General features: G+C 38.1%; 1 protein-coding gene across 1 annotated transcript; it reads left to right on the forward strand.

Moving 5' to 3' along the window:
- Positions 1 to 136517: 136517 nt before the first annotated feature.
- On the forward strand, positions 136518 to 410337 carry CHRM3 (cholinergic receptor muscarinic 3). The gene is given in 6 exon segments (XM_082756224.1): positions 136518 to 136748; positions 216201 to 216285; positions 220376 to 220485; positions 284932 to 284986; positions 284989 to 285038; positions 408459 to 410337. Coding segments are annotated over 4 exon segments (1956 nt in total). The 5' UTR covers positions 136518 to 136748; positions 216201 to 216285; positions 220376 to 220456; the 3' UTR covers positions 410281 to 410337.
- Positions 410338 to 456740: the final 46403 nt, after the last annotated feature.

The following is a 456740-nucleotide window of genomic DNA, read 5'->3' on the forward strand; positions in this document are numbered from 1 at the left end:
GTCCTAGGGGGTCATTTACTCCAAATGGTGAAAATTGCTGACCTGCGGCTCCTGTAGCAATAAATTTCCAACTGGGAGGGGGTTCTGGACCCAGCTCCAGTTCCCAGAACAACTCACACATTTCAAATTAGGCAGTATAAGAGGCCTTGAAGCTAAACTCTTATCTAGCAAGCAGTGTACGCTTGTTTCAAGTTGCATTCAATGCCAGACAAGTGCTGCTTTCAGCTTCCAAATTACACTGCTCATTTTGTCTTCTCATCTTTCTTCTAGCCAGTTGGAAAAGCAAATTTTAAAAGCAGGCTGCTTAGAAATAAATAACTGTTTGGAAAACTTTCTCTGATTTTTTTTTTATTTTATTTTATTTTATTTTTCTGCTTTGGGAGACTTGGTTAAAGATAAGAAATGCATTAAGAATTCATGCTAGGGATATGTGAATCTGACTCTGCGGCAGCCAGAGAATTTGGATCTGAATTGATGTTCACCTTCAGCAAATCTCTACAGAGGTTCTGCTACCTTCTCTTGACTTTTTGTTTTCCTTGTTAAAAGCTTGTTGTTGTTGTTGTTTCTTTTTTTTTTTTTTTTAGTCATCTTCTTTCCTGAAATAATACTTATACAGCTGTTCTGAAGTAATATAGGTAGCAAAGCATGAATCATAGAATCATAGAATGGATTGGTTTGCAAGGGACCTTAAAGATCACCTAATTCCAACCCACCTGCCATGGACAGGAATGAAAAAGTGTTGAAAGGTAGGGAAAAAAATCTAATAAATCTATTTTACCCAGTAACTCTTTGATATGACATCTCCATACAGCGTCTATATTTCCCAACACTTTCTAAAATATTTTGGAGCAAATGACTTTTGAGAAAAATACTAAAAGACTCTGACAAGCTAAACTTGGAAAAGGGATGGAAGGGGGATATATTCTTTATTTCTTCTACTACTTCATGAGTGGTTATAGAGAAAGTGAAATGAGACATTTCTTAGAGGTGCACTCATAAAATCTAAGAGGCAGCAGACACAAACTGCAGCAGACAAAATTCCAACTAGATGAAAGAAAAAAAATTCTCAGTAATGGTCAAACTGGTCCCCAAAAGCTTGCCTTTTTTTCATTCTTGTTGTTGTTGTTGTTGTTGTTGTTGTTGTTGTTGTTGTTCTTCTTCTTCTTCTTCTTCTTCTTCTTCTCCTATATTTATTTATTATTCAAATAATTATAAAAAAAAATAATAATATTTTTTATTTTTATTTCCCACATTGGAGATATTAAAAAATCAGCTAGTAAAGGGCAAGTAAACCCATCTAACTTTTCATGTGGTCCTGTTTTGGGCAGGGGATTGGATCAAATGAACTGCAGAGATCATGTCCAACCTATATTACTCTTTTTTTTCAACAATTTAGCAGTAGAATCTGTGCCTGAAGTATTATTAGAACCAAGAGAATATATTTTATATTTTATTATTTTATATTTTATAAAATATATATTTCATATTTTATTATTTTATTTTATTTATATTTTATATTATATTATCTTCATGTTCCCTTTACATAATTTCTATTTGTGTTTGTTTGTTTTTTGTTTTTAACCTTCTTTTTATTCTCTACCTCTGATATATGTGGTACAACAGTATTGGACAGAACATCTTTCTTCACCTGTCAAAATGATTTGTATGGTTGCTTAAAACTCTTCCTTTCTCCACATTAGAATCATGGATTCTTGGACTCTCTGCCCAGCCTGTGCAGCACGAAGGAAACCTCATCCAACAGCTCAGGTTCTCTTGTAGAGAACGAAAGCTCAAACCCATGATGAGGGGAAGGATGACAGAGGTGTCTTCTCAGGGGAAAGGTGGATGCTAAAGTACAAATTCTGTAATTAAAAATATCATAAGACACTGATGTCTCTTAATAAAAAACTGACCATTGAGGTAGCCTCCCTTAAGAGAGTTTGCTGCTCCCTTATGAGATTATCCTATTTGTGTGACTTATATCTTCATCATCAAATAAACTGGCATTATTATAACTATTTTGAGGTGCAAAGAGTCCTGAAATTATTAATTGGAACTATAAGTTTTATGTTAGCTCATTTTTGCCAAAGCTTTTTTGTCCAGGCTTTTAACTTGTTTCTTACTTACATACATTTTAGGATCTTAAAATACTTATCTAACATAAAATATACATATATTTATAATATCTAATATAAAAAGAAATGTCTCATGTTTTTGTCTTTATGGAAAGAACTTTCTGTAATCATTATACAATTCGTTCAAGCAAATTTCTATTTTACACAGCCTAGTTTGTGTTTATATTTTACTAATTAATTTTCTAAACTGCTGAACAACAGTACCTCATTTGGAAGACAATGTCAACTCACAGGGTTGCAGTGATGCTTTATACAGTAGACTGGAGGAGTATATGAAGTTGCATGTGAAAGTAGGAGTAACCTTGAAACTTTTAAAGCAAAAAATGAGCAGGAGAAAAAGGTCAAGATTTGTTAGAATCATGGAATTATAGAATGGTTTGAGTTGGAAGGGACCTTCCAACTCAAGGGACCTAGGTTGGACCCAATTCCAACCCCTTGCCATGGGCAAGGACACCTCCCACCAGACCAGGTTGCCCAAAGCCCCATCCAACCCGGCCTTGAACACTTCCAGGGATGGGGCATCCATAGCTTATATGGGCCACCTGTTCCAGTGCCTCACCACCCTCTTAGTGAAGGATTTCTTACAAAAGTCTAATCTAAACCTTCCCTTTTTCAGTTTAAAGCCATTGTTCCTTGTCCTATCACTACACTCTCTGATAGAGTCCCTCCTCATCTTTCCTGTAGGCCCCCTTTAAGTACTGGAAGTATGCTATAAGGTCTCCCTGGAGCTTTCTTTTCTTTAAACTGAACAACCCCTACTCTTTCATTTGTGGAAGTATAAGTGCTTCCTTTTAGAAAACAAGACAGTTTTGTTGTTAACAAGGCCATACAGAAAATTCACTTCATCTAACTTTAAGAAACCATTTTAAAAACACTAAATTTATTAGATTTAAGTTCCCAGGCTGATGTAGATTTTTGTTACAACAGCAAACCTCTGAAGTTACAACAGCTTGAGATCTGGTGTTTACATTTTTATTCTGTGTTTTACCACATAAATAGAAATGGATATGACAAGGGCTCTCTTCACAGGACTTTACAGGTAGGGTCACCAATAATAGGAACTCACTGAAATTGTTTGCTATGTTCATTCCCCACCCTCACCCCCCCCCCCCCCCCCAAAAAAAAAAAAAAAAAAAAAAAAAAAAGCCATAATACAGTCCCAAAGATGGCAGAATATGTGCTATCCATGACGCTTGAAGACTACTGAGACAGCTATGTACTGTCCTGACCACCTACTCCTCCTCCCAGGGGGGTCTCCTCTCTCCAGCAGGTACAAAAGCAGTTTGAATGTCCTATAGGAGAGGATCAATCCTAACACTTAGTTTGCGTTCCAAATGTTTGCAAGTAGGTCATGTAATGTAAGAAAGGGACCAAATAATGGTATGTATGTAACTCTGGGCCCAGGAAAGCAGCTGTTCTGACTAAACTTGTTGTTAAAACAATACTGTTGTGGGACTTGAGATCAGCCTAAGAAAACAGATAAAGTGTTAGAAAGTGCTGGAGCTAGAGACACTCGATGATTAGGAGGTCAGGCAGCTGCTGGCTCTGTAAATTACCAACTCAAGGATTCTGTATAAAAACCTTGTCAAGATAAATCTAACAAACAAACAAACAAAAAGGTAAAAAAGGTTAAAAAAAAATGCCAAAAGGGAATCAAATGAGGGTAATTCAACAAGACCAAGTCTCAGCCTGCTCAGGGCTGCAGGGGAGGCTCATCCATTCTGACTGACAGCTACTTGCAGAAGTCTTTTGTAAGGCCTGAGGAACATATTAGTGCTTAGTATGGCACTGTGTCGGTCCTGGCCACCTGTTGTTTGTGTTACCCAATAACTTCTGCACTCTCTTTGTGCTTGCAAAGTATCTTTACATATGGTAACGGGTGCCTGAACCAAGGTGACTCAAGGGAGAGTAGTGCTATTGGTTTAAAGATGCCTGTTGACTTTACTTCAGTGTTTGCGCTTCACTATAAATATTTTAATTATTGATAAAAGCATGATAAGGAGGGAATGGAAAGGGACAATTAATGGGAAGGGACAAAGAAATGGAGAGGAAGGTAGAAAAGCAGAGCAGAAATATTTCCTCTGAACTTCTCTTGAGGCACAGGTCAGTGATATAATTTTGTACTCAAGCCAGAGAGGACATCCACGCCTGAGCAGAAGGTTGCTGAGTCTTCAGTGGTGCTCTATAGACAGTCCTGCACCCCTACTAATCTGGGCTGCAATTCAGCCCCTTCCTCATGGGGGGTGCGCTGGCTCCTTCAAACTCAGTCTCTTCTGATATGCTTGTCAGGGTTGTGAATGAAGGAAGAAAAACAGGAAAACAGAAGGGTGTGAAGTATGAAGTATCTTTTGTTTCCTAGAAATGTGTCACAGATGAAACATTTAATTATACACTGACATAAATCCCCCATGCAATGAATGTGAGTGCATTTTCTTTTATGCTGAAGAAAATTCTGTGTGCAATATGTCACAAAACAAATCATTCAGTGTCTTCTACTAAAGCCTCCATGGAGCATGGAAAATCTCAGATACCTCTCATTAACTTTTCTGCATGTGTGCCTCTCATTATGAAGTGCTATAATTGATCATTTTTATTTACAAATTAATTTATGACATAGGAAGATTTGATTGAGGAAATGTACAAAGGGAATGTTTTGGTTTGACCTTATAACTTGTTCCAGCTCTTTGGCTGATGTCCATCAGGATCATTAAAATCAATTAAGGAGTTAAGTACAGGACATCCATTGTTCTGTCAGAGAATCAATAGACTCTTTCAAATCTCCTGTAAATTTAGGGATAGCAGCAGACAGTTTAAAGAATTACTCTTTTGTAGAATCATAGGTTCTAATATTGCATACAATGACTTTGCTGAGTTTATTTGCCTCTTTAAAGGCAAACACATATGCTTTTGGGAATTGCAAATTTAGCACGGTCTCTAAGAGAGACATTCCATACACACTCCATGTCCAGTATCATGAATAAGCTGTGTGAAACCTGAGGTATAGCTGATTTCCTTGCTCCAGTCAGTTTCATTGAAACTGCTAAATATTCAGTCCACTAATATTTGGTCATTTGTAGCTATATGTAGGGAAAAAAAAGGGGGGGGGGGGGGGGGGGGAGTTATTTGTATCCAGGCAACAAGGAGTTTTCAGGAGTTGGACTTGATCCTTATGGGTCCCTTCCAACTTGGGATATTCTATGATTCTATAACAAAGATATGGCCCATATCATACCTACATGGCTGAGTCAGACAGTGGCAGCCATTGCAGCACCCAAAGCAGGAACTTTGGGGAAGGACAGACTAAGACAATCCTTAGGGCCCAGAAACAACACTGTTGCAATAATAATTTAGAGTCAGAGGTAGGTTTAACCCTTTTGGTGAAATAGTTATTTTACATGAAATAATGATCCATTCAAACACTGTAAACTCAAAACTCAGAGTATGGGCAAAGTTTGTTCATATTTGTATACTACCTCACAAATGGGACTAATAGTGCCTATGGTCATCAGCAGTAATGCTTGGTAAGTATTAAATGATTCTTTTGCTTTTTATAATCTAACCATTATGGCTGAGCTGTGGAGGATCTAGTGCTGAAAATAATCAGTTTCAACCACAGTGAAATATTACAGACCAGATAGTCATGCTGGAAACAAAGGATGACTAGAGAATAATACCTCACAGCTTATTTAAGACCAAATTTATGAAGCAGAAAAGAATGTGGAAAGGAAATTCCTCGAATTCAGTGTCTACAGTTGTGTTCAAATCTAATCTAGGGTCAAGTAGGAAGCATACTTTATATACAGGAAGAAACAAGTATAGTTGAAACTGAAAAAGTTTTAGTCCACATTTAACTCTTGCAGAAGAGTTAGAAATGTCCTACACACACATCTTAGTTGCTAGTCCTTTCCTTTGGGTTGCTTTCCCTATTTCAGTTGTGGGTGGGTGTTATGGTGAGCCATCAACACCTGGAGTCTTTCACTAAGACACACTGTGTTCATATTGATGTGGGGTTGCACCTTACTTGGATTCCATCTTATAAGTTTGCTAAAATATTTCTATACCTTGGTCTTTCTTCATTGGTCTGAAGCTCCATGTCACATCCGTATCAATTATATGGGGTGTTCTTTATATATGTTAGATGCAATTTGTCATGATGTTTAGCTCAACATTAATATGTTTACCTGCAGTGAGAAATAATTACTCATTTTTTCTACTGAAAAGCCAAAATAAATGTGTTTCCATTTCCAGATACAGGTATTTCATGTGACCTGAAATATACTGTCAAAGAAGGTATCTACATTAAAATAACAAGTAAAATATCAGTAATGTAATTTCACTTGTATAAACTAACTTCTAGCTTACTTAAGAGTAAGACTAAACATAAGCATAATGCATTTCATAGTCCATAATGCCATACATATTTATGTATTATGTTATCATTTAATATATAAGGGTAATTGGAAAGCACTTTATTTATTAATTTGGGAAGCGCTAAATTTCTATAATTCTTACCCTTCTTTTCCACTCAAGTTCTTAAGCCCAACCAGGCTGCAGTTATCCCTGTCTGAGCAGCAGCACCCCCACCACTCCCAGCATGCAGAAGCAGGGACAGAGACACTTCGTCCCTTGTGCTGTGCCTCCAGGCCTGACTGCTGGCATGCCCTGTGATAACTTTCCCATCCTTTCCTGATGAGTAGCTTTAATCCTCTTCTTAAATAAGAATGGACCAGGTACATATCTGAAAATAGCATGGGACTGTCAAAATGAGAGGTAGGAGTTGAACACACTGGCACTGCTTGGCTTGTCCTAAAAGATAGCTGCGAAGATTCAAAATCCTGACAGCTGAAAATCCATTAAGAAGATCTTCAACGTCAGCCTTTCTTTACACTATTAACTTGATGCAAGCCCCCAACATCAAGACAAGTAGGGTGACCCTGAAACACAGCTGACTATTGGCCATGCTATCAGGTTTCACTACTGCTGCCTTCTGTCTTAGCAGAGGTATTCCTAATTATGAGTCAAGTATGTCCTGCCTCAGAAGGTAATAATCTGTATCAGTAAAGAAATAAAAAACCTAAACTTAAACTGTTGTCCTGTGCCTTTCTCCCCTAGCTCAGCACCCTACTTGAGGGCTCAGAACCCTACTTTGGGTGACATATGGGCAACTCCTAAATCCATGAAATAGAAGGGAATCAGAAAAAGGAAAAACAGCACTTGCCAAAAGGCTTAAATACTTCAGAGTCATCAGGAACTACAGGGCTCCTCATACAGCCATTCCTTGAAACACTTGAAACCAGAAAGGGCAGGATATGAGAAAACTTTCCTGGGGAGCAGAGGAGCTTTGGCAAGAAAATGCTCTCTTAGTACTCATGAATTAAGAACATTTATGTGTTGTGTGAAATGCAGCACTGCAGAAAAATAAAACGCTGCATGTGTTCCTTTTTGTCTGTGGAACAATTATTAAAAAGGAAGTTTTGCAGTTTGTAATAAACTGCCTGATGTTTTTTCAACTCTAATATTTTGATATTTTAAATTGTTCCATATTTTCTTCATGAAACCCATGGAAAAAACTTTTTCAAGTAGAAGCCCATGTTGAGAGAAGAAACACCACACATATCTGTTCTATTAATACATTTCTAACAGAACAAAAAGGAAGCTCTTGAACGACAATGACAAGCCCAGGATCCTGGTTTCTTATATTGCAGTTGCCACACCTGAACTACTTATTCTGAAATTTTCACTGGATAACAGTTTGCTGTTTATACCTGGAAGATACAAACTTTTGTAGATGTAAGTGGCCATTGTTTTCAGTGTTACAGAATGGGTATTCTGCTTCCTCGTTATATTCTAAGCTTTAATTTCTTCCAGAACGATCTCTTTTCTTTCTAAATTAGACATATAACATATTACGTTACTATTACAGATCATAAATTTTACTCTTAATTTTATTTTTCAAACAGTTTGCTCTATGTAAATATTGGGTTTTCCTAATTCTACATATATCTTAACACTATCTTAACGGCCGTTTATTGTTTTAATTAACCATCTGCTGGAACAAACATATTCAATTTTATTTTATATTACTTAGATAATCTGGGAAAAAAAAATCTATCAGGCATTATTATTATTAAGAATTGAACAATATAAATTTAATGTGGTATACATATCTGTCTGTATATTACATGTATTGCAGTTAAAAGGGATAGTATGCAAATTACTTATTTTTCAATTAATATAGCTACATTCATAAGAAAATAATTAAACATACCAGAAATGAAGTAGAAGAGGTCTCCACATTTAACTCCAGTTCCTCTGCTTTTTTTTTTTCCTGAAAAAAATTCTATATAGTTACATAGAAAGAATGGTTCAAATTTCATTTTTTTCTCTTTTATATGCAACTGCCTCCTAAATGAAATCTGGAGATCTGTATATTACAGACTCTCAGCCTGTTTGTTAAGAAAAGGTCCATTGCATATTTAATTCTGTATAAGAAGAAAACCTGCCTTTCAAATGATCTTGAACTGGAACTTTGAATGCAAATTAGCTTCCCACACAAACTGAAAAGAAACAAGCAAACAAAAAGAAACAGCTGTAATTGCTCATTAGCTCAAAGTCAAAAGGATTAAATAATTTTCATTGTTTTTACCCAAAGCCAATATCAACAAAAGATTTGTTGATTTTTATAATCATTTCAAACAAGGCACTCCTTCCTTACCCTGTTTGCCTGATAATGTTCAGTTAAAGCAACAGGCTTTGTTGCTGCATGGAGCAAAGCAGAAGTGCAGCAGGCTTTATGAATAGAAGCAACTCTCTTGGACTTTGTCAATGTGTTTGTATTTGCAGTTTCTTATGCATGGGAACAGTTAATTTACATTTTTGCCATCTCCAGTTTTCTTATTCTACTTTTACATTACTACAGGCTCTGAGTGCAGACAAACCTAGTATATAGCTCAGGCAGTGCAAATGGATGTTTGTTTTTTTTTTGCATTATACTGTCATCAGTATGATTTATCACAACCACTCCCGAAATAAGACATTAAATTTACTGTATTGTCCCTCAAGGACCAAGTTTTAGACCTTATAGTAGAGAGCAGAGTAGCTGAAAGCTGTAAGCATTCCCACAGTCACCAGATTGATTTTTATATCCGTGTGGTGCTCAGCGATGGATTCATAAAATTAGGTTGAAAGGAAGGTTTTCATGAGAACATTTTACAAGCTCTGGTACACAGTGATATGTCCTCCTTTGTAAAACATGAAAATGCCAAATGCCAAGTACTTGCCACCCCAACTACTGGTACCCTGCTGATCCAGTAACACAGGAGCTCTGTTAACTCTTCCTTTCCTTGCCACAACTGCTAATCAACTCAGAGTCAGAATATTACTGTATTACGCTAATGAGGCCAAACAAGGCCAACTACACAAGGAAAGGCTTCTTTTAAATATTTCTGGGTTACCTTTACTTTCTCACGGAAAGCATTGACTTTATCCTCATGTGTAACCAGGTATCTGTCATCTGCCTCGTGAAACTGCAGTCTGCTGAGATATTCCTGCCTGCTAGTGGGAGAAGTAAGTGACTGAGTCAGAAAGAGGCAGCCACCTACATCTACACGTAACAGAGAATTATTTTTATCTGAAGAAAACAACATGAGATTATCCAAGAAACAAAGTGATGGTTCTCGGCCTTTTAACACATGGAGACATGACAGTTCCCTGTGACTCACTTGCAATTTTTTTTTGCTTTGTGTGTTCATTTCATCATACAGGAGTTACATTTACGCTCCCCTCTCCCTCCTCCCCCCTCCTCCCCTTCCAGGAGGTATACAATAAAACTGTGAACTAGAAGAGATGTTTATGCACAAAGCACAACACTACAGAAGCAAGCAGATGAAACACAAAAACACTCAGAAAAATCTACAGTTCTATTCTCTGCTCTTCTTTTGTGTTATCTGTGCCCTTAGCTGAATGCTTTTTCCAGCTGAGAAGTCAAATGATTTACTCTGCTCTGCTTAGATTTTTTATGATACTTTCCATCTAACTACAACCCCAGACCAATGGTCCTACAAGTTAAGTATGTTTTGGAGTTGGATACATCTGACCCAGTGAACCTGCAAACCAAGCCAAACCTCAGAATGTAGTGTATGTTACAGGAATGCAAAAATGCCTTTTTGCTGTGGGTGGGTTTTTCTGACACAATTGGGTTGCTTTGAGTAATGATAGCACCTTATGAATTTAATAAAGAGTAAACTAAAATTTCTTACCATTTTCATTTTAATAAATAAATGTTCTAAGGACAGTAAAATTAAAATGTGAGCAAGTAAATTTGTGAATATTCATGTTTTAGAGATTTGCACTTTAATTTTTGGTTATAAAAAGATTTTATATGCTTTTATATACCTCTTCAGAAGTGTTTTATATATAGACTGGAAAATGTCAAAAGTTACAGAAGAACAAAAGAGATGGATGTGCTGTAGGTTTTGGCAAAGAGGAACCAGTTTAGGAACAGGTATTTGTGGCCACAAAAAAAAACTTATAATAAAACTTATAATATAAAACTTGATAATCATAAACTTAGATTCAAAAAAGAAGAAAAATAAATAAAGATAGGAAAGATAAAGACATTGAGCATGAAGTACAATGGTACAAATTAATGAAAAGTGATTTCAGAAAATCAGTAGTTCAGGAAACTCATCTTACAGAGGCATTCATGTAATGCTAGCCCATCCCTATGTTTTCCAGTTTGACATACAAGAAGAACAAACTTTCTGCAGCACTTTATACAAGAGCTTTTAACTCACCGAGTCTATTAGCAACCTTTTAGACGTCAGTGCTGCACAAAGGCAAACACAATGGATTCCTTTCAGTATTGATAAAGATGCATCCTCCTGAAAAGCAGCAGAAGTACTCTATCACCTAACTACAAGTACCAAGGCATGAAGCACAGAGCAAGAAAATTTGGGCTGAAGATCCAATCAGGCAGGAAAAGACTAATCCTGCTCTTAGATAACAGGCCACATTGTTTTGGTTACATCACCTGAACTCAGCATCTCAGTTGCACGTGCCATCTGAGGCAAGGTGTCACCTCTAGTCAGCCCCAAGGATGTTGTTTCTTTGCCATCACTCTTGTGTTAGATACCTTCATTTCTGGGTCAGCTTCAACAGGAGGGCATCTGATGCTCCATAGAAAAGCTCCTTTAGGCATGTTTCTGCCATGATGTTAGGGAGTCTAAGCGGAAAACTAGAGAAATGGATGTTCAGAGATCACCAAGAGCAAATAAGAAAAGTGGTAAAATGGGTTTATCTGGTTCTGAGTTGTTTGAAGGGGATATGCAGTCCCTGGAAAACATGTAATGGTGAAGAATTTAAATAATGCAGAAAAATAGCAAACCAACAATTGAAAGGAACTCAGCAAGGAGCCTTTTTTAGGTGTTAAGCCTAAAAAATATCCAGCTTAATGTGTTTTATGCATATGCTCTGTGTGATGTTTCAGGCAATAGCCTGAAAGAGAAAAGTTCATCACACAGTTGGAAGACAAGAGAATACAGCATTACAAACAGCCCAGATATCCAACATTATGACTGGAGATATGTATAGGTGGATTCAAGATATTTCAAGATTAATTCTATTTATGTGAAAGCTGTCCTGTATTCCTCAACACATAAATAGCAGGCTAATTTCCAAAAATACAGTCAGAATTCTAGAAAGCAGGAATTTCAGAGGAAATTCTTTAAAGTAAGGTCTTTTTAGGTGTTAACCATCTAAATTTGGCCATTCGTCCATAGCAGTCGACACAATAATTTTATCTGCCTTATGAAGTCCTGATTTCTCCCACTACATAGCTGGACAGCCTGCGCTAATTTCAATATTTTTATTAACCAGAAAACTTCTGCTTAAAAAAATAAATAGGCATACATTCTCATGAAAGACTGTATATTTTATAATAGAAATGCCTTTCTGACTCATGTTTGAACTGAATAAGGGAAAGCTTTTCTCTTCCCCATGAGACTGTGTATTAAATCTTGTGTATTACAATATTTGCACTGAATGGTAAGTCAAAATAGAGACCTTTAAACATTTTTTACACATTTTTCAAATTATTTGTTTGTGTTTTTTTTTTTTTTTGTACTTCTGCCTTCTTCCAAATCTGTATAATATATGAAAATAATCGTTTTGATACTCTCTAGTTTATTTTGTAATTTCTCATTCACTGTCTTTCATACATCTGGATGCAAAATATTCTTTAATGTGTGTCTTTAACTTGTTTCAGAACATCTTATTTCCCTAAACAATTATGGTGATTAAAATAATATCTAACACTAATGGGGATAAATAATTTTAAAGATAGAATAAAATGAGAGATGACAGAATGGATTCTCCCCTAAGATCTTTTATATCTTGACTTATTAATAATATTGTATAGCTTAACTTATTAATAATATTTGATTTCAAAACTACACATCATGATGAATTAAAAAGAAAGCCAGACACTGCACACATATAACTGCACTGCTAGTCTGAAAAACAAACATAGAAACACATGAAACAGAAATCAGAATCCCGTAAACATTCAAGTCTGTGGTGCTACATACAAAGGAAATATTTACCCTTCAAATGAAACATAAGCAAATTAGTTCCATAGAATGATGCTCAAAAATTCCTCTGCACCTCTACACCTTCAGCCTAACTAGTGGAGGTACTGTATTCTTATTGTATAACTCTATAACTGTTCTTAAGAATACCCTCTAATAGCAGACTGCTCTGAACTATATTTCCCCAACCAAGTGAGAGGACACAAAAATTCATTTTGAAATATTTTCATATCTAAATATTGAGATAATACCCATTTCTCATGGGGCCAAGCTGTTCCTTGTTCAAAACCACTTCTAAAAAAGGTTAATAAATCCAGTAAATGTCATAAATGTCTTGTTGATGTTCTTTGTTTTCATATTTCAAAAGTTTGCGGCATCCAGTTAAGAAATATAAACAGTACCATGTGGCAGTGGAAGCATTCATGTCCTACACCTCACAGATTTTAAATTCTCTATATCACCAATGTGTTTGGACTATTCATTAATACACCCATAAACTGCAAAGTGGTTCTCACACATGGTTTGAGCCTTAAAGGCTTCCTACTCAGCACAGCCTAGTATTACATGTGCAGGCATGGGATTTGCTTACCCAAAGTGGACTGAGGCAAATACTTGCACTCTTTGCCAAATTCAGGTCTTTGTTAGTGTTAATAAATTCATGAGTATGTTAGCTCAGATGAAGGCTGTGTAACTACAAAAGTGGGCAATTGCACGAACACAAGAATGATGAAATTCCTAGATAATGCTCACAGAGTGCTGCCAAAAAAATGTCTTCAAGAAGAATGAAGGAATTAATCAAGATTGCTCTATTAACAACCTACATGTATTCCACTTCCAGTGCTCGGATATTCCTCTTTGGGACTTTCTGTCCCCAAGCTCATCATGCAGCACTCACAAAGAACAACAAAAATGCACTTGCTTCTAGATTTAGCAATTTATGACTTACATAAAGACACACTGATAGATGGATGTCTGGACTCAGTAAATGAACTGGACACCACTTTATAGGAAGTGGCAGCTGGTCTTAAATAGCTGCTTTGAAAAAGATTGCTGTGCCTTTGTTAGCAAGCAGCTCATACATTATTGTAGACAGGAACCATGCTTACATTAACATATTAGGTAAGACACAGTTCTACCAGTAGTTGCCATATTTGTGTTTGCTTATGTTATAATAAATCACTATTTAGATCAGGATAAAAATGAACACCAAAACATCTTTATGAGTCTATCTATTTGAAATTGGCAGGCAACCCTCAAGTAGTTCTACAGTATCTCTACGGAAGGGAACCAGTGATCTGGAAACTCATGAAGAACCTCACATTGGTGTTTTCACAGGGATACTAGCTGAGACAAAACAAGGGACAACTGCTTCTTTGAAAAACAAATATATGGATCATGCAGAGGCAATAATATTTGCAAGTCAGAATTGGGAATAAAATTGAATTTACTTGTCCCTGTTCTATTTTACTCCTGTGCCCTGACAGAGAAGCAACAGAAAATTTCTATCATAGAATCATATAGCTGTAGAATGGTTGGAAGGTCCCTATAGCTTGGAAGGGACCCTAATGACCATCTAATTCCCCACCTCCCCCACCCCCATGATCAGGGACCACTTCCACCAGACCATGTTGCCCAAAGCCCCATCCAGCCTTGAACACTTCCAGGGATGGAGCTTCTCTGGGCAGTCTGTTCCAGTGCCTCATTACACTCATAGTGAAGAATTTCTTCCTTATATCTGATCTAAATCTACGCTTTTTTAGTTTAAAACCATTACCCCTTGTCCTACCACTACCCTGGCAAAAAGTCCCTCCCCAGCTTTCCTAAGACCCCCTTTATATACTAGAAAGATGCTATAAGGGCTCCCTGGAGACTTCTCTTCTCACACAGCCATAACTTTGGAAGAAAAAATTGGAGGAGAGCTGTGAAGAGGCAGCTCTGCCCAGAGTTAATTTACAGACCTTCAATGAGAGACAGAGATAAAATTTGATTACAATGTATAGACAGATCATTAGCATGTTCAGCCAACTTTTATTTTCCTAAATGAATACTAACTTTTAACACTGTAGAAAAAAAAAAATAATAATAATAATAAAGATTTCACTCTGATTTTAAATTTTACTCAAATTTCCCTGAGAATTTTCAGCAATTGCTCATTTTTACCTGTGAACATTTGATACATGATTATATAATGAATACTTTGGAATATATAGACAGCTGACAAGAAACAGCTGTTCTAAAAATATTCCCTGTCTTTCTCCCTGTCCAAGGAACATTTACATACTGTCTGTAAATATTTACAGATAAATATGTAAAACAAAACAAAAACAAATGAAAGCCTGTCACAACAAATTAGGAATGTCATGTCATTTGGACTGAATGTTTCTGCCATGCTATATGCATTCGACACATCAGCACTAGGTGTAAAATAAAAAATCTCACATTTCAATATAGCCTTTTATTTCAAAGTTCCTCAGTTCACACAAATAGACTCCAAGTCATGTTCCTCTTCTGTGACACCCAACAGGCCCTTACAACTATATGAGTATCTCAAACTTTTGTATGTATTTCTAAAGGTTTCTACACAGGAAGAATGTGGAGAATGAAGGCTAATTTGAATGAATTTTAAATCAAACCTAGGGAAAGAATACAAAATATTATACCTACTTTTGTTTGTTTGTTTGTTTGTTTGTTTTTGTTTTTGTTTTAAACCAGAAGTGAGAGCTATGTCACTTTTGGTGAAATCAGACTGCTCAATGCAGATCTCTTGAGCACGGTTTTAGTATTACATACATCTAGCTATATTATAAGGACTAGGCTAAACTGTCTAAACTAAAGGCTAAACTATCTAACTAAGGCTAAACTATCACAGCTACTTCATATACATCCAAGCCCATCCTCAGACACAGGCATAATAGAACCTTCAAATTAAGAAATTTTAAAAATATAAGAAATAATGTATTCTGTGTATTACTTAGGACAGATTTCAGTGAATGTGTCTTTCCCATCCAGGTGTAAATATCCTCACTTAAGTCACATATCAGCAGGCTCTTCTTAGAAGGAAAAAAAATGAGATGGGTGTAAGCTAAGGATTCATATGAAATAGTAAGTACAAGATCAACATAACTGAGCAGATCTGAGTCAAGAACCAGTCTGGAGCTGAAGGGCATGGTGGCTAAAATCAAAATTATCGTTGACCTCTCTTACAGTGGTGAATAGCAAATAACTGAAGAAGACTTATAGGAACAATTTTTATGCATCACTGCAGTAACAATACGAAGCATTTCTTGAAATTTCCTTTTACTTTTCAGATTGTTGTTTTACCTCAGGTAGCATGAGACTCAATGATTGCTCTCAAAGAGTTTGTTGAAAATAAGCAAAAATGTCATGATAATTTCTGCTTGACAATTTTATAAAGCCACCTTGAGTTCATGAAAATTACAACTTCCATAGCCTGCTGACTCTACATTTTAGGCAGATTCTAGCATTTGTATATATTCCCAAATGATCTCTGACAGGTTGTCATCATTTCCTGAAATGTCTGTTAGCATTATGGTAAATTACACATTTTAATTATAATTTGCTCCTGCCTGCTCTCAAATTTGTTATTAGTGTTTCAGGTAAGATTGTTATCTTGTTTTTGAAAAGGTAAAAATATTTTTTGTAGTTGATTTTAAAGTCATTCTTGCTTGATATCTAAATGGCATATCCACTGATGAGTTCTAAGGACGACATAAAGAATGACATTTCTTAAATAAGATCCATATATGCATCATCAGTTAATCAAATACTTCAATACTAAAAATATTTCTTTCAATATTAATTTTAAGAATGCCAGAAACTGACCGCATAAAAAAAGCAGAAAGGTTCTTTATTAAGCTAAAACAGGAACTCTCAGTTATGAATTGTAATATGATTGCCAAGGATTTCCTACAGAAGTAGGAGCTATTCTCTGTTGGGAGGACCTGAAACAGTTTCCCTGAAGACAAATTAATCTCTTACTAAAGGCTGGTTACATTGCTGACACATACCAAAAACTGACCTGGATTACTTTCCTCAGTACTTCGTCTTGTATTTCTAACTCTTCTTACATTTATTGTCAGTAACTGTAGTGCATACAATGATGCTTTGACATACACACAGTGCTGCAAACAGAACTGTAATCAGAAATAAGGTTCCTGTGTGGAAGAACAGCTGGTGCAGATGGTGACCCTGTGGATGGCACTGCAAACAGATCATCCATCTGGGAGCAGAGCTGGATAAATGTAGCATAATGGGAATTCTGAATATTTTTTGTGAAACCTGATGGATTTCACACCAGTGTCATCTAAGGTCCCCCTACTCCTTTGTTCACTGAACATCATAAGCGGAAGATTTTTTCATTATTCATGCAAAAGAACTACAGTTACAATAGTTCGGGTGTAATCCAAAGGAAATAAAAGAGCCTTGATCTACAAACAAATACAGAAATATTTGTTGATCACATAGTATGTTATGAATACAAAATGGTCATTGCAATCAGTAACAGACAATTTACTTGTCTAAGTTGATGGCGTCAGTAGTTCCCTAAATAATTATGAATAGTGCATACACAAGTGTATTTGTGGTTTGAGAAAAGATTATTCATACACAGATATAATAATTATATCTAGTAATTGGATGAAAGTCCAAATTCAGTTCATCCTTAGGTTGGCTATCCCTGGCTTTGGAGCGTGTGATCTGTGAAGACCACAACTCCTATGTAGACCTCATAGCCATAACCTGTTAGTCAACTGCACAAAAATGCCCAGAGAGGACAGACCTTCAAATAACTTTATTCTCTCTGTTTGCCGGTTACGAGATATCATTAGGCCAACTCACCTTCCAAAATTCAGCAAGGAAATGTCATATATCTTCATTAACAGTTGATATCTTTTCCTTTGAAAATTATAAACATACAGTGGAAAAGAAAGCCAGTAGGTGGAAAAGTGTTAAAGGAGGGTTGCTACTGGGGCATCATCAAAGTAGAAGGCTGTGTTCTTTGGTGTGTTTATTGTCAAGACTTTCATTCATTATGTTGGACATACAACAATCATATTTATTTGTATATTATTTAAAACAGGAGCAATGTGGAGGACATGACAAATGCAACGTCTTAGACACCATTTTCCTAACGTGTCTATACGCTTCAGCTTTGTTCATACCTGGTTATTATTACTTATTATATAATTATATAATAATAATTATATAATATATAATTATATTTATTAATAATACATAATTATATTATATTAATAATAATTATATATTATATATATAATATAAATATAAATATAAATATATTATATATAAATTATATAAATATATAAATATATTATATAATATATTTATATTATAATATATTATAATATAAATATATACTTATATATATTTATATATAATTTATATATAAATATATATTTATATGATTGTATTATAATATGTTATAATATATTATATAAATATATATAAATATATTATATATATAAATAACATAAATAATATATATTAATAATAATAATAATTATATAATATATAATTATATAATAATAATAATATTATTATTAATTAGCAACACCTTGATGGAAAGGATTTCAATTCAAAATATATTTAGACTACTTTTAATCAGATTTTATTTTGATAGAAATAAATGTAAATTATTACATTTTAGACTAAGGAACTGACTGACTGCAAGCTCTGCAAGTGACTATGCAGATCATAGTGGTTCATAAACTAAGCGTGTATCAAGTGAGGCATGATCTGAAAACAAAACCAAAGCATCTCACTGGAATGTGTAAGTAAGATATGAAATAATCTTCTGGCTTTATTCAATTGTACTTCAAGGGCTATTTTTAACCCCTCCCCTTTTAAAAATTTTTCTGAGCAGCCAGGATTGTATCAAAAGGAAGGCACAAAATGTGGTTAGAAGTTTAGAAAAAAAAAAAAAAAACCTTCAAAGAAGGAAATGCAGCATATCAAACAAAACTCTAGCTATTCTAACAACTAAATCTAACCAATTAAAATCTAATTAAAACTATTTCAACATGTAAAAAAAAAAAAAAAAAAAAAAAGTACCAAGAGGAAGGAAATGAACTCTTTCTGACCAGTCATAAGCAAAGAATTTATAGGCTTGAATTACACCAAGCTGAGGGTGGTCTGGGAAAAACATTCCCAGAAAAACATAGTATTGGTGCTGAAGTCCTAGAATGGAAAGGGAATGCTGTAGAATCTCCTCCTGAGTGAGAAGTTTATAATAACAAATAAATTAAACAAGAATCTGGCAGAAATGATTGGGGCACCATCTGAAAAATAGAATAGATTGGTTCTAACTCAACCTTGTTTCTGTGTTCTTACACTCCTTCTGCTGCAGAAACAAATAAGCCTATTTATTTTATTAATTTAAAAGAAAATAAAATTAAAAAACAACATGATGTTTTCCAAAACACATGGAAACATGTATATTTATGATAATGGAGAAACATGATGCCAATAATGTTCTTCAGTACTATTTCTAGGTATATTGACTTTAAGGCAGAACCTGTTTTGACTCATCCTGATGACTGACAGAGTGGAAGTAATTTAAACCTGGTGGAAGCAATTTTACTTTATTGACGTCAGTAGATCCAGATATGTACCTTGGATCTAAAATGGGTACTGAGAACATGAGTGACTTGACTTTCTTAATTAGAAAAAAAAAAAAATATATTATTATTCATTATCAATTCCATTGGGACAAGCCCACCCATTCATTGTTCTAAGGGTTAACCCACCCATCCATTCTCTTTTCTGATTTCATTTGTTCTATTTTAACATCCTTATCTTCTGTATTTCCTTCTTGGATTTATAATATTTATTTTAAACTATAAAAGCTAATAAGATATGCCAGAAAGTTAAAATTCAAAACTAGAGATTACAGGTGATTATAATGTTATCTGAGTTGTTATCTAATAGTTAGCAGAGTACCTAGCAGAGTAATCATTAGTTAGCAGTTACTCCTAAAAGCTTCCGTGACTGAAATTATTAAGCCAATAGTAAAAAAAATCAGTAGGTTTAAAATGAAAACATTAACCATTTTTACAGTAAGAAATGAATTAATATTGATATTTTAATAAGATACAGAATAAAAGTTATTTTTCCATTCTGGAATAACTTTTCTTCATTACCTAGAAATAATTTGTTATTTATGTACTTAAGTATTTTTAAATGTAGTAAATACAAAATAAATAAAAACCCTGACATTGTTGATAACTGGGTCATTGCATATTAAAATAATAAAACACTTATTCACTGGATTTCAGTTGCATCAGTGTATTCCGTCTACTGTGGCTTGAAAACTAAGTTGCAACTGAGGTACGCTGACCAAACTGGCTGTATTGTGTTGCTGCACTTATAGTGTGCCATGCCTCTGGTGAGTAAACTATTTTTTTGATATAAGCAAACACATTTTATTCTGTACTTGTAAAGGGCTAACATCATGCATATGGTCAGATTTGATGGCTTATCTAGCAAGTGATATCATGATTGCTTGCAGCTATTCCTTTTATCCTAAGATAAATATTAGGTATATTAGTTTTTACATCACAGGCTGGAGTTGTAGACAATGATAGATTTATGACTAACAGAATTTGATACACACCCACTGAATTGAAAAAAGGGATTTTACTAGTGTAGAACAACAACCAACAAATGCTGAGGTGTGACTGAGGTGGAACTTGTTGCAAAGACAGATCTGAACTTCTTTGTGACACTGTTATTACAGGGGTTGCAACCACTAAAGTCTGACCACAATGCTGCAGAGCCCAACAGACTTCTATTCTCTATGCCTTGGTCAGAGAGCTTGGTCTGCTTCCTCTGGTGACAGTAGTTTGCTATTTTGGACAATAATAAACAATACCAGCATCTTTTAAAGGAAGCATCAGCATGATATCAATAAAGACGACTGTCACTTGAAAACAGATTTTAAAAGAATCCCTATATGTAATGGTGGATGACATCAAGTTTTAAACTTATGTTTGCAAATCTAGCTTTTCTGAAGTCTAAGGTTTCTGTCCTCTGAATCAGCATAAGTAATATTTAGTGCATCACATTTCTTCTTGTTTTCTATATCTCTCATAGTACCTGAGGAACCGTTTACTCTAAATACAGGGAAATGTCATGAACAATGTCCTTTAAGACCAATTAGGAAAATTTGAGATTTCCTAATGGCAAACACTATCCTTTTGTTACTGATGATTAGAGAGTCTAAATATGATCACATGTTGTTATAAAGTGTCATGGTATAGTTATTGAAATTAACATACCAGGTGTGCAAATAAACTCTTAAAGCAATGCCACTAAAATCCATCCATGCCGCATCAGTTTGTCTTGCTCACTTTTTCATTCAAGTGCTATGGTGACACCTCGCACAATGGTGAAGGTTTTAAATAGGAGAGAGATTATTTCACAAAGAATTCCTACTGCTGCTGAGGACTATAAGGCTATTTATTTATTTATTTTATGAAGCATCAGATTAGCAGAGCAGGCTGAGTTTGAAAATGGATGTGTGAATTTTGCGCCCAGATCATAGAATCATAGAATCATAGAATATTCCGGGTTGGAAGGGACCCATAAGGATCATCAAGTCCAACTCCTGGCACCACAACGGTTTGCCCAAAAGTTTAGAAGACCATGTGATTAAGTGTACAGTCCAATAGCTTTTTAAATTCAGACAGGCTTGGTGCAGTGACTACGACCCTGGGGAGCCTGTTCCAGTGTGCCATTTCAGAATTTTTTTTGGAGGAAGCATCTGAAGTGTGTGTGAGAAATTAAATGCTTTCTACCAAACACTCAGGGTTTCTGACACACACTTATGCCACAGGAACTGTAATTTGGAAGGTATGCTCCAATTCATATCTAGTTACCTAGAAAGAAAATAATAAGAAAATAAGAATAATAAGAAAAAGAGACAGAAAGACAGAAAGTCATCTAACTATTTCCAACAGCAAATATTGAGAGAAATTTACTCTGAAGAGAACAACAGCTTTCTAACTGCAAAATTCACTGGGATGTGAAAGAATTAAATTAAAGCCCCTGGTTTGAATTATTAAGTTAGATTTTTCTTATTTCACTATTCTAACTGAAACCTTAGCCTCCTGTTTTGCACAGGAGCTGAGCTTTTGTCAAAAATAATATAGATCTATATAGTCTAATGAAATGCTGTTTTATTTGAACACCCGTAGAAATACAAAGGCTAAAGCTTAACTTTTCTTCTCAAAACTTGTATAACGTTTAAGACCAGAATACAGAGATGTCCTTACCCTTGACTGGCTTGATTGGATATAGAGGTTACTGAGAAGCTTTTAGTTTAATGAATGTTTGTCCACCTTTTCGTTCAAAATTTCTGAGGCTTCTCTTTCAGATTCCATCCCTTGAAAAAGCATTTTCTAATCAGTGCCAGCCTGTCCCACTTTGCTAAAGCTGTTGATTTTCCTGATTCTGTTACAGCAACTTCTGGAACTTTGATGAAGTTTAACTTCTTCCATTTTCTATTTTCTGTCCTAGTAGTGGAATAACTTTTATCTTTTGCTGTCCTGAAATTTTACTGTTCAATCATCTTTGTGCACAGGAAAATTCCAAATGACAAGTATGACTATGCCATCATAGGTTTTTCAATTTTAACAATCGTATTAATTGTGGGACAACTTATTTCATTACATTTACTGTTGGATGGGAATTCCCTGCTCTTTCTGTGTTCTGCACAGCTGTCCATCAAAGCTGCCAACAGATCATGCTAAAAGAGAAAAAGCGTAAGGAAGAGGACTTATTCTCCATTGACAGCAAATCCATTAAGAAACTGGAAAAGCTTCTAGACTGCTTAATAAATACCGAAGTCATGTTCTGGCCCTAAGTACAAAGAAATTGTAGCAGGCTTCCTGAAATGCATTTATTCACTTCAGATTGCCCTAGCTCAAAAAAGGAGATCACAGTCTGTCTTGAAATCTTTGCAATCTGGTCCTGATTGTTTTATTACACAGAAGCTAAAGGGTATGTGAGACATTCATAAGGAATTCTGTTCAGTCTTCTTCAGCAATGATATGCACTACTTCTATTCATCTCATGGAAGCACATTTAGAACATCCTGTAACAGAAGAGAATATGTACAGCAGTAAAAATATAAAAATATGAAGCTAGTAAGTGATTGTCCTCTCAGTGGCACTGACTCACCAAGTTGTCATTTCTCAGAAGTGTCCATATCCTATCTCAAAAATGATGGAGGGTCTTGAGAGCCAGGACCTTGTTGCACATTACAACTAAGTCACTTCATACCTTGCTAAAATGCTATTCTGTATGTGTGAGTAGCATATTGCCACCCCTTTCAACGAGTTCATCAAAATGAGTTTATTTGTGTTCCTTCTGTATGAGAGAACTTGATAGTGGGGCCAGGTATTTCTTTGCACACATTCTTTGTAAATAAAAAGGATTACGTCAAAGTCTGATTTCTCTGAATGCAGCAGGAATCAAACAAGAAAGGAAAGTGTTTACTCCCTCCTATTCCAGTATTCTATAATACATACTATTGAAAGACTTTGTCTGAGACTCCTTTCAGGTCACCTTATAATTTCTTTTTTTGACTATCCTCTGCTTTTTGCTGCTTTTTTTGGTTGTTTCTCTCAGACATAAATACGCTGCTGTAATCCAATCAATATCTCATCCCAACTCTGTTAACAGAACCTCAGGATCTCATTATGGTATGTCTTAAGTCTTGCTACATACTATCATACATAATCCAATTATATTGTTTTGTATTCCACAGAAAATATAAATTCCTAATTTCACTAAGTTAGTAGCTGCCAAACCCAGTTTTCATGAGGTTTTCTCATACATTATGTGTGAGTTTTTTTAATGGAGTCAGCGTAAACCTCCTCCCCTAAAAGATACTTAAGACTCTATCTGCCTTTAACATTTAATGAAGAACAGAAGAACAGAATATTGGCTGATTACAAATTACAAATTACAAAAAATTACAAATTACTACACACTTCTCTTTCAAGAAAGTGCTCTGTAACACATCCCATCAGTGATAGCTCAACTTGCTGGTTGACTGAAATTATCTACTTTATCTCCTTGAAAGATTGGCTGTCCATTCACAGCAGAAGGCAGTGAGAGAGATCCCAGCCACACTGAAAGTCTGTTCATTTCTGCTGAAATAAATGAAGAAGTCTGAATATCTGAAAGCCAGAACAGGAGTAAGGTTTTTGTATTTCCCTGACTGGGTGAATGATATTCACCTCCAGAAGTGCTACACATGGTAGGGTTTTCCCTATTGATAACCAAAGTTGTATAAAGAGTGACACAACTACCTCTTCCTGAAACATCTCAGGAACTTATAACTTGAAAAGGACTAAGTTGAGTAAAAAATAGAAACAAAAAATCCATTCACATTCAATGCCAGCAAAACTCAAATCTTAACTAATACGGAAATATATTGACCTTCAAAGAACATATTGCATGACACACTGAGAAAAGATCAGATAAATATGTGATGAATGTTATACTGACATTTAGACTTAAACTCCATTTAAGCAATTACTTAGAAGTGCTGCTTCTAAATAGGTAATTTATATGTGTCAAATGTATCTGCCTGTCTCTGGCTTAGTATAATCAAAAGTATGATTTTTCAAGCCAGAAGAGAAATAACCGCACAACACATGTGGTAAGAGAATATGAGGACGAGTGGAATTGGAAAATATAGCTTTTATACCTGTTTCTTCTTCATTTTGATTTGGGTTTAGGAAAAGCTAATATTTATTTTCAGATTATTTCCTCGGGAGACTTGAACAAATAAAGACCATATTCTTTTTCTGTGCCTTTCACATGTGCCAAATTAACATCAAAATTAACAGAAATAGTTTATAACAGCAAATAACTTTACCCCAAATAATTTGTTCAAAATCATCTTATGAGTAGTTCACAACGTAGCTTACTCCATAGCAGCAAATTTGCAGTAAGTCAGTAAGTCTTACCCTGCAAATAAGATGACTCCCACAAAAGTAATTCTCTCTTTTTAAAACAATGACCTTTTTCAGACTGTTCCTCATCTTGCTGGCAAGAGATGTGTAAATTCCAGCTCATTAACTCTTCCATTGTCCATGTGGATAATTCTGGAATGAATTTATTCTTTCTGTCAAGGGTATAACTTCTATTGTGCCACTCCAGACATAGCACAGTATCCGCCAAACTGGGGATTTGTTCCAATTTTGTGAGAATCCTGCCACTCCCCCTCTAACAGCACCTTTTTAAAACCATAGTTTTAAAAAGTAGTGCTTATGAAAAGATTATGCATTAGTGGCGTTTCCAAGACATGTATGTGGTGGTATTAATAAATCAGGACCAAAGCTTTAATAATGCTTTTTTCATTCCCAGTTATTGAAGTCTCTTCAATTAAATTGAAGTCTCTTCAATTTAAATTTACATTTAAATCTTGCAAAAACTGTTGTTTAAAAAATGAAGTGAGGTAATTCATACTTGAATTCTGTATGAAATAAGTACCCTAAAAACCCATGATGGGAATTGGTATTTCATGTACTTAAGATACATACGCTATGTTAAGCACTGAATGCAGGTTGGTAGCTTGGTGTTAGTCTCATATGGAAGACTGCCAGTGAGACTGAAACTAGCTTTTTGACACATCAAGAATTGCAGTAATCCTCTTAATGAATAATTATTTCTGCAGAATTGTTTACATACAGAAGTTTTAACCAAATCTAGTGCTGGCCTAGTGCAGTTAAGTAGAACAACATTCATCTTAACTTGCTGTTAAAGTGCATATAAATCCTAATTTACCTTTGCTGTGTAACCTAATGCGATCTATTAAGGAAATAGTTCTTTTAATAACAAGACTCCAGGAAACAGAGAGCCCAATCACACATAAAGAGACAATAAGATTACTATTAATACACTTTTAACCTCTTAATAGCTCCCTCTGATTAGCACACAGAGCTGAAGGGTCAGTGTGGGTCCTAAGCACGTACCTCTGAGCAGCTCTAGGGCAGGCAGATCGGAGACACCAAGCACTACAGAGCTCACCTGAGCAGAGGTGTTTGACTTTGCTATAGGGACAGCTGTAGACAGGTTGCATGGTTCAATCCATTTTCGGTAACACAGTAGCTCCCATAATTCAACACTTCTGCCTGAAATACCATCCCCTAAGACGACTTCTTTTGCCTTTATCTACACCTGATGTAAAATGAATACATTTCTTCCATGCCCATCCCCCACATCTTTATTAAATATCTCAATTTTTCTGAGAATATTGACATTCATAAACATTATTTTTCTAATTAGTAGAAACATTTTTGTAGAGAAAAACATGCTATTCCAATGTTTATTCCAATATTTTTCTGTGGTCCAAAACATTAAAAACATCTATTAGTGTAATCAGGTAGGTGCTAAGCAAATATAGATATATAATGTGATGAGGCTATTTTTGAAGTTCTTATTTGGTCTTTTAGTTGAAAAGAGACATTGTACGTAGCTAAGCAAATAATTCCCTCCTAAACTCTGATCTTAAGTTGTTCAGTCCTAAAGAGCTGTAAGAGATTGAAAGTTTACAAACAAAATATTGATTTGCTTTACTAGGCAGGTTTACAATGTGCTGCTGGCAAACACAAAACTGTTCAAAGTTTAAATGATGGATCAATATAGGAAAATATTGATAATTTGTAGTGTTGAGACCTCTGGCATGTGTAAATCTCAGGAAGAAACTTCCTGTTAAGACTGACATCATCTTTCTCTTCTGGTCTCGAGTTGAAGTGCCAAACAAGTAATTTCTCTAAGGTCTCCTTCAAAAAGTCTCAGTGACAGTTGAACGTGAAAGCTGCGTGCATTTATTCCCAGCTGTCAGAATGTTTGGTCCAATTTTCATTCTAGAAATGTCCATGGGTAGCAGGAAGCTGTTGTTTTTCAGATGACTTTTTAGATTCAGATGAAGTACAAGTCAGCTTTCACAGTGCTTCAGTCTTCCTTTTTATTTTGTTTCTTCTATCAAGTAACCTGCTTAAACCACTGGTAGCTCACAGGAAACCCTGAAGTTTGTTTCAGAACAGAAAACAATTTTTTAATCTCTCTCTGATTTATTATCTGTCTGGCTGCTGGCTGCTGAATAACCAGGAAACACACAGTTTACAATCTCACTAACAAAATACAAACAAAAACATATTTGCCATCTAAGAGAAGCATATACAGTTTTTATTTTTTATTTTTTTTTTATTTTTTTTCATTTATTTTTGATGTACCTGCACAACTTGGGTCTTTGAATTTCCTTCCAGGAAAAGGATGCATTTATCAAATGTACTCAGGGACGTCGTGCAGTCACAGACTGAATACTGGAAGGATTGCACTTTGTTCTGGCTTATTGTGTGTTCCTCCAACATTTTGCTGAAGGCTTTTGCATTTAGCTAGCTCTGGTTCTACAAGCTACATTTGACTGGTGGTTTCGTCAGTGTGTCTTTTAGGCAATAAAGCTCAAGAAACATTATAGGTTGCAGTTAAATTGAAAAGTAGGACTTAACAGTCAGTTTCTGGCTTCCTGCTATTATAATGACTATCAAGAGGACTGCAGATTTTGAAGTTGCTTATTCAAAATATAGCCACCTTTGTAGCTGCATCCTGGGTAGCTGTGCAGGACATGGGGAGCATTTAAGACCATTTCACAGGACTCTCCATGGATTACCTGTGTTGCCAGATGAGGCAATCTGAATAAAGCCTTAGAAGACCTTAAGGAAGCCTGCCATTAGCTAAAATACATTTTTAGGAAGAAGTTTGGGGGAAGGTAACCTTTTTTTAAAAGGATGGACTTGAGCCATTAGTATTGCACCACAGCCTCCAGGAACAGTGCCAGCAAACTCCTGCAACTGATCTTTTCAAGGTGTCATACAGACTCTGGGAGCCTCAGGTTTATGACAAACACGGACTGCCTCTGTATCCACAACAAATGGCAAAAGCCAATCATGTGCTGTTTGCATGACCAAAATGGATAGATAAGACCAAAAGCACATACAAAAACAACAAAGTAATATTAAGCTTGGGTTAAAAATTAAATAGCTATATATACGTGTTAAAAACATGTGAACAAACATATATATTATATGATAAAATCTCTAGGTAAGCAGAAAAAGCCTAGACTAAAAAAAAAAAAAAAAATTAAATTTGTCTTACAACAAATTTAACAACTTGCTTCTGTATCACAGTAACAGGTCTCGTTACAACTTTCTCCTGGGGTATTATCAAATCAAGTGAAGAGTATATTAAAAAAATTTTGCAGAAGTATTCATGTTGTAGTGGTCCCATACTCTTCATGTAAGAGAAATGCATAAATATGGTTACCATTACCCAACACCATAAAAATAGCAAATTGCTACAAAATTGTTTCCAGTGATTGTCTACACATTTTGCAAAATGTATTTATTAAACACTAGAACTAAATTGCATTTTGCTCAGTGATACTGCACAAGCAGTAAGCATTTAAGCGAACTGAATATGTAGATTAAATAACCCATTCAGTTTTTCTTCTCAAATATTGGCAGGCAGAGCTCTGAAACAGTGGATTTAGACTTCCTTTCCCCTTCAGTGGACTATTAAAAAAAAAAAAAAAAAGCAAGCAAACAAACAAAACAAAGTTTTTAATACCAGAGTATTTGTAGTCCTACGGCATTTCATTCATCAGGCTTGAACATCTATCACACCAGGGAGAATTGATGCTGCTGCTACAGGCTGAGAGTTGTCTGGGTTTTATATATATATATATATTTTACATTTTATGTCTGGAATTGCTGAATTCTCCAATCTGAACGTTTTGTTCAGGAACATACCAGTTTAACTTTGACTCTGCCATGAAATTGCTGACCAATATGGAAGCAATGGATATCAGAATAAAAGTAGGTAGGTGGTTGTTTGGAGACTTGGAATGTGACAAGCTGAGATGTGAATACAGGCTGCAGGTAACTAGACACCTGAAAAGGTTTTTCCTTTGTTCCAAGTGAGTATCCTACCTGATATGCATTTTGTTAGCTGAGGCTGTTTCTGTGTCTAAAAAGGTTCCATGGAAAACTTTAGTTTTATCTCTACATGCAATTTTTGAAGTCTTGAACTTCTGAAAACTTTTGAAGATGCTGAAAATGACAGATGCTCATACTGTTGTCCCGCTCCCGTGCAAAGAACCAAAGTCTGTTTTTTTTACAAAACTGAGCAAAAAAACCTCTGTATCTTTGGAGGTACTCCACAACTTCTAAAAAGTAGTTGCCATTTCATGGCTATTAAAAAAAAAAAAAAAAAAAAAAGGAAGAAAAGGAAGTTCTTTTTTCTTTCATTCTTTCAAGCTTGGATGAGTAACCCTTGTACTCGTCTCTTTACCATCTGTAGCCTTTCAGGAACCCTTTGTTTATTTCCAGAATGTCCTTTTTTGAAGGATATATTTTCTTTCTTATGTATTCACTGCATACTAAATGTTTGCCATTTAAAGACGCATTTTTTCTTAACAGAGAATACAATCTCAATATATATGGTAATATTGAATAATAAATGTAAAGCTTAAGGATGATAAAATGGTTATAAAAACACTGAAAAGTTTACTTTCTTGTATTTAACTGAAAGGTGCTTTGGAACATTTTGGTTCACTTGTTCTCTTAGTAAAGCTGATGTCATTTCACTTAAGGGAGGAAGACAAATCCTGTTTTCTCCACTTTCAGCTTGGCTTCTCTGGTTTGGGTTAATGTGTTTTGGTTATAGGAGAATATGACGACTGTGCTTGGATGTATTTTCCAATTTATTAAGATGATATACTGAATGTTAGTGTAGTCTTCATTCTTAGTCTATAGACCAGACATAGCAAACAGAAATATGCACATTTTCTGAACTGTGGTTTCTGGCTCAGCTAAACTTCATATGGTCATGATTATCTGGTGTGCTATATAAGCAAGATACCATCAGACAAACCATACCAGAGTAATATAGATAATATAGATTATATACTATATAGCATGGCAAGGACAGAAAGAATACCTCTAGGTGGCATAACCCGATGACTTTTCCTGACATGCAAAGCCAATGTATGTAATCAGAGACATTACCATGCAAAGGAAATTCACAGGATAACACAGAAAAAGTGTAATAAAGTAGTATAGTAGTAAAGTGTAGTAAAGTAGTAAAAAACTCTATATACACCACAGTATGTTAAGTTCATTCCATATCACTAAAAATATTATTTAGTAGGGTGATTATTCATGTTTTCGTTAATGGCTTTTTGCTGAAGCTGGAAGACAGCAATTGGGAACAGATACTATGGTCTATATCAATTAGAAAGCTGTCTGTACAAACTGTGAATTCTCTCCCATCCCAGGAATTCATTGTGATGCACCATCAAGGTCTGTAGTTTCTTCCAAGGAAAACAGCCAGGAATTAGATGGATCCTCTGTGCTCAAGTTCTGTGCAGAAAGCAGAATTTCCATGCGCACACTTATAAGATTCCTCATTATATAGTTACTTTCCTGGCCTTCTTTTAAGGTGTTCTATAGTTTTCCCATGCCCCATGTTGGTCTCAAGCCATGGTTTTATTAATATGGTGCTAAGCCAATGTTAACATTCTTTACCACTCCAGCAGGTTTTATTAGATTGGGCCAACCTTAGTTACACAGCTTCCGATTCAAATCCAGCTCACATCTGGGTGGTTTAGAAAGAGGATAAAGTCCCTTCCTAGCTCCCCTCCTGCAAAATTTCATGCAAAATTTCACTGTAGCTTCCATTGAAACACCAGGTAACAATATTTTACTGGCTCTAATGTTACATTTTTTGACTGAAATCAGATAATTGCAATTTGAAAGCAGAAAATTTTCACAATTACTATCATTTTAAGTAAGAGATCAAAACCCTATTTTAGGAATTTTTGAGGCAGAACTAGCTGACTGTTCACAAAAGAGAACTTCCTGCTCAGCATTTCTTTAAGTTGATAATATATAAAAACATCTTCCTTTTTCATAAATAAACAAACAAATAAATAAATAAATAAAGGGAGACAATTCTTGCCTATTTTTCACTCTTTTCTTTTAAATGAGCAAGTTTATATTGTAATTGTAGTGTTTTGTTTTGTTCTATTTATGAATCTATTCTATTGAATTTAACTGAAATATTGAAGATTGTGACATATAGGGGATTACTGATATGAAAATAAAATATCAGCATTAAGAAATAAAATGGACAACAGGTGTTCATCATATAAGAAACAATCTATAAAGCCAATACAGATGGTAAAAAAAATGTTTATGCTTCTGCACACACATCATACTAAAGTCTGACAGTGAGAAACTGGAGATTATCACATAATACCAGTTGTATTAACTATATGCAGTGTCCTGTGAGCCTGTGCAACTGAAAGGAAAATTGCAACTCTTCTGTAGAGCAAGGCTCCTCAGGTATGGTTTACAGTTTAGCTGAGGTTTGTGAAACCATTATATGAAAACTCAGAGGTGACACTTCTGTTATGGCCATCCTGGACAGAACTGGCTCACTGTCAAGTCTCTAGTCTTCAACCCTGTATTTCCCACTGTGTTGAGACACAGATAAACATGTGGCTGTGCCAGGGACAAAGGCTGTGAAACACTGCTTCTGCAAATGCAAAACTACAACCTGCCCCTGGCAACAACACAGATGTGGGCCAGAACAACTAGAGCCTATTATGCAGCTACCAACATCAGGAGCTTCACGGAACAGCACAGTAAATGGGAAAAGCCCTCCACCTTGGGTTCTCATTACTGTTAAAAATAAATAAATAGATAGATAGATAGATAGATAGATAGATAAATAGATAAATAAAATATGATGACATTATATACAGCAGAACTATTTCCTTTAGATTGTTAAAATGTTTCTTCACTTTATAAAGGCAGAATATTTTACTTTCCTAAACACAACAGATGTTGACAGTAGAAAGGAGGGCTGTGTCATTACACACTCCTCACTGCTACACTCCAGGTTCACAATAGCTCACAGAGAAGCAAATCCTCTCCCTTCTCTGATGGTTAGTGTGTATGCACAGGTAAAAGTTCTGGAGCTCAGAGGGGAGCTCACCACGGGGAGAGACAGCATGCAGTGAAATTGTCAGCATAAGGGAAAACTGGGAGAATCCTCAGGGGAGCTGGGGTAGGGGGAGTGCCTGCTAGCAAGGTACAGTCATAACTGTGCCCCCACAGGATGGAGACCAGGGAATCAAGCAGGTTGACCAACCAAGCAGGGGTGTTGTGGTGTTTACACAACTTTGGAAACTAAAGAAAGAGCTTGAGGGAAGGGTCTGCTGTGCAAGAACACAGTGAGAAACTGCAAGGGATTTTTTTTTTTTTTTATCAGTCACCTCCTTTAACAGCCTCCCTGACAGGGGAGGGGTTTCTCTTCCTTCCAGTTTGTTATTCAGTTCAGTTCAAAACTGTCCTTAAAGACAGGGAACCTCTTAGCATGCTCATCTTAAATGAAATTCTTCTGCCAGTTCAGGATGCTGTCACAAATTGTTGCGCCTTCAATTTTTATTCCAAAAAATACTTTCCTCAACTGAATTCCAGAACTTTTTTGAAGCTATGGAGCCAGTTTCTCAGCATAACAGTTTGGAGCCAGTTACTCAGCATAAACTCCCATTGTCTTTACACACAAGTAAACACTTCGAGTAGTCAAGGTCAGCCTCCTCAGAGCTGGCCCGGCAGCACAGCCTGCAGTGCCTGCCCATGAGTTACGGAGGGAGCTCAGGCCCTTGCTTTGCCAGGGGTGGCCCAGGACAGTGGTGCGACCAGGCCGCACCTGCCAGCTCTCAGGAGAGGCTGACAGGGAGTGGGCGTTCTAGGGCAACGGCGACTGTGCCCATGGCCTCTGCCTAGAAACAGCCTCCAGGAGGGTGACAACACCTCGTTGCCCACCACAAGCAGGGAGGGGCAAACAGTGCATGTACACCACCCACAGCCTGCTGCAGTGGTGGGTGTGGGAGCTCGTGTGGCGTGAAACAAGAATTCTGCCCCTCCGCCCTTTCTAGTCCATCCTACCTACTGAGACCACCTGTGACCACAGTTTTTACCATGATCTCCACCAGGCAGACAGCTTGCCCCAGAAAAACTGTGGTGGTCCAAAGGGAGGGCCTTTCCCGGACTGTGGCTGTACAGGTGTACGTGGCTTCAGGGAGTGCCAGAGCCCGCTGCTGCCGGGGAATGGGGACAGGTATTCCACCTGTGTGAGGTGTGAGCAGGTGGAAGGTCTGGTCAGCACGGCAACAGAGCTGAAAGAGCAGGTTGAGAGACTGAGGGCCATCAGGGATTGTGAGGGGGAGATCAGCGGGTGGAGTAGCTCCCCGGCGTGCCAGAGGGAAAGGTGCCAGGGATATACCCCACAGTTGGTGGTGGACCCCCTACCCTGTCCCTGTAGGGCAGAGGAGGGGGACCTAAGGGATGGGGAGGGTTGGGAGAGGGTCCCTGCTCAGCATTGTGGGTGAACCCCTCCTCTGCTTCCCTTGCATCCCAAGGTCCCACTAAGCATTAGGTATGTAGCATTGGACATTGAAGAGGAGTAAGTGTGGAGGCATGGGAAGGTTCCCCACAGAAGTCACCAAGGAAGAGGCAGCTGACTCCACACATTCAGACTGCCTCTGCCAGGAAAGAAAGAAGGGTGGTTGTGATAGGCGACTCCCTTCTCAGAGGAACAGCGGGCCCCATTTGCAGACCAGACCCAAGCCATAGGGAAGTGTGCTGCCTCCCTGTGGCCCGGGTCAGGGATATAACTAAAAAACTCCAGGAGCTGTTTCACCCCATGTATTATTACCCGTTACTCATAGTTCAAGCGGGAAGTGATAAAATCTCTCAGAGAAGCCTGAAGAAGAGAGATCTCTCTATGAAGAGAGATTTCAGGCGGTTAGGAAATAGTTCAAGGAGTGGGAGCACAAGTTGTATTTTGTTCTATTCCTTCTGGGGAGGTGAATGACACGGAACAGGCTAGGAAAACACAGGTAATGAATAACTGGCTGAGGCTGGTGTTGAGACAGGAGCTTCGGGTTCTTTGACCATGGGGCATTTTACTCAAGCCCTGGTCTGTTGTTGATGGATGGAACTCACCTCTCTCAAAGGGGGGAAACAAATCCTAGTGCAGGAGCTAGCAGGACTTGTGGAGAGAGTTTTAAACTAGCTATCATCATAGGTATATGATGAAGGGAAGGGGATGAAATGGGGCTCACCAGAGAAGTGCCTAGGGGAACAAAGCAGAAGCTGGGGGTGAGGCAGATGCCTCATCTGAAGTGCATCTACACCAATGCACGCAGCATGGGCAACAAACAGGAGGAGCTAGAAACGATTGTGAGACAGGCTAACTACATCCCCCTGTACTCTGCTCTGGTGAGGCTGCACCTCAAGTACTGTGTTCAGTTTTGGGCCCCTCACTACAAGAAGGACATCAAGGCCCTGGAGCGTATCCAGAGAAGGGCAACAAAACTGGTGAGGGGTCTGGAACACAAGTCTTATGAGGAGTGGCTGAAGGAACTGGAGTTGTTTAGTCTGGAGAATAGGAGGTTCAGGGGAGACCTCATTGCACTCGACAACTTCCTGAAGGGAGGTTGTGATGAGGAGGGGGTTGGCCTCTTCTCTCAAATAACTAATGATAGGACTCAAGGAAATGGCCACAAGGTGCATCTAGAGAGATTTAGATTAGATATCAGGAAAACTTTTTCTCTCAAAGAGTGGTCAGGTGTTGAAATGGCCTGCCCAGGGGGGTGGTGGAGTCACCATCCCTAGCGGTGTTCAAGTGCCTGGACAAGGTGCTACGAGATATGATTTAGTAGCTTAATGGGTAGTATTGGTGATAGGAGGATGGCTGGACTAGATGATCTTGTAGGTCCTTTCCAACCTCATGTTTCTATGATTCTATGACAAGGTGTTGGCAGCAGGTAGGGAGAGGGCACTGCAGGGGTGGTCTCTGTGAGAAAAGGCAAGGGGTTATCCCAAGCCCTGAGATGGTTCCGACAGACCTACTACAGGTTTCTTGAAGATTTCATGGGATAGTGACTAAACCACTTCCCTGGGTGCCCTGTTCCAGTGCTGCACAACCCTTTCAGTAAATAAATTTCTCTTAATATGTAACCTAAACCTCCCCTGGTGCAACTTGAGGCCTTTTCCCTTGTCACCTGGTGCTTGGGAAAAGAGTCCAACCCCACCTTTCTTTCCAACCTCCTTTAAGTTAATTGTAAAGTACTATAAAGTCTCCCCTGAGCTTTATTTTACTCAAGCTAAAAAAAAAAACAGATCCCTCAGCTGTTCCTCACAAGACTTGTGCTCTGGAACATAAAATGGTTTGGGTTGGAAGGGACTTTAAAGATCACCTGGTTCCAACCCCCTGCCACTTCCCACCAGACCAGGTAGCTCAAAAACTCATCCAACTTAGTCTTGAACATTTCCAGGGATCCACAGTTTCTCTGGGCAGACATATTTGAGAAAGTCTGGAAAAACACTACACAGAAACAGTGAGAGAGAGGACTGGGAAAAAATGTGAGAAACGCAACCCTGCAGACAACGTCAGTGAAGAATGATGCGAAGGAGGTGCTTGAGAGGAGATTCCCTGCACTTGTGGAGAAGACCTGGTGAAGGAGGTTGCCCCCCTGCAGCCCGTGGAAAACCCATGCGAGAGCAGGTTGTCTGGTGCGAGCTTCAGCCTGTGAGGGACCCATGATGTCCATTCCTGAAGGACTGCCCCTCACATTATATTCCCACACTGGAGTAGATCTTGAAGAGCTGTTGTCTGTGGGAAGCCCATGTTGGATTACTTTGTGAAGGACAGCATCCCATGGAAGGGACCCTGTGCTGGAGCAGAGGAATAGAATGACTGTGAAGAGTGGCAGAGACAGTTGTGAATTAGCCTGACCACAACGTCCATTCCCCCTTCCCCTGTGCTGCTCACATGGGAAGGAGGTTAGAAGAGCCAGTAATGAAGCAGTAAATTTGAGCCTGGGAAGATGAGGGGGGGTGTGGGAGAAATTGTTTTAATTTCTTTGTTTCTTGCCATTCTACTCTATTTTTAACAGGTAATTTATTGGTATGTCATCTCCTTGTCTTTATTGTAGCCCACAAGCTTTCCCATCTTATTTTCTCCCCCTCTCCTGTTGAGGAGTGGGAGCGAGAGCATCTGGGTATGAATGTGGCAGCCAGCCAAGGTCATACCACAGCAGGTACAAACAACACCTATATTTAACTGATGAAATAGCCTATTAATATGAGAAACTGATGAAGGCCACCCCTGCTACTTAAAAAAAATAAAAAAATAAATCCAAAAATAATTCCCCAGTTTTGAAATATAACTTTGCCAAATTCAGCCATCAAAAACTCGTAAATCCACCATGGTGACTAACTGCTTTCTTTGGCTCTTAATTTTTCAGCCTTTGAGAATCACTCAAATTCTGGATGAAATGTATTCCTCTTTTAAATTAAATATCTGACTCATTTTATTTCCTTGGGGACTAAGCTGAAGTGATAAAAGCTTCAACAAAAGTCGCATGAGCAATACTATTATTATTTTTGCAGCCATGATGCTAGATTCAAGCAAGTTTTCTTAAATATTATTCTCTATAGCAAATTGCTTATTATGGTTAAAAAAAAAAAAAAATCTATTTCTTTGGTCTCAGTATTTGTGTTGCATAAAGATGGAGCAAAACTGAGCTATGTAATATCTGCTCAGAAAATACTATGAAATTCCTTTATGTGTGTTACTAAGGAAGAAGGGAAATTCCACAATCCCATAGCATAAAAATAAATCTTCCATTGGTTGTATACCCAGCTAAGACTAATCATAGAATCATAGAATCATCAGGGTTGGAAAAGACCTCCATGGTCATCTGGTCTAACCATCACCCTACTACCAATGTCACCCACTAAACCATGTCCCTACGCACCAGATCCAACCTCTCCTTGAACACCCCCAAGGATGCTGACTCCACCACCTCCCTGGGCAACCCATCCCAGTGCCTGACTGCTCTTCCTGAGAAGAAATGTCTCCTAATTTCCAAACTAAACCTCCCTTGGAACAACTTGAGGCCATTCCCTCTAGTCCTATCACTAATTATACATATAAATAAATATTTCTGTATACATAAAAGGTTTCAGAATTATTTTTTGTTGTTTATTTTTTCTAACCATGTTCACTACTATGTGGTCTAATGGTTGTAATAAAGTTTAATATCCCACTCAGAACAGAATTAAAGTCCCGCATACTTGTATCCATCTTTCCCATACCTAATGTATTTTCTCATGAGCTACAACGTATACTACAATTTAATGTACTTCATAACTGCATCTACTTAAAAACTGCTTCTGTTGCTTCTGCTTTCCCTGCATGTGCTGTAGAAATTTATATAACTTACCCTAAGGCAGTTAAATATGTATATAGAAGTTAGCCGTGTTGGATTTAGATCACAGTCTTGAAGGTGACTTTAAGTGAAGGAAGAGCTTTGATGGTTCTTTGAAAGCCCAGTTCCTAAGAGTTTTATCATGAAATCTGATCAACATGAGGGTTCCCCTAGTGACTGCAATAAACACCTCTCCATAGACAGTGATTTAAATATTTCCACTCATTAATTTGTTGTTTCTGTTTTAAAGTGTTATTACTTTTCACCCGTCATCTTTTTTTTTTCTCTCTCACATTTTAAGTTCTAATTTTCTAAACTCTAGTTACTTATTAAAGTTTAGTGAATGTTCTAGAGTTAATCATTTCTTGCCCATGATTTCTAGAATCCCCATCTCCTAAATCTGGTTTTGTTCTAAGTCATTTATTTTATCCTTCAGGTACTTAAATTGGTTTGACTTGATTTATTAATTCCTTGACATGTCATGTCTGTTAAATTATCCTTTCCAAATGTATCTGAATGTATTATTATGTTCAACATGTATTCACTTAACATGTATCCACTCAACAAATATCTTAGTGTAGTAATCAGATTTTTTTTTTTGGTGTATAATTTCTGCAGCATGTTTTTAGATTTTGTCTTTAATAATGGTGTTTTATTTGTGTTTGTTTTTTTTTTTTTTTTTTTTTTTTCCAGATAAATTGAAACTTGTGTTACATTAAAAGATTATGTTAAATTAACAAGAGCAGAATTCTCTTTTCTTCAGTCTCATTGAAGTTAAATTCATCCACTTGCAGAGTCTTTGGTTAACTCAAAAGGAAGACATTTTAAACATTCAACAGCTCTAGCTAAGAAACCCCTCAGAATACAGATCATCAGAAAAATTAGCCAAGTTCTGGTCACTTTAGTTTAGTCCAATGCCTCCTAAAGTAATGAAAAATTCCCATTGACCTCAAAAGATCAGGTTCTCTTTGCATGCAGGCTGATGTTATAGCTAATTTACATGTAGAATGGGATGTTGGGGCCAAATCTGACACTGACTGATGCAACTTAATTCTATCTAGTTCTTGAAGACCTACTTACATCCTTACTAACAGATGAACAAGGGCAACATTTTGTGTAGGAGCAGTCTATTTTGATGTGTAAACTCCAACACCCATCAGAGCAGGCAAGGGACATCAAACTAACTTAATTGTGCTGTTTATACCACAGTGAGGTGATGTGTAAAAAGGTATGTAAGTAACATAAGTTAAGTAAGTGTGGGAATGAGCTTAAGCCTAATTAGTATATAGAGATTATTATAAAGATACATATGCATGAATGCCCACAACGGCAACCTGGCATCTTTGTCTTCAAAGTGCTTATTTAGTAGTAGGAAAATGACAGGTGATTTTTCCATCATTAGCAAAGGAATCACGGTGTATTTTTATATATTCAATGGAAATCTAGCAGAAGGGAATGCTAAATATTGAAATTTTTATTCCAAAGACTGAAGTCATTCATCAGTGGGGGAAGACAGTTATATGCAGAGGTGAAGAATCTCCTCTTGGCTAAGTCTTTGGAGGAACCTTTCAGTTTTTAAATCAGTAACCAATCCATCTTGATACTTGAAAACCTTTCAGGTCTGAGTGTTCCCTACAGTGTACAAGATGTAATTGAAACTCTGTTTGTCTGAGATCAAACCTGAGGGAAATTGCCTGAAGTTGAGGGCAGTAGTCAGTTCAATTTAAAATAACCTTCTGAAGACAGCATGGGCTTTGTTTCTTTGCTTGTTTATTTTTTGACCTGGCATCTTCCTACCAATTTTGGGGTAGAATTCTTTAATTAAACGTGGGTGTTATTTTGAATAGACAGATTTGTTTTATGAAGAAACAGAATTTCTAGGAAAGATCTACTGTGATCAGAGTAGAAGGAAGCAGCACATTTGTTTTGTGTCCGTCATATTTTTTCCTTACCAATAAACTAGTGGGGTTTCAAAGCCAGACACTGCAGCTTGAGGAAAGAAATGTCAGCCACATTTTGCATCACAAATGCATGGCAAGTAATTGCAACTGCCTTTCAAAAAAGCCTAACAGGACATCTGCCTATATGTGAAGAGTAGGCGTATATCTAACAGCACGCAGATATACTGCTTGCAACTTTTCAGGACACTCTATGTAACTTTCATGTGTTGCAGAAAGTTAAGAAAAGCATGAAATGATAGTAGGAACAATTCTCTAACATTTACACTACCCAGCACAGGACAAAGGACTCTACAGGCTGGAAATCAGTTGATTCAAGTTGATGCTTATCCAGTAGCAGGAAAAACAATGCCCTTAATGTTTTTTTTTCCTCATGTTTGGGTCACCACAATTCTATCCTAGCTACATTTACTGGCAAACTTACTAAACAAACAAGGCTGTCCAAACTCTCCATCTCATATGGCTGGAAGTGGAAGTTTGATTACACACACCCTTGTTATGGACTGATCATTATCTCTTTGTATATGATTTGTGGGGTGCTATTTTTGTGAGACAAAAAGGGCCAACAGAACTGCATGCAAGTACGGTTTGTAGGTTTTCTGTCCTCTGCCAACTAATTGTTAGCAATCTATCTAGTGGAGAATATATTGCTTCGTTTTAATTGTTGGGAAAACAACGTTTAAGCAATGCGCACCTTTCTATGGAGAAAAGCAAAAGAGCCAGAAGCAGACAACAAAATAGTTCTTCCACTTCTTTTAGCCACTCACAAGAATTATAGATGAAACCATACACAAAAATGCATTGGGGTCAAAATTGCCAAAGCTGAGATGCAGCAATACTGATTAATATGCCTGCAGTACCCATGCATCTGCTTCTAAGTAGACCACCAAAATGACAGAGAAATCTGAAGAGACCAAGTTAGGCAGAGCTAATGCATTCCAGTTTGGTCACTTATGTCACATAAATGATAATACTTGAACAGAATTTCTCTTTGGAGCAAATAATGAAAATACAGGATATGGAGGGGTGCCTTTCTTGCTCTATAGAACAGCTCTTCAAGTGAATTATTCCACATACTTTACCATAAAGCATATTTTTAAATGAGGATATTAATTTCAGTGATTTTTTTTTTTTTTTTACTCTGTGAAAACTTGCCATCATGAAACTACAGATAAGATTGAAGTTAATACTGGAAAAGAATTTGAAAACAGAATTGCTGACTGTGATTATGAGTCTGACAAAGAACCATGAAGAACAGCAGCTGCCACAGAGGTCAAAAGTTTCTCAAAAAATTATTTAAGCACTTGAAAAAATTTGTTGGTGCCTTCAGCAAGATTTTAAAATTATATTTTGTATAATTTGTCTGCCTCAGATTTTAGAAGACTTTCACGGTCATTGTAAGTATAGCGTTGATTATTTTTTATACCATAATACTGCACCTTATCCTAATCTGTTTAGTTTCCCAATATATAGTTTCTAGGAGAAAGCTATGGGAAAGCTATCCAGTGAAAGCTATGGGAGACCTCCACATATTTCTTGACGTATATAACTAGGTCAGAAGGAACATATAATCTGAGTAATAGCCTATAGATGGGATTCAAAGCCACTCTAAGGTATTAGAGTAGAACAGTCACAACTGTTCTGCCAAAGCAGCTATATTGTGCCCATATTTAGGGAGAAAATCAAACAGAGCCAAGAACTAGTCACTTACATTTTGCATCTGACAAAACCATTTCATGACAATATGGCCAAAAAGACCATGGCTTTGGGAAAAACTCCTGTTTGAACTCATTCCAGAAAAACAATGTGAGGACCATTTCCCAAGCAGATAATGGCTTAGGGGCATTTCAAACATGGACAAAAATCCACTCTGGAGTGGGAGTACAGCTGAGATTTATATTTGTTTGCCTTTGGGACATGAGCAGATGATTAAGAAACCATGGCAGTATCTCTGTAACCATTGCCATAAATTGGACCAGGAAGGGGAGGCTGAGCATCCTCCCATTTTAGGATCCTGTCTGAGCTGGGTGACATCCCAGCTATGGTCCCCAGACTTCTGTGAACCCAGCAGGCTTTGAGTGTGTTTGGCCAAGATAGACTGTCACCCCAGGGATTTGCTTCTCTCTGATACAGCTTGTTCCCTCAAGCTCCATCATCAAGCTTGTTCCCTCAAGCTCCGTCCATTGCTCCCTCCTCTAGGATGTTTACCAATGGTAAAAAAAAAAAAAAAACAGGAAGATAATTTTATAGATTAGACATCCCAACTTTTATATACTCACGCAGCTGAACTGTTGTTCTCTCCTGAAAAGACCATGATATAACTTTGATTAGAAATAGCAATTTTAATGTTAAAATGACAAGCTTTGCCCTAAATGCGAACCTGAAAAAGAAGGCATATGAATAAATAAATAAATAAATAAGGCACTATGAAAGTAAGATGTGAAAGGTATACTTTATTCTACAAATATAGAATAGAAAATATTTAAAAGACAGTTCAATCATAAAGTATATTCAAAAAAAATCAGTGACGTTTTTCACAAAATAGCAATATTGGCTAATGCATGCACTTTCTCTTTTATGTCATAAACTTGTAGAAAACAGAGGGGAAAATATTAAACTTCACACTGAATTATTCTGCTCAACCATGAACTTTTAACTATTTCTGTATAATTTCAGAAGATGTTAAACAATGTAATTCAAACATTGCTGTGTGTAAATAACCAAAAATTCCCTGACTTTGCATAGTTTATGCAAATGGACTTGATGACACTAAACCCTTGGCTGCCACTAGCAAACTGCACAGCCTCTGTCTGTAATTGGTGCAGAGAGACATTGGTGGCAATAGGTACAATAGAATTACTGAAAATTGTTCTATAATAATTACAAAATAATGGTGATCCAAATGGTTTTAAGGTATTAATATGACTGCCTTTTTGCAACAAAAAGAAAGCAGACACAAAAGGAAAATGTTCACATGTTGGTATATTTTGTATGGTTTCTGTAAAATACCTTTCTAGCCCATCTGCCTGATGGCTGAATAATTTGCCAAGTTGCCTACATCATTTGAAGTGGGAGGGGATGAGGTGTTCAGGAACCTGAACTGGAAAAATCTTCAGCATCTTCCTGGTGTGGATGCTTGGGACATCACCCAAAAGCAGCAGCCCAAAGAGCTGGTGGAGCCTGCAGCATGGCCACTCAGGAGAAGACTGTGCCATATCAGAAAGTGATGACTTTGTTTTTTTCCAAATAAAGTCCCTTAATAAATTCCCTTTCCACGGAAAATGTAAATGTTGTTAGTCCTCCTTCCCACTGAAAATAAAGGCTTCAAAATATTGGAATCCACCTAGGATGGCAAGTCCAAGCTTTACAAAGCAGGTTCTTTTGTAAGGTGTTTTTGTTTGTTTGTTTGTTTGTTTGTTTTAAATCTCAGCTTTGTTTTGGATTTCTTTTTATACTGTGTAATACAAGCACACAAGCTGGACTGTTTCTTGGGAAGCTTGGCAGAGTGGTTCTGCATAATAATTTCATTATTTATCAGCTGAATTTTCAAAGCATTGGGTACTATTAGCTTGACATAGAAGAAACATTCATAACAAGTAAAATATATTTTAAGTGTCTGAGTGTATTCTAAAATATTAACTAGGAAAAAAAATGATGTTGGTTGTTTTGCTTTGTTTTGTTTTGTTTTTAAGTTTATAAGTTTATTTTCTATTTAACAGCTTGTTGTCCGAAGTTTACATTTGCTCATAGTGTTTGATTACACAAAAAGTTAGACTCTTCAGACATCAAGAACAGTACATGTGATGAGACTAGCACGCCTTGTGCACATTCTTTTCCCAAAATGGGTAGCTGTCATCTTAGCACCAGTTAGATCTCTGTCTGACACACAACGGTGTTGGGAAACAAAAAGTAAATACATTTTTGGTTTGCAACTTGCTCTGGCTGCCTCACTGCTCCTATTAATGAAAACAGACATAGTGATGCTGCAGTCACACAGGGGAGTTAGCCCTGCTTGGGCTTTAGCCCTCAACACTAGCCATGGTCTCTTTCCCTTACACAAATATTTCCATCACTACAAAATCTTTGCTGCAAATCAAGAGTGCAGAAACAAAAATGTAAAAGGTTGTTCCATCAGCAAACACCATATCTAGTGCTATGACATTTAAATCTTCATCAAAGCTGCCACGGGCCAAACTGACCTTTTGTTAACAACAGCTTGTCCTTAGTGTTGTTCAAATAAAAATTTGCTTTAACAATTTACTCTTCAAGTGTAAAACACTTCATGTTTGCTTCTTAAAAATTACTTTCTCATTACATTTCAAAGTTATTACTGATAACAAAACCTACAAACCTCAAAGTAAACAAAAGGCAAAGAGAAAGAAAAAAGCATTTCTGAAAAGGCAAATAGCTGTAAGAATTGTTAAAGACTTTTTTGTTGTTGTTTTTGAGTAAGAAGTATTAAATTTGCTTTGCATTCGTAGGCCAATAAAGCATAACACCAAAGGATTTTAAAGGTAATTTTAAAGCAGGTAACTGTGATATGCTGCATTAAAAGTTTTATGTGCTGCTGGATTTTCCACAGCCCACGGCGGCCATTTTAAGCAGGCAAGAAATCTTTGAACCTCAACATCATGGCTTTCGAGAAAAAGTAAAAATCAGCTATTTTTCCTTTAAATATTGATGTATGACTATATCCTCAGTCCCAAGGTCTTCTCATCAGCAGAATCCCATTCCAGACATCTGTTGGGCTTCTCCTTCTCCTTTTCTGCTGCTGCTGCTGAGGATTCTCTCAGAGAGCCACAGAGGTGCCCTCACTTATCCCTGCTTTCTGTTGCATGGGGGCTACACAAGGCACATGTCCCCAGGGGTCACGGGGGACATGGGGGAGGGTACCCACAGCCTCTTCTTCATCATCTCATGTAGGAACTTACTCCTCTCTATCCTTTTTTCCTTTACTTAGGTTACAGTTAGATGTCCTGCACTGAGATTGCATATGTGTCAAGTGGATAAGCAGGCATTTGAGTCCAACATGAAACAGCATGTTGGTGACAAGTTTATACTACAGCTATGTGCTTTGTAAATTCTCTATTCTGTCTTTTTATTTTATTTTATTTTATTTTATTTTATTTTATTTTATTTATATTTTATTTTTTAATTTTGCCTTCAAGGCCACTTGAGCACTCAGAGTTTTGTATCAGTCCCCTTCAAGCTGATTAGATTTTCCTCTTTCATTTTCATTCCTGCAGTTTAACCCATTTTTCTTCACTAATAAAATCACTCTGGCAGCCTCATCATGTACTTCCATTTCATTTGTGACAATCCCAGCTGCTGTTTGTTTGTTTGTTCTTAATTCCATTATTAGGTTTAAATAATTCCTTTCAAGGAGTCCATTGTTCCCTTTAAATGCCCTTTGGTCACTCATGACCTTGGTTTGCATTTTGATACTCTCCTTCCCTCTTTCTCCAAGTTCAGAAGCTAAATTCTCTTTCTTTCCCATTCTTTTGACACAGTCATCTGAGGACCCGTTAGTACACTCTGGATTTCTTTTGGCCAGTCCCTCGTGTGGCTCTTTCAAAATTTCCTTCATAAAAGCCAACTCCTTATCCTTTTCTCATAATTGCCTTCCTAGTTCTCCCTGTAATGTTGCTACACTTCCTTTTGACTTAGAGTTTCACTTGAACACATGGCCCAGCTGCTAAAACAATAGCCTGCAACTGATTGTTGTACTTTAAACCAATAAAGCAGGTAATAGTTGCCAGCACTAGATAAACAGCACATTGAAGTTCATGTTTTGCACAGAACACACTGGATTATTATTATTATTATTTATTCCCACACTTCTTCATAACTGAATCACTGATTTCAAACTTTCTGGTGCATGGTATGCATAGTGGTGTCCTGGGGCACAGTTGCACATACGGTGCAGAGGGGAAGATGCAAGGAAGGAGTCTAGCAAAAAATTTAGGTTATGTTTAGGTTAGCTTTGATATTGTTTGCTCTTTGAGTAGGAGCATGCATCTGATGCTTCCACGCTGAATGGGCAAAGCTGGTTGTTTCAGAGCAGGTATGGAGGCAGCCAGGATGGGGGCATGTCGTGGTTCCGCTCGAGTGGGCAGCCGAGCTCCACCACAGCCGCTCTCTCACTCCCCCTCCTCAAAGAGGAATGGGGAGAAAACGTGTGAAAAGGGCTCAGAGGTTGAGATAAGGATGGGAAGGTCACGCAGTAATTATTGTAATGGGCAAAACAGACTCGGCATAAGGAGATAGTAAGATTTATTGTTTATTACTAACAAGCTAGAGAAGTGAGAAACAAAGGAAAGAAATCAAAAGCACCTTCCCCCCCATCCACCCTCTTCCACCTCCTCCCCCCAAGCGGCACAGGGGAATGGGGGAATGGGGGTTATGGTCAGTCTACAGCGCTTCTCTGCCACTCCTTCTCAGTCACTCATCCCCTGTGCTGTGGAGTCCCACCCACAGGATGCAGTCCTTGATGAACTGATCCGGCGTGGGCTTCCCACAGGCAGCAGCTCTTCAAGAACTGCTCCAGATATGGGTCCATACCATGGGGTCCATCCCTCAGGAGAAAACTGCTCCAACCTGACTCCCCCACAGGCAGCAGCTCCTGCCATGTCACCTGCTCCTGCGTGGGCTCCTCTCCACGGGCTACAGGTTTGGCCCAGAATCTACTCCAGCAGGGGTCTTCCACAGGCCACAGCCTCCGTCGGTGCAGGGCCACGTGCTCCACTGTGGTCTCCTCCACGGGCTGCAGCGTGGAACCCTGCTCCACCGTGGTACTCCATGGACTGCAGGGGGACATCCTGCTTCACCATGGTCCTCACCACAGGCCGCAGGGGACTTCTGCTCCAGCACCTGGAGCACCTCTCCCCCTCCTTCTTCACTTCTTCACTCCTCTCACTCTCTCAGCTGCTGTGTGGCGCAGCATTTTTTTCCCTGTCTTAAATATGCTCTCACAGAGGTGCAAAACTACATCGCTTATTGGCTTGGCTCTGGTCAGCAGCGGGGCCCTCACCAAACATGGGGCAGCTTCTAGATCCTTCTCACAGAAACCACCCCTATGGCCCCCTGCTACCAAAACCTTGCCACATAAACCCACTACGGCCATATGTACAGCCAGGAGGCATCCCATTCCATACACCGTGCTGAGCGCAAGCCAGGAGGGAAACGCCTCAGTTCTTCCCTTCAAGAGAGAGGTTTATTTTAACCAACACAAGCAGTGAGGGAGGCATGCCACGGTCTTTCTCTCACCAGGGCTGGGCAGGAGCCAGAGTCCATCAGCCAAGGTCCCCAACATGCCCAGTGCCACCTCAGCAGTGCCACAGAAGTACCGCAGCCACCCAAGTGGCTAACTGGGCTGGGCCTATCTGTGTTGAAGGGCCTGGCTTCCACATCAGCTGCCAAAATACTGTTTACAGCTGTTTCTGAGGGTCCCTGTCCTTAAGTATCCACACTCTCAAGAATGTAGTTCTAACAGAATTAAAATCCTTTGGAACATAGCAGACATTTGGAGCCCTAGATGTACACGTATGTCAAAGTGAGGACAAACTCTTCGTTATCCTGGACAGCCAAAAAGACAGGCTTGAGGGGAGAGGATTGTGGGTGTTCTCTCACCTTTCTCTCTCTCTTTCTTTCTTTCTTTCTTTCTTTCTTTCTTTCTTTCTTTCTTTCTTTCTTTCTTTCTTTCTTTCTTTCTCTCTTTCTTTCTTTCTTTCTTTCTTTCTTTCTTTCTTTCTTTCTTTCTTTCTTTCTTTCTTTCTTTCTTTCTTTTTTCTTTCTTTTTCTTTCTTTCTTTCTTTCTTTCTTTCTTTCTTTCTTTCTTCCTTTCTTCCTTTCTTCCTTTCTTCCTTTCTTCCTTTCTTTTTCTTTTCTTTGAGATTTTGGACTTTTCTTTGTGCTTTTCTTTTCTTTTTTCTTTTTTTTTTTTTTTTTTAAATCTCTATCTCTGAAAAATATTTTCACTCAGAAAAGTACAGCCAATAACACTGACAACAATACACACATAGAAAAATGAAAATAACCAAAGTAAAAAATAATAATAATAATAGTAAAAAAAAAAAAAAACCTCTAACCACAAGTATTGAAAATAACCTTAAGCAAGAAAGAAAAAAGATAGTTGAAGATAAGAAAAATATGAAAACTTGTGTCAACACAGTACTTACTACAAATCAGAGATGTCTCTAATACAGTCAGAATAAACCCCTATGGTATTGCAGCAATAAGCCAGTTACTTCTTATATAAATCAAATTATTTGTTAACAACCCCTTGGGGTTTTTCCAAACCAAGTTTGAAAAGAAAAACTCATTTTCAAAAGTAGAAGATATCCAGGATGTGTGTTAACCTCAGGGCTCCTGGCTAGTATTTCAAATTCAGCTGTGTTCATTTTAACGTAATAAAGACACCAATATGGCAAGAGATTGATAATCATGTTGTGGTGCAACATCCAGCGATTTCTTTGAAGTGTGAGCACACATACCTCCACTCAACACCCAGATCTGTGACAGCTGTCAACAAGCCTCCTCTCTTATTCAAGCATACAGAAAAATAAAGGGGATTAAAAAAAAAGTGTAAACACCAGTAATTGTTGCAATCCATTTTTTCACTGCCTTTTAAAGCCTGGGGGCAGTCCTGATGACAAAGCAGGCAGAGTGCAGGCTGGAGTGGCTGCAGCGGGCATGGGGCCTGGCAGGCCTCACCCCCTCTGGAGAAGCCATATTAAACAATGGCAAACAAGAGAAGAAATGAGAAGAAAATGAGAAGAAAATGAGAAGACAATGAGAAGAAAAACAAGTGTAAGAAAATGAAAGAGAAAGAAGAAAGATGGCTGTCATGCACTGGGGGCTCATGCTCTTGCCATCAGCCCAATGCAGTGCAAGAGTTCTGTTTAGCCATGTGCTCAGAAGAGGACTGCTGCCGCCCCTGCCAGTGCTGCTGTGTCCCCTTTGTCCTTTGGCCCAGCCAAACAGAGATGCAGTACCGTCTCAGCAACATGTGCTTAAACAGTGGAGGATTCTCCTTTTAATTATCTCATGCCCTTCCAGCTAGTGTGAAAGACTCACCATGGCTTTTCAGGATTGTCTGATACCACGAGTAACAAATTGCTCATGGTAAACAAAACCAAAAGCTGACATTTTGTGGAAAGAACATGGTTTAAGGAACTTGGAGTTTAGAAAAATAGCAAATATTGCAAGTTTAATGAAAACTCTGTGAATTTTTTTAGGACTGTGTGATGGATGGAGTAGTTAGGTAGTTATCCAAAGATTTTACACACTTGTAATAGAGCATGTTATTGGCTGCTGTCCAAGAACAGCCATCAGTGCTGGCCAGAAGATGGAGGAGGTGGTGGATGAAGCGACTTTTCTCTAGATGTGACAGGAGTTGCTCTCACTGAAAATCATAGTTGCTGTGGGGATAGGGCACATGTGTTGTTTTGTTGTGTGACATAGCTTTCAGTGGATGATAAGCTCTGTCCATCTCCATCCTGTTGGAAGGATCTTTATGAAACCACCTTATAAGCTCTGATATACAGCTTACAGTTCTCACATGATGTTTTTCATATGCCGGTCCACAAGCACTTAAGAGGGCTAGCTTTACAGTTCCTGGGAATCAGCTGAAAGCATTTTTCTTCAGTCCAAAAGGATCAAAATGAAAGCACACAGTGCAAGGATATTTGGCTGCTCTAGTCATTCTCCTTTATTCTGCCCAGGCATTTGCACCAGACTCCTCGCTGTTCTCCACTGTGTTTCTCACTGTGTGCGATATAATTTTTCCATAAAAATTAAAAATGAAAGTATTGAGTAACTTTGATCTATGAAAACACTTTTGTAAAACAGCGTAAACCTTTTGTTTGAAATCTTTTTGACATAGTGTTGGCTGGTGGCAGTAGCCCTTTTTTCTATAAACAGAAAGGGCTTGTTCCAGCAAGCCACGAACAGACCTTGAACATAAGTCCCTCAAAATTTTCTTGATTCTTTGGCACATTGCCTCCTGCCAGCCTCCTCAATTTGCTTTTCACAGGGTGGCCAGGAGCTGAACCCTGCACCTTGTGACTGCAGGTAAGGCTCCACATGGACAGGTGTGGAAAGTCTTACCTACCTGTGCTTCTTGCATAGGAGTGAATGGGAGCAGGGTAGCACAGAGTCAGGTCAGTCTCATCCAATATGAGACTTCAAGGGAGAATTTCTGTTCACAGACCTAGGCTTTTGCTTGCAATAGTGTCACAACAGTGGTGAGAAATTGTCTTTTTAATTCAGTGTCTAAGGTCACAGTCCATAGAGAGTCCACTGAGAGAGTTTTCTTATTTTCTTTAAATGAATATAAATGTCAGTGAGAGAGAACTGACAACGATTTCTTTAAGGTCATATTCATACATGTAAGCAAAAACAGGCTCCCAGAGAAAAAAAAAAAATATATATATATATATATATATATATTTATATATATATATGTACACACACATATAATATCATACCTAATAATATATAATATAATAGTATAATAATATAAATATATAATAATGTGATATATTATATTATATATATGTAATATATAGGATACATATATATAATTGCATACTTTTTTCTTTTTCTTTTTCTTTTCACCAAGGATCAGTCTTTTGAAAATTGAAAATGGCACTTTTTTGCACACTTATACCCACATACTAGCATTATTACATTTAGTTAAAAAAGTAAAAAATAAGAATAAATAACCTACATATTTCAGAAGCAAAATTCTGACAATATTAAAATTGATTCTGCATTGATTTCCTAATTGAGGAAATAAGTCTAATGTATAGGTAACAAAAGGAGCTAACAGACCATGAGTACAGTTACTTGGAAAAGTGGTGGGTTAGGGAACCTGAAATTCTTGGTGGACATTTGCACAACACATTGACAGTTTCTGTTGCAATAACCTTTAGAAAGTCCCCTGCCCACATACATTTCAAAAACAGCTGATTTCTCTAGTTAGCTTCCTTACTGTTCTCAATGCACTTTCCCATCCTGAGAGAGCCCTCAAGGGAGAGATTTTGTGAGAAGATACATGTCCCTCAGTCTTTTCCAAAGCCCACCCACCTGGCAAGCCTAAGGGTTTTGATTCTTCTTCTGACCCCAACACACATGTCCTCAGCATTGTGTTTTATAGATACCCTCCCACTAGATACATGAAGAATTTTTATTTTTTTTTAATGCAATTTATGGTGTAATTATCAGAAGTGACTCTTTTACGAAATACTTGGCTTGGAAGTACCACAAAGTGAACAATGAGTCTTCAGATGCCTGGAATGTAGTAAAGAAGGAACACAGCTTTTTGGAATGAAAAACATATAGTAAAATGTTCTCCATAGCAGAAAAAAAAATGTGTTTTTTTTTTTTTCAGCACCTATGGCAATACAGTTAACAATAGTATTTGAAGCCATACCTGGAGACACAGGTTTTTTTTTACCTCTGAAAGAAAACCTATCATAAATAAATAAACATAAAATAATTATCCCAAAATACAGTAATATATTTTGTTTTTCTTCCAAGCCAAAATTGTTTTTTTACAGTTGATTTTGCCCTGTTTCAAAACTGTGCAGTTAATTCCTAGCAAACTGCTATCTAAGGCAATCAAATTGAGGAGATAATATGTATATAAACTATCTTTCTGAAAAGATTGTCTGTGTTTTCAGCTGTAATTAAACGGAATGAACAGGGTGTGTTTCTCCAATATGGTGACAATTTAATTTTTTTTTTCTGTTAAATGTTTTGATTAATTTTATTCTGCTGAGAAATCTATTGTGTTGTTTCTAAAACATGCTATACATTTTCATTACTGCTGTTCTAGAGGAGTTTATAATATTGCAGAAAATGTTATTTCCTTGAAATACAGATGTATTTATTTTTTTTCAGAGGAACCTAGGCCCTGAATGTTTCCATGCCTGACACTTGAGCACAGGAGCCTAGTACAAAGCCAGACTCCTCAGGCTTCCTACAGACTCCTTGGAGTAGGAGCTTCAAAATCAGCTTGCTTAACCATACGCTGAGCTTGAAGCCAAAGAGCTGAGCTGTCCATTTTCTGAATTCAGTCTCAGGTGACGCAATGCTCACATATTTGAGTTCCTGGAAGCACATCCTATGAACCACCTTCGCAGCTTGGCTTTTGCTAAGTTATGTAGCAGAAAGGTCAGTATAGGTGAGAAGCCCTGAACTTCAACCAGGCCAGTGAAGTATCCACAGAGAGCTAGCTCAGCACAGTCACTGGGTGTTCAACCACAGCTGGATGTCTCCGCCTTCGGTCCTTGTCTAGAGAAGGAAGATAGGTATTTTAGTCCTTTATCTTGAAAATCACTGTGTAGTAAAAGACAATAATGATTTAGGTCAGCCTGGGAAAACAGGGAATGCAAGAGATAATTAAGAACTTTTAAATTGTATCTTCTTCCTATTCCTGAAATAAATATAGTTGAACAAAGTTATTTCCTTCCTAAAAAGAGAGTTTTCTTCTATATCTGTATTGTAATTGATTATGCCTATAATCTAATTCTTACATTTGAGTTTCTTATATTTTAGAGATACTTTCATTGGTGTTTGTTCTCTTATTCTGCTAAATAAGAGAAGTAGAAGCTAGTATCAGGCTGTTAAGAAGCACTCATGGTCTGAAGCTAACTTTTTGCAGGGCAGAATGGATTCCTGGATTTGTTCTTGTGCTCTGTGATCCTAAAACAGAAATGTCATTTTTGTTTGTAAGATGTCTGAAGTGTTGTTGAAGCCTACCAAATTATTGTTTCCAGAGCAGGCACCTGCGGCTTTGTTTTCCATGCCTTGAGGCCTGGCATAAAGTAGGCTCCAAAGCTTTGTCAGAAGTATTGCAGGACCCTAGGAAACCAAACCTAGAGTTCAGCCTTGGGAACACTGGCATTTGGTATCCATCCTTGGGGGGAACTACCTTAAGACTGTCCTTGGAGAGAGCAAACTGATGTGACCTCACAGGAGAAATGGGGAATAAGCTAACATGGAGTTTGGACAAGCAGGGGTCCAATGCAAAAGGTCTCCCCAGCCATCTTTTATTTTGCAGCACAAACACACTGGAGTAATTTGAATGAATAGTTTCATTATAATTATCCATGACAGCCATGAAGTAGACAGCTATGACTGCATTCAGGAGTTTTAGTCGCACTGAGACTTGATACATACAGTAAAAATTTCTCCTCTTGCAAATTCCAAGTACAACACCTATATACATTTTACATCCCAGTCACATTTCATTCTGACATGAATGCAAGCACGATATACCTTGTATTACAAAGGTAAGTTTTTAGCTCAATAATTAACATAAATTCTAGAGTCAATCTGTATCTTAGGATGGAGAAGTTCTGAGGCTTCTGATAAGAATCTATCTGACAATGGGAAGTATAGAATGAGCTCTTCACCTGACCCTCTCTGCTCCTCATCAACGATGCTAAAAGTTGATGAGTCTTTTTTTTTTAAAGACTGTTGAGCTTCTTGCTTTTGAAGTCAGAGCTATGACTCCTCACCAGAAGCACAGCTCCTGAGAGTTAACTGAGGTATCTCAAGGAATACCTCTGCTGCAGAATGTTACATGTCACGACGTTAACAGTGGCTAATGGTTTTGCTATTACTTATTTTATTTTGGGATGACAATGATAGATCTTTGTTTTAAATATAGATGTACTCATTCCAGTTAGCTTGTATGTAATGTCTAAACTGCTTGGAAGTATCTCTTTAAACACATATGTAAGGACAAAAGACTCCTGCATAGTGAAGCAGAAAAGTTTATTAAGTGAGAGGAAACAAAAGGCAAAGAAAATATATTTAATGTTATAGAAATGCAAAAGGACTCTGATACTGCAGAAGACCAATATTTTTTCGCTACTGCTCTATAAATCTCTTAATTATCTCTTAAAAGAGGAATGTGATTCTGGATTTTGGATGATGGCACATTCATTCACACATTCACATTTGGTCCTTGGTAGTTGAATCTCAGTCAAAACTCACACCCATATTGCCATCCACAGGTGTCTTTCCAGTCTTTGTCTTTCCCTGAGGTTCAAGGGTGACATTCAGCAGAAAAGGAGTGGGGGGGAAGTCTGGTGCTTTGGAGACCTTACCCTCACCATCCTCTCTGCCCACCTTCCTGCCTTATTTAAATCACCCTGGCTCTGGGTAGTTTCTAAGCCTCTGTCATGGATTGCTTTGTATGGAGTGCTGTCATTTAATCTTGAGGAAAACATTGGTGACTGGGTGCAGAGCAGGTATTCTCAATAACACATGTCGGGCCTCAGCCTGCTTTCTGCTGTTACACAGTTAATTTATATAGGATATGGAGGAAAAGAGTATTTTACAAAACACATTTTTATTGAAATCTCAAGGATGAAGAATTGCCATCAGTATGAACAGATGCAGAGTAATTGGGTACTAAATGTACAACATAATGACTTCCGCTAAAAATGTGGCTTTGAAGGATACTTGCAGATATCTTCTTCTTATATAGAAAATGGTTTGCAGATTATGAATAAATAAAACAGAGAGAATTGAACCTTTAAAAAAAAAGTTCACTAGCATAAAATGTCTTTGAGAACAGGGAGTAACTATATGAATAAAGACCATGATTTAAGATACTTTCTTTTAAGGATTTGTTAAATTATACACCAAATGCATGTTAAATAAATATATATATAATGCTTAAAGTTAGGGCCATGCTACCATAGGCCCTGCAAGAAGACAGATGAAGGACATTAGACAGAAAATATTTGTGAGATGGTGGAAACCACTGGGGTTGCTTTTCTTTGAGCACACATCAGTCAGCCAACATGCTGACATGACAGCAAGGAGAGTTGTGGGGAGACCCCAGCCTATCTCCCTGCTCTCATGTCTGGTCAGGCACAGGCCAGCTATGGCCCATAAGCTGCAGAGCTGAGATAGGGTGCTGCTGAGCATGGGGTTTGCTCACCCAGGCAGCTGCCCTTCACAACAGAACTGGCTCAAGTTCAAGTAATTTAAAGTACAGAAAAGTTCATGTCTGTCATCTGACATCTGTGCAGAAATGCCTGTGGTGCCCTTCTCTGACTGGTTAGTAAAATCCTTTGACTGCCTTTTTCAGTAGATGTAAATCCACTCCTGTTTCTTTGTATTTTGGAAATGTTGAAAGAAAAAATTGTGGCATGTCCCTCAGAATGTGTTTTTCTGCAGGTTGCAATTATGCACATTGTTTGGGGTCTTTAGATTTTCAGAGATGGAACATCTAACTATAAGGCAAGTCTCCACTATATAACCAGAAAACAGATCATTTAGTGGCATATATTCTTTAGTTGATCCTACTAGTACCAGAATGGCATATATTCTTTAGTTGATCCTACTACTAGCTGCAAGCTTCACCTAGAAGTAACAACAACAATAACAAAAGGCTATATAAAAATGAAAATTCAATTAATGTAAATTCAACACAGACTTTTTTTTTTTTCCAAAATGATTCATATTTTATTATTTTTTTTGGTTAACAGAATGAATAAATTACTATCACCATTTAAACTGGAATATCACTGCTAATATTTTCATTGCACATAGTGAGATTTTATGTTTAAAAGTTAATATGACATTTACAGTTGTGTTGAAGGAAAAATCCAAATGACCTTTGTTATAGTGCTATACCATGAAGGCCAAAACTGTCCAGTAAAGCTGCTTAGGATTTTATTAAATTATTTATTAATCCAAAACTTCTCCTGGAAAATGTCCAGTTTGGAATTATAAAATAAAAGTAATGAACAAGGCGTGTAGAAAATAGACAAGGAGTAGGCAGTCATGGCAGTCATCAGGACAAAATAAATTCTGGTTCATGTTCTTCCTGTATTCCAAAGCCCAGTTATCAATAAAGTTGTAATAATAATTTCTTAAAAAAAAAAATGAATAGTAATAAGAAAAAAGAATTTCAAATACTGTCATTGTGTAAGATGGGGAAATTATCTGCTCTTCAGCCTCAGTAGCTACAACCACCTGAAGCACAGATAGTGTAGTCACATAACACACATGTAGATGTGCACACATTTCTTTTTGCTGAATAAATGCAAACATCATGCAGAACAAACCCCGATCGATTAGAGCTTTGTTAATTTTAACTTTATTTCTTTCTAGAGCTGCTTTTCCACAGCAACCAATAACACTGTAGCATATATGGTAGCATATATTCATTTCAAATGCATAACTCCAGATAGAAACATACAGCAACAGCTAAGCAAATTATGTTAGCACAATAGTGACAGAGTGGTTAATGCCACTTTATACACCGTGTCCTTAGAAGATTATATGCAAGAAAAGATGACTTTCATTATTTGTAGCTTCCAAAGGAGTCACAAGATAAATACACAGCTATATCCAAAGTGTTGAATACTTCATTTAGGGTCACATCCCTCTCTAGAAATCAGAAACCTACTATTTACCTAAATGCAATAGCAAATATGCAACAAAAATGTGTCTGATGATTAGATAAAATGATTATCAGCATGGGCACAACTTGTATGATTATATGACTTCAAAAAAAAAAAAAAAAAATCTAATGGAAATATGCATTTCCAAAGTCTGCACTCATTTGAAAAATAGCACCCTTACCTGTGAGAAGCAGACTTTGCTATAGCAACTCAGATTTATTTTTTTTTTTTTTTTCCCAGCTTAGATCAGTCCTCAGGATAAATTACTCTAAGCTGTCTGCAGACACCACTGATCACTACTGGGGTACATCTCTGACCACTTCCAACACAGCATAAAAGGGCAAGAACAAAGTGCATGTGTGCTTCAGGGAGCATTGCTCAGAAGAGCCACTTGAGATGTAAATAATTTGGGCAAGAGATATTCCAGAGAACTCATCCTCTCAAGTTGTTAGTGCCAAGAAGCTATGTCCTTAAAAATTCAAAGCTGCTGTTCATTTGCTTCAGCTCAATCATATCAAGGGGCAAGGTAGATGACACAATGTGTCTCAGAAGCTCAGCAAGACAAAAGAAATTTAAAAAGCCTAACACCCTTTTGGTGGCATCATGCAGGATAGAGTATCCCATCACCTGCTGCTGTTGACAAATGAACTGAAGACAGTGCCTGTATTCTATAAGTGCTATGAAAGCATGGATGTTTCACAGAAACAAAAAATATAGAAAATACAGTTGGCAAGAGTGGAAGTGAAACATTATCCCATCTACATGTTGCAGGGAAGTGTAAACTATACCTAAACTATTGCTGGTGGAGAAATATCTATCAAATCAAAGACAAATAGACTGCCCTTCAATGAAGGTCCCACAGACTTAGTGGCCAGCCTGTTTCATGCCCAGTTCAGGGCATACCTACCAGCAGCTGGGGTAGGAAGCTGTTGGCTTTGTCTGTGCCCAGAGACAGGGAGAGGAAGAGAGTTGTTCTGCAAGTCTTTTCTTCTTGGGGCTGAAGGACAAGCAAGGAGAGAAGGACAGAAACAGCTCCTGCTGTGCAGGCAGTGTCCCCTGCCTTTTGTGTCCCCCTCTGGTATCCTTCATCCCAACCTTTTCTCTTCCTACGGTATCAGGACAAGATTCTGACTCTGTTTTTGGCATTGCTCTCTTGGGCAGCACAAAAGGGGGCATTTGCCAAAGCAGTAAGGGAGAGAATGGAGGACAAGGATGATCACCTCACTTCCAAGGGTGAAAATCATCTACAGCAACTCCTACAGCACTGTAGAACACCCCTGGGTTCCTCCGCCATCAGGTTGCCCCCCAAAATTACCACATAATTATTTTCCCCTTGCAGCCTTCAAGTGAAATCCTTCCTACAGCTGCCCAACTCTCACAAATGTTTGTCTGTCTCACTACAGTGATACCTAGTCCTCACCCAGCAAGGTCTTTTGCCTGACTGTGTCACATATTTGTATCAGCACTCCACACTGATTGCATTTATTTCCCTCTCAGACTTGTACAAAAAGCCCATTAACAAAGACATTTGTCTGCACTTCCATAACACCTTACCTAATGAAGACAATCTTTTCTCTTAATAAAGTGCAAATGACACAGCCATTAATAGTGAAGACTCTACAGCACCACTATTTGTTTTCAGAATGAGTTAAAACTTACTTTTACATTTTCAATGTTTACTCCTCTATCCACTCAAACTTGTGTTTGAGCTTTGGCTGCTCACAGAAAGCAGATCAAATAATCATCTATTTGGACAATAATGGGTAACCTCTCCATAGTTACAGCCCAAATCAGTCTGTCACATTTTACACTTCTATAATTTTGATTCTACAAAATGAGTTTAACATAGAATTTTAATCCAATATTACCTCCATATTCAGAGAGAAGCAATTAAACTGTCTTTAATCTAAATTTAAATAGCACAAAGGAAAAGGCAGTAAAAACCAGTTCAACATTTGCATTTTCCAGTAACATTTCTTTGTCTACCTTGAGCTTCTTAAAAATTCATGCTCAACGTATACTTGGCAGCTGTTTTATAATTATAAAGCTATTAAGCTTTTGTAGGCAAAAGTAAAACTGTTTTTTTCCTATTAACTAATCACATTTTTTTTTCAGGGAAATAGTCTTCTAGAAAACAGTGATGTGAAGACAGAAAGTCTTGAGCAGGAGTATGTTGATTTTAATATACTATCTTACAAAAATCAGTCACATCTCCCCGGTTAATTAAGTCTGTCCTTTGGTAGCAAGTCCACCTCTCTGTCTGGATAACTCACGTTCTTTCTCCCATGGCTTCCTTTATAGATGCTATACAGTAAAGTGCCAGGAAATCAGGCAACTAAAAATGCTCATGGCCTCATCAATTCTGTTTTTAAATGTTGAGAGAAACTTCTGTATCATTATTTCTCAATGACATTTCTGAATCTAGCAGAAAATATTTATGTTTGCAAGATAATTTTTAGAAATTTGGAGAAATTCTTATGAATATAAGCATATATATATATATATGCATATATATAGTCTAATATCATTGTAGCTTGGACTTGTAATGCATTTCCCCAAGCATCAGGTAGGTACTGTCAATATTGGATGTCTATTACAAATACAAGAATGCCAAAACTGAGAACATATTTCCAGCTCTTCATTACAAAAGAGATACTCATACCTGAACTCATAATTACACTGTTATGTTAGAAAGCGCAAAAAATTCATTAACATAGTGATAAAGTAACTTATTACCTAACAATGAACAAATCAGTGGGTATGTTTTCCTCAACATCAACACAAACAAGCCATACTTTCTATTCTCAAAATCCATTTTAAAGACATATAAAGATTTTTCTTAGGTCATTTTACAAATCTAAACAACATGGATATATTCCAGGTGGGTTTTAGACATTATGAGGAAAAAAAGGGGGGTGGGGGGTGAAGGGGCTTAACAAAAAGAACAAAGCAGCTGTATTGGATGCACAGAACAAACAAAAACCCTTCTACACCCATTCAGTCACACATACCCATACACAAATGTATTAGAAGCACCCGAATTTTCTGTCATGAGGAGTTTCTACCTTCTTTTAAAGCTGTAATGAGAATTCTTATTTTAAACTTATGTTTGATATCTGATATCAAGCTGGCTAAAGGCTTCTCCAGCTTTTAGGCTCCAAGCAAAACCCTGGTGAAGACAGAGTCAGCACAACTGCATATCTAAAATGACTTAGAGATCTTATTAGCAATAACTTGAGTGATTCTTGAATACCTGAAGAGCAGTAATAGCTATATTTTTTCACTGATATCTAAGCCCAAAGTATGATATGCAGGGAGAGAAAAGGGACTAAGACGGGAATTTGGTGATGCTCCAGTGGGAATATTTTTATTGGTAAGGAGAGTGAGAAACTAACAAATAGCAAGTGAAAACAGGAGACCTCGTAAGAAAAGATTATTGTCTCTTTCTTCAGTAGGTACAGTACTTTTTCCATCTTTCCCTGTCCACTGAACAGGGGAATGATCCCACTTATTAAGGATTATGGTCCAAGCTGTCTCCACACACAAATTCTTTCCACATGTTCCTGAAATAAAAAGGTACTTCCTTTCCCTTGCTTAGCATCACTAAAAAAAAAAAAAAAAAAAAAAAAAGGAGCTGTTTCAAAAAAAGAAAGTGTTTCATTATAGAGGTCCATTGTTCCTCTATCCTAATTATATATTTTCCATTGCTTCTCAGTGGCTTTGTCTGGAGGGTGTGAAAATAACCTGGGTAGTATAGAATGAAAACTGAAATAGAAAATAAGCTATGTGCCCAATTTTAGCACACTGCTCATTTAGTGTCAGACTGAGGGCATTCTTGAGGACCTAAGCTATCAGTAAAGCCTCCCCGTTACTGACATTATGTTTTTTTATGCCCCATTACTACAGCACCAGACCTCCCAGAGATGGACAGGATTTGCAGTCCTAAATTTTTACACCTCTCCAGTTCCCTTTTTGTCACAGGCACCTTGTGTTGTTGAGGTGCTTCATGACACAAGAAGGACACATTCAAAGGGAACAACTATCTTGGATTTTGCAGGGGAACAGTCCTCTGCCTGCTTTACTGTGTGCGAGTGTGGGAGTCGTTTTTGCAGTTAAAGGCATGTCTCATTGAGATGATGATCCACCATAGGCTGGAAGAAAGAAGACTCTTTGGACAGTGTTTCAATACAGAATAGACAGGTAATTTCTCCCCAAAGGAGCTGTGAGTCAGATGGGACTCACAGGGTTGCACAAAGTAAGCCCGTTGCTCAGGAGACTCCTGTTCTAGCAGAGAGTGAACAGCTTTGTACCACCAGCTGTCTTTCTATTTCTTACCGGTTTTCCTACTGCACATTCTTTCTCCAGGCATCTCCTAACAGAGTAGCAAGCAGGTGCACTTCTGCGACCCACATATGCTCACCTACATGTAAGTGCCTCCTGGTATTCCCCTAAATAGCTATTTTTACTCAGGCCTATGAGGACAGGAGTTCAAATCAGAAAGACAAAACAGTACAGAGAATAAAGATGTGTACTTCCAAATGGAAGGAGTAGGAATGGTGGGTTTATCATCATCATCATCATAGAATCATAGAATGGCTTAGGTTCAAGGGACTTTAAATATCATCTAGTTCCAACCCACCTGCCATAAGCAGGGATGCCACCCACTAGATCAGGTTGGCCAAGGCCCCATCCGGCCTGGCCATGAACATCTCCAGGGAGGGGGCATCCACAGCTTCTCTGGGCAACCTGTTCCAGTGCCTCACCACCCTTACAGTGAAGAATTTCCTCCTAATGTCTGGTCTAAATCTATCCTCTTTTAGTTTAAGGTCATTCCCCCTTGTACTATCATTATCTACCCGAGTAACAAGTTCTTCTCTATCTTTTTTATAAGACCCCTTTCAGTATTGAAAGCCCGCAATGAGGTCTTCCCAGAACCTTCTCTTTAGGCTGAACATCCCCAGCTCTTTCAGCCTTTCTTCATAGGAGAGGTCCTCCAGCCCTTTGATCATCTTTGTAGCTTTCCTCTGGGACTTACTCTAACAGGTCCATGACTTTCCTGTACTGGGGACCCCAAACTGACTCCTGACAGTCCTGAGCTGACTCCTTCAAAACAGATGAGAAATATTTGGGGATGTAGTTCAATCCTTTCAGATCTTCATGGAGAAAAGCATCCAGAAGTTACAAAGAGATGCCCCCAGGTTCAAGTGAAAAAACTCAGCAACTGTGACAAGGAAAAAGCAAGTGCCTAAGGAAAAATAGCCATGGGATGGATAAGGTTATGTCATGTTCTGTCATGTTCATTAGGAAGAGTCTTACTCAGTGAAGGTTGTGAGGGTTATAGGAAATTCCGGTTAGGTGAGTAAATTCAAGATTGTGAGAAGAAGCTTTCTTCAATAATGTTGCAGAAAACTCCTTTTCCTTAGTTAGGAGAAGACAAAACTCAGGAGAACTTACAGATTCCTTTCCTTGGGGAATAATAAGAGAGGAAAAACAGTTCTGCAGGAAAATATTTGTCACTTGTATATCAGTATTGTTCTTATTACAGATTATATAAATAATTTATTATGTTAAAAACTATTTAAACTAAGTGACAATCTTTGTAATTTATTATGAAAACTATGTGTGTAACCATAGATGCACTGACAGTTTGACTCTCATAGAATAATCAAAGCCTGAATTAATAAACAATGGTGAGAGATATTGTTGACTGACATGTCTTCCATTTTAGAGTATAGGGTTAGCCAATATGGCCATAAATAAAAAAGAAATCATTTTCGATATACATATCAGTTCTGTTTTGTTAGCAGATTGTCTAGTTTTGTTTGCAGATCGGCATGAGTTCCTGATGACAGCTGACTCACACATACTGTAAACCAAGAAATATCAAGTAAAATGATGTTTGACAGCAAAGTAACTAAAACATATAACCACTTAAATATTGACACAACTTTTGTCATATGAGCAGCAGCATATATTTATGGGTCTTTTTCTTTTAATGATGAATCTAGAATGCTTAATATCTAGTTGGTGCACAAGATTCTGTCTACTGTAGAAATATCTCTAACATTTTGGATGTCAAAAATGGTGTGGAGGTGACACAGACATTTTTTGACAAACTTGTTGAAAGAAAAGTAGAACAGTCCCTTGCTGTGTGCACAGCAGTGATATTTCTGGGCTTCTTCAAGCTCTGCTAGAGGTTATAGACAGAAGGTGGGCATTTGCTGGAGACTGAAGAGAGCTGTAGGTGCTCTAGAGGTGTGGCATCCCACAATGGCAAACAAGGTGCCAGGTCATTCACTAGAGATATAAACTGTCTGATTTCTATTCTGACCAAAGCAGCCCAGTATCACAAAGTTGTTAAGGTTTTCTTTTGCTTGCCCATCACTTCTGCTGAGTACCCTGTGATGTACCAGGTTTTCAAAAGCCTGATTGCATAATGGTCACAGCAGCAGCCAAGTTAGTGGGAGTTGAGGGGGGGAATGCAGAAGATTGTACCAGCCACCAAAACAGTGGGATTCTCTAACAGCTGATTCAGTATCACTTCAAAAATGGAACAGATATGCAGAAAGAATAAAGTATAACAAACCTAGTGCTTCATAATTCAATAGGACCTGTTATTTAGATGCAGCTAATGTATCCAAAGCATTGTGGAGAATAAAGACTAGTGGAATCTGTATTCTCATTTATTATGGATAAGGTGTCATTTTTAAAAGGAAAAATGCTCTTAAATATCTATAATAGCTTTCTTCTTTCAGAGATTGTATTTATTATTAAATCTTGCTATTTTACTGGCATTATTACATAGAAATTAATAAAGAGAGTTTTATACAGAGTTTTGTAATTTGGTACAACACTTCGGTTTTCTGAACTAATTATTTTCAGTTCATAAACAGTGAAAGAGGACATAGAGAGATGAAGAGCCAAGCCTTTTAATATGCCTAAGGAATTATTTATCACTTTTATTTCTCACTTGGAACTGTTATAGGCAAATTATTTCAACTAATCTTTTTTTTTTTTTTTTTTTTTTAATGGGAATTAGATTCAGTGGCATGGAAAATTAGTTAAATTATTATTTATTTTAGTTTTACCAGATTATTAATTTTAGCATTTTAATATTTATTTCTGACATTCCAAAAGAGATTTTTTGTCTTACCAAACACAATCTCTTGTTCTGAAGTTTCTTTCAATTTTAATGTAAAGAACTTCAATAAAAATAATGCCCAAATGACAATTAATATTTGTAATTTGTCAAAAAGTTGACTTTTCTGTTTGTTTTTGAGTCTATTAGAGATGAAATGTCATCAGCTAAACAATCAGTCAACCAACTAAAGAAAACAATTAGTTTCACATGCTTAATTTGGAACTGTTGCAGGGAAGACATTTGGTATGTAGCTCAGTGGTATAGTAAAAAATAAATGGTAGTAAGTATAACAAAGTTTAGTCTCTTCTCACATGCTTCAGACATGATTGATTATTCTTCTCTTTTCTGTTACACCACTGCCATGTTCCTCTGTTACAGCAATTATATGGCATAATACACCATTGTAATTGTACTTCAGTTGAGCATCACAAACTTCTCTTCCAAATTTACTTTTTTTTTTCTTTTTCTTTTTTTTAAGTAAAATGTCATTGTGCCTGTATAAGTCTGCAATCACAACAGACAAAATGATGTCAGATTAAGTTAGTCTTGAATCTAGGAAAGTTGTCTAGAAAGACAGAGACTTTGAAGAAATCTGTTGTTCAGAGCCAGGACTAATGTTGTTTCATTTCCTAAAGGGATTCAGTATTAACTATTCTGATGAAATGGATCTTAAAAATCACAACTTTATTAACGATGGTTCAAAGCGCTTTACTGGATGTGAAGGTCAACCAGGAAAACTTACAGTAAAAAAATGTATTCAACAATTTTCCTAAGTGCTTAAGATTCTAGGCTACTGCATATTTAAGTAAAAAATAATAATAAAAAATAATAATAACAAAAATTCAAGTACACTGTTGACTTTCAGAACCCTAAAATAAAAGTGGGCTTTCTATGCTCTGGTCATTTTTGCTGTTCTTAGTCTGTGTAAGGGCTTTATATAGAAGGATTTTGTTTAAGTTTAAAAATATCAGGCCTTTCTAAAATATTTGTGGGGATATCAAGCTTTTCTGGTTGTCATTAATATTGCCCACAGCAGATTTTCTCACATTTAACAGCTATACAGTGCTTCTGGCCTGTTACAAGAAGCCAACTATACACGTCCTTGAGGAAGATCACTGGTGTGTCTCAAATATGTGCTATTATTCATCTTACTTCCTGTTTATGCTCAGAGATGGAAGATGGCAGTGTCCTGTTGACCAGGCAGTACTGCTCTGCCTGGACTGTGAGCAAGTAGGCCACCAGCTGCTGCATGCTGTAGAAGCTTGTGCTTCTACAACTGTGCAGGCTCCTCAGCCTCCATCATCCATACATAACGCAGCCAAGAACGGAAACAGGACCTGGAATAGATTAGAAATCATAACTCCTAATGCATTGTTAAGTTTCCCAGTGTTAAGTTCCTTGGTAAATGCTGCTTTTTAAGAGAGTGCATATGGTGTATATTGTGTGAAATTAAATGAAAGGCGAGGTTTTAGTCATCACTTCTGATATTGTTTCTTGTCCTGTCCGCAAAGGATACTGAACTTTGTTGCAAGTGCTTTCTGCTTTGGTGGAAAACTAACGCAGGTTCATCTTCACATGGCTGGGGAAGATATGATAAGAGATGTAAACAGTAACATTGCTTCCTCTTTCTCTTGCCTATAATGTCAACATGTTGTGTGAGGGAGGGAACTGGGAGGAAATTGAAGTTTTCCCATGAAAGGTTATAAATCTAGTTCTGTTACTCATTAATAAGTCCCAGAGAGCTCCTCATTCTCAGTAAATCTGCTGCTTTAAAAAAGTGTATGGTAGAGAGTTGAGAAGGTAATGGGGGTCAAAGCAATCACAGGTGTGACCAGTGCATTTTCTCCCTTACCTCACTAAAGTACCTGATATCCTCATTGAAAAAGTAGAAAAATTCTGACGGAATGAAATCAGGGTTTATCTTTCTTTGCCCACTTGGTTTGCACCTATTACCAAATTGGTAGCAAAACCAGAAGTATTTTCCATTTAGGACATTTCCTTAGAGGAAGACAAAAAAAAAAAAAAAAAAAAAAAAAAAAAGGAAAAAAATAAAACACTTCTTGTCGAGATGTTTGTTGATGAAGCTTGTCACTTCATTGCTGTATCAGCTACTAGATTTGTGAGAGCTGATGCTTGGCCCATGGTCCTTTTTGTGGAAGCTGCTGAAAGAAATCATGATAAAGACAAAGCAGTTTTATACAGATTCACACAACTCAGCCAAAAATAAACTTTTGGGACATAAGTAGCTATTTAAATAAGCTCTATAACATCTACAATTGTAAAGACACAGTATGTCCTGTCACTGGGAATTACAGCCTTGGTGGCTGTGAGAGATCTATGTGGAATAACTAAAATGGAAAAGGATGAACTTGCCTGGGATGTAGATGAAGAAACTACAGTTTTGCTTTTTACCATGTGAATCTAACAGAGGTATTACTGATAAGACTTTGGGGAAAAAAAATTAAAAAATCCCAAACATCTAATTTCAGCCAATGGGTACAGGCTGGACCAACTAAAATTTCTAGCTCAAACAAACATGGCCTGCTCTTGAACACAGCCTAGTTAATTAGTTTTCAGGTCAGTACTTTTCTGCAATAGCAATGGCAAGAACTCTTCTGTATCACACCTTGCTTTTGTGCCTGGAACTAGGCAGCAAGGGAGGCAGAATTAGAGGGAAACCCTGTATCCTGTATATCTGATGATAGCTGCAAGGCAGTGGATGATGGGGAGTGTGAAACAGCACACTATAACATGTGTGCTCCCTGTCTCAGGCAGCAAATGCTATGTGGCAAGTAGGAAGAGGTGAGGCAAATTCACCTAATGTCTTTTCTGGAAAGCAGCAAACTCTGTGCTTTGTTTTAATCAGGGGCCTAATGCTGTGTCACCCAACTACAATTTGAGCACCAAAACCACACATTTTGGATGAACAGAGAGAGACATACAGAAAAGACTAGGCAGTCTAATACTGTGCAGGATCTTGCAACATGGAAACCTGGGGCCTCCCACCCTCCACCGGCTGTGCTGGGACAAGTGAAGTTGGTCTGCAGGAGCCAAATGAGCAGGCTGCCTTGAGGCAACCTTTTTCTTATTTCCTTTTCTTTTGCCCTTGCTCCAAATATTTTGTATTTACCTGATTGTTAAGCCAACCAATGCAGCTGTAGCTGCAGTAGGTCTGTCTGCCTCTTCAGGAGAAAGAATCACATCTGTTTTATTTAAATTAAGGCAATTTAATTGTTTAGTACATGAGCAGGACATACAGGTGTTAAAAAGGAAGTGGACATCTTCAAAGTATGGTTTCTCTCATGTTTGCTTTTCCCCTGCAGTGCAAACATAGCCTTTGATTTCTGCTCTGGCTCAGTTCTGATCATATCTGTTTCATCTGCTCTTTCCCATTCACCACCCTGACTTTTCTTTGTATCCACCATCAGTCTGCAGATGGAAACCTGAAGTATTGTTTCAGTGTTGATTTACAGTTTTAATCTTTGCTTCTGCTTCTTCATTCCTCGACTTTCAGATTTTATGCTTTTTTTTTTTTTTTTTTTTTTTTTTTTTTTTGTGGTTTCTAATTCATCTTAATTTTTCTTCTTCTCTAGTGACCCTTATACTTCTTGGCTTTTATATCCCAACCATTTGTTAGCGATCTTTTTCCTGCTTTTTAGGCTCTTTTCTTAGATCTCTCATCTATTTTAGGGTAGGAGAGGGGGAAGGGGGAAGTAATGAAGGCTGAAGAGAGGAAGATTTATACGTCTCTTTTTTTTTTTTTTTGGCCTCGTTTCACATACAGGTTAATTCTGTGCTGATTTAAGCTGGGTTACAACAGCACATCCACATTTAAAATGCCATTACAAGTTACGAGTCACATTTTTTAGACTGTACATATCATGCATTTAGTGACCTCAAGTACATTCTTTAATAGAAGTATTTTCTAAACATTTCCAATATCTAGGTCAAGTCTGATGAAATTCATAATCAGCTTGGAAGTATTTTATCTATGCTGAATAATCAAAAGCACAATAACATAAGCCATGTATATGTGAGTGTACTGCTTTCAGACTGGATCATTTTCTTCATAGTGACTAATATGGTGCCATGTTTTGGATTTAAGATGAGAAAAATGCTGATAACATGTTGATGTTTTAGTTGTTGCTGAGCAGTGCCTGCACTAAGTCAAGGACTTTTCAGCTTCTCATGCTGCCCGGCCAGCGAGGAGTCTGGGGGTGGACAGGAAGGTGGGAGGAGACAGAACCAGGACAACTTGGCCCAGACTTGCCAAGGGGATGTCCCATATCATATGTCATCATGTTGAGCAACTAAAGCAGGTGAGTTGGTGTGGTGGTTTTACCCTTCTGAGCAGCTGAACTTTACCACAGCCACTCTCTCACTCAAAAGGAGTTGAGGAGAAGAAATTACGAAGGAAAGAAAAAGGCTCACAGGTTGAGAGAAGGATAATTTCATTAAAAGGAAAAACAAAGAAAAAAAAAAAAAAAAAAGCCCGCATGGAATAAAAGAGGGGGGAGAAAATTATTCTCAACTTCCAATCAAGGAGTAATGTTCTGCCACAGCCTAGGAAGCAGAGCCTCAATACGCGTAGTGATTGTTTGGGAGGATGAATGTCTTCATAACGAGAGTCCCCCCTCTCCTTCCACCTTGCCCACCAGTGTGACACTATACTGTACGGAATATCCCTTTGGTCGATTTAGGTCAGTTGCCCTGTTGATGACCCCTCCACACTTCTTGCACACCCCCAGCCTGCTGCCTCAGAGGAGGTTTGGAGACAGTCTGGATGCTGTGCCAGCACTGTTCAACAAAAGACAAAACTTTGGTATGATATCAGGTCTGTTCTAGCTACAAATGCAGAGCACAGCACTATATGGGTTGCTGTCAGGAAGGTTAACTCCATCCCAGCCAGACCCAGTACAGTTGGCTGGGGAGGGAGGCAGTTGCCTCTCAGGAACTAGCTGGGGATTCATCAGTGGGTGGTGAGCAATTGCACTGTGCATCACTTGCTTAGTATATTTCTTTTCTGTTGCTGCTGCTATGATTATTATTTTCCCTTCCTTTTGTGTCCTATTAGACTGTCTCTATCTTAACCCACAAGTTTTACCTTTTTCTGATTCTTTCCCCCACTCTGGGGGGAGTGAGCAAGGGCTATATGGTGCTGAGCAGCTGCCTGCAGGGTGGAACCACAACAGTGAGTTCAGTGAACAATAGTTTACAATCACAACAGTGAACAATAATCTATTGCTCAGGCCCTGGAGATCCTCATAAGATGGTAATATCAAGTTTGTTCAACTGTGGTTGAGTTGTGCACAGGTATGTAATCTATTTTGTTTTCTAGGACTCTGTGCCACTCTTCCTCTTTTCTTTGGGTAGAATTCATTCTAGGCAATTTGATCAACAGCCTGCGTTGGACTTCTTTTCTCAAGACTTTTTACTGTGTCGTCTGGGTATTGCAAGTTGAGCAGACATCTTATGGTTTAGTATCAGGAAATGCACAGGGAAAATTTTTGAGCAGTTCGTCAATAAACTCCATGGCTCCACTCATTTTTAGTAGAAAACCATGAGGAAACCCTGGCAAAGGTCACTGGAGCAAGTCTGTAAGTTTTAAGTTTTCAAGTCTAAACATAAATGTTAAAAATATTATTTTTATACGTTCTTAACATAGTCTTCTAATTCTGTTTATGTTTCATTTTTTTTAAACCACTTCATCTTCAGCTCCTCCTCTTGCTGACGTCACTGATAAAGATGAGATGTGTTTTTTTACATCTCTTTGTTGAGCTTTACACAAGAATTGAAAAAATGGGATAGAAATCTCGTCCTTTTTAGCTTGTTGAGGGCTAAGATTTTTATTCAGATTGATTTTCAGTTATAATGGATCTACAAGTCAATAATGAAGCCGATAAAATATGGTTTCAACAGAGCAGGATATTAAGAAGTCTGTGTTAGACAGAGAACAATTTGGATCCAAGCATCAGAATGCTCTTTCAAAAACAGAAAGTTGATGTGAGATTCAATATGTTCAAATGATCCAAAGCTTTTGCAGTTTTTACTTTTACTCTTTTAATTACAGTAAAATTCAATAGCAGTGACCAGGTATTTTATCAGCTTGTTTTTCTCATTTAGAAACAAACTTATGAACTCAGCTGTACGTTGTCATTATTTTTTATTCATTTTTATATAAGAAAAAAGCTTTAAACTTTGGCTTTAAAAGTTGCGTGTTCTTTAAAGAAAAATAAAGAAATAAAAATAACAAGTCTTCTAAGCCTTATAAGCAAAAACTCTGCAAAATTTCACTCCAGTAAAATGCAAAACACAATAAATGTCTACAAGGCATCTGATTAAATTAGAAAATCAATGCTGGGTTCTGAACAGGCTTCTGGATCATGCAGGGATGAGCTTGCTCTAGAGTTACACATTTCAAATACCTCTGGCAGATGTGAAGCACTTGACCTCGGGTTCCTGTGAGCAGAATCTCCATGCTGCATGTGCCAGCCTGGCAGGCAGGTGGCCCTTCCCACCCCCTTCCATGTCTACGCTGGACACCAGCGATCCTCATATATAATAGCAATGATATTAATAATAACTCTGATCATTTGCCTTAAAATGTAAACATCCATTTTCTCTCACTACTGTTTATAATATATGACCATGCTTTAACTTGATTTACAGACCTTTGACTAGATTTTCTTATTTCCGTGGAAATGCAGACTCTTTCTGTCTTTGTCAGTATATAAACACATAGTATATTCATCAGCCAACCATGCAATTTTCAGAAAAAAAATCTCATAAACTTTGTCTGCAACAGTACAGATCTCTTCCATATACTGCAGTAAAAAAGCCATTGTGCCTGTCTGGATAAGCAAGTCAAATAAAGGACTGAAAGGAACATTAAAAAATAGTCACTTATTAGACTCCATGTTAATGATCCCATGCTATTTGCATGGGATCATTATATTTTTTTCTCTTGTAGCTCAGTTTTCCTAGGTCTTTTTGGCAAAGCCTGATATATCTTTCATTCTAAAGCTTTCTTTTAGAGAGTATTATTTAAATTTGTGGTTACCAAAGAAAAAAATCACAGGTATATGTGCGTGTTTTAAGATTTATCTTAAATTGTCAAACATTGTAAATTAATTTTCCTAGGTTGTGATGCTACTAATTAAAATTTCACCTGCATTAATATCTGAATGTACATGGGAAACCCATTGAGGTGAGGATTAATATATTTTCATTATTATTATTTCAAACTATATTTATATTTTATATATCATATATATTATATATAATATAATATAATAATAATTTATATTATTTTTATATATTTTGTATATATTTATATATTATGTTTTATATTTTATTATTTGTAACTATTATTATTATTTGAAACATTCTGGCTACTCTGAATATAGAATTAACAAAAGGAAAAGAAGAAAATGCTGGTCATTCTTTAAGCGATGCCTCCTAGAAGCACAAGATCAGGCAATTCCTAAATATCGCAAGTCAGGCAGGTGGGGCAGGAGGCCGGCGTGGCTGACCAGGAACATTCTAATGGAGATTAGGCGGAAACAGAGAGTGTTTCGCTACTGGAAGGAGGGCCAGGTGTCATGGAAAGAATACAGGGATGCTGTTCGTGTTTGTAGGGAGAAAATTCGTGTGGCCAAAGCACACCTAGAGTTGAAGCTGGCTGTGTCTGTGAGAGAAAATAAGAAGGGTTTTTTTAGATATGTGAATGGAAAAAGGAGAACTAAAGAATACATAGGGCCGCTCCTTGATAGGGAAGGTCTCCTCACAGACAATGACATAGGCAAAGCAGAGACGCTTAACGCCTTCTTTGCCTCTGTCTTCAATGCCGATGATGGGCTTCGGGACCCAGAGTGCCCTGAGCTGGAGGACCGGGACGGTGGGGATGACAAACTCCCAACCGACCCTGAACGTGTGTGGGATTTGCTACTCCACCTGGATCCCTACAAGTCCATGGGTCCGGATGGGATTCATCCCCGGGTGCTGAAAGAGCTGGCGGACGTCATCGCGGAACCTCTCTCAATTATTTTTCAATGATCCTGGGAATTTGGAGAGGTCCCGGTAGACTGGAAGCTGGCAAATGTTGTGCCAATTTTCAAGAAGGGTCAGAAAGAAGACCCTAGCAATTGCAGGCCTGTCGGTCTCATGTCAGTGCCTGGTAAAATCATGGAGAAGATGGTTCTCGAACTTATTGAGGTGCACCTGGGGGACAAAGCAGTCATTGGTCCCAGCCAGCATGGGTTTGTGAAGGGTAGGTCCTGCCTAACTAACCTGATTTCCTTTTATGATAAGATCACCCGTATGGTGGACCAAGGGAAACCAGCTGATGTGATTTTTTGGACTTCAGCAAGGCTTTTGACACGGTTTCCCATAGGATCCTACTGGACAAAATGTCCACCATACAGCTAAATAAAAACATCATACGATGGGTGAGCAATTGGCTAATGGGCAGGGCCCAAAGGGTTATGGTAAATGGGGCTGTGTCAGGCTGGTGGGCGGTCACCAGTGGGGTCCCTCAAGGCTCCATTTCAGGGCCGGTACTTTTCAATATTTTTATAAACGATCTGGATGTAGGAATAGAAGGTATTTTGAGCAAGTTTGCTGATGACACCAAACTTGGAGGAGTTGTGGACTCAAATGAGGGTGTAAAGGCCTTGCAGAGGGATCTGGATAGGTTGGAGAGCTGGGCGATCACCAACCACATGAAGTTCAATAAGAGCAAGTGCCGGGTCCTGCACCTGGGACGGGGAAACCCTGGCTGCACGTACAGACTGGGAGATGAGATGCTGGAGGGCAGCCTAGAAGAGAGGGATCTGGGGGTCGTGGTAGACAGCAAGTTGACTATGAGCCAGCAGTGTGCCCTGGCAGCCAGGAGGGCCAACCGTGTCCTGGGGTGCATCAAGCACGGCATTGCTAGTAGGTCAAGGGAGGTGATTGTCCCGCTCTACTCTGCGCTGGTGCGGCCTCACCTCGAGTACTGTGTGCAGTTCTGGGCACCACAGTATAAAAATGGCATGAAACTGTTGGAGAGTGTCCAGAGGAGGGCTACGAAGATGGTGAAAGGCCTGGAGGGGAAGACATATGAAGAACGGCTGAGGTCACTGGGCCTGTTCAGCCTGGAGAAGAGGAGGCTGAGGGGAGACCTCATCACAGTCTACAACTTCCTCGTAAGGGGGTGTCGAGAGGCAGGAGACCTTTTCTCCATTAACACCAGTGACAGGACCTGCGGGAACGGGGTTAAGCTGAGGCAGGGGAAATTTAGGCTTGACGTCAGGAGGGGGTTCTTCACAGAGAGGGTGGTTGCACACTGGAACAGGCTCCCCAGGGAAGTGGTCACTGCACCGAGCCTGTCTGAATTTAAGAAGAGATTGGACTGTGCACTTAGTCACATGGTCTGAACTTTTGGGTAGACCTGTGCGGTGTCAAGAGTTGGACTTGATGATCCTTAAGGGTCCCTTCCAACTCAGGATATTCTATGATTCTATGATTCTATGATTCTATGAAAAAATAGCAAAACCAATAAAGCAATACAAAGCAAAGTGAAGAAACAAACAAAAATCAACCACAAACCAAAACATTATTGAGGGTGGAATGCTTACCATTTTCCCAGAGATGTAGGCTGCTCAGCATTTCCCAGCAGAAGACCAACAGCAAAGAAACAAGTGCACAGGAATCTCCTGCAGGTGTATCAACCACCACAGAGCCCTTGTGCATAGACCACAATGTTCTTTATCAAATTAAACAATGTTACCTGTACAGTTCTGATGGGAAAACTGAGTCATAAAAAGTTGGGTGACAAAAATTAGTGTCTTATCCAGAGTCATCCAAAACCTATGGGCTAGGCCGAGAAGACATTCAACACAGGTGCTTCATTGGATATGTGCCTACAAGTCTTGTTAATTGTTCAAGTAAATGAGCCTATCTTTATGTTCCAATGGGAAGTGATCTTAATGCACTTCCTGCAGAATTATGCTAATGCCACAGCAGAAAGCTACAAATGCACCTTGTGAGATGAATTGGCAATGGATAGTCTGCAGGGTTTTCTAGGTAAAATAATTCTTGAAATACTGGATAGTGAAGAAAGTGATTAATTCCTAGACATTATCCATATTTGCCATGTAAGTTTTCCTGTGGAAAGACTTAGTTTCACATACTTCATTTGTCTCTGGAAATAAATAAATAAATAGATAAATTAACAAATGTTATCTTTCCTTTTTCTGTATTATTTTTATATTTCCTTCTTCCTCTTCCAATGTTTTCTACTACATGCTGTAGTGCTGAAGGGGCATTCTTTACTTTTTTATTTTCTTATTTTTCAATTAATTCTTCAACTGTGCAAATGCTGCAAAATGCCACAGAGAATATAAGGGTGGAAGAGAAAAGCATTTTTTTTCCCATCGTTTGTTTTATTTGGCCTATGTAGATAAAAGTCACTTATGCGTAATACACTTTGTATAGCTATTTCTTCCACCCACATTCCATACACTAATGCATGTGCAGGGGGTTATATAAGGGTTTTAAACAACATTTATAGGGAATTCGTATTTCATGTCTCAAGCTGTGACAACATGTGATTTTTAAAACTAGATATTTTGCATTCAGTCCTGGCATCTAAATTAGAGACGAGTATACTACACATGTATTACATTCATAGATACAAGAAAGTCCAAACTCTCTAGTTGTGTTGAAGTTCAAGTTTAGACCATCAAAATTGAACAAATCTGATGTGATAGTTCTCATTATTGTAAAATATTTGGGAGGGGAGGTTCTGCCGCTTTTTCTTCTTTGTCTAGTAGTAAATTAATTTCATGGTCTGCTGTGTAACTAGACTCTGTGGACTACTATAAAGCATGTAAAAGATTAAATTGTTGATGTCATACAGATATCTACAGAGAAAGAATTTTTTGCGAAAACAACTGTTGCTTTCCAATACCATGAAGATAAATTTATTCCACAAGGTGTAATAATCCTGAAGTTCCACCTAATTTTTTAACTTTCTTGAAAGAAAAGAATATCTCTCACTTGTCTTGCTGGGGAACCCTCAGATCTACAAATGGGATGCGGTAAGCGTAAACTTTTTTTTTTTTTTCTGCAGAATTTTGAGCCTTTTTACTTCAAAATATTTCATGGAAAAAAATATATATATAATATTAAAAAAAAATGCAGTTCTCCTGTTTGTTTTTTTTTTTTTTTTTACTGCATGCTTCTGACAGGAGCTGCAATAACATCCAGGGCAAACCTTATCCTTTTCTGTATTTCTTATTGTGTAAAAATAGAGACTTTGAAAACCCCTGTCTCCGCCTAAATAAAAATGCATTTGAATATGCCTTTATGTTTTATTCAGAACTACCCCAGCTCAAAAGACCACTGGAAAATGCAGGTATCTTGCCAAAAAACTTTCATTCAGCTGAAAACTGGTGGCTTTTTTATTCAGTTCTGCCTAGGATTCTTTTTTAGCCAGGTCAGGATCAGGTTCTTTTTAGGAAGTCCAAGCTGGGAGGAGGTGATCATTGTCAATAGTTTCTATTTAACAGGATGGCCTCAGCTAATGTGCATCCTTCATGTTGCCCTTCCAAGTCCAGAAGAACACATGCTGTTATTAGCAACGTTTGAAACATAATAGAGGTGTGTGAAAACAGAAATGGCCTTAAGTCACAGCAGGGAGGTTTAGGTTGGACATTTTAGGTTGGAAAAATTTCTTCACTGAAAAGGTTGTGCCACATTGGAACAGGCTGCCCAGAGAAGTAGTTGAGTCACCATCCCTGGAGGTCTTCAAAAAATGTGTAGATATATAGCTTAGTGAAATGACTTAATGGTAGGCTTGGCAGTACTAGGTTAAAGGTTGGACTAGGTAATCCTGGAGAAAAGGAGGCTCAGAGGTGATCTTATTGCTCTTTACAGATACCTTAAAGGAGGCTGTAGTGAGGTGGGGGTTGGTCTATTCTCCCACATGCCTGGGGACAGGACTAGGGGGAATGGGCTTAAGTTGAGCCAGGGGAGTTTTAGGTTGGATGTTAGGAAGAACTTCTTTACCAAAAGGGTTGTTAGACATTGGAACAGGCTGCCCAGGGAAGTGGTGGAGTCACCATCCCTGGAAGTCTTTAAAAGACGTTTAGATGTAGAGCTTAGGGATATGGTTTAGTGGGGACTGTTAGTGTTAGGTCAGAGGTTGGACTCAATGATCTTGAGGTCTCTTCCAACCTAGAAATTCTGTGATTCTGTGATTCTGTCTTTTCCAACCTAAATTATTCTATGATTCTATGAATCTATGACATGAAATGAAATGTATCCTAGTTAACTAAACAATAGTAACTGAGAAACCAATTTCAGTAACCAAAATAAATGCTTGCTGGGAAAAAAAAAAAAAAAAATATATATATATATATGTATATATATATTTATTTATATTTATATTTATATTTATATTTATATTTATATTTATATTTATATTTATATTTATATTTATATTTATATTTATATTTATATTTATATTATATATATATATAATTGTTTGCTGGCATGTATTTTTGGTGTTTGCTAAGAAGGTAGGGAACTTTCTGTCTCATTAACTTTGTGCGTAAGAAGATCGTGAATACAATTGCATGAGCTCTGAGTGAACTGGAATGCAAGTTCTCAGTCATATAGATTTCTATCTGAAGTATGAGTCAAAAGATAAAGTTCAGTCTTATTTAATAGAACTCCCTTACCTTTATATACTACTGGTGAAAATGTGGGATTTCTAGCCTGTCTATATTGCAGTGCAAGCTTTCTGAAACTTGAGAGACAGGAGTCTTTCTTCCTAGTTGGGCCTAAGTTGCATCTAGTTGTATTTGGCAGAATAAAAGCCTTGAATAGACAGCAGCTCTAAGGATCCATCTCACATGATCTTTGAATTGAAAAATCAAAAATAAATTATCTAACAATGTACAATAACAGGAAATCTGGATCAATAGCAGATGAACTGGATCCCACCAACTACTATTTCTTATTGTGTTAACTACCAGCATTAGCAGAGGAATTAAGAAACTATTAAAAAAAAAAAAAAGGCTGATGGGTGAAAAACAAACAAGCAAACATTTTTTTTTATGCTTAACAAGAAGAAAGAAGGATAAAATTACCTATTTACGTATATGTATAGAGAGCAATGTTGGCCTTTAGGGTGGGAACAATCCTAAACTGTTTTATAATGTTTAATATCTGATGAACTAAGAGCTAAAAACATCTGGATAGTTGTAGAAAGATTTTATAAATTTTAACTCTTGTAGAGCTGTGGTGTCATTTGATTATATAACTTATGCTGAATTCATAAGTAATTATTGAAATTCTGTATTGCACATATAATGAAATCAATAGTCACACCTGGATACTGCTTAATTACACCACAATATATAGGTTTTAACATCTATGTGCTTTTTATTTCATATTTTTATTTTATTGATTGATTGATTAAATTTCTACTGAGCTCTGGATGAAGCACAGTGAAACTCCAGTACATTGTGTTACATTGTGTTACAGTGTTATATTGGGCATCTTTTCATTGAACCTGTCATGGCTTTTGCAGAGACTACGTTTGATGAAGCAAATATGAGAGAAAACATTTTCTACAGTTAAGCCATTTTAAATTTTATTCACTATCATCATCTCCATAAAAATAAATGAATAAATAATAGATACATAAATAAAATCACCTTTTATGTCTTTGTTATTCCAAAGTAGTAGTTAGCAGTTTAAATCCAACTGCAGCTGTAGAGCTAACTTATCTTTAAATATCATGTATGATTTTTGGTTTTCTCCTTGAATGTACAGTGAATTTACTTCTACTCCATGGCGTAATTGAGCACCATGCACTCTGTTGTTTGTGGATCTTTATACACCATCATAAAAAATTACATTCTTTATTATTACTTTATGACAATGCCACAGTATTTCCTTTAAGAGGAGTATTTGTTTCAGTGGCTTTTTGAAAAGTTCCTCTATTCCTGTCAGGGCTCTGAACTTTTTTTTTGCACAAGAATTGACTGCCTCACAACTGTGTGATGAAATTTTCCCTACAACTAAGGCACCAAATAGCTGAATTTTCTAGATACCTAATGATACTTGTGATGGGAGCATATTTTAATTAACACAATATTTACTGCATGTCTAATAATACAAATGATTTAAACTCTGGGCATGTTCTGAATATATATATATTAAACTACGAATTTGAAAACGTGAAGAAAAGCCCTATGATAGAGTAAATCTAACCAGTGCAATCTGAACGTGTTCCCTTCTCTATACAGATCTCACTTATTTATCAAGAAAAGCTAAGTGCATAGTGATGCTAAATATTATCAGATACAAGCTCTGGTAAAATGCAGATTGATTCTGTAGGTGGCAGAAAGCTTTTCATTTAAAAATACAGAGCCAACAAAAAGAAAATTTTCTGCAAGTATGCATGCATTTATGTGTGTCTACATATATATCAGCATTAGTATAATCAGTTTTTAATCAGATAGATTTCCTGAATTCAGAATGCGGTATCTTCCTCATTTGATACAATGTTTTTTTCCACGTCCTCAGAATGAGCATTTGGGCAAAGAACAAAGATTGTGCGATAAACATCATCTTGCGGAGCCTGCTGCCAGCAGTGGTAGTCCTCTCTCCACTTACTGAAAGCTGCCTTTCTCTCTGTCAGGTAAACATTTAACTTTTCACCTACCTCCAGTGTTTTCTGCACAGAAGCTGGTTTTTTTGTTTGTTTGTTTGTTTGTTTTGTTTTGTTTTTAAATTTTTATTTTTATTCCACTGTGAAATACGAGGAATTCAAATGGTGTTGTGCTCATAGCAATGAATCAACAACATTTTCCATCAAATTTAATAAGACTTTCAACTGGCAGGTTCTCCTTTTCTTGGACATAAATAAACAAGGATAAAAAAAAAAATTAAAAAAGAGAGAGACGTTTCAAAATGTACATATTTCAAATTATCAGGTATAAAAATCTACATTCAAATCACAACACTGACTTCAGAATTATGTACTTTTGTTTGTTTGTTTGTTTTGATATTGACTTTATGGAATTGATTCTCTGAAAACATACAGATAGATATATGATAGATATGAGAAAAAATGTTATAAAGCAAAGACTTACAAACAAATTCTTCCAGCAACTGGGGCTTCACAGGAATCATCAGGTGTTGCTTTTTTTTTTTTTTTTTTTTTTTGGTGAAATTATTAGACTTCATCAATTTCATGGATTCTAAGTGACAGAATTTTGAGAACAAACATAAAAATCTTACTTACAGGTTTATTTTGAACACTCATTACTTATGTGTTCACTTAAGGATTTATTGAATACTTTCTGGAACTGAATGAGACAAACTAAAACTATAATATATATATAAACTGAAACAATATGGAGATTAAAAATTATTTACAACTTTCACAAATAAAACAGTCAAGTTTTACACAGATCAGACTTTTAAGAGTAAGATCACCACATTAACTGAGTGACAGGAAGTGTGTCACAGAGTACCTATAAACAATCACCTAAGGTAAAAAACTTTCAGTTGGCAGCAGAGTCATCTCTACAAAAGGTAGGAAAAAACATACAGAAAAAACAGGAGTACTTTAGAGATCCTAAGAAACACAAAGAGTCTCCTAAGAAGATAAAACTCTTGATGTTGGCTTCTTGAAATATTTTTGATGCAAATAAACAATATATGGTAATATTTAATAAAGTACACACCCTTATTAACCATTAATATTTTGGCTAAGCAACAATGAGAACTAAACTAAAGCTATATAATTTACCCTTATAAAAGAGAAGGAAGGAGGAAATACATCTACCTGGGACCAGGTACTGCGCTGCCTCATGTTAATGAAATTGATGTAGATTCCACCGGTATGTAGAACAAAAGAATGAATGTCTGCCTGGTATGAATTTTTATTTTTCCTCAATTCCACTGCTGAACTGAAAAATTAGTTTTCAGGGTTTTGGCCAGCAATATTGTTTTATATTAGCAATAGACATTCTTACTAAAAAGTTAGCCTCACTCTAATAAAATAGCCTGATAACAAGAGCTGATTTGAACACCTTTCTACATCTGTCTGTTAGGCAGTTAAAGGTAATTGCATACTAAGTCCAGAGCCTATAGGAGTTGCACACTATCTTGCTGATATGTTATCCACACCATTCCCTCCAGCTCCTGATGATAAATGATTTCTAAATATATTTATTGAGTGTATTTCTTATTTCAGAATCCAAGCCTAAATTAAATCTCAGGAGGTGAATCTACAACATAATTTGGCACTGGATTTACCTTTTCAGTTCCACATGCCTTTCCAGAAGGTGCGATTTAGTAAAAAACAATTACTGAGCTTGAGCCAGGGGTAGCACATGAAGGTTCTGTGTTCTGTGGTAGACAATCAGAAGAGCTAAGCTAATGGCACCTCTTGGACTTAAAGTCTGTGAAACTATATTTCTGAAAAATGTGTTATGTTTTGAATACACCTGTTGATATTGGGGTGAATCCAGAGTTTTGATAATAATAATCATCATTATAGAATCATAGAAAAATTAAGGTTGGAAAAGACCTTCAAGATCATCTGGTCCAACCATCATCCTGGGGGTGGACATATCAATGTCACCCACTGAACCATGTCCCTACACACCAGGTCCAACCTTTCCTTGAACACCCTCTGGGATAGTGACTTGACCACTTCCCTGGGCAACCCGTTCCAATACTTGACCACTCTTTCTGAGAAGAAATGTCTCCTAATTGTTTTAATCAATGAAGAATAGTGCTCTTTGTTCAATTCTTTTTTTTAATTGTTGAAGAGTAGGGCATGACGTTTCCATTTTTCCACTCACCAGGAACATCGCTGAAATGCCAGGACTTTTCAACTATGATGGAGAGGCTTGGCAACTACATCAGTCAGTTTCCTCAGGACCCTGGGATTCATGTCATCAGGTCCCATAGTCCTGTACCTGTTCAGATTCATCAGGTGGTCTCGAACCTGCTCTTCACTTACACTGGGTGGGACTTCTTCCTCACATCACATCTAATCTAAATCTCCTCTCCATTTGTTCAAAGCCATTATTCCTTGTTCCATCGCTACACTCCCTGATAGAATCCCTCTCCAGGTTTCTTTTAGGCCACTTTTATGGATCAGGTTAGGTAATAATAATAATAATATAAACTTTAGAAGGTATTTAGAACAACTTTGGTTTGTACATATATGCAATCCTGCCTCATAAATAAAAATTCTAAAGAGACCTCTTGGCTGGCAAATAACCCCACTTTGTAAGTGAGTTGCTTGGTACATTTGTTTAAATTAAACATGCTCCAAAGTAGCACAGTGGAGCATGGCAAGGCTTGGAAAGAAAGGTAAATGCAGTAATGTTTACATTGCCAGGGCTCCAATTTATTCCTAAATTCAGCAGAGCATTCCATGCAAAAACAAAACTTTGGATGTTGCTAAACATGTAAATAACAGAAAATAATAATCTCTTCCCCTACTGCTTTATAGAAAGTGGTTTGCTACAATGCATATGCATTTTGCAAAGTCATACCCAAAATAACCTTGAGGATCATGGATGTAGGGGCCAGGGAAGAAGTGGGAACCTCTTCTACTTCATGCCTGAAAAATAATTGACACACTATCATGAGAAGTGATTTTCAACAACTATGGCCTGCAAGAATTATAGCCTTAGCAGGCATATGTGTTCTCCAACTGAAACTTTCCACAGTTCTTCACAGTGGCTGAGTAATATTGAAATGTAGACTCAGGGATAAAAGGGAAGCCTCATGTTTTCCTCTGGAGTGACAAAATTATTTCTGTCATGTAGCAGTTCGGGGAGAAGGCTTTCATATTTCTTCTCTTTCCTAAACTAGGATATCCAATGGTCAGGAACTGATGTCTTCCAAGGTTTCAGTTGTTCAAGTGAAAACAAAATCTATTAGTGGACCTGCTTTGTAAAGGAGTATTTTATTGTCTGTTCTGTAGTTGTTCTCAATAAACTACTTTGTATGAACTCAAACTGCTTCAGCTTGATCATCTGTGTAGAAAATTTGTCAAAGATTCTCTACCAGGTGTGAAGAACAGTTATTATTTTGATCTAATGTAGGTAACTATCCAGAACGCATTTATCTATGTAAAGTTAATAAGGGATTTTTGGAACTGATAAATTTCAGTAGAAAAAGAAAAATCACTGTAGAAAATTATGAAAGAATAAGCTCTCTAGCTAAAGCCTGATAAGAACATAATGCAAGAAGACATTCAACTTGTATGTCATAGGAACCAGGTTCATATTATATGTATATTATTTTCATAGTAAATAAACACAAATTTGTAGCCTTTGTTCAGGAAAACCCATCAGCCCCAATCTCTCTGTTAGAATACAGCTTCCCTGTTAAAACAGCAATCAAGAATGTAATAACTATGTAGTCGGAAACATATTAGTAATCACAGTTCAAAATGTAATTTCATATCTTTCCACCTTGCTGTCCCACTTCTCTAGCTCTGAGCAGAGTTAGAATGAAAGGGAGGCAGGAGGGAATTAACTCTGATCAGCTGCTATTGTGCTGTTTTAATGACAAGTTCACTTTCCTTGTTCCTCTGGGAAACAGAGCAAGACAGCAGAGGATCGAGCAAAATAAAGTGATAGTGGAAATGGAAAATAAGTTAGAATAAAATAGATCATGGAAAACAGCAAAAATAGACCAAATGAGTGGAAAGTGGAAGCCTAGAGTAGGAGGGAAAATTGAAAAGTGGACCAGGTAAAACTTAGTGCCTCCTGAGAAAGTTAACAGCAAATTTAAAGGTGCAATAATTTGGAGGGGAAAAGTAATCACTAAAAAGGAGAAGTTTCTCAGAGAACAAAAACAAAAAATGAAGCAGCATCTGAGAATATGTAGAAGAAATGTTCAGCAAACAAGTTGGAGGAGAGAATGCAGAAGAAATATAACAACAGAGTAAGAATGAACAAAATGTAAAACAGAAGGTACCAAAGACCTGGAGATGGGAAACAACGTAATATCAAGAAGCAAATGAGAGTACAGGCAATGAAGAAGAAATTTAATAGATAAATAAATAAATAAATAAATAAATAAGTGAAAGATATAAATACATATAGTGAAAAATGACAACAAAAGATGACGACTATGTGCCATGCAAGTATGGCTTAAGTTTGTCCTAAGAAGAGGTAGTAGTTTTCCCACTGCTGATCTTGAATTTGTTGTATAAAAATGTTAACATATTATACTAGGATAAGCATGTTTAATAGTGAAAAAACTGTGTATCCATAATGAAAATGGACTCAATGTCAAAATAGTCTAAGGAGAGAGGCTCAGAGGCTCTGTTTCCTGTGCCTCATGTAAAAATGTGACCTATGGCTTGATTCTATCATTCTAATTCATGCTGAGTAGTACCATGACCTGCAAGTGATTTGAGTGAAATCAATAGGACTGCTTACTGAGCAAGGACTCGATGGCTGCTTCGCCCAGGGTCAATAACAGAACTCCCATTGCATACAGTGAAAAAAGATCAGGCAGTAAGATAATAGCTGTTGTGAGAAGGAATGGCAGAATCAGAAGCTATGCATAATAGATAAATACACTGGAAAGATTGCATAATAGGTACATGAACTGGAACAGCAACATACTATGTTATATACTAAAATATAATATGAACAACTCTTAGGAACATTTCCCATTTCCACCACTGGAATATGAAAATTAAGATGAAAAACACTACAAAACAAGAAGCTTCCATCATTTGCAAAACCTGGATCACCAAAAGTTTATACAGGAGGGGCTTTTTTCACCAAATCAGTAAAATATGTTTTATAGATATTTGTAATGTAAGCAATAGCCCATTAACAAACTTTTTATGATTTTGTCACTTCTGAAGTTTGGGTAAATTCTTGTTTTATACAGATAAAAAAAAGAAATTATCTCTGACTTATCACCCTTTAAAATAAAAGTCCAGAATTTTTCTCAGGAATGGTTTCACTACCCTAGACTAAGTGAGAATTTTCATTTGATTCACCTGTAGCTTTTTCTCCACTTGACTCAATAAGTTGAATATCAAGAGCAGAGAGGGGTTTTATTTTATATATATACATATAAAAATATATATATATATAAAATAATATAATATATATTATATATGTATATATATGTATATATATATATTATATGTATATATTATATATATATATTATATATGTATAATATATATATATATTATATATGTATATATAATATATATATATATATTTGATAACTGCATCTCTTTTTCAATTTGTTGTGTTTAGACATCAGTCTCTTAATATTTCAGAGATTTATTTCAGAGCTCACAAACTCACTAAAGGCTTCAAGTTTTGATAGCAAATTATCAAATTACATTAACACCCAAAATATGTATTTGTTAAAGCTAACTTTCAATGGACATGTCAGGGGAGGGAGATGGGAGGGAGGAAATGCAAGTCATTCGATAACCAAAACAAATAGATACATACAGGTGAAACCAGACAGTTGAAATTGTATAACTAAGCCATTGAAGGAGGCTGTAAAAAGTAGATAAAGACATGTGTAGGCTTAGAAAATCTAGTCGTTTTCTCACTGTTCAAAAGAATTTTATTTCAATATCCACAATATTAAATACTGAAACTTATGCTTTTAGTTAGCATGACTATAAAATTATACAAAAGGGAAAAATTCAGAACAATAAAGTGAGAGGAGGGTAATGAGAACCAGTATCAAGAAGATAAATTTTATTATCACATTACCCATTCCTTTTACAAAATGCCTCAATGTTATTAGAAATCCATTCAAGCCCATTTTTTGCTAACAGCCAAAAAATATAATGCTAGGATCTTATTTCCAGACAGATCTTTGCTAAATGTTTCCCCTATATCTATGAATAATTTTATTATACACTTGTTTTGTTTGCAGTGAGCCAACACACTATGGAGATGTATCCACAAGTGAAAATAACTGCATGTATCTTCATATATGACTACAGTCATGCAGAAAATAGCAATCAGTCACAATAAATCTAATAAAAGAAATAATACCAGAAACAAATGCAGTGCTATGAATTTTGTCACACTGTCTGGGTTTGTGATTCAGTAGGATTTAACAAATTAAATAAGCTGGGGCCTAGTATAATAAAGTTGCATGCTTACAGACAGATACATTTACCAGATCCATCATACAGGCATCTCAGGAGCCAGGTCTCAATTCCAGTCGTGCCATCCCAAAGCCATCAAAATCAGGGAGTTATCTAGCTGCCTACAGCTGGTGCTACAGTCTTGTCTTCTCTGTAATCCAACTACTGTCAAAAAATAATAATACTGATTAACAAATAAAATAAAATGCTTCAGACAAGTCTTTATTTCTGAATAAACATTATTGCTTTTTAAAAAGAGATGTACTTGAAGGTGACAGTGTTCACAGCTTATCAGAACAGAACTGCTGTTGCACTGGCTGCAAGAGAGGACAGTTGCACTGGTGATGTCCCCACTTGCCAGGGTACCAGATCACCAAAGTGCTACTACTGCAGTCCCTAGGGTTTAGCCCCAACACCCCTTTCAGTATCTACCTGGGAAATTGCATTTGGTCTCCCTAAATGGTACAGCAGTAATTAGATAATTCATTCTCAAGGACAACCATCATCTGGGCTGAATATTAGATGCAGTATCCCAGTGCAGAATAGATGCATGAACTACCACAATTGTATTGTGCATGAAACCAAAAGAGATAGTCTTTCATTTGCTCACAAAACTCATTGTACATTTATCTATTGTCCACTTTCATCTGTCTTGAAACTCTTCCAACATCCAGCAATCAAGAAAGCATATAGCTCTTATCTTCTCTCTTACACTCAACTCTTCCTGAAAAGAGAGGCCATGCTTGATTTTCTCCTCTGTAAGAAAATATATTAACTTAAATGGGAACAAGCATCTTGAGCAGATGCTTAGTCACTATCTTTTCAAATTTAGAATTTCCAGTGATATATCCTCTATAAAACCATCTGTTTTTGTAGCTCTGTGTTATTTTACATGTGAAAATTTACGCATGAGCTGCATTAATTCTGTAGACTGTTTCTGCATTATAAGTAAAATATTCATGTTGGGATTACAGGAGAAAAGAAATCCCAGTATTTGTCAACACCTCTCCCCCAAGGTCCTTGAAGATATTTAAATATCTAACTCCTGTTAAAAACACACTAAATCTCATGCAAAGCCTAGAAAAGCTACAAGGCAAATATGAAGGTCAAAAAATTAGAGTTTATTTAAGACAGTCATTTTAGGTTGATACATTTGCAGGGTGTTGGCTTAGTGCCCACAGTGGGATGCCACAAAGGACAGAGTACACTGAAGTAGGTTTCTAATAAACTAACTCTCCAAATCCATATGCAGCTCTTCATGTCTCATTCCAGAGCAATGGATTCCAGATATAAAAGGCAAATCTGGTGCTAGTTGTAAACAGGGCCATTACTAATGCAATATCTATATACCTATCAAAGTATTTTCTATTAAATATGCTTTAGCTTAGGAGAAGTTATTCTGAAAAAAAAAAATATATATATATATATCACAGATAAAGATAAACTTCATGAACTAACTTTATAAATCACACCTAAACCTTCACACTGTATTCTATAATTCAAAGCAAAATGTTCAGATCACAATGTTTGTAGCATTATTTGTTTAGCTTCACTGAAGCATTATGCTGCCAGATAGCTGACATACTTCACTTCTAAATATTTAACTTTTAGGACTAAGATGTTTCCAATATTGATATAAATTTATGATTTGACTCCCTGATTTTAATACAGAAGTTGTAGATCTTATTTAGATACTGTAATAAGATGAACTCAGTTTCTCTCCTTGCACAATGCTTTCAGACATTCTATTATATAATTTCACATTTGAAAAGCATTTAAAAAAAAAAAAAAAAAAAAGGAAAGGAAAAAAAAAAAGGAAAAAAAAAAAGAAAAAAGAAGAAAGAAAGAAAAAAAGAAAAAAAAGACAAAAAAAGACACACACACACACACACACAACAGCCCTGAAGAACTTGTCTTTAAATATTTCATAATTCGGTAAACAAAAATAATCCAATCAGGGATACAAGCTAAGTGGCAAAGCAGAATTCTTCATAGCTCATTAAAAAAATCTTCCTGTCTTCTTGGAACAATTTCACATCCCTTTAATAGAAAGTCTGGATATATCTGCAGCTTTTCTAACCAGAGGTGACCTTTGCTATTTCAGTCCCCTTAAGAATGGAAATGCATTCATATGTTCCTCTGCATCCCTATAATTTGCTGTGCTCACAAATTAGAAACTTCTGAATGAAATTGTGAAAGGGGAGACACACAGTCTATGTCTAGATGGGAACCTAATAACAAAAACTTGGGTGTATTCCAAGAACAGAACAAGAAAATGAAAATTCACCTTCCAGGCAAATAGTTTGAGTTTTTACAGTTTTGGTGCAGTATCCTCACATCATCAGGGGCATGCAGGTTCTGCATGTGCCTTTTCAAAAAGATAAACCAGTGGTTGCTCCACACCAATTCTGGAGGAAAATGGTTTACTGCAACAGTACAGCAAGTATAGGCAGTGACACGATGAGGTCTTGACCAGTCAGCATCATTGCTGTGTGGGATCAGGGTGCCACACAGTGATACCCTAAAATCCATTTTCCCTGTAGGAATTACTCTGTCTCTTCTCATTTCCCAAGACCTTTTGCAATGGAAGAGGTGCAGCTGACAAGACTTTCAACAAGCCCCTTTGAGAGGGACATCAGGGGGCATGAAGGGAAGGGGAGTTTAGGGAGGCCAGGGCACAGAGCCGTACCAGTGTCCCCAGGAACATATATAATGACTACAGGGAGTTTTAAGTACAGGTAAGATGGCACAGCAGAGAAAGTCCTGTTCAGTGCCAATTCAAGCCCACCCTATCAGGTTTACCAATGTCTAACAAATTCTGCTCTGATCACAGGTGCTAGAAGAGCTTGAATGGAAGGAAGGGGCAAATTTAATTTCTTCACAAGACCAGGCTTGATACTGGCTAGAAAGTGGTAACTTCTTTATCCTTTAAAAAATAACAATATGTATTGCTTCTTTATTTTGTTTCTGATGGTGCTGTCCAATATTAAAAATATGTTACTTATAGGATGAAAAGAATGAAAAATGTCTAACTTTAAAAGAAAATATTTACAATAAATATAAAAAAAAAATAAGATGCCAACAATTAAGAACATTCTTTTTGTTTAAATGTTAAGTGATTTGCCATTAAAATTTAATATCCAATGGCAACAAATTCTTACTTTGGAATAAGATAATATATTCTTCTAAAGAGATAGCTTTTGAACTGAAAACTAACTCATATTCAATTTCCTAAATAGCTTTAGTAGTCAAAAACTGATTTTATTAGAATGGGGAACCATTGCCTGTGTGTACTGCCTGTACAAGTGTCAGATTGCATATGAATTCCAGAGTATTAGGTGGGTATTAGGCCTTTCCTCCCCTCCCACATAGCAACTGGGACACTCTTACTCTCACATTTTGTGTTGTCAGTTCAGGAACTTCATTTAGATGGGATGCTCCTCTTTCATACACAGGTTTTGCCTTTCTTGGTAAGAACAGGGAAAATGTCTGAATGGGGTTCCTGTTTACGTTTTCTTTGTCAGCAATGTGAAGCCTTCAGTAGAAGAAATGGTGGCAAATGAACAGGTGTAATTTTAGACCAGTTTCAGTGGGGCATGCCTGTTACAAGAAGTACATAAGTAGTTCAGATTGCAAGCTTGTTCACTACTCAATGGACAGAATGATCCTTTCATGTGATTTAACCCCAAGTGAAATAACTTGAGTTCTGACTGGAGAAAGATTGTAATACTTCCTAAGGTGCTTGATATTCTAATTATAAATGCAATATGTCTTCACCTCTTATAATTAAAAGAATTTCAAATGATCAAAAGTCAAAAAATGTTATGTTCATTCAAAAATAAAATCAAATTAAATAAAATAAAATCAACAAGATCTACAGAGGAAAAAGTCACCAGTGAAAGACAGTTTTATGATGTCTATAAAGATCTGATTTCATATTTTACCTATTAGCTCAACAAGGAGAAGTGCAAGGCTCTGCACCTGGGAAGGAACAGTTCAAGACATCAGTATAGGCTGGGGGCCACACAGCTGCAAAGCAGCTCTGCAGAAAAGGACCTCAGGGTCCTGGTGGACACCACTCTGACCATGAGCCAGCAACATGCCCTTGCTGCAAAGAAGGCCAGTGGTATCCTGGGCTGCATTAGGAGCAGCGTTTTCAGCAGGCTAAGGGAGAGGATCCTTCCTCTCTAGTCTGTATTGGTGATTCCACACCTTACAGTCTGTGTCCAGTCCTGGGCTTCCCAGTACAAGAGAGACACGGACATTCTGGAGAGAGTCCAGCAAAGGGCCACTAAGAAGATTTGGGACTGGAACATCTTTCCTGTGTGGAAAGGCTGAGAGAGCTGGGATTGTTCAGCCTGGAGAAGAGGAGGCTCAAGAGGAATGTTTCTAATGTATATAAATACCTGAAGTGAGGTTGCAAAGAATATGAAACCAGGCTCTTTCAGCAGTGCACAGTGACAGGATGAGACATTGGGCACAAACTGGAACACAGAAGGCTGTCTGAACATCAGGAAGCACTTCTTTACTCTGAGGGTGATGGAGCACTGGCACAGGTTGCCCAGGGATGCTGTGGTGCCTCTCTCCTTAAGATCTTCAAAAGCTTCCTGGACATAGTCCTGGGCAGCCTGCTGGAGTAGGGGTTGGACCACATGATCTTCAGAGGTCCTTTCCAACTTTAACCATTCTGTGATCTAAGTTGTTAGATGTCCTGAAACTTAATAATACCTTAATACCTAAAAGAGGGGGGAGTTTCTTATAAGTAGAAGAACCACTTTGCTTTGTAACATCACTTGGAAAATCAAGTCTCTTTCTAAATATTTTTAGGATAGGAGCTGGAAAGTAGGAACTAAAATGCTGGAAAATTGAGTTTTTAACTTCTGTATCTAAAAGTATCAGAGCAGTGCTTAACTAGTTTTAAATGTAAAGGATTGTCTTACAGTCATTTTGCATGTTAATGGTAGCCATTTAACACTTGATAATTTTGTTACATGACTTACTATATTAAAATATATATAAATATATAATAATAACATATAATAACATAACTGATCATGTTGAAATTTTCATTGAACTTTTCTTCCTTTCCTTTATGCACCTAAATTGCTGTACCTTAGGTTAATGAGGAGATCTTTTTAAAGGTCGTAGTAACATTGTGGATTTTTTCATTCTTGATCCAATCTTTAAGCCAACAAGGACAGCAAAAAATTTTATAAGATCATTAGCAAGTGGAGAAACAAAAAATAACTGCACTTTCATTTAATTGGCATTCAGTTCTTTCTAGATTAAAAAGTCTATCTTGGAGCCTGAATGTATTACTTACACGTATTTCGTGATTTTATGCTGCTGATTCTAAGAACAAAATAATGATTGCTGTCACTTCCCACAGTGTCTGTGTATGCACTCTGCATCATACATGTGTCCCAGGTGGAAGACAGCATAGTAATAAAAATAAATTTGGTTAAAAACAAAGCTTTCCTCTCCTTTCAACCTTCAATCTAATGTAAGGTCACAGATAACAGTATTTGACAAAGACCTCTCCTTTGTGATCCATCTGCAAACACACAGATTTTTGAAGAATCTTTTAAGATGCAGTTAAATTTTATAAATTTTTAAACCCTAATGTAATTTGAAACAGAGGCCCTGCATTTTCTAACTGAAAATCAAAGACACTGATGGAGGAGGGCAGAAGGAGAGCATGCAGAGTGGAAAGAAAGGAGTGAGTTTTTCAATAAAACAATGTTATTGTCTGAATTCTTCTGTGACTCATTTGTTTGGAGACAAAACAATAAAGGAGGATAGTGGGATGCTGAGATGCTAATCAGGAAGAAAGACTGCTCTCCCCCACAAGCCTGAGTGTCACTGCAGTTCCCATCTCTGAAATTCAGTCCTCAAAACATACATTCATTTGGGTAATATAAAAGAAGTCTTAAATTACAGTCTTTACCATGATAATTGTCTTTTTTTTTTCCTTCTTCTTAAGTTTTACACCTTGACACTCTTCTTCTTTCTGTGTACCTGTCAGTGTCTTAGTTCTCTGTGTAACATGGGGAGCAGCATTATCCCCGAACAAGGCAGAATTCAAATGGTCCCAGTTGTCTCAGTCTTTTGTTCATGCCTCTTATTCTCTAACATCATAATATCTCTTTAATCACTGCTGTGCTATGATGGGTGTAACACAGGACTGATCTTTTATCTGTTCTCTTGGAAGTGATGAAGTGATGAGGTAACCAGCATCACATATTCTATATAATGCCTAAAAATGTCCATCTCTTCCTATCCTATCTGAAGTGATTTGGGGACCAGTATCTCTTCTAATGTTTCTTTATTCGTTATTTTTTCCTGTAGTTTTAAGTATTCTGCTCCTAAAACTGCACTGGATTTTGCTTAATTTACCTTTCAATTGTTATTTTATATCACAGAATTTTTTTTCATTATGTGCTTTTACTTACACAGATTCGGGGAACTTAAATAATGAACACACAATGTAGTCAGTTAATGATTGTAACCAGAGCGGCTTGAGTGCTGACTGACGTAAAATAATATGCAGTAAAAGATCAAAGGAAAATAAACATGCAGAACGGATTGAGAAAAAAATTGTTTGTATTTGCACACAAATATTTCCTTATACCAGCTGCCTGCCTGACAAACTTTTGTGCCTGTATATGAGAAAATCAATCTGAGTAGGTGTCAGAAATCCCACAACAGTTTCAAGGGAAAACAGGAAAGTGGTTGTGTCTCTCTGAGGATACCTGCTTGGTGCAAGTCTAGAGGTATTTTCTGCTGAATAGATCTCAGTTAAAATGACTTCAGTAGCCTTGCTCTATCTGAAACTAATGTTTACAGGCCCTGAGCAGCATTAGCTGGTGTGAGACCTTCCTTCCTATGTAGCAGGAGACCCTGTCCAGGAGCTAGGGACTTGACCAGCAGTAAGAATGGGATCTCTCAGCTGAAGTTAGCAATGAAGCTATATGCAGGAGAAATCACTATCCCATTTGAAAATTATCCCATTGAAACCCATATGATTTTTCAGGCTTGGCTTTGACAGATCACAGTTGCCATTTGAAGGAGTAAAACAGTGGGGCAGGAGGAATGTTGCTATTATAACTGCAAAGGACTCCACTTCCTTCATAGCTATATCTTTCCAGTGTGACCAAATGTGCACCATGAGATTCTGCACCTGAGAGTGATGCTACAGCTATATGGTGCATTGCACCAGCAGCTGCAGGAGCCAGGTCTCCTGGTGTTGGCTGAAATAGCATCTCACATTTGTAGTCTGATATTTTTGGCACATCAGAAAATGTTAAGTATTGGGAAGTATTGGGATCTCTCAGGTCAAAAATCACAAACAAAATCTAAAGATGCAATAATATCTATTTCAGCATCCCTAGGATATTTTTTCAGAAGTGTTTTTAACATGTATTAGGAAATCAACCCAGTGGGAGAAGATGCTTCCTGAAGGTGCAGAAAGACACTGAACAGCATTAATTTTCGCACTGTTAATGCAAAGCTTCTTCATTGCTCACATTACAATCTAGCAGCTAACCTAGTGACTGTATAGCAGGAAGCAGGCTGGAAACAATCAATTAACATTGATTCTTATGCAGCATAAGCCTGGCAAAGAATACAATTTGTTTTTTCTGTATTTATATTTGTTTATTACAGAACAAACACTTAATCAAGGCTGTAATAACAATATATTTCAATTATTTATTTTATCTGGCAAAGAAAAAAACATTGAAAAAAATAACAAGTTCTCAAACAGTTCTGGGCATCTGACATTTCACATATAGTCAGTTGAGAGAAAATTTTCATATGAAAGTAGGTTAAAACAGCTACAAATCTGGACTTTGCTACTAAAAATTATGCAGTAAGTAATGTTACTATGTTGTCATGTTTCCTGTCAAAATTTTTCTATCAACATTTTTTAACAAAAGTCTTTGACAAAGTGAAATATTTTATGGATTACTTCATAGAAAAATGCGAACATGCCATTAAGAGAGTAAAACTGAATGCATTGGGAAAAAAAAAAAAAAAAAAAAAAAAAAAAGGATTTTTTCCAGCTTTCATTTCACTACAAATAAACAACAGGGAAAAGAAAAAGCCTTTCTTTCTGGGCTGGAAGAATTACACTTTCATTACCCTTCTTTCAATTGGGCAAGTAATCTGCCCAAATGTGATCTGGAAATCCCATTTCCAAATGTGTCATAAAAAAATACATTTGTTTTGAAAAGCTGCAGATAACTATTCCTAATTATTTGAAGTTTATATTCAGTAGCAATACAAAATCTTTCTTCCTGTTTCTTCTAACAGAATAGTCACAGCACATAGAAATCCCACCTGCTTTCTCTGAAAATGTCCAGGCAACTTCGGTTCTATCATATTGTAGAAATATTTACATTTCCAGCAAGTAAACTTTTCATTTTGTTTTCCTGTCAATAGGAAGGCAGTAGTTGTAAGTCAGAAGTACAGTCAGTGTTGAAGAAGCTGTCACAAACAAGCTAATGCATAAAGAACGAGAGCTTTGGTGTTTCTAATAAAACAGTTGTCTGACTAATAACTACATATGCTATCCATAGCACTAATTACCCCCTCTTTCAGAAGTAAAATTAAAATGTATCCATGTAATAAATGACTGCAGATGCAGCCTCAGGTGTGAAATTTTAGAACCTCTGTACTTCGTTTAAGACATAATCATGATTTTTAGTTCTGTTTGTCAAAGTTCTGTGCATTTATGTGCAGTTAAGTAGTTTAGCATATAAGTACATGCATAATGATGCTGAGATTATTAGTCCCTTTTTCCTTTGTCCCTGCTTCAAGTTTGCTTGATGAGAGTAACTAAAATGTATTTCAACCCAAATGTTATTTTAATTTTCAGAAGTTGCTAAACTTCTAGAATAAAATGCATTTATCTCTTCAAAAGGAGCAGCACTGCACCAGCAGTGCTCCTAGGATAACACTACATCTGAGAGGGTCATTTATCTTTCAGTGTCATAGTTTGCAGGTTTGATATTTCTTCTGTGCAACTACAGCATAGCTTTCCCATCTGGTCTGCAAAGCACAAGTATGGAAGATGTCTCTTTTATGAGCTCTTACTGTGGTTACTGAATTACAATTCCAGTGGAATATCTGTTTTTGCTACGCAAAACTTGGACTGCAAAGTTTGCTTCCCTTTAGTTTTGTTTTTCTGTCTCCTTCCTTGCATGGCCCAGTATTTTGGCAGCCCTGCAGAGCCAGTCAGGGCCCAGCCTTGCCCTCCTTGCACTGGGCATAGCCACTCAGTCAAGCTTGCTGCCCCTCTCCTCTGCATCTGTACCCAGCCTCCCTGTTCACAGTCTGATTTTGGCACCTACTCTGGCTTTAAATGCTGCAAAGCTGAGACAAGATAAGCAGCGTTCATGCTTCACAAGGAAAATAAACCTGGATACTGTACAGTGTAATGGGTTTTTACAGTTTCATAGCTGTTGAGGTCCATACACAAAATTAATATTGATCTGAATGTAAAGTACATTGAATATTGGCAAAAGTCCCTGAAGAATCAATGGAATTTCAGTTTTAAACACCAAAGCGTTATACAATCTTCTTTTCAAGACAATATCTGACTAAAAAATTCCTAAGATTAAACATTTTCATTAAAAAAAAAAAAAAAAAAAAAAGGTGAGGAAATCTCTCTTCTGACCAGCTTGAATTTGAACATTAAAGTTGTGAGCAGAGCCAACCTATTTCAATATAATTATCCTACGTGTGATATTTGCTATTGATTTCTAATTAAATTGGAATTACTTTAAAACATGAGTCAGAGTGTTCACTGAAGGTTTCTAATAGTAATGCCTGACAGTAGGCTTTCCTTATTTTTCCTGGCTCTGAATGCCTGTATCAGCTGCTTTAAACTTTATGAAATGTAAAATTTATTGAACAGATAGGTGGAAGCACCAAACAGGCAATTTTTGCACCTCAAGAGCTCCAGAATTTTTTTTTAGTTAAATAGTAACTGAGTTATTCTGAAAAAAAAAAAAAAAAAAAAAAAAAAGGAATAATATTTTGTATGCTGAGTATTCAAAATGGGCTATGGATTCTTCTAAGAATCTTGTTTTTCTGTTCTCTAGAAATTTAACTTGCTCAAATCAAGACCCAAAGAAACACACCAGCCCTTCCTTGGAGAGTGTTCTGGGCTATGTCTTCATTCCTGTTGTCTCTATGTCTTGATTCCTGTTGTCTGTGTTTTCTTTTTTTTTTTTAAGCTTTGCTTGACAAATAAAAGAGTAGGATGTTATGACAAAGGAAAGCTACCTGTCAAAAATTAATCCACAAGCTGAACAAGCTGAAGATCTCTTGGAATTATATGTAACAGCAAGACTGGTATAATAATATCACAGTGTTGTCTGTCAAAATACATTTTTTTTTCTTTTTTTAAGATAAGAATGTATTGGTCAAATGTTTGCGGGCCATTTTTTTTAAATGTTGAGATGTGAAGTTGATAAAGAGCCATTTCCAGCACTTAACTTCAGTAATACAGCCAGCCTGGTGTCCAATTTTGCCATAAAAAGTGGTCACTGAAATAGACGCATTAAAATACTGATGCAAATTAATATTCACTGGGATATGCTCCATGTTTTCTGACAGTTCTGCACCTTCCTGCTGCTTGCTGGGCTGGCTCAGGCAGCTGGGCTGACAGCACTGGGGTCCAGCCACCCTCCAGCAGGCTTTGCCCCACCTGACATAATGAAGAGGCTGAATTGAAACAGCATCCTTTGAGACACTGAGAGGTGATGAGTTCTGTAGGTAAAATTCAAAATATTGTACGGCAAGGGTTTTTATACAGTGATTTATCTAGTGGCTTCAAGAGTGGACCTGATAATCTCACTGAGCCCAGCTCATCCGCAAAGATGTTGTAAAATGTCTGAATTTTTGCTTTTATCTATAAGTTAAGTCTTAGGATATTAGTGATGGGATAGACTTATTTTTTCATACGATGTTTTGAAGATAAAACACTGAAAAATGTAGTAAATAGGGCATTCATTTTTCAAATACTTAGCCTGCTTATAGACAAATTGGAAGATGAAATACTAAGATTTTTCTTTTAAGTGAAACATTATGCTACTTGTATGTTTCAATGCTAGAAAAGAGAATAAATCTGATGGGAATAAGTCTTCCTTTGACTACTGTTTTCTAAGCTGTTGAAAGTTAGGTTTTTATTTTCAAGTGTCTACTTCTGGTCAGTTGTGGGTCTTAACCACAAACACTTTATAAATTTATGAGTTATGCCTGTAAAATGACTGTGCAAATGGATTTTGTGTAAAATATTCTTTTCATTGGTGACAGATTGCCAAAGGTAATTTTACACTTTCAATTAATTATCTGTTTCTTTAGCAACTGAGTGGCTGTAGTTCATAGCCTGCAATAAACATTTATTGTTTCCTACATCTATTTGACATTTTATTCAATTTTTCCAATGAAAAAAGTTAATGGATATCAAATGAAAAAGCAGCTAATATAAGAGGCAAATATCAGTATTATATGTATCTACGCATTCACGTTGTGCATATCCAAACCAAGGACAGATCTCAACGTTGTTCAAATTGTTATGCAACAGATTTTCTAGAATTTGACACCCACAGGGTCACACCTGCTGGTGCTACAAGTACAGAGCAGGGCACTGAGGGCTGTCTGCCATGACAGGGACATCGACTGCTGTCACATGAGCCACAGCCAGAGCCTCTGCTCACCCTCCCTTCCTATTCCTGCTATACACATACAGCTGTTCACACTAAAACCTACAGGGTTTGTTTTCTGGGTTGGTTTATAACAACCGTGCAAGGGTTTGTTTATAACAGTCGTGCATGGATTTAGGAAACCTGAATATTACATTATGACATTTTGGAAACTGAACATTCGTTATGCTATGCTTTTCTTGAGGATCTGTTGTATTAAAGTAAGAGGCAGAGAAAGAGTTTTCTTCTATTAGTGACATCTCTCACTTTCTGTAGATGGACACTCACTGTGCAGCATGTGTGTCGATGGAAGATCTTGCTCTACTGTTCCTTCATGGGCAGGAAATACAACTTCTATGCTGTGTGATTTCATCATCATGTGCCACCCTGCAATAAACTGATGCTTTTATTGGGTTATTTATGAGAAGAGACATGCCCTTCCTCCAAGGAACAGAGATAGCAGAAAGATCCAACATACTTATTTCACAGCCCTTAGGGATTCACAGCAGCTAGCTGGATTCATGGGTTTTAGTGCCATCTCTAATTAAAATTAAAAAAGTTAAACCACAGACTTTCATATCCCCTGACATGAATCAATCTAATTCTGTTATGTGATTTTCTAACAGTTTTGAGAAATACTTTAATTTGTACCTTTCCTGTTACTTCTACATACTTATATGAACAAGTCTAAAGTGACTTAGTATTGTGATCTGGGTAAGAATTTTTTTTTCCATGCAGTTTCAGGAATCAGACTGAAAAACACCTACAGAATCAGGCTTTTAAAACTTAAAGGAACAGAAAAAAAACACTTGCTGTGCTCTCGTGTCCAATTCCCCTACTATTACAAGCAGTCATAGCCATATTGTGACTTATTTTCCAGTCCCTCCTATCTCCAGCAGCTGAAAATATGGTCTTGCTTGGGTCTGCTAAATGTAGGATAAGGAAAGGGAGAAAAAACATCATGAAGGAGTTATAGTGTTTAATATCTTTTGTGTTCACTTTAATTACATCAGTTTGAAGCCCAACTCCAGAATGACATTTCCCTGCCATATTCCAACACATTACAAGACATAAGACTTTAGAAAGTCTTCAGAAAAGGTCGTTGGGTTTAGCTTCTGTAGCACATAGTTCTGTCTCATTTGAAAGTATTCTTTCAGTGTTACATTAACTGAATTACAGGAAAATAAGCGGATGGAAAAAAAAATAGTAAATATTTTTTAAATGCATTAGGCTGATTTTCCCTCTGGTGTAAATCCATGAGACATAGGCCGGAGACAGAAAAAAATGTAGCTACTATTTAGAGATCTTGGAAGGACAGCAGGGTCTTTAAGGCAAACAGAGACCCAGAATGTTATGACAAAGAATCAGGACAGTGTCTGGAGAGACCTGGATGTACTTGGAGCTGAAAGCAAAGAGGATTTTTTTTATTTTTTTATTTTTGACACAGAATCATTGAAAAGAAATTTATTGTACTTTTCCTTTTGTGTGGCTTAAAATTCCTGCAAACTTAAACCAGTAACAAGTACTCTTCATTAGTCACTGCATTCATTAAGGACCAACTGTCAAGTGAAAGTGTAGCAGCTCTGGGCGTGTAGCTGAGCTGGGCTCCAGACGGCTGTTGTGTGAGCTGTGATGAAGAGCCTTTACCAAGACTGAAATAAGAGTGTTGTTTTTGTTATACATGTCAGATTGTCCCCGCCTGAGTTATTTCTAGTGAATGTTATAATCCCTTAGTTTAACCCTCAGCTTAAGTCAAAATATATAAATCAGTGAAGGAAAATTTTGTGTCTGTGTTTGAATCTGAATTCCTTCCTAGCCTACTTAACTGCTTGGTAGAGATTTTTTTTCTTATTTACTTTTATATTTGATATAAAGAAGTAAGGGATGTGATATGGACTTGACCTTGAAATCCTCATAGTTTGGAGGGTTGGGGAGGAGATGTCCAGCACTTTCAGTATTTTCCTTTGCTCCAGCCTCTGTAGCACTGTTGGTGAAAGCAGTGGAAAATCTGACTTTACTAGGAAAGGAGAAATATCAATATTTCAACTTATTTATTTATATAATTACTACCTTGAAATAAATCAAAAGGTAGTTCCAAAAAGCTTCATATTTCTTACTGACAACTGATCAGATACTTGCAGTGAAAGCCATTAGCAAATCCCATGAGCAGTACTCACTATTTGTGTGGTATATTTACAGTTCTTTATAAAACCAGTGGTGGAAGGGTAAATATTTTGTTTTAAGGAGCAATCTGAAAGACCGTTCTTCATTAAATGTAGAGTTACATGAGTTGCTTATAAACGGAAGACAAGTTGGAAAGCAAGTTATCTCTCCAGGGAGAAAGTAACTACTCATATTTTGATTATTATTTTTTTTCCTAAAATATGAACAGGAAAACATCGGCGCCTCAGATGCACCAACTTACGGTTACCATATTAATTGTTTATTGAGTTCATCACAGCCTGGATTTTACAGAGGCATGAACAAGCCTCACACAATGCTTGCACCATAAAATACTGCTAGAGGCTCTGCCAATGATGATCCAAATTCTATCTCAGCTACAGTTAAAATGTTCCCAGTGTCAGAATAAGTGGAATACACAGACAGTGGGAAATGTGTACCACCAAAGTTAAATGCACTTCCTTAACAAGCTGAACTCTACATATCCCCCATCAGCAGAAGATAAATGCAGTGTTATCTGTGTAGAAAAGTGTACTTCTAGATGCTTTTCTTCCTTTTACAGAGTAACCCTTTGGCTTACTCTGAAGAGACAGTGAGTGACATCTTTCATCTAGGAGTGACATCATGAAAAACAGAATGGGTTGGGGTGTCCAAAGTCACATGTAGGGATAATGTGAAGCCAGCTTCTAAATCCTCTTGAAGAGAGATTTAAAGGACATAGCCCCTTTTGGACCACTTAGAGGGGAGAATATTTAGTAAGTAAGAAACAACCTGGAAAAAAAAGCACAAAGAGATGTATAAAGGAAAGAATAAGAGCGTGAAGGATAGTGTCACTGCCATGGCAATATTTATTTTTCAACTTTGTACGGGAATGCAAAGTTTGATTCCTACATGGAGCAATGCATGAAATATTAATGAAGAAAACAGCATCACTACCACCCAGCTCACAGTCTTTGGGCTTGCAAACACAAGAAAAAGAAAATGAAGCATGAGGTATTTGGAATGCTGTGTATGCTCTGGCTTTAAATTAATATAGCAAGGGCGCAGAAGCAGCACACACTCCCTGATGCCAGTTGTCTCCTTGAGAGAGCCCTGCTCCAGGTGGGACACAGGGACAGATCCCCACCATCTGCATCGAGAAGGGATATCTGCATAGGTAGTGAGGAACCACTACCTGTCTGGGCACTGTCTGTCACCCAGGACAAAGCAGAACTGGCTGCAAGCACTGACTGACTTTAGGATACCACTGACGTGAGCCTAGATCAACAGATAAAATCTTGATCTGGATACACCGAACTGGCTGAGTGCTGGATTGAAATTTCTCAGAGTACTTTTCCAGAGTGAGTGTTATATATATGTGGATCATTGGAGGACAATAAAGGAGAGGGACTTCTGCAAATAATTCCTCATGTTCCTCATCATTTGAAAATGCTAAGTTTATAATGAAGAACAAACCAGATCTGATCTACTCGGCTTTGCTTGGGATGTGCCCTGTTGTCTTGCTGCAGGTTTCTGGGGAAGGACCTTCTGAAACCCACCTTGAGGCCTCAAAGACTTTGTTTAGCTGATGTTAGCAAATGACTGTCGGGTTATACTACAGAAGTGTCACCCATTTTTTCCCATTCACCACACATTATTAAGTGTTTTGGTAAAACAGTAGAATTTTTTGGAAGAATGTTATTGGCAACTACTACTTTTTCCAGTTCCTTTCTCTGACAAGGGGTGGGGCCATCCCCAAAGGACTTTCTCTTTGGTGGAAATTGAAGCACAAAGTGATGTTTTCAGCATGGAAGCCTCCTCCTCCCCCTTTCATGTACTGCACCCCACCACAGTGCCCCCTGCCTCTCCTCACTCTCCTTAAGACCTGTGGCAGCCACAAGCCTTACAAGCACAGCAGCTCTGCTCCTCTGCAGTGAAGAGGGGGCACTGTAACTACATGGAGACAAGGCAGGAACAGGGACCTCCTTGCGTCCCAACCTGTTAGTCAACCCTGGAGAAAGCAGTGGGAGTAGTGGTGAAAAACATCAGGGCTGGGAAGGGCTAGGTGGGCCAAAAGAGGATGGGACAGAGCACATGCTATGATACCACCATAATATGGTCACAGTAGTATCCTTGTGCATACATTTTGGTACTGCTAGAAATTACATACATTTCACTTGATGGCAGTACTACAGTATCCCTGTGTTACCCAGTACTATTTTGATTGTAGGAGCTCACACTTAAAAATGCAACAAACACTTGTATGATTTCCAAAATTATAGCATTGCCATTCTGCCTTACAGCTTGTGTCTCTTTTGGTATTAAACACTTATGTTACATTAGTTAGGGATCTGTAGTTGCTTTTGGAGTAGGGCCTTGGCTTTAGCAAGACCATGACTGAATTAACATGACAAATTTGTTGCTTTCTCAGTTTATTTTGCTGGAGGGAGGAAACTACAAAATTATTAAGTGCAGAAAGCAAGGCAGTATTTTTGAAAATAACCACACAAGCATCCAAACCTAGATATAAAGTCCTACCTCAATAAATTAAAAATGAGGTCTACCTACTTGCTAACAGCTTAATCAAGAGTCATATTTAAACTCAAACTTATGCTGACTTCTGAAGATGACTTTATTCAGTTCATATGAACAGGCAAATGATGACAGATTTTTTTAATGATATTTTTTTTTTTTTAAAGAGTTTATAAATACTATGATGGCAAAGTAAGTCAAGAGCAAGAACGCATTCTGGTGATGCTGGAAGACTATGTGGTTGCATGTGGACTTAGGCTCAAATGTGTTCATTTACATGAAAGAAAAATTGATACAAAAATGTTGGTATTCATCTCTGTGTACAGACTGAAGAGTCAAAAAGAAAATCTTTGATCACTTTTGACATTTCAATACATTTACTATCTGTGTTTTGAGATCTGTGTCTGATTCAGTGAAGCAATGTTCACAATGTGATGCAAGAAGAAAATAAAGTGCCTCTTTACTAGTCGGATTAATCCACAGGGATGTCTGATTTAACAGTGAAATTACTGAAGAGGAAAAAGGAGAGAGAGGAAAAAGGAGGAGAGAAAACAAAAAATGTTTTATTTATGAATAAAAGTTAAATAACATAAATATATACAAACTTTATTAATTACTATTTTCACATTTATAATTTTGTTCCTCAAAGGAAGCTATGAAATACTTGGATCACAAGCTTTTCCTGACTCCTGTCCTTTGTTCAGATGCAGTTTAGCTGGAAGAAAGGAACAAGTATGAACTTTTTCTTATAAAAGGCTACAGATCTTAAGAGGAAAGAAAGCAGGAAATGTTTACAACTGGTTTTATTTGACTTTGGGATGTTTGAGAGGTGGGCCCATGTGAACCTCATGAGATTCAACAAGTTTAGGGTCCTGCGCCTGCACCAGGGCAATCCCAAGCACAAATGGGATGTAGAATGGATTGAGAACAGACTTGAGGAGAAGGCCCTGAGCATGTTGACAACTTCAGCACTGAGGCTGAAGCTACAAGCTGGAGGCCTACAGGAAAGCTGGGGAGGGACTCTGTTAGGGAGTTTCATGACAGGACAATAGATAATGGCTTTAAGATAAAAGAGGGTGGATTTAGATTAGATATAAGGAAGATAAGGGCGGTGAGGCACTGGAACAGGCTGCACAGAGAAAATGTGGATGTCCTGGAAGTTTTTCAAAGCCAGGTTGGATGGGACATTGCACAACATGATTTGGTGGGAGGTGTCCCTGCCCATAGCATGGGGGAGGACCTAAATAATTTTTAACGTCCCTTCCAATGCTAAGCATTCTATGATTCTATATTTTCAAACGAATTTAAAAGAAAATAGGTAGAAAACATTTTAATGAAAATATTTCTGAATTTCTGATACTGTGTTCTACAGATGAATCAGTCTTTAGATTTGTTAGCTGAGTTTATTCATGTTGTAGCTTAACTAAATGTGTTTGCTTTAGTTGCTTAGTTTTTCTTTCCTGCTCATGGTGAGACCAGTTGGCCCTTTATATTATTTGCCCCTCTCTACATTTGCTTTAGAACATATCTTTATAGGGTATCTCATCTTATTCATTTTCTTTCTAAATGAAACAATATTTCAATTTCCTTCCATATAGCAGCCATTCTGTAATTCTAATAACACATTTTTTCTGTTTGTGAACCTCTTTTATTGCTGTCATATCCTTTTCTGAGACAGAATGATAAGAAGCGAGCCAAATATTCCAAAGAGCCAATAATTGATCCTTGTAACAACATTATAATATTTTTGGTGCTGTTTTCTAGCTCATTCCTTCCAGCAATGTTTTGGTCTCAACAATTATTGGAGCAGAAGACATGAAGGGCTCAAATTTCCCTTCCATTGTACAACAGCTTGAAAATTTTCAGTAACTCAATTCACTGACAGATGCATTCCCTTCCTCCAAGCATTCTGACCTGTTTCAAGGTGCTCATAACTTCCTCTAGTTACATTTGCAGCTCAAGTATCCATGCTGAAGTATCCCATGCCACATCACAAGCATATTTCCTCTTTCCCAACAGCACCCACAAAGTCAGTTTCTTCTCACAACTTTCCTAGAATAATTACAAACTAAAAGTAAGAACAAAAAGAAATAGTGAGGTCTCAGGTTTACTTTCCATTATATCTCTTTGAGGGGCTGCAAATGAGTCAAATTAACTTCTTTCTATTGACATCTTTCTGTTGGTCATCAGGAAGAAATTAAAATGTTCTAAAAGATGTGAAACATTATTTGTGCAAAATAAAAGATTATTTGAAAATAGTTTCGAAAGCAATGGTCCAAACACATGCTCCTTCTGCTTGAGTTGGAAACCGGTACCCAGAGGCTGACAGTAGCTACGCCAAGGGAATACTTATCTGTCTGTCTTCTGCACACCTTCCCACCTCCCACTGACAGGTTTCCTCAGCATCTAAGTCTTCTCATGGGATGTCAGTGCTTATATACCATGATGGTCCTCCTCTCTCTTCTTCTCCTTACACTGTTCTTCACTTTTCCCTTTCAGTATCCCTCAGCTTCTTTTTCCCACCTTGCTCTTCCCATCACAGGTTCACTGCCCTCTCCTGCAACAAGATACACCACCTCCTACCCCCATTTCTCCCCCTGGGGACTACTGAGAACAGTTACACCCTCACCCTGTCCCCTCCATCACTCCTTCTGATTCTGGTCCAGAACTGTGTCCCCATCTTGAAATAAGTTAATTTGCAGATGTCCCCTTTAGTCTTCTATAGCAATTTTATTTCTACAATCTCTTTACCCTCTTGTTCCCTCACATCTTTCTACTTCTGAAAGTGAACAACACACAATTTGAAATGCTTTTCAAAAAAAAAAAAAAAAAAGCATTTTGAATTGCCTTTTGCAAATCATTGTATCCACTGCCTTTTCAAAAGTCTTGTGTATAACACCATTCTTCCTTCAGGTATGATTATTATAATTCTCTTAAAAAACAATCAGGATAAATGTATGATGCTTCATGCTTTCAGCTTTAGTATTTTCTCCTTCTACATGGGGGTCTTTTTCTTGCTGTTTTCTTTACAGAGTGGAGTTATTAGATACATAAATATATATTAAATACGCTTGTTATAAAATGTTGCCTACATCTCCTCACATGCTGGTGCACCTCTCAATTAAATGACTCATACAGATCAAGGATTCAAAGGCACTTTATATGCAGATATATTCTATGCTTATCCTGCAGACCACCCACTGCTAGCAAATACAATTATCATTTTATAATTGGAGGAGAGCTGGAGGGATACAGAAGCATGCGTTCATATGTGTGCAGGTGTGTGAGTGTGTATGTCTCACTTGCTATATATACTTGGAGGGATGCATGGATGTATGGATGGGTGGATGGAAAAATGCACATGTGCATATTTACTTGGGGTGGAAAAAAAAGGATATAAAGTGAAGTAAAATATTCTGGGCAATATGACTGCAGCACATTCAAAATGTAGCATACTGGCACCAAGTGTACTGCAGATGAATGTTAAGGTCTGCATTAAATGCAGTGCTAACAGTATTCCAAGCCTCTTGCCCAGGCTGGCGCTGGCAGAGCATCTGCAGCACAGCAGTCAAGGAAGGGCATGGGTGAGGCTGTGCATTGGCCAAGCAGTCTTTTCTCCTCATCCACAAGCACAACTTTCTGTCACTGCATATCTTTTACTCAATTAGGATAATCATGTTTAGGTGATGGAATAATTGCAGAAGATTAAATAATGAGATTGTATTCTATGGTTTTGTTTTTTTTCTTGGCTTTATATGAAAGGCAATGTAAAAGCAGCAAAACCTGGAAATAATTTTGAAAGAAGATGTTTTACTGTGATGTGATTTGTAGGAGGCTATGATATAGTCACAGTGACTGTTTGTGGTGTTAACAAGTGTTTACTCCCATACAGAGAAAGACAGGAATTTTTCATCAAATCACATTTTGAACTTCTCATGCTGGAATCATTTGAATTCTCAAAATTGATTTTCGTAAAAAATAAATAGATAAATAAATGTTTGCCATATTTTTCTCTCCTTTCTGAAAAGTCATAATAATAATGTATTCTATTAGTCAAAATAGTCATTTTAATTTTGGTATCTTATTTTTTATATTTCTCATTATATTATTTCTCATCATTTATAAGAGCACAATTTTGATATCTTACTGAAAAATAAGATATGTTCCAATGAGATAGCACTTCACTCATATAAATAATAAAATGAACATAGGATATCTCAACAACATTAACATGCAGTGTTGTTATGGTAGTGACTGCCATTTATGACAGCGAAAAACAATGAAATAAAACATGTAACTCTGAAGCTTGGAAACAATTTTGAATTCTTTCAAACAATTTAAAATCCAAATGTCAAGTTTCTGTATAAAAGAATGTTTTTGCAGTGCCAGAGGGAAAAGATATTTGAAGAGAGTGGAAATAAAAACTGCATTGATTAATTTCACTATTTATTTTACATATATTTTTTAGACAGACATTGCACAATGAAGACCGATGCATTGCATACAGTAGGTAATTATGGTTCCCATGAGAGCAGCAGAATGCCCAGGATACTTTTCCAGGCCTTATGGCAGAGCTATCACAGTGAAAACGGATGGATTGCAGGGAGCTGTGAAAACAGAAAGCAGTTTTGACAATCCAGACCTCTCAACAAGTGCCTGGGCAGAGCATAGGGGTAACCCCGGGCTCTGTCCTTCAGCAGGGAAAGCACAGGGATGATGCAAATTCCTGCACAACCGGCATAGCACCAGGGGCTGAGAAGGGCACTGAAGCGATGAGACTCACTGTGAATGTGCGAGATATGACAGCTCTGACAGTGTAAAACCCAGGGTGTGTATATGTGAGGATGTGCATGCATATCTCTGCCCTTTTCTACAGCAGACTTTCTCAGTGACCTTTCAAAAACTATTATTAAACCAGAGGAATTTCAGTCAACTGCTTGGTACTCTTGACAAACAAGCTTCTTGCGTAGCTGCTAACATGTGTACATCAGGATGTTGCATTTAGACAGCAATATTTTTAATGCACCTGTCTTCTTCAGCAATCTCATTTGATGATTCCAGTGGAAGCAGACAGCCCCTTCCATAGTCCCATGTGGTTTCTAGAGACAGATATTTGGTAAAAAAATGTCTTTTGAATTTATTCTCCTATGAGCTTTGGGCAATGAGATGTGTGAGTTTTTAGTTCATGCAGTTCGGATATATATATATATATATATACACATGTACATATATCTTTTTCTTTTTTTCCAATAACCATTTTTTTTTTTTAAGTTAGAGGTCTGCTCTGCACTAACACAGTGCTGAGGCTGGGAAGGGACACTGTGAACTGCATGTGCCCACAGCATCACTCACAGCCTGTGCTTTTGTTCCCTTCTCATGGGCCTTTCCATTTTTACCCAGTTGCCCATTTGAATCAAGCTACAAAATAGCCCCATGCACATCGTGTGCTACCAAAAGATCCCCCTAATAAAGAGTTGCTAATAGAGTTAATGCAATGGAGTTTATATGATGGGATTTTGTGGTCAGTTTTCATTAACAGAATTTTCAGCTACTTGAAAGTACTATGCAGAGATCATGACCATGGTTTTGTAACAACAGATCACATTATTTTCAAGAAGATTAAAACGGAAGTGCATGTGGTTTTATATTCCTGAAAGCTACCGACTTAATTCCATGAGTCACAATAACTGTTCTTGTATTACAGCAACCAAGACTGAGATTTTGGACAGATGAGGTTAAAAGAAACTTTCCAAAGTACTTAGGACAGTTTATATTTAAATATTTAGAGGGGGAAAAAAGTTTTTGCAAACACCCTGTTAACTTGGAAGTTCTGCCAACCTCCAATCATGTCATTGTCTTTTTCCTTTTCTAAGTAAAGATGGAACACCTTTCACTCATCTGAGTTATTTATGTCAGCGCCTAGAGAAGCTGAGACACAGCAGTTCCAGTGAAATCTTGTGTGTAGTGTCAAAGCTACTGCCTGCAGCTGCTCATCAACCATAGCATTCATTTCACATCTTACGCATTGTGTGACTGGAAAAGGAAAATATTTTCCCTCTGTCTCCCCCAGTTTATAGTGCCAGTGCATCACTGTATCACTCAGAGTTATGACACAGACTCCTCTCCAAGCAAAGGTAATGAAGTGAGATCACCCACACCATAATTTTCATGAGTTTAAATCTGTATGTCTTAGTAATAAGCTGAGCATGCCGGCTATTTGCCAGTAACTACTTCACATGTTATAAGGGTCTTGCCAGCAGGGTAGTCAAAACATAAATGAGTGTCTTGGACTCAGAGAGGCATCCTACAGATGGGTAATCAATAAAATGACTGTTTATATGTTCATGTTTTTATGAACAGCATAGGTGGCAATGGCAAAAGATTCTCCTCACTATGCTGAATTGGTGTGTTTCAGCCTAAGACTGCATGGATCACCCACAGGGGTGAAAGGAGAGATCATTTTTCGTGCTTGCCTTGCACATCCTGTGTGTCAGCACAGTTCTTAACTAACATCAGACACTAGAGACAGTTTATTTGGATTGGCATTCCCTCTGATCACCTGCCTCCATCTTTTTAAGCTTTGTCCCATCACACTGAGACAAAACATTGAAAAGTCTAAAAAGTATTTGTTGATGTAGAAAAAGATCTTGACGATGACATATTTAGGAAAATTTATTAATGTTGAAATTTCCAAGCAAAGAACTGATGTTCTCCATTAACACTGATTATTTCTCCATTTCCTCTTCCTTTTGGGAAGTCTGTGCCTTTAAACTTGCTGAAACAAAGCAGAACTGTCACATGTGATGCCTTTTGAAGAGTTTTCGTGCACTCCTGACTAGCTTCACCTAGAATTAAATTGGATACTGCAAGCCAAAGAAGTTACAGCTTATACTTAATGCCTCCTGGACTATCTAGCTCTGTTCAAGAGCTTACTTTACATGCAGTTATTACAACATGGTGGGGAGGAAACATCTCCCCTTCCTACACAACAGCCCACACCATGAGTCTTCCAACAAATTTTATGAATTTCTTCCCTACACACAGAGCCACCTTTCACTTCAGCAAGAGCTACAGAGAGCTTCCCCCAAAACAGTCTGTGGCACAAAAAAGTGGACAGTTGCTGCTTGCTTTGGTGCAAGAAAAGATCATCCAGACTGAGAGTGGGCAGTAAAGCTCATATGGAATGATAACTATGCAGCTCCTTCCCCTTCTTCATTTTTTCTGTCTTAGTTGATCTTCGCTGAGTTGCAGCCCTGAAGCCACATTGTTCACTCCCATCAGCCTTATTTTATGCACTTTTCTCTCTTTCATACCCCTCTTGTCCTAATCAAGATTTCAATGAAGAAATAAGTTAGTTTAAATAGACTTTGTTTTATATCTTTCTCCTTTCTGGCTGTCGTTTTTTGCCACACTCACTAGGTATGGGCAACACTCTACTGGAAAAACAAAAACAAAAGCAACAAACAAACACCAACAAAGAAATTTTTTTTTTTTTTTCACTGATTAACCCTTTTTATTTTCTTTAAAAGGATGTAAGAAACTTGCAATTGCTCTGATTTCTCTAGACTACCTGGTCAATCAATGTTTACACATTGTCATCTTCCAGCTTTCCTACTTCTCTGAGAACAACTTCCAGCACACGCCTGGTTGTACCAATTGACTTCCTAGCACTACCCTAGTCAGACTCATTTGTTACACAGTTCTGTGTTTGACTATACTTTCCTTTGAATTTTCAAATTTAATCCTTCAGTTAACTTTTAGATCAACTGAAGTGTTAGAAAAATTCTCTTTAATTAAAGCATTTGTCCTGCATTCTTTGTAGATAGTAAGTGAAAATAATAATTCAAGTCCACTAATAGAATTCAGATAATGATGGCTATGATTTTCCTAAGTGCTTCTTAAACCAGCCACATTTTAAACTAAAAACACAAAACAAATCTTTTTTTTTTTTTTTTTTTTTTTTTTGTTTGTTAAGCAATCTTGAACAGTCCCTAAGATGAAGTGCACTTTTCATTTTGGATGTATAGTTTCTTCCAAAGCATTAGTGCTTTTGGCTGGCTAACCACTGTATTCCTCCTACCAAATTATTAATTACACAATCTATCAAAGCAAGCCGTCAGATAAATGGCTTGCCCTTCTTGTTGTCTAAAATCATCTTCCCACTCACATGGAAGGATGAATGTCATGGCATGCCCTCCTTCACCCTGAACCTGAAAGAATTCAGGGTTTGTTATCCGTGGGCAAAGACTGGGTGGGAGGAATGAGCTTTTGGGGCAGGTGAGAAGAGCCCTGCAGTCCTGGGCTGACTCTGAAGCTGTTACATGAAAGGCTAATGCAAGCTACAGTGTTGTTATCCACAATCTAAATATCCGAAACCTAAATATTCTGATATGGGGAAAGCCTATAAGGAGTCCCAGAGGGAGGCATGCTTGTTCTTATTTTGTTCTGTGTTGTCATGATAAACGTTTCTCTAATATTTCCATCTCATTTGACCCCACGGAAGTGGTGGAATAAGCCTTTTTATTAATTAAGTTATTAACAATTTAATAAATAAATAAACAACTAGATAAATAAATAAATAAATAAATCTCTTGCTATAATTCAGCAGTAAGAAAGTCATCTTTCTTCTAAAACAAAGGAACCTAGTATCTGGCAATTCATATTTCATACTTCTTGCTTGAGCAGTACAACCTTGGCCCCCAAGATTCTGTAGAACACCTTCCAGTCTCCACCACTAATAACAGCCTTCCAGAATTATTTCTGTGTTAAATTCTTCTGTTATTTGTTGAAAATCATGAAAATCTTACACAACTCAAAGGTAAATTTAAAGTTTTGCCTGCCCCCTTATCTAGAGCTGCCAGCTACCCAATTTAATGAGCTTGCATAGAGGAAATATTAAGTAATTACTAAAATTATCATTATATATATAGTATTGTATATATTATTTTTATAAAATAATTATGTTAATATTATAGTAATTATTAATTTTATTTACTATTCTTATTTTCAGTATTCTCCTTAGAGAACAGTATTTTCTTTGTTGTCTCCAAAAGAACGTCAGAAGATTTCATAATTCCATGATTTCTGCAAAAATTCAGCTTTTAAATGTTCCCTCTGGCATAAAGAATAAGTAATGAGTTTACTCCCACTATACAGCTTCTTTATTAAGAGTGTGTTTTGGAAATTGGAAAATACAGCCTGTCTTGCTTTAAGTTCTCTGATCCCACATCAGTCTGGAGTTTTAACTTTGATCTATAAATACTATATTTATATGGTATTATATATACTATATAAAACACTATAAAAATAAAATATTATAAATATACTATATAATATACTTATAATACTAATTAAATATACTATAAAATACTATAATATACTATAAAATACTACAAAAAACACATCTGAATGAGTGAAGAATTTTCCAACGTTCTTCTCTTCTTACACTGGAATGAACCGAGAGTAATTCTTTTACTCCCAGGCTTCACCGCTGTGTCCTGATGTGCCTGAAGCTTAGCCCCTGTAGGGGTGACCACCTCCAGCTATCCGATATATTATATTTCTAATATAATAATATATTTCCAATATAATAATATATTATCCAATATATTATATTTCATCTAATGAATCTGGCCCCTATGTCCTGGCAATAAGACTGGTATAACTGGGTGCCTCATTACTTGCCAGCTCCTCTCCATCAAAGGGATTTGGAATAGGAAAGAACTATTGATGGAAGTGTCTAAGCTAGCCATGTCTCCTTGGCAGGCACCTGGATGCTAACTTCTAGCATTGAGAAACAGTGCTCTGGATTTTTATGTTCCTTTTGCCTTGATTCCCTTCTGGCACATGAGCTGTATCAATATAGCATTGTCACTTCAAATTTGAGAAGTGAGAAAATGAAGCACTTGTTGTCTCTTCAAAAGCTGAAATGAGATGTGATAATGTATTTCTATGTATCAGCTGACAATTTTCCCCTACCTCGATGAAAATTGTGACCAAGTAAGAAATACTCTCTGTAGCTGGCAGATGAAAACTTATCCCAAAATGTTAAAATATAGGCAGATAGGTGTTCACTGTGATCATGCGTTTCTGGATGGAGAGCTCCCAATGTCATTTGTCATTAAAGTAAATATATAAATAAATAAGTAAATAAATAATGATTGGGGGGCAGGAAGAACATAAAATATGTTAAAATAAATATTAACAGACTATTCAAGGTTTTCATTATGTAACACCTGCTGCCCAGCAAAATTTTGCAAAAGCTTGTTTGTTTGTTTGTTTTGTTTGATTGTTTGTTTTTAATTAGTACAGTTAGATGGATTGCAATGAGCCAACACAGGCAGCTTGTCTGTCACTTGTATACCTTTGCTCTTGGTTAGCCCTGCACTAGGACCACTTTTTTTGTGTGGTGATGATATTGAAGAGAAAAGAGTCAGCAGAATTTAGGATCCCAAGCTTTGAAAAGCTCTCTAAAGCTATCTGTGATTACTACATCCTCCAGAGAAGTAGTATGTCTTATACAGGGCAGTGAGTATAATGTCTGCTACCAGACTCATGAAGTGTAGGTGTGATGACTTTTGCTATACATCTATAGATAAGCAGTACTCAAGGTTACACAGCTTTTTCTCAGCTACTTTAAGAGGGTAGGGTTGGTTTTCAGATGGGAAATTTATAGTCCATATGATATCTGCTTTCTCTCTTTGGAGAGAGCATGTATGCACACTGACTCTGAAAAAAAAAAAAAAAAAAAACTCACATAATGATTTTGTCAGGGTAATTTGATCCATTGCAACATGAAAACTCTAATTTCAGTTTAGACTCTATTATTTTGACAGATGTGCTGCATATCTAGTGCAAAAATAATAACTACATTATAGTACCTGCCAGATCAAAATAATGGAAGTGATGGATTCTGAATTTGAAGCTGTTATAACTTTAATTAAAGTTAGGAACTCTGATTCTCTGTCTGGACAAACTACTAAATTCACTGTTGCTCACTATTAAAAGATAAGGACATTGTCATATACATTTATTGCTTTCAAATATGTTGGTGGCAATCAGATGTTGTCTTTAAATATGTAAGATGTTTTAAAGTTGTGCTAATTTAAATAATAATAAGAAGAAGAACTACTCACTGTAACTCATTTTTAATATATTCTTGTTATTGCTGGAAGAACTAGTTGTCTTCTTCAGTCAAATATTGACCATAAGAGTACTTGTAATTATAATTACCTAATACTCTTTCTCCAAAATGAATATTAGGAAAAAAAAAATGCAAATCCTAATCCTATTACACAGTTGGTCTAATTTCATGGACTCATCCATAGCCCTTTTTGTTCCTTCTTTGTCACCATGGGAAGATATTGGATAAGGTCTAGTAATAGTATTTTATGTTATTCCTGTGCTATGTCTTTTGATTCAGATGCAGTTCCTACTGCATCTGATACATAGCCCATAAAATGAGTGCTGGAATGGTGTTGAGGGACACCATTAGCTGTGTCCCTCAACACCATTGTGTCCCTCAACACCACAAGACCACCAGTCTGTGGCCACAGACTTCTGGCAACTAATGACAGCTTGCAGGTCAGAGGGAGATGTTACAATTGTCTCAGTTCTCCATAATATCCCACAGTTCCTGGAAAACTCCAGACAGTTAATCGTAAAACAAAAGTGGACAGAAAGCCAGTCAACAACTATTTTTTCACCCAATCCTCATTTGGTACAATGTAAATATTTTATGGATTTCAATTTCTACAAAAGTTATAAAGGAAACAAGCAGTTCTCTGACCTAGCGGGCAGATAAAGATCTAAGAGATCTTTAGACCTACTCACCAAGTGCCTGTTTCCTGAGAGGCTGAGGTCCTGTGTTCAGGGACTGGGGTCTGAGATGTCAGGGTTTCACAGCAAACCCTGAAACACAAGGCACAAGGAACCTCTCCAAAACCCCAGTGAAACCACCTTTTCAGAGTTCCTGTTTTTTTTAGAAGCAGATCCTATTCCTCTGTTGCAAAGTAGTTTTAATTTCCCTCCTTCATGAGTTTTTGAGATCTGTTCTTGTGCTTACTTCTGTGTGCTTGTTTGTGAAAGGTATTGGCCAACTGGGAAAAATTAAAAGATGGAGTGAAACAAGAGAAAAATTTCTAAATGTATATGTCCTGGTTAACAGATGTCTAAGGAGAGTGGGATGGCAAAGGCATGATGATCTATAAATAAGTGAAGGATGAAGTTAAAAGAGAGCGTTGGGCTAACAAAAGACATCTTTCTTGAAATATCATGATTTTATCGTAAAAGTAAAAATATGTGTTTTAGACTATTAAAAAAATAAAAGTTTAAAAAGAATGGTCTATTTGAAGACCATCTCCTTCTCTTTCTCTTTCTCTCTTTCTCTTTCTCTTTCTCTTTCTCTTTCTCTTTCTCTTTCTCTTTCTCTTTCTCTTTCTCTTTCTCTTTCTCTTTCTCTTTCTCTTTCTCTCTCTCTCTCTCTTTCTCTCTCTCTCTCTCTCTCTCTTGTCTATCTCATCTTTGATAATTCCAGAATGTACCAAAAGGAATCGGCCATCCTTTTCTATGGATGATGTAATTACCTGATTAAAAAACATCTGAAAATATTACAGCTAATACCTAGTGAAGCTGCCTTTAAATGAAAAAATTGTCCAGAAAATGAAGTTTATCAAGATTTGAACTAATTTTGAAAGTTCATGATCAGTCATTCTGCCACTCTTGATAATAAGATTTCTGTTGATCTCAAAAGAAAAAAAAATATATAAAAAATAAAAATAAAAAAGGTACATTTAAGAGAGGATTTTTTTTCAGAGTTGATTGGGTAATGTCTGATTAAACTGCGAGGCAAATCCAAAGAAATTCCTTTTCCATGATAGAATTTAATAAGGATGTTGATTTACCTATTTTAGGTGAAGAAAAAGTCCAAAAGCAACACCATGGATTTACTATGTATTATACAGACCACGCTCTTCAAATGTTAAATTCAATACACAATACTAATCCTAAGAGGAACAGTAACAGCCTATTTTGTTAAGGGAAGATAATCAGATATGCTGCAGATCTACCACATCCTTTTATTTGCTTTTTTTTCTTTTTTTTTTTTTTCTGTTTTGCATTTAAATACTTCCAATGCCATACAACTGACCATCATTTTTTATAACCTTATGTCTGCTCAAAATTTGTCTAAAAACTCAGTTGCCAATTCTGTGGAGTTACACATTACTAATGATATCACTTGCATAAAGTTGAAGGTAAGAGCTAAGAAAAAGACCTATGTAGCACAACTTGCAAGTAAAATTCAGATAGATGTGATCAAAATTGCAATCCGAACTAATTTGATATTAATTTAAAAAATGTCTGAATCTTATCTACATCTTGCACATGAAGAAATTAGCTAAGTATCCAACTTCAGTCCCTAGCATCTTGCACTAATGTTTTGTGTTCTGCCATTAAAAAAAAAGAAAAAAAAACAAACAGTAATTGCTCTTCCTCCAACAAACCTATTCCAGGTTGCTGCTGCAGGTTTGGAGTCATTGCCCCATCCCTCACGACTGCAGCCCTTGGAGCAGGAGTCCTGTCTGTGGGTGCCTACTGGCATCAGTGCCTCCATGAATCCCTGAGGCTAAGGGGTTCAATGTTCTTTATGGACAACTCCGGGTATTGCCTCACTTACCTGGGGAGAGAATTTTGGCATCCGAGTTTAGCATCACACTGGAAGTGAATGACCTGCTTCGGGAATCAGGTATCTGTACACTGGGCACTACAGCATCCAGCAAATAGAGAAATATATATATGCATGTATATGTATATACACAAGGAATATCTCCTATGAAACAGTGTTTTATTGAACGAGTTATACCTCAAGGATTCAGAAATACACAGGCAGTACTGTCTTAAAAGAAAATTCATTTTCATGATGTTTCTTGCTGACTTACTGGGTATCACTGACTCCTGTCTGCTGGTGGCAGTGCTTAATTGGCTGCTTCTGCCTCTTGTGCCTGACTTCTTTCTCACATACACACATACACTGCAAATCCTGCGCAGTAGCTTTTTGTAGATAGTTTCAATTACTTATTCTTTCAGTCCAGAGCAGGTTAAATTCCTGTATTCACTTATTCACTTACCCATATTTTAGCAGGCTCTTGTATTAAAAACAACAAGAATAAAACAAACAAACAAACAAAAAAGTCACAGAAATTTAAGCACCAAAATTACATTCTTTTACATTCTTGAAATAAACCAGCACAATACACCCAATTTTGCAAAAAATAAATAAAATGAAAACAACTCACCATATGGGATTCTGTCAAGCTCTGTGCCTGTGGGTGTAGGCTAATGATCACAATCCACCTCTTTGTAGATGAATGTTTTATTTTATTTTATTATTACTTTTTTAAATATATAAGGGCAAAATAACAACAACTAAAATAACAACAACAATAATAATAAAAAGGAATATCTCAGTATTTCTCATACTTGATGTTTTCTATGCAACTGATATATATGAACCCAGATTAATATATTCAAGAGTGTGTACAACCTCCTCTTGTCCACCCACATATACAAGGGCAATTATAGCCTAAATGACAAGATGAGTATCTAGGATTATCTTCTGCCAGTATTAGTGTTTTTTATTGCAGAAGGCCATTTAGTCTGCATAACAGGGACAAGAGAAGATCCCTGATAATTTTATACATTCCATTTAAGCTGCACTGTATCTTTTAGACAGACTATGTTTTGGTTAGAATGGTTTAAAGAATGGAGAATTCTGTATTTTCCTAGGTAAATGTTTTGGTACCATGTTTTTTATTCTTGTTACTAAATTGCATATAATTTCTACTCTGAATTTGTCTAAATTCAATTTCCAGGCATTGGATTTCATTATCCTTATTTTACTAAATTAAAGAAGTCATTATAGGAAGTCTTCTCTCCACAGAGGTATTTCGAAGGCCATGATCACATCACATGTTAGACTAATTAACTACCCTGAGTCTCTTAATTCTCTCTAGACCTCAAATCAAGTTTGTAGCTCTTTCCCAAACTTTTCTAATCTTTCAGCATCCTTTTCCAAAGTGCGAATAGATTCAGACACATCTGCCCACTGGAGTCTCCCCATTACAGCATATGACTGTTGTGTCCCTGTCCTTCCTTGGAAATCCTGAGCTCAAACATCCAAGGTCTGTCCATGTTCACCTTTTTTAATTACAACGCTGCAGTGGAAATTTACATGTTTGGCTCCTAGATGCCTGACTTTGTATTTAGATATGTGAAAAGACATTTCCCTCTGATAAACCTGTATAATTGCTTTGTCCTCAGCAACGTATAGCATTTTACTATTTGTTTTTTTGTGTGCGTGTAATTTAATATTGTGTAATTTAAAACTGATAAAGACTTTGTATGTTCTATAGATCATCTTTAGGGTTACTGAAAACCACCAGCCTGAGGAGATCAATAAATACATTTGCATGAAAGGATTATACTATTTTTTCTGTTATCCAGTTTTAATACATATACTAATCACTCTTTGCTTTGTAAAAGAAAGTATCTTATAGGACACATCAAAGGTTTTGAACATGTTCAACCTTGATAAAATATGCTCTTACTAAACAAACTTCCAGGTTTGATTGAGAACAGAATCCAATTTGTTTCACAGGAGTAAGTTCTGCACCCAAACCACTTGGATTTGCAAGAGCTCTTCTCCCACCCATTGGATACCCTGGATGAGCAGCCCTATAGTCGGCTGAATATGAGCCAGCAGTGTGCTCAGGTGGCCAAGAAGGCCAACGGCATCCTGGCTTGTATCAGAAACAGCGTGACCAGCAGGGCTAGGGAGGTGATCGTCCCCCTGTACTCAGCTCTGGTGAGGCCGCACCTCGAGTACTGTGTTCAGTTTTGGGCCCCTCGCTACAAGAAGGACATGGAGGTGCTTGAGCGGGTGCAGAGAAGGGCGACAAAGCTGGTGAGGGGCCTGGAGAACAAGTCCTACGAGGAGTGACTAAGGGAGCTGGGCTTGTTCAGCCTGGAGAAGAGGAGACTCAGGGGCAACCTTATCGCTCTCTATAGGTACCTCAAGGGAGGCTGTAGCGAGGTGGGGGTTGGTCTGTTCTCCCACATACCTAACTTCTTTACTGAAAGGGTTGTGAGGCATTGGAACAGGCTGCCCAGGGAAGTGGTGGAGTCACCATCCCTGGAAGTCTTCAAAAGACGTTTAGATGTAGAGCTTAGGGATATGGTTTAGTGGGGACTGCTAGCGTTAGGTCAGAGGTTGGACTCGATGATCTTGAGGTCTCTTCCAACCTAGAAATTCTATGTAGTGCATGCACAGCTGAGCCTGCCCCCTGCACCACGCAGGCAGGGCTGAGTCTTGACTAGCCATCTTTATTGACATACATCTATTGCTTTCCTGCAAGTCTTGCAGTGTTTATTTCACTGCTCTCATTCAACCTCCTGTATCTTCAAAATGAGGTAGCCTGCAAAAAGTATTTGGAAGCCTAACTTCTGCACAAACAACAAATGTGAAGCACAAAACGGACCCCACTTTATGTCATTTTTGACGTACTTTTCCAGTCCTAAGCACATTAAATTTCACTCCAAAACTATAACATAAGTAACAACAAAAAGCCATAATTTTAAATTGATTTAGTCTGAAAGTGCCCCTGTAAACTTATTTGCTCTTTGCTTAGGAGAACAAGTGCCCAGAATTGGTCCGTGAAACATCATTTACCTAGCAGGAGAGGGTTTTGGTTCAGTACGGTGTAGAAAAGATGAGAGCAAGAATATCAGAGTCTGGACTGCACCACAGCCGCTGCATCAGGTCTTGCTCTAGGGTCTCATAACAGAAGCTGGAGATGGAGATCAGGAAACCAGCACAAGGCCAGCCTGATATCAGTATTCATCTGGGTGCTGCTGATCAGGAGGTTCAGGATGAAGGTTATTTTCTCCTTGTAAACGCAACACTAATTTTATCTGCAGTTCTCAGAGTGAACATGGTAGTGGAATGCACAACGGCATTTCCACCCTCACTTTTTGGAACACAGCTGCACTTTAAGAGCATGGAAAAGGGTACCTTGACTACTAATTTCAGGATTCAACAGTTACCTCAAGTATAAAGACAATGCATTTGAAAAATACACGTGACAGATTTCCTGTAGATTAATGAATATAATCATGAAGAACAAATTAAATGAAAGAGACTTCCAGAGAGAGTAAATTCACTTAACAATCTGGAGAAAGGGTAATTTATATCTAAATATAGCTCTGTTGAGGATGAGCATCCATGAACCCATAGCTTTTTCTTGTATCTAGGACAGAGTTTTCTACCTTTCTAATTTCTTTGAGTTTTTGCTTTTCCTTCTCAAAATAGCAAACTGATAAAAATATTACAACTGGAGTTTTTAAAACTGAAATAGGATGACTTTCCTCCCTCACTATAGCAACCTCATTCACTACCGTCTCAGAAATTACAGTGAACAGGTTTCTGTGGGCAAATGTACAGTTTCCTTATACAACGCAATAAACACTAAATTTGACCCTGGTCTCAGTTAATTAATATTGTATATACTAAGGAAGTAGCTGAATGTTCTGTCAGGGCAAACATTATTTCATTTTATTATTTCATATCAAGAGTGCGTAACTGGAGAAACAATGGGCTCAGATATTAATATGTAAGCACATGTAGCCCAAACTTCAGAAGTGATCTTTCTAGTAGGGAAATGGTATTGCTTGTTGGCTCCTGACAAATTGGAGAACAGGTTGAAAGCTCCCTGTTGCAAAATGTTTTTTTCAAAAAAGAAAAAGATTTTTTTCTTTTCAGGTAGAACAGAAATGGTCTTAATATCATTTGAAAATTTTCCAGGCTAGAGACATAGTCTCCTGTCCTAAGTCTTATTCGAAATGTAAGTCATCATTTCCTTTGACCTTAATGAAAGCAGTGTGGCTAAATCCAGGGTAATCATTTTTACGAGACAGAGCTACATCTTTCCAGCATACTTGCATAATAATCAGCTGAAACAAATTTTCAGTAATGTCAGGGTAGCAGAGCTGCAGAACATACCAAAGTCATGGTCTGTACACTCATTTGCCACGTTTATCTAGATAACTAGCTTTTATTCAAGATGTCAGAAACAGAGAAGTCACACTTAAGTTTTAGAAAGCAGTTATTCTGGGAGCTGTTACTCTAAGTACTCTTTGACTAATAATATATCAATGTAATATGATAACTATGGACTTAATTCTGCAACAGTTACCGGGGAAGTGCTTCTTATTTACTCAGCTGTGAAAATAAATTCAGATATTCCCTTAATAATTGTCAGAAATATATGGCTACGCTAATAGTGTGTATTGAGGATGAGTTACAACAAATAAGTTTATTTGGGAATATTTCCAGCAACATATAGAATTTCAGATTTCATAAAATATTTTCTTTGAACAAAATGCACTACTTTTATGAAGCTATCCCCAATCTTGTGCATAATATTTTTATGCACAAAAGAACTATTAATATTTTTAATAGTTCTTTTAGAAAGCCGATAGATCTAATCAAAGCTTGCATAATTTCTATTTATCATTTAAGAATGTTAGCAAGACTCCACTAAAGAAAAACACCTCTTGCATATAGTATACCTTAGCTCATTACTGAAAAATGTGGGCTGGTTCTGCTACACAATTATTAAGAATATTAGTGGTAGCTACAAAGTTATTTGCATCCATAAATGAATATCAAAGCTCTTTAGATTTATATTTATTAAAATTTCATGTTTTTATAGCAATAGTAACAATGCAATTACTACAGCAATTGATTTATGAAATTTTATTCCTACTAAAACCATAGCCAGTAACTACAGACTAGATTGATGAGTCACAATGGAAAACCAAAATGAAGAGAGTTAAGAAGCAAGGTACAGGACTATTCAACTTCTGGTGGCAGGTGCTGGGGGTTCTTCCTCACACAATCTTTAAACCACAACAGAACCTTACAGGTGTCCAAGTTATAACTAAAAATGCCTCTTCTAAATGATAATGCATCTGAGTGTACTAAGAACTACAGTGCAAAAGACATTTATTTATTTATTTATAAAGGAAAAAAAAATATTGCAGTGAGGTTGGAGTACTGAAATTCACAAAGCCCAGGACATAACCTCTTTGGTACAGCATTCTGGGACATCACTTATGCTAATATAAGTGCCACCATCAAAAGCACTGCATTTGAAAGTCATTGTGCAATAACTACATGACAAACTAATATTTATCCCTATAATCATGCCCATTGTGAATTCCAGTGAGTTCACAAAAAAATCACACAATGCCTCTGCTCATTAAAATGTAAAATTGGCATCATACCTGTTGATATGTTTCTGACAGGTATATTCAAGACACATTTACATATACTTGGAAAGACGATCCTTCTAAATCCCAAACCCAGATAGCCGGCCCACAGCCTGAAAGCCTGTCTAGGTGATGTGCGTGTCTACACTGGACTTGTATCACTCTCCACCTCAGCTGTGACTTTGCCTGTTGCTTTTGTTTGCTTGCTTTTCCTTGCTTCTCCTTAGTATTTTTTTTTTTTCTTTTTAGCAGGCAGATGTGACTCCTGCATTGTTACTAAGGAAAGCTACAACTTATTAAATTGTGTTTTTTTTCACAGGATTTGAAATATTTATTCAGAAGAAGAAGAATAGAAGTGATTTTTTCGTGTTATTTCTATGCTCTACAAAAGGTAAGGAAAGCATTGCCTTTGTGAGTGTGTCAGTTGAAAGGTATCTGCTGGAATCCAGGTATAAATTTCCTAGCTCCTGGGTTTCAGAAAGCACAGTTAGACTGGGACCACCTCCCTATAGCCTTTATCACCTGTGGAGCTGGTAGAAGGCAGTCACAGCACTGGTATACGTTAACTTCATATGTGGTCTGCATATAATGTATATAATGCATGTGTATACATGAGTGCCTGTGCATGTGCACCTGTGTGGAGAATAGCTCCACACCTCATGTAACTGTAGTGCGCTCGCCAGCAAAATCTGCGCAACAAGCATTATCTGCTCGGCCATGCCTGGCTGTGCAACAGACGCTCTGTCTGAGCACAGGCACTCTCTGAGCGTGAATTAGGTTACCCTCTGTATGAAAAGCAATTTATCGATCTAGTCCCTGATAGATTTCCTTTTCACTCAATTTTTACCTACTCTTAGCAAGCCATAGGGCTGCAAAGGGAAAAATTCAATATCTGCTGTTCCTATTGGAAACTGTATATCTGGAAGACCCAGAGCATTGTGTTTTAAAAGCATCTGAACTTGCAAGAGGGATCCTATTTTGCACCAGGAAGAAATAAAAGAATTAAAACCAAGAAAAATCTGCAGCTTGCTTCTTTTTGGATGTCAGGAGACCTAGATTTAAATCCTTAATTTCTCAGAGCCAAATCAGAGAGATGAATTTAAGCATGTCCTGAGTCTTCACTGTAAACCATTTATCCATTACTTCTTATAAAAAGGATTTGCTTGTCACTGCATAAAACAGACACACACACACACACAAAAAAAAAAAAAAAAAACTTAAATCTCAGTTACATTGCCATCTGTAGTTGTTTGAGATATATACTGCTAATGGGATGTCTTCTAAAGAAGAAATTTTCTTCACTTGAACAATGCTCCAATTTGTTAACAAACCTGTTTATGAAGTTATTGTTACACCAGGAAGATTTCAGCTTTTCTGTTTGCTTTTAAAATGAAGCTAATTCACTTTTGAAAGCTTTTGTGTCATCCTAGTGAGGCGTGCTGGCTGATGTTTGGGATGAGAGTCCCACTTTTTCTGTGCATGACTTCCTTTTTCCTCCTCTCACTCATGCCCAGGTGCAGATTATATCAATTTAGTCTTTTTTTTTTTCTCTATTCTCCCTTGATTTATATTCTAACATAACCATGTCAGACAAGCTGTTGCAAATCCTATCTTTGCCTAACATTTGTGGCATGCTACACTTAGGCTTTGGTTTTGCCATAGGATCTGACAGCATGCATGTGCCTCTGCAGGGAAGGGCTCTGACCCGGTGGTGCCAGGGTCAAGCTGTTTGCCCTGCCTGTTGCATTACCTGTGAGTAACCACCTGGCCTCCCCCTGTTCAACTTTCTTTGCTTTCATGCCAGCAAAACAAACATTAACAACTTTTTTTCCCTCTTCTTTATTGCCTTATTGTCTTATTGTATTATTGCTGCCTTAGTGATATCAGGTGAGTGATATTGGCAGCATTATATCCATGAATGCCAAAATACTAACTGCTTGCTGCCACAGGACACTATAGTGTTCACATTCCTAGGACTCATTGCTTTCACATCAAATATGAGGAGCTCTGCTATGTTTAATGCAACTTAATAATTAAAAAAATAAAAAAGACTAGCATTAATGATAAATGGCTGCAAGCATACATTAAGCCCTGTATAAACATACGGAGAGAGATGCAGGATTTTGTGACTTCAAATACTCAGATGCACTCAACTTCATATTTACAATGAATTACATTCTTCCACAATAGTAGTAATACAAGGAAGTTTATTTTGTCATGCTCAGATTTCAGAAAATAATGTCTTCAAGTAAAACTTCCCCATCCTCAGTAGAACAAGCAAGCCTTTGTATGTTCCAGTACTGACACAGAATGCAGATTGTGAAGAGCATCTTAAACATGGAAAGAAATAAATGATTGTATGATTTTAATATTTTAATATGATTTAATACAGGATACAGCAAAACATACAAGGCAGCATTTCTTCAGCAAAGTCTGAAAGGCCAGGGAAGAAACTTACTATGAAAATTACACCATAGCCTTTGTCAAATAGTGGAGATAAATTATCTGAGTTAACAGAAGGGAGCAGACTGTGTTTGATGGTTACAGAACGGGAGTTGAAGTTAAAGAACAGCACCAAGACAGAAGGAAAGAATTCAGAGTACTGGGGGTCAAGAACATGTATTTAAAGAGACAGACTATAGGTGGGAGCTTTATTCCCATTTCTGCCTTTTACTTGCAACATGACCTTGAGTTAGTCTCTTGATTTCTCTGATTTCTCTGGTTTGGCAAAATGTCCATTACCATTGCCCATTTCCCTTGCACAAAATGCCCATTAAACAAAAGAAGATTCCACTGATTTTTTTTTTCCCATTGGAAACAAAGGAACACTGAACCACCAAGCATTTTAAGTAAAGAAATACTGAAAATTTAAAAAAAATAATAAAATAAAATTCCATATTGAATTCTTTATTTACATTTCCCATCAAGTATGAAATATTTTCAAGGTCTGCAAGCACCTTCTGCAAAAACATTTGTCAAAACACCATTTTGCCATCAAAAACAAATTTTACTAAAAAAAGTGTAGAAAAAACTTGGCCATCCAGCAACATTATAACATGCCTGTCCACCAACATAACATGATACAAGAGTTGTGGGTGCACAACCGGGTGCTGTGGAGGGTGATTGCGAAGTGGCAAGTGAGACCATGCCCTCCCCAGCAAAGGCTGCAGTCCCACAGGAGCCAGACAAGGCCAGCAGGCCCTGGGCTGGCAGCCAGGGCCACCACCAGTCTGTGGAACCAGCAGGACCAGGGTGAGGCTGGTGAGGCAAGTGAGCTGGCCTGGATTCACCAGGTGCTCAGGTGGGCACAAGGATAGCTACAGAGCTGCTTGGGCAGGGAGTCAGGGAAAGGTTTGAGCTTAAGTGATAGTGCTGAGCAAGGCTTCTCATGGCTCCTTCTCATGCAGCTCTTACTAGGAGATACCCAGAACTTGAGATGAAGTCCTTTACCATACAGGCCATAAAACTGGCTAAGATATCATAGTCATAGGACGAGCAAGGAGGGGACACTGAAGGCTGATGCATAGAGTTGGCTTTGTTCAACACATGGCTTAGGGAATCTCCAAAGATTCATCCTGAAATGCCTTTCTTACTTCTTCATTTCCTGATGAAGGCAAAGAAATGTTTCTAACTTCTCATTTTCTTTGCAGGCTTGTTTCCCTTTCAAAGTTGAGTCCTTGCTTTATTTTATTTCCAACTTCCATGTGGACTTCTCAGAAGCTGAAAAGAAAAGAAAATAAGCATGAGTTAGTTTAATTTTATGTGGGACTTTTATTATGATGTGGGGCTTTTTTATCCCATCCTTCCTGAGGACAGCTGTAGTTCTCAAACAGCTGGTCCACAGGTTTGACTTTGATTGAGCCAAAATTGCAGTTGCTTTAATAATTTCTCAGTTTAACTGAGTCTTAAGTTGGTTCTTGAGAAAGCTAAGACAGATAAGGTATCCTCCCAGTTCTCACTCTGCTCTTACACCCTTGGTACATAAATAAAACATGGACAGTAGTTTATAACACCTCTAAAGTAATTTCTCTTGCTATCTCATTATGCTAGCTATTGCTTCTACTGGATCCAGCCTAGATAAACTGTTACTCCATGGACACAGCTACACCTTTCCCTTGTAGAGAAAATCCCAGATGACAGCAAACTTGTTTCCTGACCACCTTGTCATGTGCAGTCATGGTCTGGTAAGTGGACAGGAATTGCTGCTCTTCGGATTTAATATTTTGCGCTTGCTTTGGGAAGATATAAACAGAAGAAAATACAAAGCAGAGAAGAAAGATTAAATCATTCAAAGATAAATCTTTAATAGCTGTATGTAAACTCTGTAAATTAACTCATCTAGAGCAATTATACTTACTAGAAATAGCACGTTTTTTTTCTGATAGCTTCTTAAATATTTTTTGTTTGTTTGTTTGTAATCAAATGTTTCCTTTAATTACTGGATTACAAACTTTTAAAGCAATTATTGAAAGGGCACCATGCCAATCAAGCATCTGTGACACCACCAATTATCCCTGCCAAAGATACGTTTTGGTATGTCTTTTACCAAGGCTCCTACTTTAAATATCCTACATGACAAAAAGACCATGAGCTCCTTATTCTGTGATATGCAATCAAAATGGATCTTCCTTCCTTTATCTATCTTCTTTCCCTTCTAGAGATCGATAGTCCCTCAGTTAAATTTTTTCTGCACCATCTTGACTTTTTCAGAACTAGCCATTTCTCTGCACATAGATTAAGTCTTGGCATCATTCAGATAAAAATTTATATTATTATTATTATAGTTATTATATATATAGTATTTATCTTTTAAGTTATCAGTTAGATAATTAAAAAAATAGACCTTTTAGAAGAAGGTATTATTTAAAAGAGAAAAGAATGACTTCTGTATATATGCAATTGGACACCCTAATTATTTTATATGATTTGAAAACATAAGAAGTTTTCAGCATGATGAGTCTAGCCTTCAGATGGATGATACTGGGTTTTCAATAGCAACTCTCCATAATGCATGTTAACCTGTTACCAAAACAGAACATTTTAATGCAACTCTCAATGTCTTCTTTATGAGTTGTAAACTGATGTCCACAGAAAGAGTTTGGAGGTTTTTCTTGTATCCTATTTTTGCAGATTGTCAAGTAATGGCTGTCCAAGGATGTTAAATGCTACCATGATATCTCTGAATTTTCTTGGCTGCTTGCTAACCAACAAGCATGCTCCAGCACTGCTTCTCTAGGCCATGTCCAGCATCAGTGGGACCGAGCAACAACATGTGAATACCCAGCCACACCAGTTCTTGTGCTTGTAACAATGCGTTAGTATGTTTCAAAGACATGAAAAACTGTATTTTTTTTTTTTCAAAACCGAACCCAGGCCTGCCTTTCTTCCTTTCTTCCTTTTTTTCTGATATCTGTCATTCTACCTATCTATCCATTTTGGTACATTACAAAGTTTTTAATTTGAAGGCAAGCACTAAAAACAAACATTTTGAGCTTTTATTTCTGTTCTGAGTGTACAGCTTACTCCTAAAATTCAGTCCATCAATACCAATACTTTTTCATTTCACTGAGAGTCTCTAAAGTAGTGTTACTGAAAAATATGTAAAGTACTACTTTATCATGCAGTCTTTGTCCCTCATTAGACATATACGGACTCATTTTAAAACAATTAACAAGGGCAATATGGCTTTTGCTGGGTCCTGGGATACAAGCCAGGAGCAAAATACGAGAATATTTTCCCAATAAATTAGGAGAAATCTCTTCTTTTATAGTATAGTGTGTAGTGTTGAATGTGAGCTGGACATACGATTTGAAATGACTGTATGACTTAAAAATATAGTAAGTAAACAACATCATAATGGGGAAAGACATGATATAGGCAATTTACAAAATGTGCGAGCATGCAAATCACAGGTAAGAAAGCAAATATGTGTAAAATGTTTTTACATGTAAAGCTGGAATTTTCCTTCAAATAACATAAAATTGTGATCAACATGTAAAGAAAAACAAACAAACTAACAACACCTTACAGAGGTTACATTTCATCGTTTGGGGGGTATGTCTAGATGGGAAACCTCTGTGTGAACATCGTTTCAAGGTGAGTGAAAAATCATATAGGAATAAATGTGTTGTTGCTTCTAACATAAAATTAAACTTTTGAGAGTAAAAACAAAAAAACAAAAACCCCACCCTGTAACACCCTGTTTTTAATGTATATATAAGGATAAGATCCTTAAACTACCTTTGTGGCTTCTATTCTGGTTCATCTCTTACTTCTGAAACCTTTCATGTTTATTGTTTCCCTACCACATAATTTCCTATACCCATAAGTAAAATGAAGTCAAACACATTGCCTATAGTGGTTTCTCACATTTGCTAAGCTTTTACTTATTTTGTTTTCTCTCTGAAGGATATTTTATACTATTTTTTGTACAACTATATGCCATTTAGCATCTATAGGCTGACTAAATGAATTAACATTAAATGATAGGGCAGTAGCAGCTGTACAGCAGGAACAAATGCTGAAAGTGCAGCCTGCTCTCAGTGCCTGCTCAGGGAGCTCTTGATATAAAAAGGCTGGCCTTCATAGGCTCATCCTTTTGTAGCTGTTTTCTTTATGTTTTCTATGGTATTTGCACCTTGATCTCCATCAGGCTTACAGTTTTTCAGACATACTTCCATAGCCCTATGGAACTGCACAGCGTGCAGCGTGTGACAGTAACCTATTGACTCCTATTGATTTGGGTGTGTAACTTGCACTCACAGAACCTCTTTGGATGTGCTGTGAAGTCAGAGGTTTTCCAGTCATTTTTCACTCAAGTGAATGCACAATAGTCTTGCTGTGCCAAAAGATAAGACTATATCACACTAAGTGGTAATGTTTGTATTTATACTTAGAGCCATAATACTGCAGTGGCACAGCTAACAGCTGCAAGGTAGGCAGTTCTGGAAAAAAAAATGTTTCTACAAACTGTAAAATTTCATTACTTCTGCTGCTACAAGATCCTGGCTTTGCTTTCCTTAGGGCTTCATCTAATGCATCTGAAAGGGTAAATGTTTTCCCTTTTATAAAAATTTTGAACACAACACATAAGAAAGTTAACCAGAGCAGTTAATCTAACAACCTGTTTTGTCATTTTATATTAGCATCCCATATCTAGCAGTCACTGTCTAACAACATGTGATTTTGTAGTAGTTCATTTCCTACTCTTTAACTGACCCTGATCTCTATAAGACACATGCATGCTTATCAGCATAAATATGTACATTTTAGGCCTTGGCTTCACACAACGACAAGATCAAATATTTACACAATATACACAATAAAATCCTCCATTTATTAGTGTGATTCATGTTTAATACCAGTATGTAACAGATTCATGTCAGTGTCAGCATAGCCATATACTTGAACTTTTCATATGCTCAGAAATTAAAAAAAAAAAAAGAAGGGGGGGGGGGGGGGGCAAAATCTGTATGTCTCAACTCTCTACTCTTGTAGGTGCTTTACCTTGACAATAATTGTTTCTAGAAGAGTCATGCGAACAATTTTGAGAGGCAGTGACCATGAGCAAAATCAAATTGTACAAGATGTTAGGATCAGTCATAATCATAACATGAAGAGTAAACTAAAAGATAAAAATTAAGAGAAAAGACTGGCTTAATTTGTTTTTATAATATAAGCTTTGCCACACCCTTTACTTGAATCTCTTCTGATTTAGTGAAAAAAAAATAAATATATGTGAGTTTCTCAAACAATTATCCTAACTAATTAAAATATAATGTCATCCGCTGGAATGCCTCAGAAGAATATACTGTTTTATGGGCATGACTTCTGCATATGGATATTAATATGAACATAGGAAATGTATGAAAAATCTACTACTCTGAAGCAGATAATTAGCTTCATATTGAAAACTGTTTAAAAAAACTCTTGATCTGTGAACCTTTTTATTGTATAATTCCCATAAAATTAATTATACTGTGAATTCAGAAGAGTGGGACTTCAGCACTTATAAGCTGTTCATGCTGCAATTTTTATTCAAGTCTCTCAAAATAGATCACAAATATTAATTTATTACAACCCAGGAACCCAAGGAGAAAAAAAAAAAAAAAAAAAAAAAAAAAAGGTCAACAGAACCAATGCTTCTCCTGGCAGCCCCAGCACAGAAGTGAGCATTTTGCAGGGGCACTGGGAAACAGCTTCAGCCATGCAGACTGAATATATAGATTTTTTCCGATTGAATGTGAGGGTCCTAGGGAAGCAGCCAAATACTTTTCCTACATTGCTGAACTACAATGATTTTGATGTAGAGATGCACCTGAGTACACCTACAGGGACTTCTGTGAGAATTTAAGACTTATGATGATGCAGGCCAACCATTATTGCCTTAATGTTTAAATTTTTTCAAATCTCAGCAGGACTGTACTTTTTGCTTTCTAGTCTGCAGCATGATGTGCTCTATTGAGTGGTACAGCATAGAAATACACTTTTTCCTGTATTGAGTGAATTGGAAAATCATGTGTTTTTAATTAGCTGTAAAAGGACACTAGGACAGCTGGTGTTACAAAGCATATGAAAAGTCTTGCCTGGCTTTGCCTTTGCACTTGCAGAACCAAACAGTTAAGTGCCTGCTTTTCTGCAGTGAGTGATGAATGAGAATTGTGTGGCTTGGGGAAGACGTGGGGTTTTAAACACAGGCTCTTCCCATTTCACTTCGGTGCTGCTGGGTGGCTGCTAATTTACTCCTGCTCTATTGCCTGTTTCTGGATCATTACTGAAACTGTGTTAGTCATAGGCTCCCCAAGATGTTTTACAACATTTCTTGAATCACAAACAGCTGGTGTGCTGTGACAGCATACCATACAGTTCCAGTCCTCCTCAGTCTGTCTTCTGTGTTCCTGGGCAGGACAGGGCAAGCCCAGTAGCCTGCAGGGAGAGAAGAAGGCAGCCCCCCCTAGAGTGGGATGTCTGCCTGCTGCTCGCCTGCAAACTGGGGACTGGGTTGCAAGCTGAGATGGGCAGGAAATCAATGTTAATGGCAAATGAATGTTTTCTGAGTTTTGCCACAGTTTGGCCTCAGCCTTTGGAAGTATATACGAACAACTTTTCCCCTTCCCAACTCATGGGCACGTGGGCTAAAACTGGTTTGAATTTTTCCTATTTTCAGTTTCCCATCCTCACTGTGACTCTCAGATTCTCATCTGTTCAAAACTGGTAGCATTCACAGAAGCTTCTCAGACTTGGACTCCCTTCAGTATCCAACACCAGCACTCACCATTGTCATGGCATGGAAATGGAAGGTGTATACAAGTGCTAAACAGCCAGTATTATTCATTGTTCTTAAAATTATATAGCCTTGAAGATCTGTGCACATCAAGCTTTAGACTCTGGACATGAGTTTCATTTTCATTATACTGAAATAGTTTCATGTACTGTGTTCTGGGTGCTTACATGAAGGGTTTCCATATTTTGGTAACTAATCTGATATTACTACAGAACACTGCAGAAGTGTGGAAATCCAGACTAATATTGCAGCCACCTATCCATATGCTATGCACTGGTACATCTTCAAAATGATTCCTCTAAAGCCTTTTATCCTCCTCCCAATTTCTAAGTCACTACACTTTCAGAACAATTTACTATTTTTTTCTAGTAAAAAGAATGGAAAAATGAATTATTTAATATAGCAAAGATTAGCAAACACATACTCTTTGACAAGTTCCAGGTCAATCATTCAGATATATTACCTGCATCTTAAAGGTGAAGTTTCTCAGGAGTTGGATGAATTGGCAAAGTGCTGAGTTGTCTCTGTTGCAATGTTGCAATCACCTTTTCCAGCTCATTTGATACTCCACTGCAGAATTTCCTCAGTGTGTTCTCTGTAAAAGAACTGGACTCAATCAATTTCCATTAGTGAGAAAGCTATCTCTCAAAAAAGCCATTTTAACTCAACATAGCAGAAACACAATTTAATTTATTTAAATCTTTAAAAAATGAAATTCATGTTGGCTCAAGAAGAACAAGTAACTGAGGCATGGAGTTGTTAAGGATAGGTGGATAGGTATTTTCTCTACTTATACTATTAAAAAAAAATTACTTCTGGTCCACCAAAACTTCTAAACTTCATCCTTTCAAGGTGTTTTCCAAAACAACATCAAATAAGGTCTATATGTGCTGGCTTTTCCCCAGATAGTATACAGGCAACACCATAGGTGGCTGTCCACATAGATTTCACAGCAGCACATACAAATTCACCTACAGAGATGCAGTGGGTAGATCTTGGCCAGCCAACTGATGCTTACCCAGCTGCTCTCTCACTCCCCGTCCTCAACAAGACAGGGAAAAATGAAATGAAAAGCTCATGAGATAAGGATGGGGAGATCATTCACCAACTGCCATCATGTGAAAAATAGGCTCAACTTGGGAAAATATAATTTAATGTATTGACAAATAAAATAATTATTTTTATTACTTTTTATAACTAAATTAAAAGATGAGCCTCAAGAACTGAACCTTGCCAACCTAGGTAATCTGAAAGATTTTTGTGAGTTTAAAGTATTTGGTCTTAAATGTAAGAAATTTATGCTGAGCAACATAATCTGCCTCTGATTTCTGCCAAGTACTCTCACAACTTGGACATTACTGTGTCACCATTTACATCTGATTGATAGCCCTTCAGTAATTCAAAGCCAAAGATTAATGATCAAGTTCCCCAGTCTTGGTCACCTGATTCTGAAGGAAGGACTGTGATTTGAATTGTGGAGATTAAAAAAGGAAAATATTTTTCTTGTCTTGCAATGGCTGAAAGGTCATTCTTGAGCACAAGTGGTTTAAATAATTTATCGTGAGCTACTGAGTCATAACAGAGTTACTGATCTGTCTTTAACTACAGTGACATTCTATTTTTTCAACTCTGTATTTTTTTATTCTGCAGAAGGATTAAATAGCTCTCATTCTGTATTAACCAGAAATGTTTAAGTACATTGTAACTGTGTAATAATGCATCAGACCTGTACCTTTTATAGTCTGACTAACAGAGAAGTGCCTTGATGGGACTACTTGCTAAAAAGAAGTGTTCTGCTTGGGAACGCCATGCCTCTATCAGCTTTGAGTGTATTATTTATTTTCTAAGTAGCCTGTGCATACTCACTTTGCAACAGTAGATTATTTGAGATTCCGATGCTGATCTACTTTTTGAACTTCTGTGTTGGTACTGAGAGTCTTCATACCTCGTTAAACTTGTCTTCTTTATTTTGCATGCATCATTGTTTTGTGCAGTCCAGGGGGTTTGATGTATATATATGCCTCATTATGTATTTTAGTAACTCTGAAAAGTTGCCTAGATGTTGAAATAATTCTCATAGCTGCTAGAATTTTGAAGGTTTCGTTATGTCTTCAATAAAAATATCAACTATCAAAATCTTTTTCCCCCTACTAATATTACCACTTTCCTAATTTAAAATACTTATATGTCCTGAAAACGTTCTGGATCATATTCCTTGAGAGAATATGAAAAAATGACCCCTTCAGATGTGCATCTACCACAGTGTTTTTCAGTTTCTGACTGTTTTGAATGCAAAACTTTCCTTCATGATAACTGCAAATGCTTCTAGTTGCTGTGCAAAGCAGCTAGAACATCTTTCCTCTTCCCTCTGCTTTCTCTGCTTGCTTTTTTTTTTTTTTTTTTTTTTTTCCCTTTGTTTCTTGACCATGAACAACAATTATGGACAGGAGTTAAGGCCACTGCTGGGATATTGGTCTCATCATGAAGAAAAGGTCATCTCGGCAGAATTTCTGTAGTTCAAGAAAAAAGTCATATAAAACAGTCATATAAAAAGCAAGTGGGGAAAAATAAAACCACATCAGAATGGAAAGGAAACATAGGATCCTGCCATGTGGTGGTTGAGCTCCATGCAGAGCCAGCCCCCACAGTGGTCCTGTGTGGACAGAGCCCATTCCCAGCTGAGGCCACCAACCCTTGTGGGTCCCTCTGAGCAGTCTGGGGGCCCGTGGGCTGCCACGTTTCCACCCTTCCAGCTCTGAAGCTCCATTGCCCCCTCAGGCCTCTGGAGTCTCTTCCCTCGCAGTTTCCCCTTTTCTGTCCCAGTGTGCCCTGCCCAGACACCCTCCCCAGGACACCCTTAGGAGCCTGCTCCCTCATCAGGGCACGAGACAGAAGTTAAAGACAAACAAAAAAGGTGAAAGAAAACAAGCAATCACAATATTGAGAAGAAACAATGGGAAAACTGGTTTTAAAATGGAAGAGCTGCTGCTGCAAAGACTGTAGACTCAATTTGTACTTCTGCTGGGCATTAACAGGCAACAGAGGAGAATGGCTGTGTATTTATGTCTTTGTTGTATTATGTTGGGAAAGACATCTTCACTTCTGTGTGCCTCATTGTTAGATCTGTCATTATTATTACATCCATTTCAAAATTTGGGAATAATGATATTGAGCTTACAAAGGTGTTGAAAGGATTAATTAACTGAAATCAAAACATTACAAAAATCAGATTATTATGTTGTCAAATAATAAGCCTGGAACTAGAATTTCAGTTATGACTAGGCCAGTTTTATGCAGACAAGCCTCCACCTAAACACACTTTTCTACTTGCCCATGTTTTTCTCATATACAAACTGTCAGATGTTATAGTCAATGTTGCTTGAAATGATCTATCACTTTGGAAAATTGTGAACCACTGGCATCCTCATTTGACATTCTCTGAAACCTCAGAAATGTGAATGAAAGTGTATTTTCTAGATGCATTAAACATTAGAAAACTCTACATATTGTGTCTTGTTTCGTTTCACGTGTGCTTAGTGGTTGGCCTTAGTGATGGCCATGGTCATCAGCCAATAACGCAATTTTGGTTTTGCTCACACTATGAGAATCACATGGATTTATGGAGGGGTGTATGGTTTGCACTGATTTATACTGTGGAAAATCAGATAAAATGCAGCACTGGTAGATTGTGCCAGACTGACGATCCCTTTTTTTGGAGAAGATAAATACTTTTCTTGACAAGGATAACTCTGAAGATTTGATCTCTTTGGAGTTCAGTAAAGCTTTTGGCATGATGACACACAGGGAATTGTTCACTAAGCTGAAGAGGATGAGGATTAGTAAAATAATGTCAATACAGTAAGGCATGGGCCAAATGGGGGACAATGAAGTGTGTTGTGCTGACAAACCGTGGGGCTAGATGCATGCTGCTGGTGAAATTCCTCAGAGAGCAGCAGCTGTTCACCCTTGGCCAAAGGGAGGGAAGTGCCAGCTAGGGCTGTCGGTGAGGTGTTGTTCAGAGGCACTGCCGCTGCTGACTGACAAGTGTCTGGTGATCACTTGAAAAAAAATAATAAATAAAGGAGTAACCATAAGGTTATAGTAGGACATAAAGTGGGAAATACAGTAAGGGAAAGTGGTATAATGCCTGCAGGAGCTAAATACAGGAATTTCTGCCATGAGATGGGGGTTATCACCTGGAAACAGACAAAGCAAAAGAAATCCTTGCTGGTACAATTTGGCCAGAGGGTAACTGTTAGCCAGCAATGTGAAAACAGGAAACAAAACAAACCAAAACATCAGCTTACTGTCTAGGGCACTCCCACCTCTTCTGAGCTTTTTCTAACTGGTCATATTTAGTACTTCATCTAACAGAGGTATGTAATTTCACACATACTGAAGGAGGCTCAATTCAAAATAGAGAGGATACACAAAAGGCAGCTTGGATAAATGGAAAAGCGGAGGAACAATGTTAGAAAGCAAAGCTAGGAGAGGACAAGTTTAGCTTTGCAAAAGGAAAAGTACAGAGGGGGCTTTATAAAGATCTTAAGATATCCAAGACTGGCGAGCTAGCTGAAGTCAAGGCCAGTATCGTCACGAAAGACAAATGGGTATAAAGTATTCAGAAATAAATTGAGGCTTAAAATTAGAAGTTCCTAACTATTATAGCAATGAGGTTCTGGTGTCCCTGTGGAGCAAAAGGGAAGCAGGAAAAATTAAAAGACCATGTTAATCATCTGTACTTCTGAATGAAACTAAGCAACCTGATCCAATGTGATGAATGACACTATGGATGAGGAAGTGGTGCTGCCCAAGAAGGTCCTTCAAGGATACCTTCAAGGAGTGCTTAACTAAGATAACTGAGCTGATTTCCTGCTGAGCTTGTTTGGGTCTTAGCTGCAAGTAGACAGCCACAAAGCACCCTGAGGCTGACTGCACAGACTCCATGGACAGCAGTGGTGTGAACATGGGCAAGAAAAGTTCAGGAGAACAAGGAAGCAGAATTGGCATCAGCAAAGACCAGGCTGCAAATTCAGTGGTTCTCATTATGTAACGAGAAGAGCATGTTGAGCATCAGCTTATCTGGCTGTCCACTGTACTTCTCTATCTTCCTTGCAGCACTGCTCTCTTCGAGGGCTGGCATGGTCATGGTGGCTGGGTCTTGATCCCCCAAGGGAGTCCCATATGGCAGTTAAGTCCTACGCTGGCCAGCAAGTGGAGAAATAAACCGAGTAATTAAGAGATGGGCAACTTCTGGTGCAAGATTTGCTTCTTATTCCCATAGACACCTCAAGAAAAACAATTCAGTAATATTTTCAAGGTTAAAGAATATTCTTCTAATTAATCTTGACATCTGTGACTTTTTAAGAATATGTTTTGAAGACCCATATTACGCCAGGAGCTGTACTATGAAGGCTTGAATCTCTGGTCTCTACTCAACCAAAGATCTTGTTAAAGTCAATGTATTATTACTACTATTTGCAAAAGGTACTGTTTACCACTGTGAAAGCAAAATTTATTCCCCTACTTTAGGCTTTCCTAAACAGTTCCTTGACTCTCTTGACACTTACTTCTTTATATAAGACATTATCCAATGAGTGTTTTCTAGGATCATTGATTTTAGTGTGTACATGCTTGCTTTAAAGGCTCATTTTGCATGACTCAAGGTTAAATATATTTATGGTACAGAATTGTACTAGGCAGCTGGGTCTTGATTTATAAAGTATTGATAGGTGTTTAAAAACACAGCAAATTCAAAGACAAGCTGATCTCAGCTTGTGTTAAATCTTAAAAAACAAAACAAACAAACAAACAAACAAACAAAAAAACCAGTTTTCTAAAATATGTTCTGCATTATATACATAAATGATTTTTTTTCCACAGCCTCAGAAATTAATGAGGTTATGGTAGATACAAAGCTGTGTACTTTTTGACCCTGATGTAATCATACTGTGATTTACCGTTTGGGATCCACCCTCCTTCCCTTCCCCCTCCCTCCCTCCCCCCGTATGGTCTATGTGTTATTATCCACCTCAGCCTGAGATCATCTGAGCTGTATTTTGTGCAGTCCCCACTGGGAAGCCCTTAAACAAATGCAATAGCTAATACAAGAGACAAAGGGGAAAAGATGATCAAATTATCCAAGAATATTTTCAGCTACATCTTCAATGGCATAAAAAGAAACACGCTATTTCTAATACAATCTTGAAAACCCTGGGAGCATCCTGTGAGCTCACAGCAGGGCACTGGATGCAGAAGCCCCAAGGCCAGCCCTGAGGAGTGGCCCGAGATGGCTCCATCACTGGGCTCTCGACTGCTTCAAACCCCCGCCCAACGTTACAGGGCATGGTGTGATTTCTGACACTGCTTTTAAATGCAGGGTAAAAGGAAAAAGCACAGGAGGACAATAAAGTAAATATATGCAGAGTTTGAGAGCAGAGGGATCTTTTCACCCCCCAAAATGCCTTTGGAATATGAAAATTGAGTACCCCAGACTTTACACACCCTTTTGCAGGTGCTGATGACCAGTCTGTCACTGTGTGTCTGGCAGCAGGTGTCGTATGGTAGTCCTGGTGTCAGGGCACTGGTGTAGTTGCTGGCACAAGGCCTGGCAGCTGGTGCCTGACCGGCATGCACTGAGGGAAAACCCGGCCTGCTGGCCCAGCCACGTTGTTGTTGCTGCAGGGGAGAGGACCTCTGGCAAGCAGCTAATGCTTGGTCACTGACCATGCGTGGTGCCAGACAGACCCCAAGGCTATGAAATCTCTCTCTGAAGGTAGTGGGTACTTGAAATAACATTTAGGATGAAGTTAACGGGGAATCAGAGCCCTGCAAAGCATCCATCGCTGTGGTACTGGTATTTTCCAGGACACGTTTGTGGATGTATGCCTTACCTGTAGCCGAGAAAGACAGTATGGACGGATAAGACAGGACACAGCAGCTCCTTTGTCACAGCAACTCAATGGTGAGCAACACGGACTGCACAAAACAGCCAACCCTCAACTTTGTGTTGAACGATTGTAATTTAGATTTATTAATATTTATGACAGAAGAAACACAGAAGTGTAGGACAGGGGTTTGGTGTAACACTTCAGCACATGCCTTTAGAAGATGTGTTTAAACGGGGCAGACTTCCTATGTTTCTCTGGTTCAAGATGTTGTAATTGCACATGAGCAGATACTAATACTTCGCCTGTCCTACTGTATGTTGTAGCACGCCCTGACAGGCTGGAAGGGGAGAACGTTTTAAGCAGATCTCTTGGCAGGTACCTAGGAATGAGCCAACTCCATGTCAGCGCATGCTGGAGCTGTATGTGACCGGGCTGATGCCCCACACGAGGCACAGTCCACACACGACGGAGGGTTCCCCCCTTTCCACCCGCCCACCCAGGCGTTGCGAGCTTAGCGCCACAGGGTGCGGTCACAGCAGGGGCGCGGGGACCCCGCCGCACCCCGCTCCCCACCGGCCGCCCCCCGGAGCAGCGCCGCCAGCGGAGCCGGGCCGCGCTCTGGGCCCCGGGGCACCGGGCCGGGCGGGGCGGGGCGGGGCCCCGTGATGTCAGCGGCGGGCGGACCAATGAGCGGCGCGGCGCGGCGCGGCGGGCGGCGGAGCCAGGGCGCCCCTCGTGCGGCGGCTGCATGGGGAGGGCGGCGGCGGCGGCGGCGGGGCGAGGGGTCCCGGCGCGCCCCCGCCCACCCGGGGGCCGGGACTGAGCGAGGCGGCGCCGCGCCCCGGCACAGGTGCGGTCGCGCGGTGCTTTGCGGAGCGGAGCGGAGCGCCCTCCTCCCGGCGGGGGATGTGCCGGCCGCCGGGGGCGCGCCGCCCGTGGGAAGCGCGCTGCTAACGCCACCTGGGCGCCGCCGGAGCGCCCGGAGCGGAGAGGAGAGGGCTCGCCGGGAGCGAGGCAGGTAGGGCGCGGAGCGACGGTACCGGAGCCTCGGAGGGGCTGGGGCTGGGTTCCGCTTCGGGTTCGCGTTTGGGCTCTCTCCGTCCTGCGCGGGGGTGTCCAGGGGAAAAGTTGCGGGACCGCCGCCTGCCGCCCCGGGGCTCGGTGCTGCGTTTGGAGCAGCCCCTCACTCCGCTCCTTCGTTCTCTCCTCGCACTGCTTGGGCACAGCCGCGCCCCGGGAGCGGCGAGGCGAGGTGGCGGCCGCCCCTCCGTGCCCGTCCGTGGGGCCGCCGGGCGGGCAGCGCTCCCTTCTGCTCCCGGCTGCCGCTGCCTGCCTGCCCCGGGCCGCCCGCCCCGACGTGCCGCCGGCTGCCCGCAGCGCCTGTCCACCCGGGGCGGCCCTAGGGTGCGCGGCTCCCCCGGCCGGGGCCGCCCCCGCTGCCCGCCGCCATCTCGGCGCGGCGGCCGCTCCGCGCAAGGTCCGCGAACGAGTCTCCCCCCCCCCGGGGGGTCTCGGGGGGCAACCGGGAGCAGGGAGCGGGGCCCCAGCCTCTGCTTAACGCCGCCGAGGGTCCGTGCGGGAAAGCCCCGACGTGCCCGGTCGTGCGGGGCCGCGGGTTGTCTCTCCTGGGTTTTGCTGCCCAGCCGGGGGCTTCCCATGACCGGGGGTTACTTCGGGGAAAAAGGCGAATCCCAGCAAATATCTGTGCTGCCCATATATAGAAATAGTCGCGGGCAGGAGGACGGTAACTCGAATATTGCTGACACACGTCGAGAAACTTTAAAAAAAGGCATACAAAAGCCAGGAGGATTCCTGAGGATGTTTCTGCCGGAGCAATGCATATTCCTGTGTTTACACCCTATGTTAACTGAAACGTTTATACTTTTTTTTTTTTTTTTTTTTAGATATTATGCGTCCATACCTCAAAGTCAGTCTATTGATTTTCCTTCGTCTGCTTTGGTGTGTTTAATCTGACAGTGTTTGGTTTGCTTGCTGGTGTTGGACCAGGTCTGTGGGAGATAATGCTGCCTTTTGCAGAAGGGAAGCCTGGTTTGGTGGCTTTCAGCATGGAGGCAAGCTGGTCACTTGTGAGATAGCAGTTCTCCATGGCGTGGAACAAGTATTGCGGGGTTTTCTGGTGTGTGCTCTGAAAAGTTTTCATGGTTCTCTTTTTCTTTATTTTTTTTTATTCTTTCTTTTCTTTTTAGTCCTTCTGTTTTGACCAGAAGCTTTTACCTGTGTAGCATTGCCCTGTAGAGACATATGAAGACTACACAGTTTCTAGTTCTGAATCTCAAAGTAGTTCAAAGTAATGTGTTTTTAGTTTGGTACTGTGTACCAGTTAACACGGTAACTTCAGCTGTAGGAAAGAAGAATTGGTTGACTTGAGCTGAAACACTGAAAGCCATTCTCTTGGACTATTTCGGATGTTGCCATTTTGCTGGATCTTAGTAGCAAGGCAATGAAATACTCCAGGGATAATCTAGTATGAAATTAATCTGACTTACTGCCAGCTCTATCAAAACAGGTTGCAAGTTTTCTTCCTTCCTTCTACCTGCTGTGTGTGCTGCCACCAAACCCAGAAATTCAGTTTTGCCTTTTTTCACATCTCATTCAGAAGAAACAGAACCATATTTATTACAGAAGTTGTTGTGAGTTGCACAGTCATGCCATTTTAAAGTAGATGAATGGCATTTTCTGGAGCAGCTGATTACGTACTTCATATCACGTATCTGTATACTCCCAAGTGCAATTTATTTTTATTTCTTTTACTAAAGGAAATTTAAAGTTCATCTTACCATTGGTAATATGTTAATAAATTGTTGGATGCAGGCTATATTCTAGAGCAGTTGTCTCAGAAGTAGATTTCCCTGGTGAAAGCCAACTGTGACCATATGAAAGATCTCAAACACAGTGCTCAACGGTGTATTAAGTTTCACTCCTAAATATTAGTTTTAAGGATTCAGATGTCTTGGTTAATTTGTAAGCTAGTTTAAAAAAAATGTCACACATGCCTCTTTTCATTGTAAAGCTATAGTTTCTGCTTTAAAACCCTTCCTGTCTCGCATTAGTATTTGGATTTCAGACTTGGGACTATAAATGTTTTCAGGAACAAATCTTGAAATATGAAAGAAAAATCTTCTGATGACTAAGGTGGAAATTTCTCCTAAATATTCCAAAATTATAGTTGTTACATTCATACCTTCCTTCTTCCATCAGTCTTGATTTTAGCAGACAGAAAGCTTCCATGCCTACTTCTTGTGTTAGCAATTACTGTGCTTACGCAATGCTGTGTGACTGGAAAAGGAAGGGGAAGGAGTGCAAAAGGTGCTTGACACTAGAAGAAAGTTTAAAGTGATCTGGACAATGCTAATTAATTTTGTCCTTTATGAAATAATGGCTGGTTTGTCATTAAGAAGAGGTTGTACTCTGAGCTGATGTGGTGCTCTGAGGATGAGACAAAGTATCTGCGAGGTATTTAAAGGCAATGAGAGCTCTGCTCAATGCGTGCAACTGCATGGTTGCTGTGCTTAGTGTGTAATATGATAGAACAGTTTACTAATATTATTAGTATCCCTTGCTATAGTGACAGTTCCCCCTTTAATAAAGACGTATAATTAGGATTTAAAATAAGGAGCAGTATGGAGCACTATGTGGGGGAGGATATGCAGTAGCACCACTATTGGTATCTTCATCTATTTTTAAGTACCTTAACTTGTGATTGTGTAACAAGTATTTAAATGGTCTGTAAGCCTAGAATGAAAAGAGCGAGCTTGTTAACACCACAAGTAGTTCGTTTGGTAAGTTTGTTCAGCAGTATTGCTGCATCCTCTAGGACTTGGTTTGTTTTTTTTCTTCGGGAGAGCTGCCTAGGTGCGTGGCCGCTGTACCAGGTGGATCTCAGTCGCTCAGAGGTGCTGGGTAGCCGTGCATCACCTCCACACAAACTTGATGACTCTTGGACCATACGGCATATCATGCTGTAGAGTACACAGTGGACTATGGTCTTCGGGGTGCAAGATAGAATAAAGGAGTTTGTTTCTTATTTGTATAAGCCCTGCATGCCATATTTAGGTTGGGAGCTCATGCTCCAGGACTTCTCTGCCATCCTCTTGTTTTAAAAGAGAAGTGCATGCTGTGACACTTTCTGCTCCTTGTGCCTTGGTTGATGCCACTGCAACGCAACCTGCATGCAAGCCTGGCCAGGAGCATCACTGAGGTCAGGGGAAAAACTGTTCTCCTGAATACAAATTGTTGAAATTACCGTGTGTAAAATCAGAGAGGATGGAAGATTAATCCCCTCACCTCTTCTGAGTATGTAGTTTCATAGTGGAGGCATCAATTAGTGCAAAGGAAGGTAGGCTTAAGTGAATTTCTTCATTAAATGTTTGCAAACTGAAGGCAAGGTCTTCTCTGTGGTTGCAAGGTTTTTCAGGGAAGAAAAAGAAAGCAATTTATATTAGAAATGATAAATATTCAATTATTGAAATGAGAGCTAGAGGCAATCTGATACTTATGTAAATTAATCTTGACGGTGAGAGGTATAGAGAAATGTAGTTCTGCTGTCAAACATTATGGATCATGGGAAAATACAGCCAATTGTGTGTCATTACCTTTTCTCCTTTTTTCTGTGTTTTCATTCTAAAGCTGGCATAAACAGAAACTTAACTGTTCAGTTTAGAAAACTTTCATGCACACAAACACAGGGTTTTCCTCGCTTACCCAAGTGCAGTGTGCCAGGGCAGCCACTAAGCTGCAGAGCAGCGGGCAGCCCAAGCATCTGATGGCTCGCCTGGCTCCTGGCATGAGCCTCCTGCCTGCATTGATCGCCAAGAGGTTGGGGCTGTTTAGCTAGTTTATAGCAAGTTCCCATCAGCACAGTGACTGCAATTCAGTATTGTCCACTTAATTTTAGTAATTGACAGGATTACACTTGATAGGCAGTGTTTCAGATTATATTTCATTTATTTTTCTGAATGAGGAGCTGGTGTGGTGACATGTGAGAATAATCTCCTGGTGTGTGTGGTTGATAATCTGACCACCTACGTTCCCAGTATACCTCCATTGGAAAAAATGAATCTTCAGTTGCAAAAGTTTACAATACGAAGAGGTCAGAGGTTTCCCTTTTTCTCCATCCTCTATGAGTTTATAAATAAATGAGGAGTGGTGATGAGTATATATGTACTTAAATATATAAAAAGTTGGTTGGAACTTCTGTGACAACATTCTGGCGTGCCTCACTTTTGGTAAAGAAAATGACTTAATGCCTCTGGTCAGTTACAGCATGTAATGTTGCTTGTCTGTTTCTCAAGCTGTGCTCATGTACACACCATTCTGCCCCTTGCTCCCTTACTTGCAAGCACTGGTGTACTGGAGCCTGGGACTGAGGGCTCTGCGTGGGTCTTAGAGCTCCATGTGAGGTTTAAAGTTATCTCTTTCCTGGACAAATCTGCAGTCTTCACAACACATGTGAAGCAGTGTTCATAACACACTGCAGCCTCCATATTCCTGTTGTACTTCTAAGCTTGAGAAGTCCCCTCCGGCATCCAGGATTTCTGGTTTCCGAGAAATCTTCTAGACATCACTGCATGAAGGTCTGAGTTATCATCTGTAGGAAATAATCCTGACAGTATTGAAGGCAAAAATGCTATATATTATCTACAAGGATTTATAAAATAGCTCCAAGGAGCGATCTGCTGCTAGCCTATGACTCCATCATTCCATTATGAAATAATTGCTGAAGTCAATAAATTTACTTATGTGGGTTTCTAGGAGCAGAAAATACATTATTAAGGCAGTCAAGTCACTCTCAGGAAATCTTAATAAATATGTAGTGAAGAAGCACTTCACTTCTTTAAGCCTTGCATTATAAACAGCTATGCAGAGCCACTCTACTCTTTATAGGTTTGAAATAACAAGTTAAGCCTAAAAACAATAACAAATCTCCCTAAAACCTTAAATACCTCCTAGGAGGTACTGGGCTGCAACAAAAACAAATAATTTGGTGAGATAATAGCAGTCTTAATATAGAATATTAATTGCGACTTTTGGTTTCAAACAACCTGGAAAACATTTATCAGCTTCATGACTATTACTCAGGAATGAGAGAGTGTGCAGGCCGTTATCTTGAAGCAGCACACTTGCATTGACTAAAAACACAAAAGAAAGACCTTGGTAAAACACGGTAAGAACAATGTCATGCACATCCCTGTGTTGCAGTGGATTTCACAGAATCACAGAATTGTCTAGGTTGGAAGAGACCTCAAGATCATCGAGTCCAACCTCTGACCTAACACTAACAAGTCCACCACTAAACCATATTGCTAAGTTTAACATCTAAACGTCTTTTAAAGACCTCCAGGGATGGTGACTCCACCACTTCCCTGGGCAGCCTATTCCAATGCCTCACAACCCTTTCGGTAAAGAAGTTCTTCCTAATATCCAACCTAAAACACCCTTGGCGCAACTCTAGCCCGTTCCCCCTCATCTTGTCACCAGGCACGTGGGAGAATAGAACCAACCCCCACCTCTCTACAGCCTCTTTTAATGTACTTATAAAGAGCGATAAGGTCACCACTGAGCCTCCTCTTCTCCAGGCTGAATAAGCCCAGCTCCCTCAGCTGCTCCTCATAGGACTTGTTCTCCAGACCCCTCACAAGCTTTGTCGCCCTTCTCTAGACTCGCTTGAGCACCTCCATGTCCTTCTTGTAGCGAGGGGCCCAAAACTGAACACAGTACTTGAGGTGCGGCCTCACCAGAGCCGAGTACAGGGGGACGATCACCTCCCTAGCCCTGCTGGCCACACTGCTTCTTATAGAAGCCAGGATGCCGTTGGCCTTCTTGGCCACCTGAGCACACTGCTGGCTCATATTCAGCCGACTATCAACCAATACTCCCAGGTCCTTCTCCGCCAGGCAGCTTTCCAACCACTCATCTCCCAGTCTGTAGCTCTGCTTGGGGTTATTGCACCCCAGGTGCAGGACCCAGCACTTGGCCTTGTTGAACTTCATACAGTTGACCTCAGCCCATCGATCCAGCCTATCCTATTTTCATTTCCTGAAATGCAGCAGAAGCTGGGTCCACCCTCATTTATTCAGACAGCAACATCCATGCTGCATGTATTAAGTATGAATATAGGATTTGGTGACACACAAAGCTTGGTTTTATAGCTGTGCACTTGGTAGTAGTCATAGTAGTCACCTGCTCAAATTCTTACTGTTTGTTTTTTGACCAGAAGCTTTTTAGCCCTCTTCCACATTTCTCTAGTAAAAATTGGTAATACTAATTGTGATTTTTTATAATTAATTTTTGGATCAACACAAAGTATTGCTATAGAAACAAATCCTTTTGAACTTCACTGCAGACAATAGTAGAATTACTCAATCTCAATATATAACAAGCACAATAATAAGAACTATTTAAAAGGATAAAGAACTTGCTTTCAAAAAGGAGTAATGCAGACACTTAAAGCTGTCACAGAAGAATGGAATTTGAAGATTTTCAGAATTATCTTTTTATTAAGCATCCCCAATTGCTGTACAAAGGTACATTCTTGCTTCTAACAAAATAATAATTACAACACCCGGTCTCCTCAGAGGTGGATTACATCACTCCATGGAATAATCTGCAGATCTCTGTCATTATGATGATGTTTCACTATATGGTGCTGCATCTTCTCTCAAGGATGGCTCTTCTTCAGTCTTGACAGTGGGTATTTGGGAAAACCATAGTACTAGCAGGACATCAAGCAACCCAAATTTTTAGTTGGAATTCTATGGTGCTTTATCTCTAACTTTTTTTTTTTTTTTCTTTTTCTTTTTTTTACCAGCTGAAGCATCTATCTTGCTTCCTTCAAAATGAAGGAGATGTTTATTTGCATTTTACGTTGTGGTCTCTCTTGATGACAGATGAGAAGTTGTGTGTATCCAAACACAAGTCAGGAGGCTGAGGGGTGTGTAAGTGCCAAACACCTGTGGAACAGTGAGGAAGAAAATGGAGCAATCTTGGAGTTTCTTGTGAGTCCACGATTGGCATTATGGTTTGTGACAGATTTTGAGTTAATAAAAGCTTATATGTTTGTTAAAAGTATACCTTTTTAAAGAGTATACCTTTTTACAAAGCTTACGTTGTGAGTAACAAGCAGTAGATGGCACAATGATAAAAATGTAACTGCGTGCAAGACCACAGGTCCGCAGCTTTCTCTCATCAGAACATCTCTTTTTGGAGAGCCTTCCAGGACTTTAGCGTAATGTCAGTCACCATTTTCAAGCAGTATGTCATATCTCTAGATTCTTCCTCTGATTAACATTGAGTTCTGGTTTTGCTACCTGAGAAATCTTTGAGAAAATTCTGTAACAGAAGCTAAAGAAGCATTACAAAAGGTGATAGTGAAGCAATGCTAAGACTGTTTTACTCCCAGAATTCTTGGGAGGGAAAGATCCCCAGAATGTTTATGTATGTAAATATATTTCTAAAATGCCTGTTGCAGAAAATGTCTTCTAATAAAATGAGAGGAAAGTCACTTTGTTAAAATGTCTCTTAAGGAGCACTGAAGGCATGAAGAATTTGAGACGTTCTTTGGGGCTGGAGCCACGAAAGTAATTTCAGAGAGTTTTAAATCTAGTAAGGAGGCTTTGTGGAGTATAGCTATGTTTATTTCAGGTTCCTCTAATTGTATCATTTTTTCTAATGATTTTTTTTTTTTTAATTTATCCCATATTTTTTGGGGAAAGAGATGAAGAAGTTCACTCCTAAGGGTAAGGACACTGATCTTCTCTGGAAGACAGAAAATCCAGAATCTGGGTGTTTAAAGTTAATGAAGAAAGACTTCAGAACAAACATTACTGAAAGGGGGGAAAAAAAAGGTCTATGAAGTAGAAAATTGAATGGGCTAACCTCCAAATGTGTAAGAGAAGCTTATAGGAATGTAACTCAAGGGGTAAAGGGTTGAGTCGTAGAAAACAGTGGCTAAAAATAATCCTGTTCAGTGCAAAGGGAACTAATATAAATAGAAAAGCAATAAGAATAATTTGTAGCTCCTTTTCTGGAAAATGTAGTTCAGTAGCTAATGGCTAGTAATGACATGGTGGGCATTAGGTATTGCTTGTCCTTTTCCTTGGTCTTAGTGTGATAAGTGTGTATAAGGACACTTAAAGACCCACAGTGTGATAAGGGAGTATATCAACAGAACTGACAGCATTTGACATTGCACTTGATGGACCATCATAGGTGTATGCCATGCTCAGATTTTTCTTTTTCAGTCATACACGCCATTTTCACTGGAAAACCGTAGTGCCTAGTAAGACTTCTAAATAAAAATAGAAGTGAGTGTTACTCTTCCTCCCCTTCCATGTCTCCATCCAAAACATGCAGTTGTTTTGTGAAAGCGAGTACATGGAAGATGCAGATACTTGAGAAGATGAACTGTACTTTTCAGAAGAAGCAGACGGTGTTTATACTGTTCACTTCTGAGTCAGTAATTTTTATTCTCACTCAACTCAATGAAAGCTGTGTTTGTTTGCTAAAGGGAATGCTAAAGAGGCAAAAATGTGCAAGCAAGATTGAAAAAGAGGCTTATAAAAATAGCAGCAGGTTTGTTCATCCATGAAAAGTGGTAAATAAAAAAAAAAAAAAGCAGTGTATTTAATAAATAGAAACCTTTCAATCAGTCTTTAAAGGCTGTCCAGATCATGATCACTTTCTGCGACAGCCTGTCTAGAAATTTCTGGTTTTCTACTGCAACTGTTAGCTTGAGTGCTTCCAGCTTGAGCTAGCCTCTCACGGATTGAAGAGCCAACAGCAAATATTTTCCTAAGTACATTTGGTTCTTCTTCTGGACCTACAATACAACTTAAACCAAGTTACAAATTCATATGAATTTGGACAAAAGCTGCTATGATTCTCTTTGTTTGAAGACTGTGTCCAAGCACTTTGAGAACTGATGATTTTTTTCAAGGTCTTAAACTCATGTGCAGAAATCAAAGAGATGAGATGCTAATTTTGTAAGTAAAACTTTAATGAAAGTATTTATTCAAATCTAATTTTCATTACTATGATTCTGAAGATTAAATTTTATACAAGCTATATTTCTTGTGAATGCAACCTAAGTTAATCCATTGTTAAAAACACACTCTTAGCTGGGAAGAAAATAGTTTTAAAGGTATTTACTTTTCTAGTTTGGGTAAGAAAAATGCCATTTGTCATATTCATTTCTGCATTGTGTGATTTATTGCCGTCCATGAATGAACTACTGAAGCTGAACAGATAGCATGATTCTTACTAGTGTTTGCTCCTCTGCCTCCTTTTCAAATAACAATGTTAAGTTATAAAACAAAAATTGTGATTCTAGAAAGACTTTCTCATTAGGAATGCTAAGCAAGTAAGGATTTTTATTTATAGATATGTAGCAAACACTATCCTGAATTAAGATGGAAAAAAAACCAACTGTTTAGGACTCAAAGCCGCTCGTTTCAGAAGGCGTTGTGTCCAATGTCCAGAAGTGTGATTCAGTACACAGGTACTTGTATGCAAAACTTTTGTGAGGAATTACATGCTGAAGCTTTTCAGGGCACTTGTGAGGAAATCTGCTGCTGATGTAAGCTGCCAAGAGCAGCTCTTGAATTATGGTAAAATCCAACTTTTATATGCCTGAAGCAGAAGAATGAGGGTTGTGCTACTCTAGACAACAAGAGCTGAGAGATCCATGAAGGTCCAGGGCATACCTGTAGGTACTGAGGCCTTAAAAAAAAAAAAAAAAAAATAAAAATAAAAATAAAAAGCAACACATCTCAACTGAACTTCATGTAAAAGAAAATAATAAGTAAAAAGCATGTCATCTATTTTCTTTCTCAAAGTGTTAGCATATATGCACAATTCTATCTTGTCATATTTGTAAGCTTAAGAAGGTGGATGTGCAAAGATAAATATGATCAGATATATTTTTTTCAGTAAGAAAATTGTAAATTTTGTGAAAAATTTGTAATGTACTGACTGCTTTTTAATGTAGCTAAATGGCCAGCTACTAGAAATTAGGCAGCATTAGCATGCAGAGGTTTTATCCTTGTTAGATTAATTTGAAGCTTTCCATGGTACAGTGAGTCATCTGAGAGGCCTGTATCTTTATCTGTGTCAGAACTCATCAACTCATTTCACTTGATACGTTGTTTTGGTCAGTTTTTGTTTGCTTCTAGGAATAATACACTCATTTTACAACAGCCATATAGTTTTGCTCCTGCTTCTCTTAAATTGTGTAGTAGTTACTATTTTTATGGCTGTTATGGAACACAAAGGTTACTTTAGAAAAAAAAAATCAGCCATATTTTTATGAGATGGTACTGTTTTCTTGTTATGGTTTATGTAATGGGATGGGTAAGAATTTATTTGTATTGCATATTTATTTGTAATGACAAGAACAGTTGAATGCTCCAAGCACTTGTGTTGTAGCCTCTTGCGGTTGTGCCATTCCTTCTTCATTCTGTGTTGTGGCTGAAATTGGGTGTTGCAGTGTTGTAAGGGCAAGGTTTCTGAATCTTAGCATTGGACAGACTGAAAAACTAAATTTCAAGGTTGTTCCTTTCAGTTACTCGGAGCCTTCTATTGAATGTGTTTGAAATTCATAGCTTTTTTTCAGTTATTTTCCTTTTTTTTTAAATGAAAATACCTTTGGATAGCCTTTCACTGTGTTTTTCCATTTGGTAATGCTGCTGCTCCAAATGTCAATGTTTAAAAATGAACAAATAAACAACAAAAAAACTAACATAAGGCTTTGTGGATATAGTAGAAACTGGGTTGAACCTGCAATACTTAACTGGTATCTGCAGTATGGGGAATGCAGGGTAGTTACCATACGTTTTTTGACAGAAGTGCTGAAAAGAAACACTTCTGTAAGAAATCAGATATCTAGTAGTAAAGGTGGTAAACTATGTGTGGGCCTGAATTTCTAAACTAGAAATTGAGGGTGCTCCCCATCCCTGATGCCAACTGTCCTAGGCTGTTAAGAATTAAGAGCAGTGACTATACGCAGAAAAGCTGCTCTCCGCGTGCTTTGCTAGCTCATTCAGGCTACACCCAAAAGGTAAAACAGTAAAAAGGAGTGTTCATACGTTTGACGGTTGTAGGTATATGCCATCTGTCTGTGTTGCAATCTTTCTGTTTGTTTCTTTGTTTTTATAAACATTCATGGGAATATCCTGAAAGGTGTTGGGTGAAACCTAGCACCACTGAGTTAAAGGAGGTTTCTTTGCTTTGGATTTAGACAAATAGAAGGTTCAGTTCATCCTGGATTTCACTTTACTTCCTTTTTCAAGCTTGGACAACAAAAAAGTGTATTTTTTTCTGCACAGTTCTACTTCTATGTTTTCTTCATAACTTCTTTTTTTCCTGGAGCTTTCCAGTAGGAGTGCATCAAAAATTCTTCCCTCTTTTTTTCCCCCTACTGAAACTATTACACTCTCCTAGTTAAAATGGAACAGAAATATGAATTCTAGAAACATGTGGCCAGGCAGCCTCCGTTTGGCAAGTGAGATGTGGAGAGTGTACGTGTACAAAACATACTTCAAGGCATGTCCTAATCAACTTAAGTAAAATAAATTGAAATAAATATCCCCAACTATTTGCAGCAGTTAAATTATATTAATTTAAATCAGATTAAAGCTATAACTTGTGTTGCTATTTTCATGTCAAGATAAGCTTAAGCAATATTCTTCCTCTGATCCTAGTTCAGAGTAACAAGCAAGCCAGAATGCTTAATTTGAGGATTGTTATTACCTTTTTGAATTTCTAGTCTTTGTTTCTTCTCCTGGTTGGCTTTAATAATTCTTCCAGATACTCTTGTTTGTCCGTATTTACAAGTTTGCATTTGGGACAATGACCCATACATACATACGTGTATGTGTGTGTATATATATGTAAATACATACACACACCACTTTTCATTGTGAGAATCATGGAACTGGAACAAGTATTTTAGGCAGCTAATTAAACACAAAAGCATAAGAATAGAGGTAGAGCCTGAGGTAGAATTTTTTTTTTTTGGTGTATTTGAGAGAGAGAGTGTTAGTAGAATGTAAGTTTAAAAACACGTGAATCAATGGGGAAACTCAAGTGAAATGGCACACAGGGAACAGAGCTGGAGTTCTCCATTTTGTATTGTGCATGTAAAATTAAGAAAGTCATCTACTGAATCGGCCTGCAAGAATGAAAGGTCCTTGTTATAATATTGCTATGGCAAGAGTAGTATTAATTATGGATTGGTTTCTTGGCAGTGTTTTGGCATTTTCTCTTTTCAGCAAAAGTCTGACTTGGAGAATACTGACTGAAAGCCGAGTAATATCAGATGCTCATTTTTCTCCTCTGTATGGCTTCTATCAGTTAACAGTCTTCAGCAGCTTAATCTCGGTGTTTCTGTGAAGTTAATAGATTGCTGCGTTATACTGCAAGGGTAGTATCTTTTCAATCTGGGTTTAAGTGAAATGCTAGATCTAGTTGAGATATTAACATGGATGTTGCAGAGATACCATATAAATATGTGAGTAACTGTCTGTTACGTAGTTCAGGGTGCTATAAACTGGATAAATGACTGTATGTTAAAACTTGTCACAGTCAGCTACATGTGCCAAAACAGACATTGAGTACTTTTTAACCGGTTAAAAAGTTAACTAAAATTTTGGATTTGGGTGAAGAAAAAGATGTTAGAATGTGAAGATTTTTCAGGAGTTCATAATGTCAGAGGAAGATGCAAAGCTGGATATGCACAATCAGTTTGACTGAAAAGCTAGTTTTCCTTTTGTATGCAAGTGCAGATAACTGTGTGCAAACAGCTGTAGAACATGGCAATATTTATGTTGAAGAGCTTAATATAAAGAAATGTGGATACGGATTAGCCAAATTCCATTAGCTGTCCTTACTTATGTCAGTTTCTATTGCTTCTAGGGTCATCCTCAGTTTTGCACAGAGCATCCAGTACATGTGTTCATGTGTTTGCGTTCTCAGAATTTAAGGTAGCTGTAGCCTTTATGGCATCTTGGGGATGGGTGGGGACTACGTAGACAGGCTGTACTAACTGCATCTATTTTCTTTAACATACTGTTGGTGCTCTATACTAATGTGTACTTTCTATGTTGTTACTTCTCTTTCCGAGAGAAAAGTTACCACAAGTGTATGCTGAGTGTTGCCATTTTGATGCTGGAGAATAAAGAGCTTATTCAGGTTATTCCCTTGTATTATAAACAATTTCCCATTGCACAAGTATGAGTTGAGAATGTCCGTGCTTCGATTACCAAACCTGTAGTTTCTTCATACTGTTGTAATAATAGTGAGCCTTAAATGCACAAAACTTCTGATGCTACAGAGCAGCCATATTGCGTAATGAGTTCAGCACAGAAACCTGAGAGAACTGACTGGTCTGAGGATTTTGTTTACTTTTCTTACAAAGCCTGTAAAAATTAATTAGTCAACTAGCTACAGCCGAAGGAACTTGACCAATTGCTCAGGCATGACCAGTGGATCCTGGCAGTTCACAACAGCTGTATTTCTACTTCAGGAAATTTAACTCTTTAGCATATGCAGCAAATGGATGCCATACACTCTGATTTTCATTACGTTACTGATTTTCCCCTTTTAATTTACTGAGATTTCCTCTTTGCCGTTCTTCTTATTACTCTCCAGTTAAAATTCAGAGATGGCAGAAGAGGACAGTTACCCAACCACGGAGACAGGCTGGCCGCCCAAAGAGAGTTTGAAGTTCAATAATTCTAGTCATGGGGGAAGGTTGTTTTAGTCAGTCGTAGATTTGAAGCCACAATGCTTTAAAGCTTCAGCATTGCTGTTGTGCCTTGATAATCTGGATAGATGTTTTCAGTTTCCATGAGAAAGTAGGAGTTGTCTGATATTGAGGCAGCGGGAGCCTGAAGGCAATGGCAGAACTGAGATGAGGCGCAACTGTTGAAATAGTTCACTAGCATTTATTCCCATCCTAAACACATCTAAGCAGTCACACAGGCACCTCTCAATGAGGGATAAATATAAAAATCTGGTTCCTAGCAGTCTCTATATATAATCTTAACGTGATTCCATAATGGTGGGACACAGCTATATCCAAATATGCTTACAAGCTTGTAAACTGATGGTTTTCTAATGAGCCGTTTACACAAAGGGTTTCATTTTTGCCCTCTGAAAAAGTGCTCTGCTAATCTTATTGAATAAATTTATTTTTTTCACTCTCTAAAGAATCAGCTTTATTCTGTGACAGTCAGATGCCTCCTCAGAATTAGGGGGGTTGATATTGGAAGATTATTGATTTTCTTTATATAAAGACATGGTATTTAGACCACACAGCAGATCAGAAGTGAAATGTTTTCTCCTTTACAATGCAGGGATACTGCCTTAGTGGGGAATTTTCTGGCTTCCGTTGATTACAGTGACAGGGCAGTTTTGATGTAGGTAGATTGCCAGTGCTCTCCTGCCCGATAGCTATTGCCGTAATCAGGGTGGAAAGAATTCCTCCATATGCTCACATAAATTGAGTCTTTTTTTTTTTTCTCCTCCACTTAATAGCCTGCCCTTTGCAGAAGGGATTCCTGCGCTGGGCCTCAGTTGCAGACCACTTCTCCACCAGAAGTGCAGCGTTCTGGCAAGCCAGCAGAAAGAGTGAGAATGTGGACAGGAATTGCCAGACCATCACAGTCCATTAATTTTACCTTAATTATACTTTGGCCCATGATTAATACAGGTCATTGCTGCCTGGTCACGTTGTAGATCATGCTGAATATTGTACAATGACAAGTACAACTCCTCTGAGTCGTTTTGACTCCTTGGCTTAAACAATCATTGTTTAAACAGGGTAAGGAAACTGTTTATTTAAAAATGTTTCCAAGAAGTCCTAATCCCCTTTTGGGGTAAATGGAAGTGTTTCTGCTGCGAGATTCCTTTTAACAGTAAAAAGCAGGCAGGTTGAGTACTGAAAAAGAGACAGAAAAGGTAGTTGAAGTGCTGTTTCGTTCCAATTTCTCAGTGAGTCAGGGGACAAAATTTCTTGGCAAAAGGTCATGTTTGCAGGTCAAGAGATGAGCTGATCAGGTTTAAACTGTGTGCATGAGAGGTGTTCTCGGGAGATGATGCTGGATCAGGAGTGCTTAGCAGTCCTGCTCAGTGCCTGCATATTTGCAAAACTATTATCTCTGCTGTAGGAGCATTGCTGAGTAAGAGAAGGGAAATCATTAGCTTAGGATAGATTATTCATTCACCATACAGGCTGTGTGCCTTGTTCTAAGGAGTTTTGAATGTTGTGTTTGTTTCCCTGAAGACTGCTCCAAACACCTTGCTACAGTGCTCACAAGTTGTAGGTATACCTTGTGTGACTAGCTGGCATCCACCTGAGCAAGGGCTTGCCATCACATCCCTTTTGTCCTGAGCAAGCATCCCTCTTTCTGTACTGTTAGAGAAAGAAAACATCTGAATTGCTGCGTTTCATACCACACAGTATAGCTTCGATGGGAAGGTTGGGTGCCCGTGTCTCGTGGACTGGGAAGGGCTGTTTGTGAACTGGCTGTCCTGTAGCCATGACCCCGATGTCACCATGCTGACCACTGAGCAGCTGTCCTGCTTTGCCTCCCAGTGTTTTCAGGGAGCTGCTGTGCCTGGAGGTGTGTGACCATAAATCACAGCAGTCCTGGAGAAGCTGGACTGTCTGTGCTGCAAGGGAAAGGGCACAGCTGTGACTGACAGTCACTGTGTGCCTGTTTCTGTTCATCACTCAGAGCCTTTCAAAAAAAGCCCCTCAAGGGAAAGCACAACAGTTTGAGACTTCAGTGTATTCTTGGGAAGTCAGAAATGTATGCCATAGGTTCTGTTTCTCCCCTCACCTTGGAGGGTACTGTTCAGCCTGAGTGATAGTTGTAAGCACTGAGCATGGGCTTTTCTTTCAAACCTAAGTCTCTGTTTTCATGCCTTTTCCTGGTAAGTTGAGTATAACAGATTTGTTTGACAGAAGATTCAGTCTGGTCTGTGTCTTGCCAGGAAAAAAAAAAAGCAAACAACACATGAACAATAGTGTTTCAGGTTGAACAACAAAAAATCTGTTGGCTTCACAGTTTTATTTAAAAGACAAAAGATTAATACTTCATAGTTTCTTGCCTGTTTATACAAGAAACAATGCAAGAGGACTAAAAGTAGAGTCACTTCAAGACATAAAGCAAGTTAAATTCTTTGACAAAATCACAGCAAAGAAAACCCAAGCATTTAAAAACAAAACCATTTGCATGTAGTCTTTAGTAAACATTATTTTCTTGGGAGCTGTTTGTTTACTGGCACCTTCTTTCCAGAGTAACGAATAAGGCAATAAATGTGTTTGTATGCAAGTACGTTTCTGCCACCCCTACTTCTCACTCCAGGATTGCAAGAGTCTGGCAGGAACTTCCATAGATGGTGACTGATTTTCTTCAGTTTTAAATATATGTGCATAGATATGGTGTGTCTTCAGAAGCTCAAAATTCCTCACTTGTCTTCATGTACTGTTACGTGAGAGGGTTTTTTTTTTGCTCTTAGGACCTGATGATAGCTTTCCTGCAAAGATGAGCAAGTGGATGTAGGAGGGAGAGAGCTCTTCTCACTGTGAGTCCTACATATTACACGTAAAATGATGGAATGAGTCAAAGCTAGGTTGTCTGGGCATATAAGCATATGTACAGGTTAATGCAGGAACAGAAGCTGCATTTCTTAGATCATTTTCTTAATCTTTTAATATAAGGCTTCCATCAGCCTTTGCAAGAACATGAAAATAATGTTGGTTTATTTGTCAACAGTTCCTTTCTAATGATAACGAGAATGAACTCTTCCAGCTATGTGTATTCTTTACATAAGTACCTGAATAATTTGACCATAAAGCTGCTCCACTCTCTCATGTACATATATTCTTCATCGCTTCATATCTCGGGAAGTTTTGTTCTTGTGTAGAAGTAAACATGAATGTTCTGTCTTTGCTATTTTAAGCAAGAAGTGGAAACTTTCATAGGTGAAACAGTTGAAATGTAAACTGAAACAGATTTCAAGTTGAAGTTCAATTTTTGGGTTATAAACTGCTTTTGTAAGACTTTACTGTATCTTCATTGCTTCTTTTAGACACAAATATGATTGTAAAACACTGTTAGCATTTCTCTGATGTAACAGGATGGGATGAGTGCTGGTCTGAGGAGACTGAGGAGCTGGAAACTCTTGCTTTTTCATTCGCAGTCTCTGCTGGCTTCTGTGGTGGCAACCAAGTAATGAGAAAAGCATTTTACTAAAAATTGTGACTCCCTATTGTTTTTTCCACCCCTCATCTTTCCTTCACCTGCTGGTTTGTACATCTAGAGTGTAGAAAAACTGTGATCTCACTCAAATCTCTGTTTAGGTGGTCTTATAAACGAAAGGATATATTTATATCATATTTTCAAAATTTTAGAGGATGTTGGCTTCTTACCATCTATCACTATATAAATTTTAAGTACTGGTATGCCTCTTATCGACTCCTATTTTTGATTTGCCTTTGATTGAGGATAAAGTACCAGCAATCGCATGTCAAGTTTAGTATGCTGCTCTGCCATCAAGATAACAGCCTGCTAGAGATATTAATCATTAGTAGGAGAGCTGTAAAACAATCATACGAAGCTCATAATAATCCCAGCTTGTGACTTTGGATACTGAATACCCTTTCGTGGGATGCCAGTATAGATCTGTGAGGAAATAAGTTGAACATCCTTTTGGTAATCAGGTGCTTAACTCAGGTGAATGAAACTGGAATTGGTTCAAATGTGCCCAGTCCTTTCCCAGCAGCATGCTAGAGAAAAATATCCGTTTAATTCTTCTACAAGAACAAATAGTAGTTAATGAACTCACCTCTCTAGAAACAGAGTTCCATTATTTTTTTTGTTGGTATGAAATTTTTCCTTAAACATAATTTCAAATGTTCTGTGGCTTCATCCTTTTCTCTTTAATTCTCTTGTTTCTTCAAGTTCTGTTTTCACTTCGCAAATGGTAACTAATTAAAAGCTGTACAAAGTGAGCTAAAGGCTTATTAACTTATTTTTTTTTTTTTTAAACAGCAGAATTATTCTGTTGCCTTGCATACCTGGTTTGAATATTTATTTTGATTTATTATTATTATAAACCATTTTGAGTGGGAGCAAGTATGAGGTACTATGTAATCTGATGAATATACTTACTGTACATAATTTCTCAACTAATACTGACGAACATTATATTTTAGTAATCATTAGTAATCTGTATTTTATTTAGCAATCTATTCTTTTAGTAATCAAGCTCTGATACCTGAGAAATCGTTGATACTGGTCTCATTGTAGTGAGGTTTTACTGTGAAACATGACAAAGTTTTACATTTTCATGCATTATTGTAGTTTCTACGCTGGGATAAATTAGACTACAAGCACATTTATGCTGTGTGTTTGCACTGGGGAGAGGAAATGGTGGCATGTAGGAGGAATACTGTTGCTGTAAGCAGACAGGGTATGGCTGAAGCACAAAGATCTCTTCTGCAGGTGAATCTTTAAAGACTACCAGGATCACTTCACTCACTTCTGAAGGCACACAAGTGTAAATTCTTACATTTCCTATGCCATGTGACAGATTATGGTAGGAAATGATGGATATATTGACTTGAACTGCAGGAATGTCTAGAACAAAAATTCTGCTGCTTGCTCAAGGTTAAGGCTCATCCCTAAGAACAACATCAGATATTTGGTTACAAATTAATGCAGAATTGTTCTTAAAAGCCTATGGCAAAGCTTCTACCTGTGTAGTGGTTCCCACCAGCAAGTTTGTGGGGTTTCCATACCGTAGTGATTCCTGTGGCTGACATGGAGATTCCCATGGAGACCCTATTGCCTGTACACTGCTCAAGATAAGAACCAAAGGTAAATCATGTTTTCATGTTGCACAAAGCTTATGTTTTTGAGATCCTGTGAAATTGTTGCACCTTTCTGGATGATGTGAAGTATGTTGCTTATTTTTACTGTACAGTGTTTTGCATAGTTGTGCACCATCAATATATGGATTTATTAAATGCTCTGGGTTGCTATAAGAACCTGTTGTAAACCACTCAAGCTCTCATATCTTAAAAAAAAAATCTTAAACAGTTCGCAGGTGAGATATGAAGTCAGGGAGGTATTTCCATTCGATTTCTGTATGCCATTCTTTTTTTCCTGAGCTTTCCTCCGCTTTCCACTGAGATTGTGGCCAACGTCCAGAGCTACCTCCAAAGGTGCTTGTATCTGAAGATAGTAAATAAGCTTTTCTAGTCTATCTGAAATTGTTGAAATTCAGTGAATTTGAAAGTATCACTTTAAAATGGCTTGTGATTTATGAATGACCTTTTAAAAATATAGTTAGGATCTTTTTCATTTATTGGATGAAAAGGAGATATTTGTGGTTTTTGCTTGTTTAGTGCTTCCAGTAGTATTTAGGGTAACTTAAGTCCAGTCAACTTTCTCAGTCTCAAGTACTTTGGATAAATGAAACATTTTCCTGAAATTTGTGGAGAAATGGGAATGCTTCCTCAAAAAGAATTGAAATGAGCAAGGTCAGTTTAGTTGAGATTGACATTTTAATATCTGCCTGAATAATTGTGGTACGTGAGGAGAGTTGCTGCTCTGCCTTCTTTACTGGTTTTTATCTCTCTAGTGTATGCCAGTTGTTAGTTGTATGCTAGTTGTTCTGAACAACCTGGCTTGTTCAGAAATTAAAGCTTACCCAAAGTAAAACATATCTCTACCTTTTTCCAAAACCTGGCTATTTACCAAAAGTGAAGATTGTTTTTTTTTTTTTTTGTTTGTTTGTTTTGTTTTTTTTAAACCTTGCCTAAGTGATGGAGCCTGAAAATGTACCTGACACTAACATTTCTACCACACTAAAGGGAAAAGTGAAACAGCCTGGAGAGGGCTGGATACCCCTAAGTGCTAAGTGGCTTGAGAAGAGAGGGATTTAGATGTGCGGTCTGCAGTGACCAAGTACAGGCTGGAGGGGAAGTAAAAGCATGAGGCAGCTTTGTGCTTGTTGGCCATCCTGCATCACTGGAAGGAGAGTATTTCTCCTCTTGCCTCCTCTCAGGCTTCTCCAGCTGCAGGTGGCCCAGCACCCCTGAGGTATCTGGCTGCCCTGGGGTGGGCACCGAAAGACGGCTGAGATGGGCACTGGGCAGCAGGCCCAAGCTGTGCAGCAGGGCTGGGTCCTGAAGGATGGGCACACGAGGAGAAGCAGTGCAAGGAGTGTGGGGACCATATGGCCACTTGAGGAGGGAAGATGCAAAATCCGTCCTTTTTAACAGCCTGATGTGCTCAGAGTTGCTCCTCTCCTGGGAGTATGTTACCTGTACTGCCTGGGAGGCAGCAGAAGCGGCATGACTTCTGCAGTCCATCGGCCCTCGTTGCCAAAGGAGGGAGCAGCACCTCCTCTGTGCCACCAGAGCAGGTGGTGCGCTATTTCTAGTGACTCCTGTTGTCGAGTGCGTAAGCAGTCCCGGAAGCAAGGAGTGGAAGTTGGGAATGTGCTCATCACTTCATTACACTAATTACATTATCAATAAAGTATATCCTAAGCAGATTAAGAACAGGCTGCCTTCTCAAAAGGAGTTGTTCAAAATAAAGCCTGTCCATCTATTCAGAGCTGAAAATCATTTTTGTTAACGGTCTAGAAATAAAGATGAAATCATTGACAATTATGCTGTCTACGCATTTTATCAAACTGGTAAATAAGCGATTCAAAGGACTTGTATAGCTGAAGCAGTCAGTTTCTGAAATCAAGGATGGCAAACCCTGGATGTGGAGCTGGGGACCACAACCTGAAACATGGACTTTGAAAGGGCTAGTGACTTAGCCCAAGTCCCCTAGGTGGTGCTGTAGAAGAAAATGCTAGTGTTATTCCCATAGTTCAATGTATACAAAAAGCTGTTTTTAGGTTGACTCAAGTACTTCAAGTATTTCTGATCACAGACCACTTGTTTTATGATTTATTCTCATGACATAGGATTGAGTCCATGTTATTGAACAATTACCACTATTACCACAAAAGGGTAAAAATATACCCTCTTTTGGAAGACTTAGCTTCAGTTTATGTCTACATCTTATTTTGCTTTTTTTTTGCATCTGACAGTGCTAAAAATCCAAATCCTCCTGAGTGTTTTTTTTTTTTTTTTCCAGAAAACAGATAACTTTGCATCTTTGTCTCTTCATGGTCTAAGTATTGAAATATTTCTAAAAGGTGATATTACTGATAGCAAGTATATTTTTAAGCCTATGAGTACTGCTCAGTGGAAGGAATTCCTCAGAGTATTTCTTCTAAAGTAATATGTAAGTGAAGCTAATGGAATTGGTTGTTGTGTATATTTGTTTAGTAATGAAGCTCTAATTTCACTCATTTGAACAAAAATCTGGAAAGTGCTGTTTACATTGGGGAAACTTAAAATTAATAAAATACATCTTCCTAAATCTGTGTGCCCCTTTCCCTATGCTTTAACAAATTCTGTAGTTAGAATATCTCTCCATAAAATCTGTTTCCTCATTAAATCGTAAAATACAGGAAGACCTTTTCAGGAGTCTAAACACTTACTGCAACAGTTCAAAGAAGAAATGAAGACGGTATGTTGGCTGCCGTGTGCTACTTGTTTTGGAGAACTGTATGGGAATTGTTCTTGCACAATGAACTAATAATTGGATGATGCTTAGTTTAAAGTTTTCTTCTTGCTTGGGCGTTACGATACAAATTAGTCATAGTTACTTAGGATTCAAAATGTGTGGGGCTTAAATAATCTGCATTCACTTAAGATGCATTCAAGAAAGATCCCCTGTGCTTTCAGACAACAAAAATATTTTTAAAATTTAATGAGATTTAACTTAAAAAGCTGTTTTTTTTTTTTTCGTGTGCTTCCAATGGTACTCTAGTAGTATACTACTTGTCTAAAGAATTTTTCAGTAGTGTTAGTTAATAGTGTTGTGTTGCTTTTCAATTTCAGTTAAACTTCCCAAATCAAAACACTTCTGCCCTTTCTCCTCATCCTACCAACCTTAAATAGGAGCAGCAGAGCAGAGGTCTCCCTGTCTAGATCTGCATCCAGACGTGATGCATCTTCCAAGTACATGTGCTGCTGGGGACTACTTCTCATTCAACAGTGCACAGCAGAGAATGGTCACTGCCTTACCATTTGTCTGATAGAGGAGATAAAGTTCTTAAAGAAGGGAACCAATGAAGGCAAACTGGGAAGGCTTCCATTCAGTATCTGTGAGTAGATGGGTGACCTCTGGAAAGCTGGAAAAAAAAACAACACATCAAAATGCCATGTTCTCAGTCAACTTTGTCTCCAGTATATCATTAAGTACTTTAACATAGTAAATCATGTTGTTATACGTTACTATACATAAAATACATTAAGTAATTTAACATCAATCAAAAATGATTTCTGGTAACATCAATTCAATAGCTGTTGTGAATGTTAGCACAATAAAAATCCTATTTTGTTAAAAGAAAAGTTTGAGGCAGTTCTCTTTGAAGACTAATCACACAGCTCTGTTGTTAGTACTCTTTTTATTCTTCCACCCTGTGGAAGTCTCGGGAGAAACACAAAAGTATGGCTTATGTGCCTGTATGCACCCTACAATTTGTTTTATGACTGCTATTAATTTCTGCTTTTTTTTTTTTTTTTGAAGTCCAGGAAAACAGTACTTGCAATATGCAGTAAAATTCACAGCAGACTTTCACAGGATTTAAAAATCTGTTAGTTTTTTTTTTCTTTTCTACTTGGCATACATTGCATTTCCTTATATCAGTACACATTCATGGACAAAGTTTATTTTTGCATTATTTTCTGTTTAACAGTTCAGTCTCTTCCTGCTGATTGTTGCCTTGGGTTTTATATGCCTTTTCTGACTGTCTGCACTGTGAACTCAAAGTTCTTGCATGGTGAAATGTTGAGAAGATTCTTGCAATACCATGGATTTGGATGGTGTTAAGGTAGAACATCAAAACCTTGAAACTTTCTCTCAAGCGCTACAGTGCTCCACAGTTTTCACTTGAGTTCTGTGAAAGTGTTTTGAGCTGCATGATGGTCCAGGTTCCCAAACATTTTCTTCTCCCATGAACTTCTTAAAACCCAGCTGATCTGTACTTGACTATCTTTGGAAGCTTAAATATTTGTGGCTTCAAAGTCCTTAGCAGTTGCAGCAGCATCACTGACCTATCAAGAAATATCCCCTGCTATTTTATTATGTATCTGCAGTAGGCCATCTCTGCGCTCGCTTTCACACTTATTCTGTTGTCAGGTCAAGAAAAGGAGAAAATTATTTTTGGCCTGGTTGGCATGTAAAGTGTCACTTACCTACTGTTATATATGTTAATTAAAAAAAAAAAAAAAAGAAAAAAAGGATAAATGGGTGATTCACTCCTTCCCATAAGAGCTTCTAGCTAACAGGCTGGGAGCCAGGAGACTGGGCGCGCTCGTCTCTCTTCTGCAAACTGGGGTTGGTCGCTCTGGGCAGTTCACAGTCCCTGCTGACCCAAGCATCTGGTCTCATTTTTAATGTTGATATAATTAGCATTTTGTATATATTCAGCTGATGCTATACTCAGTCATTGTAATGAATGTTTGAAACAGAGTTCAGATCTCAGCCATTTATCATACTTGGACCTCAAAACTTTTGGCACAAATGTGCCAAATACATGTTCAGTGGTATCTGTTAACTTCTGACTGCCCTAGTAGGCCATGGTTTTGCTTCAGAGACAAGTAAGTAACTCAGGAACCACAATATTGGACCTGTGACGATAAAAGCTCTGTGATGATAAAAGCAATGTTATGATAAGTGGCACAGAAAACACATGGGCAGAAATGAGGTCTTAAAATAAGTAAATAAATAATCCTATATTAGCTGTGAATTTCTTCAGGAGTTCGTGGTGCAGCTGTGTTGCCTGTTCCTCTTGCAGCTTTTCCATAGGGGACAGAGAGAGATGTAAAAGGTTGTGTGTTCAGATCCTCCTGATCCACCATGTGAAAGGCATGGGCATTTATTATGAAAATAGTAATAGCGTACGTAGTGTCTATGCATTATGCATTTTTTTATTAGGCCTTTGTGAGCATGGTTCCCTTCTCATTATGCTATTTGCTATATTAAACATCTCATAGTAATAGAAGGCTGCTGGATGTTTTAAGAAAAAAAAAAAGATTGAAGCTTTAGTTTCACTACTTGATCAGTTAGTGCTTTCTGGCATATGTGAAAGCATGAAGGGAAGTAGAATTACTGAAAGGGAAGACCTGCTGGAAGGGCCCTGTATATATACTTTGTATGTTGTTGTGTCAATGTTCTTTGCTAGCATATGATTAAGGAAAACAAATCAGATATCAGTTTAGTATTGAAATATGAGTAATATAGCACTCAAAACTAAATATTTGTACTATTAGCTTTGTATGAAAGCTCAAAGCTTCTTAATTTTATTTGCAGATTTGTGACTGATGAAAACTAGGATTGCAAAACACGTGGATACGTCTGTGTAGCGATGCCTGAATATGATGGTGTCTGACAACCACAGTCTGAAAAAGGAAAGCCCTGTTTTCATTTAGGAAAAAAATAAGTGTAGATGGAAAACTCTAGACTTCTGACAACCATAACGGATTTCTGACATGATGGGATTATCTAACTTTCAATCCAAAACATGCATAGTCTCTAACCCAAAAAAACAAGCAGAAGCAAGGGAAGGGAAAAAGGCTTCGGAAGAATCTCCAAAATGCAAACAGTTTGCTTGAAAGGAGCAGTGTGAAGCATGGGGCAGAGAGGCATGCGCACTGGCATAAGCAGTATTTTCTCTTTGGACAGAGATACTGGATTTGCAGAATGGTTTTGCTTCTTACAAAACTTAGCAGAAAGAACATAACGTACCTAAAAAAAGAAACAGTATACATATCCTGCAAAATGAAGTGATTTGTTTAATAAACTACTACATCCCCTAGTTGGAATAATTTCCTTGAACATGATGGAACATGGGTGTTGCTTATGTGTTTGACAATGAAACTTGAAGTGTTAGGTAACCAAAGGTGAAGCAGTTGGAGGAAAAATCTAATTGTATGTGAGCATAAGTAGAAGTTAAATGGTGTACCAAAATCTTTTCCATCACATCTGATTCCATATTCAGGGATGTTTTATATAAAAATTAATAAACTAAACCAAAAACAACCAAGGGTATTGCAGATTCTAATAAGTATCACAGAGAAAAATAGAATATAAGCCATGACTGAAGATCACGTTCTTTAAGCCCTCATAGCTAAAAGTGATGAGATGTAGCGGTAAAAAAAAAAAAAAAAAAAGAGGACCTTTCAAAAGCCAGCAGTCAGACTTTAAGAAGATGCTGGGGGGATTTAAAGGGCAGACAAGCAGAAGAAGTAGTAAATATCTTCAGCTTCACTGAAGAGGTAAATGTGGATGGCGTTCTGATCAGATGCCCGTAAGGTCGCTTTTATGAGGTCTTTCCAGAACTGGTCCCTGCTGTGCTGCTACAGTGGGGCTGTCTGGAGTCTGGGTCCTCCCCAGCTTCAGAAGGACCTTTTCCTTCTCTTCCAAGGTCAGTCTTACCATTGGTCTGTGCACTAGTTTGCCAGCTGCATTGCAGGTGCATCCCAGGGGTCCATCGTGCTGTTGCTCTCTGTCACCACTTTACTAAACTGAGACTTCTGTATATAAAGCACCAAGCTAGGAATACTGCTGTGGAGTCATAAGTGATGTGTGCATGAATTATTCAGTAAACGTTGATGTACAGGTCCATTGGTGTGAAGCACAGAAGCACCAGTTATTTCAGATTGAGATTTTTTTTCATTCTTCCTGGAGAGCTGGAGGCTTTTCCATATTGGCAGACTTTCACAGGTTTGCATTTATGTTATCTGGGAAAAGGGCAAGGGTCAAACGGCAAGTTCCTTTATGCTGGTAGAGGCAAATATGTCACATATTGGCTATGTCGGAAATGTGCTTGAAGTCAGTGGCAGAGTCAACAGAAGAGTAAGGTATTGATTTCTTTGCTGCTGTTTTACTGAAGCTACACTGTAGCTTATATAGAGTGCGAGGCAGGAAAGATTCACTTTTTTCTGTGAAAGCAATAGTCAGGTCTCATAATGATTGTAGCAGGCAAACAGCACAGGAACAATTAAATAAAATGTTTTGACTTATATTCATGTATAGTAACTATTAGGGTATCTGGGGAGGTTTCTGGCTTTTGTGTGTGTGTGTATGTATGTCTTGCTTTTCAGAGGATCACAAAATCAAATAGTTGCTTGAGAAAAAGAACCTTGATTGTGTGTTTCCGTGTATCTGGTAATCCTTAGCATAGAAACCTGATGTTCAGCTATTGGTGATTGGTAGAGGAATCCAAGCTGCTTTTCTGGGAATAGGGTAGCAAGATCTGTTCGGATGTTTTTTGGGGAAAAAAAAAAAAGTCTTGCAGGTTAGAAAACTGCCCTAAAAGTAACATCTTAGTATTGATTTAAAAATAGCTTGAAGGATATGGCTTAATTACTGGTGGTGATTACATCTCTCTAAAACCTTCTAGCCAATAATAATTCATGACTAGAGTGGGGAACATTTTCTTGTTGGTCTTCAGATCTAGTTGAGCAGATGCAAAGTATCAATGTTGATTAAACAAATAATTTGCTGTTCATAAACCAGGTTTTTCTATACTTCCTTTGCAGGACCCAAATGTTTGGTCTGAGTACTGTGGCTTAATGAGTTACCATAGTTCAGCTGAGCTGTATTTTTCCTTGAATTTGCAAGGAGCAGAAGATGTGAACCTGGTTATGACTGAGTTATGCGATATGCAGCACCCAAGGAAGCCCTAGGAAGGCAAATTTATGTTGGAGGTCCTTAGGAATTACTGGCCTAAGTTATCGCAAATAATATTTTTTCAACTTTGTTACAGGGAGTGTTTCTGCCCTGGAGAGAATGTTGATTCCCTGTGTCACTGATCTTGTTTAATTTAAAAATAAAGCTTTGTCTGCTTCATTTAAAAAGTTTGGACAGCCTATGTCTTCAGGAAATTTGTGTTAAGTTTAAATTTTTACATCTTTTATTTTTTGTATGGCTTAACATGTGCCTTGTTATGTAAAGTAATCTGTAAACTGTATGCAGACAAATGCACACCGGAGTTTTCATAGGTGTAATTCAAATGCTTTTTAATTAATATATTCAGTAAAATGGATTGACAAATCTTAGTCATTTATAGCTTGCAAGCAGTGGTTTGTGGCTGGAAATAGGTGGGTAGTTTTAAGTGTTGTCTTACAAGTGACAATTGAAGCTGTTTGCAACTTCAAATCTTGTAGCTAAAAGAAAAAAAAAATTAAACTGAAACCTTTCCATTGAAGGCAGCAGTTATTGAGAGTAAGACTTGGGTAATCAGGAATAGGTTGTCACTTGATTGAATTCCAGAGTGCTTACATATGGGAGAACGGGAGACCCTGGTACCCATCCTTGCCTGAGGGACCCTAAGGCAGTGCCTAGCGAGTGAGATACTGCCCAAGGGGCAGGTGATAATGTATGAAACTTACTTTTTTGTTTTTAAATTATATACAAGTGCTCATAGGGTAGTAAGGGGGCTTGGTTTGGTATACAGTTTGAAGATCTGTGTGGCGTTAAGACCTGAGACTGTTCCTGCTTTGACATTGCTGAACAACTCAGGCATGTACAGAGTCAGAGTTCAGGTATTTTTCAGGCATTTTGTGAAATCTAAAGCCCATAGGAAAGCCTATAGGTGCTCAGAGGCTAGGTAGGTCATTTGAAGGCTGCACTTTTCTGCCTACATATCTGAATTTCATCCAGTCCATGCATTGATCTGGGCCTAATGACCTCATAGGATCGACTGAAAAGATCTACCCTAAACCATGGGAGAAACAGATGTGTTTTAAGTGCCTTGTTTAAATTGGGTATCCCCTGCAGAAGAGGTCTGATGTAAAGCAGTATATCAAGATGCTTTTATAAGTGTGCTTTGGGGTGAGACACTTGTGCTTTAATTCAGTAAAAAAATAAATCATGATGGGTTGCAGAATTCTGAGGTAATGGCTGTGTATAACTTGTTAAGGACTTCTCAGGCCTGGACTGTCTCTCCTCCTTGCCCCCAGTTCAACTTTGTAACTGTAGATAAAGTTAACCAAGGAAAAGAAATCAAGAGAATTTACTATAGCAGTTTTATTCTTCCAAGGGTTTGTCTCTTCAGCAAATATGTATGAAAACGAGTGCAACAGAGACAAAAATAAAAAAAAGCCACAGTATTTAGTCTGAATTCAGGTTACATAACACTTGTAGAACAAATGGAAAACAGAAAAAACGCTAATCCTTTAAACTGGGCAATAGGGCTTAATTCAGCATAAAGTTTTTTTGGATTAATTAATGCCTTACATTTAATGAATTGTTTCTTAAATATAAACAAATTAGAGTTATTTTAAAACCTATTAAAAATAGCTTCAACTGAATATACGGGTACAGACAACTCACAAGAGTCATATCAAGGCAGCAGCATGTAATTGAAAATTACTTTGTTTTTAACACTGAAACTGGATATTAAGTTTTGCATATTCAGATTATAAAAAAAACTTACTCAAAAGTCGGTTTGAAGGACAATAAAATATTTGAGCTTTAAAATAAAGTTTTTAACTATTTCCAAAGTTCCAGAAAAAAATGCCATTTTATGGCATAAAAATTTAAAAATGCTTTTTAATCCAATTGCAAATGAACCCTCACATACACTTCAAAATAAAAAAGTTTAAAATGCCAGCACAGTGAATGTGATTTTTGTGAAGCATTCTGACTTCAAAAAAGCAGCATTCTCTGGTGGATAATTGTTCAGTTGTGTTTTTTTCCAACTAACTCTAGTATAAGGTATATTTATGCACTTTTTATCTGTGCACATTTTATTTTGTATGGCACATTTCCATTTCATCTTGGGAGCTTTATAAAGATTAAGCTTTATGGAGCCCTTTTTTGCAGATATTATCCCCATTACACAGGAAGGTAAGCAAATACAGAGGAAGGTTAATTGAATTGCCCTGCTGCAGCATGTGAGTATTGGAGCTGGAACTACAATTTGGGAATGATCGTTCCCAAGTCAGTACTTTAATCTAATATAGCACAGGAGTCTTTCCTCTAGAATTGCAACCATAGAAAAAAAGAAAGGTAGAAAACACAAACTTAATAAGATCTTAAAATTAAGCTCTAAGGTATTGCTTTTCAACCAGTTAAGACTGTGTTTTCATCTTTATATGTTATTTCCAATAACAGCCTTCGTGCCACAGCATGTAAGATGAATGGGACCAACTGTGACCAGTAGGATCCCGCTGTTCATTTTGGGGACCAGGCTTTTCCTTTGATCATACATCTTGTTTATGCTTTCATATGTGTTTGAGTAAGTAGTAAGGTACGTGTATTTTTAAGGGCCTTTAGAAACTCAGCCTCCTGTTGAGGACCTCCTTAAAACAGTTTGTGTGACTAACAAAGGAGATTGTCTTGTAGTGACGACTTTTTGGTATTGGCTGTTTAAGCAAAATATTTACTGTCACTATCAAGATAAAAGTAAATCCCTGGCACTCTGAAAAGTCATACCAGTGTTCTGACTCCTGTGAGCGGTTGATTTTTACCAAAGCACTTTAGTTATTTGTTATAACTCTAAGTGCTGTTCTGCATTCTTGTTTCACTTTAAATCAATATTGAAAGCTGAAATCTGGCTGTGAAATACATCACATAACTTCTGATTTCCGGTGTGGTTTTGGACGAATTATTTAGTTAAAACCTCTACTTTCTTTTAAGTTGAGTTTCTGTGAATTGCCAGGTTTGGCAATTCTATTGGACTTGTAACAGAGGGAGAGGTACATAATGCTGGCACAGGGCCCGCTTTATGCCGAATCCCTGAAATACAAGGTGGTGTAAAGAGAGAATGGGAGTATGGCAGGGAGGGGGCTCTGGCTCTCCCTTAGAAGGGATGCTTGTGCCTGCAGTGCAGCAGGACCAGCCGCAGGTACTGTGTTCCCTGTTGCAGAGCTTGCTTAAGGGCAGCCTTAGGGCTTGCAGGGAGAGAGGAGAAAAGCTTCATAATGGTGGAGAAAGGATTTGAGATCTGCTTTCTGCCAGTGTGCTTGGAGCTGTGCAGCCCTCTTCCTGCTGAGGGGAAGGAAGGCTATCGATGATGCCTTGCATCCTGTTAATGCACAGTGTTTCGACTGTGCATTATCCTGAACGTTTAGCACAAATGTGTTTATGGAAAATTTAAGACTTTTATGTGGCAGTAGAGGGGCAACAATCTCTTTCCCTTCAGGAGGGTGTTTTAACAAGCTTTATTTTATTTATTTATTTATTTATTTATTTTTTGTGAAAGCAAATGTCCAACTCCTTTACTCCTTTTCTGGGACTGTTTTTAGGTTAGCCTAGATTGGTTTTAAACTGCATGTCAAAAAATGATTTACCACAGCATCTGTAAATTGTTCCGGGGACTTTGGCAAATGCCTGATAGTATCTCTCCCTGTCCAGATATTGGATCCTATTCCAAAAATAGTTTTTTGGCAAATGAATAAAAACAATTGGCAGATAAACATGCAAAGAAAAAGGAGAAATCAAGATTATTATTATTTTTGAGAAGTGTCATTTTAATAGATTTCTTATCATAGAGTGTTTTGGGTTGAAAAAGATCTTAAAAATCATCTAATTCCAACCCTCCTGCCATGGGCAGGGACACCTTCCACTAGACCAGATTGCTCAAAGCCCACCCTAGCCTTAAACATTTCCAGGGACGGAGCATCCAATATTCTTCTTTTGAAAGATGTTGCCACAGCTCCTGTTTCAGATAAACTTGTCTACTTGTAGATACAGTTTAAATGCAAAATCTGTGCCTCTTTTTTCTTGATAGAACTTTAAAAATTGTAACAAAGCTCACATATTTTGTTCCTTTTCTTAAAAAAAAAAAAAAAAAAAGTCTGAATGCAGATTATTGTATGGGTAAGGATAAAGTAGATAAGTAGGCTCTTGTCTGTGAGTGGAAGATGTTAAGGGTTCTTTGCCCTGCCTCCTAGAGGGGAAAAAAAAAAAAAAGGAAAACATCCTCCTATACAGCCATGGTGACTGTATGTACTATGGAGTAAGGGAATGTGCTTTGCCATTGCCATGCTGCAAGTTCAATACCTAATTTCCCCTTTGGTATTTGGTAAGGTGTTATATATCTGTAATTCCCCTCTAGTCCCAATGTCTCTTGGAAATTTGACGTATATGTGTGAGGATCTCTAATGCCTGCACCCAGAGCAGTTCACCCACAACAGGGAAACTGGACTCTAAGGTGTTTTTTCTAGTTTTGCATGCCTCTGTGGAAACTGCGCAACACTAGTTGAACGTTCGTTGTTAAGCATATGGAAAAAGAAACAAAAGTGTATTGGGATACTATAAAACACTGTGGGAAGTGTTAACTTTTAAAAGCTTATTGCAACTCCACAGATAATTCCTGACATGGTGTTCAACTGTGTTTTGAAGGCTATGGAAGAGCTTGACTCTCATAGGACCACAGCTGTAAGTCCCTGCTGTTGATTTTTGATACTGATAAATTTTTCATCTCTGTAAAAAGCCACCTTATTTTTTGGACTCAGCTAAACTCTGATTTTTAAGAAACTTTAAAGGATGGTTGTAAGTTTCTGGCTCTTCCCTGATCTCCTGCAATATTACTATGTTCCATAATACTAGTTATTACTATGATCCATGCTGAAGGAGGTGGGCAAGCAACCTGCTTGTTCCTTATAAACCATTTCTGAAGGAAAGGCAAGCACCGGTGTTGGATGTCATGAATACATAAGACTGAAGCCATATCACAGGATCTGCTGTATGTTTATGTCTCCAGAGCAGCTGGTGAACTTTTCTGGTTCAAAGTTTCAGAGAATTTAGAGACTTACATAGTTCTTTGTAACATCAAGGGAGTTAGCCAGGGGAGTTTTAGGTTAGATGTTAGGAAGAACTTCTTTACTGAAAGGGTTGTGAGGCACTGGAACAGGCTGCCCAGGGAAGTGGTGGAGTCACCATCCCTGGAAGTCTTCAAAAGACGTTTAGATGTAGAGCTTAGTTTAGTGGGGACTGCTAGCGTTAGGTCAGAGGTTGGACTCAATGATCTTGAGGTCTCTTCCAACCTAGAAATTCTGCGATTCTGTGATTCTGTGATCAAGCTCAATAGCACCTAGCCAGTTTTCACAAAATCCAAGGCCCACATTCACAACAGGTAATTTTTTTTTTTTTTTTTTTGCCTCTGCTTTCCCTTTGCAGTGACTCCAGTGACTGGTGTAGCTGACTTCAGAGGGTCATAGAGAGCCATATTGAAAAACACAGGGACCATTTGGGTCATGGGAAGGTGCCCCAGAAAAACAAACCTATCTGCACTGTACACACCATGAAGAGAAACAGGATTGTTGTTAACATTCATCTTTTGGTCAGCATTTCCCTTACATAATCAAAATTAGGAGAAGTGTATGTTTCCTGTTTATGAGAAAGAGACCTCTACCAACTTGCTATATTTGTCTGATCTTTGACCACAGTTTTGCAACTCTCCCTGAAGAAATATACCAGAAAACTTGAGACCTTGAAAACCCCCAAACCTGTTTGAATTAAAGCATGAGCCATAAAAAACAGACTGTGGGCAATAGCTAGGCATGCATAATTTGCATATTTTCTCTGCTCCAAAGGAGTTATCTACTATTTAGAAAACTGTCATATTTTGAGAGTTAAGTTGCAAAGTAGTTTAGAAACTGTTTTGGCCTGTTGCCCCCCCCCATGGTAGCTGGGTGGTGTGCCTGTGGGCATGGAGCCAGGCCTAGCCTGGGCCAGGTTCAGGCAGCAGGCTCAGCATGGGCACTGCTCTGACTCCACTCCTTCATGACACCCACATGCTTTGCCCTTCAGCAGGTGGCCCGGGTCTGGCCCATCCCTGTGAGCTCAATGTTGAGTTCTGGCTGCACCAGACAGCATTTCAGAAAGCAATTTTAGTCCTCCCCATTATTGTCTACAGGTCATCATAGGCCCTGCTGCACTCCCCAGGTGCTGGAGCAGAACCCATGGGCAATGGAGTGACCCTGACCAAGCTCTGCAGCTCTTCTGCTTAAGAGCTGAAGCCTGATATGTATCAGTGATAAATGCTGAGAAGAGTCTTGTGGATTTGAATGGAAAACACCTGGATATCTCTCCTCTCCATGTTATAATCCCTTTGGCTGTGTGCTTTTTCTTTCTTTCACCTTTTTTTTCTCCTCTATTTTTTTTTTTTTTTTGCTTTTCTTTTGCATACTAGTAGCAAAACAACTTATTTTAGTGTTTATATGTGTGTGTGTGTGTATATATATATTTTATATATATATAATATAAAAATGACTGGTTGCAGATCCCATGCAGGCACATGGGCCAGCAGGGAGCCCTTTGGAGGATCCAGGCACTGCTGGCTTAGGGCTGGCAAGCATGCCATGTACAGTGTGGAGACAAAGCCTGGTGAAGAGGGCGGCCATGACCCAGCCATCCTCAAACCTTGAAGCCCCCTTAGCGTTGGGAGGTGTCTCCTCTGGGTAGGGTCTGGAGGTGAGTAAGGGTTGGGTCATGGCCACCACAGGAGGGAGGTCATGTAAGGGAGGCGAGGCGTGCTACAGCCATCCCTGCTCATGTTCAGCATCAGGAGCAAGCATTTGTGCATCCTCAGGCCTTGTTTTCTGAAGCCATTTTCCTTTTCCTCTGCCTCATTGATTTAATAGGGTGTTTATGTAGATTTGCGATAAAGTATTTCATTTTCAGGGAGGAAAATTTAGAGAACCTAAGCACAAATACCTGCTGATTCTGCAGGTTGTCAGGGTGCTAGGAGGCTGGTCACTATTGTTGACACTGTGCACTGGCTATTATACTAGTTACTCAAATGTTCTGAGTTCTTATAGATAGTCTGCTGTTGTGAAGGTAATCTTCTCTTGCTATTTTTACCTGAGAATTTAACTAGTTTTGCCATCTACCTTTCTTCTGAAGTATCACAAATTGCAGGCTAGTAGGCTTCCTGTGTGGCTCCTCTTGTTGTTCTAATGGTATGGATGAGGATGAGGACCTGAAACACAAAATGATAAATGTCCACATTTTTAGCATTGAAATGCAAAACTATCTTGGTGCTTCTACATGGACTTTAAATAAAGTTTTATTTATTTTACCTGCTATTGAGTTCTGTATATGCCTGCAAATGCAACATGAAATTTTCAGGGACAGAAGATTACCAGGATCATGCTGAACTTTAGAATACCTGACAACTCTGAGCATTACTGTTTTCTACTTTTTGTATGTAAGTATAAATATAGGTTTCACAACCTGTAGAGGTGATAAAGTTTCACTGAACTTTGACATATGTTTTTAATACTAAGAAGCAAATATTTTTTGGATTACTGATTTTTTTAATTAATTAAATTGAACAATTACTATAAATAAACTAGATTATTATTTTTAATAACAGAACTAATTCTAATTTTAGTAATTAAAACTGGAAAGTGAAGAGTAAGGAGATAACCAGTATGTTTGAAAAAGATCAGCGTTTCTACTTTGTATTGGATTTTAACACAAGGGTTCTGTTTATTATAAGTTTGTTACCATAGAAGTATAAACTGAAAGGTAACAATGATGAGTTAGTGTAATATGTTATATTAAATAAACTTGTCCTGTTAGCGCTGCATGCAAGGCTTTGTTTACATTACAGTAAGCTGTTTTCTGCTGCATTTACAATTCTGCTATACAAATAAATTAAGGGATCTCATGACAGTATGATTTACTTTTTCTCTGCAAACTGACAGACAATAACATTTTTAAGCATATTTGCTTGGAAGTGGTTACATCAAAGTTTCTGTTAGGGCACCATCAAACCTACTATCTAAGAAAGAAAGTAGATGAAGTCTTATCTTCTTTTTCCTATGCTAAAAGGATGGGCAAATATTAAATACTGTATTTAGAATTCAGTGCTATTGCAAACAATACTGCATAACCTGTTTAAAATATATTCCTATCCTACAGTAACAGATGAACATCCATGAAATTAAATAAAAGGAGCTAATACAATCATACACGAAGCTTTGGCTGTCTGATCTTCTACATTGTACAAATGTACTCTTTCATAAATCGGTGAGTTTATGCTTCAGCTTTGGTCAAGCTGAACAGGTAAAACTGGGTGGATGATTTGGCCTGTAATAGTGTTGCTATTGGTAGTGATAGATAATCTGCGAGGGAAAAGCTGAGTCTGAATGTCTAGTTCCAGAAAAAATTGCAGGGCTGAAATTGGGGGTGGGGACAGGGAAGAAATCTTTCTGTTTAGATGAATGTGAAAAGGTTGTCTGTACTCCAGATACAAAGGCTATAGAACATCAGTCCAGTCTGTTTTCATGTAGTATTTTCCTTAAGCGGTATACTTCAAACATGATACAGGTATAATGCTTTCCGTGAATATGTTCCTTTTTCTTTAAAAAACAAACAAACAAAAAAACCACACAACCAGAAGATGAAACCTGCAAGTGTAGTTTCAGTTCATATAATGATAGAGCTGGAAGAATTTGAAATGCCTTGATTTAAGTATTTGAAGGTAAGTGCTTCCTCTTTCTTCCTTTTGTTTCACTAAAAGCTGTTTGACAAAACACAGGATAGCCTTTAAAAGAAAAAAAGGCAAAACAAAACAAAAACTGTTTGTTCAACCTGATGCAGTTCCTGTGGGTTAGGGACTGTCACAGTAGGTCCTCTGATGTGGCAAGAGGGGTGCTTCTGCTGCACACAACTGACTCCCTTTCAGGGCAGGGCAAAGTCTCCCCTCATTGTGCTATCAGGTGTTCGAAGTCATGAAATTCAACACAAGCTGAAGTTACAAACTTTCTAAAGAAAACATTTGCAGGATTTCTAGCTGTTTCTCTGGTAAATAATAGTAAGTTGCAAGTAATACATCACTTTTTGTCTGCATAAGCTCCCTCACTTAGAGAAGATGGTATGCACAGAGTTTCTTCTACATCATTAAGCATTCATACTTTTTTTTTTCAGTATACGTAGGAGCACAACAGAAATACCAGCTCTGTTCTGCTCAGTGGGTTGTGCTGTGGCACAGGTTACTTTCATGCTTAGCAGTTTCTGTCCTTCTCCACTGGACGTGTTTCTTGGTCACAAGCTTTTATTTTGGATATCTGTAGTGCAATGCCATCAGTTTCAAGGTCCTGTGTGCCATTGGCTTCCTTCTCAAAGCATTTCTACTGTTTCAAGTTTTGTTTAATGTTTGTAGAAGGTATCTAAGTGGGTGCCTCAAATGCCCATGGAAAATAAGTATCATTATCTGGGAAAATCTTGAGATATTACTCAGTCTTGAAGGACAAGGTTGGAGGCCAGACACTACCCTCATGCCGTCTAGCAGATCACTGTGAAAATGTTGTTCTTTATCTGCTTAAATTTTTCCTTCTCCAATTTTTCGTATTTTTTCCTGTTATCTTCCTGGGGTGGTGGGGTACGGCTGGAGAATAAATTCTGTTTTGTAAACTATTTTTTTGAATGGGAAGCTGTGATTCTAAAGACTTATCCCACTTAATACTTAAATACTGACAGTGTGGTGGCTTTTTTCTCCCCATAATAAGCCTCCTATAGTGTGCCAATAGAACAAAAACTTGCAAAGAACACTGGTAAATAAAAATAAGGAAATCTCACAGGAAAAGATATAAATTACTGATCTGATTTAAAAATTTCTAACCTAGCAGATCTGCTTTGTCTGAAAGCATGTTAGAAGATTGTTTTGATTACTGTAGCAATGTTATAGCAGTGTGAAGTGTTTTTCAAGAGAAAAACTTTCTAGTTTATATAAAGGCTCCTATTTAATTAAAAAGGGAATATTTAGCTGTGGTAATACGTTTTCTCATTTGCTGTGTCGCTTTAATGGTAATTGTTAATATTATGCTGAAGATTTTTTGCATGAAACAAATAATGTAAAATTCCTTGGATTAAGTATCAGATAAACAAGCCCTACCCCAAAAACAACAATAAAAATTAAGGCGGTCAACCAGCAACAGAAAAAATAAGCAATGATGTGAAAGTGAGAAATAAGCTACTTTTCTGCTTTCTGAGCTGGGCGCAGCGATGACTTATCTGGTAAATTGCAAGTTACCCAAGTGGTGTTGCTGCTGGTTTGAAGTTTCATTAGAAAATACTATTATTTTTTCATTTCTGATTAAGGTGAGCTGAAATGATTTGTGTATTGTCTGAAGCAGCTCTGTAGGTTGTAATTCAAACACAAATCATTACTATCTGTTGCCTCTTCATAGTTTTTCTGGTAGCAGAAATCCTAACTGAAAACAAAACCTGAAATCTTATTGCTATTTGGCAAGAAGGTGATAATGTTAATGAACCATGTGGGAAGGCCTTCTGTGTTTATCAGGTAGTGCTTACAAAAAGCTCTGAATTTGACAAACACTGTTATGACACAAATGTAATGTGCATTAAATCACAATGTACTCAAATAGACCATGATAAGACAGTTACAGTGCCTTAAAAGCATCGGTGAGGAGGATTTTGGAGTAGAAAACTTATAAAGAGTGATGTAGACAAGTTGGCTTTCTGGTTATAAGTGTGTCTTTCACAGTGTCTATGGACACTTTCAGGGCTGCAGGCAGGCCTGGCCATCCCCCAAAAACCTTGGGAAGTGTCTTGCTTCCCTTAGGATATCTCAGGAAACACCAGGTACTTGAAATGGCTTTTAGATGGCCCATATTGATGGTCCTTTAGATGACCTTATTTAGTGGGCAACTAAACCTTGGAGTGGGCATCTCAAAGTAGGCTTTGCCTTAGCAGCTGGAAGTTTTTCATTACAGTGCAAAGCAAAAATATCTTCCTTTTTTCTTCTCCTTCAAGACCATTGCACAAGGACAAATTTGTTGTTAGTGTTTCTGAATGAATACGTCTGTGTATATATATATATATATGTATATTATATATATGTTATATATATATATATATAACATATATATGTTTTTTCCTTTTTTTTCCCCCGCCATATTATGAAATGAACGTGGATTACGGTTTGTCATCAGTGTGGAAACACTGGGAAACTCTGACTTAGGGCATCTGTCTAATTCAGAATTCCCCTTCCTTTCCTTTGATATCTGTACTTTCATTTGACATGAGTTTTGAAAAGGTTCTTCCTCTGTTTAGTTTAGCTTGTGATTTTTTCCTTTTAAAAGAATGAAAAGGGGGAAAAATCATTATTTCATCTCAGTTTATTATCACTATTAAACAATAAGTACTTGGAAAAAAAAAAAACACCTCGTATTGGGATGACTTTAGAATATTTTTCTTTACCCAAATTGGGCATATTTCTGTGTGGGTTTCTTTTGCAATCAGAGTAAAATCAGTAAATTCTTCCATCGTCACGCTTATTCTTGTTGCTCTAACTTATCTGCAGTAGTTATACAGTTGCATCCTCAGTCGTGACCAGCTTCAGCCATCCTAGCCTGGGCAGGATCAATATAGATAAGGCCTCCCATTTTTATACTTCATGATGTTTCTGTGTGGCTTAAAATTATACTGCCTGTTCTGTAGTGTTGCATACCATTCATTTCCAATTCATTTCCTCCAGGGCTCTTATTACTGTTGCTTTTCAGCTTCTCCCTGTATACTAAATTATGAGGACCCCCAGGTAAGAGAGGCCTGGTAGTGCTAGAAAACAAAAGATCGGGGAAGCAGTAGGCAGTCCTACCCAGGGACCAAGAAAGGATTGTCTCTCTGGGGAGCTGTTAAAATCTCTAAGACACACTTGCATGGAGAGCAATTTTTTTCTTTTGCTGAAGTTTCTTTCACATAAAAATATATTAATTGAAATATTTTTATTAAAAGTAGTCTATTTCTGTAACATTACCTTTAAGGATTGCAAAAAATCTGCACGTGTAAGTATTCCATTTAACTGATTAACTCTTTATTTCTTTCCTGGAAGAATGCCAAAAACAAATACTAGGAAATCAGATGATTCTGTTGTTGTTTTTGGTAAATATTAGTTAATGGAGTTTTCCAGTCCAAGCAGTACACATAAAAAATGCCATTAGATCCGTGTAACATACTGACATAGTAAATGTATTCTAAGTGTCCGGACAACTACCTATAAAAGATTTATGGAGTCTGTAGATAATGTTAATTTGAAGTGAGATGATAAGGAATTTGCCAGGCCTTCATTTCACTATATGGAGAAAAAATGTGTGGTTGTGTGGGTTTTGGTAGGTTGGTTGCTTGTAATTTTTTGGAAGGGCTTGGGGGGTTTATTATTATTTTAAAGCTTTTCAGAAAGTATACACATTTATTTGAAATATTCTAAGATACAAAGAGATTTAGGTAATTTTCCAAAGGATTGCTCACTATCTTCATTCTTCTAACTTTTCAGATCTTTTGCTAATGTAATTCTTGTGATTTTATCAATACTAAATTAAAAGGTAGGATGGGTAATCTGTGTAAAGTAATACAGCTGTATATATCAGAATAATCAGAATTACAGAATGGTTTGGGTTGGAAGGGACCTTTATGGATCACCTGGTTTCAACCTCCCTGCCATAGGCAGGGTTTCCTTCCACCAGAGACCAGGTTGCCCAAAGCCCCATCCAGCCTGGCCTTGAGCACCCCCAGGGATGGGGCACCCACAGCTTCTCTGGGCAACCTGTTCCAGTGCCTCACCACCCTCTGAGTGAAGAATTTCCTCCTAATATATAATCTAAATCTCCCCCCTTTTAGTTTAAAAGCATTCCTCCTTGTCCTGTCCTTATCTGATCGAGCAAAAAGTCGCTTTCCATCTTTTTTTTTTTTTTTCTCACAATGTCTGTAAAAGTATCCAAGGCAATGCATACCCAGAGATGATTTCAGTTTAATAATGTGCTTTTTTCCTGTGTTTATCCTTTGATTCAATGTTGCACCCAGTGGCAGGATGCTCTGTTGAGTTCTTTCTGCTCCTTTTCAGTTAACATTTTAGTTCCAGTTGGAAAATGTCCCTGCATGTGTGTTTATTTCTACAGAGCACTAGAAGCCCAGGATGTTCCTCTCTTGTGCAAAGAGCAGAAGTGAAAGATATAAGGTCTCAGGAAAAAGTGCATGATCTGAAGTGATTATTAGGTGGGGAGAAAGCAAAAATAACAGAAGATATGTTGGTTGAAAAAATTCCTCAATGGATACTGCAGAGGTTTTCAAACTTTATAATTGCTCCTGTGGTAGCAGCTCAGCCATGACAGCTTCTGTGCACATTTGCTGCAGGGGGAGAAGGTGAGGGCAGCATTCTTGCCCTCCTGCTTGATGCTGGTGTCAGGGAAAGTCATTTTGTGAACTGTGTTTGGAGCACACAAAGATACCGGAGGAACAAATTTCCTCTTTGGCTTAAGCAGCCTTTTAGACGCTGTCATCGATCCCTGGCTGGACTGGTGATAAACTCTTGTTTCTCTTAACCCTGGCTTTGTTTGAATTATGCAGTGTATAAAAATACAGCTTGTTTGAAAAATAACAGTGAGCGTTAAAAGTGAACATGCATCCAAGAAACTTTTTAGAGGACTTGTTCCCCAAAGGATAATTTTTACCTATCACTGTGTGTCTGGCCTTACAAGAAACTGTCTTCTTATCACCCAGAAGCTTTGTATATTGCCACTTTCAACATCAGGCTAGACAGTTCACTTTTTTTTTTTTTTACTTGTTTTTAAAAGTCACCTTTCCCATTTCCTTCAACTGATCATGCACAACAATTCAGGAAGGTGCAGTGTGTGGGTGCGATCATCCACAAAGCACAAGGGGAATACATGTAACTGTGGGCAGCTGCACTGCTGGCGTCCTGGTCCCGCTGCCCTGGAGGCTGCTGCCCTGCTGTATTGCCTCATACTTTGTGTTATATCAGACTGAGGCATTTATCATAACACTTCTGATCTGACACAGCAATGTAAACTCCTATTATTTTCTTTATATTCTGTTTTCTTGACATTTCCTAGAAAGTGAATGTAAGATTGCATGGAAGAAAGAAAATCCGGTCCTCTTTAATATCTTCATCGATGATCTGGACGAGGGCATCGAGTGCACCCTCAGTAAGTTTGCAGATGACACCAAGTTAGGTGCGTGTGTCGATCTGCTTGAGGGTAGGAAAGCTCTGCAGGAGGATCTGGATAGGCTGCACCGATGGGCTGAGGTCAACTGCATGAAGTTCAACAAGGCCAAGTGCTGGGTCCTGCACCTGGGGCGCAATAACCCCAAGCAGAGCTACAGGCTGGGAGAGGAATGGTTGGAGAGCTGCCAGGCAGAGAAGGACCTGGGAGTGATGGTGGATAGTCGGCTGAATATGAGCCAGCAGTGTGCTCAGGTGGCCAAGAAGGCCAACGGCATCCTGGCTTGTATCAGAAACAGCGTGACCAGCAGGGCTAGGGAGGTGATCGTCCCCCTGTACTCAGCTCTGGTGAGGCCGCACCTCGAGTACTGTGTCCAGTTTTGGGCCCCTTGCTACAAGAAGGACATGGAGGTGCTTGAGCGGGTGCAGAGAAGGGTGATGAAGCTGGTGAGGGGTCTGGAGAACAAGTCCTACGAGGAGCGGCTGAGGGAGCTGGGCTTGTTCAGCCTGGAGAAGAGGAGGCTCAGGGGCGACCTTATCGCTCTCTATGGGTACCTCAAGGGAGGCTGTAGTGAGGTGGGGGTTGGCCTGTTCTCCCACGTGCCTGGTGACAGGACGAGGGGGAATGGGCTTAAGTTGAGCCAGGGGAGTTTTAGGTTAGATGTTAGGAAGAACTTCTTCACTGAAAGGGTTGTGAGGCACTGGAACAGGCTGCCCAGGGAAGTGGAGTCACCATCCCTGGAAGTCTTCAAAAGACGTTTAGATGTAGAGCTTAGGGAAATGGTTTAGTGGGGACTGTTAGCGTTAGGTCAGAGGTTGGACTCGATGATCTTGAGGTCTCTTCCAACCTAGAAAATCCTGTGTGTGATTCTGTGTGTGAAAGCTCTTCTGGTCCCATGACACATGTAAACAGGTAGCAGATGATAGGCTTTGAGATATGGGTGCAAGTCTAATCTTGCAACAAGAACAGCACCAATCAGCCTTCATCCAATGTTTCAGGCAGGACTGGAAAGCATTGCAGGGAAAAGTGCATTTCAGAGGCACGCGGGCTAGCGTGCAGTAGGGCAGTGCTCAGGAAGAAGTGTCTTCTGTTCATCCTTTTTGTTAAGTTCACTGATGCTTCTATGTAATGAATAACTAAATATGAAAGCTATGTAGTTCGTGTGTGTTTGCTTTTTTAATAAAGCAAAACCATCCAGTTTAGGGGAAGTCAAATTTCAAAATTATTGCTGAAAAAGTGATGTGAAATGACATTCACCTGAGCAGAATATTAAGGGAATTTTGTTGTATAGATAACATATGTTATAAAGGTAGGGAAACAAGTGTCTGGGTACTGCTTTTGATGATGCACTCAGCTGTTAGCCCAGCGATGAGGTTGGTCACGCTGGATTTAGACTCAGATTCCAGATCCTTTTCTGGCTGAGGACACTTGAATGCACAACTCTCTGCTCTGAAGAAAGCACTCTGTTAACCAGACTAGAAATAACTTGGAAATAAGGTCTGTTGTCCTGCTCTGTATACAAAATTAAACATTCTGTGGAGCAGGGACTGGAACCAGATGTCTTATTTCCCAAGGGACTAATCTAGCCACCAGGCTGGGGAGTTGCATGTTCTTATTACTCCTCCCTTCCTCCATTTACATACGGTTTATACACGGGAGACAGTTCCAATTGGCCTGAAGCATTAGAAATTATCACACTGGCATATAATTTTCCACAGGGTATAACTGGACAGTGCCTAATTCAAATGCAAGAAGGAATGATTAGTTAGATGTTTTGGTAGGTCAGGCACCAAAACCTGCATGGTTCATGGTGCAGACACTGTTATTTTTATTTGCTCTGTCTGAGGAATGTTTGTGCCCTCGGGGTTGCCTCAAGGAGCCAAAAGACATCCAGTTCCAGTCTGAACTTTCCCAAAAAAAAAAAAAAAAAAAAAAAAAAGGATGGTCTCCCCCCTGGGCTGCATTAGGAGGCATTGCCAGCAGGTGAAGGGAGGTGATTCTTCCTCTTTGCTTGGTACTGTGCTTCCTAGTACGAGAGAGACATGGATGTACTGGAGCACATATTTCATTTCAGTTTTCACCTAATGACTCTGGTCCTAGAGCACTGCTGAAGTAAGGAGCAGCATGTGCGGGAGTGGTCCTCTCCCAGCACACAATCACTAGGAGATTGAAAATGGTGAAATAAAATTGGGTTTGAAAATGGAAGCCTCTAATGACACTTTATCCTCAATCTACTTGTCTCCCTAGCGCTGGGTGTCATTAGAGCTGCAATTATAAACAGGGTTTCAACAGAGGACAATGTGAATTGGTTTTCATCAATGTAGTCAAGGAAAGAAGGTTTTAATAGGCTGTCTTCAAAAATTTAAGTGTGAATTTGGAGGTATTCATGATCTAAAAAGATCTTACTAAAATTCTGAGCCTGCTTGTCACAGTGTCATGTTGGAAACCCAACTCTGCTTTGGAGGGGCTTTGGTACGTTCAGGTCTCTCTGTTCTGGACTTCTGTGACTAACTTAAAATGTAGCTGGTATTGTTGGAAAGGTCTTTGATTTTGCATGGAAAATTGTACTATATGTGATATATCCACACATTAGCAGAAGTGGCTTGATCCCTCCAGCACTGCAGATGTTGGATCTGTGTTCCTCACCAGGTGGGCTGGTGTGGTGGGCACACTGCAGCTCTGCAAGGTTTGGAGGCTGCTCTATGGCTCATGCCGCTTGTCCCATACATGGTCACCTCAGTTGTGCCGCAGAATGTCTTGCAGGGTTGTGATGGACTGTGATAAGGCCCGGCTGGAGGCTAAGAGCAGGTGTTCTTACAGAGCTGGTTCAGCCTCCACCAGTCCCCTGCCCTGGATCACTGCCTGCCCCCGGGCACCTGAGTTTGAGCAGCCACGGAGCTGGGCTGCTGCCCAGGGGAAAGGCTCCACAGCCTGCCCATGGAAGGAAAGCACTGGGCTTTGTATGGCACAGGGAGTCAAGTAAAGAAATCTTGTATTTCTGAGCACAGTTGGAAAGCTGTGTGTAAATATTAACTCCGTGTGATCAACAACCATATTTTGAAAATATGTCACTTTAGTCATTTGTACAAAATTGGAAATGTCATGCTGTGCAGTCTTTGGTTTTCTGGTACTCTAAAAATGTTCCAGTGCTTTCCTGTGTAACTGCGCACTTATTTTTGCATTTCATGATCATAGTTTCCATTCTTATAGCAAAGATTTCTGATCTTCATGAAATGCAGAACAAGAACAGAGCAAAGTAGGGGTGGGGTCCCAGAACTTCCAAGTTCCTTGTTTTAATGCATGTGGAAATGCACAGAGTTTATCAAACTGAATCTGCTGCAATTATTAGGCAAAATAGCAAATGTGAACTTAATGTCAGACCTTGCATATTCTAAAGTCAGTCATAAAGACATAGGAATTTGCAAAGCTGAGCAACCTTGTCATACAGGCTGCATAAGAAAGTATAGGGGGTGGTTGGTTATTAGTTTATTGTGGTAAACAGTGCTTGCAATTTTGACTCAGTCTGTTAGCTAATTGATTGGTAAATGAGAGCACATAGTGAATATCAGAGTGACTAGTTGTCACCTTAATTTTTTTTATCACATTTAATACTAATTTGTGAAAAGTTCAAATACACTACATGCCAAAGAACCAAGAGGTACTGGAAGGGAAGCTGCAGAGTAGGATCAGTGGAGGAAAATAATACAAAACAACAACCTGATGTCTGTAGTATAACTGCGTAATCTTTGTGCTTACAGTTTTTCTTTTTACCTCCTTTCAATTAATTGTTTTTTTCCTCCTTTCTGCTCCTTTGTTTATCTTGACTGAAGTAAAGCAAACGTGTCATTTCAGTAGTCATCAACAAGCAGGCTGGGACAACATCTTTGCTGCTTATTTTCTTAGTGAAATGAAAGCTGCTTAGTACTTTCATTTCAGTCCTTTGTGGTGTGATGTGTTTTTTTTTTTTTTTTAAATTCATTAATGATCAACCTAATGAAAAGGTTTTTTTTAAAGATTAACTGAGAAAGTGAAAGACTAAGTATTACATTATTGCATTACATAAAGTTCAGGAATGGTTGAAAGACATGCAAGCATATTTTGGAAAGAAAGGAAGCCCAGGTTCCAAGCTAACAAAAGTGTCTATTTTCTTCAGTGAATTTTGGGCTACTACTTAGATACAGAAGCTAGGTACCAAGAGATTCCTAAGCCTTTAAATATCAGAGTAAGCAACTTCAATTTCCAACAAAGATTTTTTTGTCAATCTTTAAAACTTCTATTAAACAAACAATAAAAAGGAGACATACAAGGGTTGGAATATATTAGATAAATTAGTTTGTCTCAATACACATCGTAATTTTACTTTGTAGTACTAGAAAATGGTGGGCAACAGCAGTACAAGCAGCATAAGTCAAGAGCTTCTCTATCCCTATGTGGTCTGTCCCTTTCAAGTTACAATAGATTGAACAAAATAAGTAAAACAGCAAAATCTGAATTACTGAAGTTCCTCTCTGTAGATTAAGGGAATTGAAAGTGATAGCCCTGTTTGACATCAATTTGATGAGTCAATGTTTTTGTTTCCAGCTAATTTCATTTCAGTGGTTGGAAATAGTTTACAATAATTCCATGTTTTTCTTGAGATTTTTTTCCTCTTTTGTTTATTTTCTTGCCTCTATGCTCTTGTAAGCTGTTTAAATATTTCCACTGAAAGAATTTGTGACTAACCATCCAGTTTCTTCACTTATTTTTAATTGATAACTTTCAACTTAGCTGTAAAGTTCAGATGCAAAAATGAAAACTTGTTTCAGGTATGACTAAATCAAGATAGTTTTTAGAATATATTCAAAGAAGGAACTATCTTGCAGTTCAATATAATGTTTGATGGCTTCTTGAGATTCATTTCAACTTCCTTGAAGTGCATTTTCCACAAGAGAATGTAGCTTAATATTTTAGTTAATTTTCGATGACAACTTTGAATGTATTTTTCAATTATGTTTAATAAATGGAAATGGAACATCTTTTTATCAGGACCATCAATGTATATTTATTACTTTAATCAAAAAAGTCAAGTGATTTAGAAGTTTCTAATGTCTTTTTGTCTTAAATTCTTTCAACATGGAGCAACATTAACACGTTACAAAAATATTAATAATGATTTATTCTGTAACCTTGTAAATAGTTGGAATGTCATTGCAAAGCTAATTTCCTTTCTAAAAAACTTATTTTCTGGGTAAGCTGCTTTTAGCATGTTTCTTCGGTGATTTTAATCTTCCCTTAGCCAACTGGTAATACGTTAATTCTCCTTGAAACTGTTCACACATGTTTTATTGTCCCTGAGGAGAAAAATCTATGCTAGAAATATCTATTGTTAGTAAATCTTGGTTTTGATGTATCCTGAAAAATACAGAAAATTAATGTCTGCAACTAGTTGGCCCTCCCAAGGGAGCGATTCTTGGACTTGCTTAACAAGCTTGCTTTCCAGCTGTTCCTTCTCAAACCTCTGCTGCTGTTTATCTCTCAGCAGGGCTGCTTGGACCGCTGGAAGGTGATGCTGGAAGTGATCATTGCACTGGTTAGGTTCACTGCTCATCTGAAAACAGGGAAGCCAGGCAGTAAGAAACTTAAATCTCCTTATTTTCTGCAGCAGGGGGCTTGTGGAGCTGCCTGTGGTACAGAGGCCACCCTGAGCCCCCTTAAATGTTTTGCTTCCTTTTCCCCTCCTGAAGTCCCTTTCAGTCTCTCCTTTGGCATTGTCTCTGAGCATCCAGATAATTTTTTAAGTGAGTAATTCTATTGGCTTTGGTAGGATTACTTGAATATGTAAAGCTAGACATACCCGAGTAGTTTATTGAATCAGGGACCAATTTTTTCATAATCTTCTCTTTATTTTTAATCTGAATGAGTGGGTCAGTCTCAGGAACCAGATGTCTTACTCTGAGCTCTGTACTTTGTCAGTTGTGATCAGCACATACTTTTTTCTTTTTTGTTACCAACATGTATTTGATGTTTTTTCCTCCAGTCCTCAGAAAAATAATGAGATTCTTACTGTGTTAACAGCTTTTTTTTTAAAAGGTGTAATAAAACAGCCAAATGAACGGTAGTTGTTTATTAGCTGTGTGGTTTTGGGAAGCAGCAAAATAATCTTCAAATTTCCTTTGAGTGAAAGACAGCTGATTCTGAAGCTCTTCATTCTACATGCATCTTGCATAGTGAGGTTATATTACAATAAGAAGGCAAGATGTTTTCCTTGACTTTTCAATGTTGTGCATTGAACTGAGGCGCACTGAGGGCACGCTGTGTTGTGCCCTGAACTCAGGGCATTACTGGGAAATGGCGCTGAGCTGGGTTAATTGTTGTTTAAAGTATTTAAGAAACTCTTGTAAGCTTAGAGAGTAGAAGGTTCTTAGTGTGCAAGTTTGCTTGGTCTACAAGATCTCTAAATTGTAGTTACAAGGAAGAGTCCTCTAAATTATGTTATTTGCAGTTATACGCACATTTTACTTCCTTTCATACTTCAGAAATTTTTAGAAGCTTTAGTATTAGCTTGTTAGCATTCTGAGGAAGTATAAATGCATCCTGAAATAAGCAAATGTTTTCATTCATCTAGCATTACACTTAGCCTGTCCAGTGTTAATAATCAGAATTTAACCAATATTTTAAAATTCGTCTTAATATTTGCAGTTTTTGGTATCGGAAAAGGTTGGTTAGGAACTCTTAAGAATGAAGTAATTGACTAATGCTTACAACACGTGGTTCCAGTAGCACTGCTGTAGGAAGTTTCATAGCCACAATATTTATTTAGAAAATGAAATGCTTCTTTTTTTTTTCTTCAAGAGACAACAAAAACTTATTAATCTTAAGTGGTAGAATAGCCGGTGGTCCAATTCTAGTCTTTAATATGTTTCTAACAACATTACTAGGATTTGTGATCTCCAAATAGGACTTGAGCTGCAACATGGATTTGAGGTACAGAGGCCATGGCAAAAATTTAAAGATCAATACATTTGAAAAGAACTACTACCACATTTCAATTTTATAACACGTTACTTTTTTTTTTTCTTATCTTCAGTTGTTAAAACTGATAAAGACCTGGGTTTTATGTCTTAACTTGACAGAGCGAGTTTGAAAAGAAAGAACAAAGAAATGGAAATTTCTGCACACCAGCTAGGACCAGTTGGAGGGTATCAGATGAACAATATTATTGAACTCAAGTTTGTAAGCAATTCAGTAACAGTTGTGATGATTTTTATATTGTTTGTTTCTTAATCAAGATACTGTGTTGTAGCATGTCTCAATAAAACCAAGATTACTCTAGTGATATACTTAACCAAATGTATAGTCTGGCAAAAGTCCCAAAATCTCATATTGAGGAAAAATTAATTACATAAATTGCCATGACCACTTCTGTTTCATTTGGCAATGTTTGTCTATCATTGTCTGGCAGATTCATAACACCTGTAAGTTTTTGTTTACCCATTAACCTTGTTAAAATATTTGTACTGTCGCTTGCTTTCACCCTCCTGGAAATTTTGTTGAATTAGCAGGAAATCTGCATGGTAGAATATTTCTTGGCCAGACCTTGTATAATCTTTGAGAACTAGCAGCCTGAATTTGATGTAAAGTACGTGTAGCTGCTGTTTAACATTCTTTCTATATATGAGCGTACTAAAACCCATATATTAAGTAAATATCACTTTGCTTTAAACTACATATTGGAAACGTCTGCCACTTACCTATTACCACTTGATAAAATACTACTATTTCATTAAAAAAAAGTTTTTCTTTCATGTTTTAAGGAGTGCTAGGTCACATGTCAGTGAAGGACTGCTGCTTCAGGAAGACGTAGAAACCTGTCATTGGGAAAACTACTTCAATTCTAAATAATTTTTATTAAATTCAGTCCTTTCTAGTAGAAATAGTTTTATTCTTAGAATTGGACTTAAAAATGATTACATCCTCAAAAATATCCGCAAGGTGTATCCTCTTTCACTTCTGCATGAAGGAACTGAGATATTAACTTCACTTTCTAAATTTAATGTAATAATAACTCTGAATAGAAGATTTCAAAAAGTTTCAGGAGCAATATATAATGGACAGTTTTATCCGTGTCTTTTGTTGTCTCAAGCACGCCGGCTTATCTTTCTCTTTTTCCTTAGCTAAGTAAGTTTCCTTCTTAATTCTGTGGATGACTGAAAAATCTATTTTTCATGCAACTTTCTTACATTGATTCCTGCATGAGGCTTCTGATAAAAACAGCCAGATTTTTATCTGTATAACTAGATATCTACATTCCTTTTTAAAAGTATGTTATTCTAAGAGGTAGGCCAACTGCTCAACATAATTTTCCATTTGCTGTTTTTGCAAAGCACCTCTGGGTGTTTCTTGAGCTTCTCTCTGTCCTGCTCTTTTCTGTCATCTCTGTACCCCGTTCAGGGGTTTCGATGGCCCTAATGATATCGATGCATCTTTCCATGTATATCTTCATTTTCATTTGTCAGGTTTGAATGTTGCTCTTTGCTATATCAGTAATCCTTTCTTCATGCTTTCCCTGTAATTTAGTATGTATTTCTCCTAGACTCCTCTTTTCTTTGTCTGTTTTAAGGCACTGTGGGCAATCAATAAATTACATTAAATGTCTTTTACAAAACTCTACCCATTTTGAGTGCCTGCCATTAGTTTACAAACTACTCTAAGATAGCATTGCCTATGTATAAACAATTCTTATTTGTATTTGCAATTCTAATAACCTTATTGTCCTTTTAGTTACCATTTGGGAGTTTTGCTGACATTGTAAATTCATACACTGAATCCCCTGTCCTTAAAATCTGCATTCAGCTCCTTTGTGAGACAGATGTGAAATAGTATTGGCAATCTTACTCCATTTTTTTCCTTGATTTTCTGTGCCATAATAAAGCATAATGCAGGGTAATTGTCCCTTCCTGCTTCAGTTGGTTTGAATGTCAGGGATTCTGCAGGTCAAGGCTGAAGTACTTAAAAGCTTGCTCAGCGCATTGCTGAGCATTAGCACGTTTGAATTGTCTTAATGTATTCTTAAGATCATTGAAAGTAAAAATGAAACATTAGGCTAAACTCTTTTTGTAAGGAGAAAGACTAGCACAAACATGGGATGATTTGTGCTGGCTTATAAATACCGAGAAGCACAACAAACACTCCTTTTCTTGACCTTTCCCTGGTTTCCACTACGTATTCATCTTTTTGGCTGGGTCCTTAAACTATAACGTTAAACTTTTATAACTCTTTTTGGACATTATATGGCTGGTTAGTTATTGCATTGTTTTATGCTTGCTTATATTATTCAGGATTTATATAGTATGTATACAATACAGATGCTCTTAAAACATGAAATATAATGCTTAACACATTAATCTACTAAATCTGCTTTGCAATGCAGTAGTCTTGTTTGAATGCCATCGTCTTGGGTAGCTATAAAATGGTTAGTCTGCACTGGTAATTCATTTATCTTTACAGCTTTATTATGCACTTGTATATAATGAACCAGCTAAGCGTGGTTTGTGTTATATGAACTCATAAAGCAAAACAGATCTACCTTTTGTTTGTGGGTGAGTAATCCTGATGCTTTCTCTTTGTTAAACTGTACTTACAATATTATTCTCTAATGGTGTAAAGTATAATTATAGATTTCAGGAAATATTTAAGCCATTTGCAATTGTTAATGATGCAGAAATTGAAGTCCTGGCAGTGTTTATATGACAGAGACAAATATCTGCCAATTTGCAGAGGAAGAAAACAAAAAGCCAAGAGGGTAGATGACATTTCTGAGAGGTCACTACTGTAAGAGTAGATGACTCCCACTCCCAAATATGCTGGTGAGCAGAGTGCTATAAGGGAGAAAAATCTATAAACAGCCTGATAGTGAGAAGTACACCAGTTGTTTTCCCAGTTAAAATACATGGAGAGGAAATGACACCTGTGCAGAGGACAGAGACTTTTAAAAGTTTTTTTGAAAGCTCCTCTGTTTTATCTCAGGCAGCAGCATCTAATGAAGGAGGTTCCTTCTTGCATGTATGTTCTCTTCAGCTTCCGTGTCCTGCTCTTTTTCACTTCATCCTACCTGGTTTACCCATCTCACTGATCGAGGCAACAGTTCTCTGCTTCTCATGCTGTTCCCCCTTCCTCCCCCCCCCCCCCCCCCCCCCCCAAGCTTTTAAAATATAAATTTGGGATTTGTGGAGAGGGGAGGCTTTTTTTTTTTTTCCCTCTAGTAAATTCCAGAGACTGCCTGTGCATTTCAGAAGTTTCAATACCTGAAAAGTAAATGGCTGCTTTATTTTCTTTTGTGATTTAAATTATCAAAGATTTTTGTTACTGTTAATCCTAAAGTATACTTCTGTTACTCCAAATAGGTATATTTGTATCACTGAATAGAAATGAAACAGTTTTCTCCACACTGAAGTCTACTCAATGATGAATATCTTCTCTGACAAGGTTCAGGTGTCATCGAATGATCTCAGTGGTTGACTGTAGGTGATTATGAGTGTTATGGTCATTATTAAAGTCTTACTCAAAATGGGCAGCGTTGAATGGCTTTCTGGTCATAAAGTTTATATTCTTGATATTTTCTGTTATCACTAAATGAGATATTTGAAAGCGTCCATGCCATGACTGGCAACCTTAGCCTTTTGTTATCAAGGTTCTCAATGGTTTATTTCCTCACTGATTTTGCTTTTAATCAAAAAGAAAAATATTCATTGTAGTGAGAAGTCAAGTTGGCAGCTATGAATGTTGTTTTAACTTACTGTTTTTAAGAACAAGTTAGGGGGGACCTGTGAATAAGTAACCCTTTTCCTTTATTTATAATAAAAGGAGTTTTACAGTCACAGAAGCATGGGGCATATTTTATGATAGACCTTATTAGAAAACAGCTGACAGACACAGTCCATATTTTAAATGTGTGTTGATTTCTCTGATGTTAAGCAAAGAAGCGAAGCCTGCTGTGTGCTATACAGTCAACCCCTCTCCTCTCCCCACCTGCAGCCGAGCCTGTGTCTCCTTAAGACAACCACTGATATTTCAGAAGGGCGTTTATAAAGCTAATGTGAATAACTGTCTTTTGGTTACAAAAAAAGCAACAGAAAAGGAAGGATGTGTTAAGAAAATTGCCGCAGATGAAGTAATTGTCGTCTTTTTATAAAATAATTCTGTAACTTGGGCTCGGTTCCTTCCTCTGCTTGAAAGGTATTTCCTCCCTGGGACAGCGCAGTGACTGCTGGGCTACAGGGAATTTAGGTGTTTTTAATGGCTGATTGCAGTTGGCAGTCCTCTCCATTTCAGTGGATCCCGCTGTTCCCATTATTTCTTTGCAAAGGGGAGGAAATAAAAAGATTTTCTGAGGGTAGGCAGGCAGGGGGAGCCTGCCCAGAGGCATTGGGGCAAGTGTCTCTCATGTCTCAGGATGGTGAGGAGAGCCAGGATGCTGGCAGGGAGAGTTATTAAATATATTTTATTTTCTTTTCCCCAGTCAAAGGGCTTATTGCTTCTAATTCCAGCCTGGTCTGGGTACCAGTGGGGCTGGCACTGTGCCCCTGCGTCTACCATCAGCTGGGTTTGGTGGTGTTAGGAAACCCCACTCAGTTAGAGGCCCAAGTTGGAAGAAGGAAGAATTTTTGATAGCCTTGTGCGTGGAGCAAGGTGGGGCTGCCTCACACTCCAGTGAGACAGGATAGGTGTCAGCGCAGGGGCTAAATCCTTTTTTTTTTTTTTTTTTTTTTTTTTTTTTTGAGAACCAAAGAGTCCGTCTCTACTTATATGCTGTAAGCCACATAGACTAATTCATCTTGTATTCAGAGTTGAGGGAAATCATCCCTTGTTGGGCAGATACTACTACTACTAATAACTATTATTATTAGGGTAGCATTTTAAATAAATGATTACACACTATGAGTTCAAACCTGCAGTTTGAGCGTTGTGGTGGCAACATCAGTGTGGCAGATGATGCCTAGAAACAAAGCACCAAGTGACTAAAGGCAAATTGTCAGAAACTTAAAAAAAAAATCTCAGGGGGAGGAAAAAAGAAAAGGAAGCATACTATTTAGACTACAATAATAAAAATTTGGACTGCAGCGTGTGGATACATTCCTTCAGACAGCTGGAGCGGACACAATTTTTTTTTGTTCCTAAAGAGGTACCACAGCCAAAAATGAGAATGGTCTCTTATTTTCTCCAGGAAAATAGAAAAACATTTTTTTTTTCTTGGTCATATTATTATTATCATTATTAGCTATCAAAACTATATTTTAACATAGAAACAAAGCCACAGAGCATACAATTTCTATGCACAGTGCCAGGAATGACTGCATCATCGTTAAGAATTACCACCAGTAGGAGGTGCGTGTGATAATCCAGTGTGGATTTACATGTGTGAATCTGTGCCATTCTGTAAGCATCCCTGCTATGTGAAGCCAGGCATAGATATGACAATGCATCTGTCCATTTGTGGGTGATACTGTGCTGCGTAGAAAATATGAAAATGAAGTTGAGTCAGAAGTATTATGGTATTAGTAGAAACTGTCTGTGAGCTTAAGTCTGAATGTAGACACATTAATCATGTACAGTTTGTTACTCTGTGCACATCATATATGAAGAGACTGGGCTTAAAGTCTTTCACCTGCATTGTCTGAAATAATGTAACGTCTTTATCAAGGGACTTGTTCCAGAAAATAGTAATTCTTAAATGTGCTTCTGGAGCTGGTTGCTCCAGAATGGGAGCTGGTTGCTCGTTGTCGTTCTCTGGAAGCACAAAAGGAGCAGGAAGCTGAACATGGTGCTTATTGAGGTGTTGATATACATTTTCCCTCAAAATTTAAAAAATTTAGCTATAGAACACTGAGGTGTTCTTGACTTTTGAGATAGAGTGTCAGTCAAATATAAAAATAACAATTGTTTTTTTTCACCCACAACAATAAACAAATTCAATACTAAGTATTAAAAAATACTTCAGCTCTCAATTAGATTCTTAGCAGCTACTGTAAACATCCTCTTTGACTTCCACATTTTTTTCTTCTCTCATGTGTGAAGTTTCCTTTTTTAGGAAGCCTGATGATGGCTACCCAAGCATCATTCATATGTTTATCCCTCTGAACTTTTTCTACAGTGTTGTGTCTAAAAACGTGTTGAATACAGGCTTGGTTTTGTTTAAAAGAAAAAAAAATGTTCTGGAGGAATCACAGGTGATCTAGAATCCTTCGTTTGAGGGATGTAACAGCACACAGGGAATCTGGTGTCAGGTGGTACCCACGTTTGTATCTGGCTCTACTCTTCTGGACATCCTTAGCAGTGACCTGAGGCTGGTATGTTCCTTGGGCCTGGCACTTCTGCTTTACCAACAACCAGAATCTCCTTGGCAATTGGAATTTTATTCACGAAATGGATGTATGTGTGAGGAGAGATGTGGAGCGGCACATGGTATGCTCTGTAAAACATGTGATGCTCAGTCTTACTATGTATGGCTTCATTTCCAAAGGGTTTATCTTTCAAATATGTTTTAACAGTATTTTTTCCTGAGTCAATTATATTTATTTCCAAACTTGAATAAATAATCCATTTTTTTTCAAATGGTAGTCAACTATGCTTAGGTTTTGCTGTCTTTCTTGTACGATTTACCTTTATTTTCACTTTTCTTTACATGTCAAAAAATGTCTCTGGGTGAGATGGTTTTCAAAGTCAGTTTTGTGCTCTGGCTTCAAATTCTTGCTTAAGGCTCTCTGCTTTTGGTTTAGCATGTTGCCCCTGTTTTGAACAAGCAAGGGCTTGTCATTGCAGTTTGCTATTGCACCCATGTCAGTTGTGAAGTTGTGGACTGTCAGAAAGAAAACTTGTGAGAAGTGACACTATTTGCAGAGGGAGGAGTTGGGTGAGCCCTGTCCCACCCCCACTTCGAGGGGCCGCATTCTGCTGCCCTGTTGGTGCCTGTGATAGGCTGGCTGTTGGGGACAGCCTGAGGTCAGCTGCCCTGTGTTGTACTGTGGAGAGGTGGACAGGAGCTTGTGGCCTGGCAGCATTTTCTTCCTTGGTAGTTTCTTTCCAGAGATCAAAGCTTTCTATGCCAGCACCTGCAGAATTTAGTTGCTGGCCCTCTCCTGTGGAGCACAAACATGCAAACGTGAATCCTGAACTAGCACTTCTGCCTCTGCCTATAAGTAGTCTTCTGTGTTTCTAAGTTAAACTTAATAATTTTTTTTTGCTCATCTCTGTATGTCAGTTCACAACGCTGCATGCTTCTGCACGGTAAAGCAGGGACCATCCCTGCCACTGTTATTGCATTCAGAGGATTTCATTTGTATGTGATGCCTGATGAATTTAATGTCCTAGAGAACTTTCTTTTCAAATATGATTTGAAAACACATTTCTTCTTTGCCTTTCATCTTAATACATCATCTTAATACATCTTCCTTGCTTTGATTAATTATTTAACTATAATTTTATTATTTAACACCTGAGATCATGCTAGACTACAATTTATGAGAAGCCAAGCATATAGACTTGCACACTATTTAAAGCTGGCTATAAATTTTCTAAAAGCAGACAAACAGAGAATGTCATTTGAGAGTGGAAATTGGTTGAGCCTAAACATTTTGTTTGAAATACTTGGGCTGAGAGAACAGAGGATTTTGGTGAGAACCCAGCAGCATCAGGAGCTGTGGCTTTCTTCAGACAGACAAAAGCAAAATTTGAGGGGAAAAAGAAAAAATACAAAAAAAGAAAAATACATACATACATACATCTATCTATAGGTATAGATACATACATCTATCTATAGATATAGATGGATATTTATGGTATAATTTTGTTATTGAATAGTCCATAATGGAGAGAGAAAGAAATCACCATTGCTAGCACACTGCTCCAGGCTTCTCAGAAATACCGTAAGACCAGTGAGAAATCCAATCACAGTTCTGATTCCACAGAACTGTGTCTTTCACAGGAGATAGCTCAGAGGGCTGGAAAAGTCTAATTTTGTGTATGCAAAGCAACTTGCACATGAAACAGAAGCGCCGAGCAAATGCTGTTAAATAAAGATTAGTAGTTGGCATTGAGCCCATACTCCTCAAAGCGCTATTTGTCTGATCCCTTTGGGACTGATGGCGAGTACCATCCTCAGGCTGTGGCAAAATATTTGTTTAGTCCTTTGATACTCAAGCCACAGCAAGGTCTCTAGTAGGAGTTAGAGCTGAATTTTATTTTTAGGGGGTTCTGTACATTGGTATGTGTTCATTCAGTGGGTCTCTTTCTTCTGGATAGTGCCAGCAAATAAGTGTTTTTATATTTATCAGGGATATCATTTGCTTTTATTTGTCCCCTAAGCATCAAGAGTAAAGAAAAAGAAAAAAAAATAATTGGAAATACCTGCTTAGAATATATTTGTAGGAAGAAAGAGCTGACTTCTTCAATGGCAAGCAATAACAACACCACTACTAGTGGTCCTCATCCCTGAGAGAGAAGTCTTGTGCAGCACTCCTGGTACATCTGTATGCACAGTGTTCTGCTATGAGAAAATAATTGAGTTAACCGTGAATAAGCAGTGTAGCCCTGTCAGATTTGTGCTCTGCTCAGGTTAAATGCCTCTTCTCAGCAGTGCTAATTAGAGTGTTGCACTAATATTAACTAAACTGTCTTCTTCACATTACTGACCTGACACTTTTGATTCAATTTCAGTGAGCTTGGGCCTTGGGCCTGCACAGTTCAGGATAATTTCCAGTTCCATTCTGTGAAAAATAATTCAAGATTAGTAAATACATTCAAAATTATGTTCTGTGTTTTTTTTAAATATAATTAGAAAGTAATTGCATTAACGATTGTATGCCCAAATACATCTGTGGATTTTTGACATTTGCAATAGCATTGTGTGCCTGAAAGTAAAACAAGGAACCAAACAACCCACCGATTAGTAGCTCTAACTTTCCTAGTTTGTGTATGTGCGTTTGCTATCTACTTCAAATCCTGCATCAAAAGGCATCTTTCTGATTTTCTTAACATCAGTCTGAAAGGCAGCTAAGGGGCTGTCAGTCAAATGAGATTTCCTCATCTGAAGGTGGAGAGTTATGATTACCAAGGGAAATTCAATTAAATCTTACAGGCAAAGTGTGAATATATATTTGGCTGGATAAAGCTACTGAACTTTTTATGGTGTTATATGGGATTTAAAATATATTTTATATGCAAATATATATTAATAATATAATAATGCTTTTATACAATATATTTATAGAAGGAATTTTCATTGTATTAATTCTGGATTTGTAATCTAGAACCTGAGCCAAGAGACCAAAGGATAAGCTATCATCCCCAAGAAGATCCACAACCCTGAGAACATAACTTACATTTTATGTGAATTTGAGTCGCCTTCCTTAGAAAAGTAGATTAAAAAAGATGAGGTTGTTGTTGTATTTTGAAGTTCTGGGTTCATTGCAATGTGTTAGTAACTTCCTATGGCTGTAAATATTTCTGTATGTATGCAAAGTCCAAAGAATCTTTCAAAATTCTTTTTAATAATTTTGCTTTAATCAGATTTGCCTTCTAGCCATAATTTCAGATAAGGAACCAATGTTCCCTCACAACATTTACATTTCATTTTAGCACTGAACATGTGGAAAAGTCACTAGACAGTTCCAGCTGGCAGGATTTGATGTCATGGTGCAGCTGAAGAAGAGCTCTTATCTACCTGGTAATCTGCTGTTCAGGTGCTAGAAAAGTTTTCTACTCCACGAAGCCCTGTGCAGATGCCTACACACTGTGTGATGGTGCCATACGGTGGCATTTACACGTGGCAGTGAGCAGCATATCACCTAGCTGGACTTTGACAGAAGCAGCATAAGCTGGCTGATAGTTATTCAGCAATATGTTGGCTTGCGCCATCGCTTTCAGGTGCCCCAGTAGCTTTTAAGTGCTGTCAGGCTGTGGGGCCTGAGACGGCTGTCTCTCCCTGCTTTCCACATGCAAAAATTCCTTCTCTCTTTGTGGATGAAGCTGCTCAGGGACAGTTTCTCCAGAGGAACAGAGGAAATCTCCTGATCCTTCATGTTATGGCATTGTGGTGGGTGAAGGAAACCCTCCAATTGTGAAGCAAAGTGTTACTTACGTAAACTGGGGATATTAGGAAAAGATGTTTCAAGTCTTTCCAATGTACTGAGGAGTGAGCAAGAGTTGTGTATTCTAGGTTGACAGCAACTAGAAGAAAAAAAAAAAAGAGAAAAATAAAATAATCTTCCTAAAAGTAGTTATATTAAACTATATATGTTTGATATTCACACTCTCTCATACCAAAGAATCTTTCATCCTAAAGATTGTCTTAGCACAGGAGTTATCAATGTTTCTCTAAGTATGGAGTTACCCAATAATACTACTTCGTATTTATCGTCTGGGAAAGTATACAGTGAAGACCCTAATGGCTTAAGCCAGGCCCTGAAAAAGACTGCAGATCGTAAGTCTGTCTTTTCAAATGCTGTATTAAGGGCATGTTAATTTATAGCACATAGCACTATCTAAAGGTTCTGCTCATAAATGCAAGTCTTTATTATGGCTTCAGTAGCTTCATCATTTTAGACACCAGCTTTTGCCTTTCTTTGATGGAGCCAGATAACTTGAATTACACCATTAGCAGGAGATGTTTTTATGCCAAAACCTCCTGCCAATCAACGTCTCATTTATCAACCTTCTACTACTTTACTGCTGTTCTGCGTGCCATTTCTGTATGCATTTCTGCTGAGTCCCTTTAGCTTTCTACTTTCATAATGGCTTACCACTTAATTAAACTAGCTGGCTGAGTATAAACAGGACCATTAATGATGGATAGCATCTTTATGTAAAGTAAAAATATCTTTACCATAACTCATTAAAGCAGATACTTAAGTTCATGTTAAGTGTAGGGGGAATTTAGGTGGGAAGGGCTTTGGAAACTGGGCTGGTTTACAGGATGGAAAGAAATTTTTGTTTCTCTTTAAATAAGAGCTGTTCTCCTAAAGATTACCATTTTGGGCAGTTCATGGAATTTTTAAAATGAAGCTCTTCTGGAAAGGGAGAGGAAAATTCTTAAAATATTTCTTTTATTGAAGATGCATATTTATATTAAAAGGTCCAAGGCCACCAAAATACCCATCTTAATCAGGACAAAGTGTTTGAAATCAGGGTTAGTATTGCCCAGTGGATGTACCTCAGCAAGTTTCATCTTCCAAAGGTCAGTTCAAGTTAAATTTAGCTTTAGTATTGTCTTTGTTATGTGGAGCTTTCCTTGATCGGTAGTACAATGAGGGCTGGAGCGGTGCGAGAATGCCACTTTGAAATAAAATTCCCTTGGGTACTTGTGAGATGGAAGATTGTTTTTTGCTGTAAACAGTTGACTTAAAAATTATGGTGACACTTATTTCATCTAGCCTTAGGTCGTTACTGATCTGACTTAATTTTAAAACTGAATTTAGTAGATAATACAATAATTTGTAGTTGATCTCTAAAGGTTTCCAATAACAAAAAGAGTTTTCTTTTTATATATATGGCAATGGACATTTATTAAAGGGAAAACTGGCAGAGAACAGTTCTCTTGTGGAATGTTCTTCAGTTACTGAGGTATGGTGGATAGCAGGGTCTGTCCCTGTTATGTGCCCACCCAAGGGAGAAGTCAATTCCCAAGGATCATCAGATGGTAGTGGAATCATTCTAATAAAAAGGAGAAAATATTACTTGCAATGTTTCTATCAATTAGCTCAAAGCAGTACTTTCTTATTCCTACGTAACTACTTCTAAGAGGCTCTTGTGTGTTTAAAATAACATTTATTTTCAAAAGAATGTTAAGTATTAGACTTTGTTAACTCATGGTGTATTTTCCATATCCTTGCTATTGTAAACTACTGTGGTAATACTGCTTAGTGTTTAGTCTTTGTTTGGCTTAATATAACTACTTTGAAAAGCTGGATAATTGAGTCCTTTCTTCCAAATTGTAGTTCAACAAAGATGGATCATAAATCTTAACATGTTCTGAAACAATAGAAGGACTGTAATTGTTCATGTTCTGCGAATAATGTTTTCTGTGAATCATGTATTGACTCAAACCCATTCCCTATGCAATTTAAACCATTAAGTTTCTAGAAGACCTGTACACTGAAAGATGTCAGTCCTTCAGTTATTAGAGGAGACACAAGGTCATTGAATCACAAATATGAAAATTGTAAAGATATACAGAAGAGTGCTTTGCTCTGATGAATAAACTGTCAAGATGAGCACTAATTGTGGTGTTATCAGTTTCATGAAACAGCAATTAGAGCAGGTTGTCAAAGCTAAGAGGACACAAAGTTAGGAAAAAAGCAAGTTCAAAGGATGAGGCAAACTCATCCACACTTGACTTTGATGTTTGATACCTTTCCCCATGGGAGTGCTCAAAACCTTGGGACTGCCTTGCTTGAGCCTCACTCCTTGTCAGCTCTTTTTTTTTTTTTTTTTTTTTTTTTCCCCCCTCAAGGAACATTTTGGCTCTGCAAGATGAGATGGCTTACAATTATTGCTTATTTTTTAAACTTAGTCAGTAACTAGCATTGCTGAGAATCAAGACATCTCTAAGGACCCACGCTATCTTAAAAAATTTTGCTACTTAGTTGGATTGATAAATAGCATCTTCTAGATGCTACTCTTCATTGACAGTAAGTAGATTCCGTGTTTGTAATTCTAAACTGATAAAATCTAGTAACATGTGAAAAGCTAAAAACTGACCCAAACCAGGTTTTGTATTAGTTCCTATTGTTTTCGGTTTGAATAAAATAAAAATTGAATTGTGAAAGACTCTTGGATATCATTTCTGACATTAACTTATCTACTTTTAGTCTCATGCTGTGTGCTGCTCCACGGAAGCAGTCACGTGGCAGGATTTGTGGCATGACATCTTCAGTTTTAGTTCTCAGTTTTCTCAGAGAAATTTCTGTCTTCTCAGAAGGCAATGAACACAGAGCCAGGCATCTAGCTCCTCTTTAAATATAACTAAAAGAAAAAGATGAAGCTAATTTGATTTTATGTAAATCAGTTTCTTTAAAGAACAAAAGAACATTATTATTTCTTACATGGCTTTAGCATTTGTCTTTTAATGAAAAAATCATTTTGTTATGCTTCAGTATGTCAGTCCTTTTTATCCATCAGAGGCTGTGTATACATGAGTGTTTATTTCTGATCAGTGATGTGGTTTAATGCAAATTCCCTACTGGTCCCTACTTAGTGCCTGCCTAGTGCTTGGTGGTTCAGTACCTGGTTTTGTCAAGCATGAGCTGGCTTCTTCTCAATGGGAAATAAACCGGAATGAAACCCCTTTTTAGAAGTGCACCCATGCAGTTTATCCTGCTCTCTTTCCTACATTAAGGTACTTACATGATTTGGATTATACAATTAAGGCTTGAAATCTTAAATTTGGTTTATCATAATTTTCAAAGTAGGTAAAACAGAAAACACAATGAATTTTGCTTCATAGTTTTCTTTTTCAGCTTTGATAATTTGTTCTTAAATTCATATTTAATTGCTTTTCTCCTGTTAGAGAATCTTATCTCTTAATTCTTACTACATTGTCCTAGCTTTGAGGTTTTTCCTCTACATGGAAAGCAGCTCTAAAGTGAATAAAGCTTTTTTTTTCCTTTTAAATTCACAATGGTATAGGCAAGTATTTATAAATAAAAATTACACATATAATAAATATTTTTTTATATTCTCTTTAGGAAAGTTAAAATTTATTTCTGCCTATGTATATTGAAAATTGGAAAAATGGAATTTGTTTTAAAATTATACTGGTTCCCACGACATACATGTTTAGCTTTTTTTGTGTTTGATTAGCATATGTAATTAGCATGTGTTTGATTAGCATATGTAACTTGAAAATTAATTGGTAGGCTGATTATACAAGTAAAAGCATAACATGGTCATAAATAAGTCCTTAAGAAGATAGAGCAAGCATCTTTCTTCCTGTTTAATTTATGAAAGTAATTGAAATATGCTGCAGTATTATCCTCAGCACATATTATATCTAATGGACAATTAATTTAAGCTTATTTAAGAAAGTGCAGGGAAGGAGCAGAAGGGATGGGCCACCGTTATGAGAGGATGTGAATGTCAAGTGTGGTGGATCAGAAATGAATCAGCAACTTGCTGTTTCAAGGCGGGAGTGTGATGTGATGTACCGCTTTCAGATGCCTGGAGCTGGCACATGTTAACAACATTGTCAAGGTCTCTTCCTAGTGCTGGTTGAAAACCAAAGAGAGATTGCTTTTAGGAAAGCACTTTCAGAATTGTGGTTTTCTTCCAGTGAAGGAAGAAATGATGTCTTGACAAAGACAAGATGGATGCACTTTTTCCTTCCTCCTCCTCCTCTCCTCTACTGGTGCAGTGCCATGCAACATGCTGTCTTGGCTCCTCAGCTTCACTCAAGCCCTGCCTTGGGCTCTGTGCAGCAGGGCGCTCCATTCCCTTGTTTGTCAACAGATCTTCTGGATCTTTTGGGAACGTTCATCATCCAGATGTGATTATGGGGACAGTTTCCAGTGAAGAAGTCTAAAAATTTCCTATTAGCCTTAGCATATTCAGTCTCAATATGCTCCTGTCCAGGTCAGCGTTGCAAATCTGGTTTAGGATGTTGGTGTGTTCATTTGTGGCTTATGTGAGTTAAGGATTTGAGTCTTCAAGTTCCTAACTCTCAAATACCCACATCAGGAACAGTCAATGTCTGTATAAACGTGTTGGGAATTACTAGGTCATGCACTTTTTCTCTTGAATATTGCCTCTTTCTATCCTCTTTTCTGTTCCTTCTGCACTTTGGCTTGGAGGAAGCAGCTGAAAACCTTCCAAAATTATCTGGTCAGTAAAGTGCGTTTTGTGATGATGTTCACATGTAACACAATCAATGAAAAGTAAATTAAAACTAGGGTTTCCAAATAGATTACAACAGTATGCTTGATGGGTGATAATATAAAAATTTACAAGTGGTTTTGGGAGAAGATGGGGAATGTCCGTACTGATCTCCAAGAAAGGATGCCCCAGGTAAGGGTCACTGTGCTGTCAGAGCACCCATATGTTTCAGTGAGTACGTGTGTGCTTCTCTCTGCCCTGCAAGTACTTCAATGCTGGCTTTGCTCATCTTGCTCACGTGTAAGATTGATGTATCCCCCGAGTTGTAGGATCAGCTACATTGGAAAAGATCATCAAGCCCAACCATCAACCTGACCTGCCAAGTCCCATCACTAACCCATGTCCCTTAGTACTGCATCCTTACATCTCTCAGATACCTCCACTGCTTCCCTGGGCAGCCCAGTCGGGTGCTTGGCCACCCTATCTGTGAAGACATTCTTCCTGATGTCCAGCCTAAACCTCCCCCGGAGCAACTTATGACTGTTTCCTTGCATCCTTTCACTTGTCACCTGAATTTCCAATGGAATGCTCTGTTTGTTTCCGTCTGCAACTCGTTGGCTTTGTTTTTCCATCATAGGCTCAGTGCATCCATGTGTTCTGCTAAAGGAGTTTGGTGATGTGGCCTCCCTTCTCTGTGCCACAAGGCTCCATAGGGCTGTTGCCAGAGCAGTCCCTACTGAAGCTTCTTCTCTGCCTTCTTCTGCTCCCCCCAACACACTTCTCCTCAAGTTTTGCAGATTTTCAAAGAAGGCCAGCCGTGGGCCTATGTTAGTAAGGCAGACATAGCCTTTACGCTGTAGGTCCTGGGAGAAGTTTCTGCCTTGTGGATCCACACATTACCCTGGCAGCACCCCCTTGCTTCTTGTACCTCCTCCTCTTCTCCATGAATGCTCAGCCCAAAGCCAAGGACAAAACACCTCAGTGGTCCCTTGCCAGGGCAGCAAGGTCCAGAAAGGCCAAGTGGGACACCAGGGCTGTCTAGCAGCTCACAGGGCTCCTGGGCAGACATGGGCAAGGTCCAGGGGAAGGCAAAGGCAAACACACTCCTCCTTGGTGGTTTTTTTTGTTTTGTGTTTTGTGTTTTTTTTTTTTTTTTTTTATTGTTCTGGGTTCCTTGCCTTAGCTAGTAACAGCTACAGTATGAGTTACTTGAATAATCCTTAGGGGCTGCATGCTTCTGCGCAGTGTGTTGTCAGAATGCCTTCTGTTCAGTTTTGTGGTTGCCTGTGCCTCAGTAACGTGCTGCAACAAGAAAATGCAGGCAGGGAAGAATTGAAAAGGATATTTTGGTGCAGTCCAGGGGGCTGGCAGCACAGTGAGAAAAAGCTCCCTCCATCCCTGCCTCTGCCACCGCTTGGTAAGGGGACTTCAAGGAAGTTGCTTGGTATCCATCATCCCCTGACCAAGATTCACTCCTGAAGGTTTTCAGGAAGCCCAGTGTAATTTATACGTTTTCTATGAAGGAAAACCCTGCTTTCTGACTTCATCCTGTGACTTCCAGGGAAGAAATCATTCCTGTTGTATGAGATATTGACAGTGGCTCCTTATTAAATGGTTACAGGTTCAAAGAATAAGTTTTGGTGACTGTTCTGTAGCTGGATTTATTGCCTGTCAGTAGAATAACTAGAAAACTTATGATAAATTTAGGTTCTTTTCCTATTACTAATATTCTCGTATTGCAGCATGGAAGCACATCTACTGACATAAATCTATGCAGAAAGAATTATAATGTCTTACAAATAACAGAAAATGAGGGAAAACGATAGGGACAAAAGAAGAAAAGCTTTCTACAATGCAAGATGATTCAAAATAGATATAAAATGCAGCACTAAACTGTAAGAATAGAGAAAACTCTATCTATTATCCTATGTTAGTAAGACTGAATCCTCTGTCTTTTGTATTACCAATAATGGTACATCAAATGTTATTGATGGCTGTAGATGTTTTTGAGAATGGATGAAAACTGATTCACTGAGTTTAACTGTATAGTAAATAAAAATGCTAGGCAGGTAGTGCATCAAGAAATATGGTACCTGGGATTTTTAGCAATTGAGAAACACTCTTAGGTTTTTATTTTCCTCTTATCAAGAGAACCATTTTAAATAATTATTTTAAAAAATAATAATTCCTTATGGGCACATCTGGCATAATTCCAGAGGGGAGTGTATGCATCTTGGAACACCTCTCTGCCCTTGCTGGCAGAGATTCAGACTCACTGTATAAACTTGTTCCCAAATTCAAATAAGTTTTGATTGCAAAATAAATATTTTTGCCTCTCAGTTTTGTTCTGTGAATTCTTAACCGGGACTTCAGCTCCTCTGGCATTGATGTCCGTGACTATGTACCTGGAGGCACCGTAAGCTCTTGCACTGGAATGGAACAAAGTTTTATTTCTTGGCTTTCTGTCCCTAGAGCTGCCTCCTCCTTGTGGCTGTGTGACAAAGGCATGGAAAGGTAAAGGTGATTGCTTAAGTGAAGGTTTCCTGTAGCTCTAGCAGAGATGTGCATTGCTGAGATGAAGGAGCTGTGTCTTTTCACTACCTTCTGGTGCACACCCTTTTTGGTTCATTTTCTTTAGTTCTTTCTGCTGCCCCAAACCTGGTTTATTCTAGCTGGACATCAAAGTAATAAAGGAGGAATGAGTCATCTATGCTTCTGATGAGATAAAGACATCTTAACACCAAGTTTTATTTTAATTGCCTTTTATGGTGCACAAGGGAATTCTAAATAGCTAAATGAGCTTTCTGTAGACATCTGTGATTAGTAAAACTGTCAGTTCCCAGAAAATGATAAACCATAGAAAAATAGTTTTTTGACAATTGAAAAAATAAAATTATATAAATGATTTTTTTTTCATGTTGACTATATGCCAAAGCATTGTAAACACATGATCAGAACTGGTCAAGATGCTTACATCAGGAAGCAGTAAAAAATCTCAAAAAAAAAAAAAAAAAAAAAAAAAAAAAGGAAAAAAAGTATTTGAAATTTCCACCTTTAATTAAGAAGCCAAAATATCTGTTAAAAAATATAAACCCTTTTAAATGGTAGATTTGATGAATTTGAATTCAGGTGCAACTTGATTAATCCATTTTATTCCTATACCTATATAGCCTGTATATACCTATATAGCCTGTCTTCTTCAGAGATAAAGTGGAAAAAAAAGTTCAGGGACTTTGTCAAGCCCTTGCAGGAATGGTACATAGGAGAAAGGAATGGATCATCTTCCTAGTGAAAGTCAGTCAGGTACCATCATCCCAACCATATCTGCTGACATTGCTGTTTTTAAAATAGTGTCAAATCTCTTCCTGACACTATTCTGGGATAATCAGGTGACTCCAAGGGCATAACATGTCCTGATTTAATTTAGGTGGCTCTAGCCAAGCAATGAACTGAAAAATAGGCAAGCTACCTGTGTGACGTTAGCAGATTTAAGACAAAATTGTACAGCAGCAGCTTCCCACCTGGCACAGTTCCTGAGGAAAATTTTGTCATTTAATTTATTTAATTGCTCTCAGGGAAAAGTCATTTGTATGTCCTTTAAAATACTTTCTCACATGGTGGCGAAAGTGGCTTTGTATGTCAGTACCTGGTAGGCTCTTTTCACGTCTCGAAGTTTAAAGGACTTTCTGGATGTCTTCGATTCTTTGCCTTCAGGAAATGGAAATGCCCTGGGCAACATTTTTTCTTGCTGTTGATATATGGGTATGCGTGGGAGGTGTCTGTCCAGCCAGAACTGCATAAAGCCCCTTATGATATGCATTGTCCTTTAAATACTTCTGTCTGGGATCCCAGAGCAGTTGTAATAATTGAAGAAGACAAGACATTTTTTCAGTGCTTGCTACAGAACTGCACTTCAGAGAGTATTTATCTTGTAGGGAAGAAAGATTGTAAAAGCTCTGCGGTGGAGATGATGGGCATTGCTCTTTCAAGTCTATGAAAGATGAGCAATGTTTAAGCTGAAAACATGTCTGCAAATCAGTCTATCTTAAGAGGGCATTATTCTTCCTGACTTGAGTTGCATTGTATTTTTTTTCTCTGTCCCCTTGCCTTTCCTTTACCCTCTTCCATCCTCAATACCAATGTGCAGCTGCTGCGTTCTTACCACTTCTGCCTTTCCTCCATCTGTGTGCCCTTCGGAGCCAGCGTTTCAGAGAAGAGAAATACACAAACCATTTATTCATTCATTCAGCGCTTTCCTGCCTCTTCCTTGTTTGCAGAGCGAGCAGGAAGCTATTTGTGACTGGTGACTCACCATCAGATTTTACGAGGGGACTGTGCTGAGCACCACTGATTCACACACTTGCGGCTTTGTCAGAGGTCAGTGCCTTGGCAGCACTCCCCTGCAAATACTGGGCTGCCGCTCTCGAGAGCGTTAAGTCATTTCTGCCTTCCATGGTAGCGTGTCTTGCATGGAGCAGCTGCCAGAGGGGGCTGAGGTGACAAATCCTGCCTCTTTATGGGATGGAGCTCTTACCTGGCACCCAGTTGCCATACTGCCTGCAGCCCCCTTCCTGTCGTCATCACCCTGAAGCCTGCACCCAGTTTCACTTTCCTTCATGCAGACTTTCATTTCCTTCATGCTTCCCGCTTGCTTGTATTTCTCTAATGCTTTCTTCTACATGGTTTTGGGCACGTGCGCGTGATGAAACTGTGGTAAGCTGTGTATTCAGTAGTGTATAGGGAGGTCTGAGAGGCAGTCCTGAGAGCAGTAACACAGCTGTCTAATGTTGCTTTCTTCACCCATGTTGATGACATAGTATTTAATTTCTTGCAAATGAGCCACTATGCAGGTTGTGTGCAAGATCTTGAAATTGATGGCTTACCGGTGATGAAAAACAAAGTCGATCCAAGCTTGAAAGTATTTTCTTTGTGTTGTAGTCATTTTTAGATGGGGATGGGGGGAGTCATTTATTTCTGAAATGTATTGAAAACCTTGGAATATTAAGATAGAAAAGCTGAAGGAAGCTTCCCAGACACCAGTACATGTTTCTGCCACGTGGCATGGCCAGTTGCTTCTGCTCCTGGATTCCCCCATCCCTACTCCAGTGGGACGTCTGCTCAGAGCCCTTCAGGAAATGCAGGGCTCCTGTGGTGGACCTCCTTCCCACCCTGCTGTGCAGGTGCTGACTGTCTGTTCAGCCAAGCTCCACCACAGCCAGGTGTGCTTCTGGGTGCCTGCTTTGTCCTGCTGCTGGAGTCTCCCAGGTGGGATGTGTTGAGGGGCACTCCTCAGGTTGCCCACCCCACCCCTTGGTCTGTCCTCTTCCAGTGTCCAATATCCAGCCAATAACATCTCTGTGCATGGGGGAATACCAAACCGGTTGATGACGCTTCTTCCTTCTTCATGACAACAGAGTTGCCTTTATCAATGACATCATTTCTTACTTGTAGGGCAATAGAAACAGAATGTGCTTTATAAGTTCTGGTAGGTAACTCTTGTGCTCATGCAGAAAATTCAAACATTGCTAAAATACTGCTATTACCTTTAGCGGTTTTACAGATTAGTGAGTAAAGCAACATTCTTAATGTAAGAATGTTCAGTTAGACGTGAAATTAAAAAAACATTTTGTTCCATAAGCAGAGAAAATAACAGAACTTTATTTCCTATGTGTTTTTATTTCTGTTCTAAGCCATCTACATCTTCCTATCCCAAACATATCAACTGCTTCTTCTGCCCTTCTGCCTCTGGTCACATCCCTTATCACAGTCTCATGGGAAAATCATCAGTTCTGATACCTCTCCCTATTCCTTCCCAGGGTTTTTCTGATGTTCACTGTTCAATTTTTCTCCTCCTTGGACAGCCAGGATTTGGAGGGGACCTAAGCTGCAGGTGTGCTTGGTGCCAGCAGCTGGAGAGGCTGCAAGGCAAAATGGAGTGGAGTTTCCACTAGAATTTCTCTGAAACTTGTAGAAACCTCACATCTTCGAGACTTTCAGCTGCGTTACAGTTTGGAGTGTTTTCATTTGAAAACTGGGATGGGGGAACCACCTGTGAAGAGGATATTTCTTTGTTTTATATTACTGTGACTTCATTGTAGCTGATGTTACAAAAATTGGTTAACCATGTGTTAAACTTGCTTATTTGAGTGAAAACATTTCATTGGAGAGCAGCTGAGGTTCAAAGTTTGCTGATGACTTTAGCTTATTTGGGATAGAGAGGAAAATTATAAAGAATTGCAGAGGGATTTTAGGAGATGGAGGTAATGCAGTACACAGACACCATGTGAAGCTCAGCAATTTTGTCAAGTGGCTGGAGGCTAAGGAGATGGTGCGTGCCTGGAGATCATTTGTGTTATTGCCTGGGCATTTGCTTTTGGCCACTGCTGGAGATAAGCCTAAGCTCACTGGCCCCTTTCCGAGACAGTGCAGTACTCCTGTGCTCCTACAAGTTTCCGAAAATGTCTTCAGAAATGCAAGAAAAACTGTTTCAAGCATGATAAAGAACTAAGTAAGATTAAAAATAATAATAATAATAATAATAATCCAAAACCATGTAAATTGTACTTGGGGAAAAATGACTATAATATGGAGAACTTAGATATAGTTCACTAAAAATATATTATTTGAAATAAAATGTGTAAGGCAAAATTTTGTAATAGAAAGCCTTCAGGTATCTCACTTTAGTAGCCAATGCTCTGGTTTCTAAACGAAAATGCCGAACTATTTGTGAGAATCAAATATGTTCAGGCCGTTGGGCAGGAAAATCTTTAGTTTGGCTGGATGTTCAAAGCAGACTTAAGCACAGAGTTCTCCAAGATAAGATTAAAATCATACATTTATGATTACTGCCCTAAACTTTTGGAGAAAAAAAATCTATTACAAAACTGGTTTGTTTTACTTGGAAAGAGGCAGTCATTGATGTTTGTTGACTTACCGTGGTCACCATTTCAAGTACACAGTTGCCTGTCACCAGGGAGTCTGAGAAATTGCTTGTTCTCTCTACTTGGAGGGAAAAGTCTTCTTGTTTCAGATATTACCTTGCAAGAATGGCCACATATTGCTGCAATTACAGATGTAGATAGTATTAATCTTTCTTTTCTTGGGTTGTATTGAAACTAAATTCCACTCAGTTAATCAACATTTTTCCCCCTAATTGTCTTACCTGTAGGCAGTTTCAGAGGTAATCCCTAGGGTTCTTGATAATGTTTTAGCGTGTACCTCTCCATTGGCTTTGTTCAGGATTGTTGCATGCCTCATCGTTTTCATCAATTCCTGGGCAGTTTGCTTCAAAACCCAATGTTTCTTGACATGGGAGTGTGCAGTCTTTGGCTTCCGTATCTCTCTGTGTATAATTGATATGTTGTTTGATGAAGTTTTTGATGAAAATAAGATATTTACCATCTCAAAATCTTTTTATTCTAAAGAATCCTTGGTGGTTTTTGTTTTGTTTTAATAGTTACAGCCAATTTTTCCCTTCTGAGGCAGCAGTCATCTTACACAGATTCATCTTATTCTATTTACCTCTCAAGGGGTTGGATTTGGGGTTTAAGGTGCCTTCCCCCAAACTATTCTACGATTGTATGATCCACCTGATTTTGAACTACAGGTTTTAAAACTAAAAAAAACTGTCTTGAGATGGTCCTGATCATTACCCACAAAAAGTATTAAACCTACCCTTCAATTTATTTTAGTGTGAGGTAATCTGTTTTTTATCAGTCTCTAGTTTTGTCACATTTAATGTTTAAGCCAGTGGGATGTGGTAAAGAAAAGAGAAGAGCTGAACTCAGTGTTGTAATTTTCTTATAACTAGGCATAGCACATTTTGTTTGAAAGCCTGATAAGCTGAATATGATTTTTCTATAATCTTAAATGTCTGAAATTTACTTCTGTTTTACTGGACTTGACTTTTAATGCTATAGTACTAGTTATTTTACAGGTGCCTGTACAAGGATTTCATATATATCCTTCTAATTATTCAAAGTGGGGAATAGTTAAATTTGATGCCTTTCTTCTATACAGTGATCTTATTTTTGCATTGCTTATGTACTGTCTGAAATGCATTAGTATTTGAAATCTTGATTTCCTGCAGCTTAGGTAATTATACTTTTTTTGATGCAAATAGAGAAAGAAATGGGCACAATGTACAAAGACCCTCTGTGAAGGATTTATTGGAAGATAACAATCTTCCTATTATGAAAAAAGAACAGTGGTAGTGAGATACTAATGAAAATAAAACACATGTATTTGTAGATGTATTTTTTTAATAGATGTTCTGCTTTTTCTTAGAGACTGAAAAAGCAAAACACAAATCTAAAAACAAACAACAGTAAAAAAAAAAAAAAACAAAAACCTCTTTCTCCTCCATCTTCTCTTAGAGCTTACTCTTCTGGAAACAAGCGCACAAACCTGCTTTGCATGTGTTCAAACCCTTACTAGTTTTTCAAAATCCTCTAATACTTAATACTGTTACAAGAATATGGTTAAGCATCTTCTATGTGGAAAGATAGAAGCTGTCTGTTGAGAAAAAAATATATTTTTTTCAAACAGGATGAAAAAAACAGGAATTTGGAGTTCATGCAAAGCTGTAAGTTCACAGGATGCACAGTAAAAGCTCTGTCGATACCTTGTGCTCTGGATGGTGCCTGTATGGAATATAAATCACTTTTTCAATGTAATCTGCTTTTATTGCTGCTATGATTTAAAATAGAATGTATTTGTTAAATGGAAATGAAATAAAAGATTTTCTAGTATTCCACCAGTGTGAAACAACCATAGCTGCTTTTTTTTCCCCCCCTCACCCTTCTGGTATCTATTGCATTGCAGGATCACAGTTTTGTACTTGTAGGATTTGTTAGGAACACAATTATCCTGCTATGTTGTATAAAGCACAGTTATAAAGTTACATAGCTTCGTGGGTAGCATGAGATAACAATCACGAATAATAAAGATAGAGGGATAAAGCTGTGACAGCACAAGAGTATTGTGTTTTAATCAAAGCATCTTTTGTTGCTGATGTTTTATTGAATTATTCTAATTGTTTTACTATGGGCTTTTGAAATAGATATGATGTAGAAAAAGAACAGTAACCCATCCTTTAAACCTTCAACAGCCTTGAAATCCTCCTCCTCTATGAGGACTTGATAGGTAAGGGACAACAGGCACTGGATGCTTGTGCCATTTTCTTTCACCAGTTGCCTGTTTCAGAAGGATGGTGTTAATGAACGCTGGTGATGCTCAGCGGTGTTCACCAGTCAAACACAGTGTTAGGACAGTTTGCTCTGCAAAATTCCTGACCACCGTCTGTGTGTAGGTAGGGAGGTGCTGGCACAGAAGTGAGGCTGCCTGCAGTGCCAGGCACCTGGGCCTTTTCTGGCAGAACCGCTTGTGGTGCTGTGCTGCTGCTGGAGTATTCTGCATTGTTTATCCTGTAAATGTTGTGGTCCTCATTCCATTTTTTTTTTAATTGTGTAATGCTTATTTTTCCTTCTTACTTGAGTAAGAAAACTTAAAATCACTTTTGTGTGCTTCTGACATGAGACTTTGAGTGAAAACAGACTGTGGTCACTTACTTCAAACCCAAATACAATTCCGAGCAATATTTCAACATTTTTGAAATGTTTCTGTCGGAAAACAGACTGAATTGCGTGTAACAGCCTGGATCTAGGCTTCTTCCAAGACTGCTTGTGCTTTCACAGAGGCTCAGTTGAGATTTTCTCCTGAATTTTGCTCATCCTTTCCTGACCAGATGGCAGAGCCTAGGCTAGAAAGCATAGGAATTGCTCAGCCACACGCCTGCTGTACGGAAGCCCTGAAGGATCACGGGAGCATCTCAGTGGGCCTTGCCTGGAGGTCAGGGCCAGCTCAGCCTCCAGGGACCAGCACAGTAGGGGTGCAGGAGAAACCCTGAAGGCTCCTGTGTTGGGTCTGTCTGAGCTGGAGTCACCTTTTCCCTGCAGCAGCCCACACAGTGCTGTACTCTGCACTCGTAGCTGGAACAGCACTGATATCACTCCATTGTTGTGTCTATTGCTGCGTAGTGCTGGCACAGCATCAGGACTCCTTCCAAGCCCCCAAGAGCCAGCAGGTTGGGGGTGGGCAAGTGATGGGGAGGGGACATTGCCAGGGCAGCTGACCTAAACCAACCAAAGGGATATTCCATAACACCTGATGTCACACTCAGCAATAAAAGGGGAGGCTCTCGTGGGGGAGGGGGCTGTTCCTCCTGAACAACCACTACGCGTTTGAGGCCCTGCTTCCCAGGACGTGGCCAAACACCGCTCGCTGATGGGAAGTAGAGAATAATTTTTTCTCTCTCTGTGCTTCCGCGCGGACTGATTGCTTCTTTTGTCTCTGTTTTTTCCTCCCCCTTCCCTTTCCTTTTAATTAAACCTTTCTTATCTCAAACCTCGAGTTCTCTGTGTTGTATTTTCTCCCCCTTCCTCTTTGAGGAGAGGGGGAGTGAGAGAGCGGTTGTGGTGGAGCTTGGCTGCCCACCTGAGTAAAACCACCACAGCTCCCCCAGGGCTTTGCTGGGGAGATGAAGCCCCTTCTGCAGCATGGTGAGCTGCAGGCAGGCAGGGAGGCTGAATGCTAGCCTTGTGCCCAGGAGAACCACCATTTCTGGGCAGTTTGCAGGCCCAGCCAACCTCAGCTGGACATACAGCTCTGTACACATGCCGTGGTGAGTTTCATGCAGAGCCTCCAATACTGGTGTCAGTCCTCAGGGCCTTGGGGCTCTGCTTTGAGCCTCCTGGGCTGCCCTCGGCTTCATGAACTGCCTCTGCCCTCTTTTGCTGGCTGCCTCTGCATTTATTTAAAAACTATGGCAACAACAGCTGCAAATTAAGAAAATAAAAGCCTCCCACCCTCTTTTTCTTCCTGCCATCCTCTGGATGCTGCAGCTGTCTCCCCTCACACCCCCGTTTCCCATCTCTCTGTGTGGGGTGTCAAACAGGCCTCTCCTTGCAGTGAGGTGACCCCATCAGGAGCACGGTGTACAATGGGAGGAAAAATGGCCTTGCTTTCTCTTGCTTTCAGTTGAAGTGTACAGTGCCAAAAAAAAAGCCTAGAAAAGCACGTGAAGGGGAAAAAAAAAAAAGTTATGTCCATTTTACATCCTGTTGACACTTTTCTGAAAGAAAATGGGAGAAACAGTTCTGTAAATAAGCTAACGCATCCTATCTTATCTATACTGAAAACATGTTTTTAAGTTCTGTACTTTAGCTTTTACTGGGCATTTTATGGAGCAACTGAATGAGGAGTATCCTGATGTCAACCTACGCTGCCACATTTTGAGTCCACAGGATCCTGGGTATTCCCCGAAGTACAAATTTGCCATAGCCATAACATTGTTTCTGAGACTTTGCAAGCAGAAAGCCCATTGACATAGAGACCCGTAGCCCAAATATTTGAACTGGAAAATCAGCCACTGAGAAGAGAGGTTGAGAAGTTGTTTCATTTTAACTGTACAAATATTGCTCTCTCTGGAGCACAAGCATTTGTACCTGTTTCATCTATGAAAAAGGTATTGGGATGAGGAATTTCAAAGGAAGGTATTCCTCTAAAGTCTGTCAAGTACTAAAAACTATGGGTACTCTTTCATTTGTATTTCTAATTCTATTCTAGTATGGTTATTCAGACATCTACCTAAAGTTTATGGTTTGATTATTCCTCCATACATAGCACTTTTGTCCTTGTTTTTTGGAAGCATTTTTAATATTAATAGGTTACTCCTTAGGTCATAGCTTTTATAGTTTTAGCATAAGCCTTTAATCTCACTTTAATGATTTTTGGTTGTAACTTATTCTCATAATTATTACTAATAAATCTACCACATAGCAAAGTACAGTACGTCCTGTAGTATCAGAATTCTTTATCTTATTTGTTTATATCTAATTAGCAGAAAAAATACTGCCCATCTCTTCTTATTTCTAGCAAAAGGACCTTCCTAGACACTGTAATAGCTTTGTGTCTTCCTAGACACGCAGAGGAAGAGTGATGTAGAAGAGGAGCAGTCACATTTGGCTACCAACATCTTGGTCAGGGAAACTGCGTCACTTGTGAGGGAAAGCATTGCTGTTTTTTTTGCTGTCATTGCCTGGGGTTAAGTTACAATAAGGATTATACTAAAACAGAATAGGTTTCAAAAATTGGGTTTTATCACCCCCTATAAAATCAGTAATATAATTTGACTCTCTGGGGTTTGTACAATGTGTACTTATGCCTTAATAACAGAAGACATCTGCTGAACTAATTTGCTCAGCAATTTAGAGAGTTGCGTAGACTGTGAACTGATGGATATTCAGTTAGCTCAGAGCCATTTGAATTTCCTACATTTTATGCATTCTAGCAAAATTACTTGTTCCTTGGCTATTTTGCTATCCTGTATTTTCACAGAGAAATAAATGTGTTAAAACTTACTAACTCTTCTTTGTTCCCATCTCTTGTGACTTCCCTTCTACTTTCAGGAGGCTACTTCCAATGCATTTCTGTTAGTGGTAAGAAGAAAATTTGCTGGCTGTGCCTCTGCCATCTCCACTGTCCTTTGGTCCCTCAGTGAAAATGCTCTGGCAAATGAGCCCATTGGTTCCTTTCCCTAAGAGGCAGAGTCAGTCCTCATCTTAGTTCCTGTATTCTCCACTTTGAGTTTCTGGCCTTCCCTTGTCCCAAGCCTGCAGCTCCGAACAGGTGGCCCCTTAACTGAGAGAGCATTGCTAGCAAGCTTAAGGCAAAAACAACACTTACAGTGTTGGGTAACTCATCCTTGCCAAGTACAAGGTAGGGGAGGTGCAGTACCGCCGCTTTTCAACTTCCTCCCAGCTGGGTTATAAAACATCATTATTTTTTCTCCAGTGCTCTCTGCTGCACCCTTTTAGAAGTGCATGTATGTTTCTGGCTTTAACCTCTAACTGTAAAGTCCCAGAGGGTTTTTGACTGATGCCTGACTGTGCTGTTGTAAGCACGCTGATGCTGGCTGTGTTTCAGCTGGTAGCATGATTTAATAAAAAAGCAGCACCGACTCTGAGTTGAGGGCTCAGTACTGATTTATGGCTAGGCTGCAGAGCAGGACACGAAGTTTTGGGAACATATTTGACTTCCCCATGTGTCTCTGATAGAAAATTACCAGGGAAGTTTCTTACCAGTAATTCTCAAATCTCCATATCTGCAAAATCTTAATGACTTGGCAATAACGGGCTTCTCTGCTCACTGAAGAGTTTTCTTCAGTTTAGAATGTACAGATATGAAGTTCCTTTCCATTCTGAAGTGCTTCTATTTTTTTTTTTAATTTTTCTTACTGTATTTTTGAGGGAGATTCAGCATTTCATACTTGCATCCATCAGTAGAAAACACTGTACAAGATCCGAGGCACCAGACCTTCAGAGCAACTGTGTGCATCATGATGAGGGAAATCATAATGAACATTAGGCAAATGTTACATCAGTAGTTGCCAGGTGAAAACCACTGATGCAACTAGCATGAAGGCCATGAGTGCAACACTTCTATTGATAAGGTTGACACTAACATCAGTGTGTGCACTGCAAATTGGTTAGATATTGTCTGCTTAAATTACCTTTAAATTACTTTATCTTGTAATCTGAAGGCTCTATAGTTGCTCGTTTCCTTCCCCCACCTCTTAAAATTCTGTCTTTGCTCCCAAGAAACCAGGGCCGTTTTCATTAGTTTGTAATCCCAGCTAGGTGTGTGCAGTGGTGTCCAGTGTGCTCTGTACCAGCGGGGAGGAGGAATGACCCTTCTGAGGAAGGTAAAACCAGATGCTGAGCCACCCCCTCACTGTGGAGTTCCAGCCCACATGGCTGCTGTTAGCAAATGTTGAGGACAAGGAGGTGCCACAAAGCTGTTCCAACCTTATTTCTCCCAGGCAGGTTTTATTACGACACACTGTAGGTGATATTTCAAGCTTTATTTTTTTTTCCACAAGTGATGACATGGCTGTCATATTTAGAGGTTTATTGTTAATTATCACCAATTCATTAAGGGATTAGTAACTGTTCTGCGGGCACATGCTGAGCACAACCACATTGCTGCTCTCTCCACATGAGCTGACCAGAGGAGCCGTGTTCTCCTCTCAGACTTCATCTGTGGTCAGTGCTGGGTAAGACTTCATTCCTGGATAAGGAGTCCCTTCAGTCTTGTTTCTTAATGAGCTGTTATTGCTGGCCAATAGAATATCTGTTCAAACCATCAGTTCTGACTTCGCTCCTTACTCTCTTGCTTCAAAGCATTCCTACCTCACACAGACAAAAGGTGAGGAAACAACAGTATGGAAAATATTGGGTTTGGTTTTAACTATGGTGTAGCACTACAGGCTGCACAGGAGCTTCTGTAGTTCCCCCAAATATTACTTGGTTCACAGAAGACGAAGATACAACTGCTTGATTTGCAAAGCAGTGTCAGGGCTGTTCACAGAATTTCAATGTGCTGAGAAGTGGAGTCCTTGGCAGGTGGCATCTCCTTTATCTCCTTTCTGCTGCTGAGGTATTAAAAATATTCAGGGGGGTGGTGCCAAAATAACCATTTTCTGCCAGGTGGAAAATAAATCTAAAACTGCTCCTTTAGCATAAAAAAATGAAATAGGTAGTTGACAGGGGCAGAATACAGCTGTTCTTGACCTCCATCAGCAAGAGCTTAGTTAGAGGCTGAATACTGCTGTGAAAGTCAGTCTTGCAGCATCTGTAGGTCACAGAGAGGATGTGCATGGCAGCACTGGAGAACGAATGTCACATTTTCATTACATATTTGCTCAGAACAGAGCTCTTTCGCAGGAAATACATTAGCCCTATTTCTTTGCCTGATGTCCTGCTAATGGAAGAGAGCGAGTGACAAGGGAAGTTCATGGGTTGATTTAGGAGGAAAGACTTTTTAAAATCACACAGCTTTTTAAAATGCTACTCATTATAATAAAAGCACAGCTTTTTAAAATGCTACTCATGATAGTAAAAGCATAGTTTATTCCCATGCATGTGCATGTAAGAGATGATATTCAGCATCTGCTGATATGAACTGACATGTTGACTCTGCTGTTCTGTGCCCTTGCAGCAGCTTAACAGGTATTTTTCCCACAAACAGCTTAAAAGCCACACAGGCAAATCCCAGCATAGCATTGTGAGGCTTCACGCAGGTGTGAAGCAAATAACCTAAATGAGATGCAAGCTATGGTTTGAATGGGAAGTTAAGAACAAAATGTCCATCCAAATACTGTAATAAATGCTCCGCAGAAATAGATACCGCTAGTGCCTCTGCTGTACAATCCTGCCTATATTTCAAACCACATTGATTCTGTTCACTGGTAATTCATTCTTATTTAGAAATAAATTAAAATGTTTTATAATGTTATATATGTCATGGTATTGAAGCATTGAGGCAGATAGACTTAAATTCATTGCAGTCACTGAATGAGGATGTGGTAAGGTAGGTGATCACTGTGGAAAAAAAGCAATAAAGGATGTAAGGGAAATGTTAACTTCTGCTTCGCGGTCTCATTTTCTCTGCTACAAACATTGCTTACTGTCCAGAGATCCCAGGTGTGTGGGCCTTCCTTCCTGAGATTGAATCGAAAATCTATTGTTTGAAAAGTTATTATCAACCAAATCTTTGAAAACTGAGATTTTTTGAACAATGCATGCTGCCAGATGCACTTTTAATTAACTGTGCTCCTAGTTACAGCTTAATTACATTTTTGGACATTTATTCTTTTTGGAAAATAGCTTTTTAATGGAAAATCATATTCCTTGGCCTCTGAGGAGCAGATTTGTTGTTGGAAGAGTGAGCTGGATTGGTTACACTTTGAAAATAGGTCAGTGGCTAATAGAGTTTGTATAAGGACTAAAAAGCACTTTATCAGCGCTCATTAGGCATTGTGGTTATAAGGTCTCACTGTTAAAACAAACTTGAGGGTTTCAAGCAATAACAGGCTACTCCACGGATCTAAACCATTGCATATTCATAACATAAAACAAAGTTTGATTAAAACAACAGTTACGAGAGTTGCCAGGGGCCAAAATGTGCAGTCATCTGGATATGATCCAGTTTTGTTCATTATAAGGGGACAAATCCAGTTTCTCTTCCTGCTGTGCACAATTAATATATTGTTAGTCTTCAGCGTCTTATAGTAATCAATTGGCATTTAACATGCCATCAATGCAGATCGTGGCATAACAAAACGCAATGAGAGATTTTCACGCAGATAAGGACAATCATATACATAGCAATCAGTTTGAATATCGTCAGTGATTTAAAATGAGCTATGTGTTGAGTGTTTATCATAAAAGCTTCTTAGCAGTCATACACATTTACACAGTGTGTTCTGCTTAGCACAGCATGGAGCTGACAAGGCTGTTGGGTTTTTGTGCTTTCTTTTTGTTAACACTCTACCAGGCAACAACCACGGTTCAATTTAGAAAAGAAAGAAAGGGCATCAACTAGTATGCTTCGACGTAGAGTTACATTTACATAAAATGATCTCCTCTGTGATGCATTCTGATGAGTGAAAATTGATGTATGTTACAGGCAAGTGTGTATTTTGGAGGGATGCATGCTGAGCTCATGAAGCTGCCACAGCACAACAGGCTGCACGGGTGAACTGCTCTTGGAGGTGAGCAGCAAGGGAGCAGGTATGCATGGCCTGGGTGGAAAGAGCAGGAGGGCCTCTGAATGTTATCAGTGTCAGCTGAGCATTTGCAATTAGCTCTTCAAGATTAGTCTTGCAGAGGTTGTGAAATATGCACACTAAACCCGTGGCTTCAGTGCAGGTTGCTTGCTAGAAAAAGGCTTACCCTTAGTGAAATGGCGGCACAGATTTTGATAGAGAAACCTTGCAAACTACTTCTGTCAATAATGATTGTGTCATTCGAAGCAACTTTTCTAATTAATGAAATCAATTGCTAATTCATGTTGCATCTGGATGCTTACATGGCTGCATAAGACAGTGAAGAAATTACCCTTTTCTAGAAGTGTTTTTTCAGAGGCAGCAGCAAGGCATAGGCATGCTGTAAAAGTGGCTCCAAGTGAAACCAAGCTTCAAATCTTTGACCCCAGACTTGGAGACTATCTTTTTGCATTTCTCTGCCCTTAAAACTGGAGCATGCTGCCTGTCCTGTTGGAGGGGCTGGTACCAGCCCCTACTCCAGCCATGGGGCTGACTGCATGGTGCCAGTGTGCAGGGAGTGTGCTCTTCCCCCGTGGCTGTGTGCACCCAGAGCTGCAACCAGGTGCTGTGTGGCTATTGGGAAGATGCAAGTAGACCCTCGCTGTGCTATCTATGTGCTGGCTGGCAGCAGGCCATGACTGGCTACAGCGACCAGATTTGTAATTGCTGGCATTTTGGACGTTTGGGGGTTTAGTTCCCTTTTTTTCTTAAAAACAAAAAAAAACAACAACAAAACACCTGCGTAAAATATTATTATTGTTGTAAAACTAAGTAAGTTACTGCAGTGAAGTAGTCTCAGAGTTTAGTAACTTTAATGTTTAGTAGCATCTTTAGAAAGCTTCTGTACTGAGAATACTACCTTATTTGTTCATGCGCATCCAAATAATGGTGCTCATCCTTGTAAGGATGAGTATCCTTTCTTTCATATTCTTATGGTATATGAAATCATGAAAGTCCTTTTACGCTATTTAATTTTATGACAGTCAGAATAACAGAGGAATGCCGAAACTTCCATCATTTCAGTTTTGTAAATGTCTTCTTGAAGGATAAAGGCAGTCAGCAGACTGTATAAACACCATTTTTAGCTTTAAGTTGGTCACTAAAGCATCCATAAGAGCAGCTTGTTCATCTAGCCCTGCAAATCTTCCCACCTGCATGACAAAGGCCTCAATAATATGATTAAATGATGCTTAGGGGCCTCTGTTAAAATGTTTTAGTGACTTTGCACTTCATAGCAGTGAGTTAGCTCTGTCATATTTGAGATGCAGGGACTGATCACATGAACATTACTACCGCATCGAAGTACAGCCATGCGCTTACGACAAGTCACAATGGTGTAATTATTAAAGAAGGTGCAATTATTCAGGAAGATAATGGGACTGTCGTTGTCTGGCTGGACCCTGTTCGTTTTGCAGTCTGCTTTCTGTGTCCTACAGCTCCTCACATTGTGAAAACGTGAAGTTTGTGAAAACGGGGGGGGAAGATGCTGCTCTAGTGGAGAGCAGAGCAAAAAAGACTTTTGGAGTTGTTGCATGAATGCTTTATCGTTTAAAGGAAAGAAAAGAGAAAGAGGACAGATGTCTCCTTGCAGTGCTTTTTAAAAAAAAAAAAAAAAAAATTATTTTTGTTGTTGTTTGTTTTGGTACTTTAATCACCTGATGTCTAATCCTGTCCAAGAAGGTTGCATTTAAGGGGAACATCTGATTACCCCATTGCTCACCTCTTTGTATTGGCAAGGCCAGGCTGGTGCCCTTTCACAAGTTCAGAGTTGGAAACGGTGAAAAGGAAGACCCCGACTGACTGTGTCAAATGTTCCACGTTTTATTTGAATTTAATTGCCTTTACTTAGCTGTAAAACTTAGAGCTTTCTTCTGTGTAGTACGTTGGCATGTTATAACAAAGCTGTGAACTTGCAACACTGTGTTAAAATACCCTTGTACACATAGAAATGCTGTCTTTGGAGGTGCAATATTTCTCAAAACAAGGGCATGAGCGTGTTTGGGTAGACACAGAGCCAGGCTAAGCCTTTCCTCTATGCCTGCCTGCCCACACACTACCTGTTCCTCACACCAGCGCTGCTGGTTTTGTAGCCAGTGAGGCTACAAAATGGGTGGGGAGGCAGGTCTTGCTCAGGGAATAAAACATTCCCCAATTCCCAGTCCCTTGTGCTGAAAAGACAGCGGGCACACAAGAAGCATGAGCTCTGTAAGTAGCCTGGTGAAGGGTCTGCTTAAAGTTGTAGAGAGTCTGTAGAAAGCCCGGCCGTGGTTGAAGATACGGAGTTTTATCCTTTGAAAGAGCCTTAGAAAATGAATGCAGGAAAGTATTTATTTAGAAGAATATGCACATCAACAATGATTGGATGGGACTGTAATGTCTTCCTAAGCGTTCTTGTTTTGATTTTCACAGAAGTCTCCATGGTGATAAAATATTCTCATGTTAATGTCAATTACAAATTTATTTCCATTTTAAAATAAATCTGGGTAAGAAGACTTGGTTGTAGTAAATCTGTGTGGTGACATTTTCTACCCATTCAATTTTCAAAATTTTCTGTATGGCTTGGAAGAGCCTGTAATTCCAAGTTTCTAAACAGGTTTCAAGAGAAGAAAAGCAGCCCAGAAGGGTGAAGTGTTTGGAGGGGTCATGCAGCTGCCCTCCAGCTATTAACAGAGTTTAGTTGTAGGGGGCAAAAGGAAGATGTAGTTGATGCAGACGAAAACAATCTGTGGAAAATAGTCAGAAAATTACACTCATTTTACTTAAGCTTTTCCCTTTAAAGGTGAAAAGAAAATCAATTTGATAGTTTTAAAGATCTGCACAGTTCCATGGAAAACATAAAACCCCACTTGAAAGAGTTTTTGAAATCTCATTCTGTATCTGATTAAAAGTGTATTTTGGACCCCCTGTTTTCAAAATGTTCTGTGAAAGACCAACCACAGTGTTCTGATCACACACTCACTTTAGCCTTGACTTTATTTTAACCTCAGTTTTGAAATAAAATACAATTGAAATAAAAAGCCTCTTTGGAGAGAAAATCCTGAAATCTGAAAATAATTAAATGGGATGCTTCAAAACGTGAAACCTTTCATGTGTTTTTGACTGTGAGTGAAAAAAATCCCAAATTTGTCAAATTTCTGGGTCACTGTTTCTGCTGCACCTCCTTCAGTGCAGCATGGAAGAAGGGTTCTTTAAAGGTATTTTTCAAGCCACTCTACTAAGGATTTTTTTTTGGAAAAGTGGGATTATGTCGGCATCACATGTTATTCATTGAACCCCATCAGCTATATCTCAGCTGTACAGCTACTTGGCTTAGAGCCCACCTCTCCAGCTTTACAGCACATCAGCTGGACTGAAAAATACAGCTCCAGATCAGATCCTCCAATGAGCTTCACATTGCTCTGGCATTCATGTGTAGTGAAACAGAATTGGGATGAATACAATGTTGCTGTTGATAGAATATGAGTGCTCCTTGCTTGGTGTGTGCTCCTTACCCAAGTTCAGCAGCGTGCTGAATGTTAGGCGAAGTGTGGGCATCATCAGTCTCCTGTCAGCACGTGTGCCAGCCCCAGTCAGGCAACTAAGCCGCTGCTCTGCTCTTCCCTACACTTAGTTAATTTGTGTGTGTGCAGTTTGTGCTTTGGCGCAGTTCGGCAATGCAAATTCCTGCTTAAAAACACAAAAAGGAAAATAAAGTAGTTAGCTCTCGCAACCATTGATTTGAGTAAAAATGCATAAAACCATTATCATAAAACAACAATGAATAAATAATCTGAATCTTGAAAAGTCTGAAAGCTGAAAAACCTTCAAAAGTACTGTGGATGAAATATCTGAGCAAAAAATGTTGCAATGATGTCAAGAGAAGCTACTAAGCTACTGCTGGATCATGATGGTGTGCAGCAGACTTTTTCTGTCTTTAAAAGTATGTTTTAAAAAGCAGTGAAATGGATAATTTTGTTTTAAATAAGGAACACTGTTTTCACTATTTCATTGTTATGATTTTGTGGTGGTTTTTTTTTTTTTTTTTTTTTTTTTTTAGATCTTGGTTGTTATGGCAAAATCTTTCAGCAGTGCGTGGTATGATGGGCTACAGGTTGGATGATCTACAGTCATCTGAAACATGATAAATACTTCTCTTCCTTGTCCATGGTGAGTTTTGTTCCAGTATTACATACACCTATTAAATACTTGACATTTACTTCAGAAAAGCTGCACTGGGTGGTACTCACATTGCTTTCACATGGACTAGCCTAGCATTGTTTATTTACAGTATGCATAGAAAGCAGAGCGTTAACTGTTTGAGGATATTTTAAAAAGCTGAACTTTAAAAAAAGAGCCGTACAAAAATGTTTCACTTTTTAGATGATTTTGGAGCTGTGCAAACATCCTTATACGCACCTTGAAATGCTCTCTCTCCCTTCAGCTTGAAAGCGTCTTTATCTCAATGTGTAGTATTTTAGGTCAAATTAGATTCAAGCTGAATTGAATGCTCTTTTTTGCTATCAGGCATATCACAATGTATTCTATGTATTAAAAATAAACGAACAAACAAACAAAAAAAACACAACACAACACCACCAAAAACCTTCTCTGTAGCTATGTTACAAATACAGTTCAAAACACAAAAAATAAGTTGGAGAACATATTTTCTCCAGGAGTTTTCAGTTTTATTTTTGAACTGTCTGTATTTTGTGCTTACAATTACTCTGCTTGTAGTATTTATGAGCAATGTTAAGTATTGTATAAACAACAATATTAAAAGCAAGGCTCCTCATAGTATAACTGAACTATCCCTTCTGATTTACACAGTGTCCAGACATGCAATAATGAGATCCAAGGCACTAGTTGTTCATTTGGCTAAACACAAGTTCAACATTGACAAACCAAATTTGGATATCAAAATGTTCCACTGACTGCTCTTTAATACACCAGAAATAGCAGCCCAGTCTCCTGCCCAAGTATCAGGTTAAGCATTTGAGGTTAAAGTTCTATCTGTCTCCCTCTTCTCCCTTTTGAGGGTTTTGACTAGGCTCTTACTGCAAAGTTTGTTTGAGATTGGTACTGAATTTTCAGGAATAGCTGAATAACTTTTCTTAAAATCTGTAAAAGTTTCTTACCCTAAGTCTGTGGCTAGGGTTGAAGTTAAAAGAAAAGATCTGACACTGCCTGCATGAAATGTATCCCTCCTTTTCTACTCCTGTTCTAGATTTCAGAGTCCTTAAAAGTATGCAGAAGTAGGGAGAAAAGCAGAGATGCAAGCTGTGAGAACAGAAGAGGGAAATTAATGGCATTAGTCAAAGCCATTCTTATGATATGCTTAAGTACTGTAATGAAGTGACACAGAGGCAATACAGTTTCCAGAGATGTGTTTACACTTGATAATGGAAAGACATGTTTAAATATCCTGTATAAATGGATAGGGATATTTGCCAACGAAACTGGTTACTGTTATTTTTGGTGGAAGTAAGTTATTTACACAGTGAAATGGCCAGATACATAGCACGCCTTTTTCATCCTTTGGAAGGCATCTTCCGCCTGCCTCTCTTACAGTTTCAGCTGGCTTTGCATTTCAAATGACATGTCTCCCAGGTACTAACCATACCACTCTGACACCGGAGAACCAGATAAATAGAAAGGAAAACATCACCTCACTTGTTCCTACCGGCAAATTATTGGGGGGGGGAGGAAAAGCGGATACTGTTTGATGGGTTATCTAGCACCTGTTGATTCTGAGAAGCAGTTCCCCGGGTATTCATCAAGTTCTGCATTGTTCCCTAACCAGGCTTTTTATTTGTCGAATTAGCTGATTTGCTTCAAAGACTTGACCTTTTCGTTTCTCCTTTTACTTATCAGCAATGTGCCATGCATTTCTGAGTCTGTTTTTGCATCCTGAATGTGCACTGATTCATGATGAAATAAGGGCTTTGTGATAGGTCTGCTGGAAGGACTAAGTTCTTTAAACAGAGAAAAGGATGTCTGTCCTGTATGTGCAAACAGGATTTGGTCTCCTTTTCCAGAGGTCTGCCACACCACATTATATTGCAGCTGCTCTCTGTGTCCACCAACATGAGAACAGAATACAGTCTACAGTGTTTCCTTCATGACCAAACAACCAAAAAAAAATAAAATAGCGATGCAGTCTTAAGTTCCTGCTTACATTCTTGCTTAAGAAATGTCATTTTACGATTTTTAAAAAAAAGGGGGGGGGACACAAACAAAAAATCCCTGCTGCTTGCTTTGGCAGTCTGTTCATCAAGATCACTTCTCTTTGCAGTCATACCCTTCAAGCAAAGAGAGGATGTGTGCGAAGGGTGTCTTGGTCTCCCTCTCACTGTCACGCCCACTAAAGTAGGTTCTCAAAAGCCCAGAAACTTAGCCCAGAGATTCCCTCTAACCAGGTTAAATCTAAGGTAAGCATCAGAAAGTAAACTGAACATCGCCACACGTGACATGAATCCTAGAGGATTTTGTACCACTACTAACTAGAGTAGCTTGAGGAATGTTATTCTGAGATTAAGTAGTCCTTATTTGTTGAATTCAAACCCTACAGGAGAAGAAGGAATATTCAAATTAATAGACATTTAATAGACATTTAGAATCTGTAAAATAACAAAGATAATAATAGTAGTTCCAGTTTGCTCCAGAATCTCATACTCCAGTAGCTAGATCAGGTAAACCTACTGCAGAAAAATACATTAAGCTGATGAAGTCAGGCTTTTAGAGGAGGTGGTGAGATAACAAAAAGTTACTTGAAAATGAAATGGAAAGACTTATAAGTACTGGACATACAAAATTATGCATCAGCATCTAGTTATTGACTGTCCACTGTAACTTCATTTTGCATTAGATGAGCTGATAACAATTTTGGCTTTTTTTTTTTTTTTTGTGGCTGAAAAGTACAATTAGCTCTTCTGAGATTAAAAACTAACAAAAAAAATCAAACAATCTCAACTGCCTCCTGTATATTGAGAAGTTTCACATGGTATTTTAATATTTAAAGGTTTTTTTTAATACTGAATATGTGAAGTCAGCACAGGAGGACAAAAAAGCTGTGAAGAACAGATGTCAGGTGCTGTTTAGGAGACATTTATGATAATTAAAAAGAGAATATATAAAACATTAAAGGTCAGGACATCTACAAACAAGATAAGTAGATCAGACCATATGTTAAGTTGTAAGAATTACCAGGGAATTTTAAGTACATAGTCTCACCAACTTACTTGGAAGGCGCTCTGAAAATAAGCATAGGAAACTCAATAAAAAAAACTGTGTTAGATACCCCGAAGTCCAAAGACCTATCAGCTGTATTTTGGAGTGTTAAATAACATAGACAACAACTTGTAGGGACATCAGCAACTGCTCAGTGGTGTTACAGTTCTATTACCAGACTTAAAAACTACCTCCCCAAAAACAAACAAAACAAAACAAACAAAAAAAAGAAACAAAACAAACAAACAAACAAACAACAACAACAACAACAAAATACAAAATACCAAATACTAAACTGGCAACAACAAAACATGGAAAAGGCCTAGCCCTGGATCTTGATTTCAGATGCAGTTCTCAGCTCAAAACAATTTATGGCAAGAAGCATATTAAAACCTCCTATACCAACACTAAGTAATTGAAAGCTTGGGTTTTGGATATTTCTGCTTCTGAACTCTAGTTTCAGCATCTCTGTGCTGATAGCTCTTTGCAGTTCAAAGTGTTGTAACTGAAGTAACGTGTTCCGTTTCAACTGCAAATCATTAATAGTAAGTATTAAAAACAATCATTTTTTGTTATTTCCATTGCTTTCTTCTTGTGGAAATGCAGTGTTCTGTAGACTGATTTTGGTTGGGGCATTACTCCATCAGTGCTCACAAAGATGTATTCACTGAATCTGGATCTGTCCTCTCTGCCAGACCAAACTTCTAGCTGGGCTTTATGAATGCTTCATGGGCTTCGTTTGGATGCCAGAATAAATGACTTAACTGGTACATGGAAGGAATCAAAATGAAGCATGCATTGTTTATTGTAGTAATTACAATCTTACTGAGATACAACCTGAACTGAGATGCCTGCAGCTAATAAACAGAAACAAATGAATAATTGTTAGCATTGACTTGAAAATTTCTGGTTCTGGTGAATATGAACTAGGTTTTTAATGTTGTGCCAATACGTTCAAATAAAGTTAGGATTCCCCTTTATCCTTTTCCTTTCATTTTCCCACACTCTTGTGTACTTCATTACCAAGCTGATACTGTGATCCAGAAGGACTGCCCTATAAAGAGTCTTCTGCCAAAGCAGCTTCAAAAACCACAGAGAAACTAACCTCAAAGTTAGTTATTGGTTAAGGCAGTTCAGTAACCTGGCGATCTGCTGTCTACTAAGGGTTTTCTATTGGTAAGGAATCTCAACTAATGATTCTCTGTCAGTGTGTCCTGACTGATACGCTAGCCAGTGGAGCAGTGCATCATCTTATTTCCTCTTAAATAGGGTCCCAGTCTTAGGAATATGATAAGATTTGGCTTTAAATTTAATGTTGCAACAAATTGCTATATCTGCGTGGAAATAGTGAAATATATTCAATTTCTCTAGGTTTGCATCTGTGTTTAGTTCTCTTCTGAATTAATGCTAGGTAAGTAGCTCCATGCGATTTTTGCATTAAAAAAAAAGAAAAAAAAGTAAATGAGTGAAGCTGCTTGGAAAGAGAAGAGGCAGCATGGTAATGCTACTGTTGTGTTTAAATTCTATAATGTTTAACTGCACCAGGCTCTTAAAGTGCTTATTTTAAAGTTCCAGCAAACTTGCATGAAAACATATCCAGTGAATTAATAAATATTTTTTAGCCTTTCTACCGTGCTATAAAGGATATTTTAAGAGAGAGAAAATGGCTGCCATTGCATTATTATTCTACAAAAGACCAAGGTCTTGCCAATTTTATTGGGGTAAAAAAGGCATATGTAAAAACTAGCAAAATGATTGTTTTTGTCCTTAGAATGATATTCTAGATTTTCCCCTTAAACAGTGATATAAGAATATTCTACATGTACTGCACAGCTGTTTTTTAATTTTATATATATTTTTATTTATTTTTCTGCTTTGAAGGTAAAGTTTCCAGTGGAAAACCAAGACACAGTACAGAACTATCCAGCCCCCATTATCAGTTTTCTAGGGAAGGATCCTGGAAAGCTGGAAGTGTTTTAGATGGCGTATGACCTAGGAGAGCAGTATCCATGGGGAACTGCCTTTGGTGCCTTAGCATGGGTTCCTCCCATCCAAGTTAAACCATGCCAAGCTGCAGTGAAGTAGTGCAACAAACTCAGATCTTTTGGAAGGGAGAGATGGCTTTACTTTAATCTCAGATCAAGTTGACTTTACCCATTTGTGTCCTCACACTAGCACGCTCACAATGCTAGAAGGTGTGTCCACATGATCTGACTAGCATCACTTTTGTGTAGGCTTGGATTTTTCTTGATTAGTGCTGACAAACGAGTTTTGGGGAAGGTCTTTTATATGACAGGACCCAGTGGTCACTATATTTTAATCATTTGCCTCAGACTTACTTACTTCAACCTCTGAATTTAAGGCTTCTGTGCTTGTGTTGCCATTTCTCAGGACAGCTGGGCTGGCAGGAGGGGGCACTTGGTGTCACCAAGTGTGGCATCTCCCTTACTGCATGCTTACACTTCTGGCCCACAGCAGCCTGTTCTAGAGCATAACTAATTTCATCTTTGGGAGTTTATGGGGTATTCAATATTTTGGGGTAGTATACCTAGGGCATATACCTTGGGACAGTTTTGGATACCTAGCTTGAGAATAAGTGCTAAGTGTTTACCATGAAAATTTAGAACCTTTAAGTTTCCCAGGATTAAGTACTCAAATATGTATATAGAAAATGGAATTATGTTTCTTCTTAACAGAACCTGGGAATCTGCATAGTCTGGTGGGCATTTTCATTGCACTGGAGTCAGACAGTGCTTCCTGCATCCCTGAGAAGCCCAAGATTGGTAACTTCCAGAGGTCCTCACAGAAAGGTTTCAATAAGGACTTCTAGGGAGGGAAGACAAACAAACAAAGGCCAAAGAAGGTTTACTGCTTAGAGCAATGATCTTTTTTTTTTTTTTTTTTTGTTCTTTTGTAGTTAGAAGGCAAAGTTCCTTTCTGCTTATTGTTTGGAGGTTTATATTACATAAATATGTGTGTTGGAACTAGAATTTTATATGAGCATAATTCTGAAATAAACAAGTTAACATTGAGATGTTTAAAAGCTGTGTGGCCTCAACTTTGGGAGAAGAAAGTTGTCCTTTGGATAAATAAGAGAGATAAATAAATAAATTAAAAAGCCTGACAGCAAAAATATATTTCAGGCCATCTAAATAATTGGAATACTCATGAGTAATTAGAGACAGCAGTTGGCTGTCAGGCCCATGGGCAGTCTCCGCCCACCCCAGGTGTGAACATCACCCACCTAGGTGGCTCTGCCCTTTCTATAGGCAGATTCCCATCTCCTCCGCTCCCATCCCCTCTTCCACTTGGCTTTTTCTATGCTACAGACCCCCTCCCTGGTCACTTCTTGAGGAATGTCATCAGGTTTCTGTTGGCTCCAACCTCGGGTGAGTAAGTCTGGCTGGAGGCTCTTCTGCCAGCCACAGCAGCACTCCAGCGCTCCCCTGACTTGGTGCAAATAGGCAGCAGACACTGGCACCGAGCAGGTCACTGATGGAGCTGCTGAGCAACACAAGCCACCCTAATTTACCTCTGTAAAGAGATATGGGTTTGTTTTTCACTTTCACTCTATTTCTATTATTATTTGTAACATATTGATGTTACCCTGTACCCAACATACTGTGTTACCCAACAGCAGGGAACTATTATAAGGTCCTGTGCCAGAATTAAACATATAATCATTTTGAGACTCAACCAAAAAGTAGCTTTGCAAAGCACAATTTAGAAAAAAAAAATCAGGTAAGAATCACAACAAAAAAAAAATCAGGTAAGAATAATTGCAGCTGTGTGACTTCCCACTGATCAAATGCATATATTTCCTATATCTCCTCTCACTTTAATTATGCTCTTTTAGCTGGCATTAGCAATAGTAGAAATAGGGAAAAGAGAAAACACTGGTTGAAAAGACACAGCTTTTGAAAAGCAATTTACATATTTCAGCTAAGAGAAACAAAATCTAAGGCTTTGAAAGGACTAATGAAGTGCTTGAGAAGGGGAGGAATGAGTTTCATAAGTTTAATTCATGCTGTTGTGGCAGGCATCCACAGTTCAATTCTGCATTAATTGCTTTTAGATGAGCTCTGCATTAAATCTGAATAAATTTATTTAGAGATTTATATGATTTTTTTTTTAAACTGTTGTCAATAAGAGCATGTAGATATTGTCAACCTATTACCTTAAACAGAAATATCTCATTGAGATCAGAACTGCTGCTAGAAAACTAGATCAGTACAGATTTTTAAAAGTAAAACAGTCATACTTTCTGATAGAATAACTACTGTTCATAGGTAATTTTCCCTTTTACAGACTCCCTGGTTACACTGAAATGTTACTGGATACCCTTCTTTGTCAGAAAATTAACGTAGTAGAAGTAAAGCAGCATAAAATCTTCAAAACCTTAAGGACCTTGTCTTTTGTGGATTTGCTTTTGATAAAAGCAACTTAATCTTTAATATTCTTTTCTGTTAAAGTTTAACTTCTGATTTTCATAAAACTATGTAACACTTCTCTTTATCAGCTTTCCTCTCATTTTATTTCCCTTTATATTATACTGTTTTCTACAGCTTTATGTAATCATGTCTTACGAATGCATTTTCTGTGCATTAAGTGCATTTTAGGGTGGTTTGCAGCAGCTCATTTGGGCTAAATTTTTTGTGGGTAAGCCATTCTTTTGGAGAATTTTATTTTTTGTTCTAAATTATTTGCTGAAATGCTGCTGTGAATAGAATTGATAAAAGTAGTTCTTTGTCATGATGACATATTAAGGAAATAATAATTTAGATACATCAGGATACTGGTTTTGAATAATGGGCACCACTGGCTTAGTGAGACATGATATTTATTCTAAGCATTGTTATATGCTATTAATGTTAATTTGCTGGATGTCATTAACTGATGTCTTTTTTGGGGAATACACATATATAGATGTGCACTCATAAACAAAAGAAAATAAATTATCCAGAAACACTTCAAAAAAGGAGTGGTTCAGGGGAAAAGAAATGATCATCCTCTTTGTGAGAGATGAGCAAACCTGGAAAGTAATTTCTCTCCTTTAAAATAAAACCTGCACCATTTTTTAAATGGCATGCTTTATCTGTGTTCTGAATCCATTACTGTGCATCTCTGATTACGCAGATCTTGACGTATTCAAGATCTTGAAGTATTCAAGAGTTGTATTCATCTGGTGTCTCTCAATTGTCAATAGAGAGAGGCAGGCGACTCCAAGAGGCAGTTCTTCTCTTATATCTGTCTTAGATACTTATCTTAGAAGAGGATATATTATCCTCTGGAGCTGACTGTGTATGCAATATTGTTATTTCCTATTTTAAAAACAGGCCAAGATAAGCATGAAGAGCTCCATGCTTCCTATAGTTCTCTTTATTTTGTTGGAGCTATGGCAATTGCGGCTCTTGAGCTACTGCGCTTGTTCAAATGGCTCTGCATTTTAAGTGCACAAAGGCTCTCTGTGAACGGTAGAATCTTTCTGGCTGGGAGATACAATACTTTAACCACTGTTATTATGTGGCACAATAAAAATGAAAGTCTTCAATTATACCAGCACTTAAACCAAATCAGTGTTGTTCTTCAGATCTTTTGTTTGCCTGATGGTTTGACATTCATAGCAATAACAGGCTTGCAGTGCTGTATTCTACCTGCTTCCCTTCCATATATAAACATAACGTTAAATTTATTAAAAATAGGAGGTTGCAAAAAATAGTGTCTGGAGAAGCAAGACTTTTAGAACCATCTCCTGCTTTTTCTATTTGTTACAGGAAAAATGCAATGTGTATCAATAATATTCATTTAATTAGCTTGTACAATATAATTTCTCTATTTTTTTCTGGTTTGCACAAACTTGCACTGCTCATCGTCTTTCATGTTAACTATGCTAGCTGAACTCCTAAAAACAAACAAACAAACAAACAAAAAAAAAAACACCTTTGCCTCTGTTAGGCATCTTTTGCACAGCCAACTTAAACAGGAACAACTGTAAAAATAAAATGGTGCTTCAGTGTAGTGCCACATTAGTCTTGTCTATGTTTATTCGTTGTGGTAGCTTTTTAGCTTTTTTCCAAATATTTGTTAATTCTAGTATCTTCACTCTCCCTCTGGTGAGAGCAATACTAATTTTAATGTGTTCATTCATCTAGTTTTCCATGGATTAGACATTCTTCATTTCCTCTCCTACGTAAAATGAATGTAGTGGTGCTCTGTTAAGTAGTCAGTGTTTCACGACAGCGGTGTGGATGTTTTAGTGGTATAGAAATTATTTCCCATTGGAGAATATATAGCTTTTTTCAGGACCTACGGTCTGAGTTTCATCGCCAGCCAAGTGAAGTTAATGGGTTGACTCTGCATTATGCAGGACCTTCTTGTATAGTGCTAATTAATCAGTGCCATGCATTAAAGCTGAAACCTTTTGGATGAGAAGTAACAGCAAGACTTCAACCATTTGTACTAATAAAAGAGAAAGTGCCATTTGGGGTTACCCTGACCAGATTTCAGCTTGTATTACATCCTGCATAATAACCTTCTTACTACATTTCAGTGCCATAGTCTGCTGGTCTTTAATTCTTTCTCTAAGCTATATTGTGGTTTGGCACAGCTGAGCCCCTCCTGTGTTGCCTCCTTCAGGTGGCTTCACTTCAAAAGCCTGGAAAAGATCATTCCACGTAGAAACAGGTAGCACTGCAGTAACATAGGAGAGGTGTTTAAAGTTTGGTCTGCTTTTGCTGCCCGAAAGATTGTTGATATTTTGGCTTTGCTACATGAGTGGTAGGAGAGAACATTTTCCGTTTAAGAAAAGCATGAAATTGCCAAGTTTGACAGTCTATAAAACAGCTATCAAAGAGCAGTTGAAGACTTTCAAAAGAAGATTTGTGGGTGTGATTATGCTCGGGGGAGAGGGAAAAGAAATGAGGGATCTGCTGCAAAGAGGCAAATCCTGTGAGGACTGAGGCATCAGACAAGCTTTCCAACAAGAGCCTGGAGCATTATTGTGTGCAGCAGGTGATGCCAATGAGTCTGAAAAGCTCAGATTAAATGAATGCAGGTGTTGGTGTTAGAAAATCATGTCTCAAAAGAATAGTGCTAGTTACCGTCAAGGGATTGTTCTTGCCAAAAGAAGTTTGGAGGTAGTTTAAATTGCAGCGCAACTTGACTTTGTGTTAGCTCCAAGCAAGGTCATAAAAATAGTCATGCATATGATTTAGTTCTGCACGTGAGTCAGCTCTGGAGCAGGAATACTCTTAGATTTCTTTTGTTTGGAAAATTTACATGCTTGAGACATTTCAAGCCCAGGCTCACCATTTTGTTAAAGTTCTAGTACAAATTTTTGAAACCAGGAGGAGAAAATATTCAAAATAGATTTATAACAATCAGTTTCATGACAATCTTGTCGTTTTTCTGTAATGGGCACAATAAGGAAGAACAGCTCTTGAAAATAAAACAATAGATATAAACATGCAGTGTAGGTTGAGGGCACTATAAAATCTTTTTTTTTTTTTCAGTATTTTTCCAGTACATTAACATTTTGTGTAAGTTAGAAGGATTATTCTTAAAAAAAAAAAAAAAAAAAAAAAAAAAGTGTTCTTGCAGTATTTAGGAATTTTAGTCCATTGCATTTGGGTGTAATCAAGTTGGTGCACAAAAAGGACAAACAGAGAAGCTTTTACAATTTTTAAAAGGATATGGCCTTAGAAGGGAGGGGGATTTCATTTCTGTGTTTAGAAGGGGCCGTGGTAAAGCCACATGGAGTGGCATCATTTGGTGGTCCCAGCCTTTGGTGGGCTTGCTTAGAGAAAGGTGAAGCTTCTGACTCTGATGCTACCCAGTGGAGGGCTGCATGCATCTGCTGCTGTTACATACATCTATAGTCATGAGCCATTTATAAGATACAGGCTAATTCAGCTGTACCTGGAGACTTGTGGTTATTTCAGAGGACAAATAGTCCTGTCATATTATCATCACTTTGCTGAGCAGTATGAGACTGCTAACATTTACTCTCTTTGGTTAATTCAAAGAAAGCTATAAACTTTGCTTGTGAACTGTTTTGCACAGCTGCTTTTAAAACACATTTCTGTGAGCCATATCAATGTTGACAGAACTTCTGATTATGTTTGACTTTTATTTTTGCTCTCAGTATTTTATGTACTTGAATTAATGATTATAAGGTGTCCTATTACTGATAAGATCCTAACTATATGAAGGACAGAAGTAAAGCTCTTTCACTTTTCTCCTGCTTCTCCTCTCGCTTTCCTTAGATATGTCATGTAGGAGAAGAAAGCCAAAGCAAGGCACAAGTATCCATGTGCAAAAAAAAGTCATAATCTGTTTATGCTGGTGCTGAGAATGCTTTATCTTGTTTTAAGTATGTTGATACAGTGCATTCAAAAATCTTCCTGTGCTCAGTCTGTAATTATTATTGCAATAATCTAATTCAAGCATGATGGACTATATAGTTAGAGTATTTTTGTCAAAAATTAATCCTTAAGGTTTTGGTTTCCTGTTGGTGAGAGGTGAAAAATCAATCTAGAAATGTTTTAATGGCTGCGGGACTGGCCACCCCACCCAGGAGCACACGGAGCCACCAGGCTTGAGAAAGAGCCATTCTTCACTGAAGCTGCTCCCCTTTCTCTCCCCACCCATCTCTGAAGCCCAAACAGTGCAGATGTTGCTGACTTCCAGATGTATTTTCCCACTTCCACCAGTTTTTTCTAGCTAGGAGATTGCAGGATGTTTTTGAAAACAGCATTTTTTGCAAGTTTCCCAAAATCTTTAATGTTTTCTAGTATCCCAAAATTAAGATTAAATTCTGTTAATCTTTTTTTTTTTTTCCCCATAGTAATTAAATCCATAGGTCTTTTCCAAGAAATTCATTTAAAATTTATGTTGTTTTTCCCAAAGGGAGTTTTCTGCTATGCTAAATAAATAAAAATAAATAAACTAAATAAAAATAAATAAAGCTCTTTGATCACCTTTCCTCCCCCTTTAATATGGGCAGTGTTTCCAGCGTAACCTGTGTTCTGTGCCTATAGCTGGTACAGTGTGGGTCTTCATGTGCCACCCAGTCTATCAGGGGAATTGTGCTAAGTATAAGAATTGAGAGCCTCAAATTTCCTTGACTGTGGCTGATTCATGCTCCCAAATCAGTGAGCATCTGTTGGCTGTATCCTACTGCATTTCTGCAGAGGCGGTGCTGCCCTTGACCATGCTGAGAGGAGGGTGCTTGCTCTGCCCTGGTGCAAACTTGTTAGGAAAAGCCTGTCATTGCTTTGGAGGGCCTGGGGTTGGAGGGAAATGGGAGGTACAGGCTTTGGGAAAGGAAAAGATAATAAACAAGGCTGGCCATCTTGAGACAGTAACTGTATTGTCAAAGCGAACACTGAGGTTTCAGAGAGAAATCTCTTGGCAGTGTCATAAATTATAACTTTTGTATTTGCTGCTGTGCAGATGTGAAATTGTGCAGTTAAGAAAATTATGCACAGGTTAGAGAAACAGACTTTTCCAGTAGGGTGCTTCACTTAGATGATACCTGCAGAAAGTTTGTCAGAGCTCTTTTGCACTCTTAAAGTACTCCAAATCCACGGGATCTGGGGAGAGCACGTATCTCATAGTGTACCGTAACGAGTGATAAACTAGCATTATGTCTGTGTTTTCGGTGTAGTTGTGGGCCTTGTTGTCTACTTATGGAGTATATGGTTAAGTTAAAATTCATAATCTGGCAAAAGAATAGGTTTAAAGTGAGATGCTGGGCAAAAAACAGCAAGAGAGTTTAGGAGACAGCTTATGTGCTCTTGCACATATTTAAGGCAAAAAGAAAATTGAGCTGAAATCAGGAATAATGGAGGGGTATGGGTAGATGCGCATTGTGAAAAGGGTGAAAAATATAAGTAGTTTGAAATGAAATATCCTTTGTGTGGAAGTCAGAAAGTTTCTACTGTCCAAGGCTTTTTGCTGCTTGCTTCTTAGGATGGGAGTGCTCCCACCCTGAAATCTCTCCCTCAGAAAGCAGCTCAAGCGTCTTCTGTCACTGTAGCGGTTTCTTTATGAGGGAAAGGGCAACGTGAAAATAATTTACTAGCAGCGCTTGGGAACTGTAGCCATCTATTCCCTGACTGAATGCAGATGACAGTAAGTGGCATGTTAGGGTACAAGTTGAATTAGCAGCATTAATTAGCTGTCTGAGCTCTGTTTATTGTTTTTCCTTCTGTGAATCTTTTCCAGACACATTTTGTGGGTCACACATGAAATATTATTAAAGCAACTGCCTACTGTGTGTGTGTGTGTTTTTATTTATCTCCATTCTATAATTCTTCGAATCCAGTACGATCTGGGAAAATTACCCTTTTCAGAAGGGTAAGGAGGACAGTTATTAACCTTAGTGGGTTGTTTTGGACTGACTTTGTGAGGTAAAAGTGAGTTTGAAAATGAAGTGTTCTTGCACTGCTTGTGGAAGGGAAGCAGTGGGTAGGGGGAGGTACAGTGAAACATGCCTATCCTGAAAGGAAGGGTGTCGGTTTCACCATGCATTGCCTGTGATGCATTATCTTTCCCATGTCCTTCCGTGCTTTTTTTTTTTTTCTTCTAAGTTGTCTGGATAAGCTGTCTGATAATGCACCTGCCTAAAAAGCATCCCAGGCTGCAGCGGCAGCTTCAACCGTGTTACACAGCAGGGGCAGTGGGATGGGGCATGGTGCCTCGAAAGCATGGTTTGTAGCACAGTTTTCCATGGGGGAGTGCCTGGGCTATGTCTCCCAGGCTCTGGCAGGGGTAGTGCAAAGGGGATGTTGTTCGGACTTGGTGCTGCTTTGGTGCCACTCCTGTCCCACGGTTTGCCAACAAATACTTCCCATGTCTCTTGCTCCTCAGCTCATGGAGAGCCCTCACCCACTTCAAGAATTATTGAAGGAGTGCTTGTGCAGTAAGTTCTGATTGAACTTGGGTTTCCTATTTGTATTTCATAATTTGGGGAAATGATGATTCAACTGACCTTCAAAGGAGGTTGACACTGGACTGCAATAAGAATATAATTTTTTTTTATTATTATTATTTTCTTCAAATTGACCTGTACAGCCATCTCTTCAATACTTTGTTACTTCTGTAGGAGGGCATGAATCAGCTGTGATGACTTGGTGAAGTTTGTGCATTATCTGTACCTATGCTTTTATGTGGGCATTTTCAGTCACTATAGCGCTTGTTCTTGCTGGTGAAAGAGCCTGTAGGATGTGGTTTTCCCCCCATTTACTGATGGACTTACTTACATATTCAGAAGTGCTTATTGCTTTGTTTGCTGTCACCAGTTGCTTTTCAATCTTGTTTGGCTTTAATTGTGTCACAAAATTTAATTTGTTGGATTTTTGCTGGCCTTCACTATCCTTGAAAGAAAACAATGAAGACCAGCCATCATTAAACCGAAGAATAATTTTCATGCAGGACCAAATGCTATAAACTATGTATTAAATGTAGGCCCAGAGTTGGAAGGAGGCTCTTAGTGATGAGGGCAGTTGGATTCTGCAGCACCTTTGAAATAGAAATGGGGAATTTGATAAATATATTAATAGATCATGTGGCCCTTTGATACTGAGCAGCTGGGTATCTAAAGCTCACCTTGCAAGCTCCATACGTATGAAAGCAGCGGCTCACAGAAGCAGGTGGTAGCTTGGAGAAGGGTGATTGCTTCAGTAATTTATGGAGTGATAAGACGTAGTGGCACAGCAATATAACAGGACAGATTCATTATCAGTTAGGTCTTACCAGTTCTAAAGAACAGCCTTGCTTACTTGTGTGGGATCCCTCTTAAACAAGCAAATGCAGAACTTCCTAGCAGCAGCTGGTTTATGGAGCAAGTGCTAGCATCTGGAGAAGCAGAGCAGAGAGTTTGGTACTTTGATCTGAATCTTTTGCTACAAGCGGTCAGTGCTCAGCAATCTGTTAACTGTGTGATAACTGATAAAAATAACCAGCAAAAAAAGGTGTTATAAAGAACATTACTGCAGCACTGTGAAAGGATTGAAATCATCCTTCTGACAGCGTGCATCACAACTGCTGAAGTGTCCGGGAGTGCTTCAGCACCTGAAAGAGACGTTAAAAGAGTCTCTTGTGTACAATGAACAAATCTAGGTGTTAGAAAGTAGCAATTCTACCGTCCCTTTTCTTACAGCTTTCAAGCAGTCTTGCATCTGACTAAAATCCTCCATGGTTTTGACAGGTCCCCCCCTCCTGCTCATGCCTTCCTGTTCTAGTGGAGGTAGCTCCCCTTCTCCTCAGCTAATCCTGCACTTCATCATGAAGCTGCAAGCACTGCCTGGTGAAGTTGTTCTCATTATTTCTTGACTGTGCCCTGTGTTTTAAGTCCTTTCTCATCTCTTCCTCCCATTTATTTTCTTAGACTCTGGAACATTTACGACTCCTTAACCTGAAGTTGCTGGTCTCCCACTGAAGGTTTGTCAGCTTTCTGAATGCTAGCCACTCCTGCAGCCGTGGCAAAAGATAATTCCTCAGTAGCTTGTGTCTGCCAGTTGAACCACGGAGGCAGTTCGTTAGTTCACTCATTAGCTTTTCTCTCAAAATTAGAAGGCGCAGACATGACTCCCTTTGCTTCATCTTGTTATTTTTGATATCTGGAGGCTGTGACTGTGGCTTGGCCTCCAGTGAGGCCACTTAGCAGCCACTCGCCCTCCCCATCATCCCTGCCCTGTCTCCTCTCAGCTGCAGTGCTTCCAGCCCCCCTGTGAAGCCCCATGAGGTCTGTGTGACCGACGGCACATGGCCCTTTCCTTAAGGAAGCTGAGCCCTGAACCACATTTCTCAAGAACCGTTTGCCACCAGACCTCATAAAATAAATGTGGATTTGGCTGGTGGAAAAAGGGAGATTTTGTGTGTGCTAGCATTCATTGAAACAAATGAAAGCTTTTCTAATTAGACTTTCTAAATTTTTAATTATTTTTTCATGTTTTATTACTTTTTTTTTTTAAATACTAATTCATTTTTTATGATGGTGTTAAAGAAGCTGTGGCTTTCAGCTACAGTGGTGAAAGCATTACAGATTCATGCACTGCAAAATTGAGAATGGTATGTTTTTGGAAGTCTGTTAGCTTACAGCTCCTATTGCCTGAAGTTTTAAAACACCATTGATACAATGCTTTGCTAAGATATGCTAGCACTGCTTCACAGAGCAGTGACATTTTGTGTTATAAAATATTTCTTGAAGCAAGGGGGTTACTTATTATCTTGTCCCTGTAGGCTGATAACCAGCGCAGAGGTTGTCACTTGAGGTGTAGATTACTGTATGTAACAAAAAAAAATTGAATTGTTTCAGATGCATTTGAGCAACAGATGTATTTATGATCTTGAAATTAAAAGCAGATTTGTTTTCAAATAAAAATGGTACATCATGGTACATTCTCATTTCAGGATATCTGATCATATCAGTAGGATGCAACACTAGTTTATTTTTTTCGTATCTGAAAAGTAAATTAATATTTATGCACACAAGTAAAAGTGGTCTTGATATTTTTTTAATCCTATCCTGGAAGCACAGAGTCTATAAAAATATTCTCTACTCAGCAAATGCAACTTTTTTTTTTGTCTGCAGCTTGACACAATGTAATTTTAGTGCTGAGATGTTAATAGCATTTTCAGGGGAATAATTCATACAGTTCTATTGCTTATGTCAGTGTCAAAAAGAAAAGAAATTTGCCAGACCTGAGGAACTGTTAAAAGGCAGAGTGAGCTTGTACAACACGTGGAAGGGCACACATCCTCCATGGTGCAGAAGGCTGTCCACTGGACAGCTAAAGGCATCCTTCAGATTTCAGCTTCTGCCTTTCTTTCTGGTTTTGGAGGCAATGGATGATATTCCTGAACTTTCCATTTTCTCATGCTTAATCCACTTAGTAGCATACCTGAGCCATGAGCAGGCTGTGAGAGCTCTCTGACCCTATTAATGTGCTGTAGAACAAGTTGTCTACTAGGATCTATTTACCTGATCCAGTGAAATGATTGTATTAATATTTTAAATTGCACTTTGCACTTGTTTTTAATGTAGCTTCATGTTTTCAGGGCATAATCTGGCTCTTCCCACACTGTGACTCTCCGAATTTCAGCAGAACTGCTGGCATGTTTCAAATGAGCCGTGTGCTAAGTGCTCTGGTGGACGGGGGCCAGAGCACTCCCCACAGCACAGGGCTGTGCCCTGCCTGCTGCTGCATGAACGTATAGCCACATATAGCCACCTATAGCCTGGGATAAGCTGGGATTCATGCCATAGGAAGCCCAATGGTGCTGCGAGGGTTCAGAAGGCACATTACCCTGCAGGGAGTGGCTCAGGCTCACAGCAAATACAAGCGTGAAGGAAGCAGCACCCACAGCCTCCTGCTTTTGAAGCTGTCATCAAACAAGAGAGGTGCCTTGCTGCAGCTAGGGAAGGGCTCAGCTGATTAATTGGCTCATTGCTGAGCTCAAGCGGGCTCCTGCTCGCCTCTCCTCAGACACTGTTGCAGATGGCATTAACTCAGCCTCCTTTCCCACTATAAGGGCTGGGAATGCCTTTACTTGGACATTGGATAAATGGATAAAAGAAATTATCTATGCATAGGCTCTGTTACCATTGTTACTGTTTGAGAGGAAGCAGCAGGAGGCAGGCAGGAGATCTCTGTTTTGTCTCTGAATCCCATTAGACCACAGAGATGCTCCAGAGCCCTTATCAATAAAGCACTATGTGTGTCTTCTCTGTGGGTAGAAGGGACATGGAGTATCACATAGTTCAGGCAAGTATTTTGGCAAGTATTTGTTTGTAGCTAAGTCTTTAACCTGATTTTATGCACATTCTAATTTTGTCACTTTTTTTTTTTTTGGTGGATTTATTTGATAATCGATTTTTTAAATGAGTTTCATTTGAACAAACTTTTAGGTTGTTTTTATTTTTTGTTGTATAAGACAATGTTTTTCATTTTTGTTGTATAAGACAAGACAAGGAAGGTAAAAGGTGTGGTGTTAATTAGTGTAACACTAAACTTACTTTATTAACTACTGAATTCAAGGTGACTGATTCTGTTCCTGGGAGGCATCTCTTGGCTTGGTGACAGAAGATGAAATTGCGGATGTGGGACAAAAATAAAAGAGCGTAAGGAACACTGGCAAAGCTTAGAAATAGAAAAGCCTAATTATATTAAAAAAAAAAAAAAAAAAAAAGCTGGAAGTGGGGCAGACATGGGGTTGGGAGTTGCAGCATGCAACATGGTAGAGGACCACAATAGTTGGAAGGAAGAAATGATGGGAGGAGAAGTTGAGCTTGGGTATGTGAATCGTACAGTAGCTTAGCTGGAAAAAAGGCAGCAAATTAAACTTGCATAAAATCTAGTATTGTGCAATCGGCACATGCTTGCTTTATTTCATGTAAAGGCAGCATGGTATAGTACATAGAAACTGGTGTTACTGGAAGTTTTCTGCAGGATGGAGTAAGAACAGATTTTATACAAATATTAAAAAAAAAAAAAAAAAGTTACAGATCTTAGCTAGTAAGATTCCTGCTTTTTAAGGTTAATTTTAGTACTCTAACTGTGCAGCATGACCCATATCTTCACAAACCAAAATCTTTGGGTGCATAAACATACTCAAGTATCTGGGTCCATATGCTTAATTTGCTTGAGCAGAAGCAGCTTACTTTAGAAAAGTAGAGGTTAGTACATACATTGTGTCTGTATGCATGCTGAAGCCACAGCTGAACACTGAGTTGAGGGGGGGTACCACACCCCACCTCACCCCAAATTGAAATAAATTGTGAAATCATACAGTCTCAACTGCAGTGATGGAGGGATACAAATAATATTGAAAATATTCTAGCAATGCAATGTGGTTGCAATAGTTTCTTGTTTAAGACTCACATCTCAATTTTGTTTCTGTGCAGAGGGCTTGTTTTCCCCCTTTTGCAGTTCCCCTTTACTCCTCAAACTCCTTGTCATACAGTCAGACATTTTGGTGTCGTGAGCTTAGCTGGGATGCTGGAGCTGGTGGATTGTCCTGCTGGGCAATACTGCTTCATGCAAGCTGGTGTGAAGTGACTCAACTCTGCTCATTCCCTACCTATTGCAATTGTTCGTTTAAAAGCAAGTTTAATTACATGTTTCTAGTCAAAACATATGCTGACATCTGCTAAGTGCAAAGTGCTTAGGGCGAGTGAAAATAAACAGCATACAGTTGTTCTCTTCAGATATTCTAGGTAGTGAAATAACAGCAGTTAAGCCATTTTAACGCTTTTTTGTGTCTTCTGCAAAATTTTGTATTTGCCAATCATACCTATTTCTTCACTGTAATACTAAAGCCCATTACTTGCCTTTTTCTCCCTTTGTTCTTTTTTTTTTTTTTTAGCAGAGATCAAACCTCTTTCTCTCCACAACTCTTTATTTTCTATGTTTCACTGAATTCAAGGAAAAAATGCCAGGAACATGAAGTCTGGTGATCCATTGAAGAAACCTTTCTTATTTTACAGCTCCTGTAAAAATAGAAGATGAAGAAAAATGGTCCAAAACCTAACACAGGACAAAGGTCCAAAAAAGTATTTATTGGACATATGCTTCTTGATGGGTATATGTGACTTCTGTGCTTGCCAGAATCTACAGGTTAGAAGGTAACAGAGAAACATTCCTGCATCTAAGGAGATCTTTCTGTATGCTATTCAGAAAATATTTAAATAGTCCTTAAACAAGAAAAAGTTATACTTAACACTCAGAGTTGGCTTAGAAGTATATAGAGAACAAGAGCTAATGCTGAGACCCTTGAACTTTTCAAGAAGAAAAAGAAGCAAAGGCAAGAAGGATCTCTGGAGGTTTCTGGTTCAATCTCTTCTCAACCAATGCTAACTTCATAGCTTGGCTGGGTTGTGCCCCATGGCCAGGTCGCTCATGTTTTGAAGACCTCCAAGGGCATGGCTTCTTCCGCCTCTGCGGGTTGTGGCATTGCCTCTGCTCAGCCTCCCAGTCCCAGCTGGAGCTGCTGGCTTTGCACCCCTGGCAGACAGGACATGTGCTTTGTGCTGGTCGAGAGCTCCATGAAGCCTGCAAGGTGGAGATGACAGAGCTTTCTAGCAGAGCTACAAGGACCTTGGAGAGAAGAGAACAAAGATGATCCTTTAAGATTTGAAAAACAAATCAGTAGTTGGAATAAGCATGTTTCTTCAATTTCTGATAGCAAGTATTGTTGCTTTGATTAAAATCTATAAAGAGTACACTGCTGCCGTGCTAGAAAGCAAGGCTAGTGTTTTTCAAAGCAGAAACTATGAAGTTTCATCTTCTTTAATTACGGTGCAAATGAAGGGCATGCTAAACAGTAAAATCTTTGCAGACTACCCTAGGTTGTGCTAAATAGTGTCTTTCAAGTTTGCAATAAAATATGATGACACAGAGTATAGCTGTCTTTGTTGGTATCATGTCTCTGCTAAATGGCCTCGCAGTGCTGATGGTCAAAATTGCTGTGTGTCACAAGGGAGTGTAATTCACTGTAGTGCTAAAATACATTTGTTTTCAGGAGAAAATGTTTTTTTTTTTTTTTTTTTTTTTTTATTAAAGTCCATACTTAAAAATCTTGCTGAAACACTGAAACATCAGATAATTCAGAATAGAGCACTACAGTAGTATTTTTACATAATGTAAGGAAATAGGCTTTTCCATCTTGTATTGATGTTTATGATTTGAAAAGTTAATATTACCATTAACGGATATGTTGTTTAGAAAGAGTAAGCTGATGTTTGTGGTATAAGTAATCCTACAAAAGACTGATTAGGAGGATTGTCAATTGCCTTCTTTTTATGGAGTGCAATGACAGGCTTTGGATGTGTTTTCCACTGAGCTCCCTCAGAAGGAGCTCAGCAACCACAGAATAACAATGTCAGAAAGCAGTTTGCCTTTCCACTCGATTAGCTTCTGTAGCTTTTGTCTCTTTCCTGAATTTGCTTTTAAACCCTGCTAAATCCTTCCATTGCTCTGTGCATGCCTCAGCCCCTCTGTCGGATCAGAGGGGATGACACTTATGAAACGTCTTGCTGAATCACTGGTGTCACCTCTGGCTGTGGGATAGCAATGTGCTGAGCGAGGGCAGGACAGGCTGGTCTGTTGGCATGTGGGGGCTGGCCCAGGGGCCAGGGGACATCTTGTCCTGGTGGCCGCCACGCAAAGCCTCTAGTCACATGTGGCCACCTAAAGGCATGCTCATAGCCAGGGTCCCCCTCTGCCTGACCTGGAAAGGTAGCTCAAAGGCTGCTTATGCCTCTGGGTGCTGGAGGAAGGATGTTTATTTCACTCATCCTAGTTGATTGCATCATGAACCCTTTCCTTCCTTTGGCAGATTTAGGTGCCTATTCTGAAATGGTAGGACCAAGGTGTTCCTTTGATAGCCATCCATCCAGGAGCATTAGTAGAATGCAGTTGTAGTAGCCTGACTTTGTAATTAAAGTTACAGAAATTTGTAAGGGGCGGGGGGGGGGGTGTCTCTGTTGCTCTCTATCTTGAGCAGATTGAGCAGGAGTCTGTGTGTGTCCAGCAACGGCTGTAAGCATGCTTCTTTGTCCATATGGTGGTTCCAGGTGATCTACTTGTTTCCAGAAGGAGAAGGCATGCAGGTATATGACAGAACAGAGAAGAGATAAATCTTGTTTAAGATTTGAAGTGATAACAAAGGTATGATTATGAGGAAATACCTTAATGAGGATTGCGAGTCTGACTAAATGCAAATCTCTAACACAGATGTTTCTAACACCAGTGAGAGTCAAACATCTAGAATTAAACTATTGTGTCTGTTGCTAACCAACTTAGCTATAATAGTTCACAAAGTGCCGTTAGCCCAGTTTGTCACTTTCTGCTGCAAAACAGTAAGTGTTGGTGGTGGGTTGAATGCTTATAAGGCCTTCTAATGGCATGCTATCTTTAATAAGAAACGTGCAGTCTGCATCTGGGATCAGGATAATAAATTGCCTGTGACTAAGCAGAATGGAAACTTTCAGACTTGCTTAAGATCAAAGAATTCAAAGCTTCCAACTCTGCATGATAGTCACCTTCGTTGATTACAGACGTATGTACACATTCACGTTACCTAGAGCTGAGTTCATACATCACACTTAAATGAGGTGCTGAGCAGGAACCTGGGTATCCAGCACAAAAATGTCCTAATTTCCTTGGTGAAGGATAACTCAGAAGAGGAGAGCTGGCGTGGCCGTCACCTGGAAGGAGGCATGGCAGGACTCCAGCCTCGCGGCTCAACTTCCTGTTTGTGTTGAGCAATGCAGAAAGTGGCGGCTCTGGTCTCTTACAACTGGGAGAGATGTAGCAGAGGGGCTACACAGGAGACACTTGAGACCTGTTAAGTAATTACAGCAGGACTCCTGCCCTCCCTTCTGGGAAAGGGGAAGTGTCTGCATGCTTACGTGTAAGTGAAGAGGAATGGAAGGAATATTCAGCTGAGTGAGACTCCTACAGATGAAAAGACCCTGTCCATACGTACTTATTTGCATATTTAACAACCCCTTGTAAAAATTTGTTCTCAAAATAAAAGTCCAAAGAACTTAATAGCCAATTTCTACTACAGTGTAAGGGCAACTGCGAGGGAAAAGCAAAATCACTGACCCAAGACAGTGAGGAAACCTGGAAACAAACCCTGGTTTAAATTCTGGCCTTCTCCCCTGAGAAGCACCTGCTTCCCTGCTCCAAGGCTCCTGGGTATTGTTTGGCTCCGGAGCAGCCCTACCCAGCTTCTGGGTGTGATGTGCTGACAGTGTCCAGAAGCGGGCAAGAGAGACAAACAAGGCCAGGCTCAGGGGGAAGCCTGGGGCCAGCTCTTTAAATCCCCATAGCAGAAAACAGTAGCTCCATGGCTGTCACACCTCCCAGAAGTTGGGCTGATGGGAACAAATGGTGTTCTCTCTCATCCTTTTCTCATTCCTCACCTCTGCTGCAGTCCTATTCATCAGTCAGAGGTAGCCTTGAAACCATGCACTTAAAAATCAAAAGCAAAATTTGTCTTTTAACTCCTGTTCAGTCTCCCTGCTCCAGCTTCCTTTTTTTTTTTTTCTATGTGAAAAAAAGAAAGTAAATATTCTTTCCATGCTGCTTTTTCCTTTGCTTTTTGTGTTTGAGTGTGTGTGTTACTTTCGTTCACGCCTCGCCCTGATCTTCTGCAGGCTCCCTCTGGAATCCCAGAGATGAAGAAGCGTGTGCCAGGCAGCCAGGCGCCATCTCTCTCCTTTCAGAAACAACTTCCTTTGCACAGGGGCAGTGGCTTTTCTTCTGCAGCTGGAGCATTGACTAACACCCTTTCCTTCTCGAGGCCCAGCACTTCCCTGTCATTGAGGCCAGTGACTGATTTCTGGTGTCCTTTCTATCAATCCAGGCACCTTGCTTGTGGTGCAGTGCCGCCTGGGCACTTCTCTGCAGGCAGTGACATCCAGGCTGGCTTTCAGGTGGATGCCATCCCTGTCTTTCCTTTTCTTCTCCTGATATGTACAGAGCTGTGCCAAAGAGCATGGATATTTTTATTATAAGTGTAGGAGCACATATCAGTAGAAGAGAACTAGAATAGTCTTCATGACCATTTATTCACACAGGCAGGAACATAGTTCCTGGATTTTTCTTGAAATGATGTCTGAATTAGACAGTTTTTCAAATCAAAATTTAATTTTGTTTTCCCTTTAAAGCACTAGCTATGGTATTATCATTGAGTTTTTTTTTTTTTTTTTTTTGTTACATTGTAGGCAGTTAAGCACTCTTGACTTTGTTTCCCATCATACCATATTTTAGTGGGGTTTATTCAGTTCTTACTAATCACATACATGGTTTGATTTGCCAGTGTAACAAGCTTTGAAAGTAGTATTCAAAAAATAATTAGTAAGATTTTCCCTTACAATTGTTCATCTTGTCCCTGTTGATAAATGTTATATAATGCAGCGTCTGCAGTGACAGGGGACACCAGTCAGTGACTCAGGAGGTACTTTCTGATTCTACAAAGTTAATGACTGAAACTCAATAATATTTTCTCTGTTGTGCTGATAATATGTTCCAAGAGTCTTTGAAGGAAAAGAAATGCGTGATGACTTGTCATGTGGCAAAGCTAATCTCAGCAGTACCTAAGCATGCTGGCCTTTCCTCTGAAATTGGTCCCCATCCTCCTAGGCGTGACTGTCATGACAAATAATTCACCAATTTGTTCTCTGTAGGCAACAACAACGAATTACAGCATTGAACTGTTCAAAGTATTAAAACTCCGAGTCCTGAAACGAGTACACGGATGAGTCAATAAAATGCTGGATCATATTAATAATTTATTGTAAGGATAATTATACAGGAAATAAATGGGACAGAGAAGGCCATCAACTGCTAGCGTCATTTCTGAACATTGTGAAATTGTATTGTATGTCTGTCTGATTGTGGCACTTAATGCTGTTTAAGAAACATTGGCCTGTAACTCTGCAAAACACCTTAGAGAACTATTAGCACAGCCCATAAAATAGTGAGAGACTGGTTACTTTCTAAAGGTTTGAACATCAGGGAGAAATAGTGAAGCCTTAAAATTTTTAGTTGGGCTGAACAGTATATTTCTAATTAAAAAAAATATAAAAATAAAACATTCAGTATTAACAGTCAGCCTTATCAATATCCTGCATACTTTTTCTCATGTCTGGGTATGACTTTCAGAGGATCAGAACAGTGAGCATAGAATAAATTCTCTTCTGGAAAGTGGGACAGACTTTATCCTTCTTCCACAGGTCCAGGTTTCTTTCTGGCATCTTTCTGCAGACTGAAAAACAATGAATAAAAGGTGTTATGGTACTTGTAACATATCTGTTTGCATTCTAAGTGATTATAAGAATCATTCATAGATTGAAACCAGGAGGGAACATTGGAATCATATGGATTCTCAGGCTGAAGCAATATCCTCATTTCAGCTGAAGCAGAGGTACTTTCCCCACTGCCACCCCCTACTGGAAAACATTTAAAACAATATAAAATAGGTAGGTGGTAAAACTATATGACTTTCAATGAAGTATCTTATCGGCCAATTCATTTGAAGACAAAACACCTTGCACATTATATCTATGCTAAATGGTATCACCGAGCCTACAGCGGCTCCAGTGGGTTGGTTTTTGTTGGTTTCGGTAAACGTAAACCAACATCTCCTTAATCTTTATATTGAGCCAAACAGCTTGGTCTGACTGTGGAGTGTGAGATGGGATGGCTGACGGTCTAGTTAACTACTTAATTTTAGATACTTGCTCTCTTTGGATTGGCTTTAGAATATTTTGAGAATATTTTTTTAGAGAAATTAGTCAAAGTACTAAAATTAAGCTTATGTTGCAAATCACTCTCTCTTATGTCAGTCTGAAAAAACAGATGGGTTAGGATCACTCACTTCCCTCTTTCATTACATTTCTTGTTTCCCTGTTCTTCATGTCGTATTTGCAATCAGTCACTGGAGGCAATGTGCCCTCATCCCTTCCAGCCTCACTCAAGCCCCGACACTGAACTCATGTTTTTTGTTGCATGGAACTGAACTTGTTACAACGACAGGAGGTAGCGGGCTCTCCAGGGACCTTTCTTGTACCAGATCTCACTGGAGACCTAGTAATGAATTAGTGGGGCAGCTTTCTGTTCTGCAGGCAGAGGAGAGCAAGGATGCGTGACCGATCACCTTTGTCTGCCCCCACCTACCCTTGTTCTCTGTAGGCTTGCTTGCCTTATCCTGCAGGGCAGGGTTTGTACCTAGATTTCCTCTCTTCTGGGACGAAGGTTTTGCATCTTACTCATAGTTTCCCTTATACGATAGGAGAAATTCTGTTAAGTTCCTTGGGCTTCTCTTTTGAAAATTAATGCTTATGGAGTGTTGTTAAATATACGGGGTAGTTTAAATCAAAGCTTTGTTACTTGATTGCATGTCACCCCTAGCCTTTTAATAGGTAGTTTAAACCATTTTCATTTCTTAGTTTTCTTTTATGTGAAGAAAGTTTGTGTCTCCCTGAAGAGATTAGGGAGTTAGGGTTATTGCCTCAAACTTTTAATTTTGGCTTAAAGGAGAACTTCATCCAAAGCAGAGATATGTTAATGCAATAAGCAGACTTTTGACATACGAGGCACAGTAGATGTTTAAAATGCAATTAAGATTGTTTACCGTTGTAAAGAGAAGCTGTGTGCAGCCATAGAAGTATGTGTGTATGGGGGGGAATCCTTTGCATTTTTTATAATATACCTAGACCCGAGCTCTTTACGTGCATTTTATAAGAAATAATTGAATTACCACCATGTAGAGCACTAAAAGCGTCCCCTCAGACATTCAATAAAGCATGCTCTTTGAAGAAAGAGAATCAAAGCAGCTGGTTTGAAGCCTAGTGGCCTCTGTACTCATGGAAATACGCGCTGACCTGTGCTTTAGGGCGTGGGTGGCATGGCCACCTCCAGCAGGTCAGCATGGCCAGGGGGGAATCCTTCTCCTCTCAAAACTTCCAAAACCCAAACTTTTCTCTTGGATGGGCTTTTCCTCTCTGCCAGCGCTCATGGTGGAGAGCTTTGTTTGTGTGTGCACGGTGCGACCCCAGTCACAGCTGGGGCCTTCTTACCGAAAAAAGGCTCCTTTAGCCCTTGAAATGAGGTATTTTCAAAGAAGCACTCACTCTGAGGAGACTTTATGGGGGCTGCTTTGTGCCTGCGGGCAAAGCCAGCAGCAGCTCACTGAAATGCGAGCAAGGGCTGCTGGGGGAGCAGCTGCTGGGCCACGCATGATGGGGAGCCTCAGGCTTCAGGGGCTGGGGCCATTTTGTGAAGCAGCCTGTCACCACTGGCCCCACCACTCGCGGATGTCGTGTCGGCATAGCCCCTGATTGCTCCCAGGAGGAGGATGCACTCAGTCCCCAGGAGACGAGGCACATTTATGATTTTTTTTGTGTTTTTTTTTTTTTTTTTTTTTTTTTTCTCTCTCATGGAAGCTGAAAAGTGTGTGTGAAGCATTTCCTATAAAATGCTGCTGGATGGAAACCTAAGCACATCACACGGGACAAGCTTTGAAGAGATGAGAGCTTTCCTAATGTGCTCGGTAGTCAGGGTTAGTTTGAGGGAGTGACAGTGCCCTTTGATGTCCTGGGTTCCAAATATTTAAAGACAGCATGCCGGAAGAGGAACAGCAGGCAGGTAATGTGCTCCTTCCTCTTGAAACCATGAGCTGTGAAAAGAAAATCTCAAAACTGTAGGATTTACGAAAGGGAAACATTCATGCCTCAGGAGAGATATTATCAGTCCTGAGAAGCTGAAAATCAGGTAATTCTGTAGTTTAACTTGTGTTTTGATATGTGTATCATTTTATCTTTTGTGCTAATTCACTTGAGCACATGTGGGTTTTGGGTTGCTGGGAAGGTTTTAATTAGAAATGTGCTGAACAGATTAGCAGTAGTTGGAAATATTTGACAACTATGCTTTTGCAGTGGTTTCTGAAGGAGGCGAGGTGTTTACTGTAGCAGCCTGTCTCCATCTTCCCTTCCCTTTACAACCGGTGTGTTGATGTTGAAAGGCTTGTGGCAGGTGACATTTCAGCTCAGGTTGTGTGTACTTCACCACAGCATGCTGCAGTCCTTAGGAAAGGTTTCAGTAGATAATTTTGTAGTGGACAATTGAAAATGGCTTGTGTTGGACACAGGTGGTAATTTCATCTCAGGTCCTCCTGGTCCTCACTGTACTGCCTGGAAAGGGCAGGAGCCTTACGGTTACTGCCTTGATACCAAAACTGTGGTTATTTTCAAATGATCTATTTCCTTAATGATATCATAGCTCGGTTTGATCACTTTAGCTGATCGGAGGAAGAACTCCAGCTAAAGCACGGTATGATGGGTGAAGTGATGGATACTTCTTTCCTCTCCTTTCTTTAAAAAGCCCTCTTTTGTTTCATGCTATGACTGGTAATCCTTTCTCGCTTCAGGAAAGGTGATCTGCTATTTTTATTTTATTTTTTTTTTCTTTCTCTGTAAGAGGGTGAGGAAAGGGCTTAAAATATTTCAGAAGTGCCAACAGATTTTCCAGGTCTCTGAGTCTGGCAATGCAGAAATACACATTCCTGGTTAAATGTTCTTTTGAACAGTGGGAGCATAAGGCATACAAGGCACAGAGGTCCCATTAAACTACCAAAATGAGTTTTACTAGGGCTTTGGTAGTGTTTGTGCTACCCTTATTGGAAAGAAGGCAGTTTCATCTTAGATCACTCACCAGTAGCTCCAAGAAAGCAATATAGGGTGACAGTGGATATTAAAAATAATCTCCTTCTCTTCTCTGTTTAAGAGAGTCTTATTTCAGTGGAGTTGTACAAGCATAATTCTGGGGTAGTGAAGTGGAGAATCTGTCCCAAGAGCTTTGGTTGTTCTGGAAAAATCTCTTTTTATTCATGTTATTACCAAAAAAAAAAACACAAAAAAACAAACAAAAACAAAGGTAGAATACTACCTTAGCATCAACACAGTGAAAGTGCTAGCCAGAGGTTGTACTGGCTCACTTCAGGGCTTCTGTCTAGCACACCACATTTCTGTTTGTCATGCGAAAGACCAAATCTCCGTATGCAGAGGCAGTGTGTTGGTGTACGGAGGGTTTCCTTGCAGCCTGCCCCACTGTTTCCTGCTCTGAGAGGCCATGTGGATCTGTGGTGGTGCAGGAGGTGGAGGGCTCCCCCCTGCCTGCTCAGCATCTTGGGGGGCAGTCCAGAGGGAGGCAGGCACAAAAGGATGCAGCACACCTTGCTGGGTGCTAGCTGTGATCGTCGGGCTGCAGGCTATGCTGAGGTGCCTTCCTCTTGGATTGACTTGTAATTTCATTTGGGGAGCATCTGAGCAAGGACCCTGCTCTGATCCAGCGCCGCCTTCATTCATTGTAATGGTGCCCATGAGATGTAGCTGAGTCACCAGGTCAGGTTATTTTTTCTAACATGCATCTGTGTTTTATTTGATTATAAAGTCCAGATCCTCCTGCTTTCTGTTACAGGCTTTTTATCTTACTCTGGTTGTGTCAAAAACAATTTGTAATTCTGTGATGTAGACGTGAAATTAGTTTTAATATGTTATGTGTTTCCAAGGGTGACTGACATTTAATATTTTGTTCCTAGGGTCTCATTAGTACTGTGTGCCTATAATCTATTGTATGGGTGTAATGCCAGAGGGCAAGTGAGCTATTGAACAGCATCCATCTGTCCACTTAGGAAATGGAAAGAGGGAAAAACAGAATGGACAAGGGAAAAAATAGATTCATAAATGTCAGCATTTCTGTATTTGTAGTTTAGAAGAGCCAAATACAATACTGTAGGTGTTCTGTGAGCTTCAATGATCTGGGCCCTCTGTGACCCGTAAGGTGCTATTTACCAGTAACTCATACACACCAAGCAATGGGAAAATCATGGTAAAACTTGGAGAGGCAGAATTCCTTTTCAAAAATGAGAGCAATGTCTACACTGTGACAGTAGTTTCTTTGTGCCTCAGCCTCGGTATTCGGGGTAGGGTGCTATAATCTAGTAGCAAACCCCTCCCTTATCCATGCTTTAGTCAAAACGTGTAGCTGCATGCCACTTATGGACATCAGTTGACTTTATTTTTGCTGTCCTGTGATTGACAGCTTGTAAGGACCTGTGTAGTGTTGTATACTCAGTGTCAACTGAAGTTATAGAAGAAAGGTTGTTTTTTCTTTAGGTTTTACTGTGGCCACTGAAATACCTGTACACTCTGTGTCTAGACTTTAATAAGCTTGGTGGAAGGGTGGTAAGAAAAAAAAACAAACCCAAGTCAAGGCAAAAGGACAGCACACAGGAGAAGAAACAAGAGGTAGAAGTGTTCAGGAGAAAAAGGAACACAGTGGGTTTAATGGTGCAGTGTGGCACAAAGGGACATTAGCTGGAAGTAGCATAACTATATACATAATTTTATACATAATACATGTAATATCTACACATTATTTCACTGATGTATTTTGAAAAGATTTGCTTTTCAATGTGGTGACTTGAGATTGTTAGGAGATTTTTCCATAGAAGGCAAGTTGTTTTGCATTAGTCATATCTTTATTAAAAATATATCATATTTGGTCATCTTTTTTCTGTTTCAAAATAAGATATTCTGTTTCAAAAATATCCTCTTTACTAAATATAAGGATTCAGTGGATTAGAAACAATGTTTCATTCTCTCGACATGAATATTCAAAATATTTCTAGATTGTCCCTTTTTATTAATTGTGGTTTCTGATAATTTAGTCTGAGCATAGATGTGTGTATACATGTGTTTGTGTGTGTGTGTGAAATATTGGCGATTATCTAGGTGCAAAAAACATCCTTTATGGATTAAGTCATACAAGTATACTGTCTTGAATTACACACCAGTGGTTGTTTTTGTAGTATATTCACATGAGTTGTAATGTTGCTTTGGTTTACGTGAAAAGTTCATCTGAAGTTCTGTGATGAAACACGCAGTTAACCCCAATTACAGTAATTGCATGGCATTTCTGGTAGAAATACTGTTATGTGATCTTGGCTACTTTAGCACTTCACTGAAAGGATAAATTGGCTAAATTACAAATCTAAAAGAAGCATCTCAGAAGTAGAATGATACGGTGCTACATGTAAGACATGCCACTACTGATTATTGTTAGAATCCTGAGGCTTCTATGTGTTTTTTTGTTGTTGTTGTTGTTTTTGTTTTGTTTTGTTTTGCTTTTCACACAGTCTTATATCCCATTAACTTACTGAGATAGGAGGATGGATAGAGGAAATAGGAGTGAGATTGAGAATTTCAGAACACAAAAAGTCATATTCATCTGTTACATGTCTTCTAAAACTTCTGTCAAGCTAACCTGAAACAATATATTTATGTAGGATATTTTAAGTATCTACAGTATCTTCATTAGTCGTTAGAATTTTTTACAAGAAATGCTGGCTGACAGAGAAGTGTTTCATTTTCAGCTTTGTTTCCTAAATGTCAAAAGAGATTTTTTTTTAATATAGGGAAAACATGGAAAACTGTGTTACCAGAAAAAAAAAAAACAAAAACACTTCAGTCTTCGCTTTTTAGCCAAGGGATAACGAGAAGTTGTCTGTAAAACTAGTGTAAATACTGAAGGAAAAAAAAAGAACAAAGCAATGAAGTGATTCTGAGTTACTAGAAACCTCTGAAAAAAGAAGGTAAAGAGAGTGATGGCATTGTAAAGCAAAGTATTTCAAGCATTTTTGTAGGGAAGAATCCTTGAGATGGAGATTCTTGGAGATTTCAGGATATTCACTCTTACACTGTGACATACGTCATGTCAACTGACTTTGTGCATTTGATTTTCTTTGTTTTAAACAAACAAAAGTGTTTTTGTTTGTTTGTTTGTTTGTTTTCCCTTCTACCCTTTCATTAGATTCCTTTATAAAATCCATTTAGCTCTGAGTGTTGTTCTTCATCCCACTCTGGGTAGGGTTAAGGTGTCTGTTGTGGTTATGCAAGACTGGGATAAGGGAAGAAGGAAGCAGACTGCACTGTCAGATTGCAGAGTTGCTTATGCCAGGGGAAGGACACGCAGGCTATTACCATCTAGAACAACTGCGCTTATCTAGACTTTCTACCATGCTTTTGAAGTTGGGTCTGGTACTTATAGTATCTGTCATCGGTGAGCCTGTGAATTTCAACAGTCCACATGACCTGCTATAATACATTTTCTCATCTAGAGGAATGTTGTTCAGCACTGCAGAGGGTACATATGTTTTCCTTATATTCAGTCTTACTGTGAGTTCTTGCTCTTATTATGTACAGTTGTGTCCTCTTTATAGAAAACTTTTCGGGTGATTTTTGTTCTTTTATCACACTGTGAATTCACATAGAGCTTGTACTTAAAGAGACTGTAAAATTATATTAAAACTCATATCTAGATAGCTATACATTTAGATATTCTAATGAAAATATATTTGGTTAAACAGTAAATGATTAGTAATATTATATGGAATATTTAGCCTCGGCATCTTTTATATTTTTATAGTAATTAACCAGCAGTAGTGAAACAGTATTTGTATCCATATAAATATTAAATTGATTTTTTTTTGACAATTTTTGGGAAGCAGTAGAAACTGCAAGAATTTGCCATAAATACACGTATCTTCCTATTAACTTTCTACAATATGCTTTTAATTTCTAATATATTTGTATTATATGTATATATTGTATACATACATATAGTATATATGTATATTATATGTATATATTATAGTATGAAGTGTTTTTGTATTAGGAGATTATTACAAAGAGAGAGAATGAACAACTAAAAGCATGTATCCTGTTAGTCTGGAACAAGTCAGTAGTACTCTGTTATGTGCCTTCCAAAAAATAGTAAAAAAAAAAAAAAAAAAAAAAAAAAAAGACTGATGCTTTTCTTCCTTTTCTCATCTTAAAGAATAGGCTAGACTTTTTGACTAATCTGCTAATTATTTGTTATATCCCACCTGGCTCCTCTCTTTCCTCATATAAGAAAATTGTATCAAGCTAGAAAACTTAGTATTGTATTAGAATTATCTTTCTATATGAGAAGTAGCATCACTGTTTATCATGACCCAGGTAACTGTCAAGCTGGCGTGGTTGTGTACAGGGGTTGGCTGTCCATGTACTTAATACCTCCCATTTGTGTTGATGCCATAAGAAAATAGCAAACAAAACAACAACAACAACAACAACAACAAAAAGTTGCAATTCTTGATATTCAGGAGTTAAAAAATTCCTTTCCTAATTTATGGGCAGTAAAGTTGTTTTATCAGAAAGTTTATTTCTGAAGACAAGAAATGTCGATGTTGGCATCAGCATGTTTTCCTTATGGATTTTAGACTCGGTGAGAATGGGAGTTATAAATTATTCTCCCTTCTCAGACCCTTTTGAAAAAGACCTGTGAAAGGACAAGAGGCTGAGAAGGAGGGGTCTGTCTCCAAAGCTTGTTTCCCATGCAGAGTAACTAAATGTGTCGGACAGGCCATCAGTTACAAGACAGTGAGCTTCAGCTTTTATGCTTATGACCCCCTTCTGCGCCTGAGCTGATTTTAATAGTTTGGTCACTTATCTCTAGACTTCCTGGCCTGCAGCAAGGCTGCTTGCAGCATTTTAGCCTATCACACCAATTACATCACTGGAGAATTCAGCTAAGCTTGTCAAGCTTGTCTGCCTGATTGAAGCAGAAGACAAGGACGGGAAAGAGGAAAACGTGAACAGGAAAAAGAAAAAAAAAAAAAAAAAGTGATAACAATCTGAAATCTGTATCTGGCATATTCAACCTGCTTGCCCCTACTCACCGTGTTTAGCAGTGACACCCTGACAGGGTACCAGGTTGTTCTTATTGTTGCCTTCTTTTGGACTGCAGAGACGAAGTCTTTGCTATTGTGAGTTCTGGGAATGTTGCCTCTTCAAAAACTGTATGGCTGCTGGTTTGATATCATCATCTTCAAGAGAAAAATCAAGCAGCACTATACTTGAATCAAAATTAATTTGTAGGGATGAAACACTTAAGTCTGTCTTTTTGTTGTTATTGTTTTTTTTTCCTTCTCCAATAATTTTAGGCCATCAGTATTCTGGCTTCTAAATTCAGTGTTTAGCAACCAATGTCACCATGGCAAAGTGAACGCATACTAAAATTCTCCCTATTTTTAAAAATCTGTCTGGGATAAGAGGCTTTAACAAAGCATAGACAAGGTACGTCAGTTTTTCTCATGCGCTTACCAAAGGTCAAAGAATGCACGCTATTTGGTCAAAGAATGTACACTAAAGCAAAGGCATAACTTCAGTCTTTTAGCTTAGAATATTTTTTCTATTTTTTTTCTTCATGTTTTGGAAATAAAGACTTTGAACTCACATGTGCTATGTTGCCAAAAATGAAACCCATGTTTCAGTTGAACTGTCATCAGTTGAAGTGGATATCAATAGTCTCATTGTTCTTCAAGTAGCTTTTACTGGGTGAGTTTCTACAAATATAAATGATATTCTTATATTCACATAACAGCAAGCATTTTGACTTTGTAATTCAACAGGGTCAAGAGCAAATACTAAATGTCTCAAACTATATTACCATACGTGTCTAATGTGGCTGTATCTACAGACATCTTGTTTACATTTTCCTTAACACAAGAATAATCCTAGGAGGATGGTGGTTGACGGAAATCAACTGTGCCCTTTCTGGGACTGTTGGAACTGTTTCTTTTGAAGAAAATCTCCTGATTTGCGGTTTTATTTATGTTGCTAAGCCATCCAGGAACATGCAAAGTAGATACCTATGGTGAAACTAAACTGGAAGGGAAATGCAGCATAGAAGCCAAAACTATAAGAAAAGGACTTTAGAGACTCTGTGTATTTCTTGCACTTTAATTCACTGTAACCTCTATCTCAAAATGCTTCCCTTTTGACTTTGAATCTCTCCTCAGAGCAGTGAAATGAAAAACACTTGTTATGGGTCTGCAGTCTTTAATTTCAGCCTTGAAGATAGCCCAGAATGTTTTCAGTATTTCTAGTTGATGATCAACAAGTGAAATATTGAGATGAAATAAAATAAAAGCACATGCACAAAACAAAACAAACAAACAAACAAAAACCTTTGTTATCAATCTAGGTTTATTTACCTAGTCTTATTTAATGTGCTCTACTTGCTAAAAAAAAAAAAATGTTTTGTGCTAATGCAACAGAGAGGAGAATGAGTTTTTCTTTGTCTCCAGTTCTTCTACTCTTAGTTGAATGACTTTCAAAATTGATTTTGATATGCAAAACAAAAGGGCTCTTATGTTACTGTTTTTGACTGATGGATTCATTTCATTTTAGTATTAAGAATGTCCCATTATGAAGCCTTTTGTTTCAGAAATATTCTACAGCTAATTTTGAAAATCCTTATGATTCCCAATCTTTATTTCTGGGGCTTCATAGCAGTGTTGTCTGGAAACTAACAACAAAAAAAGACATTTTGAAATTTTAAATACTCTCTTTCTTTTTTTCTTTTACCCTTTGTCTTTGGTTTGAAATTTTGGATTTATTCCATCTGAAAACCAATTATGGAAACAATTGTTTCAAGCTTCATTGTAAAAGAAAGAAATAAATTAAAAAAAAAAAAAAAAAAGTAATCAGTCTTGAAACAGCTATATCTATTTGGAGACAAAACCTCTTATCTAAGTTTTTGATATACGTGGGATTAAAGACTATAAAACCTCTCATCAGCATTTTGATATATATAGGATTAGAAATATAGGTTGCCATGCTCTGTGGCCTGTTTATCAGCATTTGTTGAAGATGCATTGCTGGGATGCAACTCCATACTCTGGGCTGATTTTCAGGCTGCAAATTTAAAATGCAAAAAAGTAAATCCTACAGTATTTAAATATATTAAATGTAAATTGTAAGATTTGACAATGCAGGAGAAATTCAGCAAATCATTTCTATGATTGCATTTAAATCAGAAAAAATGCTATGTAGTTGGAAGGGAAATTTAAGATAATGGAAGGATCTATGTTGAAACTATGATATCTTTATTTTCTCTCTTATATGTAGCATACTAAAGAGTATGAGATCACTTGGTGCTTTTTACTTGTCTAAGTCTAGGTTAGGATTGCGTGTATCTCACCACTGAGGACTGACTGGAGCATGTGTCCATGTAAAATGCTGTCTCGGGGCTCCTTGTTTCCCTTGTAGACCAAGGGCAACATTCTTTATCCTGTATATTTATAGAATAACTGTAAGCAGGGGCAGGCAGAATGAATGTGCTTCTGCTCATCAGTTCTGACCTTTCTTGAATTTTAAGGTTGCTGAAATTTCACCAAAAAAACCTTTTTAGGAACTAATTAGATTTCCGAAGGTGACACTGAGATACGATTATGCTAAATGATTGTGTTACCAAATCCTCCTCAATTTACGTTGAAAACCTTTTAATATTTTTGTTTGTGTCTCTGTAGTCAGTGCAGGAAGGTTCTGTAGTGTTGTATCAATAGCTGTGCATTCAGGGGGCTTCCTTGGATTTCAGGCTGGCATGACATTAGCCAGAGCCAGTTTTAGTCTTGAAAAGGACCCAGGCAGGATTCCAAACTCTTCCTTTTGAACTCTTGAAATCATGTAAACTCACTCACTCCATGGAGTTGATAAGAATTTCTATGCTTTCTGACTTCTGAAAGAAGATTTAGTTGTATTCAGGAGTATTAACATGTCATATGGAGGGGTGAGGTGTCAGTATACAATGCATACTGCAGAGCGTTTTGTGTTAACTCATCCTAGTCAGCAGTGGGTGTGACAGTGAAGTGTTAGTAATGTAAATGATATAAAAAGTAAACTGTATTGACTCATGACATTCTTATTTGGCACTGGCGTGGCAGCAGACATGGGGCTGGTTGCACATCTTGGGGCTCCCCATCCGCGAACTGTTCCCCAGCCCCTCTGCACTCCCTTGGCTACCACAGGGGCTGATGCTGGCTCTGCTAGGGGTTGGACTGAGCATGAAACATGGGCTAGCCAACTGGTGTCAGAGCATGCTTTCTGGCACACAGTAGTAAACTAAAGCAAGTAAAAATAGAAGAGAAGAAGGGACAAAGTACATGTAAGTCATGCTGTAAGGGCAGATCTGCTGTTGTTCTCAAGTACTCTATTTCAGAAAAGCAATGCTGATATTAAAGATGACAAGTGGTGACATCTGATTTACACCTAACTTTTGTGTTAGATTTACAGCCTGTGTGTATATATCAAATGAAATATAAAATATATGACTTCTCTGCTCAAGTTCATCTAAAGTTCAGGAAGATAGAAAGAGCTGTCATTTCAAAGGGATGCTTCTTCAGACCAGGAGTATGCCCAGAGCACAGTGCAACCCTCTGTCAGAAGGATAATTCCACATCTATTTTCTGTGTTTCTGAAGTAGTTTCAGATATCCAGTTTACTTTTACAACTGTTCTCCAAACTTACAGCTCTTCTTGTCTGGTCTATTTCTCCTTTTGCATAACCAAAACAGAGCCCTGGGGGGACAGAGAGGGACTGGTGACAACTCAGGGTAATTGAAGTTTTGGGAACTTCCTCGAGGAGTCTGGGGAAGGACATCAACAACAGAGCAGTGTCAAGGTGGGAAGTGACATTTTTGAGTCTTGCTTGCTCTTAGAGCTTGACGTTTTTCTCATTTCTAACAAAATGGAAAATAAGTTCTGGGGAGCACTGTGGATGTCAGTGATATGGGATAATTCTCCTTGGCTGAGTTTTCTTTCAGCAGAGATTTCTGTTGGGGAATTCTTCAGTTCCTGGCGTGTTCTCTCATCCATAGGAATTTGCACATTGTCAGAGACATGTAACCTTGCAGCACAGTTACCCATGAAGAAATATTAGAGCGGCATTAAGAGCTTGAAATTTAACTACATGGGAAGGCAGAGATAACTGTGAAAAATAGAGTTAGTAATATCTTTACATATACAGGAATGTCTTAATGAGGTGTTTTCAAACTCAGCTTTCAGGTTTTCTTAGATATGAGAATTCCTTTGTCAGACAGTCTTTAAGGAGTTATTCGTTGTCACCTCTTGGTCAGAGCACACTATACCCACGTCCTTCTGTCAGCTACTTAGACCTTTGCAAATAGAAACTGGAAACTATGTGATATGCTTTCTTTTTTGTTTTGTTTTCTTACCTTTGAGAGAATTTGTCTCCCATTATCCAGTCTGTTGGCACAGCCAGTATATATAACCATTCCACTGAAGTTTTTTTTTTTTTTTAAGGAAAAGGAGTTCAGTTACTTCCTATCCCCCAAATTTTTATCTAAATGATATAAAAATGCAACTTACATTTTAGTAACATAGCTGAATTGAAAGATTTTTGCTAAGCATAGCTGACACATAAATGTTTAATGGACTACATTTTACCTGGTTCATCAGAAATGTGTGTCCTGCTCCAACAAAAGGCTCGCGGAAGTAGTGTCCTTCTCCAACAAAATGCTACCAAGATGCAGTCATATGACTAAATATTATTCTCTATTTACTCTACTGTAATTAGTCCTGAGTCCTTTAATTTCTTGTTTTGAAACTACATTTTGGTGTGCAGACTTGCCAAGGCAGAAGTTGCCACTGATTTAGAATGCCCAGGTTTCATTTATTTGAAATGCAATGTAATTGTTAATAATGGCTTTTTGCATTTGAGGAACTTAGCAGATTGTTTTTAGTGATCCATTCTAATTTACTGAATTTGCAATTTAATATGCCTCATTTGGCAATACCCAAAATAAGCCAATAAAATTAATTGAAACCTTGTTAGAGCTTCACGTATGCTCTTTAAAATGCACAGGAAATGAGAAAAAAAAATAGTTTTCTCATTATAAAAAATTACTATGATCTGGTATCCTTCTTACATCATTATAAAGTTCACCATTATTTGTGAATTATGTCCATAACATATTTCGCAGTTTTAGCAAAGAAGGGCTCAGATACTCATTGAAATGCAACAATAATTAGTGAAGCATTAAATGTTATTTAGGTTTTTAGATAACATATACTTCAGCTGAAGAAGGGGAACTTACTAAACAAGTTGCAATATTTCATAACTTTTACACGTTATGAAAACAATGCATTTTAAATGCATTCTATTCCTCAGGTAACGCATGCTATTCACTATGCTCTTCTGATACTGCATTATTAAGTACTTGTATGTAGTACAACTTGATAGATTCAAATGACTTTAGCAACTGTGCTGCTAAGGAAAATATTACATAAACAATAGGGCTTATGTTTTTAAAAGCTTAATCCAAAGGCATATATGAGATTTGTTGGAACACTGAGGGGACATACTTAAGTACTTTCCATCCATACTTATGCACAAGAGCAGCCAAGAGCCAGTTCAGCTCTTAGACCAAGCCTCTGATGTGCTCTGATTTATTCTGTCTGATGTAACAGTTCCACTATTTTCAAGCCCAAAGACTAAAATATGAACCAGAAATTTCATAACCAGCCATTAATAGAAATCTTGGGAGATTTCTGCTAAAGGAAGAAGAAAAAAAGGTCTATATTATAACTGCTATAGGAGCTTTGTTATATTTCATTCTTTTTAAAATGATGAAGTGGTCACAAAGAAAATGGCCATGGAATTTCAGGTGATATAAAAATTTTAATGTATTTTTTGATGTGATTCCCATCATTTCTGTAATATTTTTCCATTTGCAAATGATGCATGCAGTCCAATCTCATGGCGGTAAAACCTTTTAACACAACAATCTATCATAAGTCTTGGCATGCATAGTAACGTGTAGAATAATTCTGTTAGGTTAGTTTTAAATAGAGTAGGTGGTTTTGTCCCCTCTGGGCTGTCAGACTTATTATCTATTTGAATGAAACTCAAAGAAAAGCCTTTATAAGTCTTCCCAAAAACTTTTTTTTTTTTTTTTTTTTTTTTAATTGTGCATATATAAATGCCATTCAATGTTTGAATTGGCTGTGAGAAATCAACAGGGCAAGACTGGCATTCAGCATCCACTAAAGGTTTCTCAAGTGCTCAACCCAATACAAGAAAAAAAAAACAGATTCACTAAATTTTCAGAATTAATATTCATTATAGTCTTCAGATACTAACATATTAAATTTCTAAATTACATTGTATCAAAGGCAGTGCTTCACACTTTAGCCCAAAAAATCATTTTGCATTATGGCAGAGGAGTAAAGTTAGGCTGGTGTGATTAAAAGAGGCTTCTTCCTTCTGGTTTGAAATGAATTGTTGGATTTCATTTGATTCATCCAGAAATCATTGTATATGGATTATTTTTGCATTATAAAACTTGCCCATCATGCTTCTCAGAATTCTTTTGGTCAAGCCCACATATGTCAGGTGTTGGGAATCCCATTAAGTTATGTATGTATATTTCAGCTAACACGTAAATCTTTTCCAACTGATGTTTCTTTTAACTCAACCTGGGATTTAGGATTTTTAATTGGATTATTTTCTGCATTGAATCGTAGACAGTAATTAGGCAATTGCTAGTTCCTTACCAGCTAACAATTCCCATCTTCCACTGATATCAACATCAGTTGAACAACATGATCAACAATGTGATCGACATCAGCTGTTAACAGTAGTTAATAACTGTACCAGTAAGTAACTTTACAATAAACAGGATAGTTCTGAGCAAGGAGGTACTGCACTGTTTCCCAATCCTGCGGTCTCCATTTCTGCAGACGGATGGTGAGCTTTAAGAACTCTGAATAATTCATTTGTCTCCAGTAACGATGTGTGAAGGCGAGGATACTCCGCGGTTTCAGCAGCAGCAGTGAAATCTTCAAAGCAGTATTAATCTTAGGTTTCACAATACCCATATCCAGCTATGCTGAAGTCTGGTATTCTCTGCCTTCCTATCCTGTCACAAGTTTCTGTTACCACAAGAACTGTTTGTGCAGCTGTGCTGTGAAGCAGATTGGGAAATTGATTCACCTTTTTTTTTTTTTTTTTTTTTTTTTTTCTTGAGAGATACATGGAAAAAGAAAGAAAAGAAAACTGCCATCTTTTGAAACAGCTGCAGCCCCGGGGTCCAGGCCATAGCAGGATCCTGTCATGTGGGTAGTTCAGAATTATTGTAGAGTCATGAAGGTTGAGATCATCTGGTCCAACTGTCCCCCTTTCCCAATATCACCCACTAAACCATGTCCCTAAGCACCACGTTCAACCTTTCCTTAAACAACCCAAATGTTCAGAGAGGGAGCAGATAATAATGTCTTCACCTGTTGTTACTGCTGGTATTTTATGTCATAAACTGGAGTTCAGATTTTTCCGTATGCATCTGGAGAGATTGCTTGCTGGTTTTTGCCATTTGACAAAAACAAAAGAGTTAAGGCACCACTCTGAAGTATTTTGCAGCTGGCTCTAAAATAGTATATGTGAAGTTACAGTGCAGTTAAATGCTGCAAGTATGTTACTCCTCACCTGAATCTGTAACTATAACCTTGGGAGTAACTCTTCTGTTGCCATTTGATAGTAAGGCTGCTGTTAACTCAATCCAACCTAAAACTGGCTTCAGATTTGGAGTAGTAGAAGTGGAAATGAATTATGTCCTTTGAAACTTTGTAGTGCTCATAAAAATGTTAATATCTTAGGTACCAGTAATGATCAGTTTTGTTGTTGTTGTTTTGTTTGTTTTTTATAAACAGAAAAGATTTTTAAAATCAAATGCAAATTCTTCAGTTCTTAAATAGGGACATTCTATCTTCACCATCTCAAGCAGTAGTTCCACTGGTCATTAATAATTGATCTGTGCCCTACAGGATCACCCAGAAACAGATATGATATGCATTAAGATTAAGCAAATCATGGTTTGTTTTTGTAGAATAATCATCCCTTGTGATAGAGAGTTTCTACCACCTTTATCTGTCTGTACATCACAGTACACAGGAACAATACAGCAGACATGTAGGAGCGAGGATAAACATACAGAAGTGCCAGCATGCAGTTAAACACATTAGCCTAAGACATTCTAGTCCAGAAACAAGTATTCCACAATTTGTGGAAGCGGTTGCTTAGCAAAAGTCAACACCAAACAAGTAGCTCTGAGGGAGACGTGCAAGAGTTCTGTATGAAATGTGAAAGCAAGAAAATTAGTTAATGGCCGTTGCAGTGGAGTAAAGTCTGGGTGCTAAGTCAAGCTGTGTCAGCGTGACATATTTCTCAGGTTCATTTCAACACTTGGACTGATCTATCCGGTGTTTGCCTATTGATCCCACTTTGAAAAGCAAGTAGCAGTCATGTTTGTTTTATTTTCCCTGCAAACTTAAATTGAATATGTTTTTCTGTGGACAAAATGCAGGAGCTGTTGCTTGTAGTCATGTTTTCCATTCTGCAGAATTGGAATAAGAGACCAAATGCTGCTCTCCACCAGAATCTGTAACAAAGCAAGCCTTTTACTTTTTGCAGAATCTGGGAAAAGGCAAGGTTGTATTTTCCTAACATACTCTTTGACATGCGTGCAGGGATTTAACGCAAGCTAATCAGGCATAAGAAAAGTAAATTTTTTTCCCCTAAAATGTTCATAATTGCAACTCTTAAAAGGACACCCTTTTTTGAACCCCACACTGGAATACATTAAACTGGAATACATTACATACATTAAACTGCTGTGAAAGCAGTTCATCTGGAGACTTTAAAAAATAAATGCTTTGTCCAAAGTTGAACAAAAGTATTTAAAATAGATTGAAAAGTTGATGCTAGGAATTAAAAATCAATCATTTTCATCAAAATCAGTCATAGCGATATGCAACTGATATTGTCAAGTGATCAATAACACCATATCAATTTTCAGTCAAAATCAGTCATATCACTGGTAACTTCTGGTTAAGTGCTTGAATCTGATTTAAATGCAAAAAATTATCTGATATCAGAAGTGTACTTGTTGATCTCTGAATTTTTTACTTATACTTCACAGGAGTTTTAAGTATCTTACTCATTTTGAAATTTCAGAGTTCGGGTTTTCATTTTCTTCCAAAACTATAATTGGCAGATATATATATGAACAATGTGGATTTTTGCACAGGTTTTGACCTTTGTGTTTACACTAGATATAGTTGGGTTTGTTCGTTTTGCGCTTTTTTTTTTTTTTTTCTGCAGATTTATTTGCAGGGAATAGGAAAAAATGCACAAGAGTGCTGATGAGAGTACTGACACTAATCTCGATCAGATGCTGAGAGGTGTTTAGGGACACTGTTGGAAAATTTATCCTGGCTTAACTCTGTTGATGAGTTTTATTTTACAGTAATTAAAACGCAGAACAGATTGCATTTAAGCTACCTGAAGTAATCATCGTCTAACAAGACCTCTTTATGCTGATCAGAGCACGTATATCTTAAGTAAAATATGGTAAAAAATGGATGTAGGTTGTCAGTTACTCTCTAGCCTTTCGTCTGCTTGATAGTTGCCAAAACCCAGCCATTTGATTAATGGTGTAAAGCTCCTCACTGTAATTTGCATATCTCTGTGGAAGTAGTGCTAAAGTTGCACAAACCACAAACAATTATGGTTTTAATCTTCTGTTTACAGGGAAAAAAATCTGTATCTTGACTGTTAATAGTGTTGCCATGTTCCTCCCCACCCCCCCCAAAAAAAAAAAAAAAGTAATAGGTAGAAAACTGAGCAGCTTTAATGTATTATTGCAGTTTTGTGTATGGCCTGGTGCCTTAACTAGCCTGTGGCTGTTAGCAGTTACTAAAGGTTTTGCCTTCTCTGTAAGAGCTGTTCCTGTCAGAAGGCATGCTCTTCAGGAAGGAATGCAAGAAAAAAAAAGACACTTCCCTTTGTTTATCTTCTATTCTCCTACCTCTTTAGTAGTGTCAGGCTTCTAACTATCTTACCTTCTCTGAATGTGTTCTTTTTGTGAGCTCATTAAATCGCATTAGCTTAAATTTCCCAGAATTGCCCAACTCAGAATAATTCAGAATAATGAAGTAGGCTGCACAAAATCATGAAACTGGATTTGAAAATGAGAAAACTGAAAGTGGGTTGTCATGTTTTCTTTTTGTGTGTTGGATTGGTGTTTGTCTACAGCTGTGAGGCTTAGATTTATTTTGCTTTAATGTTTGTGGATACAAAAAGAAATACTTTCTTAAGGGCATAACTGCATAAATCTGTAGCTAAAATAAGAGGAGAAATGTCAGAAGACTCTTAAATGTTGTCAGGTAGATGGTTGGTTGGTTCAGAGCTTTCTACTGTTTTCTGATTCTTCAACACAGTTTTTCAGACTCATCTGATTTTTATAATTTCCTTTGGAAAGAAATCTACCCAGGCATTTTAATGATACCTTATAATCCTTTCTGGTCATTGGGGTGTTTTGCACTTGCTGAACAGCCTTTCCTTGCCAAGATTTAGTAATTCCTAGTAATTCCATTTTTCTGTGAATTAAACAAAACAAAACAAACTTACAAAGTGAAGTATCTTGTTAACATTTATCATTTTATCATCCAAGGAAGCAGAGATATTCCCTTCAACCCTGATTATAACCTATTATCTTTATAATTAATTTTCCAATTAAGACTGGAAAACAAAACAAAACAAAACAAAACAAAAAACAAAAACAAACACAAAAAAAAAAAAAAAAAAAAAAAAACAAGAACTTAAACTTGTGGATTTTCTTTGTTTTCTTTCATTTTATTTTTTTTTTTCCCAACAGGCATATGAAAGCTAATAGCTTATATAGCTTTCTATTGAAGTGTTATAAAATATTTTTCAGTGGCAATAAAGAAAAGAAACAGGGAATGTCAAAGTAGTATGTAGGGAAGGATATAAAAATGGAGAGGGAGATAGTTTGTTGTTGGTGGTGGTTTTTTTTAGAGACTGAAGGACTCTAGAAGGACCCAGGGAAAGGAAAGGAAGGGAAGGGAAGATGGAGAGAAAGGAGAGAAGGAAAGAAGGAATAAAAGAGAAAAAAATAGATGGAGAATCTGCAAGCTAGAGGAGGAAAAAGGCAGAAGATACAAAGAGAATGAGAGGGGGAATATGAGAGAGGAAAAAAATAGCCCAAGAAAAAACAAGTTGAAAGATTGAATTGTGGTGAGAGAAATGGAATGGAAAGTAAGGCAAAGGGGGAAAGAAGAATGAAAGAAAACAGACTTCCTAATTTCATTTATATTATATATTATAAGCTACTTTCTTTCCTTTGCAAATATAGCATGAAATTTGATATAGTGGAGTTCAAACTGCTTTCTTCTTGAAGCATTCTTTGAATATTATATCTTACTCAATTATGGGAGGGGAAAGGGAGGATTGTTGCAAATAGGTCTCCCCATGAGGATCCACATCACAAATCCAGAAATCAGCTGAGACTCACTTGCTCAGGTTTTGCTGTAAAACAGAAAGAAGACAGAGCTTTACAAAGTTGCAGAGAGAAAATGTTGGATCTGATATCAAAACAGATTTTGTAACAATGGCTCAAGCAAATTCATAGAACAAGGTGTGTGTGGGGGGGTTTTGTTTGTGCTGGGTACTTTTGAGAGTAGCAGCCGTGTTTTGTCATCTGTGACTTCCACATTCATTCTGACTCACGTGCTGTGTTGACTCTTGTACAACAATTAGAGAACAATTTTTCCCTCCAATACCTCTTAAAATATTTCTTTAGCTGCAGGACCACTTCAATTGCCTCATTAAAAAACATTGCCTTTTTCCATTTCCTTCCCTTGTTTTATGATTTCTTGTCCTGCTAAAGAAAAACAAACAATAACCCTCAAAATTGCATTTAAAAATCTGTCATAAAGGAAAGTGGTCTACGTTTCAGACTGCTATAACTCATTAGCCTGACCAGTCAAAGTATCCTTTCAGTTTATCTTGCAAAAGCTGGAATAAGATTTGATAAATATATAGAGGCAGTCTTTAAGCTGCAAGAGTTTAATGACTATCTCAGGGATGCTTGGATCAGGAAAGATTCCAACGCAGTCATCACCCTTGGTAGGAAAATGCTTTGTAAAGAATCACGTAGGCTACTTTTTACTAGATTAAGTGTAAAGTTGTAAAACTGCTTTGGATCCAAAAACTTTATTGTTTGAAGGCAAAACTTTCACAGGGAAAGTTGTCTGACTGTTATAGAAATGATGAGTACAATATTGATGGGAGTGCTGGTTCAAAGGTCAGAGCATGGGTCAGAGCATGACTGTCTCTTCTTTTGAGTCCAGGTATATCTCTAATGAGACCAATTACCAAAGGCAAGGTGTGCTCAGGCTGCTTTCCTTTCTGCCCGAAAGGAGTTTCTCCATTCATCTCCTCAAGTTTTTGAGGTAACAACACTCCTTCTGCCTGTATCTACTGGAGCTAATACACATTGGGTGAGGGATAAAAGTATCTAAGAGGATACTTCTCTAGTGATGCTCCTAGGATAGCAAATGCACTGTGTTTAGCTTATCTTCCCTTCCTGATGGTATTCAGAGCAATTACAGAGTAACAATTAAAGCATTATGGAGATTACAGCTAGAACAGTGTTAAGATACACACTTTCTGTTGAAACAGTGACAGAAACTACCGAACAATCTCTTATCGATGTTTAATTTGGTTTAATTTGTCCAGATTAGAAATTTGGAAAGGAAAAACACAAAACAAAAAATTCCATACAGGATTTGCTCATTACTTTATGGGCTATTTTCTTACTCTAACCTTTTGGTTTTTATAATAGATACTCCTCTCAGGAACATGAGCAAATGAAGTTCTTGTATAGTTAATGAATTTAAAGTAATTTTATGCTAACCTGGTCATTTCGGATCTATGAGCTGTAGAGAAGTAGCTCCCTAGAAACAGATATTTTTATTAGGTTTCATTAAATCTTAGGAAAGTTCAAGGAAAAAAAAAAAGTTGGGGGCAGTGTAGTTAAAGAGGTGTCTCTTAAAATATCCATACCTTTATGGGTATTATTTCTTATAGCTGAATAATAAACCTTCTTGAGTTTTCAAAATATTTTGTTGGTCTGTCAGTTTGACTATCCATTTAAGTTTATTACCTGCTTGTAAAACATGTAGGAGATTTTCTGAACAGTCCATATGTGTATCTGCAGGCACAAGTGAAAGAAAACAAAAATCTTGTGGCAACAAGCAAGTTACGTTAAAGTTACTGTAAAACTATTTAATTAAGGGAAAGATTAAATAATACAAATAAATAAACCTCTGCTTTCCTTGCTAAAATGTTTAGGTTTTGTTAGCAAGCATTACTACTGTCCATCATTAGTTACCTGTTAATATTTATTTCTTACTTCAAATGGTCTTGTAAATCATTTGATTGGGATACAGCTCTGCAGGGACTGCCATCTATTCTGTCACATCAGAGAGCTCCTGCACTCTTTTTGCTTCTTGGATGACAATCACAGGACGAAAATGGCAAGTTCCTGCAAGATATTTTCTAACATCTGGTTCTTTACGAGTTCCTCGAGCAGTTGGGCTAAAATGCAGGGAGAACTTTAGAGCTACTCGCATAATGAGGTTGCTTCCTGCTGTCTTAAATGCAGTGTTCAAGTGTCCCTCGGGTGTGATTTGCACATTGCATCTTGCTACTGAGTCCAAAGCTGTAGGCACCCTGAAGAGAATGTTTTCCTATCCGTACAAGCAAAGCACATTATTTTGTCAGAGTTTCAGCTTCAGGTAAATGTGATGCTTAATATTTAGGATTGCAAAAAGTGTACCAGCCTAGGATGTTAACAATGCTAACAGGAAACTCAAAAATATATTTTTTGATTTATTTTTTTTTGTTTTTTGCCAAATACCTGACTTCTGGTTTTTGTCAATGATTGTCTTAGTTAAGATTATTGTGATAACTATTTGCTGGAAAACAAACAATCAAAAGATAAAGCTTGATGAATTTTTTGTATCACATTAAAATCCATTGAAAAAAATATGAGGATGACCATAAAAACACATCCCACTTGAACAAGTACTTCTTAACATACTTCCTCCCCCCCCGCAAGTTTTCTGCATATGTCAATACCTGATTATAGCTAAAACTCTTAAAATATATATATATATATATCAATTTGAATAAGCATGCAAAACTGGAATATTTTTGATGGGGTTCTACATAAAGAAATAACCTGGAATGATAAGACTACATCTGGCTAGACTCTTATCAGTTCCTTCAGCAATAAAACAAACTTCAAGTAATCTTTAAAATGTTAGATTTAACAGTACGTTGATTTAAACAAAAACAATGCCTTCTTGTAAAGAGGAACCGTTGTTTCTTATTGATGTGAGAATGACAAAATAAGAGAAGTTACAAGTAATGAATTAGGAGAAACTAGATCGTGTTCTGTCTTTTTCTTTCCCCCTGCTGAAATGTTAGTATTTGAAGATACGCCAACCTGAGGTAAGAATTTGGTGTTTTCTCATTTCTGTGCTAGTAAAATGACTTCCATATAGTAGCAAATAAGGTTTTTCATTAGAAAAATTCTTATAAGATTTCAGTTAGAATTGTTTCTCATCAGGTGGAAAGACAATTCTCCGGCATCATTTGAGGTATAAGCAATTCGTAATCAGAGTCTCAGGTCTGTAATTTTGCTATATTACCACAGCTCTTTTGTAATTGTGGAATTACAAAATCTCAAGTAATTGTGAAATTACTTAACAGTGACCAGAAGGCTGAGTCCTTTTTTACTTTTTTCTTCATAATTTCCAAGGTTAGGATGGAGAGCAGGTGGCACATTTCTGTTCTTTTGCGGACCTTAAAGAAACTGATCTTTACAATTGTTGTCCTTTGCCCAGGAACAGGCATGATTAATTTTAGTTTTTAAACCATTTTTATTTGTTTTTTTTTTTTTGTTTGAGCAATGAAATGATTTCAGAAACATCAGTATTCCTAGCATTCCCCTCTGACTTCATTTGAAAACTTGGACAAATTATTGTATTACTTCTTTGTGCCTGTTTTCAGTCTGCAAAAAAGATAATATTATGGGTCTTGCTCCTATCTGTATTATATTACTTTAGTGAGTACTTTAGGAGTATTTTTTTTTAAACACCATCTTTTTCTATAGTTCTTTTGCCGTATAACTGATAAGTATGTTGTAGAGTTTAAATTTCCTTTTTTTTTTTTTTCTTTTTACTTGATCAGTATCTATATTTTACTCTTAATATTATATATTTTCTAAAAGGTTTTTTGGATCTTTTTATCTTTTGACTTAAATTCTTACAGATACAGAATTCCAAAGTAGCTGATCTTCTGATCCTGAGGTAGGAAAATTAAAGTTAGTAGATACAATTAATCTGGACTCAGTTCCTTGCCAGGAGAAAAATGTAATTTCCTTTGGTGAATGAGCTACAGCCTAACATATCCTTCTGATATGACTTAGGAGCACAGTGTTCTGGAATGTGCCACCCCAGGGCATGCATTTAGCAGTCTTCCCATGTTATAGGATTTTCTTCAAGTAGGTTGGAGAATGTATAATTCTCATTTTTGGGGAAAAAAAAAAAAAAAAAAAAGTGTGTGACTGGATATTTAGCTTTAAGGCTTTATAGTGGGTGGAACACCTGCGGTTCCTCTGTTACCCTGGGACTAATCCTGACTCACTGGCCAGGGGAACAGCTGAACAGCTGTGCTGTACTTAATGGGCTTGTACTGCAGCTTGTGGGGTGCTTGGTGACGGAGCTGTATTTCCATAAAGCCTCCAAACTCCTTCCAGTAGTATAATTCAAACTCAGGATCACCCTAAACTCTTTGCTGCTGGCAATATTTTTTTGTTCGTTTGTTTGCTTCCCCTAAAAGTTTTAGCATTTGTACTCCATCTTAGATGCTACGCGTAACTTAACTGCAAAATTACACCATATTTTAAGAAACAAGAATCTTCAATCTTCGTCTTGAGTGAGCTACATTCAAAAATGAAGGAAAGCAACTTTTTTCCATGTACCTCTTCCCTCTGAGGTGAGCTTTGGGTTGAGTAGTTGAGTTGGAGCAGCTTTAGTTAATAACTGGGATTTCTGGCAGGTGAGGATACAAGCAATAACCTATCACTCTAGAGCAAAAGAGTACGTTGATGAAGAGCTGTTTTTTCTGGTAACCTCACAGTAAAGTTAAAGGCTTTTTAAGTTAAAGGCTTTTGGGGTTGGTCTGTTCTCCCACGTGCCTGGTGACAGGACGAGGGGGAATGGGCTTAAGTTGCGCCAGGGGAGTTTTAGGTTGGATATTAGGAAGAACTTCTTTACTGAAAGGGTTGTTAGACATTGGAACAGGCTGCCCAGGGAAGTGGTGGAGTCACCATCCCTGGAAGTCTTTAAAAGACGTTTAGATGTAGAGCTTAGGGATATGGTTTAGTGGGGACTGTTAGTGTTAGGTCAGAGGTTGGACTCGATGATCTTGAGATTTCTTTCAACCTAGAAATTCTGTGATTCTGTGATTCTGTGATTAATGATCTCAGTGTAGAATTTACCAAATCTGACCTATCATTTAGTAAGTAGATACAGTTGCACCTTTACAAGGACTAGGAACAAACTGTGAAAGATTTATTCAGAATGGGAGCTTCCATTCACCTGCCAGAGTGTACCTTGGTACTTGCTTCTTCATTAGAGTATAGAATCCTCAAGTATAAAATCTAAAAGAAAAGGTCTTGTCTAAAATAAACCACCACAGATTCATTGCAGATTGATTTATTGGAGAGAGCACTGTGAGTTTACCAAGTCATTTGAATGCTATACAATTGTGAAAAGGTAGGCTTATTTTAATTAAAAGCAATTTTGAAAGACACATTGGTATAAAATTCTGTTCTCTGTAGCAGAGCAAATCTCTTTGTTAACACCACTTTGAAATGCATCTCAATTAAATTTGCAAGAGCCACTCTCTCTACCTGAAATAACATGATTCCACCTGGACAAAGGCTTATCCTCCTGGGAGTTTGCATCCCTAGACCCTTATTCTGCCCATAGTGTACTACACCCATTGTGTATCCCCTTACTCTACTTTCTTTTCTTTTAAAAACACAGTGGGATTCTTTTAAATAGATGACATTATCTCATCTAATGCATCTATAATATTTTTTGAGGCATCAACACTGAATTTTTGTAATTTCACACCACTTTTTGGATTTACAGACTTATTAAAATGTTCCCAGTTGTTCCTTTTGTTCACTGGGCTGAGAAAGCTGTTTTTATATTCTGTAACCATACATGTATGGGCTTGGAAATTTCACTTGCTGGAAGATACATAGTAGGGAAGAAAGTTTGCTGATCGAATTTAACTGCTGAAAGGTTAGGAAGACTGAAAGCTTTCAGAATCACTATCTATTAAAATATAACGAGCCTCTTGTTTGAAATGATATTCCCATTAAATCAGCTTCATTATAAATATACTAAAAGGAATATAAGAAATCAGAAACAGCTTTATTAGTGCTTTGCCAGCTGTCTTCCAGAATAGGACCAATATTGGGCAATTAGGAATACTTGCTTCTTTATCTTTTTTTTTTTCACTTCATGGGGGTTGAATTTGAATTTTTTTTCATTGACTTAATATATATCAAGATTATGACTTGATTATTAAACCATAAAAAAGCACATACAATTTATTTTTTTTTTAATAGATGAATAACTATATGAAAAAGATAACAATCCGAGTTGAAGCAGCTTGTCTTTTGTCTGTAAGCAGCATTTTTACTTGGCTGGCAGCACTCTTTAAAAAACAGAAAGGCAAGAATTATTGCCTTAGTGCCTGTGGGAGCTGAACTGTGCTGTACCAAGATTTACAGAGGAGGAAAAGATGTCTGCAGGGCCTCTAAGACCCCTGTGTTTATAGACAGGTGGCATGGATGGTGCTGAATGGGTGGTATTATAGCTTTGTGTTCTTACAATAGGATGGTCAATGCAAGCAATGCAAGGACAGACACTTTCCTATGGATGAGATCAAGGGATGATTACTTTTGGAACAAGGAAGGAATTTGGAGCAGATGTGCAGAGCTACACTTTCCTAACCACACTGCTTCAGGGTTCAGTTTGACAGCATACTGTCCTTAGTAGTTTTGCTGGCAAAGCCAAAGTTTACTTATGAATCATGAAACTAACTATTTCCCCAATTAGCATATGTTTATAAAGATTGGGAGGGGTATTATAGAAAACCATAAAATTCCTATATGTGACATCAAAATTGTTTTGCCATTGCACATCCGTAATGCTTAGATTTTCTTTCAGAAATATCAAGCTAAAAATAGTGAGACACATCAGGTAGAAATACAGAAATTATGGAGTTAGCTGTGCTGCTCTGGCAGGCTTTATGTAAGCATTAGAAGTTGAGTTTAGCAGTCAACAGGTTTCAGACCATTTTCAGATGACTGTGAAGAGGGTGGCATTTTCTGGCTTGGAAATTCTTCAGATCTTGACCATAACACTGCTCAATGGAAGGAAAAGGCAGGATTTTATTCTGTCTCTTGACATAGTTTTGGGTGCAATCCAGCTTGCCTAAAGTTTATCTGTCAAGATGTTGAATGTTTAATCTAAGTTAGCTGTTGGGCTTTTTCCTGTGGTTATGGAGGCTGCTGGAAGGGCTGATTCACCTAAGACTAAAATAAATAGTTGTTATGTAGTAGCAGTAACTTTGTAAAGGGCATTTCTGAGGTCTCAGGGAAATTGAGCCATAGGGAAAATGCTGAAGGAAAAGATGTACTTGTTTTTAAGAACTGATGTAGTTATCCTTTGTGTAGCACTGGAGGGGTGTCATTCTTCCTGAAGTGAGTTCACTCATAAGTTACCCTTATTGGCCCATTTTCTGCCAGAAGAGAAAACAAAACAAAATAAACAAAATAATAATAATAAAATAAAAAGAAAAACACGAGAAGTTCTGTTGGGTATTCTGCACTGACATTTCATTATACTAATGCAAGACTTATTTGGGCTCAGCTTTTGGGGTTTTAACTCCAGCTTTGACATTATGTTTTGTATTGCATTTAGAAAATAGCTGCACTTCATGTCTCATTTTCTGTAATGTCAGCAAGATACATAATTTCTGTAATATCACTTGTAATAAATCAGGACTCGCTCATCTTGTGAACTTGTGAAGATGATCACAGAATTTTTCTATGTTAAGTCTTTATTAAGTAATTTAAATCTTATCCCAGTGACAACCCTTGGTTGGGCTGCTTGTATGCTAATATTGTGTTGCCTTCCACAGGCAGCAACCATCACAAGGCAGTGCTGCTAAAGATCTTAATTGTCTCAATACATCTTGGTGTGCTTTAAGGCTGCTAAATTAATTATGCAATTTAATACTGTTATTAAGTCTGGAATTGCATTGCTTCAGCAGAAACATAAAGCTAATGTGATTGTGTGCCATAGGGATGGAAGCACCTGTGTTTTTAAAGGCTTGTTCTCCAATACTGCAATTTTTTAGTAAATGTCTAGTTCAGAAGGTTGACAAAACATTTTGCTCATGTGCTTCTGGGGGCCACTGAAGATGTTACATGTAACTTACAGTGAAAAGTCGAAAGGCACAATTACAAGATGTCTTCGGAAGAGAATATAAGAAACGAAAGCCATTGCCAATAGGTTGAGCACCTATAGAAGCAAAAAATACGTTAATAAATCATAGTTGTAGGTAATGTATTATATCCCACATTCCAGGGAAAGGCATTAATAAACAAAATTAAAACCAATAATCCTTGCCAATCTGTCCTGGAGATTTTGCTTCTTAACTTTAAATTTGGCTATCGGCTTAAAGACATTTTTTATTCTTTTTGTACAAAGCTTAAAAGCTAGGTACTTGAAAATTATAGTATTGCTGCCAGCATTGTTCACATCACTTTGAGATTGGCCTAATATGGCTAAGCTTTCATCAAAGAGGAAGATGGGCTCTCAGGATACTTTCACCTCTGCCTATAAAGGGAAAGAGAGCAGTTGTGAATCCTCTCCCACTTTCTGAGGAATCCTATTTTTCTTGAATACTTAAAAATCTAAATCACCTCCACTTACACCATCTACCAAACAAAACAAACAAACAAAAACAAACAAATCATTTCCTTTGCTTCCCAAAGCATCACTGTGAAAAGTGCACGCACAGGAGAAACAGAATCATTATGCTTTAAGGCACATCACTTTTACTGTGAGTGTTGCATATGAATGTATAGAAAAAATATTACCAATCTTTGATTTGAATTGAAATCAAGAAAGAAATGCATATACCCAAAAAGTATCATTATCCAAGCTAGAAAATGCTGATGGGGTTACTATCAGTTCTCAAAGGAAATGTGTACTTTTACATTTTGTCTGGATGACAGCATTTCCATTACTATAATGACATGTAAAATCATGGAATAGTGAAGCAGTACTGCAACACAGGACTGATTGTAGCAAATCAACCAGAAGTGCCTGTTCTTATGATATTGCTGGTAGAGGTCAAAGCCTACATCCAGTGCACGTGGCTTCTGGTCCTACCCTATTAGGTTCTCTTCCATAGTTATTGTGTGTATAGATCTCATCGGAGCTTAATCTCATATATCAGCAACTGAATTTGTGTACTTCTGGAGTTACTTACAGTATTTTACAGTATTATTTCAACTGAGTAAACGTATATCACAACAAATTTTACTTCCCTCAGCAGTAATCAGTTACTCGCTTTTTCACAGAATCACAGAATTGTCTAGGTTGGAAGAGACCTCAAGATCATCGAGTCCAACCTCTGACCTAACACTAAAAAGTCCTCCACTAAACCATATCGCTAAGTGTAACATCTAAACGTCTTTTAAAGACCTCCAGGGATGGTGACTCCACCACTTCCCTGGGCAGCCTGTTCCAATGTCTAACAACCCTTTCGGTAAAGAAGTTCTTCCTAATATCCAACCTAAAACTCCCCTGGCGCAACTTAAGCCCATTCCCCCTCGTCCTGTCACCAGGCACATGGGAGAATATACCAACCCCCACCTCTCTACAGCCTCCATTAATGTACTTATAAAGAGCAATAAGGTCGCCCCTGAGCCTCTTCTTCTCCAGGCTGAACAAACCCAGCCGCTCCTCATAAGACTTATTCTCTACACCCCTCACCAGCTTTGTTGCCCTTCTCTGAACTCTTTTGAGCACCTCAATGTCCTTCTCGTAGTGAGGGGCCCAAAACTGAACACAGTACTCGAGGTGCTTCCTCACCAGAGCCGAGTACAGGGGGACAATCACTTCCCTAGCACTGCTGGCCACAGTGCTTCTTATACAAGCCAGGATGCCGTTGGCCTTCTTGGCCACCTGAGTACACTGCTGGCTCATATTCAGCCAACTATCCACCAATACTCCCAGGTCCTTCTCCGCCAGGCAGCTTTCCAACCACTCATCTCCCAGTCTGTAGCTCTGCTTGGGGTTATTGCGCCCCAGGTGCAGGACCCGGCACTTGGCCTTGTTGAACTTCATGCAGTTGACCTCAGCCCATTGGTGCAGCCTATCCAGATCCTCCTGCAGAGCCTTCCTACCCTTGAGCAGATCGACACACACACCTACCTTGGTGTCATCTGCAAACTTACTGAGGGTGCACTCGATCCCCTCATCCAGATCATTGATAAAGATATTAAAGAGGACCGGCCCCAGTATCAAACCCTGAGGAACACCACTAGTGACCGGCCTCCAACTGTATTTGACTCCATTCATCACAACTCTTTGGGCCCAGCTATCCAGCTAGTTTCTAACCCAACGAAGCATACGCCAGTCCAAGCCAAGAGCAGCCAGTTTCTTGCGGAGAATGCTGTGGGAAACGGTGTCAAAAGCCTTGTTGAAGTCAAGGTAGACCACATCCACAGCCTTTCCCTCATCCACCAAGCGCATCACTTTGTCATAGAAGGAGATCAGGTTCATCAAGCAGGACCTTCCTTTCATAAACCCATGCTGACTGGGCCTGATCACCTGCTTGCCCTGTAAGTGCCGCTTCATGACACTCAAGATAATCTACTCCATGAGTTTCCCTGGCACGGAGGTCAAACTGACAGGCCTATAGTTTCCCCACTATAGGTCTATAGTTTTTGCATCATTCAGAACTAACAAAGAAATCCCATGCAAAACCAAACCTGTATTACCTGAGCAAAAGAATTAAAACACGATAGGAAGACCATTGGCTTATTTCCCTTAGTCTGTCTGTCTAGTCTTAGCATAGTATTGGCATTGGGATGACATAGTATACTTCGTAATTTTGCGAATGTGGTTTGTTGATTAAATTGTGAGTTTGATGATGAAACATAGCACCACACAAGGGTTTGAAATTAGTGTTGTTGTCATTGTAAAATGTCAGTATATCTTATAAAATGTCAGTATATCATTTTATATGTTATAAAATGTCAGTATATCTTAAGTCAGTGTATTCAATATATAGAACCCCATTCAGCTGGTACATTATACAGGGCTGGTATGTGTGTACAGCTATGTTTTCTTTCTGACTGGCTTAATTTAAATTTTGATTTATTTTTTTTTTTTACTCTTGGTTTTCCAAAAATGAAGAAAGAATCCTAACTTATCAGTTTAAATAAATATAATTCTTACTGACAATACTATTTTCAGATTGTCAGAGATGAACGCTGCTACTTTTTTACCAGTAAAAGCAAAGCAAGGCAGTGTTCTTCCTGGAGAGCAAACTATGAGTAGATGATACGTGCCCCCTAGAGGTCCACAGATATCAAAACATTCCTTGTTTTACCTCCACCATCACACTTGCATACATGGTGAAGCCTAGACATCTCTAGTGCAAAAGGATATTGTCAGCAGAGAGTTCATATTTTTGTTTCTGTATCTACCACACAGTATGCTGTCCTTGAGCCTGACAGCCATGTCATGTCCGTATTCTGCTACAGTTTTTTTTTTTTCAAGCGTGTCTCATTCATTTGCCTGTGCATTTCAGAAGCAGAGCAAGCTGTTAACTTACTTAATTTACACACCTGCATTAACTCTAATTGTTACTTATGTTGGCTGCATTATCCACTAGTGATTTTGCAGCTGTCATTTTCTGAAAGGCACTTTGTAAAATATAGTGGAGATAGGTAGGTATTATTATTATTATTATTGTTAATTTTGTAAGATGACTGGTTATTTTAAATGGCAGTTCTTAATTTAACTCTGGGGGGACAGTATTTATTTTTAGGAAGTTTTGGTAATCAATAACTCTTTACATTTTTCTTCCTACATACCATTTCTTTCTTTTTGTCTTCCTCCTCCCCTCTTCTTCCTTCATTTATGTATACATTCAAACATATTTCAAGATGTTAATAGGGGAAATAAATTGCTGAGCTGTTTTTTCCAAAAATGATTTTCTGGATGCTAATTGAATCCCAAATTAAACATAGAACTTTAGCTTCAGTTGCACAGAAAGCCACGCTACAAGTGATTTGCAACAGAGAGGCTGGCAGGTTTTCAGACAGCTGTAAAGGTGTGTTATAGTACTAAGGCACACTGATGATCTGCCCCAGCCAGGGCCAGGAGCGTATCCTTGCAATGAGTGCTTCTCTCTGTTTGTGCTCATCAGCCCAGCTGTCTGCGTAGTTTTTCACAGTAACACAGAAAGATCAGTAGTAGCAGTAAGCTGCATTTTTAGCCATGAGAAATTTCAGTTAAAAGTCAAAATCAGCAGCTTCATCTATGCTGTTGTTCATTATGTTAGATGTTGCTGTAATCTGTAGCAGGTATGTAGCTGTCTGTGTTCTGTCCTAGTGCTTATGTACAGGTAGGCATTACACAGAGAGCTGTCGGTCTCCATGTAGTGCGCCAAGACCCTAAACCAGCAACCTGTACCTTTAGATGCTGGCATCAAAGAGCTGCAGCTGTCAAATCAAACAAAGAGCTTTTCTTGGATATCAGGAGCATAACGATAAACCTTGTTTGTGTTAAACACCAATTAATTGTGTGTTTTATACCAAATGGAGCCATAGCACGTGGGAGCAAATTTTGAGCCTCAGCCACCCAAAGAGCAACCATCCTGGGCTGCAGCTAGTGGGGGCTCTGTCCAGTCCACAGCAGCTCCTCACTGCCAACCTGTCCTCCTCATACTCCAGCACGGGCTCTCCATAGGACATGGTTCATCAAGAAATGTCCACCTGCTCTGGACAGTACTGCCGTCCAGGGTTTTGCCCTTTCTTAATTACATTTCCTCAGGGGCACCGCCATCTTGTCTCACAGAGGTCCTGCAGCCCCCTGCCAGCACCCTGACACCGACATCAGGTGCAGAAGTAAATTCAAGATACATTAGCTGCTTTTTTAGCCCCCCAGATGGATTTAGTGAATCTGAAAGAGGTTTAATTCGAGCAGATGCACTTACAGCTGGTGTGTCTATGGCTCTTCAGTGTGGAAGGAGTTGGACATTTAATGTTTCACAATCTATTTTTTTGTTTGTTTTATGTGTTTGAATATAAAGGCTGCATTGCAGCCAGCGTCTGGGTTCACTTAGAGGATTATTTAAGGTTTACATACACATACCATTAACTGTCTTTTGATGTTTAAGAGTGAATTTTGATAGGTAAGCATGGGAAGTGATTACACCTCTTGCCAACAGCTAATCTCTTTTCTGTGCTTATAAACAGTTTCTTTAACCCAATCACTTCTCATCAGAAGTTTCATTATATATATGTATACATTATATATATACATGTATACGTGTAGTGGGGCCTAATCTGAATCAAAATAGCAGGATAGATGAGAATATTTATAGACTAATGCGTGGATGAAAGGGACTTATAAAATAGTTCTCATGGGCATCAATTTATGATTGCATAAAGTGAGCGCTGAGGTTGGGACTCACCAAACCAGATTTAGATGTGCTGTGTAATGGGTGGAGGATGTTAGGTACTCCCAGAGCTTACTTCATCTCATTCTAAGGCCAACAACTAACATACAGAAGCTCTGTTGAAGGGTCCTTTGATGGGCCAGTTTTCTTGCATTAACTGCACAGAGGTTGTTCAGCTCAGAGGTGGATGCCTGTAACTGTAAAGGTAAGTGGAACCACATCCTAAAGTATTAATGCTCCTGTGTACAAACTGCTGTTTCCTGGTTTGACCTGTTTAGCCGTGATTATCTGGTAGTGCATATGAAATTATTCATTAAATTTAAGAAAAGTTTGTTTTTTAAAAAAATCTTTGTTTTCTTAAAAAAAAAAAACAAAAACAAAGGTGCTAGAAGTCAGTCATCAGTAAGCACCCAAAGGAATCAAAGTCTAAGAGTTTCTAAACACTTCTCAGATTTTAAAAAGCTTTCACAATTATGTCAGCTACATAGAAAATTCAAGTAACAAAGAACAGTTAAACTGAAGTACTTTCCTTAGTAGTATTGTTTCCTGCTGTTGTTTTTTTTTGTGTGTGTGTATTTTTTTTTGGTTTTTTTTTTTTTTTTTGTTTTTCCCTAACTGCTTGTTCAGCTATTTATTTTCAGACACTGTAGTGCACTTGCTAGATGTTTGTATGTGAAGTAAAATGGATTGAACGCTTTCAGGCTGAGCAGATCTAACAATAACTGCAAAATAGCTATTCAAATTTGCCAATAAAATGCTGAACTCACTATTCTGCAGTAAAATGAATGTGATATCTCTAGACAATCCTTTTTGAGCTATGAGGCTACCAAATTAAAATTATACCTGAAATGTCTGGATTTTGTTTAACTTCTAAAAACCTCGAAATGAAACAAAACTTTTTGACGTAATTATTCAGCAACAGAAACACATTTGACTGAGTCAGTGCTATGAATTAACATCTTTTCAGTGAGAAAGTTGTCTACATTTGGGAAAGTGGTCTAAATTTGGTACACTAATCATCAGTTTTTTCTCTCAGTTAAACTAGATTAAAGGAGCATAAAATTATTGTTTTCAGTCATCCTCAAAAAATAAAAAGTTGAGCAAGTTGAATGGACTGTTGTGTGACATTAAATTCTCCTCTTATTTTGACCTTATGGGATTTTTGCCACAACCTCAGAAATACAGAAGTTGGTTTGGTTAAGTGGGCTGACTTAGATGAAATGTGTACAATATAGGAAGAGCTTATCTTCATAATTAGTGTTTAGAACAGATACAAGACGTTAATTTGTCTTTCAAGTCAAAGTTGGTAGAAAGAGTCCATGACACCTTCTTCCCACCAATTTATCAGATATTGTAGAGCTGCACTTCCTTCATGTAACCTTTCAAAGCAATTCAACATGACATATAGTATTAACATTTATTGGGCTAGGGCTAGACAGAGATGGTCCTTTTATTTTGAAATTCAAACAAGAAGACCATTGGTAGTCACTGAGATCCCTGAACATATCAAGTGATTCATCATTTTATAGATCAATTGCAAACATGGAGACAAAATTAATAATCTTGTACATCTTTTAAAGTCCATTTTGGCAGGTCTAGTCTCCAAAATTCAAGCAATGAGTTCAGATCAAAGACATTGTCAAAATTTTTGAACAAATTATGAACATTTCTGAAAATTTCTCTCTAGCATATTGTCAGATATATGTAAACAGTTTTATTTCACTTTTGATCTCTGAAGTTATGTTTTCTTTTTTTTAATGCAGTTTAATGACTTTCCCATATTATCTTCTGAATTTATGACCCATGTTTACTATATTGAGAGTGGGGGTCATTATTGTGTTGTCTAATTAGAAAGCTGTGTGTTTCTGTAGTACCTCAAGTTTCACAAATCCTTACAGATTTCAGGCATGTACTGTCTGGGAGTCAAGTAGGTAGCTTGCACTTGAAAACAGGTTTTATTTGTTAAGTAGACAGTGCAAGAAAATTATCTTTTTGTAAATGGATTTTTTTTTCCTGAAGGTAAAAGAGAAATTCTAAAAATGTGGAAAAAAAAAAATTTATATGTTCCCAACAGGAAATTCTGTCCTGAACTAGGTGTAGCATCTTTTTCTCCCATATCAGTACAGAGGTATTTTTCAAGCTTATAAACATTGCAGTTGCAATCTCTCACCATACAGCTTTAATCTTGTCCAGACTGATTCTAACCTATTTCTAATTAGATCCAGTGGAAGAAGTGCCAGGCAGAGATACCTCTTTCAGTTTGAAGACTTTTCTATACCTTCAGCTCAAGACTCTAGAAGATTTTCTGCCTTTTAAAGTCCACTGAAAACAAAAGCTGCAGGGTAGCTGTTGTATTATGCCTTTTGCTGATTTTGTAAAGTCATCAGTATTATATCCATAAAACTACTGAAGTGCCTTGTACCTGTTTAGATATACCCATAGACAGCTGTAGGCATTTTTGAGTATGATAAATGTGATGTGTAGCAGTGTTTTTTTCTTAATAGATTATTTAGGCAATAAAATGCAAATATGTAACTAATCTCTCAGAGTTTTGAGACCTTCATTTCTTTTCCTCACAGCAAGACTAAAATTGCCCAAAGTTCAGTAAATAAAATAATAAATAAATAAATAAAGACCCAGGAGATCTCCTTTATTTGTTGATAAACTCATGTGAAATTCATACCTTATTATGTACAGGTTTTACCAGTCTGTGAAATTTGTTTCTGGCAGTGAGAAACCTGCTTCGTGATACTCTTCTATATAAACATAGGAATTCAATTTCACACTGCAGAGTCAATGTATGTCAACTCATTTTATCAAGTAAACAAAGCAGAAATTACTGTATCCATAGTTCTACTTCCCACAGTAGTTCTTTACTTAAAAGTCTTACTGACACTTGTCTCTAGTGAGATTTGATCAAAATTAAATTAAAAACAAAAGACCTCACACAGGTGCGCTTTGTGTTTTAGATCAGGTTTCTCATGAATATGGGAAATGAATCCTAAAAGTCATAAAATGCAATCTTCAGTTCTGGAGCTGGAATACAGAAGGCTGCCTGTCCAGATAGCAACATCTTTTAAGGCATTATAATCACAGATGTATTAGTAATAGCAGAAAGCTCAAATGCTTCTCCATAATGTGCACCCATGCTTGCACCCTAACTCAGGTTCATCAGCCATGCTGCCTCTCAAATCATGTCTAAGGACTGGTCTGGCAGTTTATGGCAGAAATCAAGGACCAAAGCCTAGAAGCATCCCTCAAATTGAATTTTCTAGCACATTGTTGTCAGAGTGGCTACTGTTGGCTTTGATAGGTCCAGGATTCATGCTGAAAACTGGGTTTGGATTTATGGGGGGTTGTTTTTATTTTCTTTTGGACAAGTCTTCCAGAAAGGTTAACAGAGGACCAATGAACTGTACCAGCATAGAAGAATGGTTCAAACAAAAAGTGGCATCACTCACTTCCAGATGTAAAATACAGATCAGCCATCTTCCCTGATTTTATCTTGAGTGTTTTGAACCAAGGTAGAAAGATGTGTGGGAATAAATCTTTTACATGGTTGCTTCAAATGAACTTTGATGTTCTTCAAAAGCTGAATGGTCAACTAGTCTTGATCGTTTTTCATAGTGAGTAGAGTTGTTACTTATATTGCTGGATTTGCAAACAGTACAAGCTTTTTTGAGGAATCTTAGTCTACTGTAAATTGGGGCAGTGAACTCCAAAGCCCTTTTTCGCTATCTGCATGGTTAGAGGAGTAAAACTGGATTCTGGGTAGCAATAGCAAAAAATTAAAATGTAGTCAAAAATGACTGGGAAGAAATTTCTTTATTCAGAATAACTTCAGAAGTTAATTTAATAATGAAATAGTTTATTGCTAATTAAAAACATAATAATTTAATGAGAAGGAAATTATTAAGCATTATTAAAATTTGAGTTATAATTGTTAGAAACCATCATTCCTCAGCTAACCTAGGAGGCTTCCATTTTAAATTGTTTTTCAGTCTTAAAAGTGATCTAAAAGTGACTTAAAACTGGCTTTGGTCATAAAGCAGGTTGTTTTATTTTGTTTTGGTTTTGCAGTCATAGTGTGAATAAAAAATATTTCTCATCCTTTATATTTCATCTATATAAATTGGTTGATTTTTTTTTTTTCTTTAAGTGTTGAATTCCTATTGTTGATTCTTGGGTAAGGGCATGTAAGAGTTTCACTGGGGACCTTCAGACCTTGGTAACAAGCAAATGCTATGGAAGCTGTAGTTTTAACTGATGAGAAGCTTGCTGTGACATGGAGACACTGCTGGATCACTGGAGTGGACTGAAACCAGAACTTGTGTTCTTAAAGGCGTGGAATTACCCTTCCTGGGCTAAAATGTCAAGTCCTTCTACCAAACCCCTGGCAAAATCATTATGGTGCTTATCCATAACTTTGCAGAGGCAAAGCCCTTTCCAGGAAGGAGGTAGTTAAAGGAAGAGTGTGAGCTCCCCGGCTTCTCCTTGCCTGTGTCTGCGTGTTTTGCTTTCTTTGCTCGGTGACCTTAGGTACAGACGTGTTTCCTTGTGCTGCACTTCCTTTGCCTGGTCTGCTGGGAGTAGTGGCACAAACAGAGCATTTGAGTAGCCACTTGAAGATAAACTCCTGGTTGTTTCAGGAGGCGGATCTGGAATTACCTTCCATCAGCCAAATGTTGACCTGGACGAAGAGGGTATCAAAGCATGCTCTTGCAGAGGGGTTTGCCATGCTGATGTGTCCAGGCTCCTTCCAGTTAAGGATTCCATGGCACCGTTTGTAAGACAGTTAATGCATATTCCTTCTTTCCTGGCTGCATTTCATTGGGTCTGCTTCTTTTCCATTCGTTGCTGCAAATACAGCATCTGTTGTTTTCATGTGGCATAAGGGCGTGTGCAGATTCGATTCCCTCCTGATGCATTTCACTGCTGGCCTGTGTGGAGTTAGCAGAGGGAACGGCTCTCCTCCAGAGAGTGTTGTACTAGAGGAGGGAGATACCTTTGTAGCTAGTGGTATATCAGAGCTGTGGTAAAGGGCTGTTTTGGTGTGCAACAGTGTACGTGGGTAGCCAGTTGCTGTCTCCTTCCCTTCTGAAGATGAATTGGAGTGTCATCCCAGCCTTGTTTGCTTATAGCCTGTCTCGTTCTTGCTCTTTTTGGTTCTGTTGTTGTTATTTACCGAAAAACTAAGCATCCAGTAGAGCCAGTGCACTCTCTCTGGTCTGCTGCCTCCTTTTTGTAACACCTGGGAGTGAAACCTCTTGGCACGCTGATAAAGGCTGAAACACTGAGAGAGCACATGGAGCATCTGTTGATTCAGAATCACTCTTCTGTGTTTAAGTTATTCAAAGGGGCTTAGAAGCCTCAGGCTGCAATGGCATGTAATAAATGGGATAATAACGGCACATGGTTCCACTTGGCATTAATTAGAACTAATGAAATGGAACATAGTAGTCAGTGGCTAATCCTCCTACACTTCTGACTCCAGGAATTTACAACCTTTGCAGAGGAAAATGTGTTGCATAGGTTTTAATTATTGTTGTTCTTGCTTCCTCTATGTGTCAACTTTTAAGAGCAGCAGTATGTTAAATGAAGCTGAAACTATAATATATTGGATGTATTAGGGGGTTCTTTTTCTTCCTTTTTCTTTTTTTTTTTTTTTTTTTTTTTTCCATTTTTATTTTTTTGGAGTGAAAATTAGTATTCCAAACCAGCTTTTTAAATTGCTTAGTTCAAAAGACAGCATTTGGGGAAGAAAAAGGAGAGTTGAGTTCTGATTTCTACCCTTGCATTGAGCTGCTCCCAGGGTCTGAGCGGGCTCAGCAGTCCCTATCCCTGTGCATCCAGAGGTGCCAGCTTCCAAGAACAAGCCAGATAGGCTCCCTTGCTGACTCAGCTGCAGACTTTGTATTATCTTAAGCAAATGGTTTTCCACAATTTGGTCACTGGGTTTGAAAAATCATTTGAAATCATTGAGACTGTACGTAGCCCCTGGGGGTAGGTGGGAGCAACCCAAATGCTTCTCAGTGCCATCGTATTACCAGTGTTCCAGATCTGTGCAGTACATGGAGACTTGAGTTGTTCTTACAATTTTCAGCTTAGGGTTTTGTTGTTGTTGTTGTTGTTCCTTTTTAAGAAAAAAAAGGCTTGTTTTCTCTTGATCCAGAGGTTACTTTGGGCTTACATGTCTGTGTCTCTGCAATCTGTTCTAATAGTTTCTCCTCTCTCTTTTGTTGTGTTCACAGCCTACATGCTGACATACTACCAGTTTTGTTTCCAAAAGAGGAGTTCACAGAGCTACACAGTGCCTGATCCAAGCAGCTGCGTTGATGTTCTTTACTGGACCATGTAGGTAAAATTCAAAAATATATTTATTCACAGTATGCCTTTCCAAGTATTGAGTATATCAGGAAACAGTTGATTTTTGGTAACAGTGCTCACTTTGGTAAGTCAGGTTCTTTTGGAATTTATTGACTACAAAATCATTGAATAAGGCCCTCCAACTTTGTGATGTGTTTTATTCTGAACAGACATGCAGCTGTAGACCATCATACGGAAGTGTTTAGGCTACTTGCCACATCTACTTTCAGATGCTGTGAACACTAGGAACACTTTGATGCCTGTCATTCTGTAGGTATACCTGAGCTAACTTAACAGTAGGAATAGTAACATTAGTGGCTGCAGTGGTTCAAATTTTGGCTTAGGCACAAAACCCAGCAGAAAAATTGAATAAATTCTCCAGAAGTTGGCAAACCTTGAGCTTCTTGTTATTACAACTGCATAATTAGCAGAATAAGAACTGGACTGAGCAGGTTTACATGAATGAAACTCTGTGCCTGTTTTAAGTGTACAACAGTATCATGGTTTGGGTAAGTGAAAGAAAGATAATTTCAGGTTATTCCTGCTATCTTGAGCTTCTGCACAAACCATCATGTCTTCTGTGATTTTCAGACAAAACAGAAAATGTAGCCCATATTTCACCTCCAGGATAATTACCTGCAGAATAATTCAGTCTTGCTGTAGTAAAGATGATAATCCAACAAGGAAAATGCAATTTCCAGAAAACTCTGTTTTCCCTTCCGGTTTTAGTATGGTAGTTGAGTTTATTTTCAGCAAGTCATTTCTCCCTGTGAAAGGAAATCTAGGCAAAGAACTAAATTGTTCCAGATAAATTGCTAGCATTCATTATCACTTGTCTGCTTTCTCCCTTGTATGTTACACTGTTTTATGACTCAGTTGTAGTGGCATTTAAAATGATTTACATGAATTGAGGATTGGTATGCTACAGCATTAGCATTGTATTTGGTGTTTCTTTCACATTTCTTACATGGTTTTGTAAAACTTCCACCCCGATTTGTATTTCTGATTTTGTGGAAATGAACCATAAACATGGGTAAGTAGCAGTGCCTTAGATGATCTGTATTTACACATATAGCCACACTCCTTACACAGAAGACTGCTCTCCTCACATACTTGCTTTAGGGACTGTGGCACTGACAGTTTATTGTGATTGTTTCTGGAGTGTGTTGGGACTTCAGTCACTCAGTTCTATCTGTATTGAGAAATCTTCTAACCAAGACATCTTAGAAAAGGATTTGCATAGCATGCTAGCTGGATCTTTATAGCAACAAGTTGTTCAGATGACTCCTGAAGCAAGGCTTATCCTGCTTTCATATTGTGAAATTAGGACATAACATCTTGCATGCTGTTACACAGCTCGCCATATTCGGTTACAGTTGTTTTTACCTTTCATGTTGTGTTGGCCATATTCCAGCTTTACTTAGAAGTTTTTTCATGTGTTATGTATATGGTAAAGATTTTCAGGTTTTTTTTTTTTTCAGGTTCTGTGAATAAAATACTGAAAACACATACATTTCATGTATGAGATTCATGTTCCTTGGTGTGAGTATCCAAAATCTTCCTCAGCTTGTAACTAAGGGGCAGGGAAGCAATCCCAGAACACATTCGTTATGCTGGATACTGAGTCTGAGGAGAATGTTTTCTCTGTAGGTTTCAGAAGCACAACTATCATCTAACAGGAATTTTTAAATTGATTCTGAAATTCAGAATATCCCAAAGGAACTAGAATTCAACTGTGTTCAGTTTCAGCCTAAAAAGAAAGTAACAAAGAAAATGCTTGGATTCATATAATTCATTTCTACAAAATTTGTTACAGGCCACATCTCTCTCCTTTTGTAAGGTTGTTTTTATGACTTAGACTGTAATATGATGGTGTGGAAACACTGAGCATAAAGTAATGAGTTAAAACACCAAACCATATACTCCAGTCTAGAAAAAAAATATTAGTATAGGTTTCAGAAAGCCAGAAATGACTGTCTTTTTGTTGTTGTTGTTGTTTATTTGTTTTTCTGATACTAAATTAACAATAACAAAGCCACTCGTATAAATATAAGTGATGGATTGTGTTCTGTTTACACTGTTGTGCTACCTCTTAAGGGATTATATGTATGAAGAAATAATACAATAATGTGCTTTACCACCCACAAAGGGGCATTGCATTAAACAGAATTTGTCAGCTCATCTGAACACATTACATTAGTTAAGAGGAGCAGCATCATTTTGCTTAGCAAAGGTACATTAGCTCTGCTGTTTGAGCTGTCAGAATCAAAAAATCTTTCCTGAACGCAATGGTAGTGGTCACTATGACAAGCATTTGTCATTTAACACAAGTGCTCCAGTAGCTTTTAGCAAAGTATAGATGTCTGCAAAGTTTGTAGTAAAGATCAGCTTTCTAATATGAAGTGCAAAGCCCAAGACACTTGAGGTAACTTTCGAGTCTGTTCTAGATAATGGCTGATCTAAAAGGAGATAGACGAAATGTCTTTTCTTAGAAAGTTTGTACAGCAACATATCCATGTTGGTTATTTTTTAAAATAGTGTTAAAATTCATTCATATTTATTTTGCTTGTTTTGCATTAATAAACATGATACAAATTCTTTCTGCACATTTAAATATCTTCTTTAAACTCTATTAAATCAACAAAATCTACTCCTTTGAAGGGAGTTTGTGCATTAATGCAGTCAAACTCTAGAGCATCAATGTTTGGCATGGAAATACTTGCTGTTCTTCATTATCCCATGAAACATCATTCAAACTCTAAACCCAAACCTAATGAGAACTTGTATTTTTATTTAATTATTCATTTAGTTTTAGAATTAGTAGTAGGTTAGAGGAAAAGATCAGGCTTGACAAAAAAAGAATAACCAATTCAAACCGTATGTAGTTTGTGAATACAGTTGTCATGAGTTCATAACATAAGCTGCCAGATCTTACATTGCTTACTTAATTTGTTCCTGTTTAAACAACCCCCCTTTGAAGTGATTTGGCTTGACATTATTTCAGGGAAGCATCACAGTTTAGACCATTGTATATTTATGGCTAGTGTGTTAGTTAATGATTCGTCCATGAGGTGTTAGGTGCTATTATGGTTTAAAAAAGTGATTAATGGCTGAAATCAATTTTATACAGGTAAAAATAGGCTTTTTTTCACAGCTATTTTTTTTTACAGCTTTTTGGCTGTAGTTATTTAACTGAGTCCAAGCAGTGGCTATTGATGGTGAGGGGAGCACATAGATTGGGGTTCAGTTTGTGCATTCATATTCACTTACTTACTCATAAATGAAATACTTGAATTACTTGTAGTAAAAAAGGTAACACAAATCATTTGTAACATGAATCTTGAGAGAAAGTGTATACTTTATCCTAGAAAGCAATTTGTTACTTAAATGAAGGATGGAAACATTTACGTATTTAAATTTCAGTATATAAAATATAATTGTTTTCAGATATAATTCCCGCTAGAGTATAGTGTAAACAATTATTTCATTACATGCATTAAAAATGGAAGTGGACTGGTTATGTCTGAATTCCATTGCTTCTAAAACCCCTAACTTTCGCCAGTGAAGATCTTTCTTTTTTTTTTTTTTTTTTTTTTTTTTTTTTGAGGGGAGACTATTAGTTTTTGGAATTGCAGAATTCTATTTCTTCTGGCATTGAAAAAAAACCTTGGGTTTTCTTGTCACGTACTTCACCAGACTGATCATGTTTAACTTGCGAGGAGTGACTAGTTTGCAGCTGTAGGTGGTATGTGAGATACAGACCTCAGGAAGAGCATGATTTCCATAACCACTTCAAAGGAAATACATTATAAATAAAATACATTTCTCTGGGGGCTTACAGAGCCATTCTGTTTATAATTTAAATTACATTAAGCTAAGTAAAATAGTACAGTAAAACCCTCAAGGGAATTAAGTTTGAACATTACATTACTTCCATTAATTGGAAGTATTTTACTCTCTCTCTAATAGTTTATTTTTCATTGAATATATATATAATTAAAAGTGTTGTCATTATAACAGTACTCATTCTTTCCTATTCTGTGTTCTAAGCACTTCTGTTCAGTTTATTCCAGTAGTTTTGTTTGCCTACGATTCTTCATTTCTCACTGCTTTATTTCTGGTGACAATCCCTCCAAGCATCAGTGTACAACAGAAGATGACCGTTGCCATTTGGCTGATGTTCTGCTTAAGCAAACTCATACTGAAACTGAGACTCCTGACCAGCCTGAAGTTCTGCATTATGTCTGGGGAGCGTAAGGCTTTCTTTTGTTAGAGTATTTTAGAGTCTGCTCTTCCAAACCGCACAGCTTGCTTCTTCCAGGTTATTTGCAGAGGTAACTGTTACGTGGGGGCTGTAGGATGTGAGAATCCACTCGTCTCCCTGCTTTATAAATTTTACTTTTTACTTATAAAACTCAGAGAAAGAGAGAAGATTCTGTACAAAAGGACGTACGTGCATATGTGTGTGTGTGCATTTTGCATATCTGTAGATATAATGTCATACATATTTGTGTATGCGTCTGTGTGCAGAAATCGTATGATTTGGTATACATACAGTTTCCTTTCTTTTCTTGCTAGAAATTTATGCCTACTCAGTTTCATATGGAATCCTAATATCATATTCTACTTTAAACCATTTGAAGATAATATGACTTCCAGAAGAGGGTGACAGGATTTGCACTAGGAAAATTTTGGAATACCTTAGAGAGATACCTAATTCTTAGAGTGATTTATTCTTCTTTCCTTTTTCACCCTATAGCAAGAGACCATCCAGCTTGAACTAAATCAGGTTATCATTCTGAACAGCAAGGAAGGCAGTAAATCTGTAGTGCCAGGCTCCTCTAATATTTGCAGCTTTTCAATATGGTTATCTGTAGAAATGATCTAAGCACATATAAGCTTACAGAAGCTGAAGCAGCTTGTATAAGCGGGGCAGTCCCATATGGGATACTTACTCCCATTTTAGAGTCAGCTTTAAAACAGCTGCTAACTTCAAATTAATTCTCATGTAAAGTTTAAAGCAATCTCTTTGCTTCGTATCAATTAATCTCAAGTGATTCTTTTTTTTTTCCCTCATGGGAAAATAAATCTTTATAGCTAAATAGTAACAATATTGAAAAATAAAAAAGAAAGAAGCCGTGCACAAATTTTCCCCTAATTTACGAAATGTTTGCATTTTAAAGACCACAATCAGAGGGCAATAGTATTTAAGGTAATGCTGGATTTAATAAACACTTTATTTACTTGAGAGTTTCATGTTAAACTAAGCAAACCTTGGAGGGGGAGAAGGTGGTACAATATATAAAAGCTTAAACGTGTTTTCTATTGACTCAGAACCATAAAGTGTTATGAAACATATAAGAAGACTTACTTGCAAAAATCTAAAGAAATTACTACTTCAGGCAATTGATTTGGAAAGGAAAATCATTTAGTTCCAAAATGTCCAAAAGTTCTAGTGCACTTTTTTTCTCTCTTCTGTGCATAAGATAACAACTTGCCTGGTCTGTTTTTCTTGTTACACTGTTCCTAACAATCATCTTGCCACTAATTTGTACCTTTCATGTTGTCTCTCTTGATTCTATAGTGCTGTCTTGATATCTGTTTTTATTTTATTTTCACCACCGTGGTGAGTAAAAGAAATATTACAATACTAAAATCAGGTGTATTTCAAGATACGTTAAATTACTTAAACATAGGAAAATGTTTTTAGCACACAGAAGTAAATGTTTTACAGCAGCACACTGTATTACAGTAACTATAATAAAACATACTGCATTGATACAGATGTAAGCCATCTCTTTCTTGTTTTCTTATTTAGCCTATGCATTTTCTGGGGAATTTATTGTGACTGATGTGTTGGTGGCTGCTATCAAAATACAAATAATAAAAGATATAATAGTGGAGGTCTTGGTTCAGCTGCAGTAGGTAAGCGATGTTGCTTTGAATCCGAGAATGTAGGAAGAAAGGAAATGGTCTAAACACAGAAGCTGCATTTGTACTTTTTTTTTCTGGGATTTTTCTGCCTTTTTCATTTTAGACTTCAGATGAATAAGCGATTAAAAACACAGCTTTATCTTCAGTTCTTGGGCACAGTGTATCACTTGTGCATGAAAGCTGGAGGGTTTGCAGTCAGCTCTAGCAAGATGGTCACTGCTGATTTGCCCGGTGCTGGGCGAATTACAAAGGTTATGCTTTCATGACAGTGCATGACTTCTGAGAAATGCCTGCATTTTATTGCGATGCTATTGCAGAGACGATTCTACCAAGTAAATTGCCAAGGGCTGATGCCTTAAGGTACAGCGACTCTTCGAACCCCACAGCCTCAAAGTCGGCCCTGGTATTGACATAGATGTAACTTAATGCAGCAGTTTGTGTGTGAGGAAAAAAGGAATCCTTGGTGCTCAAAGCATTTTAAAATCTCTGCTTCTTTGGTGAGGATTTGAAGTGTCTTTGTCTGAAGCTTGTTGTTTCAGGACAGATTCAGCAGGTTTGCAGAATATGTGGATACCCTGTATGAGTTAGGGTCACCTTCATTGCAGTCTGGAATTAAAGTGTTGGGGAGTTCTTAAAGCTTATTGTGGGCATTAATAGAGAAGAAGAAATTAATAGTGTGCCTGCAGGTTTTTCTATGCAAGATACTTCATCCTTTATGAGTATTGCTATTTTATACTATTAACAGAGGGACTGCACTGACAGACTGAGGAATGGAGCTGTAAAATAAATGATTCTCTATGATTCTTCAATTTCAAACTTCTCTCAAATTAATTAAAGGATTAATTTAATTAGTTAAAAGGATTGCTGTCGTTGCTTTGATTATCTTAAAGTGAAATGAAAAGTATTTTGAACAGCAACACGACAGCAGTTTATAGATCTCTGGTTGGAAAGTAAACCAGAGATGAAAAAAACTCATCAATAAATTTGTAGATATTACTGATCAAAAACCTGAAGAAATAGCCCAGAAAACAAACAAACAAACAAACAAACAAACCCACCATCTTTTATGGAATCTTTGTGATTAATGAGTTGTTCATGGCCAATTTGTTTAAAAGCAAATTTTGTTGTTGATTTAAAAATCACACACACGGAAAAAAATATATATATAAATAATAATAATAAAAAAAAACACACAGCAAGTTGAGGTTAACAAACTGTTGCTTGAACAAGCTTTAGCTTAAGCAGCATTTTGCTTTGCTATGCCAAAGATCGGTGCTGGCCCCTGATATGTTCAGAAGCTCAGACGTGTGGAGAGAGCATGGCATTTTTTGGCGTCGGCTCGTTGGGGCAGGTTGATGGGGGTGAGGAGGCAGCATTAACAGCAGTCTGGGGTCAGCTCATTTCCCCAGGATCCGGTGTGACTGTGGTTTTGAACAGCTGGAGGCTCCATTGGTCTGAAAAGCACATACTGGGCTGCTCATCAGCTGGCATTTCCCTGCTTGGCTGACTTGCAGCAGAAGGCTTGAGAGGCAATGTTTTGACATGTAGTTTGTTAGTGACATTATATTATGTGGATACTTTGTCTGTCTTCAGAAGTTCTGAGTCTTCAGGATATGTATCTCTGAATATTTTTTAAAATATTTCTTCCCTTCTGAAACTTTAGTGGATATTGCATGGTTAATAAAAATAAGTTTAGTTAAAGCAAGTGTCATCATGAACTTGAACACATGAAATTGTAGTCTGTGAAAACAGCATGCAAAAAGGAAAACCAAGATGCTGTGTAAACATATCTAAATAAATGTTAGTGAAATAGAAATCTGTAAAATTATGCTGAAAAAAATGACTTTTCAGGTATCTTTTGAAGCGTGGGTATTATGTGTTTTATGCCAAGGTATTACCTTCTCTAAATGATTATTATTGTCCATTATCTTTATGCATCTGTCTTTTTGGGACTATTTGGATTATATGCCTAAAACCCAGCTGACATTAAGAAAGATTTAAACTATTGACAAATCCTTTTTCTTATTATTATTCTTATTATCTAGGGGAAACTCAGAAACCTCAGGACTACCAATCTATACAACCCCTTTTCTTTCTAGCCTTAAAATTTTATATTTTGAGGTTCTGTTAGCAATTTTGTGGCTATCTGTAATGGCTGAAGACAACTGGGACAGTTCTTCCTGAAGACAATTTGGAACAAACTGTCCCAAATGTCTACAAAGAGTATAAAGGGTTATATCATCAGATGACATTGTATGCTTAAAGTAGATCCACAGTCCACACACATGCCACCCTGACTATTTGTCATATGTATCAGCAGTTTGAGCTCTACAAATTCAAGCTCAAACTCAGTAGTTACATTGTTATTAGTTTGCTCAGAACATTTTCCAGTACAGGTAAAGATTTGTTGGAAAGGGTCAATAATTAGTGGGGTATTTGCTTAGGTTTCTTCCTCTTTTTTAAAAAAAATAGTGTTAAATTGTAATAGTTCCAATGAGGCTTTTTAGCTATGGCAATTTAAAGAAAAGAGCAAAGCTTGAAAAACTGTCTGTATTTGTCTGGGCTCTGATTTCTGGTGATGCTGCCTGTGGAGTAGTACAATACTTACAGCAGTGTCTGTCATTTATGCTAAAGTTGAAAATCGAGGGAATAAAGCTTCAAAACCTTCAAGACAAAGAAGGTGGAGAGCTGCCTTGAAAAAGAGAAATATCCTCAGGGGAAAAAAATAAAGTTGCTAGGACTTATTTTTAAGAAAATAAATGAAAAAGAGAAAAGATATTATATTTAACAACACTTAAAGAAGATAGGACTTCATCTTTTAAAAGTCCTGTGGAGGACTATATGTTATTAAAGAAGATAGGACTTCATCTTTTAAAAGTCCTGTGGAGGACTATATGTTAAGCTACAGAGAATTTAATCTGCCTCTGAAAGATGAAAGGATGAGGTGAGCCTACCAGAATTCAAGCCTGTGCTTCCAAGGGAGTCTAGGTTTTTCTACCTTAGTGATTACATCTCAAAGCTATTTTCTGTGGCTATAAATCCCTCTACATTATTGCTTTAAAGAATTGTGTACAAACTGACTGTATCTCTGTGGGGTAGTGAGGAGTATCCATTATTTCAGCACGGGAACCAAGAGGATTGTAAGTCAGGTATTGAAGAAAAATACAAACAATTTCTGGTTGGCTCCTTTAAGACCAGTCCTTTTTCATTCAGGATACTTGCAGCAGAAATACTCACACAGCTTTGAATTTTTAGTTCAGTTTTGAGTGTAAAGATCCCAAAATTTAGGATTATTTATTTCCAAAGTATTTGATTTAGAAAGTTCCCCACAAGTTAAGACAAAAGCACCCTTTTCCTTGTCAGTAATATTTATGTATGTATGTATTTATTTGTTTCTACATTTTCCCTCATGACTACAAGTTTAAAATGAACGGAATTCTATTGTTCCACTTTTGTGGGGCTTACTAAGCAATGGTAATAGCAATTCAGAAGAACAGGTGACTGCCCTTTGTTTCCTGTTAACTCACTGGACAGAAAGACTGCAGTGTGTATTCAGACTTTTGTATAAGTTTTCTTGAAAACAATAGTGTATCCTATTTATATAAATTAAGACTTTTTTTTTAATTTGTGGTGAAATGTAATAACACACTTTCATTATAGTCAGTCTAAACATTGTCATCATAAACTGACTTTTAAAGTTAACCATGATTAGATACTTCACACATTTTTGCATCAAAAATTGTTCTTGAAAATTGATGCTTCATTTTTTTAACTGACTCAGAGGTTTTCACACTAACATAATATAAATAACTTAACCAGATAGTGACATGATGAATCTAGGAATGAATTGTTCCTGTGAGCTATCTAGATAAATCTATTTTCAGAAGAGTATCAGAAATTTTCCCACATAAAAGCAGATAGCATCATAATGTTTTGGCTTCAGTACTGCTCCTTTTTCATCTCTTTTCAGTGCTCTGGCTAATAGTTAACTATACATGTAGATTTTCATCCATTCAGTCATCGTGTGATTGTTGTCATGGATGGAAAGAACGTGCCAAATAATAGCCAGATGTTTACTTTTCATTAATTAAATATAAATGTTTATATAAGAAAATAAAGGAGGGTACAAGTTGATTAATATCTTGTTTTTATAAGACAGATATAATAGCAGTGTCTTCATGAAGCAGATTTGGGGGAGTGAAATTGGGTGCTGGGTTTCTGGAGATGTCTAAGGCAGATTAAACTTTCAACATGATGTTTTAGATAATTTTTAAAATAGAATGATGTTTCTGAGAGTTTCCTCTCCCAGAATAGCAAACTTAGAAGATGTCGGTAATGGCTGCGCACTAAGTAAGTGAGGAAGGGGCCAGGGAGGGGAATGATGTGATTTACTGGGTGCTCCCAAGGGCACCTGTGTACAGCAGCACTGCCCTAGGAGAGGATGGGGGAGATGCTACATCCTTCTCTTTGGAGGATGCAGAAAAAGTTATTTTTCTGAGTCGAAGCAGGGACAGTTTGACGAGCTTTGTGCCAGTGGAAGGAGCATGAACCTGAGATTTTTCTGCCCCATTTACAGGCAACTGAGTAGCAGCAGCAGTTATTGCCCTGGGAAAAGCTGTTCCTTCATTTCTCACCTTTGTGAAGATGTATGAAAACCAGGATGTTCTGGATAGTCCTCCTCATCTATTTTTCATCAGAAACAAACAAACACAATCAGTCCTTTTATTTGGGCCAACACATCCCTTAGAAAACCACGGACATCTGGCTGACAGAGACTGAATGGGTTTATACGTGTGTTTCAAAAAATGCAACAGACTGAATGAAGCAGAACATCTGTATGACACTGTTAATCTCAGAATAATACAGGTGACATTTATCTGCAACTTCTGATAATAATGGATAGGAAGCATGGATAAACTGTGGGAGATTGCTAGCTCAGATTAGATCTCAGCAGGCAAGGACATGAGAGCAGAGCTCTCTGAAGGCAAGCACGGCTCTGTCGTCTGTGGGTGCCGGTATCAGGGCATCTTGTTGCTGTGCTTGGCCCTCCACAGAGGTACCTAACAAGTGAACTGGAGCAGATATGATCTAAGTTTCAGTATGATTTTAAAGTAGTTCAACTAGTTGCCATAGATGAGTATTTCAAGGAAGAAATGCTACAAAATCAACATGATGGAAATGTGATCTGTGCAAAGCATGACTCCTTACAACAGACTATTAAGTTAGCAGTGCAAGCTGGGAGGTAGTAAAAGGGGTAATGTTGCTGAAGCAAAAAAATTGCATAACATGAAATTACAGCTGTTTAATACCGATATCATTTCATTGTTCCATTTTACTAGCTGTAAAGTAAATTCTAGTTTAGTGAAAAAAAAATATCTTTAGAAACAAAATCTTTAGTTGTAATGCTATGCTCAGAGTCCTTCCTGATCTCTACAGTAAGGATCAATCATTCTAAATGCATAGTGCTTTTTAGTAAACTATTTCCTGCTATGAGTGCTGAAACAGGAAAACAGTAGAGCATATGGTGAAACTCTTAATCAGGGTTTATTTAGGGACTTTTCTAAATTTGTATCATAATACACACTCTTATCTAGTAATCAATAGTGTTTGCAAACACAAAGCACTTCTTGTTTTATGGTGGCAATGTTGATTGCTTGCCAGATGCCATTCTTAATAACTTTTAACTCTGTCCTTCCCATAGAGATATTGCAACATCTTTTGGATATTAGTTGATTGCTTATCACATATACAAAGAAACATTTCCAATATTGTTCTGTTTCCATACTTCTAAAGAAGGATAAGAAATTCTGTGGCAAGGTTGTGCTTGCTCTTTGTTTCTGTGGGAATCCATTTCTCAGTTTCTAGCTAATTTCTAGGAAGTCTTACTCTACTTCCCATGTAATCAGTATCCACAAAAAAATTTCTATTGTGCCAAAGAAGTAAAGTCGTATGTTTGTAAAAAGACCAAGTCCCTAGAGGACAACTTGAAATACCACTCCCAGATGGGTCAGCCTGAACAATACATTGCCAAAATATAATCATGTTTAGGGAACTGCCCATTAAGTGATACTTCCATTAGTTCTTACGACATTTTTCTTGTTAAGCTGAAAATATCATGCAGTGTTCTTTTCTATTCCCTATTGCATGCCATGTAATGCTGAAGTCCCCACTTTTGTTCTGCATGAAATTTCCTCTGTAAATTGCTTTCCTTCAAAAAACAATGCTTCTGTCTGTCCATTCCTAGACAACTCAGGGGAATTTTTCAGATTGGAGGTAGTCAAAGAGCTTTAGGAAACTAATGAGCAAACATTAACTCTCACAGGGCTCATCTACTGCTCATGAACTTGCAGGAGGAGATACTGTGAATGAAGGACAAAATTGGTTGCTTTTTTGCATTGAGAGGCATCAGAAACCTCCACCCTACTCAAGATTTCTTAGATAGCAAAGCAAAATCTCTGACATATTACAAATGCTGCTGTAATCTTACTGCCATTCATGTACCCAACTATCAGGTTAAAATCTATTGGAGAAAGACTTCCTTTGAAAAGGTGGAGAAGAAATAAAATATTTGTCAAAGCAAAGAATTACGCAAGGGATATTTTAAATTTGTCAGTTTTATCTCCTGTTGCTGATTCTGTTGGAGCGAAGTCACCTGTTAAGTAAACAAAATGCTAACTCTGGTTTCCAATTCCCTAGAATGAAATAATATCCTAAAAAAGGATCTTCAAAAAAGTTGTATCAACATGATATCATAAAGATTCTTCTGAATCTTCAAAACATACTTGTTCAGTCTTCAGGCCAAAAGACTCTGTTGCTAGCTGTTAGTCTTCAAATTTTGGGGATTCAGATAGTCAAATAAAGCTTCTTCCACCTGTCATCTTTCATGCTTTATCACCTGTAGTTGAGGGTCTTTGAACTTGCTGTCAGTCCATTACTTTCTATTCATTGCTGCCTTATGATATCTCCAATTATACTTTTTTTTTTTTCCTACAAGTGCTACCAAAGAAAAACTTACTATAATGTATTTCAGAGATAGCTGAGGCTGCATAACTTTAAATACTAGGAATATTTTATGAAAGTTCAGAATCTTATTCAGCCTCAGCATGTATACAGAGGATATAAGGAGGAAATTAAATGATTTTAGTTAAATTTAGGCAGTGTAGTTAAGAATAAAGTTGGTGAGTGCATGGCACTATTGTCTGTATGTGAAAATAGGAACAACCTGGTTTCAATTAAATTTGCTTTGAGGAGGGAAGCCCAGGTACTGAAAGCACCAACAGGAGTAATGAAAGGTCAGTCAGTCTCAGAAAAAAAAGCAGTTGCTTTTTTCTCACTCACAGTGGGTGTAGGAGACAGTCTTTGGTTTATATCAGTCAAGAAGGTTTGATTTCATACCTCTGTATTCTCCATTAAAAGCTCCAGACTTTGTATTAGTAGATAGTTTTGTAAAGATAAGTCTGTGTATCCTATTTGTATTTTTGAAAATTATATTCTCTCTTCTGTCCTAGAGAAAAAAAGAAAAATATAGCAGCCATGAACTCTCAAATGTGTTGGGATGTGCAAGGAGGTTTTCCAGTAAGATCTACCTGGGTATGCGCTTGAGTTATTAAAGGTGGTCTCAGTACAGCAAATAACATTTCACTTCCTTTTCCCATGTTTCAGATTGAAAGAGTGAACACAGTGACATCTTCATATAAATGCTCAGAAAGCTCCAGAGAATGTAAAGTCACTTCTTTACCACATTTGTCGTATTGCTCTATTTCTGGTTAAGAAATGTGTTGCTAGATCTGTACAATGATTACATTGCATCCCATGTTATCTTTTGAGACAATCACTATAATTACCAGTCTACTCTACCCCTAGTCAAAAGTAATTTTGCAGACCCTTTGCAAGGGTTTGATATGGTATATTCCTGTTGCACCATTTGTGTATGAGCCATTCTCAGACTTCCCTTACAGACCAAGGATGTTGCACTTGCATAATGTAGCAAACCCTTCTAATCTGCCAAAAGTTTAGGATCAAGCTCTTCGGCTTCCCCAGAAATTTTCAGAGATGGGCTTAAGGTAAGCCTGTACTCTTATGCCTGTTCAAAACACCTCTCTGCCTGTTACACAAAGGAAAATCATTGGCTGCATTTCAAAGTTAAAACATATCTTAGCATTTCATTGGTTTGCTATTCCTGTTTCTACTTTTCTTATTCATCATTTTAATGTAGATATGCTAGATGGATTAATGTCTGCGCACTACAAATGAACACACTATCAAAAGGTATGTTTTTGTCTGGCTTGACGGACACTAGACTTTACTTCTGTGGACTTCTGTGAGGAATCTTATTGTCATGCTGCAACCCATGTTCTTGTTTTTATTTGCTCTGTTTTTCCATTCTGGAAGCTACAGAAATGACGGGGAAATACAGTAAATATGATCCATGCCATCTTATTCCCAAGTCAATGCCCTTTTTAAATTATTCTTTAGTGTAATATACAGTAACCTATTCTAACTTGAATATTCTTTGTGAGAAAAGGGAAAAAAAATGCAAATAATAGATGGGTTTAAAAAATAAAAGGGTGATTGGGAGAAAAATTTGCTTTTTTGTTTGTTTGTTTGTTTTTGTTTTCATTTATAGAGATAGCTGTATTTTTAAATGTCATTTTCATAATGTCCCTATCCCTGGGACTGTGAAGATTTTTTCCTCTGACTCTTTTTTCTGAGCAGAGCTATTTGAAAGCTGTTGTCAGGTTGTGTCATTGTGTGCTTGCAGAGAGATTTTAGGAGCAAGAGGACAGGTCCCAAAAGAAAACATCTATCTTCAACTAGAGCTAAGGCAAGTCACACCAGTGATTAGATTAGCTTGTTTACAGGTTAATTTCCTCCATAATTTTCAGTTGTTTTAGTTGAACATTTAAATTATAATGTTCATTGTTATAATTTAAATGACTTTCTGATCCATTATGATTATTTTTTTTCCTAAAAAAATATATTATGCCAACACCTAGACAAAGAAGCTGAGCCAACAAATGATCTGAAGGCAGACTGACTTCAGAGGAGTAGGGACAAAAGTGGGTAACTCTTCGTTTTCTTCTGGCTTACCTTAAGCATGGTTTGAAAGATTCAAAGGTCAGATACTCCAGGCAGCACCACCTCTTCTAGACTTTGCAGAAATTAAGAAGACTCAATCATAAATTATATATTTGATCCAGGTTTTATTCCAGATCAAACCAGAACCCCAGACTTTAACACCCCCAGAGAGATTTAGATTCCTCATCATACATGGTCTCTGCTATATCTTCCCAACTGCTTTTTTGCCCTCTTATCAATGTGTGAATGGCTGTGGTGAATGGAGTTAAATCCAGATGGAGGCCAGTCACTAGTGTTGTTCCCCAGGGCTCACTACTGCGGCCAGTTCTCTTCAGTATCTTTATCAAATGATTTGAATGAGCGGATTGAGGGCACCCTCAGTAAGTTTGCAGATGACAACAAGTTGGGCAGGAGTTGGGTAGGAAGGCTCTGCAGAGGGATCTGGATAGGCTGGACCAATTGTGCCAAGGCCAACTTTATGAAGTTCAAAACGGCCAAGTGCTGGGCCTTGCACTTGAGGCACAACAACCCCATACAGTGCTACAGGCTGTGGGGAGCGTGGCTGGAAAGCTGCCCAGCAGAAGGAGACCTGGGGGTATTAGTCAACAGCCAGCTGAATACAAGCCAGCAGTGTGCTCAAGTGGCCAAGAAGGCCAACAACATCTTGACTTGTATCAGGAATAGGGTGGCCAGCAGCACCAGGGAAGCGATTGTCCCCCTGTACTCGGCTCTGGTGAGGCCGCAGCTCAAGTACTGTGTTCAGTTTTGGACCCCTCACCACAAGAAGGACATCAAGGCCCTGGAGCATGTCCAAAGAAGGGCAACAAAGCTGGTGAAGGCTCTATAGAACATGCTGCTTATGAGGAGTGGCTGAGGGAAATGAGATTGTTTAGTCTAGAGAAAAGGAAGCTCAGGGGAGACCTTATCACGCTGTGCAATTACCTCAAAGGAGGTTGTTGCATTGTGGGGATCAGTCTCTGCTCCCAAGCAACAAGCAATAGGACAAGAGGAAACAGCCTCAAATTGCTCCAGGGAAGGTTTAGGATATTAGGAAAAAATTCTTCACAGAAAGGATGGTAGAGCATTGGAACAGGCTGCCCAGGGAAGTGATTGAGTCACCATCCCTGGAGGTATTAGAAAGACATGTAGATGTGGTGCTTAGGGACAGGGTTTAGTGGTAGCCTTGGCAGTGCTAGGTTAATGGTTGGACTTGACAATCTTAGAGGTCTTTTCCAACCTAAATGATTCAGTGATTCTGTGTACATTTCCATTTTCTCTTGGCCCTCAGCAGCATGACTAGCTTGGGTTCTCATTACTGTCTCTTGCTTCCTCAGGAATTAGCTACTTTAATACATGTGAGGGTCTGTACTGAAATATGTGAAGTGGGAAAAACTGTAGTAGGAAACAGGTCTCTGTGTGGCGCAGCAAGTGGGACAGTTAGGATAAATGTATGAGTCTAAATATGTCCATGATTTTAAATGGCAGTGACCTATGTTATCAGAAAAAAAAATCTACTTCTCTGTTATATCCATTAGATGTCCTGGATTATTCCTTTGTTTTGCTGCCAGTCATTATGTAATGTTATTTGTCCTTCTACTTATCAGCGTAAGGTTAATATGTACCATATGTCTGTATTCCACTGCTTTTTTAAAAAAAAATTTTTACTAATGAATGGCATTTCTAAATTTGCTGTTATAACCAGAAATGGGATAGAATGGAAAGAAATAACTGTAAATGAGACAGTATAACTACCTGTAGGTAGGAGGAGTAATTTATCATATATGGCAGTGGTTACAAAAAAGACTTTGTACACTGTAAGAGACATACAAGATTTGTTATAAAAAATGTTTGAGGTTATATTTGTCGCCACATTGATTTACTACTCTCAGTGGAAACTCACATAGTTCTCTCTCTTCTAGTTGCCACATCAAGTTCTAAGAGGACACTGCATTTTAAAAGTATAGACGTATCTGTCTTTGGTGGAGCTTAAACAGATTTGCAGTGTTTGCATTACTTTTCCTAATTTATTCTACTTAGCGCTTTTATGCCATTCACAGTTCTATTTCATGACAGAAATGGATCCTCAGGAGCATCTTGGATGGATTTTTTTTTTTTTAATAATTTGCATCTTTGATAGAACAAAACATTGAAAAATAAACCATAAACTAGGTAGGAATTTGTTCACCATGGAAGCAGCTGTCTACAATTTGCTGCTTTAGTTAACAAGAGATTTCACCTTAATCTGATGCATTAGCCACTGATTATGGCTGTAACCATTTTAGTAGTATAGCCACAACTCTGTAGTGGTAGTATTTTGTTGTTCATATGCTGTATGTTTTGAAAACTCTTTTCAGGCATTTGCCAAATTCCAGAACACAGCTCAGTTTCCAAGGTTTCTCAGCAGGATTTCAGATCAAAGTATAATTGCTTTGGCTATGTCCATTGTGAGATTTTGGAGTAATTGTAGCTTGTATATGAAACTCAAAAGATATCTTAACCTCTAAAACTCTACAAAACTAAGGAGAAATCTAAATGACACCTTGCTACAAACTGAAATAGTTTCAGTTTACAGAGATCTAGCATTTTTCATCAACGTAAAAAATATTCAATGATGCTTAGTAGCCTATTATACCACTGCACATTGTTTTCCTTCTGAATAGTTATCATGCAGGTGACTTTAATTTCCTGCAGTAAAGTTTGTACTGCTGTTGTTATTATTAACTTATATAGGCAAAATATGGTTATAAAATTTTGTCTGGTTTGTTTGCTTAAATCCACACTTTAAGTAAAAATTAGAATAATCTTCTAATCTTCTATAAAATTTCTTAAGAGTAAACTAGGAATTTCTACCTGTAAATAAATTGTCAAAACTTGTTAGAAGTTGCTGTTGTCATTTTAATGCTGTTGCAGTGCAGTTTTGTCTCTGGACGTTTTTTTGACAGATCTTTCATTGTTTCAATAGAAGGAGAGTAACTTACCCATTCTACCACGTATGAACTTCTTATGAGGGACATAAAGTTCTGCAACACTGTGAGGTCTGAAAGTAGGACAGTGAGGGGCAGAATCTGCTGATACTGCAGGTAAATGAAGAACTATGAAGTGCCTAAAGGCAGCTTGCATTGTCAAGGGGCTATTGGTGCCCTTGGTACTTAGTCATGTTTTTAGCCTTGCTTGCTTGTAGATTTCATTGAATCAATACTTCCCTGCTTGCACTCTTTGTGTGAAGCACCTTGCAGGAGTGAAAGCCACCCAAGAGACCAATGTGAGAGCCTCAGTGGTAGCACTGAGAACAGCGATCTCCTTGGAGCTGCTGTCCTCTTAGTATGCAGTAACTGTTATTTTTAATAATTATAGTCAGCATTGTTCCTGCTTAGGTGATGATATGTTTAGGTCTCATCTTTAGAGATAAATTGGTTCTATTTTGCCAAGCATCTTAGTTGATAGCATTGACATTTAAAGTAAAAAGAACTAGGGCACTGATTAAAAATATATATGTATATGCATAGTTCATCTCAAAGATCAATTTAAAATTTGTGAGTTACTCATTTTCCCTTCTTAGCTTTCAATTAGCAAGGTGAAAAGAGTGTGGTGGAATCATGAAAAGGCCTGTAAAACAGCTGTTGCTCTGTTTTCAGAATAGGATGTGGAGTTTTTATCTACCAGACTATGATAAATTGGTAGCTGTATCTGCATTGTAATCATTCAAGACAATGTGCCTCATATAAACATCTCACAGCTGGGTTAGATTTACTGAGTATGGGACAATCAGAGAGTTCAGTTCAAGTTATTAGCCTACATATCTACTCCATACCTCAGACAAGCTATATAGCTAGTATGTTAACTACCGCTGAATTTTGTGTTACTGCAGCTGTCATTAGCCTCCAATATCATCAGCCTAGTCTCTTTGCTAATGTAACTATTACAGCTTCTAGAGTGTTAGTTGAACAGGGAATACCAAATGGACTGCTAGCGCTATTCTTGCATTGATTTCATGGGGCCTGTGCACTCACCGTTTCAACGAGTTTTCAGCCAAATGGAATCAGACAGCTATTGCTCAGCTTAAGCATTGGAACAGAAAACAATAATAAAATACTTTTTGCGTATCTTGGTTAATCTCAATATTCTGTAGATACACTTAAAGGTAGGTGTGAGATAAGCATACCTTAAGAGTCTTCAGTGTGATAATACACTGGGTTCCTTTTAATTTAGAGTAACGTGCTCTACAAGCAATACGGATATTGGCCATATTGGATTTTAAATTACGCCAAGTACTCTGCAGTGCCTTAATCCATGAAAATATTTGCAGGCTTCTCTTAGGCTTTCTTTGTCTCTAAAAAGTCCAGTCCAGGGAATATACAGCAAGTCCTGATGTTTGTCTTTCATATAATACATCTAAAATGTCAAAGCAATTTTGAACACAGCCAGAATACATTTTTAATTAGTCTGCAACCTCAAACTATAAAATTTGAACCACGATGGCATCTCTGAGACATCTCAGAGAATATGTCTGAGCTATTCCACTGGGAAGCTTACACCTAGGCCAAGTAGAAGATGGCTCTTCTGGAGTTCTCAAGCTTCAGAGGCTTGATTTTACCAGCTAATAAACTAAGCAGCAATGACAGAAACAGTGTGCCAGCTAACACAGCTCAGTATTACACTGTGCCAGGAAGTTGCTCTGTGTTGTTATGCACCTCCAGAGGCATTTATTTTCCTGCTTTTTGCTCTGTATGAGCTTGCTGGATGCTTTACTCTCTGTCTGCTCTGGGCTGCAGTTTGGTACACAGTTTACACAGTCAATATGTACAAGCCTTGCATCTTCACTACTCCTGCTCAGTTCCCTTTAAAAGAAGGTGTCTTTAAGTGATATATATGCAGTCAAATAAATGAATATTTCTATGTGAGCTCCCCTCCTAATTGTGTGCTGTGCTATTGTGAAGCAGAATTTAATAATAAACTGGGTGCTTCAACATAAGGTGGAATTTGTGTATGGCCCCTTTCAAATTAGAACAGCATCTATGTTTGATTTTGTTGGCCTTTCATGTTTTGTTTAGTTTTTGGAGGTTTGGGGTTATTTTTTAAATGTTCTTGAAAACACTTAACTCTTCGAGATCCATGTTTAGTATTTGTGTCATCAAGATGGCCTATTTGTCCACTGCTTCTGTTGATACAACAGCTGTTGATACCAAATAACCTTTCACTTTACAAATTCAGTTTCTGATGAACATATTTACCCCTTTCACTCTCATTAAATGGGAGTAAAACAGTTGTATATTTCTCCCTGGATGAAAATAAGTGGAAACTGTGGTCTTAAAACAAAATTGATACATAAAATAATCATCTCTCTACTGATCTTTCCTGCTCTCCCATCTCAAATTACAAATTAAAAATTCAATAACCAAGATGTATTTATATGACATTACAACATTTTTAAACTTAAGAAAACAAAAGCTAAACCACTGTTTTGCTGGACTTTGATGAATGATAAACTTGACCTTTGGGGTGTTTCTGTTGTGGTTTTTTTTGGGTGGTTGTCTGGTTTTGTTTGTTAGGACTTATTTAGTACTGATATTATGTAAACACATCTGCATTACAACATTATTTCATTTGTAACTGGAGATCAGCTGAAGCAGGAGGCAAAAAATACCTCTGGGATGAGAACTGTTACCGGGAAGACTCAGGCGTCTGTAGCAGGTGTCAGCAGGACACTGGGCATGAGCATGAGGTTCAAAATCATGCTCCTGCAGGGCAGGGCTGGTACATCGTGATGATGCTGATTCCCCACTTCTGCAAGAATCTGGCATGTTTCAGACCCTTAAATATTGCTCAGAATACCCTGCTGTGGATTAAAAACAGAAATACATAAAGTAAAAGTAGACTTTACAAACTTGTGTGGTCTGCCTGCAGAGCTCACAGTCAGAAAGTGTTTCAAGGTACAAAGGAAAGTTATATTTTTCCTGGATCTTGTATATTGCAGACAATATGTTGACACCACTTCATAATACAGACAGTATCATTTACAGTAGGTTCTAATAATAAACCTTTTTTTTTTTTTTTTTTTTTTTTAATCAGTGCAGTGCTTAAAATTGGTGTAACCACCTACATCTCTTACTTTTGTTTATGTTAATTAATTCTATATTACTATTGCCTATCTTATTATTTAAAATAGAAAGAAAACAGAGAGGGCAAAACAATAACATTATAATCAACAACCATAAATTTCCTATTTCTATGCTCATACCTAGTACAGCAAATTCATTTCTCTTTCTGCCTGGAAAATTTAGGATATGATTAAAGTGAGTATATGCAATAAAAATACTAACCTATGGTAGATTTCTCAAGTAATACTTATTGTTATAAGAAGAGCTTACTGCAGTGACACTGAACAGGTATTGCTTTATATGGACAAAGAGAAAGATAAAACTTAAGTCATTGCATTATATGCTGTCCACAATAAGAAAGGTTTAAGAGTTCAGAATCTTAGGATTTATCAAATTATATTTAATGTATTCCAGATGCTACAATTAGTCTTCCCAAAGACCTGAAAGAGTTCCATATTTTCAAAATCCATCTATTGGTTTGCCTTCAGTTTCTGCTGAACCACTTTGGGTCCTTGTATATATTTTCTGTTTTGTATCTTTTAAGATAACTTATTCATGGGTTATTCAGAGTTAATTCCACCTTTTCATCAGTCACTAGGAGAAAAGCTGTGTAATTATCAGGACCAAATTATTGTCAGACCAACTATTTTATAATCAGTTGGTAGTTTTAAAGGGCATAATATACAAATAATGTTATATTTTGTACTACTGCACCAAATAAAATAAATCTAATATATGTATATAAAATATTTCCTCCCTCAAAGTGATTACAATTCAATAAAATTGCACCTCTGAAATCATGATTCCAGGGCAGGGTGTCAGAGAAAACCAAAGAATTGGGTCTGTGATATACTGCCTCTGTTAACAGGTTTGGGGTTCTTTCTTTGTCGTCATTTTATTTGATGTTTTTCCTTCTTTAAGGCATATTTTTGCACTAAGAAGCACCTAATCAAACAAACAACTGAATTATTTCTAAAGGTAGAGGTAAATTTCCCTTACACAGGACATACCACAGAGCACAGATGTATGCTGGTGTGGCATCTCTGTTCCTGTTAAATCTCATGCGCTGCAGTTGAGTGAACAAATGAAACTCTGGACTGAACGCAGACCTGGGCTTTCATAGAGGGCTGTTAGCATTATTGCTGCATAAATTCCAGAGGCAAACATCAGTTTACACTTGAATGCAGAGTAAAAGTGATGGTACCTACATTGCATGTGACTATGTCACTTGATTCAAAGTATTTATATGTTTCTGGGAAAGTGTTTTATTCTTCAGTCTCTTGGGTTTGGTTTGGAGCCTGACTTGTATATATAAAATCTGTGGGAAAATTTAAATCATCTTCATTTTCTATTTAAAAGAAGACTTAGAGCCAAAATAGTATTTCATCATCACTTTTTTTTTTCTTCCTTTTTTTTTGGTTGATGAATATCTGCAGAACTTATAACACTGCATGTTATGAGATTGCTAATACTAAATAGTAAAGATTATAAAAAAAGATTCTGCACTGACTGACTATTGTTTGGGTTTCCCAGCAGAAACCCTGGGATTATTTTTCTTCTTCATTTTGTGTCTCTGCCAAGGAAGTGATGCAAATCATCTTTTTGCCACTGAGAACTCAACGTTGCATGTGGTTGCTTTATCATCACAAGAAGTGTGCATGCGCGTGTGTATGGCTCCTGCCACATTGTGCCATTGGCCAGCAAAGCTTTTTGAGCTGTACATCAGTTTAGTCTTTGATGCATAATAAAAGCAGTACTACCTATGTTGGATGCATGTGACTGAGAACTGAGCTAGGTGTTTATCCTAGTTGGTTTTCCAGTTGTATTGAGGTTGGTGGAAAGAAGTTCAATCTTTCATGACCTCCCAGCTGTTCCAGAAAGAGCCTACTTAATGAAACACTTTATCATGATATTTGTTGTGTTCTGAATTTATTCCTTATACTTAGCAGAGAGATTGGTTCTTAAAAAAAGGGTAAATGTTATCTATTTATCCATCACCACTGTTTAGCACTGCTATGAGTAGTAATAAAGAACAACCATAGAACTGTTTCTGTATATACATCAGTGCTGGAATAACCTTAATTTTACTGTTGTACCTTAGCAGTTGTCATAAGGATTCAACTTGTCTCCATGTAGGCAAAATGGCTGATGACTTAGATGTATTGTAGTATATGATATTTATCTGCTAAATTTTATTTCTCAGAATGACAGAATATTTACTCTATTCTTGTTCATGTTATATTTCCACAAGTGTTGGCACTCAAATCCTTTGATCCTAAATCAAAAAGCTTTATTTTATTTTTGTGAAATACTGGTCACTATAACAACTCTCCCTCTCCCTCTCCCTCTCCCTTTTAATCCTGTGGCTACTTTTTCCTGATTCTAAGGTAATGCATTTAATATAATGTGATAAATAACCACCACCTCACCACTGCTGATTCCTGGGGCAGGCTATGAAAGTAATACCAGCTATCATTTTTTTTTCCCCAATGCAATATTAATTTTATTTTTAATATTCATTGATAATTTTAATATTATAATGCAAACCTTTCCCCAGAAAATAGCCATTGCAAAATGTTTCAGCTCCAAAAGGGAAGCTGTTCAAAAGGTCAAAATAGGCACATCTCCATCCAGAAGCAGAAACCTCATGGCTTTTCAGGAAGGTGCAGGAGACAGAACTGGTTGCTTTATCTGATAATATACATACTTCTGGCAAAACAAAACTCGAAGTTTTGATGAATCCCTCTGCTGTTTATCCAGAAGTTTTGCTTGCTCTCCAGGAGGCACAAATGGGCACGGCTGGAATTGTTTGCGGGAGGTCATGATTTCAGTCTTCTGAGAAATCTCAATGTCCAAATCCCCAATATTGATTGGAGATTTCTGTGCTTTCCTCTGATCTATAGGCATTGATGGAAGTGTTTCTTCGCATCTTTTTTTTATGGACTGTATTTTCATGAAATTCACTAATTCAGTACTGAATATTCAGTAAATTTAAGAAGCTGGGGGATGGGGGGTGGGGGCGGATGGCAAATGGGGTAGTTTTCACACTGAGAACTGTAGTGTCCATTTGGGAGATTTCTCACATGAGGGAGAGTGGGAGAGTTTGGGAACTTATGCCAATCCTATAATAATTTGAATTAGATTTGCACAAAATTAGACATTTACCGTTTTTTTTTTTCAAAGCAGAACTCTGGAAGTTTTAAATTTCAGAGTACTCATCTCATTTAGTATGGCACAGAAAAAAATAGTGTTACATTTCTTATGCTAAGTAGAAATAATAGGTGTAATGCTTTAAGTTCATGGCTTGTTCCTCCTGTTGTGCTTCTGGTCCTGTAATATTTGCCATTTCTCTACCACGTAGCTATCTGTACATGGTCCCTAGATTAGATCTGAAGTAAGCTGATCTTTATCAAGCCACACCAGGTAATTCCTACCACTTCATCTGACAATTTTAATACTGAACCGTGGCAGCTGACCTCTGTGGTTTGGGGATTGCTGTATCACTGACATACCAAAAAACGTCTTTCAGAATTCCTTCAGCATGCGCCTGTTAAGGGGAAGAGAGGGAAACACTTGCTGTCTGTATATTAAAAATGTAGTAAATGTTATATGCAATTACAGGATGAACAGCCATGTGGGCCTGTTGTGACATCATGTTGGTTTTGTGTAGAAAAATTGGCATTGCACTGTACATCTTAGATCCAGAAGGAAGCCTGTGACAGGTTCTTCCTGAAATCTGTTATATTACAGTAAAAGTAATATTTTAGTGGGGCAGAACTATGAATTCCCCATATGAAGATTTTTTTTCTGTGCAAGATGTTCAGCAGCAGCAGTGCTCAGTGTATTCTCAGTGCTTTTATTTCAGCTCAAAGACCAGCAGTTTCTCTTTGTGTGCTGAAACAAGGCAGTGTTTTTTTTTATTATCATATTTAGTATTGCATGAGAAGTAGATAATCCCCTATTCAAGGAGATAAGCCTGAAAGGGATTTCAGCTGATTGTCTTTAAAAAAAATAAGTAAGTAAATAAATAAATAAAAATAAAAATAAATATTTTCTCCACCTACTTTCTTTGTTGCTGTTGTTTTGTAGGAGGGGGGCATTCTTTCATTTGTATAGTTTATTGTATCTGTACAACAGGAGGATATATTTTCTTCATCATGGTAGATATTCTGGATGGCTGATCTTGCAGTTTGGTGTAAAATACAGCAAGAAAAATTATAAATTCTGATCAAGGCAAAGTCAATCCATTTATTTGTCATAGTTTTCTTCAAAACTACAATGGTTTTGTATTTTCTTTGTTTGACATATGCTACTTGCAAAATTCTAGAACTCTCCTTATTGCTGAGATTTTAAAATGTTGAACACCTTGAGTTTTTGCTGCTCTTCAGAGTACCAGAGGATCAGATTAATTTAAAAATACATGGAGTGAGCTGTTTAAATGAAATTACAGAAACGATTAAAGCCTTGGTAATGCACAAAACATTGTGATGTTGTCCAAGCGAAACTGAATGAGCCTGTCTACTGATGCTGGTGTGTAAACCTTTAAAATATTCATTGATATATTTCAAATGCATGCGTCTATATTCACACATGTAAACATAATATTTGATGAAACTCACAGAGGTATAACATAGTTTACATCTATATATGTATTTGTTATAAAAACGTGCGTATGTCCTTTGGAACTGTTTTTCTAAATAATAGGATATTATTATAAAATATAACTTTAGCTATATGAATTCTGATATTTTAGCTATTTTGTAAACCTAAATTCAAATCTTTACATTACTGAATTCATACAAGTAACCAAGCAGAGTAAAACTGTCATGGTTTACCTAAGAGAGGAAAAATGTGTTTGAAGTTTAAAAAAAAAAAACAAAAAACTATTACCATTTTGCTGAGTACATAATACACCTGCTTTCCATAGAGCACAGTGGTGTATCAAGCAGAAGAAAGTGTCCATTAATAGAGCAGCAAACTGTTGTTTGGTGCTGTGGATGACAATTACTTTAAAAAAAGCACAAAAAGCACAAGGTAAAACCTCAAACCTGTCTGAAAAGGAAACCCCTGGCATAGTTTTGGTACAGGTGGAGTCATTCCACTCATTTCAGCTGAACTCTGATTTGCAGCATCACACACAAACAGGCTTATCTAGATGCATATTACAGTGAATTTTCATGGATATTTTAGCAGTAGGAAAAAACATCTAACTGTGTTTTGTTTCACATCCATTCTTAGGATAACAACATTGACTAGCTACCACTGTTTAATTCAGAGCTTTTTGTTAAATGCCATACAGTAATGTAGTAAGTACAGTATTAAAGTCTGCACGGAGAGGTCCACCTGAACCAACATTTCAGCAAAGCCAAGTACAGTTCAAGCACAGTAATAAAGCTTCTTCAGTGGCATTTGATATGACTATTAACCATTCTCATCCTGTGAAAAAATAACATCCTCTGTAGGAAGCATCATTTCATAAACAAAACCAGATTGTAAAAAACTACTCTGACACAAATGTATAGGCATTGCATCATCCAGGATATTTACAGAGACAATCCTTTCTGGTGAAAGACTGAGGTAGTCAGGTAATCAGATGGCTTCTGCATTAGACACCTGCTTATCACATGCCTTTCCAAATACTTAAATTAAGAATAGGTTTCAAAACCTGGCATATAATTTGCATAAATGATTGTTCTTGTGATGTTCCCCCATCAGGAAAAAAGGCACTAGATTCTATAGGACTGAGAACACTTTCTTTTCCAGCTTGTAGTTTCCAATCAGCTCTGTAGTCTGGGAAATGCCGAACATGTTGTGAGTACTTTGGAGTGTTCAGAATAGCCCTTGTATTTCATTCTGAAGCCATTAGAGCTTTTAGTTCTTGGACTTTTCTCAGTAGCCTTCTCAAAGGGTAGTCTGGAGAATGAGAAGTTTTCTTTTACTTGAGAGTTGTTTGCTATGCAGTTGAGCAAGGTAGCTGGTGCTGAAGTTTCCAGCTCATTACCCCGGAACATATCAGTGATCATCCTAAGTGCCTGATGGTCTTGGTAACAACTGCTGACAGGCTTTGGGTCTGTTCTAAAAGTTTTATTTCAGCATAAATATTCGTAGGTACTTGCTTTTTGAAAATACATCTTCACTTTTCCATGTTATGAAGGTATGCTACGTTAAGCTGTTGTAAAGATTTTCAGACACCAAATTTTCCTTTCATTTACCTGTGTTACTGCATAGACGGAAATCTCTGGTGAATGCAGACTAAAACAGGCCTTAACAGCAGAAGAATTACAAGGAACGATGCATAGTGCCATTTGTGCCAGTATAATTTTGTTAGATGAGTAATACTGAGGAGAGATAAAGCCAAATTCACATTGAGCCAGAAATACTAATACTTAAGGGAATTGTTCTATGCACTGCATATCAAAAGAATAAATGATTTTGCATATGAAGAGCACTGCACAATTTTAGTTTTTAGAACTCCCACTTATCTGAGTAGTGTTTTTCCAATCATCCAACAGAAAGACTTAATGTTTCAAGTACTGGTATCAGAGAGAAGATGAATAAAGATAGTTCTACAAGGTATTTCATTTGAGGAAGGTAAAAAGGAAGCAATAATGCTGGTTTGTTTGTTTTCCTCATTAGATGTATGCCAATGAAATTGCATTACTGGAATAATCTGTTTTAAAAACAAAGCATTAAGTGCAATTCCTTTACCACCCTATCCACCAGGAGATTGATCTGTTTTTGTCCTCCACAAATTGAGCGAGATACCTGCTGTCAGGATTAAATCAGCTGAATGGTAGGCGAGTCCAACCACTCTGCTCCGAAAACAGCACCCACCCTCCACCTGGATGCATATGCTCATGCAATAAGCTGGTCAGGAAATGCAAATTTTAATCAATCCTCCCTCCCTTCCCCCCAAATGATTTATGGTGTGAATTCTTTAATATTAAAAAGAATAGTAATGGTGAAGCACAACTCAGAGGCTCTTTATCATATTGCTTTTGATTTATAATATTACCATCCAAAATTATGGCCTTAGGATTTCTTGCAAAGATCTGATCCTTTTCAGCAAAAGAATTTGTAGTTGTGCCAATAGCCTGCCCACCCTGTTCACCAGAACCTCTAGATGTTTCTATGTCTGAGCCAAGATTTCAAAGGAAGATGAAACAGGGAAGGAATAGAATTGCTGTCTCTGTAGAATATGGCTAAAAAGGGTCTTCCAGATCATATAATGCTATTAAAATACATAGAAAATAAAATTTCCTATTACTCCTGAGCTCTTGGGCTGTGGGCGTGGTGCAGTACCACAACATTGAGGTACTGCAGCTCCACTCGTTTGTTCTTATACTTGCAAGGAAGCCTGGGGTTGTGGAGTTTTACAGAAGCTGCTTTTACTAAATATCCCCCTGACTTGCACTAGAAAACAATTCCTCTTCAATGGTACTGAATTTTGCTCTGCACTGTTTTTCTCATCCCTCTCTGAAGTTTCTCTCACTGATTACTTCTCACAGCTTAATATTCCTGCTAATTAGGTGACAATTTAATAATTGATTTCTAGGTGTTTGCTAATTAAATAAAGTTAATCATGAATGTGCACTTGTAATTTTATCTGATTTCAAAGATTGTTATCGGAGCCCATGAAAACAGAGCAGGAAGGAATGATTCAATGTACGTGCATAATTTTCTTGAAAACCATGTATAAAAGCTTTTCAGATTTCTTGACACGCTGTAGATTTATCTACTTGTGCTAAAAATGCAGCCAGGAACTGAGCAGAGAGAAGCTCCTATTTAATCTAATGAAAATTCTACCTGTATTGCTAAAAGCTAAGGACTGGGGATCCTCAGACCTAAATTGCTTTCCAGGCTTTTTTCTGAGTGGCCTTGGCCAAATTTCCAGGAGTATCAAGCACTTTCAAGCTCTGACATAAGTGCAACAACACATCAGCAGTAGGGTAAAACTACCTTGTCTCCCATCAGTCTAATCCCAGCACATTCCCCATTAGTGGGTGAATAATCCAACGCTTGGTGAATCCTGTCCTACAACGGAAGTAAGAGACGACATTGAAGGATCAAAAAGCAATGTCACTATAAACCCTTGGCATAGGTCAGATCTGGGCTGTGCAAAATCTGTCAGCATCTCCCTTCGTGCTTAAATTTCTCTATATGTATTTATTCTTAATTCTCAGTTTATCTTGTAGGTGTAAACCATTGGAGAGTTTTAGTCAAATGTTATCTGACGAGAAGTCAGTGAACAGAACCAAGATGGATGTCTTTGTTGTCCATGTGCCATTGAATTTGAACTCTGTTTATGTGGGATCTAGACTGTCATAATTGCACCTAATTCTTATGTGTGTTATTCCTGATACAATTACAGGTGAGGCTTGATTAACACTTTCTTTATGGCTTTTAATCTCTCCCAGACTTTTGAATTCAGTTGAGAACAGGCATTAAATAGGTTTGGAAGTGGAAAATAAAAATCATCTTAGTGTAAAGAAATGTGGGTATTGCAGTTCCACTGTGGATGTGGCTGTGAACAGCAGTGAAGAGGTGGAGAGCTGTGAAGGGAAGGAGGGGTGAGCTCGTGAAAGTGCAGCTGGGGAGGTCACCTTGTTATCTCACAACCTGCATAAAATGGGAAGCCACTGCTTTAAGGAAAATAAACGGGTAAGGAAGTTCATTTTTACTTCTCGCTTCTAAAACAGTCTGGCAGCCAGTCAGACATGAGTGTAGCCTGGGAAGACGCTTGCATGCAACTGAGCAGCTGCAAATCAGTTTCTCGTGTGTAAAGAGGGCCTGAAGTATATTTATCACCTTTGGTACACTCCCACCACCTTTGCTGCATGTCCTGTTTTCCTCACCCCTGACCGCATAGTGCCTAAGTGCCTTTCTTACCAGCCAGGAATAGTCGTGAAGTGTTGGTAAGAGGTGTTTCATTTGGAGCTGGAGTGTGCGAAAGTGCTTCAGAGAGCTCAGCTTTAGTGACGGCAGTGTAAGTGTTTTGCTGAGAAGTATTGTACAAGTTCATAGGCCTGTTTGCTTTCTAGAGTGTTTTTTTTGTTGGTTGTTGTTGTTCATTATAGCTCTTAGTAACCTATCACTAGGTTTGCTCATCTGTTTGCACAGCTTACATGCTCTGGTCCCAGCCCTGCCCTGACACTGCAGGACCACAGCCAGGAGCTCTTGCAGGACTGAAGTCAGGGTTAGTGATCGTCTCAGGCTTGCACTAGCTTTTGTGTTGTGGAGGTGCTTTGGCTTCATGGGTGAGTAACGGTATAGTTCATGGGATAGTAATGGTATATAGGCTGTATGTATAGAGCAAGTCAAAGGAGCAGGAGGGCAACTAGTGACCGTAAGCCCACAAAATGGCCATGGGTAGCTGCAGCGCTGCCTGTAGCTAAACTGTTGTAAACTGCCTGACCTGCTACTCCAGCAGGTTTGTTCAGATGTCTACCTCCAGTAAATTTTCACAAAATACATCTAAACTATGGTTCAAAGAGCAGAGAGGACAGAGAGGTGAAGGATAGAAAGAGGTTTTCCAAATTAATTGGTGCTGCATTTCTGTGATGAGTTGCTCTGTGCCATATTGGTGATGCAAAACAGCCATAAAGCTGGTTTAACAACATGGTTTTGCTGGATTTACTGCTTCACTATAAGCAGTACAAAAACAACTGGAGCTTACTGATTAGTCAGTCTTGTTTATTTAATTGTGCTTTGCTTACTTGAACTTTACTGTCTACAGCAACATTATTAATGATTAAAACTTGAGAAACATTCATCTTTGTTCATAGAAGAAGCCAAAATAATTTGGGAAAAAGATGTTTTCCTTTGATCTTCATCAACTTTTTCAATTAAACTGCATTTGAATTTTAAATCTCCTGGGAGTCATTCCTCATTATTTTTTTCTCAGGATTGTGTGTCTGTGTCATCTCCCCAGGGCTAAGAGTCACTTTACATGTTCTTTAAATATGAGACAATAAAGAACAAATGCATTCAACAAATAGGAAGAACATGCAGTAAAAGTAAAGTAATGGCAATGTGCAGTTATAATTACTTCATTATCCTCCTTTATATCTCTGCTTTGCCTCAGCTATCCTCTAGCATACTTTTTCATGCATACCTTGTGCTTAACTGTAACTTAAATACATATTGGGCCAGTTCTTCAGCAAACAGACTCTGCTGATGACGGAGAAATTGGAGGTTAATAGTGTGTGTCTGTTGTGAGACCTGACAAATACTTTTTTTTAGTGTGTGTCTGTTGTGAGACTGACAAAAACTGTTTCCCATTGAGCTCAAAGATGGTTTTAGCCATTTAAATTGCAGGAATGAAATTTTAGTGTGATAAAAATTATCCGCTGGATTTCTTAGCAGCACCTTAGAAAGTGTAAACCTTCTCTTGGGCTGAAGAGTTTGGAGTTTGGCGTTTTATTTTTTTTTCCTTCCTTTTTTTTTTTTTTTTTGTTTGTTTGTTTGTTTTTTTTGTTTTTTGTTTTTTTGCATTTATTGCTCCACTGCTTCTTATAGTGACATGTGAGTGACAGGTAAATCTCGAATCTCTCTTTTTTATTGCATTTGATTAGAAGTTTGCTAAGGGAGTAGCTTTACAAGCTAGAAGTTGAACACAAAAATGCAGAGCCTATTTTTCAAATGGAAAGACTTTCTGCCACCTGACAGCTTAAGGATTTAATGTGTATTCATCTTGTCAACCAGCTCTAAAGGAAATACTTCTAAACACCTAAAACTGAAATGCAATGAAGTTGTATAAAATAGAATTTCTCTTATTAGGTCAAGTATTTTTCCCCTACAGGTGGCTTCACCATCCTGATGAAATTCAAGTAAGGGTCTATATTTTCCATTTCTCTCACAAGTTCCAGCCAGAGCCAGTCTCCCTTTATTGTAACAAAAGGTTCCACAGAGATTATCCTGTAGTGTTATGAATCATTTTTCCATCCACCAAAGAGAACTCAACATACATCTATCTCTCAAGGTCTGCCTGTAAAACATAGCTACTGGATAAAGGGGCTCTTGTATGGTGGATGCTTCACTCTAACCTATCATGCTCCACACTACATAGAATGATTGATACACAGTGTTCGCAGGGGAAGCAAAGTAGAAGTCACATAGATCAATAAAGCCATATATTCTCCATCAGAAATCACATCACACTGATTTTTTTTCAAAACTACTAAATAAAGTTATGCACTGTTTATTTACCTGCGGATTTTTCAAATGTGATTTTAAGTGAAATACGGCTTATTCACATTGAAAATATATTGAATTTAAGCAGAAATTTTGATTTCATGGCTTTTGATGTCTGTGGTTATCCACTTAGTTATTAAGAGCAAATTCTAATGGGAAATAAGCCCCTTATTACATTCTGACACTGAAAACAATAATTCTGTTCCTTCATTAAGCAGGTACCAATAAGTTCTATTTCCCATCTGAAATATTTTTCCTAAGTCATATTGTTGCAAACATCTGAAATAGATCCTGATTTATTTTAAACTTCTAGCAAATAAAGACATCTGAAGAAACTTACTTTGCCACTCTTTTTTTAATCATGTTCTACTTAGAATGCTATTAAATTTAGTGTTGAAGAACGTCATTATTATCCATTAGAAGAAAGGCACCATCTATGAATTTAGAAGAATTCATGCAAATTTTAGAATGTGTGTGTATATATAGCTATCTTGCAATTCCATGTCATCATCTGCAAAGGCAGTGGTAGTCATTTTGTAGTAGAGTGTATCAGTATGTACTTATGGACACAAAAGCATTTCCATGTAGTACAAAAGGTCATCTCAGTTTAGTTTTCTTTATAAGCAACAGGATTCTCATTTGCTTAAAGAAAAGTAAGGATGCTTTATAGCTATCCAGAATGGTTTTTGCCATTTATTTATTTGAAGCCAGAGTGACACCTTTTTGCTTTTCTATTATCCCTTGGTGAACCTGCCCTGCCTTTGGATTCCCAGCATGAACTTTCTCCCTTGTGTGCATCCCCAGGGACAGCTGGGCTGCGGCTTTGCTCCAACAGTGCTACTCCTGCTCCCAGCTCTGCCCCCACAAGACCTCAGCTCGTGCCTTTCGGTGGCTGTCACCGGCATGTTTGGGGGAACGCTGTGTGCACACCAGCCAGCGAGTCTGCTGCACTACCACAGACATCTGGCAGGGAAAGACAGGTCTCATGACTCCTTCCAGGGCTGGCTTGGTGGAACCGGCTTTTAAACAAAGTGCTCTAGCCAGAGGACTGCTGACACAAAACCTTCCAGATTTGCTTTAGGGCCAGCTTTGACTGTGAGGTGGAGTTTTTAAGCACATTTGTTTGATAAGGTTGCAGTGAGTAGGTGCATTAAGTGCCTGCTCATTAACAGGTCCTGCTTCCTTTTACTTCAAATCAGCTGGCTTGCTCGGCAGACTCATGCTGGTGCGTGGCTACAGAGGCACCTGCCTCCTCCAGTGCTTTCACCTGGGCTGTCAAAACACGTTGCAATCTGGTGTGCACTCAGCAGCTCTTGGACACATGCTGAATTGGCACAAAGCTGTTCTGTTGTTTCCCTTCTCCGTGTGAGGTAAAGCACCCCGTGCTGCAAAGTCAAATCCAAGCTCCTTACTCATGAAGGGAGCTCTTCTGATCTGCTGAGGCACTACACAGAGCTCATTGGTTCTTACTGAGCAGAGATGCTAAGGGAGCAGCAGCTTGTTTCTTTTGTTTTTATTTTATTTGCAATTCCCCAGGAGCCTGCTACAAAACCTGATGAAAACCCTTGGAGACTCCAGGGGCTTAGGCTGAAATAAAATAGGCAGTATCTTGTTTTCAGTTCTGGGGGAACTAGTGCCAAAAGATACCTTTCAAAAGGATAACTTGGAGTTGAAAAGTTGCCTTACTTCTCGTGTATGACCCTTTAAACTTTGTCTGTTACTATAAAGTGTGTACAGTTACTTAGGTAAATCTGAAGAGATTTTTTTTTTCTTTAATGTTTATTATAGGGCTTATACTGTAAAATGTAAAGAGGTTTAAGAGGTTTTGGTAGTTACTTCAGTCTGTGGCTCTGCATTGACAGAATCGTAATCATTTTATTTCTTACATGGAGTTGCAGTAGTAGCAGGTGTTACCAGACTTAAGGTCTCTAAAAGCACAGAAGCAGTAGTGAATATACATGCAGCTCCATACATTACATAAATAGAGTTGAAACAATCTTATAAAATGAATGTGTGCTATTTTCTGTGAAAATGTGCTTCCTTAAAAAAAAAAAAAAATAATAAATCCTTGATATGAGTTTTATTGAAGAGTTCGAGTCCAAGAACAGTCTTTGAACACAGCTATAATTGCGTATGAATATTCTGATTATGAGGAAGGCAGTGGTAAATCATCTTCACAGAGAAAGAGTACAGATGTGTGATGAAGACTGTGGGTGGGTAATCAGGACTGTTGAAGCTGAAATACTCTGTTTTGCCATTGACTTTCTTTCTGACTTCCATCATTCTTTAGCACTTTTCTTGCTTCAATTCTTCCAAACAAGTTGATAACAGAAACAGCCAGCTTAGAGGTATACTTGATATTTGCAAAATGCTTTTAAGCTCTTAGCAGAAAAATGCAAAGATAAAACAAAATTAATTTATTAACTTGCTAATTATTATTTTTCTTAATTTTCTTGTGATTTTCTAAAATGAAAAGGAAAAAAAAAACAATAGGTTCTTAGTGTAAAATTATTAAAAATAAAGACATTTGAATGGTCTTTGAATGCAGATGCTGACACAACAAAAAGTAATTGAGCTTTTTATTATTATTATTAAGTTCTGGAATCTTTCTTCTAATACCCCATTTTGATTATAATTAAACTAAAAGTCAGCTTAGTTCAATTATCCATTGCCTTCAACCAAGTGTTCAATAACATCTAATTCAGAACAGCAGAAATTTATTGGCTTTCAGCAAATTATTCAAAAAGGATAAATCCTCTGTAACTAAAGGAATTTTATTTTCAGTCTTTGGCAATAGCCTCTTTGCTTCCCTCAATTAATATGATTGGATGTATCTTTTTTTTTTTTTTTCAGTAGTATATTTTCAGCTGGATTTTGCAGTTCTTTTAATTATTTATGAAGTTTCAAATGGAAATGCAGAACCTAGGTAGTGTTGAGAAGATTAAAAAAACATACATAATATCCACATTATACACATTACAATTACATAGAAGTCTGGTGGACCTTGAAATGCAGGTGGGAAATACATCTTTTTTTTTTTTTTTTTTTTTCATTTTTTACTTAGGTATGATAGTCACTAGTTCATGAGAGGAATGACCAAACAGCACTAACTGCTGGTTGTACCACTTGGTTGGGAATATTCTGACCCAAAAGACATGGGAAGGCAGCTGAGCCCTGCACTGTTAACACAGCTCTGTGGTGGTGACCCCAGTGCAGGACCTGAATTCCTGGCTCCAAGGAAGTTGAAGCTTTTGAAAATTGTTTTCTTCATTTCTTTCCATCTTCTTTTTATAATTTATAATTCTCTTTATAATTGCTAGATTGATACAATCAGTATTTCCTTGATAAATTTACTAAGACAGGTTTTTAGGTAATGCCACACAGATTAATTCAGGAGCTTCCAGTCCTGAAACTATTCTGTGTTAAAATAAGGAGCTTGTTTGGTGTTCATAAGAGTACAAGGTGGCATTTGTACCAGGTACTTTTCTTTGGTTTACATAGCCTGTGAGAGAAACATGCCTTATGTTTTGTTTTCTAGTGAAATTATTGTTTCTGATTAGCTACTGGGTGCTTTGTGTAGGTTAGCTCCTTTTAAATGCTTCTTGCCTGAATTTCACTATTAGTGCCTTAAGTGAATTGTTTGTCCACTGATGTGTGACTTTATCTCGTGTTTTATCAAACACCCTGCAAAAACCTGATGAGGTAATTGCAGGTGAAGCAGTGCAAATACTCTCTGAAAATGTTAGCTGAATTTTTAAAAGCAATGCTTAAATGACAGTTTAGTCCTTAAGAGTAATTGAGTACTTAGGACAAGATCCACGGTATACTTCCTACACTGAAGTAATTTTAAAACATCCTCCTTAAATACCTGTGACATTTTGAAAAAGGAGTGTGTCTTCAGATCAAGTGTTACAGATAATAGCAGTTATGGTAAGCCATGCAATGTCATTTACAGCTCCTAAAGTAAAATACTCCAGATACCTTTGCCTGGGAGAGGAAGAAAAAAAAAATCATTAATCATATAGGAGCTCCGTTCTGATACAGACGTAAATTGCATTACAAGAGTGAAATAGATGTCAATTAACCACATTCACTGTATTTTTATGATGGATTGTTACTGACTGAATTGCACTGGAGTAGTAATAAAACATGAAAATGGTGAGATAGATTCCAAGCTCCTTTATTATGTGCTTCTTTGGTAAAAGCCATGTGGTTCAGCTGACATCTGTTTGGTACCATGGACTGCTGCTTTCCTTGTACCCAAAGATGTTTGTTGTTAATTAACGAAATAATGAAACTATTAGTATATTTATTTTATGTCAGTGATTTGAGATGAACATGTTTAATGATTTGAAATAAGCATAATGAAGGAGCTTCAGATTTTCTTTCAAAATTTAATACACAACTTTTTATGTGCAATATCACAAATGGATAATATTTAATACATTTTTAGTTATTGTTATCATAAGTGAGAATTGTTAACATCAAATGGTCCCAAGAAAGACTCTTTTCCTGCACCTTATTCCCACTTCAGTTCCTGTTTTTTTTCCTCACAAGCACATAAGTGTAGGTCACAAGTAGACACTGACTCTGAGTAAGGTTATGCTACTGGTGCATCTGTATGGCAGTCAAGCATAAGGTATGTTAGTCAGCTTCCATATGATGTATACATACAGAATGCATGTATACACTTCTTTCAATATTTTGCTAAGATAAAAAATGCTGTTTCTGTTAAAGCTCTGGATCTGGAAATGATGTTTGTAGGAAAATTTACATTTTCTTTTGTTTCACTGGTGTACACTTAGAGAGATTTCATTCTGCTGAGACTACTAAAGCACAACAAAATCACTGGTTTCCACATTTAAAAAACTGTATTAAAAATGTTTTGAATTTTCTCCTACGGGACAATGTGAATGACTGACTGTTTTGAAGAACATTTTTTGGAAATAAGTTCCACATAAACTTATTTTGAGTGATTGAATTAACAACAAAAACAAATTTAGATTTCAGCAGAAAAATAGAAACCATGGAAACAACAAACAATCCTGGTACTGTCACCCTAATCATTCCAGACCAAAAAAAAAAAAAAAAAGTGCTTTAAGGAGAACTTTTGAATTTCATGCTAACATAATGCATATCTAATTTCCCTCATTTTATGTGAAGAAAATCAGAGGAATTGATGTTATCTGTAAATCCAAATTTAAAACCAAATGTGTATAATGAATACAGACAAATTATTAGTTGGAGTAAATGTGCATCTCTCTAAAAAGGGTATGAATAAACCCAGCACACAACCTTTTATACATAGCCAATATTATGTGGAAACTATCCCCTGCAGTCTGTTACACAGCTAAATACATCACCAATTTGTCATTTCTCATATGTCAGGAGTTCATGGGTTTTAGCTCTATCAAATCAAACACAAAACTGTAGATACCTCCTAGCTTTTCTGGAATCTCGTGCAGAGGAATTGCTTGTCAGACTATCTAGTGAGACACCCTGATGATGTTCAGCATGTGTGAAAATGAGGGAAATTGAAGTGAGCAGTAGAGAAATGGCAGGTATAGCAACTGATCTCTGGTTTCAGTATAGATAAATGAGGAGCTGTTCAAGCAAACCTTCATAACCACACAATGTTTTCCTGATGCTGGGCAAAACTGCTAAGGAAATAGAAGTAAACACCTATATAGTCAAATGAAATTGCAGCTGTTCAGGAGCCTTCTTAACTCGCCTGAATTTGTGCTTCCAAATCCTAATTTTCACAAAGACAGAAGTAACGTAGGCAGGAAATTAAATGCATTTTAAGCACCTCTTGTTCTCTCTGATGTATTCTTCATATCTCTGTAACAGATACAGACCATTACTAGCTGAAGCCTATACCTGTGACCCAGTTTTGCCACTTGCAGCAGAAAGCAGAGTGCTCCTTGAACCACCGACTAGATGTAAAGTTCAACAGCAAAGTAGCCACAGGGTGTGTGCCGAGTCCCTGCTGAAGCCTGGCTTAGGGGGTGCTCCTTCCAAGAGCTCACCGGTTAGGCAGAAAACGAGTATCTTCTAACCAGAAGATAAGTGCATGCTGCACATAGCATGCTTTTTCCACCATATAAAAAATATAAGGGATTATTGTAGGAGGAAGGAGATTTTATGTGATGTAACACCAGAGCGGAATATTAGACATATGGGAATGGAACACTATTATGGTAGGAGGAACTGGAGAGAGAAGAAGGAGGGAGAAAAGAGGCGATCATGCCTCTCTCTGCTGTCTTCGGAAAGCTTGTCCTGTGTCCTCAATCCTGAAGAGGATATTTGTGTAGTGGCAGTTCCTCCAGCCCTTCGCTGTTGATATAGTAAAGTTAAGCCTCTCTGAAGTATTGATTTTGAAGGTAAACATTACAGAAATATAATACCTGTAAGTGGTGACGTTGATAACCATTCATGTGTGGCCAGCCTGAGGCATTGCTTAAGCCTACACAAACATGCACCACAAGCACATTGGGATGTGCATATGTTCAGGACACCCTGGTAGTGTTCTCTGCATGCCCCCTTTTTGGGAGGTTTCCAAGAAAACAGGAACAGTGTCTCTCTGTTCAGGATTTAGGAACTTACTTTTTGGATTTCTGGAGGCTGAAATTGTGCCTAATACCCCATGCCCACAAGCAGCCAGTATGGGTTTATGAAAAGCAGGTCCTGCATGAGTAACCTCATCTCCTTCTATGACAAGGTGACCTGTTTAGTAGATTAGGAAAAGGCTGTGGATGTTGTTTAACCTGGATTTTAGTAAAGCATTTGACGTAATTTCCCACAGTATTCTCCTGGACAAACTGGCTGTTCATGACTTGGACAGATTTACAGCTGACTATGTGAAGAACTGGCTGGATGGCTGGGCTTAAAGAGTCCCAGTAAATGAAGTTCAATCCAGTTGGCAGCTGTCACCAGTGGTGCTCCTCAGGGCTCGGTGCTGGGGCCAGTTTTGTTTAACATTTTTATGATCTGGATGAGAGGATCGGGTGCACCCTCATTAAATTTGCAGATGATATCAAGCTGGGTAGGATTGTTGATCCACTGTAGGGTAGGAAGGCTCTGCAGAGGGATCTGGATAGGCCGGACCCATGGGCTGAGGCCAGTTGCATGACATTTGGCAAGGCTCAGTGCCAGGTCCTGCGCCTGGGTCATAACAACCCCATGCAGTGGTACAGGCCTGGGGAAGAGTAAATGGAAAGTTGCCCATTTGAAAAGGGTCTGGGGGTGCTTGTCAACAGCCAGCTGAACATGAACCAGCAGTGTGCCCAGGTGGCCAAGACGGCCATCAGTATCCTGGCTTGTATCAGGAATAGCATGGCCAGAAGGATTGGGGAAGTGATGGTCCCCCTGTACTTGGCACTGGTGAGGCTGCAGCTCGAGTACTGCATTCAGTTTTGGGACCCTCACTAAAAGAAGGGTGCTGACTTGCTTGAGTGTGTGCAGAGAAGAGCAACAAAGCCGGTGAAGGGTCTAGAAAACAAGCGTTAAGAGGAGTGACTGAGAGAACAGATTTTATTTAGTCTGGAAAACAGAAGGCTGAGGGGAGGCCTCATGGTGCTCTACGGCTGTCTGAAAGGAGGTTGCAGTGAGGAAGGGGTCAGTCTCTTCTCAGTTGACAAGTGATAGGACACAAAGAAAGGGTCTCAGTTTGCACGAGAGACTTAGGTTGGACATTAGGAAGCATTTCTTCATGGAGAGAGTGGTCAAGCACTGAAATGGGCTGCCCAGGGAAGTAGTGGAGGTTTTTGAGAGATGTATGGACATGACTCTAAGGGACATGGTTTAGTGACAGGATTCGTGTAAGTCATGTTGAGTGATCTTAAAGGTTGTTTCCAACCTAGATGATTCTGTGATTCCCAGAAAGATGCCTCTGGAGCATTCTTTAGAAATTAAACCGTCTTTCTTCACCTCTCTCTGGAGAGTTTAGTGATAGGGTTGCCCAGAGAGGAGAGCCTTTAACCATGTGTTTTCTCTTCACGTTCTTTGTATGGAGTGATCCTGTTTTCACTACAGGCATTTTCATTCTGAAATACTATGATCAGCAAGTTGATCACACTCTGAAAAGTATTATCACTTATTCACTGATTACGAATTATTCATAATTCATTACTTATTACTCAACCTTCAAAAGCAAGCAGCTCGCAGCTTACATGGCAATAGGACAATATGCAAGTGACTTATTTACAAAAGCTGTTAAGTAAAAAACATACAAGTTCCCCCAATTTTTGTTAGCTGCAAGAAAAGATTTCCCCTGTTTTCAGGCTCTCTGTTTTATACCTGATCAAGATGACAGCTTTTGCTGTCATTCCCCTGGAAGCCTTGAACTATTTACTCTGCTTCTGGCTCCTCCAATTTTTAGTTTCCCCAAGCTCCAAAAGAAAAAGAAAGAAAGTATTCACTCATCTCTCTGTCCTTTGCCTTAGTGGTTATGTCATGGACTAGAGTAGTTCCTGTGTGGCTGTCAGACTGGTATTTATTATTTGCTTGGGTGCTCCTAAGTAACTTCCTTTCTTTACTTTCTGCATCTGAAAACCTATAGGATTTAATTCCATAGCAATTTGCTGTGATTGTAAACAAATGAAGGTCAGCACCATAGAAAAAATACAGAAGAAAATACATAGTATGTATTCGTAACCACGCAGTGTTTCCTTGTTCAGCTAGGCATTGTAGTCTGCCTGAGGAGAAATTAAATTTGAATGTCCACAAAGGTATTGTTAACAAAATAAATAAACACTCCAGCAATCTAGATAAGAGGAATGTCTTCTACCAAAACAGTCAAGTGAACGGCAGCAAGAGAAGACTCCTCATCTCCAGCAGTAGTTTGCTGATGTTGTTAAATAGCTGTGTGCCAGTCATGTTGGAAAAATCTGTTTTAAAGAAGATTTTAAAAGATCAAAAGATCAATAAATGGGGGAACTGAAATGGAATGTCAGGGGAAAGCTGAGAAGCAAGGAGATTGCTGCAAGTAGCTGGGGTGCTCTTTGTCAGTCTCAAAGAGGAAAAAAATCAAACTTTTCTCAGCTGTGAGAGAAGTTAAACAGATGTATGTCTATATCATTTTGTTTGTTTGTACATTCCTCATTTAACCTACAGAGATTGTTAAATTTCACCAAGTTATTCTTGTATTGATCTGAAACACTTTAAATTAAGGATCAAGTGCCTATCTAAATGATGCATAAGACATCAAGTGATAAAGCATCTGTTGCTTCTTTCAGTGGTTTTCCTAGTGTATGACTATACTCTGTGACAATGTGTGCCTTTTTGCTTGTTTCCAGACACATTTCAGCTTCAGGCCACTAATTCCTGTGCTCTTATTTGACAGAAGTAGCACATATGCACTAAATAAATCATGGGGCAGTTTTCTTTTAAGGGAAGTAGATTAAATCGTTTGGTGAGGAAAAAAAAAAAAAAAAAAGCTTTCTATTCTGCAGCTACCCTTAATTGTCAATTTCTCTTACAACTTTTCTACCAGAATTGGATGCATTTGTTTATTGTAAGTTCCCCCAAATTTAATTGCATAGATAAAATTGCTTCCTTGCTATACATGTATATATATACCCTTGCTTGTATGATTCATTAGTCTTATTACACCTTTATGGAAGAATTGTTCTGGGAGCATCTGTTAGTCCACTTGAACCACACGTCTTCATGTTCACTGCTTTCCAGGGTAAGTACCAGCCCGATAAATAAAGACCACCTTTAAAATAATTTGTCATGCACATCCTGAAACTACAACACTCTGGACTGAACACTCCCCCTGAGGAGTTCGGAGTTCCGCAGACATCTGAGATTTTCTCTTGGGTCAGAGATTTCCCTTTCTGCAGCTGCGTACTCCAGGAAACTGTGTCATTGTGCCCATTTCTGTTACTTTGCATGCAATCTACCATATTCTCTTTTAACTTCTCTACTGTAAAACTCATCTGCTGACTTAGAGTGTCAGCAGACACTCTAAAAAAAAAAAAAAAAAAGCACCACTACTGACAACATTTTTGTTAATTTTGCATTGTCATTTGTAGGTGATTGCTAAGAAAATGTTACATGCAGCCTGATTTTCACTGCCTCCTAGCTCTGTGCTTAAGGCAAAGAAAATATGTCATTACATTTTTGAACAGCAAAGCTGTATTGTGACTGACAATTAACCTAATTCTTTGAGATACAGTGGTATCAGTAAAGTAATGTCTGTTCAAGAGAGAAGTTCACTTTATTTTGATTGCAGAGCTGATTTGGTTAAATCAAAGAGTGATGGCTGCTATCATTTTTAAGGCATGTGTCATATCTATTTTACTTTTGAGTTCCATGGTCCAAAATTTCAGATAACTAATTTTCTGTGGTATGGTCATATCTGAAGATAACGATGTAGAAGCATGAACACAAGGACAGATCACTGGGTCATCCACCTCAGATGCATCCAGCAGGATCTGTTCCCAAATGCCTCTTGCAGAGGAAGTTGCCAGGGTAACTCTGTGGGCAAATACTGGATCCAGAGGCTCCAGCCAGCCATTTTAGCAGCCTAGCTGTGGTCTTCCACTATTTCTGCAGTTTTGGCAGGCTTGTCCCTGCCCTCTGCTGAGTCTGCTCTCAATATCTACCACCACCCTTCTAAACGTTATTTCACATCTCTCCCAAGTACTCCTGTCCTGGTCATCTCTCCCACATTTTTTTTCTCTCTGTCTTGTCTCTTCCATTTGAGCTGTCCCTTTCTTATTCCCCTTTCTCCCTCCTTGTCCCTTCTCAGCCTCTTGTTCTCTCTTTCCACTGAAAAAATTATCATTTATTGTTATCATGCTGTTCACACTTTTTTTTTTTTTGGTACCACTTTCCTGTCCAGTGCCTGTATTGTTTATTTAGTCTATAAGCTCTTCAGGATAGATATAGTCTTATACTGTATATCTCTGGATACTGCATAATCCCACAAGGCTCGTCTTTTGTGTGGTTTTAGGCACTACTGTACTAAACATGATTAATAATACTAACAGCTATCATAATGTGCTGAGTTTATAACTATACTATAAAGGAAAATGACTTCTTTACCCAGCTACTGCTTGTTATTTGTATTTTATCTACTCTAACTATAGATATATGTCTTCTTCTATAAAATAGTTTAATATCCTAAACTTTTCTAGACTGTACTTGTAACACTGATATATTTCATTGGTTTTTAAAGCCAGGAAAGTCCAGCTAGTCTGATCTCATTGACGTTTATCAGATTGCCTCTGAATCAAGTAGAATCACTTGACTGATCATAGGAATGTTATTTAATTATTAGTATTACCATAGTGCCCAGGAGCTTTTTTGCACAAGGTGCAATAAAAACACTAAATAAAGAAAGAAGAAATAAAAAGCTAAACTGTCCCACTTGCTTACAAGAGAGCACAGGGAAACAATGAAAAACTATGCACTATGCCCACACCAGATGCACAATACATTGTGCATCTATACATACATGTATAATACATTCTATACATTGTTTGGTTATTTTGTATGTCATTGTAACAGAGGAAAACTTCAAGGAGGGATTTGGATAGGCAGGGGCATTTTATTTTTTTTATATACTGCTCCAGGTGTTGAAGAGAATTCATTTTCCAGGGTGCCAGGCTGGCTCCAGAAACCTTAAAAAATTTAATGTTGTCTAGAAAAAAATGTTTCCCATTCCTTCCCAGAACTGTGGGTTCACACAGACCCAGTATCTAGAGCATCTTTATGCTCTAAATTACCCTGAAATTGGGTCTGGCATAAACCCAACCCAAAACTGAAACCCAACCCAAAACTGAAGGATCTAGTTTGGCTTGCTTTGAAGATGCTTCAGCAGCTGCATTTACAATTTGTTGTGGGGGGGGAAAAAAAAAAAAAAAAAAAGAAAAAAAAAAGCAAGATCCATGCATTAATATTTTCACTGACATTTTAACTGTTTTACCCATGTTTCTGTACCTCTGTGAATGTGACAGAACTGAATGGGTTTTGGTGACCTATTTTTACATGCTCTGTTAACAATTCTTGTTGTGTCTGTTCCCAACATGAATATTCCTCTCATCATGGTAGTCTCAGTCATTCATCATTCATTAGTTGCACTTCTGGTCTTTTGTTGTTGTGAAAGTAACACAGTTGTGGTTTTCTGGGGCACGCCTTTACAGAATTTATATGTTACTTTAATCTCCTTTTAGAAGACTAGCAAAAAGTTTGAGCTTAATGTTGCCATAATGAAATCACTGAAATGAATATTTACCAAAATCCTATCTTTAGACCATTGCATAACAAAGCAAAAGATAGGCAGTACCTTACAAGTGTTTGCTAGTATTAAAAACTCCAAAAGCTTGAGAAAAGTCTGTGCAGAATACTATATATACAGGTGTATATAATGTTTACACTATCCATACAATACTACTCAGAATACTAGTACTAAGGATTGTTTATGGGGTTGATTAGGTCCCATTAAAATCATATCTTCTCAAAGAGAAATACTGATTCTAATCTAAAAGGAGATTTCTCTACAACAGCAATGTAATTTCAACAGAAGCTTGAGAATTACTGAAATAAAAATCTGGTTTTCCTTCTGATTATCAGCTGGCCAACCAGACTGGTTGCAAAACCATTAGTGCTGCACAGCTGTGAAACACCGGTGTGCTTGTCCAAACTTAACTTAAAATCTAGACTATTGAAGTTCTTGTGTAAATGATAAAAACAAGACTACATGGTGGTTTTCAGACTGACAACACAAAGTGCAGAGTATGCAGGTAATTACTGATGAACGCCTGGCACACTAGCTGAAATAGATTATATTTGAATAATTAACTAGTAAAGAAACAAGCCCATGCAGTCCTTATACTTTTGTAAACCTGTTGTAAACTCTCGTTTCTTTCCAAATTCCTTTTCATTCCCAAATACTTATTTTTTGCTATTTAGTAGGGTTCTCATCTTTGAAATGAATTGATACTTTAAAACTTATAGTTCATAACTTCTCTGTTATTATTGAATTATTTATTCTATTCTATTCTATTCTATTCTATTCTATTCTATTCTATTCTATTCTATTATTTATTTATTAAAATAATAGGGAAAGAAGTTACAGTTTTGTTCCAAAACTACATGAAAGCAATGTTATTCATAAAATGTCATTTTTAAGTCCCTTGGTCTGACCTGGGGACTTCAGTTGTCATCTATGGCTAATACGTTTCAGCAGATAAATGTAGGCAGCCAAATGAATAATAGGTATACCCAAGTTACTGGCATCATGATTCTTCCAACACACCTTCAGTCAGGAATTGGAGTTCCCAGAGTTATCCGGTGTCAAAGTTAGGCCATCTTGTCTTGTCTAGTGGACATCCTATGGAGAGGAGAGAGGTGCTTCAGGAATGGGTGGTTCATCCAGCAGTGAGTGGTGCTTGAGGCAGGGGAGGTGAATAATTCTCCAGATGAAGTTTTTTTCTGTGAGGCATTTGCTTCTGAGGCTGAAGGCCAGATATTAGCAATGTCACTGGTTTCCGGTTAATGAATATATATATATGTTCTAGTCTAGTTGTATTTGCTTAAATACATTCTGTCCACAATTTCAGCTAGGAAGAATTATCTTGCCACTCTGAAGCTATGGTGTTGGTGTTGCATTGTGCAGTTAAACTACCATAACATTATTTATTAACTTCTGGGGATTTAGCTGTTTTCTTCCGGTTTGCAAAGCTGAAGAGCCTGGTTCTAATTTCAGAGGTAAGGTACCTGAAATGTAGATGCAGACTTTCTCCAAATAATGCAGGTGGTTACTGTCTAATAAAAAGCAACCTGTGTATCTTCAGTCTTGGTCTGGTGCTTTAATCATTGGGGAAACAATATGCTTTATAATGTTAATTAGCTTAAACCCCTCATCCTGTAAGTATGTAAATATTTCCCATGCTTAACTTTCAGAAGTTTACAGCTTCACAACCTGTTGTTGTACACAGTAGATTTAAATGTTGCAAATATTTGAAGTATTCTTTTATTGGTTTTGACAATGCTGATTACCATTATTAACTGCCAAGACATATTAAGGATAAAAATCAGGTTCTGTTCTAACCTCTGAAATAGAAGCAGTGTGAAACACCTGTGAAAAGATACAAACATTGCTGCTGTGGATTACTTTAACAGCAGGGAATAATGTCCATATTGTCCTGAAAATAAACCCCGAGAATGTCAAAAAATAAGTAATACTGGGAGAAGACCAGGGAAATAGATAGTTTTATTGAATCCTTTAATCAAGGTGGCCAGCACTTTGTTCTCAGAAGTGTGGTGGGACTGAGATGGAGAAAACCCTCAGAGTTGTTTTCCATTACATGAATTCAGGAAAAATTGTTTGCTATCTTATGGAAATGTTCAAAAAATGAAAAATGTTGTGAGCTGTAATGTGAGACGTTCACATCCTCTCATTCCTGCCTTTTGCTATCATTAAAGTCTCTTTGAGTCTAACACTTGCAAAGTTATCTTCAATCACACCAAATGTCAGCTGTGGGAGAAGGAGATTATGGAGAGTCACAGACGCAGCTGCAGTGCTCATGGAGCTTAACTGATCACACCCATGACGAAGGCATTGTTTCTTGTAGCATTTGCTGGATTAGAATTGTTTAGGCCATCATTGATAATGCTAATTGTCATGTAGAGATAACGAGATCTCTGATTATTCAGTAGTTTTGGGGTGACATTCATTGTTAAAGAAAGGATAAAATGAACATGAAAGAGTTCATAAGCACTGTACAATTACCTTAAGAAAGCCAGAGTGGTCAGGATAGGCATCCTTCCCCTTATGTAAAAAACGACCTTTGGCAGCTCAGCTTTTATAATGCATAGACCATCATATTCTTTTATAGTTGACGTGCTTGATACTACATTTTGTGTGTTTTCTCAAGAGAGTAAAAGTACCTTTCTGCCAGATGGCCATATTAGCAGGTCAGTTTTGAACTAAATATGCCTTCCTTTAATGAAAGTGTCATAGCTGTCTCGCTGATTAGACCACTGATCCATTATTTGATAGCCTTTTTTTGCTGCAGCTGTTTTATACTCTGTAGGAAGACAATATTCTCTTACCCCAGTAGTTGTGTCATAAAAATATGTCTCTGGCACATTACTAACTTCCACCTGTCCAGGTACACTGATAGTAAGGGCTCCTGAAAAAAGATTTGCTGGTAATGCTCTTGTGACCCTTTGACTAACTGTGTAAGGAATTGCTTTAGGAGTCTCTTTTGCTTCTCTCAGCAGCAGTATTGTGGTTACAAAAAGTGTTCTGAACGTCTGCAAGTGTTAACAGAAAGGCATTTCAGCAAAATGAAAAAAATGTATTCTGTTCAAAGCCATAACTTGTCTGTGCACTTTCTGAAGGGTGACTGATTTGCCTTTATTGATGGAAGAGGAATGCAAAATCACACCTAGACTGCAAAATTAAAGTGAAATATTGACATGCTGGAAGAAATCACTGCCACCAACGCTTAAGAACTTGCATTCTATTTAGCTTGGTTTAGACCTGGAAACCATTCTCCCTGGTAGACATTAAGCAGTGTTTCAGTATGCCATGCTATCTGAAATGACAGCTCAATTAACATTTACTTTCTAATGTGTGTTTTCTGAAAGACCTTTAGGACCAAATTCTGTCCCACACACGGTTTCTGATTTAAGGGATCATTAGAATTTTCCTGAACACCTCCTTCTTCTGTTATTCTCTTTGCTGGGAAAAGGTTAAGAGGCATTTGTTGGCTCCTTGAGGCAGATGACTCATAACGTCTGGATATAAGAGGGGGAAGTGACTGCCTGAAAAGATAGAATCTAGGGTGTGGGCTCAGAAGTCCCAAAGTAGTAGTCGTAGCAACAGCCTCAATAAAATGAAACAGCATCAATAGAAGTTTCAAGCTGAAGTTTATCTTATTTTTTTTTGTTGTTAATAAAGCCAAATCCCTAAAAGGGACTGGAATAGGATTTTATGTAATGTGTGGAGTCTTTGGAGAGCAAGTGACTAAGGCATCTATTCACGGGAGCACCAAAGATGTATGCCAGGTAGCAGAGCAAGATCTGAACACTGAACTACATGATTCAACCAGTAAACTTGCATAACCTGGCTTATACCTTTCTCTTAAATGTTTTGTTTATAAATTGCACAAACGCTTTATTGAAATTTCTTTTTTATTCTGTATTAACTAATACCTGTGTTCTCTGCCTTGGCCACACTGAAGCAGGTACTTAGCACGTAGCATGCATAGAAACAGAAACAGACCTTTTGTATATTTTCTGTGTGGGCTATGAAAGAAATTAATTCAAAGTGAACACACAAGAAAAATAAGAGAAAGTAAACTGAAATCATTTAGCTGAGTTTTTCCTCTGCCATTCTGATTTCCCACATGGAAAAATGTCTTCATGTATATCATAAAAATAATCTCTTATATGATTATCTCCATACCTCTACTAAATTCAATTTACCCTTCTTTAAAGGCATCTAGCTGCTGAGCAGATTTTTCTTTGTTTCTGAATTCAAATCGTCTCTTCTGTCTGCAGTCCACTTCAGTTGATTTTTTTTTGTGTGTGTTCCATCATAACACTTCTGATGAGATTCTGATTCTCATTATCTTCAGAGGACCAAGCCTAACAGTATGCCTCCTTTTATAAAGTTCATATGTTCCTGCAATCTCATTTTCTCAAGAGACGCTGGCTTCTGTTATGTTCAAATTATTATGTTTTCCTGACCACAGTTGAAATGCATGTCTGTGTTTAGGGACTGCCGTCTTTGCTATAGATGTATTTTTATTTTATTAACAACCTTGGAATCCATAGGAATTGCTTCTAATCCATTGTATTTTTAGTGCATTGCTTCAGATGGTTGCTTTGAAATTAAGGCACGTGTAAATCTTCTGCATAATATTCAGTGAAGTATAAATTGATGTTATAACCCAAGTATTAAAGGTTAAGTAGAGTGCAAGAAACTACAAGGGGGAGGACAAAGCTGTCACTGAGCTTACGTTGTGCAATTTTCGGGACAGAAGCAAAAGGAGATCGTTTTGCAAGCTCTTCCACTTTGTAGCAGTTCCTGCCCAAAAGAGTATGGATGCAGGATCTCTGGGCTCTGTATCAGTTTAAATGTTAGTGAGCAGATAACAATAGTGGATATGTAGCCAGAGTTTATTGTATTCCACTATTGCCTATTTGTCTCATCATTTACAGAATGTTGAAATTGGAATTTATTCTAAAGAACTAGGAATTAAGATGTATTGAGTGAGAGAAAACATGGCTTGAATTCAGCTGAAGTTTACCAAAAGACTTATGGTACTTTCATTTGATATACACATCATCCCAGTTATTAGTCCTTCTGCTTTTATACCCCCTGTAAACTATTTGTTTCACTAAACACTCTAAGCCCATCTCCTCGGGTAACCATGCCCAGTCAATGTTCATTTATATCTGAATATGTCAATGGAGTTTCTGCAACCTGTTCTCACTTTTAATTCAATGAGATTTTACATTAAACCTTGCAATGTTGTAACTTCTGATGTCTTCAGAGTTTACATTCACAGCTTCAATCTGATACACTAACCCAACATTGCCATTCTTTAGTCCCTTTTTTCAGAATTAATACCTTTTTCTTCTTCAAGAAATAACTCAAACTGCCCTCAGCTGAGTAGTTCTAATTACAAAATAAGAACTACATTTTATATAACCTTCTCTTTGCCCCAGAAATGATGGAAATTTACGCCTAAGCAATCAGTTCATTGCATAATTCTGGCGGCTAGCAAATGTGACGCCCATCTACAAGAAGGGCCGGAGAGCAGACCCGGGAAACTACAGGCCTGTCAGTTTGACCTCAGTGCCAGGGAAGCTCATGGAGCAGATCCTCCTGAGAGTCATCACGCAGCATTTGCAGGGCAAGCAGGCGATCAGGCCCAGTCAGCATGGGTTTATGAAAGGCAGGTCCTGCTTGACGAACCTGATCTCCCTCTATGACAAAGTGACGCGCTGGGTGGATGAGGGAAAGGCTGTGGATGTAGTCTACCTTGACTTCAGCAAGGCTTTTGACACCGTCTCCCACAGCATTCTCCTCAAGAAACTGGCTGCTCTTGGCTTGGACTGGCGCACACTTCGTTGGGTTAGAAACTAGCTGGATAGCCGGGCCCAAAGAGTCGTGGTGAATGGAGCCAAGTCCAGTTGGAGGCCAGTCACTAGTGGCGTCCCCCAGGGCTCGGTGCTGGGGCCAGTCCTCTTTAATATCTTCATTGATGATCTGGACAAGGGCATTGAGTGCACCCTCAGTAAGTTTGCAGATGACACCAAGTTAGGTGCGTGTGTCGATCTGCTTGAGGGTAGGACAGCTCTGCAGGAGGATCTGGATAGGCTGCACCGATGGGCTGAGGTCAACTGCATGAAGTTCAACAAGGCCAAGTGCCGGGTCCTGCACCTGGGGCGCAATAACCCCAAGCAGAGCTATAGGCTGGGAGAGGAATGGTTGGAGAGCTGCCAGGCAGAGAAGGACCTGGGAGTGATGGTGGATAGTTGGCTGAATATGAGCCAGCAGTGTGCTCAGGTGGCCAAGAAGGCCAACGGCATCCTGGCTTGTATCAGGAACAGTGTGACCAGCAGGGCTAGGGAGGTGATCGTCCCCCTGTACTCAGCTCTGGTGAGGCCGCACCTCAAGTACTGTGTTCAGTTTTGGGCCCCTTGCTACAAGAAGGACATGGAGGTGCTTGAGCAGGTGCAGAGAAGGGCGACAAAGCTGGTGAGGGGCCTGGAGAACAAGTCCTACGAGGAGCGGCTGAGGGAGCTGGGTTTGTTCAGCCTGGAGAAGAGGAGGCTCAGGGGCGACCTTATCGCTCTCTATAGGTACCTCAAGGGAGGCTGTAGCGAGGTGGGGGTTGGTCTGTTCTCCCACATGCCTGGTGACAGGACGAGGGGGAATGGGCTTAAGTTGAGCCAGGGGAGTTTTAGGTTAGATGTTAGGAAGAACTTCTTTACTGAAAGGGTTGTTAGGCATTGGAACAGGCTGCCCAGGGAAGTGGTGGAGTCACCATCCCTGGAAGTTTTCAAAAGACGTTTAGATGTAGAGCTTAGGGATATGGTTTAGTTGGGGGCCTTGTTAGTGTTAGGTCAGAGGTTGGACTCGATGATCTTGAGGTCTCTTCCAACCTAGAAATTCTGTGATTCTGTGATAATTCCCGCTTAATGTTCCCCTTGTAAGTATCACAAATCTGTGGCGAACAGGTGCAGTTGCTAAAAAGTCAGGCTCATACAAGTGATCTTTATTGAACACAGAATTGTTTTCTAACAGTTTCTGCATGCTTGAAAGTCCTAGGGTTGAAGTCAGAAGATGCCCATTAGTTCTGTAAAGACTGAACTTCCTAAGTTCCAGAGTCCTCTCTTAGTTGGGCTCCTTTCATTAATGTGAAACAAAGTAACATAAGTTGTCTTTGATATATACTAGAATGGGAATGAAATCTATGATTCAGTATGCTCTTAAATAGAGAATTGGATATTTCAATGCTATTTTTTGCTGTCATCTCTACATACTTAATGCTATGGTATTTCCATAGCATGTTAATGCCACGTGTAACTATGTAAACATAGGATATCTTTATTACATGCATTTACCACATTTTAGGTCCTCAGGTAAATCCTTTTTTGTCTTACCTCTGCCCTCTACACTGTATTCAGTTAAAAGCACAGGAAAAATACTCTAACCATTTCCTGCAACTGGGCTGGATAGGAGTTTCTTCCCTGGAAACAGTTAGTTCATTCCATGACAAAATTGTTATGTCTGCTAAACTTTTTTGCCTCTAAACTTCCTTGTCCAATCCCTTGCCTCTTATGCACTATACTTTTCCTACACAAAGACTAGCTACATACCGATCCTGTATATCTGGTACAAAACCTCCTGCCAGGGCATCTTTCTCTTGCTGTCCACGTTACATAGTACTGAGAAGAGATATTCAGCACCATGTATCTTCCATTTCGCTCCACTGTGAACATCCTGAGGACTTGCGGAGGTACATCCTCCCACAAAGAGTTATGTCTCTCTCTAATCACTGCCACAGCCCACTCAGCAGCTCGGCCATGCCTATACACCATTAATTACAACTCTACCATGCAGCTCGCATGGTTGGCTTGCTTGCAGATAATCTATCTGCATCAGTCTGCCTGATGTCTACTTGGGAGGGAAAGCTGAATGAACAGTAAGTTGTGAGTGCTAAAAGGTCAGGCAGCCTTCATCTTTGATGAATAACATATCACATTTTTTTCTTATGTATCCCAAATAAAGGATTTTGTAAGAGATAGTGAGCATATAGAGAACTGTAGTTGTCCTTCTGGTTTGCATTTGAGACAGTAACAGTTGAGTAGCTGATAATGTCTGTAACCAGTAAACTTCTTAGCTCTTGGACAGGCAATAGTAATGGAATGGAAGTTCTAATCATTGGATTATTTTAATTGTGATATAGCAAACACATCCAGAAAGAAATAACAGATTAAAATGTGCTCCACATTATTAACTATCCATTAAACAGTGGCACAAGAACTTTCAACATCTAAGAGATGAAACAATACATGAAGTTGTCTATCTCCCCTTATTTCACTGTCTCCTTCAGGCTTCAACTCTGCCCACCACAACTATCATTTAACCCTGTTGGCAATGAACAAAGTTGCTTACTGATGCCTGTTGCCATTGCTTTGTGACTGTTTTTATCACAGATACCTCTGGAAGGACACATCTTTCCTTGGTTCCAGTGCTTGGTATGTGCTGACAAGTGGATAGCGTTAAGCTACTTGGACTCTCACATCATCTCACGTGCTCACATCTCCCACAGGTTCGGAGTCATTCTTAACAAGTCACTCCACTTCCTCTAGCAAATGATCTCTGTTCAGATACTTCATATTGAGATGAACTGTAGAGACTTTGCAGGTTCCTTTTAAAATTCAGGTCACCTAGGTCCAGAAAGAATTCAGACTATAGAGGGAAATCGTGGCCTTACACATTAACCTTATCCAGTCTTTGCACATATGAGAGGGGGAGAAAATGACTTTCATCTGCATGTTAATAGCACCACAGCTCTCTGGATCCTATAGGTATCTAGGCTTAGACGTAAAGAGAGGGTCAGAGAACTATTACCTCTGGAGCATTTATTTAGCAGTTTACTATTCTCTGAATATACTTGTCACTATTACAGAAAGTGTCAGTGGGATGCTTCGCAAAAACTGAGTGAGTTGAGTTTCCAGATGCTGAGAACATTCAGCATGTAAGAAGAGTCATGCTGTTATTTCCAGGTGTGCATGAAAGTAGGCATTAATATCTGCCAGCCATCAAGACAAGTGGTATGTATCTTCTAGGTGATTTATCTATGAAAATACTGGGTGAAGTGACACCAAAATTTAGTGTCTTTGCTGTGCTTCTTTCCATCAGATGCCAAATTTCAATGTGTATTTTGGAGCAATTTGTAGTTGTAGGTAGAACTGATAAGTGTTTTTGTTTGTTTGTTTGTTTTAAATAAGGATTACAAATATTAATTGCAGTAGAGCTAGCGCTCCATATATTATTTTATAAGTTATGCTGAAAAAGTTACATGAGTTTTCCCTACCTGAGTTCTGTCACTGTGGTTCAGCATTGGGAAAATACCCATGGAAAAGCAGTGGTTCAGACGTAGGCGGGCACTGAGCTAACCCAAGTGAATTCTTGGAGATCTTAGGAGAGAGACTTGGCAGGCATAAGACTTTGAGGTGGGGCAGCTTTTACACCCATTAGAGCCAAGGGCTGTGTTGCATTACATTTCAGAGTGCGATTTTTGTGTGTGTGTTTGTTTTTTTTCCAACACAACCTATTTTAACTTGTTCGTTATAATGAAAGTAAACAGAATAAAACATTTATTATGTAAATGTTATAAATAATATTATTTATATAATAAGACATCAAAGAAGGAAACTTGCTGGCTAAAAGAATGTTGCTGAGTGAGACTGCATAGTCAGTCTTTAAGGAAAAACAAATACTGTCACAATAGTTTCCTGGAAAATATGAGCCTTTAAGTTGCTGCAGACAGTCATTCACTAAAGAAGTAGTGGAAAAGTGCATAATTATTGTTATCCAGGCCACAAATAATCTTTGGGGTCTGTGTATCCCTTTTTGTCCCATCATCTCAGCAGTCTGGCTATTGCTACCAAAGTGCTACTGTTGCTGACGAAGGAGTTTAAAACTACGCAGTGGAAATAGTCTGCTCTTGCCAGAGATGTGCTTGCACAGGTTTTCCTAATCAATTATCATTATGATGTTTCCTCAGTCGATAGGAACTGAACTCCTCTAAGAGCTCTAATGAGATTGGCTAAAGATGCAATGAAAATAACACCCAGAGGGACTGCAAGGGATAACAATTGCTGTTACACAAGGGACTATTTCTGCTTTTAAGCAACACAGGGATGAATCAATTCAGTGAAACGTGAAAAAAAAAACCCACAGCTTCAGGCTCACATCTAGTGCTTTTCCTGTCTGTGCACTACAGAAAAGTGTCATCCCAAGACACAGCCTTGCACAGTCATGTGCAGCCTGCAAGAGCATCCAAGTCCAGCATGCCAGGTGTTGTAGATTTACTGCAGCACAGCCTAAGCACACCAAAACTAGGGGCAGTGCACAAGAGCTGTCCTCACTTTGGTTATTTTAGTGAAACCTTATTCATTTGGTAAGCATACACAGCAGACTGTAGTTCAAAGTGCAGAAGTCGTCCTTCATGTCCTGTGAAGAAGTCCTTTTGACATGGAATGCAGAGGGGTTTAAGGCTGCAGGTAGTGCAATATCTGTTAAGAAGTCACTCCTTGCTTCTGCACTTAAATGGAGTTGAGGGCTACAGTCATTGAAATGTTCCAAGCAGTCTTGGCAACAGCAATAACATCAAAAAACAGTGCCTCACTGTTCCTTATTTGTGGTTGCCACAGGTTGTCTTGCTTCAATGCAATAACTTGGAATACTCTGGATGTTTTATGCCCCTCATGCACGTGAATCAGGACATGTACGCTCATGGAAAGAATGCGCTCGAGATTGCAGTTATGATTGTGCCACAACTCTGCATAGAGCTGTTAAAGTCAAACCTTTCTTAATGGCTGATTTTCCACTTGTGTGATGTCAGTGGTGTTGCTGTGAGTGCCTATTTTGGTAAATAGCACAGTAAGAGAGCTCCTGACTCCTCTCAAGGTTTTACAGTTCAATTCTGCACAGGATTCCGTGCTGAAGGGAAAGCAGCAAACAAGTCAAACAGGATGCAGACATGCTGAGGAGAGTACATGCAGTGTGCTCAGTGTGCTCATTTCTATCCATATTTCAGTAATATTTTCCTTACAGTGATTTAAAAGCAGATTAAAGTGGAATATCATAGTCTTGTCTCAGCCAACCAGGGCAGTTAGAGGGAGGCTGGAAGCACTGATTGGCAGGGGAAGCAACACTACCGTTATTTGCCATGGCTCACTTGAGGGGTTCTGCCAGAGCTGTGGGCACGGCCCCACAGCCCTTCTCCACCCATCACTCACTATCACAATGCAAAGGCCGGGCAGAACAGTTCAGGAAAAAGGCAGTCCAAACATCACGAATGGTGCCATAGTCTTTGCTCTTGCTCTGTTTCTAATAGTGAGGCTTGCATTTTGTCCTAATATTTTCTGCATTCACAATTAGCATTTTTTCTTTCCTTCGCTCCCCATGGGACAATTACACGAGGAAACTTACTTGAATAAAAACAACAACAAAATATCTTTTGGAACCACACTGAGAATTAGGTGAAAATAATTTACACTGATTTGCATCTAAGAAAGGGGCATGACCCTGACATTAAGACTCCAACAAGGTAGAGTGGCCATCAGTGAAGTTTTATTTTAATTTTCCTGAAAAGTTAACTCTCCATACAGTAAAAATGATGAGGGATCTGTCCAAGAGGATCAAAAATACCATGTATAATGTCATAAAAATATTGTGTTTAAAAAATGCATTTTTTAGACCACACTTAAGTAGTCAAATGCAATGAGTTGCATTTTTATACAGTTCACCCTCAGGATCTCTGCTCAGTACATTGTAGACACAGACATTGATCTGAGCCCTCTACAGTCCACCCAGAACTTGTATTTCAGAGGACTTTGGACTGAGGCTGAATGGCTGAGGACTGGGACCATTACACTGTACCAATAGGATAAAATAGGATAAAAACATTCCAGTCAGGAACCGTTTTTGGCTACCTTAAGCTTATCACTTATGCTCCATTTGACAAAGGGGGTGGTGAGTCTTACTAGTTGGTTTACACATCAGTGAACCTTAATGACAGTGTCAGTTGTAGCTGTTGTGTTCCTGTGGGGATAGCTCCATGCACTCATTGCTTCATATACTCCATACACTCAGGCAAGCTGGCCATGACATGGACATCCCAAACAAAGGAGCTGAGGCCAAGGTGGGAACAGCACTGATTTGGGGGCCAAGTAAGAGGGCCATACATTGCACGAGATTTAGCCAAGTAAAATAATCACATACTAAAAGCTCAATTGTGGTTTTACAGAAAGTCACAAGGAAAGAGCAGTGCTGTTACTCTGCAAGCAGACAAAGAAATTGTGCTTGTATGAGCCATGCGAGGCATGTATGTGCAATAGGAAGAAGAATTATTTTGCTGGCCCGAAGTAATTTCACATCTCAGTCCTGCATGTTTCATGTAGCAGAGGCTAGAATCAGAGGCGTCATATGGACTGCACCTCGTTTTCCCCTAACAGAGCTCCTTGTTGGTAAAGTCCTTCTGAAGTAGGCCTTGGGTGGGTCAGTAGGATGTTTGGTGAGCTGAATCTGTGCATGAACCACTGTGAAGTATTAGCACTGACAAATACATGCACAATAAGTATAGATACATTATTGTTAAGGCTGTTTCTTAACCTAAAGAATGATAACTTAAAGTAGGTAATAGCAGAAGCAGCATTGTGCACTGTGGTAGGCTTTCAAAATATAAGATGCTGTAAATCTGCCAACCACTTTACTGTAAAAAATACAGTGTGAACAATGGAGAGGAAAGCTTACTGAACGCCGATTCAACAACTAATGGCCTATTTTAAAGACGCAGTTCATACCTATACTTTCCCAGAGGAGACACAAAGTATCACTCAGGATACTTGAGATGTTTGAGTAGATATAACAAGCATTCACTGGTTGAGTTAAGACAACAAAAATGACAGAGCCAAGGATTCTTGCAATAATTTGAAGGGATTTTCTCTATTCTCTAATGTAAATGATATTCAGAACACATAACTACCTTTGTTCTGTTTTAGGATCCTCTTTGTATTGTTTTGGTTTTCCATATAGTATTTCCATGCCCTACATTCAAAATATTTGTTGAAATTTAACATCTATGTACAATTCTAGCTAGATTGATGGCTCGGTATTAAAAATGAGTTCCTTTCCTTTGAACTCAGACTGAGTTTAATTTGCATTCATTCCATGAATGTGTTGGCTTAGTGTGTAGTGAGGTAAAACAAGAAGGCTCAAAGCAAAGCTCTTTCTAAGAGAACCCTGGAGAGATGATAATATGCTAGGAAAGAAGAGGAAAGGATACAGAAAAAAAGCAATTTAAAGAACCAACGCCATTTTAAAGGAAAGCTCCCCCAGTCAACGGACTGGTTAATACTCCAGTAAGTGTGATAGGGAAATATACCCCTACAGAAAGTCTGTCTTGGCTATGTGGAAAACTGCTATGCCAGCATCGTGCTTCAGAGCCTTGCCTAACAGAGGGATATTGCAAAACTTCACCTCACAGTGGACAAGAACTAAAGATGTGTTTGGCCCTTTTGCAATTTTAAAGTGCTCTGTGATGAAAGACATGCTCATTTTTACTTCGGGTGAATAAACATATCAATGTCATGATTAATTCAATACAAAGTTTAGTTGGTCGCTTTTGTAATAGTGGGATGATGGTCATATTTTAGAAAACAGTAAAATTCACAGGAAATTGTTTTTCCCTGGAAATTATGAATGTTCAGGACTAGAAAAACAAGTGTAATATTACATTAATTGTTATGCATCTTAGGCAAATGAAGGTTAGTGAAATAAAAAATCTGTTACATTAGCAGAAGAATATATCAAACTTACAACATCTTTTTATTAATGAAAAACAATTACAATCCAATAATTAGATTTTTGGAGTGTGTTTGATATTTCCCAGTAAAAAACTACATTAATATTTCCTTAGAGAGATGAAGAAATGGGAACATCTCATTTAATCACAAAGCCACAGGAATTTGACCAATCAGAAATTGACCATTTCCTCATCATTTTAAAACCTTAGCCATAAGTTTAATGCATAAAGAATATTCTATTCTTAGAGAGCAAAATTTCATTAAAAGTATGCCTATAAAGTCAGTGAATTCCCGTATTTTATCTTTAAATATTTGTATCTTGCTCACATTTTTCCAGAGAAGACACAAGTTATGTAGCACATTTTATTTTTTTAATTTGCTATCTGGTCTGTTTTGCACATTCCAGATTTTCAGCAGTATATTAATTTACACTAGGAAAAAAAAAAAAAAAAGAATCATGTAGACAGAGGAGAGAGGAAGTGATTCATTGCCCTAGAAAAGGTCTGCTGTAAACAATGGTAGATATTTTTTTCTGTATTATTATAACAGCTTTGAAATGTGTCACATTATAGAATTACTTAATGATTGTTTTCATCTTTATCAGTACTAAGCTTTTAGTGTGCTTGACTTCAGTAAAACCTCTGATTATTGTTTTATGAAAAAAAAAAAGCTGTACAGTCAAAAAATACCTAGAACATAGGTACACAGTCCAACAAAAACAACTTTTAAGAAAAGGAGACTTATCCTCTCTGTGAAATGCCCAGTTTGGTTTCATGGAGGAAGCTGTGAGGATGTGGAGTTTTTCGTATTGCTGAGGAGGTACTCCAAATGTGACAGCTGAGTAATGAGCAAGAATTGCAAATGGGAACTGCTCCTATTAACTTCAAAAGGAGTTTAGTAAAATTGAAGCTCATATTATTTTTATTACATATTTACAAAGAAAGTAGCTTACTGCCTGCAGCACACTGCTGTTCTAGGTATTAGTTTCACTTTTGTCATGTTTGAACTATCTTAAAAACATTTTTGCTACCCACAGCACCCTCTGAATGGAATGGGAAGCAGGACAGCATTCTTGTAACAGTGTTTTAATTCTTTTTTTTGTTTTTAATTTAAATTTAAATTTAAAAAAAATGATTAAAAATGCAGTAAATTCATTTTTGTTTCCTCCATGCTGAGACTATGAGCTAGCATGTGGATGATGTTGCAAGAGTCCTTCTGGAGAGCTGGCTATACAGCAGGAGCTGCTGCAGAAGGGGGCTGCGCATCTCCAGGGTGCTGAGACTGGAGCAGAAGACCATTTATAGCCAGCACATGTAAAAGGCTTTAGTGTAGGATTCCTTTTGGGGAAGTTAAGTGGGTTTGGGTATTAATATATGTATGAATTACGCGATCTGATTTCTTAATGTTGCCTTCGTGATCCAAAAGATGCATTCTAGTTCTGTGCCCCAACATAACGCTGCATCTTATCCAGAAATTATAACAACTTTAATGGGGAAATACTGTAGTTAGAAAGAGTAAATGTACTTTAAAAGCCCAAGTAAGAATCTTTATAGCCACTTCCTACCCCTTCACGTTTCCTTCTATGTCCTTTAGAGAGGTCACTGAAATTTAAGAGTGAAGGTTACATTCAGTATATTAGCAATTCTTAATTTCTCTCCTAATCTGTAGAAATCCCATATATCAAATCAAGAAGCTAATTGCTAATTAAAGACACGATTCCAATTACAATGAGTTTTTGTGGGGAAAGTGACTCAAAAATTGCATAATGAGACTCCACTATCTCTTAGGGGGTTCAGAACAAAAGTAGCTAGTCTATCAGGAAAAGATAAACTTCCTCCTGTGAAGTACAGCTCTGCAGAACAGGTCTGGGATATAAAAAAGAAGCTTTAAAGCTTGTACGTACATTTGTTTTTTGCAGAATGACACAGCAAGCAGCTCAGTTCCCCAGGTTACATCATGTCAACTTGAGCAGCAAGATAATGAGTCAGGTCTTTCCTGCCAGTCTCAATAATAAACCTCAGGGGTTTATTACCCTCATAGGTGCTTCTCTGTGAGCATGTGCAGAGCTGGATCAGGTAGCCTGTTGCCTCCACACCACTACAGGGTGCTTTGACCTTATATCACAGGGTCACTGTCAGATCAGGTCAGCACTGGTTATGTGGCCCTTCTCCAACAAGGCACGTCCCTCTATGCCTTAAGACAGCCATGGTTATAGAGATAAGAAAAAAACACTCATGCAACTAATGCATGATTTCTAGCTGTTTGGGCAGGATTCATTTTGAGATTAAGACATAGATTTAGGTGTCTGTATGTGGTTGTCTTAATGTGGGTGAAGCATCAGATCTTTTATTATGGTCAGTGGTGATCTTGTCAATATTGAGTCTAATGTAAGATTTGATTTAGCTGTTTTGTTTACATAGTCAGGTAAACCACCTGAGCTGTCACACAAAATGTATGCTCCCTTCAAATGAAGGTTTGATATTTTGCAAATTTGTATTTTCATGTATACAAGGAATATTCAAGTCCATATTAGACATCAATATTGCATTTTAGTTCCTGCCCTAAAGTTCAGGTTTGCAGGTGGCTTAGGATTCACAGGTACAATATGTACTCTGCTTACCTTCAGTAGTACTTTACGCAACACCCCTTATTGATATGTGCATGTAATTATCCAGACTTACTAATCTTCTCCTGTTTGTTTCAAAGTAAGTTGTGCTTTCTCGTAGTCTTTATTGGTATTTTACATCACAAATAAACTTGCAGTAGGTTGGAGCTACTGGGAACATTTCACTCAGTAATGGCTAAGTCCAGTGCATTTTACTTCATATTAGTATTGATTCCATTCTTCGCGCAAGGTTAGTAATATGAAATTAATTAGTTTTCCTGTCAGCACTCACTAATCCAATTCTGGTATTGATGGATTTCTGTGTGTCTGCTCTATGACTTATTTGACTAATTTTTGCTATTAGGAATAGAAATACAGCATGTGTGGTGGGGGTGAATTGGCTGGATACTAGGCAGAGGTTAGCGAGTAGCTGGATATCTGTAGCAGAGTCCAGGTGGGAAGAAGGGAAGCAGGTGGGGCTCCTCCTTGAGTGGCTCTCACCTGAGAGCTTTTTCCCCTTTCCCCCTTAAGCTGCAGCTCCCCCCATTATCTGGTATGCAGACAGGTAAAAAATTAATCTTATTTCAAACAACGTTACCCTTTCCTTAAAGGCTATACAAGGTGAATTAAATTCTTTTGTTTATCACAGGGCCTAAAAAATAATATATGATTAGTGAAAATTAAAAATGGTTATTTTATTTGTTCTTGTTATTTACAAAATTAGCTTAGACACTGAGTGGTTTTAAGTACTTTTAGCACTGAACAACTTTGAAAATCCCACTTAAATTCCCTTTTTGTTTTGATGATTTGTACCTTGTCCCTCATTTCTTTCCACTCATGTTCTTTCCTCATACTCTTTATCATTCGCCACTTGGTTTCCTCTCCTGTTTCAGTTCTTTTTTTTGAATAGTCATTTCAGAATCATTTCTGTCTGATAAGGCAGTTCATATTTAAATATACTTAAACACTAAAAGTCTTCTGGTGATTGACTGCCCACCCAATGTCAACATCAGTTTAAATGCTGCTGAATGAAAGGCAGAAAAATGTGTTTCTGACGAATTCTGAGGACTTTGAAATATTTCATTTTAGATCAGAATTAACTCTAAATTCTTAAAAAAAAATCCAGTTAAAACTAAAATCTGCTTTAAAATGATTCAGCAAAATCATCTTGACTTTTTGATGGACTCTCTGATGTTTGGAAATACATAATGAAAGCATCAAAACCAGATATAATGCCACATTGAAGAGCACTGCATTTCCTTCAGGATATGTTATAAACCAGTATTTCGATACAGGTGTTTTTTTCTGTGGTATCCTTTGTCTCCTAAATTAAATGTGGTAAAATTGAAATGGATACATAATGATTTTTTTTTCATTTATTTGACAGTTCATTTAGTAAGTTTTATAGATTTCTATTACAGAGAATTCAATACAATTTTTCGTTTGATGAAAATAGTTTCTGTGGCATTTTGGACTGTTCCTTTTGCTCTAAATTTTGGGACCTTCATATCTTCATTTACAGTGCCACGTGGCCGTATTTACTCTGTACACAACACACAGCTTTGATATTAGTCAGTTTATACCCAGGACCCTTACTTTTCTTGCTGTGCTTAACTAGATGTCAGTCTGTGTCTAAAACTAGTGAGGTTTTGTTTCACACACAGAGCACCTGAACTATACACAAGGTTTTGACAGAAAATCTGAAATTTTAGGAGGTGCAATGAGGGAACAAATATTTTCATTTCCTCACGGGGGCGCTCTTACCAGGGACAGTTTTGGTTCTGTAAAATGTAAATTCATATGTTTATTTTATTGTGGTGTCTTTCAGAAGAGCTGTACTCTAAAGTACTCACTAAGTTTGATGACTGGAACAGGGAAATTTGAGTGTTGGGACTTGTCCTTGGCAATATCTTTTTTATACTCTATATAAAAGAGTGAAGGCTGTCACTCTTTATTAAAAACAGTGCTCAAGTATCATTGCCTGCTGAAGAATACCACAGTAAGAAGAGACACCAAGCCAGGAGGGCTGTTTGCATATGGGCAGCAACGGGGGAAATGCTTCACCCGTTGGGTTAAGAAGGGAGGAGGGTTCTCAATGTCAGGTTGGGATGCAGGAGCCGTCCCAGGGGCTAGCTGCAGTGGCACAGCTGTCAGGAACCACAGGATCAGAGGAAAATGCTTCCTGAAGTCTGCATACTCAAAGGCAACTCGGATGTTTCTCCTGTGCCCTTTCTGCTTCACACCTGTGGGGAGCTCAGCAAAGCAGGCAACATGTCAGCCCTGACATTAAAATGAGCTATGTGTGAGCAGCCAGAGGGGATGGATTTGATTCAAAACCAGCTACAGCATAATGTACTTTAGCCAGTATAAAATCTGGTAATGCTATACTTAGGCCCACAACTAAAGGAGAATTGAGGGTCTATTAACTTTGACTTTCTTGTCCAGCTTTCTTTTTGGCAGATTGCAGACAGCAGCTAGAACCATATATGGCCTTAGAAATAAAAATTAGGTCACAAATGGTCTTCTGTCCAAGCCCTTTATTTTTGTACTTACGAAACTTTAAAATGCAACTAATAATCAGCTTATGATACATAATTGTATATATTATGGAGTTGCATAATGATATGTACATATTAATACATTTTGATCATTTTCTGCGTGTTCTTCATTGATGGTATATTGAAAGAGCCAATAGAATCCTTCTGATTTCTTTCTCAAGTCAATTTCTAAGTGTTAGGATCCTTGCCAATGTGTGTATGTTTTACTGACCTTTCCTTAATTGGCCTGGCATTTCCATTACATCATCTGAAAATTGCCATTAGTTTATTTGCTGAGTTGCCAACACTTGTATTATGTTTGCCACCTACAGAGAACTGCAGTATTACTTGCTGATAATATCACACGTTATTCTTGGCTGTACTTTAGCTGAAAGAGCAGAGGGGGGCTGTGTGTCTTTTCCCTAGCTTCACTGTTCTGTTTTTTTCTTGATAAAATCATTTCACTGGGATACAGTATCCCTTTCCATCCAGCAGTCCAGTTGGAAAGACTCATCTTTGAACTTAAAAGATTTTTCAGTTCAGAATACAGTAATAGCAACTCTGAATACCATACATGTAAACTGATAGATGCTGCACTGCATGAATAAAAAAAAAAATAATAATCTGAAACATTTTCACTGATTATTTTCATGATATTTGTGGATTTTAAAAATATCTCAAGCATTATGTTAGTTGAACTGTCACATGGTAAAGTAATGCAAAACTATTAAATAAGCGGTTGGCTGAAAACCTGTTTGCTGACTTGGAAAAAATGTATTTTTCAAAAATTAAAATTCTTCTTAAAATTGAAATTTCCATAACACCAGGAAAATGTTGAAGTCTAATTAAATATGATGGTAGAATAGAGCTTTTTGGGTGAAGATGACAGATCCATTCTCATTGTGACCATATTCAGATCGTTTTTCCTCAGCTGTATACACTTACATTTCTAAGAAATTTAGATATTACATTTATACGTGTGTTTTTTTTTTTCCTCTTACTATATATATATTTGCTTTAAATTTCAAATTATTTGCTATCTATTTGCACTTCTGTTTTGTATCTGCATTTTGTGAAATGGTGGTGTACTAAATCATGTTTTATACCATCCAGAGTGGGTTTTTGCAAAGTTTCTGGAAGACTTTAGTAATCAAAACCACAGAAACTCAGGAGGACTACTGACCTGTGGTATTTAGCTCCAATTTAAATATTTGTTTAAATAGAGTCACTGAAATACTTTCTGGCTTGCAGCTACCAAGTTGATAGTTTTTTTATTTTCTGTCCATGTCCATCAGGCATGCATAATGGGTGGAGAGTACTGATAATCATTGACTAAGGGCTTTCTAGCCTTTATCAAATCATTTTGTAATACCAGTTCCACCACCTTACTCTTTCATTTACATATTCTTTTTTTTTTTTTTTTCCTTTTTTTTCATTGGTACCTTCCAGTCAGGATCTTTCTTTTCATATGATACCCTTTCTAAAATTAAAGATACGAAGTCTATGTAAAATTTGAAATTAAAGGCATGGTATGTATATTTACAATCAGGGAAGTTAATACATTATGCTTTTGTTGCAAGGATACAGCAATAATGTGGCATGTCAATTGCTCCTTTGGAAGAGATGATGCTAGTTGCCTAGTCCTTGAAATTGCCCTAAAAACATCCAAAAAGGTTACACTGGGTCACACTGAATGGGCCTCAAACACTTAAGGGCCTCAAACATATATATATATAAAAAAAAAAAAAAAAAAGATATATGCATTGATATGGGAAAAACTGAAAGCTGACATTTCACTATGGAGCTGTTGGAGGCAAGCATGACTGAATGGAGATGGTTTTGAGCACAGATTATGTTTTTCTATTTCTGTATGACTTAGGACCTTTTTCTAGTTATGCACGTGGACCTATTTGCCCTACCTGGTTTACCAAATACGGAACAAAAGAATGGTGCTTGTTCCAAATTTGGGAATTAACAGTGAAACAAATAAAAAAAAAAGCAAAGCTGATGTGAGTTTGCAAAGATGTGATATGACTTATTTGTATGCCGACTTTGGATGTTACAGAAGTACTGGTGAGTCTACACCTAAAACTTGGCTCTGAATGGTTGGGTACTCCAAATGCTGGCAACACAGGTATTCAGCAGTTGTGGGATGTAAGAACAAAAAGGCAAAAGAATTAATTTAAATACTCCAAATGGATGTGGCTACATGTGGTGAGATAGTTGAAAAGGATTTGAATTTGACAGGGAAAGGAACTTTGGTAGCTATGAGATCTCTAAGCTGTTTAATAGTCCACTTACGCAAATATTAGGAACTTTATCAAAAAACTTTTAAATCAAAGTAAAAATATGTGTTAGAAGAACAATTTTATATAAACAGAGTAGACATTAGATGATTGTCAGGTAATTTTACATCCTCAATTAACTGCTAAGTAATCAGAATATAATTTTCCTTACGAGAGCTCCTGACCTGTGTCTAGAGGTGCTAAGACAGACCATTTAGTCCTGATGAGTGAAAATATAGGAGATTTAATTCCAAGTCATGAGAAGGGTCCAGAGCCCAGCTCTCCCTATGCTTGATGCAGCACAAAAACACTGTTCAAAAGCAAGCTGCACCGCTGTTATCTTGGCACGCCTGATAAAACCTGATAAAACCGTGGTGTTTTAGGAAAGATACAGGCACTCATTTATCCATATAAATGCATTGTTGGGTCTTCATAACTGTCTGGATGTAACATCCAAGAAAGCTTTCATCTCAAAGAGGGCATTTACAGGTATTTTTAAGATTGGGCAAAAAGAGAGATGACTCACTAATAACCTCTTGTTCACTGTCCAGACTTACAACATTGTAATTTTCTTGTGACTGTTATATTCAATCTTCACTTATTCTGATACAAGCTAATGGAGAGTTAGACTGTTTTCTTTTACTGAAAAAAGAAAAAAAAAAAGGGATAAAGAGCAATATAGTCATTACAGGTGCCATTGTTCCTTAGAAGTAGACACTTAGTGCTAATATATTTAATATAGCACCTGAAGGAATACTCTTATAATGACTCTCTGTACTTGTTTTCATTGCCAAGGCAAGTTTTCCTAGTTCATGTTAAACAAGGGAGACAGCTTTTCCACTTGAGCAGATTTTTTATTTTTTTCTCTGTTCTTTGTACATAAACTTATACTGACAGCTCCACATTTGATCCATCACACTCAGTAACTGTTCTCAAGCTGCTAAGCATTTTTTTATATTTATGTCCCTCTGATTTTAAAATAAAGATTTTTAAAGACTTCGGGTTTACTAATGTTTTCAGATCACTTTTCAAAAAATCTCTGTACACTGAAATACAGTAGATCCAAAGCAAAGTATTATACTTGACTACTGTTTTCTTCCCTGAAGTTATGTCTGTACCTCAGCATAATACCAAGTAATACAAAAATAAAATGAGCCCTGCTATCATACATGAGTCCGATTTTAAATTACTGTGAAATATGAATTGATGCTAAATGCTGGCTAGGATAGGATAGGACAGGACAGGACAGGATAAGATAGTTCATTTGGAAGGGACGTCCAGAGATCATATAGTGCCCTATTAAATGAGGACATCATCCAAATACCTCTTGAAACACTGATATTATCATATATACTGATTATATATTATATATACTGATTATACATTACAATATATACTTCTGTCACGATACATTTAACTCTGCAGTGATGATACAATAATGTTGGCATCACTTAGTGCCTATAGTTTCTCAAGGTACTTAGTCTGGCCTCAGTAATGAACAGGTAGGCCAGTCACTTGCAGTTAAGTACTAGGTTTGTTTTTCTTCTGTCTCTTCAATGGTTTTTCTTAGCATATTGGAAAACCTTTAAGGACAGAACGGAATTTGCAAGTACCCAGGGCAATTAAAAATTGTTTGGTGTTAGTGGAATTTCTAGTTTTGCTTTGTACATAGATATGGCGTAGGTATTAAACTGTATCTACACATATGTATATGTGTATGCAGTTTTGTGTCCTCCTCTTCCAAGCCTTTGAAACTTCTGCCCAATTCAGTTCAAGTTTGATAGAGAAAAGACCTCAAAAGTACGAAGCTCCTACAGGTTCATGAAAATTAGTGTCTGGATAAAAGAGAGACCAGCTAAACACCATAAAACACCAGCTATGTTGGTGTAGAGGGAAAATACTACCCTAAATTTTGATAACTTATTAAAAGCAAGAGAATCTCATCCAAAGACACAGATCAATCCCGTAAAAGCTTAATTCATTTCACTTGTTATATATATAAATATATATGTTTTCCTTATCCTGCTAATACAATATACTGCATGTTGTTCATTTGGGTAGGGTATAACTACAAAAAGAAGGGGGAGCAGAGTGAGAGGTTCCAGTCTCTTCTCCCTAGTCACCAGTGACAGGATGTGTAGGAATGGCACAAAGCTGTGTCAAGGGAGGTTTAGACTGGATGTTTGGAATAATTTCTTTACTATGAGGGTGGTCAAACACCAGAACAGGCTTCTTAGACAGGTGGCTAATGCCCTATGCCTATCAGTGTTCAAGAGGCATTTGGATAATGCCCTCAATAATATGCCTTAACTTTTGCTGAGTCCTGAAGAAGTCAGGCAGTTGGACTCGATGATCTTTGAAGTTGGAAGGGACCTTCAAGAAAGACCTCTTACTCTATTCTATTCTATACTATTCTAAATATTCTATGCAAAATATTCTATAATATTCTATAATAGTCAGCCTAGGCATAACTAGAAAACAAATCCAAGGACCTTATTTTTTCTGAAATTATTTTCCATCCCAGAGTGTTGGTTGTACTTATTAAGTGTGAAATCCAGAAATTAGAAGAATTATAGAAATGATGTGATGCTTCAGTTTGTCTCAATTAAAGCACTGTCACTCAGGCTTTGGTCTCAGGCCTCCATCTTTGCTTAGTGTGGTATAGCTGCAATGTAGAGCAGTGGTGCAATAAGCCAATTTCCTTACCCTCAATGCAAGGGCCCTTATGTCCATTGGACATCTGTTATTAGTTCAGCTAAATCAGCTGGTCCTGATTTCCATTTATATTCTTTATAGGCCATCCATCCACATGTCTCTGCCACAATGCAGATGAAGGCTGGTGGTGAGGTCCCCTCTAAAGACAAATCTTCCACTGTCTGTATCCAGTCTTTCCTAAAACAAAAATGTGGGCTCCAGAAGCAGGCAATTTTGCATCTCAATCCTAATCAAAAGGTGCTTCTTTTATGGTCCAGCTTTCTCAATATAGTGTCACCTTTTTCTATCTCAAAAGCTCTTAGCTTATATAATTGAGGCATTAATTTGAGCATTTAAGTTCTGTTTGTTCTGATAAGTCCTATGCAAAAATGCAAAATGAAATTCAATATTTGGAATTAAAAATGAAATTGAAAGCCTAATGATTTACATTGAAGACTCAGCAGTAATTGGCAGAAGGGATTTTAGTATTGACAAACATGTAGAAAGCAAAAAGTACTCTGTTCCAGAAAGTCATTGAGAAGTCCTGTGTTAGTTTACCTTGCAGTGTTAAGTCAGTTAGAGACACAGGCAGCAGTAACTCTGACTTCTTCCAGGAGAGACTTCACCTGGAAAGGTTTCTTTTTGTTTACTTTACCTGGGCTTGAGAACAGGGATCATCAAATTGTACCTCAGAAACTCTTTCTGCCCCACTGGTGCTCCACTTCTTATGTAGTTCCAGTTATTTGGAGAGCAGGGGTGAGAGATGCACACTATCCACTGGCCAAGAGCAATTGAGGGCTGACAGGGCATGAGGTTCACCTGTAACACCTCATAGACTTCAGATCTCATCCTAACAATGTGTCCTACCCACCTCTTTCCTTCTTTTAGTATCCATTAGAAAGCCAAGCTCTCATGTGGTAACAGAGACAGCAACTAACACTTGGACTCACTTTTGAATATAGAGATCAAATGTCCTACCTATTCTGTCTTGTATTCCCAGAAGAATTTGTGGGCAAATGTTACTAGGTACTATGAGAAATTCTAGTATTAAGATTTTTGGCTTTCATACAAGAAGGACGTATAAATAAAAACTGGAATTTAATTATTTTATGGCCTGGAAGAAGTGTATTCTAATTGTAGCATAGACTTTCAGTAAGTAATAAAATATATAGAACATACAGAAATGAAGTATAGATACACCATAGCATGCATACATTATAACATATCATATGCATTATTTCATCTGAATGAGAGTTTGATTAAAATGAAATACTGTATGTTGGAAACAAATAGTTTTGGAATGTTTTCAATGATGTAATCAAAGAATTATGTTCCAGCAAAACATTGCAAGTCTGATACAACATTTTTTAATGAAAAAGACTTCCATTAATTATTTTTTTCTCTAACCAGCTCTGGCTATTAAGCCTTGTTACTTGTAGGGGTAACATTTGTTTCACATATTTCATATTGACTTCCAGGAGATCCAATACAGAGAGATAACTTCAATTAACGTGTGACGCCTCCACTGTGATCTGGATACTGTAATGTTTGTCTCTGCCTTGCGGGTATTGCACTTGAAAAAAAAAAAAAAAAAGGTGTACTTGAAAAAAAAAAGGGGGGGGGCAATGTAGAAGCTCTTTAGCTAATTCAGAAAGGACATGGTGGTAGAAAGTCCTCTGAAAAAGAGTAGCAATTTTTTCTCTTGTGTGCCAAACCCAAGCTTAGGTCACCAGGTGTATTTCTCATTTTTTTATTTTTTTTATTATGACAAGGGTGGGATTGGGGGGGGGGGGGGAGTGTCCACAATAAAATTGTAATTTTACATATCGATTATTCAGATTCACTCATGAAATTATTTTGTGTGCAAGGTAACAGTATTACTGGCTTCATTTTGAAAGCAATTCTTTACTGTCTGTATTTTAATTTAATATTAGTTGATATGTGTTGAATTAGCAGAGGTAGGGTGAAGGTTAGGCTCACCCAACGGATTTTTAGCTATTTCCCTTGCCAATTTCTAGCAAAGACTAGCAGGCATTTTTGATACTTCACAGCAATGAAAATATTTTCCAGTTCTAATTTTCAGAAAGAAACGCTCTTTAAACAAGCCGCAGCATTTATAAAAGGGCTGTCCCAGGAGCTATTGATTATTCATCTAAAAAAAAGAGATGGCCTTTTCTCAACTCTTTTTCTTTACCATATTATAGTTTAGTGTCAGTATTTGCAACATTTTTTTGCATTTCTGTGATAACTGTCATGAAAAGATCTTGAAAAGCATCCCAGGCTGTTGCATTTCTCACTTTGTCTGTGAGCTTGTACACACACACCAAAATTTGCTCTGTGACTGGTATCCTGCCCTAATGTTGTGTGCCAGATGCTGCACTGAGAGGGAATGATAGACCTTATTCCTCCAGAGTGAAGCCACAGGTCTCTTCAGTCTTTTTGATTTTTCTGCAATTCTACTTTTGTTTAGGCTATGTCATCCCTGACTAGAAATTCTCCAATGTCTCAAATGGTTAAATGCCATTAAAAGGATTTACAGCTTTAAACAACACTCTTACCATGTGACTAGGAACTAATTCAGTTCCAAGCTACTGAGGTTTCAAAACATTTTTCAAGTGTGACATGGGAAGACTTTGAATATCATAAGACCTTTCTCATTTCCCAAGATGGTCCCATTTTACAAATGGTTAGATTCATCTTGTTTTACTTTGAGAGGAAAAGGTCCTAGCTGCAGCTTTATTTTAATGCAGTTTCATAGACCTTTTGTAAGGCTGAAATTCTGGAGATTAAGATGACTCTAAGGAAGGAAGGGTTCAGAACATAATTTACAATAGATATTTAATTTGTTGTCTCCCAAGGAAAATACTCAGCTAGCCAAGTGCCATAGGTAGTAGAAATATTCCCATATTTTGTGTTTCCATTATAACCTCTGTATGTTTCCGTGTGAATTCATACATGTTTAACCATGTTTTGCTTTAGAAGCTGCAGTACTGTACCTGCAGAATAGTATAAAAGGTATGGCTTATTGTCCTCTTCGTACTTCACAAGACAGATGTCTGCAGGAAAACCCCTAAGAGAAAGGTTAAGCACAGTATCATATTCCTGTCTGCTCTTTAACCTGTGCTGTTACGGAGTGTTGCTGCGTGCAGTTAAGCAGTTGCTGTTTTCCCCAGAAACAGAATGGAAATTGCTGAATGGAAATCAGTCACAATAACAGAGACCATGTTGAGGTAAGAGTGCATGGCTGCAGCGGCATCTGTGCTGTGCGTGGAAAGTGTTTGCCCATATGCTTACATGCTGTGGACATGACTGCGTGTACAAGCATCACGAGACAAAAACTTGGCGAAATATCAGGTCATTTTCCTATTGTAATGACAGGACTTCCTGGGAACTAAAATCCTATTTATATTCTCCTACACTGTTATAGTATTTGTAAACACAACAGTAATTTTAAGGGCTGGTGCAGCTGTTTTTTTGCTATCAGCTCTAAAGCATTTCATGCATTTCTGAATCTTTAAAAGAGCACAACATTGCACAGATTCACGGCAGGCAGTTGACACTTCTTCACTCTGAAGAAGTTACGACTCTTTTAACTAAGAATATAAATCCAGTGTTATGCACATTGAGAGACTCAAGTGAAATGTACTGTGCAGAAAGGGTAACAACATATTAAATCAAGTCCAATTTTCCATCTGTCTTGGGATGTTTAATGGAGAGTGGATTTAAAGTACATTTCGACATTTTTAGTCTTATATTCAAATACTACTATAACTCCCTTTCAATTTGTTTTTATATCACTGTATTGTGCATCTGCTTTTGTTCATTCCTGTTTTGCGGAGGCAGGGGGGAGTGTGTTGTCTGCCACTATGTTTATGGGCAGAATTAATGCTCCTCAGCCTCCAGCCTGCCTCCACTCCTGGGAAGGTTTTACTCATAGGTCACCCCTGCTCCTGTTGTAGTCTGTGGTTCCTTCTCCTTGAACATTAGAGGCCAGAGCTGCACAAGGTACTCCAGACCATCTCTGCAGGTGAAAATTTGTTGCAGAGTAGTATAGCAGTAGTAGTTCTGTAGTATAAGTACAACCGTACTTCAGTTTTGAGTATGTTTGCTGTCTTTAATATCACATATTTCCTCAACCATGCCCTTGGTTTCTTGGCCCTTTTATTTCTACCTCAAATATTATATTTTGCCATTTGACTTTTTTTTTCCATTCCCTGGCGCACAGTGTGCTTTTCTCAGCTTCCAGATGTCACATAGCTGCAGCGTGCTTTCATTTCCCTTTCTTCCCAGTCATACTGCACTTCAGCAACTCTGCCAATAACGGTGTCTTCAGGCAAAATGTCACCCTGTACAACATCAAACTGCAACTCTTCAGTCTAGTTTTTCCTGAAGAAAAAGTTTTACAGGTGTAAAATTCTGGTTTGCATGTCATCTTATAGAAGAAAATGAATGAACTAGTAATGATTAACAATGTTTAAGGTAGACTTACAAAGAGAACAGCTATGTTCTTTTTAAATTAAAAAAAAAAAAAAAAGAAAATCTAGAAATCCAATGCTATCAACAGGAGAGTGAATAATAGACCCTTTATAGTCAACTATCCATACACCATGTGTTGGTAGAGAAAGGACAGCCAAGCTCTCTGGAAGTAGGAATGTGCCGGGGAAGGAGAAGGGGAATGTGCCAGGGAAGGGAAGGGGAAGTGGAAGGGGAAGGGCCCAAATACATAACTCCCATCGTATTTTAAAGGTGACTGTATAACCATCAGCAAACAGTTTAATCTATGAGTTCCTTCTTTTCCTAACTGGGAGCTTTAGCACTTCTCCATCTCACAAAACACTGCAACTGGAAGAGGTTCAGAAGCCATGGTCATAGACCCCATGTAAATGTGTAGGAAAGAGAGATTGCTGTCTGAAAATATATTTTATTGAAGTGCTAGAGAAATATGTTGATTCTAGGCCCTGAAATAAAGATACATAAATTTACCTGGCTTCCTAATTCTAGTAATCAAATACTAAACTCATATAGAGAGGACTTTCTCTGAAGTTCTCTGGTGGTTTAATGCTTTGGATATCTAGCATTTCATTCTTGGCTTTCTCCATAGGGTCTTTGAAAAGGATGAAGTGGCTTTCCCTATATATTTACTGTTACTCTTCAGGAATCATTTGGATGGTTACAGATTAGTCAGCTAGATCACTGTCATGTTTCCTAATTTAGATCCTAACAGGCCTAAATTGTAAAATTCTAAAAATAATTGTTCAATTAAACTTGTCACCTACATGGGGTGAGAGAAGATGTTATCAAATACCTATAGTTCTTAGAGAAGTCAGCTGTGTTTTAAGGTATTTTTAAAGCAGGCTGTAAGTTTGACTGACTGATAAATGTTGTTGTTCCATTTTGTCCAGCTGAGCAGCTGTTAAAGCTAAATGAAAAATGTGACTTCATCACAAGACTGGCCTATGACTCAGCAAGTATGTCCATGCAGAGGAATAAGGGTGCATCGTTTACATTATGTTACATTTATCGTCCCTAGTCAGAAAAACAGAGGATGTCTTCCAGGGCTATCTGGGGCGTTAGATCTGCTTCCACCGTGCTAGATACATGCTGCCCTGTGCTGCTTCTTGCCCCTGCCTCAGAGAAACCACAGGTGATGCTGTAACGATGGGATTTTCCTGTCAGCTCATGCAACAGCTCCTCTGTGCCTTGCAGGAGACTAAAAATAAAGCTGAGATTCAACCCCGGATTGTAGAATTCGTTAATAAATAAGAACATAAAAAATAAATGAGCAGTCATAAAGGCACATATGTATGGAATGCAAACTAGTGGCTTTGTAGCACAGTCTGTATTTCTTTTGTCTATTGACAGAATCAATGTAGCATAAGGAAATTCACATTTTTCTCTCTCTGAGTGGTTGTGACACTTCTTGTTGCAAATGTGCTTATAAAAGAATCGTTATTTAGTGTTAGTGTCAACACAACCAGCCTGTCAGCATCTCTGGAATGCCCCTAAACCCCTTAGAAATAAGGCTTAAAATCATTCAAACTTGATCTGTTTTTTCCAAGTGAAGCATGGAGCAATCAGACTTGTATAAATCAGACTTATATAGTCCCAGACAACAACTATTCCACTAATAATACAGTCATATGTAAGAAATAATGCTGTATTTATCAAACCTGTCTGTAAACTTTAATTTTAAAAAGACCCCTCAAATTTTCTGTTTGCATGTTTTCCAAAGAAGTGAAAATATTGTCAACCACTATAGAGGCAATTTATAACATCTCCCGAAATCAGAAGAGGAGTTTTTCAGTGCGTGCTGCTTCTTGAGCAGGTGCAGAACACAGCCAGCATTCTGCTCAGGGATGGAGTCAGCCGAGGGATTTCTTCTAACAATAAGGTTTTATGTTGAACTAAATTTTTCAGAGGGAATTTCATTCTGCTCTGTTAATATTTTGAATTTAAAATCAAATACGGAAATTTTAATTTATAAATTAATATATTTCACAATTCATTGAGTTTTTACAAATGTTTATAAGATATAGAGCTCTTCTTAAATGTTGGCTGTCTCACAGTTTTCTTTACCTTAATTCTGGAAATAGTACTTACAGCACTGTTTTTTAACTATCAGAAGCTGGGCAGCAGTCAGAAGCTGTGGAAATCTAGTTTCTGAATGCCTTCCAGCTTTTGCCACCTAGAATCACAGTAATAACAAAGAACAAGAATTTAAAAAAAAAAAAAAAAAAAAAGATTTTATTCACACACACAAAAGAATTAGAATCATTACAAGAAGAATCTATTAAAGTCAACTTTGAAGAAAATTCATAGACTCAAACTCCTACACAGTTTCTTTTAAACTACTCTAATTCTAGAATTTTAAACAATTTCCTTTCGACATCAGTCCAAGCTGCTGTTAGGACTAGATAATTGCTTAATGCAATGGTCTTTATTTGAGGAATTGCAATTACCGCAGAGAAGTCCATGGCAGAAGTTCTGGCAGATTTGTGCTGAAATAAAATCCCTTCAAGGGTCTGGAGAGAGCACACACAGGAGAGGCAGCTGCAGTGTCCTTTGCAAAGATGATCTTTTCTTCTCCATCTGTTCCACTCCCAGCCAACTCCACTTGGCCAGGTCCCTATCCTCACTGGGCGTTGAGCACAGATGGCAACCTGTGGATTTTCTCCAAATTAGCTGGAGCTAGGGTGCTCAGATTTCCTGGGACAGGATATATTTTTCCACATATTTTTGAGTCTTTCATGTTTTTTCCTACCTTTTCTTTTAACTGAAAGATGTGGAAGCTTCCACATGAAGCTGTTAATAATTCAATGGCTTCAGAATTTTATTTTCCCCTTTTTGACTGAACACTTTTCCCCTGCTTTAATGCTAGAAACAGTCTTGTACTGGAGATATCTGAGAGTGATGCTGATAATGCACTAGAGAATAAGAAATTCCTGCCACTAGTGTTTTCAGGTGACATCCAAAAGAAAACTCAGTAAAAATTGTACAATCCTCCCCTTGTAGTTCATAACACTTTATTTACTAATACAAATCATCCCAGAGGATGTACAGCCTGTGCAGTAACCAGCGGTGAACCGAGCTGACCGGAGCAGCTGGAAAGCCTTCAGGTCCCTCTCAGACAGCCTGGTTGCAGGCAGCTGGGGCTGGCGCTGGGGCTGGGGCTGTATGTGGAGTGCTGAGAAAATGCCTTCTCTCTCTGCATGGGAACATGGGGTCAGCTGGGCCCACTTTGGTATCTGGATAGCCAGGCTTTTATTAGGAGTTTTGCTCAAACAGTTCCTACTGTTTGGTTGGATTCTAAATCTAAGCAATGTTCCTTTCTCTGCAGCCCCAACAGCACAGTTTGTGTTTGCTCTCATCTCAGTGCAGGAGGGTGGGCTTCCACGTAAGTTCAGCTGTGCATGTTGGAAAACCCCTGCTAACATTCGTGCCTGCCGTAGGGTAAGGCCCTGGAGGTTCTGTATGGAGGTAAAAGAACTGATGTGTCTTCAGGGAAATTTTTCGACGCATGTAGAGAGGAATGGAGGAAGGAGAAACGAGACCAATATGTAAAGTGCCATGAAGAATTTCATCATATAGACAATGACAGTTTTATAGCCTTTTGGAAAACCAGAAAATGGATTTCTTGCAAAATCAATAAGCCTCCTAGAGGATGGTTCCAGGAGGATAGAGCAGCACATATCAAAGTAATCAAAAAGCTGAAATAGAGGACTATTTAAGCTACTGGATACATGGGAACATCCTGTTAAAAATCAAATGATCTCAGCTGAGTTTTCTATATTTCTCTACTTTATGAATCTATCCTATTTAATTTTCATCATTTGAGAGGCTGACCATTTCAGATGGGAAATGTGAGGTGAAAAAAAAAGATTTCTGTAATGCTTACTCATCACTATTTTGAAAAAATGTTTTAATTAGATAGGTGAATAGGCAATTAATAAAGCCCTGAGTAACCTGAGTACCAATCAAAGTGGTTTCTTGGAGGATTTTCTTAGCTTGTCCTATGGTTAATTTGTCATCTTTGATTCTTGTGTTATCAGAATTTATAATCAGAATATCCTTAATAAGGAAGACTTGGAATATATTTGGTTGCAGAATGGTGTTTCGCATGCAGTGAGCTGTAACCCCTCCTGAGGATCACAAAGGCTTTGAGATTGACAGAAAAGCTTTAGGAATAGCTTAAGAAATACTTTCTTCTAAGACACCTCAGGCTTTTTACAGGAGGAATGCAGACAAATGAACCAAAAAAAAAAAAAAAAAAAAAAGAGTCGGCTTTTCAAAAAGTTAGAGAAACACGAGAAACACTTCTACAGATTGTACTGTATTTTAAGATTGTTCCCTGAGGTTTGTTTGAAAACAAACAAACAAAAAAAAAATCCAAGCAAATAGATTGTGATTCAGTAGCTCTGTGATTAACATGTAGGCCTGTGTTTTGAAGAGAAATGTATCCCAGCACACTTCTGACCTGGTAATCCCATAGCTTCTGATGTCCAGGGGCTGCATGTTCCAGCAGCCCCTGCTTCTGCCTGCAGCGGTGTTAGTGGTCAGTTAGACGGGGGTGAAGATTTGTTCCAATATGCTTTCTGAAGTACTTTCTTATTGTTCTGATATTTTCTCATTGTTTTGATATACTTTCAGAGGTTTATGATTACATGAGGAGTGAATCATTTTCTCACTGTCATTATTATAAGGAAAATTATAGCAGTGGGCATGTTTAGATGGATAATGCCCATATGAAAACATGGAGTGAATGTGGTAGGAAGAATGAGCAGATAGAAGCCCTCCAAAGCGCTGAGTACATGCCTTAGAGGAGCTGGTACGGAGAAACAGCTGGAAGAAGAGAAGAATAATAAGCCTTAGGCTTCTCTTTCCCTACCAAACATTTAGTAATATACCTAAATGGTTGCAGCTGGTGCTTAGTGACCGAATATCAAGGACATCTCAGCTGCAGATCATGTGAGATGCATGCAGGTGAGGGGGTAGAGGAGCTTGTTCTGGAGCTGTAAACTGAGGGTGGGCTGGCAGCCAGCTATCTGACAGCGAGCTTCCTCCCCCATGCAGGACATGTCCTTGTGCCAGGGCAACTTCCTGCAGCCTCAGCACGCAGCCTGTGCTCTGCAGTCCCACGCCAGGCCCCTGTTCACATAGTGAACATCCATGCCTGCACAACAGCAGTATACCTCGTGTTTTCATGCAGGCTCAGCCCAGTATACGTGGGTAGCTACATTTACTGGCTGCTACAAGAAGCAGACAAGTTTATCAAATTTGGCCCAGGCAGTAATTCTGGAAGAGAAAAAATTTAAAAAGCTTTTTTCCAGGTTTTATCGTAAATCTAATAGATCAAAACATGGGGGGGAAAAAAAAAAAAAAAAAAAAAAAAAAAGTTGCATCTCTTCCAGCTCTGGGAGTTGCAGTGAGACTTAAGCAACTTTTTTAAGCACCACAAGATGCCAGTCAGCATTTGACAACATTTCAGACCCACTTCTGTGCCTCTCTGCTATTGATTTATTTTAGCTCTGACTGTGAAGACTTGTTCTTTCAAGTGCCTCGTGTCCCACATTGCCTCCTCAGAGTTCAGGAAATTAGCAACACATGGTCATCTCTGAGCAATGCCACAAGGCACAGCTTCATATGATTATGAATGAGACAGGAATTCTTGACTGGTTTTACCTTCATGTGTTGAAGTTTGACCCAACATTAATTACAGAGGTTTCAGTGTTCAACTTCAAGAAGGATTAAAATTTAAGTGTACCACTGAAGCTTTTAAAGCACTAACTTCCCAAACACACACACAAAAAATTGAGATGAGGTTGCAAGTGAGTGAATCAAACAGCCATGCTGTCATTAACTTAAACCCGAGGATAATAAGTGTGCAAAAGTTCCAAGACCAGGACAAATGTAAAAAGGCCAAACATGTTAAAATACAGATAATAGCAGCTAGATCTTCCAGGAACTTTTATTCTGCTAATTAATGACACAGTGCCAGAAGAGGAAAATGGTAATGGTCATGAAGGAATTTACCAAGTGTGTAAATATCCCAATAGCTTAATCATTAGTAGCATCCTTTATTATGATCTCAGGCAAAGTTTATATTTGATATTTTAAAAGTTAGCTTTTATTTTTTATTCTTATGTTTGTCATGCTTGCAATATTGAACAAAAAAGTATTGTTTACCTCAATAATGATACTACCTGGTATAATCCAAGAGAATGACCCTGGCTATATTTTATGGATAGCATTTGGCAAAAGTGTTTTTTAGTTTTTTGAATGATCTTTTTTTATATAACTTCAATACCTAGGAATACAAAGCAACAAAGCATGCACACCAGAGACTGAAATGAGTCCTTCTGAATGAAAACATGCCCACTGCTGTCCTGCCTGTTATCTTAGGTGAGGCATCCTTACAAAGAGATGACTATAGTCATCCAGGTTTGGGGTGATTATATGAGGGAAATCAATTTGCAAAGGGAAGAGCATCCAAAGCCTCCTTTTGCCTTTGGTATGTGGTGGGGCTCAGAGAATGGATCTGCTATGTCACTGCTCTGGAGGCACTGGGTACTCCCCAGACCAGTTTGTTGCTAGAGGCAGAGACTGTAAGAGACTGGCCCAGAAGCAAGTGGTGTTGAAGTGACACTGGGAGGTTGAATATGTCACATGGGATATTGTCTCAAGATTGATGTCAAACAGAGTTTGATACAGTATAAGATAAGCACCTATAGTGCAAACCTCACTGCAGAATCAAGAAATGATAAAAGAACATACAGGAATGTCCCAAAGTAAAATCTATCAGTTTGACTCATCTCTCTTCCTTGAATAACCCCTTTCTTACTAGGCTAATAGCTTTCAAATACACTTCATTCTGGTTCTCTTTCCTGCTTCCAGCCTTTCAGTTCTCATTTTCTCTAGGACACCTAGGACATAATCCTTCCAGATAACTGCCTGGCATTTTATTGTACTGACACTCATCCTTGTTTTCTGTTTGTTCAATCCCCTTTCTACTGTGTGTTTGCTTCTAATGTCACTTCTAAATTATGACTGTCCACCCTTCTGAGCAGCAGCTCTATCTTTATTTGTTACTGTGTGGCCATTTATTGAGATTTAACTGATACAAAGCTCCCACTAAAGGCAGAATGATAGTTGTCTGCATAAAATCACATTAATTCACATTCATAGAATCGGTGAAGTCTCAGATAAAAGGTCTGAATTTAAAGTAATTCACCTGTTCTTTGTCTCCTTTTGTAATGAACTTGCAATACAAATCACATTAAGTATGTTCTTTGATATCCTTTTATTTATTTCTAAACAAATACATTTTGAGAGGCAGTTTCCTCCTGCAGATGGATGTGTTTGCTTTACCATTTCCTGTTTATTTTCCCACATTTCTCTTCCTTGTAAATCTGAAGTTTACAGTTTGTGGTATGAGATGAGAATTCATATAATTCTTAAAAAACACAGTAAAAATAGCTGAAAGCCAAAATGTAGTGACAGCAGATCCCCTTAGAAAATCATTGATACTTTATTAAAGACCATTTCAAAATAGTCCTCATTATACATGACACAATGTTTTAAATTTTCCTCCTTTTTTTTTTTTCTGTGATGCCTGTGATAATAACATCTTTGGTTTTCAATACAACCCTAAGTTTGCTGTTCCAAACAAACAAAAAAAAATCACTAAACAAGTTTCTGAGAAGATAATAATGATAACATTAATAATGCAATATTTTGCATTTGTTAACATATAAATCTGTTATTTTCAGTGGATCGGTTTATTGTTTTGAAATATGTAGCATTTCAGATGTATTTTAGCTGAGTACGGGTATGTGCCTTTTCTATAAAAATTCAGAGGCTCCTCAGAGCTTTTCATGGATGATGACAGAATCTAACCAGGTGTTATGTTCTTCGTGGTGAGTGATCCAACATTATTCTTCTGACTTTCACTGGAAGATAGGTGAGTAGGGTGCAATTATTTCAAAACAGGACAGTCGGTGAATCTGAATACTTCCCAGAGCTAGAAGGAAATAATTCTAGGAAGAGGCATTCAGTGGAAATTTTGTTGAAATGTTCAGTCAAAATTCATGTCTTATTTATATTTATCCTTTATTTAAATTAGCAATAAAAGAAAATGACAAGAGGGGAGTGAAATATGGCAGTATAATTTGTAGTGTAAGAAAACAAACATGATTTCACAGCAAAATAAGCAAAACACATTCTAATGAGTAAATTTGATTATGAAAATTGCCTGTTATGTACTGCTTACAAGTCTATCTGTCACATCAAAGGAATTTATGCACAATTTTAGCATTGATTTTTAAGGTAGAGGCTGATCTCTTTCACTCTATTTGGAAAATATTTTAGAACTTTTTTCATTTTCAGGTATTTGTAAGATGTTCTAAATTATAACCTTGTGTGTCATTAATTGTGTGATAGTTTCAGTAGTAAAAATACAATGTTTAATGCAACTTACGCTATGTTGAGCGCTGCCTACATAGGTTTACTGAGGTTTTACAAAGAAAAGCCATAGCAGGAGACTACTGTACAATGCAACCCACACAGGTTATACTTTCTGAATCTCTGTGGGTACAGTCACAAGAACTCCAAGTGTCTTCAGCTCTACACCATCCTTAACATGGTTTCTTAGCTGGCTACATCATTATTCTTCCTTTAAAAAACGTAATTTTCAGACATCAATTCATAAAACAAGTTCTTTACTTTCAAGGCCCCTCATCCCTGGGATTTCTGGCAGAAGACCCACTGACATCACACCTGGTGCAAGCAATCTGGTGTATGAGGGTTTCCAAATCATTCCCAAGATCTTATCTAAGATCATTTATAGATTGTATCCAAGATAACCTATAACAAGAATATTGACAGTGTACTCGAAAACCTGTTTCTATTTAGTCTTTCCTTATCTTTCTCTGTTTGCAGTCTCTATGTCATTTAATACATGGAACGGTGGGACTAATGTGTCTATTCCAACCCAGACAATTTAACTGTTTTCCTTTATGAAGTTCCCAGCTTATGAATAACTATAAGCTAGAAAACAAAATTTAGCCAACAGTGTGTGAATTGGAAGAGGAATGTATTGGAATAAAAATGAAACATACGATAAATCTAGGAGATCAGAATTTTGAGGTAATAGAGCATTGGGGCTCAAAAAGTTTCAATATTTGCTTGTATCATAGAATCACAGAATTTCTAGGTTGGAAGAGACCTCAAGATCGTCGAGTCCAACCTCTGACCTAACACTAACAAGTCCTCCACTAAACCATATCCCTAAGCTCTACATCTAAATGTCTTTTAAAGACTTCCTACCCTCGAGGAGATCGACACACACACCTAACTTGGTGTCATTTGCGAACTTACTCAATGCCCTCATCCAGATCATTGATGAAGATATTAAAGAGGACCGGCCCCAGCACCAAGCCCTGGGGAACGCCACTAGTGACCGGCCTCCAACTGGATTTGACTCCATTCACAATGTAGTTAGTACATGACATCTTTCAAGCTCTAGAGTCTGTCTACAGTTTCAATTTTTGTTTTACACGCAGAAGGATGTAAGTTGTTTGGCATACATTATTTGCTGTGAATAATGACTCCTTTATTTAAAGGGTTCTTTTGAGGTAAATAGAAACAAAACCAGCTGTAAGATAATTATAACCCAAAAGGAAACCATGCTGTACTGGGGTTCTAGGGTGCTAAATGAGTATAGAGAGGCTGGAAGGAGGTAGACTGGTGCTGCATGGCAGAAATACTGCAAAAGGAGCCCAGGGTATTCCCATGAGGTGTCCTGGGAACTCAGAAAAGGTACGTTCCCATTCTGCTGCTGCATAAAATACCAACTCCATCAGCCCTCTGCTGGCAGAGGAGCCTAATCCTGAGTAGCCCAGGGACACCAGTTGGCAGGTAAGGAAGCAATGTCTCTCAGAAGTCACTGGAGGAAGAACTGAGATCTGTGCTGTGGGTGGTCCAGCAACATGGAGTAACTCAAGAGTTTCTGAATCAACAGTTCTGATTTATGTGTTCATACATACAGGTGCATGAGTTTCAATATCTAGATTTGGAATTTTTGGAGCACAGCAGCAGCTCTGGTATGATATGTACATAAGCAGAGGTTTACATTTCTGTTTTTCTGAAGTGACTGCTGTGAATTTGTAGGACTGGCTTACATTGAACAGTAGGGTAATGATCAAGGTTAAGAAAAAAAAGAGCAAACTTAGGTAAATAGGAACGAAGTAGATGAATTAAACTGGAAAAGAAGCAGTAATTAATATGTGTTGGGAAAATGACTAAGGTGATCTACAGAGAGCAACAGTCTTGAAGAGGTATTGTAATTATGTAAAGTAGTCAGCAAATCCAGGAAATGCTCATGTGTTTTATCAAACTGGCTAATTTGCTCTGTCATTTTTCTTGACATGTTCTTCATCATACATGGTCAATACATACTTGCAATAATGCGCATTTCCTTCATTTGGTGAAGACGTTTTCCTGTGCATTTACAGCAACCTTTATAATCCACCTGCTCCATTGTCAAAAGACTGATGATAATTTAGAAATAATTACCAGCTTATACAAGAAACATTCATCCTCCTGTTCATTTTCTGGAAAAGATAAAAATCATGTTGAAGATTTTCATCCTCTTTTTGATTAGCACTGCCTGTTGCAGCAAGATTTTGTACAATCAGTTCAGTACAATCAATATGCAACTTTCATCCAAATGTCAGACTGAGAGATGTTTTAATGCCATTACTGTTTATCAGGAATCAGTATTTGTAGCATTGGTTTCTTGCAGGCTTTTCAATTCCTGGATACCTTGACTTCCACTATTAATTTAGTTATTTATTGTCAATTAAGCTTGTTATTATGTCTACGGTAAATTAAAATCACTATATATGGCTATCTTTTATCAAGTAAAAATGGAAAATAGATCAATATCCTCAGGCCATGAACAGGTGGAAAATAGGACACATAAATGTAAATGTATTTTTATATGGGCAAATCGAGAAAGTATCTGTACTGAAAGAGATTTCCTGAAAACAACTCAAGCTTCAGATCTTTGAAGAGCTAGAAATCAGAATTACATGCTACACTCTGTGTAAAAAGGTTCATTATTAGTGTTCCAAGATCAAAAGCTCAGGGAAAAAAAAAAAAAAAAAGAAAAAAAAAAAAGGAAATGTCAAAATTAAGGTGACTTGTGCCTGCTGATATATAGCCTTGATCCATGACAACCTCACTGCAAAGAGTATCTCAGGGAGGGATGACAAGAATCTTTCCTTTGAAATTTTACATTGTTTTTTTACTTCCTGTGCTCTCATTCCCTTTCTTCCTCTGTAAGGCTCATCATCCAGTGTGCCTTCTCTCCATCGCTTCTTGTTCTGCTTTAATTTTTCAATTTGTTTGGAAAGAAAAGAAAAATTTACTGTCAGAATAAAGTTTAAAGAGCTGGAAGAGTAGTCAGATGGACTGGCTGCACTCCTGCAAGTACACGAGGCAGTCAACCAGGGTCAAGGTGTAATGCAGTCACTCCCAAACTGCAGTATCACGTCATTTTCCTTACAGTGCTCCAGCTGAACAGAGATCACAACTCACTCATCTTTCATATTCTCCTTCTCCTTGATCCTGTTTAAAAGGACAATTCAGAAAATAAGCATTATTTTTTTCTGGGAGTTTTGCAACAACTGCATGTGAAACACATGATCTAAGCATTGAAGCAACACCGGCACTGTGTGGATTTAAAGTTTTGTTTTGTTTTGTTTTAATCTGGCTCCTATTTAGGTATTTCTAAAACAGCTGAACTCTTTCCAAGCTTAGTATTTTATTTTGATAGTGTGTCGACCATTAAAGCCTGGCAACATGCTTAAAACTGACATCGATGTGTCAGAGGGAGCAGATGCTAATTTAATTACAGAGGCACCAGATAGGTCCTGCACTATCACAAACTTTGGTTTTATTTCCTGTCGTGCACATGAAGGACTGCAGTGCTGCCAGGGTACTCTTAAACTTCCCAACCCCTTTGCCTGGAGGCCTGGGGGAGAGGAGGGCAAGAAAAGAAGTGAGGCAGTAGCAGAAGAGGTGCCCGCAAACCCATCGTCTCATCTCCTCCACACTGTGGGATACTTGGCCCACAGGCATGGGGCACCTGAACTCTGCTCTAGGGGCTGCCAACCCTGCCAGGGACATCACTGAGAAAAATTTTTCGGAAAAATCACTCAGTATAATTTTTCACAGAGCAACGGTCTTATGGACCAGCAAGTGAGCAGATCACACCAACATGGCCAGGCTCCCAGGAAGGCTTACTGGGGTGTTGGTTACTTTGGTATGGAGGTGGATACTGGGCTATATAGAGATCACTGATCCAAGGAAAATGTATTGCAGTTTTAGGTACCACAATATAAGAAGGATGTAAAAACTAAATGAAACATTAAAACTGAAAAATTAGAGAGTGTCCAAAGGAGGGCTGTGAAGATGGTGAAGGGTCTCGAGGGGAAGATGTTTGAGGAATGGCTGAGGTCCTTGTCTTGTCCTGCCCAGAGCAGAGCAGGCTGAGGGGAGGCCTCATGGCAGCCTGCAGCTTCCTCATGAGGGGAGCGGAGGGGCAGGCACCAAGCCTGCTGGAGTTCAAGAAGCATTTGGACAATGCTCTCAGACACATGGTCTAGTTTTTGGGTGGTCCTGTGTGGAGCCAAGAGGTGGGCTTGATGATCCTTCCAACTCAGAATATTCTATGGTTCTGTGATTCTGTGATTCTATTTACATGTCTGTTGGCGAGCGACAAACTAGCCTACAAGTGGGAATACGCAGACATTATATCAGGAGTCTGATAAATGAGGGCAAGGAGTCAGGGATCTTTGCAATAAATGACTCTCCAAGTCATCCACAGCATCATTTCAAATGTGTTTTTTTTTTTTTTTTTTCCTGAAGCACAAAAAGTATATTTGCACTAAAAAATGAGTGTCTCTTGTTTCCAGAACAATATTTGTACCAAACAATTCAATGGTAGTGCCAGAAGAAACTAGACTTCTATGTGTCATGCCAGAAAACATTTTGCAATTTAACAGCCATTAATATATATCAATACGACTTTTAAATATGTTGTCTTTTTTTTTTTTTTCTTTTCCTTTTTTTGACCAGAAATGCTATTGCCTAGGGTCTGAATGAGATTAGTAATCTCTGTGTGACAGACTCTTTTGTGAAGCTATTTCGTTTAATGAAAGGCAATTACATAAAAGTCTGGGCTGTCACTCTCGATTTTGTACATGACCTTTATGGAAATAAGGAAAAAATATCATTTTTTCTATTTGTGATCCCCAGGAGAACTTGTGACTAGAAGTGAAAAAAAAACCTTCTTGAAATAAACCGTAAGACCCTTCTTTATTTTAACAACACTCAGCCAAGTTTCTTTACAAACTTCAGTTACAGTTGCTATATTCTATCTTGTTTGCTTTGCCAACCTGTAGAAATAGCTGTCATACTTTATGAATGCTACGCTATGATAGAAGGTCTGTGTATCTATAAAAATATCCAGCATACACTTCCTATTTCTTTTTGCAATTGTCTCTCAGACAACTGCAATTCTCTCTGTTGTACCTTAATGAATTGCTGGTGAATAATACTGATAGTGGGAAAAAAAAGAAAAAAAAAAAAAAAAAAAGCTAAAGATTTATTTTTATTTTCAGAATGACAGTAAAATCTAGTTTATACTTGGTGGTGCAGAAAAAGCTTGACATTGATGGAAATGAATTTGGAATTGCAGGAGCAATGTTTTGAACTATTCAAAATAAATCAGAGCTAGTGCAAGCTGCAAAACTCATAAGTGAGATACAAACAGGCACCTTATGACCCAATGTGAACATCAACCCAGGTCATGCTAGGCAGATTTACAATCTTTTAGCTGCATCTTCCAAAGCCCCATGAATATATCTACAGCTATATGTATACTCATATGTCCGTAGTTGTGATTATTCATGCTCGTCTTGAGAGTTCAAGGGCTGATCATCTTAGGAGGGTGATTATGCTTCTGCTCTCAGTACTTACCTTCTGAATGGTCCCTAGGCAGAACAGAAAATTAATGACAGCTCCTTTTCTTTTAAAAATTACATGTTTGCAGAGACTTATAGAAATATAATCCTCTAGATAATTTATTTAATTTCCTTTAGCTATTGCTGTTTTTTAAAGGACAAATTAAGGAAAAGAGAGATGAACGGACTATATTCTACCCTAGTTCACATCAGCATAAGTTTGGAGTTCTTCCCAACTTCCTAGTGAGGTTGCTTTAAGTTTACACTGATAGAAATGAGAAGATAAATTGATCTGCAGTATTTATAACAATTTCTAATTTCTAATTTAATTTCTAAAAGTTTTTAACAATTACTTTAAAAATCCAATGCTTTCCTCCACGTTACCCTGAAATTTAAAACACAATTCAAAGGAACTAATGTAAATGTTACAATAGTTGCTTCCACGCTTTCCTTGCAGGTGATTTAATCTCAGTTTAGAAATGAAATATGTTTTGTTTAATTTTGTTTTGCTAGTCTGGTTTTCAAATTGCAGTTTCCGCACATATTATTACAATTTCAGAGATTGGATACTAAGAAATACTGCCTCTCAGATTGCAGTGACCACCTTACAGCAAACTAAACAAAGGTTCTGTGAGTTTAATTTCTGAGTTTCTCTGAATGCATGCAGTCAGTTCAACTGAAAATAGTAAAAAAACATGAAATATTTCATTTTGGTGGGTTTTGACCATCAAGCACAAGTATGAGAGCTGATATATGCCATTTACGTTGGAACCACAGTGTTCATTGCATCGTTCTTAGAGGTTTAGAGAAGATAGAAACATCCTTTTTCATATACATACAACTTGCTTCTTCCTTTAGGGAAAAAAAAAAAATGTGTTTGAGAGAGTTATTTTCGTAGTGGCAGTTGAAGTTAGGTGATGTGTTACAGGATCTGTTTGTATTTGCAAAGAAAGATTTGACATTTATCGACAATTAAGTAACTTCTGGATTATTTAGGGCTTCCTTCTAATAACCAGATGAAGACTAATGAAAGCAAAATTTGGGCCTCCTACTTCTGATTCGGAACAGGACATAAATGCAGTGGCAGTTAATAATTATAATCAAAGGAAAATGAAGCCAGCACATAAATATTAAAAAAGTTTGTCTGAAAGTTAGTTGCTTTTTTTTATGTTCTGTTGCTTTTATAGAGGCACAGGAATCTCTTAGGGAAGAGAAGAGGGAGGGAGGATGTGGGTGGCAAAAGGTGAAATATGTGTTTCTCACAAGGTTAAACAGATTAATCAGTTTTAATCATAGCTCAGGGGACTTGTCTTTCCACATCTGAAACTTGAACTCAGAAATGTGTAGCTATGCTTTTCCTGCACTTCAGACAAAAGCAGAGATGACAGGTTTGACTACCTTCCGTCATGGAGAAGCACCAGGAGGATTCAGGAAGGTTTTTTTTGATTTGGCTAGAAATGTTAGGTCAGTTGTGTTGTTGCAGGCGCGGCTGTGCCTGGGGTTATTGCAGACATTAGTCATAGGGTGACCCTTGTCACTGTCAGAACACAGAAGGAAAGGGAGGTTTCTCACCACAACCTAGTTTACAGTTGGAGTATCTAATGTAACAGCACTACCACAATTGTTCCTTCTGTTTTGTATTTATTTTACAGCAATTTAGCTGTGTACATGTAAGATAATATTTCTCAGATCTTCGTTGCAAAATTTTGCAGAAATTTTATGTAAATAAATAAAATACTATGGAAGACCTCAGACCAGTCAAGTGAAATGAATTTGTGACTTTCCAAGTGAGTCTGACTGGATATGAAACAAACTAATCTTCTAGATTAAGAGGAAACCATAACTACATGAACTGCTATTCAGAGCTTGTTGTGGACACAGTTCTATAGTAATCTAAATTAATTATGACTCATAATTCATTTAAGTTACTACAGAAATTTATGCTCCTGACAATAGTGAAAAAAGTCATCTTTTTAGCTATCGTAATTCTGATTTCCCTTCTCTCCCCTTCCCTTCCCTTCATTTCCCTTATCAATCTTTATTATAGTAAGATCAAATATTTGAAAGCTAAGCAGGATTTGGTGATATTTTGTTTTATTTTTATCTTTTACAATATGAGAATTGTACATGGTTTGAATATAATTGGGAAATAATAAGAAACTACATTTGTATTATGTCACCTCCTACCTGTAACAGCCCCAATTGTGATCTCATCTGCACCTTTTAACCTTAGAAACTCAGTATGCTTTGCAGACATAAATAAGCTACTTACATAGAGTCTAAGATGAAGGGTCTTTATAAGACTAGAATGCATTATTGTAAGAGCCAACAATTTCTGGTACTTTTTAAAATTAACTGCATTTGCATTAACACATAGTTGTGCAATAATGGATGCGGAAGCATATTCCCTCCTTATCTTCTCAAATACCCTACATTTCACAACCTCCCCTTCTTTGCAGGTTGGGTGCCACCTGCACACCGCCTGTGGGAGCAGTTCCTGGTAGATCCCTAGTATAGTGCTTGGGATTTATGTCACAAGGCAGGGGAAAAATGAAGGCAGTCCATACCTTGTGGTTAAGATGCCGTCACTATAGAGTAAAATCCATAGGAAAAAGATCTCTGGATCCCTAGTGTACTGGGTCTGGCTGGAATGTTAACTTTCCCGGCAGCAGCCCATACAGTGCCGTACTCTGTACTTGTAGCTGGAACAGCAGTGTTATCACACCAGTGTTGTGTCTACTGCTGAGCAGCAGTGGCACAGCATTGGGCCTTTCTCTAACCCTCCTAGGGGGTGGGCAAAAAGTGAGGAGAGAAACATCACTAGGGCAGCTGACCTAAACCAATCAAAGGGATATTCCATACCATGTGGTGTCACACTCAGCAATAAAAGGTGGAAACAGGAAGAAGAGGGGAGGGGTGGGCTCTCGTTGAGAAGACGTCGGTCCTCCTCTCGAACACTGGCTGCGTGTTGAGGCCTTGCTTCAAGGACGTGGTCAATCATCGCTCATTTGTGGGAAGTAGAGAGTAATTTCTTTCCTCTGCACTTCCATATAGCTTTCATTTATTTTGTTTGTTTGTTTTCCTCCCTCTTTCCCCTTTCCCTTTTATTTCCCCTTAGTTAAATTGTTTAGTTCATGGTAGTCTTTATTTAATTATTATAATTATTTCCCTTTAATTAAATTATCCTTATCTCAACCCGTGAGTTGTTCTTTGCTTTACTTCTCCCCCTCCTCATCTAAAGGAGGGGGAGTGAGAGAGCGGTTGTGGAGTTTAGCTGCCCAGCATGGTAAAACCACCACACTAGCGAGATCAAATTAGTTTTAGGGGAGAAAGGCAGAGGAAGGAAGAAAATTCTGCCCTGAAGTCTTGCTCAACACATAAAAATTTAACTATCCTCTGGCCCTCCTCCCCAGGAGGGCTTCTTCATAACTTCATTTTCCTTGCACTACTGAAAAGTCTTTAATCCAGTTCTGTGTACAGCTCTCAACCAGAAAATCTAGCAAGCCAAGCTAAGTAACATGCTCCCATCAGTTATACAACCAAATAGCCGGAAAACAGATTTTATGTTTGGATTCAAGTCCCTTTCAGGAAAACGTATACAAAAGCACTTCATACCAGGCCAAATCCATCTGGATCTCAAAAATGAAAAACTGCTAGTTTTATCTATTATAAAGAATACGGTTTATGGTGTCCTTTACAGAGGACCTATCAGTAGTGAGGCGGAGGATTGTGTCCATTATGGGAGTTTACTGAATATATTTAGCAACCACCTAACTCCTATTTCGTTGGTATAAGAAGAGACATTTCACGTGGTTTGCTTTCACTCAGAAATCTCTCTCATAGTTTATCAGATTTCTTATTTTCCAGGAAAGTCCGTCAAAACCTGGTAAGATGTATGTATATCGAAATCTTACAGTTTTCATTTAATTCTGCCATGGAATTCTTCAATTCATCACTTCTTGTTCATTTGCCAGCTTTGGCAGAGAAGATGCCAATTACACCTGAAAGTGGCATATCTCTTGCGCTGTGTTCTGGCACTGGGGATGTGTATGTATGTATATGCTGTGGGCCAATATGAATCTGTGCCCAATATGCGTATCTGAGACTGGCTGGAGACTCTATGAATGGCCACAAGTTCTGCTGTTGATTAAAGCAGCATCTGTCTTCTTTAATTTCCACTGCTGTTGGGTAGGCACAATGTAGAGCTGGGCCTGGATGCGAGGATGATTGCTGCGATATCAACACCATTCACAGATGGAAAATTACCACTTGCTCTATGCAGTGTGTTAAAATCTGTGCAGATGCCACATGCACTCAAAAACAAATCGAGTGTCTGTTGGACAGATGAATTTGTGTTATTCTGAGGTGCTGTGGACTTCTAAAATACAATATCCAGCCTGGGTTCACAAAAGAGACTATGCATAGGGAGGGCAATTAGGCCTCAAGAGAAAAACAGTTTTCTGTGGATGTTTTTAGCTGATATCCTTCATAGCTTTTCCACATAATAAATGGATTGTTGTATAATGAGGACGGCAGGACAAAACATGGAAAAAAATGTTTGTGAATGTTCAAAGCTGTAAAAGTCATACAACATATTCATGTGAGATGATAAGATGCTGTGAAGTAGACCCTACATCTTAGGTTGTGAGCTGTTTTCTAAAGCATTTTCTAAAGCATTTTCTAAATACTTTGTTATTCTAAAGACCTCTTCATGCATTTCTGATGCCTAGCTGTGAAGAGTTGCCCACTTAGAAATTCATAATAATGCTTCAGCAAAAAGTAGCATTTTGCTAAACGTAGTTTACCTTTCATTGCCAAGGAATCTAGTCATAGTTTGCAGAATAGTCATAGGGAACAGAGTTACCGGTTGTGAAGCATCAAAGGATTACAGCTTTTCTTTCTGAAGATCCAGTGAGGTAGCTGTACTTTGGGATGTATTGCAGATCAAGATCTTACGTATTGCATTTGAACTCAGAAGTAATCAACAGCTGCCCTTAGATAGAGGCCAATGTTCACACTGAGATTACATCACATTTCATCTCACTGAAAATGTCATCTACACGGTCTACTCGTTATAAATTTTTCCATTACAAGTTGGGTTACTGTGTGACAAAGTTAGTTGATAGCTTAAGAGAAATTGTCTTGTTTTTTTTTTTTTGTTTTTTTTTTTTTTAATATTGCTGTCTTTGAAAAGAAATTCTGTACACTAGCCTGCATAAAGTTTAACAGTTGACACTGTTGGTTGTGAATAAATACATTCCTTCTCCAGTGTTTCACAAAGAAAGATTAAGATAAAATAAAATAAAATACAAACATAAAATAAAATAAATTCAGGTAGTCTGGTTTAACAGAAAAGGTTGAATATTTTCGTATAACTGTTTTCCACAAGCAAATTCCCCTGTTCTACCATCATCAGTATTTAGTATTTGCAATAGGGTCTTTCATTTTTTTTGTTTGTTTTGTTTTCCCAGTTTATGAATCATTTGCACTTGTAATTGTTTCCTGCAGGGACTTTGTATCTCAAACTTTCTTTTTAAAGGATATTTCCAATTAGGCTAGCAGCTTGTTTATACACTAGGATAGAAGAAGCCTGTCATTTTCAGTAGTATAAATCCATTTTTACTTGGTGAACAAAATGTGTAAAGGAAGACTAAGATGAAAGTGTTTAACAGAACTGACAATAAAAATCATCACAAATGAAAAATGTCTTTCTGCAGAGAACGGAATCTTTGTTAAGGATTTGGCTATAAATGTAAAGCCCTCAAAATGCAACCTCCAAAGTAGAAAGATATTTTTGTGATTTTTGGTTTGTATATACTGAGAAGAAATACAATGTGAAAACTACGAATGTTTTTTTTTTTTTTTATAAGTATTGTTTTACTATGAAGAACCACAGTTAAACAAACAATATAATGGCATACTTTAATGAGGGGAAACACAGATAGAAGTGTGAGAGTAACGAAACTTACATGACGCTGAAGATTTTTTGGATATGCTAACACAGGAAATAACTTGTTCACAGCATTTTTTTAAGGATTAAAATATTTCAAAAATGCGTCATTACAGCAGTTATCTATTTCTAGCATGTATATTTTTCATGTAGAAGACACAATAGAGACTTTACCGTGACACACAACACATTTCCTTCTTACTTTCCAAATTTAGCTCTGTAGTATTTATAAGCAAGTGCCTTATGAGCAATTAGAGATAATCTCTGTAAGTAGACTGTTTTCTTTGTTTTAATCAGTATGAACTCAGAAAAAAAAAAAATTGTCTTGCTGTAGCTCATAATATTTGTATTCAAATGCTTTTTACAACAGAAAAGCACAGTTGATCCAGTTCTCATTAATGCAGTAGTTTTACTAATACAGGTACATTTCAGTAGTTCCCTTCAATATTGCTTTTACTGTAGTTGTAAAGATGAGCTGTATGAAACAAGACTGATACATTGGGAGTTTCAATATTTCCTTGTAGTTACTTTTATTGATTATTCTTTACTTGATAGAAGCATTTCTCTCTTCACTGAATTTGTACAGTCATTTGAATAACTGTTCTAAAACAAAAAACGATTAAAAAAAAAAAAAACACACACTTCCGGAACTAGTAATTAAAATGTATTTGTTGTCTAAATCTTTGTCTTGACAAAATGAAGTGTAACCCAAGGTAAGAACACTTGCCCAGGATGTGTATGCTCCACATTTGACTGAACTGATGGAAAAGCAGAGTTTTCACCCATTCCCAACCTCCTGCCAACCAGACAGCGGATGTGTGCCCAAAAAGGCAGGAGCGAGATGAGCCACCCCCTGCAGTGGTGTGACTCTTCAGTTCACGCTCTTTCACTTCATCTGAGACAGATGAACAGCATCTCTGTCTTACTGAGCTAACATCTTCACCTCCCACTCTCCCTTGGTTATCAAGCTGTAGCAGAGACATGTTTTCAGTAAATTCCCACTTCCACCAGTCAAATAGTGTTTTGTTTTGTTTTTTTTTTCTGATTCCTTTCCTGAGTTTTGGCACAGCAACTTCATTGTTCTGCCCCAGGTAAGAGAAAAGGACAAGCTTAGAATAAAAAACTGGGGGGAGCATGAGATTAAGAGTTCATTAAGCACAGATCTTCATCAGTAGACATAGTTGAAAATAATAGCACGTAAACAACCTTACTCCTGGTACGGAGGTCCTTCAGCTCTCATCATGGTCATTGTTGAGCTCTTATTTCAGAAGAGCTGCATGTTTCCACCTGGTCATCCCACTGCACAAGCTGCATCTGTAGCTTTCTAAGCAACATGAATTTTTATGCTGGATGGAGTCCAGGAGTGATAAGTCACCATTCATGGGAACAATTACTCAAATTACTGTTATTAGTACTTTCTGCATGAATGCAAGCAAACTATAAAGCAAACTAAAAACTGTACAGAAAAATAAAGGAAAAACAAAAGTACTTTTCAGTCATTGAACACTGACAAGATCCTAGAAGCACAAAGGGCGCAAAAAATGCAATTCATATGTCAAAAGAGGTTGTAAAACTTTTTATTTTTATTGTAGATGAGACATTCAAAAGACAAAACCTTAAAACCTATAATCACATTTTTATTGAGTTGCAGTTGTGAACATTGTGAAGTGAGCTTTTTCCATTTCAGTTGTTCCTGATACACATAACATTTGATCTGGAAAGGTAAATATGTTCTCTTACTCTTCAGTAGCACTGAACAACAGTATTTCATTCCTCTAGTACTGATTTCTTCCGTCATGAAATATTTAGAGGCCAAATAAACTTCTCTCAGATTAAATTAAAATCCTATACATTTTCACAGACTAGTAAAAGCTATAGACAATTAAAACTTGTGGGACACTCTAGCCCATCTCCTTGCTAATAGGAGTTTCTCTTTACAGTACTTTCCTTTCCATTGGCAGTTTAGTCTTCAGGATTTTAAGAATTTCCTTCAGATATTCAAACATGTCCTACAGGCTGGTAGTTCATAGTGACAGGAAATCTTCCCTCATCCTCATACAAAATTATGTACCCTTTTTACAACATTACATATAGTCCTCCCTTCCTTGAAGCTACACTGTGGGTTTTTTTGCTCACACTGTCAGCCTATGCATTATTCCTGAGACCCTTCTACTCAGTTCCTCGGAATAATTTCACTGAAGCCCATGTGAGTAATAATATCTTATGGATTCTAATAAGATTTCCAAAATTACTTGGTGTCCCTGAGTATATTAAGTGTTTTTCCTTCATTTGTCACTTCACTTAAACAGTAGTTTTTTTCTCACTCTCATAACGCAAGGACTCCTATTCCTCATACTTTTCTATTTTTCTTCTTTGATCTTAAGTCAGTTTGTATGTATCTCGTGCAGATCAGGTTCACTGGAACAAAACTTTCTATTGCACTGTGGTACTGTATTGAACTGTGATTTTTCAGCCTTCAGTCTTTTTCAGAAAAATATGAAGTACCACAGAAATGTGCATAAGGCTGTATGTCATGAGGTAAACTGAAATTTATTTATAATACTCAAAATCAGTTGCATAGATGAATTTTGCATAGACAGTTGCACAAGTCATTGCATAGGAAATTTTTCATATCAGCACCAATGGGTTTTTCAAAAGGTGCTCCTGGGAAGCAGTTCTGTAATGTGCAGGGACTAACTGTTGTTCCTGCATAAGCGTGGTAAAGGAGAGCAGCCAATGCAGTGTTCCTTGGGAATGATTTAACAACCATTTTCTTTCCATTATTTTAGCTTTTGCCCACAATTCCCTTGCAGTCTGGCCTTGAGGATTCTGGTTCATTAAAAATTGGGAAAAAAGAACCTTAATAAAAAAAAAAAAAAAAAAAAGGAAAAAAAGAACCAGATTTTATGCATGTTTGCATTTTATGTATAAAATATGCAAAACTACATGTTCAGATCCAAGAGTTTTCTAATTCAAATACTTAATATCTGGGTTTGTAGTCTGGCTAGTTGGGTATTTAGAAGATGATTATTTTCTCTGAAAAAAAAATAAGGAAGAAGTAGAAATATTTTTCATTTTCTGCAGGGGTCTTCTCTTGGCAAAAAATCAGTATGAATTTTTAAGGCAGATTTTACTACATGAGCCAATTTTATTTTTACTTGGGCTAGGTGTGTCCTTGAAATTTCTTAGCTGAGAATATTGAGACATCTCTAGCATAGCCAGAAATTAAATCAGAACTTAAAGAGATAGTGCATGACTTAATACTGTATTATATAGATGCAAAGCACTCTAAGTCATTGCAGCACAGGTTTAAAGGTGGGCCAAAATTAAATATTAGAATGTGAGAAGTTCACGCAGGAAAGGAGAGTTCGCATTTCACTTAGCTCTGGTTTCTTGCTGTTTACATGTAATTGCCATTGTTTGTTACAAGTACAATTTCCAGGCAAAGTTGAATCGTATGTATTACTGTGATAGAAATATAAGTTATATGTTGATCAAATGTTATCCTAGAATTTCATGGAATATCAGTAAATGTTTTTACTCTCAGAACAACCATTGCACTTACCTGTACATTGCAGTCTGAGAATTGTGTCTGTAAGCTTCCAAAGTATGACTGGTTTCTTTTTGTGCCAGGGAATCCTTTGTGCAAACCTGCATGGTTACAAAAAAAGATGAGAGGAGCTTTAGGGATTCTGTTGAAGAGCCCTTGGGGATCTCAGATGGAGATACAGGGGCAGAGGAAAGAGGAAGAGAGACATTGGCAGCAAACTAAGAGGAGTGTTCAAGTGAAGGGGGCAGGCCACCCTCAGCATTTCTGCTTTTGCTTGTTTTGTTTGTTTGTTTTCCACAACCATCCTTGGCAGTTGGCACTCTATAAAAGGAATGGGAAGCTTTTAGGTTTTGTATATAGCATTTCCATTACCATCTAGAAAATGCACATATCATGCTAAATCAGTTGCTGTGAAAGAAGATAGTGCAAAATATCCTACAGCCCAGCTCCTGAGTTTATTCAAAGTATATATGGGATTTGCAGGTTTTGCTTGGTGTTGTACAGCTGGTGCAATTAAATTATTTTCCTCAGGCAACTGCAAGCATATATGTGAAAGAGAAATTTGGGGATGTAAATTGCTTCTTCCTCAGCGTTGCTAAAATCATATATAAGATTAGCTTGTTACTAACCAGGTGCTCAAGGCAGGAAGGACTGAAACTACAAAAAACTGCTGCCTCCTTACTTGTGCAGAGATGTGGTTCCAGCTGCTGCTTACCCTTTGTCAGATGTGAGGGATATCAGTGCTGAGAGTGGTACCTATTCCTGGAAAAGTAACAACGTGAGAAATGCCAGTTATTTCCCAAAACCAAACACACTTCTTGTGCCTGGGGAGGGGGAGTACTCTGGAACTATTTCTCAGGGTGCAAGTAAGGAATCTCTCTGCAGCTGGTGTCCTCATGAGGGGGGAGGGCTAACTGCGTGGTATAGGAGAGCACTGGTATTGCTTTAAATTAGAGGAATTTAGAATTCTAATTTTAAAGCACATAAAACTAATACATGCTGTAGTAGAAACTTAATGGTATATATATTGCATTGCTTACATAATAGTTGTAGTTGGATGACTACATGTAGTTTGATGTCATTGATTACTTTTCCTAATTATTTCCCATTCCACTCATACATTATAAAAATGGCTGTCAAAAATGTATAAAAATCTGGTGTGTATAAATGGTGCAAGAAAATGATGCCAGACATAAAAAAATGTGATAACTTTCATGTTTTAGTTTTAGGAATATTCCATAATCATTCAAAAGACATTTAACAAGAGCTGTAAGTGTATGCATGTATGTATACACATACTGTCACATGCATGTCTTCACTCCTAACTGATACGCCTAGCCTCGAGTAACTTGTCCCTGACAATAAACCACCTTTAGCAGGAGTTAAAGATGTGTCCTGAGAAAAAAGAGGCTCTCTTCCCAGCAGTCCCCATAGATGTACATACACGTGGATGTGTAGGATTGGTACTAATACCACCCATAATTAATATATTAAACTTTTCTCTCTTGACTCCTGTTATGATGCACTTTTAACTTTCCCAAACCTAATTGTTTAATCAAGTAAGATTGCATGCATTTATTTGTATAAATGGTAAATGGACAATATATTGATCCCTGGCAAGGGTCAAGCTTGTGATCTGTTTTGTACATATCTACTGCCAAACAAGAATTGGGAAAAATGAAGTTTGGCAGAAGAATAAGTTTTACTGAGGAATGATGTCTTCTTTCATTGCTTAGGAAGAAATTGGTATATGCTTAACCAAGTTTTTGTTAAAAAATGATGTACTGATAATGCATCAAATTATGTTTCACTAAGTCCATGAACTAAGGCAGTGGGTGTAGTGAGGGGTGTTAATACTAAATCTGACATTCCTGAAGATGTTCTTGCACTTTTTAAAATGTTAGCGTGTAAGATCAGGCCTCAAAATAAATTGCTAGATGTGTGCTTCATACTCAAATTTTCAAAGGTGTTTTGTAGTTTTATTCCTATTATTGTAAGCTTAGAAACCAAACTTAAAACAAAGAATTAATGAAAAAAGTAGTATGTGTCTACATAACTGACAAAACTGACTCTTCTCTGGCAAACTTCTATTGCCATTGGAACTGGACCCAAATCCTACATGAGTATGAGGCTGCCTGAATGGGGTGCTTTCCCTCTGGGTGATGGAAGCTGGCAAGAGTGCAGTCATGCTTCTCCTCCTTGCGCTGCTTCCTACGCATGAGAAGTCTCATGTCTCTTTGCCACTGGCATTTGCAGAGGTCCATGATATGTTCCAAAACTTCCTGGAGTTCATCCTTTGTGCAAAGATGTTCCAGTATCAGATCAAGTCCCCATTTCTGTGACTCATTGTCCACAAGGGATCAGCTTTGGGCTCTCTACCTGCCACCAGCAGAGATGGCTGGATGCCAGTGTAGTGTTGCCTTGCAGAAATGTGGCAATCTGCGGAAAATACTTCTTTCTGGTTATAAAACACAGCTCCAACACAATGATCTGCCAAGCTGGCAAGGTTGCTAAATATGGGTGAGCAGGAATTTCAAGGACCTGAGCAGTTGCCTACAGTAGGAAACATGTTCTGTCAAAAAAATAAATAAATCAATTAAAAATTGCCACAATATTTGTAGCATTATCTTTCTTCAAAAGGTTAGCCATGTTACTCCTTTCTTCATTGCAAAAGGTTATCCATGACTTCTATTGTGGTGCTTGTTAAAACTCTGCTGGATTTTAAAATAAGGTTTTAAATCATTATGAAAGTATTTTTGATGTTTGCTTGGAAAGAGTAGTTTGAAGTGTTTGTAGAAAATAAAAAAAAATAAAAAATGAAAGCAATTAAAAACTCGTTGAGAGATCAGGAAATGAAAAATTAATTACAGTCTTCCATGTTCACTGGAACAGGCTCTGCAGGGAAGTAGTCACTGCAGCAAGCCTGTCGGAGTTTAAGAAGCTTTTGGACTGTGCACTTAGTCACATGGTCTAAAATTTTGGGTAGACCTGTGTTGTGCCAGGTGTTGGACTCCATGATCCTTATGGGTCCCTTCCAACTTGGGATATTCTATGATTCTGTGATTCATGCACTTGTAAATAATTAGTGACAATTCAAAATAATGTTGCCAATTAAAAAAAAAAAAAATCAACTCAGTTGATAGATTTGTTGATAGAACTGAGGTACAAAACAGTTAAAAGCCAAGATCTTAAAACAACACTTATGAGAGTCTATAGTTTGATGTTCACCTTGAGACATCTTTGGTCTTGATGTTCTGAAATTATAAGCACTTTTTGTATACAACAGACAATAGCTCAGGGTGAAAACCAGCCTTAAAACTTTGAAAATTATATCATGAGGAACTTTGTTGCGAAGTCATATAATCATTGTCAGAACTAGAGAAAAAGACAAACAAACAAACAACAACAACAACAACAACAAACAGTTTGACTGCTAGTGTAGAACCCCCAGAAACCTGGGGCTTTAGAAAAACTTCAGATCCAGATAGTTATCTAAGGTTAGAAAGCTTTAGTTTTAATTATAATCCAAGTGAGAATTATGTGAATGAATTTGATTTATAGTTGTAGGACTCTACTTGAATTCCATACACCACATGTTCACAGTTTCTAATAACATATGTTATAATCAGCATACCCTTATAACTGATTCCGACACTGGCCAGCATTGTTAACTCCTGTATATCATATCAGAGATTTGTTTAATATCTTTGAACCATTGATGTTTTAATTCCTTTGACAATGGTTCTTCTAATTTCTTCAGATGGATCAAAAATGAGTGCTGTTGAACCAATCCTTCAGTTTGGGCAGGTGTATTATTTAGAGGACCAAAAGACACCCAGTGTCTTTTCATAGTTCAGCTTGCTCTCCTGAGCCTCCTTCACAGCCCTTTAGGTCAGTACTGCAGTAGTGATTGATAGAAAAATGCCTGATGCTTGGTACAATGTCTTTCAAAAAAGTGACTGAGAGAAATTCTACTTTGAACATACTAATGAGACTGTGTCTGCACCTCAGCAGAATAGCAAATAACTTCACATCTATAAGCCTTATAAGCGGAGCTGATCAGAAAGCTTCTGGTACAGTTATTTCCACTGCTAAATATGTTTTTCATGAAATAGAAGTGTTCCTTTGGAATATGGCAATTCTACTGAAATGTTAGATATGAGAAAGATGTCAAAATGCATTATGTACACTACTAATTAACTGATGACTATTTAAATATTTAAAACACTGTATGAAATTATCAAAGTAAAATGTTTTGACACTGCCTTATTTTTTCTGTGTTGTCAAAATGAAAGCCTTCTTGGATTCCAAAGCAAAACACACACACAAAAAAAAAATAAGAATAAAATTTTAATTTGAACTATAGGCTTTTTATTCTAACCCCCAAAAAATAACAATTCTGAAAAAAAAAAAAAAAAAAAAGGAGGAGGGGTTGGGAGGAGAAAGAGTCACATGCTCAGTTTTCTGTACTGAGCTGACACTACCATTCTATCAAATGATAGTTCTTCAAAGCTTTCTGTGCTCAAAGTCATGCTATTTCTACTTTTTTTTTTTTTTTTTTTTTTTTTTTTTTTTTAACGCTGATAAGTCCATATTTTGTTTTTGCAGTTTCGTGAAAGGTACTGGAAAACAACACCATAACTGGGAAAGTTGTTTGTCAGACTAATTTCAGAACTCTGGGTGCATTTTATCCTCACTTTGCCTGTAAGACACTCATTTATTATGGCCTCAGGGATACCTGGAAACCACACTTAACATTCACTGACATAGAAAATGACAACAGTCTTTAGTTGTAGTCAGTATTTTTTCCATGGGTTATACATCACCATTTTGAAGCTCTACCATCATCTGCAAAGTTATATGTAAATCAAATTGTAGGTGAAGCATCAAATAGCTGTGGTGCAAATCAACGATACTGATAGTCAGAGAGAAAACATTTTCCACTGAATGGCCAAGGTGGAGAAAGTGCTGGGGTCTGGAAGCAGCTGGGGTTCCTATAAGTTCAGGGGGTTTATTTCATTGGAGACATTAATTACATTGGAGGCCAATACCTTTCAGAAAACCTACTAAAATTGTGTGGGAGAGGTTTTTGAGGTGTTCGGGAGAACAATAGTTGACTTGGTATGATCTATTGAGTTCTTTGTTCAGTAGATCTTGTCTTGTCGTCCTGTGATCATGCAACAGCTAAGATGATTGGAGGACCCCCACCAAGATTCATGCAGTGGTGATGTAAGAACCAGCTGTATTTGGTTCCCCAGATCTGCATCCATTTGCTGTTTTGATGAAACTACTGTCAAATAGTCAGAAGAGGATGTGGCACTGAAGAATGGCTTCTTAGCATGCACATGTTGGCCAGCAGAGCCAGCCACTCACAGGAGCTGGTGCTGAAAGGGCAAAGCGATTGAAACGTAGTATGCGTTGTCAGGGCTAGTAAATGGTCACTGTTTGGTCATCAGGAAAAAGGAGTAACTTCTTCAGTTATTTTTTCAACAGATACCTTTTCCTCTAGTATTCTTTTTCAGTCTGTACTGAACTAGAGGAGAGGATCTGCAGGAGAGGTTAAGAAAATATAAAAACAAACCCCAAAAACTAGAGCAAGGTTAGTGCAGTAGACTGGTAGAAATATCATAGAATCATAGATGGTTTGTGTTGGAAGGGAACTTAAAGGTCTTCCAGTTCCACCCCCACCACCATGGACACTAGCCACCAAACCAGGTTGCCCAAAGCCCTTAATTACTTCCAGGGATGGGGCATCCATGACTTTTCTGACAACCTGTTCCAGTGCCTCACCACCCTCATAGTAAAGAATTTATTCCTCATGTCTAATATGCATCTACCCTCTTTAAGTTCAAAGCCATTACCCTTTGTCCTAGCACCATACTCCCTGACTAAGAGTTCCTCCCCAGCTTTCCTGTAGGTCCCCTTTAGGTACTGGAAGGCTGCTGTAAGGTCTCCCCGGAGCCTTCTCTTCTCCAGACTGAACAACCCCACCTCCCTCAGCCTGTCTTTGTAGGAGAGGTGCTCCAGCCCTTTGATCATCCTCATGGCCCTCCTCTGGACTCCAACAGGTCCCTGTCCTTCTTGTGCTGGGGGCCCCAGAGATAAACGCAGTGGTGCATATTCTCTACAAACATAGCAGTTTTAACTGAATTTAACAACATGAGTGTATGATGAATGTACTTAAATACTTTTCTGAATGAAGACCATATTTTAATTAGGACTACAAGTGTGAGGGTCACATCATGGGTGATCTCACCCACACTCCTATTTCCGCCAGACAATCCTCTTCAGAAATGGATTGTGCTTAACCTTGAAATTTTAAGATTTTTATGGTTTTGTCCCCACAGCTCTGATCTGGATGGTGGTTTGGTTTGAATAACAATACAGTAGAACTGACCTACTGTCAATAACTGTTTTCTAAAATTGTTGCCAAAGGAAGACATATCAAAGTCTTGGAAGATATCTGTCAAACATGACTATGGGTATAAAAGTATGTGGGAATCCTGCATACAGTCGAAAACCTGTGGAAAACAACCATTGAGCAATATAACCATAAATTATTTTTTGACAATACTTGAAATATTCTTAGAGTGGCAGGTCTGTACAAGACAGCAAACACAACCTGTGTTATATATATGTATATGCATATATACACACACCTATATATCGCACAGTACAGCTGCACAACAAGCCTGCATGCAAACTTCTGCTTGCAAATGATTTATGCATTCTATATAAACAAGAGTGTAACTGTAAATTGTAAACTTGACAGACCAAGCAAGATCCTTGTGACCTGCAGAGGTTGTACGGACGGCAACAATGGTGCAACTCACTTTGTCCACAGGCCAGAGCAGAGGACATAGGTAGGGCTGGGCTGCGGAGCACTCAGCTGAATGTTTTCCAGTGCTTGGGATGGTTCACAGTTCCCTGCACTCAGGCTGGCTGTCATTCATCCATTCCCTGGCTGCTGCACATAGTTCAGAATTAAACCATTGCTATTTGTCCAGTGGTGAATTGCAACGTCGCCAGTTGTCCTCATCATTCCCTGGTTCCAGGAAAGCTAGTGGATATATATTACCAGTTCTTTTTCTTTCTTTCTTTCTTTCTTTTTTTTAAGAGGAAAAAAAAAAAAAAAAAAAAAAAAAGGTAGTTTGTTATGTATATCCCTCGTTTACTTTATGTTGGCTTGCACAGAAGGGCAAATCTCACCCAAGCGTATAGAAAGTAACAACCCTGCAGATCATTTTTTCCTGCTGGGTGGCTAAAACATAGAATACATAGCAAACACTTGTGGTGCATTATATCTTGCATGCAGTTTTGATGCAGTTTATTAATTAATTTTTTTCAGAATCCATTTTGTAAGCTACAACTCTAAACTTCATAGGGAAAAAACAACAGATATACCATAAACAGTATAGGAAAACAAAACAAAACAAAACAAAACAAAAAACACCCATAGGCAGTATAAGCAAGCATATTTGGAAATGTTTGTTTCCTGTTGATTGGATTTTCAAAGACATAAATGTCATCCTTCATTTACTATAAGCCAGACTTAATACTGTTTTTGCAGGAAACAAACAAACAAAATATAATCCTTCTTTGCTAATTTACAAGTTATAACTTCTTTGCATTTGTGAGTTATAAGAATAAATCACAGTTAAGAATAATAGGCTTTTACATCCATTTTGCATGGATGGAAATGAATGCACAAGCCAAAAGATAAAATGAGAGGGCAATGGAAATTTGCAGAAAAGTCATATTAACACAGATATGAGGAACTTCCCAAGTTTATGTGTATTTAGAAGGCAATAGGATGAAGATCTTATGGCAAATAAAAATTTGATTAAAAAAGAAAACAGTTTGTTACTTAAAAGGCTGAATCCAAATCTATTAAGAGCGTGATAGTGCACAGCAGCCTGGAGGTGGAGAACTCCAGTTCTCCAGCAGAAGTCATGAGGACAGAGAGACAAGGAAGCCTCTGGACACCCAGGACTGTCTGCACTCGGTGGAGTTTCTCATGGAAAAACTTTTCTAGGTTACATTTCAGGCATTATTAGTTAATAGGAGGCAGATAGAGATTTTGCAAAGTCCTATAAAATAGAGCTAATAAGTACCAATTCTTAATGCAGATGACGGCAACATTCATGTCACAGTCCTCAGTGATCTTAATTTCTCCACTAAGTTTACTTGCACTATTCATGTCTGTGCTACTGAACTGAGCACAGGGAATAGAATCAGGGTCCTATTGATTCTCGGACTGACTAGCAAGATTGCAATAGCATCACTGGGGAGCTGTGAAGGTACTGCTATTCCATTTGCATTTCTCAAATAAATTTTATCTAGATAGGCAAACTAGGGTTTGATATTTACCTGGCATTAAAAAATTAAAATTAAAATTAAAATTAAATAGGTACTATCTATTTCCTATTAGCTTCTTCTGAAGGTGCAAATGTGTCTTAAGGAGTATTTCAGTTGGGATTTGGTTATTGCTATTAGAAAAATTGATTTTATACCTGTTAATAAAAATAAGAGACTGAAGTGCCTTCCAGAATGACTGCCATTAGAAACAAAGACCAATGTAACCTACAGACGTCTTCAACCTTGCAGCACTGCTTCTGTGTGTGTACACGCACATACATGAGACTCTGCCTTAGCATATACAGTGAAAGATGTTTGAGTAGGTCTTTTTTTGGCATGTGAACAGTTTTTAATAATTTCAGGGGAAGCACAGTGATTAGTTGATTTATTTGGAAATTTCTTCATATTTTAGATGAAAAGAAGTAGCTGCCTAATTCTAAAAGAGAGAAGAACCTCATTCCCGTCCAATTCTAATATGCACTTACTAAACCATAAAGTGATCTGAATTTGCTTGCATTTCACTTCTGTCAATTAAAGTTAAGTGGACATTATATTGAAAATTGCTTAATGGAAAAAATCTGCCTTTAAGTAACCTTCTAATAGGGAAATTATTTTTATAGATTCACCAGATTTGCAATGAAGACATTCCTATTTTATATCAATGCAGATTTTTTGTAATAACAGTTACAAGTGAAGATCATGATATAAATATTAATCAGACTGGGTGATGGTTGAGTACTTGATGCAGCCAAGAAGACGAATATATGCAGTAAAGGGAAATCCACACAGGTTCTCCAGTTACTGCTAAAATGAGGCATCCCAGAGGCCAACCCTGTGTGCGTGCTTATCACTTATCCCCATCTGGTTTTTTAGCAGTGCTGATTTTCTCTCTGCCAGTATCTTGAGATTATGTCTGGTGCTTGCTGCCTCTGACTAGAGGCAAGGCACTCTGAGAAGTGCAATCAGCAGAGATTCAGTCACCCAGACTCATGGCTTCCAGGTTTAATCTCCTGGTTTTCTGGTTGGCTTGATTTCTGCCAATAAGCTTCAATGAATGAATGAAGAACTCTATCAAATATCACTGATACTCTCAAGTGAACTCTGACCTGCAATGTTGTGAGGGCCATTGCTAGGAAGATAATGTGGCATTTTCTGCACAGCATCCCAAGCCAGCAGTGTACCTGGATGCATTGCAGCCAGCTGAAAGCACAGCGGAGTCTGAGTTTGGGAGCTTCTTTTTGCTTTACAGAGTAAGAGGAGTGAGAGCCTTTGAAACTGTATTAAATTACTTAATTGGGAAAAAAAAATAATTAGAAGTTGCAAAGTGTATTGAAATAAACTCAATGTGAGATCTTGAACAATAGAATAACGGGTAATAACTCCAATTAAGTCAGTATTTCTTGTTTCCCAACTCTCACTTTTTTATAGGTAGAGCACATGTTTTGATTTTTAGTTCTCAGATTTTATTTTTTTTATATTTAAAAAAGTAAAAACAAGGATTGGTGGGTATAGAGATTCTGGAGAAAAATTAATTCATCTAGGTCCTATACTTTGAAAATTATTTCAAATAGCAAAAAGCCATGTGGCTTATTACTCCTTGTGAATAAGGTCATGGGTATGGAACAGCAATGGGACAACAGAAACTTATTTCTGCTGACACTGCATTTCAGAAATTGTTTCCTATACTACACTGATGAACTTCTTCTTTATTTTTTCCCTTGTCTGATACAATTTATATCTACCTTGGCAGCAAGTCATTTCCTCCTATTAGTAAATGAGTGCTAGAGCGATAAAGGACAGATGAAAGAGCAGAAATGCACAAGTGCCATCAAATCCCTCAACTTTGCATTTTAATATTCTACAGCTGCAGATAAGGAATGTTTCCCTTGCAGTTGAAAGCACAGCCAGTGTGGGAGTATTAGTAGGTTTGCATGAATCCTAAAGGCTTGCAGTTTATTTGTATTCTCTAATGAACCAGAGCTTGGAGGATACCGACTGTATGGATACATTTTCAGCCGAAAACATTCTCAGTCAGGAATAAAGATAATGGAGAGGGATTGATGGGGAAGCAGAGACACTTGGAAAAGCAAGCTCAGATCAGAACAGGCCACAGTGACATTTATGTGCTCTTCTCCATTTCAAAAGCTAAGGTAAATATTAATACATAGCAGAGTGACTGTCATTCAGAACTGTCCCTCGTGGATACATTTTGCCTCTTGAAAGTCTTGCCAGCTCTCTGGCAACAATTAATACCATTAAGTGTCAATACCTAGGTTAACATTACCTTCTTCAAGATTAGGCTTTGAATTTCCTATATGAATTCATAATTTATCTCTATTCTCAGTAGAAACCTATCTAAACCAGGATAGATTTGATGACCAGGGATCAGATTTTTGGAAAAACAAACAAACAAACAAACAAAAAAAGAACCACTACAGATTCTGGATCCTAAATGCCTATTCAAAGTCAGTAGGTACTTTTCAGTGACGGATAGGTACCCCAGTGCTTTATTTTTCAGTAATGATTAAATTAGAAAATTTATTTTTGGCACACATTATTGAAAGTGACATGGAAACCCAGCACCATTTTGATAATGAATTCACAATAAGGCAAAAAATATAGAAAAGCCTGCTGTGTGCTATACTCATGATAGGGTGATTGAGTACAATCCTTCATACTCAGTGGTGTAGGTGCAAAGTAAATAATAAGTGTCCTCAGATGCCATTATACCTGAGCTAATGCACCTAAGATTTTCCCCCACTGTGTGCATTTCCAACCTGATATAATGGAGTTTGTCACTACTGGCTTTCCTATGCACAAGGTAGCTAGTTCTGACCTGATGTAGGCCAAACGTAATTTTAAATGATGAAATAATGCATATTTTAATGATGATAAATAATGTATATTACTGTTTTAAAACAGTTATATTGAGAGACCAGACAAATATTGATCCTTATCTCACCTCTCAGAATTGCTAATATTGGTTTGATAAAAAATTCTAAATGTATATTTCTCCCCAAAACATTGTTTTGGCTTTGCAGTCCTAAGGAGCAGAAGTCCATTTGGCATAAGTAGTTTGCCTCTGAAAAGAGACAGCAACCAATGATTATGGATTCAGTTTAGAGCAGGATGGGGATGCTGAGCTGCCTCATCTCTGATAACCCCTTAAACATTGCTTCCAGCTGTTTTACTGTTGCATCAGCATGTCATTGTTCAGCCCCTCTGGTAAGAGTATGTTTCAGTGACAAGGGTTCTGTATTTTTATTCACAGCTGTCATTCAATTTACTGTTACAAATTCAAATTAGTCTTCTTGTGCCACAAGGGAAACAATTATCCTCCTGTTATTTGTGAACTTATCCTAATATGTCTTCTTTGAAAGCTCATACTATTGAAACAATTTGGACAGAGTTAATGTGGGAATATAACCAATACTGGAGAAAAGGCAAGCCTTTAAGGCGGAGGCAGGTGGACACCCAGTTTATACTTTTTTTTTTTTTTTTTAATTTATTTTGCTTGGAGGTTCTTGTATTTTGTGCTCTTGAAAGTCTATTTATCATTTTTTAGAAAGAAATGTCAAGAATTCTACAATGCTAAAAACTGCTTCCTTCCAGAGGGAGTGGGGGTACACTATGTTTTAACTGACCATTGATGGGATAGTTCTCATTGTCTGTAAAATCTTGAGAGATTTATGGTATAGAAAGCTTTGATGGATACATGAAGACTATATGTCGATCAGATGGCCATTCTGTTTCATACCTGTTTTCTGGGTGATAACCCAGGTACATCTTCTGTGTGCTTGAAAACCAAGCAACTTTGAGCTTTGCTGTACTACCAAAGGATGCAAAATAGGGAATGTTTTGTGTGTTTTGTTTGTTTGTATGTTTGCAAACAGTGCACTGAAGTGCACTCAGGACACAGGATCCATATAGCTACAAGTATTACCAAAAATATCCTACTCTGCTATCATTAGAAACACTGCGCATGAATATAAGAACTTATGCACATTTGTGCACGGTTCAGTCTCATCTGTCTAAGTCATATATGCTGGCAAGAATCATACAATGTAAGTATGTGTGACCTCATGAAGACCAAGGCCTTTCAACTGTTAACACCATACTCACATGGTCACTTTCATAGTAACGTGGTTATGTGGCTTGCACGTCACTTCTGTACTGAGCCATGAAAATGACTAATTGTCACTAACATATGAATGTCATTTAAAGCGAAAAGATAAAGAAGCCAGTCAGGATGTAGACTCCAGTCTCTTATCATGCTACAGCACAGATCTGCTAGAGAACAAACCACCACCAGTTTCCTTCCACCTACCATTTCCCCTCTATTTCATGCCTATGCAGATAAATCCAAGCAGTACATCTTCCTTGCATGCAGAGGTTTGTTAAAATATCATGCACTCGCTCCCTTTCAGTGACCACAGCCTCCCAAGCAACTCTGAGCATGGCCAGCACCAGAGTGAATCGGTTCACCACCAGCGGCTTGTATCGCCAGAAGAATCATTGTATCAGATATGCCACTGCTTATCTGTGCCAGTCTTCTGCGATGGCAATTCACTGATGTGAAGATAGGCCTGGGAACAAGTTGCTTTCCTTTTTCTCGTCTGTCATTTTTAATGTCTTCTTGTTTTATTTAGTTTCCCCGCCCCGCTCTCTCTCTGAATTGCAGAGATCCCATGCAATGACTGTTTCAGGAGCTGGCATGGTGGATTTGCTCGGACACTTGTCCTGGTGGAGGTGTGTGCTGCTGCAGCTGAGTCACAGGAAGAAGGACTTGACCTAGAGGCGTGAGCATTTCTCTGTTGTCACCTGGCCTTGGGTCACCAAGCTGAGTACCTGGCTTTTTCCATTCCTCCTGATCTTTTTTGGGAAACCTGGTTCTCCTTTTAGTTCTGTTCTTCATGCTGCCGTACCAAGCATCTGCCACCAGATCTCAGTCTCAGCTGAAATGGTGTATATCTGAAGCAAATGGGTGAGGGAATTATTTGCTTATTTATTTATTTTATACAAGGTGTGGGTTTCCTGAAAGTCAGGGAGTCAGTGTGGCTTTTTCCTTCTCTTCATTGAGGTCATCACTGGCACTTGTTGTCACACATGAAAATGAGACGTTGATTTGTTTATTAGATATGCTGAAGCAATTCTGTGCACTCATCTCACTGTAAATATCTAATATTATTAACATTACGTTTGTCTATCCTTTCCTACTCTTTGAACTTTGTGCAATGACAAGCTAAAATCTTGTTACTGTAGGATAGAGGCTTTTTTTTTTTTTTTTTTTTTTTTTTTTTCCCTGAGAAGTGCTTAGAAAATGTTAGTTTCACCTGCAAACTATTTAAGGATCCAGAATTTTATCCTGCTACTGACAGATCTATCTGGGAAAAGAAAGATTTGGAATTTGTAGCTGAAAATTACAATGCTCACATTCAAATGCTGAGGAATCAATGTGAGCATCATGAAAGCAGTAATAGTAATGTAGCACTCAGTAGAGCAAGTGCCAAAGGAAGATTTTATAGACTTACTCTCAGGCATGCCATTGTCACATGCCACATTCACTGCTATACATAGACTTTGGTAAAATGGGAAAAGGCTACTTAGTGACTCAGTATGTTTTGACATTTTAATCTTGATAAAAATAATTATTTGTTCATGATCATGCATTTTGTGTCAGATATATATGGGAAGGAAAGTTCAATGGTTTCAAATCTGCTCTGTGAACAAGCAGCTCTCAGCAATTCTTTTTCTTGGTCCATTTTGAATAATTCATCATCAAAGTTGCTTATTTCTCTAGAAGGGGGCAACAAGTCCCAGGTGTTCTTGACATCTTTACTCCAGTACACCTGGACTCCTCTCCTAACTATAGCTGTGGTTGCTAATAACCTTGCTTGCTTACAGAGCAAGCCATGAGGGCTAACATAGGAAGAGAGAAGACTAATGACAGAGAATTCCGGCTCTGTTCCAGAACAAGTGGAAATGTCCTTTTACCTCAAGTGATTTTGTTGCTATGTTTAGATACAAGAATCCATGTCCCAAGAGGGATAGTGGCCTGCATGCTCTCCCTGCTTTCCATGCTGACTTCAGGTTCCCATAAGGACTTACCAGATTGCATCTGTCATCTTTTTACCATGGTCTACCTGTTCAATTCACTCCTTTCTTTAATTCCTTTCATTCATTTTCATTCCTTTCTTTCATTCCTTCCACTGTATTTAAAAATCTGTGTTTGTCTCATTCAGTTTGTTTTATCCAGTTTCTTTTATCCAGTTTACTCTTGTTTGTACAGGGAAATTTCATGTAGGTCTTCAAGAGCTTTTAGCACACAAGCATTCACAAGCACATGCACCCATTACCCTGGCCCTGGGGTACAAACCCTAGACACACCTCATCCTCTTCAAAGGATGTCCTTTGGCCCACAAGGCAGGTTTTTAGGACAGTACATTGACACTACAATACAAGGTTCTCTGTGAACACAGGGAACCAGCTCACAGGTTCTGCAAACAGGGAATAATGAATTTAAGATCTCTCCAAGAGCTGTTGCTGAGGTCACTCATGAACAAGAGCCATACAATGGCCCTTCTACATTAAGCCTTTTGACCTGCAAGAAATATCAGTACCAAGAGGAGCAAGTGAGGTTTCCATTCCTCCTTTGCTCTGATGTCCACCAGCAGAAATCTGCAGTCTGTGTACTCATCTAGAGTCTGTCCACAGATTGCAGTAGGTACCTACCTAATTAAGATTTCTCAGTCCTAGGAGTTTTTACCCAAATGTATCACTGTAGTACTGCCAAGATTAAAAAAAGAAAGAAAAAAAAAAAAGTAATAACAAACAAAATATCCTCCTGAATAGCAGACAAATAAGAAATTCTCATCATAAAAAAAAAAAATAATAAATAAAATAAAAAATAATTAAACAAATTAGTCAGATAGGCCCACAACAATCTGGAAATACCAGCTTGTTGGCAAACTAAAGCATCAATATCGAGCAGCTGGATGATAAAAGGCAGATGAATGGAAGGAAATACTTAATACTCAATGAAGCTTTAATACTTCTTTTTATTAGTCAATGGGACTCAGTGAAACCACATGCAGCAATCATCCCTGTTCTAGGTTTAAACATTAAAATGCCTCTGACCTTTCAGGCTAGGAGAGAAATTGTCTAGGTGCAGATTTTCTTTTTACTGGCATTTCACTTCCTTCCTGAAAGTTGCATATTCCACCTGCCATCTCAGCAACCTTACCAAAGCTGGGAGAAATATCTTCTTTCTATGTAAGCTAGGAGTCCTGTTTTTCAGCATGGATTGTTGTTTTCTAATTATCCTAGACTTTAACGAGTTTGCAAAACACAGGTTCTTTAGGTTTGAAAGACCAAATACAGATAATCACTAGTCCAATTTAGCTTCTTATTTTAGAAGCAAAACTCTGTTACTTAGATAGCAACCTTTTCACCAAATATAATTACATCTCCATGCATCTTTCTATTTTCAATGTCAAAATGCATGAAACCTCAGAAACAGAAATGAGGAGAAAGTACAGTGTACCATGAGAATATTACCTAAATACCGAGTACAAAGCTTGTAGTGTAGTAGATGAGTACATCATTGCTAAATTTAAAAATGGTCTTTTTTAGTCGATAGAATGAATTTTAACAGTTTAGAAACATGTAGATGCAAACCTGCAAAGATAATATTTCAAGATCATTCATTTTGCAAAATTGCCTGTACAAAAGTTGAGGAATACTTGTGCACTACTAAGTTCAACTTTGCAGTATCCCTTTAAGGTAAGGTTTATCCTTTTAAAAATCTGTGTAAGTCACTCCTCCTGTATTGTGTAGAAACCCTATGACAGGAATGAACTTGAGTTCTGCATTTAACTTACCTTAATTATTAGTCCTTCCTTTCTCCTCCTCAGCTTTGTGCCTCCTTTACTACATACCTCCTACAACAATAAGGCAAGAAAGTCCTAAAGAAACCTGAGCTCTGCTGTGCAACTGTGATTAATTGCTGGGGCACATCCATTCTGCACACTGAGTAAAACCACAGCTTTTTGCATGCCTGTTCTTTATACTAAAACTGATTTTGCAAGACTAGTTCAAAGACTTTAATCTCTCAGTATATATATATAACGTAGGAAGAAAAGGCAGATATTAAACCAACAAATATATAGCGACCTAATGAAATTCTGGTAGGAGAGGGCTCTGCTACAAGGGTTACCATCAGACATTTATGTAGAGTAACTCAAGATACATTTCTCATTAGCATCTTCTCCCTCTCTGTCAGGACTATTTTCTTTGGGCATGTCTCCATTTATCTTGCTTTGTAACTGGAAAAAAAACAAACCACCAAAAAAACTGCACACAAACTGTAAAAAAGATTATAGCATTGATAACATTATTTAATTACTTGTCTGTTTATGAATAAGGAATAATTGTTTGCATTCATTGAAATCCACAGTGACTGCTACTGTTGGTTTCCCAGAGCCTAAAAATTCCTCACAGCATGCATACACGGAGTTGGAGTTTGGAATAGGCCATTTTTTAAATTACAGAATTCCACCAGGACTTTCAGATCTGTCTACTCTAGTGGAGAGAAAAAAAAAGTTAATAAATACAATACAAAACGAAGTTCTTGGTAATTTGGTCACTGCTTTGGTTCAGACCAATTGGATTATATGCTGTCCCTATAGGTGCTGATAGGTTGCTGACCTTATCAAGGAGTAGATATAATTTGATTAGTTATTATTTCCACATATAAGACATATAGGTTTGATGAGATGCCAGTTAAGATTTTGTTGTGAAGTGCTGACTTTTGCTTTTGAATAACTGTTGTGCCACCTAGTGGGTATTAAACTACACTTTCAAATAAATGGAAAGATGAACTTAACAAATACCAGTGAAAAATGAAACAAAGTCGGTATTTATGCAAATATTTGTACAGATTTCATTAGATAATAGATAGTAGATGTTTCTTAGCATTTTTTTCCTCTATCTGTAGTTTGTTGTTTGTTTGTTTTGTTTTCTTTTCTTTTCTTTCAGCTTTTTAAGGAAACCATCTGTCCAATGTGGGAGTGTTGGTTTTGCTGTGGTAGATAGCAACAATATTTCAATCACCAAAGTGAATAACAGTGAATTTCCCTTAATAAAGTGTTTCCTAGCATGGTTCAAGTCACTTTATTGGACCTAATATAAAATTGCCAAACCGTCCATCATCAAGTTATATTAGGTGGTGAGCATTTTTACCACCTGGGTGCAGTGCCATAGCTATAGTTTTTGAAAAGGCAAAAAATCAAAACTGTAGTTTGAGCTTTTATTTGTGTGTTTTCTTGTAGTTATTGTTTTTGTTTAGTTTGGTGTATTTATTTTCCCTCCTTGGAAAGTATTTCCAGAAAAAATATATATATTTTTCAGTTTCCTGGTTTCAAACCTTGTCATCGTTCTGTCATTTCATTTCCTTCTTTCAGACAAATGCAATTGAGAGGTGTGTGTCAGGTGCCTTCTTTAAAGCTTGGTGTCCAGCTCTCTATCTTCTTTGATCCTTATTATTAAAAAAAAAAAAAAAAAAAAAAAAAGATAAATTGTTCTATTTTCCAGCTTTCTGGAAAAATTTATTTGTTTTTCTGACATTATCATTTGACTACATTGTTTTAAAACACTTTCCTTTAAGATAGCAGAGATCCTCTGATGAGGTCTGTTATTCTTTATAAATTTTTTAAACGCTGTGTAAATATTCTTATTCACATTCAATATGGATTTTAAATGCATAAAAGAATTACTAAAAGTAGGGTTGGATTACAAATGCATTACTGTTTTTACTTGTTTCATTTAACATGTGATTTGTAACAAGTTCTAACTTCTTGATATTAATTTGCTCAAACATGATTATTGTTTTAGAGAAGAATGGTGTTTAGTAAAAGAAGAAAAATTCACTCAGAAGTCTTGAATTTTTTTCTCTCTGTGTAGGCACATCTTTTTCCTTCCTTAATTCAAGGTATTCTAGCCTTTAACACCGTTTAGGAAAAATATATTAAGGGTAAGAATTCCTACTACTTTATCTCACGCAATTAACATTTTAGTACGTGATACTTAAATATATTGTTGGGAGAGTTACTGGGGAAAACATATATAGCCATTCGTAAAGAGATAGCCAAGTAACCTATCTATACATCCTGCACAGTGAAATTTGAGATCATGACTTGGATTCAACATAACAGTAAGTAACAAAGTATTAAAATATACTACATTAAAACATATATATGTAATAAATTATTGAAATGAAATGGATAGGTTTTTACTCAGAGGAAAAATATGCACCCCTAATGCATAAACAAGATAACTGATTAGCTGGTTTTCTTCTTTAATCTCAATCTAATTTCATGTTTAAATTCAACATAGTATGCAACCCTTCAGCCAAACCTTCCTGTCCCCAGATACCTGCAATGCATAGCATTAAAGCCAGTAGGTTGTTCAAGTGAGTTAAACTCTCAGTATTTGATTATAATTCTGACTAGGTTTCAGACCATATGCCTATTTCCTCCAATATCAATTAGACAGATGGGGTGTAACTTTAATAAAACTCTCCGAAAGGGAAACTCACTGGAATTTAAATAATGTCCTCTCTTCATACGAATGCACCTTGTAGTTTTAGCCATTATAGCTGACAGTCAATATTTACTGTAATCTTAATTAAGCAAGATTTAATATGCTTTGGTTTTTAGTAAATCAAAAATTGTAGGCACATCCAAGCTCTGGCTTTTGAAGGTTTCACTTTCTTATGTAGGAGTTGTTCAGACAATAACCACAAAGTGCATGCGCTTTAGAATGAAAAGTGTCATTCCTTGAGCAAATCTGCTGCTATTATCCGTGGTAAACCAGACATTACATCTCAGCCATATCAGAACTGAGACTAGGAGCCCTAGTGAGTGAAATGGTTGCCCCTGAAATCATTTCAGAGGATTTCAAGATAGGGTTATTTTGAGACTAAAAGTCATGGAGTGAGCAAGTGTTAAGTCATTGAAGCTAGCAAACAAATAAATAACGAATAGCACAGATACACTTATCCAATAAATGTGGCTATCTGTTACAATCACTGTCCTCTTAACTATGCAGACCAGAATTTATGTTTGTTATATACAACATATACATATATATGTTATATACAACATATTTGGAAAAAAAAAAAAAAGTAGGAGAATTATACAGTTCATGTAACAAATCCAGTTGTTTGGAAGTGGAAGTCCTAAATACAAGGAATCAGAAATACATATCTGGCATATATGTACGTGTACATATGTACATTTATGTACAATACATAAATGGCAACAGATGCAATGTATGAGATTTTGTTTCTTTTCTGGTCCTAGTTGTAAAACATGACTTATTCTTTCTTTTATAGCTCTGTAAATAATCAGATGTTTCCATTCTAATCAGTAGCCATTAAGACATATTCAAAGTTACATTTCTACTGTAATATAAAAGCCCTCAGTGAGATGTTCATGTTACATTAAGTAGGGTGTTGGGAAGACCACATATTGCATAAGCAAAAGCAGTGTAAGCAGCCAAGGCCCACAGTGACTGGGATACCACATCCCTGGGAATGTTTCCTCATAGAGAATGAGTCTAGCTTGCTCATTGCTAGGCTTCACACACTAACAGCAGCAACATAATAAGCAAATAATAAGTAAATCGAATTCAAGAATCACAAAAGTGATTTTAAAGCCGTGACTTATTAAATCTAGCTAATTTTAGTAGGACTAGGCAAAACATCTTTATGGATGGAAAATGGAAAAGATTGAGGTTGCAGTGTTTGTAACGATCACCTTAGAGTAATATGTTTGAATGAGCTTTATTTATATCAAGTTGACAGCTAATTTGTGAAAGATTTAATTTTTCCATATAACAGTATTTGGAAAAGCAACAAAAGTGTTTGTGTATGTATCTGCAGATGTATGTGTATATATATATAAACACACACATTAAAACTGCAGTTATATATACACACATACTCTTGTCACATTTTATATGTGATATATTTGTATATATATAGTCTTATGTACTTATTTACATATGCATAAAAGTGTAAGAGTATACCTGTTACTTGTCTGCATCAACTATGAATATGTAAGACAACTGGCCATGATATTTGGTAATGGGATCAGTTTCTATGGCTCTGTATTCTCATTTTTCAAAGATGTGAAACTCTATTGAGAATGAAATAACTTAATCATCAACATAGATAAGTCATTGTAAATCTGAGGTCCTGTTCTCTGGTAATTGCACTGTGCCTCCTGTTATCACTTGCACATTCTTAAGGAATCTTGTACCATGCACTATATTAGTTGCAATGATGTGACATCACAAATGTAAAATGATAAACAGCATTATAAATACTTGCATCTTCATTTTGTTTAGATTTTTAAAATTCTTGATTGTGTTTGTTGTTACTGTTTTTTAAGTTTGATTTGAAAAATAGTTATATGTAATCTTGGGAGTAATTTCAGGAAAACTTTGAAATGCATATGTATTTTTTATTTTAGCAAACTGTAGTTTTGGAACAAACCTTATGTGCTAGGTTAGATAACTGCATTAAGCATTCTAAAGGCTTGGCTTCTTTATTGTAGGAAACAGTTTTGTAACTCACTGCATGGAGTTTCCTTTGTTACTCATCAACTTGAATCACAGAACCACAAAATCATAGAACAGTTCAGGTTGGAAGGGACCTTAAAGACCATCTCGTTCCAACTCCCTGCTGTGAGCAGGGATGCCACCCACTAGATCAGGTTGCCCAGGGCCTTGTCCAACCTGGTCTTGAACACTTCCAGGGATGGGACATCCACAGCTTATCTGGGCAACTTGTGTCAGTGCCTCACCACCCTCCAAGAGAAAAATTTCCTCCTAACCTTTAATCTACATTTTCCCTCTTTCAATTTAAAACCATTCCCCCTTGTCCGATCATTATCTGCCCGAACAAAAAGTTGCTCTCCATCTTTGTTATAAGTCCCCTTTAAGTATTCAAAAGCTGAAGCTTAACTTAGGGTCCCTTTAATGCCTGAGAGATTTAAAAGGCCTAGTTACAGGTTGCAGGATTGCACTCGGCAGTAGAGAGCTCTGGGGTTGGTGGCAATAGGCACCTCCTCTTCTTCAGTTACTGGGCTACTAAGGGCTGCTCAGGCATTCGTTGAAACAGTGACTTAGACAAATTACTTTGCAGCCTGGTGATAGGAGAGCTGACCTGAGAAGCAAAGCTTTGGTTCCAGTATATGCTCAGCATCAGAAAGATGCAGATGAAATAAGGTTTTCCCAGATTTCCTCCTGATGACTCTTTCAAGGCATGGCATTTCTGAAAGGTTTTATTGGCTAATTTATGTTGAAACTACATCTCAGTGTCTACAATTAATCAGAATTCTCAGTTGTTCTGGTGGCCTTGGTGATAGATAATGCATTTACACATTAATTTTTGCAAGATTATTTGTATCTTTTATGCGATAGCTCTTTTGGACTTCCAAGGCTAACACTTAAGTATTGAATATGTGAAGTGCTACTGAATTGTCAACTATTTTTATTATTACTTTGTTAATTCTACCATGGCTTCTAAGGGACACTGGTTTTTATTTTTTGCTCTTTAATGAAAGTTTCATCTCCTTTATCTCTTTGACAGCATCTTCTCCCTGGTCCTTTCTCATCTATGAGAAGATACTAGCTTGCCTTTGCTATGAAAAAGCAGTGTAACAATATCATCATCTAAACTTACCTTTCAGACTTCTCAGTCAATACTTGAATATGTTGCATGTTCCTTGTAACATTTTTAGAAGTGTTTGTGTGTGAAGGAGATGCTTTGTGGCCTTCATCTTCTGCTGTCTGTCCCTCAAGTCAGTAAAGGAAGATCTGCGCCCTATAAAATTAATCATTTCTGGCTTATATTTGACAAATATCATAATTCAGCTCTCTCTCATGCTGTTCTAGTTGTGACTTCATCCTATTTGACAGCTGTAGAAAAGATGCCTGCTTCCTAAGTAAAACATTGCAAGAAGGATTCTTTTCACCGATCCTGTTTTAGGCAAAGATTTCTTTCTCACTGTGCCTAACAACTCTGGCCCATAAACAATTGGTGAGAACATTGTCAATGCTTGCTTAAGTGTTTGCTGGCAAGTGAACTGTGTTTTTGTTTCACCCATGCATTTGGAAGCAGTTAGTTGAACTTTAATAGTGCTTCTCCGTCTCTTTCAGAGGATAATGTTATTGTACACTGGGTTTCCACATGCCTTCATTTATGCTTTCAGAGTATGTGTGATCTCCATTTTTCTAGACATTCTACATGTAAATTAATGTCATTTTTGATTAAGACAAAGGGGTGAACAGGTGTGAGTGTGCCGGAGGTGGTGTGAATGAAAATCAAGCGTGTGCTTCTCATCCAGACCTCTGCCTGCCTTTTTGCAAATGGCTTTCTGTAGACTTTCATTAGTGTAAGTGGGATGAGTCTGACACTGTGCAGATTTGACTTCTGCAGCTTCTTTGAGGCAGTATGGTAAGGATCAGTGAGGACATGATACACTGTGTTTGGTGGTCTGAACTACATCAGCTCTACTATGGTCAGTAGTGTGTTATGAGAAAGCAAAGAAAAAAGTATGTTGTGTCCCACAGCTTCTCTAATAGATGACAAGCACATATTGAAATTGTTTCAGAAAAGTTCTTGTAGGTCTTCTCGGGAAAAGCAGCCTGACAAGGATGAAGAAAAAAGATGACTGTTTAGATATCACATAACAGTAGAGATGGAAGATGCCTCAGAAAATGGTTAATGTTCTGTAGTGTACTTTTTATCCAATAGCATTTTTCTGTGCCTTGCCTTTAGAGCTTGCCTACAGATAGTCCTTGAAAATGCATATAACGTTGTTCGTTGTTCTTTGTTTTAGAAACCTGTTGTCTAATTGCATGTTCTTATTCATTTTTTAAACCTATAAATCCATCTTCATGATTTCACCTTTATATTAGCTGTATATCTAAAGATGCTGAAACCTATGGTAGTAAATATTTGCTTTATGAACTAAACTTTGTTCATAAACGATGAATAAAATAGTCACCCGTTGTGCAATATAATGGAAATCCTCCTGACTTGACTTTAAAACTGATAGCCATTTCACTCTGCGTCATCATGGAAAACTAGAGTTCCTGCAAAGAGAGGTGTTTAGTATTTGACCAAAGTCATCATGCACTGTGCACTACTTATTCCAATAGCATTTGTATTTTGGTAGCTCCACAGGTTCAAAGCTCAGGTTTTCACTGGTTCCAAGACATAATCATTCTCATGGATTTCAGCAGAGAGTAAAATTTCTGCAGAAAAAAAAAAAGTAGATTAATGTAAAACGTAATAACTCTTTAGTATGCAGTAAATAGATGTGTTTGCTGATACCATCTTTTAATTTATAGGGAACAGATTCCCACGCAAGTGACAAAGACTTTTTTATAGCTTCTTTGGCAAATGTCTTCCTTGTGCCTTCTTTTCCCTTGTCCTGTTTCATCACTCACGTTTACAAGCATCTTGTATGGACCACTCTTCCTCACCTACCATGTCCTAAATCCTTTGGAAGACTCCTACATGAATTATGTGTTAGGTATAAATTACACATTTTTATGCAGCAGATACAAATTCGAGACCAATCTTCATTGTGTAGAATGATCTCTGCTACGGAATTGTATATCTTATGTTAAGCTGATAGGAGTCGTTATTCTGATTGTTTCAAATCCTGTAATAAAAATGCCCATAAAGTCTGAATCAATTGGGCAGAACAAGCATGTGATAGCCATAAAAACCAGCCAAATGCATATCTAGATAGTCACCTATAATGTAACATTTAACATGGGCAGTTACAGACTCCTTATTCGTATCTAGGTTTAGGTTCATATCTCATTTTCTATGAGAAAATCAGAGCTGAAAATGGGGGAAATTCTAATTAGTTTTACACATTTTGCAGAAAGATTAACATTTTTTTATAATATATATAATCATCATATTATATGATATCTATGTAATCTTTGTGATTAGTTAAAAAGTTGTGCATTTGTTCTAACTTTCTGCTTTTTTTAAACCGGTTCTTAAATTATACAGGTAGCCTGTTGCTAATTATATTGCATAGTTGATTCCCTATTTCATTTTCACTGTTTCCTTCCTATGGAACCACTTCAGCTCCTCACAGTCTTCCTTTTCCCAAGCAACAAACAACTAGTGGAAAAATGTAATTTTACTCTAAAAAAAAAATAAATAAAGTTTTAATTTTTAAATGCATGTTAGGTTATTGTATATAAAATACTCCACAATATTTCAATGTCAAAAAGAAATTCTGAAAAGTGTTTCAAAACCAAATCCTGATTTAATTTTCATTTAATTTATTTTATATTGTTTGTACAGTATTGTACGAACAATATAAATTGTTAAACATTTCATCTCCTTTGCTAGATCAAAGTGACTACTGTTCATTCTGTATTGAAGCAGATTGGCACTTTGGTCTAGAAAATACAATTAACATTTATAATAACAATTAAAGAAGTAGCTTTTTTCAAAATGCTTGTTTTATCTGGAAACCTATTCCTAGAAAAAACATTTTACAATCATTTTCTGTGATCATATGGCTCAACATGTCAGTACTACTGATAGTTAGGGAACAATTAAAATGGCAAAAAATACTGACCATATTAGAGGAACAGCTTGACAGATTTTGAGAATGTCTTTTTGCCTGAATTTTCATACAAATGTGCACATTTTCTTTATGTGATCTTTGCAAAGAGAATAAAATTTGGAATGTTAAAGTTTTTGGTAAAAGATAATTTTAGTTTCAATCTATGATTTATTTTTTTTAAATGTTGTGTTACATATTATAAAATTCTCACCTCCTTGTTTTGTTGTAATAAAGCTAGACTTGCTCCAAATTTTCAATATTGGAGATTCTATCAGGAGAAGAGTTAAGTTTAACCCTGTGGTTTCCCATAGCAATATTTACTGGTATTATGTTGTTATTATGTTCACATCCTGTGTGATATGATGATGAGTACATTAAAAGTGGGTCAAATTAGATTAGGCGGCATCATTAAACCTTGCCTTTTTATTATTAAAAGAGAAATATATCTTTTCTAATATCTCATTAATACTAGGTACCAAAATATAATGTTTTTTTGTACTAGTTATTGTGCATGAATTAAAGAACAAATGGTTGATCCATTTACAGCATATGTCAAAGGAACTGTACCATTTAAAATCGTATATTGTCTTATGGTTTGCTAACAAAACCAAGTATGGTTCAACAGAAGACAAAATTATAAATTAAAGAACCAAAACCAAAACATCTCTTCTTGGTTAAATATTTTGTGTAACACCAGTGCATTAAGCTATGCCTTTATATCTCATGCTTTAATATGTTGACTCTGGAATGGTTCTCTGTGAGAAAACAAACATTTGTCTTTGAAAGCGTATTTTGTTCAACAGTTACCATCAGCGCTGGACTTTCTCATCAAAATTCTTGCTGCTTGGTGATATAATTGATTTATTACAATGAATCTAGTTAGTTGACCACAGAAGTTAATGAAATAAGGGAAATCTAAATCCCTATTCTGATCGTGTCTTCATTTTACATAAATACTTGGGGAAAAGGATTAAAGTTTAATTATGAATCCCTTTCATGCCTTTTTTCATCTTTTCCTAAAGTGTTTAATAATTGCTTTGACATACATCTGCCAAGCATTTTTCCCCAGCTCTAGAGACCGTACTTTCAAAAGAAATTTTAACATGTGTTGCCCCAAAGACATTTTGAAGTCATTAGATGTACAAAATCCTTACTCCAAGTGTAAAAATGTGCATGCAGAATGAATAGTGGCATGTGCAAAAAGTGCTAATGAGAACTTCTAGTACCTTTATCAAACAGCTGAAATGTAGATGAAGAGATCTTTACATTTTAGAGTAATATAGGGGTATAGTAAGTAGCTTGACACACAGTGAAATGATGCTGACCTTGTATCTCTGTAGTTTAAGGACACAGAACAATATTTTGTTTATCATTAGCTGTAGCTGGAGGCAGCAGAGTCTTTCTTTTCTGTGTTCTGCTCATGCTACAAGAACTCTGGAGACCAGCATTGACTCAGTCTCAGAGGATTTGCATCTGCATGTGTCTGGCATTTAGTTTTTGAAGGCTCCAGGATAGCCAGCTGTTGAGATGTAGAGTTTGGTGCAGATCCATTAGGGAGCATTTTAATTAAGAGTTAGGGCATTTTAATACTATTGCAGGTTGAAATGCTCCTGAGAGTTTGGTTCTTCTGTGACTGAATGTTTTTAAGGAAAAGTTGTGCTATTACTACAAAAAGCTTAGATTAATCACAGCTGTACGCCAAGTACTATCTTGCATGTGCTTGACTTGGACTGTGTCACAGACTGCTGTGCTTTTAAAGACATCTTTCAAAGCACTAACGGGATTTTATGAGTACGTGGACTTTTTTTATTTACCATATTCACTCATTCACTTGTTTTTTGTTTGCTTTTCTCCCCACTGCAGACTATGTCAGAGAGTCACAATGATCATGCACAACACCAGTTCAGCCTCGTCCCTGTTTGGAAATGTGAGCTCCTTCTGGAAGAGAGATTCCCATGGACCAGGACTACTTGATGAAGCAGCATCGCTCATTGGCAGCTATGATTTCCCTCAGACCACAGAGAGTTTTCCCTTCTCCACCCTGGAATCAGTAAACACATCCCTAAATGCCACGAGTAAAGACCCTCTGGGTGGACATACAGTCTGGCAAGTCGTTTTGATTGCTTTCCTCACTGGGATCCTTGCACTGGTGACCATCATAGGAAACATCCTAGTGATAGTTGCATTTAAGGTTAACAAACAACTGAAAACGGTCAACAACTACTTCTTGTTGAGTCTTGCTTGTGCGGATTTGATCATTGGTATTATTTCCATGAATCTTTTCACCACATACATCATCATGGACCACTGGGCTTTGGGAAACTTAGCCTGCGATCTTTGGCTCTCCATTGACTATGTCGCCAGTAATGCCTCTGTCATGAATCTCCTTGTCATAAGTTTTGACAGGTATTTTTCCATCACTAGGCCACTTACGTACAGAGCCAAACGAACAACTAAAAGGGCTGGAGTGATGATTGGTTTAGCATGGGTCATATCTTTTGTTCTTTGGGCCCCTGCCATATTGTTCTGGCAGTATTTTGTTGGGGAGAGGACTGTGCCTCCTGATGAATGTTTTATTCAGTTTCTAAGTGAACCTATCATCACTTTTGGCACTGCCATAGCTGCCTTTTACTTGCCAGTCACCATTATGAGTATTTTATATTGGCGGATCTACAAGGAGACTGAGAAACGCACCAAAGAGTTAGCAGGGCTACAGGCTTCAGGCAGCGAAGCAGAGGCAGCACGCTTTGTGCACCAGACAGGCAGTTCCCGGAGCTGCAGCAGCTATGAGCTGCAACGGCAGAGCATGAAACGCTCAACCCGAAGGAAATACAGACGCTGCCACTTCTGGCTCACAATGAAGAGCTGGGAACCCAACACGGACCAGGGGGACCAAGAGCACAGCAGCAGTGACAGCTGGAACAACAATGATGCTGCTGCCTCCCTTGAAAATTCAGCCTCCTCTGATGAAGAAGACATTGCTGCAGAGACCAGAGCCATCTATTCGATTGTGCTGAAGCTTCCTGGTCACAGTGCCATCCTTAATTCCACAAAACTGCCATCCTCAGAAGATTTGAATGAGTCAGGGGATGAACTGCAGAAATCCGACACAGAGTCACAGGAAAAGAAATCTAAAAAATTGCACCCTTCCAAAAGCATTCAGGATGGTGGAAGTTTCCAGAAGAGCTTTTCAAAGCTTCCAATTCAGCCAGGGTCAGCAGAGACAGCTACAGCTTCTGATGGAATCTCATCGGTGACCAAGACATCTGCAGCCCTGCCCTTGTCCTTCAAGGAGGCAACCCTGGCAAAAAAGTTTGCCTTGAAAACCAGAAGTCAGATCACAAAACGAAAACGAATGTCACTTATCAAAGAAAAGAAAGCGGCACAGACACTCAGTGCCATCTTGTTTGCCTTCATCATTACCTGGACCCCATATAACATCATGGTTCTGGTGAACACCTTTTGCAGCTGTATCCCCAAAACTGTCTGGAACCTGGGGTACTGGCTTTGCTACATCAATAGCACGGTGAACCCTGTTTGCTATGCACTGTGTAACAAAACATTCAGAAACACTTTCAAGATGTTACTGCTGTGCCAGTGTGACAAACGAAAACGACGCAAACAGCAGTATCAGCAAAGGCAGTCTGTCATTTTTCATAAGCGGATCCCTAGGGAAGCTTCATAGAATAGTATTTTTTAAACACCTTAAAAATAATGGAGGATGGGACTGGATGGGATGAGATGGAATGGGAAGGGACAGGACAAGATGGGATGGGTTGGGATGGGTCGGGATGGGATGGGACAGGACGGGAGGGGACAGGATTGGGATGGGGTGGGAGGGTGGTTCCAGGGTGCTGATTCAAACATTTAAACATCAAGACATGAAAGCAGCTGCCAGGCTTCTGTACCTTTTAATAAATCCACTTTAATATAAAAATCAAGTCTGCATTCAGCAAAAACTAAAAAACTTCAGCGTTTTTACTAAGGAACGAAAGACTTAATAAAGTTTTCCTACAAATTTGCAAGAAGCTGTATAGCAATTATAAACCCATTACTGATCTGCCCAGCTCTTTGATTGTAATCAACTCTGGGATCTCAGGTAAGCACATCTAGCTAGCCCAACTCTTCTGTTTCCAAGGAATCCAACAACTGTCAATTCCAGTCACACACAGATGTAGCAAGCTAGCAAAACAGGATTATGAAATCATTTGAGACACTGTATAGGTTGCAAAACTGCTTCTTGTTGTCCAGGTAGAGCTTCCTGTCTACTTCTCTTTTGGTGTATTGTTAATTGTACCCCTGATTGCCAAGTATCTACATGTGCAGCTCATGTTATATATATGTGTGTGTGAGTGTGCATGTATGCAAAACATACATTCACACCTCTACAATACGCACATACCAGGAAAGAGGTGATCTATTGGTCTAGGTTTTACAGGGCCCCACATCACTGTTGCACGTAATCAAAATTTTAAAAAAACAATATCAGAAAGTCTTATAAATATTTATCTCATTGTTCACCACCTGAAATTCAGGTTTGGTTTGCAACTAAAACACACTGTCCACATTTCAAATCGAGAGAACCAAAGCGTAGCCTGTGTGTCTGACAGTCTACTGAGTTATATATCAGAGCATATGCCCAGTACAACCTTTGTCTTCAGCACAGTATCTCTCCCCAGAGTGATCATGCTTCTTTAAAGGATATGAAGGTGAAAGGAGTTGAAGATTGCCTTGAGAGCTCTGCCCTCAACGTAGTGTGTGGGATGGCAAGAGCTCCTGGGCCACCGATCGTCAAAGGTTCAGGAGCCAGAAGGATGTGGCCATGAGCAGCAGCTCCATTTCTTGCTCATCCCCAGATGATCTTCAGACGCAAAAGATGTGTGTAAAATAAATCCTTTATTTTTGTACATGAAGGACACTCACTATAAAGTGTTTCTTTTCCAGAATCTGTTTGAAAAATCATCAGTAGAAGTGTACCTAAATCTGTTTATTGCCAGGTTATTTGGTGTTTCAGAAAATGTGAGTATTGCCAATTTGTAACCTGGTAATTTTTAATAGAGAAAATTTAAAAAGGGCTTTCATATTTATAGCTTAGACATGACCAGTATTTCCTGGTATTTGTGATGTGGTCTGCACCAAACATAGTGTGATTTATAAAAGTCAGAGATCCCCCAGGGAAAGGATTGTACTTTAAACTATTGTTCTAAATCTGATTTACTTACATGTTGAAAGATAATTTTGTATTCTTCTTTGAACTGACCAAAACTTTTTTTATTGCTTAAACTCTTGTTTTGCTAAAAATAAAACAAAACAAATTTCTTCTTTTACAAAGGGGCATCAGTGTTGTGAACACAGAACTGATGTAAAAGCTGCTTTTGTATTCAGTGTGAGATGGTGTTTACAGATGATTTTGACAACAGTGGAAATATATTAAATGGTGTCTGTGTATCTGAACTATTTAATTTTGTGTTATGTTCATATGGAGAAATATTTATACATACTTCACCAAATGTTTTATTTAATGTTGATAAATATTGCTCTTCAGTCTTCAGCTGTAGTGTCCTTTTAAAGTGATTCATAAAGGTCTGCTTGAGAAATGAATAGAGTATACCTAGCTTTCTTGTCACTAAAACAAATGTTCTTGACATACAAATCTTTCTTTTGTATGAGTTGTTTAAAGTGTCTACCTAAAAGTAAGCTTGTAAATGATATTGTAAATCTACTTCAAGTACAAGTTCAGTATACAATAAGAAAAAAAAAAAGAAAAAAAAAAAAGTTAAAGCTTCATCTATATGTCATGAGTGCATTTTGAGCTAAAGATGCCCAGATTTGGTTTACCAGTTTGGTAGACACACAGCCAAAGACTTGCAAGGCACCCACATTGCAAAGAAAATGAAAGACCTTTTTTTATAGAAAGAAGTATATATTTGAAATATATTCATTACTCAAGTTGACCTAACTAATCTTTTAACATTTAAATATATACCTATATCTATATATATTGCCATATTATTATCTTCTGATATTTAGAGTAGTGCTGTGCCCCTAATACACAAAATGTGAGAGCATGTAAGGAAGCCAGAGTTCATCAGGGGGATTTATGGTATATTAGTATTGATTTTACAATGGGAAACTATTAATTTTTAATGAAGCAAAGCTTCTTTGAAAGCGTCTGTCACCACTGTTTACATAGTAGGAAGAGTTAAACCCTTGGACTGTTATAAGAGAGAAATAAACAACCTGTCTTTTGATGTTTGAACAGGCTTTAAAATGTTATTGCAGGCATCATAAATTGTGTATGTATACACATTGTAGCACAGATCAATTTTGTTATTATTTATTTAATGGAATATGCACTATAAAATATTAAGAATTTGGCTGTTGCAAGTACAGTGGGGATCAAATTAATTTGTATCCTATATGTCTACGTGTTTGCATTAAACCCATGCGCACACACAAATTGTAAGTATAGGCACAAGAGGATGTATTATTTATGAACATAGGCACACGCACATGGTAGGTTTCAGAAGAAGAACAATGCAAGACCCAAAGATGCAATCTGACACAGGATTACTTTTAAAAGGTAGAAATTACGTAAAATTGCATCTGTTTACAGGAAAATTAATCAGAAACATGATAGAAAGCGTCAATCTGAGGGCAAACAGCTCAGTCCCATAACCATTCCTCACATGAAAAGCTGTCTTTCAGAGACCAGGCATCATCCCCATTAGCTGCAATAATAAATGATTAGATTCCATATGAAGAGGATCAAAGAATCAGAGGAGATAGCCAGACAGGCATCACTGGATTGTCTGCAGCAAGCTTTGTAGAATAGACCCCAGTTTGGTCAAGCACCAAATAGCTCTAAGACAACAAAATCCATTGTTATATGGATGCAAAATTGTGTGACAGTTTATTGCTTCCATACCAGTAGAGGCCGAGATCTCTGTCTGATCCAGAGATCCAAGGACAGGTGTCGTGGTGCACTAAGTGCTTTATCCTACTACAGCACAACATGCTTCCTAGAATTTAATCTGCAGAGGCTGTTGTTCTAAAGTTAAACAAGTACAGAAAGGCCTGAGCAGTTCCCCAGGTTTGAACACTTGGATCTATATAGACTGAACAATAAGTGACCTGCAGAAATGTATAGTTTCGTGAGGATACCCATGCCAATGTTGTGAGGCAGCTGATGACCTTCCTCAATTATGTACAATTTCATATTTGGTTGTCTTGAGTTTTATATTTCCTTACTTCTTCTGTAAGAATATCCTGAAACATCTTGGCTCAGTCTCAACCTTGTGTATATAAGAAGTGAATTGAACTCTTCCAGTACGTTCAGTTTGCCTGTATGGAATAGAAACATCAAAAGAAAAATGATTTTTTTTGTCTTTTTTTTTTCTTTCCGATCATCAGCATCAGTAATTTTGAATCTATAGACATCATCATGCTACTACATATACAGTAGGGATAGTCATGGAGCATCATGCTAAGCCACTTATAAACTGCATTTCACTTGCCCCCTTGATTATCTGATTACCTAGGCACCCCCATTCAAATGTGTGGTTGAGATTCCTAAATCTCATTCTCCCCAAAATGTTTTCTGGATTCTTTTCATAAAATGTTTTTCAAGCCTGTCTTGGTATCAGACTTTATTCCTTTCAAAAAATCTCCATGCCAAATTAAACTGCTCCAAGGGCATATTACTAGTGTTGAGGTCTAGTACTTTCTTTTTCGGAGGCTTACCAAGAGGAATTGGAGCAGGATCCTTTATATATAAACATATATATATATATGTATATATATTCATTTTGTCTCTTAGGTGTTTACCCATACTTTCTTCTGGGAGCAAGTCGAAATGGTATATATTTGTAGATTGCTTTCTGTTAACCCAGAGGTTATGTACAAATGTCTGCTGGAGTTGCAGTGTTTGATGATGGCTGTCTTCTCTGTCCCTGAAGTGGACTCCCAGGATACCCAAGCACTTCTATTGGGAAGCTTAGCTAGATCATATATGACATTCAGGTTTTCAGAGAATTAAAAGTTTTATTTAACTAGGATTCTCTTCCTTGTACCAGGCATAAATCATTTGTTGATTCTGCACTTCGCTATTTCTGTAGACAAATGGTGGGAAAATACTAACTTTTGAAGTGTGTTATTTGGGCATTTTTGTATTCCAGCTTTTAGGATGAGCACACATAGGGTAGCTAATTTGATAGTGTTGTTTGTTGGAAAGAAGTTTATAAGAATAGGAGTGTTTGGATCTGTTATTTTCCACACTGTTTATTCCATTTCATACCCCGTGGCACCACAATTGACTGAGCTTGATCATCATAGTATTTGATGTCACTGATAGGTCTTCACAGTCCTAACTGGCAAACTTATTTACTGTGCCACTGTGGTATTCAGGACTTTGTTTACTTTTCACCACTCCCATGGCATCTTAAATACATATATTAAAACACAGATTGTCTTTTTTTTTTTATCTTCAAGAAAGATTGTTGTGGTTATTTACATATACACTCTTAGATGTGCTTGAAGGCTTTTTGATTAATTTTAAATACTTAAATGACCAGAGAAAATATAGTTAACCTTGACAGAGATCATTTTCACTTATCCATCTCTATGCATTTTGCATATCTCAGAAGGATAACATATGTATGACACAGTACTATATATGTGCATACAGAGAGAGGCACACATATCTACAGTGATGTTTATGGAAGTATATAAAAAGTTATGCTGACATTGTCAGCCATAGTGAACATTGTCTTTGATGCCTGATCAATTGTAACTGGACAGTTTAGGTCTGCTCTGCTTAGCTACAAGAAAAGTTTTCACATCTTTCCTTAGTGCTTATTTTTCAAAATGCCTTGTCCTTATTTATGAACATGCTGTTCTTAGTGTATTGTGCTGGCTCTTTGGACACTACCCAAAATTTAGAAATGCATGACACACACTGAGCTTTTGCACCAATACTGTACTAGGTTCAACTCCATTAGGTTAACCAAAACCACTCTGGCTTCACCAAATGTGAAGATGGCTTCGGGTTCTAAGGATGGATTCTGTCTAAGTTTACCAAAAAGAAATAGGGGTCCCAAACTCCTGAAATCATGCAAACATCACAGTCAGTTTCTCAGTTTGGTTACATGAATGCAGGCACTATTAAAACAGTTTGAGGTGGAAAAGTATCATCCTTCCCCACTCCGTGCTATAGCTCTGCCCTTTCTGTTATATGGAATAGTACTTTTCATTTGCCAGTCCCACAGGTGGAATTGTGCAATTAAAAAAAATAATAAATAGATGTATATATATATACACATATATATTTATATATATATATGCTTGTTTGTGTGGTAGAACTGAGAAATACACAGTGTAGGTATATCTAGGTCACTCCTCCTTTTCTGTTTTTGTAAATAATAAATCCTTGACTGAGTTTAACTGGCATGTATGATGCTGACCTCAGGGAAGGTCTTATGAAAATGGTGATAAAATAGCTGATCTCTGGTGAGAAGAGCTAGCTTGTTTCCAAGCTAGTGAAGCTATACTATGTATTTAACTTGGCAGTAAGCTTGGAAAAAGAACAAGGCATTTAAAGTTTTTATAGATGTGCACATCCTCTCTGCACAGGGGTGAATAAACACATGCAAACACTTCCCAGAAAAGTTCAGTGTGTGAATGACTCTGGGATCCAAAAGTACGCATTACCAACAGCCACACTTCTGGCATGGCAGCCTCATACCCCACTCAAACATCTATGAAACCTTATTATAGGGCTAAATAATTGGGCATTCATAGGGAAGTATGGTTTATCTGTCTGTGTGTTTGTGCATGCACATATATGCATTTTCCATGAATTTTACAGGAAATTCTTACTCTCTCAAGGCCAAAAATTTAGTGCTGTATCTGGAATGAAAGAATGCCTGAAGTGCTCCAATGGTTAATACTTGGTCATAGCTAATAATTAGATAAGCACATGACAGTGTACAGAGAGAACTTTTAAATTTTCTTTTTCAAATCTTCATAGTAGCATAGTTAATTTCCTTAAAATATCCAAAAGAACTGAAAAGTTTTACACTGTCATGGAAATAAAGTCTCTGGATAAGAAACTGATTTCTTGAATTTTCTTCAAATTATCCAGTCCTCTTGAGAATATTTTTCTTTTGGATTGAAATCTCTGGGTTAACAAAGCAACCATAGTCACTCCTCAAATGTGATCTAGCCTAGAGGTGTCAAAGTGATGAGGAGATGGCCTTCATTATTTTGTGGTTAACAAGGCTACTTTAAGAATAGTTATCGTTGTGGCACAGACCAGCACCACAGCATGATTTAAGATAAAAGTCAATTTACTATGAATCCTGTATTGTGTGGATATATCACAAGAAATAGACCTATGTGGTATTTCCTGATGCTCCGTAATTTTTCTCCAATCATTATTTTCACTTTTCATAGTGATTCAATCCCCTCCAGCTGTACATACCTATTTAACACTCTCTTCCATCAATGTAGAAGTATACCATTTTTAGCACCTACAAAATCATATTTATTTCCCTTCTTCCCTTCCCTTCCCTTCCCTTCCCTTCCCTTCCCTTCCCTTCCCTTCCCTTCCCTTCCCTTCCCTTCCCTTCCCTTCCCTTCCCTTCCCTTCCCTTCCCTTCCCTTCCCTTCCCTTCCCTCCCCTTCCCTCCCCTTCTGTTTGAAGGGAAATATTGAGTAGGATTACATATTCACTGCTGCTCTCAGAAGCAAGATGCTTAGGGAAAGATCATTGACAGCAGTACACTCAATGCGTGAAAGTGCCTATTCAGAAGTTAAAGGTTAAAAAAGCATGAATTCTATTGCTCATTGCTTTCTGAAAGAACTAAGAAAATACTAAATACAATGTGATGTTTTGCAGTTGTAGGCTGTAGAATCTGTAAGTGTTCAATGAAGAAGATAGTTTTTTTCACATTAATTGTCCCTGAGTTTCCAGAGGAGTCCTCTTACCCAGTTTGCTCCTGCCCCAGTCATGCCTGTGTCACTTTAGTTCCCAGGATTTGTGCCCTTCTTCCCTTCCAAAGACCAAAAAAAGTCACCGGGCTTTTGTCTAGTATGAAGCTGGAAATGAGCTCCTGGTACTTGCACCCTGCTGGGGGAAGGGTGTGGGCCACGGAAGTCAAGACAAGTTGTTACAAAAATGAGTCGTAAGCTTCCTGCTTCAACTTGGAGATACGGAGTATTTTTGTGATAGAAGTAGAGATAACATTACAGGAATCTGATGAACATACTCTGTGTTTCCTGATGTGCCTTTCTGTTCCTATTAATTGAAAGGTTTCTGTGCTGTTCTTCTGATTTAGGATCAAAACTAGTTCTAGAGACATTATCTGAATATATATATATATATTTAAAGCTTTAATATTTAAAATAAATGTATATTGTTCTCATTCTTTCTGAATTTGAAATACGGGGCAAATTACACGCAGTAAATGAGCACCTAAGAAGCCTCTTTCATAAAAAGGGATGTGTAATTTTGCCCCTTATCAGACCCTGCTTTTCTTCAGCCAAAAGTAGTAGAGATGAACTTACTGGAAACAGATGAAATGACCAGAAAGCAGTAAAAGTGAGAGCCTCACCTTCTGCTACATAAACAGGCAGTGCTTGCACTCAAAGTCTTGTATCTACTGAGCTAGTAGTAGCCATCCATTCAGATAGATACTATCCAAACACAAATATTTATTAATATTAAAAATATTAAATTATTGGCCAGGTTGCTCTGGTTCTGCAAACAGGTTCTGTACTGCATGGCAATTCACCTGCTGACTTTTAAGTAAAGTTCTGTGTCTAGGGAAACTGTTAGAAACAATAATTGGTCCTAAGTCATACTGATGGCATTTTGCAAAACACTAGTACATTAATGGGGAAAGTAGAGGTGGATAATGATGGAGAGATATTGTTTGCAATTGTTTTCCTCAGTAGCAACATTTTGGAGTATCCTTTCCTCTTTCAATTAAATAAAGACAAAGTTAAAAGAAAATACCCAGAGACTGACTTAAATACTGTTGTAGGCATTCTCCCCTCTGGAATCACTGCCAGCACTGCAGTCCGTAGGACAGAGGGTGGGTGGCTGTGTGGTGGTAGACAAATGAATGCATCAGCCCCAGTTGAGCATCTAATGAACTCTCACATTCCTCCTTTAACCACACGGGTATTAGCCCAAAGTGTGCTGTACAAACTTGGCGCCCACTGAACTCCCACTGTGGAACATTGTGTTCTTAAGGGATTTTTTCATTCTTTTTTTTATTTATTTATTTTTTATTTTTTATCCCTTCATATAAAGCTAATCAGGTGGCACCTTCCCATGTGGAACTTTCCTTACAAATGTATTATTATTGTAATCTACAAATGCCTTTTACCCTGTATGCTCCTGATAACAGTTGCATTAGTATAAGCTGATAAAGTCATTTCTTTAGTTGCCGCTCATGGAGAGGCTTGCTAGTTAAGATAAAAAGTAAATGATGTGATATAAGAGTCATATCTGATTGTACAGTGCATTGTCTGCCAAGCAGTTGGTGATGTAAGGTTTACATAACCACTAGATGTTGGTTGAACTTTTGAAATATATTTCCGTGTTCTTTTTTTCCTCTCTGAATCCAATAGAGAGGCAGAATACCGAGCAAGCAATCAAGAAAAATGTAACCTTAAAGTAATTTGAGATTACTACAAGAACAGTAAATGATCTAGAAACAGTGCTTTGGGAGTCTTCATCAAGTACATCCTTTCCTTTGGTGAAACTGTTACTCCCCTCAGTCTGGGAGGCCTCTGTGCAGACGTAGGTTTGTAGTAGGGAATGTGGACTCCATCCATGCATGCTGGTGTTTTCCAGCTGCTATCAGTTTTCTTGATGTCACAGGTTGCTGCTTGCTGAAACCGCTCCATGCTCAGGTAGCAGCCATGGCCACCGGCCTTCGCTGGGGTCTGACCCAAGCCCAGTGCCAGCTCACAGCCAGGCCCCTACTGTGCTCCTTTCTGCCCTTTCTGCCCCGTGTCACACTTTGCAGCCACCTACACACACTCCAGGCCTCTTCCCAGTCCTCCTGTGCCCTGCTCTGAGCCAGACAGCAGCCTGCAGCCAAATTCCCTGGGAGGACTTGAGCAAGACCCAGCAAGGCCTCAGCAGCCCCAGGCCTGTCACCGGCCCCTTTCCTCCAGCCTGCTGCCGGGCTGCGTGCTCCCACAGCACAGACCATGGCTTCTGAAACCATTTCCAGCTCCATTGTGAGCCGCATCACCTGTTACTGCCAGCATTAGAGAAAAATGGAAATGAGGAATTGCTTATCTCTGGCCCATTTTTTATTCTTTTTTTTTCCTTTCAGATGATGTATGTATAATGCCTATTTGTTTGGGGGAAAGACCGCAGGCTACAGATGCAGCATTTTGGTAGATATTTTAACATATTCAGAGAAGGGAAAATTCAGTCACGCAAATAGGTATCTTGGATTTTTTTCCTCATTTACTGAATTCATCACAGAAAATTTAACTCACCTCTGGCTACACAAGTGTCTTCTTGCACTTTAGATAGTTGAGCAATTTTCCCATGTGCCAGTTTGTTCAGATTTCTTCCTTCATCTGTATCCTCATTAACGGTTTCTTGAGTTAGTGAGTTTTTGCCCTTTTGATGGTGCATGGATCTGTTTGCACCAGCTTTGTGTTAACTTCAGTATCATAGCTATCAGGAGCAATCTATCTGTGGTATGAAGCTCCTCTACCTTATTTTATGGCTCTCAGCATTCTGAATTATCACACACTCACAGACAAGGGGATTTGTCCAGTGTTTTTAATCTACATAAAATTTACTGAAATAATCAAGTACATATAATTGAGCTGTTCAAAATACCAATCCAAAATCCACCCTATTATTTTAAAGTACCATATCAAAATACTTTTATATTTCTCATGGAAGCAAATATCTCAGTGCGTAGCCAAGACTAGCTATGTAGCCTGTAATGAGATATAATACAAAACAGATATCCTTCAAATATTTCATTAAATAATGTGACCTAATTCATCCTGGCTGAACAGACTTAGTTTAGCTCAATCCTGCTGTTAATCTTTCTTCAAAATTCTCATTAGCATCAATGGAAATTTTAGCAAGAGGAGATAAATCAGTCTTTTTTAATAAGGCAGATAAATAATGCTTTGGTTTTGTATTTCTTGATAATAAACGTAATCAAATTACATAAAATATAAACACTCAAAGCCTGTTCTGTGCCCTCAGGGAACCCCTTTCACTATCCCAGTGCAGTAAAGCTGCATATAGCAGGAGATATTCCACTAAGACAGTTAAAAATAAATGGGTGTATAAGACTAAACAGCTTAAAAATCATACTGTAAATGATGTGATTGAGTGAAATTGTATGTATATTTTTCAAGTCTTCAGAATAGTTGAAGTTTTAACTTATTTCAAATTTTTAAGTTGAAATCTATTCATATTTGGAAATTTTGTACAACCTTGTAAAGTTAAATACTATGTCACTGTAATTTATTTTTGTTGTCATATATTGACATATGCTCATTTATATATGAAGTGTACTGTTTATCAATTGCTTCTAAGGCAGCAATAAAAACATGAAAGTTGTTCTCATTCTCTTGTCACTGCTGTCATTTATCTCATGTATATTTTTTAACTTTACATCAATACATTCCATTTATTCATCAGAAAAAAAAAAGGAAATGGTGTATTGTTTTTAACTGTCTTCCCTGCCCAGTCAACACACAGACAAATCTTGCCTGTGCAGCTGAAAGTGTTGAGGGAATACACTGTAAAGAAGCCCCTGAGAAGAGATTGCCACTTCAGTGCATCACCCCAAGAGGGCCTCAGGATGTGAATGGGAACAAATAGTCCCAGATGTGTCTCTTTTCCTATCAAATCTGCTTTTACTTTTCAATTGAAAAGTTTCCACATCATTCCACAGAGTTTTAGGCTCTGTAAAGCTCTGGACATTCAGACCTCTTATGAAAATGAGCTTGGGTAGAAGAAACAGAGGGCCATACAAAATCAGTCCCAGCATTGAGACTTGGTTCAGTACCATAGCTCTTCTCCAGTTTCACTTCATCTTGGAGGAAATGCTTTAAGATGTGCTCTTCCTTCCTCCCTCACACATAGTGTGATGCTCTGGTCAGCTGCCAGCCAGGTGGGGCAGTTGCACCACCCAGCTCTCCAGGAGCACTTGCATCAGCCCTGCTTGCCTTGACCTCCCAGAGCCTGGCTAGGTAGCAGAGGGCACATGTACTTTCCATATATCATGGAGCTCTTGTTGCTAAGACAGTTGTTTGCTTTCTATAGCTGCTACACAGGTAGACTCTTTTCTTGCTGGGTGTCATTTAGTCTCTGCTTGTGACATGGGCCTTTCTTTTTGATCACTACCCAACTGCACTTGTCCAGGATGGACAAGTCATACTGTCACCTTTCAGGAAGGGATGCAAGCTGGGAATTGCAGAACAACTCCCACTGCTGCAGCACAGCTGGATGTGCACAGGTCTCCACTCCCCCAGCCCTGCTCAGCTGATGTTCAGGTGCTCTGTGGTGATCTGCTTGTGCACAGGCCCCAGGCTGAGGAGGATGATGATAGGCATAAGCAGCTAATTACTGCTGGTCACCTGAAAGCACTTCCCATCTTGATTAGGAACACTTTCTTGGTGTTCCTAATGAACAAATGAACCTAGCCCATATTTCACTGGAAGACGGCTCAAAGAAAAGCTGATGTAGCTAATAGAAGTATCAGCTGAGAGACAGAAGCTGCTGCTATCTTTGGGAAGTCTGAAACCCTGTTACAGTGGTTTGCATGGCTGAGATGGACTAGGAAGTTTGCTTGGCCTGGATGTGTAGTGTCACCCGAGCCAAGGTCTGGTCACTGGGATCCCAGCAATAGAAGCCCTGTATATTGGAAACTCTTAAGAATTATTAGTGTGGCATTCAAACATTATTTTCTTCAGGTATGATGATGGTACTAATAGCTATAGACTACAATCCTGGAACAGGGTTTTAAAGATGCTTTGAAGTAACTTTTGGACTGGAACTAAAGCAAATTCATGGGGCAGACACCTCTGAATAGTATAATTTAGTTCCAGCCCAGAAGGCCAAATGTAACTTCTCAATCATTAGTCATTACTAATTCTCTGAACACCCTTAACCTTCCCCTTTAATGCAAAATCCTCTGTGCTGTGCTCCTTATAAATATAATTCAACCTGTTTTATTAAATAAAACAATATGTCATCACAATAACTTGTAAACAGAATAAAGTTTATCACTTTGACAGTGAAGTACATCTGCATGATACAAGAACAAAATGTAAAAGCACAAATCCTTTTCTTCAGCTAGCAAGGGGTTTCCTGATGATGCTTTCAAAACTGGGAACTTGATTCTGCTTTATTGTGTAAGTATTGCTATATGCTGCGTTTTTCAGCATTTCTGTCAGCCAACTGATACAGCCCTTCATAGCTCTTTGGGTGTGCTACATAGTCACCTACGATGCCATGAAATAGTAAGGCAGTGGGAAAGCATGGGAAATTGCTCGCTTATTGAAAACGTTTCTTAGCAATCTTTATTTGTGTCAAAGAGAGTAAGAATGCTCCTAACGCTGCTCAAACAAAACTCAGTCTATTCCTCCCTCAAAGTTTTCATCCACTTCATTGCAGTTACTTTAGCAGGGGTTTGCACTGTTGCTTAACTAAGCAGACCTGTGGCTCTGGAATATGATAGATGATTATCTTTTTGTAGCTATAAAGTATAGTTATTTGACAGATTTTTTTTTTTTTTTAATGGCTTAAATTACAGTATGCTTATCTCAGAGAATGGAAAAAACTGTTCTTTTCTGCAAAATGTCCATCAGGGGTACTGAGCAAGGGCGGTATTGAAGTCTCTAATTAATATGGCACAATCAAAAGCTCATCTTTACTTTCAGGTGCTTCTAGCAGTTTTAAGGCTTTATCATCCAAATTGTTGCCAGTGTGAAAGATAATTACCTTAAAGTATTGTCTGGCTATTCACATACAAAACAAACCAGAAGCAATCTTGTAGATAATGAATGGTGCTTATCTTCAGGTTACTTTAACAATGGGTATGAGAACAGTTGCAAAAGTTCCTTGGATGTATTAATTATGTTATCAACTTAGAGAAGATGGCAGATCTTAGAAAAGAAATGGAGAGTTGCTTGTCTTTCCTCTCCCATCTTTAACAATGAAGTACTAGACACTGTAGAAACACTTTTTTTTTTTTTTTTTTCAGTACAAGTAGATGCTAGTCTGCAAAGCTTATGAAGGTCTTTGCCAAATACATTTTTCTCTTGACATATGTGGTGGCTCAGGGCAAGGCAGAAGCCCCTGGACATAAATCCAGCCTGAACGGGCCAAAACTTTGCCCTGGCTTTGACCAGGGCAGTGTTCCCTGGGAAAATTGAACAGTGGAAAGAGGAGAGAAAACGAGATGTGGATATTACTGTTAATGAGAGAGATCTGCTGACCACAGACAAAATGGAGAAGGATGGTGTGAAGCAATTATGCTTTCATGAGTAATTACAATTTTATTATGGATATTCATGATTACTGTATGCCATACATAAATGTGGCTGAGCACACTGCCTCTCTTTTGTTTTGTTTTTGTTTTGTTTTGAAGCTATGCACTTCTTGCCAATATCTTCCCCTCTGAGGATAAGCATCAGCACTTTGTTGGGAAGGGTAGAGCAGAGAAAGGACCATGAATGGAAGAAAACAACCTTCATCTTGTCATCAGTTCTTGGAATTCTCTCAATTTCCACTCTGGATGGCTTGACTTCTGTCAACACAGGGTGGTATAAAAATGCCCCAGAAAGGTTATTGTTAACCTTGTTGTGAGTGCCTTTTCCATAGTAAGCCAACTGTTTTCCCCCACAGAGAACAGGCCTTCCTTCTTAGGCCAACTTCCTAGCTGCCACTGAGCACTGTCTGGAAAACCGGCCAGGCTCAGCAGGCAAATATAATGGTTAATGGCTGTTACTGTCAGGAGAATTGGTCAGAGTTATCTGGCTGCCAGATCTAATCTTCCTATGATCACTGTCTCAAAGAATTCCTTCTTATTGCAGCTGTTGAAGGCCTGGCTTCTGGCTGTTGTCGCATTACCTAGTAGCCCAATACATGACTCTGCTGGCCATAGAATGTCTAAACCAAAGGATTAGACAAATTCTGGGGAAGTCATATTTGCTATCATCATTATTTATCTTGGTGAAGTCACAGGAACAAGGAGAGAAGTCTTTTATAAACACAGAATCTTATATGCTGACTGAGCCAAAGGGGAAAAGCATTAAACTTCACTGAAATTGATTAATCCAGAGAAGTTTTGATTTCTTTCTCACTTTATGAACAAGCTTGGGAAGACTCTCCATGGAATACAAAGCTGTTTTCCAGCTAGAACAGTGGCTCCAAGCAGCAAGGTGATATTACAGCCCAAACCCCAGAAGGAATGATGCTTTGGTGCACTGAGACATGTCAGCTGGCACATAGTGCACAAAGAACAGATGCCAATGATTTCATGTTATATCTACATATTCCTATATGTCAATCTGCACCTCACTACATATTAAAGCTACATGTTCCTACTACTTACCTCAGACATTTTTATTTTTTATTATTTTTTACAAAGAAATCTGGGGGAGAGCAGAAGCTACAAATTTGCCCATACATTTAAAGCAACTGATTCTCCTGTTAATGAAAGTGGTAAATGCTGTTTAAAGGTATGTGTGGTCATAAGTACTGCTGCAAAAAAGGACTAACAATTGCCATCTTTTCTTCCACCTTGGTAGAAGAGCAGCTTCTCTGGCACTGTTGGATTCTTCTTTTCCAAGCTCCTGACTCTTCTGTCTTTGACCCTCATCCCGAGAGTGGCAAAACTCAGACTGTTATTCTGTTTTAAGGCACAATACTTGCACACATTTACCAGGCATGATATTACCTTTGCTACTCCTGGTAATAGAGCACACCATGTTAGCACCCCCTCACTCAGTGTAGCATAGAGGTTGCAATTTTTCTTGCATGCTCAATGAGGTTCATCACTGGTAAATAACTTGTTGCTTGTGGTTTAAGTTTGGGGGGAGAGGGTATAATGCCAAAATCAAGAACTATCCAAAGAGAGGAGGTAGGTAATAAACAATGTAAGATTATGTTCAGGATTGCAGGAAGGATTTTAGAGCTTTAACAGGTGTTGGAGAGAGTGCCAGTAGCCATGGGTGACAGAAGCATTGGTTCCTTCTGTTAACAATGAGTAAAGCTTAAAGATCACTGGATCAAACAGCTTAGCTGGTTACAGAAGGTGCTGTCTGGGTCTGTGATATAGTCATTGCATGCAAGTCAGCTGCAACTAAGATCCCCAAGGATGTTTTAAGCACTGAGTATGAGATGTGATATTTGGTGATGCAATATGCATCTGCTGATAAAAGGGGAAGTTGTTTTGTATTTTAGGTGAGCTTCATCAGCCTCTTGCAGAATGACTCATCTAATGCTGACATCTAATAGAGGCCAGACAATTCCCTCATGAAAGAGGCTATTTGTCTCAATTGACTAAAGAGGCAGCTCTACAACTAGCTCAGATTAATATCTTTACTGCAGATATTTCAAGTTAAAAGTCAGGATTCATCTCACCATCTGCTGTTGGGGGGAGGAATTCACCACCTGCATAAAATGAGAACATGTTGCTATCAGTTTGTGTTCTTTGACTGCAGTTGCCAATAGAGCATGGACACAGTAAACCAGGCACACTGCAGAGCAGTGGTGACTTGTGCTCTGTTCCAGGTAAGCTCTAGTTTGAAAGCTAGGTGGCTTCATTAATGTCTCAGTGTGCTCAAGCAAATCCATAAACCTTGTTGATGACATAGCTACTTTCAGTTCAGACCTTGCTAATATCTATCCAGCTCACTGAGTTAAGGTGAGTGTAGGTCATGCAGCAGTGGTGCACCCTACTTGCTCTGTTTACCCAGCAAAGGATGGGGCAGTGGTGGTTCTGAGCATGGTAACCTGCTAGGGAGTGGACTACTAAAAGACTACAGGTGAACAGGCATGATGCTGTTACACAAGTGAATGAGAAATGTCAGTTCATTCATGAAATTCCTTGGTAAGAACTACTTAATGCACTCCGTAAATGCCTTGGTCTATACTTGGAAATTCCTTTGCTTCCAGGTGCTCTCAATTCTAATTTACCTGTAGATACTTATAACAGTGCTCTTAGTATAATCTGTCTTATTTTATTCCACAAAATTATTGGATTCATGTAGTTCTGAACTCCTATGACTAATTATTATTTTTTTTTTAAAAAAAAAAAAAAGAAAACTTATGTTCAAGCTTAAATCACCAGGTTTTGGCATTTCATGAATATGCACGTAGAACATCCAGAGTTGTATGAGTTTATAAACTGTTTTCAGTTACACAAGTGGGATGTGAATCTGCCCATTTTCAAAGTTCAATCTAGAATAAGCTCTGGGGATTTGTTGTGAGACTAATTATAAGACAAGGATAAGGCTAATTGTAACAGGGTAAACTGACCTAGTAAGAGAAGCCAGATCCTTTAATCCCATAAACACACAGATCAGTTAATTGCTGAAGCAGTAATTCTCAAGCAGGAGCTGACAGAGTTACATGGCCGCAAACACTGCTCCAGCTCAGTAGGTGCCATCTCACAGAAGAGAGGTAGCTCACCCAGGGGCTTGGATTGTGAGGGTGGTTGCAGCCCCAGATGCCAGCTCAGGGGGAATCCAGTAAGCATCTGCATCTCTATGGCATTTGTTCCCCAGGCATCTGGGCAGGGGATAAAAGAAAGATGCTGGACCTCACTGGGGGCAAATAAAGGAGGGTTTCCTGGTAATAAATATACTTACATACTGTGGGGAAGGAGCTGGGGATTGGGAACAGAAAGAAATAGGAAATCGAAGGATATATTTGTGGAGAAATACAGAGCTGAGTAATTGTGCCACTGTAAAAGGCAATGCTCTGCATCCTAGGAGTCTGGGCTTGAAGCAAAGTGTTCTCCCACCAACAACTTCAGCCTGCAGAAGTGCATGACAAAATTGTTGGTGCTGTAACCCAGTAGGGGAAAAGATAGCAAGGGAAAATGCATATTGATTTTTTTTTTTTTCAAGGAATGTGAAAGACTGCTTTTAAAATTGATCTTGTTCTTGGACTGTTGCTTATGCCACAAGGCAATAGCTTCTCATTTGCCTGGAAGAAACAAAAATCATGAACTGGTTGGAATCACTTCTGATGTCAACACTACAGGCATGGCTACTGGGCAAATGAGCACAGCCTCCCCCCGAGCTTATACATCTCTTTTAACATTTCTGTCCTCTCTGTTTATTTTGAGCTTTATAATGTTCAGTTATAATGTGTACTTTGTCCTTAGGTTTTGTGATATCACCACAACAGTAACAGAGCTGTTTTTTTTTCTTTCTGTGTTTTTTTTTTTTTTTTTTTTTTTTTTCTCTCATTAAGAGCTGCAAAGTAAAAATTAAAAGGAAAGTCCTGTATTTCAGTCTTAATATTTTTCAGATGTGATTATTGTGTATAACTGAGTGGTTTTTTTTTTCTTTTTTTTTTTTTGTGCAGGTGATTCAGAAGACCTTTAGTGCATATTTGTGCCTATTAAGTCTGGGCACTTCCACTCACAAGGCGTTATCCGCCTCATTACATATGCATTATCAGAACAGGTTTTGGTAACAAGCAACATCACATGCCTTCCTTGATAAATGGTGTGGGTACCTTGGGAAAAGTTGTGTCAGATGTGGGAAATACATGACAGATGTCTGGGAGTTGCCCAGTGGGCAGCCTGGTGGCACTGATTAAAAACCCCATTGAATTGCATTAGCAAGCATGTTTGCTGCTGCCAAAAAAGAGATGAAATCTCTTTTGGGGAGTCAGACACTTAGGACAATACCCAGAGCAGCAGTGTTTATATGTGAGCTGGGCAGAAGAGCCATTACACTTCCAAAATGAAGGTATCCATGCAACTGCCATGGAAGCCAAGGTATGACCTTATAGGAACAGTGCCAAATGGTAATTTAAGCAGGTTTCCTCTGAGCACTTCAGAGAAAAATGATGGTGAGTGAAAGCAACCTGTGCAAATCACTCACCCAACCTGCAGCTACACCTGTACACTGCAGTGAAGGTATTTCTTTGTGTCAGTCTAATTGAGACATGAGTTGGGCTTTGGGAGTTGCATGAAGACTTCTGCAGGCAGCCCCATGGGAGGGGCAGCAGGACAAGGAGAGCACACTGAGCCTGCACCATGCAAAACCTTCTGGCTTTTATCACTGCCAGCCTTGCGTGATAAGGCATGATGACTAATGTAAGCTCAAATAAAATTAATGTTCTTGTCCATTTATGGCTATGTACTAACCTCCCTGAGCTCAGTAGTGAGGGAACATCGGCCCTGTCTATTACAAGCTTATGGTAAATTACTTTACAAACTCAGAGTTGAAAATAACACTCCCTTGTGTTGTCACTAATGCGGTTGCATGGTTAATTAATAGATCCTGAGAAAAATGTTTAAATAGAAATACATTTTAATACATTTTGTTATCAATACTTCAAACTGCACAACTTTTAGAGCTCCACTGACAAGGATTACACCACAAATCTGTTAAAATCTGGGCAGGTTAGGACGAGTTCTCTCGATGCTTTGAATTTTCACTGTTTTGGTGTCTTTCCTGAGTTGTACAAAAGGAGGATTCTAAAACACTTCTGTAAATGCACCTGGGAGTTAGCTTAGTGTGAATTTTAATCTGATGTGGAAGACCTCAAGTTTCACCATGTTTTTGTAAATCCTTTTGTCCTATTTTTTTTTTTATTTGTCTTTCATTACATAATTGTGAGTGACATGACTTTAATTTTTCTGTTGTTAAAGTGAATCTAAAGGGAGAAAGAAAGATATAGTTGAAAAACCTTGAAATATCCCCCAAAGCTTGGAAATGCTGACTAACATAATTATTCCAAGGTCAAATTCAGAAACCTGTCACTTGAATTGTATTCCTGCACCTGGATATCTCCACATTTGATAGAGTTACACCATACCCTCTGTTCTCACTGCTCCTGTGTCTTGAAATATTTGATCTTCGCAACTCATCCCTGTCTGCATAACAAGCTACCAAACTTTTGGGGGAGATTTCCCATTACAGGGAAGCAAGGAGATCCTCTGCTTCATGACACACCTCAAAGTTTTAGTGCTGCTTATGGCACCAGCAGCATCCAGACATGAGCTAGGTGGTTGCCAGTACCTGAAGAGACTTGATGTATTACAGCTGAAAAGCTGGGGGACAACTATTTTTAAAATATCACTTTCAACACAAAGTAACAATGTGATTGGCTCTGCAGAAATCTCTATGTGAAGAACAGCAGGCAGGGAGGTCTGGGCTCTCTGCCCCTGGCCAGCTGCCGATGGACATGGCTCCCTGTCCTTCCTAGCTGACATGCAAGACTGAACTCAAAGGCCCTCCCGTTCCCCCACCAACTTCAGAAGGGGTTTTTCCCTTGTCTTCATTGCTCCTGACCCTGGTCTGTAAGTCCTTTACACCCAGAATAACAATGCAGGACCCATCCTAATGTCTAGCAGGTTTCCTAATTCAGCTCTGGGTATCCACATGTGTAAGCAATACACAAAATGAGGAGTGAAACTTTGTATTCACAACAAAATCCAGATACTGTTGCAATGCTGTGCTGGGTCTCGCCCAGGAGATAATTCCTTGGCTGATTTGAATGCAAAAACACACTGAAGGCCCACAGTGTGTGTCAGTGTGCTTGTGCCTGGTCCATCCATCCTACAGAGCTGTACAGTCTTCATCTTTCTCCTTCAAGAAAGCTTACAAGCAGATCTGTCAAGAACATATCCAAAATGTAAGTCTGACATTGAGACTGGATTTTGGTTTGTGTTCAAAATGTAGATATGACCTTAAAATGCATTTATTTTTAATGGATACAGCCCTGTAATTAATATAGGACAGAAACTTCAGCCTGTAAAACTTTGGTAAATGTGCTTGGCAGTCATTCCCCTGTGCCCACGCATGCAATCTGCAGAAGAAATTTCAGGATCCCCTGTTCCTCCTGCAGGTAGCACTTTAACTTCAGCACAGAATAAATGTAGCCAGGCACAAACCTCATGATGCATGCTGTGTTCCAGAGAAGATGAACGTCTTCTTGCAGGACTTGTGTGGCCTCTCTGCATACTGTACCACATTGCACTTTTTCAGCGATGTTGTTTTCCCTGTCTTATCTTGTTTCAAAGATGTTCAGAGTGCTGAAGGACCCTCAGGGAAAAGGCAACTAGCTGAGACAGTCATCGGAGCCTGAATTAAAGAGCAAGTCTCTAAGGTACTCTACAGATGGAAAAATGTGTAATTTTCACAATATTTCAGTAAACCGAGTCTCTGCGTTATGTGTTTATGGACTGCAGAAGTCAGATATTTCTCATTTTTTTCAAGACCACACCTTGCAGTGATTGTAGGGACGATTTTTTTTTCAGTCTAATATTTTGTCCAAACATTTTCTACTGCAAGTAAGCTACAAAATGTCAGAATTATATAACCATCAATTTTGATGTTTTAGAAAGGAAATAAACTTTAAGAAAGGTAGACTTGCTTAAATGTAGGAAATTTACAAGGTTCTAGGCACACATAAATCAATGTACAGCAGTTTTTCTATTTACAAACCAACAGTGCCATCCTCTGACTTCTGTGTTTTCATGCAGATACCCTTCAAGATGTTCTAAAACCATATGTGATTCTAAAAGCATTTTTGTGGATGCCTGTATGTTGCTTAAGCAAACAGAATCCTTTTAAACAAGACAACACATTAAAAAGCAATAGTAATAAAGTAGTCTATTTCATAGTCTGTTGGGGTTTTTCATGGATTTGATCTTTGCATATGTAGAGGGCTTCTCTGCTTTTAGAGGAAGCTGGCATCTGTAATAGCTGGGCACACACACACACTGAATGTAAAATGTTTTGATCCAGGATATAAAATCATTTTCTACACTACAAATGGAAAGGTCATGCATTAGTGCTCACACAATTAATACTGTTTATTTACTTTTTCTAAAGGAAGCTGGGTGATAGGAGGAGTTATTTAATTAATACTTCTTATCTTTTAAGTTTTAATGTTTGTTGTTTCAAATTGTGTTCTGTCGCTATAAGTGCTAGAAGCATGTTTATTTTTGTTTGGTTTGGCATCGCTTTTATTATGTGAAGGCACATATTACCACATATGTACCTGAGATATGGATCTAAGGAAAGAGAAAACTTCTCATACAACAGTGAGAAGCCACACTAATTTTAAGAATGAAAGAAAGCTGCTCAAGCTACTTGTGGGGTTACATTATACCTACAGTTAGATGGAGGCTAAACATTGTGCTATTTTTCTGCAGTGCAGGTAGGGCCTTAAGTGCATGCGTCTATTAACTGCAGGAGCGGCTCCATTGACTTTTGCTGTGTTACTGCCAAAGGCCCTTATGTGCATGCTTATTGCTCTTAGAGGCTTATATTTGCCTGGGGCTGCAATGCAAACTACATCTTGTTCTTGTTTTCATATGACATTGTCATGGGAAGAGAGGAATTTTTCTCCAATTAATTACATTTGTAATAACTGCTGTTCTCAAGGATCCCTTCTTCATGGCCTGTTAGAAGTCTGGTAACTTTGTATGGTGTTCAGATGATGTTTTGTATGTCATAGCTATAAATCAGAGTATGTCATAGTAATAAATCAGAGATATCTACATTTGAAATAAAAGAGAGAATTTCGAAATATTCTATAAACAAATGAATGTTGGAATGGGGGGGGGGGGGAAGGGTTGGGTAGACAAACCAAACAAAACACTTCTCTAATAAATAACATATTAGAGAAGTAGTTGGTTTTGCTTCCTTTTTTTTGTTTGTTTTGTTTTGTTTTGTTTTGTTTTTATTTATTTATTATTTTTTTTTTTTCCCTGCAAAAACTCGCAGCAACAAGTAGGTGGCACTGCGGGATCATCCGAGAGACGAAGCAGATGGGGATTTGCGCTCACTCGCACCGCCGCTGCAGGAGGAGCAAGAGCTGTCTGGTGCTGGCGGCAGAGGCAGGCTGGCTATAAATAATGTTGCGAGGTAGTACAAAAACTCATCAAAATAGTTGGTATTTCAATTTTTTCAAAATTCAGGGTACATTAACAGATTAAGTATGCTTCCCTGTTTAAATGTAAATTTAGTTTTCTACTATGAACTACATTTAATATATAGCCAGCTGAGTATCTGTGCCTATAGATCTATACCTGTCTACATCATGTAGCCTACCCAGCTAAAATACAAGTGTAAGTGATCTTAAATAGTATTTATTCCTAAATTCTGCTTTTTGAGCAAGCAAAACACAGAAAGTAACTCTTCAGTGAAAGAGGCCTTGATTGTGATTCTTGGATCATGGTTCTTGATGTGCAACTGATTATTAATGTAATAAGGGAAAAGGAGACCTACATGTATAACAAAGCTGCACATATGGTGGTTCATCCAGGGTTTTCTACAAAGGCAGAACAGGAGGGGTCAGCATCATCACAGTTTTTTCCACCCTTAGTAAAAGTGTGCATCCTATTACATCCTCCTACACTACACAGGAAACTCTCCAGGCTCCCATGCAGGAAATATTTAAAGTATGCATCTGAGCAGGGCAATGTCTGAATCCCTGCTGCACAATGTGCCTCCTGGTCCAAAGCCTGTAACACTGTGTGCACAAACACCCCTGGAAGTACAGCCAGGAGGGTGAGCATGGCCAGAGCCAGCGGTAGCTGTGTGTGCTGGCTTCTCTCCTGTGTGTCTGTCTGGCCTGCATCCCCGCTCACTGGTGCTGGAGACTGGGAGTTGGGCTTTCACCAGGTGTCCTGCATCTTTAACCGCCTTCTGCTGTGCAGAGGTGGGCAGCAAGAGCACCCCTCACCTGCTTCTGCAAAAGGGCAAGCCCTCCTTAGAAAGCTGCCCTCTGGGTAGAGGATGTGATGCTCTGAATCCTAAGTACACCTATCTCAGAAACTGTCTGGGTACTCTTTCAGGCTGGGGGGTTCTTCTTGTTGCATGGAGATGGGTTTTGCTCTGTGTTGAAGAACAAGGAGTTACCATAAGCCTTTATCTCTCCATGGGTTCTGAAAGTACACTGGACTCCCTGAAGCATGCTGCTGGGACTGGCTCACTAGGCCTTTGCAGAATTATGTGGCCTGCTGACCTCAAGGAAGATCCTCCCTCTCCCCTTCCCCCCCCCGGTGCAATACTTTCAAAAATATTTATTTTAATACACATCTGTCCTTCAGGTTCTGCTTATATAAAAACTAATAAATTCTAACCTATTCAATCCATTTCTTTCTTCCCTGGCAGTAAAGGATCATCATTTCTTTCACAATCTTCTTCCCCTGTCAAACCCAAATGACAGATGAAAACACTAATTTCTCAGCAGTATCACCATCACATCTTGTCTGGTTTGTTCATGTCCAGGTATGATTTTTTTTCTTATCCTTTTAACAGGGAAAATCAAATAAATAAATATAAACCTTTTAAAAGTAAGAGCAAGAGCCAAGAAGTGGAAGAACGCATAACTGGGGATTGGGGAAATAGAGTAGTTTCAAGGTGTACAGAAAGAGAAATCAAAAAAGGAGACTAGGAAGGGAAAACATGGGAACAAGAAGAGACATATGGTGATTTTAAAAGCTGTAGCACTGACATCTTGTGTGGGTTTAGTGTTACACTGTGAAGTTTGCCTTAATGCTCTACTTTCTGGAGCTGGAGTGTTATATGGATGGTTATATGAAGTTTCATATTTGCATGGTTTAGGAGAGAAAAAATTTGGTTCAAAATCTGGTATGTATTAATACAGTATATCAGATATGGTATTTTTGAATAATAAAAAACAAATGTTCTCCCATAAATTATAGTAACCATTCTAAAGAAACTGCCAAATTATACATTTATTTATATGCAGAAGAAAAGAATATGACACTGAACAGTAAATCAGGCCTGTATACATGTGTGATTGTTTGTAAGCACCATTCTGGTGACATCACTGGAAGTACTAATGGAGAGGTTGATTCCCAATTTCAGCATTAGATTTTTAATTTTGTATGTAAGCATAGCTCTACCTAACTGGTTTGCTCTATCAGTAAACATTATTGAAAACCCATGCCTGGGGACTATTTATTTTCCTGAGATGCTATTTTGCTAATCAAACTCTGCAGAAAAGCCTAATAAGTAAGTGTGAAAATTAAACAAAACAAAGTATTTATTTTATGAACAAAACCACACAAACCTTCACAAAGTCTTCCACAATTTAATTATGACTACCTCTTTATAAAAGTGTATCTGAAAAAGTCATGACAGAAGTACCTAACCCAGAGCTTTTTTCTGCTCAACCAACCATCTGCATGCTTGCTGTTGTACATATGTTTAAACAATATTTGATTAAAAGATAAGCCTAGGAGCTGACGTACAGTCTCACGCTGGGGCCATCACCTTTATTTTTATGGATGACTTGAAAAGCTTGTAATTTTCTCTGTTCACTGATAGGAAAACAGAATTCGTGCACTGGGGAAAAGCCTGCCACGTGTGTGTTCATGATATTGCTCTTCGGGACAAAACACTGAAATGATCAGATTTGTGGTAGAGTACAATGTTTGAAAAGATGAATTGAGGAATAACTGGGCATTTTGTGGTGTTGCAGTTGTTTGAAATAAAGTATTAGTCAGTGCCTAAATAGAAAGGTTTACTCTCAATTAACACTCTAATTAGCATGCAGTGTCACAGGTGCCTGCTGCTTTCATGACGTGGCCTGCACCCAGCTCCTCCTGATGCTGCTGGCCCTGCCCAGGGCACAGCAAGCAGCAGGTGTGGATCTGCATCCTATGAGCTGCTTTCGGCCTGTGGAGCCAGGCTAGCATGAGGTATGGTGATCTGAAAACCTTCATGTACTTGGGAAAACTTACGTTATTTGCCAGTGTTAACACAGGAAGACTTAGGATTGTGCAGCTCTCAGGCTAGCTGCCTCACCAGCCAGCAGTGCGCAGCTGTGGCCCACAGAGCTGTGTTACATCTGCTCTGCCTAAATACTGCTCCAGAAGTGGGTGCCGGTCCTCGTGGCTTTATGTGCCACCATGCTGCAGAAACCTGCTGTTAGCAAGGCAAGAAACTTGCTGCCTGGACAGCATAGCTGCCAGTCTCACAGGAAGGCTTTGGTAGCCTGAAAGTAAGTGTGATGGCTCCCTCCACAGCCCCTCACATCGATGGTGGCCGGGCCTCTCCTTGGCCAGGATGGGCCCTGAGCCCCCACAGCCACATCTGGGCCAGGCCAGGAGAGAAGACTACCAATGCCCAAGGGGGCATCTGCTCACTTAAGGTTACAAGGAGGGATTAACCCAGTGTTTGAGCACTGTGGCAACTGTTGTATTCTCCTAGTAAGCCACTGGCCATGAGAACATAGGCTTATCGTGGAGCTGAGCCTTATAGCAGCCTGGAGAGAAGAAGCTGTGCCTGCCCTTGGGCAGCAGGCCTCGCAGGCCTGCCACAGTGCTCCTATCCATCGTGGCAGAGGAGGGGTAGGACTGGCTTGCAGCCCTTGGAGGAGACAAATACCTGGGCAGAGCATTTTAAATCTGAAACTTTTTCTTCTGAGTTCTTCATGCTGAAACCCATAGGGTATGATAAGTGTGTCCCTCTATATTTGGAATTGCACTTTTTAAAGGAAAAGCTAAATAGTATAACTTCTTATTTCTCTGATATTCACCAGTCAGTTCCTAATCCTTATCTGCTTGACAGTGTTGTCTGGTACCCACAAAGCTCTGGAAAGAAAAAGAAAAATCTTCCTTTTTCCCCTTGTAAAGAAGTATTATACAAATGCTTCTTGGCAGCTGATGATAAGAGCACAGCCTGTAATACATTTCTCCAATTAATTTCAGGCAAAAAGCCAGATGTTACTGCTATTCGGTTTGCCAAGCCTATAGGAGTGCTTAGACTTTTTTTTTTCTCTCTCTTTTTTTTTTTTTTTTTTTTAAAATCACTACAGGGGTGGAGGGAGTCAGCATTAAACCAAGTCTTGCAAAGCATTTGATCAGGTACAAGGTAAAATTGAAACAACAGCCTCCTCACCAATTCTTCTGAAGGTAAGTCTTCTGCCATTTTAGTAAATTCCTCAGATTTGTAATGGGCTAGCATGTAGTCTTAAGAAATGTATCTTTACATTTTCATTTAAATCTGAAGTGTTCAATTTATTTGTTTGTTTATTTTATGAGCTACTCTAACTTGTAACAGGGATAATGCTGGCTAAAACTTATATTTATGCCGCAAAGAGCTCTCCCAAGAAGCATTCTGCAAACAGAAGCAGTTGTTCTTTTAACCATGTTTGTACAGCTAATGTTTTTCATCTTCAGGGTAGGAACCTTTAACTGGAAGCAAAATGTAACTTGCTTTATTTCAAACTAAAATACATGGAGACTATTGAGTTCAGGAATAGGAACGTTTATGGAAACAGTTCATTTGTGTGTATATCAAATCATTATATCATAAGTTGCTGAGGAGGGAGGAAGATGTTCTTAAAAACAAACTTTGGTGGGTTGTCTTTTGTTTGTTTGTTTGCTTTCTCTTAATAAGAAACTGAATACTGACTGAATAAAAACATCTGAATAGACAAGGATTGGCATGCAAGCATAAAAACTGTACATCAAAACGACATGCATTTATAGGTAGTAAACTTTGAGGGTGGCTGGTTGGTTTGAAAGTTAACGTAAGGAAACCTGCAATGGTACCCATAGCTCCAGATAGGCAGGATATGATTTGGTAACAAAACGTTAACAACTATATCTCTGTGGCCACCTGCCTGGGGAGTCTTATTTCCCTCTCTTACACAAGGAACAATTAGAAGGAGATAATTGTACCTCCAGGAGATAATTCTACCTACTGTTGTTTACTTGTCCTTAAGCAGATATACCATTCTGTGCAACTTGTGCTACTGAGCAGTTAGAGGTTTAGGCTTTCCTGAGATATGAAGTACAGCCTGAGGATCAGCTGGGGACCCCAAAACAGATATGGTTGTGGCACAAGTAGCAGATTTCTTCTCAGGACAGTGGTCATCAATGACTTGGGCACAGGACACGGGCTGGAGGCAGTTCTATTTCCGTAATGGCTGGGCAGATTCTGGCCAGGTCCTCCTTCTACCCACACACCTGCCTTTGTAAAAGGGACACAAGTGACATCCACAAGATTTCTGCTGTTGTTGCTGGGCCCATCCCAACTCATACGTTTGCTGAATATGCAAAGTACTGCTTACAAGTTCAGCTATGTGAATCACCAAGGATCTGCTCAGAAATTACGACATGCTCAAATCCATTTTCAACTTAAACTGTGAAAGTTTCCTAATCCTTGCAATTGTTAGGAGACCTGTGAGTTGTTTTCTGCAAAGTCTGCAACATTGTTTTCTCAATGATGGTTGTATCTTTCATCTTCTCTTTATCTTCTCACTATCTTTCATTACACAAACTACCTTAGAGGCTGCATGAGGGACCCGGTAGGGAGATTATTAAGGGCTGGATTCTGTTCACTGAGCTTCTCTTCACTTCTGAGGTATTTAGTTATGTACCTCAAAAACTGGCATTATGATTCTCCTCAGGCATATATATGTAGAAAAGCCACGGGAAGTTCTGCATGCTGCTTTTTCCTGCAGCTGACAGCAGTTAGAGCAGCAGTGAAGCTGCTGTTTCAGGCTAATACCAAGGACAAGATTTGCATGCTTTCTCAGTAGTATAGAGTTACGGTAGACATAATTCTTACTATTTCTGTTTGTTCCTGCTATTTATGTTTTTTTTTTAAATTTTATCTTTTGAGTAACCACATACCCTTTCAATAATGGTCCTGTCTGTCCCAAAACCTGTAGAATTCTGGGAATTCAGCTTCATCCTTTAATACAGAGTATGATGTAGAGGCCAAGTTGATACTCTAATTGCTTTATGACTCTTTCTGTCTCCATACAGTGTGTGCTATCTCTGTACAGGATATCATAAAATTTAATAACATCCATTCAGTGTTCTGGGGATGCTTTATGTCATATGAAAAAACCTGACTTGTACAAAATATCTATCTTAACTTACTCTATGCAGCATTCTGCAGGACCCCTGATGAAGAAGTATGTTCAGCAATACTTCAGAAAGTGAGTTTGAAATAATAATCTGAAGGTAAAATAAAGGCTAAAAACTGAAGAAAAAAAAAGTCATTTATTTTCCCATGGGTTTCTGTGCCAGATAGATTAACTCATCTTGCAAAATGCACACACACACACACACATATACACACACACAAAGAATGTTATGAGATTTTCTTTTTTGTCTCCCTTTCTGCATAAGTGGTAAGATACACTTCTGAGCAGCAATAATGGAAGTGCAGGCCTTCTTGTTGCTCCATAATTTGGCTGTTGTCCATTTACTTTGAATGCCTCCACTGAATTATGATCAACATATACAAAAATTAAACATTTTAAACTATGCAAGAAGTTCAGTGTCTGAATCATCACAAATACTGGCACATCTGGCACATAACACATCTAGAAGAAGTGAGAAATCAGATCAAATACTGCATCACGGGATTTGAAAGCAGGGAACAGCTTGCTATATGCTGAACTTTCAAACAAACTAAATTGTATGACTGTATTTCCTTATATTCAATCTGTTCTGTTTGCTGCTTTGTAATCCTGAATCAGTGATGTGCTACAAATTATGGTTCTTATATCTCATGTTGTGTGGTTTTCTGTCCTCAAATCCCTTTTTGGCAATAGGAGTAGGATTAGCACTTGGCTGGCAGTTAACGTTTCCTTCAAATTCAAATTAACTTTTCGTTTTCACTACAAGTAATTAGCTGTAACAATCACCTTGTCTGAGATTTTCTTAAAGAAAGCAAAGTTCTGACTCCTTAACATCAAGAAACTCAGCAAGGTTCTTCTTCACAAAAGCTGTTGTACTTCATGATTTGCTTCCTAAGAAATAAAATTTCTAGCTTGCCTTCAACAGTTAGTGGGGGAAAAAGGCAAAAGGCCTTATTCTCATCTCATCTCTTTGAAATGAGATTCTACTTTGTAAGGGGGAATGGGGTGTGTATCTTACTTCTGTTCCCTATCATGACTTTTGGCAGAGCAAAATGTCCTCTGGCTTCAGATGTTGATCGTTACCATTTCCTAGACAGTGCTACTAAATGTTATGACTTCACTACATTTTTTTTTTTTCTCTGACAGGTAGAGACAACAAATTAAAATCCACTTTCCTCTCTTGACTTACTAGAATTTGCAGAGACACTTTTGTAGCAAAACACCTCAGTAAGGGAGGCTTTCTTTGTAGGGTATCAATTTTGATCAACCATGTTTTAATATTAATACAGAATGATTTGATAATTGGAGGAATACTGGTTCAGGAGCACTTACTCTGACTTGCAGCTGCAGTTAAATAAGCTCCTGTACTGCCAACAGGATAAATTCTAGTCACGTGTGTGCCTCAGTAAATGATCGGTAAATAGACCTCATTTGAGCACTGAAACCTGCACCATAAGTTCAGGGCAACCATTACCGTCTGGTAGCTGCAGTGGAGAAAGATCTGTAGGCTGGTGAGCTGGAGCATGTTTAATCTCTAAGTTACTGGTATGACTGTTCTGCAGCCAAAATGAAGTCAAATGGAAATTTCTCCCTTCAGTGCTTTAAAGCTTTCTTGCAGGTTCTTTTGTTATTATTATTTATTTTAAATAATGTTTCTGGCTTTAATATACTGCAGCTTCTTATCTCGTTTGTTTGCACTGTCTTCCTTCTTCTAAATACCTTTGTATCATTTATTATTTGATAAAATGATATCATGAAATAATCTCAAATGGTGTCTTCATGATAATCCTGTTAACCATTTCAGATCTTCAGCTTGTTTTCTTGAGGTCATTGTCAGCCTATCTAAACTTTTGAATTTACTGAGATTTCCTCTTCCATGAAAAAAAATCATCAGCTTTTTTGTAAATAGTATATGGTATGTTTGTGTATTTTTCTAATTTACCTGAATAAATCACCCTCTTCTTCTGGACTGTGGAGTTTTTAGAGGGTTATAATGCTCCTGAATTAGCTACTGTCTAATTCAGTAGCTTAAAGATGATGAGGTCAACATGGTGGAGGACAAAATGATGAGCTACCTTATGCGTGTTCCTTTAAGAGTAGTTTGGAGAAGAAATCTCATGAAGGATGACTAGGATGTTCCTATGGCTGAGTTTGAAGGCTGCTGGAATTCTTCCTTCTGGATTTAAGGAATTTCACAGCTGTTGCCTGAAATTATTTTATACATTTTATTCTATATATTATATATATTTAGAGGAACTCTACATTGTTTAACTGTATTCTAGACTGAAAAATATGACAACAAAACAGTAGTATCTTCTCATACTTTCAAACCACATGAAGCTCACTTCCTCATTCTATGTATGTTTTGGGATGTGTATACAGACTTATGGTGGGTTTAATTTTGCCCAAACATTACACATCTTTCAGGAGAATGTTCTGAGGAAATTACAACTCTCTCAAGCATCAGACAGACCTACCAGTGTGGATGCTACACCACGTGGACAGGAGCTCTTACTGAAACTCTGCTGCATATCCTTGCACCTGTGCAGAACATGAGCATTGTAGCTTTGTAGCTCATGTTCATTCACTCTTAAGGTTATTGTGTCTGAAACAAATAAAAAGCGAAGTTTCATGACATAGATTCATCTTTGAGGAATTTGATCACTAAATTAGATTGTTATTAGTTTCTGAATGACAACAACAAAATTCAGCTAGGAGTATCCCTTAGTAAATGGCTTTGCTTCTTTCCTTTGACTGTCCACACATACAAAACCAATCTATTTCTGACAAATGTTGAATGGATTTAATGTGCAAATATGATAGGTGCAATCTGCCCAAAAGTTGGATGCCTGACATTCACAAAATGTAAACAGACTTCACTTGCAAAGCATGCATTAGACAGCAGATGTTTACTAGCTGCGTTAGAATGACTGCTTTGCACCATGCACACCTATCAATTTTTGTCATTTCCAGTGTATTGCACACAAACTTGGCTTGCTATCATTTGGTCATCTCTTCAGCTGAAGGTGCAAGTGCTGTAGGAATCATGCTAATGAGGAAAGAGTAAAGAGCTATGGCTTCCTTTTATTGTCTGCTTCCCCTTGGGGGAAAAACAAACCAAAAACTACAATATGCCTCTCCTAGAATAGTGCAAAGGTTATAAAAATATATTGTTCCTGTATTGCTCTAATTCACCTAAGTGTAACTGCATTTGAGTTATTTCTTTTCCTCTCACTGGTCTCAAGAGGTAGGTGATTTAGACAAATCTGAACACTATTGGTAGGCTTCACAAGGTCTTGTGTGTTTGTTGTTCACTTTACAAGCATGTAGAAAGAAATCAAGTCAGGTGGGAGGAAGGGTTAAAATAACCCATGTGACTTCAGTCTAGAGAAGTCTGTCAGATGCTTGGAGCCCATTACTTCTTATCCTGTAATACAATGATTCGAGGGCATAGCTATTCCCCTTGAGGTCACCTTCTGAAAAGGAGATGTCTGAGAACGATATGAGAAATTGGGAAATTGGGAGGGGGGGGGGGGGGGGGAAGAGAGAGAGCTAAACTCTGTGTCTCTATTACCATAGTCCTGTGAAATGTTGTTGTCTTTTACCTGATGGAGACCTCCTTCAAAATCTAAGACAATAATCCAGGGTTAGAATTCAACCAATTTAATTTGTCAAATTCTAACATCCATTTAACATCAAAAAGTCAGATTCCTCCATGATTTGCACACAAGTCCTACTTCAGTGAACTTGCAAAGACATGAAAGTCAGGACAGAACTGTATTTGGTTTGCTCCTTAATGTACTATACAGCTATGTATCATGTTACCATCAACACTTGCATTATGCTACTGTTCTCACAGATAACATGCATACCATATTTTCAGTAACTTTTGTGATAAGCTTTTTAAGCACTGAAATTTCTCAAGGCTTGATTTTTTCTATTTTTTTTTTAAATAACATTCCTGCAAATGTCAGTGGCTGTTAACATCTGAATCAAGCTGTTCCCAGTTCATGTGACTGGAAATGGTGCCCAGAGCAAAAAAGCCAGACACTGACTCTCATATAAGTGTAGTCTGTTTGGAAAAGTTACTACTGAACACAAGTAGAAGTCACTGAATCCACATCAGAATACCTTTTGGGAGGAAATAAGGTAAGGTTGCATTATGAACTTTTATTATTATTATTTTCACTAGAGGTATGTTTTAGAAAAAAACAGAAAAACATGATGAGCTGCTAAATCAGAGTTCTGGCTGGACACAAGGCTATCTGGCTCACACACTACTGGCAGTATCTGAAACTCTTCTGGGATTATGTTGGAATTGTCTCATAGGAAAGAAGGCAGAATTGGGGGTTTTAGCTTGTAGCCACCCCATGGAGCAGTTCTGAATGGACTTATGTTCTTAAGAGGTTTTTCACTCTCAAAGGAGAAGGAATGCCATGCAGTAACCAGCTGTGTGTAAGAGCAAAGGGCATTTATAGCAATGAAGAATGAAAGAGAGGAATTAAACTCTGTGCACATGTGAATGAGACTGATTTGTTGTCTTGTAAGGGTGGCATCAAAGACTGAAAATGTACCAGTCAGATATGGCTGGACTAGGAGCAGCTGCAGACATACGTATGCGTTTTACCTCCAAGAGTGTTAGTGTAGTTAAATATATTTCATACATAACGCATTGACATATGCACATACTTTCAGAAAAATTGAAAGGTCTAAAAACAGCAGCAAATATGTAACTGAGTAGGAGCTCATGAAACTCCTAGTCCAGAGCAGAAAAGCTTTTTTTGTTGTAAAAAAGTTGATCATGCTTACAGGCTCATATGGGTAATCTAAGCTTCATCTGTCATTTAGGAATAAATCTTTTTCTAAACTAAACCCTGGAGAGCCTGTGCCAGGTAGTTAGGGTGCATATGGTGTTAAGATGCTCCTTTACTGAAGAAGCAGTGCTAGGAACAGTAGCTCCCCTGCCCTAACCTCCAGCTACCTTCCCTTGTTCAGCGAAGTCACCCAATGCTGTTTGCATGCCCTGGGCTATGTGGAAACAAACATGGCTGCTTAGCTGTCTCTCTCTCCACAGAGCCCTAATGCTATGGGGAAATCTGTCAAATCTGTCAAAGCAGTGGCTACAGAATACGACAACTGCAGTCCTTTGCACTCTCTCTTTTCTTCCCTACCTTGCTTGCTGTGTGTGCTTCTGTAGGAGAGAAGAACAGCACAGAAAAGTAGCTATGCTGTACCTCCACTGCAGTCACAGGAGGTTTGCTGCTTTATTAGCACATCTGTGTTCTTAATGAAGTACTGGGCAGGGGCATCAGGCTGACCGTGTAGCCATACTTGATTTATATTCATACAACCCAGGCTACCTGCTTGAATGGATGTGTTTTTTTTGTTGTTGTTACTCTTTTTTTTCCCTTTCTTTCATCACAAAAGTTTTTTTTTGTTTTTCTTTTTTTTTGTTTTGTTTTAAATTTTCTTTCCTGCATGCTTTTAGTGGGAGTGCTGATAGAAAAATACACGCTCAATTCATATGACAAAGGATGCTTATATCATGTTTCCAAAATAGGCTTGGTATAGTGTCAAGCAATTCATACTCACCCTAGCTATGCTGGATGTGGATTTCGATTTAAACACAAGTCCTCCAAGAAAAACATGATGAGTGTGTTAAATAAATAAATAACAGATAACGAGGTGTTACAGCAGTTCTTGTTCAGTCTTCCAAGATCTACAACTGATCTCCCTCAGATGGATTCTTATCATTTCTAACTGATACAGATGTATGAGTTGTCTACAGATGTCAGTGGGGGTGAGCTTAGAAAGTCAAGAAGCTATACCCTTAGCATTTAAAAATAACCGGCCAAGTAGGTGGCTTAGTACATCAGACCCATTTTATCTGGTTTGAGATGATAAATGAGGTAACAATATAAACCCAGTTTCTGTGGATACTTCAAGCAGCAGAAACAGTATAAAGTATGTACAAAAGCCACAAACTGTTGAGATAGCTAATACCACATAGTCAGGTTACATGTGTGCTTGTAGAAACCACCACTTGTGCTCAAGAATACAGAATTTAGGAGTATCTTCTGTTCAAGGTTTTACTTAAAAAAAAAAAAAAAAAAAAAAAGTTTTAAAAGAAGAAAGTGAAGTTCAAAGCACTTTCATGTAGCCATTAGAAAAATGCTTCTATAAAACAGAAATTGAGATGTGCTAGGCAAAAAAAATACATTTAAATAGTGAGATAACATCTTAGATGGCTCTGAAATAGTCTTTTAATCAATTCCAGTTATTGAAGTTGTATGTATCTCAGTCTTAGCCATCAAATGACAACTCAACAATACCCTTAAATTCAGCAGTTTTCAAAGTACCTCCTACTGAACTGAGACCCCCACCAATGATTTTTGCAGACTTTGCATATATACACCCCTCTGACCTGGATCAAACATATTTTTGCATTTTGAAGCATAGTAAGAATAGAATTTTTTGTTCTCTCTAAAGTCAACAAATGTTTATATGCTCAAAATTTTTAATTCTTACTGAGATTCTCTATGATGATGACTTCACATCTGAACATAACATAGCACAGTTTCATTGTGTTGAATCAGTTTCTCTGATTCACATTAATTATTACATTCTGAACTGGGTATTTCTCTGTTTCATGCAACAGCCTGGGCTGCTTCTATCTTTTCCATTGTAGCTTTACTTCTTCAATGTTCTACTCTGTTGTACGGCAGTTTTACATGCAGGCTAGTATTTAATGGGAAGTTTAAAATGATGTTCTCTAAAGCTGCCTTTACACAAACACATTATAAATATTTCAAGGCACTCTTTCCTTTGCACTTATTTTCATAATAGAAGAGAGTGTGAAATGAAACAACCAACAATGAGTATGAATAGCTCACAGCATATGCTATAATTAAAGGAATTTTAAAGTAACTTGACATTCTATCTCTTTGAAATATAAGATATGTTACATGTTAATATTTGCATTAAGAATTTTCTAGGTCAGGAACAAGATACTTCTGCCTTTTCTCTGTATGCCTCCCTTTGAAATCAGCAGGCATGGTCTTTTCATTTCAAGCTATACCAACTAGGGTATCAAGGGTTCTAGGACACAGCTGGAGCAGACCCTCACTGAAGAAACAAGGTAGCTGTGCCAAGATACATGTATATTTATATACAAAGAAGGCTTGTCTGTGGGTTTTGCCTTAAGACTTCTCTGAAATCTTCCATGCATTTCAGGCTTTAGTTGGCAACAAAAGCAGCATCATTAATAAATGATTTGGGCTTATGTCAATTTAAGGAACTGTAAGTGCTGATGATTATAGGAGTTGAATTAAAAATATATGTTGAAATACATCTACATGGAAAGCTCAATCATTCGTCTTCTATTTATTATAGAAAACCTGCATACTTCTAAACATATGTTTACTTAAAGCTATTTCCAGTTCCTGCTTGTGTTGCCAACCTTGAGAACTATGGTTGAGAGCAATGCCATCCCATTTCCTCTATACGACACAGCTGAACTCAGAGGGGGAAATACTAGGCTGCCAATAATGCAAGTTTCACACAAATGTTGGGCTGCTTTAAACCCTATTGTGTTATTTGAGATATTTTGGATTAGTATTGAGTTAGGAGGGACAGAAGATTTCTAGATTTCTAATCAGATGTTGACAATAATACTGGAAGAAGAATAATAGCATTACAAGTAGTCCATAATGGGAGCGAATAACAGTAAACTCAGTGAAGTAGAACAGATAAGAGCAGGATGTATTGTCTGCATACATTTGGTCAAACTTTTTCCTCATTGCTTCTTAGCCCGATGTAAGATACTTACCTGACACGATGTAAATGAGTGTATTTGCTAATATTCCTCAACACTGCTCATCTGCAGTTCTTACTCTACGCCCTAGGTTTAAAAAAAAAAAAAAAAAAAAAAAGGCAAACAAAAAATCCTTGTCTTCTGCTATCCTTACAAAGTGCTTAGTGCACAGTGAGTCCTTGATCCAGATTCAGACTTATCATCAGTATAGATCCTGTGACCAGAGTTGCCTTCAGATTTGAATATGGCTAAAGGCTCTTGCCACAAAAGCAGCAACAGTAAGGGTTGAAAATAAAGCTTAGTACTTCAACACAAATATGTTCCTGCAATAGAATAGGAAAAGAAAAAGAAAAACACAGTAGTTTGGTATCCACAAGGCAGCAAAGGTGTCATGCTCTTTCCTCTATAGTCATTGAGGCTTGATGCATTTCGAAGGAAGGAAGGTGTGAGGCTAACATCTAGGCCCATGGTCAAGTCACCCAGGAACTAGGGAGTCAAGGCAATGATGATGTATTACGGAAAACACTGATCTGCTATTTGACTTCAGTTTTCCTTCTCTAATTCTTCCTTTACCTTCCTTCACTTCCTTACAATACTGTGGTGTGAATGAGCTTTTTTTTTGTATTTATACCACATGCGTGATATGCATGTCCTATATTCTATCCAGAGCTTTCCTTTCTGAACCTTCTTGCCTTTTGCTTTGAAATTGCTGCCAGATTTATTGTTCTTTCTCTTCCCACCTTTACACTTCCTAGTGTCATACTGTATATATGAAGTACGAATATGAACCACTGAATTTTACTAAACTAGGCTGTCTGTCTTTTCTGTGTAAAGAATATTGCCTGAGCTCATCATTTCTAGAAGTAATGATTACTGATGTTTGTACATGGAATGTCTTTTCACTGTACTGTCATGCAAAAATCAAAAGCAGTGAAAGGCAAGGGGAAGTTACCAAATGTAATTGAGTTAATGAGGTTATCCACGTGAGTCTACTTAGACTGTAAGCTTTCTGTGGTAGGAATAGTGCCCTTATAGCATTTTGCTCAACGTTTGGTACAACTGGTCCCAGCTTTGACGGATGTGCCTATGAGGGCAAAATGCAGCTAATATGATAGTGAGAACACCCTGAATTACAGCACAGGATTGTTTAGTGGTGTAAAAATCAATCAAACAAACAAACAGAACCTCATGTCTCAGGGCATACATTAATCTGGATGACAGACTTCAGGAATAAACATTCCCATTTCTTACCTCCATGGTGTTTCTTGCACCTTTGTCTGTACTGATTGCAGTTCAACACCATGCCTTTAACTGCACATAGGACCAATCCAGATTCTAACCCTACCCCCCATTTTATTTGAAAAAGATGAAACATCTTGAAGTATTTCAGTAGCTGTGAATATTGGAAGATTTCTGACATGGAAGCAAATAAATAAAGCATCACATGTCAATGAATAACACATTTCAAAGTCATGAGTCTCCTTTTTACTGTAGGCTACACTAAATTAGCCTAACACTACTTTAATAAAGCTAAAACTTCCCGTAATAATGCCCCAGGAAATATTACACTGTCTCAGAAAAGACCATAAGAATTTTGTTAATTGAACATTTGATCTTTTTTCCCCCAGGTGGTGTATTTTCGTTACTGCTTGCATTATGTACATTATGTTACTGAGTACATTATGTATAAAATAGAAAAAAATAAATAAATAAATAAAGCCCTGTAAAGACATAATTTGACTTTTTTTTTTTTTTTTAATGAACATGTATAAAGAAGATAAACTGCCATTTTGACCTCTTTAGGCTAAATTTAGGACTTCTGCTGAGCATTCCAATTGTGCTTACTTGATCTTCTCTGAACATAAATGAAATAGTAATTACATATCTCATGTTATTTGAGTGAGGCTGACCAGATTCAATGTTGGGAAGGACTTTCTCAATTTTCTAAATAATTTTATGTAAGCTCTTAATATGACGACATTGGCAAGGGTGGGGACAGAGCATAATAAAACATTAGCTGTAAAGTTTGCTTGCCAACTGTTGCATAAATCAACGCTTTGGTATTACTTAAGGCTCCAGAACAAATTTTCTAAAGTGTTCTATACTGTGACATTTTAAACTCAAATGTTTTAAGAGAAATTAAGACCATGAGACGTGATGCAAACACTGCCTGAATTATAACTCTCCAAACTGTTTGCCATCTTTTCTCAGAATTGAAGATTGCAGTAGTTAAATGTAATTGATTTTAATTTCTTTTCTGTATGTTTTTCCAGTGAAAATTATCTATAAAAAGATAGGGAGGGAAATATTTAATTCTTTCTTTATGTTTTTCATAGCATTATAGAACAGCTGAGGTTGGAAGGAACCTCCAAAGATCATCAGGTCCAACCTTTCATGTGAAAAAAGAGCATAGATGAGATTATCTAGTATCCTGTCCAAACAGATCTTGAAAACCTCACATGCTGGGGATTCTACCACATCCCTGGGAGGTTTTTCCAGTGATTGATTGTTCTTACTATAATAAGTCAAGAAGAAACCTCCCCCAGTGCAAATTGTACAAACTGCCCCTTGTCTTTTCACATGTAGCCACATGGAAGAGAGAGCCCCTGTCCAGTGCCATTTAAGCACTGGGCTACTGTGGTTAGGTCCCCTCAAGCCAGTTCTTCTGGCTCCAACCTAACTCCTTTAACTCCTTCAGTATTTCCTTATAGGGCTGGTTCTCAGCCCTTTGATTATCATTGTGGCCCTTATTTGGACCTTCTCCAGTCTTTCTGCATCTTTTCTGAATTGTGGTGACCAGAACTGGACAGGTGTAAGCACTGAGTAGGGTGGGAAGTTCACATCTCTGTCTCTGCCAGTAATTCCCATGCGGATGCAGCCCAGGATCCAGTTTGCCTTTGCTGCTATGGAAGTCCCCTGCTGACTTATGTTCAGCTTGTTGTCCACCAGGACCTCCAGGTTGCTTTAGGCAAGGCTGCTCCCTAACGACACAGATCTTAGAGTGTACTGGGAAATTTGGCTATGTCATTCCAGTTGCAGGACCTTTGTACTTCATTTGTTAAAATTCATACAGTTCTTGCTTGCCTGTCCTGTCTTCCAGCCTATCATGTAAAATGGTTCTCCCTTCTGATGTGCCCACCTCACCATCCAGTTTACTGTCATGAGAAAACTTGGTGAGGGTGCTTCCAATCCTATTATCCAGAACACTTATGAAGACTTTGAACATCTTGGGGCCCAGTATTGATCCCTGAAGGACCTCATATGTGGCAGGCTGCTGAGATAAAACCATTTTTGACCAGATCTGTTTGGATTGTGACACAGAAGAATGGAACCCAACTGAGGGTTCCCACAAAGGTGAAATGAATCTGCTGCTACAGGAAGTTTTCTAAGAATTGCAGATAAAATAAATGGTGAGTATAGAATGTCTTTTAGATGGTTATTCATGTCTTGCCAATACTTGAGAGACATGGGCATTAATGATTAAATAGTGTTAACTGAGAGTCAGGACACAGGAAGAAAAAGGAAAAGTGATAACATCCAAGCTGCAGACCTATGAGATAATTTCAATGTACTCCTTACCCACAGTAAAGTGATGTTTAGCACTGTGTGCTTCCACTCATTAGCAGCTATCTCTTAAGAGATGGAAGTTCCTCCTTCCACGATAGCCAAAGATGTGAATTTTGGTACAGTGAAGGTCTTGGATTAAAAGATAAAGAGAGAGTTATGTGATGATACACCATTTAAAGGCAGAAAAATAACACACACAGGGTATGAGAACATGTCCTGGTTTCAATTAGGACAGAGTTAATTTTCTTCCTAGTAGCTGGTAGAATGTTACGTTTTGGCTTAGGATGAGAAGAGTGCTGATAACACCCTGATGTTTTAATTGTTGCAGAGCAGTGCTTACACCAAGCCAAGGACGTTTCAGCTTCTCACTCTGTCCTGCCAACGGGCAGGCTGGGGGTGCAGCAAGAGCTGGGAGGGGACAGATCCAGAACAGCTGACCCAAACTAGCCAAAGGGGTATTCCATACCATCTGACGTCATGCTAAACAATATATAGGGGTGGCTAGCCGGGGGGATGAGGGTCGGACTGCTCAGGGTTAGGCTGGGCATCGGTCAGCGGGTGGTGAGCAATTGCACTGTGCATCATTTGTTTCGTAGACATTATTAATAGTAGTACTATTATCATCATTATTGTTATTATTATTGTTGTTATTGTTATTTTCCTGTCTTAATAAACTGTCTTTATCTCAAATCACAGGCTTCACTTTCCCATTTCTCTCCCCCATCCCAGAGAGGGAGGGGGGAGGGTGAGCGAATGGCTGTGTGGTGTTTAGCTGCTGCCCGGGTTAAACCACAACAGTACTCAGAAGGAAGAAATGGCACTGAAGAGGAAGCTGAATTAGAAAGTGGCAAACTAATATAGGTCTTTGAAATTATCAACAATTTCAGAGGAAGAAATGAATTAAGATAAACTACAGGAGAAGGAAAGGGATTCTGTTTTGTAGCCAGAAGCAAGTCACCTGACATTTTAAAAACATTCTTGGTCCTCATATGACTTCAGAGAAATCATGCAACAAGATGAGTATCACACCAAAAAATCTTGGATACAGTGGTGGAGATTAATGCAAAGGAGAGTTGTTCAGAACAAGAAGTTCAGCAGGACGGTTGTTATTAGCAGATTAGATACTAGGTACAATGCAGATATTGAATTGAGTAAGAAAGGTATAAGGATACAAGAGATTGGGAGTAGGTATAGTGAGCAGGTACAGTAAACTGGCAAAATTTTAACTTCTATTGCTCATGGGAGAGACTTTTCTTTCCTAACTGGATCACACTATTTGCTGTAGGTAACTAGCCATATAAAAGTCGTAGTTCAATGGTGGCCTCTATGTGTGGCATAACTCTTTTGACACAAAAACATCATCATCCTAATTGTACTTCCTGACTTTATCTGGGCATCTGGATTATTCAGCAGCACCATTATTCTTTTGTCTTACTCTAGTCAAATAGATCGCCAGCTGTTCATCTGTAGTGTATTTGCTTTACAGAAACAATCAGCATCAGAATTCGGCTTATTATATTAACTGTTCAGCTGACAATAGGAAAGCTGTGTTAACTACAAAAACAGTAGGAATTCACTGTGCTAATTAGGCTTTGGGTCCCTAGTGATAAGCATTAACCAAGCATATAAAACCTAAGCTTTGAATTCAGTTTTGTGTGCACACCGCAGCTGTACTTGTGTTAGGGTAGACAAGTCCCACCTGAACTAGTTCAGTCCAGTCAGGACTGAACCATGCTAGTTGCTTTACTATGTTGCAGTCAATAGAACAGGCAAATGACAAAATACTTGAATACAAATAATTGGACCACTGAGAAAATCCAGTTGTGGGGTACTTTAAGGGATAACCATAATGCTTATCTGTCTGTGTCTTCTGTATGGGAACTTGGTGGAGAGAGCTAGTCTTCTGTAGAAATGATTCAATTAGGTGTGCAAAATAGTTCCACAGCTAGTCTTTTTTAGTCTTTTTTTTTTTTTTTTTCTACATAGGATGCCCAGAAAGAATATCTCTCAAGGCCTTGAATCAGGATTCATAAATTCCTCTCATGTCCCTGGTCTCTCACCTATTATGAAAGTATATAAGGCCCTAAGACAAAAGTAGTGGGCCAACTAAGGCTATGCATGCGTGTACAAGGCAAGCTGAGGAGAGGCCACTACTCAACCAACCAATCCTTAAACCGGAGAACACCATCCCCTGTGCAAAAGCAACACTTATGCCAGACACTGCGTTTATCCTGATTATTCTCTGCAGTATCTTCCCCTGACCTCTGTTTAAGGGATGAACTTGTGTTATTATAACTGCTACAGCAACTTCACTTTAAGCTATACTATGTACAGCTTTTGTAAAGATACAAAAAAGGCAGAAATTTGAAAGCAGCAATCACAAATCCCTGAATGGGTGACTCTTGCTGATCATCATGTGACAACAAAGGATCACAGTAAAACCATGTGATATGTATGTGGTACATGCTACTTCAGCTTTCCTTTGGTCTTCTCAGAGCTCTTTTCACTTTTGGCTACTTAGTGTTTATTTTTTTGCAGTGTTGGATACTGGCTGACAATTTTAATTTCAGTATGCTTCAGTCATTCCAGCTGCAAAGGCTGTCGTCCTATAAACTCTTAAACAGATGGAGACATTCACAATTGTACTATTCACCTATTCTATAATGAAGTAAGCCAAGGCCTAAGAAAGGGACATTTTGCTGTATCATACCAGGTTGGATACATTTAATGCCAAATCTGATTATGGAAAGACTATGTAATTGCTAAGTGTATTTGAAACATTGCCACAAATCTGTACAAAACTGTTGCCTCAACCTCAAAATTGTCCCATTCTGTAAGCTACTGCAGGTGGTTTAAAAAGTAAACTCGCCCCAGGTTTTTTTCTTTCTCGGGAGAATGTATTTATTGCAATTGAGAGCAGGATGGTTGCTGTTATGAAAAGAATGGAAAGGTGATCTATAAAAGGTGGTCCTTTTTTATTGGACCCAAACTCTGCACATGTACGTATGTATGCATATGTCTGGAACAGAACAGGAGCTGACATCTAAAAGAAATTGGTGAAAAACTGATGAAGTAGTATCTCTGCATAACTGAAAAAGAAAGGAAAAAAAAAAAAAAAAGAAAAAAGAAAAAAGAAAAGGCACTGGCTGATATCTTTAAAAACAGAGAGAAGAACCCTAGGACAAACTTCATCTTTGTCAAATTTTCCTTTAGACTAGTAAATACTTTTTATAGTGGAAAAGATAAAATTGGAGCCCTAAGTATTTAACTTAATCCCTTACCTCCTGCAGAAACAGAACAGGCTCAAAATTTGCCATTGTTTCATGGCATTTTAGGCTTTCTGTAGGCAAAAATGTCTACTGATATGATCAAAGTCCACATTTTTCAACCCTGTCATTAAGTACTCTGGGCACAGTCCAACAAAACCAAAAAGACAATGCATAATTTTCTGCTTGATTTAACAGAATATGTTCTTCTCTAAGGAATGAAAATGAAGAGGCCCAGTTTCCTACAGATTTATATTCTTTGTTCCTTTCTCTGTGCTCTAGGGCAATAAATCCCTTCTCCTCTGCTCTCATCTTTCTCTATGAAATCCTTGCTTGTGGTAGGTAATCTTAAAACTATGTGAATTCTGTTTGATCAACTGACAGTCAGTCTTGCTTAGCTTTCTCTCCTTCTACCTAAATGCTTAATCTGGGTGTGAATTTTGTAGGAATTTAATGATCTTCATTTTAAAAACCTGGTTGAAGTTTCCTACTGTGTTCAAAAGCTATTAAGAGGTCTGAAGAAACACACTTATTGCATAAATTTAACTCTTGGAAAATAAAATTTATAACTTTGACTTTTGACTGTATTTTACAGTTGTTTAAATAGTAGAGACTTATACGCAAAGCAAATTAAATGCAACAGTGTAGGCTATATCATGAAAAAAATAAAAAGGATCAGCTGACTAGGCGAGCAGATAAGCACAGATATGAGCAAACAACTGCTAGGTATCTGCATTTGATATAAAATTTGACTGAAATGAACTTTGTGCAAGGAAGAGTGGGGGCTGTGCCACCAGATATCTCTATTTTCAGACTACGATATATATTGGGGAACAAAATAGACCTTCACACTCCTCTGCCGCTTGGCTTTGGTTGCAATATTAGTGTAGTGTCTTGTGCTCCAAATACAGGAGTCCCTGGCTGCACTATCTGCAAAATCCTGGATTTTCAGAGACTGCTTCTGTGACCTGACCCTGACCTGCAACGCATACATTGCTGAAATGCTGGCAGGGTTTTGTGCGCAGCTGTTCAGCCAATCCTTCCTCTCTAAGTAGATGCAGAAGGTTCTGTATAGCTCATATGCTGAAAAGTATATTTTACAATAAAACAGCAGTAAGGATACTGAAATGTTAGGGGAAAACAATAAAAAAAAACTTTTTCAAATGTGCATGCTTTTTGCTGTGTCAAGCTGATCATATCCTCAAACAACAACAAAAATCTGTTTCACTATGCACAAATACTTTATTGTATTTAGGTGAGAAATCCAGGAGGTTCAATGCTTCACAAAAATTTTGGCTCCTAAGCAGTGTGCAAACTGCAGCACAGTATTTGGCAAGCATTACATAGCTGGAGATCCTGTCTTTTCAGATATGTTAATTTGAAATGTTAGTTCTTGCTACCTAGAAATTATGCAGGAGAAAGTTGAGCACGTTGTAGCAGGCATTTGAAAAACATACTCGACATTTTCTCATGCACTTAATAAAAGCTTCTAGGCAGGACAAACACTTCCATTTGATCTCTGCTTATTCAATTCAAGCTCCTTATAAAAGGAACCTTTCCATAGGTAAAGCAGATTTCTCATCAGCTGGATGGCCTCTGCTTAATATAAATGCAATGCATGAGGCCTGCTTTCATACTGCTCAGATGTATATTAAAAGAAATAAAGAAAAAGGAAAAAACAGAACCTTATATCCACTGAATGAGGCAATGGCAGGACCAACTTAATCCCTAGCCACTGTGGTCTCATAACCCATATTAGATTTCCTCATCTCCTGACTCGGTCTTCAGCACTTGCCAGTAGGAGAGGAGAAGTAAGCCTGCTCAAGTCTGTCAAGTCATAAAAGGCAATTCTGGCTACAGCTGAAGGAGGTGGTGGCAGGGGGAGCAGGAAAAGATTTTCAACCCTACTAGCACAGAACGCTACTTCGGCAGTACAAGGGAGCATGTAATGGTAATTAATGCCTCCTGGGAAGATAACCTTTCCCGAATAAGGGGAGGGGAGGCTGGAGGCACCACAATGCCAGTGGCACGGAGCCTACCTCCTTGCTTGCTGGCGTGCTAGACATGCTGGAGCCCCACCATGGGGCCTGGGCCCTGCAGTACTGTGCTGAGACTCTCATCATGGCCACCTTCTTCTCAGCCTGCTACTTCCGTCCTTTTCTGGTCAGAGGCAAGGCAGAGGGTCTGCCAGTAGCAGCCCAGGCCTTGCCTGTGGCCTCGGGAAGGGGATGGAGCTGCCTTCAGCAGGTCTTTGCCCAGGCCACCATGCTGTGGCTTACTCCTATCAGAGCACCTGCACTGGGCTGCAGTGGCCTCCCCCTGCCCCATCTGCTGAGTCTTCCAGAGGGCTTGGCCTGTGGTTTCCTTCTCCTGGGATCACACCTGTGAAGCCTGACACTGTCCCAAAGGAAGGACCACAGCAGTGCTGTTTTTAGATCAACAGCAGTAGCAGGGTGTTTACCTTTCATTTATTGGAGAGTAATTAAATATACTAGTTTAACAACTACAACAATAGTAAAATAAAATATCACAGCTGATAAATTATGGTAAAAATGGAAAGAGCTCCTAACACTGGCAGATATATGTCCCAGGCAAGCTCCATCTCTGCAGGGTGCGCTCCCTCAGGTACCTCTCTGCCTCCCTAGGCAGCCTGTGTTTGTGCTGGGCCACCCAAGGCTCTTTGTGAGAAATCTGTCAGGAAATTACCTCCTATGGTCCCAGTCCCCCTGGGTTTTGCCATCCTGAAGAACCACCTTGACCTGGTTGTGATCCAGGAGAGCCCAGGCTTGCACCCAGGTGGGGGCAATTGGTGCTGCTGGCAGCCCTGCCCTGCCCTGCCCTGCCCTCCCCTTCCTTTCCTTTCCACTCCACCTGAGCCCAGGCCAGGGCTGGCTGGTAGTGCTGGGGCTGTCCTGTTGTTAAAAGTAATCCCAGTCTCCAATAGCTGTTTCCTTTTCTGAGAGGAATGTGTTAACGTGGAAGTATCTGAGAATGCAAGGACGATGTGTCTTGAACTGTAAGTTTTAAACTTCCTCTGTGTGCTGCTGTTAGCATGTCCTGACCTTTACAGAAGACTAAGGGGTGAGGGGGATCTCAGGCCTATGCCTGGGATCTCTCCTCTTGAACTTTTGACTGGCCACTGGCATGTTATATTAAATGAGGTAGACAGGCTCCAGGACCAGCCTAAGTTGCTTGTTGTCTATAACAAGCTAAGAACAAGTTATATACTAAAAATGAAGTATCCCTCTTGAACCTCAGGAAAACAAACAAACAAGCAAGTTCATTTCCCCATTTACTTTCTATTGAAAGGGGTTTTTGCTTGTTTGTTTTTGTTCTTTGGTGTACAGGGTTGAATGCAATCTTAGTTTTTCAAATGAAGCTTATAC

The sequence above is a fragment of the Aythya marila genome (assembly GCF_965140915.1).
Source record: "Aythya marila genome assembly, chromosome: 3".
Classification (NCBI taxonomy): domain Eukaryota; kingdom Metazoa; phylum Chordata; class Aves; order Anseriformes; family Anatidae; genus Aythya; species Aythya marila.